General features: G+C 41.0%; 4 protein-coding genes and 1 non-coding gene across 7 annotated transcripts; 3 read left to right on the top strand and 2 right to left on the bottom strand.

The window, feature by feature from the left end:
* Nucleotides 1-27,088: 27,088 nt before the first annotated feature.
* On the top strand, nt 27,089-54,441 carry LOC126095092 (protein YIPF1). The gene is made up of 2 exons (XM_049909786.1): nt 27,089-27,669; nt 53,748-54,441. Exons 1-2 carry the CDS (start codon nt 27,197-27,199, stop codon nt 54,214-54,216), a joined length of 942 nt encoding a protein of 313 aa, XP_049765743.1. The 5' UTR covers nt 27,089-27,196; the 3' UTR covers nt 54,217-54,441.
* A 40,176-nt stretch (nt 54,442-94,617) lies between these two features.
* On the bottom strand, nt 94,618-125,703 carry LOC126095247 (zinc finger matrin-type protein 2). The gene is made up of 5 exons (XM_049910000.1): nt 125,568-125,703; nt 125,195-125,415; nt 125,009-125,082; nt 109,573-109,718; nt 94,618-95,478 (listed from the first exon to the last, which is right to left on the bottom strand). The coding sequence occupies exons 1-5, from the start codon at nt 125,616-125,618 to the stop codon at nt 95,341-95,343; spliced, it is 630 nt and encodes a 209-aa protein (XP_049765957.1). The 5' UTR covers nt 125,619-125,703; the 3' UTR covers nt 94,618-95,340.
* A 77-nt stretch (nt 125,704-125,780) lies between these two features.
* LOC126095246 (FHIP family protein AGAP011705) lies at nt 125,781-349,539 on the top strand. 3 transcript variants are annotated; one of them, XM_049909998.1, is made up of 13 exons: nt 125,781-126,370; nt 148,754-148,935; nt 165,080-165,288; nt 165,510-165,782; nt 184,636-184,786; nt 214,223-214,468; nt 289,779-289,949; nt 292,476-293,358; nt 297,651-297,829; nt 310,314-310,500; nt 321,812-321,968; nt 323,380-323,530; nt 343,813-349,539. In XM_049909998.1, exons 2-13 carry the CDS (start codon nt 148,786-148,788, stop codon nt 343,813-343,815), a joined length of 2,760 nt encoding a protein of 919 aa, XP_049765955.1. In that variant the 5' UTR covers nt 125,781-126,370; nt 148,754-148,785; the 3' UTR covers nt 343,816-349,539. The 3 variants fall into 3 exon arrangements, with proteins under 3 accessions (XP_049765955.1, XP_049765956.1, XP_049765954.1); XM_049909999.1 differs by having other exon boundaries at nt 214,223-214,474; nt 310,314-310,482; XM_049909997.1 differs by having other exon boundaries at nt 214,223-214,474.
* Nucleotides 349,540-447,162: 97,623 nt separating this feature from the next.
* LOC126095630 (uncharacterized) lies at nt 447,163-474,227 on the bottom strand. Its single transcript, XM_049910394.1, has 3 exons — nt 474,137-474,227; nt 458,803-458,937; nt 447,163-447,455 (listed from the first exon to the last, which is right to left on the bottom strand). The coding sequence occupies exons 1-3, from the start codon at nt 474,225-474,227 to the stop codon at nt 447,163-447,165; spliced, it is 519 nt and encodes a 172-aa protein (XP_049766351.1).
* Trnah-gug (transfer RNA histidin (anticodon GUG)) lies at nt 448,208-448,282 on the top strand. The gene has a single exon. It is a non-coding gene; the product is annotated as a tRNA-His (tRNA).
* Nucleotides 474,228-576,716: the final 102,489 nt, after the last annotated feature.

Raw genomic sequence — 576,716 nt, 5'->3', positions numbered from 1 at the left:
GGATGTGTTGAATTTACACAGTGAGCTACTAAATGTTACTAGTGAAAACGAGCAATGTTCTCAAAATACGTAAGATTAATTTGGTTCCGATGTAGTGACCAACAGTGCACAACGACACAGCAGACCTTTTCATGAATCAGACAATGACCAATTTGTTACAGAACACGTATCAAATGCAGATACACTACCACACAGCACAAAAAACAGAGTCGCTAATTTTAACAGTCAAGTTATGGCAATACTGCTACAACTTAATGAATCGAACAAACAACTTAACGAAAATTTCAAACAGTCGAATGAAAAACGAGACAACAAAAAAAATCTTAACAAACTCCTCGATCAGTCAGATGAAAAACACGACAGGGCAATCAAACAAATCAATAAAAATTTCAAACAGATTAACGAAAAACTTGACACCTCTATTGAAGAGCTTACTGAACAGATTACAGCCGTTGCCGAGCAATGCAATGAAACTAAAAAACAATTATGTGAGGAAATTAAGGCCTCTGCCAGGAATACTAGTGAAGAAGTCAGATCTGTTGCACAAGAGATACGCAACACACACGAAGCTACAACAAAAATACTTAGTGATGAAATCAGCACAGTCGCCAAACAGTGTTCAGAAAGCACAACACAGTTACACGACGAGATTAAATCAGTATCAGCAAAACTTTCGCGTGCTTTACATGCAAAAATTGACGAGAAATTTGAACAAAGAACACCCAAATTGACGAATGTTTCAATTACCACCTACAAAACAGCGAAACGCGTTACCGCAAATTCATACAAGAACAGAACAAAGTAAAGAAACAATTCATGCACACAATTACTACACAGAGACAGGAAGATAAGCGTAAGTTGAGCGCGAAAGCAAAAACATACGTTGACACCAACATTGCTACAGTATCGGATGAAATTAACATGGTCAAACAATCGAACACAGAACTACAGGATAACCTTACCGATCTGAAAACAAAAACAAACACTAATATTGAGACCTTTGGTAACAAATACACAGAAGACTTTCAGATAGTTACTAGCAGACTTGAACAACTGGAATTATTACAGGATCCAGATGTTATTAAAGCAGACTTTAAGAAATTAAACAAAACCATGTGTAAAATGCAAAAACAGATTGATGCTTGTGACGCCAAAAATGACATCAGGTAAAACCACTAACCGAAAAATTTGATGAATTAGCCAGCAGAGTTGACATTATTGAGAACAATAATGACACTAAATCAGACAAAAGGTCACCAGTTTCCGCCAACCAGATACCGTACCCGAATTTCCAAATATGCAGCAAACACTCAGTCAGTTAGGTACATCCAGTAATACGTTACGTCGCAAAATGTCATCTTTACAGCATGAAGTCACAGAAATGAAAAACGTTTCACCCTCTAACATCTCACAGCAGACACCACGACCAACACAACTTAGGTAGATTAGTGAGAGTGCGTGACTTAGATTCCAAACAGACGCAGACAAACACATTCTCATTCAACCCTGATCTTGCTCAAACATAACGATAACTTTGACTACAAGCACTTTTTATCCGTTAGGAAATTTAAGATATTTAAGAATGACAGAATACAAATTCACCCCTTGGACTAGATACAACAATTTACTTTTGCATTTACACCAACCTGGCCTGTAACGCAGAAGCTAGAATTTATTTGCAGCTTTTTAGAAGGCGAATCGGCAACTCGAACGAGACCGATCGCAAGACAGTGTTAAGCCCGGTCCACACGCAACGATCTGTCTGCGCAGACATCGGCGCAGATGTCTGTACATGCAAAAGATCGCTGCAAATGTGGTGTGTTCACACGACACAAACCCCAATCTACTACTCGCCCGCCATCTGTCGGTGTAGAAAAGAAATCAGTAACAAGCGAGTACGCTCCCCGTAAACGTCAAAAATTTAATTCACTTATTTTGAAATATAGAGATGGAGGAAGTTCTGTTGTGGTCTGTGTTCGCAACTTGTGTTGCAAAAAACATTCAGACCAACCGCAGGAAACAGAGAAAGCGGTCAAAATGGTGTAGACAGTGGCTGCTAAAGCGAAAACAGTTTTCTCACGTAAATTTACTGCGGGAGTTGCAGGGCGAACCTAAAGACTGGCGAAATTATTTTCGGATGGATGTCGAAACTTATAATTATCTCTTAAAGCTTGTAGCCCCTCATATTATGAGAAAAAAATACTTGTATAGAGAAGGGAAATTTCTCCTCATGAACGGCTGGCGGTAACATTAAGTTTCCTTGCAACAGGAAGGAGCTGCAAGGATTTGGAATTTTCAACTGCAATATCGAAACAAGAGTTGAATGAAATAATACCCACAATTTTTCAATTAGAGCATTGTATGCTGCTGTCTTTTTGTCTCAGTCACTATATTCTTTACTTTAATCTTCCACAAACATGGGTGGTTTCTATATATTTCAATGAATTCACTTACAAACTCTCGAGAACACTGACGAGTATCACCCATTTTAATGCCCTGTGCGCACAAATACAAACACTAGACTGAACAAACAGCTGTTTCGCGCCAGATTTGCGGCGATCTCCTGTCCACACGCTCCAACTTGTCAGCACAGATGTGGTTTGAACCCACAGATTTGAGAGGTTTCGCTCAAACCTCCAACTCCAACTTCCAGGTTTGCACACACCACAGGTTGGTGCAAATATTCTGTCCACACGCAACGATCTGTCTGCGCAGATGTGATGTACGCAGACATTTGCACAGACAGATCGTTGCATGTGGACGGGCCTTTACTCAGTCAAAGATTTTCAAAATTCTTTTCTGTCAGCGTATTGGTCGAAAACGACACAATGCGGTATCAAGGATCAGTTAATCAGCCTACCGAATTTTGAAAACTCAAATTTCCCCACTATCACGCAATTCTCTGAACATATGGTACAGCAAAACCAATATTTATGCGAACCATACAGCGAGTCAGCACTAATCCAGCTATGTATTTCGAAATTACCACAATCATTAAAGAGTATTGCTCTTAACTGGACAACAGAAAGAAAACATTTCGGCATTTAGAGATTTATTACAACTTTTGGAACTCCAGCAGTCAGATTATTCATTCATAATGAAAAATTTTCCACAACATAACCGAGTCCAACAGGTATATGGCAACTACGACCAGCCACGCTATTTTAATAGCAAAGGAGACAGACATTCCCGAAATGACAAGATGTACCAGCACGACTTTAATAACAGACAGAATTTTAATCATCAGTACCCACAAAATTATCAGCAACCATAGACATATTTTGACAACAATCGAGGCTTTTCCCCACAACAGCAACAGAACCAGCCGATTAGAATACCTAACCAACAATGTATTTTCCAAGGTCAGCCAAACTTTAAAGGCAGCAATGCACTAGGCAGCCTGGCTGCGGCAGCCAGAAATGTTGAACAGCCAATTTGAGGCAGCCAGCTAGCAGCCAGCTGACAGTCGTGATCGATCAGCCCAACAAGATGGACGTGGAAGATATAATAATTGCCTACCATTTGACTCAAAAGAAATGCAAAACCAAAGAAAGATATCGGATTCATCCTCTACTTGTGGAGCGACACCCAAAGGGCTTATTTAAAAAATACTTCAAAGATCTATGAAATTACCCAGATCGCTTCTTTAATTATACAAGAATGTCAGTGCAATCATTTGACAACCTTTTGGAAAATATAAGAAATTCTGTCATGGGTACTGATACTTGTATGCGAGCGTGTAAAACTCTGGAAGAAAAATTTTTGGTGACTTTGAGATGAGTACAAAAAACAAATATACTTTATTTTTGAAGCGTCAGGCACTAATATGATAAGTCACAATCTCCGTGGGACTATCTCTTTTTTAAACTAAACTGAACAAATTTCAAAAGAAAAGAATTTTAAAATCAATGTTCTTCACGTGCCGACTCCTGAAACAGATCAAGTAGTTCAGTATTCTGGCTTGATACAGTTGACACCGATGAGGCAGTGGGTGATAATTGATTATAATCTGCGGCAGTAGTCTGCCTGTCTGCAACAGGTGTAGAATATCCACAGTGATTCTGCCCTCTGCTCAAGTCTCATGGACAATGTGTATCCATTCCCATGGTTATATGGTCCAGTGAATGACGTTATTGGCACATACTCTACATAGCCTTGATGATGAGTTTGCAGTGGAGGCATTTGTACTCTTTTTATTAAGTCTATAATTTCCATTTTTGTAGTGAGATTTCTGTATTCTTGAATTTTTTTCATGTCTTGTAACAATGAAAGCAGAAAGAGACGATCTGGATCGGATTCTAGTTTTCTTTCGTATTGTCTTTCTCGTTTCTCCCTCATTATGATACTCTGCTGGAGTACTGCAATCAATCTATCGTCGATAGTTTTCTGCTTTTTCTTTTCTGGCATGCTATTCCTTATGTTACCGGTCTGATGGTTATTTTCAGAAACTTCGGTTTCCAGGCTAGCTTCAGTTGGGTTGCTCAATACAGTGTCCCTCAGGAACTGTAATTGCCCAAAATACATGTAAGGGCTTTCACACAAAACTGCAGATCCACTTTTAGCACCTGCTCTGCGTTTTAATTCCCTGCTAAAACTCGTTCTAATGCTCTTCCACTTCAGCTGTAGAGATTTTCCTGCAAAAGACGTCTCAATTAGCGCTGCTGGGGTGAATTTAGAGATGCTAATCTGAAAAATAATTTAAAATAATGTACTAAAATTTCTGTCACAGATGCATGGGTTTCAATTTTTTTCATATGAATGTGTTTTTCGTTTCAGATGTACTATGGAAGCACTGACTCACATTTTTCGGATAGGATAAACCACTGTCCAAGAAGTCATATATGAAACTTGCTTGGTGATTTGGGAGAATATGAGAGAGAGAGCATTTCCAGAGTTAAATGAGGAAAGGTGGATTGAGATAGCAGATGGTTTTAATAAAAATTCAGACTTCCCAATTGTGTTGGTGCCATCGACAGGAAACATATCAGAGTAATAAAACCACATCATTCTGGCTCACTTTACTATAACTATAAAAATTATTTTTCCATCGTTTTACTTGCTTTATGCGATGCTGATTATAAGTTCACATATATAGATGTTGGAGCGTATGGAAAATGTAGTGACTCATCTACATTTAAGCAATCAATTTTGTATGAAAAACTCATGAATCACAATTTACGAATACCTGAGAAAAGCCTGATATCTAACAATGGAGTATCGATGCCATATGTCATTGTCGGAGACGAGTTGGTTTATCTGAAAATTTAATGCGCCCTTATACAGGAAAGAGCTTAACACAAGAAAAAAAAATCTTTAACTACCGACTTTCTCGGGCTAGGCGTTTTATAGAATGCACGTTTGGTATTCTGGCAAACAAATGGACAATTTTTCATCGCCCAATGGACGTTCGAGAAGACTTCGCAATTGCCATAATAAAAGCGCGCTGTGTTTTACACAATTACGTGCGTGAAAGAGATGGTTATAAATTTGAAGACACTTTGTATGTACCTCCAGAACTGGAAATTCCCCCAGGTCATACAGGCAGAGGGTGCCAATCATCATCAGCATATGTGGATTTATTTTCGGATTATTTTATAAATGAAAATCCGCTGGAGTGGCAAAACAAAATTGCACTGGGGTAATAATTATCTGTGTCATTTATATAACGTATATAACTATTACTGATTCCAAGTGATTTAGTACCAATTATTGTTAAGTGTAAATTGATATCCTCTTTTCCATTATTGTACGTATAACAAACATTCATTATGTAGTAAATAAAAAAAAACGGTTACCGAATTCATTCTTGTCATTTTCACTCATATTCTGCTCTCACATTATATTTGTTATTTCCTTCCAACTCCTTCTCTTCAAATGACGATCACTGTATTTTTCTGATGAAATATCCCGGATTGCTCTTTGGCTTTCAACCTCATGAACAAATTTCTCTGTATCAAAAGTCATGGTGTATTTCGTTTCTCGGTCACACATACACACGGTCTGGCTGCTTGGACGAGTGCGCGTAGACTGCAGGCAGCCACATTTGCTCACTGCGAGACAAGCTGTTGTCACGTGCCTGCCCACAGCCAGCTGGCTGCCGCGCAGTTGTCCGCATTTCCCTTGGCTGTCGCAGCCACCAAATCCTGGCTGCCCAGTGTGTGGCCTACCATATGACGTCATTGTTTTACTGGCTGCTGCGACCTGGCTGCCGCAGCCAGCCTGCCTAGTGCGTTGCTGCACTAATGTTATGCCGCCTGCACGTATAGCATCAGCTCCGCCGAACACTAACGTTCAGCAACAAGGAAACCAATACATACAGAAAAATCATTATTTCAATTCTTATCACAATGCGCCGTATAATAGTAACTACCATGACAAACGCAAATGCAATGAGCATAGTTTTCAGTGCACATTTAATAACAGCAGGTTTTGTCAACAGCAGAATCATCCACAACCACACATTATCATGAATGAATTGGTTCATGATATTCATGATATCATCCTCAACCTAGTACGTCAGAACAAAGTAACAGAACAGTACAAATAATTGAAATGTCACAGCATCACTCCCACAAATAACAGCATGCCAGAAAGAATTTGACTAGATACAGCACCAGTTGCATCTTCCAGCAACATGTGCAACACTTTTGATACATAAAATTTTGTTCAAGAAAATGTCATTACTTTTGACGATATCTGAGATACGATTTTACATGAAAAACATGTTATACAAAAAACTGTTTCCCACCTTATTATTGTATCATTCACATTTTCAGCAGTAATCGATTTTGGATCACCTATTTTGGTAATAAATGAAGAGACTTTCAACAAATGTAACAAAGAAGACAACTGACCTGTGTTTCCACTATGCAAAACTAAAGTAAGAGGTGCAGTATCTGGTAAAGGAGTAGATGTAAAATTACAGACACACTTATATTTTTTTTATTGCAGGTCATACGTTTCACAGAAATTTTTGAATTGTTCCTTTATTGACAACAGACGTTATTTTAGGCACGAATTTTTTGGTACGAAACGACGCAATCATCGATTTCAAAAAGCCTTATTTGATGTTAAAGTATGGAAAAGAACAGCATACATTGAAATATCAGCACACAGTATCAGCAGAAGAACAGGAAATTAATCGAATAGAAGTCATTTATACATCCCATAACATAAACTGGCATTCCACCTTTTTCAACGCAACTACGATAAACCAGACGAATTTGATTATGTGTTACAAACGATTTCTGAGAAAGAGCAACGCAAATACAGATGACGAACGTAACGCAATGTTCTTTTACAGCAAGCCCCAGTTTTCGACAACGTCCCTGGTATTCTGTCTGGTTTTGTCTACTAATTTCAAGCTATACAGCATGACCCATTTAAAGCCCAACATTATCCTATTACTTATATCCATAGAGGACAAGTCAAGAAAGATCTACAAGCTATGCTAGACCGAGTCATTATCGAACCGGCAGTTAGTCCGTATATAAACATGCTTCACACTGTCAAGAGGAAATATGGCTCACTTCACCTTCCACTTGATTTTCGTCACGTTAATGACATTATCATTACTGAAACCGATCGCCCACAGAAAGTAGAAGAACTTCTCCAGAAATTTCATGACACTTCTATCTATTACACCTTAGACTTAAAAGCCTGGTTTTGGCAGATTCAACTCCATCCGAACTGCAGAAAGTGCACAGCTTTTCTCTGTTTTGGTGATTTTTTATCAATTTTGCAAAATTACTGTTTAGTTTAACAATTTCTTCAGCAGCATTTATTCGTGGTATGAACGCAATACTTCCAAAAGAACTTAAAGATAGAATTACATCGTACGTAGAGGACATGCTTATAGCAGAAGCTAACTGGTCTCAACATAATTTCATTCTTGAACAACTATTACAGACTTTTCGTGCACAAGGACTCACAATTAACCTTAGCAAATCGCACTTTGGCAAAACCTCCATAAAAATTTTTGGACATGTAATCTCAGCAGAAGGCATTGTGCCTGACACCTGAAAAACTACAAGCTTTACGTGACATTACTGTTCCAACGACTAAGAAACAACTCTGTAGTTTTCTAGGATTAATTAATTTTTATCGTAAATTTATTCAATACTCTGCTTTGGACACCCCTATATTATGCCAATTGACGGGCAAAAACACTATTTGGTCCTGGGATAATCAAGCACAATCTGAATTTATTAATCTGAAACATGCGTTGTTGAATGCACCACTTTTATCACACCCAGATACCACAAAAAAAATTTCCATTGCTACAGACAGTTCTAACACCACTCTAGGTGTACACATTTTTCAGGAAATCGGAGAAGATGGTACTACAGTAATCAAAAACATCGCATTTGCAAGTCGCATTCTATCACCTGCTGAACGGAGTTATTCAGTTACAGAGGTTGAAACGTTATGTGTTGTATGGGCATTTACCAGATTTAGGCATTCTCTTGATGGAAGACATACTACCATTTACAAAGACCATAGAGCTACACAGTTTTTACCTTCCGCCAAATTCACACATGACAGTTTAAGTAGATGGAAGCTTTATTTACAGGAATTTGATTTTACAATTGTTCACATTTCTAGTGCGAAAAACATCGTAGCAGACGCACTACCTCGTTCTCTCAGCAATAATCAGCAAGACATTGCACCCAACTTCTGCCAACAAATTTCAGCCTCATGTATATTAAACAGGTTACATATGAAAATTTCATTTCGTCCTCATTGCGAAAGAACAGAGCAAAGACAATGTATGGAAATAAATGAAATACCTTTGGCAAGACCGGAATAACGTTACCATTAGAAACAATTGTACTGCATGCAACAATATTCTGTTTCGCCGTTGTCGCCCTGACAGCAGCAATTGTTTACTCTGTATTCCTGAAGAGCTTGTTAACAGGTTAATCTGGTATATTCATTTAAGCTACGCCCATTATGGAGGCAGAAAATGTTTTCTCGTCCTGAGACAGAATTGTTATTTTGCCAACATGGAAAAACGTATTCGACGAGTTTTAGTGTCATGTAAAATCTGCCAGAAAGCTAAATCATCCATTACTTCACAGATTCCACCGTTATATCGTATTGTACCCATTAAATTAAAGCCTATGGCCGCTTTAGACATCTTTGGATCAATTCCTAGATCTAATAGTGGTTTTTGTTACATCTTTGTCACTGTTGAACTCATTCCAATATTTGATACCTTTACTCCGCTACACAATGCTACTGCTACATCTGTTTCAAATGCATTCGTAAAACATTTTCTACTTCATGTAGGTCATGTACTGAAAGTAATTTCCGACAATGGACCACAATTTTGATCTTCAACCAGGACACATACCTTACAAGCTAGAAACATTTCTCCAATTTATATATCCAAATATCATGCTTCGTCCAACCCTTCTGAATGTTGGTTGAAGGAAATTGGTAAATTATGTAGCATATACTGCCACAAGATATATATTGATTGGGACAAAAACATTTTTTCATCCCAAGTTGTAATTATTTCTATACCAAACGAATCCACTATGTTATCTCCTACTGTTATTTTGAAGAACATTGAACCATCATCATCATCTTGGACAGTTTCCAGCCACTGGCTGGGTCTGTCGGGAACACAAGCCTCTCCATCGTGTTCTGTCTTTCCACCATTCCCCCTCTTCCACCTTCGTCCAGTTCTCTCCTCTTCTCGTCACACATTCCTTCACTCCCTTCACCCATCTATCTCTTGGTCTTCCTCTGGGCCTCTTCCCCTCCAGTTGCAGATCAAACATCCTCTTAGGAATTCTTCCCTCATCCATTCTCTTCATGTGTCCATACCACTGCAGTCTTGATTTTTCTATCCTGTCCTGTACTGGTTCCTCCTTTAGTCTTTCCCTCACATACTCATTTCGCAATCTGTCTCGTCTTGTTACACCCAACCTGCTCCTCTGGAACTTCATTTCGCTAGCCTGTATTCTACTTTTGTCGCTTTTGTGCATTACCCATGTCTCACTTCCGTATGCCAATATGGGGACAACGTAGGTTCGGTATATAATTCCCTTGGATTTCTGTGACACCTCCTTGCTCCAAATAAGCCCCCTAATGCACTTGTAGAACTGCCCTGCTTTTCTGCACCTTTCATTTATTTCCATTGCGTTTCCCCCCTTACTTTCAATCACGCTTCCCAGGTACTTGAAGTTCTCTACCACTTGTAGTTTTTCCCCTCCACAAGTTATATCCACATTTGGCCTATTCGTCTTCCTTGTTGTGACAATTATTTCACTTTTCTTTGCAGAGAAATGCATTCCATATTGTGCTGCCGTTGCCTCCCATGCATCTAACTGCTCTTGCACCTCCTTCTCGCAATTTCCCCATAACATCAGGTCATCGGCAAAAAGCACTGCTTTCATTTTATGATCTCCAATTGCATCTGACACTTGCTGTAGGATTTCATCCATAACAATAATAAACAATAAAGGCGAAAGTGCACTTCCCTGTCGCAGCCCATTTTCCAGCTTGAACCATGCAGTACATTCCCTCCCCACTTTCACACAACTCTCACTTCCCTCATACATTTTTCTGACTTTTCGTGTTATCTCTTCATCTATCCCTTTTGCGTTCAGCACATCCCAGAGCTTGTCCCTACAGATACTGTCATACGCCTTCTCAATATCTAAAAAGGCCATGATTAAGTCCTTCCCGTACTCATAGTGCCTTTCCTGCAGTTGCCTTACCGCAAATATGAGGTCCGTTGTTGATCTTCCCGGTCTGAAACCATACTGCTCCTCTTGCAGTCTACTTTCAATACTGCTTCTTATTCTCTTCTCCAGGATCTTTTCATAGATTTTTCCACAGTGGCATAGCAGGGTGATTCCTCTGTAGTTCTCACATCTCCTTTTATCCCCTTTCTTGAAGATCGGGACTATAATTCCTTTCTTCCAATCCTCAGGAATTCTGTTCTCCTTCCACACCACCCTCAGCACTCTGTATAGCCACTGGGTTCCTACTTCTCCTGCTGCTCGTATCATATCCACTGTTACTTCGTCCCAACCTGGTGCCTTGCCCCCTTTCATCCTCTTTATGGCTTCTTCCACTTCATTCCAAGTTAGATCATCAATTTCCCCACTATTATCATCGTCTGCTGCCTTAGGCTCTCCATCGCTGTTAGTTACCCGCTTGGTGGCATTCAACAGATCTTCAAAGTACTCCTTCCAAATCTTTTTGAGCTCATGCATTTCCTCCACAACTCTTCCATTATTATCCATGATCCTCAGGCACTCGCTTCTGTCCTTTCTCTTATTTCTTACCATGGTGTAAAGTACTTTTTTGTTCCCTTCACTGTCCTCTTCTAACATTCTTGTCCATTTTTCCATCCACTTCTTCTTCACATTGAACCACCCAATAAAATTAATGAACTGGTATCTTTTCCTACATCACATCGATTATGTCACCATGAAATAATTGACATTCCCCTCAACAATCTCAAGGGTGCCGCTCAGCGCCGCATAAGACAGCAAAAACAGGTTTGTAAACTCCATGAATTTTGCATAGGACAGAAGATATTGGTATGCACACATTATTTATCCAACAGAGGAAAGAGTAGATGCAGTAAATTTGCACTTCTATATGCTGGTCCGTATAGAATCCGCAGCATTCCTCGCCTCAATGTAGTACATATCGAAACTTTACAAACCAGAAAGTCTAAAGGTAACCACCAGATTTCAAACGTCAAACTCTTTATAGAATAAACTTATTTTATGATTTATCACACTGTAATGCCATTTCCAGTTACATTTATGTCGCCACATACTAATTGTGATTGTATTTTTCTTGGCAAATGCCCAGCAAGATGAGCTTAGCAGGTCGCTTTTCTTGTTGTAATATCAGACCATGCACATTTTCTAAATAACATAATTCCCAGTAACTTGAACTTAGCAGGTCAGGTCACTTATGTAATCACAGACCTAGCACATTTTCCACTTTATAATGGATATATGTTGGTTTCCCTATAGGAAGTAGAATATTCTCTGTATATACTACATAGTTTTTAATATATAACAAATGTTACTTCACTTTGACATTTTGCCTTATGGTATCCCACTATCTTGTTTATTTCATATTTCTTTATGCCACTACATTGTGATACTGAGTATGCATTTCTGCACTTGAATATATTCTTGTCTATGGATTTGTATCTACCACATTTTTCTATTATGTATGCTATATGCACATACCTTGACATATGTTATAAAACAAAAAATTGCTATGTTATATTTGATCATATCTTTAGAAATAAGATTTCCCTTAATGTGTATATAATGTTAATGCTAGATATTGATTCATATTCATAATTTCCAGAAAGCAATACCCTGTAAAAGAAATAAGTTAATTAACCATAGTGTTTACAGTAAATTGATGTGGATATTTTACCATCAGAACGAAAGAAAGAAAATTCAACACTTTGCCATGAAAAGTAAATGTACCGAAATTAACAAGTATTAACAAGAATACACTATACACGCCATATGATAGCAGTCTTGAATAATTATCTTTCTTTCAGAATATGACGTGACTGTGGCAGACTATAAAGTAAAACTATATATGTTAATTTTAGTGATGAGGTATGTTAGATGTAAGAAACTCTATAATATGTGAAATGATGATGAGAATGAAATAATATGAAAGAGAACGATGCAGTGTATGCAGTAATATGAAAGAGAATGATAATAGTAATAATGTTATATATTAGAGGAGTTATGCCTTGAGCGTGACTGTGGCACACTATCAAGTAAAACTATATACGTTAATTTTAGTGATGAGGTATGTTAGATGTAAGAAACTCTATAATATGTGAAATGATGATGAGAATGAAATAATATGAAAGAGAACGATGCAGTGTATGCAGTAATATGAAAGAGAATGATAATAGTAATAATGTTATATATTAGAGGAGTTATGCCTTGAGCGTGACTGTGGCACACTATCAAGTAAAACTATATACGTTAATTTTAGTGATGAGGTACGTTATATGTAAGAAACTCTATAATATGAGAAATGATGATGAGAATGAAATAATATGAAAGAGAACGATACAGTGTATGAAGTAATATGAAAGAGAATGATAATGGTAATAATGTTATATATTAGAGGAGTTATGCCTTGAGCTGACACAAACAAGTGATGGTGATGAATACTGAAGTCTTTATTTTTTGCATATGATGATAGTGATGAAGTTTTCCCTTTAGTTATGAGATGCTATGTAGTTGTTTAAGTATTTGTTGTAGTTTTTTTGACAGCATGTCATGTATCACATATTTTTGGGAGGGAAAGCTAGAATACATTCATATTAAACACAATTTTTCATTACCTGTCGATTTAGAGTTTATTACTTTTTCTGCATAATATGGATATATTTCTTCATTTAACTTAATAATCCACTTTGTGTTTTTTTGCAGCAATAACATTTCTTGTTGTCAGAATCATTTTTGAAATTTGTTTTTATGTTATATGTTAGAGACACTTAGTTATTAAGCTTGCTCTGCTACTTGTATTTTATCTCCTTCTTTCTATCATTCATGAATGTGATCAAATATACTTTACTTATTTCATAACCTTGCTGCAGTTGACTCATGACGAGTGACAAATGACGTTAATCATTTTATTTCCAGCAGTAAATCAAAAGCAAATATTCTCATGCGCCAGCAATTAACCATTAATCGCAAAGCAATGATTGCTAATCCATAAAACAAAAATATACATACTATATATTCAAAAATTCCGTTCTTGTCTTATGTATAGATTCCATTACCTGTATGTATCATTAGGCTAGGCACCTTGATCACTAGATTAAATGTCATACATTTTATGTATCTCTCATGTCACAATGTACTTACTAGCAGCTAAATGCTACATGCAATAACACATATTTCTGGATAATAATTTGTATATCATTTGTATCAGTTATATGAGTGTTGTAACCATAGCTAAGCAAGTAGATAACAATTATGTCTTAAAAAAATTTCTAGACCTACTCATAATAATGACGATGTTGACTCTATATATTATCCTTTCCACTCCTAAGTTCTTTTTAGATGATTAAACTTCATGCTTAAGCACAAAAATTTTCCTAGATAGGTCATACCTTTTAAGCACATGATGTCTTCCTCATATCATGACCAATGAATACTTCATAAATTTTAAGACAGTCGATCTAAATACGTTATGCACAGGTTAACATATACGCCATTTTCCTCAGCTATACCTATTATTTCACTTTACTAGTAAATTCAGGGTCAGGAGTTAAGTTCATGTCTTGTCCCAACAAGTAACTATCATACAGTTTATGTGCAGGCGCAAGGTATTGTGTCCACCTAGCAGGCCTCATGACACTACAGTTAGTTCCAGTACAACATTCATGACTGCCGTATTGTGGTCGCGAAGTGTGGCAGAGGCAGTGCCAGATAAGTTTTACAGTTTGACGATAATTTATGGATTTGTGGTTTTAGCTTGACGATGTCCATTATGGACAAACAGTAGATACTGTTATTCTGAAGAAGGTTGGGTTATCCCGACTGAAACCTAGGTAAATTCTAGGTAAATGGTGCAACTGAGGCTGTTCATTATTAAAATTAAAATTAATATTTATACAGTCGCTGACAGGGCCGTGAAATGTTGAAGATATTAAAGCTATATATGCACAATCAGAGCGCTGTAAGATTCATAAGAAATCCAGAATTTCATGAAACACTGAAACACACTGACAACCGATATCATTTCATAAGAGAAAAATATCACGAGCATATTCAAAGCATAAATATATGTGGATATTTTCACTAAACCACTGAGCAAATATAGGTTTGTTATGTTGCACTCATGCTTGAACATTATCAGAAACAGATTTTAAGGTGCTCAGACAGTAGGAGAGTTGAAACAGAAATGTTATTTTCGTTTTTAAAATCTCCCTCACTAAGATGATGGTGCCATAGTCACATTTCTTTCGATGTTCCTTGGGTGTAGTCCCCTTTTGTTTAGTTGTTGTCTGCCCATCATTCAGTATACTTTACTTTGTATTAAAAATAATAAAAGTTGTTCCTTTGCATTTCTGTGCTTTAAATATGAATTCCCATAAATCTTAATTCTTTGTATAATAGGGAATAAATATTTCAATTATTATTTTTAACTTATCATTACAATCACTCTTGCACATACATTGAGTTATGATGACCAAAAAAGGATTTTCAGCAATAAAGAAGTTAAAGACTTAAACAATTATTTTAGTTGCAACAAAACAGTACTCCATTGCTTTGTAAAATTAAATATTTATTTCACTTGCTCAGACAAAACGAACTTGAAACTTATTAACCAAAGTACTTTATGGCAAACCTCATTCATTGTTTTTCAAAGACACTTATGTTAAGATGAACTTCCACAGGCATGAATTTCTCACAACTGCAACCTCCCACCATTATCCTTACATGCACGTTTGTTTCTTCCACACACTTGAGGTAGCAACAGTACTTGCTTTGACTTTCGTAATGGTGACAACTGAAATTATTCATGTGGGAATTGTGCAGTTTTTAGCCAGAGAGGTAAGTGACATTGATGAAGAAAAATCAGACCTGCAGATGTAGGATATGGAAGTGGGCATCTCCCAGGAAACACTTAGGAGTGTCAAATATGATAATAATAGAATTATCTGATGAGGATGACCTTTCGTTCAAAAATCTTTTCCAACTGAGTAAAATCAATTTTGAAGTCTTTCTGAGCTATCTTTCTGGCTCTGAACAAAAGTCTAATACAGGTATGCGAGATACCATGCCAGATGGCATTAAATTATTAATAACATTGAAATATCTGGCAACTGGATTGTATTGATTGCTGATATTCTATTGTGTGCACTGTATCATTATTCTATATGTAGTGAGTAAGTGCAATAAAGTCTTGACTACTATCATAATAATGTGTGTAATAATTAGAGGAAGAATTTCTCTTAAAATGTGACCACGTACTAAATGATATGGAGCATTCTCTTTGATCAGATTGGCGTCACAGTGGATACCAAAACAATCATTGCTGTGAAAATGAAATGCAGCACCAGACCACAGCCAACTGCTCTGAGTATTAGCATGGCTTCAAGCAAGAAAACAAGAATTACAACAAAAAAATTCCGTCTGTCTGGCCTACCAGGGTGTAACTGGTTAACATAGAATAGTCTTCGAAAATGTTATGGCTTCAAAGACTACCACAAAACGTGAGGGCCATTCTTTTCGCTTTTATGAATCTTTCCTTGTATGAATTGGATGTGGTCGTGAATGTATGCATGGATATACAGCCTGTGCCACCATGGAAGAAGTTACAGCAGGAGGCCATAGACTGAACATGGCAACTAAAGCTACAGCAGGGTGCCCCAGCACATGCATTACAAAAACAAAGCACACATTCGGTGCCATCTGTAGGGCAGCTGATGAACGAGCTAGCCAGACTAAATACTAGGATGAAGAGGCTGCTGACAGCGATAGGGCCTAGGCAAGAACAACCAGTGAAGCAGAAAGTGGTGTTAGTACCATAGGCATTTTTCAGATGCAATGGGGTACTTCACTAGCCTCTGCACATACCCAAATAGGAGAACACACCACACTCATCAGGATGTTTCACAGTGCCTAAAATGCAGAAAAAATTCAACAGAGTCAGCTGTTACAGAGTCCACTCAATTATTAATCAAAGACAGAAAGTGTAAGTAGGCTGTTTAGATTTTTATATTGGTAATGCCACGTAGCGCTCTATATGAAAATCACTGGCTGTGCTGTGTGCAGTATGTGGCTAGTTTGCATTGTTGTCTGCCATTGTAGTGTTAGGCAGCAGCAGCTGGAAGTGAACAGTGCGTAGCGTTGTGCAGTTGGAGGTGAGCCGCCAGCAGTGGTGGATGTGGGGAGAGAGATGGCGGAAGTTTTGAAATTGAACTGCTATATATATTATGATTATTAAGGTAAATACAGTGTTTGTTCTCTATTAAAATCTTTCATTTGCTAACTATCCCTATCAGTAGTTAGTGACTTCCGTAGTTTGAATCTTTTATTTAGCTGGCAGTAGTTGCGCTCGCTGTATTGCAGTAGGTTCGCTGTATTGCAGTAGTTCGAGTAACGAAGATTTTTGGTGAGGTAAGTGATTTGTGAAACGTATAGGTAAATGTTAGTCAGGGCGATTCCTTTGTAGCGATTTCTGAAAGTCAGATTGCGTTGCGCTAAAAATATTGTGTGTCACTTTAGTGAATGTTTGAGTACGTTCAGTTTTGCTCAGCTGTTTGAAAAGCAAATAGTGTAAGAGGTTTATCAGCACAGTCGTGTATAAATTGTTCTAAGGGGACGTTTCAAAAGTCTGGTGCACTTTTCGTACTGGACACTGGTTCAGGGATCAGCATATACCCAAAAACGCTGAATGAAAGTTGCAAAAATGGAGATGACCCTTTCCTCAAGGCTGCCAACAATTCTAAAATCATAAGACACAGGAAGAAAACATTAACTCTAGAACCCAATGACAACTTCAGCCCTATATGGACTTTTGTCATTCCTGAAGTAACTAGGCCAATTTTTGTAGCTGATTTTCTCCGACATTTTTCGATTGTGAAAGAAATATTGCACCGATTCTCAGTGTAAATAACCCTCTCTCTCGAAATCACTACCCTGTCAGACTACATATTGAGTGACTCTGCTGTTTTCAGTCATGTGAAGATTTCAGGGTTATCCTTGCCGATTATACAGTAGTGGCGATCAGTACTATCTCACTATGGAGTGCCCATGAGTGCATTGCACAAGAAGACACCATACCCTTATTCACATAAAACAGTCCAGCATTCGTAGTTGAGAGAGACCTGCAAGATACTTGAAGCATACATTTTTTAGACACGAGGACTGTGTTCTACGCAAAGGTCGATCTCTTGTGAATTACAAGATAAAAATGTTAAACTGTGAAGGAAAATTTCCGCATTACAAATAGAGTTGGACTGGACATGTGAACAGTTATGGCTCCAGCATCAGATGGTAGCCAAGCTGCTTCCTCCTCTTCCTTCTCCAAGGCCTCCTGTGTGTCGAGCAATGACCTTGTCCAATAGCTGCTGCATGAGTTTCCTGCACTGACGGTTCCAATGTTGGCCAATAGCAAAAGAAGTTATTCCATTCATACTTAAGGACAACACTAAGTTAGGCTGTGGCTTTCAGACCTCAGCGCTTGCCTCTGGTAAGTTACGCACAGCGAAACAGGAATTCGGTAACATGATCGCTGAAAGAGCTGTATCAAGATCACATAATGCATGGGTGGCTCCATTGTAAATGGCAAAGAAGAAAAACGGATTATGGGAAATCTGTGGAGACTGCAGAGGTTTAAAAGCACACATTATTCCAGACCTGCACCCAGTACCTCATGTAACAGAGTTTAATGGTAACCTAGAAAGTGCTTGCTATTTCAGTGTTGTTGACTATGCTAAGGCGTTCTTACAGATACTTATGGCTTCGAACAACAAAAAGAAAGATAGCTGTGACAACACCTTTTGGTCTTTTTTGAGCACAATACTATACCTTTTGGGCTGTGAAACGCTAGACAAACTTAAAAAACGAGACAGGGGCTCATCAACCATCTACATACCTTGTGAAGTAGACTTGATTATGTGTTATGATTAATAAGGACGGCTGCACTGTTGCAAACGAAGAAATAAAGTTTCTTGGTTACACTGTACCTCGAGATGGTAACTCACCACTTCCCGAAAAAGTTACAGATACTGTAAACATGCCCCTCCTTCTACTTTTAAGAGCCTTATACTTTCTTGGGATGTTAATTATTACAGAAGGCACTCGTCACATTTAAGAGAGTTGTAGGAGCTGCTTGACAGATTGCTCACTGGTAAGAAACATTCGGTAGCAGAAAGGTTCTGTGGTCTGTGGTAGCTACATCTGCATATCATGACCTAAAACGTGCACTGGTGAATGCTACATTGTTGGCTGGTCCTATTCAGAACGCGCAAATCGCGTTGTGGACTGACGCAAGTCAGACGGCGCTCGGTGCAGTGTTACAACAGTAAATCGCAGCTACATGGCAGCCTTGTGCCTTTTTTTTCTAAATGCCGTCAGTGCAGCAGAAACAGTGGAGTGCATTCAACAGGTAGCTCCTGGCCACATATTTAGCTGTCAAACATTTCTGACCATTCCTAGAGGAACAGGGATATTTAAGAGTTTCACAGATCATAAACCTCTGACTTCAGTATTTCAACATGTTACTGACTTCAACTTACCACATCAAATTCGCCAAGCAAAATTCATTGTCCAATTTTCCACAGATGTACAATACAAGGAAAAGATAACATTCTGGCTGACAGCGTATCATAAAACTGTGTGGCATTTTCCTCTGCTGACTAGACTGACATGACAGCAGAGCAAGATGGAGCAAACTACCTTCAGAAGTGTCAGACTGATCTCACATCAACAGGCTTATGCCTTGAGCATCTGCCACTAAGCAATGCAAGGCAAGGGATTTTGTGTGACACTTCAAGAAACAAGATAAGTCTATCCGAGCAAAGTGGTGACACCCATTGTTTGACACTTTTCACAATCTAGTACACCCTGGGATAAGAGCTACAGCAAAGTAAAGGTCAGAAGGGGTTGGCCAGGAATACAGGAAGACTGCCTTTGATAAGCTTGATGTCGAGCTAGATGTCATAGTTTTTAAATCTCTCACCACCACTTTTCTTCAGCCAGATTCTTGCACTTGCATTCGAATACTGTATGACGCCTTCCTCTTCAGAAGACTTTCGTTTTCCAATTACCATGGTAGATAGATTAGCAAGGTGGCTGAAGGCTGAGCAAGTACCAGATATTTCTGCAGTTCCCAGAACTTTGAACCCTATTTGGTCCTCCAGGTTTGGCATTCCTCAAATTATTACCACAGACAGGGGTAGGCAATTTGAATGTCCACTGTTAAAGGAGCTCTTGAGATTATACAGGTGCAAACACATATGAACAAGACGTGGTGTCAGTGGACAGCCTTAAGCCAGCATACTGAAAAATGTGTCCGGAGGAACCATGCAATGAAAGAGACCAATTGTTGTTTTTCCCATTTGAGGCGTATTGGACAAGGCTACAAACATTTGTTGCCTGAGCAACCGAGAAAACAATTGTGTTATGCTGTCTGGTAGACAAGTATTTGTCGACACCCGATAGCCCAGGTTGCTCTGGGTTTTCAAGCTCAGTCCAGTTGATGGACCTGACAAACCATATGAGTATAGTTTTCAGGCTCAGTTCAGTTGATGGACCTGACAATCCATGTGAGTATATATGGGTCATATGTCAATTGCCGAAATATATCTCTGCTAAATGGACAATCAATATGGAGCAAGTACAAACAATGATTCATGAGTTAGCCCTGACATAAAAATTAAATTTATCTTTGTGCTGATCGATATGTTCTCATATTCTTTGATGACAACTACTGAGTTGATATTCTATTGTGTGCACTCTATCATTATTTTCTGTTTAGTGAGTATATGCAATAAAGTTTTGACTATTACCATAGTTGCATGTATAATAATTAGAGGAAGAGTTTCCCTAAACCCTCAATTCCAATACTTTTTAATTCATTTGTCACTTCAATGAATACAAGAAAGTGTTAAAAGAAGTTGCTGAATGCTAGAATAATATTCCCATCGCACAGTTAAGACACATTTTGTCACTTTAGAAAGTATTTATTTACTTAATTGAAGACTAAGTCAATTATTTTGGCATGACTTTCTTTATACATAAACAAACGATTCTAGACCTGTGCTGTTGGACAGATCAGAGAAGAATGAAAACAGACTATACTATTGGCAGTTGTTGAAGCTCATAGGTGATGATGGCGGAAGCGACGTCATGCAAGAAAATAGAATGCCTTTCCACTTTTGACAATGTGCAAGTAGGGTGTTTCCACATCTAAGCTATCTTAAACAAGTCTTGGTGGCAATTGCATGTGTAAGAAATTCATATCTGTAGAGGCTCAGCTTTACATCTAGCTCTATTTCATTGGGGAAGATTTTCACCATTCTTACTATGTGAGCTGTAAAGACCTTAATAGCTTTCATCAGCAATAAAAACGATTATGAAGTGATAATTGATGTCTGACGTGGCCTTTCAAGTTCAGAAGTAAAGTCTTGTTTACACACACAATTTCAGCAAGAAATAAACCAATGGAATTCTGTGGAAATGATGTTCTTCATCTGCACTTTGGTGCCACTTACTTGTAGCCCTGACATAATCATATACTCTTGTAGAATAGAAGTTAAGTGGTAATGCAAAAGACCACAGAGCCAAACAATATTTAGTAGGAAATGCAGAACATGTTGTCTTGGCTTTCTGAAATGACAACTCTTCATTTACACCAGATACACTATCAATAACTCAATCTCTTCATCTACAGTGTTCTCAATCTGCCAAGTTTTTAATACATCATTCACATCACTATTCCGTCGTTTGAGATGAGCATATGTCTGCTGAAGAAGTGTGATTTCCTTCCTGTACTGCATGTTTACTTCACACATAGTGTTCCATTTTTTTTTTTTTGACGTGAAAAGCAGGTTTAACTTCTACTTATAGCAGTGGCGGCGTAGTGTGATGATGTTCACAATGACTGATAAGAAGTAAATAATTAATGCTGTTCCTACACTTTGGTTGACAGGTTCTTGTGTGTACCCTTGTCTGCTCAGTAAATTAATTATCCTCATAAAGCGAACATTTCACAACAAAACGTCTGTGTTAATATGTCAGATAATTCTGAGCATTCTACAGTCGTTGCCAGCACCAGCACACTATGCTGCCACTGCCATGAGTAAAATTTAACCAACGGCTCTATGAAGAGGTAGTGCGACTTGTTTGAAAGTTTTTATTAGATATTGACTCTAATTAGTCCTCAGTGACATTATAAAGTTGACCTTTTAATCAAATATGCAATGCACTATATTGCCAGGAACACAAATTTTTAGAGACCATTTATTCAGCGATGTACATAACAAAGATCAAGGAGAAAACATAAACTACCATTCATATAACATATCAAAGAGTAAAATATGAATGTTCGCAACACCCCCACAAGTTCTCGATATGTCAATTCGTGAACTCTGAAAGTCCCAGAGCTTGACAGCACCACTGATGTTTACCTTTAGGCAGTGCCTTTGTAAAAAACATCAGCTTGCTGCTTATCGGTATTTACAGGTTTCACACTGTTTTAATTAAATCACGAATATAGTGGTGCCTCACGTCAATGTGTTTTGTTCGAGTGTGATGCACACCATTGTGACTCAGTGCAATGGCACCTCTATTATCACAGCATACACTTACTGGTTTTTCACTATGCATAACACACAATTCACGAATCCTTGAAGGTATACCACTTCTTGCGCTGCTGCTAATAGAGTCATATACTCAGTTTCTGTAGTTGATAGAGCGACTGTTTGTTGTCGTTTTGAAGTCCAGGAAACTGCTGTCCCAGCTAACTTGAAGATATAGCCAGTCGTTGATAGCCGCTGATGGAGGTCTGATGAATAATCAGCATCATAGAAACCTTCAATTTCAGTTGTTCCACTTTTTCGGAAAGTTAGTCCTGCATTGACTGTGCCTTTAATGTATCGAATAATTCGTTTGACCACTTCCCAGTGGATTTTCCGATAATTAGAATTGAATCTGCTTAGAACCCCCACAGCATATGCAATGTCTGGTCTTGTGCTTTGAACTAAATACAGTAGTGATCCTACGGCTTGCTGATAAGGAATGCAATGTAACACAAGGATTTCCTCATCTGTCAATATATTTTCACATTTTTGCTGCTTTGAACCAGGTTCAAATGGATATGCTACCGGATTACAATGTTCCGTACCAAATTTCTTGAGTATGTTTGCTGCATATTTGCTCTGATCAATACTAATTGTCCCTTGTTTCCTGTTTCATTTTATTCTCATGTCAAGACACCAACTAAGTTCACCAAGATCTCTCATCTTAAACTGATTCATTAATCCTTTCTTCAATTCTTTCTTCTACCTATTATTTCTATTAGAGAAAATGATCAAGTCTTCTACATAAACAGCTATAATGAGTATATTTTGTTTCTCAGTTCTGAAGTAAATACAAGAATCATATTCTGACTTCTTTAGGTTCATTTTAAGTAATGTCACATCTAATTTCATATTCCAAACGTGTCACGCCTGTTTTAGACCATAAATTGCCTTATTCAGCTTGCAAACCTTCATCTCCTTCCCCTTCTTCACGTAGCCTTAAGGTTGACGAATGTACACTTCTTCATCAAGATCACCACATAGGAATGCAGTTTGAACATCCATATGTTCAATGTCAAGTTCAAATTCAGTTGATAAAGCTAATAGGATGCAAAGTGAAGAATGACAAACAACAGGCGAGACCGTTTCATGAAAGTCTATTCCTGGTATTTGGGAATAACCTTTCGCTACAAAACGAGCCTTATAACGCTCAATTTCACCATTTGACGTTTCTTTCACCTTGAACACCCATTTCGAATTAATTACCTTTCTGCCTGGTGGTATATCAGTCAAAATCCATGTTTCATTTTCGAGTAAAGATTTATATTCATTATCTAAGGCTTCCTTTCATTTTTCACAGTCATCACAACTCATTGCTTCTTCATACGAATTTGGTTCAGAAATACAAACAAGACAAGCAAAATCATTATTAAAATATTTAATATTTGGTTTTCTTTCACATGATGATTTTCTAATTTCTGGTTGCATTTCTGGCTACGCAACTTCTGTGTGACTATGTATGTTGCTATTTACTGTTTTCTCTGTGTTAGTTTGTGCTAATTCAAGATAAACTGCATTTCTGTCAACTTCAGAGCCGGCCGAAGTGGCCGTGCGGTTCTAGGCGCTGCAGTCTGGAACCGCGAGACCGCTACGGTCGCGGGTTCGAATCCTGCCTCGGGCATGGATGTGTGTGATGTCCTTAGGTTAGTTAGGTTTAACTAGTTCTAAGTTCTAGGGGACTAATGACCTCAGAAGTTGAGTCCCATAGTGCTCAGAGCCATTTTTGTCAACTTCAGCAGGTTGTGTCAGTTCAGTTGCCTCTTCAATGATGTTAGGTGCTGGCGCTAGTTGACGACTGTCTATACGATTATCGTCAATTGGGTTACTGTTTGGAATACTGTTTCCACAAGTGACTTTGCGTTTTCGATGAACTGCACATCACGGGCTTTCACAATTGTCTTTGGTGAATTTGGATCAATCAGACGATATACTTTAGAATCTTCGCAAAATCCAACAAGGATGAGTTCCTCAGATTTGTCTTCTAATTTCGTCCTTTTTCCTTTTGGTATATGTACAAATGCTCGACATCCAAAGATTCGTAAATGACTCAGATTTATCCGACGACCACTCCATAATTCCTGAGGAGTGACATTCTTAACAGCTTTTGTTGGAGATCGATTCTTCAAATAAATTGCTGTGTTTACAGCTTCAGCCCAAAATTGTCTACTTAGACCTGTACGTGTTAACATTCATCTTGCTTTTTCAGTGATTGTCCAATTTAAGCGTTCTGCAACACCATTCTGTTCTGGCGTGTAAGGAGTTGTTGTTTCATGTAGAATTCCATTCGTCTTTAAAAATTACTTCATGCGCCGATTGACGAACTCTTTTCCATTGTCTGTTCGAAGTATTTTGATTTTTCGACCAGTTTTCTACTCGTGCTTTGAATTCGATGAATGTGTCACAGACTTCTGTTGTTGATTTTAGCATATAACCAAAAGATTTTCTTGACAGATCATCCGTAAAAGTGAGAGGATATCGTGATCCTCCCCACGAAGCCATGCTCATTGGTCCACAAACATCAGAATGCACAATGTCAAGTACATATTTTGCTATTCTACTTGATGTTTTAGGAAAAGGTTGTCGAGACTGTTTACCTTTTATGCAGGGAATACACGGATCTAAATTGGCGTTCGTCCAGTTCAGTCCATCAGCCATTTTTTCTTTTAATAAATGCATGCTTACACAATTCAAATGTCCCAATCTTCGATGCCACAATTCATAACTGTCAATTTCTACAACATTTGCGTAATGATGCACTTCCTCTAATCAGTACATACCATTTATTTGAGTTGCAGTTGCTACTGGTGTTCCAGAAACAATTACATCACGTTTATTGTATACACCACACTGCACATTGTCAAACAATACACATAATCCACGTCTTGTCATCTGACTAAACGACAGTAGGTTGTAAGCAAGGCTTTGAACATACGCAACATCATTAGCAGTAATCTGTTTATTCTAGTCGTCACAAGTAACTCGAAGATGAACAGTGCCTTCTACAATAGCCTGAAGATTGCTATTATCTGCTACTGTCACTTTAGCAGCTGTGGTCGATTGGAAAGTGTTGAACAAGTCTCTTTGATCCGTCATGTGTCGTGAACACCCGGAATCCACATACCAGCCATCACTATGATGCGAAGATGCAGTTAAGAGCCATTAACACAGTTTAGTTTTCAGTTCTCACTGCATTCGCACAATTTGAAAATTTATTTGGTTTCTTCTTTGTTCGATACTCATTCACCTTGTGACCAGGTTTCTGATATTTGTAACACTTAAAAGGCTTGATATTTCGCACATCACGTTGGATATTCGTCTTCTGGTGTTTACTGTCCGGCTTACTAGCTGCCAGGGCCAAATCTGTAGTCTCATTTGTGGATGCAAACTGACGTTTCGTCGATTCTTGAATTAATCGCTGACTTACTAAATCACTAGTAATCTTGACACCCGAATTCTCAATTGCCATAATCAAGGGTTGGAAATCTGCTGGAAGTCCACTTAGCATAATTGCAGCTACGAAATCATCGTCCATTTTCTTACTAATGCTTCGAATTTGTTGAGCAAGAAACATAATTTTCGAGAAATATTTTCTCAGAAGCCAATCGTACATTCATTAAGCATTGTAACAGCCCAATATAACTAGATAAACTCTTATCTTCAAATGCAGATTGTAAATTTTGCCATGCTTCTTTATCAGTCGTTGCTCCACGAAGTTTTGGATACACAGATGAATTTATAGATAAACGTAATTTCGACAATGCTTTCTGTAGTCTTCTCATCTTCTTCAGTGCCAGCAATTGTGTCCCATAGTCCCTCATGTTTCAGGTACATTTCCATCGCGAATTTCCAGTCGTTGTAGTTTGTCATACCGGTCAACTTTTCAAAATTAAACAGTGATTGTCCACCAAAAGCCATCTTGAATACGTTCAGATAGGTAAACAAATAAGCAATACACCATACAGCCAGGAACACACATTTTTTAGAGACCATTTATTCAGCGATGTACATAACGAAGATCAAGGAGAAAACATAAACTGCCATACACAGAATACATCAAAGAGTAAAATATGAATGTTCGCAACAGTTTTTGATCCACATAATATGTTCCTAAATTCTGGAGCAGCAGTTCCCTAAATGAAACAATACTTCCAACGTAACAATCAGCACAGAACACAACATATGTGCAAAAACGAATTGTACCCAATTCTTCAGCATTCCTAAAAAAAGGAATTCCTGCACTGAAAATTTTAAACAAATGATTTAGCGTCTAATTACAATATACACCGAAGTAAAATGTACAATGCATGGACAGCTTCAGTGACACCAGCTTCCAACAGCAAGGGAAGACATGTCTAACATCAAATTGTGTTAAATAAACGGTTATTAAACACCGAAATAGTACAGTCATTAGCGCAACTTACACTTCCAATACATCAAAAACTACTAGGCGCGGTGCTTGAAGGCAGAGTTCGATCTGTATCAACTACGCAGAACCGCTCAGAACAATTGTGCTATATTTTGAGTGATACCCATCTTTTCGACGAAAATAGCTTGATCCTCGTTCGTGCACCTGCAAATAACAAACATAAATGTTTGAAGCCAGTGAATGTAAACAACGAAACGAATTGACCACTTTTAAACTAATGGCTCCACATTTACGGCATTAGGGCATCTGCCTAGACTCTACCCACCTTGGCTACTATCAGAGTCTGTGGACACTATAAACGTCATTGGCTGCTGGCTAGTTACCTTTGGTCTGCGTGTAGGCGGTGAATTGTTGGCAATCAAGTTGTGTGTTGTGCTGGGTGTCATGATCTGAAGGTTAGGTGACTGCTTACGTTACAAGAAAGTGACGACATGGATCCGTCAAAGCAGTCTCTGCTTGACATCGACATAGATTCAAGATTGCCGGATGCACAGTTACAATTTCAAGAGTTTCCAGCTGTCGTTCCTGAGGGAGCGGCGGAGTTGACAGTGTCCCAGACAATGACGTTTAATCATTCCCCAGATACACCCGGTTCTGATGTTGAAGGAACAGTGGACTCGCATTTGTTAAGTGAAAGTGAATCAGGAGCTGGTCAGAAGCCTAGACCATCATTTTGGACATTTGAATTTTACCAACAGTTATGGGATGTTGATACGAACAACGTCGTGGATCGTATTTTGTGGTCCATTATACCGAGGCCTAGCATAAATTATTTGCAGCATCATATTAAACCAAAGCCGGATCTCTATGGCCCGTTCTGGATATGTGTAACCCTAGTGTTTGCTACTGCTATAAGTGGAAATTTATTTGATTACCTTCATTCTCGAGGTGTTGGTAAATGGAGGTACGTGGCAAAAAATAATCTTATCGTCGCATCCATTGAAGTGATAGTCACTTTTGTTAATGTACTGATTTCTTTGTATAGAGATATATTTCAACACGATTTGTCAGTTATCGTTACACGTTAATAGATAGGTACTTAAGTGCTTGTCGTGTTTACATTCTAAATTTACACGCTCTACGGTATCCACACAAGGAACATGCAATGAATATCGTTTCAGATGTATCAAAAGGAATTAAAAGTAAGGTTTTCATGAATTCATAAACTCTAAAGAGATTTTTTTTACAACTTTGTCTGACTGTGGAAACTCATAATTCCAGCAACCAGGGCCTGTATAATCAAATGTAGCAATTTTCTGTATCACTTTACATTGTTTTTTAAGAAACTGTCTTTGCTTCACATGCAAGATTTAACAAAATTAAGTTACGGCTTTTCATTGCCTTCTATTTATATAAGATGATGCACCAGACAAATACTTTCGGAAAAGTCTTTCTAACATTTAAATTTATAATCAACATTAACAAGTACCTCTTTCCCACAAACTGTTATTTAGGGTCCCAGTATGCATTTTATATTTTCTGTGCTTTGGCCATTGTCAGTTAATCCCTTCTTCATATAGCAAATGTCATCGGTAACTTTTAATGTCTCTCATTCTAGTCTAATCCCCTCCGCATCAGAATACATCCGATCAGACCTACCCTTCTGTTCTTCTTCTTCTTGTTATATCTTACACATACACTGCCCATATAGTTTACATAAGAGTTTGTCTTAATATGATATTATTTGGCAGTAGATAAAAAGAAGTCTTTTTTTTATTTTCATCTACTACTTAAATATACACAGAGCACCTGTGTGGGGTTTTAAACACGTCTGATTGAAAATGTGTGTGCCATTAAGCTCTGAACTTAGTTCTTCCCCTGGAGAAATATGCAAACTGTTAAAATTGTGAAATCTCATATAGAATACTGAAAAGGAAATCTGTTATTTCAGCATACTGTGTTTCAGTACATTGCAAAGGTTTCAGCTGTAAGCATTCATCATTAGAGAAGTGCAAGTTTTGGGAGCAGAGCTACCTGGGAAGTGAGGAATACTTGTCCGGCACCATGATTAGCATCTTTCTGCATTGATCTCAACCTTGTGTGAAATATTCCTTGGTCACAAACATTATCCCTACTGTCACAAAGATTCAGTTGCTTCAGACTGTGTAAACAATCTGTTGTCTTTTAGAGAATTTATGTATTATCAAGCACTCACTGAAGTATGTGTGCTGTTCAACAGTGTAGTCTTCTGATTTTTGTTTCTGTCATAGTGTAAGATGAAAATGATTTGACTGGAAATCTGGTACTTGAGAACCTGCTGAGTGAGGTAGCATAGCGGTGATTCATATCCGTTAGTAAAAAGATTCACATCCTTGCCTGTTTTAAGTTTACTATAGTTTTTCTAAATCAATTCAGGCAATCAGAGCCAGTCATTGCCGCACCCCCCCTTTCCCATTCCTTTTGCAACAGGATTAATCAATAACAAGAATCTCAGTTAAAAGCTAACTTGTTGCTAGAATGGATGCCAAGTGTGATGATTTTATGTAAGAATGCTGCTTCTGTGTGTACTCCTATGAGCTGTCCTTGTGTTGGATCACAGCATTTGACCTCAAATAAATGAATGATATATTAACAAAGAACTAATGTGCAGATAACACTATCCCAATATCAATGGTTTTTGTATACACAAAAATATTTCTCACCGAACTGTTACTGTAACATCTAAAGAATTAAGGCCTGCGACAATGGAATGAATCTCATGGGAGAAACAGTAAAGAAAAATTATCTGCATCCTTATAGAATACTGGGACATGCCTGCCTGATTGCTTAAACAAGAAACAAAGCATTGACAAATCTCTCATTTCAGGACACACCCAGCTTCACTGATCAAATGTTACCATTGGTGTGTTTTTGTTAATTATTAGCAGTATATGAAGAAATACAACCTAGATTAGATACTAGATAAGTCCCTATGCCAACCAACCAAACAGATGTTTTTCCCTTGTATAAATTCTGAGATAACTCACGTTATTGATTTTATGATTGCTGACTTTTAAAAACACACACAGTAAACATCTTACAATGTTTTGTTTACAATAAATCTAAATCATAAGTTTCACCATTTTAAGTAATTTCACAGTAAACAGATTTGGCATTAGGGAACCATCCAATTCCACCCGTCTGCTTTCAACTTTGGCAGTATGGCGAAAATGCCTACTTTGAGCATATACAAAATGGCAACTAACTAATGCCAACAAAAATAAAAATGACACAACAATGCCTCACTCCAACAACAAAGTGAAACTAATGGGACAACAGCAGGAAATAGGATGTATAGGGTGGGTACAAGTGAAATATATAACAGTACGAAAAACCACACCATTCCAAAACAAATATTATAGAAGAAAAGAATTCTCAACTAATGACATAACACTACAGCCACGAAACCAACAGGAATTGTACACTTCTCTCTACCTAGATAGCTCAAAAAAAAAAAAAAAAAAAAGCCCACAATACCAAAAAAAATCAACATCTGCAGTTCCGAAAAGCAGAATCAGGCATTTTCCTTGACCTAGATAGCTCAAACAAAGTCCTTGATAGAGGGGAAAAAAAAAAAAAAAAACACACCACCAACAACTCTGAAAGTGGAATTGGACATTTGCCTTGACATGTGTAGTTCAAACACAGCTCTCGATACCTTCTGGCGGGGGGAGGGGGGGGGGGGGATTGCACACCTACATAACTTGCAAAACACCACCAAAACCACAACTCGAAATTGTCTAGGTTGGCCAAAATCACACACACACACACAAAAAACAGACGACATACAGCAAACTAATCACACCTAACAAAAACACACATAATACTCACTGAAAACAAAGTAAAAACTTCGATATCCACATGAATCGGGTAAACCCATATTACCACAGTGATAACAAAGACTCAGGTTAATGGGACCACACCCTGCCTATCCAAACCATGTTAATTTAGGCAAGTATTTGACACCTTTCAGAAAAAAACTATGTGATGCAGGACCTTAATATTTTTACTGTATGTAACATGATGCTAATACAGTCATCTGTACTAAAATCCATTTTATCCATGTTTTTAAAAAATACTTTTTTAAATTTACTAACAAAAGTATTAAGTTTTTTCTGCAGAATATTTTTTTTTTGTGAGCTTCCTAATGGGGCAATATTAATGAATGTAGCTTTTTATATTGTGCAAAGTCTCTGAAAATTTCATTTATTTATCTATGATAATTTCTGGTATAATGGGGCATATGTACTGAGCATTTTAATTTGTGGGAAATTGACTTTAAAGAAAAAAAAAACTTTTGAAATTTTTTACATACAGTTAATTAAAACTGTCCTGCTGCATATGATGGCCCTTCTTTGGCCTTTAGCAGGTCTTCCAGCTTCTTTTTCACCTTCCCGGATGTTTGTCTTGCTTTCTTAGGTATATTAGATGCAGACCTGTCTGCATCGGCTATTCTCATTTTATCACAATGTTGCAGCCCAGTGATCATACTTTCACCAGGATTAATTCCCAGCTTTTTCAGTACCCAACACTTTCCAATATTACCACAATTGAATGTAATAACAGCATCATGAACTCCTAGTTTCATTGTATGCATGCCTACAAATACAGTTTTAGGAAGGCGGTTCCAAATTATGCTGTTGAAACATTCATTTGGGTTCTGTGTCTGCCCATGCAGACATTTCCTTAGAAGGTCAGGATGAGCCAAGTCTCTGAAAATAGGTTTAATTGCTGTAATAACAGCAGGAGGAAGAGAATGCTGGTGAGAATGAGATTCTCCAGTTGCCTGATGGACACAATCCATGACATGGCTTATCATCAGTAGAGGACTTTGGAAGAATATGGCCCAAACATCTCTCTTCATTGCCTCCAGATTTTCTTTATTTCTCTTAATTGCCTGCCCATAGTATACCTGCATGTTTTCTGTTTCAGTTTTAGTTAACCGACCCTGTCCTGTCAGCAATTTTCCACCTTCTAATTTTTTTTCCTCTCATATCAACAGTTAGTTTTCTCAGCGTTGTTTCCAAACAATTTTGAACATGGCCTACACATTCTATTTTGTTAATAATGTCATCTCCATATGGCTTGGAGTTGACAGTGGGCGTGGCACATAAACACAAGTGGTAAGAAAATGCTCAAAAAAAATTTTTTTTCAGAAAAATCCTTTTCAGAGTACTTAAATAAAACCTTAATCTATCAAAATATGATGAAAACTTAAAATCGATTTTTTTTTTTTCGACCTGAACCACGGTGTGGTCCCCTTAACCCAATACCACACATTAAACTCAATACATCATCATCCACGACCAGAGGGTGCTTTCAAATACAACACATCTACAAATACAAACCAACTCAAAAACACTGCGCCATAGTGTCGTCGCACGTCACAACACCACTAAGTTACGGATCAGAACAGAAGGATGGAACTGGGCACTTCCAATGACCCTACTTTTCTAAAGCAAATAAGTTATAGTAGTAGTTGCATTATAGCATTTCTAAATTTCTCAGACTTTTACTTTTGGAGATCTTTGATCAGTATGTCTGCTCATTGTTCATTTGTAGTACAATACTTTACCATAAACAAACCTTCCTTGTACTGTTCACTAACATAGTGAAATTTTGCACCTATGCGTTTGTTTCATCTAAATGTCGCGATTTGATCATTTGGATAGTACTTTGATTATTTACATGAAGAGTGATTTTTTATCTTCTTGTAGAAAAGGCTATAATTCTTGGAATCTTGTAGATATTATGTAAATTGAAGGTAGAGGAGGAGAAAGGAAAGGGAAGGAACTGATGATATCAGTTGCTTCGGGGCTTTTGAGGAATTAGTGGCAACAAGTGAAAATGTGTGCCGGACTGGGACTAAAATCCGGAATCTCTTGCTTTCTGCGTCAATCGGACATAGTGTTTATTGCAAATGCATGGAATATCTTGCCATGCTCCCTGGCCGACTCAAATTCCCACCTAGTGCCACCTATCCACAGTCCTGTCCATGTCCTCTATGCTTGCTAATTTTTAGATTTCCACCGAAGATCGAATGATATTGTGCATCTGTGCTGAAGGTTGCGAGTTCATTTCCCACCGAGGAGAATCAATTACATGATTGTATGATGTCTGTCCTTTCAAACATGTCCATAGAACAGACATCATGCGGAATCTGTGACTGTGACACATGTTATGTTAATTGCTGGTGGAGGGGGAGAAGAGAGAGGAAAGGGATGGTACTGACGATAATCAGCCACATCGGGACTTCATGCAGAATCAGCTGCAATAAGTGAAAATGTGTACCAGAGAGGGACTCAAACCCGGGGTGTCCTGCTTACTAGGCTGTTGCATTAACCACTGTACCATTCAGACATGGTGTTTATCATAAATATGGCCAATTCTTTCCCATTCCCTTCCTTTCTCCCTCTCCAGTTTACATATTATGTATGACAGATGCGGATTCTGCATGATGTCTGTTCTTTCAGACATGTCCAAAGGGACAGACACCACAGATTCATATAATACGTTTGCCTTGCTGAACAATGAATCCACAGCCTTCAGTCTGGATGCAGGAATATCATTTGAGCTCTGGTGAGAATCTAAAAATTGGTGAGCATGGCAGACCTGGGTTGGGACTACTGGTAGATCGCAATAGGTAGGAATGGGGTTGGCCGGGGAGCGTGCTGATATGTTTGAGTCCCGGGCTGCCACACATGTTCAATCGTCTCTGCTGTTGCAGCAGGTATCATCAGCTCCTTCCTTTTCCTCTCCCCCTCCACCTTCAATTTACGTAACATGTATCACAGTTGTGGATACCGCATGATGTCTGTTCTTTCAGGCATCTCCGAAATAACAGACACCATGCACCTGTATAATCTTGTAGATATGTCAGAGTTCTTTTTACATTTTGGCAGTCACTTTTCTTAGGGTCTTTTGTGAGGTGGCTCTCATAATTCACTGTAAATGCAAGATCTGGTCTGGTTTTACATGAGAAATACAGAGGACTTCCTATCGCTTCACAATGTAGAAATTTAACATGTTTATTTTCTTCACTTGGCTTTCTCTGTGGAACTAATGGAATTTTCATGGCCTCACAGTCAGTCATATTGCATTTTTCTAGTAGTTTCTTCACATACAGTTCTTGATGTAGAAATATTACATCCTCTGTCTTCATTATTTGTATTCCTATGTCCATATCAGGATTTTATACCACAAGCATTTCAAAATTCTTCCTAAATTTCTTCAGTATGTTGTCAGTTTTCTCCAAGTCTTTTCCTATTGTACTTCCATTGTCAACATGTATTTCTTCTGTTATATCTTTAAATATGCACTGATCCGACTTCAGCTGAATATGTCCTTCTTTTTTTAGGAAATCTGTCTAAGCTTTTTCCCAGTGGTTGGAGCTTGTTGAAGTCCACACACAGAGTGCTGTAAAATGAAAATTTTTCCAGCTTCTTTGTATCCGTTGGGTATCTTAATAAAAATCTCTTCATGCAGTTTACCAGAGAGAAGTGCTATTTTTACATCAGACACTCTTCAATGGAAATTTTTCTCTGCTGCAGAGCAAACAACAGTCTTAATGAACATATATTTACTACTGGGCAGACTAATTCCATGAAAGATATACCCTTTCCTTGTTGAAATCCTCTGATAACCAATCTGGCCTTATATTGACCACCATCTGTGACTTTAAAGATCCATTTGCTTGTAACAATCTCTCTCTCTTTTCCTTTTGCCTCCTCAGGATGGACCATCTTCCATATTTCATTCTGTTCAAAAGTTCTCTTTTCATTTTATATTGCTATTAATCAATTTTCTTTGTTTGGACCATTAATACATTCTTCATATGTGGGTAATGCTGTTTAATAATCATCATATTTTGAAGGTTTCTTCAAATTGTTTCCATTCCTAATATTATAGTTTCTTATGACTTTGTTGCATACTCTATCCTCTCGTGCATTTTCTTGGTCGTGAATTTCATTTGCTTGATTGTGAGTGTCTTTAGATAATTAACCAATAATAAGATTTTTCTGCAGCGTTTCTTTTGTTGCTCTCTGTTTAAATTCAAAATCTCTTAACAAAGCAATATTTCTTTTTACTGTTTCAGACAATCTGTAGCAATTGGTGCATAACCAACAAAAATATGTGGTTTACTTCATTCATCTGGTTTCTTCAAGTGGCCTTCATCCAAAAATTTGAAGTCTTGACAGATCTGATCTTTTCCCAAATGACTTTTCTGCTGGTGTGGCATTTTGATTGATAATTGGGCTCCTGTTGATCATGTATGCATCTGTGAGCACTGCCTCTCCCCATAACTCTTTTTTCAGTTTGCTGTCAAATATCATAGCTCTTTCCTTGTTCATTATTGTCAGATCTAGTGTCTCTGCTTCCCCACTGAACTGAGGACTATGCTAAGGAATATTCTAGCAAACTACTTTGTCCTTCAAAGCAGTTCTTAAGGTCGTGGCTGGTGTATTCACTATGTATATCAAATCTTATTTTTGATACTTTCGGATTGAACGGATTTCCGTTTCTAACACACATTTTCTTACGAATCTTGCATTCTCTGCCCTGTATCTTAATAAATATGTTACACAAAAGTGAATGAAATTTTCTAATACCATCATGTAGTATCCGTATCCATTAAATGTTGGGGGTTCTATCTCTCCACAGATTTCAGTATGTTTTATTTCCTGTGAGCTTCTTGTTCTTTCTCTCTCAATAGAGACTGACTCTGCCCCCATGAACCATGGACCTTGCTGTTGGTGGGGAGGCTTGCGTGCCTCAGCGATACAGATAGCCATACCGCAGGTGCAACCACAACGGAGGGGTATCTGTTGAGAGGCCAGACAAACGTGTGGTTCCTGAAGAGGGGCAGCAGCCTTTTCAGTAGTTGCAAGGGCAACAGTCTGGATGATTGACTGATCTGGCCTTGTAACAATAACCAAAACAGCCTTGCTGTGCTGGTACTGCGAACGGCTGAAAGCAAGGGGAAACTACGGCCGTAATTTTTCCCGAGGGCATGCAGCTTTACTGTATGATTAAATGATGATGGCGTCCTCTTGGGTAAAATATTCCGGAGGTAAAATAGTCCCCATTCGGATCTCCGGGCGGGGACTACTCAAGAGGATGTCGTTATCAGGAGAAAGAAAACTGGTGTTCTACGGGTCGGAGCGTGGAATGTCAGATCACTTAATCGGGCACGTAGGTTAGAAAATTTAAAAAGGGAAATGGATAGGTTAAAGTTATAGTGGGAATTAGGGAAGTTCGGTGGCAGGAGGAACAAGACTTCTGGTCAGGTGACTACAGGGTTATAAACACAAAATCAAATAGGGGTAATGCAGGAGTAGGTTTAATAATGAATAGGAAAATAGGAATGCGGTTAAGCCACTACAAACAGCATAGTGAACGCATTATTGTTGCCAAGATAGATACGAAGCCCACACCTACTACAGTAGTACAAGTTTATATGCCAACTAGCTCTGCAGATGACGAAGAAATTGAAGAAATGTATGATGAAATAAAAGAAATTATTCAGATAGTGAAGGGTGACGAAAATTTAATAGTCATGGGTGACTGGAATTCGAGTGTAGGAAAAGGGAGAGAAGGAAACGTAGTAGGTGAATATGGATTGGGGCTAAGAAATGAAAGAGGAAGCCGCCTGGTAGAATTTTGCACAGAGCACAACTTAATCATAGCTAACACTTGGTTCAAGAATCATGAAAGAAGGTTGTATACATGGAAGAACCCTGGAGATACTAAAACGTATCAGATAGATTATCAATGGTAAGACAGAGATTTAGGAACCAGGTTTTAAATTGTAAGACCTTTCCTGGGGCAGATGTGGACTCTGACCACAATCTATTGGTTATTACCTGTAGATTAAAACTGAAGAAACTGCAAAAAGGTGGGAACTTAAGGAGATGGGACCTGGATAAACTGAAAGAACCATAGGTTGTACAGAGTTTTAGGGAGATCATAAGGGAACAATTGACAGGAATGGGGGAAAGAAATACAGTAGAAGAAGAACGGGTAGCTTTGAGGGATGAAGTAGTGAAGGCAGCAGAGGATCAAGTAGGTAAAAAGACGAGAGCTAGTAGAAATCCTTGGGTAACAGAAGAAATATTGAATTTAATTGATGAAAGGAGAAAATATAAAAGTGCAGTAAATGAAGCAGGCAAAAAGGAATACAAACGTCTCAAAAATGAGATCGACAGGAAGTGCAAAATGGCTAAGCAGGGATGGCTAGAGGACAAATGTAAGGATGTAGAGGCGTATCTCACTAGGGGTAAGATAGATACTGCCTACAGGAAAATTAAAGAGACCTTTGGAGATAAGAAAACCACTTGTATGAACATCAAGAGCTCAGATGGAAACCCAGTTCTAAGCAAAGAAGGGAAAGCAGAAAGGTGGAAGGAGTATATAGAGGGTCTATACAAGGGCGATGTACTTGAGGACAATATTATGGAAATGGAAGAGGATGTAGATGAAGATGAAATGGGAGATATGATACTGCGTGAAGAGTTTGACAGAGCACTGAAAGACCTGAGTTGAAACAAGGCCCCGGGAGTAGACAACATTCCATTAGAACTACTGACAGCCTTGGGAGAGCCAGTCCTGACAAAACTCTACCATCTGGTGAGCAAGATGTACGAGACAGGCGAAATACCCTCAGACTTCAAGAAGAATATAATAATAATTCCAATCCCAAAGAAAGCAGGTGTTGACAGATGTGAAAATTACCGAACAATCAGTTTAATAAGTCACGGCTGCAAAATGCTAATGTGAATTATTTACAGACGAATGGAAAAACTAGTAGAAACCGACCTCTGGGAAGATCAGTGCGGATTCCGTAGAAATATTGGAACACGTGAGGCAATACTGACCCTACAATTTATCTTAGAAGGAAGATTAAGGAAAGGCAAACTTACGTTTCTAGGATTTGTAGACTTAGAGAAAGCTTCTGACAATGTTGACTGGAATACTCTCCTTCAAATTCTGAAGGTGGTAGGGGTAAAATACAGGGAGCAAAAGGCTATTTACAATTTGTACAAAAACCAGAGGGCAGTTGTAAGAGTGGAGGGGCGTGAAAGGGAAGCAGTGATTGGGAAGGGAGTGAGACAGGGTTGTAGTCCCTCCCCGATGTTATTCAATCTGTATATTGAGCAAGCACTAAAGGAAGCAAAAGAAAAATTCGGAGTAGGTATTAAAATCCATGGAGAAGAAATAAAAACTTTAAGGGTAGCCGATGACATTGTAATTCTGTCAGAGACAGAAGAAGCAGTTGAACGGAATGGACAGTGTCTTGAAAGGGGATATAAGATTAACAGCAACAAAAGCAAAACGAGGATAATGGAATGTAGTCGAATTAAGTCGGGTGATGCTGAGGCAATTAGATTAGGAAATGAGACACTTAAAGTAGTAAAGGAGTTGTGCTATTTGGGAAGCAAAATAACTGATGATGGTCGAAGTAGAGAGGATATAAAATGTAGACTGGCAATGGCAAGGAAAGCATTTCTGAGGAAGAGAAATTTGTTAACTTCGAGTATAGATTTAAGTGTCAGGAAGTAGCTTCTGAAAGTATTTGTATGGAGTGTAGCCATGTATGGAAGTGAAACATGGACGATAAGTAGTTTGGACAAGAAGAGAATAGAAGCTTTCGAAATGTGGTGCTACAGAAGAATGCTGAAGATTAGATGGGTAGATCACATAACTAATGAGGAGGTATTGAATAGAAATGGGGAGAAGAGGAGTTTGTGGCACAACTTGACTAGAAGAAGGCATCAGTTGGTAGGACATGTTCTGAGGCATCAAGGGATCACCAATTTAGTATTGGAGGGCAGCGTGGAGGGTAAAAATCGTAGAGGGAGGCCAAGAGATGAATACACTAAACAGATTCAGAAGGATGTAGGCTGCAGTATGTACTGGGAGATGACGCAGCTTGCACAGGATAGAGTAGCATGGAGAGCTGCATCAAACCAGTCTCAGGACTGAAGACCACAACAATAACAATAGAAATTATGAGGTTTTAGAACAGCAGTATTAGTTTATTACGAATTACAAGTACAACCATAAAGAGAAAATGTAGACAGAAGAAAGCAACACAGAGAAAAGCACATATTAAAAAAATGAGAAAATAACTAAAGCAGTATTATTAAATTTTCATTACTTCAACTCCCTTCCCATCAATTTATTAATCTCATTAAGTACCTGCAAATTTCACTACACTCATCTCTGGACACATTCTACTGAATTCCTTTTTTAAAAATATCTGCCACTTATTTCTGAGACCTAATGTATTGAATATCCGGAAGAGTACCTTTCAAACCTTTTGAGTAGAATTCTGGTGTTTTATTTTGATATCTACTGAAATAGTTCACTGATGCACTTATGTCTTGTTTTTTAGCTGCCATTACATACATCAAACAACTCATCATTCTCTATATGTTTTATTTTCAACCATGTCACCACAAGCATCTTTACTGCATTTTACAGGATTTACAATCTTCCATGTTGTATCTTTTCAATAAGTTTTCAAGATAAACCTTTTGACTAAGAAAAATTTTGCCATTGGATTCATTAACTTAAGATTCATTAACTAAAGCTCTGTTGCCCCTGAGTCTAGAAACCACTCTGCTTTAGCACCTGGAAAACTTCCAGTAACAGCTGGGAAAGAAAAATTTTCAAGCGCATTTTTGCTACATTTACGGAATTATTAATGTTGTGCTTTCATAACACTTTAACTTTGCACTTGGCCCTAATACAACCTGGTTTCCCACATCTGTAACAAATATATATTTAGAATGAGCATTGTTTGCATTGTACATGCCTTGAGACTTGGTTGTCACTTGATACTTCCTTTGATCTTGCTGCAAGACAAATGCTGTCAGTGTAGGCAATTCATTCTAGAATTACTGTTTTGCTTCTTCATCTAATAGTCTATCCTTTCCAAAGTCAGTTTTAGTTGCTCACTTGTCGAGGTTTCCAGCATAGGAAAAACTGTTTTGTATTTTGGAGGTATCGTTAGTAATAAACTGCACATTGTATCAGTTCATTCAATATTAGCATCTGACACTTTATCAAACTTCAAAAAATGATTTTCAGGCGTACCAGTATCATGAAACTTCATGGTCAACAGATTAATACAAGCTAATTAGCCATACCTTTCTGCTCAAAAGTGTTTGAGTTAGTGAATTCTGTAAATCAAGGGTAGTTTCCTAGTGCTTGGCATGCTCCAAATAACTCTCTGAAATTACTTGGATTATTGGTGACTTACACTGCTAAGTTCTCCCAGAAGAGCTTTCTTCTGTGAACATTGTTCAACTGAGTAATCTGGGGGAGACTCGACTATTTCCACGTATGACTCTTCCACAAAACTCAGTAAGTCCAGTTCACTTAAAAGTGTTTCAATCCTATATGTCCAGTTGCAGAAGTTAGTGCCTGAATTTAGTGTTATATTCTGTAAGTTTTCATTCCATGTGTTATAGGAATTGAGTTTCGTCTCTCCCTCTCCCCCCTATCTAAATGCTGCTATTTGAAACAAGTTAAATTAATTATGTATAGACATGGTAAGGGCAGGACTTCAAGTTATCTGAAAAGTAACCTACAGCATTCATAGGCCTACTTCTTTTTAAGAGAGAGTATTCTCATTGCTAGTTTCTTTAACTTAAAAAGAATGAGAGATTCAGAGCTATTTTCCAAGAAAATAAAACCATAACCAATAACGGACTCAAATGGGACATGGTACACAAGCTTTGAAGTGTGTACATTAGTTACATCTGTTACTAATCGCAGGAATGAACAGACTTTGGTAAGCATATATGTCGCAGTTTACAGTGTATTGTGTCACTGTTGTGGAATCCAAGAAATTTAGTATCAGTTATTGTGCAAATTTTGTTTCCACTAATACGTGCATCTGGACTGGATGGAGTGACATTTTTTCCTTGTGTGGAAACTCATGTTTTTTGTGCGGGTATCAATAGAATGTTTGTTTCGGGCCAAGATTGCAGGAGGATAGTGTTTTTGTGGCTATTTCTGGGAGTGTGTCCTCCTTGTCAGCTATCAGTATATTTGTGTTGTCTGCATACAGAAATGAACTAGCTTTGGTCATGTCTTCTGGAAGATCATTTATGAACAGTGCAAAGAGGACAGGATCAAGAACAGAACCCTGTAAGGCACCATAACTTGTACCAAGTAATTTTGATTTGTAAGATGTAGCTTCCTTAGAGTTCCTGATTTCAACAAACTCTCCTTCCAATTAGGCAGTTCTGCAACCAGGTGTTAGCAATGCCTCAAACTTTTATTGGTCAGTCTTTGAAAGCAGCTAACCATGTCAAAATGTCAAATGCTTTTGATTGGTAAAGCAGTATGATAACTTCTGGCTGCTTGTGATCTATTAAATTTGTGCATCTATCAAGAAAGTCATGCAGGTGGATTTATTTTAGAAAAATCCCTATTGGGAGGGTTAAATAATGTTGTTCATGTTAAGGAAGTTCTGTAGCCTAGTTGTAGCAGTATACTGGAAAGACCTTGGAGAAGGTGGATAATAATGCACTTGGCCTATAATTTGCTGCCTCCTTTCTTTTTCACTTTTTTAAAGTAGTGATAAACTTTTTCCTATTTTTAGATTGTCATGATATGCTCCCTCCTCCAACGATGCATTTATGATATCAGAGAGGTGCTCATGCTTAACTTTCTTTCTTATAATATATTGTATTTCTCCTGCTGTTGTTGGATGTAAGAAAACTTTGTTCAAGGGAACATTTATGGTGGGGAGAGTGCATACAGTGTTCTTAGTGCCATGAAATAGCTTCCGTGGAATTGCTGAGAAATATCTACTAAATTCATGTCAACTTCGTAGGTGTAGTTTGTTATTTTTCAATCTCTTTGTAATATAATCTCTCTCTCTTCCAGTCTGTTTACTGATGATGTCCCAGAATGCCTTGCATTTGTTGGAAGACTTTCTAATTAGAGAATCACTGTATGATTCTTTTGCAGCTTTGATTATTTTCCTACACTGTTATTTGTATTTCTTGAAATAACATACAGATGTTGTGCTATTTCCTACATCTGTTTTCCTTATTTTGGGCAGTGACTTCATCTTAAATGATAAAACTTTAATGCCATCTGCAGGCAAGAATTTTTCTTTTACAGGTTGATAATGTTTACTCTTTTTGGAAACTAATTGGTAAAGTAACACTGTGAAACCTGTATGAAATTACCAAATTCATCATGTACTGTTGAAGCACTAAATTCATTTTTCCAGTCTTCATTTTGCAGGTCAAAAGTAAAATTATTTATATTGATGCTGTCATAATTCCTTTTTCTCTTGGTAGTCGGCATTATGGTAAACTAGCATGGATAGTATGTGCACTGTGATCTGAGAAGAGCAGCCAACCTCTGTTGCTATGTGATTAAGGCAACTAATTATCCTAGTTCTTTCCACAATTTGTGTTTGTATGTTAAAGGAGGGCATTAATATTAACCAACTGCAACTTTGTCAGATTCTACGAAAAATTCAACACAAAAGTCACCACATATTATTACATTTCCTCAACTATCCTGGCATACTTTCTCTGGCGAGGAAGGCAGGGAGTCACAGAAAGTGGTACAGTTGCCACTGGGTAATTTCTGTACTGATGATGTACATGAATATGTAAGTCTGTAACCCCTGCTAACTCTATATCTTTCTCTGTGGCATATGTTTCACAGATAAGAAGGGGATTACCTCTATCATCATTCTTCAAGCATACACAATTTCCTCCATTCTTGAAACCTTACTGGGAATACTGATGATCTAATCTAAAATAAGAAGTATGAAGCTATGTCAGCTCAGACTCCTTTAGCCAGTACTCATTAATGCACACATGCGAATGGCTGACAGCATGTTGTTATCACTGGCAAGAATTTCAAGTTCACTTAATTTATTTCTCAGCCCCTCAATATTGTGATAGTATATATTAAGGCAGTCTACTTCTGTCTGCTGTTTGTTCACACTTGGACAGAGATCGTCTTTTACTATTGCCTCTTCCAGGAAGGGAGGCCTGTCCATAAAAAAATTTCAATATTCGCTGCAACTTTCCTTGCTCTTGCAGACTGTCTTGTTTCGGGTCTCTTTGGAACATCTGTGCTGGTGGTATCTTCTGCTGTGTCTTGGGCATCTTCTGGTGCTGAACTTGGTTAATTAATTAAATTAATTAATTTTAGGCAATTTTGCTTGAATGGCCGGAGATAGTGGTTACGTATGTGTGAGGTGTGCCTGCTTGTGTGAATCTGTGGCTCTCCCTTTCTTTTCTGAAGAAGGCTATTTTGTGCCTGTTTGCAACTCAACATGCCATCTTTATGGTGATTAGCAATTCATCATTTTCATAATTAAAGATACCAAGTGACTGCATTAAAGTGCTAGTCATGCATAGTCTCAAGAGGGATCATTGAATAGCTGAACATAACTGCCTGTATCACTAACTTTGGTTTCCTACAGAATTGTGAAATGCATTGTACACTCCTTGATTATGACAAGTTTTGAAGAATGAAAATCTCCTCTGTAAAATGACAACATTAATTCTATAAACAGAGAGCTTGCAAAACTCAACTTGTTCGGTTCATCCTTCAGATTCAGAGCATCATAGACATCAGCTCCCCAGGTTGACTTTCGGAAGCCATTTAGTTCAGTCCCCCCACTAGCATTTACTAAACAAAGTACAAGCTTTTAAGTATGGGACCATATTTTTGATTGAATTCGGAACTTCCTTGATGAAAGAGCTCTCAACACATTATTCTTGAAAGGGCGAAATGAACAGATGTAAAAGCAACCTTGGGAGTACTCCAGAATAATTGTATAGGGCTGTTACTGTTTACAGTGTGTGTAAATGGCATAGTATATAATGTCAGAAGCTCCATGAGGCTGCATATGAACAATACTTTTGTCTGTAGGAAGATTTTAATGCTGAACGACTAGTGAAATGCAGGAAGACCTGCAGTCAATCGATGATTGATTCTGGGATGGCTGTTGAACATAAATAAGTTTAACTTATTGCACATAAATAGGCAGAGGTATAAATCAGTGTTTGATTACACGGTTGGTGAGGCATCGCTGAAAACAGAAACAATTATAAAATAATGAAGAGTATGAGGAGTAACCATCTGGAGAAATCTGAAGTGGAATATAGTGTGACCAGAACTGGACAAGTCTGGCAATGACTGCAGAACCATGGTGGCTGGCCGATTGATCAAGAGCGTCAATAGTGAGTCACCCAGAAAAAACAGGTGGAAAACACAAGAGAACAACAGACAACAGATCGCACTTCTGAATAATAAGTCTAAAGGGTAAACCAAGATAAAATACTAAGATGTAGTGAATCCAGAACCAAGACAATAATGTGTAGTGAAATCCATATGGTAATACAGGGAAATCACAACTAATTGAAGGAGCAGCAACACTCCTGGCTTTAGAGGGTGGTCACAAGTCCTGATAGGCCGGCCAGACAGGTGTGGCTCAACACAGCAGTTACCTCGGTGCTCGGAGCACTTGCAATTGCAGCAGCACCACCAAACAGCTATGATTGATGTCCATACTATCTGGTGGGTCTTCAAATGCGCGAAGCCAGGATACCAGATGACTTGTCCCTGCAATGAGTATGTATGATCAGAGGCACCCTGGATGATGCTGCAGAAAGCGAACCGGCAGCATAGGTCGAGACCCGGCATAGAAGCTCACCAGTGGGGAGGAATACTGTGGGACACCTGACAGCATGAGTGTGGGCAGCGACAGCCGAGAGGATGAAGGTCCCACTGAAACCTCCACTTCCATATCTGTGTCCTTGGGAACAGCTTCTAGGCATGAGAGTGGAACTTGTGCCTTAGCCAGCATGGGAGTTCGTGCCAACCCCCTTGGAGTGTCCATTGTAAGATGCTGCCGGAGAGCGGCAACCAACTTGGATGGTACCCACGAGGGTTTCATGGCATTTGAGCATGCCCACACAGCTGCGCCTGGCAAGACACTGCATGGTGGGCCAGATCTGGCGTTCCGTCGGCTCTGGGGCAGGAGGTGGAGGGTAGTATGTCACTGCCGCCCATGGAGGTGCTCCACTGGGTTACAGTTGATGACATGTCTGGACTGATAAGTGCTGAGGAACAGTGTGAAGCAGCCATGGTGGTGGAAGTACCCACCACTTTCAGCATGAGTTGATTAAAAGTATGCATCATACTCAGTGCTTTGCCATAGGAGGAGGGTGAAACGCTGAACTAAACAGATGCTTGATGCCATTGGAGATGCAGAACTGTTCGAAAACTGCCGCTGTGATTCTTCTGGACCCCTCACATGGTCCTAAGGACTCCGTTAACCCTGCGGCTCTTCGCTATCACTTTCTCTCGATGTGTACCATGGCCATAAAGTGGATTACACCGGTAGCTCAATGGCTGATGGTCACGTAGGCTTTGCGTATGTTCATGGAGGACACATTGCACAGCACTCCTTGCCAGATGGCTGCAGTGTTTCCACTGCAGAGCTGGTGGCCATACCCCGTGCTATTGAACACATCCACTCATGCCCTGCTGAGTCATTTCTCCCATGTTCTGATTCCTTGAGTAGCATACAAGCTATCGACCAGTGCTACCCTTGCCATCTTTTGGTGGCGTCCATTCAGGAATCCATCTATGCCCTAGAACCCTAGAACGGTCCCGTTGTTCAGTGGTGGTTGTGTGGACCCCAGGACACATTGGAATCCTAGGCAACGAACTTGCCAACCGGCTGGCCAAACAGGCTATGCGGAAACTGCTTCTGGAGATGAGCATCTCCAAAACTGACCTGCGTTCTGTCTTGCACCGCAGGGTTTTTCGGCTTTGGGAGATGGAATGGCATAACTGCGTGTCGTTAAGGAGACTATGAATGTGTGGAAGTCTTCCATGCGGTCCTCTCTCAGGGAATCAGTTGTCCTCTGCCGGTTCCGCATGGCAATACGTGGCTAATGCATGGTTACCTGCTCCATCGCGAGGACCCACCTCGGTGTCACTGTGACTCACAAATGATGGTCGTCCACCTCTTGCTGGACTGCCCACTTTTAGCCACTCTGCAGTGTACTTTCAATTTTCCTAGCACCGTACCTTTGGTGCTGTGTAACAGTGCCTCAACAGCAGCTTTAGCTTTACATTTTATTCATGAGGGTGAGTTTTATCATTTGATATAAGTTTTAGCTCATGTCCTTTGTCCCTCTCATGTTCTCCACCCTAGTGCTTTTAAGGTGGAGGGTTTAATGTGCTGCAGAGTGGCAGGCTTCTCCTTTTTATTCTCATGGTCAGCCAGCCATGGTAATCCGCTCTCTTGTTTTGATCTCTTCTACATGTTCCATGTGTCTCTCTGTGGTTTTCTTGTCTGATTTTGTCCATTTTAGTGTTTGTTGCCCTTCTGTCATTCTTGTGGGTTACTCCCACCCTTGTGGAGTTATTTTAATTGGAACGAGGGACCAGTGACCAAGCAGTTTGGTCCCTCCCCCCCTCTTTTAAAACAACCAACCACATTCTCATGCAACTCCCCTTTGTACTCCTTCTTTACTGTAAGTGTTCCAGTACCAATTATTATTAGATTCTGAATCTCCATTTACAACCCATGTTACCCCATATAGTTCCCTCAAAGCTACTCCCTACCTTATCATCTTTTGTTTGTGACTTTGGCATGTATGTCTTAACTATTTTATTCCCAATTGTTTGATTTTGATTCTCGTGAGAATAATAGTATTACTTTCTGAACTGTTCATAGTAACTCACGCTTTGCATTATGTTCCCATTCATAACAAATCATACTGCAGTTATACCATTTTTTGACATTGCTGCTGTTACTTTATATTCACCTGACTATACCATTTTCTGACACTGCATATGTTACTCAGAATTTACCTGACTGGATGTGTTAATCTTCTTTCCATTTCACTTCACTGGCTCCTACAACATCTTTATTGAGTTTTTGAATTTCCTTTTTTAGATTTCCTAGCATCTGTGCATGTTCAGGCTCCCGACATTCCATGCTTTGACCCATAGAACATTACCCTTCCATTGATTATTCTTCAGTCTTTTCCTCGTGGTCAATCCCACACCTTGAGCAGTCTCCCCTTGTAGATCTGAATTGGGGGATAATCTGGAATCTTATATCCTCTGGATGCATATAATGTGTCTTTAATATATTAATTCTGTTTGCGGCACACTCATCTCTTTTAATCATTATGATTCTTCCACCTATGTGGGCATTTTCCAACCCAAAGGGTGAAGGGTGCCTTGAACCTCTGTCCATGGTACATTTACTGAAAAGAGAAATCATATGTTCCGTTGAAGTTTTCTGTGGTGTTTTTATTGGTATTTTTCATCTGTAGGTGTCCTTTGTTTTGTGTTTTGTGTACAACATATCATCAGTATTTCTAGTGGAAAAGGCACCCTATACGAAATTATTTCTTGGTTTCTATAAGTTTATATTTTTATTCATTTTTCATCTATTTTAATATTTTCTTTTTTTTTCAGTGAATGTGCAATTTTAATTGTTCTTTAAATTTTGCTGGAATTCAGAGTTTTTTTTACCCACTCAAAACCCTCCTCTCCCTTGGAGATTCCGATGATTTGTTTTGGTTGGTTGATTTGGGGGAGGGAACCAAATAGTGAGGTCATCAGTCGTTGTGTTTTGGTAACTTAATTAGTTGCATGTTTCAGGAATCATAATTGTGGGCTGTAGCTTTGTTTTGAAATATGTCAGTTTTTCAGTACATTTCCTGCAAAAAATATGGTAAGCTGGTGACCTTTTAGATGATTTCTTGAGGGTGTTTTTACATGCATACATACTTACATATATACAGTGCTTTTAAATTCTTCTATGGAGTGATGTTCACACTTCATTCATGAAGTCATGCATTGGTCATTTTCTGAGTTTCATATCTCTGTCATGTTGATGACATCGTCGATCTATTAGTGGGATATCAGATCATTCACTAACCACGAAATGATAAGGTTCAATTGTTTGATATTGTGTGTGGGTCTGCACCCAGTACCGGGCTCAAATGTTTCAGCATTTGTGTTCAGCTGTGGGTTTCCGTTGTTGCATTGATTTAAATCCACTGACAAACTAAAAGGTACTTGTACTCTGCCCTGATGTCAAGTTGATCTCATGTGGGAAGACCAGCTAACACTTGAAACTTCTTCGCAAGTAAAAACTGTGTGCTGATCACAGAAATGAGCTCGGAATCTTTGCCTTTTAGGGACAAGTGCTCTACTGACTGAGCTACCCTTGCATGACTCACAACCCTTCCTCACAGCTTTACTTCCACCACTACCACATTCCTACCTTACAAACTTCACAGAAGTTCTCCTGTAAAACTCGAGGGCTGGCATTCCTGGAAGAAAGAATACCACAGAGACATAGCTTAGCCACAGCCTGAGTGATGTTTCCAGAATGAAATTGTGATTTCCCTAGATCACTCCAGGCAAATGCCGGGTTGGTTCCTTTGAACGGGCACGGCCAATTTCCTTCCCAATCCTTCCCTAATCTGAGCTTGTGCTCTGTCTCTAATGACCTCGTTGTCGACGGGACATTAACCACCCATCTCCTCCTCCTCCTCCTCCTCCTCCAGAATGAAATTTTCATTCTGCAACGGAATGTACACTGATATGAAATTTCCTGACAGATAGAGCACTTATCGGTGAAAGACAAAGATCCCAGATTCACACCTTGGTCTGGCACACAGTTTTAATATGCCAGGAAGTTTGATATCATCGCACAAGCAACTGGTGAGTGAAAATTTCATTCTGGAAACATCCCCCCAGGCTGTGGCTATGCCATGTCTCTGCAATATCTTTCCTACCAGGAATGCTAGTCCTGGAAGTTTCGTAGGAGAACTTCTGTGAAGTTAGGAAGGTAGGGGATTAAGTACTGGCAAAAGTAAAGCTGTGAGGAGAGCTCGTGAGTTATGCTTAGGTAGCTCAGTTGGTAGAGCATTTGCCCATGAAAGGCAGATATCCTGAATTCAAGTCTGAGTCCGGCATAGAATTTTAATCTACCAGGAAGTTTCATGTCAGCACACACTATGCTGCAAAGTGAAAATTTCATTCCCCCTTATACTTATTTGTTTTACCACATAAGGTGGAAGGAATGCTTTGTGTATGTATATTGTTCCAAAAGTCTTATACGGAAGACACATATAGTTTTACAGTGTCTGCAAATTGTGTCATTTTGACATCATTTTAGTACAGTGTTGAATATTTTTTCAGAAGCCATAATCTGGACAATCCTTAAGAGCCCATATGATTTGAAGTCAAGCAGTGTTTCATACTTAGTATGATTAATTTGTTCTGTTGAATATAGCCACCTCCTTTAGCTATGTTGCGTACTTATTCTTTTTTCATATCCTACAAAATAAATAAAGTAATTCTTCAGCTGAAGTGAGCATTAAGAATATTGTATAAAGTTGTGTCCCTTGCACTGGTGTCTAAGGATTTTGGAATCCTTGCACTAGCTTCCCAGTACATTTAATCTTTAATGGTTTGTGTTTGCTGCAGTAAAAATACGTTTCAGTCCAACTGTGATGTACACGTCCTAATATAAGACAGAAAAATAATTTTTATGTAGAAGTTACCTCCTTGTTTAGGTGCCATAGTGGAGTTATGTGTTATGGTGTCAATGTATTCAACAAGCTCCCATCTAATATAAAGCTAGAAATCAGGGAGTCCAATGTATTCAAAAGAAATTTGAAAATGTACCGTAGTAGCGACTCGTATATCTAGATTCAGACAATCGAAAGTTATGTTAGATATGAGGGTCATCCAAAAAAATAAAGACCTTTTAGTAATACAAAATGAGAAACACAATATTTATTGGAAAAAGCCATCCTTCACTTCTCTATGTACTCACCTTTTTGTTGTATCTGGTCAATAGCTTCCACAATCCTATGCTGTACTCTCTTGCCGCCACTTTATTAAGCCAAGTGGTCGGAGAGCGGGCCCAACATTGACATTCTTGACCCAATATGGAGTCACCTTTCTAGATCAGATTGTGATGTGATGGGAACTGGCTGTCTGATATCTCCCCAGAGAGCAAGCGCCAGCCACTTGCATTGCGTGATAAAAAAAAAAAAAAAAAAACTGATAAAATTCAAAGGTGTTCTGTTGGTCACTTCCGAAGTATTTTGTTTGAATTCAGTGACCACCTCGCTTCGCTAACGGGTGATAGAACTTTTTAAGTCTAAAGCTCATGACTAGATGCAACTTACATTTAAATGTAGGAGGTGATTATTTAGAGAAGTGTAAGAAGCTTCATGTATGTAACAGAATTGATTTTTCCCAATAAATATTGTGTTCTTCGTTTTGTATGACCAAATAGTATTTGTTTTCTGGATGACCCTTGTACAAGGCAAGTAACAGAACTCATTGTAAAGTTACATGACAGGCCATAGTGTATTGTAAGCAGACCTCTGTTAGCTATTTAATATAACTGAGGAAACAGTAAATTTTTTTCAGAGTAGCAGCTTTATTTCTAATTTACTTGGTAATATTTATTTGGCATGATCACAAAAATGTTGCCAAACAGTATAGTGATAGTTCATTGTCTATGCAGTGTGCAGATTTAGTTGTAAGAGTTGCTTATGTATACATACCTTAACTTGTTTCATGTCACTGAAGGTTCACCTTCTCAATGATGTCTGTAGAACACAATGAATGAATGATTCTGTAAATAGACTGAATGAAGTTTGAACAGAACACTAAAGACAAGAAATGGAAAGTAGACTTTATGTGGTCGTGTTTTAAATGGTACCATATGGTGCCTATTGCATGTATCTGTAACCCACTAGTAGACATTAATATGGCATGTATCCAACCTTTTCCTTTATAATCTCTTGGACTCTGCTGGGAACACTTTTAATGAGCCATTCTTCCTCACGAATCAGAATCAAAGGAGGTTGTAATGCTGGGGTGTGGAGCGAAATCAAAGTTCTGTCTCACCCCAAAGGTGTTCCATTGGGTTCAGGTCAGGACTCTGGGCAGGGCAGACAATTTCAGGAATGTTTCTGTCCACAAACCTTACCCCACAGATGCTGCTACATGAAATGGTGCATTGTCAAGCTGATACAGTCAGTCATTGTCTCCGAGCTGTTCCTCTAATGTGCGTTGTATGCGGTGCTGTCAAATGTGTTCATATGCTTCCTCATTTAGCAGTTTCTTAAGTGCAATAAGGGGATCAAAACGTGACTACAAAAAACACCACCATACCACCTCCTCCAAACTTCACTGTTGGCACTACGCATGATGGCAGATAATGTTGAACAAACTTTTGCCAAACCCAAACCCTTCCCTCAGATTGCAATAGGATATAGCATGACACACCACACCAAATGATACCTTTACACTACCTGAAGTGTCACTTTGCATTGACTACAGAAATGTGTGGCTTATAAGGAGCTGCTCGACTACTGTACCTCATTTTTATTAACTTCCTATGCACAGTTGTTGTGCTAGCTGGACTTTAGGTAGCACTGTGGAACTCGTGAGTGATTCTTTCCATTGATTTTATGCAATTTTTTACAAGCATCCTCCACAGTGCTAGATGTCACTTTCCATCAGTATGTGATCTCAGCCTGGTTTTGGCTTAGCTGTGATTGTTCCCACACATTTCCACTACACAATCACATCAGCCACAGTCAACTTGGGCAGCTTTACAAGGGTTGAAATGTCCCTGATGGATTTGTTACTCAGTGCCATCTGATGACTAGTCCACTTTTGAAGTCAAAGAGCTCCCCTGATTGAACCATTTTGCTGTTACTGTTTCTCTACTGACAACACAATACTCACTTTTTATACTGGCAGCTCCACCTCTTATAACATCTAGCGATCAGTTCTGCTTTACGCACTCATGAAAGCCACACGTGAACCTAGCTGTTACAAAGACAAAAAGAAACTTTGAAGTTAAAGGCAATAAACACAGTAAAAAGCTGTTTACTATTTACTTCCACGAATAAGCTTGTAAAAAAGCTAAACTATGCGTAGTGTATGAAATTAATACTGCAGCTGTGGCAAGTGGTGCTGTTAATAACTAATGCTGATACCAGAATGTGGTGCTATACTATATTTAGTGGTTATAGTGACCAGTACAAAGGCAACACTGTGGGAGGAAACTATTCTAGACAAATTATCATTTAACTCACTATTAAAGTGAATATATTTTGTCACAAAGTTATATGTGAGGGTGAGGACACAAATCTCGTGTTCTTAAACACTGACATGTGGTGTCCGAATGTACTGACACCTATGCATCCAGGGAAAGTGGTCTGCCTCTTTTTCAATATTCCTTGTATTTAACAGTGTGCTTGGTGGAGGAAATTCACAGGTAGGAATTATATCAGTATTTCAGGTGCTTGTGGCTGAAGCATAAAAGTTATCTACAACTACATCAATGTTCTGAAAGCCACAGTACACTTGTTGACATGTGATACTTTGTACTTTTACAGTTTGCACCCTATCTAATTACAGTTGTGATTGGAGCAAGTAGAGAACATTGATTAATGGTGTTTAGTGTATCCAATGCAGAGAGAGTAGTTTGAAGAATCATAAGGACCACATGAAAGCATAAGAAAGATTCTCTCTCCAGGAGGATAACAATACGTGACATATGGTATTGGCATTATGGTTGACCTTTGGATAAATAATTTTGCTGTAGATCGCTTAAGGACATCCTTTGGGTTCCAGAGTCATCAAGTGCAGAACCTAGAACACAAAATTTCATTCAGGGAACTCTGTATTCTTTGTCTGATAACAGCAGTAGCCAAAACACATCTTACGGAGAAAATATCCTTAAGTGATTGAAATGCAAATTGATTTATTTGAAGAGTGAAATGACCGAAGTCTCATACCTGGAATTTGTTCTTTTATAAATAAATATATTTACCCTTTAAGCTGTCTTCAAATTAAATGATAAAATTAGCCATCATGATGTGCATGTCAGCTATCATTTTGTAAATCTGAATTGGAATTTCGTTAATGTACAGTATTCTTGATAACAGAAACTTTTCCAGAAAGTTAATGCAATTGCAGTACATCTGTACTAACTAGTTTGTTTACTGTCTGTCACTAATAATTTTCAGACGATCAGAAGTAAGTGTCTACAGTCATCCTTTGTTTCCAGAATTACCGAAAAAACTATCATCACTTTTTCACTTGTCCACCTCAAATATACAAGACTTCACACGCATTTTTCACATCTTATAACAGGATTTCTGCATACAGAATAGAAGCCTTTTACACTGAAAGCTAAAAAAAGTTTTTCAAGATAAATTTGGATCTCAGGTGTACTCCTGATACATCCTCATGCATAACTTGAGGATAACTAGCTGGATTTGTGGTTTCAGCATTTAAAAATAAGTGTGTTATGCAAATTGCTTCTGCTTTTCAAGGATGCCACAAAGAGGGAGAGATACAGGTCATGTTTTGATGCTGTCGTTCTGTGACAGTTGGGTACATGGATTTATTTGTTTGTGATGTAGATAAACCTCCTTCATCTGATGGTGTGAATGAATATGCATGTGTGTTCGTGACATTACTTGTGCTTTCAGTGCCCTCATCACCTCTCAATTATGGAAAATTCCTGTTGAAATACAAACAATGACATGTGAAAAGACAAGCACTCATTACGTGAAATTAGTTAAATTGGTTATATTTCCATGGGTGGTATTCATGATAAATGTTGCGATGTGTAAGTGTGTCTTGAAACAAAAGTTGTTTGCACTCCCTAAAATATATATATTTATGACTAAAAGCTAATTTTTACAGATGTGAATTGTCAATTTATTTGTATGTAATAATAACTGTATCATGTTGGGAAATAGGCTGGCACCTAAAGTTGAATATGCTATAACTTTCTCTGCATGGTGAATGATTATGTTTTCTTATACTATAGTTTATCTATTTTATTTCATCTCTGTGAGTAAACTGTACCATTCTGTTTGCTTCTTTTCTCTTTGTTGAAGATACATTAATACTCTCAAATGTTTGCAGGTATGATTTTCATATGGTAACATATGCGGCAACAGCAGTATTTGGCTACGCATGGGCTGCACCGGCAGCCTTGTGGGCACTTGCAAGATGGAGAGGTTCATCAGGTGGAGTTAGCTTCCTTGAATTGACATGTGTATATGGATACTCACTGGCAGTATTTGTACCACTATCACTGGGCCTGGTAGGGGCAGCAGCATGGCCATGGCTGAGGTGGTCACTGGCATTGATTGGGGCAGCTTTGTCATCACGAGCCCTGCTGTCAGCAGCATGGCCAGCATCTGCTGGAACACGACCCCGTGCTCTTCTGCCGGCTCTTGCAGTCGGCCTACATGCTCTTCTAGCAGTAGTATTTGTATTGTGTTTCTTTCATGGATCCTCAACACCCTACACTTCTGTTTCCAGTAATATTTCATCATCCATTGATTCTCTGCCTAAGGCCAAACAAGAAACTGCAGCACACTCTGGGTGAGTGCTTTACAACATTAATGTATCTCCTGTTCACACACTGTATAAGTTACATCTGTGTTTTTGAACACTGCATATTTTTCCGAGTGAACGCTGGATATTTTTCCGAGGTATGGAGAGTGTAAGCTGCATTTATGTAAAGTCTTTCTATGTTGTAATGTGTAAGCACAAAATTATTGTCAAATTATGTTCTGTATCAATATCTGTTGTAAAAAAATAAAGAACAAAAGATAAATATTTATGTAATTTAATAAAGAAGAAACTTGAACTATTGGCAGAGCACTTTAAAGATGGTACCAGACTGAAACGAGCTCATGTGCTGCAAAATGATTGTCATGTGAACTTCTAGCATAAGATATAAGACTGAATAAAAAATATAGATTAGTTGAAAAAATCAACAACCAGTTGCACAAAAGAAATAATGTGATAATTATTATCTTCTGAAGATCAGCAATAGGTGTCTGAAACCAATAAAGAAATAAAATTTCTTTTGTGCAACTGGTTGCTTATTTTTTCAGCTAATAGACATGCAGTTGCTGAAGATAGATAAAGTACTAAAAAATATAGGTATTTGTAGCTACACAATAGCAACAAAAAGGATCATTTAACAAGTGAGGCATGGAGTCTAAATTTCATATACTCTTGTTGTAATCATGTCTGCTGAAACAAGAACAAAAAACACTAACTTCACAGTCCAGAATCTTGTGGCACAGATAATGATTAGGCTTTGCCGGATTTTTGGTGTAACTCTGGTACCAGGTAGTCTTAAGACAAGTCAGTTACTTCCTTGTTGTCACACAGTATTTTCATAGGATCCTCTGTGGAGTTCAAAGGTATTTCCTTAGGTAATCTTGGAAGTTGAAGAGCTTCCTGATATGTCAGGACCATACATTTTACCTCAGTTGTTAAGACTACTACTGGCTGTCTATCACTATGCCAGTATTTGCTGGTCCTTGAAATTTAAATAGCTATCCAGTCATAGTCTTTCTCCAGGCCAATCTTCATCACAGTAACCTATGATGTGGCAGTCCTCTTGTAATTTTTATGATGCTATGCCAGGTGTGATATTTGTGATACTTGCAAAGGATGCAAATTGTAATCCCCATATACTACAAAGTGGGTTCCTGAATGTAACGCTTTCCACCATAAAGATTTGCCGTGTACAACAGGAGGCAGCTTGCTTACTTGTCATATTATAAAGATGACTTGCTGTCATTGTCCCACTCGGTTTCTTCTCTGATGACTGCAGGTTTTAACATGCATGTAACAAACACTCCACTGCAAAGTGAAAATTTCATTCTGGAAACACAGTGCATTACTGAGTGGAAAATGGGAAAATCTCAACACCTTTACAAATGAGAATTGCAAAATAATTGGATGCCACTTTATTTTCTTTATTCATAACATTACAAAATCAAGGAAACAATTCTGAGAGTCAGTCTACTATTAATATTCACAGCAAAGTTTCCAGATAACAATCATTATTTCTCAAGCACTGTAAAAAGTCATAAATAATGCTTCACACAATCTGAAGGTCAGCATAAGATCATACATGTACTTTTTCTTGGGGCAACTTTTAGCAAATTGTTCCATTGTTACACAAAATCACACTTCTTACACTGAATCTGGTGTTGGCTCTCCGAAAACTGATTATAGACTCTTCCACATGATCCTAAGATTAACGTGACATTGCACATATGTCATCCAAGATAGTTTCCGACAAATTGTTCCCTTTAACATGAGATAGTGCCTCATACACGGATTTACATGTTCTCTCTTCAGAAAACAACCATAGACTCTTAGTAAGCTATCTTTAGAGACTGGTACCTGACCCACTCAGGACGTGCTTGTGATTGGTTTATGTTGTCCACCAATAATTATCAATAATAACAGAAATTTGCAGTTAGTTTCAGAGTATAACTTGAGAGATATTGAAATTATTGTTAACAAATTGTGTGCAGGTAACATCAGCAGCCCAGTTGGAAATGTATACTAACATTCAGTCAGTAAATCTAAATAATGAGATACGCTTGTTGATGCCAAGCTTCTTAGGTGAATCCTTGCTTTGTCTAGAGATTCCAGCACAATACAACTTCTACTCACCCAACCGTTCTCATGCTCTAAGATGCATCTGTTGCATGATGCTATGAGTACACATCTTACTTGCTTATGGTGATTTGAATCATTATATACTGTATGTTAAGGAGAGGAAGAGGGAGATTGGAGTTTAATACACTATTGTAATGCCTATTTTTTACAGTGCATGCATGTCCAAAGGAACAGGCACAGTGGCATCTACAGCTGTTGTGAAATGTACTCACAGTTATGAGTATGGGCAACAATCAGCTGTATAATGTAATGATGACAATGAAAATTTATGCCGACCTGGGATTCAAATTTGGATTTTCATTGTTGTCTTTCCGTTATACTGTTGATGATGGTCTATAATCGCAGCTGCAAATACATTTCTTGCATTGGGGTTTAATGCCCTGTTGGCATCAAGTTCATTAGAGATGGTGCACAAGCCCAGATTGTTTCACAGATGGGGAGGAAATTGGGTGTGCTCTTACAATGAAACCCCACCAATATTTGCCTGGAAATCACGGAAAACCTAAATTAAGATGGCCAGATGTTGATTTGAACCGTTGCCCTCCCGAATGCGACTCCAGTGTGCTAGTCAATGTGCCACCTTGCTTGGTTACTGTACATTAAAGTGAAACAACAAAATATAACAGTGTATGGGCGGAAATGTGGAATATACACCACACTCCACTTTAGACAATGGGAGATTCATTTCTGGCCATATTCAGAATTGAGCATATGTTAAGCTGCCTGTTGTTTCACAGTAGGATATGTTCTTTACAGCTCCTTGCTCTTATTACATGTTCTTTCCAAAGGAAGCATTCTGGCATTCACCTTATGCAATTTAGGGAAACATCTGCTTTACTTGCAATTTGGTCAGGTAGGTAGACTGTAGTTTAGACTGCCTTTGCCCAGATTTTGTTTGGCATATTTACTGAATGAAATGTGGTTGGCTGTCAAGAGGGAAGTGCATGAATCCTCCTGTGATTACTTTAGTGGAACATTAGTGAAGAATCTCTCCCAAAGTCCAAGCATATTCCAGTCATATGTAAAGGCTATTAGTGCTGTCAAAGTTAATTAATGCCCATACACTCAGGGAATAGAAAAGGACAAAAATTAGGGGTAGCAAAACATAGGCAGAAAGGCTGACCTCTGTTTTCAGATGTTCTTATAGAAACAAAAATCCAGGGATATTGCCTTAATTTAATTTTCGAACCACTGTAAAGATGAGTGATACAGGCATTAGTGACAGTGGTGTTGAGAAACAGCTGAAATGACTGAAATTGAAAAAAAAGCTATGAGGTCCAATAGAATTCCCATCAGATTTGTGGCAGAGTTATCTCCCTTTTATTTTTTATTTTCTTTCTTTTTTTTTTTACATTTGAAAATGTACACCAAAATTAGTATACTAATCTTCACGTATTGTTCTAAGTGTAATGAACCAAACTGTGCCAATAGCTGCAGCACTAAACTCCAGGCGTTGACCACTGCAGTCAGTGACCCATGCCAACAAAGCACCTTCTGCCACAAGTCACTTGCGCACTCCAACATACTTCCACAAGGCAACAACTGAGTCCTTTGACATCAACTATCTTTCAAGAAGCTTCCATATGGTGGGGGAATGCAGCAGCGCTACTTCTTCCACGTGATCTGTCTTCAGACAGCCGTGTTTATGCCCCCTGGAGCCAGTAAGTCACCATCAGACAGCTTGGCTATGTTAGAACATCCACCCTTTGTCATATGCTGCTGTGAAGACATTGCCGTACCTGTGATGCAGCTGCCATCATGTTCACTGAGCCTCAAAACCTTAAGTGCTGCCTGACTGCACAGTCTCTTGGTAGCCTTTCTCTTTGCTGCCGCTATGGTTCTAATAGCCAGGATCTTGCTGTTTGTGCATGTTCCAAGGCTTAAACAGAGGTTCTCCTAATCCCATGCTGCTGGAGGCCGTCATTTGTATACACAGTTCTGCAGCCAAAGGTCCAGGGTTTCAGTCCCTTTCACTTGGTTGCTGCCAGTCGAGCCAAGTCCTGTGACTGCCACTACCTTGCCAGCTGATGTGTCAGCATTGCCGAGTAAGTACTACTGCCTCCTCGCGTGCATACACTGCAGGGCCATCTGCTGCACCTACTTTACCAATACAGGGACATCAAGGGTTGATGCTGTTGATGAGTGCATGGAGATGTAGTTGTTCAAGCTTACTGAAATAAAGAATTGTCATATATACCAACTGTCTTTCTGCAGTCACTCCCTGTGGACACCTGTCTCCGTCGCCAGCCACATGAATCCAGGGTGCCTAGGTGATAATGCCGAATGCCTTGGACAAACCAGAAGAATGGCTCTTTCACCACCCCATATTAGTCATTGCACACCCAGCCCACTACATAAGCAAGTTCACAACCTTGACTGTGTTGTGGTTTGCCCTGATTGTATTCAAAGCTTTGATGACGTAGCATATACCCCAGTCAGGAAGCAGTAGCCAACCGAGACAGACGCAGCAATAGGGAAGTAACCGCTTTTGTGACATTAACGAGTTCCTAACCAGGAGCAAATTTTATTATATCATCTGTGTGCTTTAATAGTTTAGTTTGAGTTTCTGCGTGTAAGTTTTAATATCTAATAGCCACAGTTCGCGCGTTTTCTTTTGTGTCAGAAAGTAAACTGATTTTGTGACATACAAAAAGTTCCTAATCAGGGGCAAATTATTTAGTTTCACCTGAGTGCTTCGGTAGTTAGGTTTTTGAATATCTGTGTATTACTAGACACAGTTCATGCGTTTTCATCAGGGTCTACAGTAGATTTGTGCAGCATGTGCCGATAGTCCGTTTATTTGCATAATTTAGTTTTCCATGGTCTAAAGACGATGGACAGGGACTGCGATTGTTGTGTGCAGATGCGAGCTGAGTTGGTGACACTTCACTCTCAGCTTCAGGCTGTGAGACCGTGATGGCTTTGGTTACACAGCTTGAGGTTGCAGTGGATGGGCACCACTGTTGTGGCCCGGCCGTGGGGATCCAATGGACGTCCAGCACGTCAGAGTCCTCTGATCTGCCACAAGTCACTTGTGCACTCCAACATACTTCCACAAGGCAACGACCGAGTCCTTTGACATCAACTATCTTTCAAGAAGCTTCCATATGGTGGGGGAATGCAGCAGCGCTACTTCTTCCACGTGACCTGTCTTCAGACAGCCGTGTTTATGCCCCCTGGAGCCAGTAAGTCAGCTCACCAGTGGCCAACCCAGCTACTGCTCATACTGAGGCTGACCCCTCACCTGTGATCGAGTCGGAGGTCGCCCCAGGGTGAAGCAGGCGGCGAAAGACTTCCCAGGCGGCCACACATAATGGCTCTCTGGTTTGTCTGACAAACAAGTTCCAGGTGCTGTGTGTGGCTGACACGGTCGCTGAGCCAGATGCTGTCGCCTGTCTACTTTCAGAGGAAACTACTCAGCCTGCAAGATCCAGGCAATCACAGAGGGTGGGATTCTTGGTAGTTGGGAGCTCCAACGTTAGGCACATTATGGGGCCCCTTAGGGACTTGGCTGACAAGGAGGGTAAGAAAACCAGTGTGCACTCCGTGTGCATATCAGGTGGAGTCATTCCAGATGTGGAAAGGGTCGTCCCAGATACCATGAAGAGCACAGGGTGCAGCCAACTGCAGGTGGTTGCTCATGTCGGTACCAGTGATGTGTGTCACTTAGGATCAGAAGAAATTCTCTCTGGTTTCGAGCAGCTAACCAAAGTGGTAAAGGCTGCCAGTCTTGCTTGCAAGATGAAAGCAGAGCTGACCATTTGAAGCATAGTCGACAGGACCGATTGTGGACCTCTGGTATAGAGCCAAGTGGAGGGTCCGAATCAGAGGCTCAGACAGTTCTGCGACAGTGTAGGCTGCAGATTCGTCGACTTGTGCCGAAGGGTGGTTGGGTTTTGGGTTCCGCTGAATAGGTCAGGTGTCTGCTATACGCAGGAGGTGGCTACATGGGTAGCAGGGGCTGTGTGGCGTGGAATGGGTGGTTTTTTTATGTTAGAGGGTCTCGGGAAAACACAAGAAGGGCTTCAGTCACAAACAGTTGTAAATTGTCGTAGCTGTGTTGGGAAAGTACCAGAGCTTCAAGCGCTGATAGAAAGCACTGATGCTCAAATCGTTATAGGCACCGAAAGTTGGCTAAAGCCAGATATAAGCTCAGCCAAAATTTTTGCGAAGAACATAACGGTGTTCTGAAAGGATAAGCTAAACACAGTTGGCGGTAGCGTGTTTGTTGCTGTCAGAAGTAGTTTAACTTGTCGCGAAATTGAAGTAGATACTTCCTGTGAGTTAGTATGAGCAGAAGTCATTGTTGACAACTGAAATAAAATAATAATTGGATCCTTTTACCGACCCCCCAATTCAGATGATACAGTTGCTGAAAGATTAAAAGAAAACTTGAGTTTGATTTCAAACACGTACCCGACTCATTCGATAATAGTTGGTGGTGACTTTAATTTACCCTTGATATGTTGGCAAAAGTTCATGTTTAATTCCGGAGGTACGCATAAAATATCACCCGAAATTGTGCTAAATGCATTCACTGAAAATTATTTCAAGCAGTTAGTTCATGAGCTCACGCAAATAGTAAATGGTTGTGAAAATATACTTGACCTCTTAGCAACAAATAATCCTGAGTTAATAACGAGCATCAAAACCGATTTAGGGATTAGTGAGCACAGGGTTGTCGTAGCGAGACTCAATATTGTAATACTCAAATTCTCGAAAAATAAGTGAAAAATTATCTATTGAAAAAAGCAGATAAAAATTAACTTGTCACCTTCCTGAAAGACAATCTCCACTCATTCCAAATTAATAATACAAGTGTAGACCAGATGTGGCTTAAATTCAAAGAAATAGTATCGTCAGCAATTGAGAGATTTATACCAAATAAATTAACAAACGACGGAGCTGAACCTCCTTGGTACACAGAACGGGTTAGAACACTATTGCAGAAACAGCGAAACAAACATGCCAAATCTAAACAGATGCAAAATCCTCAAGATTGGCGATCTTTTACAGAAGCTTCAAATTTAGCTCGGCCTTCAATGCGAGATGCTTATAACAGTTTCAACAACGAAACTTTGTCTTGAAACCTAGCAGAAAATCCAAATAAATTCTGGTCGTATGTGAAGTATGTTAGCGGCAAGAAACAATCAATGCCTTCTCTGCACGATAGCAATGGAGATACGATCAAAGACAGTGCTGCCAAAGCAGAGTTACTAAACACAGCCTTCTGAAATGCCTTCACAAAAGAAGATGAAGTAAATATTCCAGAATTCGAATCGAGAACAGCTGCCAACATGAGTAACGTAGAAGTAAATATCCTCGGAGTAGTGAAGCATCTTAAATCACTTACTAAAAGCAAGTCTTCTGGTCCATAGTGTATACCAATTAGGTTCCTTTCGGAGTATGCTGATGCATTAGCTCCATACTTAACAATCATATACACCCATTCTCTCAACGAAAGATCCATACCCAAATACTGGAAAGTTGCACAGGTCACACCAATATTCAAGAAAGGTAGTAGGAGTAACCCACTAAATTACATGCCCATATCATTAACGTCGATATTTGTCACCTACTGCACCACATTTATGTAGTTAAGATTTCTTGTTGTAACCGCCTGCTGTTACCGTCTGACATTATGGATCCCATCCTTCTTTCTTGTTATCATATAGTTCTATGTTGTTGAAGATTGATAGGTACTGCTTTTGTTGTGGGCAGGTGGAAGGCTGCTGTCTGGAAACAACTAGAAGGTGATTGATGGGCTTAATTCCATAGTACCCGAGCAGCAGTGATATTAAGGAACCTATGGTAAAAACTGTAGCATTTCCAGAATCTCCAAAACTTTACTGGCACTGGGTTTTTCAGTGGCAGTGGTAGCAGTGTATATGTAACGAAATCTAGTGAGGTGATAATGTATTATGAATGAAAAATAATGTGGCCCAGGTAAGTGTCAAAGGCAGGTTAAATATGTTAATTCAGTGTGTGTGTGTGTGTGTTATTTTTAACATCTCCTTCAAGTGCGATTATGCCAGAACGCTTGAGAGAAAACTAGGTGAATATCACATACAAATTTACTAACCATGTTATGGTAATAGACTTGTCAGTGTGTTACTTAAAATCCGTCTTGATTGCAAATTTTTTATTCATATGACCGGTTTCGGTTCATTCAGAACCATATCTTCAGATCTGATATTTCAGTTACAGGAGTAACCCGTCCAAATCCAGCAACTTTTACATGCTATGTCACATGTGAAAGTTGCTGGATTTGGACGGGTTACTCCTGTAACTGAAATATCAGATCTGAAGATATGGTTCTGAATGAACCGAAACCGGTCATATGAATAAAAAATTTGCAATCAAGACGGATTTTAAGCAACATTATAAAATCACTGATTGTTGTTATCCCATAAGACATTATGTCTGTTTTTGCATTGTCAGTGTGTTACTACAGTCCCCCAGATCTGATGAATGAAACTTGGATATTTATGACTCCCTCCCAATTAATGTATCAGACAGTGTTCAAAATTTTTGTAACCAGGCCATAACACACAGCTAAAATTTTAATTATGTTGAGTTAAATCCACTTTAAATTTAATCATAGAATTTGTTCATTTGGCAGAGGCTAACCTGGAGAAAATTGTGCTCTTTTGTTGTATTGATGGATGTTGCTTATAAGCCAATGATTACATTTACCTCAGTGGCTTTTTGCTGCAACTTATAAATTGTAATGAGATCTGATGATTATGCTTTCGTAAAATTCAAACTTGAATGATAATCTTCTGTTAACCCAATAACTTCAGTTAAACATCTAGTAAAACTGAGTCACTGTCTTTATCCACAAATTTATAAATCCAGTACTACTTCAAGATTTAGTAGCCAGAGAAATAAATGTTTACACTTCTTCATATTTTGTAGCTTCATAATGTATAGAGTTGACACATCACAGACATTAACAGTTTGATGTCAAAATACAGTCTGAACCTTTATGCATGACATATACATTGGTGTTATACTTTTGATTTTCGTTTTTTTAGTTGATTACTTTACTTTAATTAATTCAGAGGGGTGCAACGCCAGACAACAAGATCTGCACAATGTCACTGGCCTTTGCTGTGACTGTAGTAGCGCTTGGCTTATTGTCGCTAACCACACCAAAAAAGATGCTGCCTTTTTCATACTGCAGCACTGGCATTATCATCAAGTAACATAAGAAAAGAAACACTTTTCTATGAACAATAGTAACAAAATAACACTGTCTAAAACAAACTTCAATTTCTTTATGTTATCAGTAACTGTACTATTCCATCTCCTCCTCACTTGTACACGCTAGGCAACGAAAATTCTGGTGAGACAGCAGTTAAATTTCGTTTCACCACATCTCCCACTTGCTAAACGGCATTACAAGTGAGAAGACCATTACTAGTTTGTATCTTCTTACTTAATATGTAGTACTGTATTATGTACTAGGTCATCATTTTATAACTTTTTTATTTCCATCATAACTGTACTAATGCAATTATTCTAAAATGAAATCTATATCTACATCTACATGGTTACTCCACAAGTCACACTTTGAGTGCCTGGCAGAGGGTGCTCCCGACCATACCCCGCCTTCTGGCTTGTGAGGCAACAGGAACATCCTCCGGGAAACTTCTGCCACGGCACACATCCAGACCTCAGAGCATTTACTGGGTTGAAGACAATGACAGTGACAGTGATAGCGGATCCAGGCCAATGAGATCGGCGAATGAGGACAGCATGGGTGAGGGCGCATCATCCATCCGCTCCTTCTGGGGTGCCCTGGTGACACCAGGGAAGGCCGTGTGGTCCCGTGAAGCCGTGAATCGGACGGGAAGAAAAGCAGCAAAATAACGGGACAAATGAAATGCGCGATTTTGTTTCTGGTGGTGGTGCTGCAAGCCATTGGAGGGGGTGAAATGGAGCACTTGTTAGATGACGAATGCTGTTCCATTCACGAAACTGTTCAAAGTCAAATAAAGTGAACTGTGGTCCGTTGTCTTCTTCTGGAAAACGTTTGATGCAAAATATTGAGGACGATACTTGAATGGTGTTATGTGCCATGGTAGAGATCATAGGCAGTGCAAATGGGGACTGGCTAAAAGAGTCTACCACTATGAGCCGGCGAGTGTTCCAAAATGATCCTGCAAAGTCAGTGTGCACTTGTTGCCATGGTGATTGAGTCTTTGGCCAAGCTGAGAAGGTCTGTGGTGGAGCGGATTAGTTTTCTGTGCATTCTGTGACATCATCGATTCAATGTAGATGTCCATGCCCTGCCAAGTACAGTATTATTGAGCTAACTGTTTAGTGCAAACAATTGCCCAATGTCCTTGGTGGAGCAGTCGCAAAGCATCCTTTAGCAACACTTTGGGAATAAGCACATGGAATTGTCCACTGTCATTCTGAACTAGAATTACACCTTGTTGTACCAGAATTACACTTTGTTGTACCGAAAGGTTATGCTGATGTGCAAAATATTGACGCACAACTCAGTTCTGGATACTGTTCAATGAATGAGGCAAAACATGCGAATGTAGTGTATACAAAATCTTGAGATCTAGGTCTGCTTCCGTGGCCTGTGTTATTTTTCTGTAGTGCAAGAGAAAAAATTCCAGCAATTCAGAGTCCTGCGCATCGATTTGGCAACAAGATGCAGCAGATGCACCAGAATCAAGAGTCTGGGCCAACCGGAAGGTGAGGTAGGACTTCTGCATTAGCATGCTTTGCCCTAGATCTGTACACAATTTCATATTGATACTAAAGAAGCAACAAAGCCCAGCATTGTAATTTTTGAGCAGTGCATGATGGATGAGACAAGGACTTCAAAGGATCATGATCTGTCACTAAATAGAACTTACGACCATACAAAGAGTGATGGAATTTTGTCACACCATACACAATGGCGAGAGCCTCTTTTTCTATTTGAGAATAATTGCACTGAGTTTGGGTGAGCAATTTTGAGGCAGAAGCAATTGGTCTGTCTTGTGCACCAATTCTGTAGGAAGATGCATTGACTTGCAAAACTATTGGCTGGGCAGGGTTAAAATTCACTAAACATCTGTCACTAAGCAAACCATTTTCGTGTTTCTGAAATGCGTTTTGACAGTCTTTTGTCCACACAAAAGTTACATTTTTGTGACACAAGTGATGCAATCGAGCTGCGATCTGAGTGACATTCGGTATGAGCCGAATGTAGTATGTCATCTTGTCTAATACTGACAGCAGTTCAGACACATTGCAAGTAACAGGCAGGTCACAGATAGCAAAAAAAAATGTGAGTGGAGTTCAGCACACCCTGACTGGTTATCACATGACCTAAGTACTGTATTCAATCTGGAAAAAGTCACATTTTTCGAGACAACACTTGAGCCCTGCTTCTGACAACACTCGAAAAAGAGTAAACAGATTGGTAATGTGTTCCTCTGTTGTATGACCTGAAATGACAATATCATCAAGGTAGTTTGACCAAAATAGCACGTTTGCAGTCAGCTGTCCCAAGTAACATTGAGAAATGGCATGTGCAGAAGCACTTCTGAAGGGCAAATGCAAATACTTGAACAGGCCTAAGTGTGTATTTACAATGAACACTTTCTGTGACTCCTCATCCAATGAAAATTGCAAGTAGGCATCATGCAAATCTATCTTAGAAAAGTAATGTCTTGCACCAAGCCTGTCCATGAGTTCCTCAGGATGAGGTAACAGGTAAGTATCAATTATTGTCTGAGGGTCGACTGTAGACTTCAAGTCAACGTGAATGCGACCAGAAGGTTAGGTAACAAAATGAGAGGATTTGTCCATTGAGTAGCTGGAATGGGAGCAGTTACACCATTATCTTGCGTTTCTTTCAGTTCACTGGCTACTTTGTCTCATAAAGCAATTGGAATGGGGCGGGCGCACAAAAACTTAGGCTGTGCATTGTCTTTCAATGTAACGTGCTACGAAGTTATTAGCTTTTCCCATTCCTTCAGAAAATAGTTCAGGGTATTCTTTAAGCGAGCTAGCGATGCTGTCTTTTGGTACAAAAGCTGATATGGAAAGTACATTGTCTTTGATGTTAAGTCCAAGCAAATCAAAGGTATCTAAACCAAAAATGTTCTCACTGTCTCTTGATTTCAACACCGTGAAATTTATGTGGCAGGCAAACTACGCCATCCAAGTAATGGAATTTCCTGTCCGTTGTAAGAGTGAGGTGCTTTCTAGATTTAGAAAGGTGTTTTGAGCCTAACGGTTTGGATGTGGCACGATTAAGCAAAGTTACTGAGGCACCTGTGACTAACTGAAAGTTCACACGATGGCCAGCAGTTCGTAATGGGACAAATAGCTTGTTAGAATGTCATTGCACAGCACTATGGCAATAATGAGGCACAATCTTAACCTTACTTTTGTCGGAAACCTGTTGTAGGTTTGGAAAACCTAATGTTCACTGCATGTGCATAATTGGCTTTTGTGTGCCATTGCAAAAAAAGTGCTCGGACATGGTCTTTTTTTCCCGCACGTGTAACACGTTGCATTACATGATGGGCAGTCCTGTCTTTTATGGTGAGCAAAACATCAAGGGCATAACTTCACTAAATTCACAGGTCTGTTTACCTGTCTATGTGGCTGTAGACAGGGGTGTGTACATGCTCGTTGTTGTGGCTACTTGGGGTGGTCTCGGGCAAGAGGACAACTCGACTCGACAAATCGGGATCTGATCAAACTGTTCAGCTGCTATGGCACCCGAATCATATTCCTCTAAGATTTGCAACACTTGAGGAAGTGATGGATGAGAGTGCTTCAGGATCTGTTCCCTTATTCTACTATCGGCGGCACTGGATGTCATTGCATCCCTAATAATTAATTTCTGAAAATGTACGTCGGGAGCACAGCATTGTATGGTAGTGAAACGTGGACTGTGGGAAAACTGGAACAGAAGAGAATTGAAGCATTTGAGACGTGGTTCTGCAGGTGAATGTTGAAAATTAGATGGACTAATTAGGTTAGGAAGGAGGTTCTGTGGAGAATCGGAGAGGGAAGGAATATGTATAAAAGACTGACAAGGAGAAGGCACAGGGTGATAGAATATCTGTTAAGACATCAAGGAATGACTTCCTTGGTACTACAGGGAACAGTAGAGGGCAGAAACTGTGGAGTAAAACAAAGATTGGGATGGCATTGTTGGCCAGAAGGCCTCATCCGCGAAGTTCGGCCGCCAGGTGCAAGTCTTATTTCAGATGACGCCACATTGGGTGACCTGCATGCCAATGATGAGGATGAAACGATGATGAGGACGACACGACACCCTGTCCACAAGTGGAGAAGATCTCCAACCAGGCCGGGAATCAAACCCGGGCCTGGTGCATGGGAGGCAAGCACGTTACCACCCAGCTGAGTAGGCTACATCCAGCAATTAATTGAGGACATAGGGTGCAAGTGCTACTCTGAGATGATGAGATTGGCACAGGAGAGTAATTCATGGTGGGTCGCATCAAACCTGTCAGAAGAATGACGACCTAAAGAAAAAAGGTCATTAAGTCACTGTAAAAGTTGCCACAACTACACATAAATTTACACTTCCTACTCATGCCTGTTGATTCTGTGTACCACTGACGGTACATCTGTTCTGGCTTTTTCTGCAAGCAAAAGAACTGATATCTGGCTGTAGCTACTTGGACTGCTGGTCATAATATTGAGTTAATGCAGTGATTACTTGGTCATAACTGTTTGCGTCTGGAGACACAGTTGGAAATAGTTTTTGTATTAACCTGAACACTGGGGACCCCACAATCGAAAGAAAGTATTGTAGCTTTACAGTACCTTGAACTCGATGGACTTCACAATGTGCTTGGTACTGTGTCAGGTATTCGAGCTGTTCCTCTTTGGTGTCATTAAATTGCCGGAACAGTGGTATACTGGTCGGTGGCACTTGCTGGACTTGATGGTTTGTCTCTTGGGCGGTCAACACAGCTTGTGAAGCCAAATAGCTATTGCACCTTCTTCAGCAAGGCATCAATTTGTTGGTTCTGAAACAGAAAAGCTTAAGTTAGAGTCATCACATTGGCCGTCTGTGGCTGAGACAATTGGGCAGGGGGTGGAGAGGATGGAGTAGCCATGCTTTACACAAGTATGTTATAGCAAAACAGCAAGAAAAGCCTCAGAAAGGAGAAATTTGATTAGTTCTGTGGCTACCCTTTAGGAATAAATGCAAGGACACACGAAATTAGCAATTATAAACGAGAGCACCCCTGCAAGCTAAAACATGAGAAGCAAGAAAAATCTTCTGCACTGAATTATACTCATCGCCAGTTTTTTGTCTTGTCTCAATGTCGCTGTAGGCTTGTACCATGGGGAGCAAGGAGAGGATGTTTGATGGCCGGTATCCACTTCTATAACAAAAACTGTGCGCATCTATTAACAGGGTTCTTTATTCTTAAGAACAAGAGGTTACTTAGCTTAAGATAGTCCAGTTGTGGTACAAGATCTTCTGTAATAGTCCACATTAGCCTCACTGTTGATCAAGTACATGTCCCACTATGCACACTGCTCTGGTCATTAGGTAGTGACTGACTCTGAGCTAGAGGCTGAGCTAACTGAAACTGCGACTCCCACTGGGCTGCGAATGATAACTTGACTCTTTGACTCACTAGATGACTGATTGGGCCCTCTGCTCCAAGGAGGTGATCTAAATGCTGGTAGCTGAGAGGATGTTGGTGGTACTTTTCTTGCCAGTCTGTCAGTGGCCTCTCTCCTTATAGGCTTGCTTGTGGCCTCTATTATCAATCTTCTCGCAACCTCTTTGCCGCCCAGAGTGCTGGTGCCAGCTTTCGCCAGCACAAACACCATGTTCAAATCCACTTAAATCTTGATAACCTGCCATTGTAGCAGCAGTAACCAATCTAACAACTGCACCAGACACTTTTTGTCTTATGTAGATGTTGCCAACCACAATGCCGTATTCTACCTGTATACAGATCTCTGTATTTGAATACGTATGCCTATACCAGTTTCATTGGTGCTTCAGTGTATAAGCAAACACTATGTGGAGCATGTGCCACATTGTTGAGTTAGGGGTGCTGTCCCATAGCTTCACTATCCCTAAATAAATAATGATGTGGCCACTGTCGACATGCTGCCTCATGGTCTCCTTCTCCCAGTCCCTACAGTAGAAACACTTTTTCGCCACCAACCCGACCAATCAGACTCAACAAAAGACCAGTATTGAAGCTTGCCTAACTCAGTTCACTCCTCCATCCAACCGTGATCGAGCCCCACTGCCTCCAAACCACCTCTGTTAACTTTCCAGAATCTCTTAACCTTAAACCTTGCCTCACCATCATTCCCCAAATCCCTCAACGTGCAAACTAACCTTCCATCGGCAGAAAGAACCACAGTTCACCATCTAAAAACTGATCCCAACCTTATAATTCAACCTGCTAACAAATGCTCCACCACCGTTGTTTTGAACCACAAGGATTACGTGGCAGAAGGACTCCGTCACTGTCAGATACTTCCACCTACAAACCATGCCACTGACCACATTCCAGTAATCCAGCAGGGTCTTCCATCACTACTCAAATCCTTAGGCCCATCCCAGAACCTCCCCCAGAGTCCATAACTCTACTTACGCCTACCACTCCCCGCGCTCCCACCTTCTATGTGCTTCCTAAAGTCCATAAACCCAACCACCCAGCCACCCAGGATGTCCCATTGTGGACGGTTACTGTGCCCCCCCCCCCCCCCCCCCCCCCGAGAGCATCACTGCTCTCATAGACCAACACCCTCAACCTATTACCCGGAACATATCCTCCTATATAAAAGATACCAACCATTTCCTCCACCGACTCTCTGCAGTTCCTGTCCCTTTACCACATGGTGCCCTGCTTGTCACTATTGATGCCACCTCCCTGTACACTAATATTCTTAATGCACATGGCCTTACTACTATCAAACGCCACCTTTCCAGACACCCTATGGATTCCAAAACAACAACCTCCTTCCTAGTCACCTCACCCACAATTACTTCTCCTTTGAAGGCATTACCTACAAACAAATCTGGGGTACAACTATGGGAACCCGCATGACACCATCCCATGCCAACCTACTCATGGGCCATCTAGAGGAATCCTTCCTAAAAACCCAGAATCGTAAACCCCTCACCTGGTTCGGATTCATTGATGACACCTTTGCTATCTGGATTGAAGGTGAGGACACCCTGTTCACATTCCTCCAGAACCTCAACAAATTCTCCCCCATTTGTTTCACCTGGTCCTACTCAACCCAACAAGCCACCTTCCTAAATGTTGACCTCCACCTCAGAGATGGCTACATCACTACCTCCATCCATATCAAACCTACTAACCACGAGCAATACCTCAACTTCGACAGCTGCCACCCATTCCATACCAAGAAATCCTTTCCGTACAGCCTAGCCACTCGTGGTTGTTGCACCTACAGTGATGAGCAGTCCTTCTCAAAATATACTGAGGGTCTCACTGAAGCCTTCGCTGACCATAATTATCCTCCCATCCTTGTACAAAAACAAATCTCCTGTGCCTTATCTTTCCAGTCTCCCACCACCTCCCAAAATCCCACAGTCCGGCCACAGAGGAGCATTCCCCTTGTAACTCAGTACCATCCGGGACTGGAGCAACTGAATTACATTCTCTGCCAGGGTTTTGATTACCTCTCGTCGTGCCCTAAAATGAGAAATGTCCTGCCCACTATCGTTCCCACCCCTCTACAGTGGTATTCCACCATCCACCAAACCTACACAATATACTCGTCCATCCTTACACAACCCCTGCTCCAAATCCCTTTTCTCATGGCTCATAACCCTGTAGTAGACCTAGATGCAAGACCTGTTCCATTCATCCTCCTACCACCACCTACTCCAGTCCGGTCACTAACATCACCTATCCCATCAAAGACAGGGCTACCTGTGAAACCAGTTATGTGATTTACAAACTAAGCTGCAACCACTGTACTGCATTCTGTTTAGGCATGACAATCAACAAGCTGTCTGTACGCATGAATGGACACCAACAAACTGTGGCCAAAAACCAAGTGGACAACCATGTTGCTGAACACATAGCCAAACATGATATCTCTCATCTCAATGACTGCGTCACAGCCTGTGCCATATGGATCCTTCCCACCAACACCAGCTTTTCTGAATTGCACAGGTGGGAACTTTCCGTGCAATACATCCTACATTCCCGTAACCCTCCTGGCCTCAACCTACATTAGTCACTGTCCTCACCCATCCAGCCCCTTCCCTGTTCCCATTCCAGCACTACACAGCTATCGTTTCACTGCCACACCCAGTCTTTTGATTTATTTTTATTTTTATTTCTCTCCTTTCCGCTACTTACTCCTCCCCCCCTCCACACTTTCTCTCCTACCCTCCATCTAAACTGCAACACTTCACTGTCCGCCAGCCCCACCGTACTTCATTCTCCTGAGTGTTTTGGGTACCTCTAAAGCACTCACCGATGAGCAGTAGTGTTGAGTTATTCATGGGCACAAACACACACAAAAAAGAAAACTTCCAGCTTATAGGGTGTGTGTGTGTGTTTTTTTTTTTTTTATTTTATTTTATTTTTTTTTTTAACTCTTAGATCGTAAAAGGATTATTCTGAAAGCTAGCAAGTTTTCCTCTTATTTTTGTGTATGTATCAAATCTGAAAACTTCTGCCATCAGTGAGTGGTCTCCTTTAATCCAAAAGTGTTCACATTTTGTCATAATTTTCATACAGCATTTATAAGTAGATAATTCTTTATTTAAAATAAAATAATCCTGGTTATATTGGGCATAGCAGAGGTATTAAAAGTAATTCCTAAATTTTAAATTGACAACATGTATCTTTATTCCTCTTATATGTTTCCTCCTTTCCCCCACAAGAAGTGACATCCATCTAAGGTTCAATTATCACATAGAATAATACCATGCTCTCATCATTTAAACATTTATCTTCTAGAATGAAATTTTCACTCTGCAGCGGAATGTGTGCTGTTATGGAACTTCCTGGCAGATTAAAATTGTATGCTGGACTGAGACTCGAACTCCAGACCTTTGCCTTTCGCAGGAATGTGCTCCAACAACAGAGCTACCCAAGCACGACTCACAACCTGTCCTCACAGCTTCATTTCCGCCAGTACCTCATCTCCTACCTTCCAAACTTCACAGAAGCTCTCCTGTGAAACTTTCAGAACTAGCACGCCTGGAAGAAATGATATCACAGAGACATGGCTTTGCCACAGCCTGGAGGATGTTTCCAGAATGAAATTTTCACTCCGCAGCAGAGTGTGCGCTGTTATGAAAGGTCCCTAGTCGAGTCTCTGTCCAGCACACAGTTTTAATTTGCCAGGAAGTTTCATTTACCTTCAACTTTAGCACTTTACTTAAGAATTATTTAAAACATTTATTTTTTTCATTACATTTCTCATTATATTGAAACTAATTACATAATTGTTACTCATATTGCATAAGTCTAACACATCCCACTCACTGCTCTAATATATGAGGCATTGTCTGTTATCGTGACCTACTCTTTTTCCTTTCTCGGGTTTTTGGCTGTAGGGCTAGGTACTGGCCCGTCCAAACAATTAGCACGCTAGTTTGTGATAAAAAATGTACAACAATATCTCCAATGCTGACATGACAAGATCTTTATTCATTCGTTTGGCAATAAATACAGGAAGTCTTCTAAACACAGTGTATGTGAAAGCAAGACTCGTGTGAAAACAAATAAGTGACTTGTTGACTGGTTACTCAAGAACTAAGTATAAAAAAGGTACTTAAAAACTGACATGGAGAAAACAAGAACATGTAAAAAACTATATACTAAGATTAAATGTCATGAAGTAACTGACACAACATGGTGCTCCTGGCAGCCGGCGCGGAACTAATTTATCCACCGCCCAAAATAAAATACTTGTGTGACACACGGGTGATGTGCTCGTGAACTGCACTGCACTGCAAATTGTGGTCGCTACAACAGCCCCTTCAGCGGGAGCAGAGCGTCGTCCAGGAAGCGCACTGAGAAATAGACACTCCGACCAGACCTCGTGGTGCGATGGCCCCTTTGAGAAGTGGTGCGCTGGCCCCCTGGAGCTGATGTCCTGGTCGGTGGTGGTGCCGGAGCTGCTGTTGGTGGACTAAGTTCTGGGTGAAGCTGTGTTTGCCGAGTCTCAGTGGGGGGAGGTGTGCAAAAGTGGCAACAGTTCCGTGCCTAGGCAGTTGCGGAGGTTGGATTTTCCTGACATGATTACGAAGGCGACTAATGAAGGATCTATATCAGGCTGTGGAGTCACGCCTACAAATTAGCCAGGCAGTCATAACAAGTCTCCGTACACTAGTTCTGCAGAGGAACTGTCTAGATCTGGCTTGGTTGAGTTTTGTAAGCCAAGCAGGACCATCAGGAGAGCTTCTGTCCATCTGGCATCATGGCACATCAGGGCTGCTTTCAAAGTGCAAGTGCCTTCACTCTATCATGCCATTACTGGCCGAATGGTAGCTGGTTGTGTTGTGGTGGCTCATCCCACAGAATGCTGTTAGCTTTGCGAACAAATCAGATTGAAATTGTTTACCATGATCTGTGATGATGTGCGAAGGACAGCCATATCGTGGCACCCAGTTTAATATGAACGTATATGCCAAGGTTTCTGCCAAGAAATTGTGAACAAATCAGATTGAAATTGTTTACCATGATCTGTGGTGATGTGCGAAGGACAGCCATATCGTGGCACCCAGTTTAATATGAAGGTATATGCCAAGGTTTCTGCCAAGAAATTGTCCACTGGGGCCGCTTCTGGCCAATGCGTGACTCGGTTGGTCATCGTCAGCAAATATCGGTGACCGTTTGAAGGGGGTAAAGGTCCCACAATGTCAATGTGTATGTGCGTAAAATGGGTGGTGGTTTCAGGAAAGTTTCTCATAGGTGCATGCACATGGCGGCCGACCTTACTGCGCTGACACTATATACGACATCGGGTCCACTCGTGGTAGTCTTTCTTCATCCCTGGGCACACGAAGCAATCTGAGATTAGGCATATTGTAGTTTGTACTTCAGGATGGTGCAGGTTATGCAAAGATGTAAATGAATTTTTCCTGAATCTTGCAGGTAAAAATGGTTGTGAATTGGCTGCAGTCACATCACAGTACAACTTGATGCCTGTGCCAGAAACGTTGACTAACTGCAGATCCAATGTCGACTTGTTTTCCTGCAACAGCTTTTGTAGTTCTGGGTCTGTAAGTTGTGCTTCTGCGAGTTCCTTGTGGTCTATGGTGGAGACACTGCTGACATGGGAGAGACAATCTGCGACTACATTCTCAATCCCAGATATATGCTGGATGTTCATGCTGAACTGCGGAATACACAGTAATTGATTGTGCTGCCTTGGTGAACAGTTAATATTGTTCTTCAGAAAACATGGTTGTGGAGAAACAGTAATTGCTATAAATTAACTCAGTATTAAGAAAACAGTCTTAATTGCGATTTTTAATTTTTTTAGTGCCGACCGGTTTCAGCCTATCGCAGGGGCCATCTTCAGGGCGAACATATGGTGGCGTCGCGTCTGCCGAGGTGTGGCAGGAGACTGCCACACATCATTGTTGTATTGTTGCAACACTGCACCCACAGCTGTCTAACGGTGCACTTGGCTCAGGATGTGCCAATAACGCAGCATCTGCAATTGCTTGTTTAGCCCATTCAAATGCAGCTGTCATGTTTCCTGAACCTCTGCTGCATGTGGTAAATGTCTGCAGTAAAAATTCCACATCTCCAAAAATTGTTGCATCTCCTTAACTGTGGACGGCTGTGAGATCTGTAGGATGGCTTCCACTTCGTCACATAATGACAGTGAGCCAGACAGATTGGTGGCCAAGGAAATCGACTTGTGGTTGACCAAAAACCCATTTTGCTTTGTTGAGAATGACGCTATATTCTCCTAGCCATTTAAAAACTTATATGAGGTGCTGGCGGTGTTCTGGCGAAACTGAAAGTACCAGTATATCATCAAGGTAAGCAAAGCAGAATGGCAGACCTTGCAACACTGAATCGATAAATCTCTGCTCTGTCTGCGCAGTGTTTCTGAGGCCAAAAGTCATGAATTTACTTTCAAACAGGCCAAATGGCATAATTACGGCCATCTACGGGATGTCTTCTTTGGCAACAGGTATCTGTGTGTATGCCTTGGCAAAGTCCAATGTGCTGTACAGGTGGGCACTGCTCAACGTGTAGCTGTAATCGTGGAGCAATGGAACTGGGTTACTATCAAGCACTGTACGTATGTTAAGTCCTCTATAGTCCCTGCACAGATGCCACGCACCGCACTTCTTAGGCGCAAGATGTAACAGCGATGACCAAGGACTACTGGACGGTCACATGATACCCTCTCATTCATACTCTCAAACTCAGCCTCGGATGGCTAACCAATCCGGGGCTAATTATCAAGTCTACAGGATAATGGCGGCCCCTCAGTGGTCTTTATATAGTGCCCTGTGCTATGCTTCACTTCCTTAGGCATACCTGGAGGTTTTGTCAGCGCCGGAAAATCCCGAAGTAAGGTGGTCGACCAGGCATGTGTTGGCGACGTCAGGCAAAATGTTGTAATGTGCCAGGAAGTCTGCTCCTATTATCGGCTCAGCGACATCCGCACTCATGAAATCCCATGCAAATGCTCTGTGTTGGCCTAAATCTAGCTCAAATCAATGTGTACTATATGTCGCAATAGAAGAATTGTTTGCGGCAGCTACACAGAATGATGTACGCATCATACACCAGTGTAACATTTTTCACAGGAAAATACACAGATCAGAGCCAGTGTCAGTCAGATATTTCTTGCCTGTCACTTGCAGACAGACGCTGTGATGCAGACTGGCAGTAGGATGAAGCATCTACACCTGATCACTGCTGGCATTTGGGTATATGCAGGATTTGTTACAGTGACGAGCTTGATCACCAAATCTTCTGCGATACCACCATATCCCCTGCTGTGTTTCACTCACAGGTGCAGATGAGGCAGTTGATGATCTGCTGTTTGAGTACTTCCGGTACTTTGATCAGCCACATTCACTGTTGGTGTTACACAAAGACATCAAATAGCTAATCGGTTGTGTCAACATATCAATCTTTGCTGTCAGAGCATCGTAGTCAGCATGTGAAACTGTGGCTGATGTGCTAGTGCATTGCACAGGTGCTGCGTTAATAGGCGCATGTGAGATAGCATCTTGTACCTCATCTGCTAAGTCCACAACCGTGTCTAGAGGCATTTCCGACTGTGACACTACTATTCCTTTGAGGCAGGCGGCAACCAACTGCTGCAGATGGGTCTCAGCACGCTGTCAGGTCCAGTACCAGTGTTGATCTTACTTCGCAGGTGCCACAAGTACTGTGACCGTTTATGATCTCCTATGTCCTCCTATGTCAGAACTTGGTGGAGGTGTTCTTCTTGCGAAGCCGATATTCTGCGGATAAGTTCTTCCTTGAGCCAGTTGTAGGCATTACTCTCTGGTGGCATGGTAATCACGTCTTGCACTTCAGCCACGTAATAATGATAGAGCTGGCTCACGACCAGTGCAGACTTGGTAGCATTGGCGGTTATTCCAGAGTAAAAGAAACTAGCTTCAACTTGTGCAAACCATAGCACTGGATTTTGAGGTCAAAAAGGTGGTAGTCTAATGATGAGTCTGGATACAGCAGGGTTGGTCGCAGTCAGATTTTCAGTCATCACACAGTATCACTTTATTTTGTGCGTCAGGCAGGCGATAAATCATGTCAGGGTCACCAGTTTGGCTGTAGGGCTAGGCACTGGCCCGTTGAACCGGTTAGCATGCTAGTTTGCAATAAATAATGCTCAACAATGGTGAGATGACAAGACCTATATTCATTCATTTGGCAATTAATACAGGATGTCTTTTAGACGCAGTGTACATCAAGGCAAGAGTCATGCAAAAACGAGTAAGTGACTTGTTGACTGGTTACTCAAGAACTAAGTATAAAAAAGGTACTTAAGAACTGAAATTGAAAAAACAAGAACATGTAAAAAACCATATTATACGAATAAACGGCATGGAGTAACAGACACAACACAGCACCCCTGGCAGCCGGTGCGGAACTAATTTATCTGTGCAAAATAAAATACTTGTGATGCACTCATGAACCAAACTGCACTACACTGGCAATTGTGGTTGCTACAGGTTTCCTGGTTTTATTAACTTGATCCACACTGTAAAGACCGCTGATAACCCTTGAAACTGGTTTCTTAAGAATGTGACATTTTGTTAATCAGTTGTGGAGTTTCATACATATAAAAGAAATTCTTAGATTCTTTATCTTTCTTAGAACTCTTGAGATTTGTCTTGACCGTGGCGAGATCACTGAAACATAGGTTCCCTAGCCTTCTGATTATGTTCGTCATTATGTATTGAACATTCCTGCATAGACTCACTTGGTATAGATGTTCCCTCATCGTCATGTGGTGGCCATGTTAATAATGCCAATAATGGTTGTCCTATTATTTTTTTACCCATTATTTCTAATGGTGCTAGTCCTGTGTTTAAATGAGGAAGCTCATTTAAAACTTGCTCAAATTCTACCACCAGGTTAGCCCACGTAGAATGTTTGGCTGAAAAATACATCCTACAAAGATGACCCAGTCCTTTCATAACCTTCTCTGCGGGACTCCGTATGGGATGAAATTGAGATATTAACCCTCTAACCACGGGCAATTTTCTGACTTTCCTGTATAAAATCATGGGGCACTTTTGTTCGATAATTAGAATAGTTGCAAAGATTGGATTATAAGAATGTAAATTGACTTTGGGGTTGATTTTTAAGTGACATTAATGTCAAAATGAGGAAACGCAAAAACTGTCTACATTATAAAACAAGAATGAACTTAATGGTAAAATTTCTGAGTATTTCATATCTTAAAGCAAGGTTCCACACACAAGTTCAGGAAAATGGATACAAAATTGCTTCCACGAGAATGTACATTTGTGCTGCTGCTCACCGGTGCTGACTACGAAAATGGATAATACTAAAAAAACTGGGGAAATATCAGAACCAGCCATGGCCATGACAGTGAGTAGGGGATTACCAGATTGGACTGAAGTAGTGAATTTAATCAAAGCTCAAAATGCCCAAATTACTACTTTAAGTAAAAATCTAGGAGCTCAGAGTTTACAATTAAATTCTAAATTAGATGCACAAAGTAAAGAATTTACTGCTCAAAATACTTCTTTAAGAAAGAAACTAAATACAACTCTAAATGCTCAAAGTCTTAAATTAGACACAGTGAATACTCAATCAAATGATAAAATAGATGACCAGGGGGCTTCTTTAAGTAAGGAACTAAATGAAATGCTAAGAAAAGAAATAAGTGTGGTATATATTCTAGTTTAAATAAACAAAATTAAGTCCTAAATGAGCAAGCTACAAGTATAGGTTTACTAAGAAATGAATTTGACACATTAAACATAAGGTAGAAAATTTGAAATTAGATTTAGAGAAAGAATTAACGACTTCTCTGAACATTCATGTAGACCAACTGTTCACTGACTCCAGTCAGGCACAGTGTAACCAGTTCCAGGATTTGACCAAGAAGTTAGAATTTGATATTGAAGAAAAATATAATAATGTAGAATCTGAATTTAGTGAAAAATAAGGATCATTTCAAAGTATATTTAATGTTATATTTGATGCGGTAAAGCAGAGATTACATACTTTAAAGGAAAGTGTTGAGAAACAGGACAAGCTAATTCCTTTAGTCCAGTTGCAAATTGCATGTGTTAGTATCCGAGTAGATAACGTGAAATGTGACTTTAAGGAGAAACTAGTCACTTCAGACTTAATAAATATAAGTAATCTGAAGGAACATGTAGAGGAAATAATCAAACAAAAAGTTGCCACAAGGATAATCTCTGGAAACGTTTCAATTATTTTTTTCTAAACTTAATGATAATAGCAATGTTACAGATGACTTGTGTGAAGAATTCAAACTTGTCCATGACAGAGAAGAAAATAGAATAACTTTACTTAATGTTGTGTTTCTAGTAAAGTGGTAATTGTTTTGTTGTAGGGAGGCTTTCACACAAAATTTAACGAGAAGTATTGGTTCGTAAGTAATTGAGTGAGGTTAATGCCAGATCCATGGGATCCGGGCAGAGTCACATCAGTCCCCCAGGGACGTTAACATTCTGTGTTAAGGGGCGGAATGACGACCATCGGATCCCTAGTTGTTTTCGGTGTTTCTTCTGTACCATTTTTCCTGCACAAAATTCCCTTCAAATCTTAAACGATTCTGTAATCTATTCTTGAGTTCTTAAGCTACCCTATAATGTTAGTACCTAGGAAACAATATGACTAAAAGATAATACACTTACGAGAATCACAGATAAACAGTGATCTCTAAACATGAAATGCAACGAATAGTATGTAGTATTAGTGCAAAACATAATATGATGGTACTGTTCAAACAGAATGATATCTAGATTACATGAACTGAACATAATCTTTTATGTGTGTATAAAAATATAGTATAAGCTTAATGACTAAACTATTTTATCGTAGTGTATAATTTTCTGTTTAGTATAGAATATTTTGATATTTTATACCTTTTATGAAATTAGATATGATGGGAGGGTAGGTATTGGTTTTGGAAGGTGTGGGTATTATATATTAAAGCATGATTTACACTAACAAATAAATCCTGGCTAACACAGAACACTCACCACACCTTTCAAACGACCATTGCAAACAAGTGTGACTGATTCTTCACCATTTGCCATTCCATAGGGGTTGCTAAGATTTTCTTTGGAGACTTCAAAGGCAAAGGTGAGAATGTCTGTTCTGTAGGGTTTCCTGTCTCTGGGGCTATCTTCTTTCATTTCTTCGATCTTAGCAACCATTTCTACTTTTTCCTTACTTACTTCTCATTTGAGTACCTATCTATCTTCGTCTCTTTCCATATTAAACTACTTCTATTGCAGAAGTCGTCCTCATTTTCTGTGGTTTCCAATAACCTACAACTTATTTTATGTAAGTAGGCCGAAGAATCAGGCTACACACACACACACACACACACACACACACACACACACACACACACCAAAAAAAATGCAATTACACAAACAATAATCTTACACATCGAAAGGGGAGAGCCGTCGAGCGTTGTAGTGGTAAAGGAATGTGTACACTGGGAAAGGATGCACATTTGTCATTTACGGTGATGGTTCTACATCGCACACACATATATTGCAAAGGAAGATCAGTCTGACAAATATTTTGATGACTGGTAAGATAGTGGAACTCTTATAACACAAGTAAACACATTTTGTATGAATAGTGTATAGAGTTAGAGTGTATACCAAGAGTATACAACTGGAAGAGTAGTGGAGGACTCTAGGGTACTAAATGAAGTATTAAAAAGTGTGAAATAGATTTTGTAATTTTACCAGAGGATATTTAATTATAGTGTGCATAAAGATGTATACTCGGTTAATGAACCTAGAGGCCTACTCATGATGTATAATGGGGGTGCACCCAGCATTTATTGAAAGTGAAAGGCAGATAGGCAGACCTAAGAAAGGCTGACCTATACTGTGCGGACAGGGGCACCAAGAAGGGGATTGATCTGTACCATAGGAGGATAGGAATTTAAAGGGGTGTACCTACCGAAATGGAAGGAGGAAGGGCACTCATAGGGTCAACCCACATGTAAGGTATAGATGCTGATCTGAGGGGAAAACGACAGTATCGTGACAGAAGTTACACATTTGTAGGAATTATTCTGGTAAGTTTGAATTCTATATTTCACTATCATTATTATGTTTCCCGAGTGTCAATAGGAACACTTTTATTTTGCCCAAAGTTCCTCCAGACTACACTAAGTAATGAGGCCATTACATACTAAAGAGGTAGTACAGAGAATTAGAATAAAGGATGAAATATTCAAGGTTCCATGACACCTGGAATTTATGACTGGAAAAAGAGCAGAAAAGAAAAATTTTGGTCCTCTCGATTTATAGATATTGAAAGAGCTAACTCCAACATGGATTGAAAGGTTCATGTTTTATAATTGTAGTAGAATGGAAAAAAGGAATGACCAAGCAATAAGGACAAAAGTATTTACAATTATTAATAGAAAAAGATGTATTGTTGAAAAATGAAGTATTATCCTATGTGATATTAATATACATGGTAATTACACTACTGGCCATTAAAATTGCTACACCATAAAGATGACGTGCTACAGGCACGAAATTTAACTGACAGGAAGCTAACTGCAAAATTATATACATAGACAACAATACATTGTACCAGTTATTTAATTTCTATTATGGCTTACTTAAAAATGAAAATAAAAGTTGTTTAAATTGAGTATTTAATGTTGTGTACTTACCTTTATGTAATTCTTCAACACTGATCAAATAGCTTCTCATACTTCTGGCACTATGAGGTAAATAGCAGAATATGACAGTTCGAATAAATACATTGACTTGGCTAAAAATCGTACTGCGGTGGACTGTCGAATTCTTGGTGAAATACTGTCATGGCATTTGGTATCTTTCTTTAGAATAAGATGTGCAGTTAACTGCAGTAAATAACTGAAGTTTTTATTGGACATTCTTGTAAAAATACTGAATAATGCACCATCATCTCCTAGTATATTTGTCCATGGGCCTTCTTTAAATACTCTTCCATCATGGTTACCATTTCCATTCTTAGCTGCATGTGTGATGACGAAATAAGTAGCCAGCACAATCACTTTACCACCCATTCTCCCCCAAGACCAACTCAGTGTGGCACAAATTCTGTTGCTTTGATATAAATTAACCTGCCGCACAAAACATAGGCTGCAAGATGTTGCCTTTTGTAGCATACTACAAGATGACGCACGCCACATTTCCATAGCATGCCACAATGTTGCAACATGTTGCCCCAGTGTAAATGAGCCTTACACTGTACTGCAGCCAACCTTTGGGCAGAAAAATAACGGCACAGCAGCTTTTATTAATAAGCACTTGCGAAGGAATGTCGTGAGCAGCCAACGACACAAATTGGCGAAATACCCACACTGTGCAACTAACTGAAATTATTCCAAGTAATGAATTAAGTCACACAATGCCATCGGAGAACCCCAACTGGTTGTAGTTAACCCCCACGCTGTTGACTTCTCAGGGAATGAAGCCAAAGCAAAACTACAAACATGTTTCATAAGATTTGACATCAAGGAAGATCTGTATCAGCATGAGTTAGATACAACGAATAATATCGAAGAAGAACAAGTACAAGCAATCATTAAGGTGAAAATATTTAACATTGACACACAGTTAATTTTAGATACAGGTTCAACTACCAACCTAATGTCAAATGCATTTTTCTGTGAATTGAAGAAGAGGGGCAAATTTCCAACATTTCCTGTCCAGAACTGCAAGGTACAAACTGCTACAGGCAGTAAGATTAAACTGCTAAAACATCAGGCACTTATTTCATTACAAATTGAACACTTTGCAGTGAGGTACAATTTTCTTATAATTGACAAACTTGTAGTTAACTGCCTTATTGGCATTGACACATTTAGAGCACACAAAATACAGACTGACACAGGTTATGGTAAATGCCATTTTTATTTAAAGGATCAGATTTTTTCCATTGATTTAGTCAAAACACCTGATAGAGAGTAACAAAAACAAACCAGAGTCAAATGTAATAGTACAATATTCCTTTCCAAGTGTATGTTTCACAAACAAATTTGATACTGAACAAGAAGCAAACATGCATGTTAGTAACAAAATGGTAGAGCAGAAACTAGTGAATCACAAATACTAAATGATAAGCAATGACAAGAGCTTTCTAACTTGTTGTTTAAGCATGCAAATGTTTTCAGTAAGGAGCCAGGAGTAATCAAAGACTATGAGTATAAATTTGAAGTTTATCCACATGAAACATTTTGTGTAATGTCGTGTCCTACTTCATGGGCAAAACAAGAGGCAGTAAGGGAAGAGATCAATCATATGATTAAATGGGGAATTATACAATCTTCATTTTCATCATATTGTAGCCCTACATTACCAGTAAGTAAACCAGATGGATCTGTAAGATTAGATCTTGATGCTAGAGGTATCAGTAAGATTTTAGTACCAGTACACATAAGACCAGACATCTTGGACGAACAGTTTTTAAAGTTTTACAATACAAAATACTTCAGTATACTTGATCTGAAGGCATCGTACTGGCAAATAAAACTCCACGAAGAAAGTCTAAAATATACAGCATTTGTTTGTGGTGGCAGAAGTTATGAATTCCCGGTTCTACCTTTTGGACTGAAAATTAGCATAGGCGTGTTTACATCTGCATTAGACAAGGTCTTAGGACCAGAATTGCTTAGCAAAGTCACTGTTTATGTAGACAACATGCTAATAGCTACACCCACTTGGTTAGAACATATCAGGCCAATTGAACAGGTACTTCAACGATTTGCAGAGTACGGAGTAACAGCCAATTTAAAAAAGTCTAGTTTTTGTAATTAACAATTTTTAGGACATGTTGTGAACAAGGTACATTACCTGATCCAAAAAAACTTGGTGCCATGTGCAATTGTCCAGCTGCAAGGAATAAAAAGCAACTGAATGCTTATTTAGGGCTAGCATCCTTTTTCGTAAATTTGTACCACAGCAACTGATGAACAGTGATGCATTACTCAACTTGCTATGAAAAAAAATAGACCTTGGTTATGGGATGATAAAGGTCAGGAGGGCTTTAATAACATTAAGCAGGCATTAGGCTGTGCAAACATTCTTAGCCATCCTGGCATGTCCAAGCATTTTTGTCTATGCACAGATGCCTCATCTCAGGGGCTGGGGGTATGCTTGTTCCAGATACGACAAGAAGGAGGTATAGAAGTACCCAAGGTCATCAGTTTTGCTAGTTGAACATTACCAGAAGCAGAAAAATCTTACTCTGTGTCAGAATTGTAAAGTTTAGCGTTAATATGGGCATTTAAAAAGTTTGAATATTTTTTGTGGGGTGTGGCATGATTGACTGTCAAGAGAGCAATGTGTTATGTATTCGATGACTATCGTAGCAGAATATTGTCAAGTGATCTTTCATAGAGCCCAAAGGAATTCTGGTCATATGTAAAGACTGTTAGTGCCACCAAAGTTAGTGTCCAGTCAAAAATGGTTCAAATGGCTCTGAGCACTATGGGACTTAAAACATCTATGGTCATCAGTCCCCTAGAACTTAGAACTACTTAAACCTAACTAACCTAAGGACATCACACACATACTTGCCCGAGGCAGGATTCAAACCTGCGACCGTAGCAGTCGCGCGGCTCCGGACTGAGCGCCTAGAACCGCTAGACCACCGAGTGTCCAGTCCCTAGTGAATGAGACAGGAACTGAAATTGAGGGTAGCAATGCAAGAGCTGAAATGTTTAACTCCATTTTCAAATGTTCCTTTACAAAGGAAAATCCAGGAGAATTTCCCCAGTTTAATCCTCGAGTGAAATAACTGAATTTGTGGTTGAGTTAGCCCCTCTTCTAACTACAATCTATTGTAGATGCCTCAAACAAAGTTGTGGGGTAAGAATACCAAAGTTTACTGTGACCATCAGTCATTGTCATTTCTTTTAACATGTAAACTATTGCACCATAGATTAGCTAGGTGGTGTCTATATTTAAAGGAAAGTTGAAGATATTTAAAGGAATTCAATTTTGAGATCATCTTTGTATCCAGTAGAATGGTTCATAATGGAAGGGAACTTCCATGGTATACAGACCCTACAGAGAAATGTCTAAAGAAACAGAGATTACTGCATAATAGGTGTAAAACAAAGTGTAGGGCTATAGACCAAGTGACATGATTGTGGCACAACTTGACAAGAAGAAGGGACCGGTTGGTAGGACGTGTTCTGAGGCATCAAGGGATCACAAATTTAGCATTGGAGGGCAGTGTGGAGGGTAAAAATCGTCGAGGGAGACCAAGAGATGAATACACTAAGCAGATTCATGACATAGGTTGCAGTAAGTACTGGGAGATGAAGAAGCTTGTACAGGATAGAGTAGCATGAAGAGACAAGGGTGTCCACCCTCACAAAGATATAAAAGCTTTTATAGAATGATGAAGCAAGGTAACATTTTTCTTTCTATCACAAGATAATTGAACATAATGTACATAACTCTGAGTGTAATTGTTTTCTGAAGAGTATTTTAGGATAAAGTAACGTGTACAGGTATAAGTAATTCCTTTGATTTGTACACGTAAGCATAAAATCAACAGGAATGAGAAGCAATAAATCTCTTCACGCGAAGCAAAAGTACAGGCACAGGCACAGAATTAGCTTATGACTCAGTTGCGCTCAACAATATGCACTGACATCAGTAGTAGGAGAGGGAGGCACTGACCTGTGTGCATGTGCGACAGACTGGCAGAAGGCGCAACCAAATAGGAATGCAATATGTGCAAGTACCTAACTTAAATACAAAGTAAATGGAAATACTAAGCAATTACATCTACTGTCTAAGAACTAAGAAACGTATTGATATATGTACACAGAGATTTAATTAAAAACTAAGCTATACACAACATATTTACAAGCAAAAGGAAGCATTATGAAAAAATATGAGACATGTAAGCTAAGAGGAAACGATAAAATACCGTAAGAAATGTCAAATAAGTTTCTTTGCAGAGTAAAGGATCATAAAGGGTAACAGAATAAATGAATGTCTATGAAATTAAACAAAGTATGGAAATATCAGTATCAGTGGCCACTGAGCTACATAAAGCAATTACTTTTAAGTTTTTTTCTTTCAGTGATCAGTGCATCGTCACGGCGCAGAAGAAGAGAATTACGTCGAGAGTAGCAGGTACCAAATGAAGAAATGGTACACATATAGAGTAAACAATTTAATTATGAGGATATTTATACAAAGTTCGTAAGGCAAATGAAAATATGCATCATCGAAGTATAACTCCATGACATTTATCAGTACCTATTTGCTGCAAAGCACATAAACATTTAAGTATCTGATTTTACAAAAACCATTTAATTTTTATCGTGTCACATGAAAGCATAAATAATGACATTTCCATGTATTTGAGAAAGATAAGTCTACAATGATTGAAATTCCTTCATCTTTAACACTAAGATGCACGTGAACTGAAGTAAACAGCACTAACGGATGAAGAAAAAATATGATCGTTCATGAATGATTAGTAAGTACACATCATTTCCATGAAGTAAGAGTTCCTTGGCAACTAGTCCATCCTTGAAACAGTAGATGAGTATTTTCTTCCTTCCCTCCTAATCAAGCAAAGGAGGTGGTGTCAAGTGTAGTTAGGCCAGCAATGAGTAATGTTTTGGTCCTATTTTGAATCTTTTTCTCTCTCCTCTACATAAGGAAGAAATGACCTCCCATAAGTGACAAAAGCCCATCTATAAAATGAAGTATAAATGTATCATATGCATGTATTGTACAATAATAATGTATTATGTAATTAATTTGTATATGTGATGTGAACAAAGATAAGTTAAAACTAACAAACTGTAGTAACAGAAAACAGTTTATGAAAAATTTATGAGACTTTAAAACTTAAGAAGTTTGTTTGTAGTATAAGCGATGGATGGAATGTCAGACATAGGTATGAGCTATCCTGTTATATATTGTTGTAACTCAATACTTGTATGAATTTTCATTGGAAACCAAACTCCATGTAAATGAGTGAACTTTAAAGACAAGCAGTTTATACAGTGTTTTGGATGGCACTATGAGTCTCTCAACAAAGAGGATGGTGAAGCATGGTGTCATTAACATGTGTGTGCAACAAAGTAATTTCTGAGTATTGTGTCTCACAATGCCTGATACATTAATAAGTGAACTATAGTTGTTCGAGCCAGTACTTACCTCATCGAAGGATGCTGTTGGGCAGGGTTGTCTCCACTGAAAATGCGAGCACGGTGGGTAATAATGATGCCCATGCCATAAGAATGGAGATCTTCTGCCACAGCGTTGGATTTTGAACAACAAGCACATACACACTGCACCGAGAATGAAGACAAACAACAAGCACATTCACACTGCACCGAGAATGAAGACAAACACCATGGCAATTCTTTAATATGTAATACTCAGGTGAAAGTGAGACTCTCAATATGAAATTAACAATAAGAAATGAGTGCACGAAATTATGACAGTAGCAACTAGCATGCTGACAGTTTGTGGCTCATGCTTAGTCGCCAAACCTACTAGTGCGCAGGCGCAAAACGTGGCAGCGAGGCCAAATCAAACGGAACATTATTGCAGCGCACTGAATTCATATATGTAACAAACTATCATATTATACATATAATCTTTCAATTTCTTGTAGAACTTTAATGTACATAGGATAAGCTGACATCTCCATTCCACTAAATAAAAGAGATGCTGACAAATAAAGGGTATTGACCCCTATTGGCAAATGTATATGTAAGTTATGTGCATGCAAAAAACAGTACGTCTCCATACTATGTCAAGGTACAGTGCGGGGGAAATTGTGTAGGTACATGGTGAAAGACCCTCGGATATGGTGAGGTTTAAAATTTCTTAAAAAAATGAAGCAGTGACAATGACAGAATCCAAGACCAACCATAAGCATCGGCAGTGACATTAATTGTGAATGCGCAGCAAGTTGCAGACAAATCAACAAAAAACATCATTCACTTTTTTGTGCATGATTTTGTTTCACTCTCTCGTATGTAGGATGGTTAAGATGTAGTGCTCGGAGTATGACGTGCTACGAGTGTTTTGTATTATATGTGATTCTGAATAAGAGAAGACTTAACAATAGTATTAAGTATTTTTATTGAAGTAAAGTGGAACCAAGTTGGGGGAATTCCTTCATGTTTTATATCCTCTTGAGAGGCACTGATTTTCCCTGGAGACGGCTGCCTGCATCTACAAAAGGCAGTCCACAGTCACATTTTTGGAAGATGAACAAGAAGGAGAAGCTTTTAGAAGATGACAAATATAATTAAAATATATATAGTGATGGACACAGAAAAAAAGAGAAATGATGTAAGGTAAAGTGAATGAACAATAGAACAATTTCGTACACACAAAACATTTAATAATAATGCAATTGTACTATCCTTTAATTTTTCCATGTTAATTAGATATATCCATCCACATTTTTTTATTATTATAGTACATGTTGGGTATAAAATGATAACTGGATCCTTCTATAGCCCACCAGACTCGCCTGATGTAACTTTAGTGAAAACCTCAGTTCACTTGCATGCAAGTTCCACAATCATACTGTAATCATCAGTGGAGACTTCCATCATCCAACAATTAATTGGGAAAATTACAGTTTTGTCACTGGTTGGTGCGGTAAGACATCCTGTGAAACTTTACTATTAAATGTCTTCTCTGAAAACTAGCTAGAACACACCAGTTCACATTCATGATGGAAACAGACCTGACGTCTTTGAGGATGTCCACATCGAAACTCTGACCATGATGCAGTTGTGGCAGCAATGATCACCAAAGTATAAAGGACAACTAAAACAAGCAGAAAGATATATATGTTCAGTAAAGTAGATAAAACATCAGTAGTGTCATATCTAAATGAGGAACTTAAAAACTTACAGCACATGCCAGGAGCATACAGAGGAACTCTGGCTCAGGTTTAAAAGAACTGTTGACCATGCACTGGACAGATATGTATCCAGTAGAATGGTTCATAATGGAAGGGAACTTCCATGGTATACAGACCCTACAGAGAAATGTCTAAAGAAACAGAGATTACTGCATAATAGGTGTAAAACAAAGTGTAGGGCTATAGACCAAGTGACATGATTGACTGTCAAGAGAGCAATGTGTTATGTATTCGATGACATCGTAGCAGAATATTGTCAAGTGATCTTTCATAGAGCCCAAAGGAATTCTGGTCATATGTAAAGACTGTTAGTGCCACCAAAGTTAGTGTCCAGTCAAAAATGGTTCAAATGGCTCTGAGCACTATGGGACTTAAAACATCTATGGTCATCAGGCCCCTAGAACTTAGAACTACTTAAACCTAACTAACCTAAGGACATCACACACATACATGCCCGAGGCAGGATTCGAACCTGCAACCGTAGCAGTCGCGCGGCTCCGGACTGAGCGCCTAGAACCGCTAGACCACCGAGTGTCCAGTCCCTAGTGAATGAGACAGGAACTGAAATTGAGGGTAGCAATGCAAGAGCTGAAATGTTTAACTCCATTTTCAAATGTTCCTTTACAAAGGAAAATCCAGGAGAATTTCCCCAGTTTAATCCTCGAGTGAAATAACTGAATTTGTGGTTGAGTTAGCCCCTCTTCTAACTACAATCTATTGTAGATGCCTCGAACAAAAGCCTGTGCCCAGTTCTTGGAAAAAGGCACAGGTTACACCTGTCTACAAGAAATAATCCACAAAACTGTCCAATATCCTTGACATCAATTTGTTGTAGAATCTTAGGCACATTTTCTGACCTCAAACATAATGATGTTTTTTGAATAAAATGACCTCAATGCAAGCCAGCATGGATTTCAAAATCATAGTCATGTGAAACCCAACTCGCACTTTTCTCATGACTTACTGAAAGCTTTGGTTTGAGGTAATCAGGTTACCACACCTACACTTATCATCAAAAGTATGGCTCATGGGGTATAAATGAAATTTGTGACTGGACCGAGGACTTTTTGGCAGGGAGAACACAGAATGTTATCTTGGATGGAGAACAATTGTCAGATGAAGAACTTTGGGCATGCCTCAGGGAACCATATTGGGACCCTTGCTGTTCCATATTTTATATTAATGCCCTTGCAGACTGTATTAATAATAAAATCAGGTTTTTTTGCAGATGAAGCAGTTACCTATAGTGAAGCACTATCCGAAAGAAGCTGCATAAATATTGACTCAGATCTTGATAAGATTTCAAAGTGGTCCAGAAATTGGCAACTTGCTTTAAATGTTCAAAAATTTAAAATTTTGCACTTCACAAAATGAAAAAACATAGTATCCTACACCTACAATATCAATGAGTCACTGCTGGAATTGGTAAATTTGACAAATACTTGAGTGCAACACTTTGTACAGATATGAAAAAAAGTAGGCGGTAAACTTCGATTTATTGGTAGAATGCTGAGGAAGTGCAATCAATCCATAAAGAAGATGGCTTACAAATCACTCATATGACTGGTTCTAGAATATTGCTCAAGTGTGTGGGGCCCATACCAGATAGGACTAACAGGGGATATTGAACATATACAGAGAAGGGCGACACAAATGGTCACAGGTTTGTTTAATCCGTGGGAGAATTTCACAGAGATACTGAAGGAACTGAACTGACAGATTCTTGAATATAGATGTGAACTATTCTGAGAAAGTCTGTTAACAAAGTTTCAAGAAACGGCTTTAAATGACTACTCTGGAAATATCCAACAGCCTCCTATGTATCGCTCACATTTAGATTGTGAGGATAAGATTAAAATAATTACTACATGCACAGATGCATTCAAACAATGACTTCACACGTTCCATATGTGAATTGAACAGGAAGAAAACATAATAACTGGTACAATGAGACATACCCTCTGCCGTGCACCTCGTGGTGGTTTACAGAATATAGATGTAGATGACCAGAGAGATAGAATGCTTCTTCTCTAAGTTAAAGAAGATGAAAACATTCATATGAAATGTTACGAATGAGGAAAGACTTTGTGCATTTGCAATGTGTTTTCTTGAAAAAGAACTACTGAATTGTCTGAATTTCAGTGAAATGTTCATAGACCATTTTGTAGCAAGAAAGGGGACATGAATTGATTTCATCTATAAATAAGTGAATTAAGGTAACAAAATGTGCATTAGAAGGCGATATCAAGAAATTCGCTTGTTGTAACACCTATAAATAATACCTATTTCGCCTACTAAGCAAAGTGCATAAAAAGTGTGGTAACACATTTATCCACTATCACATTTTCCTACATTTTAGCAGAACAAACCATATTAAAAATGAAACCACAGAAAGTCCAGGTTGGAATATCGAAACTATTATGAAAAGGACAGATCGACACTTCGAGCTGCTGACAGACACATTCATCTTTAGGCCAAAACTTTCTTCAGAAAGAAAACATGCACACATTCACATAAGCAAGCACATCTCACAACACACATGACTGCCATCACCAGCCATAATGCAATTGCATCAAATGGAAGCAGCAATCCAAAATGGGGCCAGGGAAGGGGGAGGGATAGCAGGGTATGGGAGGAGCGAGAGAAGCGAGTGCTGCCTGTCGGAGCGTGCAGGGACTGATGGTGGCAGGATAAGGCTGCCAGGTGCAGTGTCAGGAGGCTGTGGGGTTGGGAGGGGGAGCAGAAAATGAGAGGAGCAGAGAAGGGGAAAAACTCGATGGGTGCACTGGCAGAAAGTGGTGCACAATGAGGGTAAGGAGACTTGAAATGAGAGGAGGTGACAGAACAGAGGAAGTGGAAACTGTTTAGTGAAGGATGTGGGGACAGATTACCATAGGTTGAGGCCAGGATGATTTTGGGAGCAGAGGATGTGTGGTAACGATAACTCCCAAGTACACAATTCAGAAAAACTGGTGGTGGAGGGGAAGATTCAGATGGTCTGGGTTGTGAAGCAACCATTAAAATCAAGCATGTTATGTTCAGCTGCGTGTTGTGCCACAGGGTGGGCCACTCTGTTCTTGGCGGTGGCCATTCATCCTGGTGGACAGCTGGTTGATAGTCATACAAATATAAAAAGCTGTGCCATGATTACAGCTGAGCCGGTATGTAACGTAGCTGCTTTCACAGGTGACCCAGCCTCTGATATGGTAGGATAAGCCTGTGAAAGGACTGGAATAGGAAGTGCTGAGTGGGTGGAGTGGGCAAGTCTTGCATCTGGGTCTTCCACAGGGGTATGATCCCTGTGGCAAAGCATTGTGATTGGGAGTGGCATAGAGATGAACTACAATGTTGTGGAGTTTGGGTCATTGATGGAACACCACTTTAGATTGGGTAGGAAGGATCTTGGGTAGGATGTCCCTCCTTATAGGGCATCATGATAGATAATGAAAGCCCTGATGAAGGATGTGACTCAGTTGTTCCAATTTAGGGTGTTACTGGATGATGAAGGGGGTGATCCTTTGTAGCTGTTTTGGGAGTGGTGGGAGGATTTGCTGTATGGTGATATGGCACAGAAAACCTGTTTGCAGACTAGGTTTGGAGGATAGTGTTTTTCTGTGAATAACTTTGTGACACCTTCGAGATATTGGATAGAGTCACCGCATATATTCTGTCCCTGGGTGGCCAGCCTGTGTGAGAGAGACTTTTTTGGTGTGGAAAGGGCAGTGGTCAAAATGGCAGGTAGTGTTGGTGGTTTTAATGTGGACAGGGTGCGGATGGGGCCACCAGACAGGAGGAGGAGCAGGAGCAGGAGGAGAGGAGGAGGAAGTCAACATTCAAGAAGGTAGCATACTGGGTTGAGGAGGGCCAGCTGAAGCAGATGGGAGAGGTACCGAGGTTGTGAAGGAATGTGATAGCATGTCTTGGTCCTAAGTCCAGATCATGAATGAACCAGACCAGGGGTTGGGGTTTTGGGAGCCCAGGAAGGTTTCTTCTATACAGGCCATAAACAGGTTGGCATAGAAGTGTGCCTTGTGGCTGACCATGGCTGTGGTGTGGATTTGTTTGCATTCCTTTCCTTCTAAGGAGAAGTAGTTTTGTGTTAGGATAAGCTTAGTAAGGTATATGAATAATGGAGGCAGTGGGTTTGGAATCTGAAGAACGTTGGGAGAGGCAGTGTTCAACAGTGACAAGACCAGGTGCATGAGGGATGTTGGTGTATAGGAAGCTGGCATCAACAGTGATGATTAAGGATTCAAGAGGTAATGGGGTGGGGATGGTGGAGAGTTGTCAAAGGAAGTCCTTGGTATTTCTGATGTGAGAGGCTAGATTTTGGGCAATTGGTTGGATGTGTTGGTCAATAAGTCAAAATTCTTTTAGTAGGAGCACAATAACCACTTGCAATGGGGTGTCCAGGATCACTGGATTTATTGAAGTTGTCCTTACAATACATTCTCCATTCACAAAATCATCCTGGCCTCAACCTACAATAATGTACTGTCCTGACACTCTCCACCCAACAGCTTTCATCCCCTTTGTCCTCCCACCTCATCCCAGTTCACGTTCCCTTACCCTCACTCTTCACCACTCTCTGCGAATTCACTTACCAATCTTTTCCTCTTTTCTGCTCCTCTCTTTTCCGCTCCTCATTACTCCCCTACTTCCTCTTCCGCAATGCCACAACACAGCGCCTGGAAGCCTTGTCCTGCTACCGTCAGTCCGTGTGTGCTCCGTCAGACAACACTCACTTCTGTCTCTCCTCCTGTATGCTGATATCCCTCCCCCTTCCCTGCCCCATTCTGGGCTGCTGCTTTCATTTGATGCATTTACATTCTGGCCGGAGATAGTGGTCATGTGTGTGTGAGGTGTGCTTGCTTGTCTGAATGTGTAGGTGTTTCCTTTCTGATGAAGGCTTTGGCTGAAAGCTCAATGTTTAATACTCTTTTCGTTGAGCCTGTTTGCAACTCAATGTGTCATTCAGGTGAATAGTAAACTACCCCTTTCATATAAAAAATGACACATTTTGAAGATGTCTTTAATTTGTTGTATTATTTAAACTGCATAATTTCATAATATACACATATAAATATGAAAACCAAAAAGTACAGTTATGTTAGCTTCACAAACATTTAAATTAACTTGATCACTACTCAGTTTTCTTGTGTCAGCCAATGACCTCTGATGTCACAGCAACATCACTTTGTCACGTGAACTCATAAATGCCACAAACTGAACATAAAAATTTCCAAACTTTTGAATCGGAAACATGGAAAATATTAAGCATATAGTAAAGCAAGCATACACCACATTCAAAACGCATCTTTTTTAGTATGTCTGGTTGTGACAAAGTCTCAGAAAATGTGACATCTGTAGATAAATATGCAACCTGTGGATCTTACCTTGGTGTTGTTTAGTACATGATTATGAACCAGAAAGAAGATACAGAATGAAAACTTTTAGTAACTGTGTGATATTCCCCCCTCCCACTTGAAATCTTAGTTGTGGTGACAGACTGATACGTAACTTACCTTGAGATCTGGGTTAGTTCCGATTGATAAATGTCACAGCCTTCCCCAGTGTGGAAGTTCTGAGTGGTGGCTGGTTCAAAGTATCTATGCTTAAGTTACAAGGAATCAGGTTTAATGAAAGCTGGGAAAAACTTGAAAAAAGAAAACTAATTTATTTGTTTACAATTAACAAGAGGAAATTAATATTTTTAATACAAATTCTGGAGAATTTTGTCAACACAGAATTCATGAGAATTTTTTTCAGGAACACACACAACTTAATAAAACTGTCGAGGTACTTTCCTCTTTCTTCGAATGTCATTCTGCATTTACAACTGTATGAATAATGCACATGAAACAAAATCACTGAAGTTTTCAATGCAGCTACTGTTCATGTATATTATTCTTTATGTTACAAAAGATAAAAATAACAAACATGAGAAAAAATTACCAATGTGGGTAAAAGAGAATGAAAGAAGGAATTCAGATATCTGTTACATACACAGCTTCAAATATACAATGCTATTTTCTCTGTGTACTTCATAGCAAACAAGCCTTTTTTCCATTCTTTTTATTGTGCTTTATTATGAGTCCTGTGACAGTGAAAGATGCATTTTAGTTACACAGATCACTAGGGAAAAATTACAAAAATTGGAATACACATTCACGAACTGCCCATTATCCACAGAACCAATAGCTTATGTTTGCAGTGGCAAATTCTGTTAAATTACTAAGTTATATCTAACAGTTCTTGTGATAAAATTAGTCTCATGATTTTACTGGCAACAGTTCCTATTGTGTGTGGAGTAATGAAGAGCACAGTTCAATAACAAGACCATTTGGTTTGTCGCTGATATTTATTACATTCCAGATTCACTTCTTGCTAGACCCAAATCCTGAGAATCCCATTATAGCTGCTAATTCTGAACTTGGTGTTGTGTCTGTGTCTTCATCTAATTTTCGTCGTTTTTCTTTGCGTTTCTCCTTGCGATATTCTCTCAGTTTCTCCTCCTACAAAACAGAGCAAAAAAGTGCTTGAGAGTAACAAATGTAGGGGGAAACTATGTCTTCAAAAACTATCTACTGGCGATGCAAAAAGTTTATAAAATAATCAACTCAATGACACAATAAGTGAGGCTGTACTGAATATCAAATACAAAAATCACCATATAGCGGAAATGCTGAGTCACAGATAGGCACAACAAAAAGACTGTCATAAATAATAGCTTTCAGCCAGTAAGGCTTCCTTCAGAATTACACGGCAAACACACACACACACACACACACACACACACACACACACACACACACACACACAGGACTGCAGTCTCAGGCAACTGAGGCCACACTGCGAGCAGGAGGTAAGAGGCTAAGAGCAGGCTTGGCCAGGGTGGGATAATACGGTAGGTGTGGTGGACAGTGATGTGCTGTTGAGGAGTGTGGAGGGACGAGATGTGGTTGGTTTAAAAGAGGGGGAGAAGGACCAAACAACAAGGTCGTCGGCTCCTTGTTCCTAATAAAACAATGCCACAAGTGTGAGAATAACAGACGCGACATATAACACAAAACGGAAAGAAAGGAGAAACCACAAGAACGAAGGAAAGGCAACGAACACTAAAAGGAACAAAAGAGGACAAGAAAACAACATAGATATGCTAGAAACAGAAGAGAGTAAAACAAGAAAGCAGATTACAGTGGCTGACTGACCACGAGAATAAAAAGGAAAAGCCGGCCACTCTGCAACACACTAAAAAACACCACCCTAAAAGCACTAGGGTGGAGGACACAGAACAACGAAGGACATGCGCTAAAACTTAGATCAAATGATAAAACTCACCTTCAAGAATAAAATGTAAAACTAAATCAGCCAATGAGGCTTTGTCAGATAAAATGAGCAGCAACGAGTCCGGTAACCCAAGATTTTGTCGCTGGGCAGTCACAGTGCACCATAATATGGGTCACTGTCAACAGGGTGCTGCACCGACACTGAGGCAAGTCTTCAGGGCGCAAGAGGTAATCGTGAGTCACCCAAGCGTGCCCAATGCAGAGCCGGCAGAGGACAACTGATTCCCTGCAAGAGGCCCGCTTGGAAGACTTCCACACATTCATAGTTTCCTTAATGACACGCAGTTTGTTGTGTGTACTGTTATGCCATTCCATCTCCCAAAGCCGAAAAACCATGCGGCGTAAGTCAGAACGCAGGTCTGGTTCAGAGATGCCCATTTCCAGAAGGCATTTCCGCATAGCCTGTTTGGCCAGCCTGTTGGCAAGCTTGTTGCCTGGGATGCCGACATGTCCTGGGATCCACACAAACACCACTGAACGACAGGACTGCTCCAGGGCATAGATGGACTCCTGGATTGGGCAGCCATTGGGCAAGACATGCTGTTCAATATGGCCTCTGTGGACAAAGGCGAAGTCAACATTATCTCAGCCACTGAGCCATCTGTGTAAACCACTTCAGAGCCCCAGAACACTTCAAGAATCGAAAGGAAGTGACAGTGGAGAGCCGCAGGGTTAACGGAGTTCTTATGGCCAAGCGAAAGGTCCAGGCAGTGCTCCGGCCTACAGCTACACCACAGAGATGTAGGTGAATGGACCTTGAGGAGAGACAGAAGCAATCGCACACGAACCGCAATTGTTAGCCTTGCCCTGGGCCACCTATGTGGGAGGTGAACTGCTGTGGTTGGGAAAAGAAGATAGTAATTAGGAAGTTCAGGAGGGCTATGAATGTGTGCAACGTAACTGGCGGGCAGTTGTTCTCATCTGATCTTCAATGGCGGCACTCCAACCTCCACCAGTACGCTTATCACCGGACTCGTTCTAAGAGCTCCTGTCGCTAGTCGAACTCCACAATGGTGCAATGGATTGAGCAAACACGATGCTGAGGGCGCTGCCGAACCATAAATCACACTCCCATAGTCAAGGCAGTATTGAACAAGGGCTCTGTCGAGCTGCAGCAGCGTGGAGCGATCTGCACCCCAGTTGGTGTTGCTCAGGCAGCGGAGGGCATTGAGGTGCTGCCAACACTTCCGTTTAAGCTGACTAAGGTGAGGAAGCCAAGTCAAATGAGTGTTAAAAACCAGACTCGATATGTCTCCACTGCAGTGAGTGGATCATCCTTGAGGTAAAGTGCTGGTTCTGGATCTGGATGAATGGTACGATGCTGACAGAAATGCATGACACACATCTTCATGGTGGAAAACTGGAAGCCATGGGCCAGGGCCCATGACTGCGCCTTGCGGATGGCTCCCTGTAGGTGACACTCAGCAACACCAGTACCGGAGCAGCAGTACGAAATGCGAAGTCGTATGCAAACAAAGAAGGTGAGACATAGGGCCCAACAGCTGCTGCTAGACCATTAATGGCCACTAAAAATATAGGGAGACTCAATACAGAGCTCTGTGGGACTCCATTCTCCTGGAAATGGATGGAACTATGGGGAGGCACCAACTTGGACATGGAAAGTACAGAGCGACAGGAAGTTTTTGGTAAAAATTGGGAGCGGGCCCTGGAGACGCCACTCATATAATGTGGCAAGGATATGATGTTGCCAGGTCGTGCCGCATGCTTTACGTAAGTCAAAAAAGATGGTAGCCAGGTGTTGGCATCTGGAAAAGGCTGTTCGGATGGCAGACTCGAGAGACACGAGATTATCAGTGGTAGAGCGAGCCTGGCGGAAGCACCCAGTCATGGAGCCAGTAGGCCACGTGACTCCAGTACCCAACCCAACCGCCAACACCCCATATGTTCCAGCAGCTTATAAAGAACGTTGTTGAGGCTGATGGGCTGACAGCTATCCACATAAAGTGGATTTTTACTGGGCCTGAGCACCGGAATGATGGTGCTCTCTTGCCATTGTGATGGAAAGACGCCATCGCACCAGATCCGGTTGAAGATGATGGCCATGGACCTGATCAGGCCCAGGAGCTGTGTTGGAGCAATGTGCAAGGGCACTGAGGAGCTCCCAGTCTTTGAATGGAGTGTTATAGGATTCACTGTGGCCCACAGTCGTTTAATGAGCACAGTAAAAGCACACGGACCATCAGACCAATTGTGTGATTGGATTGAAGAGTTCCTAGATAACAGAACGCAGCATGTCATTCTCAATGGAGAGAAGTCTTCCGAAGTAAGAGTGATTTCAGGTGTGCCGCAGGGGAGTGTCATAGGACCGTTGCTATTCACAATATACATAAATGACCTTGTGGATGACATTGGAAGTTCACTGAGGCTTTTTGCAGATGATGCTGTGGTGTTTCGAGAGGTTGTAACAATAGAAAATTGTACTGAAATGCAGGAGGATCTGCAGTGAATTGACGCATGGTGCAGGGAATGGCAATTGAATCTCAATGTAGACAAGTGTAATGTGCTGTGAATACACAGAAAGATAGATCCCTTATCACTTAGCTACAACATAGCAGGTCAGCAACTGGAAGCAGTTAATTCCATAAATTATCTGCGAGTATGCATTAGGAGTGATTTAAAATGGAACGATCATATAAAGTTGATCGTTGGTAAAGCTGATGCCAGACTGAGATTCATTGGAAGAATCCTAAGGAAATGCAATCCGAAAACAAAGGAAGTAGGTTACAGTACGCTTGTTCTCCCACTGTTTGAATACTGCTAGGCGGTGTGGGATCCGTACCAGATAGGGTTCATAGAAGAGATAGAGAAGATCCAATGGACAGAAGCGTGCTTTGTTACAGGATCATTTAGTAATCGCGAAAGCCTTACAGAGATGATAGATAAACTCCAGTGGAAGACTCTACAGGAGAGACGCTCAGTACCTCGGTACATGCTTTTGTTAAAGTTTCGAGAACATACCTTCACCGAAGAGTCAAGCAGTATATTGCTCCCTCCTACGTATATCTCGCGAAGAGACCATGAGGATAAAATCAGAGAGATTAGAGCCCACACAGAAGCATACCGACATATCCTTCTTCCCACGAACAATATGAGACTGGAATACAAAGGAGAACCGATAGAGGTACTCAAGGTACCCTCCGCCACACACCGTCAGGTGGCTTGCGGAGTATGGATGTAGATGTAGTGAATGACAGGACTTTCCCTTCCAGCTGCCGTTTGAGAGTGCGAAAGGCTGGGGGGTAATTCTCCGACACAGGGGCTCGAGCAAAGTGCTCGGCAATCGCGTTTGTATCAGTAGATGACAAACCATTTATCGTAATACCGGGAACACCTGTTGGGGTCTGGTACCCAAAAAGACGTTTGATCTTTGGCCAGACTTGGGAAGGTGACATGTGGCACCCAATTGTCGAGAGGTATCTCTCCCAATATTCCTGTCTCTGTCATATGATAAGTTGGCCAACGCGGGCATGGAGCCGTTTAAAGGCTATGAAGTGCTCCAGGAAAGGGTACCACTTATGCTGCTGTAGAGCTCGCCGATGCTCCTTAATTGCTTCAGCGACTTCCAGCAACCACCAAGGGACTGCCTTACGCCAGGGGCACCCTAGACAGAGAGGGATTGCATTTTCTGTGGCAGAAACAATTGTTGTAGTCACCTGCTCAACCATCACATCGATGTTCCCGTGTGGGGGAGATTCAATGGTGACAACAGAGGTGAAAGTTTCCCAGTCCACCCTTGTTTAAAGACCATCTGGGCAGGCGTCCGTGGGCCTGACACCGGGGCAGTGACAGGAAGTTGAGGAAGTGGTCTCACTACCACACAGGTCATCATGTACTCTCCAGTGGATTGGTGGGAAAAGTCCTGGGCTGCAAATTGATAAATCAATGACCGAGTAACTACCATGAGCCACACTAAAATGTGTGGTGGCCCCAGTATTTAAGAGGCAGGGGTCAAACTGAGACAGTAAAGTTTCGACATCTCTGCCTCAGCCAGTAAGCATGGTGTCACCCCAGAAGGGGTTATGCATGTTAAAATCTCCAAAAAGTAGGAAATGTTTAGGGAGTTGATCAATCAGTGCAGCTAATACATTCAGGGGTACTGCACCATCTGGAGGAAGATGTACATTGCAGACAGTTATTTTCTGCGTCGTCCTTATTCTGATAGCCACAGCTTCAAGAGGCATTTGAAGGGGCACAGTGTCACTATAGACTGAGTTTAGGGCATAAATGCAAACTCAAACTGACACTCAATTATAGTCACTATGGTTCCTGTAATATCCCTTATAGCCGTGGAGGGCAGGGGTCCGCGTTGCTGGGAACCAGGTTTCCTGGAGGGCAATGCAGATAGCAGGTGTAAAGCTTAACAAGTGCCATAGCTCAGCCAGACGGTGAAAAAAACCGCTACAATTCCACTGGAGGATGACGTCATCATGAGACTGGGAAGGCATGGAACATTCAATGAGGCAGTTTATGCCTCAGAGTCACATGCTGCCACCGACTTTTACTGCCTGAGCAGTCTATATCCATTGTGTCTGAGGGTCTCGTGAGATCTAGGCCATCAGCGGGCACCAGAATCTCCACCCCATCCTCAGATGCAGAGCTTGTAGGTAGCAGTGGTGTAAGTGCCACTGCAATTTCCTCGGTCTTAGGGGTCTTCTTTTTGGATTTCTCTCGCTGCTCCTTGGGTTTCCCCGGCTGGGAGGACTTTGCTGGCTCAGTCTCCGGGACTGAGGATGAGCAAGAATCCCTACGACCAGCTGCTTTTGAGCTCTTCAGCCACTGGCCAGTGTCATCTTTCCCACTAGGAGAAACGTTGGAAGGGAGTGACCCAAGGGACACATTCCTAGTAAGAGAAGCCAAAGAAGACGCTTCTCCGGCTTAGAAGTGAGGACGGATGTCCCCAATGGTTGGGGGGGGGGGGGGGGGGTGTTGCTCCCGAAGTAGGTGGTGTGAGAGCAACAGGGAGGGAAATGTCCCCCCCCCCCCCCCCCCCATCAAGGGGGCAGGTGTAGTCTCCTGGCTCTGAGAGGTGACTCGGGTTGGCGGAGCTGATGGTGCCAGAACTGTTGTAGCGGCAGCATAAGACGATGTCATACGTACAGGATGCAGGCGTTCAAATTTTCTCTTAGCCTCAGTGTAGGTCAGTTGGTCCAGGGTCTTGTACTCCATGATTTTCCTTTCTTTCTGGAGAATCGTGCAGTCTGGCAAGCAAGGTGAATGGTGCTCTCCACAACTGACACAGATGAGAGGCTGGGGAAATGGAGTGCTGGGATGTGATGGGTGTCTGCAATCTTGACATGAGATGCTGGAAGTACAGCTGGAAGACATATGGCTGAAGTTCCAGCGCTTAAAGCACCGCAATGGGGGAGGGATATATGGCTTTACATCACAGCGGTAGACCATCACCTTGACCTTCTCGGGCAATGTATTACCATCAAAGGTCATGATGAAGGCACTAGTGGCAACCTGATTATCCCTCGGACCCCAGTGGACACTTTGGACGAAATGTACACCTCGCTGCTCTAAGTTGGCGTGCAGATCATTGTCAGAATGCAAAAGAAGGTCCCTGTGAAATATGTTACCCTGGACAATATTTAAGCTCTTATGGGGCGTGATGGTTATAGAAAAATACACCAGCTTGTCTCAAGCAAGTAATGTCTGTGACTGGGCAGAGGATGCAGTTTTGATCACGACTGACCCAGATCTCATTTTGGATAATCCAACCACCTCCCCAAACTTGTCCTCTAAATGCTCAACAAAAAACTAAGGCTTTGTCGTCATGAAAGATTTCCCATCAGCTCTCAAACAGACAAGGTACAAGGGTGAATAAGATCCACTGCCATCCTTAGCCTGACATTCCTCCCATGGTGTGGCCAGGGAGGGGAACGATTTGAGGTCGTACTTCTGGGTGTTGAACTGAGCTTGTGAATGCTTAGAGACTGGTGGTGTTTCACCACCAGCAAGAGATGATGGACTACGCTTCATCGCGTGTCATCTGCCCTAATGCCAACCACTCCAACCAGGGGCCCTCCCCATGGGCGCCACCCAGCCACTGCAAAGGTCATCTGGCAGGATGGCCATTGCCGGGGGCTGCAACCTACAGGGTACATGGTGGCCCCACCATAACGGACTGGCTACCGTGCTGGATATCAGGTGCAAAGAAGTCCACGGTCATCGTTGACACAGAAAGCAACACTGCATAGTGCATGGTGGAAAACGCACCCAGGATGGTGTCCTCACCCAAGAGATGGAGAATGAGCGGGACTTAAACGCGACGACGAGGAAGTGGGCTAAAGATCTCAATGCACGATGGACACAATGCACCATGTAAGGCGCCTTTCCCCAATTGGTTCGCTCTTCGGGAAAATTTTGAAAAAGTGAGGTCAAACCCTACAGGGGACCATCACATAAAGGCCAAAACGTATGAAAATCCTTTTAGTTGCCTCTTATGAAAGGCAGGAATACCTCGGGCCTATTCTTACCTCCAGACTCACAGGGGGAGGATGAGGTGGAAAGAGGGTAGGGCAGCTATGTGCACTCGAGAGGTTAGGCGGAGGGAGTGGAGAGGTGGGCGGATAGTGGAAAAGGAGAGAAGTAAAAAGACTGCGTCCGATGGCGGAATGAGGGCTGTGTAGTGCTGGAATGGGAATAGAGAAGGGCTGGATGGGAGAGGACAATGACTAATGAATGTTGAGGCCAGGTGGGTTACGGAAATGTAGGATATATTGCAAGGAAAGTTCTCACCCATGCAATTTGGAAAAGATGGTGTTGGTGGAAAGGATCCATATGGTGTAGGCTGTGAAGCACTCACTGAAATGAAGGATGTCGTGTTTGGCAGCAAGCTCAGCAGCAGGGTGGTCTACTTCTTTCTTGGCCAAAGTTTGTTGGTGGCCATTCAAGTGGACAGACAGCTTGTTGGTTGTCATGCCCCACATAGAATGCAGCACTGTTGTTGCAGCTTAGCTTGTAGATCACATGACTGATTTCACCGATAGCCCTGCCTTTGATGGGATAGGTTATAAGTTTGTGAGCAGACTGGAGTAGGTGGTGGTGGGAGGACATATAGGACAGGTCTTGCATCTAGGTCTAATGACAGGGGTATGAGTGATGGGGTAAGAGGTTGGGAGCAGGGGATGTGTAGGAATGGACATTGTGTAGGTTTGTTGGATGGCGGAAGACAACTGTGGGAGGGTGGGAAGGATAATGGGCAGGATATTTCAGGGCACAATGAGAGGTAGTCGAAACCCTGGCAGAGAATGTAATTCAGTTGCTCCAGTCCTGGATGGCACTGAGTTATGAGGAGAATGCTCCTCTGTGGCCGGACAGTGGATGATGATGATGATGATGATGATGATGATGATGATGATGATGATGTCGATGAAGATGATGATTCTTTTGGGGGCATTCAACTGTGCAGTTATTAGCGCTCGTACAAAGTCCCAATTTTTTTCACAGTTCAATTTTTTACACGTCTAATCGAGCTACTGTCACAAATGGTGATGATGATGATACTAGCCGGGAATCGAGCCCAGAACCGCATGATCCAGAGTCAGTAACATTAACCACGACTGGATGGTGGGACTTTGTGAGGTGGTGGGAGACTGGAAAAATAAAGCCCCTATTACACAATGCACCTAAACCGTACACCTATGCACCAGCACCCCAAGCATGTGTTTCTGGAACTACAGGCTGGTTCACGTAGACCTATTACACCATCCAAATGGGATATACTTGGCGTACATGTGCAGTAGACAGTAATAATGTGTGAAACACAGATAGAACTGTCTGATCTCTTGTAAAGTCAATTGTTCTACCGCGCGATACATGAGGAGGACTGTGTGACATATTGGAATGTCATTCGTTCAAATTATTTATGTGAGGTTCCTATTTAATAAGAAATTGTTTTTTAGCATTATTCATTAAGTAATTGTTAGTCTCTTATGTAGGTTACTACTGTTTTGAATTACAGATTCAATAGTTTTATATTATAACACTTAGTTACAAAGGTATATATGTATTTATACAGCATTTTGCACATGGAGAACCCACTTCTTTTTGGAGCTATTGCCCTGGCAATAAGAGTAAATCTTCATTGGGGCAGAATGACCACGAAAATGAAAAGCCTGATTTTGCTGAGCTCGACTCTGGCTGAAAAGAAGGGATGAAGGGAGGGGATTACATTCACTACTTATGAAAGAACTGAGGCTCGAAGATCCACAAGAATTTTGAAACTTCATGAGGATGGACATGGCCTGTTTTGAGAAGCTGCTATCTATGATAGAAGATGGAAGTAACAAGTGCGACACAGTCATTGGGAGGCTGCCTCACATTCTCGAAAGTAACAATTAAATCATATGTTTATACATTTTGTGATCATAGCAGCCCAGATCATGAGTAAAATACCAGTAAAAGCCCTGTTATGTTGCAGGCTGGTTGTAACATTATGTTTCCTGGCGACTTTCTCCCATATCACTGCCAGTTTCTCTTTTCTGGCATGCTGAAATAATGCAAGAGATGCATTAAAATCAAAAATGAACTTTCGTAAGTAAGGCATTACAATACAAATCGAAAAAATGTAATGTTATACACATATTACTCAGAAAGAGATGACTGCTGATGTACCTTATTATGATACAAGTCCGGGTCATACATCCTTTCCTCTCTATATGCCTGAATTAAGACACTTAATTACTCTTTGCACCATTTCATTTTGAGAATACGAAGCAATCAATAGAAAAATGCTTTCACAAACAGCTGGTATGAAAGAATATACGGGGGGCGGGGGAGGAGGGAGGGGGGGGAGCAGGGGGGCGGAGTGAAGAAGAACTGCGTTTATTAAACCTAATTGCTGAAAGAAAAAAAAAAAATGCAGAAAAATACCCAATATGAAAATCTGAAATCAGCCACTAGCCACTTAACAATTAGCAAATAACAAGCAGAAAGTGCTGCGGTGCCCCCTTCTGCACATGCACGAGTTATCAATGTGTAGTGCAGTTTAGAACTGCACTCTATTCTGATGCGTGGATAATATGTCTGCTAATTTTTGTAGTTTCACCAGTTCTACCGCTTAGATGGCTCTCGTTCTAGACCAGTACCGTTCACGGCGGTTCGTCGTGTAATACCCACTTAAGCAACGGGAGATTTTTTTTTTTCAAGGTTGGGAGGATAATTATGGTTTGTGAAGGCTTCAGTGAGACCCTCAGTATATTTTGAGAGGGGCCACTCATCACTGCAGATGCGATGACAACAGGTGGCTAGAATGTATGGAATGGACTTCTTGGTAAGGAAAGGGTGGCAGCTGCCAAGTGGAGGTATTGTTGGAGGTTAGTAGGTTTTACATGGATGGAGGTACTGATGTAGCCATCTTTGAGGTGGAGGTCAATATGTAGAAAGGTGGCTTGTTGGGTTGAGTAGGACCAGGTGAAGCAAATGGAGGAGAAGTTGTTGAGGTTCTGGAGGAATGTGGATAGGATGTCCTCATCCTCAATCCAGATCGCAAAGTTGTAATCAATGAATCAGAGCCAGGTGAGGGGTTTAGGATTCTGGATGTTAAGGAAGGATTTCTTTAGATGGCCCATGAATAGGTTGGCATAAGATGGTGCTATGCGGGTGCCCATAGCCATACTGCAGACTTGTTTGTTGATAATGCCTTCAAAGGAGAAGTAATTTTGGGTGAGGATATAATTAGTTGTGGCGACTAGGAACGAGGTAGAGGGTTTGGAATTGGTCAGGTGTTGAGAAAGGGTGTTCAGTAGCGGTAAGGCCACGGGCACTAGGGCTGTTAGTGTAAAAGGAGGTGGTGTTCTGGGGCCATGAGTGTGTATGTGTGTGTGATTACAATCTAATTCTGAAGAAGGCCTTACTGTCCGAAAGGTATTATTAGTGGCAGTTGTGGCAGTGGTTTTGTTGTGCCTATTTGTGACTCAGCATCTCCGCTATATGGTGAGTAGCAACTTTCCTTTTCACAATATTGTTACATTCCATCCTGGAGTTTTCATTGTTTGAAATACAAAAATCATATTGTTTTAAAAATCTCTAATTTTGTCCCACTTACCACCACTCCATTTTTTTTACAGTTAGCAATGTAATAGGTATATGGACAACTAAACAAAACAGATGATGTTAAGGAGCAAACTGCCACATGTGTACAGTCTTCAAGAGACAGGACAGGGGAATGTGGAGAATTCAGCAAAGGAGAAAAAGAAGGATGAAGTAGAGAAGTAACGGTATGTGAAACTGGTAGGGAGATAGAACAGTGAAACCGACTGGAATCATGAATGGTGGCAAGAGGGTGGAGGCAGGTAGGAGACAAAGACTGGCAGCAATTGAAGTGAGAGAGTTGCATAACTGGAGGATGGCTGCCGGGGAAAGTTACCACCACTGCAATTCAAAAAAGCTGGTATTGGTAGCGTGGACGGGGATTCAGATGGTTTGAGGAGTGAAGCAGCTGAGGTCAATTAACTTACATTACATTGCATGCTTCACAACTGAACCACAGCTGGGCAAAAGACATTCAACTTGGTTGATAATTTGTTCATTCATACACAGAATGCTGTACAATGGTTGAAGTGAAGTTATCATACAATACTGCTTCTTATACAGGTAGCCCACATTAGATAGGATGGAACATTTTAAGTCAGAGCTGAAATTAGGGCCGGCCGGTGTGGCCGAGAGGTTCTAGGCGCTTCAGTCTGGAACTGTTCGACCGCTATGGTCGCAGGTTCGAATCCTGCCTCGGGCATGGATGTGTGTGATGTCCTTAGGTTAGTTAGGTTTAAGTAGTTCTTAGTTCTAGGGGACTGATGATCTCAGCAGTTACGTGCCGTAGTGCTCAGAGCCATTTGAACCATTTTTTTGAAATTAAGTGGTGTGAAGTTGACAAGGGAAACATTTTTTGATCTCAACAAGGATATGATCTATGGGGCAAGGGTTGGGAGTAGAAGAAGGAAGGAAGATTAGGGTTTAATATCTTGTTAATGATGACTTAATTAGAGATGGAGATCAAACAGGTACGGGATGAATGAGGAGGGAAGTCAGCTGTGTCATTTTCAAAGGAACTATCCTAGCATGTGATTAACAGAAATCATGGAAAACACAGATCTGTATAATTGGGTGGGGAGTTTAGTGTCTTACCACTACACTACTCCACAAAATTTGGAAGTAGATATGGCACAGACTAAAAAGGATACTGTGAAGATTTGCTAGGTGACAGAATACCACTTTGGAAAGCTGTGTAATGAGTGTGGGGTAATGGTGGAGATAAGGTATGGCAAATCTGTTTCTCAATATGGTTGGTAGGGTAATACTAACCTGCAAGGTCCTAACAAAGTCCATCATTATATTTGGGAAAGAGACAGTTTGTCACTACAAATAAGGTGTACACAAATGTCCAGGTTGTACGGGGATGATGTTCGGGTGTAGTACTTTCTACCTCACGAGATGCAGAGACATCTGTGGATGCAGCCGCATCATATACTAACAGTTCTGCTTGTTGTTGTTGTTGTTGTTGTTGTTGTTGTGGTGGTGGTGGTCTTCAGTCTGAAGACTGGTTTAATGCGCCTCTCCATGCTACTCTATCCTTTGCAAGATTCTTCACCTCTAAATAACTACTGCAACTTACATGCAATCACTTGAAGATTCAAATGGTGTCCTTTCAAAAAATCCCTTCTTTTAGTCAAATTAAACCACAAATTTCTTTTCTGCCCACTTTGATTCAGTACCTCCTTATTAGTTATATAATCTACCCATCTAATCTTCATCTCTTCTGTAGCACTACATTTCAAAAGCTTCTACTTTCTGTTTGTCTGAAATTTATATGATCCATGTTTCACTTCCATACAAGGCTACACTCTAGACAAATACCTTCAGAAATCTTTGTTCAATGTTAAAGAATTTCTCTTCTTCAGAAGCACTTTTCTTGCCACAGCCAGTCTACATCCTTTTATATCTGCTGCACTTTGACCATCATCAGTTATTTTGCTGTCCAAAAAGCAAAGCAAAACTCACCACTACTCTTAGTGTTTTGTTTACTAGTCTAATTCCCTCAACATCACTTGATTTAATTCAACTACATTCCACTATTCTTGTTTCACTTTTGTTGATGTCCATCTTTTATCCTCATTTCAAGACACAGTCAGTTGCACTGAACTGCTCTTCCAAATCCTTTGCTGTCTCAGACAGAATTACGTTGTCATCAGCAACTCCCCTCCCCTTCTGACTTCAATTTCTTCTCTTTATATTTTTTTGTTTTCTTAACTGTTTGCTCAGTAAACAGATTGAATAACATCGGGGGTAGACTACAGCCCTGTCTCACTCCCTTTTCAACCCTGTTTCTGTTTCATTTCCCTCGACTCTCACAAGCTCAAAAGGAATACTTCAGACAGATGAAACACAGCAATGTATAGCCCATATACATAATATTTCTGAATTGAGCAGCAATTGATGGGGTGGGTAGTACAGTGTGGAGGCAACATGGGGTAGGGAGGGGGAGGGATAGCAAGGTAGGGGTAGCGGAAGATACTGTGCTGTCTTTTACGGCATGCAGTATGTGGCGGGGACAGGATGGACTGTTAGGTGCTGAGTCAGGTGACTGTGCTGGGACAGTGGGGGACGTGGAGGAGAGAAGCAGAGATGGAGGAAGAAAAGAGTTCAGAAGAAGGATCATTTGCCTGAAAGCTTAAATGTTTAACCATAATTTTCATTGTGTCTGCAACTTGAAGCCTCCTCCGTATGGTGAGTGGCAATCTATCCTTGTTAATGAAACTTGTTAATGTTAAATAAAGCACTGTTGTTATTAATTATTATTAGTTGTACTGTCTAATACTAGGAGAGAATGGCCTCTGTCAGGGCAATAGTTTGATTTCTGGAAAAGGGCAATAGAATTGACAATCGATCTGAATCAAGAGAATCTAGAAGAAAAACACACTCTGACCCACAAGAACCCACTTCGATAAACTCAAGAAATTTTCAGTGAAGAATTCTGAAACACAATAGCACAATATAAATAGCAAATTTAAAGCTTGCACACTGGCGTATAAGTACTCACACTTTTTTTGGTTCTAGCTGTCATTGTACGGCAATGATGTATGGTACAAGGGAGTTATTTTGAAGTAATTTGCCAAGGGGATTATATAGTTTGTACTAATTTTACGACCTTAAATTTGTGTTATTCTGGATTACAGTTTTTTTATACTTCAGTGTCATTAGGTTTCCAGTTTCTACAAAAATATAATAATTTCATACCTCTTCTCGGAGTTCTTTCATTTTCTGTTCAATATCATAGTCCTTTTTCTTCTCTTCCAGCTTTCGCTTATTAAGTTCAAAACGTTTTTTCACCTGATCCAAAGAAGATCTTTCAACTCTCATAGTCATTCCTAAATTTCTTTGATCTAATGAGAAAATGAGAGATGGGCAATAAATTATTCTCTAAGTGTGTAACCATCATTAAATTGTTCAAAGAAATGTTACAGTACAAATATCTACAACAATAAACCTAAGTTTCATGTGTATATAAATCATTCTGCCAGATAGCACCTAAGATACAGTTCTGTCATTGCAAATTAATACTTTCATAACAATAAAAGAGGAAAAATTCAAAAAATATGTATACAGACAACATGAAGATCTGAAAATTAGAAAAAGAAAACACTTTGTTCAAGTGACTGACACACACACACACACACACACACACACACACACACACACACACACACACACACAATGTCCTTCGAATGTGATGTGCTGTCTCAAGTTAATGGGTTATTTCAGTTTGCTGATTGGTGCCTCACCACTCTGTAAGATAACATTTCTAACAGTTTTTGTGCCTCCCATTCAGTTTCCATCTCAATATGAGGTTTTCTTAGCTTTCCTTTGGAAGAAAACTTAGAGATTAATGTAGCTACTGTTGGTGTCACAGTTATTAGAGATGGAGCACAGGGTGTAAACAATCTCTCAACCCCCATGCCATCTCCTGCAATCCGTTACCTGTGTGGTATTCCAAGAGCCTGAAAGCCAATAGTCAGTGATCACAAAGTGAACTGAGAAGTCCCATGTGGACGGCCTCGATGAAAGATGATGGAGTTATATGCTCTGCCACCTTCTTGGAATCCAACAACACACTCATTTTCAAATCTAGTTGACTGGATCGTTACTCAATGAGAGACAGAAGCATATTATATGGTCTATCTGTTAAGCCCAAATGGAAACATAGTTCCACTGTCTACCAGACACTGTTGTGTGTGATCGGTGACAGGATTTTCATGGCTATTAAGATGACAACATGTTGCTGTTTGTGACAGATAAACAATATTTTATTCAAAATTATCTCCATTGCTATTTATACATTTCTCCCATCTCTCCGGCAGGCTATGAATGCCATGCTAAAAAACAGTTCTTCTTTTGAAGTGAGCCAGTCAGCAAGTCATTTTCGTACATTTTCATTTGAACTGAAGCGTTGTTCAGTGAGACCGTGTCCCTGTGATGCAAACAGACGATAATCGGGATACCACAACAATAAGACTAAATTCATAATGGGGAAACATCAAATGTAGTGTCCTGCAATGTTAGGCTCTTGCCCCACTTCTGTTCTTGACTAACATAACTGGAAGACATCCTTAGGCCCTTTATCTCTATACTTTTATCATTCACAAACATTTCAGTTTTTGAAGAGGCCTCCAACTGGCCTCCGATGACAATAGTCATTCGCTCCGAGGTATTTCCTACAAAGCTTATTAAGGCAATGTTCTGGTGACTACTGGGACACATTCGGTCCCTGCCTGGTCTGAGGACAGGTATCAAATTTGTCTCCTTCAATGAGCTGGGAAATTATCTTGCCTGCCTTATCAAATTAAAACATTTTAGGGGGATTTCTGTTCACATTGTTTGCAAGTTTCACGGCATGCTGTATTGGGTTGGAAATTGACTGGGCACATATCATGAGCCTCAGACAGTGCCAAATCCAGATCCTAAATGGAGGAAGGGCAGTTGTATGACTCAGATCTGTTGGATCTGAAGTTCAACTAATCCCTTCCATGATCGTGCAATAGCAGTAGACTGCTGAATCTGGGCTGGCGGTGGAAGTAGCCACTGCAAAATGTTCTGACACTGTCTGTGCAATATTCCGGGCATTGTCTGGAGACACCACAGCTTCAGCACCACTGCTATAGGTAACTGACAGCATTTTTCACAAATCCTTGAAATGGCTTCCTATACTTTCGTTGGTCAGCACTTAAATCGTCGCAAAGCTGCACACCTAACCCAACTTGCTGGCAGCATGCATCAGTGTACCACGATACAAGGTGCCTTCAAAGATGACATTTGGACTTTGTGACAGGTCCTTCCCCACTTGTAGAAGATGCCTTGGTGTCCAAAAACATCCAGTTGGCTGAATAGCATCCAATTAGCTCTGTTGATCATCCATCTTAGTGGCTTCCTTTCAAGAATTGCTCCATCTGTAGATGAATCCAGGGTGGGAAGTGCTCACTGGAATGAGGGTCATCAGTAACTTCCCATCAAACAGAATCTGTGAGGTCTGAGGCTGAGGTGGACCTAGCGGCAGCAGTGAAATGAGTGGGATTGTCCTTCTGAGGATGCACCATACCTGAAACATCATGAGGCTCTCTAAAACATGACCAGTGGGGGCAAGTAGTGTTTCAGCCTCACAATACATTATGGGCATTTAAGTCTCCCAGCAGGAGTTTGTTTGTAAGATCTGCAGGAGCCTCAGGATATATGGCTTCTTGTGGTGGTAAATACAAACAGCACAGTTATCATTTGACAACATTAACTTTGACTGCAACTGCTTGCAGGTCAGTAATCAGGCATAAAGCAGAGGAGTGATGTGTATTATTGACAAACGCAGCTACGCCTCCCTTAGCCCTTTCCCCAGTCAGTCACCCTTGTGATGGAAGGTGTAGCCATGTAGCACAGGGGCATCAGCGTGTTTAAAATATATTTCTTGTAAACATAAGCAAAGAGGACATTTTTACACTAAGAGTTTCAGTTCCTCTATGTGTCTGAACCCACTGATCTTTCACTGTAGTATAGCAGTCTTTTATTGATGAGGTTTCTCTCTGACACTGTCTCTCGACCACAGTGGGGATCTTGCAATGGATGGAGGCTTAGTCTGGGGGCAAGATGGTTTCTTGAGGCACACTTTGTATTCCACTGTCTCCAAAGCCAAATCATTAGAACCATCAGAAAGAATGAATCTACATAATATGACAGTTTACGGCCTGTCTTCTCCTGTGGCTGGTGCTTTCCATTTGGTTTGTTTTTCAGAGGAGAAACATTCATAGTAATGGTAGCAGTAGTGCTGGCCTGTTTACTGGAGTCTGCCTGTGGAGGTGCCAGAAGCTCTTCAATGTCAACATCCGTGGCCTTTTCTGATGTTCTGGGAGGAGCTATATGCTCTGTAACAGCAGCACCTTTGCAACTGCACTGAGAAACACATGTAGGAGTGCTGACACTAGCAGCCTCCTTTTCGAAAGAGGCATCAGCTTTCTGAAAAAGATTTTTGAGACGAAACTCGCTCTGTCTTTCCTGATGGGCCATAGCTATAATGGCTCCATGGACAAGATCATTTCCATTCCTCGGCTCACTGTTGGTGCTATGGACCTTTTATTTACTCTGTTGTATGTACTTGTCAAGCCAATGTGCCACCTTTGTTTATAAGTGGAGTGTGCTCTCATTATGCTTGTGCAATTCATGCTCATTGATATTATTTCCAGAAGATCCGAAGATGGCAGCTACACTCGGTCAAAATCAGTCATTGAAGAAATAATATTTCAACACATGATCTTGGCTGCAAAAATTGTTATTTAACACTTCTGCTACAGTTCAAGGTGAATAGTGTAGCTCTTTTCAACACATATGCCCTGGGGCATTTAGCTGCCTGTAGATTCACTGCTTGTTGGGTACTAGGCATTTCAACCAACAGTGTCTCATTCGTCAATGGCTTCATAGATTTTGAAGGGCCTGCGATTCCCTCTAAAATCTTATGAATGTCAAAAGGTGAAACTTTATCAAAGCTGTCATCTTTCTTTTTAATTATCAAAAACGAATTCTGTCTAGCACCAAGAGTTCTGTTACTCTAAATGGAAGAACTTGGAATAATTCCCGCATCAGGAGTAACTATAAGAGCCCTCTTGTCAGGTTAGGTGTTGATACTCACCAGTGGCACACCCATTCTGCTGGGAGTTGAGAGGAATAAGATTGATGACATACCCACAAAAAAAGGCTGAGCTCCCTGAGGTGCTCGCCATTTAGAATGACCCAATAGCTATTATATGGTTTTATTGGAAATACCATAGGCGTGAAGAGCGTTACACAACTCCCCCTTTCTCTCCTAGTTGGCTGTAACACCAGAGCAGTTGTATGAAGTGAACATTAGTGGACCAAGTTTTAGTAGCAATCCTGTTAATCACCACCTACATCACAAGCCCAGTCCCTAACAACCCTATTCCCAGGCCCTATCTCCATTACTATCTGCTGCTTTTTAGTTAACAAGAAAGTACAGTTCTGCCTGCTTCATATTTATGAGGGATATCAGAAAGTTTTAATTACCATGACAAAGAAAAAGAATCTTTTTTTTTCTCCCCAGATCTGTCTTTAATCCTGCTATACACTGAAATCCCTGCACTCAAATACCACAGCACAATGCTAGAAAAGCTAAAACAAAATGGCACAGATCACTGATAAAATGAAGTATCATGGGGTTATTTATTTTTGGTGACAGCGGAAATGCTGTGACTGTGTCAGACCAATGCAGACAGCTGAAGAAATCGGATGGATTGGCCTGACACACATGGAACATTTCCGCTGCTGGTGGAAATGAATTGCTGAATGATACCTATCTGCAAACCAGCAAATTAGAATTATTTGAATGTAGGGCCCCATAAGGTTCCCTCTTTGTGCAGTGACCGTGGAATATAAAATTATAAAAAATGTAGCAACCAGTTGTGGGAACATAATTTATTTATCTTGTTGCAAATCGATTTTGACTGATATCAGTCATCATCGGTGCATTTTTCTAACCGGTACATGCCATAAGTAGAAGTACTGTCCTTGGCAGATTCCTATCATGATAGAAATCTGCCAAGGACAGTACTTCTACTTATGGCATTTATCGGTTAGAAAAATGCACCGATGATTACTGATATCAGTCGAAATTGATTTGCAACAAGATAAATAAATTGCGTTTCTGTGACTGGTTGCTACATTCTTTATAATTTTAAAAATTATTTAACTTTATTTTTTAAAAGCTATAAATAAAGCTTTACAACCACTCCTTGTAAAAATCCTACCCACTGTTGAGCTGTGTTGCACACAACTGTATTATCACTTTATTATGCAACCAGTTACAGCCATAAACAGACCATCTTCAGGCACCTACATAAAACAAGAAGCCCAAAATAGGGCACAATGACTAATTACAAAAACTGTCATAATATGATAATTGCCATTCATAAACTATTGACAACTTACATTGTGACATCATACTCAGAGATTTACGACAACCCAAAACCACTATCAAGCATCATTTCACAAGCCAACATGTCAAATTCAACTATAAATCTGGATCATATATAGCACATAGAAGATCTGTGGCGAATCATATAGCAAGCTTGAAGTGACATGTGATCTTCAGTCATGTACATATCTCAGAGATGGCAGACTGATTGGGAGGGGGGGGGGGGGTTACTATTGGCCTAGAGGGCACTCTATAATTTACATCTCAGGTGGTAACTTTCTCACTGGTTATATAAAGGAGGCTGTAAAACAATACCAGAGAAGGAAAGTTGCTACTCACCATATATCAGAGATGCTGAGTCGCGACAGGCACAATAAAAAGATTCACACACTCATAGCTTTCGGCCATTAAGGCCTTTGTCAGCAGTAGACACACACACACACACACACACACACACACACACACACACACACATGCTCATGCAAACGCAATTTGCACACATGTCTGCAGTCTCAGAGAGCTGAAAATACACTGCGAGCAGCAGCACCAGTGCAGGATGGGAGTGGCAACTGGGTGGGGGTAAGGAGGAGGCTGGGGCAGGGAGGGTGAGGGATAGTATGGCGAAAGTGGCGGACAGTAAAGTGTTGCAGTTTAGACGGTGGACAGGAGAGAAGGTGCGGAGGGGGGAGGGGGTAAGTAGCAGAAAGGAGAGAAATATAAATACAAATAAATTAAAAGACTGGATGTGGCGGTGAAATGACGGCTGTGTAGTGCTGGGATGGGAACAGGGAGGGGGCTGGATGGGTAACCCTCCTGGCCTCAACCTTCATCAGTCACTATCCTCACCCATTCAGCCCCCTCCATGTTCCCATTCCAGCACTACACAGCTGTCATTTCACTGCCACACCCAGTCTTTCCGCTACTTACCCTCTTCCCCCCTCTGCACCTTCTCTCCTGCCCTCTGTCTAAACTGCAACACTTCACTGTCTGCCACTCTCACCATACTATCCCTCTCCCTCTCCACCACAGCCTCCTCCTTACCCCCAACCACTCACCACTCCCATCATGCACTGGTGCTGCTGCTCGCAGTGTGGTTTCAGCTCTCTGAGACTGCAGACGTGTGTGCAAGTTGTGTCTGCATGAGTGTGTGTGTGCGTGTGTGTATGTGTGTCTGCTGCTGACAAAGGCCTTGATGGCCGAAAGCTATGAGTGTGTGAATCTTTTTATTGTGCCTATTGCGACTCAGCATCTCCGCTATATGGTGAGTAGCAACTTTCCTTCTCTGGTATTGTTACTGTCCATCCTGGATTTTCCATTGTTTGATTTTTGCCTGAAGGCTGTAAATCTAAGAAGACAACACATTTCTCATTGTGTCGATCTGTAAATAGGATTGCTAACATTTTTTCACTCAATACAGGGTGTACAAAAGTCCAGGAACACTTTCAATTATTTATTGCACAAGAACTAAACGTTGTACAGCTGTCATAAATATTGCATTTTGAAGAGAAACTCTGAAAGTTTTTTTTACCAACATTCAATATGTGAACCATGAGTGACCCGGCAGACGTCAATACGGTAATCAAATTCTTGTCATACCCATGCCAGCACAGCATTGTCGACTGTGGCAGTCACTTCCCTTATTCTCTCCCGGAGCTCTGCTACATCATGAGGTAGAGGCCGTACATACACCAGACCTTTAATGCGTCTCCACAGAAAAAAGTCACATGGGAGTGAGATCTGGTGATCGGAGAGGCCATTTCATGAAACAGCTGTACTCTTCTGTAGCACGGCTGAGTCATCAAAGCAGCAGCTCTGTGTTCAGGTACAAAAAACATTTACCTTTGGGGAATCGTGCTCAAATTCAATACATTTGTGTGGTTGCTTTGTACCCCAGATTCAGCAATTATGCCTGTTCACTTTCCCATTAGTGTGAAAAGTGGCTTCGTTAGTAAAAATTAAGTGAACAACAATGCCATCCCCATTGTCATTCAACTGTTGCAACTGTGAACAAAACTCAAAACATTTGTCTTTGTCACTGAGCTTCTGCATTAGCTCCAATCTGAATGGTTTCACAGACAGCTTCTGTCGCGGGACTTTCCACACTGTCACTGGAGCAATTTCAAGTTCACGGGATGCATGACGCACCGATTTCTTTGGACTTGTTATGAATGTGCCTCGTACGCACTCCACATTTACTTCAATCACTCTGGGATGTCTGCTTCTCTTTGCCAGGCACAAGCAACCTGTCGTAACGAATTTGTTGTGCCAGTGGTAAATGACCTTCCTTGTTGGTGGCTTCTTACCATACTTGGTTCTGAACATCTGTAGCACACTTGTTTTTGTCAAACTCCAACACACAGAAAGCTTGCTCCACACCTGAACTCGCCGCGTTTGCGACTAGTGCTGACTATCGGCTAGTTACCAAACTAAGTTGCGGCAATATACATGAAGAAAAACTTTCAAGGTTTCTCTTCAAAATGATATATGTATGATATCTGTACAATGTTTGGTTCCTGTGCAATAAATAACTGAAATTGTTCTCAGACTTTATGTACACCCTTTACTTTCTTATGGAATAACTGTCTAGGCCAATGCAGCTGTCAAAAAAGTACTTATTCTACAGAAGCAGATGATAAGAACATTATGTAAAGTTGATTACTGAAATCTTATAGAAGACTCTTAAGGTATCTTGGGATTCTCACACTTACTTGCAAACACATCTACTCCTATTACTTTTGGGTAATAATTAGAGTGAATTTTGGATGAACACACTAATATTTACAACCCCAATATTATAAGCAGCTTATGCGTCACAGCCTAGGTTCAAAATGGAGTTTTATATTTCAGCCTTTAAAGAGTTGCCATCAGATATCAGACAAGAAATTGTAGATAACCAAACAGTAAAATAAGCATAAAAGACTAGCCTTACCCTACTAACCGCCCCTTCTACAATTTGTCAGTATCTGGATTCTGGAATGTAAATTCCATGAAATATTAATGTTCAGAATAAGCAGCCTTTAATTTGACCATTACACAGACAGCTGCTAGTGTACAGTTATATAAATGCTTGGGATTACCAGAAGTTGTGATTCCACTTGCCTGCTTTGACCACTGATGTCATAAAGATGGTGGACACTCCTATGTCAAGCGTACACAATATGGTGTCTAATTTTGCTAGACCTGTAAGGCAGCTAAAAAGAAGCCCGTAGTACCAAAAACAAACATATTCAAATCATCAAATCTGTTATTGAAATCTTCACATACCCTAGCTATCTGAAATGAAGCCAACAGCCAATTGACATAATTAATATAAAAAAAAAACCTAACCAATGACAATACACCAATATCCACAATGTCCATTACCCAGAATCCAACACAATGACCAAGCTCAAATGCAAAAAACCTAAAATTCATGAAAACTGGCATCATCACAAATTTTGATATACACAAACAATAATAAACACACACGCACACACACACCATACATACTCCAATAAAAAATACAGCAACATAAAAATACTTGCCAACCAAATGTAGACTCACCAATTCTGACCCCCCCCCCCCCCCCAAAAAAAAGCCCACAAGATGACACCATATCTTTGCCCAAAGCATTAAGTAATGATCTGCTCTTAAATTTCTGTCATATCCATTACTGACTAAAACAGAAAAACACTATTAAACTTCTGACCAAAAGAAACACAAGGCATTAGTAGTACCAAACAAGTACGAATTCATCACCCACAAAACACAAAATAAAATTAACTAATTAATGAACCTTGCACACTGAGTTAAAAATGTCAAATGCCTGAGATACATAACAAATGTCTTTGAAACATACAACACAAGAGATACTACAACACAGCCTCTACAAACATTGCGCCACCATGACATCACACAACACAACACAGCTATGTCGCAGGTCTAAGCAGACAAGTGGAATTACAACTTTTGGTTGACCTAAATACCTAGTATGAAGCAACAGATAATAGCAGCTGAGTTGTGTAAGAGAGTTTTTTTTATCCCCAAATGTAGCTGCTTTTCTGCTGATATAATCACAATAAAGTAATTTAGACTTAATTTCCAAGGGCTAATCACAAACATGAGTTGATAATGGAGTCAAATTATAACTAAGTCATTTCACGCCGTTTTAAGGCTTCTCTTAATGGTGGGGTCTGTAGAACACTTTCTCCTTCTTCTTCTTCTTTTTTTTTTTTTTTGGGGGGGGGGGGGGGGCGTGTCAAACCATTATGTGTCACCTTACAAACAGACTTCTACAAAAAACCACAATCATGGAGATAGCGAAGAAACTTTTTAACAGCTGAATGAAGTTTACCAGTCGTACAAACCTGTGAATGAAAGTAAGTATGAAAGGCAGTATATTCAAAAGTTCAGCCCATTTAAATACAGCAATCCAAATACATTGTTTTATCTGCAGGAAATTACACCTTAACAAACGTCAACCACTTACAGAATGGGACACTTCTGTTAAGGTTGAGACATTCATTTTAATTGTTGTTGTTGTTGTTGTGGTCTTCAGTCCTGAGACTGGTTTGATGCAGCTCTCCATGCTACTCTATCCTGTGCAAGCTTCTTCATCTCCCAGTACCTAGTGCAGCCTACATCCTTCTGAATCTGCTTAGTGTATTCATCTCTTGGTCTCCCTTGACGATTTTTACCCTCCACGCTGCCCTCAAGTACTAAATTGGTGCTTCCTTGATGCCTCAGAACATGTCCTACCAACCGATCCCTTCTTCTAGTCAAGTTGTGCCACAAACTCCTCTTCTCCCCAATTCTATTCAATACCTCCTCATTAGTTATGTGATCTACCCATCTAATCTTCAGCATTCTTCTGTAGCACCACATTTCGAAAGCTTCTATTCTCTTCTTGTCCAAACTATTTATCGTCCATGTTTCACTTCCATACATGGCTACACTCCATACAAATACTTTCAGAAACGACTTCCTGACATTTAAATCTATACTCGATGTTCACAAAGTTTTCATCTTCAGAAATGCTTTCCTTGCCATTGCCAGTCTACATTTTATATCCTCTCTACTTTGACCATCATCAGTTATTTTGCTTCCCAAATAGCAAAACTCCTTTACTACTTTAAGTGTCTCATTTCCCAATCTAATTCCCTCAGCATCATCAGACTTAATTCGACTACATTCCATTATCCTTGTTTTGCTATTGTTGATGTTCATCTTATACCCTCCTTTCAAGACACTGTCCATTCCGTTCAACTGCTCTTCCAAGTCCTTTGCTGTCTTTGACAGAATTACAATGTCATCGGTGAACCTCAAAGTTCTTTTGTTTCCTTTACTGCTTGCTCAATATACAGACTGAATAACATCGGGGAGAGACTACAACCCTGTCTCACTCCCTTCCCAACCACTGCTTCCCTTTCATGTCCCTAGACTCTTATAACTGCCATCTGGTTTTTGTACAAATTGTAAATAGCCTTTCGCTCCCTGTATTTTACCCCTGCCACCTTCAGAATTTGAAAGAGAGTATTCCAGTCAACATTGTCAAAAGCTTTCTCTAAGTCTACAAATGCTAGAAACATAGGTTTGCCTTTTCTTAATCTATCTGCTAAGATAAATTGTGGGGTCAGTATTGCCTCACATGTTCCAACATTTCTACAGAATCCAAACTGATCTGCCCCGAGGTCGGCTTCTAGCAGTTTTTCCATTCGTCTGTAAAGAATTGGCGTTAGTATTTTGCAGCTGTGACTTATTAAACTGATAGTTCTGTAATTTTCATATCTGTCAACACCTGCTTTCTTTGGGATTGGAATTATTATATTCTTCTCATTTTAATTATGACAGGATAACGATTCTTGTGTCAGTGACTAAAGACCGTAAAAAAAATTATCATCTTTTCTGTCGGTTGTTGTAGTCTGTGTCAAATCTCTGAGACTAACTCATTTCTGGACCAATATCCCATTTCTTTTAACGCATTTCTGTATATAATCTAATGTTGCAAATTTTAAGATGTACAATGATCAGAAGTTGTGGCTTGTGTGATTTTCAGTTTTTGTCTGTCTTTCAGTACAAAAGAATGTATTTGTGATTACTTGACATCTGCCCTTTGAGGGGGAAAAAGTTAAGAAGCACAAAGACAACAACGACAATATTAGTTTTGTGTTTATATTATCTTTTTGGGATGTAGGTATCAGATGGAACTCCATGTTATGGTGAAAGGAGAATGTTTGGCTGCAAGTTTGTAAAGCCACTGTATGTGAATACAAAATCTTGGTTATTGTGTGATACTGACCTCTAGGGAAGCTTAAGGTCTAGATTAGGTTCAAAGGTGACACTTTGGTTGTGAATTGGTGATGCTAACAAATGTGATGTCACAGGAATAACGCTAATTCTTGTTATGGTGCATATGTCATATGCCTGGAATTTGGTAAGTTATTTACATCTGCCACTTAGATGATAATACAGGTCAAAGTAGACTCATGCTGGTGTAAACCAAGATACACTCTATCCCCCCCCCTTTTTTTTTTAATTAAAAAAAAAAAAGGGGAATGTTTGCTGTGAGAGGATACCACACTGTCTAATACAAGAATAGAATGTTTAGCTTTTGATGTACTGTGAAGTACTTAAACCTGAATGGTGAAAATTAATATCCAACAAGACAGTAATGAAGCAGGAAATCAGCAAATTGATTCAAAGCTGATGTGACACGTAAATTTTTTTCTCTGGTGGTAGCCATGTAATTTGTGATGAGGGCAAAGTGATTTTGACTTTTATTGGTCTAGTTAATAACCTTTTGTACAGATATGTACTTGTAACATAGGACAGGTAATGAGGTTACAACCTAGGTAATACGAAATATAATAGTATATAAAGTAGCTTACACATTAAATATACATAGGAGCTTTCACAGTGTGTATATACAGGGTGAGTCACCTAACATTACCGCTGGGTATATTTCGTAAACCACATCAAATACTGACGAATCGATTCCACAGACCGAACGTGAGGACAGGGACTAGTGTAATTGGTTAATACAAACCATAAAAAAATGCACGGAAGTATGTTTTTTAACACAAACCTACGTTTTTTTAAATGGAACCACGTTAGTTTTGTTAGCACATCTGAACATATAAACAAATACGTAATCAGTGCCATTTGTTGCATTGTAAAATGTTAATTACATCCAGCGATATTGTAACCTAAAGTTGACGCTTGAGTACCACTCCTCCGCTGTTCGATCGTGTGTATCGGAGAGCACTGAATTACGTAGGGATCCAAAGGGAACGGTGATGGACCTTAGGTACAGAAGAGACTGTAACAGCACATTACGTCCACATGCTAACACCTTTTATTGGTCTTTTTCACTGACGCACACGTACATTACCATGAGGGGTGAGGTACACGAACACACGTGGTATCCGTTTGCAATTACGGAGTGGAATAGAGTGTGTCCCGACATGTCAGGCCAATAGATGTTCAATGTTGTGGCCATCATTTGCTGCACACAATTGCAATCTCTGGCGTAATGAATGTCGTACACGCCGCAGTACATCTGGTGTAATGTCCCCGCAGGCTGCCACAATATGTTATTTCATATCCTCTGGGGTTGTAGGCACATCACGGTACACATTCTCCTTTAACATTCCCCACAAAAAGAAGCCCAGAGGTGTAAGATCAGGAGAACGGGCTGGCCAATTTATGTGTCCTCCGCGTCCTATGAAACGCCCGTCGAACATCCTGTCAAGGGTCAGCCTAGTGTTAATTGCGGAATGTGCAGGTGCACCATCATGCTGATACCACATACGTCGACGCATTTCCAGTGGGACATTTTCGAGCAACATTGGCAGATCATTCTGTAGAAACGCGATGTATGTTGCAGCTGTTTGGGCCCCTGCAATGAAGTGAGGACCAATGAGGTGGTCGCCAATGATTCCGCACCATACATTTACAGTCCACGGTCGCTGTCGCTCTACCTGTATGAGCCAGCGAGGATTGACCACGGACCAGTAATGCATGTTCCGTAGATTCACTGCCCCGTGGTTTGTGAAACCCGCTTCATCGGTAAACAGGTAGAACTGCAACGCATTCTCTGTTAATGCCCATTGACAAATTGCTCTCAATGATTGAAGTCATCACCATGTAATTGCTGATGTAGCGACACATGAAATGGGTGAAAGCGGTGACGATGCAGTATGCGCATGACACTACTTTGACTCGGTCCACCGGCTCTCGCAATGGCCCGTGTACTCATGTGTGGGATCATGGCAACAGCAGCTAACACACCAACTGCACTCGCTTCTCCTGTGATGGGCCTGTTACGGAACCGTTTGCGTGCTACGACCATACCTGTTGCATACAGTTGGCGGTAGATGTTTTGCAATGTGCAGCAAGTTGGATGCTCTCTGTCCGGGTACCGTTCTGCATACACCCTGCAGGCTTCAGCTGCATTTCGTCGACACTCGCCATAGATGAGTATCATCTCCACCTTTTCAGAGTTCGAATACACCATGGTCACAGTTCCTACAACAGTACACTATCACAGACGTCTGGTAACACGGTGTACTACAGTTGGTCTGCGTGCGGAGATGAATGCAGAATAACAATAGCAGCAAGCGCTACATGTGGACACTGCGACAGCTAGACCAAACCACAACAGTGCACTACAGCCACACTCGTAAACACGGTCGTCATCGTAAACATGTCCCTGCAGATGCTGCTCGCTGACCGTGGCCCGTGTTTCTTACAACACGCAACTGAACGTTGGAGGTTTCAAGCGTCAACTTTAGGTTACAATATCTCTGGATGTAATTAACAGTGTACAATGCAACAAATGGCACTGATTACGTATTTGTTTATATTTTCAGATGTGCTAACAAAACTAACGTGGTTCCATTTAAAAAAACCTAGGTTTGTGTTAAAAAACATACTTCCGTGAATTTTTGTATGGTTTGTATTAAACAATTACACTAGCCGTTTGCTACACTATAAAATTCTCCTTGTATCAGAAACTTTTTTAGAGTTGTGGGGAAGTTTTCTCAGTTTTGAGGTCTTGTAATTCCCTTGGCATCGCTTGTATTAACTTCATGCCAGAGTATTTGGGTCCTGTTTCAAAAATCTTAAGTCTATGTGGAATGCACCGCAGTTGTTTACTGTTCCTTGTGTTATGTGTATGAACAGTCTCATTAGTCTCAAGTTTTGTGTGATCACGTAATGCACTCACAATGGTCTTGAATATATACAATGACGGAAATGTTAGAATGTTTAGTTCTTTGAAACAACTTTTACATGATTCTTTTGCTTCTTTTTCAATATAATTCGAATGGCTTGCTTCTGGAATGTGAATATTCTCTTCATTCTTGCGATTGTTGAGTTACCCCACACTGTGATTCCATATCACATGTATGGTACAAAAAAAACCAAGACAGACAGTGAGTACACTGAGCCAGTTGTTTCATTCACCGAGCTTAGCTTACTGGAAACAGTATTTATCTACAGCTTCCAATTTAGCTAGTGTCTAGTGAATGCCCAAAAACTTAATCGAAGCTACTTCTTCCAGTCCTTTTTCATCTAAGAAAACATCCATATGTTCTTTTTTTGATTATTTTGAAGACCATGTGCATAGTTTTTTTTCACATTAATAATTAACTCATTTTCAGAGAGCCATTGTGCTGTACTACTGACTGATATGAATGTATTTTGCTCAAGTGCCTCCAAATTGTTGGAAACATTTAGCACAGTCATATCATCTGCATTAAGTATTTTGATTTCATTTCCACATTATTCACAAATAAATTGGAGAGAACAGGTCCCATTACAGATCCATGAGGTACACCATACTTAATGCTTCTAACTTCTAATTTGTATAAGTTATTAATGGCTACATATTGCCTCCTGTTACTTAGATATGATGTTATCCAGTTTGCTACATGTCCACAAACACCAGTATTCTCTAGTTTCTTTACTAGGACTGTATGATCAACTGTGTCAAAGTGTGTTAATGTGTGAGCCAATGAGTTCTATTCTTTACGGATTGGTGTGAATCCATCAATAATGAAAAACTATGACACTTATTTCTGCTCAGTCATTACTCCACTATCACTCCCTTATAGTCTGGTTGCAAGATAAGTAATATTGATTACTGTTATTAAAGAAACAGAACAGAAAAAAATTAAACATGATAGCAATTTACACAAAGCTAAATACAATTAGTAGAGAGTCACTTACGTTTCTTTCCATTTATGTGGTCTAGGAAGTTAATGGAATCTTTCACAACACAATCACACACATTACAGTAGTACCTGCAAAGAATTACAGGTCAATATACTGTCAACATATGTGAAATTATACATCAACTAAGTAATGATGCATGACATATCACAAACGGGGCTTGTAACATGTCTGAAGGCATACCCTCCTGTTTGCGACGACGGAGTGTTTTTTGTTATGACTACACTCTTTCCTAATTTTGATTCTAAATCAACTCGGTAGTCACGTTGCCGCAATAAGTCTCGTTTAACAGGTGGCTGTTTTTGCTTCGCTTTTTCTTGTGCTTCCAATTCTTCCTGTATTCTTTCTGCAGCCAAACGTTCATATTCATCGCGGTCCCACTTTCTTCGATGATCTTCTGCTCTCTATAATAAATAAAACCGGTCGTCTTACAATAACTAAACTGATCTGTATTTTATCATGGTAACCTTGTCAAATTAATTCAACCAATTAAAAATACTGTCTCTACTGAAAATGTTACACATCCTTTCCATAAAAACAAAACATAAACACGTACCTCTTTCGACGCCATGTTGTTGAGCAAAGATGTACCAAACAACACGACCATTGATCATAGAACACAACAGAGCCTAGTTTGACTTGAGTATAGATATCACCTCCATTAGTTCAATAAATTAGCCGAATAGGCATTAAAAATCATAAGCTGGGAACTAATATCAACCTGACTGTAGAGTATTTCGCAATACAATTTTCATAGCAGTATTTAAGAGGATTTATACCGAGCAAACCACAGAATACAAACAAAGACGCCCCTTCAATTGTATATCAAATCCCAAAATACAGCGAGAATGAATGTCGAAGCATATCTTTGATGCTATATTTGCATCTAAATGGCATTTAAAGGGCCAAGAAAAATTAGTTCTTCTAATTTGACAGTTGAGATGGTATCTTCAATGTCATCTTTGATGAGATGAGGTTTGCTGTCCTCATTGTTGCGATAGTAAATGAAAACATAGGAACAGTTGTTTTCGCTGACAGGGCGTAGTGTAGTGACTAGTGATGATTGTTCATCAGCTTTGTGAGATTAGTTGCTAACTTGCGTAATACACTGTGTTATTGTACCTGTTTCGCCTTATCAGTGTCGTAGAAATGATGCAGTTTTTTATAGCAATGAAGTTACTGCATTGTTTCCATTTTCAACGGACAAGATGTTTAATATTAGACAGACAGTTTGAAGTCTTTTATTAATCTGCAAAGAGAAGAAATTATCCAAATGCTGTATATTGTTATGGCCGACTGGAAATGTGTGCGACAGGAGCGTGCCGAACATTTTTTCTGTAAATGTATCGCCTGCAAAAGGTATTACTTTATATATGCCGTTATTTTACTCTCACACATTCGTAAAGCACGAAATTCGAACTCCACAAAACATTGTTTTGGTGAACTGTAGCAGTATGTCTTGAAATCACCACTATACAAACTGTTTACGCCCGTTGTAATGCTAGCTGTCAATAGTTACACCGTCAAATTACATAAATTATTCAGTAAACAACTTCAGTTTACTACTTTGGTGTGGCGCAAGTCAATATTAGTGTTGTGGTACCTGTAATGTCCTACTTCAGTCGGGTAACATATAGTACTAGTTTTATAGGGAACTAAGATAGGAAAAGTAAAGTTCATTGTGGAAGGAGTACAGTGATTGTTTTGTATTACAGAACATCATGTAACAGTTCTTGAAAGTTAGGGAGGCAGTTTGCAAGCACTTTTAGGAAATGACTGGCATCAACAACAACAGGTTACAATCTAGTGTTCCTGCTTGAATAAAACACGAACGAAAATATTCTGCAAAGTTATGTGTAACACATTACTCTCAATTATACTCCCTGTTATTGAGTGGCACCATACTTGTTTGTGCAATTGCTGTGATCTGGATTTACTGATCAAATGCACAAATGACACAATTAGTATCCTCCCCCTCCCCCCACCCCTACACATACTTACAGAGATTTTCTTTTACAAGGATACTGGACATGTCATGGCATTGCAATTTAATAACCACAAAAAATAGACACAGGCAGTTATATGCTTACAGGTCTAGTTTTACAAGGATGGAACAGGTAGTTTGCTGTGGCCTTGTGGTAGGAGCAACCCTCATAATGTAACACTACACACACTATCAGCTGACATCAGGTCAATAGTGACATTTGGTTTCTGTATTATGCATTACAGCATCTCATCTGAGAAACTGAGTCAGCATCCTGCTATAATGAGTGAGATATGCTGTTAGTATTAGACATTGCAGATGTTAGGGAATAAGGTTCTTCAGAGAAGGGAAAATTGTGAAAGTGTTATGATGGATATTTTATTATCATTACCATCATTATTTTTATTATTTGTGTTACATTTTCACCAAAAATCCTAGTTTTTCTTATCTAATCTTCATTGTGTAGAATGTATTGCTCAAGAGATAGTTTTTAACTGTCTTTTTAAATAAGTTTGTTTTAGTGATCTCTTTAGTTTTCCTGGTATGCAGTTTGTTGTATGGTTTTTATTATTTGCTGGAAAATGTTGTTATGAGCTTTACATTTATTCTTTCTTGGTAAATGTGAGTTCCATCAAGATCTGTTATGTGGTCATGGTCAGAGCTGTTTGTGCAGTAATGATGAAAGTCATTTTTAATGTGCATAGGTGATTAAGATTCTAATATTGAGAAACATATCCACACAGTGTACCTAAGCTCCCAAGTGTTTTGAACAGATCTCTACAATTTGCTCAATTACCATTTTTAGTTACTGTTCTTATGGCCCTGTTCAGTCATTTGTAAACTGTGTTCATATTTTGTATATATTTTTTGCAGAAAAGAATTCCATACTTGAGTCATTCCATGTCAAATCAACACACTTTAATTAAAAATTTTACCTCACCCTCTTAGATTTTGCTGAAAGTTGGTATACTTATAGTGTGTGCTGAAATTAAAAAAAAAAAGAAAACCAAATTTCAATTTTTTACCTCAAACCATTCCTGAAATATGGTCATGTAAACTTTTCAAAAACTGGCCAAAAATGTGTGAATGGACTTTTTTTTAAATTGCCCTAGAAGCTGCCCTAATTGAGCTAGAGAACTGGGAAAGGTGTCCTTTTGCAGCATTTTTCGTGCTCTTTCCAGTGATAGACAAAAAATCATAGCTTCTAATTAATAACCTTTTTCAAAATGGTAATTAATACTTTGATTTTTTTTTTTACAAAAAGTACATAATTGAAAATTTTCAAAATATTTCCATAACTACTTCATACTGTTGTAAATCACATGGCAAAATATAAATGTGGGATGATGATGGGTTCATTGTTAAAAGAAATTATTCCGGACTCTTGTTTTTCACTAACGGCCCTAGTTTGACCTTTAAGGTAGTACGTCAGTAGAGACCGTATACATAAGGCTTGATGTCTGTACAATAATTCAGAGACTGGAGCCATTGTTGAGATGATGTAGTCTGCATTGTTACCTTCTAAGGCTTTGTGCACCTACAGCATTAGTGTGCACTGTGGTTTTAGTGCAAATCAATTGTTACCTCTGTGTTGACCAGTCTGTATCTATTATATTTAATAGTTCATTTTCAAGTAAATCTATACATTGAAGGACAGTTTATAAGTGGTTTTTGTATAAATATGGAACCAAGTAAAAAGTGCTGTGCTGTAAGAGTGCAGTGTTGTAATCCATTGAAGAAGTCAAATTATTTTATTAGAGACAGAAAAAAACTGAGAAATGTCACAACATGGATGCCCAAATTATTTCCTCAAATACCAAGCGGTGCCAAGATTTGTGATAATTGTAGGAAAGATGTAACCAAATTGAAATATACACCAGAGCCCATCAGTGATGGAAGTGTTGAAGAAGAATCTTCTGGATCAGAGATAATCATCCGAGACCAAGACCCTGACTTCACTCCAACTTCAGTAGCTGTTAAAACATTTAACACAACACTTCGAGAACTAGGTGAGTCCCCAATTGACAAGAGAAAACTAACATCTAGGCATTTCGCCAAATCAAAAGTGAAGAAAATCTCATCAATGACACGTAAACTTTTTGTTGCTCCTGAAACTCCTTCATCAGATACTGATGAATCCATTCTTGAAAATGTTAAAAGAAACTTTAAAAATTCTATAAGTAGAGCAAAAAAAACTGATGATTCTTGCAAGTTTACCTGAAAAGTGGAGTGTCAGGAAAATAATGAGGGAATTTAATGCTCCTAATTACATTGTTCGGCAACCCAAAAAAATTTTGAAAGAGAGGATTCATGGAAGGTCCAAACCCAAAACCAGGGAAGTGTTTACCAACAGAAACTGTCAAAACTGTACATTCATTTTATGAAAATGATGAAGTTCGCAGGGCAATGCCAGGTATTAAAGATTGTGTGACAATTACAGAAACAAGTGGAAATAAAACAAAAATATCAAAAAGGCTTATTTTGTGTAACCTTAAAGAAGCTTACAAACATTTTAAAGACAAGTTTCCTAACATATAAATAGGTTTCTCTAAATTTGCTGAGTTGAGACCAAAACGTGTATTAGCTGGCCAGAGTGGCACACACACTGTCTGCGTGTGCACAACTCACCAAAACATAAAATTAATTATAGAAAATGCCAAACTAAATACAGTAACAAACAGCAGCTTAAACAGTTATAAGCAGTGCATTGCAAAAATGCTTTGCAACACATCATAAATTGATTGCAACATGGGAAACTGTGAATACTGCCCAGGAGAAACTGTCATACGTAAAATTTTAAGACTCTTTTCATGAAAACTTAATTGAACATGTTCAGTTCTGACAGTGGATGTCAGTTGACTGATGTAATCTGGAAATTGTTCAGAAAACTTCTGAAGAATTCATAGATTTATTTTGTAGTAAGATGTCGACTTTGATTCGGCATGACTTCATTGCCAAGCAACAACGAACATTCCTTAACTCCACAAGAGAAAACCTTATGGAATCTGAATTTGTTGTCATATGTGATTTTTCAGAAAATTATAGTATAGTTGTACAGGATGAATCTCAGAATTTCCACTGTTATATATTACAAACAGGAAGACAAAATTGAGCATATGAGCTTTGTCATTGTTTCAGATTGCCTGGAGCACAATACAACTGTGGTTTACACCTTTCAAATAAAGCTAATTTCATAGCTAACAAATAAATTTCAAAAGATCCAAAAAAGATATACTATTATTCTGACGGTTCTGCTGCTCAGTATAAAAATAAGAAAAACTTCCTGAACCTTTGCCTTCATGAGGAAGACTTCAACATAAAAGCTGAGTGGCACATTTCAGCCACAATACATGGGAAAGGGCCTTGTGATGGAGTAGGGGGTTCAGTAAAGAGACTGGCAGCTCGTGTAAGTTTGCAAAGGCCATACCAAAATCAGATCCAAACCACATGAGATCTATTTGAGTGGGCAGTAGATAATATCACAAATGTTGATTTTGCATATTCCACTCAAGAAGACTACGCTGCTTCAGAAATATTCTTAAGAAGCCAACTTGAAGAGGCATTGACAATCAAAGGAACACAGCAATTTCACGCTTTCATTCCCAACACTACATCAAAATTAATAGTCAAATACTTCTCAGGTGATATGCAGAGTTGGGAGAGGGAAGTAACTACATCACCAGACAAACTGAAATTACAAGATGTATCAGGCTATGTCATCACTGTATATGGCAGAAACTGGTGGCTTGGGTACATTTTAGAAAAAAACTAAGAACTTGAAGTGTAAATAACTTTTCTTAATCCACGTGGACCAGCTAAGTCATTCTCTTATCCTGCACATGCAGATGTCCTGTGGGTGTCAGTTGTGGATGTTCGCACAAAAGTGAATCCATTTACTCTGACAGGGAGAACATACATTCTTAATGAAAGTGATGTAAACCAAACCCAGTCAGCTTTATTAAAATGTAATATGTGAAGTTCCAAGACAATTTATTGGGAAACTGCTTTCAACTCAAAACTTAATTTTTGTCTCAGGTTAGTGTTAATGTATATTTTATAGAAAGTTGTTTCAAAATTATTGTTAGTACCTATTGTGTTAAATTTAGCTATGTAAACATACCTGTTACTCAAAAACAAGCATTACGTATTTTGTTTAATAGTTCCATTTCAAACATGTCTGAAATCAGCAACTCTGATAATAAAATTAAAACCATTTGGAATATTATTAAAAGAGAAACAGGTCAACCAAGAGCACAGGAAGACAGTATTACCATCAAATTGAATGAAAACTTTATGAACAAAAAGTCAGAAGTTGAAAATATTTTTAATAATCATTTTCTAAATGACGTAATAAAAAGTAACCTTTTAAAACACAAAAAGATCAATCTACCAGAAATATATGAGTTAATAGAGATCCTCACACTCATTTTGTCTAATAATTACTTCACCTTTAATAATAAAGTCTATAAACAAAATGATGGCCTTGCAATGGGTAGCAGTCTTGCTGGATTATTAGCAGATATTTACATTAACCATCTTGAGCAAAAGTTCTTCTCATCCAATAAGCAAATGAACAGTAAAATAATTTACTACAAGAGATACGTAGATGACACTCTATTACTTTTTGATGGTAACAGTAGTGAAATTGATGCCTTAGCTGAAGATCTCAGCAAATTACACAACAACATCAAATTTACAGTGGAGCATGAAATAAATAATAGCATCAATTTTCTGGATCTCAAAATATCAAACATAAATAACAAACACCATTTTGGTATCTTTCGAAAGCCAACAACTACAGATGTTACCATCAGTAACACATCCTGCCACCCGAATCAACATAAGATGGCTAATTTCCGGTCAATGCTGCATCGTATGCATAAAGTCCCCCTCACCCCCACTGAACAGCACAAAGAAATCAGCATAATCAAATCAATTGCCCAAAATAATGGCTATGATGCTTCAATAATAGACACACTATCTCAAAAAACTAAAGTAAAAATTGCTAGCAATAAGTCCTTGCAACAAGCAACAGCCACAATAACTATGAAAGACAAAAAATCAGTAAAGTATGTAGCCCTACCATATATAGGCCCACTTTCATATAAAATTTCCAACTTATTCAAGAAGAAGAATGTCAAAATTAGTTTCTCTACCAATAACAAACTCCAACAAAGAGTCATACACTCACTCCCACACAATAGCATACCCCATAAAAGATCTGGAATTTATAAACTAAAGTGTAACAACTGTCCTAAATTCTACATAGGCCAAACAGGTAGAGCTTTTGAAACAAGATTCAAGGAACACCTTGATGCCCTACGTCTGAAAAACCTAAGCAAATCTGCTTTTGCCACCCATCTTGCAGAAAACAATCATACAGTTGAGAATATAGAAAACAACCTGCAGATATTACACCTCAAAGACAAAGGTTTCACATTGAATCTCCTAGAGGAGATTGAGATTCATACACATAAAAACAGGTACCCTGATCTCATTTTGAATGAACAGACAGAGTCAGTTAACACCCCCTTCTTAAATAACTTTGAAGAAACTTTTACTTTTTTTAAAATAACTTAAGCCCAATATCCCATCAAACACGTTCAGCACAGGCCCCAAAAACTGTTTTATGTCATTGAAAAATTGCATAATGAAAACATGTGCATTGTATATTATGTCATATATTAGAATTTATCCCCTACTATTGTAACAACTAATTAGTAACACACAGTAACTCTGTACTACATATAATGTTTGTAATCTTATTTGGATGTAATTTTATTTATTCTGTTTTAGATTAATTTCATACAATAGCAAAGAGATATTTTACTGTACCCATATCGACTATACAGCATCTGTAAGTTAACATTGTTATGACTGTAAGCTCTTTGCAAATATTGTTCTCGTTTGTAATGTGAAGCTGGGCCACGCTTTGTAAACGTTATTCGTGTGTGCTGTGTGTCAATTAAGATGAGGAGGTTAAAAGTGACATCCATAGACTGGAATAGCACTCACATAGTGCATATTGAAAAGTTTATCAAGCTTGCGTTCGAAAACATAAACGCACGAATATTTCGTCAGGCAGAACTACACAGCTCGTAAGTAAACTAACCTGCAAGTTTACTAATGTTTATAAGAACCATCTCTGAGCAATTAGATCTTGTAAAAGAAGTAAATCTTTCGTAAAAATACCATTACCGATATGACAACAAAAATATTTCTTTTCTTTCCCAGTGCAGCAAATGAATAACATAAACAAAACTGGGTCCAACTAAGAACGCTTGTAATCTGCCATCTGAAGATGGATTTGTAAAGATAAATCCGAAACCGGTCATGGTCTGAAGATAATAAACCTTTCTAAACCATACATGTGGCTGGTAGCTGTTTTTTATATAAATTATAAACCTTAAGTACAACAGCCACGTTTCTCAACATGTCGACTTTCGACAAAATAGCATTTTCTAAATGTTGTGGATATAGTAGGATCCAGGTGTTCATTAGAAGATGCTAGGCTGTTAATGGAAGAGGCCGTACCTATGCAATTTGATACAATTGAAATCTCACCCACTTCTCCCTCTGAAATTAGGAAAATAATAAACTTGCTTAAAAGCAAAAACTCACATGGAATTGATGGCATTTCCAGCAAAATACTAAAAGCTTGTTCTCAACAGATAAGTAAAATTCTCAGCCACCTGTGTAATAGCTCTCTGGAACAGGGAATTTTCCCTGATAGACTGAAATATGCTATTGTTATACCTTTGCATAAAAAGGGGGATATATCTGATGTCAACAATTACCGTCCAATCTCCCTTCTAACAGCTTTATCCAAAATTTTTGAGAAAGTAATGTAATCAAGAGTAGCTTCACATATCTGTAACAATGAAGTACTAACAAAATGTCAGTTTGGTTTCCAGAAAGGTTTTTCAACAGAAAATGCCATATATGCTTTCACCAATCAAATTTTGAATGATCTGAATAACCGAACACCACCCATTGGGATTTTTTGTGATCTCTCAAAGGCTTTTGATTGTGTAAATCATGAAATTCTGCTAGACAAGCTCAAGTATTGTGGCATGAGTGGGACAGTGCACAAATGGTTTAATTCGTACCTAACTGGAAGAGTGCAGAAAGTGGAAATAAGTAGTTCTCATAATATGCAAAGATCACCCCATTCCTCAAACTGGGGAACTATCAAGAATGGGGTTCCACAAGGGTCAGTCTTGGGTCCTTTGTTGTTCTTAATATATATTAATGACTTGCCATTCTATATTCATGAAGAGGCAAAGTTAGTTCTCTTTGCTGATGATACAAGTATAGTAATCACACCTGACAAACAAGAATTAACTGATGAAATTGTCAGTACTGTCTTTCAGAAAATTACTAAGTTGTTCCTTGTAAATGGACTCTCACTGAATTTTGATAAGACACAGTACATACAGTTGCGTACAGTGAATGGTATGACGCCATTAATAAATATAGACCTTAATCAGAAGCACATAGCTAAGGTAGAATATTCCAAATTTTTAGGTGTGTCCATTGATGAGAGATTAAATTGGAAGAAACACATTGATGATCTGCTGAAATGTTTGAGTTCAGCTACTTATGCAATAAGGGTCATTGCAAATTTTGGTGATAAACATCTTAGTAAATTAGCTTACTACGCCTATTTTCACTCGTAGCTTTCATATGGCATCATATTTTGGGGTAATTCATCACTGAGGAATAAAGTATTTATTGCACAAAAGCGTGTAATCAGAATAATAGCTGGAGTCCACCCAAGATCATCCTGCAGACATTTATTTAAGGATCTAGGGATATTCACAGTAGCTTCTCAGTATATATACTCTCTTATGAAATTTGTTATTAACAACCAAACCCAATTCAAAAGTAATAGCAGTGTGCGTAACTACAATACTAGGAGAAAGGATGATCTTCACTATTCAAGATTAAATCTAACTTTGGCACAGAAAGGGGTGAATTATACTGGCACTAAAGTCTTTGGTCACTTACCAAATAGTATCAAAAGTCTGACAGATAACCAACAAGTATTTAAGAAGAAATTAAAAGAATTTCTGAATGACAACTCCTTCTACTCCATAGAGGAATTTTTAGATATAAATTAAAAAAAATATTAAAAAAATAAAAAATAAAAAAAACAAAAAAATGAAAAAGTTGTTATATTAACTTAAGTATGTTGTTAAATTAACTTAATTATGTCATGTATTGGAAAATTTGACTCGTTCCACATCATTACGAAATATCGTATTCATGATCCATGGAACTAGTATTAATCTAATCTAATCTAATCTAATCTGAACATCATGGATCAGAACTATTATGTTAATACTTGTACTTATTGATACGTTATTTCAGTTGTAGTTAAATGCTCAGTTTCTTGTTTTTGCTAGATTGATTAATATACTGTTAGTGAAGTTGTATGAAATTAAAATAAGCAATCAACTTAATTATAAAATATGCTGATTAGTTTTGGGTTAATAAGGTGATATTTGATATTTCTAATACTTTTTTTACTTACCTTTCAGTATATTTTAAAGAAATTCCTGTTTGTTAAACGTCAATTTGGTCAAACTAGGGCTGTTAGAGAAAAACAAGAGCCCGGAATAATTTTCTTTAACAATGAACCCATCATCATCTCACATTTATATTTTGCCATGTGATTTACAATAGTATGAAGTAGTTATGGAAATATTTTGAAAATTTTCAATTATGTACTTTTTGTAAAAAAATTAAAATTCAATTAAAATATTAATTAGTATTTTGAAAAAGATTATTAATTGGAAGCTATGTTTTGTTGTATGTCCCTGGAAAGAGCATGCAAAATGCTGCAAAATGACACATTTCCCAGTTCTCTAGCTCAATTAGGGCAGCTCCTAGGACAATATAAAAAAAGTCCGTTCACACATTTTTGGCTGGTTTTTGAAAAGTTTACATAGCCATATTTCAGGAATGGTTTGAGATAAAAAATTGAAATTTGGTATTTTTCTTAGTCTCAGTGCACACTATAAGTATACCAACTTTCAGTAAAATCTAAGAGGGTGAGGTAAAATAGGTGTGTTGATTTGACATGGAATGACTCACTTAAGAACTGTAGTGTACATATGAACACTATGTAACGAAGAGACACTGGCATTTACACATTGATGACGACAGTACTCTTTTGGGCATAATATGCTGCTGACATTCTGTTTGCAAGTATCTTTGTGGGCTCACACTACTTCAGTTGGGAATCAGTTTCATAGAAGTTTTGTGTGTGTTATGCAGTTTTTAGAGTAGGCATCTTCTAACTCCAGTCTCGAAAATTTAAACTTTCTGAAAATACTCAACCAACTTTTTGAAGCTGTCATTTTAAAAATTATTGCTGCAAGTGAACAGACAATCTCACTTTCAGGCCCAGCCTGTATCTTGGGCTGTGCTACACGTCTGTGTCACCACCGCTAGTTTTTTTTACATTCACATTTGCTGGCTTCACAAACACACTTCAAAACCATAACACTCGAACCTATCTTAGTCTTTTCTTCCGTGCTACTTTGGGCATATACCAAAATAAGCTTTACTTTCTTTGGTTTGTGACTATATATGAACTAGTCTCCAGACACTACTGGATGGATATAGTGTCCAGTTAGCATTGCCAACTTTTCTTTAATCTAGACCAATAGGCCTACCTAAGTAGAACCAAAATGCAGACAGAGCACTGAAAAAATAGGTACTAACCTCCATAAACCACAAGTTGCTTGCCAAAAGCCACTCACCCACCAGTTAATGCCCATCCTGAACTCTAAATACAAATAAAAAGAAAATTAACACAAGTTAAATCGTGTAGCATACTTCTTCAAAATAAAGAAAACTAAAACAGAATCAAGCAGCAACTTAAGTCAACTTGCTGTATTTCTGTGGTAGCAATGGTTTTTGGATTGTGTGTTTTAGATTTTGGCCTACTGTATAACACTATGCAACAATGTCCTGTAAATTACTGAGTGGGTAAAATGAAACTAATTGTAAACAAGTGAACATTGGTATTGGAGATATGGTCTCTCTATGCAACTAAATTGAATGCTGATTGTTTTGTGCCATGTGCATTTATCTTCTTTTTATTTGTGTAACATCTTCAGTTGCTCATATTACATGTTTGCTGTATCTGTATAGTAATTGTGTTATATAATGATTACAGATATGTTGTTGCCGTTTTTTGTTGGTCCTTGTTATGCAAGGAACGAATTTTGTGATACAAGTTTTGAAAGATTAAGTTAATATTTGGTCCTTCTTATGATTTTGTGAACTTTTTAATCTGTAGGCCTAGGTGTTGTCCTGGAGTTTTACTTAGTTGGCCTTTGCGCATCAGGATGTCTGATTTTTGGCATTTTTCAAATACATTTCAATTGAACACTTTATGTTCACTGTGTATTGGTTGTGTGTGTTTACTGTATATACTGTTGTTAACTGTCACTGTGTGTTTTTCATTCATCTAGAGAGAGAGAGAGAGAAAGAGAGAGAGAGAGTATGTGTGTACATACAGGTATTAGAATGAACAATTAAAACATAAAACTCCTAACATTGCAGGAAAGCTATACTTGCATAAAACCCTTCCAATGATCAGGAAAGTATTAAATTAAAATAAAAAAGTAACAAACCCCTTAGAAGTAGCCAACACATTTAACAATTTTTCACAGGTGTTGCTGATAATATGTTACAAGTGGGACCCACAGTATCGCTGTCACTGTATGTGCAGGACCTTTGTCTCTATTGCATCTCTACATCATGTGTGCACCACAGAGATCCAACTTCAGGGGGCTACACAGAGAATACATAACTGCACCCTGAATCATAGATTTCAGTGTTCTCTCACAAAACCTTAAGTCATGCACTTTTGTATACTCGGGACTATGCATCCATACCCAGAACTATACCTCCTTAACCAGTTACTCGTTGAACATTTCAAATTTTTAAGCTTTTTGTTTGATAATAAGTTAACTTGATTACACCACCTCTAGCTAAATTTCAGGAGAAAACTTAATACCTTAAATTTCTCAGCAGTGCCCCCTGGTGCGCAGACTGCACAGTTCTTTTGTGATTGTACAAAGTTTTGATTTTATCGCATCTATGCTATGGGTGTGTTGGTTACGGTTCAGCAGCATCCATCAGTAATGAGCTTGTTAGACACTGTCCATCATAGTGGTGTCCATTTGGCAACTGCAGCTTTCCATACAAGCCCTGTAGACAGCCTCCTAGTGGAAGCTGGTATCCCACCACTGAGGGCCAGAGACTAGCAAATCTTGAAAAATTCAATTGTCACTATCTTTCAGATGCCCAGCAGTTAGTGTTAGTTCACTTTTTCACAACCTATAGTTCAGATTGTTTATGAATCACCCTAAAATGGGTAGACTAGCTGAGATACAATTGGAAACCCTGTGCACAGACCTCAGACTTCCCTCTCTTGTCTGTGTATGCAGTGCCCCCCCCCCCCCCCCCCCCTCCCCCTCCTATGGTGTGTACCCAGTCTTATGGTTTTGATGGACCTTTTTTGTTGCCCTAAGAAAATGCTAATCCCACCATTCTCACGTGCCCGTTCTGCTCAGTTCTTCACAACCACCCAAACTCAACATGTATCTACACCTACGGATCAAAAGTCAATGGCAGGGTTGATTGTGCTTTTGGACATGCAAGGGGGCATGATAAGTATTCTCAGCCGTGTGTGTGCAGTGTATGCACTACAGAGTTGGTCACCATATCATGTGTTCGGAAATACGTCAAAATTCTTGCTGCAGAGAACACCCTTGTTTGTAGTGACTCCATGAGGTGCTTACAAGGCATATCTCAGTGTACCCCAGAAACTCTTTGGTCGCTGGCACTCGAGACCTATTAGTTGATCTACACAGCTCTAGAATTACAGTAACATTCATCTGAACACCGAGCCACATGAGTGTTCTGTGAAATGAACTCCCTGAAAACAAGATTAGCTGAAGGAGGAACCACAAGAGACAAACTTGAACATGGGCTACCTGGCGTAGACCTAAGACTGCAACTGCGACATCAACTTTTGAAAACCTGAGATCTGGAATGACAGGCTACTGTGATACTCAACAAGTTGAGAGGAATTTAGAGGACTACCAAGGCATGGCATACTTCTCCCAGGCATCTTGGAAAGATGCTGTCATATTGTGCTGACTGCATATTGGCCACACCAGGCATACTCAATATCTCCTTTTGTGTTCAGGGAACCCGTCTCAATGCAGCAGTGGTGGTCATCTCACAATAACCCATATTCCTGCAGTCTGTGACCTGGTGGTTGATCTGAGGTAAATCATTACTCTGTCTTTACCCCAGATGCTTGTTGACAGGCTGATAAAAGCTAACTGACACATGCCTCCTGAGGGGAAAGTGGATTTCATAATACAGTTTAATGTATCTCAACATTTGGTGTCGGGAGGGGGGGGGGGGGATGTAGGGTGGAGCGCATCTCACTGAGGTGTGTATGCCATGAGTGATCTCAGGCTAATTTCTACCTCCACACTGTTATACATTTTTTAAAATTTTTTGTGTATGTATTTTATTTATCTAACAGTTAAAGTTTCTTGACCTTCTAGTGTGTACGGTCTTGATTTTATCATTCCATTTTAGTTGTACTGTCTGTGATAACCCTTTTTGGAGAATACCTCAGTTTCCAGCTACACTTTTTAGTTGCCTGGGTTTTATCTCACTTTTAACCATCTTCCACAAACCCTGAAACAGTTATTTCTCCTTTCCATCATCATCTTTTTCTTCTTCTTTCCGTGACAACAGGCACAGTTCAGAATCAAAACCCTATTCACAGTTTTATTAATTACAGATTCTGTCTCTGTTAAATGTTAGCAGGATAGCCAGGCTAGTCAAAGACAGTTTAGCTCACCTAAAAGTGGAAAGTTGAATTCTTCACTTGCCACACAGATTTTGAATATGGGCAGCACTCAAGAACTCGCTGAACTGGAATGAATGAGACACGTAATTTTCTGATGTTCACATGAAAACACAACTTTATACAATGCGAATCAAGTGTGACCATAGTCCCTCATGATAAGTTAAAAGCTCCTTTGCATATAAACATCTGAGGCTAGTACTCAGGGTTGCAACTACCGTCACAAGTGAATACATCACAAGGCTGTAACAGACTGACACTCACTTCCTGACTTACTGCTACACACTGACACTGAATGCTGAAATGGGGTTCCCTGTACACCCTCGGTGCAGTCAGCAAATGGGCCACTTACTTCTTGCCCAGCAGTGCATCTATCTGCTTGAAAAGCACCTTTCTTTCAGCATTAAATTTCTAATAATGCTACCAGTTGGGATTATTTCTACTGCCTAATTTTTTTCTACAATAGATAAATTTTTGGAGAAATAATAAGCTTTGTTCCTGTAATAAATCTGGCTTCTATGATTTTTTAAAATAGAAATTGGAGTAGTCTTTGTTCCCCAGACTGAATTTCCTGTTGTCACTGTACCATTTAATGATATGTTAATTGCCTTGGAATTCGGGACATGTATCATTTTATAGCCAGAATATGGTGCTGAAATATCTAGATCCTCACTTATACCTGAAGGGCCGATAATCTGTTCAGATTTACTGTTTATTTATTTATTGTATGGCATGGCATTCTCAGTTAACAAATTTCTCTTTTTCAGAAATGCTTTTCTTGCCATTGACAGTCTGTATTTTATAGCCTCTCTGATGTGGCCATTGTCAGCTATTTTGCTGCCCATATAGTGCAACTCATCTATTACTTATAGTGGCTCATTTTGTAATCTTGTTCCCTGAGGAATAGCCAATTAGACTACATACCATTACCGTTGTTTTAATTTTGTTGGTGTTCATCTTTATAATCGCTTTTCAAAATGCTATCCTTAACATTAAAGTGCTCTTTCAGGTCCTTTGTTATCCCTGACAGAATAAAAATTTGTTTGGCAAACTTCAGAGTTTTTCTTCACCCTTAACCTTACGTCTCTTTCCAAATTTCTTCTTGCTTTTCTTTAGTACTTGGTCAGGTACAGATTCAGTGACACTGGGATTAGGCTATGGCCTAATGGATTAACATATCTTGACAATCTTCTAACAAATGGTCAAGGAAATGAGGATTATATGCAGATGTTTATCACATAACACACTTTATATATATATATTTTTTTCTGACATGTTCCGTGTCCTCGAGAACCATCTGATTTTTGGGTCTATGGAACAAAAATCTAATCTAATCTAATATAATCATAGAGTGACCAGACCAAATTCAGTCATGATTCTTATCTTCTGACAAATGGACACATGGTGATGTGATTGTGGTGTTCTTCCTCCTGTGCTCAGTATACTTACAATATGTCACCTTGGCTAAGCTGATGAAGAACCTTATTTTGATCTTTTTGCTACCCCTCATACACTCAAATGATAAAACAGCTGCAGGATTGACCTTGAAATCTATGAGAGAAATCTGATTTTACCGAAGATTTAATGACTTTGCTAGTCTAGACCACGGCCTCCAGTTTTCATCCGCAAAGTCCTGTGTCATGCACTTCTGTCGGCGTTGTACCATTCATCCGGACCCAGAACTTTACCTTCATGATGATCCACTCACTGTAGTGGAGACATATCGATTCTTAGGACTGGTTTTCGATGCTCGATTGATTGGCTTCCTCATCTTCGTCAGCTTAAGCAGAAGTGCTGGCAGTGCCTCAATGCCCTCCATTGCCTGAGTGACACCAATTGAGGTGCAGATCGCTCTAACCTGCTGCGGCTCTACAGCGCCCTTGTCCAATCCTGAATTGATGATGGGAGTGTGGTTTATGGTTTGGCAGCGCCCTCAGCGTTGCATTTACTTGACCCTGTGCACCACTGCAGGGTTTGACTAGTGACAGGAGCTTTTTGAACGAGTCCGGTGACCAGCCTACTGGTGGAGGCTGGGGTTCCTCCATTGCAGATCAGACGTGCACAACTGCTTGCCAGTTACACAGCACACATTCATAGTTCTCCTGAGTATCCGAATTACCATCTCCTTTTCCCGCCCGTGGCAGTCCATCTCCCGCATTGGTGGCCTGTGCCGGGGCTAATGATTGTGGTTCGCATGCGGTCCCTTCTCTCCTTCTCTTTACCATCTCTACTTGTGATCCGTTCACGTACGCCTCCATGGTGTACACCTCGGCCGCAGCTTCGTCTGGACCTGTCTACATCTACATCTACATTTATACTCCGCAAGCCACCCAACGGTGTGTGGCGGAGGGCACTTTACGTGCCACTGTCATTATCTCCCTTTCCTGTTCCAGTCGCGTATGGTTCGCGGGAAGAACGACTGTCTGAAAGCCTCTGTGCGCGCTCTAATCTCTCTAATTTTACATTCGTGATCTCCTCGGGAGGTATAAGTAGGGGGAAGCAATATATTCGATACCTCATCCAGAAACGCACCCTCTCGAAACCTGGCGAGCAAGCTACACCGCGATGCAGAGCGCCTCTCTTGCAGAGTCTGCCACTTGAGTTTGTTAAACATCTCGTCACTTGGCCCTAAGGACTCCATGAACCCTGCCACTCTCCGCTGTCACTTCCTCTTGATTCTTGATGTGTTCCAGGGCTCAGAAGTGGTTTACACCAGTGGCTCGATGGCTGATGTTCGCGTAGGCTTTGCCTTCGTTCATGGCGGCCATATTGAACAGCATTCCTTACCCGATGGCTGCAGTGTATTCACTGCAGAGCTGGTGGCCGTTTCTCGTGTATTTCAGTATCTCCGTTCATGCCCTGGGGAGTTTTTTCTTTTATATACTGACTCCTTGAGCAGCTTGAAAACTATCAACCAGTGCTACCCTCGTCATCCTTTGATAGCATTCATCCAGGAGTCCATGTATGCCCTGGAATGGTCCAGTCGTTCAGTGGTGTTCGTCTGGACCCCTGGTCACATCGGAATCCCAGGAAATGAACTTGTTAACAGGCTGGGCAAACAGGCTACATGGAAACCACTTCTGGAGATGGGCATTCCTGCAACTGACCTGTGTTCGTTATTACGCTGCAAGGTTTTTCAGCTTTTGGAGACGGAATGGCAAAATATCGGTATGCACAATGAACTAAGAGCCATTAAGGGGACCACGAATGTGTGGAAATCCTCGATGAGGGTCTCTCGCAGAGACTCCGTGGTTCTGTGCCGGCTCCACTTTGGCCATTCCTGGGTGACACACAGCTACCTCCTGCACCGTGAAGACCAACCTCAGTGTCAGTGCGGTGCCCGGTTGACAGTGGCCCATATTCTTCTGCTCTGTCCTTCTTTGGCTGCCCTACGACTTCATTTTCAGTCGCCAGACTCGTTATCATTGATTTTAGCAGAGAACGTCTGATTTGGTTTTACGTTTCATCTGTGAGGGTGGGTTTTATCATTCTGTATCAGTTTTAGTGCATGTCCATTGTCCCTTTGTGTCCTCCGCCCTAGTGCTTTTAGGGTGGAGGTTTTAATGTGTTGCTGGGTGGCTGGCTTTTCCTTTTTATTTTCGTGGTTGGCCAGCCACTGTAATCTGCTTCCTTGTTTTAATCTCTTCTAACTGTTTCTTGCATCTCTCTCTTGTTTTCTTGTCCTCTTTGGTTCCTTTTAGTGTTTGTTGCCTTTCCTTCGTTCTTGTGGTCTTTCCTTTTTTCTGTTTTGTGTTATATGTTTCGTCTGTTTTATTCTCACACTTTTGGCATTAAGAAACTTCCTGGCAGATTAAAACTGTGTGCCGGACCGAGACTCGAACTCAGGACCTTTGCCTTTCGCGGGCAAGTGCTCTACCAACTGAGCTACCCAAGCACGACTCATGCCCCGTCCTCACAGCTTTACTTCTGCCAGTACCTTGTCTCCAACCTTCCAAACTTTACAAAAGCTCTCCCGCGAACCTAGCAGAACTAGCACTCCTGAAAGAAAGGATATTGCAGAGACATGGCTTAGCCACAGCCTGGGGGATGTTTCGAGAATGAGATTTTCACCCTGCAGTGGAGTGTGCGCTGATATGAAACTTCCTGGCAGATTAAAACTGTGTGCTGGACTGAGACTCGAACTTCAGTCAGCTGAAAGTGGCCTCCAACTGGTTTATCTCCAGCATTGACATTACTGTCATTTGATCACTATCCCATCTATTTACCATTTACAGATCTATGTTGCCTGTACTTGCATACTGTTTTAAATACCCGAAAATACTGCTTATTACATCCATTTATGCTGTGGCATTAGTACAACACAAGAACTAAACCATTGGTTCAGGGGAAGATTTCTGTCCTTCTCATTCTGTATTGTCATTTTGAGTGTGGAGGACCTGACACACAGCCTAGTCCCTTAGAATGACGCTCATCATATCATCGGGGGCCATCACAAAGGCTTCCACCTTGAGCTGCCTTCACTCCTTCCACTATAGAATTGCGTTTTCTCCTGTCAGTTCCATGTAGTTGTTTCCTCTCAACATGCCTCCTTCCTGTGTGCCGACCTCCACCTTTCTAATGGTTCCATAAAAACCCTGTCCATATCACCCCTGCCAACTACCAACAGTATCTTCACTTTAATATTTCTTTGGCTCCCCCAAATGCACAGCTAATGGTAAATGTTATTTATTTGCATCATGTCTTGTACATGTTGAGTAAATCAGAGTCTGTATCGTAAGCAGTTTGTGAGGACCAGTTTGTCTGATAATGCACATTTTTACAGCTATATCTGTACTCCAGAAGCTTTGTACACTGCCGTAGAAATAATACCACCAGTTACAATGACATCAAATTGCAAAGGAATATTATCGAAGAAGGGGGAAAACGAATGGCAGAAGTATAACAAATATTTACAAAATGTACCACACTGTAAGCAGCATAATTTAATAGTGGTCGACTAAAAATGACAAATGAATCATACAACAGTGCCTAAGGTGTACATTTGACGTTAAACAAACTGTGTTACTCAGTGTTCATGGGTGTACTGGTGTGATACTGTTAGTTACGTATGACCATTCACCATGGCAAGGTCATATCACATCGGATGGGAAAATCAGTTTTTAATTGTCCTGAGGCCAGAAACTGCATAAAAAGCATCAATCACATTGGTTTTTAGTTGTCCTGAGGCCAAAAACCTCATAAAATGTATCAATCAAAATCAAATCGGATTATTAATTTCCATGTGACTGGCGCAAAACATCTACATCTACATCCATACTCCGCAAGCTACCTGATGGTGTGTGGCGGAGAGTTCCTTGAGTACCTCTATCGGTTCTCCCTTCTATTCCAGTTTCATACTGTTCGTGGAAAGGAGGATTGTCGGTATGCCTCTGTGTGGGCAGAGTCTTCCACTGGAGTTTATCTATCATTTCCGTAATGCTTTCACGATTACTAAATGATCCTGTAACGAAGCGCGCTGCTCTCCATTGGATCTTCTCTCTCTCTTCTATCAACCCTATCTGGTACGGATCCCACACTACTGAGCTGTATTCAAGCAGTGGGCGAACAAGCGTGCTGTAACCTACTTCCTTTGTTTTCGGATTGCATTTCCTTAGGATTCTTCCAATGAATCTCAGTCTGGCATCTACTTTACCGACGATCAACTTTATATGATCATTCCATTTTAAATCACTCCTAATGCGTACTCCCAGATAATTTATGGAATTAACTGCTCCCAGTTGCTGACCTGCTATTTTGTAGCTAAATGATAAGAGATCTTTCTTTCTGTGTATTCACAGCACATTACACTTGTCTGCATTGAGATTCAATTGCCATTCCCTGCACCATGCGTCAATTCGCTGCAGATCCTCCTGCATTTCAGTACAATTTTCCATTGTTACGACCTCTCGATATACCACAGCATCATCCTCAAAAAGCCGCAGTGAACTTCCGATGTCATCCACAAGGTCATTTATGTATATTGTGAATAGCAACGGTCCTACGACACTCCCCTGCAGCACACTTGAAATCCCTCGTACTTTGGAAGACTTCTCTCCATTGAGAATGACATGCTGTGTTCTGTTATCTAGGAACTCTTCAATCCAATCACACAATTGGTCTGATAGTCCATATGCTCTTACTTTGTTCAGTAAACGACTGTGGGGAACAGTGTTGAACGCCTTGCTGAAGTCAAGAAACACTGCATCTACCTGGGAACCCATATCTATGGCCCTCTGAGTCTCGTGGATGAATAGCGCGAGCTGGGTTTCAGACGATCGTCTTTTTCGAAACCCATGCTGATTCCTACAGAGTAGATTTCTAGTCTGCAGAAAAGTCATTATACTCAAACATAATAAGTGTTCCAAAATTCTACATGTTCAATACGCTGTCCACCATTTTCTGCAACAAGCTGAAATCAAGAAACAGCATGTTCTACAACTGATCAAAGTGTTTCCGGGGTCATGTTCAGAATGTGTTGTGTAATGTGTGCCTTCAATGCAGCTGAGTTTGCAGTGAGAACACTGAACACAACGACTTTCAGATAACCCCACAGCCAGAAGTCACACGGATCAAGATCAGGTGATCGGGACGGCGAGGCTGTAGGGAAATGGTGGCTGATAATTCTAGCATTTCCGAAATAGCACTTCAGCAGCTGCTTCATTGGATTTACAATGTTCGGAGGTGTGCCATCTTGCATAAAAATGATCCCATCCACACTGTTGGAGAGCTGGTATGACATAGTTGCACAAAAGACACTTGTAGCGCTTACCAGTGACAGTACAGGTAATAGGACCGGAAGCACTTGCCTCTTCGAACAAATATGTCCCTAATATGAGCAAGAAATTCTAAAGCAAAGGTCTCTCTTGCTGGCAGTTCAACAGGAAGCAGCTCTTGCACATGGATAATTTCGAATGAGTGGCAAAGGAGGATATTTCGTAGGATTTTGTGCACCATGCTCACGGGTATGTCCAGTGTTCGGGCAGTTCATGTACTACACGTTTGCATACCACCAGTCATCTCCTCCTGCATTGCTGTGGCTGCTGCTTTCACTGACATAGAATCAGTTGGTTTCCTCCCTCTACCAGGTTGCACACCATAAGAACCCGCGTTTTCGAATTTGCGAATAATTTTCTCCAGAGCCATGGCAGTCATTGGACCAACGACTTTTTTCAAACCCTTCAGTGTCCCGAACTTCCGCAGAGTGATATGTACACAGTCATCATTTTTGTAATACAGCTTTACAAGCTGAGCATGATTCTGCATTGAGACAGTCATGGCGAATGTCGCAGACACGAAAGGAGGTAAAGTTGTGTACCCGGCATGTTTATACCAACTTCAGTGGGTCGTGCACAAGACAGGTGTTTCCATTTTTCCTATTCTGACACAGGCAGCGCCATCTATTGATCAATTTTCGAACTATTCTTTTTCATCTGTAATGCATTTTCCCCCTTCTCCGATAATATTCCATTGCAATTTGATGTTATTCTGACCAGTGGTGTTATTTCTACAGCGTTACAAAAGTTTAACTTTTTATTATAATAACCCTGTATTACCCTCATTCTATTCCATTCACATGTGATACTTGGTAAGCGAGAATTGTTTCATATTCCTGAAAAGCCCTCCATAGCAAGTGTGTGTGGTCAGGTTCCTTCCTACCTGCCAAACTGTAATTAACAAATTCTGTGCCTTAGACACAACATTTTACAGCTCTGAATTTATTAGAATGGGTGCTGAACCTACAAAGTTCACTGTTTAACCTTGTAGTTTTTTAGTGCTTCCAGTTCTACCCAACACATACTCAACATAAAGATTTCTGCAGAATATGGAGGATGTCACTTTACAAACAAGTAAGAAAAGTGAAATTTGTCAGAAATTTTTATTTTTTAAGGTATATTGCTAAACAACAGACATATTGCTTAGTAATCATAATGTTTGAAATGAAATGAAAATTCAGTTATTTACTTGCAAATTATTGCATTATTTACAGATGGGCAAGTGTGCCACTTGGATAATAACACAATAATAAACTTGACTTGTCTTCCTTGCTTCAAGTTTTTGCAGTAATAGTTTTTTCACATCTTCCCCTTCATGAATGACTCTGTCAGTGTTCCCATTCGCTCTATATTTGGTTAATGTCAGGGAAACTATCTCCTAATTCCATTAACAAATCTTTTAAGAAACCCAGACTTGTTGTTACTCTGTAGCCAAATGTACTCTGTCACTATAGAGTCTCCTCTGGATTTACTTTTTGCAAATCTGTGAGGGGGGGGGGGGGGGGAGAGAGGGGGAGAGAGAGAGAGAGAGAGAGAGAGAGAGAGAGAGAGAGAGAGAGTTTACAAAGACTTAATTTTTTCAATAATCATTTCATCTGCTGTATGTTATGCCCTCTTTTATTATCTCATATTCAGCCAGCATGTATCTTGTCTTTTTCACAGTACTGAAACTGGTTTCTTTATTGCTCTCCCATCACTGCTTACTCACCAGTCAGTGAACCTTTCTGGTGCAATGCATGCAAGTTCAAGTTTCACTTTACTCTGTGTACAGCATCGATTTAGTGTAAAATTACATAGGCCTGTGCAAAATGTTTGGGACATACGATAATATTGATCTTATTGAGTGGCTAGGTACTTAAAGGGCATGGCATGTGCTATTTCAGTAATAATGTGAAAAATTCGGTTATCACAGATGAGTACACAGTCGATAAAATAATCCCAAACAGTATGTTCATTCTGAGCAGATGGTTTTAGTAAATAGATGTGTTCTTTTGGTTGATTTTTTTTGTCAGAAGTTGTGGAATGTTTCATTCAAATGCCTTATTGTGTTTTAAAATATTGTTTTCATGTTGTAGGTGGAAACATCACTGTAGATAGCCACAGAAATATGAGCTGGCTTCGCAGTAGCCCTCTGCGGGCTAGCTTTAGCAAGCGGAGACAGTCCAATTCTCCTCCTAAGGACTGTGATCCTGTTGCATGCTATGATACTTTCTGTAAGCATTGGCAGCAGGTTGCTGATATCATTGAACGTACACAGGTGAGTGTACACTCTCTTCTTTTTTAACAAATTTTCTTGGTATATCCAACATCTTTCACTTAGCTGGAACCAGAATCTCCCACCACCCATTTTTTTATTGCAGATTATTTTACAAGTAGCTGTCAAAAGGACTGAAGGTACTAGATATTGTTGTGACTTCGTAAATGAAAAACACAGATTGTGTTTGTTCTACAGAAAGATTGTTTAAATGCAACAATGTGGGCATGATCACATGCATAGGGTTGCATGGGCATTTGATTGTAGCAGACCATTTCATGACTAGCAGTTTTACTACAAACATAAATATCATGTCAGCTAAAAGACTGTTGAGTGATGCAAAAAAAGTTTTCATTTTCATTAGTAGTAGGCCTGTTACAAGCTTCACACTTCTGTGGAACAGTATGTGTTGTATGTTAATAGATATTTAATAAATAAAATGCGTGCTTTGCTTACTACATTATGTTTGTTCCATTTGTGACCATGAAATTAAATGTGTATTAGAACATTTCAGAGTTGAATGAATAAAACTGTGGGCACAAATAGGTATGTTTTTCACAGTGAGCAGATCAGCTGCAGTCACTGGGAAGCTAAGTGGCACTGTATAGGTTTATAGCACCTTGATTATATGTTCAACCCTTTTGCCATTCAGTTAAATATTTGAGAACATAAAAGGATTACTATGAGCAAAATAAACCAATTATTCGCACACATAGTCAAAGCAGAATATGCAGGAGAAAATCATCATGATACATCTTGCTTGCCAAGGCTTCCATAACATAAAATGTCTTGTTAGCATGGTTTTGGCAGAAAAAGCAGTCACTTCTTACATATAGGTGACACATTTTATACACAACCACTGAGATACTTTGGGTGTTGTAAGGGATCTTCCCAGAAAGGATCAACCTGTACAGTAACAAAAACCAACACTGCCCACAGAACAAGGGACACAATGGTTAAGGCACTGGATTCTCATTCAGGTGGAGTGATGTACAAGTTTGTTTGGCTGTCCTTACTGAGGTGTTATGTGGTTTTGCGAAATTAAGGGAAATGCCAGAGTGGCTATCTTGTGAACAACATGACCAATAACCTTGCCCATTCTATTCTGATCCAGCTTGTTTTTCCATCATAACTTATTACCTCGTCATTGATGAGGTGTTAACCCTAATCTTCCTTCCATATTCTACATTTTTAATCTTTCAGAGCTGTATAAGTATCTGCCTGATGTTGCCAACATAGATTTTAATTTGTATTCCACCTTTATGCAAGTATTTTGCATTCCAACAATTTTGTGAAAACATCCAGAAAATGGACAACATGAGTTCAGTTTTTGGCTAATATTGGTGCACCATCACCATCACCATCACTAGCACAATCTCTACATGTCTGAGTTCATCTTAAATATGTTTTTAAAAATACTTTACGTTAGCATTTATCCTTGCAGTAGAAAGCTGAAAAACATTAAACTAGCAGAGGGAAAGATGGCTTGATCAATTCTTTCTTCAAGAGGCACAACTCAAAATACTACTGTTAGAGACTCATAAAATAAATTAAAAAATACTTGTTACTTATTTATTTTGTCTGTGTTTTTGCCTCTTTAAGGTTAGTACTGGCTAGCCCAGTGACTTTAATAAATTCCTGAATGGAGACTTTCAACTAGAAGTCTGAAAAATACTTTTTTATTATGTTTATATGAAACAGTTCATCTTCAGCCTGCTTTCATATGGTCATTAGCCATTTATAGAGGTCTGCGTGGATATGAAAAATGCTATTCGCATTCACAAGTTTCACATCCACATTTGCAGATGTTTGAAGGTAACCATGACAAAAAGTACACCGTCAATCTTGTCAGCAAAGTCATTAAATTGACTTCTTAATATGGCACAGTTCTTATTGATGTAGAGACCAGAGGGTAAGATGCAATGAGGGTGATGGAGAAGGAGTTGTCTGGAGCACTCATTGCAGTGGCTTGGAGACTGTGTGGTTGGTGACTACGAGTATGAAGTCAGTGATCATGTAAACTATGGTAAACAGATAACAAGGCACCATTGTACAGGTCCATTTAATTTTTCACAACAAGTTACAAAGCTCCAAAGTGTGCTTGCTCATTTCATTGTTCACAAAGAGTGACAGTGCTCCATGAGCTGTATTATAGCTGGCCACTCACCTGGCCACTACATCCACCAGAATTACCACTGTGTCCTGTGAGTGGCCTAGTGGTTGGTCCACGGGCATTTTCTCATAAGAATTGCCAGTTTTTGCTATGCTGCGCGCACAGCACTACAGCGGCGCTGTCATCACAGAACTACTATTTTTGTGCATGATCACAGTGGCTAGACACATCTACATGTGCACCACCTGCCATCAGTCACATGATTATGTTCATATAAATCCACCTGCCTTTGTAAGTTTTGACAAGACCACTAGCAGTCAGTTGGTTCTCCACTCTAGGCACTTATGCCAACAACCTGTGCAGTTATGCCAACAACCTGTGCCCCATCATTCAGAGTCTCGTCGTCTGCCTCGTATGTTGCTGGTATCACTGTGTCCTTGGGTCTCCATCAGTCGAGTCATTGTTTCCATTGGTTCCAGACACCAGCTGATGTCATCTCTGATTCATTGGCTCTCCACCATGCACTCCATTGGTATCTTTGCTTACCATGCAGTGTTGCTGGGTGAATATGTTCCTCCCAGCTCACACAGGTGCCGCTTGTCAGCTATTAGCCTCACCACATACAGGTGGCGACTGCTGATAGAGTGCTGCCTTATCAGCAGTTGCCAATGCCTGTCAGTGCCTGCCCCTGCTGGCTAATAAGATTACAGAAGCTGCCAGTCTTGCAGGGCACCAGTCATGCCCCTCATCATTGCAGCTTCAATCGCTGGATGTCTGCTGATGTCACCCATATCACCCCCAGCTGTCGCCACCTGATGCTGCTGCTGCTGCTGCTGCTGCTGGCTTGTCAGGCACCAGTTGTGCCCTCCTCACCTCAGTGCCTACTACCAGTCACCTGCTGTGCTATACAGAGCATAATCGGGTGCCAACTGTGCTCATGTCACAGCACTGTGCTGAGTCCAGACCACTCCCAGAAAAGTAATATTGTAATACAAGATACTACTTTTGTTAACAATTGTGCAATAAACTCATGCAGATATCACCTGGGAACTTCTGTTTACTCTTTTTGTGTCCTTGCCACCATGCAAGGGCATATTACTATAATGCATGTGAAAAGTTTAGGTAGGCATTTAACAGATTGTCATTATTTAATTTCACAATATTTCACAAATTAATTTTGAAATTAAATGTTTTTGTTGTGAATAGTAAAAGTGCTAAATATGTCTTCAGGGAGACATGTTTTAATTGTTTTGGAAAGCTTATTACATCCTCCAGTATTTTTTTGTCAACAGAGTCAATTAAATTGTCTTGACAAAATTAGTATAACTTTGAGTTAATTAACTCAAACATATCTGGTTTTCTGCTCTATCATGTATCAACTTCTGCAGGTGATTCTGAGTGCCATAACTTAAAAGAAAAGCTAAACGTGAAACGGGCAGGGGAAAGAAAGGAGCAATGTTTATCCAAAATATTATTGTTTGCAGAAGTGACTGCCAGGGCATTGTTCGTGTTGCTTGCATGTTGCGCCTGCATGTTCAGTTCCTTGATGATCGTGAGCCACGATGTTGGTAGCCTATAGACATTCTCTCTATTGAAGTTAAGCACATTCTTAAAAAAAATCATTTGCTTCTTGGACTCTTCTTCTATAAATGTTAGTTTTCTTTGCCAGCTCACATATGCTATTGAAATCGATGTCAAGGTCACAGTTCTCATGTTGTTCCACTACTGCTGATGCTATAATTTGTTTTAGCTGTATGTGCCATTCATGTTCCTTAATACATTCTTTAACAGTTCTAACCATTTTACTTGTACATATTTTCCTGCAGTAACACGTCATTTCATAGATGCTCGCAATTTGGAGGCAATCAGGTACATCCTTTTTTCATTGGAAAAAGTATTTTATTTGGTTTTGTTTGAAGGAAGAGTTCTGAGTGCTGTTTTTTCTTAGAATTCTGGTTACATGGCTAGTGAGACCAGAAACAGATGGTAACTTAAGAGTGAGAATGCGGTTCTTCGTCTTTCCTATTAACGAAATATTTTGCTGAAAATCCCTGTCTGTGGACAAACTGTAATAATCATTGGCGTTCATTGTCTTCTTCAAAAATTCCGACTCCGATTGCTGATATGGAAGACACATAAAGACATGCTTGCTTATGGGCTGCGTGATTGTGCAAAGGGGAATCTAAATATCTATAGGGAAGGCCTCACCGGTTTACCGGCAGACTTGAGTGAAATAAAATAGCTCTCGTGGACCAAACAGACCCTCTGCGGTTAACAACCGTAGTTGTAAATCGGAGCTGGCCTCAACTAAGGTTGACAACCTTCGAAAGTCAAAAATGGAAAGGTCTTTTGGGATAAAAATTCCACCATCCTGCTCAAAAAGGCAGGAAAAGGCTACATCGGATTCTGTGGGTAGTCAACTAGAAGACAGCAACGAATTGGAGTGTTTGCAACCATCCAAATGCACACTAAAACACAAAAAGAAGATTAAACATGAGCAGATAAATTAAATAGCAACACACGACATAAACTCACTACTTCAGACCGGAAAACTCAAGGAGCTTACAGATGAAATAAATAAACAAAAAATTTTAATAACAGGGATCCAAGAAATGAGAAACACACGGAGGACCCATTCGAATCACAAGGATACAGAATTTATAATGGGAAACTAGGACCGAAGGCAACGAAACAATGTCCCCAGTTTGGTACAGGGTTTTTAGTAAACATAAAAAAAAGATTCAGTAATGGATTTCCAAGCAGTATCACCAAGAATTGCGACTCGAAGCTTTAAAACAATGAATGAAACCTATACAATAATAAATGCTCATGCCCCAACAAATGAAAAAAAATTGTCTAACAAAAACAAAGGAAGAGGTAGATAAATTTTGGGACCTTCTAGAACAAACTGTGAACAGAGTAAATAAAAAGAATGTAAAAATCTTATTGGGAGATTTCAATGCTCAGTTGGGAAAAGAAAGGAAATGTAAAGATATAATTGGAAAACGGAGTCCACATAAATTTATGAACAAAATTGGTCAAAGACTTGTAGAACTCTGCAGAGAACACAACCTTATATCTAAATCAACATACTTTAAGAGGAAGCCAAGTAAACCTAAAACATGGAAACATCCAGACTGGAGGAAGAGGGAGTGGCAGACCTTCAGTATTAAAAATTTTAAGAAATCTAGGACTCAATCCAAAACTAACTAAAATAATACAACTCACTCTAACCAACACCAAATCAAAAGTGAAGTTTAGAGGAGAAATTTTGGAACCATTCCTCATAAAAACAGGCTTAAGACTAGGTGACTGCCTATCACCATTACTGTTCAACTGTGTACTGGAATACATAATGAGAGAATGGTACAAGGACAGTCTGTATGGACAAAATTTTTCATAAGGAGATCAACAATGTTAAAGTACTGAGAGGAGTAGACACAGGCTCAGACCATTATATAGTTAAAATTAAAATCAAATTCACTCCATTAAAGAAGAGGACCGGAAAAACTAATAATATTAAAAGGAGGTTTGACCCACATCAGCTAATTAAAAATAATAAATACCAACAAATAACACAAACCATCAAATTAACAGATGATTTAGAACAACTAGTGCCCAATCTTAAAAAAAGAAGCAGAGAATCTAGTTCCCTTGAACCCACGAAGAAAACATGCATGGTGGACATCAGAATGTGACAAATTCCATGAAGATAGGCACTAAGCATGGTTAGATTTTCAAACACATAAAATTGAAGAAAATGCCATCAACCTAAAAAATGAAAGAAAAAAATCACACAAAATATTAGAAGAATCAAGAGAGGATTCCATAAAGATATTATAAATACTATAGAAGGTAATTATCGTAAAACCAACTCCAGGAACTACTATAAAATCTTTGGGAAACAACAACAATATGAGGCCCCTACACTAATACTGAAAGATGAAGATGGAAGAATGACACACAGTAACAAGGAAAATGCAGAAATCATGGCAAAAGCATTTAACAAACTTTTGAATTGCGAGGGACCCAAAGAACCCTTACAAATCAACATAAATACCCCAGTGAAAACCAAACCTAACAAACTAGACCCTCCAACTTTCCAAGAAGTAGAAAAAAATTCTTAAAGAACAAAAAAATTATAAGGCATGTGGAGAAGATCAGGTTTTTGTTGAAGTGTGGAAATATGCAAGTGACACAGTTAAGACCTCCTTACACATGGCTCTGACAAAAATTTGGGTAACAGAACAATTCCCCGAACATTGGACCACAGCTATCATCCACCCACTACACAAAAAGGGAGATAAGAGCAACCCAGACAACTACAGAGGAATCTCTCTTCTAGATTGCACATACAAAATTCTATCCAAGATCCTATATGAAAGTATCAAGGAGCAATTAGAACAGGAGTTAGGGGAATATCAGGGAGGTTTCAGACCATGGAGAAGCTGTGCAGAGCAGATAATTAGTTTAAAATTGATTATGGCATACTACAAGAAATAGAACAAACCTCTGGCAATAACATTTGTAGATTTTAAGAAGGCATATGACTGTCTCCACAGACCTTCAGTATTAAAAATTTTAAGAAATCTAGGACTCAATCCAAAACTAACTAAAATAATACAACTCACTCTAACCAACACCAAATCAAAAGTGAAGTTTAGAGGAGAAATTTTGGAACCATTCCTCATAAAAACAGGCTTAAGACTAGGTGACTGCCTATCATGATTACTGTTCAACTGTGTACTGGAATACATAATGAGAGAATGATACAAGGACAGTCCAAAGATGATATGAATTGGAAGTGCAAAAGATATTAGCTTAAACTGCTTGGGATTCGCTGATAATCTTGCTCTCCTAGCCAACACCATTCAAGAAGCCAGGCAACAAGTGAAATCACTACAAGAAATAGCAAAGAAAGCAGGCCTTAGAATATCATTTGAAAAAACCGAGATTATGCTAACTGATCCATCACTTGCAAACAAAATTACAATAGGAGAACAGGAAATCAAAATTGTTGATAAATTTAAATATTTAAGCGAAATAATAACATACATTACTTCACTCTTATCTTTATTTATTTTTAATCCATACCTTTTCATTATTTCCTTCCACGCATCAAGCTGTAACTGTACATCTACCTCTTTATCACCCCATATTACCATATCATCTGCAAAAATCATCTTTTTGTCTTTTTCTTTTACTATAAGAGTGAAGTAATGGTATTTGGAAGAGAGAAAGGAATCAATGGAAATATTACCTTGAATGGAGAACCCCTCAAAGTGGTAGAAAGTTTCACTTATTTAGGGAGTGAAATATCTAGGGATGGAAGAATAACTAACGAAATAAATAGGAGGTTACAGAAGGGAGGCAATTTCTATCAAACAATAAAACATCTGATTTGGAATAATGACATTTCAGAAGGAGCAAAACTCCTGATGTATAAGAATTATTACTTCCCTAATGTCACCTATGGTGGAGAAACATGGACAATGAAAGAAAGGGATTGGAGCAGACTGCAAGCAGGGGAAATGAAATTTCTCAGAGCAGTTAAGGGAAAAACAAGAATGGACAGAGTAAGGAATGTAGAGATTAGAAAGGACCTCAAACAAGAAAGTATGAGAGAAGAAATTGAAAGAAAGAGATTAAGATGGTATGGGCATGTTAAGAGGATGCATAGGCAGAGACTCTCCAAAATTATGGAAGAACTAAAGATGGATGGGAAAAGACCTAGAGGGTGCCCAAGAACACGGTGGAAAATGGGAGTGAGAATATCTGTTGAAAGGAGAGGTGTGACCTGGCAGCAACTGGAGGAAGAAAAGTGGTGGGAGGACCGAGCCAAATGGAGAGGACTCGTCAGCACCCAGACCCGGCAGTAGCTGGAGCGGGATTCGGATATAGATAGATAGAATAACATACAATCTAAGTGAGAAGCCATCATGGCAGAATAGAATAAAAAAAGCTAAACTACGCAAATTACATTACCAAAACTACATACAACAAAAAAAGCCTCTCTATAGATGCAAAATTAAAACACTATAAAACAGTTACACAACCAGAAATAACGTATGCAGCTGAAACTATCTTCAAAACAACTAATACAGCAGAAATTGACAGAATACTAAAAATAGAAAGAAGAGTAATTAGGACATGTATAAATAAACAGTATAAAATAAATGGACGTTGGAGGATAGCATAAAATGAAACAGTATATAAGAAAATAGAACCAGTCATGAGCACGATCAGGAAGAAACGCATGTCATTCTTTGGACATCTGATGAGAACACCAGAAAACAGAATTAGTAAAAAAATAATACAAAAATTGTGGAATAGCAAGAGCGACATTAAATGGATCACAGAAATTAAGAAAGATATAAAAGAACTCCAAATTACAGTAGATGACCTAAAAAACAAGACAGAGAACACCAGAATCCTGCAAGACCCGCAAACCAGACTACAAATGAAAATCAGTAAAAGGAGTACAGGAAGAGTGGTCTCAGATGAAGAAAGAAAGAAAATATCTGAAAGAATGAAGAAATATTGGGCAGACAGAAGAGCAAAACACCTTTCATATAAGAATGGACTCTAATAATTATATTACCTAAATGTCATATTAAGTTACTGTTGAGCTAAATTGTATCCCTGTGTAACTTGTTTACAACTTTGCATTTTTGACTAGAGTGGTCCAATGGAGGCCATAAAATAAATAAATAATAATAATAATAATAATAATAATCTATTTGTGTTAGTAGGCTTTCTGCACATTCTGTGTCTTAGAATTATCAGATTTTCTATGTACCAGCATGTCTAGGAACAGGAGACTGACCACTCTTCTTACCTCCAAGGAAAAATTAATTTTGGGGTAAATTCTTTTTAAGAAATCATGGAACCCTGAAACTCTTCTTTTCTGTGTGGCTATGTAACAAATGTGTCATCCACAAAGTGGAGTCAACAGGAAGTCTTTAAAGGAAGATTGCTTAATGCTTGTTGCTCAAGATGCTCATAAAAATGTCAGTTGCCATGGGCAACAAGGGTGAGCCCTTAGCAACACCATCGGGCTGTTCTTAAAATTCACCGTTAGATGTAAAATAACTGATCAGAGAGACAAATCAATTAAGTTATAAACATATGGAGCAACTTTCTCCCTTATGATCTCCATTGTGTCCGATACTGGGATGTTAGTAAGTAAATATGTCACATCAAAGCTTACAATAATCTTGTGTATGGATATCTACATCATGTGTATAATTTCCAAGAAATGTTTTGGATCTGTGATGAAAGTATTTGTTTTTCCAACTAGATGTCTCAGTTTTTCAGATAGATGCCTTGCTAATAAGTAAGTTGGCGAGTTAATCCCTTTTACGGAAGGTCGCCAGGGACACAATTCTTTTTTATCGTGGGTAATCCATGTATTTTGGGTTGAGAGAGGTATTCAAGGCACTAGATTCTTTGTAATAGAGTTATTCATTCTGGCGTATGATGCAAGATTTTTTTTTCAGTTTATGAATGATTCTGGTCGTCAGGTTGCTTTTTAATTTGGAGTACACAGGATCAGCTAACCGTTGTTCCATCTTCATGTGGTATTCCAGAGCATTTATAACACTAGCATTTCGCTTATCTGATTTCATCGAAATGATACTTCTGCTTCTCTTGAGTTCATTAAGAACTTCCCTTTCCTGCACCAGTATGTTGTTTTTGGGTAGTGTCAGTTTCCACAGAATTCTCGACACTTTTTACATCTTCGATCTGCACCTTCAGGAGAAAAAAACTAGGATGTTTCGACGGCAATTCGTATTTCTCGCTGTCTCTGATAGCATCAAATCAACAGTGAACACCACAAGATTCTGAAGAGGATCGCAGCAGAGGGGTTGAAATGTCAATTGTTTAAAAGAAGTATGGAGTGGCCTAACAACCCAAAAGATTTTAACTTCATTTACAACAGCCATGAAAGCCTGCAGACTTACATAGTAATTATGGTATTTTGTCCAGTCTCACTCACATGGGACAGTAATTATGGTGAAACTTCCTGGCAGATTAAAACTGTGTGCCCGACCGAGACTCGAACTCGGGACCTTTGCCTTTCGCGGGCAAGTGCTCTACCAACTGAGCTACCGAAGCACGACTCACGCCCGGTACTCACAGCTTTACTTCTGCCAGTACCTCGTCTCCTACCTTCATTCTGGAGTAATTATGGTATTTTGTCCAGTCTTACTCACATGGGACAGGAAGTCCCAGTTGTGTGTTAAGTCTACAAGTACACTTTTTCACACACAAAACAAGCCAATATATATTTCTTTTCTCAGTGCCACCAAACATATAGACAAATTATTGCCCATTTGAAGATTTCGATTTGGCCAAATTGAAATTGCTGATTGGGAAGTAATTTGGCATCTCACAGTAACATGAAATTACCTTGTTTCACCTTACATGAATTTATATCAATGGTGCACATATAATAAAGCTCTCTCTGTAATGTTTACTCTGTGTACATTTGTTACATGGTCACTAAGTGACTGCAAAGTATTAACTGAAGGCAGCCGAAACTTGGCAACTCACACTCCTCAGATAGTCATTGGCTATGATTGTCATACAGAACATGCTTCGCAGATAATGTCACAGCAATTCATAATCACTAGGTGCAGGTCCCTTGGGTGCTGCGAAAGCAGTCGTTGCTAGAATGTAAGCAGGGAAACAGACTTTAGTTTTACCTGGTCCCATGGACTTAAACGTTGCAAGAGACATGCAGTCCAAATTCATGCAATCTCATTCACTAACTGCAGGTAACGCAATTTGATGAAAAGAGTGTAATGAGATTGATATTATCCTTCAGTTTTTAACTACAAAGTAATTGCACACATGAAAAAAGTTTTGCCTCACCCCGGTTTCCTGAACTCTTGAAGATAGACGTTGACTGTGGATATTGTTTTACAGACACAGACCCTTTGACTGTTCCGAGACGTCACTAAACCCATCCAAAAATGTAAACAACCATGCATGAGCAGCATCTATTGGATGGAGGGAGCCTGACAATCAGTTCCAGTCATTCCACCAGGAAGGAGCTACACAGCTCGTGTTGTCTAGACAGTCAACCATGCATGCCTAGACAGTCAATACCACAGTTCAGTTGCATCCGCATTGTTACTTTGTACTAGGAAGGGCTCTCAACAAGGGAAGTGTCCAGGCATCTCGGAATGAACCAAAGCAATGTTTTTCGGACATGGTGGAGATATGGAGAGACAGGAACTGTTGATGACATGCCTCGCTCAGGCCGCCCAAGGTTTACCACTGCAGGGGATGGCCGCTACCCTGGATTATGCCTCGGAGGAACCCTGATAACAATGCCACCATGTTGAGTAATACTTTTTGTGCAGCCACAGGACGTCATGTTAAGACTCAAACTGTGCACAATAGGCTGCATGATGCGCAACTTTACTCCAGACATCCATGTCGAGGTCCATCTTTGCAACCATGACACCATGCAACGCTGTACTGATGGGCACACAACATGCTGTATGAATCGCTCAGGATCGGCATCACGTTCTCTTCACCGATGAGTGTCGCATATACCTTCAACCAGACATGTTTGGAGGCAACCCGGTTAGGCTGAGCACCTAAGACACTGTCCAGCGAGTGCAGCAACGTGGAGATACCCTGCTGTTTTGGGGTGGCATATGTAGGGCCGATGTACGCTGCTGGTCATGGAAGGCACCGTAATGGCTGTACAATATGTGAATGCCATCCTCCGCCCCCCCCCCCCCCCCGCCCCGACCCCCCCCCATGAACCATGGACCTTGCCGTTGGTGGGGAGGCTTTGCATACCTCAGCGATACAGATGGCTGTACCGTAGGTGCAACCACAACGGAGGGGTATCTGCTGAGAGGCCAGACAAACGTATGGTTCCTGAAGAGGGGCAGAAGCCTTTTCAGTAGTTGCAGGGGCAACAGTCTGGATGATTGACTGATCTGGCCTTGTAACGCTAACCAAAACAGCCTTGCTGTGCTGGTACTGTGAACAGCTGAAAGCAAGGGGAAACTACAGCTGTAATCTCTCCCGAGGGCATGCAGCTTTACTGTACGGTTAAATGATGAAGGCGTCCTCTTGGGTAAAACATTTTGGATCTCCGGGCGGGGACTACTCAAGAGGACGTCGTTATCAGGAGAAAGAAAACTGGCGTTCTGCGGATCGGAGCGTGGAATGTTAGGTCCCTTAATTGGGCAGGTAGGTTAGAAAACTTAAAAAGGGAAATGGATAGGTTAAAGTTAGATATAGTGGGAATTAGTGAAGTTCGGTGGCAGGAGGAACAAGACTTCTGGTCAGGTGAATACATGGTTATAAATACAAAATCAAATAGGAGTAATGCAGGAGTAGGTTTAATAATGAATAAAAAAATAGGAGTGCGGGTAAGCTACTACAAACAACATAGTAAACGCATTATTGTGGCCAAGATAGACACGAAGCCCACACCTACTACAATAGTACAAGTTTATATGCCAACTAGCTCTGCAGATGATGAAGAAATTGATGAAATGTATGATGAGATAAAAGAAATTATTCAGGTAGTGAAGGGAGACAAAAATTTAATAGTCATGGGTGACTGGAATTCGAGAGTAGGAAAAGGGAGAGAAGGAAACATAGTAGGTGAATATGGATTGGGGGAAAGAAATGAAAGAGGAAGCCGTCTGGTAGAATTTTGCACAGAGCATAACTTAATCATAGCTAACACTTGGTTCAAGAATCATGAAAGAAGGTTGTACACATGGAAGAATCCTGGAAATACTAGAAGGTATCAGATAGATTATATAATGGTAAGACAGAGATTTAGGAACCAGGTATTAAATTGTAAGACATTTCCAAGGGCATATGTGGACTCTTACCACAATCTATTGGTTATGAACTGTAGATTGAAACTGAAGAAAGTGCAAAAAGGTGGGAATTTAAGGAGATGGGATCTGGACAAACTGATTAAACCAGAGGTTGTACAGAGTTTCAGGGAGAGCATAAGGGAACAATTGACAGGAATGGGGGAAAGAAATACAGTAGAAGAAGAATGGGTAGCTTTGAGGGATGAAGTAGTGAAGGCAGCAGAGGATCAAGTAGGTAAAAAGATGAGGGCTAGTAGAAATCCTTGGGTAACAGAAGAAATATTGAATTTAATTGATGAAAGGAGAAAATATAAAAATGCAGTAAATGAAGCAGGCAAAAAGGAATACAAACGTCTCAAAAATGAGATTGACAGGAAGTGCAAAATGGCTAAGCAGGGATGGCTAGAGGACAAATGTAAGTATGTAGAGGCTTATCTCACTAGGGGTGAGATAGATACTGCCTATAGAAAAATTAAAGAGACCTTTGGAGAAAAGAGAACCACTTGTATGAATATCAAGGGTTCAGATGGAAACCCAGTTCTAAGCAAAGAAGGGAAAGCAGAAAGGTGGAAGGAGTATACAGAGGGTCTATACAAGGGCGATGTACTTGAGGACAATATTATGGAAATGGAAGAGGATGTAGATGAAGACAAAATGGGAGATACAATACTGCGTGAAGAGTGTGACAGAGCACTGCTAGACCTGAGTCAAAACAAGGCCCCGGGAGTAGACAACATTCCATTAGAACTACTGACGGCCTCGGGAGAGCCAGTCCTGACAAAACTCTACCATCTGGTGAGCAAGATGTACGAGACAGGTGAAATACCCTCAGACTTCAAGAAGAATATAATAATTCCAATTCCAAAGAAAGCAGGTGTTGACAGATGTGAAAATTACCGAACAATCAGTTTAATAAGACACAGCTGAAAAATACTTACGCGAATTCTTTACAGACGAATGGAAAAACTAGTAGAAGCCAACCTTGGGGAAGACCAGTTTGGATTCCGTAGAAATATTGGAACATGTGAGGCAATACTGACCTTCCGACTTATCTTAGAAGAAAGATTAAGGAAAGGCAAACCTACGTTTCTAGCATTTGTAGACTTAGAGAAAGCTTTTGACAATGTTGACTGGAATACTCTCTTTCAAGTTCTAAAGGTGCAGGGGTAAAATACAGGGAGAGAAAGGCTATTTACAATTTGTACAGAAAACAGGTGGCAGTTATAAGAGTTGAGGGGCACAAAAGGGAAGCAGTGTTTGGGAAGGGAGTAGACAGAGTTGTAGCCTCTCCCTGATGATGTTCAATCTGTATATCGAGCAAGCAGTAAAGGAAACAAAAGAAAAATTCGGAGTAGGTATTATAATCCATGGAGAAGAAATAAAAACTTTGAGGTTCGCCGATGACATTGTAATTCTGTCAGAGACAGCAAAGGACTTGGAAGAGCAGTTGAATGGAATGGACAGTGCCTTGAAAGGAGGATATAAGATGAACATCAACAGAAGCAAAACGAGGATAATGGAATGTAGTCGAATTAATTTGGAAGATGCTGAGGGAATTAGATTAGGAAATGAGATGCTTAAAGTAGTAAAGGAGTTTTGCTATTTGGGGAGCAAAATAACTGATGATGGTCGAAGTAGAGAGGATATAAAATGTAGACTGGCAATGGCAAGAAAAGTGTTTCTGAAGAAGACACATTTGTTAACATCGAGTATAGATTTAAGCGTCAGGAAGTCGTTTCTGAAAGTATTTGTATGGAGTGTTGCCATGTATGGAAGTGAAACATGGACGATAAATAGTTTGGACAAGAAGAGAATAGAAGCTTTTGAAATGTGGTGCTACAGAATAATGCTGAAGATTAGATGGGTAGATCACATAACTAATGAGGAGGTATTGAATAGAATTGGGCAGAAGAGGAGTTTGTGGCACAACTTGACAAGAAGAAGAGACCGGTTGGTAGGACATGTTCTGAGGCATCAAGGGATCACAAATTTAGCATTGGAGGGCAGTGTGGAGGGTAAAAATCGTCGAGGGAGACCAAGAGATGAATACACTAAGCAGATTCATAAGGACATAGGTTGCAGTAAGTACTGGGAGATGAAGAAGCTTGTACAGGATAGAGTAGCATGGAGAGCTGCATCAAACCAGTCTCAGGACTGATGACCACAACAACAACATCAACAACAATCCTCCGACTGATAGTGCAACCATATTGGCAGCATATTGGCGAAGCATTCGTCTTCATGGATGGCAATTCGTGCTCCCATCATGCACATCTTGTGAATGATTTCTTTCAGGATAACGACATTGCTCGGTTAGAGTGGCCAGCATGTTCTCCAGACGTAAACCCTATCGAACACGCCTGGGATAGATTGAAAAGGGCTGTTTATGGATGATGTGACCCACCAACCACTCTGAGGGATCTACGCTGAATCGCCTTTGAGGAATGGGACAATCTGGACCAACAGTGCCTTGATGAACTTGTCGATAGTATGCCATGACGAATACAGCCATGCATCAATGCAAGAGGACATGCTAGTGGGTATTAGAGGTACAGGTGTGTACAGACAACAATCTGGACCACCACCTCTGAAGATGTCACTGTGTGGTGGTACAACATGCACTGTGTGGTTTTTATGAGCAATAAAAAGGGCGGAAACAATGTTTAATTTGATATCTATTCCAATTTTCTGTACAGGTTCCAAAACTGTCAGAACTGAGATGATGCAAATCTAGTGTAACAATTACTGCAGATACCCGTATATGCGCAGACTGCTAACCATTTACTATCATAAAATATATGTAGACTGCATGTAAGGCTTAGTAACTTATTCTCCTTCAGAACTGTAATTGAATACTTTCATAACAATTGCCAGAAACAAACATAATTCGCAAGCTATGACTGCCAGTTTTAGTGACAGAGAAAGAGCAATAAGCTTCTGAAAAGCCTGAATCCTAACTCCAGTTGTAGTACAAATTATTTTTTTCTCCCAAAATTACTCTCTTTTCAGTCTTGGCTCTTTCATTTTCACTATCAACAAGAGCCTTTTGTTTTTATATATGACTTATAGAGCTAGAATAACAATGGAGTTAGTTACTTATTTCATCTTTAATGTATTGAGCATATATTTGTAAATACAAAGTGTAAACTGTAACACTACTGCTCTGTTCTAGCCACCATCTTCATGCCCATCTCAGGATGATGTGGTCAGTGTTGTCAATCATTTGGCCCAGATGGCAACATTATTAATGCTTGAGATGCAATCCCCGTCTCCTCCAGTTTCCAGTTGTGCAGACCGCATATCATCTCTCTCTTGCCTGGAATACCTACTGTCACAGAATTTATTGAATAAACTTTTTACCTGGAGCTTAAGTGCTGGGAGGTAATACATTTGCCTCTTTTTTATGATATGAATTATATTTGTTACCAGAAGAAAATTGTCCTTTTAGGTTATAAAATACAGAAAGTTTCTCTGATAAAGTATTATCCATGACAGAAAACTGTTCATGATGATAATTGCTAATTCATATTAATTGCAAAACATTCATTTCCTTGTATACAGAAACACAGTTTAAGTATTTACCAAGATATTTGTGTTCAAAGGTATGGTTCAACCCTCCGTCTGGAGCAGCTGAAACTATATGAGTTGCTGGCTGGCTGCTCTGGGGAACGAACTCACGGGCGAAGTTTGCTGGCCAATGAAGCATTTTTGCGACCATTGCTAGAATTACTGACAGCATGTTCTGGTGAATGCTTTCCTGGTGAAGTTGAGAATCGTATTGTTGTCCTGCTTAACCAGCTGTGTGTGTCTCTTGTTCACGACACTGATCTCATGCAAAAGTTCTTCTCATCTAGTCCAGAATCTGAGGGATCCAGGTATTATAACCAATATTGTATGTATTATTTAAAAATTTAGCATTTTATTTGAAGTTAATATTTTCTGATAGTGCCATGAAGTGTAAAAGTTTATTGAGTTATTGCAAATTCACTAAGCTTCTAGCTTTACATTTAAGATCATTTGTAACAACTGATTTTGTTGCCTGCCTGTAATCTGTTGTCACTAAGATAAAAAACACCAGAGTCCCTGGGAGGAAGTTGCAATTTTCTGGGAGGCAATATAACCTGTCATGTGGAACGGGAAAGGGGGGGGGGGGAGATTGATAAATAATTTACTACAGTACTTGAACATTTTAACCGTGTAGAAAAACTTGTTACTGAATGCTTTAAAAATTTCAGAATGTTCTAAAAATGTATGATGCTTTTCAACAAAGAGGAAATGATTCCCTAACAATTTAAAGTTTTTGCCACACTCCCCCTTGGCTGCAAACACTTCATACATGAGTCGAACTGCTCAGACCTTAACAGCAAGGGAGATGGTTAAGACTTTCCTAGCATTTGTAAGAAGTCTGGGGTAAAATAACTGACCAGTCATCCAGGTTAAACTTTCCTAACTTGTTTAAGGTGAATGCTGCACTTGTTCTATTGAAAATGGCATGGACAATTTCCTCCCTCATCCTCCTCCTCTCTGAGCATGTCTGAGTGCCTTATGATGTCTTTATCAATAGTAGTTGAAACTCAATCTGCTTTCCTTCAAACAATAATATAATGATTTGAAATATGAATACTTATATGATTGTGAGAATGGACCATCCAGCCAAAACAATTATTAAAAAATTAATGCTGAGAAATGATTCCTCATGTGACATCAAAGTAGAGGAGCTCTATCACAGTAGCTCATGACGAGCTGTATAACCAGTGCAACATCTACTAGTTCTTTATTTTATGTTATAAACCAGGTGTGGGCGACATTTGGTGACCTGCAGGCCGTGACATTTGGTGACCTGCAGGCCTGATTCACATTCTTACTTAACTTCACTGCCCACAGTCCGCAGCTCGTGGTCTAGTGGCTAGCGGTGCTACCTCTGAATCACGGGGTCCCATGTTCGATTTCCGGCCGGGTTGGGGATTTTTCTCTCCCTGGTGACTGGGTATTTGTGTTGTCCTCATCATTTCATCATCATCCCATCATTTGTGACAGTGGCTAGAATGGACAGTGAAAAAAAAAACTGGACTGTGAAAAAATTGGAACTTTGTACTAGTGCTGATGACCAAGTAGTTGAGTGCCCCACAAACTGATGATGATGATCATCATCATCATCGTCATCATCATCATCATCATTGGCCAACTCTTCACATGACCTGACAGTAGCACTCTGAACAAGTGAAGTCAAAACTAGAAGGTGCATGATGATAAGGTTTATGGGGTAATGTGTTGGTATAAATGGGACCCCATTCATGACATGCCAACACCAAAACATTTTGCCTCAAAATACACATTTTTGATAGCACATTCATTTTATGTTCATCCCAACTTCAGATATGGACACTTATTTATGTGTCACGAGCATTGTTACTTTACTTATGACGTTACACAGTAGGTGTCTAAAAACTTTTGTAGCAAAAATCTGCAGCGCCTCACTTTTTCCCCCAAGAAATTGTTCTGTAGGCCGGATTGAAACCAATTGTGAGCCAGACGTGGACTGTGGGCTGCTGGTTGCCCTCTCTTGTTATAAACAATGCAGGGACACAAGTTATTGCCACGATTATCCAAAATAAAGGATGCCAGCAGCTTATCCTCTATAAAACCATTCCATTACATGCTTAAGATTTGAAATTGAAAATTTATGAGTATAATACATCTACATTAACATCAACACTCTGTACACCACAGTGTAGTGTGTGACGGAAGGTGTTAGAGGCTCATTTTATTAATGGAATGGTGTATGAAACGAATGATGATCATCAGAATTTCTTAATTTGTCCTGGAACACCCAGTCTCAGAATTTTAGAATAATCTTATTCTTACTGCACATAATTCTAGCTGCATATCCCACAGGAATTTGTTGAAAATTGTGATACTCTCTCGCTAACTGAACAAACATATCTCAAGTTGTAAAGCTCTTCTCAGAATCTAGGGGTGCCCACAAGTCATGATGGCTCATATCCATGTAATCAACCTAGATGCAAGACATGTCCTATGCACCCCCACACCACCACATATGCCAGTCAGGTCACAAGCATCACCTATCCCTTCAACAGTTGGGGTTACCTGTGGAAAGCAGTCACGTGATCTACAAACTAAGCTGCAACCATAGTGCTGCATTCTTCGTGGACACGACAACCAGTAAGCTATTTGTTCGCATGAATGGCCACTGACAAACTGTGGCCCAGAGGCAGCTGGAACCCCTAGTTGCAGAGTATGCTGCCCAACACAACATTCTCCATTTCAGTGACTGCTTCACTTCCTGTGCCATCTTGATCCTTCCTACCAACACTAGCTTTTTCTGAATTGCCAGGTGGGAACTATGCCTGCAGTATGTCCTATGTTCACATAACCCCCCTGCCCTCAACATTGGTTAGTCCCTGTCCTTCACCAACCTGTCCTCTTCCATGTTCCCACTCCAGCAGTACATAGCCTCCTAGTCTACCAACCCCCCCCCCCCCCCCCCCCCAGTTTTTTTTCTGCCCCCCTCTACTTCTCTCCTTTTCCACATTGCCAAATCTGAGATTGCTCTGAAGGAGATGAAGAGAGGGAAAGCCACTGGCCCTGATGACCTCCCATCTGAGTTACGGTGTGCTCAGCACTGAAATGCAGCAGATTGGCTACCAAATTTTTTTTCAACCAGATCATCAGAGAAGGTAGAATACTTACAGATTGGCAGCTGGACATCACAGTACCAATCTTCAAAAAGAAAGGAAGCCTTGCTGAGTGTTCTGATTACTGTTCGACCAGATTACTGAGCCATGCGATTAAGATCTCCGAATGCATTCATGCATTCTTGATAAAAGGATTTGCGAGATCGCAAGGACTGAGCCGGGTTTTTGAAAAATTGTTGCAGAACTTGACACCATCCATGTTGCTGGTTGAAAAATACTGCAAGAACAAGCCACTGCACTTTGCATTTATAGACCTCGGAAAGGCTTTTGATTGGCTGCCACACGACCCACTCTGTTTAGTGCTTAGAGGCCATGGCATTCTAGGTTATCTTGTAACTGGTTATAGCGTTTGTATGTATAAATGAGGAGCTGTGTCCAAGCAGCTGCAGGAGTGTCAAAGACTTATGTCACAGTAGAAAACCACCAAGGCTCGGCCTTATCACAACTGTTGTTTAGTTTTGGGATGGACCCTGTCACATGAAACTTGCACATGATATTACTATGGACACTTCCATATGCTGATGATTTTGTGTTGACTGTGGAGAAAGTTTCATCTCCAGCACCAAACACAAGAGGGGTATGAGTGCCTTGCATGGTATAGATTGCGACTCGACAAAAGGAAAATGAGTACATGACATCAGATCTGTGACAAGTTCAAACTATCATTGTTGACAGAGAAGATCTACCAAGAGTAGATGCATGCAGTGGGAGGATGCATGATGGGAGTGGTGACTGGGTGTGGGTAATCCTGCTACCACCACCTACTCCATTGCAGTCACTAACATCACCTATCCCATCAAAGGCAGGGCCACCTGCGAAACCGGTCATGTCTCTACAAAGCTGCAACCACTGTGCTGCATTCTATGTAGGCATGGCACCTATCAAGCTGTCTGCCAGGAAACAAGTGAACCACCCTGTTGCTGAACACACTGCCAAACATGATGTCCTTCTTTTCAATGACACTGCTTCACAGCCTGTGCCATATGGATCCGTCCCACCAACACCAGCTTTTCTGAATTGTACAGGTGGGAACTTCTCTGTATTACATCTTATGTTCTTGTAACCCTCCTGGCCTCAACCTTCGTTAGTCACTGTCCTCACCCATTCAGCCCCTTCCCTGTTCCCATTCCAGCTTTACACAGCTGTCATTCCACCACCACACCCAGTGATTTTATTTCTCTCCTTTTCCGATACTCCCCCCACCTCTCCCCTGCCCTCAGTCTACCCTTCAGCACTTATCTATCTGCCACCCCCACCATACTATCCCTCTCCCTTCCCCTTCCCGCTCCAGCCTCCTCCTTACCCCCACCCAGTCACCATTCTGGTGCTGCTGCTTGCAGTGTGGTTTCAGTTGCCTGAGGTACATTCATGTGTGTGAGTTGCGTTGGGATCCTGGATTTTCTAAAATTCAGGTATCTCAGATCTGCAACGTCTTGTGATGGCCATCTTGCAGAAGAGGCCAACACAAGGATGGAGGCAGCCCGGATGAAGAGGTGAATGACAACAGACATCATTGCGATCGTTGGATCAAGGATCATCTGAAGTCGAAGATCTACCGGACTACCATCTATCCTATTGCTATCTACGGCATCAAGTGCTGGCTTCCCACAAAAGAAGCAGAACAATGATTGGAGGTTGTGGAGACTTAAGATGCTTAGATGGATGGGTGGCATCACTTGATGGATGGCACCAAGTGTTGGCCAGCCATAAAAGAGGCAAAACAGTGATTGGGAGTCATGGAGACTTAAGAGGATTAGGTGGGATATGCAAGAAAGTCATTTGCAATGGTTCAGACATCTGATGTGTCTGGAGGATGATACCACTGCAAAGGCAGCATACACAGTAGAAATCACAGGAAAGAGACAGAAGGGACAACCAAGATTACGATGGGGCAACACTCTGCACAATGATCTGAAGGCTGTAAATCTTCATCCAAGCATGGTCCACGATCGAACAAAATGTAGAAAGCGAATCCACTCAGCGGATCCTGCCACCAGCTGGGACAAGTCACAAAGAAGAAGAAGATTGGAGTTTGTTTGAGAAATCTCTACCCCTTGCACTCTGTTTTTTTTTCTGCCCTGTTTATACCTAGAGCTTATACAGTACATAAGCAAAAATGAAATTTTACAATGAATATTATATGAAATGCACATGAGGAATTATGGAACAGATTTGTTAGTAAAATAGTGGATGATGTACACAGGTGACAATGGCATATAAAGTAATCAAACCAAGCAGAAAGGGGCCTTGTCAGTCTGAATTTTAATGCTGTTGCCCACTGGATTGAGCGTTATAAAAAGTCCTAGTTTGCTGACATATCAGAGGAAAAAGAATGAGAATAAGAAGATAAAAGTTTTGATACAACAATTACAGACCTGGAAACTGCACCATAAAAACTAAAAAAACATATGATTTTGATTGAATTAATTCAGAACTACTGAAATATGACAGTAAATTCTTTAAACAGTGTGTTTTGCTGCAGTGCTCCAAAGTTCCCAATGTCTGGAAAAAAGCTCTGGTAAAATCTGTGTTTGAAAAAAGTGGTGTAAGTATGGCAACAAACTACAGGGAAATGCATTTATCAAACATCACATATACACAGAGGTGACAGAAGTCGTGGGGTACCTCCTAATATTGTGTCAGACCACCTTTTGCCCAGTACTGTGCAACAAATCGACATGGCATGTACTCAACAAGTCATTGGAAGTCCCCTGCAGAAATATTGAGTCATGCTGCCTCTACATCTGTCTATAATTTCAAAAGTGTTGCTGGTGCAGGATTTTGTGCACGAACTGATTTGTCGATTATGTCCCATAAATGTTCGTTTGGATTTGTGTTGGGCAATCTGGGTGGCCAGATCGGTCACTTGAACTGTCCAGAATGTTCTGATGTTGCACATTTTCATCCATAAAAATTCCATCTTTGTTTGGGAACATGAAGTTCATGAATGGCTGCAAATGGCCACTAAGTAGCCGAACATAACCACATCTGGTCAACGATCAGTTCAGTTAGACCAGAAGATCCAATCCATTCTATGTAAATACAGCCCATACCATTATGGTGTCACCACCAGCTTGCATAGTGCCTTGTGGACAACTTGGGCCCACTGCTTAGTGGAGTCTTCACCACACTTATTCCCTACTATCAGGTCTTACCAACTGAAATCGGGACTCATATGACCAGGCCACAGTTTTCCAGTCACATAGTGTCCAGCTGATTTGGTCACGAGCCCAGGAGCGGTGCTCCAGGCTTTGTTATGCTGTTAACTTGCACCAGTTGCCTGCTGCCATAGCCCATTAATGCCAGATTTCGCCGCACTGTCCTAATGGATATGTTCGTCGTACGTCCCACATTGATTTCCGTTGTTATTTCATGCAGTGTTGCTTGTCTGTTAGTACTGATAATTTTACACAAACACCGCTGCTCTCGGTCATTAAGTGAAGGCCTTTGACCACTGCAACGCCTAAAATCTGGTATTCTCAGCCAATTTTTGACACTGTGGATCCTGGAATATTGAATTCCCTAACGATTTTCAAAATGGACTGTCCCATGCATCTAGTTCCAACTACCATTCTGCATTCAAAGTCTGTTAATTTTGATTGTGTGTCCATAATCAGGTTGGAAACTTTTTCGCCTGAATCACCTGAGTACAAATAACAGCTCTGCCAATGCACTGCTCTTTTATACATCGTGTATGTGATACTACCTCCATCTGCATATGTGCGTATCACTATCCCATACCTTTTGTCATTTCATTGTTAAGTATATAGAAAAATATTTAATGAATGGTTACGTTCCAAACAATTTGTTACTAGAAGAACGAGCTAGCTTTAGAAAAGGAAGTTTACATAACATGTGGACATGTTTTTTGTCTATGTAATACTTGCATATGAATTGCATAATCTTACATTTATAAAAATTGCAAATAGAAAAACTTAATATAGTGTCATGCAATAAATATAATTTCAAACACTATAATTTTGATTTTATGAAAATAAATAGAAACAATGCAAAACTTATTACATTACATTTAGAAAGGTACCAGGGATAAAACACCAATTATTTGATAGATAAGAAGGGGTTTTCATTGTCCTTCATTTACAAGCAAGTGCATGATTTATTCATAGTCCATTTCCATTATTAAGCCTGAGTCAATAGCAAGAACACCTAGATAACTAAGACGATCTTGTTTTTGTGATGTCTTCAAATAATTGTGTCTGCATCTTGCAGCAAAAAAATGACCTTTCTATGGAAACAGGAGTACTCCACTATATTTGAAGAGCTATGTTCAGATTTGGGTAAACATTCTCTAAGTTGTTACCTTTTAGCATATTTCTCAGTTCTGGAAAAGAGTTTGACTCATTTTCATTCTTTACACTAGAGATTTATCTTTTGAAGTGTAAATGTTCAACATTAATGGGTTATAAAGTGATGGATGTGGTAATATAACTGTACAGGTCTGAGAAATAGGTGACATACATTCAATATCCGTGATTTAAATGCAATGATGTGCTAAGAGAGCTAAATATTTTTAAAATAGAAGTTAGAATCATTTAAACATAGGTGTGTCTCATAGCTGCACAGATTGCAAGAAGGAAGCATTTGTTTGTAAATGGCAGGAAATAATTGTACGAGACTGTGATCATTGTCCGTAATTAGTATAATTGTTCATCTTGATTGCTGTTGATATTTTATTTTGTTAAAATATACACGGTAGTGCATATTGGCCACAACCATCACCAGAATTGCCTTTAAAATCTTGATACACAGTGTCTCATCAGTTCACGTGTACACTTGTACCATGATTAGCCACCCAGAAAAGCAAAATCAACAGAATACTAAGAGAAGAATAGCTAGAACATGCATAAATAAGAAATATCAAAAAAGATTAACAATGATGGATAGTGTCAAATGAAGTGGTGCACAGAGAACTGGAGCCCATTCCAGATACCATACACAAAAATATATATTTCTTGTTTCGGTCACATTATGAGGGTACCTGAAACCAGATTATTGAGAATAATTATAGAGAAACTTTGGAATATTAAGCAACAAGTAAGGATGGATAAAGGAAATCAGGGAGCTATGAAAGAGTTAGAATTAATACTTGATGATTTACAAAACAAAACAGAAAATTTAAATAAAATGAAAAACATATAAATAAGGTTTAAACCAAAAGTAGGCAAATGACAAACAATAAAATGTGTAAACTTTTTTTGAGGCAAAATCTACAGCATGAATATATTTTTAAAAAATGCGTGTTAATTTTGCTGTATTGAATTTTACACGTGTATTCCTTAAAGAGAGAGAGAGAGAGAGAGAGAGAGAGAAAGAAAAAAGAAAAAGAAAAAAAAAGAAAAAAAAAAAAAAACAAAAGGTACTGGCTCAATTCGGAAAAGAAACCTATTGAAGGAGATGATCAGAAATTGATTGACTAAATGGTCAAAATTCGTGGTCAGCACTTAGGTTGCGGATCCAAAATTTCAGTGCTGTCGATAGGTACATTAAAAATAGAGAAAAAAAATTTTTTAGTATTTGTAACTGTTAGTTCTTTCATCTAACAGGAAAGAAGAATAGATATGTGGAAGTGGGAAAGGAGGTGCAGATCAGTCAGACCCTATGTGGAGAACCCCCCTGTTGCGATGGTGAGACAATACTTGTTTTGTATGTATTTCTGTAGGCATTAGGTGCATCAAGAAGAAGAAAAAAGGAGCTATTTATGTAAAAAATAAGGACACCAAAAGTGTAAGAGATTCTTGTTCATTACAAGGCAGCTGGTCGCTCTGATTTTGTGAGCAAGCAACCACATAAGTCTGTTATAATTTTAGCATTTTACTGCTGGTATTTTCTTTAATAGAGAGGTTTATTCTATTTATCCTTCCCAGACTTGCAGTTTGTTTATTAATTTCTGCTCCGAATATCGTATTCCGCTAAATTGTTCACCATAGTTAACATCACTACATTAAGCTTCCACAAAATGAAAGGGAACAATATGAAATGACCCAATTTCTAAATGTAAGAGGACAGGCACTGTTTACATTGGCAGGGTTTAGGAGGATTGCTTCTACTCACAGGTCTTGCCTGGAGGAATGGCTTTTCTCAACCTCTCAAATATGATATTGCATTACACTCTCTGAAAGTTGCTAATTTGTGTTGTGGAACCTTATTGAAGTAAGATTACCTGTAAGTAAGTAATGTGTCATATTGTACAAGGGCACATTTGATCATGGTGTTTATTTAGCACCCAAAAGCCAGCTCCTCCTCTTTATCCTACTCATACTCGGATCTTATCACTACTGCCTATTATCTTAACTTTATAAATGTCACATATCCTTGAACAGATCTGATGAATCCTTCAGACATGTTTGTAATAATTCTCCTTTATAGATGGATTGCTCTTTCTAGAGAAACTGTCAGTGAATCCTGAATCTGGATTTCTGACAACAAATGTACTGCTCCAAATTTCAACAGTGGATAAACCATTATTGTCATGACCTGCTTGATCAGTGACTGTTGACCTGGAATTTAACCTTCAATCAGATATGGTGTTCTGTGCAACAAGATCACGTCTCTGGTTCACTTGCTTTATATTAAATTTCCTAACTAAGCACATTATAAATGGCAAATATCTTTACAGAAAAGCAAAGAGGACATATGGGCACAACAATAATAGTAATAATTGTATATCAGTTGGGGAGTGAAACTGGGAAACATTCTAAGTGCCATTTTTTTCACAAAATGCATTTTGAATGCAGTTGTATTCTGTTGCATACTCCTAGATTTTTTTTTCAGTATCAAATCATGGAGAAAATGTTTCAAACATTCATTGCTATACGGCACATGTCCTTTGCACGTTGAGTAATCCATAGTTAGGAATGCACTGCTTGTGTTCCCAATACATAAAACTGACTTCTTTGATTTTAAAGATACTGTTGAAACATTGTTGTCAATGCAGGCATATAAGATCTCCAAATGCAGCTTGATCAAAGTTTCCCATACTCTTGCATCTCAAATAGCTATTAAAAATTCTTACTCTGAAACATAAAAGAAATTGGCTTTTGACACATTTTGCAACAGTATTTTATAGTCTTTGCTTTCCTGAGCAAGTATTGTACCTTTTCCTCTTCAACCCCATTTCAGTTTTTCTACTTTTGTGCATTCATCTTCTGCTAATTCTTCAAATATTGGTGCATAATGTTTTAGTCTCTGTTGCAGATCTACATGAATTCTTGAGGTCTCCAAATGTCTTTAAACCAACTGAGTTGAAAGTAACGCATAAGATGGTTGTTTCAGGGATCAGTTTCTTCCAATACAATTTTGGTTGTTACCAAAATAAAGTATTTATGCATCGATTCCAGGCATATTGATAATTGCAATATATATGGGTGAAAGGCTTAGAGATGGGCACACAAGTAGTATGGAGGTGCTTCGTGAACTCCAATGGGAATTCCTGGAGGGAAGTCAATGCCCTTTTTGTAATGTACTGTTGCGCAAATTTAGAGAACCATGATTTGAGGCAGACTGCAGAATGATTCTACTGCCTCCAACATACGTTTTGCATAGGGACTATGAAGATAAGATGTGAAAAATTATGGCTCTAACACAGTTGTCTTTTCCTTGCTCTTTTGCTAGTGGAATAGGAGAGGAAAGGACTAGTAGTGACGCAAGGTACATGAGTGCACATTTCTTGCAACATCATACAAAGGGGTCGACGTATCTTTAGCATTATCTCCACCGTTGGTGCCATTGTGAAAATGTTACCATGTATGGATTCTATTCGTCTCCTGTGCCAGCATCTGTTGAGTTATTCTCATGCAAATTTGAGCCCAGGATCACACATTTCCCTTTTTAGAAATAATAGTAAACAAGAGTACAGTTTTTCTTGAAGCCAGAAAGTGAACTGTGGACAACATTTTCTTTACTGGTAACTAATGCCAGAGGAATCTCGCACACATTTGTTCTGCATCACAATAAAAGAAAAAAAAATTCTTTCTAACTCATCTATCAATCCAAGCTGATAAACTAGTTGTCTGTCATTATGTTTCAACTGGACGCATAAATAGGTTCACACAAATGCAGCACAGTATCTGAAGATTTGTTGTTTATAAGCTATAATCCTTGTGTTGACAACCTGGTGCTGGACTCGTATTCGGGAGGACGACGGTTCAATCACGCGTCCAGCCAGCCTGATTTAGGTTTTCCATGATTTCCCTAAATCGCTCTAGGCAAATGCTGGGATGGTTCCTTTGAAAGGGCACGGTCGACTTCCGTCCCCGTCCTTCCCTAATCCGATGAGCCCGATGACCTCGCTGTCTGGACTTCTCCCCAAAACAACCCAACCCAACAACCTGGTGTCCGTTTCCAAATTATGCCAGAAAAATACACGGGAATCCACAAGAGCAAATATTTTACTGCTGTATTTATTTAGTTTTCTGTGTATGCATTGATGAAAGGTGATCTTCCATGGAATCAATCCAGTTTTTCATCTTCTGTAACATTTTCTCCAAGAATATAGGATTTCTGATAATTCTGTACAAACATTGAAAATATTTCCATAATCATTATTATCTTGTCTAATTGTCCCCTTTCATCAAGTATTGCACTATTGTCAAATCTAAGGCAGCAGATTATGAATTTGAAACATTTTATGTTCATTGCGAGACACAGTTTTTCAGTACTGTCACCATCAATTCCCCACAGATCTGTTAAGCTTTGTATGTTACTTCTGGTAATGCTAGCTAAGAATAAGAGACTGATTATGGTTTCTAGTTCAATAACTTCTGTGGTTTTATGTGTCGCATATGCTGGAATGACATCCTGGAACTTTCAGAATGCAATGACAACAACATGGAAAAGATTGCTACTCGCCGCATAGAGACGGCATTGAGACCTAGAGGAGCAAAATGAAAGAGATTGCTACAAATACTTCAGCTTCTGGATAGAGTCCTTCAGAAGTGGAAAACTCATTCATCTTCACACAGTACACGTATGGCCACTGCCTCCAGTCACTAAGGCCTGTCTGGGGCTGTCTGAAGTGAGCAGCAGTGTAGCTGGGGTGGGTAATGGGGATAAGAAAGAGATGGGCTAGAGAGGGAGAGGGGTAGCAAAGCAGTGGTGGGGGAAGTTGCTAGCACTGCCTGTGGGAGTGTGCAGTTACATGGTGGGGACAGAGTAGGGCTGGTAGGAGTAGCCTGAGGAGGCTGTACTAGGTGGGGCGGTGGGGGACGGGGGAGTGGGGGAGAAGAGTACTGGATTGGGAATAGAGAAGTGGATAGGGAGGTGGAGGGCAGGGACTACCGTATTTACTCTAATCTAAGCCGCACTCGAATCTAAGCCGCACTTGAAAAATGAGACTCGAAATAAAGGAAAAAAATTTTCCCGAATCTAAGCCGCACCTGAAATCTGAGACTCGAAATTTAAGGGGAGAAAAAAGTTTTAGGCCGCACCTCCAAATCGAAACAAAGTTGGTACATTCTAATATGAGACACAATTTAGGTTGAATGAATGACGATGCAGCTACAGTAGTTTGGTTCGACTCGTAAGCTTAGCAGTTAAGCTTTACCAGGTAGCCATTGCTATGCGTCAGGCGCTCCGTCCGTATTTATACGGGTACCCTTCCTTTTTCACGTGCTTCGTCTGGTTTGAATCGATTGCTTATTTTGCTTTGAGCTGATAAGTGCCGTTTTCTTTGTTATAGGTGTTTACGTCACTCTAAGCTGAAAATGCATTACTGTACTGTGTCATGCTTTGTTTGTCGCATTCCGATAGTGCGTGTTTACGGCTTGTCGCCGCTCGCGGCATGGTTTGCTCTTGTGCACGCTACTGCCGCTTACAATTAAAACAAAGAGAGGAATTGTCTCATAACCGAAACAACGGCAAGAGACTGCTATTTGTTGTTAACTTACACTGCTGCTTTCTTTGATAATGATCAACAAGAACCAAATAATAGACTGCGTATGATAGAACATTGTTCTGAATGAGAGTTAGTCGAAAATTTTTCTCCGTTTGAAAATCTTTGCGGCCGCTTCTTTAGTACATCAAATTCTGCACAGAAATTAGAGTCATCTTAGATTTAAAAATCTAGTCAGTTGCCGTGCTTCATTTCTGACTGTATCACTATTAGGCATAAGAATAATACGAATATAAACTTGAAACGATACGTATATTCTTCCGCGTTTGCTGTTGTCTCACTCTAATTTCGTAGTTTATTAGGCAGACAGGATTTAAATGAGATAGCAGCAAACACGAAAGAATACATGGCAAAATGTTTATATTCGTATTATTCTTATGGTGAAGAGAATACTGCATGTGATTCACATTTCATCAGGTTTCTATTAGCAACCATCTCTTCTCACATGTAGGAAAAAATTCAGAACGTAGAGTTGGCCATATTGACAAACATTCCAAACAGTCTTGCCAGTCGGATTTTCGTATTACATTGAAATTCTGCTACATTCGGAGATGACCAATACGGAATTTGTATTTACTTCGTTGAGTAATGTATGAAAATGCCTTGGTCGAAACTCGGGGCGGAGAAAAAAGCTCATCTTCCACATATTTTTTTTTTTAATTCATTTACTGACGCAGAGGTTTTGGCGCCAGTATTTATCTTTGTGCTTACAAAGCATGCCCGTGTAGCGCTACATATATTCGACGGCAGAAGTTAGTTGTGGCGGCACCTACCAACATTTTTCAGAACTTCCGCTTGCTTTGCACTCGATTCTAAGCCACAGGCGGTTTTTCGGATTACAAAAACCGGAAAAAAAGTGCGGCTTAGATTCGAGTAAATACGGTAGCTAAAATGGGGACCAGGGGGATTATGGGCACAACGGATATGTTGTAGGGAGAGTTCTCACCTGCACAGGTGAGAAAAGCTGTTGTTGGTGGGATGAATCCAGATGGTACAGGCTGTAAAGTAGTCATTAAAGAAAGTTACAGTTGGCCACGGTGACCAGGAATAAGCTAGTGCATTTGGTGTCGGTCAGGCATTGGCAGAGGTAGTGTCCAACAGGGGCAATGCTATGGATGTTGGGGTGTTAGTGTAGAGGGAGTTGGCATTGATAGTGGCAAGCAGGGTTTCGGGTGGTAAAGGATAAGGAATTGTGGGAGGGTCACTAAAGGAAATACAGGGTGGCGCACGAAATGTGTTACTATTTTGTTTTTGAAGATAAACTTTATTGTCAATAGAATCTGAAAGGAACATATACTACAATGAAGAGCCGCCCATGGAGATTTGTTCTAACTCAGCACATGCTCAATATGTCCACTATTTTGTTTCCTAACTTCCTTCAAATGAACACTGAAGTTAGTGATTACCCTACGACACATGTCTTCTGTAATTTCAGTGCAAGCTTGAAGAATACCTTTTCTGAGCTCCATTAAATCACGTGGACGTTTCGGTAATTTTTTTTCCTTTAGGTACCCCCAAAGAAAAAAGTCACATGGATTGAGGTCTGGACTATTGGGGGGGGCCAATTTTGTCCATAATTGAAGTGACCTGGAAACCTGAGTGAAATGATCCGCATGTCGAAATGCTTGTGTAAAAACTCCAACACAGTGTGTGCCGTATGTGGCCTTGCTCCATCTTGCATGAACCACTGCGTGTTGAAGGGCAAGGCAGTAGCAAGAAGCTGTGAAATTTAATGGAGCTCAGAGGGCTTATTCTTCAAACTTGCAGTGAAATTACAGAAGACATGTGCCGTAGGGTGCTCACTAACTTCAGTGTTCGTTTGAAGGAAGTTAGGAAATGAAATGGTGGACATATTGAGCATTTGCTGAGTTATAACAAATCTCCATTGATGGCTCTTCATTGTAGTATATGTTCCTTTCAGATTGTATTGACAATAAAGTATATATACAAAAACAAAATGGTAACACATTTCGTGCGCCACCCTGTAGTTGGTTTCTTTTATTTAGGAGGGTAGGTTGTGGGTAATAGGCTGAAGATTTTGGTACACAAGGGCAAAGACAGTGTCTGTGGGGGCACAGTAACCAGCCACAATTGGATGCCTTGGTTGGTAGGGTTTTTGTACTTTAGGAAGCATATACAAGGTAGGAGTGTAAGGAGTGTTGGTAGTGAGGAAGGAGACAGACTCAGGGCAGAGGTTCTGGGTGCACGTAATCCTGCTGGATTTCTGGAGGGGGTCACTGTACCTTGGCTTGTAGATGGGTGTACCTGACAGCTGGCAGAGCCCCTCAGTCAGGTAATTCCTGAGGTTTATAAACGTGGTGGTAAATCTCTGTCGGCAGGTATAACAATTAAAACAATCAATTATTGATGAAATTATTTAATTGGATGAATAAAAATCTACTCACCAAGCGGCGGCAGAACACACACATAAAAGTCCTTTGTGATTGGCAAGCTTTCAGTGCCAGTGGCTCCTTCGGACGCCATGAGTTGGATAACAATGCAGGAACCAAACGTGGGATTGGGGAAACTTTTGTGTTGGCGCAGATGGAAGGTGCAAGGATCAATAGTGGAGGATAAAAAACACATCAAATTACATAAAATTTTGTGGGAGTGCAGGTCGATAGGAGGATATGTGTGAAGGATGGTGGTAGCAGGTATAATTGGATTAGGTGAAGTCAGTAAAGTGTGTGCTTGAATAAGGCAAGGGGGGGAGGGGGGGAGGGGCAGTTAGAAACGGTGTGCAACAAAGTACTTATGGCACAGGAAGGTACAGGAAAACACATTAAAAAACATGATTGTGAAGGGAGGTAATGTGATAAATTTAAGAACCAGGATTTATTACATTGGTGGTGAAAAATTTGGGACATGAGATGAAGAATGTGGAACATGAGACTCTCCACCTACAATCTGTGTGGGCATGTAGCCCTAAAAAGAGAGGAAAGTAAAAAAGGAAAAGAACAATTAGTAATGTAATGTAATAGAGAATAGGAACAGAGGGAAACAGCATTGAGTTATGGAATGGAATGGAAGTGAAGCCATTATGCAAATTCAAACAAAGGAACATCCAGATGGGAATAACAATAATATGGGAAAGATAACATTGGTACTCACCACGTAGAGAAGGCACTGAGTTTCAGATGGGTATAATGAAAAAGTTTTTAGAAATATTTCAGCTTTCGGACAAAGTCCTTCTTCAGAAATAGAAAATTCACACATACTCACTCAAGAACAAGTGTCAAGGGGCTGAGGAGAAGGATAACATGGTGGGGGTGGGAGAAGATGCTAGTGCTGCCTGTGGGAGTGTGCAGGGGTGTGGTGGGGACAAGTTAGGGCTGCTAGGTGCTGTGTGTGGAGGCTCTACTTTGTGGGGAAAGCGGGGGAGGGGAAAGGAGAGGAGGGGAAAGGACTATGTAGATTCAGTGGTAGTATATAAAGCATTTGTGCAGTGGAAAGGGAATAGGAAATGAAGTAGGGAGGTAAAAAACAGAGATTAGTGAAGGTTGAGACCATGAGGATTACAGGAACAAAAGACATCTTGTAGGAAATAGGACCATAGAATAGGATGGCTGATGAACAGGTTAGCATAAGATGGTTTTATGGGTGTGTCCATTTCTGTACAGCAGATTTGTTTGTAGGTGATGCCTTGTGAGGATATAGTTGGTCATGGTGACAAGGAAAAAGATATTACGTTTTGTGTGACATGGCTGTGTCATTTCCATAGTTTGGCAGTGGCCATTCAAGTGGACAGACAGCTTGTTGGATATCATACCCATTAATAGTGCAACACAGTGGTTACAGCTAACTTGGTAGGCCATGTGGTTGCTGTCACAGGTGGCCCTGTCTTTGATGGTGTAGGAGATGCCAGTGACAGAAATGGAGTAGGTGGTAGTGGGAGGATGTATGGGACAGGTCTTGAATATATGTCTATTGCAGGGATGTGAGCCTGGAGGCAATGAGTTGGGGGCAGAGGTGGAGTAGGGTTGGACTAGGATTTGCATAGGATGTGTAGGCAATGTAGTACCACAGTGTGAGGGATGCAGAGGATATTTATCATTTCAGGGCCCAGTGAAAGGTAGTCAAAACCCTGGCAGAGAATGTGATACATGTCCTTCAGTTCTGGGTGGTACTGAGTCATGAAAGGAGTGCTCATTCGTGGCTGGACAGTGGTTATGTGGGGGATGATAGATGACTAGTGAGACAATGCTTGGAAGCCTATTACTTGAGAAAGATGGGAGGGTAGGTAATTTTTGGCCTGTGGAGGTCTCGGTGAGACTCTAGACATATTTGTAGAGGGACTGCTTGTAACTATAGATGTGTCAATCATGGGTAGCTATGTTGTATGGAAGGGGACTTTTTGACATGGAATGGGTGACAGTATGAAGGTGGAGGTATTGTTGGTCATTGGTAGTTTTGATGTGTATTGAGATACTGATGTAGCTGCCCATGAGGTGAAGATTGATGTAAAGTAAAATGGCTTGTTGTGCTGAGGAGGACTAGGTGAAGCAAGTGGGGAAGAAAGTGTTGGTGTACTGGAGAAATAAGTAAGGCTGTCATCACCCTCAGTCCATTATGAACATGTCCTCAATGAATCTGAACCAGGCGAGAGGTTTGGGAAATCGGGAAGGATTCCTCTAGATGGTCAATGAATAGGTTCATATAGGATGGCGCCATAGGAGTGCCCATTTCTGTAACACAGATTTGTTTGTAGGTGATGCCTTCAGAAGGAAAGTTGGTCCTGGGACTAGGAAGAAGGTAGTAGGTTTTGAGTCCGTGAGACATTGGGAAAGGTACTGTTCAATAGCAGCAAGGCCATGGTCGTTGGGAACATTAGTGTGGAGTGAGGTGGCATCAACAGCAACAAATAGGACACTGTGTGATATGGAACAGGAACTGTGGAGTCAGTGAACAAAATTATTGGTGTCTTTTTTGTAGGAGTTTATGTAGTGGGTAATAGGCTGAAAGACTTGGTCCAAAAGGGCAGAGAGATTCTCTCTCTGGGGGCACAGTAACCAAGCAGCAGGTGACAGGACAACATAGCAGTCACCTCAGTACTGAAGCACACAACAATGAAAATGATAAAAGGGAAGCTGCTTGTGAGAAGGTGTCATTATTGTAAATTGTTGACAAATAATTGACAGAAAATTTCAGTGTGTATCAATTTTATCCTGGCAGAAGGCTAAATGAGTTACTTTCTGTAAAGATTTTTGCCTTGCTCAATTTATATTCTAAAGTCTCTTCTTCTGTGACCTTTTCCTGGACTGATTAAACAAATAAAGTTATGAAAGAAAAACAGTCCAACACTGAAGCATTTAAGGTTGCTCAACATCTGATCTTGGCAAAAAATGTGTGTTTTCTGTTGGTAGTATCATTGAAGAGAATCTGTAGCATCAGTCATTACAGTGGTATTTGATCAGCAGAATCACCAATTTATTATGTAAGCATTCGTATCAGAATGATTTGCAGTTTGTGTGAATACAATACCATTTAACCATTGAATAAACAACTTAGCACTTATTGTTGCTGTTGGTTATTAATGGATTTGATTCTGGAAAATGAAATGGGCATTTGATATTGCAGTTGGTGAAAAACATGATATCTGTAATTTGACTCAGAGACAAAGTGGTTCAGTATCTAGAGCTTCATATTTTGTTGTGCTTTGTTGACTCATGTTAAAGAATTTCTGATTCATGTTGTTGATAATGTTGCTAGTTGAGGCTTCCAGATGTGCCATACTGTGGTATGAAACCAGACCCATTATTTCGTGTAGAATTCTCCAACCTCGTCGGCTGCCTGCCCAGACTGACTGTGCCAGTTAGCATATTCTCCAGTTATTCATATGGGGTTTTGATTTAATAGGGTTATCATTTAGTATCCTTAAGCTAGTTAGCTGGTTGACTATTGTGTTTCCTCCTGAAATATTGTTAAATGATTTTTTTGTTATCCCCCCCCCCCCCCCCCCATTAAACGTGGTCTTAGTCATAAATTATTGGAAAATATTTTGTTGTAACATACAAGTTTTTAAGCTTGTTTATTAAATAAATATATGTATATTATGTGCTGCATTTTGCATTATTTGGAGTGAGACATGAATATTACCAACAGGTTTGTTGTCTTTGCCCTGCTGATACCATTTGTGCACCGTGAAGGAGGTCTTGGCCAGCAAGCTCGTGATGCCCTGTTGCTGTGCATGGCGTTGTCAGCAACTGATGATAGTGTTGCCTCATACATCTCGACTCGTTCAAATGTGTGTCCGGTAAGCAGAAAAAAAATAATAACAAATTTACAGTTTCTGGTATAGTTGGAAAATAGACTTTTGTACCATGCCTAGCATTTTATGTGAAAGAGAAAGAGAGAGAGAGAGAGAGAGAGAGAGAGAGAGAGAGAGAGAGAGAAGGGAGGAAGTAAGGAAAAAATAGTGGTACTGGATTAGAAATCCTTTAAAAGTAATTGATGGAACCAGCATGAGATTAATCATATGATGCATTTAATTCTAATCAGTTGTACTGTTAAATGTTGATTTTGAACCCTATTTTTTTTCCTTTCTTTCAGGCAATAACCTGAAAATTACAGTAGCTCCAGTGTTATTAGGTTTTTACTGTTTCAATGTTTGGACTTGTTTAATGCAGTAAAAAACAAAAAGGTTTGAAACAGCCTGTTAACAGTTGCGTGGAAAATAAATTTTTCTTAGTTTCAGTGATTCACATATGGAATTTGTGTGGCATGTTGATGCTACAGAGAAAAAAAGGAGACAGAAATTCAAAAGAAACCACACAGTGAGAATAATAAAAAAATAAAGATACTAAAAGGATCTTGTTAATTTGGGGAACGTATTGTAGAAGAAACAAGACATGTTATTTAATGTTTTATTGAAATCTGATGTATATAATATGTGGAAAGCTACTAAATGAAAGAATGACTCTACTTCATGCCAGAGCTTTTCCCTAACAGGTAATAAACTTCACATATCCAGGCTCCATTGAGGCCCTATTGACAGACAGCTGTGGAGAAGCCAAAAGTCCCCTGTTGGCTGGCATCAGAGAGTAAAGCCAGAAATGATCCTGGCATTGACAGGCCCATCACAGGTGGATTCCTGCTGGTGAGGTGGCAGCTGCAGGGGGCACAGATGCCAGAACGGGACCCATGAGGGTCTCCTACATTGGGGGGGGGGGGGGGGTGTCAGGAGCTGGCTGAAGTAGAGAAGATTGTGCTCAGTGCATAATGGCATGGATCTATAAGAACTCAGAATATGTGTGAGTGCGTCTTGAAAACCTTGGACAAGGCCTTCAGTCTGTCCATTCGACTGAGGGTGGAACAGAGGTGCCCTGACGTAGAGGATATCATGATTCAAGCAAAAATATTGAAAAGCCTGGGAAATGCGAGGGGTTTACTAGTTATTGGGAGCTCCAACGTTAGGCATATTTGGAGCTGCTTAGGCAGATAGCGTTCAGGGCTGGAAAGAAAGCAATGTGCACTCAATATGTCTGCTGGGGGGCCTCATCCAAGATATGGAGGCGGCCTTGCCTAGGGCTATCAGTGTGCAGATTGCAGTCGTCTGCAAGTTGGGGCTCATGTTGACACCAAAGACACCTGTTGCATGGTCTCTGAGGCAATCCTCAGTTTGTGCAGGCGGCTCACAGAGGTGGTGAAGACTGCTGGCCTTGCACGCGGTGTGCAAGCAGAGCTTTTAATTTGCAGCATTATTTCCAGAGTTGATCAGGGTCCTTTGTTTTGGAGCAGAGTGAAAGATCTCAACCAAAGGCATTTTCAACTCTGTGACAGTCTTGGCTGCAGATTTATAGACCTGTGTTATCGTGTGGAGATTTGTAGGACTCCCTTTGACAGGTCAGGGGTGCACTACACAAAGGAAGTGGGTACTTGGGCAGCAGAGTAATTGCATAGTGCACATGACGGTTATTTAGGCGAGGCGGTTGTTTGAAGTGCTCTAATGAACACTCACCAGTGGCTTCACAGCAAGGGAAGTAAAACGTCGTTCAGAATAAAGACATTTCGACCACCATAATTTTACCAGAAAACTGTCGAAGTGTTTGTAATAAAGTATCTGAATATACTGCCCTCCAGGAAAGTTCTCGCGCTCAAATTATTCTGGGGAACGAGAGCTGGCTGAAACCTAAAGTGGAAAGCTCTGAGGTATATAGCGAGTCATGGAATGTATATTGGAAAAAAAGATTAGAGGTCGTAGCAGTGGGAGTGTTCATTACAGTTGACAAAAATGTTGTCTGTTGAGGTTGAAGTTGAGTGTGACAGTGAAGTCATCTGGTCGCATGTAACAGGTGTAGGTGAAACTAAGTTAATAGAGGGAGGTTTTTACTGGCCACCTGATTCCGCTCTCACAGTTCTAGAGTCATTCAAAGAAAGTCTATGGTCAAGAGCTCGTAAATAACCATATCATGCAATACTAGTTGGAAGCGACTTTAACCTACCGAGTATTGACTGCATGTCATGTGAAATACATTTAACACACTTCCCGAACATTGTCTTGAGCATTTACCGTATTTACTCGAATCCAAGCCGCACTCGAATCTAAGCCGCACCTGAAAAATGAGACTCGAAATAAAGGAAAAAAAAATCCCGAATCTAAGCCGCACCGGAAATTTGAGACTCGAAATTCAAGGGGAGAGTAAAGTTTTAGGCCGCACCTCCAAATTGAAACAAAGTTGGCCCATTGTAATATGAGACACAATTTAGGTCGAATGAATGACGATACAGCTACAGTAGTTTGGTTCGAGTCGTAAGCTTAGCAGTTAAGCTTTACCAGGTAGCCATTGCTATGCGTCAGGCGCTCCGTCCGTATTTATACGGGTACCCTTCCTTTTTCACGTGCTTCGTCTGGTTTGAATAGATTGCTTATTTTGCTTTGATCTGATAAGTGCTGTTTTCTTTGTTATAGGTGTTTGCGTCACTCTAAGCTGAAAATGCATTACTGTACTGTGTCACGCATTGTTTGTCGCATTCTGATAGTGCGTGTTTACGGCCTGTCGCCGCTCGCGGCATGGCTTGCTTTTGTGCACGCTACCGCCACTTACAATTTAAAAAAAAGAGAAAGTAATCGTCTCATTAGCGAAACAATGGCAGGAGACTGCTATTTGTTGTTACTTACACTGCTGCTTTCTTTGATAATGATCAAGAAGAACCAAATAATAGACTGCGTATGATAGAACATGTTCTGAACGAGAGTTAGGCGAAAATGTTTCTCCGTTTGAAAATCTTTGCGGCCGCTTCATTAGTACATCAAATTCTGCAAAGAAATTAGAGTCATCTTAGAATTAAAAATCTAGTCAGTTGCCGTGCTTCATTTCCGACTGTATCACTATTAGGCATAAGAATAATACGAATATAAACATGACACGATACGTATATTCTTCCGCGTTTGCTGTTGTCGCACTCTAGTTTTGTAGTTTATTAGGCAGGCAGGATTTAAATGAGATAGCAGCAAACACGAAAGAATACACGACAAAATGTTAATATTCGTATTATTCCTATGGTGAAGAGAATACAGCATGTGATTCACATTTCATCAGGTTCCTATTAGCAACCATCTCTTCTCACAGGTAGGAAAAAATTCAGAAAGTAGAGTTGGCCATATTGACAAACATCCCAAACAGTCTTGCATGTCGGATTTTCGCAGTACATTGAAATTTTGCTACATTCGAAGATGAACAATACGGAATTTGTATTTACTTCGTTGGATAATGTATGAAAATGCAGTGGTCGAAATTCGGGGCGGAGAAAAAAAAGCTCGTCTTCCACCTTTTTTTTTTGTAATTTATTTACTGACGCGGAGGTTTTGGCGCCAGTATTTATCTTTGTGACTACAAAGCATGCCTGTGTACCTTTACATATATTCGACGGCAGAAGTTAGTTGTGGCGGCACCTACCAACATTTTTCAGAACTTCCACTTTCTTTGCACTCGATTCTAAGCCGCAGGCGGCTTTTTGGATTACAAAAACCGGAAAAAAAGTGCGGCTTAGATTCGAGTAAATACGGTAGTTGGACAGCCCACATACAATGGAAACATCGTAGACCATGTAGCTACAAATAGGCCGGACATTATCGACAGTGTCAGTATAGAAATGGGGATTAGCAATCATGATGTCATTATAGCAACTATGAGTACAGAACTTAATAAATCAGTTGAGAAGGCTAGGAGAATGTTTCTGCTAGATACTGCAGATAAGCAATTATTAACATCTCACTTAGACAGTGAATTGGCATCACTTAGTTCCAGTAAGATGGATGTAGAGGAATCATGGGCACAGTTTAAGCAGATCGTAAATCGTAGTGTGGAGAGTTATGTGTCTAATAAGCGGGTAAAGGATGGAGAAGACCCACCATGGTTTAGTTATGAAATTCAGCGGATGCTGAGGTAGCAGAGGCTATTGCACACTAGGTTCAAAGGGTTATGCACAAGTGACAACAAGTGAAGTTTGGTAGAGATTCATGCGTCTGTGAAAAGATCTACGTGTGAAGCATACAACTACTACTGTCATGCCACAGCAAAAGATCTGGCAGAGAACCCGAGAAAATTATGGTTGTATGTAAAATCACTAAGCTGGTCTGAGGATTCCCCTTGAGTCCCTTGTTAACAAGTCTGGTGTGACATTTGAAGTTAGCAAAATGAAAGCTGAATTTTTAAATTTCATGTTCAAGAAATCATTCACACAGGAGAACCGTGCAAACCTACCGTCATTTGACCATCAACAGACATACAAATAAGCATACCTGGCACAGAGAAACAACTGAAACATTTGAAAACAAATAAATCACTAGGTCAGGATGGAATCCCAGTTCAGTTTTACAGAATACTCTATGACATTGGCCCTTTAACTAGGTTGCATTTATCCTGAATCTCTTGCCCAGCACAAAGTCCCAAGCAACTGGAAAAAAGTGCGGGTGACTCCAGTATATAAGAAAAGTAAAAGAACGGACCTGCAAAATTACAGACCATTATCCCTAACTTCCGTTTGCCGCAGAATCCTTCAACATATTCTCTGTTCGAATATAATAAACTTCCTTAAGACTAAGAAGCTTATGTCCACGAATCGGCATAGTTTTAGAAAGCGTCGCTCGTGCGAAACTCAGCTTACCCCTTTCTTACGTGATATACTGAGAACTATGGATGAAGGGCAACAGGCAGATTCCATATTTCTATATTACTAGAAAGCATTTGACATGGAACCCAATAGCAGGCTGAAGGTTTGAGCATGTGGAATAAGTTCACAGATATGCCAGTGGCTCAAAGACTGTTCAGATAATAGGACCCAGTATGTTGTCCTCAACGGCGAGTGTTCATCGGAGACAAGGGTCAGGAGTGCCCCCAGGAAAATATGATAGGACCACTGTTATTCTCTGAATACATAAATGATTTGGTGGACACGATGGGCAGCAATCTGCGGTTGTTTGCTGATGATGCCATGGTGTACAGTAAGGTGTCGAAGTTGAGTGAATGTAGGAAGATACAAAATGACTTAGACAAAATTTCCAGTTGATATGATAAATGGCAGCTAGCCCTAAATGTGGCAAATTGGAACTTAATGTGGATGAGTAGGAAGAACAAACCTGTAATGTTCAGATACAGTATTACTGGTGTGCTGCTTGACACAGTCAAGTAATTTAAATATCTGGGCGTAACATTGCAAAGCAATATGAGGTGGATCCAGCATGTGAAAATTGTGGTAGGGAAAGCAGATGGCTGACTTCAGTTTATTGGGAGAATTTTAGGAAAGAGTGATTCACATGTAAAAAAGACCGCATTTAAGATATTCTTGCAACCTATTTTTGAATACTGCTAGAATGTTTGGGATCTGTACCAGTTCGGATTGAAGGATGACATCAAAGCAATTCAGAGGGTGGGCTTCTAGATTTTTTACTGGTCTGTTCGAACAACATGTAAGTGTTATGGAGATGCTTTGGGAACTCAAATGGGAATCCTTGGAGGGAAGGCGACATTCTTTACGAGAAACACTATTGAGAAAATTTAGAGATCTAGCATCTGAAGCTGACTGCTGAACAATTCTACACCCGCCAACATATATTGCGTGTAAGGACCACAAAGATAAGATATGAGAAATTAGGGTCCATATGGAGGCGTACAGACAGTCGTTTTTCCCTTAACAGTCGTTTTTCCCTTACTCTCTTTGTGGGTGGAACAGGAGGGGGAATGACAAGTAGTGGTGCAGGGTACCCATCGCCATGCACTGTATGGTGGTTTGCAGAGTATCTGTGTAGATGTAGATGTGACTCTTCGTAAAATGGCAGCAGTAAATATGCTTCTGACAAATCCAGTTTCGATGAATACTGTCCCACTGCCAATCATGAGTTGACTGTCACTGCTGCAAAGGCCGAGCTTGCCTGTTGGTTTCTTACTAATCACAAATGGCGTAACTGATTGAGTGTACAATATGGGTTCCATGTCACCCAATCCAGTCAGCCTATCTAGCTCTTTTACTTGATCATAAAGTGCCAGGGGCACCAACCGGGCACAAAAAGAACAAGGTTGTACTATGGATTTGAGTGTGAATATGTGCCACATAATCTGTTGCCTTGCCTAGCGCAGGTAAAAAGAGGATGGAATATTCCTTGCACAGTTCATCCCATTCTTGACAGGACACGAGATCAGCCACTAAATACACCAAATTGGTGACCATGAATCCAAATGTTGTGCAAGTATCCAAGCCAAATAAATTTTCTGTAAAGGCACTGTCCATACAGGAATGTCAGTGATTGCACCACTGCCATGTATGTCGTCTCTGCCATAAACTGCCCAAAAACAGGAATTTGTCCTCGATGATAACGGACAAGACAGCTTGAAGTTGGAGACAGCGGAGGGGAATGGAGTCACAGTTAAATATTAGTTCGGAAGCATATACAATTGCAGTTGAAGGGGTGATCCCTTCATATGCACATTGGTGAACAGTTTGTTAGAAACAGTTGCAAAATTGTCACAAGTATGTCTGACCACATTAATGTCCATAGCCTGAGGTCTGAAATCACTGCTAGAGCCTACATCTATATCTACATCTGCACTCAGCAAACTACTGTGAAGTGCATGGCAGTTATTAGATGTTTCTTCCCATTCCATTCACATATGGAATGTAGGAAGAATGATTGTTTAAATGCCTCCGTGTGTGCTGTAATTAATCTATTCTTGTTCTCATGATCCCTGTGCGAGTGATTGGTAGGAGGTTGTAGTATATTCCTAGAGTCGTCATTTAAGGAGACCACACTGTGCTTCATGTAAAAAAAAAAAAAAAAAAAAAGAAAAAAAAAGAAAATTATCGATTTTCAGTTTTCATCATATTTCGATAGATTTAGGTTTTATTTAAGTACTCTGAAAAGGATTTTGCTGAAAAAAAATTTTTTTTGAGCATTTAGAGAGCATTTTCCTACCACATGTGTTTATATGCCATGCCCACTTTTCTGCATATATTTTAGATCTTTATATCCCCACATTGCATGTTAGGGATATTTTTTTTTTTTTTTTTTTTTTTCTCCCGAGTGTGTTGGCTACCCTTGGAATGTAATGGCTGGTATGCTTTCAAACACGTGGTTACTTTTGTTCAACGGTGATTGCGAGTAGTTGTTATATTTACGTTTGCAGTGCTTTTTTACATGTGTTTTGTTGTGTTTATTGAAGATGACAAAACATAAAGGCATTTTCAAGAAATGACAATTCAGAGGAAACAAGTTTAGACAGCTTTCTGTACAAGAGGTTATGTCGTCTGGCAATGATGTTTCTAATTGTAATTCTTCAACAAGTGCATCATCAAAGAAGCTCTCACCATTTCAAGAGGGTTACAATGAATTTACTGTAAGTGACAAGGGGTGCAGTAACATTATTATAAATTTGAGAATATTATCAGATGTAATTTCTAAATTTGTACAATGTAGACAGTGAATATTATCAGATGTAATTTGTAAATTTTTACAATGTAGACAGTGTGGTGAGTCACAGAGTGTGAAAATTTGTGAGAGTGCCAGGGGGAGAAAAGGCCTAGCAATTGCTTTGGATGTAATTTGCACTAAACGGTCAACTGTGATTTCATTTGTGAGTTCTTCAAAATCAGATGCAAGTGGCCCTTATGAAATCAATACAACATTAGTTTATGCCTTACGATCCATTGGCAAGGGCATGGCTGCAGGGAGAACATTTTGTTCAGTGATGAACTTATATCAGCCACCAAATAAATTTGAAAAACTGACTGCCATATTAGAGAAACCTGTATGTGAGGTCAGTGAGGAAAGCATGAAACTGGCTGCTAGCGAAGCAGTAGAAGAAAATGATGGATATTACAGTTGCACTTGATGGAAGTTGGTAGAAAAGAGGACATACTTCTCTGAATGGAGTAGTGACTGCCACGAGTGTAGACACCAGTTAAGTGTTAGATGTGGAGATAATGTCTAAATATTGCAAATGTTGTCAATGAACATAAAGAACACAACTGTGTGGCTAATTTTAGAGGAACAAGTGGTGGTATGGAAGTTCATGGAGTACAACAAATATTTCATTGCTCTGTAGAAACAAGAGGCATATCGTACACCAAATATTTGGGCGAGGGTGACAGTAAGGCATACAATAATGTGGTGAACTCTAAGCCATATGGAGATGCCATTATTAGCAAAATAGAATGTGTAGACCATGTTCAAAAACGTTTGGGAACAAGGCTGAGAAAACTAACTGTTGATATGAGAGGAAAAAAAACTATAAGATGGAAAATTGTTGACCGGACAGGGTTGGTTAACTAAAACTGAAATAGAAAACTTGCAGGTATACTATGGGCAGGCAATTAGGAGAAATAAAGAAAATCTGGAGGCAATGAAAAGAGATGTTTGGGCCATATTCTTCCATAAGTCCTCTACTGATGATAAGCCATGTCATGGATTGTGTCCATCAGGAGAAAATTTGTGGTGCAAATACAATAGGGCTCAGGCAACTGGAGAATATTATTCTCACCAGTATTCTCTTCCTGCTGCTGTTATTACAGCAATTAAATATATTTTCAGAGACTTGGCTCATCCTGACCTTCTAAGGAAATGTCTGCATGGGCAGACACAAACCCAAATGAATGTTTCAACAACATAATTTGGAACCGCCTTCCTAAAACTGTGTTTGTAGGCATTCATACAATGAAACTAGAAGTTCATGATGCTGTTATTACATTCAATTGTGGTAATATTGGAAAGTGTTGGGTACTGAAAAAGCTAGGAATTAATCCTGGTGAAAATATGATCACTGGGCTGCAACATTGTGATAAAATGAGGGTAGCCAATGCAGATAGGTCTGCATCTAATATGGCCAAGAAAGCAAGACAAACATCCAGGAAGTTGCAAAAGAAGCTGGAAGACCTGCTAGAGGCCAAAGAAGGACCATCATATGCAGCAGGACAGTTTTAATTAACTGTAAGTAACAAATTCCAAAAGTTTTTTTTCTTTAAAGTCAATTTCCTGCAAACAAAAATGTTTAGTACATATGCCCCATTATATCAGAAACTATCACATAAAAATGAACTCTGCATAACATAAAAAGCCACCTCTGGTTCTACATTCATTAATATTCCCCCATTAGGACGTACACAAAAAATATTTTCTGCAAAAAAAAAAAAAGACTTAATATTTTTTGTTAATAAATTTAAAAAAGTATTTCTTAAAAACTATAAAATGGATGAAGTAGGTTTTAGTATAGTTGACTAGTAGCATCACGTAACATACAGTAAAAATATTAAGGTCCTGCATCATAAAGTTTTTTCAGAAATGGGTCAAATACTTGCCTAAATTAACATGGGTTAGAGAGGCAGGGTGTGGTCCCCTTAAAGCCAGCTGAAACTTTGTAAGTAGACTTTCTCAGGATAGTTTACATTAATCTTCCAGATTCTGCCAGATCGATTTCTTCAGTATCTCAGTGGTACTCTCCCACAGGTCGAATAAACCTGTGACCCTTGATGCTTCCCTTCTTTAGAATTGCACATTGTTGCTCTGTGTCCTTTCTTTTGACAGTGACAGCAAGAAGCCCAAAACTGTGGGCAGGTTGGCTGGTTGTGGTGAAGAAAACAAGCAGGGTAGGAAGGCATGGGCTTGTAGAAGTTTGTCCACTGGCCGTGTTTGTACGAAGCACGTTGGCCAGGCGTCCTGTACTGCCACAACTTCCATGTCTGTAGGTGTGCTGGAAGGTGCGTGCCTAATGTCTAAGTTGACAATGACCATGCCAGTCTAGGAATCTGATGGCCTGTAGCCCAAGAAACTTCAAATGCTTGGGCAATCTTAAGTGCATCTTGTAAGGAGGGGTTCTTCAAACTACAGTATCAGTTGGCAGACCTCTCTATTGGGGATTGATCTAAAGCTAGCATCTTGAACCATTGTTTCAGTGTAAGATTCCTTAGATAGAATAGTAATGAAATGACACTATAGATTGAAACCTTGCAATTCCCCTGCACAAGTGTGATAGTATATTTTTTATGAGGTTGCATCCTGCTTTGATAAAACTCTGCTCTTGTGGAAATCACATGATGATAATATACAGTCAGCAAGTGGAACATAGTATTGGATGACAGAGATGTAGGGTCCTGAAGGGGGCTAACTTCCCTAACAAGTGGTGCATTTGTGGAGAGATTCATGACAACAAAAGAGCTTTAAGAGAGTCAGTATCTTTTATGTAGGAGGCCACAAAATATTGCCCCAATTCCCAGTCTTCAGCATCTTCACATCATAGGAAAGGAGGTGGATAGGCCGGCAAATTTTGAGGGGGGGGGGGGGGGGGGGGAGACGGCAACGACGACGACGACCAAGTCTCTCATTTGAAATGAGTAAATTCAAAATGTGCTCACTAAATGTTGACACAGGTGGTTCCAGACACATTTCTTTAAATTGCTTAACTGTTTATTATATCTGACGAAATGTGGGTGATGACCACAAGATACATTATCTGAGACATAAAAAGAAATGAATGAATTTGTCAGTTAAGTTTTTGTGAAATGAGAACAAACATTAGCATTTGAACTGCAATTTAATGTTACTGTGATGCTGTCATCAAACAAGAACAAAAATTAAGTGTTCAGATGCTACCTTAAACAGTGAAACATCAGCATGTGAGGCAAGTACAGCACCACAGTAGTGAAAGTAAGTGATCTGAATGACTGGAACCCAATGTCTCGGTAATTTCCCGAATTGTCCCCAATAAACAAAAATGAAAGTTAATGTACAGCTGTGATCAAATATTAGTCAAATGATAACTATTTTACATACTGTGGAGCACTGTAATGCCCGTGAGAGAAAGTATTGCTGCTGCACCATAATGTAAAGTAAATGCACCATGCCCCAGAGAGATGATTAAGAGGTTTGAATATAGGGCATGGTAAAAATGTTAAGGGATATATGACAATGGGCATATGTTAAGGGATTGGGAAAATGGGACAAGGATATGTTTTATGGAACTGGGAAATGTAATGTGGGTTCTGTGTTAAGGAATATGGAAAAGGATAATTCAAATATACATCAAAATCTGATAAAAAAGATAAAGATAATGTTATAAAGGTCTTTACCACCATAAACCATTACACTTATGCATGTTATACATCGGTTGTGACACACTAAGGATCCATGCCACCAGCTGCCGGTAGGCCAAATACATAGGTACATTCATAACTGCAAGAAGAAAAATCATGTGGTGAATTACAAAGTTTCCTATTATTATCCTAACAGGAAAATTCATGATTCACCTCATGATCTTTATCGGATGAATTGCCACAATTTATTGTCTGTCAGAAGAAGAAAAGTACTTGAATCTTTGCATAGACTGTTGGCTCATTAGAAATCCACCTCCTGGAATAGGGATGGTCAACTCATATCACTTGGCATGACTGGTTAGATTTGTTCCTAGTTTTTTAAAGTGTTTGCTAGACAGCAGCTTCACTAATACATTATATTGTCATGCATGACTCGAGAAAGGTATGTAGAAGAATCATTTACAGGCGTTGACATATAAGATGGTACACTTTTATTATAAATGACATGGCACTATGTGAGTGCCAGTATCTTGTCAGTTTGCACAGGAGCTTGCCCCCATCAGATTGGGCAGAATGTCTGCAAGGAACCCTCAGCACTTTTATTGTCGAAGTGGGGTCTAGAATTGGCCGTGGCCTGCAACCGTAAGTGAAAGGTTAAACACAGTGTAGGTTTATGCATGACCATGGCCTTAAACCTCAGATTTTTTACAAACATAATGGCAGTATTTAAAAAAGGACTGAGGTAAGGGACAAAAGAATTATAAAGATTATTGTAGTTGTAATAAAAAAAAAAAATTGTTCTCACTTCAGTCTATAGGCAGTAGTAGAACTGTTTCTAAAGGAAAAGAACAGATAAAAGAGAAAATCATGATTATACACTCTTAGAAATGAATAAATGGACAAAGTTGTTTGATAAGCCGAAAGTAACAGGTAAAATTTGACTATTAGATATTAGGAACATAAGACAAAAAGTTGACTTTCAGATATTAGAAACATAAGACAATAGGTAGATACTGTTGTAAAGGAAGCTAAAGGTGATTTGTCAGCTGAGCAACAAGCTTCCGTCAGAAGGCCACAGTCAACAGAATATACAGCTTCCTTGTGCTACACAAAATATGCATCCTGGTCATGCACACAAATGACCATAATTGAAGAAAATGTAATCAAAATATACAGAATAGTAGGAGGGAGAATTGTTGTATGGAAAATGACATATGAAAAAATACAATTATCGTTTTGGGACCTTGTAAGTGTCAACTACAAATTCACAAAGAATGTGAACTCCATGAGAGCTGTCTTTTAAGTTATGAACCCTTCAATCATTTCAATGTGATATTGTCCTTTACCCTTTCAATTTAAAGCATCTACAAGAAATACTACCCTTGGATGTGGAATGTCCACACCCAATAAGAACCATCATACTTGTGGGGGGGGAGGAACTCACTGCTCTTCCTGTATGCTAGATCTTGGGTGATAAGCCTTAACTAACACCACGTCCACCTCAAAATCATAAGTTGTAGCCTTAAAATTGTGATATTTACTCTAATATATGCCTTTTTACTTAATTTGTCTTCTAGAGATATGGCACATAGAAACATGTAACAAAAAACAGTAGTCATACATACTAGCTTTCGAGCTCTTGCTCTTTTCTAACAAAACTACACATATTCACCTGCAACCACGTAGATATTAAAAAATGCAAACCCATGGCTGCAGTGAGACTTTAGAACGTGTGCATTGGGTGTCTATGTAGTTGTGTGTAAATGCGTGTATTTTTGCTAGAGAAAGAGCAGGAGCTTGAAAGCTATTCCTATGTGCCACACATCAATCAGCTAATGGTGAGTGGTTGTTTTTATTTATTTTATACATTATTACATCCAGGAATTTCCATTATTGGTAAACATTCATGTGTATTATTCCATTGATGAATTGTACGATCTAGCAATTTAAGGACTTTAATAAGGGTTTTCCTATAAGCTTCATATCTTAATACCTTCGCTGGTGAAAGTCCAGTGGTTAAATGGTGTGATTAATTTAAAATTATTTGAAATTCAGGTATCGGTTGTGCTCAGGTAGTACAACAACTTGCAGAATATGTACGAGAAAGTCATCTAATTTCATTCATAACACTCTGAAGACAGATTTCGTTGGGGTGGTGTTCAGAAATTGTATAATGATGTATCCCTTCCTAAGTAAAATATTCCTTAAAGTTACTGCTAACAAACTCTTAGACCATTATGTAAGTAACCCTCGAGGTTTTACAACATCTATTAAATAGTTTTTTAAACAGTTAATTCTGTGACAGTGTATGCTATCTTAATTGGATACACTTTGACATATTTAGATCAACACTGTATAGCTACAAGAATATAAGCAACTTCTTCTCTGCCTTTTGATAAAGGCCCAAATAGATATGCCACTGTTAAACCTTTTAATCCCTTTGGTATTTTCAGACACATCTTGTAACATGTTGCTCTCTTCGTTATGCTCGGATGTAATTCATGTGTACATAAAATATCCATTATTTTTCTAATTAAATTTTTGGAGTAGTAGAACTTAAAAATGTAGTCTAATATACCTACATATTCCAAAATACCCATCATCTTTGTGGAAAAACTATTTGAGATCATTAATTGCTTTGCTGAGAATACATACTCTCCAGTGCTTTGAATTGTCACTTACTCTCCAAAATAAATTTTCTTCTCATAACAACCATTTGGTTTTACCTTTTTGAGACAATGTACCTTGGTCCCAAGGTGTAAGAATAGGACTAAAATATTCATCACATGTTGACCCTTCTTTTATTTTCTGGGCTAGCAATCTTACATAATTAGTGGAATAACATTTTGATATTAAATTACTGTAAATATGGTTCCAAGTCTTTTCATTTCTACATTCATTGGTCATGTGTTGTTGTTGTTATGGTCTTCAGTCCTGAGACTGGTTTGATGCAGCTCTCCATGCTGCTCTATCCTGTGCAAGCTTTTTCATCTCCCAGTACCTACTGCAACCTACATCCTTCTGAATCTGCTTAGTGTATTCATCTCTTGGTCTCCCCCTACGATTTTTACCCTCCACGCTGCCCTCCAATACTAAATTGGTCATCCCTTGATGCCTCAGAACATGTCCTACCAACCGATCCCTTCTTCTGGTCAAGTTGTGCCACAAACTTCTCTTCTCCCCAATTCTATTCAATACTTCCTCATTAGTTATGTGATCTACCCATCTAATCTTCAGCATTCTTCTGTAGCACCACATTTCGAAAGCTTCTATTCTCTTCTTGTCCAAACTATTTACCGTCCATGTTTCACTTCCATACATGGCTACACTCCATACAAATACTTTCAGAAATGACTTCCTGACACTTAAATCTATACTTGATGTTAACAAATGTCTCTTCTTCAGAAACACTTTTCTTGCCATTGCCAGTCTACATTTTATATCCTCTCTACTTCGACCATCATCAGTTATTTTGCTCCCCAAATAGCAAAACTCCTTTACTACTTTAACTGTCTCATTTCCTAATCTAATACCCTCAGCATCACCCGACTTAATTCGACTACATTCCATTATCCTCGTTTTGCTTTTGTTGATGTTCATCTTATATCCTCCCTTCAAGACACCATCCATTCCATTCAACTTCTCTTCCAAGTCCTTTGCTGTCTCTGACAGAATTACAATGTCATCGGCGAACCTCAACGTTTTTATTTCTTCTCCATGGTTTTTAGTACCTACTCCGAATTTTTCTTTTGTTTCCTTTACTGCTTGCTCAATATACAGATTGAATAACATCGGGGAGAGGCTACAACCCTGTCTTACTCCCTTCTTAACCACTGCTTCCCTTTCATGTCCCTCGACTCTTATAACTGCCATCTGGTTTCTGTACAAATTGTAAATAGCCTTTCGCTCCCTGTATTTTACCCCTGCCACCTTTAGAATTTGAAAGAGAGTATTCCAGTCAACATTGTCAAAAGCTTTCTCTAAGTCTACAAATGCTAGAAACGTAGGTTTGCCTTTCCTTAATCTTTCTTCTAAGATAAGTCGTAAGGTCAGTATTGCCTCACGTGTTCCAACATTTCTACGGAATCCAAACTGATCTTCACCGAGGTCGGCTTCTACCAGTTTTTCCATTCATCTGTATAGAATTCATTGGTCATATCTAATGATAAATCAATGTGTGCATCATGGACTACATTTTGTGAGCCTTTTATGTAGTTAATTTCTAATTTAAATTCCTGCAAAAATAATACCCATCTCATTCATCTACCGCATATCAACCTACTTTCCACTAACAATGCCTGGCTGACAATCAATGGGTATTTTCAATTTGAGTCTGTGACAGAATTACAACCACTTAACACAATATTGTGCAGTAATATGTTAAGTGGTTGTAATTCAATCACCACCTGCCTTAAAGATAATGGAATACTCAAACAATTTATTGGGAAAAGGAGCAAAGGGGAAGTGGATTTTGGACATAGTCCTCAGGGAGAGAATCAGGATGTAGGTGGTGTCTTAAAAAAAATTACAGTTACAGACATCTTTGAAAGAGCAGCCACTCTGAAATGTCAAAAGTCCAGTTTCATGGTGAGGCAAGACCCCTCTGAAAAATGGAATCATAATGTAATAGAAGAATGTTCTAGAAGGAATGACTTGATGGCATCAAGAAAGCTGCCGGGACACAATGGTGCTTGCTAATAAAGAAGAGAGTGAAATTGGAGTGTGTGGTAGAGGCTTCGTCAAGTACGTGGTGGAAAACAGCTAAAGTGGAAGAGAAATTAACAGAGGAATTAAATCTTTTACTGTATTTGGGGTTCTGACTCAGTTGAATGTGTTAATTAAAACTGTAATTTTATGATAAGGTTTTATCTTTCTATACATTTCCTGAAAACCACATAGTGTCATTAAATAATGTTTCCAATGTCTTATCAGTTTACTTGTGCATAGCTATAATATCTGCCTGTCATAGTTTCAGTTTCATTAGTTTCTAATAGAAACTTCTCCCAAAATTTCACTTGCTTTTTGCCACGTCAGCTAACAATACTAAACAGGAAATTATTGATGATGCAATCAATTACTGTATTAACTGAGTTATTTTTTCAAATGATTAATTTTACATTTTCTCATCACTCTTGTATTGAGCTGTATTTCACAGAAAATTTATAAGCATGGGTATTGAATTGTCTAGTTCATTTGTGCTTATTTGACAGAAAATGTTAAAGCATGACTGTCATATCAGACATAACCATGACGGCAGGCTATGGCTATAAATATATAACATATTTGACACAATGAGAATAGTGTAAACAGACATTGTTAGGGTGTGCTTTGTGGTACAAATGAAATAATCAAAATGTACCGTCTGACAGTATGTACCATCTGACAATAGAGATTGCTCTCTGAAATACACCACAAGTTGAACAATCGCTGATCGATCTTTTATTTGTTTACAAATCTTTTATCATTGTTTTAATATAATTCATATAGATTGTAACTACACACTAACATATGATTGAACTTTCATTTCACATTAAAGTGCTACTGCCAGTTTCAAAAATAGTCTGTTGATTGGCTAAACAGTGGAATTTATGACTTCTCAAATAAATTTCCTAGGCTTTATGTTTCTGGTTAGAGTGAAACTATTTTTCTCCAGCAGCTCACTTTAGTATCCTACTGCTCCACTAAAGTTTTTCTGTTTACATATATCGTGAACACAGTTACAGTTTTTCAAACAATGGAAAATCCAAGTTGGAATATCAACAATATTAGGGAAAAGGATAGATTGCTGCTTACTATACAGATGACAACTTGAGTTGCAGGCACAATAGAAACTCTGTTTCACATTTAGCTTTTGGCCAAAGCCTTCTTCAAAAAACAAAACAAAACACATTCAAACAAGCAGGCACAGCTCACACACACAACCCTATCTCCAGCAGCTCTGACCAGAAATTCTGGTCGGAGCTGCGGGAGAAAGCAGTCATGTAAAATGGCGACTATGACTGGAATTTCCAATTGGAGCTGCTGGAGATAGCAGTCGTGTGTGCGTAAGGTTTGCCAGCTTATATGATTGTGTGTGTTTTTTTCTCTTCTGAAGGAGGCTTTGCACAGAAGCTAAATGTGTAACAGACTATTATATGTAAATGAGATTGTGTGCCTGTTTGCTACTCAAAATCTCATTTTTATGGTGAGTAGCAATCTACTACTCTTCTTCTAATACAATAAGGTTTTTTTTTTATTTTCAAGAAAAAGGAGGTAATAAAAAAAAAGTTAAATGTTGTGTACTGCATGTTTCAGTCTGCAGATGTTTATCGTCTTCAGAATGGTACTTCATCCTCATCTTCCATTTTTTTCCAAATTCCATTATGCCCAGTTTTTTCTTGATAGTATTTTATGAATTGTGTCATGAGTTTTATCTCCAGTAGTACATCTATGCCTTGAAGCAGAATTATCAGGGTGTATGCGGCCCAGGAGATCCGGGAAAAACCTGGGAATTTTTTCATCCGGGAAAAACCCCGGAATTTTGTAGAATTGTAGGTTTGACGTGTAAGATCTGATACGCTGACAAAGAACTTTAGCCCACTACTGCTGAATAATACTGCAGCAATGAAACATAAATAAGAGAGTAACACCAAGATAAATGTTTAGTTGCATAGAAAATGGGTAATTTACACAATGCACAGACCAGTTTGCCAACACCGAAAAGTGTCAAAGGCTTTAGGTTGAAGATTATGCAGTACGTCTGTAACAACTAATGTGCATTTGATGTGTGTGACGTCACAGTTGTTTACATTTCTAACAGATTACTGCCGGCCGGAGTGGCCGAGCGGTTGTAGGTGCTACAGTCTGGAACCGCACGACCACTACGGTCGCAGGTTCGAATCCTGCCTCAGGCATGGGTGTGTGTTATGTCCTTAGGTTAGTTAGGTTTAAGTAGTTCTAACAAGGGAACCTCCCCATCGCACCCCCTTCAGACTTAGTTATAAGTTGGCACAGTGGATAGGCCTTGAAAAACTGAACACAGATCACTCGAGAAAACAGGAAGAAGTTGTGTGGAACTATGAAAAAATAAGCAAAATATACAAACTGAGTAGTTCATGCGCAAGATATGCAACATCAAGGAGGGTGTGAACTCAAGAGCTCCATGGTCCTGTGGTTAGCGTGAGCAGCTGCAGAATGAGAGGTCCTAGGTTCAAGTCTTCCCTCGAGTGAAAAGTTTAATTTTTTATTTTCAGACAATTATTATCTGTCCGTCCGTCCGTCCGTCCGTCTGATGCGAGGTAACTGCGCCGTAGTATGGGGACGCTACACCTAAACAAACATCGAAACACACGACGTCAGTCGACTACAGTGCACGGAAGAGAGTATTCCTGCTAACGAGGCTCCCTGGCTGGCAGTTGACTGTTCGCTACTTTGGACGAGAGTGCATTAAATACATGAGATGTATTCCGTGGGGTTTTGCGGTGTGGACGCAAAACACAGACACTAAACTTATCACAGTGAACAGAGATGTCAATGAACGAACAGACAGATCATAACTTTGCAAAAATAAAAAAAAAAGCAAACTTTTCACTCGAGGGAAGACTTGAACCTACGACCTCTGGTTCTGCAGCTGCTCACGCTAACCACAGGACCATGGCGCTCTTGAGTGCACACTCTCCTTGATGTTGCATATCTTGCGCATGGGCTACTCAGTTTGTATACTTTGCTTATTTTTTTCGTAGTTCCACACAACTTCTTCCTGTTTTCTCAATTGATCTGTGTTCAGTTTTTCAAGGCCTATCCACTGTGCCAACTTATAACTAAATCTGAGGGGGGTGCGATGGGGAGGTTTCCTTGTAAGTTCTAGGGGACTGATGACCTCAGCAGTTAAGTCCCATAGTGCTCAGAGCCATTTTTAACAGATCACTGGAAAATATTCCGAATAGTGGCTTGAGAAGCCTTACTTTCAAAGTAAATATCCACGCAAGATGATTTATGTTACGTGTGAGAATGTGCAGTGCATTTCTTAAATCTCAGGCCCTTATAACTCTCATTCGAAACGTAACACTTGAGGATCAGCCATTTGAAAAATTTCGGGCCCAGAAGATAAGTCATTTATGCCACAATTTAAAATTTTACTGGCACATTTGTATTTGATACGATTTAACGTGTAACACATGTTAAAAAAAGACTGAGCTTCGAGTTAGTTTTCATATTTTATGTCGTTCTTTCATAGATAAAAAATTATACAATCGATGGCAAAAAGTATAACTGACCTTCAAAAAAAGTGCATAATGTGTTACTGAGCAATGTCACAGGTCTCTTCATGCCAGAACCCTTCGACTTTTCTATAACATAGAAAAGACAAAGTGTTCTGGCATGCAGAGCAATACCAGTTCCCTTCTTTTGCTGGTGAATTGTATCTTCGTCTCCGAACAGCTCTAACGTTCGCTGCTACTTCTTTCTAACTAATACTCTAAATGGACAACAGAAGGCAGCACCAGTCAAGCGATAGGTAGCGGGACATCCGTACCTTGCTCTTGTATGATATTAGTCCAGTTTTAGAGCGAAAATCTGTGTCAAGCGCAGCTACTATATTCCCCGCTCTAAAATTTGCTTTCAGTAAGGACAAGCATGTATTTTACCTCTTCCATTCCTCAATTTTTCTGATTTTATTATTGTTTTTATTTAAATACAAAAGATTTCAGTTTAATCGTTGTTAAAGACCTTTAATTACTTTCTTTCGTTTTAGAATAATGAGAGATTTTTTTCCGTAAAATATTTTGCGCATTTTTACAGTATTTTCTTCTCGGATTTTTGTGTTGCTAAATTTTACCTCTGGTCTTTATTTTAATACTTAATTTCTTAAATGGTTCAAATGGCTCTGAGCACTATGGGACTTAACAGCTGAGGTCATCAGTCCCCTAGAACTTAGAACTACTTAAACCTAACTAACCTAAGGACATCACACACATCCATGCCCGAGGCAGGATTCTAACCTGCGACCGTAGCAGTTGTGCGGTTCCAGACTGAAGCGCCTAGAACCGCTTGGCCACTATGGCTGGCCTTAATTTCTTAAAGTAAGTTTATTTTTCAAATATTTTTTAATCACGAAGGTTAATGTTTGAAATGTATATTTAAACATCTATGGGACCAGCCTCCCTGCACGCTATTGTGGGATCAAAGCAGCTTACAGCTTTTGTCAACCTAAAGTGTAGGGGAGATTTCTCCATCAACTTTGACACGAGCTTGATCATTCCTCCTCTGCATTCGTTCCGGAACTTAGCAATTCAAGGGCTGTGAAAGACCTGCACTTTCTGAACTCATTCTTGACGGTGAACCCAATCTTGACTTTGTTCACACCCAAAAGATTGGATTCTTTGTCCAAATTAACTGACGGCGAGATCTTCGTCGCCTGGACAAATCGTGTCATCGTTGTCTCCATTATCTCTGTCAAAGCAGAGTGGAGGAACGGTGCTAGCAGCCAATCGGATTGGAAATCCTTTAGGAAAGGTGTCAAGTCTCCAGCAAGAGTCTTGAAAAAGGAAATTTTCGGACCGAGTAGCTTGTCCTTGAGGTGATTCTCCACTACTTTATAGCTGGCACATTTTGGTTTGTATTTTTCTTCCAGTTTTGCAACAAGTATTTGCCGAAACGGAAGCATTACTAGAGCTCACTCAGCAACTTCCACATTCTCCAGCCATCGGATCGCGCAAAACTTTAAGCGAAACAGTTCCGATTCCATTGTCGAAATATAGAGCTCTTCTGGCAGGGACATTCATCAAAAGATTGTACAAAGCACGTAAAAACTGAATTATCATCCACTGTGTTTCCTGAATTGCGGTCTTAAAGGCGCCGTGAACAACGCGAAGCCCACACGTTCCAATTTCTAGTAAAACGGTGTCTACTGCTTCAATTTCTTTTGTGAAGTTGACATTAGGGCCGTCCATCGACGCTTGTAAAAGTTTTTTCATTGCTTCGCCGGGAATTTTTTTCTTGAAGGACTCTAGTAGCTTAACTGCTGTCGAATTGCCTAGAAAAGCGGATGCGTAGTAAAGGGTGCACACTAGATTTTTTTTTTAAATGTTCCAATAATGCACTAAAATGTCCATCTGGATTCTTTTGCACACCTTGTTCAAGGATTCGTCAGTACAAACAACAATCCTTCATGCGTTTACAAGGTCAGATTTAATTTCAGACTCAAAGAAGGGAGCTAGTCCATATTGCACGATATAACAGATTTTGTCCTTTTGTAAACGCATGCTCTTGGCCCCTTCACTGTCAGGGAACATTGCGGGGAAAAGCAACATGTCGTTCTCAGAACTACGCAGTGACTTGCGTGAAACGATGCATTCCAAACACCACAGTATTTCCGCCTTTGTTACTTCGTCCTTTTTGTCATCCGATCAATTCCTCTCAGTTTATCCCGGGGTTTTGACATTGCAGTGAGATCCTTCTGCGGAGGCACAACAACTCTAGCGGCCAACGCCACTTGTCCCAGCTGAATCCACAGATGTGGTAGTGGAAGTAGAATCTGTCTGCTGGGTTGAAGTGGTCGCCGTCGGTGGGTTGTAGATGTACAAACTTGCTGTGCTTCTCATGGCAGCTGCTGTCGCGACGTGCTTCTTGGATTTTGTCATGTGACTTGTAAGAGCTGATCTTCCCATAGTACGGATGTTAATGAGGGTCCCTGGACATAATCCACATTTAGCACTGTAAAGGTCCGTGGGTACATTCACCAACCAATCCTTGAATACTGGATCTGAAAGCCAGCTATCTTGAAAACCAATCAACATGGCGCAGTCGTAGTGATTGTTGGTGGACAACCTTTATTGGAGAAAGAGGAGCGATGGGTGTAAATAAGGCTGCGCCTCATTACTACGCATAATGAAATATGACACAGTGTGTGTTACCTACCTTGTCAATTTATAAAACTTTGCCCCGCACTTGCGCAGAACTAAATTCAACAGGTGAGCTGAGCACACTGACTACTGACAGAATGTGATTTGAAAAGCGAGCTAGGCAAGTGTGACAACAATGTCTCTGCCAAGCAAGAATCGGCGTTAATTATGATATTATTAGTAGTGCTGTGTTTGTTGACCCTTTAAGAAACTATGGGTGACAAGACTTATCAACCAGTCTTACTCCAGTAATCTGTTGCAAGTTTCTAGCTAATTTTACATGTACAGTACAGCACCTCAATTATAAAGACAAAAGATATTAAGGCCACCGCACTCATCGACCAAAGTTCTGAAGGCTTCGCCACCTTTTCGTTCCAGCTTATTCCTTATCATGAGGCTCCTCTCTCTCTCTCTCTCTCTCTCTCTCTCTCTCTCTCTCTCTCTCTCTCTCTATCAGCTGCTATTGGTTATTTACTCTCGTCTTCCATCCACGATTTCTAAGTTATGAAGTCTGCCGGTTACGAACAACTTGGCCTCCCAGTTACTTTACAGCTGAGGCGCTCTACTGTATGTAAAATTTCCGAAGTGCTTTAGGACTTGGTAGACCTTCTGTTGTACATATACTGATTTTAATTTAAAGTCTAGATTCTGTACCAGTGTACATATTGATTTACTTGTAGATGAATGATTTACCCACTTAATTTTAAAATATGGTTTTACTTGACATCCAGTATATTGATAATGTCACTTTTTGTGTATCCCTCCGTACATAGAAACATAATAAACGCTGTTCAGCTGTTATTGTTTTATTGCTGTTCTTTGACGTATTTGCAAGCCCCCTCTCCATATTTTTCTACTAATCAAGTCTGCAGTAAAGGAAACACTCTGGATGATAAATCAGTTTGTACATGCCTTGTAAAACCTATTTAAGGATTTCCATTCCGAAGTAGCTCTGTATATTTGGACCACGGAATCGGAACGGGTGCCCTTGAAGTTTTGCATGATCCAATGGCTGGAGAACTTGAGTGCGCTCTAGTAACTGCTTCTGTATTTGCAAATGTTTATTGCAAAGATAGAGCACAAAAACAACCCGAAACGTGCTAGCTACACGGTAGTCTATGATCGTATGAAGAACATGCTACTCGGCTCAATAAACTCGTATTTCAAGACTCTTGCTCCAGACTTTACTTCTTTAATTATTGACCAACTTACGTAATGTTTTTGTTTACCACTTATCTGCCAGCTAGTATTTTCCTGTGATACTGTCTCGACTTTTTTTTTCTCTTTACATATACCAAGTTATATTTTTTGGCATCGGGTTTATGAATGGCAATTGTTTTATTTGTATTTAATCATGGTAACAGCGGCTGTATTATTATGGCGTTTCACGGTGTTGGGATTTTGAGCAGGCATGTAACGATGTTAGCTGCTGAAAGCGATGGCTCGTCTTTCGTGTGATCGATTGCTGGCTTGGTCACTTCACCTCACCTTGCCTCACCTCACCATCTCAGCTTGCAGCGATGTCTCTTCCCACTTCATCCAGTCACTGGATCGCTTTGCATTGACCAGCTGACACCGTGGTGACTGCTCCTATTATGTCCCATCCTTCATTGCCACTCCAGTCCCAGTCAGGCAGAATGCAGAATGCTCTCAAAGATCCCTAGACCTTGCTGTGAGTGCTCACAGACTTACGCCAGTTGGTGTTTAAATGTTGTACAGTGTATTCGGAGTTTAGAATAAAAACAATGTAAACATTGTTGCATCACTCTGCTAGAAAACATGACACCGACTACAGCTAAGTATAAACTTCACTTTGTAAAGGTTCTCCTAAATCGCTGCAGCCATGATCACGAAATAAAAACTAAATAAATTGTGTTATTGGAAAACGGTTTATGGAAAGGTTAGAGGTTTTATACTTCCGAGCACTTTAGGAAACAAAATCCAGCAAAAAACAACGCGTTTTGGAGAGATCTTTGATTCGCATCGCCATTTGAACTGCATGTTTGCGTAATACGAAAGTATATGCATGAAATACATCAAATACAGCAGTTTAGTTTCCGAAGCATTCTTAGGTTCCTGCCTAACCCATGCCCTCTGAGAAAAAACAGCAAAACATTGTTAATGCCCAATATTATATGTGAAAGTTCAGCGTTTCGTGAAGATATAGTGTACTTACATTACTTTAACCCATTAACCTTTTGTCTTTGTATGGTCGTGCTTCTTAACAATGACGCTGCTAGTGGTTGAGTACATAACATGTCTTATGCTCTGAACGAGGCCAACAAGAAAGATAGGCCGCGGTTCGTACGTCAAGAAGAACGGCCTGAGCTCCCTCGTTCCCTTAACTCAGCAAGCAAAATGTGTATCTAAATCTTTTAACTCGCAACTGGGTGCGTGCATACTAACGAGAATTGCATCTTGTACTGGAATCTGTTATTATGAAGTCTTACTGATTACTGTTCATAAAACAAAATTTAAAATCAATTCTCGATAGAAATGGTATAACCGCTCGTTTATAGCTTTTAGTCTCTTCTTCGTAACAGTTCTCCTTTCATAGAAGATGTGGTGCCTTACGCAACTGATAATCATTTTGGCATGATTTTAATTGCCAAATTAGAGCCTGTTAGTAGGCCTACGGACTTCCTATCATTGTAGGACTAATAATAGTGGATTCCAATAGACGATGCAATTCTCGTTCGTACATACACGTTTAGTTACGAGTTAACCGGTGTAGAAACGCACTTTGCTGAGTTTAGCGGGCTTGGCCTACCTTCGTAACGCACGCGCCGCGGCCTGTCTTTCTTGTAGGCCCCGTGCTCTGAATAACTGCCGTCATTGTTCAAATGTGTGTGAAATCTTATGGGACTTAACTGCTAAGGTCATCAGTCCCTAAGCTTACACACTACTTAATCTAAATTATCCTACGGACAAACATACACACCCATGCCCGAGGGAGGATTTGAACCTCCGCCGGGACCAGCCGCTGCCGTCATTCGCTAGCGAGATCACGTGACATGAGGTATGACTGGCTGAAAAAAATGCATAGCTCAACGCAATCTCTATTTTAGAGCTTCGGAAGCTACCGTGCTGTAACTTGTGGGATTTGTGTATATACTTTCACAATACGAAAATAAACTCTGTCCGTATTGTCTCGCATTAAACATCTTTCCAAACGCATTGTTTTTTCTGTTTCCTAAAGTGCTAGGATGTTCTCCGCCAGTATAAGACCTTCACGATTCAAAGGACTGATAGGTTTTACAGCTCCGAGGGAAAGTATACTGTTGCTTAACACGGATGTATTTTCACCCGATTCATACGTAATTTCATCCAGGAGAAATTGTGTTTTTAACCGGGAAATCTGGGAATTTTTTTTTCTTGTCCACATAAACACCCTGATTATGCTTTCCTTGGTGACCTTCCAAATGAGAGAAGAGTCATGAAGTTTTAATTATTATTGTCAAAAAATAAAGTTACCTAATAAAGTTTTCGTTTCTTTGAAGATAGATGTTTTCGAAATCCCAGTGCCACTGTACTGTGACATGCCTTTAGAGTGTCGAAACAAAATGGCACAGCTACAGTTACCACATTTGGAATGCAAAAATGAGGACACGTTATTTTAAGATGAAAGTACAGGCACTTTCCATATTTTAAATTTATTACAAAAGAAATAATAAAAATAAAAATATTACACACATCACTAAAGCACCAAAGGAACTGGATAGGCATGTGTACTCAAATACAGATATATGTAAACAGGCAGAATAGGTGCTGCTGCTATATAAGACGACAAGTGTCTGGTGCAGTAGTTAGATCGGTTACTGCTACTACAATGACAGGTTATCAAGATTTAAGCGACTTTGAACGTGCTAACAATGGGACACAGAATCTCTAAGGTAGCAATTAAGTGGGAATTTTCCCATATGACCATTTCACAAGTGTAGCGTGAATATCAGGCATCCAGCAAAACATCAAACCTCCGACATCATTGCAGCCGGAAAAAGATCCTGCAAGAATGGGAGCAGCTACGAATGAAGAGAATCGTTCAACATGATAGAAGTGGAACCATTCTGCAAATTGCTGCAAATTTCAATGGCGGGCCATCAACAAGTGACAGTGTGCGAACTATTCAATGAAACATTGTGAATATGGGCTTTTGGAGCCAAAGACCCACTTGTGTACGCTTGATAACTGCACAACACAAAGCTTTACGCCTCGCCTGGGCCTGTCAACACCAACGTTGGATTGTTGATGACTGGGAACATGTTGCCTGGTCAGATGAGTCTCATTTTAAATTGTATTGAGCGGATGGACGTGTATGGGTGTGGAGACAACCTGATGAATCCACGGACCCTGCATATCAGTAGCAGACTGTGCCAAGTCCAGCAGGACAATGCGACACCCCACACATTCAGAATTGCTACAGAGTGGCTCCAGGGACACTCTTCTGAGAATAAACACTTGTGTTGGCCACCAAATTCTCCAGACATGAACATTATTGAGCATATCTGGGATGCCTTGCAACATGCTCTTCAGAAGAGATCTCCACCCCTTTGTACCCTTATGGATTTATGGACAGCCCTGCAGGATTTATGGTGTCAGTTCCCTCCAGCACTACTTCAGGTGCTACTTTGAGTCCATGCCACGTCGTGTTGCGGCACTTATGCGTGGTTGCGTGGTGCCCTACACGATATTAGGCAGGTGTACCAGTTTCTTTGGCTCTTCAGTGTACCTACACTACTTGAGATCCATGTTCTGTGTGTATTTTTCATTGGATCAAATTTTTTTAAAGTTCCCTTTGTTGACAAAAATATTTAAAAACGTTTTGGCAATTCAAGTGTCTAAAATTATGTTTCACTACTGCAATCCCTGTTAAGAGTTCCTCTGTCAGTCTATTTCTATTCATTGTCCACTGTGCGTGTAGAAAGCTCAACCAGCTTTCAACACAACTCCGTTATGGCCTGTCGCTATAAAGAAGACCTGCCCAATTTTAATTACTTCACTAAACTGTTCTTCACTATTATACCAATCAGTACTATTTATTCTAGCTTGGCTCAGATTTTTCAGACTTTTTTAAATCTTAAAGTTGATCAAAGCAATTTGCATTATCAATTTCAACATTTTCATCCAACAAAAATTTGATAGATTCTTCCAAGTAAGTCCATGATCCATCTGCAAAATCAAACCACTTAAAACAAAATTCAGTAAACTGTTGCATCCACATATTTAGGTATTCTTAAGGTCCATCATAGAGGATTCCAACATTGTACCTAAAATGCTTCACCTCTGATGCATCATTGTAGCTTCATTTTTCATCTGAACCAATGATTCTGTCACACTCGGAGATTAAAATTGTAATTTTTTTTCTGTGTTGAAGAGCATCCCAAGGGGAATCTAGTATATGCATCACATCAATAAGAGTGTTTCCTTGGTTTTTCTAATCTAATATAGTTATGAAAACTGCCAACTAAAGACTGGATATGCCACAAATGTATCTCATCATTAGAACCCATAAAAGAATTTTTGAAAATTGCTGGAGTTTTGTTTTGGGGTAGGAAGAAGGATTTCAGAGCAGGAAATGTCTCGCTACGTCCCTAAATAGTTGGGTATAGTGACAACCATCATGTCTTGCTGTGTCTGAGAACTCACCAAATTTCTTTAGCAACTCACCACAGACAGTATGTATTGAAAAGTGGTTATGTATTTTCATCATTTAACCTTGTAAGTCAATTTCAAGGTCAGTTCAATGCTGAATGCAGTTCTTAAGGACATGAGCAGAACACCGTACTCCAAGCAATACCTTGTCAAGTGTCTTGGAGGCTAGAAAAAACATTATTACCATCACCTCTTTTAATACTGCCGAACATTGTGTTACAGTTACCTGCAGCAAACTTCACACATTCTGCGTGGTGTCTGTTCTTTCATACACCACACATTCATATAATTGATTCTCCTAGATGGGCAATGCATCCATCTTCTTGAGTGCAATTGCACAAGTATGTCCGATGTGCTACGGGAATCTCAGAGTAGCAAGATTGGAGGAAATGGACAGGGACTTACGGATAGGTGGTGCTTTGTGGGAATGTGTGTCAGCCGTGAGGTGTGCCGTGTTAGTCCACATAGTTGCAGTAACACTTGTCTCCTGGATGGCTCAGTGGTTAATGCACCTATCTAGTAAGCAGGAGATCCTGAGTTCAAATCCTGGTGCAGGACACATTTTCACTTGTTGCCCCTGACTCTGCATAATGTCCCAATGCAGCTGACATCAGTAATCCCTTTCCTTTCCTTTCCTTTCCTTCCCTTTCCTTTCCTTTCTCCATCCCCCTCCATAAATTTACATAAATATATTTCTTTGTCTTCAGGTGGACTTCCGAGATGATGGTGCCATTATATGATATTAACATGGGCAACAAACCATACATCCTGCTTTCCATTGTTCTGTACTGGGACAAAAGCTTGTATATTTTTCTCAGAGTTTATCCATAAATGTGTGTGTCCTCTTCAGCATGATGAGAAATTATCAAATTATATTAAACAACAGCGAAACAAAGAATGATCAAAATGCATTGTTCAGTAATATAAAAATATCTTAACTTACAAAATAAAACGCTATGTCTATGCCATAGGCTATATTTTGAAAATCATGAAACTTGCCCATTAAGATGGCTTGCTGGGAAAGGCCATTAAGGTGACTTACTAGGAAAGGAATATGTAATGTGAATTCATCTGGCTGTGTCTTCTTTACAAGTTCACTAAAAACACATGTATCGCACAAAACCAGTTACTATTAAGAGAAAACTATCACAGATAAGGAACTTGGGCATCAGAGCTATATCTCTAAGCTAAAACGATTGAGAGCCTGTATACCAAAGAGCATTTCTACAACTCTGTGATATTTCTTATATCATTAGAAATATGCCTAATGGTGTGTGCTGCTGTGTTATTGCTGGTAAATGGAGCAGTCTCCATTTTCAGTAATATAATGATTTCAGTGTCACAAAAATTGCTTAATGGGAATAACAGTTTTTGCAGTTGTATACGTATGTATCGAGAAATTATTTTGCACACTACAGTGATTGTTCCAGTAACAAGAAAGCAACAGTGTCCATTGCAAACCACACTACATTTTCATTATGTTATATTGAGGTAGTTAGCTAAATAAGCACCTTCAAAACATGTCAAATGTTATTCCATTTATAGTGCAGAGGGGATTTTGTGTGTTAGTGCCACATATCAAAAACTGCAACAAACTAAATAAATACTAACAAGTAGTGTAAATCTGTGATTTCCCTCAGGTGCTGGCAACAGGTCTCAGTGGCTTGTACTCACGCCTGCCACGTAAATTGCTGGTTGCAACTGATGACTGGCATCGTCTAACGCCTGACGATGTTGATGCCTTGCCAGAGCTGTCGGCATTCCTCAATTCAGTTGAATTCTGTAATGCTGTTGTACAAGTTGCTCACCCAACAGTAGGAGCACAGCTCCTTGAATTCTTACAGCAAGGTTTCCTTGTACCTGTTCTAGGTCCTGCATTATTACAGGTAAGGGTTGCTTGAACCCAGCTGTAATTTATATGGTTGGGTTCAGAGTAAGGATTACATGTTACTAGAATTGATGATCCTGCTGCTGTAGCTTACATTTATATCTTTTGACAATTATTTAATTTCTTGTATCTTTTTTTAAGTGGTCTGAAATAGTCGAAATGAATATGGAAAGAACTGCGTGATATCCAGAAGTGTTCAATGAAAAAAACTTAATATAGTGTATAAGATGAGATTTAATATCATCAATACTGCTAGAACAAAGAACAAAAACTATGTATAAGATTGAATGTACAGCGTTTATGGGCATTTGTATACAGAAAAAGAGTTTGGAAACCACATGTTACAGATATCCTAAAAGACTTAAATTGTACTCCTTCTACCCTTAATACCTTCTGTACTTAATTTGGGGGCAAAAATTTATAAAATTTGCATACACAGCATATTTTTATTCATTAATATCATACAGAATAATTTTCTATATAAGTTCATGCACACACACTATTTGTTGTGCAGCAATCTGCAGTAAGGATAAAATTTGGTAAATTTTCTTAAATTTCCAATAGACAACCTTTGAATTGACAATGTATAATAACTCTCGCAATTCATTCACTTCATTGTGAAGTTTGTCTTTAGCAAATAGCTGAATTTTATAAACAATAAAAAAAATTATATATTACTTGGAGTAAAAATCATCTCTATGATTTATAACTTCAACTTTCTAATGCCATTCCTTTTTGAAGGTATCAGATGAAAATTGCCATCCAGTTTAAAAATAAACTGTAGAACTTTAAAACTTACTATTAAGCCTGCTCTATTAACTATAAACATTTCTTCACTGATAAGTAACACACTTATGTACACTAATAAGTTGAATGCACATTATTAAAACAACTTTTTCAAAGAAAAAGAGATTTTTAGATAACAAACTAAAACTTATACTTACATTATCTTACAAATGAACTAGCACATCTGTAATAGAACAAATCTGTAATTACCAAAATTTGGCACTAATTCAAATCATGTTTTGTACTTCATCCTGGTCACTTCATGCAAATGAAGAATTATGGAATGAGCCCTCATCAACTCTGGATATTTCAAAATCAGATCCACCACTAGAATTATGTTATTGTCAGAATTCCCCTTGCTCAAATGAAACTTATTAGTTGGTGAGGTCTGATCCCTTTTGGGTGTCAACACAAGATGTTTGAAAGCTATAGAAGTCAGTATGTCACTTCAGCCATTGAAAATAAGCATACAACAATTATCTTTCGATATTTCTTAATGCTTACAATACAGAGATTCTAAAACTGTTGCCCTGATTTTTTTGCGGGGGGGGGGGGGGGGGGGGGGGGTCTCTTATTCAGTTCGTAACTGGCATATTGTTGACAAATTTTACCCAATCACGTCACACTTGACACTAAGATTGACATTACTGTGATAGTCCAAATAGCAAATTATGAGACACTGAAGATGTATGTTGATTTCCCCACTGAATTACGGGGTATGATAGACAGTAAACATAATTTTAAGTATGAATTGGCATCAATTTCACTTGAGGAATAAATAAAGAAATGTTTCAATGAATGTGAACCATTGAATGACTAACAACTAATTTTCAGTTATATATTTAGAATGTTTGGCATGTTCAAGGTTAAGTGATGGCTCAAGTCTTTACCATGAATAGAGCATTGCAGATGTGAATACTGAATACTTCCTGTTGGTTAGGCCATAAATTTATTTCCATGTATAAATTTTGACAAATTATAATAGTTCATTTCCAGAATTTATAAAATTTATTCCTGCATTCATATTTGACAAAAATAATTGTTTATTAGAAAGGAGAATTATGTGTGAAAGTAAAATTATTCATTACTAAAATATCAGTATATCCTGAGCAATAAATAGATAATGGGATGTGGTCTGACCACCACCACCACCACCACCACTACCTCTACTGTAAAGAGTATGTATTGAATAGTGGATAGACATAATGAAAAGTGATGTGGACACATCTGGTACTGTTTCCTTGCCTTCATTAAGCCTTATTTGATTTTGGAGGGCCATCTTTGTACCATTCTATAAGCTACACATGCACTATGGGTTGTCAATTGGCAAGCACCTGTGAAACTTATTTAATCTTGGTTAGGTGTACGTTTTAAAAGCACTAGAGTTTCTGAGCTGTGGTTGGTTAGTACCAGTAGTTTTTTTATTATTGGAACCTCTGGGGATGCCACATCTATCATTGCTCTGTGCTGTGGAGGAAAATTGTGTGTCATAGGGAATGGGGAATTTTGGCTTAATTGTCCAGATTTCAAAGATAAAATAAAAACCATACTTGAAGTGTACTATATGCTAGTGAATGAATGATGCCTACCTCATCTGAAATGCTTGCTTTCAACAATTAAAACATATATAGTTCTACAAAACGATCACAAATTTGTTTTCTGCCAACATTCCTCCCTTGATACCTTCTGGGTTCCTCTGCATCCTAGAAGTACTTTTAATGTGAGTAGATATCAGGAAATAGATGCTGTGGGTTGAAATTCAAGTCAGGTTTGATATATACCCCTTGCAGTATGGTGTCACCATGTCTGGGAATTTTTGGAAAGTGCCTAGTTTGGTTCTTTTAGACATATAGGTGAAATGGAACAAACTGTGGGGGTAGAAGAGAATCACTCATAATTTTAGGGAGGGCACTTGAGCAGCTAATAATGGTCTCTACTAGGGTCAGAAAAACATATTACTTGTGACCAAAGGCATAAAAATGCATGAAAATTAGTGTTCCAGAAATTCAGAAGAGAGGAGACTAAGACATGAACCAGGAATTTATTTTTGTGAGTCTGATCTGCTGAACCATTATTTGCACTTTTTTTTTCTTCTTCTTTCTGTTTTTCCTTTGATGCAATGTAGTTCGTACAGTATGTGGACCGATGTTTTGGGTCGTTATCCTGTTGTGAGGTGAACCCTTTCTCTATTAAGCGTAATCCACTTTGTACTGCATCATACTGAAGTATGCGTTGGTATTGCTTCTGATCCATACATCCTTCTATTTTCACAGTGTCGCCAACTCTATCCCTGGCAAAACATCCCCAAACTGTAATAGAACCTCCACTATGTTTAACTGTAGGTAGAACACACTGCTGGGCTACCCTTTCCCCTACAAATTGGCAAACAAATATTCTACTTCTGGTTCCAAAAATCTTGTATTTTGATTTATCGGTGAATAACACCTTTTTCCACTCTTCCAGTGTCCAATTGTAATGTTTTCTAGCCCATTAAAGTCTCTTCTGTTTATTTATGGGTCTAAGAAGGAGTTTTCTTGCAGTCACACATCCTTTCAAGCCAGCTTCAGTCAGTCTCCTTTTTTACTGTTGGAACAGATATTGTTGTCCTGTTCATTTCTATCAATTCTGCATGAATTGGGGGCACTGTTTTGAATCTATTTCTCTTACTGGTAATTCTGATATATTTATCATCACTTTTAGTTGTTTTAAGAGGTAGTCCTGGTCACGGTATGTCCTTATATCTAACTGCTGTCTTCTGGTGGTGAAGAGTGTTGCACTCCCCCCTATAGACACACTACACTGTTTTACAATTTGGCGAATAGATAAACCTGCTTGGCTAAGTGCTACAACTGCAGCACATTTTTCTACGGATATCTCCACTCACGGAGCCGTATTAGCGATGCACACACTGCAGTGTCACGAAGGAACTGACGTGCAGGAACCACATTTTATATTTCGTAGCAGTGCTTGCCATTCGCTGTGGACATCACATCACTACAGGGAACAACACAGGTGCACCAAATGTGGTGTCCATTGGCAAACAGGTAAATAAACATATCAGATAGGTACATAATGCTTATGTTCACAACATTGTTTGTCGGATACTGTCGTATCTCGATGACCACAAATAAAAATCATGACGTGTACAACTGTTGTACTATTCGTTTGCTTCCTCAACCGTACCCATGGTATTAGACCTTATCTACAGAGAACTAGATGTCATTTATTGGGTGTACTGAAATTAATGAGCAGTAGTGTATTTTGCCTTCTGGCTGTTTGCCTGTTTTCCAGTGGAAATAACCAAAAGTTATACTCAGTATGAACTGTCCATCTATCGCATTCTTAGTTCTGATTGTAGAGATAGAGGTCACTGTCACTGTCACTGTGTCCTATCTGTATGAAGTAGAAGAAGCCACTTGTTACTGATGCCTGTGAAATTTGCATTTCAGTACATAATATTCTAATGGAATACTAGAGAGTGATCTGTGTTTTATTATTTTGTGATTTTTCCGAGACTTTTGGCTATACTTTGCAGTTGGAAGAATTACTGTATTGGAGAGTGGCTGGTTCATTCATTTTTAGTTTAGTGGTCAGATAGCCATGCATATCTCGTGCAGTAACAAGTTCTGTACTTATTTTATAAAAGTTAGAAGAACTAACCTAACCTAAGTTTTTGATGTTTTGTGTGTGTTTTAGTGGGTATTTTATACATATTTGCTTTACTGTGTATATGTTTAACTTTTATTCATTCTGAATCACACTTTTCTCTCAAGTATTTTAATATGGGCAGTAGAGACCCAGATTTTTGATGTTCAGATATACTGGAGTTGTCATCATCATAACTTGTTAGTAAAACATATATGTTGATACTGTGTTCTTTAATTTAGGATGAGTAAGTTTACTGTGGTATTAGTTTTGGTGTAGTGTGCAGAAAAGCCACAGTTGTACTTTTTTGCAATAAAATGCTGCCATTTCTTTGTCTCTGTAAATGGATGTACAAACAAGAGGAAGAAACATTACTTTCCTGTAAGCACTCCCAATGCTTTTTAGTTTGCTGCGTCAGTTCTTGCAAGGGAAATCGTTTTAGATGTTAACGTACACCTGTTTGCTAACACTGTGGTGTGACATAGAGATGCTTTCTGAAGATGAATATTGTGGTCTGAAGGTTACTTTATGCTTGAGGTTATTTGAATGTGAATTATTATCGGCGACTATATGCTGTTTTGTGTAACACGCAAGAATATCTTTTTCGTGAAAAACAGGAGTGATAATCGGCATGCTCCGATAATCTTCCATTCTTTTTTCAGTGTCCTATGATGGGGGTTTCAGTTTACTTTATAGTGTGTGTATGATAGCTGACAGTCATTGTGTATTTTTTTGTTTGTTTGTGTCTAGTGTTTTTGTTAGTGACATCACTCTTTGTTGGAACTCCATTGTTACCTGTACTGTTGGGTTTTGATATGAATTGGAAACTGTCTGCATGGATGATGAAAACTAAGCAACAACATGTCTGGCTACTGTGTAGAGTGCTTGAACTTGAATGGTTTATACTGTAGTTTATTTTTGGCTGTGTGTGTTTATAATGTAATAGGTGCTAAAAAGTATTTAGAGAATGATAATGTTGTAATAAAATTTACAATTAAATTTAAATATTTAGAGATAACAGTTTTACTTGGTGCTCCTACTTGTTGATGGCTCTCAGATGATGACAGTGACTCTCAAGATTGTGGGGCCACAGGTCAGGACGAAGACCTAGGGGCAGGAGGGTGGGGAATGACATAGAAGAACTGTGTGTATAGATTTAATATAGTTTCACTGAAATCACTTCAAAATATATATTTGAGCAGTCACTAAGTGGACTCTTTGTCAGAGGAGAATTTCCTCTTATCTGAAATCCTGTGGGTCCCATAATCTGGCAGTTCTAAGGATATCAACAAATTCTTCAGGAATGCTTTAGAAGCTGCTACTTCATTTTACAAACTCGTTATGTATATGCATGTGTTTCTGCATGGTTGCCTGAATTCTTTCTCAGTACAATCGTATGTTGAATTAAGAAATAATCTAGATCTCATTTGGAAGTTTATCAGCTAATCTAACAAATTTTGGAAGTTTTCTAATTGATTAGAAACTTTATCAATGCTGGGAAGAGATCTACGAGGTGCACTCAAGTTCCAAGGCCTCTGATTTTTTTTCTAATTAACTACTCACCCGAAATCGATGAAACTGGCGTTACTTCTCGACGTAATCGCCCTACAGATGTACACATTTTTCACAATGCTGACGTCACGATTCCATGGCAGCGGCGAAGGCTTCTTTAGGAGTCTGTTTTGACCACTGGAAAATCGCTGCGGCAATAGCAGCACGGCTGGTGAATGTGCGGCCACGGAGTGTGTCTTTCATTGTTGGAAAAAGCCAAAAGTCACTAGGAGCCAGGTCAGGTGAGTAGGGAGCATGAGGAATCACTTCAAAGTTGTTATCACGAAGAAACTGTTGCATAACGTTAGCTCGATGTGCGGGTGCGTTGTCTTGGTGAAACAGCACACGCGCAGACCTTCCCAGACGTTTTTGTTGCAGTGCAGGAAGGAATTTGTTCTTCAAAACATTTTCGTAGGATGCACCTGTTACCGTAGTGCCCTTTGGAACGCAATGGGTAAGGATTACACCCTCACTGTCCCAGAACATGGACACAATCATTTTTTCAGCACTGGCAGTTACCTGAAATTTTTTTGGTGTTGGTGAATCTGTGTGTTTCCATTGAGCTGACTGGCGCTTTGTTTCTGGATTGCAAAATGGCATCCATGTCTCATCCATTGTCACAACCGATGAAAAGAAAGTCCCATTCGTGCTGTCGTTGCGCGTCAACATTGCTTGGCAACATGCCACACGGGCAGTCATGTGGTCCGTCAGCATTTGTGGCACCCACCTGGATGACACTTTTCGCATTTTCAGGTCGTCTTGCAGGATTGTGTGCACAGAACCCACAGAAATGCCAACTCTGGAGGCGATCTGTTCAACAGTCATTCGGCGATCCCCCAAAACAATTCTCTCCACTTTCTCGATCATGTCGTCATACAGGCTTGTGTGAGCCCGAGGTTGTTTCGGTTTGTTGTCACACGATGTTCTGCCTTCATTAAACTGTCGCACCCACGAACGCACTTTCGACACATCCATAACTCCATCACCACATGTCTCCTTCAATTGTTGATGAATTTCAATTGGTTTCACACCACGCAAATTCAGAAAACGAATGATTGCACGCTGTTCAAGTAAGGAAAACGTTGCCATTTTAAGTATTTAAAACAGTTCTCATTCTCGCCGCTGGCGGTAAAATTCCATCTGCCGTACGGTGCTGCCATCTCTGGGACATATTGACAATGAACGCGGCCTCATTTTAAAACAATGCGCATGTTTCTATCTCTTTCCAGTCCGGAGAAAAAAAATCGGAGGCCTTAGAACTTGAATGCACCTCGTACTGGTGTAGAATTGAAGAGGTCATCAAGAAAAGATAGAAAACGTCTGCAGGATGTAAAGCAGGGTGTACATGCCTGAGGACAACATGGAAATTGTGAAAAAACCAGGGAATTTTTTCATCCAGAAGAAATACAGGAAAAGCCTGGTAATTTTTAGACTTCTGGGAATTTTCCAGTTTTTAGCTTTCAGTGAAATTTTTGTAATTATGACTGGTAAGAACAGATAACACTTAACCAAGAATTTTACTTTAGCCTGCTGCTGCAGTAATGAAACATAAACAAGAGAATAACACAAAGATGAAACTTAAGTTGCAAAGAAAATGTGCTGTTTACAGCAACCAAAAAAACACACAGAAATGTCTGCCAACAGTAAAATGTGTCTAAGGCTATGCAATACTTCGTAACAACAAACTGCTTTCAATGTGTCTTTCTCGAGGTCCTCCTTTGGATGAGCATGATGTCACAACTATTTACATTTGTAATAGCTCGCTAGAAAATATTCCGAATGATGGTTTGATAAGCGTTAGTACTTCCAAAGTAAATTTCCTTTTACGTGTGGTGAATTATGTTATGTACGAGAATGTATAATGAATTTGTAAAATCATGGAGCATTATGCTCTCATTCAAAACTTAACGCTGTGGACCTGCCACTTTGTGTTTGATGTATCTTAAAGGATTGTTGTTGTTGTTGTTGTTGTGATCTTCAGTCCTGAGACTGGTTTGATGCAGCTCTCCATGCTACTCTATCCTGTGCCAGCTTCTTCATCTCCCAGTACCTACTGCAACCTACATCCGTCTGAATCTGCTTAGTGTATTCATCTCTTGGTCTCCGTCTACAATTTTTACCCTCCATGCTGCCCTCCAATACTAAATTGGTGATCCCTTGATGCCTCAGAACATGTCCTACCAACCGATCCCTTCTTCTAGTCAAGTTGTGCTACAAACTTCTCTTCTCCCCAATCCTATTCAATACTTCCTCATTAGTTAAGTGATCTACCCATCTAATCTTCATTGCAAACTTTGTGTTTGATGTATCTTAAAGGATAACACACTTTAAGAAAGACGAAGCTCGAGGTTAGTTTTTCATATTTATTTTAGTAGTTCTTATTACAAATTATGTGATAATGATGGCAAAAGTATAATTATCCTTCAAAAAATAGTGCAAAGTGAGTTCTTGAAAAATTGCACCACGGCAATTGGCTGTTCTATGGAAAAGTCGAAGGGATCGATGGAACACACAGTCAGCCAGGTAACCCGCGAAATGTTTGGTGCACTGCAGTGAAATTTATAATTGTGCTTGTCAGAAATGTTCAGCTGCTGCAATTTAAGTTGTGTTCTTAGGACCCTGCCTAATCACACCCCCAGGAAAAAAAAGTGCAAAAAATTTCTGAAGACCAGTATTATTTGTGAAAGCTTAGCTTTTCTGGTAGCTATGCTGTATGTATATTAATTTAAACCTTTAACTTTGTTCCATTTGTGTGTTCATGCTACTTAACAATGATGTTGCTATTGGCTGATTAAATCATCTGCCCTATGATCTGAATACCTGCAGTCATTGGCTGGTGAGATCATGTGACACGAGCTATGATTGGCTGACAAAAGTGCATCACAGTCTCAATTTCAGTGCTTTGGAAGCTACTGTGCTGTATTTTGGTGGAATTCCTGTTGCTGTATTTGGTGGAATTTCAGTTTGTACAGTCATAATGCCAAAACACGCAGTCTAAATGTTGCCGCGCATCAAAGATCTTTCCAAACTGTGTTGTTTTTTGCTGGCTTTAATGTCTTAAAATGCCGGGAAGGTTTTTGCAGTTGTATAAAACCTTCACCATTTACAGAATTGAAAAGTTTTTTAGCTCTGAGGTAAAGTATATTGTCACTTAATATGGAAAAAAACGTACTTTCACCAGGAGTATAGTGTATTTGCACCATGATTTGTCATTACGTCGCTAGTAACTGTCTTGAGTGGGACTGGGGAAGGTTTTTCATTAGCTATTTGATGAAAAGTAATCAGAAATACACAAATGGTCAACTGCTGGTTTTGTGTGGTTCACTTGAAGTGTATGGCACCCATACATTAAAACCTTAACCTTATCCATGGAATGCAAATCTTAATGGTTGACATGTCACAGATCCATTAGAATGTATCATTGTTGATAGAAATATGCAGTTTGTCGTATGCCTCCAGTGATTGAGTCACCTTCTGTATTAAGCTAAAAATAAATGAATATGTTGGATGTTGCTTTCCACCCCCCACCACCAATTCTGTTACGTGCGCACTAAAGACACGTGCTGTTCAAGAAACTTTTACAAGCACAAAATTCAAAATATCAAATGATAGATAAGAAATAGTAAGAAGTGTTAGTGAAGGATTGGTTTGATGAAGAATAAAGTCTACAAAATTTTGCGTCATTCTAAAGTATGCAGGCAAACCTAAAGACCTATTTGATTGCTCCATAAGTCAATCATAAATGAATAAAGTAGTTTTCAAGTTGAACAGTCAGAGGTGTATCACTTCAAATAGTGGTTTGTTGAGGCTAATCTTTGCGTCAATGATTCTAGAAGCAGGAGGAAAACTTTTTCGGTTAAGTTTCTTTGTAGGGGCCAGCTGTTTCCCATCTCGCAAAGTGTGTTGCATGGAGAGCTCTTTTTCTTGGAAATATGAGTACATTCTGTTTGCATGTGCAGTGTGCTAAACATACTGCACGATGAGTTTAGATAAGTTTTGGCTTCATGTTTGTTGAATTCCTTTGTTTATCAATTGTATTATTTGTGCAAATGTTGGTAACAGTATTCTGTATGCGGTAGAGATTGCTGCTTGTTAAGTTCCTAGTATTCTAATTTAAAAATCGTACATCATAATAAAGATAGAAAAAATTGCATTTAGTGAATAACAGCAAAATAAACTATGGCAAAAATTGCTTGCTAACTAAACTTGAGATTACTTGATTTGATGAAAGAGAAGAAAGGACTGGAGCAAACACTTTTATCTGGAAATTAAAGTAGGGCAGAAAAAGGAGAGAAAGAAATCATGTTCTGCCTTGCTATGTTCCTTCATGTGGCATACCAAATGACTTCTTCACTCTTGTTCTCTATAATCCCATTTCCTCCAGTCATTTTTGCTCTTTTGTCAGGTGAAATAACATTGCTTTTGAAAGCAAGTATTTTGTCACTGTTTGGTCATGTGTGCATTTCCTGGTACTTGGTAAGTGGAAGTTCTTTGTATTCTTGTATTCTTATATGATTATAGTGTAATTGTTTAGCTGCTTCTCCTTATAGATAACCTAGATCTTAGAGGCTAAGATATCTTTCTGTTAAGTTGTGCCTCTAATGTAATACATTCATCAAAATTAGTGTAAAATTTAAAAAGTTATGATTTATATTTACTTGTGCATATTTAACAATTGTCTCTTACGTGTTCAAATAGAAAATTTAAAGATATTACTTGTCATAGAGTTTCTTACAGTTTTATGTTGCAAAGCTTAGTCTTATTTACAGTGCAAAATTTTGTTTCTAGCTTTAGATTACTATTGGTGGTGTTAAGGCCAAGGCTGTTGGTATGGTATTGTGATAACTTTATAAGTAAAATCTTATGGTCTTATAATTTCTAGAGGCATTACTTGTTGACGATTCTTACTGCCACCTGCATCCTTAGTCGTAAAATGTCCTCACGACTGTCGCCCATCAGCTCAGCAACCCTGTGAGCTATAGATTTGAGACTAACATAGTTCCTTTTTTTCTCGTTTATCATTTTTACATGTCACCTCGTCTCCCACACCCTTGCTCTTTATACTTCCACTTCACCCCTAAGAGCGTCCGCCGCTCGTGGTCTCGCGGTAGCGTTCTCGCTTCCCGAGCACGGGGTCCCGGGTTCGATTCCCGGCGAGGTCAGGGATTTTCACCTGCCTCGAGATGACTGGGTGTTTGTGTTGTCCTCATCATTTCATCATCATCCAGGAAAGTGGCGAAATTGGACTGAGCAAAGATTGGGTAATTGTACGGGCGCTGATAACCACGCAGTTGAGTGCCCCACAAACCAAACATCATCATTATCACCCCTAAGAGTGCTCTAGAAAATAAGTTGTCAGTATACCAAGTTTGTTACAAACTACTCCAGGGTGTTTATGATGTACATTGTTGTGCTGGGTGGTTGCTGCTGTAAATTGTAAAACAATCTGCATCATCCGACAGGTGCATTTCTCGAATAATCATATATTTCACCAAGTAGCAATAACTATAGATTATCTGGAACTGTGTTGGAAAGTATATGAATTGTAACTTTTAAATGTTTTCTTAATGTTTTTCTTTATATCTTTAACTCTCAACAGTGTGATTTCCCTTACTAATAATAACTTCCCTCTACTTTTTTTTAGTGAACTATTGCAAATTGTTGTCTCCTCAACAGAGTCTTATACTCCATAGAAATGTGACATTTTATTTGTGTTCTGGTATCAGAATGAAGTCTTTTTTGCCAAACATTTCGCACTTATTTTGAAATGTGTCACTGTCAAAATAGAGTGGTCCTAGTTTGCTAATGAAACTTCTCTGATCAGCATCCTTGCATTTTTACTATGAGTTCATCATACAACTTGTGATGGTTAATTCATAATGATGATTCTTCACATCTCACAAAATAATGAGTATCATCTTCATGCTGCTGTTTAGTGAGCACAGCAAATACATATTGTCTGTCTGTGTTTGTGCTTAATGAAGACAGTTGCATCTTTCATATATTGTGAGTGAGTAGTTAGTTTTAAGAGTGTTGTGCATCTTGTCCAAATTGGTTAACATCTTTACAGTTTGCTTTCTTTTAAATTCTGTTTCAGAAGTAAATGCTAACAGTGACACATAATGTGTTTTTGTTTTATCGGTATTCAGCTTACGATGGGTAATATTTGAGACAGATCCGTGAGTAAAGTCTTCTGTAACCATCATTCATTCTCAGTGAAGAATGTAAAATCCACGAAGTAGCCAGTGATAATAATAGCACTGATTCATGTAATTGTAGCATTTGTGTATGGTTCATACTGTACACATTAGGTTGACTTTATTTTTCAAGTTTGCTTTTCTTCCTTTGTTACCCATCCTCCCAAAGTTCCATTGTACAGAAAAAGGAGTTGCATGTAATGTGGCCTGAGCAGGAAAAGGAGATGATGTCACTCAGCCCCTACATATGGGAGGGGGGGGGGGGGGGGATGTTAAAATCTTATTACTTTTTATCTCAAAAATATTGTTCAGAAGAGGCTGATAAACCAATAACTTTATTACTTTCAACTTAATGATTATTATAGCTGTTCTAAATTTAAGAACATAAAATGTGTTCAAACTCCATAGGAGATTTGTTAGCCAAGCATGACAAGAAAATATATTGCCTAATAAAAATTTTTGTTCTTTGTTAATGTCTATTTGTATGTCATGGACACTTACTATCATCCTCTAACTCAACTGAAGCACATATTGTTCATATTTGTGTAATTTATTGTAGTCCTTTGTGAGCTTGATGCCTCCCTCAGCCAGATGATGTAAAATTTTTAATTTAAGAACTGGTTGTAATGTGTTACAAAATCGTCATTTGCATGTCGTTGTGGAGAGAGGGTGTTTAAGAGGAAAGTAGCACCCAAATCAGTCACGTTAAAAATACACTTAATTTATTAGCAACAAATTGTTAAATCCAGTAATTTATAATTTCTGGGATTTTATAAATTCCTACATCAATTCTTCAATGTTTTTTTCTGATGGTGCTGCCAGTCAATTTAATACCATTTCCTTGTTTGAAACTGAGGACTAATTAGGATCAAAGATGGCTAAGGCAACAGACTAGGAGACAGGTGCTAAATGATCTTTCAGTTTTTGTAAAGCAGATGAGGGATACCATAATTGAAAACCTGTTATTTATAAATTTTTTTTGCAGAATACTGACATCCAAATATAGTGTTTTTGCTTCAGAAGGGACACAGAACCATACTGTGTTGCAGAACTTTCGCATAGTTAAATTTTGGCTTTTTTCCCCTTAAAGAGCAGAAGTTCAAAGTCTTCCGTACGCTCATTGTCTTACAGAGATGAGTAATCCTCAGAGAAGACAAGATCAGGATTTACTATCTAAGATTGTATATACACTCCTGGAAATTGAAATAAGAACACCGTGAATTCATTGTCCCAGGAAGGGGAAACTTGATTGACACATTCCTGGTGTCAGATACATCACATGATCACACTGACAGAACCACAGGCACATAGACACAGGCAACAGAGCATGCACAATGTCGGCACTAGTACAGTGTATATCCACCTTTCGCAGCAATGCAGGCTGCTATTCTCCCATGGAGACGATCGTAGAGATGCTGGATGTAGTCCTGTGGAACGGCTTGCCGTGCCATTTCCACCTGGCGCCTCAGTTGGACCAGCGTTCGTGCTGGACGTGCAGACCGCGTGAGACGACGCTTCATCCAGTCCCAAACATGCTCAATGGGGGACAGATCCGGAGATCTTGCTGGCCAGGGTAGTTGACTTACACCTTGTAGAGCACGTTGGGTGGCACGGGATACATGCGGACGTGCATTGTCCTGTTGGAACAGCAAGTTCCCTTGCCGGTCTAGGAATGGTAGAACGATGGGTTCGATGACAGTTTGGATGTACCGTGCACTATTCAGTGTCCCCTCAACGATCACCAGTGGTGTACGGCCAGTGTAGGAGATCGCTCCCCACACCATGATGCCGGGTGTTGGCCCTGTGTGCCTCGGTCGTATGCAGTCCTGATTGTGGCGCTCACCTGCACGGCGCCAAACACACATACGACCATCATTGGCACCAAGGCAGAAGCGACTCTCATCGCTGAAGACGACACGTCTCCATTCGTCCCTCCATTCACGCCTGTCGCGACACCACTGGAGGCGGGCTGCACGATGTTGGGGCGTGAGCGGCAGACGGCCTAACGGTGTGCGGGACCGTAGCCCAGCTTCATGGAGACGGTTGCGAATGGTCCTTGCCGATACCCCAGGAGCAACAGTGTCCCTAGTTTGCTGGGAAGTGGCGGTGTGGTCCCCTACGGCACTGCGTAGGATCCTACGGTCTTGGCGTGCATCCGTGCGTCGCTGCGGTCCGGTCCCAGGTTGACGGGCACGTGCACCTTCCGCCGACCACTGGCGACAACATCGATGTACTGTGGAGACCTCACGCCCCACGTGTTGAGCAATTCGGCGGTACGTCCACCCGGCCTCCCGCATGCCCACTATACGCCCTCGCTCAAAGTCCGTCAACTGCACATACGGTTCACGTCCACGCTGTCGCGGCATGCTACCAGTGTTAAAGACTGCGATGGAGCTCCGTATGCCACGGCAAACTGGCTGACACTGACGGCGGCGGTGCACAAATGCTGCGCAGCTAGCGCCATTCGACGGCCAACACCGCGGTTCCTGGTATGTCCGCTGTGCCGTGCGTGTGATCATTGCTTGTACAGCCCTCTCGCAGTGTCTGGAGCAAGTATGGTGGGTCTGACACACTGGTGTCAATGTGTTCTTTTTTCCATTTCCAGGAGTGTAGATACAGCAGTTAGATTGTTTTAGTATTCAGAATGCTTCCACACTAACAATATATTGTATATGTTTATGTAATAAAACATTTGTTGTCTTATATACAAGTTGAAAATAATTTCAGAAATTTAGAAGAATAGGCAAGAAACAATACAGTGAACTAATAATACATCAAGATTATTAATTTATGATTTTGCCGGCCATAGCTCTCGCAGCTGCAGAATATATAGTGATAAAAAAAAATAAAAATATTGCACATTGCATTATCTTCTCGGGGTGATCGTTCAAACTGATCAAATAGCATAAACATTTCAAGCAGTAAATAGCCGGCCATCATCCATCATGCATGAGGTACAACCTCTATGGCATAGGATACTCCACAAGACAATTTTTCAAAAGACACATTATGGTTAATTCTAAGAATTCAATATAATCTTCTCAGAGTTTCTGTTCTCTCTAGGAGTCTTGAACAAAATCAAGGTTTTTGAGTTGTTTCTTGACCTTGGTGTTCTGGATTGCAGGTTGTAATTTTTTGACATCGTTTGCAGATCAAGTGTATTTGATTCCCCCACCCCCCACCCCCCCCACCCCCTCCCCCACCCACCCTCCCACAAAGATCAGTGGAGACAGACCTGTGTTTCATCAGGTCAGCTTTTCTTCAAAAACATTTCTGGGAACGATTTCATATATCTGATGTGTACAAAGTAGATACAAGAGCGTGTTTTTTTTTTTTTTTTTTTTTTAAAAGCATATCTGTGAAATTGCCTGTAGTTGATTCTGTGGTTTCAAAAACTAATATTTTAAAATGTTACTGAAAGAAGCATGAGATTATCACCACTGACATAGTAGTGGATTTTCTTTCCTTTCCAAAGACAGGACAGTTCAGAATCAATATACTTACTTACTGCATTGGCCACACAAACTGTAGTTGGTCTTTGGCCTCCCCAATCAGCCTTCTCCAGTGTCCTTGGTCTATGTATTCTTCTTGAGACAGCCCCAGTGTATCTTCTGTGACCTGATCAGTCCATCGGAGTCGTCGTCTTCCCCGTGGTCTTTTGCCTCTGATCTCTTCCTCCATTACCTGCCTGATGACCTGGCCTTCTCGATGCATTATGTGTCCATACCACTTCATTCTTCTTTCTTTGATCACTACCACAATGCCCATTGATTAGTATAGCTCCTGCAATTCATAGTTCTTTCTTTTCCTCCATTCGCCTCCATCCTTCACTGGCCCAAAAATCTGTCTGAGGATGGCATTCTCAAATGTCGGGAGTTTCCTTTCCATCTTTTGGGTGATGGTCTAGGTCTCTGATCCGTATAAGACTACAGGCTGTATTATTGTCTTGTAGATCTTGGTCTTTGAGGATCTCGACAGAAGCCAGGACTTGAACATCTTTCCAAGAGGAAACGTTGACCTGTTTCCTGCTTGTATTCATGCGTTAATTTCCTGGTCTATCTCGTTCCTTTCATTTAGTATAGCCCCAAGATATTTAAAGTCTCTTACCCTTTCAAAGACTTTGTCCTCCACTTTCAGGGGTCTGTCATCATTTTCTCTGCTAACTGTGAGGTATTTTGTCTTATCAAAACATTATCATGTACTTTGTCCCAATTTTTTGAAAATCTGTTTCTTTTTGTTTATGAACCATTACTGACAACCCAGTGTACTTTTTGCTTATGAGCCATTACTGACAATCCAGTGTAATTTTGTAGTTGGTGCCATTGTTAATATAAATTTTCAAATTTTTGCTGTTAGTTACACTCCTCCTGTTTCAAAATTGATGCTTTTTCCAATAAATCATTTCTTCCCACAATACTGGTATGCCAGTTTGAGGCACAATTAATTTAGAAACCTGCAAATTACAACAGAGTGACACATGGCAGTTTGCTTTCAGTTATTTAATGGGTGTAATACTCCAGCAAATAAATTATCTTCTGTAAACAAACTAAAGGTGAAAACGTTGTAGGTGCTGCGACTGCTACCTTTCCTGAAAAGTGAAAGGGACTGTAAAATTGAAGGAATCCTGCAGTTGTATGATTAACACATTTCAGGTCAATGTTGGATCTTCTGAAGGAACTTTCAACCCTCTGTACTTGTGTGAGATCCACAGACCTGTAACTTAGGGTGGCACTTATTTGACATTTTAAAAAATTTATTGTAATATTTCTTGCACACCAACTACTCCCTCACCCCCATCCCCACTCTACCCCCTCCCATTTGGTTCCTTTATTCCATGCGGAAATAAGATGTGTGATATATTTGGGCAGTGTTTGGTGGATTGGGGGGGGGGGGGGGGAGAAAAGGAACAGAGACAGAAAAGACTGGTGGGTCGGTCAGCAGAGTGTGAAAATGATGAGGGTGTGGGGGCTAGAATTGTGAGGAGGTTGTAGGACCTGTTGTTGTTGTTGTTGTTGTTGTTGTTGTGGTCTTCAGTCCTGAGACTGGTTTGATGCAGCTCTCCATGCTACTCTATCCTGTGCAAGCTTCTTCATCTCCCAGTACCTACTGCAACCTACATCCTTCTGAATCTGCTTGGTGTATTCATCTCTTGGTCACCCTCTACGATTTTTACCCTCCACGCTGCCCTCCAATACTAAATTGGTGATCCCTTGATGCCTCAGAACATGTCCTACCGACCGATCCCTTCTTCCAGTCAAGTTGTACCACAAACTTCTCCCTAATCCTATTTGATACCTCCTCATTAGTTATGTGATCTACCCATCTAATCTTCAGCATTCTTCTGTAGCACCACATTTCGAAAGCTTCTATTCTCTTCTTGTCTAAACTATTTATCGTCCATGTTTCACTTCCATACATGGCTAAACACCATACAAATACTTTCAGAAACAATTTCCTGACACTCAAATCTATACTCTATGTTAACAAATTTCTCTTCTTCAGAAACGCTTTCCTTGCCATTGAGAGTCTGCATTTTATATCCTCTCTACTTCGACCATCATCAGTTATTTTGCTCCCCAAATAGAAAAACTCCTTTACTACTTTAAGTGTCTCATTTCCTAATCTAATTCCCACAGCATCACCCGACTTAATTCGACTACATTCCATGATCCTCGTTTTGCTTTTGTTGATGTTAATCTTTTATCCTCCTTTCAAGACACTGACCATTCCGTTCAGCTGCTCTTCCAAGTCCTTTGCTGTCTCTGACAGAATTACAATATCATCGGCGAAACTTAAAGTTTTTATTTCTTCTCCATGGATTTTAATACCTACTCCGAATTTTTCTTCTGTTTCCTTTACTGCTTGCTCAATATACAGATTGAATAACATTGGGGAGAGGCTACAACCCTGTCTCACTCCCTTCCCAACCACTGCTTCCCTTTCATGTCCCTCGACTCTTATAACTACCATCTGGTTCCTGTGCAAATTGTAAATAGCCTTTCGCTCCCTGTATTTTACCCCTGCCACCTTCAGAATTTGAAAGAGTTTATTCCAGTCAACATTGTCAAAAGCTTTCTCTAAGTCTACAAATGCTAGAAACGTAGGTTTGCCTTTCCTTAATCTATTTTCTAAAATGAGTCGTAGGGTCAGTATTGCCTCACGTATTCCAATATTTCTACGGAATCCAAACTGATCTTCCCCGAGGTCGGCTTCTACTAGTTTTCCATTTGTCTGTAAAGAATTCACATTAGTATTTTGCAGCCATGACATATTAAACTGACAGTTCGGTAATTTTAGCATCGGTCAACACCTGCTTTCTTTGGGATTGGAATTATTATATTTTTCTTGAAGTCTGAGGGTATTTCGCCTGTCTCATACATCTTGCTCACCAGGTGGTAGAGTTTTGTCAGGACTGGCTCTCCCAAGGCTGTCAGTAGTTCTAATGGAATGTTATCTACTCCCGGGGCTTTGTTTTGACTCAGGTCTTTCAGTGCTCTGTCACTCTTCACGCAGTATCATCTCCCATTTCATCTTCATCTACATCCTCTTCCATTTCCATAATATTGTCCTCAAGTACATCGCCCTTGTATAGACCCTCTGTATACTCCTTCCACCTTTCTACTTTCCCTTCTTTGCTTAGTAGTGGGTTTCCATCCGAGCTCTTGATATTCATACTAGCGGTTCTCTTTTCTCCAAAGGTCTCTTTAATTTTCCTCTTGGCAGTATCTATCTTACCCCAAGTGAGATAAGCCTCTACATCCTTACATTTGTCCTCTAGCCATCCCTGCTTAGTCATTTTCCACTTCAAAGGATCTAGGGGCTGGAAACTGTTAGGTGGATTGTGTGGGGCAGTAGATTATCATGAGTTGAGGCCGGGATAATCTCAGGAGTAGAGAATTTGTTCTAGGGAGAACTCTCATCTCAAAAATTAAAAAAAGCTGGTGACGGAGTGGAGGATACAGGTAACTTGAGTTGCCAAGCAGCCATTAAAATCGAGCATGTTATGTTCAGCTGCTTGTTGTGGCACAGGATGGTGCACTTTGCTCTTGCCCAAAGTTTGGTGGTGGTCATTCATCATGGGAACAGGTGGTTGGTAGTTATCCCAGTATAAAAAGCTGTGCAATGATTGCGACAGAGCTAGTATATGACAATGCTTCTTTCACAGGTGGTGGTCCGGCCACTTGATGGGGTAGGTTAAGCCTGTGACAGGACTGTAAAAGGAAGTACCAGGTGAGTGACCTGTGCAGGTCTTGCAACTGGATCTTCCACAGGGATATGATCACTGTGGCAAGGGACTGGATTTGGGAGTGACTTAGGGATAGACTAGGATGTTGTTGGGTAGGCAGTGAAACACAACTTTAGGAGGGGGTGGAAGGATCTTGGGTAGAACGTCCCTCAGTTCAGGGCCTTATGATAGGTAATCAAAGTCCTGAAGAAGGGTGTGGTTCAGTTGTTCCAGCCCATGGTGGTATTGGTTTATGAGGGAGTGCACCCTTGTAGCTGGTTCTTCGAGGTGGTGGGAGGATTGGATGTGTGTGGGGATATGGCACGGGAAGATCATGCTTGTTTGTGAAGGCCTTTGTGAGAGACCATAAGCATACTGTGAAAGGTAGCTCTTGTCACTGCAGGTACACTGTTCCTGGGTGGCCAGGCTTTATGGGAGGGATTTTTTTTGCTGTGGAGGGGATGGCAGCTGCCAAAATCAGTTAATGGGGGTGGTTGGTGGTTTAATGTGGAGAGAGGTGTGGATGTAGCCATCAGATAGGAGGAGATCATCATCCAGGAATGTGGCATGCTGGGTCAAGGAGGGCAAGGTGAAGTGGTTGGGAGAAAAGGTATTGGGGTTGAAGGAATGAGGACAGGGTGTCTTGGCCCTGAGTCCAGATAAGAAGGTATCATCAATTAGCCTGAACCAGACAAGGCATTTGGGGTTTTCGGAAGCTTGGAAAGTTTCCTCGAGATGGCTCATAAACAGGCTGGCATAGGAGGGTGCCATGTGGAAGCCCATGTCTGTGCTGTGGATTGGTTTATATACCTTACCTTCAAAGAATAATCCATCCTTTTCGTAATTGTTGGTAAATCGTCCAAATATTACTACTACAGGAGAAATTCGAATGAGTTCTCATGTTCTAAATCAAATTGATTGGGTGAATTGACAGTTCAGTGACAGAGAGAGAGGTACAGAGAGGGCAGAATGAGCTGGACTGTTACCTCTCGACCCAACCCAGACCACACTGGTACTGTGTCTCCTTCAAGGAAAGGTAGCAGACTTGAAAAGTGCAAAGTCTTTGTCTTCAGCTCATTTATGGGAGAAGATTTATTTACTTAGGTATTACTCTCATGAAATACTTGAAAGCAATCTGCCACGAGTCAAAGAAACATTATGGGTTTTCTATTACTCAAAGTACCATTCTGTGTGGTAAGTGATGAGTTTTTGGGGAAAAGCAGCCCTTTTCCTTCACCCCTCTTCCTTTCACTTCAACCCTTCTGCCTGAAGAATGAGCCACTGGCTCCAAAAGCTTGCCAGTTACAACCTCCTTTTACGTGTGTGTTGTGCCGCCACTTAGTGAGTAGATTTTTTATCTATTCAATTAAATACTGTTGTCAATAATTGATCTTTTTCATTGTTAAATTGTGATACTGAGCAACTTTGTGGAGTGCCTGCATTGCTATCTGCAACAGGAAAAGAGCAGACTTCAACTGTGTATGAAACTCTCTCTAAATGTTATCATCAATTCCACTTTAAAACATTAGTTTTTGACACAACAGCATCAAGTACAGGAGGTTCTAGAAATGTGTAAGTTTTGATGGAAAACTTTTTAGAACAAGACCTCTTGTAATAACCTTGCATGCATCATGCATATGAAGTGATTCTCAAAACTGTTTTTGAAGAAAAGAGGGACTCTAAAACATAAGTCCAAATATAAAAATCTTTTAAAAAAATTCCAAATGCTTGGTGTGGAATCTGTGTTAATAAATTCCTAACTGGAATTTGGTATGGGAAAGTCAGGGAAAACTTAGATCCAATTGATGTATTTCAGATACTTAGTTTTGTTCAAGATGATAGCAACTTAGAGAGAATTATAGGGAATTACAGCATTACCTGCAATTTTTCTTGGTGAAGTATAACCTCCTGGAATATCTGTGCTCCAAGAAGGTGCAAGGTGCTTATCAAAAACATTTATTGCTTGAAAATATTTGTGTTCAATGACTATTTGAAGTATCACCACAGGAAGATAATGAAGTTTGTGATATTTGCATTTTTCTTGTCAATATATATGTCACAGTGTGGTTCTCTGTCCTTTCTGCAACAAAAGCAGTGTATACAGGTTTCCCCATTCTTTCAAAGCTTTATAAATATCAGGTTGTTGACTGTGATTTATTTTGTATGCCTTTACAAAAACTAAGAATCATTATGGTACCTGTTTCTTTAATCTGTTGCCTTTATATTCTTTGACACTAAATTGTATTCTGATTCAAAAATGAAAATGATCAATACATTTGAACCATGGGGAGAACCATCAAATGAAAACATTAAAGGGGTTCGCTTGGAATTGATCGAATCCCAGAAATTATCAGTAGTTGGGTTGACCCATCTGTTTCTACTTAAATGAGACTATTCTTTTACCACACTTAACTTGAGAGTTGAGTTCCTTAAGGCAGATGTTTTACAGTGGTGTGAAAATGACGATTTCATGGACACCCTGCACCTGGTCTATAAATTGAAAGTTGTAAATGATCTGTCGGAACAAGGCATTAAGCCCATGGAGGCTACAATAAGTTATTTACAAAAAGAAACAAGAAACAGAAACAGTATGTGCTTCAGGTTGTATTCAAGTATTTCTGCAAGTTTCTAGGCTATAAAAAGAGAGACTGTATCAAAAAATAAGAATTTCTAAAAGAAAACTTGATTTTCTCATATTTGCTTCACAAGTGTTGTGCTTCACATCATTATTGATTGAATTATTGCAGTTTATGCAACAAATTTAGTAATTAAGGTGAAAGTAATTAATCAGCTACTTCAGTAAATATTTTTGAGATGAAAATTAAATGCAATTTTTATGTTATTTTTGTCTTTTTTAAATACAAGTGCCTAAGGGTGTGGCTTCCTCTATTCATATATTGCCAAAATTACACACATCTCATTTTTTTTTTTGTGAAATTGAATCAAATGAGGGGTTAGCACAAAGAAAAAATGAAACTTAAAAAATACGAACCACTCAGCTGACACATCTCCCAATCGATGTGACCTTTGAAATGAGAACACATTCCATTAAGAAAACCAAAATAAGCAATATGATTGCTTAGGTAATGAATGGATTTTTTTGGCAGTAGTAATATTTTTCAAAGTTGATTACTCTTTTTTCCTTCTGCTTCCAAACTTCCCCTTTTTCTACTGAACCCAATTTTTCACACAGCTCATTCGGGATGGAATGACACCAAATTGGAAGTAAAATTGATGTGATACTGTATGTCTGATTTTCTTAGTAATGGTATGGTATCTGGCTTTGAATATATATGTGGCAGTCAATTGAAAACAAGACAGATGGAAAAAAACACAAGAAAGTAAACTATTATTTCAAAAGTAATTGTCATAACTGTTAAAGCACTGTGAGAAAAGATTGTCAATGCCTTCATGAAAAAATATTTGTGGTTGCACTGAAATGTGTTTCACTTGGAACATTGCTCTACCACTTATGTAGCCTTAACCAACTGCGATAAGAGCCAAATTAGCAATATATATTTCATATTTTGTTTAAGTGTTCTAACAGTGCAACCCAAATATTGATTTAAAGCAACAGAGTTGTGCCTGTTTCATTTATGACTCTTGCACGGTTGACCCTTTCAGGATTGACCATTTCACAATTGACCCTTTCATGGATGACTCTACTCAAAGTATGCATTCATTTTTTCAATCATTGAGAAATACTGTACTTAAAAATTTCTATTGTTTGTGTTGTATATATTGTACATGATGCAACACATACAGGGTGACAGTTATTGAAGTATATGAAATAAAAGCACCATAACGTCTGAATGGTTTGCATTGGGACATTTAAGCTGCACTCTTGGCTGCAGGCACGATGGGAATTAATATTCGCATGCATGCGCACCTTGATGTTGTCAGCCATTTGCACGTGAAAATGTCCTGGTACAACGTCCTGAGCATATAGTGCTTGTGAAGGCCTACTATGTGAGCAATAACAGCCCAACCACAGTTCAAAGGAAGTTTGTGACTGAGTTCAAGCTGAAGACAACCAGTCCAATGAGTGTGCTAACAATCAAGAATTTAATTCACAAAGTTTGAGAGAATGGGTAGTGTTTGTGACACAGTGTTGACATCAGTTGTCCAAAAAGGGTGAAAACAGCAGGAAACATTGAGAAGACATGCGATGTGTTTCAAACCAGCCCCAGGAAATCGATCAGACAAGCTGTGTGTTTCACTGACACTATTGTCCACAGAATTGACTTTGATGTGAATATGGTTTGGTTTAGCGACAAAACCTACTTTCGTTTGGATGGGTTCTTCAGTAAGCAAAATTGGTGCATTTGGGGAACTGAGAATCTGCGTTTCAGAGCCTCGCTTTACCCTCAACGGGTGACTGTGTGGTGTGCAGTGTCCAGTCACGGAATAATTGATGCGATATTCCTTGATGGCGCGAAGACTACCAAACAGTACACGAAGATTTTGGAAGATGATATCATCCCTATTATCCAAGGTGACCGATTTCGACAAGGTATGGTTCATGCAATGTGAAGCTCGATCCCATCGAAGCAGGAGAGTGATGTTCTGGAGGAGCGCTTTGGGGACTGCATTCTGGCTCTGGAGACCCAGGGGCTACTGGCATAGCAGTTGTTGATTGCCCGCCATATTCTCCAGATCTGAACAAATGCAACTCCTTTTTGTGGGGCTACATTAAAGACAAGGTGTACAGCAATAACCCGAAAACCTTTGCTGAACTGAAAATAGCCATTCAGGAGGTCATTGACAGCATTGATGTTACGACACTTTGGTGGGTTATGTAGAACTTCGCTATTCGTTTGTGCCTCATGACACCAATGGTGGCAGGCATATCGAACATGTCATAACCAAAATCCAAATATCTGTAGTGACGTTAACATGTTGAATAAAGTTTGTGCATGCTGTAGTTCGTAACTAATGTAAGGCCCCCCCCCCCCCCCCTGAAATTGTCACCCTGTAGATAGATAATGCTCATTACTTACCTCTTACAGTTGGGTTGGGTCTGTTATAGTTCACTGTTTACAATCAGATTGTCCCTGTACTGTGTATATTTCTTGAATATCTGTAATTTCTACATTCTGTTATTTCCAATTTTATATTTAATAGACTGAACAACACTCACAGTTGCCAGACACCAAATCATTTCCCTGTTGTATATTGTTCTTAATGGAACCATAAATTTTGCCATTCTGACTGGGTCAAAGTAGTTCACACCATATCACTTTTTTACTTTCGAAGTGAGGAGTTTTATATTTGGATATGGTGAAGTATGCGCTTTGTGGAATTCATACTGATAAAAGGGATAGAGGTAGGCTGTGAGGAATGTGACATGGATGGTGAATTCAGAGGGCGCAGGAGGGAACCCATGAATCAGAAGAGCATTTTGACTAAATATAAAACATATAACATAAAAAACATATGAAAACATGTGGATAAGGATTGTGACAAAAATGTTTGGATAGTAGATAGCTGAAACTGTCTTTTTTATGTATGGTAATTTGTGATTTTGTATTACTTTAATGTTATAATTTTTTGTTGGTGGTAAGCAGGCAAGATCCCTAAATGAAGTCAGTGAATTCTTATCCAAAATAATTTTGTTTCCTTGCCCTTTATTGGACATATGGGAAATTGCCATGAAAAAATTATTTATTTCTGAGGAAAGCTCAAAAAAATTTTTTTATCATCAGTTGCATAGTTGACATTTTTGGTTATAGTGGTGCACGAATAAGGAATCTGCTTCTAAATAGAAACTATTAAAATCACTGTGGTTTATGCAATGGTGTGCAGTAATAGTGCAGGAGAGCACTCTGGAATAAGGTTTCTTATTTTGCTACAATAATATTATAGATGACTTTGTAAAAGTTATCCACTACTTGCTCTAGAGAACTTGACATCATTGTTATTGTGGAGCCCATGATGGGTATTTCAAGACGATATGTGTTGTTCTGTTTGTGGTTCGTGTCATTCGATGGGTGTTCGAGTGCGAGATGCGCCATCTGTACTTCTGTCACTTGGACAAATGCTGCAGGAAGGGGTTAGTATGCACCACAGCATGAGATGCATGTAGCATGATTGCACGGTATTGGTAATACACTTCATCTGTTTTTCTGTATTACCCTGGATGATTTACTATTGATCTTTGTCATGCACCTCTGTCTTTTACAAAGTAAAGTAAAAGATATATCAAGGAAGTATTCAGTGTGCATATGTCGCTTAAGTTGGTTGTTGGAATGTATTCATGGATTGTTATGAATAGGGTTGATTTGACGTTTTTCAACTTAAGTTTTTGAGTTCTCTTACTTACTTGCAGAATCTGTGAATCATACTGTATAATAGTAAATTATACACTGGTGTCGAAAATTAAAGCAGACATCCGCCATTTCCCCATCCTGTGTCGAATTCACAATATAATTATACAAACTATCAACAGAAGTCCGTACTACCGTGTTCTGCACAGAAGAGGCGTTCCAGTCAATGAACATCCATGTCGACAATGACATCAGAGCACCTATCAACGTGGGGTAGTGTTTGCCAAATAGTCCCACATTTACAATTGCTGTGCACACAGACACAGACGATGCACTATGACACAGAGAAGACACGTACCAGACTCTACGCGGTGTAGGACTGTAGGAAGAATGGAAACAGGATAGTTGTAAACTGACGTGGCCCGATGGCTTAATGTGAATCATTCTGTTGTTTCTCAGATGTGACGACGGTTTATAGAGACCGAAACTGTATCCCAAAAACTAGGGCAGGACCGACCTTCTGTGACATCAGAAAGGGAGGACACGACGGTACTGCCTTAGTACTGCATGGCAGCTGGCATCCGAGCTTGCAGTATGCAATGGACATGTCGTATTGAAACAAACTGTTCAGAATGCTTTGGCAAAGTGGCTTTATTGGTGGAGACCTGTTGTATGTGTATATCTGATGCATCTTCGCATAAGGGAATGTCTAGAGTGGAGTCATCGCCTTGGCAGTCAAACAGTGGCCGAACATTCTTTTCACAGGTGAGTCTGGAGAGTGATTCTCGGTGGGTTCACATCTGGAGGGAACATGGAACTCAATTTGTGGAAAGAGATCAATATTGAGGAGAATTACTAATAGTGTGGCCAGAGATTGTGGTGACCACTCAGACAACGCTTCACAAAATTGTATGGGTGAATTGGCAAGGTTTAACTGCTGTCAGGTATTGTGACGATATCCTGGGACCTCGTGGGATTGTTGCGAGGTGCTGTGGGCCTAGACTTCATATTGATGGATGATAATGATTTATAATTCGTAGAGCACAGGTGGTTGCATTTCTTGGAAATGGGAGATATTTCACACTTGGTGTAGCTTGCCCACTCTCCCAATTTGAATGCCATGGAGAAGTCTCAGATGCCCAAAGGAGATGTGTTGCATCATGTCAGCATCCACCAAGCTCTCTCCAAGACTTCCGAGCAGCTCTGCAGGAAGAATGGGCGTTGTTGCCTCAACGTGAGTTTTATAACATCATTTACACAGCATACCCTGTCATCAGGTCTGTATTGTTGCCAGAGGTGACCCCATAGTCAATACATTAACCAGTTGTCGGAATGTGTGTGCAAATCCGTTGAATTGGAAAAAGTGAAGAACATTTTTGTCTAGTGTTATGGATGTTGCAGTTATTTATGTTCTGTATTCTTTACATTGTTACTACTTTACTATCACCTGTAGTAAAGTAAACACAAACTTGCAAAATTTCTGTTTATTGCTTCAATTTTGTACACCAGTGTATTAAAAAAAAACCTTTTATAAAAATTTGTGGTATCTGTCTGAAGCATGCTGGAAGAACCATTAGTCTTCCTAACTTTTAGTGTGAACAACTTCAGTCTCTTTACAAAACAATAAATAGAAAAGATACAGTTTGTAATTTCAGATTATATTAGCTAATGTTGCTGATGTGTTCGTTTCCTGGTTCCCTCGTCAAGGCTACGAGTGATTACCTCGTCAGCTTTTGTCAAAATTGTATTCGAGCTCTTTCTTTGTAAGAGAAATAGCGACAACATACCACAAGAGAAAGGTCATAATTTGGCGACCAAAATCATCCAAGGTTTTGATATAATGTGTATGCTGACAAACATGAGGAGTAAGATGACTTGCCAGATATTTCATGCATGTACTAGCTTGCGAGTAGTGTGCACAGAGGAACACAGTGGAGGACCCTTCTTGTGGATTATACACACACTACAAATTGTTGATGGCGCTTACTGTGAAATGTAATTTTTTTTTCTTTCATGAATTATTGCTAATTTATCTTCTAAAAGTACAATTGACAGACTTCATTTATGTCAACTTATAGCTAATAACAGGCAGCAGTCTGTACGGGTTTATATATTCAATGCGAGTTGCTAGTTATGTTTAGTCAATAACTACTGATAAACTATATCCTTCTTAAAATATCAGGTAATCTTTCATGCACATTTCCACTAAGAAGTAACACATCAGGAGCAGAGATTGTGTAGTTTCTCCCCCTGTTGAACTATTACAATGTTTTAGTTTGTTGTTGTTTTTTTAATTCCTGTGAATTGGAATTGGAGAACATGATTTTATTTGAGAAGTAGGAAAAATAAAAGTATGTTTCCTGTGTCTTGTGGTTGATCAAAATTATATTTTCCATGAATAATTCATATTTGCTGTAAAACATTATAAATGTGTGGTGGGAGAACAGATAATAGTTTCATATTTTGTAAGTAAATACTAATATGACTCTTTGGGTTGTGCAACGCTCTTGTTCATAAAGATTTTTTTTCTATTTTCCCCACGCCTTTGATATGTGTCATATGTTACTTGAGCTTTTCTTGAAAGAATATAATACCATACAAAATAACTGTGCTATATAATTTTCCAAAGATACTTGTTGGTAGTGCTGGATAATACTAGCTTTGCAAATGCAGAGCTATATATGTAAATACTAAATGCACAGCTTGTGTCTTAATCTCATGTCTGCAACACTGGATGTTTGGTTCTGAACTGTACCAGTTCCACCCACCCTATAGAGCATACACAGCTTGTGATTCTGAAATTTTGCATAAGGAGCTTGCTTATCTAAAAGAAATGTCAAGAAAAAAATGCATATTCCACCTGGCAGATTAACAATACACTGTCAGTTATTGCAAGTGAGCATAGTACGCTTCCATAATTTACAGCTTTTCTTCTGTGTAATGGTAGTGTTGCAGTCAAGATATGTGGAATCCTTCAGATTTTCAAATTAAATGTATGTTCTGCTAACTATCCAAAATAGCAGTTCTATTTGGATTGGTGGAGCTCAATTATTGTTGTGGAAACGCAATGGAAAAAGTTCACAGCACACAAACTCTACACTTGTATACTCCAACTTTGTTATTGCTGAGCATTGTATATCCACCTGAGATCTAACAGAATATGATGAAACTAACTTTAACAGTGACTATTGGCTACATTCTAATGTTTACACAGTTTGCTCTCAGGAAGAAGACAGAATACAGTGCGGGGATGTGGTGAGTGGCAACACATTAAGCAGCTGTAGTTTGCATTTCCAACATTGAGAGAGCTGCCCATTGTTACGTTAGTCAGTCTTGTTACTACGAACTTCGCACATGCGTGAAATGCAAGCAGTACCCTAATGCATTGTGTGATGTGGATTCTGATATGATTAATGAATTACTTTATTTAATAACAATAGTGAAGTTTTTTTTTGTCCTCCAGAATTTGTTTTCACTATACTTAGCCACCCAAAACGGGTACATTCTATACTTAATTGTATGTAGAAGATACATAAATACATATTCACCAAATTAAAAGCTCAAGCTGTCACAACTTTCTCCAGAGTAAATTCTTAACAAATACCATGATCAGTAAATTTAATCACTGAGTGAGGTGGTACAGTTGTTAGCACACAGGACTTGAATTTGTGAGGATGGCAGCTCAAGTCCACATTCGGTCATCCAGATTTATGTTTTTCATAATTTCCCTAAATCGCTCCAGGCAAATGCCAGAATGGTTCCTGTGAAAGGGCACTGATCAGTTCCCTCCACACTATTGTAACATTGTGAGCCTGTGCTCCATCTGTGAGCAAGCGTATCAATAAATTCCTCTGTCATGAAAGTTGCCATGTAAAGTGTGGATGGGTGTCAGCTTAGAAACAGCCTTTGTTTTATGCCAAATGCTTGCCATAAAAAAAGCCTTTATTTTTGCCAAATGCTTGTCATAATGGTTCCCTTAGGGGTTATTTTAAATGCAAACACTCTTCCGTAAGGTTTCTTAAAGCTTGGTACACTTATTTTTCCTGTAAGTCATGTCCATAATTTTTCTTCCTTCAAACTTTCATTACATTTGTTCCAGTTGGCTTCTGCAGATTTCCACATACTGTTAGCGTAATATCAATATTTAGTATCAACATTTATGTTAATGTAGAACCCTATTTGGAGATGATCTGAGCCCATTGACTCTGTTTTAAAATGCTAATTAGAATGTTCTGTAAAACAGAATGCAAAGCTTTGCACTATCGCATAACTTGTACAGGAAGGTCCCGATGCCATAGTAGGAGCTCCAGTGTCGACTGTCACTAGTTTATTATCTTCAATAATTTAGTAATGCCTATCCCACTGTGGGAGTGCCGATGATAAGTGGCCGAAAGACTGAGTGGTTGATAGCAAAAACCATACACAAATCTGAAAAAAACTGAGAATAATCCAAAACATGAATGCCAAGAATAAACAGTGTATGAACAAAACCACAATAGCAAACTGAGCGGAAAACCAAAAGCAAATGCGTAACTATGTATGAAAGTAATGTCAGTGACCAAAAAACTTCGGCAACATCAATACGACCACACGAAGAAGGAACACATACTTCCCTCATAGCCTGTGCCAGCAGAGGGATCTTTCCAACAGGCACAAAGTCCATGCCTCCTGTGATGTATATGTGAAACCAAACAGCTCTGGACGGCCAACACTGGAGTGGTCATCTCTATCTTGATGTCAGATACCAGAGAGGATACTAAAGATAGCATTCACCAAAGCTTTTCCATGCCTGTCTCTCATGGCTCCTCCCCATGCTAAATGATGGGAATTCAAGTCTCAGCCTATAAAAAGGGAGTCTGAAGTGTCATATTAGATGTATCCAATCATTGTCAGCAATTTTATTGTAGGGAATTTTCTACGCAGACACAACTGCAAAGATTTTAAGAGCAGATTTTATTTGCATGATGACTAATTTGATTTCATTGTTTATTACATTGATTGGTAATTTTTTATGCAGCAGCATGATTTTTACAAATATAGCAACCTCAACTTTCCCATCGAGACGGTCTTCCCCTCTTATGAAATAATTTTTAAAGCAAACAGTCTGCTGGTATTTGTACTTTGTTTTGCATATTAGGGCTGTATCAGGCTGACTTATGAATCTTCCTCTTCTCGAGTTTTCTCTGTTGGAGTTAGGGTGATCATGCGTTCCATTGAAGTTCTTTTATAGGCTTTATAATTTAGGCTGGCAGAGAATTAAAGGTGCCAGTTATGAGGTGTCTCGATATTATTATCAATCTTAATATTGTCTTGTCACATATTCTGAATGACAATGTCAGTAACATTTATGGTCTTACTGGTAAGTTCATTGTGAACTTGAGACTGTCATTGATTTGATGCTTTTGAAGTAGCTAACATGTGAGCACCAGAGAGATAAGGATTCTGACTTGTGGGCGTGACTGTGCTTCAAATGCAGGTTCTATAAATTTTCTCAATAGTCTTTCCTGAAAAGAACGGCATCTTGCCTCCATGGATTTCCATTTGTGTTTATGAAGCATGTTCATACTTGCATTTGGAATGAACATACCGATAACAAATCTAACAGTGTGGCTCTGAATTGCTTCGATGTCTTCCTTTAATCTGACTTGGTGGGAATCCCAAACACTTAAGCTGTACTCAGGAATGGGTTGCACTCGTACATCATCTCCTTTATAGATGAGCACACTTTCCTAAATTCACTCAATGAGCCAAAGTTGTCTACTCACTTTCACTACTGCAGCCCTTACATTCTTGTTCCACTTGATATTGCCCTGTAACATTACAGTTACATACTTAATCAATCTGACTGTCAAGTGGCACACAGCTGATACACAACACATCAACTAGAAATTTTGTCTAAGTCAACTTGTATCATCCTACGGTCACTCAGTGATGAAATCTTCCTGTACAACACAGCATTATTAGCAAACAGCCACAGATTTCTGCTCACCCTGTCCGTCAAACCATTTATGTATACAGCACTTCTTTCATACTTGCCTGTGGCACTCCCAATGATACCCATGGCTCTGATGAACACTCATCATTGAAAACAGCATACTAGATTCTATTCCTTAACCTATTACATATCACTGGGCCTCAGAGGCCCGTCCGTGGTGTTTAATATCTTCTGTATTAGTAACTATACATTTTATTTTAATGAAACTTTATGACTTCTCCTAATATGCCATAATTTTGGGAGAATAATTATAAAAATTGCCATATGGCTTTGGGTAAAGTGTTGATGCAAGTTTTCTCCCCTATGGGCCACGCAGTCCCGTGTAGTTGGAAGCAATTTTTCATCTACCATATATCTGTTTGCACAGTGTCTGTTACAGCATTTGCCATTATTGACTCGCACTGTTATTATTGCAGTGTTCAGCAGTTCCCCATGTGATAAGTTTGTGTTTATTTTGGTGCATTATTTTATAACAGTTATCCGTTCTGCAAACTGAAAGTGTTATGGAGAAAACCATCAGATGAGGAGATAAGGGAATTGTTTGAGCAGTCTTCTGATTCTGAAAATCCACCTAGTGAGTGTGAATCTTCCAGTGCCAATGATAATGAGATGGACATTGCTGAAAACTCGGAAATACATGGTTATGATGATCATGAAGAATACCTTTATGAAGATGGAGAACAATAATTTAGTGCAAATACTGTAGAGTATGACTTATTTTTTCCTCCTAATGGGAATGAATTATGGGCTACAGCTCCTCGAGCTGGAATTTCTAATAGGCAGAGCAAAAAGGATGTACTGAAAGAAAACCAGGGACCTACAAGTTATTCAGTTAGGAACTCTGATAATGAAGAATCTTGTTTTGTGTTGTTCTTTTGTGTACCACTCATTGGTAGTGTGTATGTGGACCAACAGGGGAGGCATTCACAGGGCCCTGAGCTGCTGCAGTCCATTCTTCCTTTTCTGGCTGCATTTCCTTCACTGTACTCCTTCCTCCCTATCTTCACTCCTTCCCTACTGCCCCATCCTTCTCCTCTCTTGGTGTTCTGATTTATGCCAACCTGACTATTTAGGCCCCCTTGAGGTTTGACCTCCACTTCTAAATTTTGTGTTTTAATGTGCGCATGGATTCCTCTTCCCCCTTCCTTCCCTTCTTCCTTCCCCTCCATGCCCCCCCACCCCCCCATCCTGCTAGGTGTCCAGCACGTGTAGCCAGTCGGTGTGTTGGGTTTGTTAGGTACCGACCTGGCTGAGCCCCGTGACAACACAAGGATCCCATTACCAATACCTGAGCTGTTCCCTCCCCATGTATGCCAAGGAGTGGTTGCTTGTCTTCCTGGAGCATCGGAACTCCCGGCAATGGCTTCTGTGCCATGCAGCCCTTGCTGTGGTTGGGTGACGCCCATGCGGGGAGCCCCTGGTTGGAGTGGGTGGTATCAGGGTGGATGCTTGGTGCATGAAGCATATTAAGCTGGAAAAATGTGGCCATTCTCAAATGACTGTCTCTTTGAATGGTAAAGAATCATTGACTGCTGCTTTGTATGACCCAGCAACCTCCCCTTCCCTGACTACACCCTGGGAGAAGGGCCAGGCTCGCCGTCTTGGGATGAAACACTTTCCCCACTACCTTGTATGTAATAGGATTTACAGGGACACATTCACTGCCACAAAGCCATTGTTTTTTTTATGTAGAGTACTTAGGACAACTTGGGTGAAGTGGAGTGTCTCAGGAGGATGCAGCTGTGCTCCCGGTTGACCAAAGCTGCTTCTGCTGCCCAATCTGTAGCTCTTTGTGCTTGTCATTGTCTTGGTAATGTCACAGTGTGTATTACTCCTCACCAGTCTCTGAATATGATCAAGGGAGTGATTTTTCGTAGGGATCTCATCTTGCAAACTCATGAGAAACCCCGGGATAATCTCGAACGATGCAGTGTTCATTTTGTTCGATGTCTGCTGAAGGGTCATAAAGACAATCACACTGATACCGGCACCTTCATTCTGGCTTTCGAGGGAGATACCCTCCCAGAGAAGGTCAAGGTTATGTGCTACGGATGTGACATGAAGCTGTACATCCCACCACCCATGAGGTGCTTTTGGTGCTTGCTTTTTGAGCATACTCTTCCTTCTGTACTGCGGACCCTCTATGTGGTAACTGTCGACACCCACTCCATGATGGAAGCCCTTGCATTCCACCTCCTGTGTGTGTCAATTGTCATGACTGCCACTCTCCTCGTTCACCAGATTGCCCACCTTACAATAAAGAAAAGAAGTTCCAAGAGTACAAGTCCCTGGATCAAGCTATCTTACACTGAGGCTCACCAAAAATATGACAGACTCCATCCAGTATCCAGTGTCACTTTCTTCAACTTTTGCCTCTGTTACATCTTTTCCCCGTTCTACCTCTTTCTTTCCCCAATGTTGCCCCCTCTCCCTCCCCTGCAGTTGTGTAGTACCCACACTCTCCTCTCTGGGAGCTGTTCCACCTCCCTGGCTGAAGAAGTGCCCTCCTCCTTCGGAACCTGCTGGCTCCCCCAGTCCGCCCCCCCTCCCCCTCCCCTCCCCCTCCCCTCCCCTTCCAGAGTCTCGCAGATCAGAAGCCTACTACCACAACTTGACCATGAGATGCCCCATCTGTGCACTCCAAGGTCGCCCGCTCTCTTTCGGTTCTGGATCTTGCAGAAGCCTGTTCTCTCTCTGTGCCTTGCCCTCCTCCACCTCCAGAAGAGGAGGAGGAGGAGGAGAAGAAGAAGAAGAAGAAGAAGAAGAAACATAAGTTCCAGGACAAAATCGTCGACCCACAGTACACCCCTATCCAGAACTTTATTTAGGCAACCACCTCCTAGATGGTGTAGCACAGTCCCATTTCTTAGACCTTATTACTGATAAAAAAAAGTGATATGGCTGCCCCATATTTGCCACCTGAAGATTACAGGCAAGTGGAAGTTTAACGTTCTCCGCCTCCTTTCCCACACATCTTCGGGTGCATACCATGCTACTCTCCATCTTTACCGTGCCCTGGTCTTGTCCAGACCAGATTATGGTTGTCAGGTTTATATCTCCCACTCTGAAAATACTTGAGCAAGTTCACCATTGTGGGGTGCGTTTGGTTATTGGTGCCTTTCGCACTAGTCCCGTTGACAGTCTCCTCGCAGAAGCGGGGATTCCCCCTCTACAAATACAACAGATCCAACTCCTAGTTTCTTACGCAATTGCCATTGCACGATTCCCTGAGCAACCCGTGTGCCTTATTCTCTTTGCAAACGAGGGATAACCGTCCACAGGTGAGATTGCCGGTTGCAATGCGTCTCCTCTCACTGGAATGTGCTCCATGTATTTCCTCCCACACCGACCATTGGGAGGTGCGTAGATCATGGATTAGAACTGACCTGTCCCAGGTTCCTAAAGCCACTGTTGCCCCTGCGGTATTCCAGCGTATTGTATGTTCCATCCTTGCAGAGTTCCGGGGTACTACCATCTTCTACTCTAATGGTTCTAAGATAATAGATAAGACAGGATATGCTTTCACATCTGCTACTGGCTTAGAACACCGTTTATTGCTGGAATCTGGTAGTGTGTTCACAGCAGAGCTTCTAGCATCAGCAGGGCCTTCCATTATGTTACTCAGGCCTCCCTCCATAGTTTTCTAATGTGTACCAACTCAATGAGCAGCCTGCAAGCTATCGACCAATGCAACTCTCATCACTCTTTGGTCTGTGCTACTCATGACCTTCTCTCTGCCCCAGGCCTTGCCGCCTGCTCAGTTGTCTTTCTCTGGGTCCCAAGTCATATGGGCATCCCAGGGAATGAACTGCTGATCGTTTGGCTAGAGAAGCAGATACTTACCCCCATTCCCTTTCATGATTCCAGCAGTGATACACAGATCTACGTCAAATCTCTTTTCACCCAAAAGTGGAAAGACATCTGATGCACTGCTGCTCTTCGTACCAAACTCCTCACAATCCAGGAGACTAATGCGGTTTGGTGAACTTTCTTCCACTCCTCTCAGAAAGAGTCCACTATCTTATGCTGTCTGTGCATTGGTCATACCAGGCTCATCCATTGTTTCTTCTTGCATAATGAACCACCCCCACAGTGTGGTTGTGGAGCCAGATTGATGGTATCCCATATATTGGAGGAATGTCCCCTCCTTTTGGCCCTTCATACTAAGTATAGTCTTCCAGATTCCTTAATTTTCATATTAGCAGATGATTCATGGGTGGTTGAACTGATCCCCAGTGTTCTTCGTTGAAAGTGGTTTTTATTTTCAGATATAAGTTTTTGATTTACTTCTTGAGCCAGGGCAAGGTGGTTGTGGTTGGGGCCTCTCTTCATGTTTTCTCGGTCTGGGACCCATGACGACTCCTCCGTGGAAAGATCACTCTTTTACCCCTCTAATTTTCCAGTTTTTAGATTTGGTGTACCTTTTATGCCTTATACTGTGTGTGTTTTAACTTCCTCAATTTATAGTTTGACTCTTCTGACTGGATCTGTTCACTTTGAGCAGATGCTCTTTCTACCACGAGTAACTTGGAATTGCAGGACCAATGACCTCAGTTAATCAATAAATCAAGGAAGCTTGAATCGTTTACGAGGACTTCGTAGAAACAGATATGCATGAAGTGAAAACGTTTCTTGGTGTTGTGATCCTGACTGGAGTTTACAAGTCAATATATGGAGGCTTAGTCAGCTTTGGAGCATTGAGCATGGCTGACTACTGTCCAGTGAAATTATGTCTTGCAACCTTTCCAAGCTATTCTGAGGGTGTTTTGCTTTGATAATGCAACAGCCTGACATGGGCACAGGTTAAGTGACAAATTGGCACCAGTCAGAGAAGTTTTTGAGGTGTGAGAAATTACTCTTAGAGATGCCTACATTCCAGTATGGTGCATGACTGTGGATGAACAGTTGGTCACATTTTGAGGTCACAACAAGTTAATGCTGGAAGTGTATTTTGAGGAGGAGGAAGAAACCAGAGCCTTATGACTTGGAGAGAATGTTGTGGACCCTGGTGATTGAACTTGAGAAGTCTGGACGTAATATCACCGATGATAATTTTTTTACATCTCTTGATGTAGCTCATTATTTGTTGTCAAAAGGTCTGATGCTAGACAGCACTATACATAAAAACAAAGATGAACTGCCTGCTGATTTTATTACACCTAAGGAAGTTGAAGTGTACTTTACATTATGTGGTTTTTTCAACCAGATGTGAAAATAGCCTCTTGTGTTCCTAGGAAAAACAAAGTTGTTACTGTCCTTAGCTCTCTTCATGACCAACCAACGGCCTCATCATCACAAGTAAAAAAAAGCCTGAAGTGATAATGACATACAGTGTCACATAGGGCGGCATTGACACAGTGTACCAGAAGACGTGATGCTACAGTGTGAAGGAAAAAACAAGGCACTGACCATTGGTGTTTTGTTGAACATGTTTGATGCAAGTGTAATGAATGGATACGTAATTTGGATGATGCTGGCTACCAATAAAAAAAGAGACATCAGACTTTCATCATCAATTTGGGAAAGCAACTAGCAGGAGTAAAGAAGTCAGTGAATGCTTTAGTAGCACTGGATCCAGGAAGGGCAGTGAAACCACCAGCTAAGAAAAGGAGAAAATGTGCATATTGTGTTGAGAAGAAAGATAGGAAAAAATCAGATTACTTGTTGTAAGTGCACCAAATCGGCATCACTGGAACATTCAGCTATTGTCTGTAGACCTTGCACAAATTTGCAACAAGAATGAAGCCACCAATAAAAGCATAAAAATTGTGTTCTTGAAAATATAAACTTTAAATAAATAAAATTATTTTAAAAGTATTTATACCTCAAAAGTTGTCGACATCATAAGTAGTCAAAATAGTATCAATTTATGTCAGTTTAAACAACAAGAGTCTGAGAGGCATGACTGGTAGGCAATGCTATACAGATTTTATAGTAAGTAGAGGGGTAAGAAGTCTTGGAGCCACTCACATATCTGAAAACCTTATCCGTATGTTTGGACCTTTGGTAACAGCCTGTAGTGGTGCACCATGCCAAATGCTTCCTGGAAATCTACAACTATGTAATCTGCCTGTTGCCTTTCAGCCATGGTTTGCAGGATATCTTGTGAGAAAAGAGCAAGCAGAGTTTCACACAAGCAATTCTTTCTAAATCCACGCTGATCTGTGGGCAAAGCTTTTCTGTCTCAAGGAAGTTTGTTATATTTGAACTGAGAAAATGTTCAAGAATTCTGCAGCAAACTAATGTCAAGGATGTTGGTCTGTAATTATGGCAGTTCATTTTTATATATGGGAGTCACCTGTGCTTCGTTACAGTTGCTTGTGACTTTGTGCTGGACATGAGATTTGTGATAGATACAAGCTAAGGAATGGGCCAATGCTGTGGAGTACTCTCTGTAAAACTGAACTGGGATTCCGTCCAGAGCTGGTGACTTGACCATTTCCATCTCTGTTGCTTCTCTACACCAGAGATGCCTTTTAGTATGTCCACCATTTGTGACAGTCAAACAGTGGTATTTATTATGATCCTCCTGCATGGATGATTTATTAAATGCGAAATTTATGATGTCAGCTTTCCTTCTGCTGTCTATTGCCACATCTGACTGGCCAGTGGGTGACTATATAGTGATTTTACATTGGACCAGAAGTTTCTCGGGTTCGTCACAAGAAGATATGACATTGGAAGTTGTTTTATACATTGTGCATTGACACTTTTGCAGGTTCTACTAACTTTTGTCCGTCGACATTTGTGCATTCCTTTTTGTGAACTGAGATTGCAATAGTGTCTGATTCCTGAGTATTTTCCGAATTTTATTATTAAACCACTGTGGGTCTTTTCCATTATTAATCCACTTACTCAGCACATACTTATCAGAGTGTGGTTTGTGATGAGTTTAAACTGTGTCAATAATCCCTCTGTGTCCATCATGTCGGAAATAAATGATGCCCATTCATCATAAGAGTGGGATGCTAAGTACTGCTTATCGGATCTCGCTAGCTAAAATACTCTCCTTGCTTTCTTGATGATTTATTAACATTAGTAACCATCATTATTAACATATTATGATCAATATTTTGTTTATATATACTGAAACTTTCCACAAGGTCAAGCTCGTTTGTAGCTACTAGGTCTAAAGTATTTCTGTTGCATTGTGGGCTGTTGAATGAGCTGCTCAAGACAATTTTCGGGAAATTTTTACAAAAGTACTTCACAAGACTGCAATGAACCCATAGATATCTCAGTCTATCTTGTCAGGCTAAAGTCACCTCCAACTAATATTGCATGATCTAGGTATTTCTGCACTACTGATCATAGACTTTCTCCGAACGATTCTAATACTGTCACGGCAGCATCAGGTGCCTTCACTCGTGTCCATGTAACTTCACAGTCAGATTAAATTTCGATCCTGATACACGCAAAATTTTTGTCGACATGAGTGACTGCTCCCATTTCCTATGGCACCTAATCTGTCTTTTTAATGTATGTTCCATGTCTGACTAAATACTTTGGAGCTTACTACTTCTGGTGTCAGCCAGCTCTTGCTTCTGAGAATAATCTGAGCACTACAACTTTCCTGGAGAGCAGGAAATTCAGTAACATTGTTACAAATACTTCGAGAATTTAATGTTAAAATTCTGATAGTCAAAGCATCTTTACTTTGCATGTGGTCTGATTTTGCTCTGTATGTAGTGACTGGCGAGCATTTGTCTAGGATCGTCAAACTATCGCCTAGCCTACGAAATGCGTCATGTCCACTCCACAAGTACTCTGCTACCTGAGTAGCTGCTTCCTTTGTGTAGCAACGAGCAAGGTGGTGCAGTGGTTAGTACACTGGACTCTTATTCAGGAGGACGATGGTTCAAATTCGCGTCCGACCACTCGGATTTAGGTTTTCTATGATTACCCTAAACCGCTTGTGGCAAATGCTGGGATGAATTCTTTGAATGGGCAGCACCAATTTATTTCCCCATCCTCGAAACATCTGAGCTTGTGCTCCATCTGTATTGACATTGATATCAACAGGACATTAAATCCTGATCTTCCTTCCTTCCTTTGTGTAGTACACCCCTGACCTTAGGCGAGTCCTACAATTCTCCACCCCATTATGCAGGTCTGGAAATCTGCAGTCAAGACTGTCACAGAATTGACTAAGGCTTTGGCTGAAACCTTCCTCTTGACTCCAGATCGAAAGACCCCGATTAACTCTGGGTACAGTGCAGCAAATTATGAGCTCTACTTGTGCCCAGCGAATAAGGCCAACAGTCTTCTCCACTTCTGCCAGTTGCCTATACGAGCCCACAGACAGGACCTCCTCCAGATCTGTTGTGAGGCCCCTGGCAGATATTCCAAGTATATATTGGACTTGTTTCCAGCACTGGATGCTATTTCCCTATGGGGCTCCATCACGTGCCGAACATTGGAGCTCCCTATAAATAGAAAACCCTTGTACACATATGCCTGCTCCGACCCTGCTGAAGGAGCAGCCACCTGTCCGCTCACAGGCTGAAGGAGCAAGGCCAGGTGGCCAGCCTGCACATTGACACTCTGCCTTGAGCAATATGAACATATTACAAACTGCCACTTGCCCTGCAGTGATGGCAGTTCCTCCGCATCAGGTATGTTGCAAGGTGCCTCAGCAGCAGGGCTCATTGTCGCCGCTGCTGCACCCTGCAGATGGCTGACCACGGCCAAAAGCATCTTCAGCTGGTTGTGACCTGCTCCTTCTGCATCCACACATAGCATGCACACGCACATAGATAAAGCTAAATATCTAACTTTCTATATTCGTGAATATAATAGAAGGAAACATTCCACGTGGGAAAAAATATATCTAAAAACAAAGATGATTTGACTTACCAAACGAAAGCGCTGGCACGTCGATAGACACACAAACAAACACAAACATACATGCAAAATTCTAGCTTTCGCAACCAACGGTTGCCTCATCAGGAAAGAGGGAAGGAGAGGGAAAAACGAAAGGATTTGGGTTTTAAGGGAGAGGGTAAGGAGTCATTCCAATCCTGGGAGCGGAAAGACTTACCTTAGGGGAAAAAAGGACAGGTATACACTCGCACACACACACACACATATCCATCCACACATATACAGGCACAAGCAGACATATACAGAGGCCTCTGTATATGTCTGCTTGCCTCTGTATATGTCTGCTTGTGCCTGTATATGCGTGGATGGATATGTGTGTGTGTGCGTGAGTGTATACCCGTCCTTTTTTTCCCTAAGGTAAGTCTTTCCGCTCCCGGGATTGGAATGACTCCTTACCCTCTCCCTTAAAACCCAAATCCTTTCGTTTTTCCCTCTCCTTCCCTCTTTCCTGACGAGGCGACCGTTGGTTGCGAAAGCTAGAATTTTGTGTGTATGGTTGTGTTTGTTTGTGTGTCTATCGACGTGCCAGCACTTTCGTTTGGTAAGTCAAATCATCTTTGTTTTTAGATATATTTCTATATTCTTGGTATGACACCAACAGAGGCTGGAGCCTGACTAAGGTAATGGTCATCAGTAAGGTCATTGAATGATGTCTGTTTGCAAAGAGATACCCAGTTATTGAGCCCCATCACCCTTTGCATGCTATTAATCCTCTATGCTTGTGGTGGGCAGCAGGAGGAAGAGCTGTGTGGTTTGGATATCTGGTGCACTGGGACTTGTTTAAGCAGTTATGATTGACACAGGCAGTAAACGATAATGTTCACCAGTGATGGATGCGTAAGGTAACATACAATTAATATTCAGCGCATCCCTAAGATAATTTTTTCCCATTATGAATTTCACAGTTGTCATTCATTTGTAAGCATGGCTTTGCACTTTGTTTCATGACAGCTGCTCCCCCCCCCTCCCCCCCTACCCTGCCCCCCTCTCCCCCTTTTCTAGAACACTGTGTCATTGCACTGTTCCTTCCTATTTTTGCTCCGTCAGTGGATTCTTCAGTAGCTATGTTTTTTCCTTATTGCCATAGCTGTTTGGTACTGTGGCAGTGCTTTTTGATATTTTCCTCCAGTATTATGTGCATTTTGCTGTCTGCATCTCCATCCATATTCTGCAAACCACCGTGGAGTGAAGTATGTGGTAGAGGGTGCTTCTCATTGTACCAGTTATTTGGGCTTCTTCCCACTCCCTTCGCATATGGAGTGTGGAAGAATGACTGTTTAAATGCCTGTGTACATTCTGTAATTGATTAATTTTGTCCTCATGACTCTTACAGAAGTGATATGTAGAGGTTGGTAGTGTATTTCTAAATTCATAATCTAAAACTAGATGTTGAAACATAGTAGGAGTGATTTCTTGTGATAATTTGCATCTATCTTAAAGTGTCTGCTTGTTCAATTTCTTAAGCCTTTCTGTGGCTTTCTCTCACACGTCAGACAAACCTATGACCATTTGTGCTGTCCTTCTCTGTATATGTTTAATATCTTGTTAGTCGTATTTGGTCTGGATCTCACACACTTGAGGAGTTTTCCAGGATAGATCACATGAGTGATTTGTAAGTAATCTGCTTTGTGGAGTGATTACATAGCATTCTACCAATGCATCAAACTCCAACAGCAGCTTTATTTATAACTGAGTCCATGTGATCGTTCCATTTCATATACCTACAAATTGTTACATCCAGGTATTTGTATTAGTTGACAGATTCCAAATATGGCTCACTGGTATTGTAGCCAATGGCTAATACAGTTTTTCTGTTTTGTGACCTTCACAATTTTATATTTCTGAACATTTAAATAAATTTTTAAATCAAATTTTATGTCATTGTTTAGATCACTGTCTTTGATGCTAGGTTGTTAACTTTGACTTTGAAGTTTTTACATATTTGAGTCAAATTAAAAAAAGAATACACAATTCATTATAACTTCTCACATATAATTCCAAAAATATTCACAACTCATTGATTGCTTTTTATCATTGAATCACTGAAACTTGACTTATTACCATCAAAGAACACATCGCAGAGCCACATATGCAAAAAACTTTTTAAGTAATGTAAATACACTTATAAATGTTCTATATCATGGACAGATTACATCATCAATATTCAACTAGTCATACATTGCTCATTTTGTTTCAATGAATAGTAATGCTAGCTGCAGGAGATTTGGCATGGCATCAGGCTGCTTCTTGTGGTAGACAGCTGTTGACCCAGTGAAGATTTAATCGAGTGGCATGAAATTCCAGTGCCGTATGAAGAACAACCATCAGCTCTCACCTAATCTGTGTGTGTTTCAAAAACTCATTAACATTCATTGTTGTTGTTGTTGTTGTTGTTGTTGTTGTTTTCAGCCAAAGACAGGTTTTTTGCAGCTCTCCATGCTACTCTATCCTGTAAAAGTATCTTCATCTTTGAATGCAAGTTGCATCCTTTTGAATCTGCTTACTGTATTCATCACTTGGTCTCCCTCTGAGTTTTAGCACCCACAGTTGCCTCTGATATGAAATTGATGATCCGTCGATGGCTCAGAATGTGTCCTAACAACCAATTACCCTTTAATTATGTTGTATAATTATCTGTACATTATTCATGCGTCAACAACCTTCTTGATAGCTTGATATCCTGTGTATAACTGACTGAACATGCATGGAAATTTTGACTCATGTTATTTTGACATGGTTATGACTTGTTGCAGTGCCGAAGAATGAGAGGTATAATGTGTTTATATTGTAGTTTCTGTCCTTTGTTTTTACTCTTTTAATGTAGTAGTTGGTAATTTACTTTATTTTACCTCTATTGTGTAGATTCTGAGGATGGCTGTTTCACAGCCGAAACCATAATACTGTTAAAAAAACTTTGTGATCATGACATTTAAATAAAAAATTGTTTATGCCATATGATTGCTCAGCAGATTGTCATTTTACGTCAAATTCTATTGGTCATCAAACTACTTTAGATAAGTTTCTATATGTCCATCCTTTGGACTGGAGTTCTTGGAGACCACAGCCATTCACTATTGTAAGAAAGTGAAACGCCTGTAGCCGTCCCAATGATCTTCTTTATTGTGTAGCTACCAGTTTCAGCACTTCAGTGCACCATCTTAAGGCCATAGTTGATGCTAAAGGGATTATCACAATCCATATATACACTGCATCCATGGCCAACATAACTGCATTACGCAGGATATCTGTAAAAGTGATGTCAGCACTCCAACCATCAACTGCCAACAGATCGCCTGCGTAATCCAGTTATGTTGGCCACTAATGCAACATACACATGGATTGTGTTAACCGCTTCTGCCTCTACAGTGGCTTGAAGATGGCGCATTGAAGTGCCGAAACTGGTAGCTACACACTAAAGAAGATCATCAGGACAGCTGTAGGCATTTCATTTTCTTACGGTATCTCAGATAATGTGAGAGAATATATTGCTGATGATTACTTAATTTCTTTTGGTTACAGTTTTCAGTAAAATAATGGAAAAACAGAATTAAAATATGCACTGTACTAATACAAATGAATAACAGCTTACCAAAATAACCTTACTGCGAAAGTATATTTTAATAAAACATAAAATACCTGTAACATGAGTGTGCCTAAATTTGTGCAGATTAGTAACATATTACATACATTGGGCTTCGAAACAGTCTATAATTAAATGCTGCCCTATGTATTTCTCAAGTATTATGAAAATTTGTTGGTTGGAGCAGAGACATAAAGAACCCCACTCCAAAACTTACTCAGTTCCACAGTTGTATGAGCAACATTGTATATTCAAAAGAAGTCATGTTGATCAGCACGTTGATGTTCATCAGCACTGGCAGATTGCGTTCATTGTGAGACTTTGACTGACAGGAGTGCCACGATGGCTCTGCAGCAGTCGCTCATCTGGACTCAAGTAGAGTGGAGACATTTTGCAGAAGCAATTGCTGAGTCCATGGTTGTGGTCAGTGGCACACTGTCACTGTCAGTGGAGGGCTGTGAGGTGGATGAGGCTGTAAGTAAAACCTGTGCTTAGAAATTGGCAGTCAGTGACATGGACTTGCTAGAGAGATGCCAGCGAAAGCAGTTGTGGAAAACCAAGTCCAAGGCCCCCACCGGGTTGGCATGTGCATCATCATTGGCTGGACACGTTCACCATGGGCGCCACTGGAATGTGTGGAGTGGGTGCTGTTTTCTACAATTGTACACACGACATTGCTGGTTGGTGAGGAGTGGCTTCAGCAGATGGCAAAGAGCACAATCAGAGTGCTGTTAAGTTAATTCTGGTATCCTGCAGAAAGTTGTTAGAATCACTTGGGAGACAAAAATCACCCCTTACATATAAAACATTTTTTCAGAACTCATACAATGTGATGGTTGACAGGGTTCTCACCTCTGTGCAAGTCTCCAGGCCATTGACACAGAAATGGTTGCTCATATATAGGGCTTTAAACCATGTTATAGAGCTCAGGTGGTGTTTGCACTACTACCATGTACACTTAGTGATTGTGAAGATTTAGTTTACCAGATTGAGCGATTTTGCTGTGTAGGAGAGGGTGGAGAAAATGAATACCTAGTGAATACAGCTGATGACAAAAGGTTGCGAGGCAGAGGTACCTTGTCTTATGGGTGTTTCTTATTTGGGATAAAGGATCATTTCAGGACCAATTGCCCACGACAAGCTCAAATCAGCTTATAAACAATAACAATAATGGAAATTCCTGAGTGGAGCAATACCTCAAATAAGGGAAAGGCAGATAAATGTTGGAGCACAGTGACACACATCAGAAAATAGCATTCACACTATCTTGTGAACACTAGCTCTTTTTCCAGCAATAATACGCGCATTCACACACAAACAACCACACAGCCACCCCAACACACAATCTTGTGGCAATGGCAAGACTAATTATTGATACTCAATTGCAAGACACAGTGTACAACAAAATGAGATGTAGGAAGAGGAAAAGGGGCAAGGGAAAAGGAGAGATAGGTGAAGATGGAGAGAGAGAGGGTGGGGATTGCAAAGGGGGGAGAGGAGAGAGAGGGTGAGAGAGAAAGAGGGTGGAGAAAATGCTCACATTGGGCAGGAGGGGGGAGGGGGAGGAGGCAGTGCATTATGTGGCCAGAGAAGGAGCAGTATCTACAGAAAAGAGAAGGGAAAGGCAAGGCAAGGTGAAACAGTAGGGTTAGTGGAGGTCTAGGCCAGGGGGACTGCAAGAACAGGGTTGCCACAAATTCTGGAAATCAGGGAATTTCAGACATATCAGGGAAATTAAAGGATAAAACTCTGGAAAACTCATTTTTCTCTCAGTAGATGAAATGGTTTGCTTACAGAGACGTCGCACATCTCGCTGGCTGGGTGTAGCTGAGTACGTGCACCATTTCCTTACTCCCTCATTCTTACTGCTTCTCCCCTTTCTACCACTCCCCTCAACTTGTGTCAGTGCTGCTACCAATTCTTATGGTGGCCATGCGCGTGAGTTGTGTCTGAGTGCTTGTGTGAATGTGTGTGTGCTCTCATTGTCTGACATAGGCTATGCCCAAAAATTTAGTTGTGAGAGTGTGATTATCTTTTCCATTTGCCTGTCTGTGGCTCAGCAATCATCTATCTTTATAGTGACTTGCTACCTGTCTTCATTAGTATTGATTCTCAGAGTATTTGCGCAAGTTATCTGTTGCATGGATTGATCACTGCAGTTTCGTTTCATCAACATGGTGTTTGTGACAGATGAGTAGCTGCCCATATGAGTGGGCTTCCATGAAGGGCCAAAACAGCAGGACATTTCTGTGGGTATCGCTAACGGATCAGGCCTGCCGATCCGAAGCCCATAGTTTCCCATTAAAGTGCAGGCCCTGCCTGTTGGATCTAGTCTCACTAATCTACCCACAGGTCAGGTCTGTTTGTGTGTGGCATAATGCGGCAGATTTTCGTGGTTTATCCATGGACCATGACTGTGGTGCTCCTCGGCACGCCAGAGGCCACAGCCAGTAGATTTCACAAACTGCAACTGTCTCACTGCCAGTACATTGTACAGTGCGGCATTTTATAGACATTTTATTCATTCTAGTACATTTTGGTGCTTCGAAAGTAGTTTGTATATTACAAAGTATGGACGATAAGAAGAAGAAAGTTGTGGCAGTCGCTGGCAGTTGGTACAATATGTACTCGTATATTTCTTAAAGAAAAATCACTCAATACTTGTAAAATAATATACATTACAGAATGGGTAATAACTGATAGTAACAAACATAGTAGAACTAACATTTTATTGGTGGTCACCTACAGTTCTGGTTTACAAAACTCTTCCCCACCTTATACAGTTCTTCCAAGAGGCCTGATTTTTCCTGAGGTTATTTCTGAAATCAATAAAGGTATCTTAAATCTGTCTTGCAACTCCAACAAAACACATATATTTGTCACCAAATGTGTTTCGTGTCATTGAAATCCCCTCCCGTCGCAAGGTCAAGTCCTCTCTCAAGTGCCCCCTGCAGGTTTGGGAGTAAGAATAGGCCCAAGGTATTCCAGCCTGTCGTAAGAGGCATCTAAAAGGAGTCTCACATGTTTCGGCCTTTATGTAATGGTCCCCTGTAGGGTTTGGCCTCCGGATTTCCAAATTTTCTTGAAGAGTGAGCCAATTGGGGAAGTGCACCTTACATGGTGCATTGTGTCGAAAGTGCATTGAGATCTTTAGGCCAATTTCTTGTCATCGCATTGCAGTCCCACTCATTCTCCATCTCTTGGGTGAGGATACATTCTTGGGTGGGGTTTCTGCCATGCACTGTAGTGTTGCTTTCTGCGCCGATGACAACCGTGGTCTGAGGGATAATCAGGTTGCCACCGGTGTCTTCATCTTGGCCTTTGAGGGTGCTACATTGCCTGAGAAGGTCAAGGTGATGGTCTACTGCTTTGATGTCAAGCCCTATATCCCTCCCCAGATGCGATGCTTTAAGTGCTGGAAGTTCGGTCATGTGTGTTCCCACTGTACTTCCAGCCTCACATGTCGAGGTTGCGGATGCCCATCACATCCCAATACTTCATGTGCACTGCCTCCCATCTGTGTCAACTGCGGAGAGCATCATTCACCTTGCTTGCCAGACTGCAGGATTTTACAGAAAGAGAGGAAAATCATGGAATATAAGACACTGAACCAACTGTCCTATGCTGAGGCTAAGAGAAAATACGAGAGGCTCCATCCTGTGGATATGATATCCAACTACGCCACTGCTATGACAGAGGTTCTACCATCTCCCGTTTCGCTGCGTACAGTTGGCTCTCAGAGCTGTCAGACTCCACCTGCCTGCTTGATGGTGGGGTATACTACCCTCCCTGTTGCTTCTGCACCACCTACTTCGGGAGCAAACCCCCTCTCCCCCAACCATCGAGGACATCAGTCCCCACTTCTCAGCTGGAGAAGCGTAAGTCTTCTTCAGCCACTCTCGCCAGGAAGGGGTCCCTTGGGTCACTCCCTTCCCAGGTTCTGACCAGTGGAAAAGCAGACACAGGGAGCTGGTCGTAGGGCTTCACAGTCCTCCTCAGTCCCTGAGACTGACCCAGTGAAGCCCTCCCAGCCAGAACCACCGAAGGAACAGCGAGAGAAACCAAAAAGGCACCAAAGAATCCATACCACCGCTCCCTACAAGCTCTGCATCTGAGGATGAGGTGGAGATTCAGGCGTCCACTGAGGACCTAGATCTCGCCTGACTCTCAGACACAGTGATGTTGATCGCACAGGTACTCAATTGGTGGCAGCAGCTGACCCAGTGGCATTATCTGCCTCCTCGGTCCCTTCACACCTTTTTCGGCTGTGGACAGTGTCATTCTCCAGTAGAATTGCAGTGGTTTTTCCACAACCTTGCTGAGCTCTGACAGCTTATCAGCCTTCACGCTTTCTTCTGCATTGCTCTCCAGGAAACTTGGTTTCTGGCGGTGCGAACCCCCGCCCTCCGTGGCTATCGGGGTTATTATAAGAATCGGACAGATTATGCAAGGCTGTCTGGTGGAGTCTGCATCTACATCCTTAACTCTCTTTACCGTGAGTGTGTACCTCTTCAAACACCTTTAGAGGCTGTCGCTGTTCAGGTGTGGACGCTTCAAGCTGTTACTGTCTGCAGTCTTTATCTTCCACCAGATGGTGATGTCCCACAGCATGTATTGGCTGTGCTGATAGCCCAACTGCCACCACCTTTTCTGTTACCGGGTGACTTTAATGCCCATAACCCTTTGAGGGGTGGATTAGTGGCAACAGGTTGAGGCACTGTTGTTGAGCAAGTGTTGGCACAGCTCGACCTTTCTTTCTTAAATAATGGTGCCTCCACACATTTCAGTGTGGTGCATGGCACGTACTCAAGACATCGACCTTTCGGTCTGCAGCCCTGGCCTTCTGTCATCTGTCCAGTGGAGTGTGCATGACGACTTGTGCGGTAGTGACCACTTTCCGGTCTTTCTGTCACTCCTGCAGCGTCACTCTTCTGGGCACCTCCCCAGATGGGCTTTGAATAAGGCTGACTGGGACTTGTTCGCCTCCATTGCCACTATTGAGCCTCTTTCTCATGACACTATTGATGTGGTTGTTCACACGATCACCACCGGCATCATTTCTGCAGCAGAATCTGCAATACCCTGTTCTTCCGGGTCCCTTCGGTGGAGGACTGTGCCTTGGTGGTCACCGGAGATCGCTGAGGCGATTAGGGATTGCTGCCGGGCCCTCCAATGTCATAAGCGGCATCCATCACTGGAACACCTCATTACCTTTAAGCAGCTCCGAGCCTGACACCTTATTTACCTGCCGAAGCAGGAGTACCTGAAATGGTATGTCTCCACCATTGACATCCGTACCTCTCCATCGCAGGTTTGGACCAAGATTAGGCGATTCTATGGATATCAGACCCCCGTCAGTGTACCTGGACTTTCCCTGAATTTAGCCATCTGTACTGAATCAGACACAATTGCAGAACTCTTAGCAGAGCATTATGCTCAGAGTTCAGCTTCTACGATTTACCCGTTGGCCTTCCACTCCCTGAAAGAGCGGTTGGAACGTTGGAGGCTTTCATTCCATACGTGCCACCCTGACTCGTAGAATGCTCCATTCAGTGAGTGGGAATTCCAAAGTTCCCTAGCTGCTTGCCCTGATATGGCTCCCGGGCCGGCTCGCATCCACTATCAGATGCTAAAACACCTCTCGGTGGACTGCCAGTGACACCTCCTAGACCTTTTCAATCGTATCTGGGTTGAGAGTGTGTTACTGTCACAATGGCGGGAAAGCATCATCATACCAGTGTTGAAACCTGGCAAGAACCCACTGGAGGTGGACAGCTATCATCCCATTAGCCTTACCAATGTTCAGTGCAAGTTGCTCAAACGTGTGGTGAGGTTGAGTTGGCTACTTGAGTCTCGGGGCCTTCTGGCTCCATCTCACGCAGGGTTCCATAAGGGCCACTCTGCCACCGATAATCTGGTCAGCCTAGAGTCTGCCATCTGTAAGGCATTTGCCTGCCCTTAGCGTCTGGTTACCATCTTTTTTTGACATGCGGAAGGCATACAATACAACATAGCGACATCACATCCTCACCATGCTACATGGGTGGGGTCAAAGGGGTCCGCTCCCGATTTTTATTCAAAATTTTCTGTCGCTTCATTCATTCCATGTGCAAGTTGGTTTTTCCCATAGTTCCTCCTCAGTCCTGGAGAATGGGGTCCCTCTAGGCTCTGTCCTGAGTGTCTGCCTCTTTTTAGTTGCTATTAATGAGCTCGGTGCAGCTGTGGCAACGTCCGTATCAACTTCTTTGTATACTGCTGACTTTTGCCTGTACTACAGCTCCACTGGAATTGCAGTTGCTGAACAGCAGCTGCCGGGCGCTATCCACATGGCACAGTCTTGGGCTGTAACACACGGCTTCCAGTTTTCGGCCATCAAGTCTTGTGTCATGCATTTCTGCCAACATTGCACTGTTCACCCTTAGCCATGGCTTTATCTCGATGGCGAACCTCTTGCTGTGTTGGAGACGTATTGGTTCTTGGGATTGCTTTTTGATACCTGGTTGACTTGGCTCCCTCGTATTCGGCAGCTTAAACAAACGTGCTGGCGGCATCTTAACACTCTTCGTTGCTTGAGTGACACCAGCTGGGGTGCTGATCGGTCTACTCTTCTACGACGGTTGACCAACCACTGAAACACTGTGTGTTTTTAATTCCTCTTTTCTGGTCTCTGTCTATGTCTTTCATGTTCTGTGTCGTCCCTTGTCATCTCCGTTGCTTGTTTTTCTTCCTTGTGGGTGTTACATTGTCGTGGAAAAAGGGACTGATGGCCTCCGTAGTCTGGTCCCTTCAATCCTAACAAACCGACCCTCTCGGGCATGGGTGTGTGTGTGTGTTTTGTTCTTAACATAAGTTAGTTCAAGTTCATTTACATAGTGTGTACGTCTAGGGACCAATGATCTCAGCTGTTTGGTCCCTTCAGAATTCACACATTTTTTATTGAAATAAAATAACAGTAGTTTTAATGAAACATATATACCATTTGGCTTGCTTTCTTTATCTAAAAGTACTTAATTACAGAAGATATTGATAATGGTGCTTAACATTTTTGCTCACATTTTAGAAATATGGAAGTACTTACTGCGATTTTGCGGGCATTGGAGCAGATGAGATGTGTTCCCAGTCTTAAGTTTCTCATCTGTTCTGACTCCCTGAGTGCCCTTCAGACCATGCAACACTTGTACCCAGCGGATACGGTCGTCCAGAACATCCATGATGCCCTACTCTACCTGCAACGGCAGGGGAAGGAGGTTTCTTTCTGCTGGGTGCCGGGGCACGTGGGTATTAGGGGGAACGAACTGGCGGATGTGGCTGCCAAAGATGCATGTTCCCTCCGTCACATTGTTGAATGTGCCGTCCCCCTCCATGCTGTTACCTCCCTTTTGCGTTTTCATGTTATGCGTCAATGGGAAGAGGAGTGGCTGGCATTCAGTGAAAATAAGCTGCATCTGGTCAAGGCCACCACGCGGCCATGGCGTACGTCCTACCAGTCATGCAGGCAGGATGAAGTTCTCCTCACTCGCCTCCGCGTCGGGCACAGTCCCTTAACGCATGGTTTTTTACTCCGGCCGGAGGACCCCCCAATCTGCAGTGCTTGTGGCGTCCAGATTACTGTCCGCCACATTTTACTTGACAGTCCTTTATTCTCTGACCAGAGGGCGGTGGTTTCCTTGCCACCGGATTTGCCCTCTATTTTGCAAGACAATGCAACGACTGTGGTTAAGGTCTTACGGTTTTGTGTCCTGTCCAATTTGTTGCCTCGGATTTTAGGGAGAGGATTTTAATGTGCTGCTGGGTGACTGGCTCACCCAGGTTATAGGTAAGAGGTCCACCAGTCATGATTACCTACTTTTTCACTTCGATTTCTGTTCTCTTTTCCTTGTGTTTCCTTTCCTTTTTTAGTGCATTTCTTCTCCTCTTGTTTTGCCTCTGTATTTGAGGATTTGGAATCGCATCAGGTCTGTGTCTTTTAGCCGTTCTCCTTGTTCGCTGTCAGTCTTCGTCCCTTCACCGCATGTGTTCCTGTTTCTATGCGTTTGGGCACTGATGACCATGCTGTTTAGCGCCCGAAAACCTCAAACCACACACACACTACTTACATTTTTTGTCAACTTATGTCTTTACTTATCCTTAAGATCTCAGAATTTGTCAGGGAAAAATGCTGAAACTTGCTTGGAAATCAGGGAAATATCAGGAAATTTCACTTGGGGAAACTTGTGGCAACCCTGAAGAGCACAGGATGCATTAAAGAGACAGTTCCCATCTGCATAGTTCAGAGAAATTTGTGCTGGAAGGGAGTATCCAAATGGTCCTTGTAGTGAAGCAGCTGTTGAAGCCACTTGTGTTGTGGTGTGTTCAGCATGTTAGGCAACTGGATGGTCATGTTTGTGGTTTGACACACTTTGGAAGTGCCCAATCGTATGAGTAGACAGTTAAGTATTTGTCATGTCCACCTAGTTGATAATGTAACATGGATGCTTTTACATGTGGCCTTGCCTTTTATTGAGTAGAAAACACCTTGTGACTGGACTGCGTTAGGGGGCGGTTGGTGGGTATATGGGACAGGTCTTGCATCTGGATCAACCACCTGTGAGTAACATTCGGAGTAGGATTGCAACAGGAATGAACTAGGGTATTTTGCAGCATTGGGGGATGTTGTTAGGATTTTGGGTAGGCTATTCCTCATCTCAGGGCATGATGTGAGGTAGTCAAAGCCATGGTGAATGCTGAGGTTCTGCTCTGAAAGGTCACGGCAATACTGGGTTATCAGAGGAGTGCTGGTCGGTGGCTGGGTAACAGTGTTTCTTGTTTCAAAGGAGCAGATGGCACAGGATACTGGTTTACAGATTAGCTGGTTAGGGTATTGTTTGTCAGTACAGTCTCTGGTAAGTTTATCTGTATACTTCGACAGTTCCTGCTTTCCACTGCAGATGCATCATCCATGGATGGTGAGACTGTAAGGGAGAGACTTTTTGACATGGGATCAGTGACAGCTGTCAAAGTGGAGGTACTGTTGGGGATGGGGTGCACCATGATAGGAACAGGCATATTTGCAGAGACGTCTGAGAAGTGACCATCAACATCTAGGATGATGACTCAGTGAGTTGAGAAGGACCAGGTGAAGTGGATTTGATAATAGGTGTTGAGGTTAGGGAGGAAACAACGAAGGTTGTCCTTGTTGTAAGCACAGATCATGAAAAGACGACATTTTCATTTCACACACAGCACTGCAGTAAGGCGAGGAATGGCTTCAGCAGGTGGCAAGGAGCACATTCGGAGTGTTTTTGAATTAATGTTGGTATACTGGTGCTCTTTTGTTCACGTTGTGTCACGTGGTGCTCTTCTGTTCAAGTTGTGTCTCAGTGTTATATGCAGAGGTGCAATAAGTGAAGTTAGTTGTAGTGACTGTGAATGTTGAGTTACAGCTTGTTGTGACTGTTGCATGTAGGACCATGCTAAGTGGGTATTGTATTGTGTATTGCATGCGGTGAATATTGTCATAAAGCAAGCTGGTTCACATAGTTTGCACAGTGCGCATTATTATACAAAAGATAAATGTAGTTTAAAATCTTGCTGCAACTGTGGGTCTGTTCCATACCCTGTGGTTTTTATCGGCATTCAGTGTGGATCTTGTTATTGAACATTTGGCTCAGTCATGTGTGTTGTGAATTACTATATTCTACAACGGAAAATCCAGGATGGAATGTAACAATATTAGAAAAGCATAGTTGCTAATCACCCCGTGTAGCGAAGATGCTGAGTCACAGAAACGCACAACAAAAAGACTGTCAGAAAGTTAGCTTTTGGCCAACAAGACCTTTGTCAAAAATACACAACACACACACACACACACACACACACACACACACACACACAAACGCAAGTCACACACACTTGACCACAGTCTCTGGCGGCTTGGCTCGAACCACCAGAGACCGCGCGCGCGCGTGTGTGTGTGTGTGTGTGTGTGTGTGTGTGTGTGTGTGTGTGTGTGTGTGTTTGACATAGGCCTTGTTGGCCAAAAGCTAATTTTCCGACTGTCTTTTTGTTGTGCTTTTCTGCGACTCAGCATCTCCATTATACAGGGTGTTACAAAAAGGTACGGCCAAACTTTCAGGAAACATTCCTCTCACACAAATAAAGAAAAGATGTTGTGTGGACATGTGTCCGGAAACGCTAAATTTCCATGTTAGAGCTTATTTTAGTTTTGTCAGTATGTACTTTACTTCCTCGATTCACCGCCAGTTGGCCCAATTGAAGGAAGGTAATGTTGACTTCAGTGCTTGTGTTGACATGCGACTCATTGTTCTACAGTACTAGCATCAAGCATATCAGTTCGTAACATCTACAGGTTAGTGTTCATCACGAACGTGGTTTTGCAGTCAGTGCAATGTTTACAAATGCGGAGTTGGCAGATGCCCATTTGATGTATGGATTAGCATGGGGCAATAGCCGTGGCGCAGTACGTTTGTATCGAGACAGATTTCCAGAATGAAGGTATCCCGACAGGAAGGCGTTCAAAGCAATTGATCAGCGTCTTAGGGAGCACGGAACATTCCAGCCTATGACTCGCGACTGGGGAAGACCTAGAACGACCAGGACACCTGCAATGGATGAGGCAATTCTTCGTGCAGTTGACGATAACCCTAATGTCAGCTTCAGAGAAGTTGCTGCTGTACAAGGTAACGTTGACCACGTCACTGTATGGAGAGTGCTACGGGAGAACCAGTTGTTTCCGTACCATGTACAGCGTGTGCAGGCACTATCAGCAGCTGATTGGCCTCCACGGGTACACTTCTGCAAATGGTTCATCCAACAATGTGTCAATCCTCATTTCAGTGCAGATGTTCTCTTTACGGATGAGCCTTCGTTCCAACGTGATCAAATTGTAAATTTTCACAATCAACATGTGTGGGCTGACGAGAATCCGCACACAATTGTGCAATCACGTCATCAACACAGATTTTCTGTGAACGTTTGGGCAGCCTTGTTGGTGATGTCTTGATTGGGCCCCATGTTCTTCCACCTATGCTCAATGGAGCACGTTATCATGATTTCAGACGGGATACTCAACCTGTGCTGCTAGAACATGTGTCTTTACAAGTACGACACAACATGTGGTTCATGCACGATGGAGCTCCTGCACATTTCAGTCGAAGTGTTCGTACACTTCTCAACAGCAGATTCGGTGACCGATGGATTGGTAGAGGCGGACCAATTCCATGGCCTCCATACTCTCCTGACTTCAACACTCTTGACTTTCATTTATGGGGGCATTTGAAAGCTCTTGTCTACGCAACCCCGGTACCAAATATAGAGACTCTTCGTGCTCGTATTGTGGACGGCTGTGATACAATACGCCATTCTCCAGGGCTGCATCATCGCATCAGGGATTCCATGCGACAGAGGGTGGATGCATGTATCCTCGCTAACGGAGGACATTTTGAACATTTCCTGTAACAAAGTGTTTGAAGTCATGCTGGTACGTTCTGTTGCTGTGTGTTTCCATTCCATGATTAATGTGATTTGAAGAGAAGTAATAAAATGAGCTCTAACATGGAAAGTAAGCGTTTCCAGACACATGTCCACATAACATTTTCTTTCTTTGTGTGTGAGGAATGTTTCCTGAAAGTTTGGCTGTACCTTTTTTAACACCCTGTATAGTGAGCAGCAACTATCCTTTTCTAATAAAAGTACTCTATTCTCCTGGATGAATGATTTCTTTGTGTCTGTAACTAATGTCTGACAACTTAGACATTAGCATGGGTGCTTGTGTAGTATATTTGTAGTTGATGTCCTGTTAATGGGGGACAGTTAGTGGTAGCCAGGCAAGAAGCAGCTAATAGTGATTTTTTTGAGTTTTCTGCTGTAATAAGTTGCTATTGTCATAAGTATTGAAGGCTGCAAGCCATATATGGTGAAGTGTTAACTTATTTGGATGTACCATGTGGGGCTGGATTGAATTTTTTTCTATGAATTATTCTTATTATTTCAAAAAGAGATTATGTTTTGTTTGAAGACTGTTCAAGTTTATTCGGCCTTCAGAGAGTCTTTACAGAGATTCCTTCCTCGTTAAACTAGTCTGTACTTGGTAAGCAGCTGGAAATTGCCCTAACTACTGTCAAACAATTGGCAGGCGCTGTGAATCGGTGAGTTGGAAGAGCTCCTGAGGGTTGTATACCTATGATACTGATACCAGAGGTATCTCAAGTACTATCCTCTCCAGTGAGTCCTATCTTCTTTGCAGAAAGTACAGGATCTGTCCTTAACTGTCCACTTGATTGTGAATGGAGTGTCAATGGTAGATCTAGGCGTCATGTACAGGTTGGACGGGGACCAGCGAGGACTCAGGATTTTGTACCGATCCCCCTAACCAACAAGTTCAAGGTGCTGTCCTTCACTGAGACTGAAACTGAACCACTGGGACTCACTTCATCTGTTTTGGGGAAGTCTGTTTTAACCGGTGTTAGAAGGAGGCAAATGCAAAAGGATAGTGTTCTATTAATTGTTGGCAGTTCAAACATACTGTGAATGACGGAACCCCTTAGGAAAATGCAGCAAGGGACTGGAAAGGACACCAGGTACATTCAGTGTGTATGCCTCAGGGCCTCGTTCAACATGTTGAAGAGGCTATTCCAGCAACCATTGAAGGTACAAGGTGCAACCAACTGCAGATTGTGGCACAAGTTGAAACTAATGATGCCTGCCACCTGGTCTCCAAGGTCACTCTTGGGTCATTCCTGTGACTGGCAGAGAAGATTGAGAAGACAAGCCTCACACGTGGAGTTCTAATGAAGCTTACAATTTCCAATGTTGTCCCCAGAATTGATCATGGCTCTGTGGTTCTGAGTTGAGGAGAAGGACTGAACCAGAGACTTCAAAGGTTCTGTGACAAGTTAGGCTGCATCTTCATGGACTTGTGCCATTAGGTCGAGTACTCTAGGCTCCTCCTAAATAGGTCAGGTGCGCACTAAGCATCAGAGGCTGCTACCCAGACAGCTGACTGTGTATGGGTTGCACACAAGGTTTTTTTTAGATTAGGTGACTCTCCATCCAATCCAGATAATGATAGCTGTAGGAAACCTGAAGTATCTGTGGAAGATTGAAAGAAATGCCTCCCACAAGTGAGTATTAAAATCCTAATGATAAACTGCCAAAGTATTCGCAACAAAGTGCCAGAATTTGAAGCATTCGTGAAAAGCAGTGAAGTCACATAATGCTAGGTATAGAAAGTTGGTTGAAACCAGACAGTGATAGGCAAATGGGAAATGGAGGTGGTGTATTTGTCGTAGTAGACAAGAAACTCAAATCCACTGTCATAGAAATTGAAGTTGCATGTGAGATTATTAGGGCTAGACACAGTATCAGGGGTGGGCATAAAATGATAGCTGGATTCTTCTATCGCCCACCAGACTAACCTCCTGATGTAACCGAAAACTTTAGAGGAAACCTCAGTTCACTTGTACGTGGGTTCCCCAACCATACTGTAATAATCAGTGGACAATTTAATCATCCAACAACTAATTGGGAAAATTACAGTTTTGTTGGTGGTGGGCATGAGAAGAAATCCTGAATGCCTTCTCTGAAAACTACCTAGAACAGGTAGTTAGGTACCCCCAATCATGATGGAAATATATTGGATCTAATGGCAACAAATAGACCTGACCTCTTTGAGGATATCCACATCAAAACTGGTATCAGTGACCATGTCGTGCTTGTGGTAATAATGATCATCAAAGTACAAAGGACAACTAAAACAAACAGAAAGATATGCATGTTCAGTAAACTAGATAAAAAAGTAGTAGTGTTATATCTCAATGAGGAACTTGAAACTTTGAGGACACTGTAGGAGCATATTGAGGAACTGCAGCTCAAGTTTAAAAGAATAGTTGACCATGCACTGGATAGATATGTACCCCGTAGAAGAGTTCATAATGGGTGGGTATTTCCGTGGTATACAGTCTCTATAGAGAAACTTCTAAAGTAACAGAGATTTCTGCATAACAGATGTAAAACAAAACATAAGGCTATAGATAGAGAGATGCTGAATGAAACGCATTTGGCTGTCCAGAGAGCAATGCATGACGCCTTCAATGACTACCACAACAGAATATCGTCAAATGTCATTTTACAAAATCCAAAGAAAATCTGCTCATATGTAAAGTTGGTGTCCAGCCCTTAGCGAAAGAGGCAGGAACTGAAATTGAGAGTAGCAAAGCAAAAGCTGAAATTCTTAACTCTGTTTTCAAATGTTCTTTTACAAAGAAAAACCCAGGATAATTGACCCAATTTTATCCTCGAACCACCGAAAATGTGAATGAAATCTTTTAATCTGATGGAAGGTTTTGCATCAGTGCACACTCTGCTGCAGAGTGAAAATTTCATCCTGGAAACATCCCCCAGTTTGTAGCTAAGTTGTGTCTCCACAACATCCTTTCTTCCAGGAATGCTAATTCTGCAAGGTTCCCAGGAGACCATTTGTGAAGTCTGGAAGGTAGGAGACGAGGTACTGTCAGAATTGAAGCTATGAGGACAGGACATGAGTCATGCTTGGGTAGCTTAGATGGTAGAGCACTTGCCCGTGAAAGTCAAAGGTCCCAGGTTGAAGACTTAGACCAGCATACAGTTTTAATCTGCCAGAAAGTTTCACAGCATGTTATCTTGGATGGAGAGTCATCATCAGATGTAGAAGTAACTTCGGGTGTACCCCGTGAAAGAGTGTTGGGATCCTTGCAGTTCATGTTGTATATCCATGACCTTGCAGACAATATTAACAGTAAAATCAGGCCTTTTGCAGATGATGCAGTTATCTATAATTAAGTACCTCCTGAGAGAAGCTACATAAGTATTCAGTCTGAGCTTGATAAGATTAATGTGGCGCAGAAATTGGCAACTTGCTCTTAATGTTCAGAAATGTAAAATTTTGCACTTGACGAAACGAAAAAACGTAGTAACCTATGACATTAATATCAGTGAGTCACTTTTGGAATTGCCCAACTCATACAAATACCTGGATGTAATACTTTGCCGGAATATGAAATGAATGATCACATAGGTTCAGTCATGGTTAAAGCAGGTGGTAGACTTTGGTTTATTCGTAGAATTCTGGGAAAGTACAGGCAGCCAGCAAAAGAGATTGCTTACAAATTGTTAGTGTGGCCCATCCTAGAATATTGCCCAAGTGTGTGGGACCTGTAACAAATAGGACTAAGAGGGAATATTGAACGTATACAGAGAAGGGCAGCATGAATGGTTACAGGTTTGTTTAATCCATGGGAAAGCATCACAGAGATACTGAAGGAACTGAACTGGCAGACTCTTGAAGACGGATGCAAACTGTGCCGAGAAAGTCAGTTAACAAAGTTTAAAGAATCAGCTTCAAATGATTACTGTAGGGATTAACAACAACCCCCTACGTGTCAGTCACATAGGGTTCGTGATGCTAAGATTAGAATGATTACTGCCTGCAGAGAGGCATTCAAACAACTGTTCTTCCCACGTTCCATACATGAATGGAAGAGGAAGAAAGTCTAATAACTGATACGATGGGACATACGCTCTGCCATTCACCTCACGGTGTTTTGCAGAGTAGAAATGTTGATGTAGATATAGATTGCTATGAAGATATTGAGCACCATGTCTGGACAACTTGCAGCCTGAACCATGCTCAATTAAATCCCAGGCTAAAACAGAAAACAAAAATTACATCTGCAGAAGCAGAAAAATGCTTTATTGAGTGTGCAGTATTATAAGTTTTTCGCCCTTACCTTGCAGTTAACGGGAAGTAGCGAGAAGACCGGTGATGGGGAAGTTTCGTTAATATTCCATCACTAGTTATTGAACTGGATGCTTGCAGCTCTGTCACAGACCAAGTAAAAATCTTCCCTCCAGGGAGATTGCAACCGGGAACCAATACAGCCTTCACTTTACAATGTGATTGTTACTGCAGAGCTAGTGAAGAGTTACAGCATTTGTCTCTCTCCCTTATTGTCCTAGTGGTGGCTAGAACAGATAAATCAAAACTTAATTTATGAAGTGAACATAATATGGAGGGCAGTGACATATACCTTTTAAAATGGTTATAATTTTTCTTGTTTTATAGATGGAGAGTGCAGTGTGACGTTGAATGACACTTATATTCACCACTGACATTAATGATTTCTCCTCCATTGGCATTTAATGATTATTTGTTAATGCAGTCTGTGACCTGTTGTTATGTCTACAAGAGCCAAATTTGGCTGTAGCCTCAAGCCATGTAGCACTTCTGATGGATTAACTTCAACCATCATCACACTCGTCTGACTTTCGGGGAAGTACATATTTGATTGTAACAAAACCAGGCAATAGAAATTCCAGCATGGAATAACTATAATATGAGAAGAATAGATTGCTACTCGCCACATAGAGGAGGTGTTGAATCACAGTCAGGCACAATGAAAAATATTGCTAAGCATATAAGCTTTCAGACAAAAACGTCCTCCTTCTGCACACAAGCACAACTCGCACATTGCCATTGTCACTGGGCACTGGGGCCTGAGATCCAAAAGTTGTGCTTATGTGAGTGTGCATTCCCTCTTTTGTGGAAGGAAGACTTTTTTTGGTCTGAAATCCTAATTTTTTAGCAGTATTTTTCATTATGCCTGTCTGCGACTCAGTGTCTCCTCTGGCTGTAAAAGGTGTTCTACAGCTTCTGCAGGCTAACTAATGAATAATTTAAGATCTACATATCACCTCTTAATGATGCAAACTGTTGCATGTTAATTTATAATAAATTGTGAGTTCATTGAGGTGACAAAAGTCATGAGATACCTCCTATTGTGTCAGACAACCTATTGCCCAGCATAGTGCAGCAGCTCGACACAACATGGACTCAACAAGTCATTGGAAGTCCCCTGCAGAAAAGTTGAGTCATGCTGCCTCTATAGTTGTTCATAATTGTGAAAGTGTTGCAGGTACAGGATGTTGTGCATGAACTGGTCTCTGTTATGTCCCATAAATGATCGATGCAATTCAGGTCAGTTGATCAAGGTGGCCCAATCATGTTCTCGAACAATTTTGACCGAGTGACATGTTTGGTAACATGAAGTTCATGAATGGCTGCAGTGATCTCCAAGTTGCTGAACATAATCATTTCCAGTCGATGATCTGTTCAGTTGGAGCCAAGGACCCAGTTCATCCTATGTAAACACAGCCCACACCATTAAGGAGCCACCATCAGCTTGCACAGTGCATTGTTGACAGCTTGGTTCCATGGCTTCTTGGGGTCTGCACCATACTGAAACCCTACCATCAGCTCTGATGAACTGAAATCGGGACTCATCTGACCATGTCACAGTTTTCTAGTGATCTGGTGTCTATCTGATATAGTCAGGAGCCAAAGAGAGGTGCTGGAGGAGATGTGCTGTTAAGCAAAGGCACTCGTGTTGGTCACCTGCTAGCATAGATCATTAATGCCAAATTTTGCTGTGCTTAATGATACATTTGTTGTACGTCCCACATTGATTTCTGTGGTTGATTCATGCAGTTTTGCCTGTCCGTTAGCAGTGCCAACACTTCACAAAAGCCACTGCTGTCAATTGTTAAGTGAAGGCCATCAGCCACTGTGGTGTCTGTGGTGAGAGGTAATGCCTGAACTTTGGTGTTCTTGAATTCCATAACAATTTCTGAAATAGACTGTCTCATGTGTCTGGTTCCAACAGCCATTCCACTTTCAGAGTCTGTAATTTCTCTTGTGGCCATAATCACATAGGAAACATTTTCACAAGAGTGTGATTGACAGCTCTGCCAGTGCACTGCTCTTTTATACTTTGTGTACATGATGATACTACTGCCATCTGTATATGTGCTTATTGCTACACCATGACTTTTGTCACCTTATCTTTTTACTCCCATGACACCTTTACATTTTAGTACTGGTAGGAAATAAAGCTAAAGTTGTCCTGTGTAGCTGCAATAGGTATTTATAGTCTAGTTATCTCAAATATATGCTTAATATGCTTAATCTCATGTTAGTAAATTGTCGAAGTGTCTGTAGCAAGATCCCCGACCTCTGAAGTAAACAGTAACAACGCCAATATTGTATTAGGTACCGAAAGCTGGTTGAAACGAGACATAAAAAGCAGTGAAATTTTGAACTCTGATTGGACAATGTTTAGGAAGGATAGGACTGATTTAAACGCAGTTGAGATCGATACTGCATCGGACTGTGAAATAGTCTGGATAAAGCTGTCAATCAGACAAGGAGTGACCATTGTATTAGAATGTTTTTATAGACCACCAGCATCCACAACAAACATCCCAGAACGTTTCAGGGAAAGTCTTGAGTACATAGGAAGTAAATATCCAAATTATCTATTAGTTATAGGTGGAGACTTTAATCTAGCATCCATTGACTGGGAAAATTACACGTTTATCACAGAGGGCAGAAGCAAAGGTTCATGTGAAGTTATTCTAGGAGCGCTCTCAACATACAACCTTGAGCAATTGGTTAGAAAACCAACTCGAGATGGGAACATATTAGATATCTTGGTGACAAACAGACCTGATCTTTTTGAGGAAGTTAATCTAGAAGAAGGTATTAGTGACCATGATGTCGTTGTGGCATTTATGTCAGTGGAAGTTGCAAAAAAAGAAAAAAAAAGAAAAACACAGCGTAGAGTTTTTCTTGTTTGGGAAAACAAATAAAAGTGTCATTAATGAATATAGTCAGCTCCAAGCATTCACTGCGGGACACAAAGATATTGAGCATCTTGGGTCGGAATTTAAAGGTATTGTCCACCATGTGCTTGAGAAGTATGTGCCTAGCAAAAGTCTAGAGGAGGGAAAGGATCCACCTCGGTACAACAAACATATTAGGAAGTTGCTGAGAAAGCAGAGAATTTTGCACAGTCGTTTTAAATGTAGTCACTGCCCCGCTGACAAAAAGAAATTATGTGAAATGAAAGCAGCTGTCAGAAGGACAATGAGAGACTCTTTTTAACGAATTTGAAAGCAATATTTTATCTGCAGATTCTATAAATAACCCCAAAAATTTTGGTCGTATGTAAAATCTATGAACGCTACAAATAATTCAATACCTTCTCTTGCTGACAGTACGGGTAATGTAACTGATGATGATATACAGAAGGCTAAAATTCTAAACCTAGCTTTCAAAAACTCATTTTCGATACATGACTGCAGCACCATTCCCCCTTTCAATTATTGAACAAATGAAAGGATTCCTGACATAGTGTTTAGTGTATCTGGGATTGTAAAACAGTTAAGATCCTTAGATGCCAGAAAGGCATCTGGCCCAGACCGTATCCCTGTAGGATTTTATGTTGACTATGCTACAAATATAGCACCATTCTTATCTGTCACCTATCAGAGATCATTGGAACAGCGGAAAGGTCCACGGGACTGGAAGAAGGCCAGGTCATAGCAATCTATAAAAAGGGTAGAAAATCGGATGCACATAATTACCGGCAAATTTCACTGACATTGATTTGTTGTAGAATCATGGAACATATTTTGTGTTCAGACATAATTACCTTTCTAGACTCTGAGAAGCTCATCTGCAGATACCAGCACAGTTTTAGGAAACAGCAGTCATGCGAGACACAGCTGGCCCTCTTTGTGCATGATACCGGTTCCCAGGTTGATTCCATATTTCTCGACTTTCAAAAGGCGTTCGACTCAGCTCCACACTGTCGCTTGCTACAAAAAGTGTGCACTTATGGTCTATCCAATGACATATGTGTAACTTACCAAACAAAAGCGCTGGCAGGTCGATAGACACACAAACAAACACAAACATACACACAAAATTCTAGCTTTCGCAACCAACGGTTGCCTCATCAGGAAAGAGGGAAGGAGAAGGAAAGACAAAAGGATATGGGTTTTAAGGGAGAGGGTAAGGAGTCATTCCAATCCCGGGAGCGGAAAGACTTACCTTTGGGGGAAAAAAGGACAGGTATACACTTGCACACACACACATATCCATCCACACATACACAGACACAAGCAGACATTTGTAAAGGCAAAGAGTTTGGGCCCAAACTCTTTGCCTTTACAAATGTCTGCTTGTGTCTGTGTATGTGTGGATGGATATGTGTGTGTGTGCAAGTGTATACCTGTCCTTTTTTCCCCCAAAGGTAAGTCTTTCCGCTCCCGGGATTGGAATGACTCCTTACCCTCTCCCTTAAAACCCATATCCTTTTGTCTTTCCTTCTCCTTCCCTCTTTCCTGACGAGGCAACCGTTGGTTGCGAAAGCTAGAATTTTGTGTGTATGTTTGTGTTTGTTTGTGTGTCTATCGACCTGCCAGCGCTTTTGTTTGGTAAGTCTCATCATCTTTCTTTTTAAATATATTTTTCCCACGTGGAATGTTTCCCTCTATTCTAATCAATGACATATGTGGTTGGATAGAAAGTTTTCTAACAGACAGGGAGCAGTATGTCATCCTGAACGGGGTAACTTCAACAGAAACAAGAGTAACTTCAGGTGTGCCCCAGGACAGCGTAATAGGTCCCCTGCTTTTTATGATTTACATAAACAATCTGGTTGATGGTATTGACAGCAGCCTTAGACTGGTTGCCAATGATGCTGTAGTCTACAGGAAAGTAGTATCACACGAAAGTTGTGAACAAATCAATGAGGATTTGCAGAAAATAAATGTGTGGTATAATGACTGGCAGTTATCTCTCAATATTAATAAGCATAACCTACTGCGTGTAACAAGGTGAAAATCCCCATTAATGTATGGGTACAAAATAAATGATCAGTCTTTTGTACCAGTAACATCAGTCAAGTATCTGGGTGTGACTATTCAAAATGATCTCAAATGGAATGATCAGATTACGCAAGTAACGGGTAAGGCGAACTCTAGATTGCGGTTTATTGGTAGAATCCTGAAGCGATGCAGTCCTTCAACAAAGAAAATAACTTACAATACATTAGTTCATCCAGTCTTAGAGTATTGTTCGTCTGTATGGGACCCTTACCAGTTGGGTCTGATTCAAAAGATTGAGAAGGTCCAAAGAAGAGCGTCAAGATTCATGACTGGTACATTTAGCCATCGCGAGAGCGTTACAAATCTCATAGAAAGTTTGAAGTGGGACACACTTGCAGATAGACAAAGCACTAAACAGAAGGGTCTGCTCACTAAATTCCGAAATCCAATATTCGTCGAGGATGTAGAGCATATATTATTACCACCAACTTTCAAATTGCTTAATGATCATCATTCAAAGATAAGGGAAATAAGAGCTTGTACTGAGGTGTTCAGACAGTCGTTTTTCCCTTGCGCGATCCGCGATTGGAACTGAGGCGGGGAAATATGACTTTGACATGAATTGTGCCCTTCGCCACACACCGCTTGGTGGCTAGCGGAGTATATATGTAGATGTAGATGGAGAAATTCAGTATGTCTAAGACAGAAAAACAAAAACAATTGTGACAGTTGTTGATTTATGGTGTATAGTGTGCAGTAGTTGCAGGCAAGTATTATTAGTGACTGTCCTCCGGTCCTTGAACCTAGATACATGAACAGGAATAAAACTCATTGGCATATATTTCCGTTATTCTGGCCCTCAGCAGTTGCATCTTGAAGGTGCAAGCTGTACACATTTTCAATCCCACTCAAGGAACACATCTTTTGTAGAAACATTCTTACTGCTGGTAGTATAACTGAAACCTGCCAACAATGTAGAATATGTTTGGCAGCTCTGTGACTGTTAATTCTTATATAGGAACAGAATTATCTTGCTAAATTCACTTGATATTTTCTTGTCATTTCCATTGAATAATCTAAGAGATTTTCACTTATGGTGTGACATGGGCTTATCACTTTATCATTTTAAGTCGAGGAAGATCTTTCCAAGTAGAAGCAGCAAGTAATCTTATATGTTATGTAGTTTTTTACGTGTCCTAGCCAACACTGGGGCAGTGGGTGAGAGACAAATGCCACAACTGTTCACTTGCTCTGAGATGATAGGGTCAGTTGTGAAGTCTGCGTTGGCTCTCAGTTCCAAGCTCACTAGAGACCAGATTTTTACCCTTTGTTTAGCAGAACTACAAATAGCCACATCATAAAAAAAAAAAAAGGAAAGCTTAAGAAAACTACTCCATTGTAAGTGTTATCACTACTTGCAGTAATCCATAGTGTAAGGGTGAAAACCTTAAGATATTACACACTTGGCAATACCTTTATGTGAGTGTGTTGACATAATTTTTGGCTTTGGTGAATACAGTTTCATTTATTAAATGCTCTGTTTCATACTATTTGATATTACATAGGACAGCATGTAAAACAACATTAAACACAGACTATTTCTAAGTGCAGAGTGCGTAATATCTTCCTAATTCATGCCAATTTAGGCACACTCATCTTATAAATACTTTGTTTTATTAAAATAGACTTTCATCGTAATGTTATTGTGGTAACTTGTAATTAATTTCTATTAGTACAGTGCACATTTTAATATTACTTTTCCATTAGTTTATCAAATACACTAGCCATAAGAGAGAAATAAATCATCAAAAGTATATTCTCTCATTATCTAAAACAGTCTGGTGTGCAGTTAAAACCATGGATCCCCCCCCCCCCCCCTCCCCGGCCGCCGATCGCATCAAAACACGTTACTGTGCAGGAGCAACATTTAGTGCAGCTTTGTTTGTCGTTTTTCTTACATTTCATCCAAAAGGTGTCACAGATGTTGGCAACAAATGTCAGCTGCATTTGGCACACCCTCTGGGGGAGAATTTGTAGTTCTTCTTAAGTATTCAACATAAAGGCATTGTAACACATCACCAGTAACGTTATTGCATGTGAATGCTCATTGAGTAAACTGATGACATTCAAGGAATAATGCAGTAAAAGTCACCCAATTCAATTTGTGATGCTTTGAAATAGAGCAGTTGTGTGACTGAACACGGCCCTTTTTCCAGAAACTTCCATATCCAGTGTTACCAGAACACACAGACAGCAGGAATTCTCAGGGGCAGCTGGTTTTATTGGTGCCATAAGGAATGATTCCCCTCCCCCCTTCCCATGAACCGTGGACTTTGCCGTTGGTGGGGAAGGCTTGTAGGCCTAAGCGATACAGGTAGCTGTACCATAGGTGCAACCACAATGTAGGGGTATCTGTCGAGAGGTTAGATAAACGTGTGGTTCCTGAAGAGGGGAAGCAGCCTTTTCAGTAGTTACAGGGGCAACAGTTTGGATGATTGACTGATCTGGGCGTGTAACATTAACCAAAACGTTCTTGCTGAGCTGTTATTGCGAATGGCTGAAAGCAAGGGGAAACTACAGCTGTAATTTTTACCCAGGGCACACAGCTTTAGTGTATGGTTAAATGATGATGGCGTCTTATTGAGTAAAATATTTCGGAGGTAAAGTAGTCCCCCATTCAGATCTCAGGGCAGGGAGTACTCAAGAGGATGTTATTATCAGGAGAAACAAAACTGGTGTTCTACGGATAGGATTGTGGAATGCTGGGTCCCTTAATTGGAAAGGTAGGTTAGAAAATTTAAAAAGGGAAATGGATAGGTTAAAGTCAGATATAGTGGGGATTAGTGAAGTTCAGTGACAGGAGGAAGAAAACTTCAGGTCAGGTGAATACAGGATTATAAATACAAAATCAAATAACTGTAATGCAGGAGTAGGTTTAACAATGAATAAAAAATAGGAATGCAGATAAGCTACTAGGAACAGCATAGTGAACACATTATTGTAGCCAGGATAGACACAAAGACCACACATACCACAGTAGTACAAGTTTATATGCCAACTAGTTCTGCAGGTGATGAAGAGATTGAGGAAATGTATGATGTGATAAAATAAATTATTCAATAGTTAAGAGAGATGAAAATTCAGTAGCCATAGGGGACTGGAATCAGATCATAGGAAAAGGAAGAGAGGGAAAAGTTATAGTGAATATGGTCTGGGGGTAAGGAATGAAAGGAGAAGCCCACTGGTAGAATTTTTCACAGATCATAACTTAATCGTAGCTAACACTCTGTTTAAGAATTGTGAAAGAAGGTTGTACACATGGAAGAGGGCTGTGGAGACTGGAAGATTTCAGGTAGATTATGTAATGGTAAGACAGAGATTTAGGAACCAGATTTTAAATTGTAAGACATTTCCAGGGGCAGATGTGGACTCAGACCACAATTTATTGGTTATGAAATGTAGATTAAAACTTAAGAACCTGCAAAAAGGTAGGAATGTAAGGAGATGGGACCTGGATAAACTGACTAAACCAGAGGTTGTAGAGAGTTTCAGAGATACCATTAGGGAACGATTGACAAGAACGGGGGAAAGAAATATGGTAGAAGAAGAATGGGTAGCTTTAAGAGATGAAATAGTGAAGGCAGCAGAGGATCAATTAGGTAAAGATATGAGGGCTAGTAGAAATCTTTGGGTAACACAAGAGATATTGAAGTTAATTGATGAAAGGAGAAAATATAAAAATGCAATAAATCAAGCAGGCGAAAAGGAATACAAACGTCTCAGAAATGAGATTAACAGGAAGTGCAAAATGCCTAAACAGGGACGGCTAGAGGACAAATGTAAGGATGTAGAAGCATATATCACTAGGGTAAGATAGACACTGCCTACAGGAAAATTAAAGAGACTTAAAAGAGAACCATCTGTATGGGTATCTAGAGCGCAAATGGAAAACCCATCCTAAGCAAAGAAGGAAAAGCAGAAAGGTGGAAGGAGTATATAGGGGGTCTATACAAGGGTGATGTAATTGAGGCCAATATTATGGAAAGGAAGAGGATGTACATGAAGATGAAATGGGAGATATGATACAGCGGGAAGAGTTCGACAAAGATTGAGAGATATAACTCGAAACAAGGTCCCAGGAGTAGACAACATTCCATTAAAACTACTGATAACCTTGGGAGAGCCAGCCATGACAAAACTTTTCCATCTGGTGCACGAGATGTATGAGTCAGGCAAAATACCCTTAGACTTTAAGAAGAATATAATAAACTTCAATCCCAAAGAAAGCAGGTGTTGACAGGTGAGAAAATTAACGAACTACTAGTTTAATAAGTCACAGTTTCAAAATACTAACACGAATTCTTTACAGATGAGTGGAGAAACTGGTAGAAGCTGACCTTGGGGGAAGATCAGTTTGGATTCCATAGAAATGTTGGAACACGCGAGGCAGTATTGACCCTATGACTTATCTTAGAACATAGGTTAAGGAAAGGCAAACCTACATTTCTAGCATTTGTGGAGTTAGAGAAAGGTTTTGACACTGTTGACTGGCATACTCTTTTTCAAATTCTGAAGGCGGCAGGGGTAAAATACAGAGAGTGGAAGGCTGTTTACAATTTGTACAGTAACCAGACGGCAGTTATGAGAGTCAAGCAGCGTGAAAGGGAAGCAGTGGTTGACTTTCAGGTTTGCCGACAACACTGTAATCCAGTTAGAGACAGCAAAGTACTTGAAAGAGCAGCTGAACGGAATGGATAGTATCTTGAGAGGAGGATACAAGAAGAACACCAGCAAAAGCAAAATGAGGATAATGGAATGTTGTTGAATTAAATCAGTTGATACTGAGGATATTCAATTAGGAAATGAGACACTTGAAGTAGTAAATGAGTTTAGCTATTTGGGGAGCAAGATAACTGATGATTGTCGAAGTAGAGAGGATATAAAATGTAGACTGGCAATGGCAAGGAAAGCATTTCAGATGAAGAGAAATTTGTTAACATCGATTTAAGTGTCAGGAAGTCTTTTCTGAAAGTATTTGTATGGAGTGTAGCCATGTATGGAAGTGGAACATGTTCGATAAATAGTTTAGACAAGAAGAGAATAGAAGGTTTCGAAATGTGGTGCTACAGAAGAATGCTGAAGATTAGATGGGTAGATCACATAACTAATGAGGAGGTATCAAATGGGATTAGGGAGAAGTTTGTGGTACAACTTGACTGGAAGAAGGGATCGGTTGGTAGGACATGTTCTGAAGCATCAAGGGATCACCAATTTAGTATTGGAGGGCAGCGTGGAGGGAGATGAATACACTAAGCAAATTCAGAAGGATGTAGGTTGCAGTAAGTACTGGGAGATGAAGAAGCTTGCACAGGATAGAGTAGCAAGGAGAGCTGCATCAAACCAGTCTCAGGACTGAAGACCACAACAACAACAACAACAACAACAACAACGAATGATTTGAAGTTTGTCTCTAAGACTGTACACTCCTGTTTTGTAATTATCTTTTTAATTCTTTGGAAGTTCTCTGTTGTCCTTCCTTCAAGAATACCACATAATCAAATTCCAACCTTTTGTTTTCCTAGGTATTTCCATTTGTGTAGTGTAGGTGGCTGGTGAATTCTTTCCCTTGCTGAGGTTACCGTTCTCAACAAAATCTAAACCTGACATTGGTTCCACAGCTGTTACACACCTTGTTGAACATTCCCTGCTAGTTGGCAGTTTGCACTTCTGATTACTCTAACTGTAATCACTTCTCTCTCTCTCTCTCTCTCTCTCTCTCTCTCTCTCTCTCTCTCTCTCTCTGTGTCTCCCTCTCCCTCTCTCCTCCCTCCCCCTCTACCCCCTTCCTCTTCTCTCCCCCCTCCCCCCACTCTCTCTTTTTCTCTTTCAGTTTGTCAGTTTGTACTGTTCATTAATCATTGAAGTATTGTTATACAGCTTGTATCACCCTACTGCCCTGCAGATTTACTGCAACTGTCTGCAATCTCTTTGCAAATTGTGCACCACACGCTCATACAAATAAGTAGTTTCTGAAATGGAGAGGCAGCAGTGCATTGCAAAATACTCGTTGGCAAGTGTAAATAAAAGAGAGCCATGTCTTGAAACTTATATTTTCTCAGCCTTAGCTCAGTTGCGTAGCAATAAATACAGGACACTTACAAAGTCCATAAAACATTTTAAGAAATTTCTGTCGGTAAGTGGCTAAACATAACCTAGCAAAAATGGAGGAGAGTTGGGCAGAAAAAGCAATTGTGTACTAAGATTTGCCCATTGCCAACCAGTAGTGAGTGTACAAAGGATGCTCCAGGGCATTTCTCATGAGACACAATTAGTTTACAACAGCATAACGAAGTGGTATAAGAAATGTGAAGAGGGTGGTTTGATGCAAAACGTTCAGGCTGACTGGACATATCAGAACAGATGGGAAACTGTATGATATGTGATGCTGTGAAGGCTCACAAAGTCTACCTATTGAACTAACACAGAATTTAACATGTCTCAGCCAACATTGTCAAAAATCCTTTGTAAGCTTTGCTGGATAGGCCACATTGTGGCTTCTGACCTTGTGCTACTCTAGTGACCACCATGATTGCCGGATGTACCACCTCTACCATAGAACCTGGAAGACTTGCAACATCTCACCACAGCATCCATTCTTACTGTCACTCCTGATATGCTGGGTCAGATCTGGACAGAATTGGACTACTGATTAATTGTGTGCCATGCAATGAAGGGTGGACACATATAACATGTATTAAAACTGCAAAAAAAGCATTGAGTGTTTGTCTTCCACATTCTGCATCATTTGGTACTTTGATCTGGCCATTTATCTGTACTGATTTTTTTAAATGTTTCATGAACTTTGTGATTAACCTGTAAGTGTGTCCCAAGTGTCCTGTTAGCACAACTTCAGTCGCAAGACCAGATCATGTCTGCTGTTAATAAAACCAAACAGCAGTTCACAGGAAAAGAGAGAGAGATGGAGCACAACGTGTCAAACATAAGAGAAGGATATTCTTACGACAGCTGGGGCACCTTGATTTTCAGTGTGATGTGGCAGAAGACATTGGTATTTCTCAGAGCGCAGTATCAAATGCCTTTTGGAAAGCAGTTACAGAAATGAATGATAAGGTGTGAGTGTGTTTCACACTTATTAATGCTGCAGTGAAACAGCCAAGGTTAAATGGCAAGAACACGATAATTCTTTAATACTACCAGGGCAATTGGCTATGCTCCTTTGTTAACTAAAAAATGTGTGCTTGTGGTGATGAATACATTAGCAGCTAAGGAGTTGCCAGCCTTAACATTCAGGCTATTTACAATGCAGCAGAATTGATCGCTGCTGTTAATGTAAACTGTCATATGTCAATACTTAAGACCGGGTATCTTCAGTTTTCTTAATGAACTAGTCCTTGATTAAAGACTTTTGGGAACTGCAGGAGGCATATGACAATGGTAGACCTGGGGTAGGAGAGAGAAATACACTCAGAAACGTTGGTTTGAGAGAGAAACACAGGCATATGATGGGAGTTTTTGATGTAACAATGGAATCTAATCACTTTATTTATTTTGCTTTGATAGCTGAAAGAGTTGAACAGTGGGTGACTGAAACATCCCCTTATAAATCTTAAAAATGGTATTGAGCTTTGTCACTAGATAAAAACACTTAGTTTTATTCAATGGTGATTAGGCTTGGGTTTTGTTAAGTTTTAACAAGGCCAAACAAAAGTAAAGTTGCTTACAGATTTGGGCAATTTAATGAAAGTACAATACCAAAGACCTTAAGCTGTTCAGGCAATTCAATTTGTTGCTGAATTGCATACTGGAAAAGAGTAACTGAATTTCTTATACTCATTGTTTTAAAATATGTGCTGTTTTTGCACACAAGTTGTCTGCCTCAGAATAAAAGCAAAAGTATTAGAGAACCAAATGAGTTTTGTGCTTAGTCAGCAAATAGGTATTAGTGTCACAGCAATAAAATGTGTGTATCTTGTCAGTTTTTCTGGATACACTAGAAAAAATGAATTGAATGTATCATGCGTTAGTATCATTGTGTTGAAACAAATCCAAGTTGCTAAAGTGAGAAGATGCTTGAACATAATAGTTTTGTTACTGTGTTTTGGGCAGAAATTATATTTTCTTCTGAACCACTCTGAACTTTGTTTCACTGTGTGTCTCTTGGACATATAGCAGCACGCATAGTACATGGCAACAGGAAGGGCAGTGGAAGAGGTATCCTAAAACATTACCACATATTCCTCATCTTAATCTTTCCACAGTTTTCAAAGAACCTAGCTTCAGTTTGAGTATAAAGATCAGTTTGGGAAATTATGTTTCTCATGACATTCAGCAAAGAGTTCATAAATCTACTTCTCAAATGAATTCCTAAAATTCAAATGTAAATTACTATGTGTGTGGTGTTGTTCTTTTGGACATATCCAAAAGAACAAAAATGGCACGCACAATAATAAAGTGCCTGACAGCAAATAATGATAACTGCAGTGTAGATGCACACTGTGTCTGAACTCTTGTGGGAATCAGATGAAGCTGTGAGAAACGAAAATGTGGACAGTGGACCCTGCATAGTGCACAGTGTGCTACAAGAGAATTTGGGTTGGCTGGAAAGTGTGCTCATGTAGCCGAAGTGCTTAAGGCAACTGTTCACATAAAGTGGGAAACCCTGGTTTGAGTCCTGGTCCAATACAAATTTTCACTTGTCACCATTGGATTTATTTCAGTGCCATTTGCATCCGAGTTTCTCTTACATCTTTAATATATAAAAATAATCGGTTGAAATTGTCTCTCTCTAACTTTTCATTCATTATTGATCCGTAACCTAGCTAAAAAAGAAAATGTTATTAACATTAACTGAAATTTCCATTGGCACTTGGCAGAACGTGATAATAATATTAAAAAGGAAAATGCTTCATAATGTTCTGCATTATTATATTTATTTGGTCACGAACTGGCTTTCAGCTTGTCAGGCCATCTTTGTGTGACAGCTGAACTTTCCAAAGAGAGATAAACATGATGTGTTACACCCACATATATTATTTGTGCAGAAGTTACAAAAATGACGAAGTGTTTACATAGGAAAACATCACAACAATTGCATTAACTAAAAAAGGCAGCAAACAGAATTTTTATGTGGAGAAACATTTAAAAAATAATGAGAAATAAGATGAATTTACAGTTTGAATCTAGTATTTGTTACAAAAACTTAATTTAGCAAAGGGGCAAAATGGAAATTGAGTCTTACTATTTACTATTAGGCTGGCATTCTGTCACATGTGTTTCCACATTTCCAATAGGCTCATCTTTCTGCTTTTCTTGACAGATTGTAAAACTTCACATTATACATCATATGCATGGTTTTCTGCTGAAAGATGATGAGCAAAGGTTGAATCTTTCTTTCCTAATCACCAACTTCTCTCATGTCCACATAGCCTAATTGCTATAGCTCTGTCTGACTGACCAATACACACTTTTTCACACTACATGAAAGTGATTTTATATACTCCTTGCCAAGGACTGTGGTTTGACTTTACTATTGAATAAAAATTTTGATATGTTATTGGTATTATAATTGTCTGAAATGTTACCAATGTATGAAACTTTGCACCAGGCTTTAAAATACTGAGTGATTGCTGTTGGTCTGTATACAGAACTTTTGAAATTTTATTCATTTTCTTTTTTTATAAATGTTAACAATCAGGGCAGAGCTATAACCATTCATCTTATTACTCGTAATTTGTTAATGGTGTCTCCACGCAAAAACTGTGTTTACCATGTTTTTAGTTAATGTAGTTATTGTGATGTTTTTCTGTGTAAACACTTCGCCATTTTCACGTGTTCCGTACAAATAATATCTTTGGCTTTCTGTGTAAACATGTCATCATTTTTGTATTTTCTGTACAAATAATATCTGTGTAAGTCATATCACTTTTATCTGTGTTTGCAACATTCAGTTGTCACCTTTGGTCTGTGAAGCTGAAAACCCATTTGTGACCAAGTAAATATAGTTTTGCAGAACATTAGGAAGTGTTTTCGTTTTTAATGTTATGAAAATGTTATTGTTCAATATTTAGCTGGATTTGAGGTCTACAGCTGGTGTTATCTGGTATATTGGTGTTAGAATGTGTTTGTCTGACAGTGATTTGCCAAGAGAGAATAAAGAAGTTAAGTGCAATGCTTAAAAATATGAAATTTTAGTAAGTGAAAATTCAAGCAGCATTTTCATAATCTACTGCTTTGTGATACCCTCACATCCATTACTTATTATAATTTATGTGTAACTGAATTTTAATGCAAAGTTTTATTCTTGTTGGTTTTGTAGTAGATTGTTTGGGTATTATGTACAGAGACTGAAATACCTAGCATTGTCTTTTGAAAAGGAAGTAAAAGGCCATTTGGAAAAAGGACTGCCTTTGCTGAAATAATTTGTTTTTGTGTAACACAACTAATGTTTTTTCAGAGCTCTCCTGAAGAGTTGGTTGCCGCAACAGCCTATTTGGACTTGTGCCTGCGTAGTGCCACAGAACCTGGTTTACTGAGAGCTCTGATCCACTTTCTGCTGAAGCATGAATATGATGGATCCCGTCTCCTTGATAGTCTTGTGGCAAGAATTGCATCACCTTCTCCTCGGGTATGTGCATCTAGAACAGCAGTATTTGATTCTAGATTTTTTTTAAAAGGCGTTCAGCTTGCAAATATGGAAATGTGGATGTGACTTTGGATGTAGAGAGAGTTGGAATGCTTAAAATGAAAATGAAAAAAACAGGTATTGTACACACTTTATTATACTCTAAGGCCTTAGATTCTTTCTTTCTTGCATTGGTTGTAGACCTTTCAGGATGTGCTTGTTTTTATCAAGGCCTTCCAATACTGATTTGCTGCAAAAGTTTTTTGTGTAGATGAATGAATGTTTTTCCGTGTGCATTGCACTAAAATTAAAAGGTTCCACACACACACACAATGCCTTTGAAAGAGGTTGTTGTTCTTTCTTTCTTTCTTTCTTTTTTTTCTTTTTTTATTTATAAAAAAAAAGATTTGATGTAATTAGATGATTGCATTTCCTTCTATATTAGAAAATTTACAAGTAAGTTGCAACAGGATTTATTACAAGGTTTATTTGAAACTTTTGCCACCCCACCCTAGCCGTCCATCCTTCTCTGCCTCCCCACCTCAGCAATGAAGGTGGAAGGTGATTAGCAATTTGATATTGGCAGCATTGTATATGACACAACCTTCTGACTAATCACATTGCTGTTATATCACTCAGTTTCTGAAATATTATTGTTTATGTGATAGGTGGTATAATGTTTGAAGTTATTTATGTAGTGTCATATTTACTGGAGCAACAATGCAACAAGAAAAACATTTAAACGTTTGAAGTAAGCTTACAGAGGTATTGCTGTAGGTTGAACGCTGTTGCAAGTGTTTCTGCCAATGTAAAAGTAGTTTGTCAGTCAGGTGAAGATGACCCTCAACTGGGAAGGTTTTCTCACTTGACTGGTGACATTCAGAAAAATCAAGGATCTGTTGCACACCATCCATTGTCTGTCAGAGAACTTGTTTAGATTAGATTAGATTCAGTTTTCGTTCCATAGACCCAAAAAAATGAAATAATCCTCATGGGTGTGGAAAATGTCAGTAAGTATAATGTAAAAACAAAAAAACATTTGAATATAATACTTACTACCGTGATCATTTGTCAGGAGATTGACAAAATAGGTGAATACAATGAGGTAAACTGGAACAGCTAATATTTACAGAATTAACACGCTGTCAGAATAAAACATTGTTATGCACTATTAATAAATTTATCATACACAAAATACCTAATCTTGACTGTTATGACCAGGTGCTGTCAAAACTGAAATCTAACAGATATTTTTACTTAACAGTTTCTGTTAAGATATTCTTCGATGGAGCAGGAGGAGTTGTCTATCAAAAAGTCTTTCAAACTTTGTTTAAACTGTGCTTTATCTGAAACTAAGTTTTTAATGGTTGCTGGTAATTTATTGAAAATGTTTGTTCCTGAATATTGGACCCCTTTTTGGATCGAGGTAGGTGATTTTAGGTCTTTATGTAGATTGTTCTTATTCCTAGTATTGATACTATGTATTGAGCTATTCATTGGAAATAGAGATGTATTACTTGAAACAGATTTCAATAAAGAATAAAGAGGTTTAAGAGATTGGAATCTGAATTGGTTTGTGTCCTGAGATTTTAATAAAAACATTGAGCATGCATGGAGTTACAGCATAGTATGTTTCATGATTGAGATCTGGAAAGGAAAAGGAACATTGAGTAAACTTTGGTACAGACAATTGTCAGAGTAAATGTGTTTTGGGTTCATGATATGCAAGCATTTATAAAATATTGTATCTGAACTTTTTCAGGAAGGCTACAGTCAGGAGACAACTTGTGATACCTATGTTATGATGCAGAGCATGACCTTTCAGGTTTATCATTACAAAAGTTGTATATATTTAAAAAATCAGAGGACAATCCTCCTCTAGCGACTTTACTTGCCACAGTGACGTTTTCTTGTTTCCAAAACTAAAATCAGTAGCAGAAGGTTGTTGTTTTGATGCCATTAACAATATTGACAAAACTTTGTTATTGATGCTGAAGAAAGCTCTAAAAGAAGCTTTTCAGGACTGAAAAATGAGGCAGAAACACTACCGGGGCAAGTGTATAAATGGGGAAAAGTGCTCTATGAATAAAACCCCTAAAGTTTTGAACAGACACCACAGAAACGAATCTGTATTTCATCTTTATTAAGGGTTATAAATAAAACTGTATTAAAAGTTATGTACTGTTGGTCTTCAGACCTCTGCAGTGGGAGAATCCCAATGGCTAAGAATTTATGTGAAAACGTGCAATCATCACCAAATAGCAGAACCTTCCTGGCAGTTCAAGAACAAAAAAGAAATAATTTTTACCTTGAATGTTCTCAGAAGTTGTGTTGTGATTGGTTGTTACTGTATACATTGTAAGTACATAGAATTGTGGAAACACCAATAAAATGAATTCTCTGTGATTGAATTAGACAGTAAATTAAATGTTTGGTAACATAGTAAAAAATTAATTTCTACTGGCCATTCTTTTGTAGATGAAATAACCCACAGAAATGATTTATTTACATTCCTTTTGTCTGTTCCAGTTGTGCCTTGTGACTGTTGCGCTCTTCGAGACATTGGCTGATTTTGACTGTGAAGACATCATGCTAGAGCTCGTGTTGCGTCATTTGGTTCCATGCCACCATGTAATGGTATCCCAAAGGGTCCGAATACGTGATCTTGCTCCATACTGCCAGAGTGCTGTTCGTTTCCTGTCACTTTCACCAGCAGCTCTGCGAGGAGGTATAGGAGTTAGTGCCAGGAATGATGGACCTCCTTCGTTGCCAGTTCCCCAGAGGCCAAGACACCGACCTCGTCTTAGTCTCGGTGGTCAGGAGCGTGATGGTCCTCGTTCCCTACCACCTACTACACCACCTAGTTTGTATGGTGATTATGGAGCATATCTCCGTGATGCTAGACGCAGGGTATTAGCATGTAGGGCAGCTTGCAGAACCTGGTCTCATGCTTATGATGGGGAGGACCCACCACGGGACAGAGTGGGACCTACTGATGGACAAGTGGATTGTGAAGCTTCATTACCTGTAGATTTAAATGGGAAGGTAGACTATGATTCCAGTGCAAAGTCTGAAGTTGACAGGTTGCATGATGAGAGAGATGTTAAAAATGCAGATATAAATTCTGTAGCAGAGTGCACATTGCAGACGGATGACAAGGGTTTATCACAAGTTGAATACACTCAAGAAACATCCAACAGCATAGGAGCTTCCTCTAGTGATAAACATAGAGCGATACAGATTGAACCAAAGGCTGAACTTCCTCACTCTGTCAGTGCAGAACTTTCTTCTCAGTCACAATCAGCAGAAAACATGAAGCTGAATGGTACATTGGAAGCAGTCAGGAAGTCTGTCTCGGAACCAAGAATTCTATCGAGGGCATTGTCGGTGACAACTGGACCACCAGATATTGGTAAGTTTGTTTCCATGAAAAACTGGCATTTTTCATCATATTTATTGAGCTTCAACTTATTCTCCTATTACATGTATTTTTCATTGTGATTCTTTATGTGATTTGAATTGAGAGATGTGCCCTCACTTTTCTTCATTTGCTGTAGTAAATTACATCTGATTGGTGTTTATATAAGGGTATCATCAAACACAACAACTGAGTTAGTTCTGTAATTCAGTTTGTCAATATTGTACTTCCTTTTCATTCGTGTAAACTGTGTTCCTTTCCAAGGTGTCAATGTCGAGAATAGGAGTGACGCAAATTTCATTTTTTGGGAAAAATACTGAAGTTTTTGTAACAATGCATAACCATGTCTACATGACATTTGGACTGACCTTTCACTCTTATATGAAGTGTATGCTAAAAAAAGTTTTTAAGGTCAATGTGTAATGTACTACTCTGTTATTACACTTCATTGTTCTTCTAATGTAGATTCTCCATATGGTCTGTGGCATGACAACCTCTCAACCATCGGCTGTAATTTTAGTTTGTTTTCCACTCTTGGCCAATTTAAGCTACTATGCTATTGTCAAGCAGTAGTTGGTGTGCATGACATGCACATCAAATGTCATGTGGGAATGGCATAGTAGCCAAAATAGGCTAATTGTGGAAAACAAACAGTAAGTACAGTCAGTGGCGGAAATATTGTCACTTCAGAAATTTTATGCGGCCATGATACTTGAACAAAGAAAATTACTTTGTAATTGGGTTGTTACTGTAAAGTAACTTGGGAAAAACCGAAAAAAAGCCTAAGATATAAACTTTTAATGACAAGCACTCATTCCAAAAACAACATATTGTTATTTAGTGTGGATTTTCCTGATGACATGTTCCAGTTACTAAGGCTTTTATCACATAACACCACCATCAAATGTGCACGTTTATACATTTGGGTATAATGAGATGTTACATCTAGTCACTGCTTTATTGCATTAGATAAAATTTGATCTACATGTTGAACAATGCCACACTGTCTGTCTTTGTAATTGTCAATATTTCCTCTGGATTGTCGCATCCTGGAACATTATTCCAGTACAGGCCATACAATGTCTTCTGAAGATAAATTGCAGATTACCAGCATCATACCAATTAACAAAAACATGCCTTTTGCTTTATATTAACGAAGGCTACATGATTATGACTGGCTATAGCAGAGGCTTATTCTGATGCATTCAAAGGCTACTACATTTTTACTTTCCATAAGTTTCACAGTGATGCATTTGTCTCCATCAAATGCTGTTTGCTAGCATGTGGACTAAAGTGATACTTCATTAAAGTGTTACCCAATAGCACTAAAATTTTAATTGATTTTCATTATCTAACATTAAATGTAGGAAGTGATCATTGTTACGTGAATAACAGCAAATTCAGGTATTAGTGACCCCTTTATAATTTTTGTATTACATTTCTTTTGTACAGCAGCTCTGTGTTCCAAAATGCTGTTTTCTTATATGTTAATTTTAATTTTAGGGTCTTGAAATACATGAAGGCATGTACACTGAGTTGAAAAAAGTCATGGGATATCTCCTAATATTTTGGTGAACCGCCTTTTGGCTGGCATACTGCAGCAACCCGACATTGCATGGACTAACAAGTTGTTGTAAGTCCACTGCAGAAATAAGCCAAACATAGGCATTTCCAGTCAATGGTTGGTTCAATTGGACCAGAGGACACAGTCTTTCTATGTAAACACATACCACACCATTATGGAGCCACCATCAGCTTGTACAGTGCATTGTTGACAAGTAAGGTCCATGACTTCACGGGGTCTGTGCCACACTTGAACCCCACCCTCAGCTTTTACCAGCTGAAATGAGGACTCATTTGACCAGGCCACTGTTTTCCATTCATCTAGGGTCAAACCGATACGGTCACGAACCCAAGAGAGTTGCTGATGGTGATATCATTCTGTTAGCAAAGGCACTCACATTAGTCATCTGCTGCCATAGCCCATCAATGACAAATATCACTGCACTATCTTAACGGATAGGTTCATCATACATCCTACATTGATTTTTTTTTTTTCCCACTCAGTATTTCTTGTGTGTTAGCGCGGACAACTCGAAGCAAAAGCTGTCATTTTCGGTCATTAAGTGAAGGCCGTCAGCCACTACATTGTCTGTGGCGAGAGGTAATGCGTGAAGCATGGTATTCTCAGCATTCTGTCAACATTGAGGATCTCTGAATATTGAATTCTCTAGCGATTTCTGAAATGGGATGTCCATCTGCCTAGCTCCAACTACCATTCTGTGTCCAGAGTCTGTTAATTTCCATTTTGTGTCCATAATCACATCAGAAACCTGTTCTCATGAATCACCTGTGTACAAATGACAGTTCCACCAAAGCACAGCCCTTTTATACCTTGTGTAAACAGTACTACTGCCATCTGTATATGAGCATATTGCTTTTCCAATACTTTTCTTCGCCTTAGTGTATGTCATTTAAACTTCAGTGTAAATTCATTTAAACTTCAGTGTAAATTTATTTAAACTTCAGTGTAAATGAATGATTATTAAAGAAATACTGTTTACCATTCCTCACTTTTCCTGTCCTTCGGCGAAGAGAGTCTTGGGATGGATTCAGGCAGAAGGCACAGCATGTGTTCATGTATTCTCATGGGCCATTATAGCCGTAATGTCAACAACATGATCAAAGTAGAGAAATTTTTGCCAGCCATTTATTATTTTAGAAATAGGCCAGTTGATTAGAAAATAAAACAGCAGCTTTGTGATAAGCCTAGTGTATTGTTTCTCATAATGAAACTGAATATACATTCATCTAGATCTTTACACATCTGAATTGGTGATTTTGCATCACATTTCATTTAAATTATTGTGTCTTAAATATCTCTTTCTCAGCTTGGTTGTGAAACAGATGGAAGTGCAGTTTATTTTACAGATCTCCTTAGTGTGATGTATTCAAATAAATTCAGCGATGAAAAATGGTCCCAGCATATGAAAAATTTGCTAACATTGCTATGCATTTGCATTAACTCTTCTGTCTACACAAATAAAAATGTAAATGTTCATGTGTACAAAATTGTAAATCTCTGAAAGTTGTTCACCAATTGCTTCAAAATTTTGACACAACATTGCATTTGAATATGCGCGTGTATTTAAATACCTATTTTTTAATATTTAGTATATTAATAAATATGTAGTGGGGGAAAAGTTCTTGACTGACTTGCTTCAAATTTATAATGTGTAATAGTGAAATGTTGTTTGCAAACAGAAAAGTTGTATTTATGTCTTGTCAGCTTATTATTGCACTACTACTACAGAATCTGAATTTGCAATAACAGTAAACAAGGCTCAGGGTCATGGAGGGGGGGGGGGGGGAGGTGGACAGTGGAGTAGGAAGGAAATGGATGTTGAAAGCAGAAGGTGGGAAATGGACAGAGAGAGGGGGCAGGAGGAGATGGACGGGGATGAGGTGGTGACTGGCAGAGAAACAAGAGGAAAGAGGGGGAGGAGGAGGAGGAGGAGGAGGAGATTAGGATGTATATTCAGTTGCCATACACATTAGAAATGTGTGCTTCATAATTTCTTTCTTTTCCCTTTAACCAGGTTACACCACAGGCAATGTGTGGCCGTGAACAGCTAGTGTATAATAAAACCTAATGACGTGACCCAGTAGTTAACACACTGGTTTTGTATTCAGATAACACAGGATTTAGCACCCCAATAAACAATTTAGGCACAGGTTTTCTGTGCTTTCCTTAAATCAGTTGAACTGAATGTGTGGATGCCTGTTTTGAAAAGGGTATGGCAGATTTCCTGTTCGTTCTATGCTCTACCTGAGTTTGTGTTCAGTCTCTAATGAGCGTATTGTAGATAAAATGTTAAGTCTGATGTTTATTGCTCTCTTCCTCCTCCTCATCCTCTTACTCCTCTAAAACTTTTTGCAAGAAGTGAAAACATAGTGCACCTCACACATAACAAACTTTATACCACTTCCATCATTGTAAGTTGAATAATATGAAAGTTAAAGTGAGTAAAAGAAAATGTAACATTAAAAGTTTACTATGTGATGGATGTGGCAACTATGCTCCATGTTTCCCTGTGGTCCTGTCAAGGTGTCAATCCCAAAGTAATTTTGACAAGAGTATACTTGTCTTGCTTATTTAGTTATGAGCTACAGCTGTGACTTTCTTTTTCTTTCTTTTTCCCCCTCCATGAAAAAAAAAATTATGAGAATACAGATTTAATTTAGACAGAGCATGTGTTATAACTTACTATTTAAATGTCTCCTAGGTCCATTCCTTGACACTTTACTACGAAAACTGGAAACACTGCCATCAAATGGCCTGTATGTGAACCTGCATTTGACAGGCCTGGTTTCTCGCCTTGCTGTCTATCCACAGCCACTGCTGCATTCATTCTTATTGAATCATTCACTCGTTTTTCAACCCAGCGTTCGGTCGCTGTTTCAGGTATGTTATTGACTGTAAGTATTGTGCTATATTAAAACACTTAACAAGATGTTCCTGTCACTCGCACACCTATAATTTTACTTACTGACAGCCAGAAGGAATAATAAATTTATATCAGTATAGATTATATAAAAAGAGTGTATGACCACCCATCTACCATCTATATTTGATTAACAGAATATCGTGTGCTTTGTTTGTTGGAAATTGGAACTAATAAAGTACACTCTCAGTCTGTTAAATAATGATCTGCCTAGATAGAAAATAGTGCTATTATGAAAGTACATCACTTAGGGTTGTTCTAATCTATTTATTATGGATTTTATGTAGATTCTATATCAACAGCATGTACTGAACTATATAATTTAATTGTCAAAAACCAGTAGTGGATGCACAAACTTGTGTATTATATTTCCATACAGAAAATTTTCATGATAACCAGATATTTTAGATACAAACAGAAGAGAAGACAAGAAGTTAGCCAAAGCTTAGATCAGAAAAAAAAATTAGGATATCATGCATCAACAGTCACATAGCTGTGTAGGTGTCTGGGGGGGGGGGGGGGGGGGGGGGTCTTGCCGTATGAATAAGAACAAGTACTAAATTTGATAGATAGTTATCGACATGATATATGAATAGAGAGACTGTACTTTAAATGTATGCCCTCCCCCCATATCGATGCAGTGAGTGGATGACTATCAATCAGATTTACTTCTTGTAGCATGACATGTCTTGACTGACAACTTATTTATATCAAAATTGACAATTTCAGAGCCGCCCCTTGAAATATTTTTGCAGCTGCCCACACACAGTTCTACAGAGTGTGAGGGAGATTGTAACCTCCGCGTGGCACAGTACTCGTTAAAGCCTGTACTATGGTAGGTGAGCAGGGTTCACCTTATGAGAAAGGATTTTTGTGTAGATATCGACCGTGTGTACCTGAATAGTGGCAAATCAGACTTACACCCACTCTGTAATAACAATGATCCGTCAAGCAAGTTCGAAATGCAATTACACATCAGGATGGATCAAAAGCAACCCAGAAGATGCTACTAATGTGATAATAATACGGTTGCCAGCCTAATTAGGCATTTAATGAGTTTCTTCCCTGTACAAGTTGGTATATATTCATGCAAAACAACAAGTAGTAACACTGCATAATATAGCAGAATTTTAGAACCAGAAAATCTATTGAACTGGTAGTTTCACATTCTGTACTGATATGGAAAAACCGTGAATACATAACACTACACTATAATGTATATTACAAAACTTTATACTGTCTATTAATCGGATTAAAATTGGGCATAGGTTACCCTAGAAATAGCACTTTTGAGCCACACACAAAATGTCAATTTTGATAAAGATGAAACACTGATAAATTTTGACTTTTATATTGACTTTAACTTTTGCTGGTCAAACCAATTTAGAACACTTCAGAATTCAAATGAATAAAAGGGGGGCGGGGGGGTCCCTGAAACTGTTATGATCACTGTATTAAAAAATTGATTACTGAATTTATTATACGTTCAAGATTTCCAGTATATAAGTTACTACTCTTTTCATCTTATTTACTGCTCATTTAAATACCTTTATATCTGTCTCGAAATAATAAACTTCATTACTATATCACTATTAATGTTATCTTTCAACTTTGTTAGACCTTCGTTATTCATTTACTTGTTCATTAACAAAACATTTCTTTAAACACCATTCTAACATAGCTAGTTCTGCAAATAATTATTATTAACACAAATTTTAATTTTCGTTTTGGGACACCAATATTACACAACATTTGGAAAGGACCCTGTCTAGGTTAGTTGTGAGGATAATTAAATGATGGGAAAGTTCTGGTAAAATTTAGGTTATTATTGCACAATTCACTCTCTGATCCATACGAATACAATACTAAAAGTTTCAACCTGCTAGTATCGATGCGGCGGTTGGCGGGCGGCGAGATGGCGAGGCACAGAGCACACATACAACCACAGCTATGGCTCTTATGTATCGGCACTTCAATTCTTCTTAGCGTCACAATACTTTTCCATTTAGTGCCTATGGAATTTTGCCATGCTGTGTGGGCGTTGGAACGGCATACCCGAGGCTCAGTGAAGCTACGTCTTCCAGGAGAGCCTCCTTGCTCCAGAAGGTGTTGCTCAAACCAGTGCCAAACTCCAACTACTACTGCTGCTGAGCCCGTTGTGCTATGCAGTGCCCGTGCGCATTTTCCCGCGTTCGCCTTCCATCCAGCTTTTACCGCTCCCTTACAGACCGGGTACTCACCCGAGGTTTTGCATTCTACATATCCTAACACATTGCCTACGTATGGACCAGACGCACAGTTACAATTTTAAACATCTTACAACAGTTTCAACATTTGTTACATTTCAATTCTATTACAATATTACTTGACATTTGACATAAACATTAATATTCACACTGAAACTTGTTTACAGTTTTCTTAACATAATGACATGAAACAAAAAAGAAATGAAATCAGAACATCAATTACACAAGTTTATCGAAAAATCAGAAGGGAAAAAAAAATACTTACATGTACAATAGTACAGCATCGTTGTTGTTACAAGATCAGTGATAAAGCAAATGTACATTTAAACCTGAGAAGCTGGATGTCATTTGTCATGTTAGAGATCTTGGAAGGAAGGACTAAATTTAAAAAAAAGAAAGAAAAATATGATGATGAAAAGGAATGTGTGACTCGTCAAATTTTGATGAGAAGATCCAAAATAAATATTGAAATCACAAAGTACGGAAGAGATGTGATAGGAAGAAGGTTAAAAGTTTATTGGGGAGAATATAATGGCTGTGGACAGTAAAGAAAGATGACCATAAAAATTAATGATTGGCTTATGTCTAGACCAGATGGCTGGTGGAGAAAAATAATACATTCCATAGTCAAATTCTAACTGTGATGTGAGGCACAATTATCAAACTGTGCACAAGGTAGATCAGGGACAGTAGTGATGATGGTTATTGTGCTACAGAGTGAGTGCTGCAGCAACATATTGGCCGTCGTATGTGTAGATGGTCTATATCTCCCGTTTTTTGGACAGGGTGCATCTTCAGAGACTACACTTGCACAGACACATCGTGTAGGTGCTGTGACATGCAGTACCGAGGTAGCATGGCTGTATTTGTTAGCTTTCACTGAAGGACAATGTCGTCTGAGAGCTGAGATGCGAGTTCTGTTTATGTGTCTGCTTGAGCTCGTTGGCAATATATAGCATTAGGTTTCATCAAAAGTTGGACATTAGATAGGGTAGTAATGGGGCTGACATCCGTTGATCACATTCTGTAACAATTACCAGGTGTGATAAAAAGACACAATCATGCCTAAATTTCCGGAAAAAAATTCTGTCCATTTGAATGGTAAATTTGAAATAAGGAAAGTATCAGAGGTAAGTTTCACTATTTTTGAGTTCTTTCTGAAAACAACAGTTAATATTCCAACCATGTTGAAGTTGTGTACATGCAATTTAGAAGTTATATTTGTACCTTTACTCAAATAAGTTCACTACCAGAGGTGTGGATTTAGCAGTTTTTCTTAATTAGTTTACTTACCCACTTGCACAACCAGCCACTTTTTATGTAACTTTATTTAAGGCAAGATGTGCTTCAGTTTTTCACCCATCTTCACTTGGTGTAATACATTTATATCTTCATCGATACTCTGTTTTTGCTGATTGCATTTTGAATGCTGCAGCTGCCCCATGAAAAATAACAGTTCCCTTAACTACTGTGTTTCCCAAGTACATTTGTTTAATTTACAGTTAGTTCCACTTTTCTTCTGTAACTTGTAGCTTGTTGTTTCATGTTTGCATACAAAAAACACATACTATTAGCTTCAGTAATGTGCTGGTGTGCTGCAGCATTCACAATGTGGCAGACATAGGTGTTTGTTTATATCACAGAATACTCCAGAAGTCAAGTTACCATTTTCTTATACATCCAGAAACTACTACTGAACTCAGTTGTGTTTATAGACTTAATATTACTGACTTTAAACTTAATACATACCTCTGTATGAATACTTCATGTACAAAAAGTGTCTTTTAATTGTGCCTGTCTGCAGCTTAACATGTCTTCTTTATGGTAAGTAGCAATCTCTTTTCGTACATTGTTGATATTTTCAGTGGAGTTGCCATCGTTTAAATTGATTAGTATGAAATGCATACTGTTGTAATAATAATCTATCAGAGATATTAAAAAATGATTAGATTAGGGACCAGCATAAATGGTTATATAAGTAATGTAATAATGCATGGCTCCCATTAATGGAATGGCAACTTAATAGGCGTGGATATCACAAAAATAATACAGCAAATTTTACGCACAAATAGTAAAATCAAATAATGGAAACTCCATGTTGGAATATCAACAATATTAGGAAAAGGATAGACTACTAATCACTGTAAAGATGACCCATTGATTTGCAGACAGATGCAATGAAAATGTGGTGCTACAGAAGAATGCTGAAGATTAGATGGGTAGATCACATAACTAATGAGGAAGTATTGAATAGGATTGGGGAGAAGAGAAGTTTGTGGCACAACTTGACCAGAAGAAGGGATCGGTTGATAGGACGTGTTCTGAGGCATCAAGGGATCACCAATTTAGTATTGGAGGGCAGCGTGGAGGGTAAAAATCTAGAGGGAGACCAAGAGATGAATACACTAAGCAGATTCAGAAGGCTGTAGGTTGCAGTAGGTACTGGGAGATGAAGAAGCTTGCACAGGATAGAGTAGCATGGAGAGCTGCATCAAGCCAGTCTCAGGACTGAAGACCACACACACACACACACACACACACACACACACACACACACACACACACACACAAATCAAGCGCACCTAATGGATACATAACTGCTACACCAGCAGACCAGCAGATGTGACCAGAATTCCAGTCCCCACAACACAATATCATCAGAAAATAGCAATAGCTTCATCTCCCTTCCTTTATAAGATCATTTTATCTAATTCACAGTTTTATCCATCACCATTATAAATAATGATTGTGAGGCCTCACTTTCTTGTCTCAGCCCCATAATATTCCTAAACCAAATAGTTCTAAGTGCCAGTAAGAAAGCTTTTGTTCCAATTGCCATTAATACAGAGGCACTAAACTTTATTTGTGATAATAAAAATACAGTAGTCATAGTTTAACTTGTAGAACTGTAGTTAACAAAAACCATTTCTCATTTAAGAGAATAACAGAATTAAAATCATGAAAAAAAAAAAGAGTCTCTGAGTATTGGTTCTATTTCTTACACAACTGCACACTGGACTCGCATTCGGGAGGACGACGGTTCAATCCCATCTCCAGCCATCCTGATTTAGGTTTTCCGTGATTTCCCTAAATCGTTTCAGGCAAATGCCGGGATGGTTCCTTTGAAAGGGCACGGCCGATTTCTTTCCCTAACCCGAGCTTGCGCTCCGTCTCTAATGACCTCGTTGTCAACCGGACGTTCAACATTAACCTAACCTAACCTTACACAACTCCAATCGTGGAATCAAATGTTGCAGGGTTTACTGTAAAGTTCTTGCACTGAAGAGGAAGAAATTGGAGCATTTTCAACAGGTCTCTCTGGTTTGCAAATGACAAAACATGGTGGGTCTTTCAGATGAAGTATGGCATGACATACATCTGCTATGGTCTTCCCCCATTTGAATACATTTACGTTTTTCCATTCTTTTAGTTCAGAGTAAGAATTTTTATTTGATATGAATGAGCATGAGGGTCTTTGATCATACTGGATTTGGAGATATTACCTGCCTGCATTGACAGCAGTGTTTCAGCAGCATCATTAAAATCAAAGAGGTCAATTGAATGCATTGGAATTACATGAAATATGTTCATAACTTTAGCTCACTCAACAATCTTGTTTAAATATTGTGGATTAAAGACATTGACCTATGGCTCTTGGAATTCCTGAGGGAAGCACATACCACACACACTTTTAATAATGAATGTTTGAAAACTTCCCTCCATGATTTTACATTTGGAACAAGTCTAGAGACATGCAACAGAGTACCGAGAACACAGTAGCACTGAAAATGTATTTTGTGAGAAAGTGGCACTTAGAAAGTTTTGGAATTCCACTCTTCAATTGGAGGCAGTATTGTGCATCCACATCTTACTAAACTGATGGTTTGATAATATTGGCACGTGCCGTGCTGCATGCTCTGTGGCATAGAGGTTAGCCGTCGCTTACTGCAGGTTGCCAGTTCAAACCCAACTACCAATTTGTCACTTGATATTTATCATTTCTGGAAGGTTCTAGAAAATCTTATGTTTGTAATGTTTGTATGTTCTGGAATATTCGTTGTTTGTATAAATAGAAGCATGCTCCATCCAGTAGTTCAGTTCAGTTCTGTTCTGGCTGTACGCTGGAGTTCATAATAAACATGCTCTCAGTGCTAAGTGTTGTACTTCAGTAATGACAGTGCTTTTGGATTTGGGTTTGAGTGTTGTTATGATGTTACTTTTTTTGGTGGGGACTTTAAAACATTTACGTCACTGTAGCTCCAATTAGGCAGTTCAAAAGCTATTGCTTAAATGCACAGGGACCAGAGTACAATCAGTACTTTGTTCCCACAGTCTGTATATTCAAGCATTTTGTACGGGTGAAGCAGCTTTGGATCACTACCCACAACTCATCCCTAAGGCTATGTGTACTGGAACAGCGAAATTGATGAAAGAGAAACAGCTCAGATCTATTGATTAAGAATTGTGCTACCACTAAAGACTACACAGTAGTGGAACCTGCTGTCAAACTGCCTACAGGATCTTGTCTGACCAAGAAATGATATTGGTAAGTGTCAGCCGTTCTGCGACAATTTTCAGATGCTTTCAAAACCAGGGTTTAAAAAGTGGCCATCTGTGAAACACTGTATCAAATAGGGTGACGCACTTAGCTAACACCCTTATAGGCACAATTTGCAAGGAGGTAGAGAAGATGCTGCAGTATTACATCATTGAACCTTTAGAGAGTCCTTGGTACTCCATTGCAGTCTTTGTAGAAGAGGAGGATGGCACCTAGTGTTTCTGCATCTAGTACTGATGACTGAACAAAATAATGAAAGAAGGTGTCTGTCCATTACTGTGCATTGAGGTCGCCCTACACTATGATCATGCAGTCAGGCTCCCAGCAAACTGAGGTTGATGAGGATGATGGAGGAAAGACTGCTTTCATAGCTCCTGACGGCCGTCATGAGTTCAAAGTTATCACGTTTGGATTGTGTAACATTTCAGACACCTTCCAATGAACTGATGGACAAACTGCTTCAACACCTTACACAGATGACATGTTTTTGCTATCTAGATGACATGGTAATTTTTTAAAGACATTTGAAGAACATCTAAGCCACCTTAGACAGCCTAGAGAGAGAGAGAGAGAGAGAGAGAATGGCGGCCACCTGTGTATATTGTATATGGGCTTAACAACATTTGCCATTCTCTCTCTCTCTCTCTCTCTCTCTCTCTCTCTCTCTCTCTCTGTAGGCATATAGGTTCTCTAAGCTATCTGACAATAGTTGAAGTGTGTTCAGGCTGCAGGTCTATGCCTGAATCTGAAAGAGTGCCTGTTCCTCACCAAAGAAAGAAAAATATTGGGGCACCTATTGAATGGTAGTGGATTTCATCCCAATCCAAAGAAAATATGAGGAGACAGATTTTTGACTCCTAAGTACATTTGTGATGCGAAAAGTTTCCTCAAAATTTGCTCATACTACTGGTGATTCATAAAGCTTCTGTGACAAGTTATGTACCTTGCAAGAACTACGGCAGGAAGATACCAAATTTTCCTGGTATGTGGTATAAGAAAGATGTTTCCTTGTCCTTAAAGGTGGTGCTAACAACTTTTCCAATTCTAGCATTGTATGAAAAGAATGCCAAGGCAGAACTTCTCTCTGACAACAGCTGTCTTTGGATAGGGGCACTCTTATACATATTCTGGAAGTTGATAGCTTATGATTGCAGATTAATTTTCAAGACTGTGAGGAAAAACTCCTACAACTGAGAAACAGTGCCTTGCAGTTGTTTGGGCGTTCATCAAGGGCTGCCCATATTATTTGACAAACCATTGACTGTTGTGACTGATTCCCAGTGCTGATTGATTAGTCTAAAGGATTCATCACATTGTCTGGTGAGATGATCTCGAGGCTTCATGAGTACTAACTCACAATGGTATACAAAAACAGATGCAAAAGCAAGGACACAGACTGCCTTTCAAGGAATCCTTTTGGATTGCTGCCTTAAATGATATTTCTGCTGAATGAAGAAACTGTAGAAGCCTTAAAGAATGTGGAGCTGAGTAAAGTAGGATTCCAAGTAATAAATGGAGCCGGCCAGTGTGGCCGAGCGGTTCTAGGTGCTTCAGTCAGGAAACGCGCGACCGCTACGGGCACAGGTTCGAATCCTGCCTCGGACATGGCTGTGTGGGATATCCTTAGGTTAGTTAGGTTTAAGTAGTACTAAGTTCTAGGGGACTGATGACCTCAGATGTTAAATCCCATAGTGCTCAGAGCCATTTGAACCAAGAGAGAGAGAGAGAGAGAGAGAGAGAGAGAGAGAGAGAGAGACATTGATCCAATAGGGTGGAAATAGTGGCTCATCGTCCCAGCTCACCTGCATCAGCAGTCCTAAAGTATTTCCATGACGCACCAACACCTGATAAGCTGGGATTCACAAATACACTAGACAGGATCAGACAAAGGTATCACCGGCCAAGTCAGTAGCAATCTGTTAGACGCTATGTGACTACAGTACTGATGCGAAGATCGACGTTGGGGGCTGTTAAAGGAAACTGAAGACTTGCTAGCCGACCATCCATCTTCTACTGGAAAGACTACGTTTGATGCACGTCATAGTTAAGAGTATGTGACAACTTAACCAGGATGTGAGGATCCACCAATGCTGCCATCCAGGGGAGCATTGACAAGATTTAAATCCAGGGTGCTGTAGTTGGCAATTTGCTGTTACTCCAGGAGAGGGAGCAAGGCACAAGCTGTACAGCATGCAGTGTGCCATATCAGTTAGCATCACTGGCTGGAAAGCTGCAGGGCACCAGTTCAAACCCACCCAAAAGCAATTATTTAGTATTCATTCTTTCTGAAAGATTTCTGAGATTTCTTATGTTTGTAGGTTTGCATCTTCTGCAATATTCAATGTCTGTATTAAGAGCAGCACACTCTGTTCATGAGTTCAGTTCCATTCTAGCTGTTCGTTGGTATTTGTAATAAACATGCTTTCAGTGCTAAGTGTTGTACTGGTGATGCTGCTTTCGGGTTTGTACCTTATTCTGCTTATAGTGTGGCATTATCCACACTTATCGGTACATGACTTCTTTGAAATAGGAATTACTGTATTCCCTTCAAGTCTGAGGATATTTATCTTGGTACATACAAATCTTACGTAAAGTTGAAGTTTTGTTGTTCCAGTCTACCCCGAGGGCCTTGTTTGACTTACAATGGGAAGTCCACAGGGATGGGAGCAACCCTTTGAAACCACCTGTGTGGTGGTGTAGATTACGGTCTCAGGTATCACACGCTGCGGCCATTCACCAGAGTGGGACCTTGCGTGTGAGTAATTGGTGAAGAAGAATGTCGCGTGATGCCGTAGAGTAGGGGTGTCCAACCTTTTAGCTTACCTGGGCAACATTCAAAGAAGATGAATATTTTTGGGCTGCACATGATGTACACAACACTGACAATAAACTGCTGGGGGTGGGATGGGGGGGGGGGGGGGGGTGAGAGAATAACATTGTGCAACGGGAGTTTCAAATTGGAAATATTCAATTCATGCTTGCTGTGGGCTGCAAGCAGATTGTACACCCCTGCACTAAAGCATTAAAATTAAGGACATTATGTACAGTGGTGGCTTAGCACAGTGGTTGGATACATTTCGGACATGCTGAAGAAGCCAGTTTTGAATCCTATTATCTGCTTTGAAATTTTAATTTTTAAATCTTTATAGAAATTACTTTGATAATTATTTTTATTCAGTTAATTGTATTTTTTATTTCTAATCCTATGCTGTGTTATTTTAATTATTTCATTTTTGAGAGTGTGATTTTAATTGTATTTATGTACTTATCGTTAAATTTAAACATTTGAAAATTTCGATCTGTCAGATAAAAAGCAAAAGTATAAATAATATATTTATATTGGCTGTGCAGTGGTGTGAAGAATATGTTTTTTGTTGCAAGATGTACATTTTTAGATGGTTTTCATCAAACAAACATTTAAAAAATAAATTAGTTTGCACTTTGCACAAAATAGTGCAGATGAAGATTTTCAGAAAGAAAAGATTATATATAAATGAAAACTCACCCAAGTGAGAAATAGAAATAATGTAAGCAGTAACATAAATGGAAATATAAAATGATAAAATGAAGAAATTAAATTGAAGTTAATACATAAAAATAATTAAAATTACTTGTACAAAGATTCCAAATGAAAAAAGAATAGTAGGCAAAATAAGTTGAATGAATGGAAAAGTTAATTATGATTAAAATGACATGACAAAGAATTGAAAATAAAAACAATTAATTTAATAAAATAATGATCAGAGTCATTACAGTAAAGATTTAAAAATGAAAATTTCAAACCATCTGGTAGCATTCAAACCTGAAACCTTCAGCAAGTCAGAAACCTATCTTGACCTCTGCACTACTGCACCACTGTAAATAACTATTAATTTTAATGGTCTTGAGCATCGCGTGACATTATTTTTCATTGATTATTCACAAACAGGGGTGTACTTTAGTGAATGGCTGTAGGGTGTTATACCAGGGATTCTAATATGTGCCATGATGGAAATGGTTTCAAAAAGTAGATCTCACCTCTGGGGAACCATCCCTTATTAGATCCTTTAGTATTCCATCTGATTCTTCTTGCAGTATCAAATATCCGAAGTCAGCTTCATCTATTTCCTCTTCTCTTTCTGCAATGTTGTATTCAAGTTTGCTTCCCTTATATAGATAAAGTAGATAGCTAAATTTCCGCATCATGGCTCTAGATGGGCCACTTGAGCTTGACTGACACCGGGTCATCCTCTGCCAGTGGTGTCATTTGATGGGAAATGGAGGAGCACATGTTTAGCACTCCGCTCCTCTAGTCATTGTTGGATTTCTTGTCCATGGAACCATTATTTATTGGTCAAGTAGCTCCTCAGTTGGCCATACAAGGCTTAGTTTGGCCTCACGAGGCTTAGTGCACCTTGTTACAATCCTCCGACCAAGGAAAAATTCCTGGTAATCCCGAGACTTAACCTGTTTCTCCGCATTGCAGTCAGCCACCCTGACCATTCGGCTGTGGAGACGGGTTTCCCTTGAATATACCCTCTAAGTATACCTTACACATTTCAGCCTTCCTTTCTTTGTATGGTATGGGCTTGCCTTGTGTGGTTGTAAAAATCACTCAAGGGCTGTTTTTTCTCCAAAGGCTAAACATATTTGCGGGTGGGTGTGGACTCTGACCATAATTTGATGATTGTGAACTGCAGATTAAAACTGAAGAAATTATTGAAAGGTTGGAAATTAAGGAAATGGGACCTGGATAAATTGAAAGAACCAGAGATGTTTGAGAGTTTCGAAAGTAGCATGAAGTGACAGTTGACTGTAAGAAGAGAAAGTCATACAATAGAAGTTGAATGGGTAGCTTAAAGAGATTTAGTAATTTAGCAGCAGAGAATCAAATAGACAAAAAGACAAGGCCCAGCAGAGATCCTTGGGGTAACACAAGAGCTATGGAATTTAATTGATCAAAGAAGAAAATATAAATATGCAGCAAATGAAGCAGGGAAAAGGGATTGTAGCATCTAAAAATGATGTTGATACAAAGTGCAAAATGGTAGAGCAGTAATGGCTAGATGGGAAACACCAGGCTGTCGAAGCACATATGACTATGAGTAACGTAGATGCCACCTATAGAAAAATTAAAGAGGCCTTTTAAGGAAAGATAGATACATATAAAAGTAAAAGTGATACATTTCCCAGCTTTCTGAACTACCAGTTCCTTTCTCACTAGAGGTTGGGGCCATCTCATCTTGGGATTTGAGCGACTTGCTCTACCTTTTTAACTTTTGCCACCTTTATGCTCTTTGTTTTTAACTTTCCCCACTTATCCATTCCTCCTATTGCTATTAGTTCTGAATGCTAGAAACTGTATGATTCCCACTTTTATTGTATCTATCAGCAGTATTACACTTTTCATGTCCTGAAGGTAAGTGCTAGCCAGCAGTTCTGACTCATATTTTATTAGTTTTCTTGACGGAATTTTCCTTTGATTCTATAAAAATACATTCTGCAACCTAAACATCATTATCTGCAGAAATTGACAATTCATAATTGTTATGCTACTGAGTTTTTGTAAAAAATTCCTTTTGCATTATCTGGTTTTTAGTTAATTCATTGAAATGTAGTTATTATTGTGAGCTAAATCATGTAATATCTTTCTGCTGACAGGTTCTGGGGTCATTGAAGCATCGGCTGGATGCAACCCTGTCTCGAGCTCCTGGCCGTGCAGAGCAGTTGGTAACTGATGCAAGAGATTTCTTACTGGCTCGTGAAGAACGCCTTGCCAATGCCCGACGGGCTGTTGTGGCTACAGCTGGCTCATCACCTGATCCATCAGGCAATAATTTTATCAGGGGTAACCAGTGTTAGTTTTAACGTGTTCTGTAAATAACTTATACAACACCACCTGATGATGTGAAACATATTATTAGTTTCACTGTAGTTATATATATATTTTAGATTATATCTTTTCTCAATGACAGTGCAGAATATTTTTCTGATAAAAGAATTTTCCTTTCTTTTTTATGCTGAGTAATCAGTTTATGGGACACTGAATGAAGACGATTTCAAGCTTATATCACAAAACGTAATAATACATAGCTTTGTGTGTACATGAAGGTGAAATAAATGCAAAGGGAAGTAGTTGTGATAATGAAACTAAAAAGAGAACTAAAAATTCTGGTGCACAGAAGTGGATGTACAAATTGTGTTTATTGGAAGAAAAAGAAATTGGAATCCCATGTTAATACAGGTTTTAGTGCAGCCTGTGTAAATGCAGAACTTTAAACTATTTGCTGTAGGGGAATACAAAATAGAGAATTGAGCAGGAGAAGGTAGATTGCTACTTACTGTAAAGAAGACATGCTAAGTTGCAGACAAGCACAATTAAAAGGCACGTGCATAAAGCTTTCAGCCACAGCCTTCACCAGCAAAAGAGAAACACACGCCATTCATACACACAAGCAAGCACACCTCATGCGCACATGACTGCCAACTCCGGCATGTCAGACCAGAGTGCAACTGTCACATGGAATGCAAACAGCAATCTGGAGAGGACGGGGAAGGGGAAGGGATAGTAGTGTATGGGTGGGGAATGCTGTGTGGCAGATTGTGCAGGGACTAGAATGCCAAAAGGTGCAGCATCAGGAGATTGTGGGGCAGGGAGGTGGGGAAAAAAGGAGCAAAAAAGGAGAGGAAAGGTGGGACGATGCATTGGCAGAGGGTGGCAAACAAAGAGAATGGAGACGAGAATGGGGAGGAGATGATAGGACAGAGATGGGATGGAAACTGTTGGGTGGAGGGTGTAGGCACAGTATGTTACCTATGCTAACAGATGTCATCCTTGACTGACTGTAGGAGAATAAAATATGACTTAGACATAATTTCTAGTTGATGTGATGAATGGCAGCTTCTTCCAAATGTAGAAAAATGTAAGTTAATGCAGATGAGTAGGAAAAACAATCCCATAGTGTTCAAATACAGCATTAGGCTGTACTGCTCTACACAGTCTTATTGGTTAAATATCTGGGAATAATTGTGGGAAGTGATATGAAGTGGAACGATCATGTATGGCTGGTAGTAATGAAGGTGAATATTCAACTTCGGGATATTGGGAGTATTTTAGGAAAGAGTGGTTAACATGTAAAGGAGACCATGTATAGGAAACTAGTGCAACCTATTCTTGAGTGCTGCTAGAGTTTTTGGGACTCCCACCAGGTCGGATTAAAGGACGATATTGAAGTAATTCAGAGTTGCGTTGCTAGATTTTTTTACCAGTAGGTTTGAAAAACACACTCATATGGAAATGCTTCAGGAACTCAAATGGGAATCCTTGGAGGCAAGGCAATGTTCTTTTCAGGGAACACTGTTAAGAAAATTTAGAGAACTGATATTTGAAACTGATCGCAAAACGATTCTACTGCTGGGAATGTACATTTTGCATAAGGACCATGAAAATAAAATAAGAGAAATTAGGGCCTGGATGAAATCATATAGATAGCTGTTCTTTTCTTTGCACTATTTGGGACTGGAACAGGAAGGGAAATGACTAGTAGTGGTGAAATGTACCCTCTGCCATGCACCGTATGGTGGCTTGTGTACTAGGTATGTAGCTAATATAATAATCTATTTTTGGCTTTTCACCCTTTTCTTTTTCTCTTTTAAAATTACTAATTTGTAAAGCATCTTCAGTGGCTTGTAATATACTGAGGTCACAAAAGTTGTGGGATACCTCCTAATATCATGTTGGACCTCCTTTTGCCTTACAGAATGCAGCAAGTCAGCATGGCATGAACTCAACGAGTTATTGAAAGTCCTCTGAAGAAATGTTGAGCCATGCTGCCTCCATCACTGTTCATAATTGTGAAAGTGTTGCCAGTGTAGGATTTTGTGCACGAATTGAACTCCCGATCATGTCCCCTGCAGGTGATGTCGTGCTATTACTTAGACACTCATATCTGTTGTCTGCTGCCATAGCCCATTAACGCCAAATTTCACTGCACTGTATCTTCTGATACATTTGTCGTACTGTAACCCTAACCCTACTATTGTACTTTAGTATGCTTTTACCTAAATAACAGAAAACCCTGTTTCTATGTTGCCACGTATACTATACACCAAAAGAACAAATAGTCCTCTCACAAGAAAAGCCATGTATAACCCCCTTTCTAAAAATTAGGTTGTTTCCAAATAAAGTACACTATGGGGAGGCAGTCCTGTTAATAGGAGAAGCTAATCAATAATTACCATTTTTACAGGATTTGACTGTATGTTGTGTCTAATGGATAAGTAAATCTGACTATTCACTTCTTTTCCTAAGATCTTACCCAGCAATTAGATAGAAACGCAGTGTGAATAATATTATACTGAAGCTAGGATAACTCAGTTCCAAGTGCATTTAGTGGTTTAAAACATGTACTAATGGTCCCAAGCCTATCCAGGCAATGAAACATTGAAGTATTGGAAAAGCGGAAGTATGAATTTTGCCTACTTTCTTGCTATTGTTTAATACGGTTCTTCAAATAAAAATTAATCCACTTAAACAATGTTGGACTACACCCTTATACACAAAGTTTTTAAAAGAGAAAAAGCCCTGTAGATAACTTCAAGGAAGCAAAATAACTTAAATACTAAAATACACACTTCTTATACTGAACATTTCACTTCAAGAAAAACTCTTTCTTAGTGGAATTTACTTTCAAAAGCTATTACTCTTTAAACTAATTCCATTTAGTCATATAACAGATTCTAGTAACTTGGCTTCACTCTGATTGAATTTTATGTAAGCAAACTATATTAACTTGGCAGTTCATGAGTGTGTAAAACAGGATACTTGGATTAATCAAACACCAGGAAGGAACCGTATATAAACGTATGATTAGGATGAAATAACAGGGTGAACCAGCAACTTGCTGCTATGCTGTAAGTCGTTTGCGATCTCCAACCGAGGCATTTTTTTGCAAATTTGCTGGCAAAGCTTCTCCTGCTCCACAAAGGTGTTGCCTCAATGACTGCTTGCTACAGACTGTGTGACTGACTTCCTGCACTTGCTCTAGGTAGCATGCGAATTCACCCTTGCCACCTTTTCCACTCCTCAGACCCACTTTTGTTTTGAACAAAAGTGCACTGGCTTGTACAACAATTATTTATTACATTGTTCCTAAGCATGACCATTTCTTAAATTGTCAAATTTATATCAGTATGAACAATTTATATACACAAATATTTTTAAATACAAAATGTCATCAGAAACTTGTTTAACATAATAAACAATTTACATAGTATTTTACATAAATTATTCACATACAATGCAAAGAACTTAAAAATCCAGTATAGCACACTTAATTTTACATCTACAGAAAATATAGTACCAATATGCAAAAATTTTAAAGCAAAACAAATTATAAAAATTTAAATGAAACATAAACATATAATCTTATAGTATATATCTAAAAGATGATGAGCCTTCCAAACAAAAGCGCTGGCAGGTCGATAGACACACAAACAAACACAAACATACACAAAAAATTCTAGCTTTCGCAACCAACGGGCGGAAAGACTTACCTTAGGTGGGAAAAAAGGACAGGTATACACTCGCGCGCGCGCACACACACACACACACACACACACACACACACACACACACACACACATATCCATCCGCATATACACAGACACAAGCAGACATTTGTAAAGGCAAAGAGTTTGGGCAGAGATGTCATTCGGGGCGGAAGTACAGAGGCAAAGATGATGTTGAGAGACAGGTGAGGTATGAGCGGCGGCAAATTGAAATTAGAAATTTTTGCAAATTTGCTGGCAAAGCTTCTCCTGCTCCACAAAGGTGTTGCCTCAATGACTGCTTGCTACAGACTGTGTGACTGACTTCCTGCACTTGCTCTAGGTAGCATGCGAATTAATTATCTACCTACACAAGTTCACCTCAGGATCAACATAGCCCAGCTCTAACCAACCCTTTTTCGCCTTTTTTCACACCAGATCTCCATTTGCTTTCTAGTTTTATCTTTATCTCTCCCCATATATTTTTATATTTATTTTCATTTTCATTTCAGCCTCGTGTTCCACTTTCCACCTTCTAGTACCATGTCACCCTCACAACACCTCCACAATGACCCCATTAAGTTTTATTTACATTCCCTCCGCAAACATGCCTTCGCCCTAGCCAGATTACACTCCCATATTTTATTTTCTCAGGCTTGTCTGACATTTGGCATCACCCCCAAAGGCCTCACACTTAAAGTTCCCATCTCTGGCTGCAACCCTTCTTTCCATCAGTCCCTATACCAGTTCGAAACCGAACAATCCATTGCCCTCACCCACCTAATCCTTCACCTACACATCCACTCAGCCAATCAACACACCCATCAACTCCTATCCTTAATAAAAGTCCTCAATCTTTCCTCTCCCACATCCACACTGGTTGTTCAGAGCATCCTCCTACAGGCCAACCGCAAATTAGAACAGCATGCCACCCTCCACCTTAAAAAACTATCCAATCTCCTGGTTTCCCACCTCCGGAAAGGCAACTCACTCACCCTTCACAACCTTTCCAGCAAACCTCAACCTCCTCTCATTGCACACAAACCCAGTCTCTCCCATCTACTCAATCTCCCACTTCCAGCTCCACTCCCTCCAAAACCTCAAAATTCCAATCAACACAATCTGGAACCACAATACCCCAATTCAGTAGTTAACCTTTCCTCCAAACCTCTCTCCCAATCCGAAACCTCTGTCCTATCCAAAGGCCTCACCTTCAGCCCCACTCCCAGATTTAACCAAACAGCCCTCGTCAAAGATTTACTGTCCTACACCCGTACTCTCTGCTGAAAATATCACTTTGCCACGAAGAAAAATGATCATAATCCTACTCCTAATGATCCAACTCCCCAAGACACTATCCAAATTGAACCATGCCTGGAACAGTTCCGTCCTCCGTCACAGCGGGACCCACCTCCTCTTCCTCAAAATCACTCTCTCCTAACCTTCCAGGAATTTCTGACTTCCAGCCTTGCCTCTCAATCCTTCTTAAAAAACCTTAATCCTACTCCCAACATCACCACTGCTGAAGCCCAGGCTATCTGTGATCTGAAGGCTGACCAATCCATCGTCATTCTTCCGGCGGACAAGGGTTCCACGACTGTGGTACTTGATCGTCGGGAGTATGTGGCTGAGGGACTGCATCAGCTTTCAGACAACACTACTTACAAAGTTTGCCAAGGTAATCCCATTCGTGATGTCCAGGCGGAGCTTCAAGGAATCCTCAGAACCTTAGCCCCCCTACAAAACTTTTCACCTGACTCCATCAACCTCCTGACCCCACCAACACCCCGCACGCCTACCTTCTACCTTCTTCCCAAAATTCACAAACCCAATCATCCCGGCCGTCCCATTGTAGCTGGTTACCAAGCCCCCACAGAACGCATCTCTGCCTATGTAGATCAACACCTTCAACCCATTACATGCAGTCTCCCATCCTTCATCAAAGACACCAACCACTTTCTCGAACGCCTGGAATCCCTACCCAGTCTGTTACCCCCGGAAACCATCCTTGTAACCATTGATGCCACTTCCTTATACACAAATATTCCGCATGTCCAGGGCCTCGCTGCGATGGAGCACTTCCTTTCACGCCGATCACCTGCCGCCCTACCTAAAACCTCTTTCCTCATTACCTTAGCCAGCTTCATCCTGACCCACAACTTCTTCACTTTTGAAGGCCAGACATACCAAAAATTAAAGGGAACAGCCATGGGTACCAGGATGGCCCCCTCGTACGCCAACCTATTCATGGGTCGCTTAGAGGAAGCCTTCTTGGTTACCCAGGCCTGCCAACCCAAAGTTTAGTACAGATTTATTGATGACATTTTCATGATCTGGACTCACAGTGAAGAAGAACTCCAGAATTTCCTCTCCAACCTCAACTCCTTTGGTTCCATCAGATTCACCTGGTCCTACTCTAAATCCCATGCCACTTTCCTTGACGTTGACCTTCACCTGTCCAATGGCCAGCTTCACACGTCCGTCCACATCAAACCCACCAACAAGCAACAGTACCTCCATTATGACAGCTGCCACCCATTCCACATCAAACGGTCCCTTCCCTACAGCCTAGGTCTTCGTGGCAAACGAATCTGCTCCAGTCCGGAATCCTTGAACCATTACACCAACAACCTGAAAACAGCTTTTGCATCCCGTAACTACCCTCCCGACCTGGTACAGAAGCAAATAACCAGAACCACTTCCTCATCTCCTCAAACCCGGAACCTTCCACAGAAGAACCCCAAAAGTGCCCCACTTGTGACAGGATACTTTCCGGGACTGGATCAGATTCTGAATGTGGCTCTCCAGCAGGGATACGACTTCCTCAAATCCTGCCCTGAAATGAGATCCATCCTTCATGAAATCCTCCCCACTCCACCAAGAGTGTCTTTCCGCCGTCCACCTAACCTTCGTAACCTCTTAGTTCATCCCTATGAAATCCCCAAACCACCTTCCCTACCCTCTGGCTCCTACCCCTGTAACCGCCCCCAGTGTAAAACCTGTCCCATGCACCCTCCCACCACCACCTATTCCAGTCCTGTAACCCGGAAGGTGTACACGATCAAAGGCAGAGCCACGTGTGAAAGCACCCACGTGATTTACCAACTGACCTGCCTACACTGTGAAGCGTTCTATGTGGGAATGACCAGCAACAAACTGTCCATTCGCAGACAGTGTTTGTTAGTAATGAGGATCACCCTGTGGCTAAACATGCCTTGGTGCACGGCCAGCACATCTTGGCACAGTGTTACACCGTCCGGGTTATCTGGATACTTCCCACTAACACCAACCTGTCAGAACTCCAGAGATGGGAACTTGCCCTTCAGCATATCCTCTCTTCTCGCTATCCGCCAGGCCTCAATCTCCGCTAATTTCTCATTTCAATTTGCCGCCGTTCATACCTCACCTGTCTTTCAACATCATCTTTGCCTCTGTACTTCCACCCCGACTGACATCTCTGCCCAAACTCTTTGCCTTTACAAATGTCTGCTTGTGTCTGTGTATATGCGGATGGATATGTGTGTGTGTGCGAGTGTATACCTGTCCTTTTTTCCCCCCTAAGGTAAGTCTTTCCGCTCCCGGGATTGGAATGACTCCTTACCCTCTCCCTTAAAACCCAAATCCTTTTGTCTTTCCCTCTCCTTCCCTCTTTCCTGACGAGGCAACCGTTGGTTGCGAAAGCTAGAATTTTGTGTGTATGTTTGTGTTTGTTTGTGTGTCTATCGACCTGCCAGCACTTTTGTTTGGTAAGTCTCATCATCTTTCTTTTTAGATATATTTTTCCCACGTGGAATGTTTCCCTCTATTATATTCATAATCTTATAGTATGTCCCACATTGATTTCTGTAGTTATTTCACGCAGTGCTGCTTGTGTGTTAGCACTGACAACCCTACACAAAATTTGCTAATCTCATTTAGCTCGAACTACCATTCTGCGTTTAAAGTCTGTTAATTCCTATCTTGCAACCATATTCATGTTGGAAATATTTTCATATGAATCATCTGAGTACAGATGACAGCTCCACCAATGCACTGCTCTTTTATACCTTGTATATGTGATACTACCTCCATTTGTATATGTGTGTATCACTATCCAATGACTTTTGTCACCACAATGTCCGTGTTTATTTTATGTAAATAATATTTGCATTAGATTACGTAAATGTAAATGTCGTGTGACTAGGGCCTCCCGTTGGGTAGACCATTCGCCGGGTGCAAGTCTTTCGATTTGATGCCACTTCTGTGACTTGCACGTCGATGGGGATGAAATGATGATGATTAGGACAACACAACACCCAGTCCCTGAGCGGAGAAAATCTCCGACCCAGCCGGGAATTGAACCTGGGCTTTTAGGATTGACATTCTGTCGCGCTGACCACTTAGCTATGGGGGGCGGACATTAGATTAGGTGTCACTATAGGAATGGACGATATTCAGGAGTTTGACAGCCTCGATCATTCGAAACAAAAAGGTCTAGTAAACATGGGTTCTAAAATGCATATCTGAAGAAGTGGTATGTTTCAAAGTAGAAAAGGTGAAGTAGTGCCGGATAATGATTACGGGTATGTAACTATATTACAATATTTTGCTCTTCTCTTATTGTTTGGTGAGAAAAAACATTTTGGAGCACAAACTTCATAACATTAAATTTCTGTTTGATTCTACATGTGATTTTGTGATCATATTAATCCATATGTGTCGTCCTGGACTGGTACTTAGTTGACCAATGTATGATAGTTGGCCTGTGGACACCAGGATGGTGTATAAAATAGTGATGGATATAACAAGAAAGAAAGATCGCAATAAGCACAAATTTGACATTCACAGAAAGCAAACAGCAGCTGACACAACTACACAAACCACATCAAACCACCCACAAAACTGCAAACTAGTTGGTCTCAGCACAGCATACACAGGCTAGATAAAATCCCACTCAGCAGAGAAAATTATGAAAAAGAGTTGTAAACAATACAGCTCATAGCCAAAAACAATGGATAAATGTCAACAGAATACATAAACTCAACCCCAAAATAAAAAAAAAAAAATAAAAATAGCCCAAGAAAAATGAAAGTAAGCAGAGGACACAAGCACCACTAAACACAAACAGACACAACAGTACACACACAAACACACAGAAGGGGAACACTCATGACATGACTAACAAGAAGAAATGTTGCACTTTATCACACAAACACAAATAAAAAACAGAATAGCAAATACACTAAAGAAAAGAAGGGTAACTTGTAAAGTATAAAACAAGAATCACACTCCTATCACATTTACGAACACCAATGAGAAAAAAAGAAAAGAAAAGAAAAACAAGCAGTTCTTGAAGAGCTACTATATATTAGTTAAAATGTCAAGATCACAAATTGCTGTATCTGGGAACGTGCAGGCAGAAATTTCAAAACTAGATACAAACAACACATAAGAGGCTGGAAGTATTAAAATAGCCCTTTTTTTTTTACACCTAATAAAGCATGGACATGACCATCTAACATGGAACAGGATATAAAAATTATTGTCATGAGCAACTACAGCAGAAAACCCCTAATGTTACGTCAAAATTTCCACTAATAAAGAATCCTTGCACTGAACAAGAAAATTTAAATGACTAAATCAAAATAAGTTACAATTCACTGATTATCTTAGCTACTGAAACAATAACTGAGATGCAGAACATATCTAGATTAAATAACAGCTTAATCTCCCAAACACATGGACACTCCTAACAAAGAAACATAAATATCAAACTAACACCACAACAAAAACTAAAGATGAACAAAACAACACACAGTGACAGTTGGAAATACTAGATATAGTAAACACACACACGAACAACATACAGGGAACTGTGAAAGATAAGTGTTCAATAGAAATGTGTTAAAAAGGTGCAAAAAATCTGACATCCTCCTGTACATAGGCCATCTGGATAGAACTCCAGGACAACACATATGGTTTAATAAGATCACAAAATCATAAGTAGATCCAAATAATAATTTAACCCTATGAAACTTGCTCTTCAAAAAGTTGTTTCTCATTTAACAACAAGAGAATAATAAAAAACTGCAGTGTAGTAGCTTATCTGTAATCATTATGTAATGCAGAAATTATATACATAAGACAAACATATTTCAAGGTGCAGAAAATGTTTCACAAATAAAAAGAACCAAAATGGTTGCTGCCCAAAAGAAACAGCTTTTCATTTAGTTGCATAGGCAGACCACATCTCCAAGATCACATTTAGCTACCTGCAAGGATACATGTGTCATTATCGGAGAACGCAGTGACCACAGTGCAGGCATATGTTGTTTAATCTCCACTCATTGTATGAAAAGATTATATCTTTGGGTATTACTATTCCATTGTTCTCAGTTAGGGAAATTTATGACTCATACTAAATCGTAAGTGGTTAGTAGCACATTGCGATCATTTTTTCTGCCTCGTTCCTAAAACAAGCTAGCATAGAAATCTCCACAAATTAATTTTCATTTTCTCTGCATGACAGACAGCACAATAAGGAATCAAAATTTTTGATGATAATTTCCCAGATACTCAGTGGGTACCGTAAGTTTGTATCATCTGTAAGCATTCCTTTTTCCAGTATTTGGTCGTGTCTGTACAGCCTTATCTATACAAAATATGCTTATTTTATGTTTACATTCATTTTCCTGAATATGATATGTTCTTCATCCTTCTTATATCTAAACGAATAATCGGCTAAGATATAACTTTGTTTCTGGTTCTTGATTTTTTCCAGTCAAACTAACAAATTGGTTTATGCCCCTCTTTCCTCCTCCCCATCCTCCTTTAACATCTCTAACAGTCTGATGAACCAGGCCTCCAATAGCCACAAGAATTTTCATTTGTTTCCTGATGCACCCTTTATGCTAAGAGATTTACTAAATTGTTTTTGCTCTCCCCCCACGCCCTACCCCATTCAGGTGTTGGCCCTGATAGATACACCCTCTTAACCCAAAATAGTTCAAAGTTATGCCAAAATTGGTTGGAATGACTTGTAGGTGGACAGTGGTAATCATATCTTTTAGTTTTGAAATATTTTGACCTCGTTTAGGTAAGAAGATTCTTATAAGTAAAATATAACAAAAAATATGGTTTGTTCCAAATATTGGATCAGAGTAATGTTCCCTTGTTTAAATTTGGTTTCAAAATAGTGCACCTAGGATCATATCAGGGAACTTGTAGCCAAATCTACTGATTGAGACACATTTGAACAGCACGTTTTCTATGTTGTAATGTATTGAAGCATTTAATGTTCAGAAATTTTCTTTTTATGTATCCCATGACATATAATAGCACAAAACATGTATTCATATATACTGCTCTTTCAGTTACTTTAGTTCACTTTACGTGTAAATTTCATGTATTGTAGACTCATTTTTCTCTCTTATCACACTTTTTGGACATTCAGCTTGAACATCATCTACAACACTCATTGACTTAACATGTCTTTTAACACACAATTACATTATGAACCAGGGAACAAAATCTTGCACTGCTGTCTGTATATATTAAATTAATGATCATGTGTGTTTGACGTGTAAAAAAAAGAAAAAAAAGACCACAGTTGTGCAATACTTCTGTTTCAGGAGAGAGCAAAAGGCGAAGCTTCACATCTACATTATCATCAGTATTCCGTCGAGCTGGTGTTTCAGTCCCTGTACATAGCCTAAGTAACCAGATCTCAGAGACACCAGATGGGCGCCCTATGAATAATAGCAGTCAGCGTTCAAGCCCTCGTAACAGGTATTTGTTAATTGTTAGTCAGTTGTAATGCATGTCAGTTGTAGTTTTGGAAGCACAGGGTCGGAGAAGACAAAAGCAGGGATTTATAAGGTTTTGGAAATGGACTTGTTGAAAATGCTCTTGTCCTACACTACTTCTTAATTGAACAATTCTGTGTATTACATGTAAATCTATTTAAGAAAACACTAAAACATATGCACAGTTCCAAATGTCACACTTCTTTTTATTTTGTGAGTCCATGAACTGGTTATCTGTTGCACAATAGTCATCTTGCATAAATCTGCAGAAATTCTGTCTTAGGCACCTCACGAGTAAGATACATACTAGTTTTCACACTGGTGGAAAATATGGAATCAAGAGGATGGTGTTTTGTGACAGTGTGATCTACTGTCTGTCCTGCAAGTATTTTCCAGATTTTAATACTGTTTGCCACCTCCAAGACTAATGTCAGAATAAATGACCTTCAGACAAACTGTGTATCTTACGCTTTCTAGTAGCTATATCCTTTCATGTATACTGTACCTAACATGCATTTTCAATAATGATGGGTACATTCTTTGCAAATATTATTCACATACAATTTTCATGTGGTAGATAATCATGTTACATATGCTACTTCTGACACAATTTTTTTTCTCATCTGTGAATCAAAATGGTGAATTAGTGGTGTACATATCTGTTGTCTAATGAAGTTAGATCAGGAGAGAAGTGGAGGTTGTTTACGATACTAAAAGTATTTTTCTGTTGGTAAATTACAATAAAGTTTCAGTATTTATTACTGACATTGCATCAAAGAAACTGTTCTGTAAAAAGTAGTATACTATGATAAGGATGGCACTGGTAGTTGGCTGCAACCTTATAGTAAGAACCATCTCTGCATTTGCCTGAAGTAATGTAAGGAAACCATGGAAAACCTAAATAAGGCTGGCTATAGGAAGATTGGTGCCTCCACCTGCCCAAATAGAAGTCCACTCTCAAACTCTGCTGCCTCATTTGGTTTAGCCCTAATGTTCAGTACTCTTTTACAAATAAGTTTTTTAATAATGTAAATGGTTAATGCTTCAATGTGCATTCATTTCTCACTCTGTCACTTCACACACTATATACACATTATTTTGCAACACTAAACACACTACTTACTTGAAATGAAAAGATCATATTAGAGCTATATGTATTCATTTACTTTTTTTTTTTTTTTAATTTAGAACTTCTAATATGGTGTGCATCTACCTTATCAAAAGAACATTAAAGAATACACACAAACATATTGCTGTTGCAACACTTATAATCTAATAAGAGACATACTGAGTCATACAATGTTATTACATTTAAGTTGTCTAAGTTTAGTAATTGATTCTACTAATTGAACAATTTGAGGGCTTGCATATTATAAGAATATGTATTGTTGCAGTTGGCTGGAAACTGGAGAAGTACGCTCAGCGGCCATGTGTGCAGTGTTGTTAGATGAATGGCTGAAAGAATTGGCAGCAATAACACAGGAACAGGCTTTGGCAGGCCTTGCACCAGATGTTATTGATACACCATTGGATGGCACTGTGTGGGTATGTAATTTGAATTCTGCTCTTATGAATTGGTTATCTGCCATGGAAGAGGCATCTTGCATGGGTCTATGTAAATCCTCACTTAGGCCCCTTTTGAGTAAGACACTTATGTTTCCCACTGGTGGAAAATACAGCATCAAGGTGATTGTAATGTGTGAGAATACAATATGATCTATCATTTGTATGGCAAATTTTCTCCAGCTTTCAGTAATATTTGCCACCTCCAAGACCAGTGTCAGAATGAGTGACCTTTATAAAACTGTTTGTGATTCATTCTAGTAGATATCTGTTCTTTTATACTACACCTGACATATGCTTTAGGTGATATGTTCTCCACAAAAAGCACTCGCATACAATTTCATGCAGTAACAAAAAAAAGGGAGGGGTTTCTCGTAACATTTTCAAGGAGTCTAGAAAATGAGTCACTGCAAAATGACTTTATTGCATAATTATATAAAAATAAGATCTCATGTAATTTTTTGTTTTAAATTGATGAAGAAGCAGGTGGGCTGACAAGTACTTAATTTTAGGAGGCACAACAAGAGCAAACAGCAGAAACACATGGAAATGGTAAAAGCATTCCTAACTTTTGGAATTTCAGGTTCCATGACAATAGGAAATGGTTGGGCGTTTCATAGTACTAACCTATGCAATGTTTGTTGTGTCTTATGCATTGTTTCTGCTTTGGTGCACAGACTATGCACAGCTCTGACTAGTGCCAATGTGTGTCCACATTTGAGGGGACTAGGCAGCACACAAAAATGCAGAGCATTTTCTACTATCAAGGTTGGGTAGGTATGTGTATGTGGAGCCATCTGGCAGGCAAGCAGCAGTGATCACTTAAGTGACTGTTATATCCATTAGTTGCTTAACAAAGTAATTTTAAAAATACAATCAACCTTGTGCTTTATGTAAGTCACAGTAGAGATACATAGTTTACCTTATGTCAAGCTCAGGGTGGAGATGTGCCTCGAAAATTAGTTCACAAGGAAATTGAATTTCCTGGAAAAGCCAGGATATTGTGAAAGACTCAGACTCAGGGAGTTCTTAGAGATTCTTATGGGAGTTGAACTGCTCATTGATGGAAAGAAATGTTACAAGCTACTTTCTACAAATCCTGCTTTGGGAACAATCAGTTCTGAAGTCACATGGAATGGTGAAGAAGGGCAGTGAATTATTGTAATGCTTGTTGTTCAGTGGCAGCTAACTCCTGTGTACTCACTGATCTCAGGAATCTTCAATCCTGGGCTCCAGGTCAGTTTCCCATTGCTTGATTACAAGTGCAACAAAATGTAATGTGCTTTAAAATTTGCCATGTAGATTTAAATTTGTCATTCATCCAAAAACTAAGTTTTTTATTTTTTAAATCTTTTGAACTCATTTTGTAGTTTAGCATTGAATATTTCAGCTTCAGTTCTTTTGTACTAAGTTCAAAACAAAGTAGTACTTTGCTGATTTTCTCGCAGCATAGTGCTGTAAGTTTGCTCACCTACCAACAGTGGCAATTTTCTTTTTTAAAATCAGTGTTCCCTGTGAGAGGATCAGCTTTGTCATAAGTAACAGTCTAAACATTTGTGCCAGATAGATAAATTACATCCATAGGCAGCACGTCACTAAGTTCTCTAGTGACAAGCTAAGACAATAATGTTCATAACTGTTAGGGGCCAAATGAATACACATTTTACACAGTCTGGTGCCATTGCCAAATAATACATAACTTTCACATTTTGACAGTGTTATGAAAAAGATAGATATTTACTCATTGTGTAGTGGAAGTGTTGAGCCACATACAGGCACAACAAAAAGACTACTAAACAAGTGCTTTTATTAAGTGGGTGGAATTGATGATTGGTGCAGGTGTGCATTGAGAGAGTCTTTAAAGAATAAATAACAACTTCTAATATCTTGCAGTTAAAAAAACTTTACTTAATAGGGCCTAAGATTCTTGCTGTTGGTTTGGCATTGCTATGAGAATTAGACATGCTCTATTACTGTAGTACAGCAACTTGAAATAATCTCTGAGGTTAAAATTTTGCTACTTACAGAAATTGCAATTATCTTTATACTTTTTGATATTTTAGATAACTTGTAGATCTTTTCTGTCATTAAAATATTCTGTCATAGTTTCAAGTTGATGTGAATTTGGATGACCAAAGACACATTTATGGCAACATTTCATCCTAGTATTTGTTATGGATGCTTAAGTCTCAGTATTATTTCTGCCTTTCAGACTTTTCTCTCCCATTACACAAATCTAAAAGACCATAGGCCATTATTAAAAGTTTCATCATGCCACATGTTAACAGTCGACAAATAAAATGAATTAACGCATATTTGCAACAAACATTCTATTGCCACATATAAAAATGTTAAGTTAATCATGAATTGTGTGCATTGAAATGGGGCTGATCATGAACTGACACAAGATTATTTTATTATTGATCTCCTTCTTTTATTTTTTGATTTTAATAATGATCAGTAGCATCTGGACACAGTTAAACACATCTTCTCATGAGCGTGGGTGTTTGGGTCAGCATTAACTTGGTCTGGCATGTCGAAGTCAAAGTCCGCAAACTACACTAGAATATCCATTCACTGATGCCAAGCCTCCAAGATAAAAATAAATAAATGAAAATGTGGTGTTTCACAAATGACACACAATTAACCTGTTGTGGCACAGTGTCAAACACTGAAACACTAAGGACTATGTGGTGGAAGCTGTTCTCCAGCTGACTGGTGGCGACACATACATGTTTGCAAATTAGGTACTTAACACAAACTAACCAATTTACATCATGTAATAGTGCCATTCCTATTTATAGATGAGCATAATATGAAAAAAATCATAAGACTATCAGAAAATGAACTTTCAACCAATAAGACCTTCGTCAGAGATAGAACACACACACGCGTGTGCGCGCGCGCACGCGCGCGCGCGCGCACACACACACACACACACACACACACACACACACACACACACACACACACACACACACACACACACACACACACACACACACACGCGCGCACACACACACACACACGACCACAGTCTCTGGCTGTTGCAGTCAGACTGCAAGCAGCAACGCTAGGTGGTAGAAGAATCTGGGTGGTGGGGGGAAAGGAGGAGGCTAGGGTGGGGAGGGGGAGGGATAGCAGGGTAGATGTTGGGGACCATGAAGTGCTGCTTTTGCCAGTGTTCAGGGACGAGGTGGAGAGAGGGCAGGGCAGCTCGGCCATCGAAAGGTTAGACGGGGCATTGAGGGGGGTGGGGGGTTAGCGGAAAAAAAGAGAAGTAAAAAGACTGTGGTTGCATTGGTGGAATAGAGGGCTGTGTAATGCTGGAATGGGAACAGGGAAGAGGCAGTATAAGTAAGGATAATGACTAGCGAAGTTTGAAGCCAAGAAGGTTAAGGGAACATAGGGTATATTGCAGGGAGAGTTCCCACTTGCACAATTCAGAAAGGCTGGTGTTGGTGGGAAGGATCCAGATGTCACAGGCTGTGAAGCCGCCACTGAAATGAAGAATGTTGTGTTGGGTGGTGTGGTCAGGAATGGGGTGGTCCAGCTGTTTCTTCTTTGCGGACCGACGGATTGTTAGTTGTTATGTCTACATAAAATGCAGCACAGTGGTTGCTGCTTCACTAGTTTCACAAGTAGCCCTGCCTTTGATGGGATGGTGCTTGTGACCAGACTGGAGTAGGTGGTGTGAGAGGATGTATGAGATAGGTCTTGTATGGGACAGGTCTTGCATCTAGGTCTATTAAAGTGATATGGGCCATGAGACAAGGGGATGGGAACAGGATATGTGTAGGGATGGACGAGGATATTCTGTAGGTTCATTGGGTGACTGAATACCATTGTGGGAGGTATGGAAATGATGGTGGGTAGGACATTCCTCGTTTCAGGGCACGACTAGAGGTAGTCAAAACCCTGGCAGAAAATGTGACTCAGTTTCTCAAGTCATGGGTGTTCTGAGTCACGTGGGGAAGGCTCCTCTGTGGCCAGATGTTGGGACTTTGGGAGGTGGTGGGTGACTGGAGAGATAAGGCATGAGGGTTCTGTTTCTGTACAATGTTGGAACAGTAATTATGTCTGTGCAGGCCTCAGTGATACTCTTGTGTATTTTGAGAGGGACTGCTTATCACTACAGATGCAATGGCTCTTGTGACTCAGTGCCATCCGGGACTGGAGCAACTGAATCACATTCTCCACCAGGGTTTCGACTACGTCTCATCATGCCTTGAAATGAGAATTGTCCTACCCACTGTCTTTCCCAGCCCACCGCACGTACACAATTTACTTATCCATCCCTACACAACCCCTGCTTCCAGCCCCTTGACTCGAAGCCGATATCACTGTAATAGACCTAGATGAAAGACCTGTTCCATACATATTCCCACCACAACCATCTACTCTAGTCCGGTCACAATCATCACCTATTCCCTCAAAGGCAGGGCTACTTGTGAAACCAATCATGTGATCTACAAGCTAAGTTGCAACCACTGTGCTGCATTCTATGTGGACATGACAACTAACAAGCTGCCTGTCCCCTTGAATGGCACCGACAAACTGTGGCCAAGAAACAACTGGATCACCCCATTGCTGAGCACACCACCCAACACAACATTTTTCATTTCAGTGGCTTCTTCACAGCCTGTGCCGTTTGGATCCTTCCCACCAACACCAGCATTTCTGAATTGTGCAGGGGGGATCTCTCTCTGCAGTACATCCCACAGCCCCATAACCCTTCTGGCCTTAACCTTTGTTAGTCTTTCTCCTTACCATGTAGCCTGTTGCCTGTTCCAATTCTAGCACTACACAGTCCTCTGTTCCACCAATGCACCCACAGTCTTTTTACCTCTCTCCTTTTCTGCTATTCCCTCCCTGCCGACTGGACTGCACGTAGCTGCCCTGACCTACCCTCTCTACCCCTCATCTCTGTATGCTCCCACAAGCATCACTTTACTGTCCCCACTCCTACCCTGCTAACCAACCCCTCCCCTTCCCAGTCGCCTCCTTACCCCCACCACCCAGTTGTGTCTTCTACTACGTACAGCTGCTTGCAGTGTGGCCTCATCAGCCAGAGACTACAATTATAGGTTATGTTTTGTGTGGATAATTTATGTACTTGGGGATGACAAAGCCCACCAAAAAGTCAAATTGAATAGTTAATAAAGTAAAAAGATATTGTAATCTTGTCAAGTAAAGACATGGTCAGAGTTCATGGTTTCTGTAAGAAATAAATTGTTGATGTTATACAGCAACCAGCCACAAATTGGTTTTAGGTTACTAAGAAACTAGCGTTACCAGTTTAGAATTTTTCATGATTCATCATCACATGGCTTTCATGCTTTCATCAAAACAGATGATACATAGATTTCCTGTGAAATGTCCTTCTGGCACATTTGTTTTTGCAGTTTTCTTCTAATGAAATATATTCTCAAAGATAATTTCACAATCACTTATGTTGATTGCACTGTAAACTATTTTCTTTTGGCCACAAAATGAATTTACAATGTGCACCATGTTTTGATTCACAAAATACGAAAACAAATATATTGTGAAAAATTCAAAATGGGCAATAAAGTAACCTAAAGTGCCTGGTTGCTGTACACCTTCAATAATTTATAACAAATTATTTATGATAAGGTAAGAAGAATGACGTAGAACTCCTGGGTCATGCATGAATAGCCAAAGCAGTTAAGGAAAGTGGGAAATCTGGGTTTGAGTACCGGTCTGGCACAGGTTTTCATTGTCATTATTTCCTTAAACAGCTGATGGTTGTTTGTATTCACAACTGCAAATACAATTCATGTGTAACAAGATGTTCTAGTGATGGTTGGCATTTTTGGAATCAGAAAAATCTGGGCTGCTAATGCATGGTGCTGAATTTAGGAAATGATCACTATTTAAGATCAGAAATTTCCAGACCATAAAATGTTTGAATATGAAAACCTGTTGACATACCAAGTTTTTGGATAAAGTAAAATGATTGTTGGAAAGAGGAGAATGTGAGCTCTTAAGTGAATTGTTTTGATTATAAATAAACAGCTATATTCTCAATGAAAATTTCATCTTCGCCTGCAAGTCATGTTTGCCCAAAAGTCAAATGTGCTGTTATTCTCCGCTGTCTGAAAACTATCCAGTGAGTAATAAATTTTAATGAAATAAAGCATGAATGAAATGTTAGCTATTTACTGTAAGTATTCTGTATGTGCTTTTAACAAAATGAAACCATAGAAGGAAAAAATTATATTAATTTTAGGAGAGGTATAGGAGTATAAGAGCAGGTATGATAGTCCCACCGTGCTTTGTTGCAATGCTTCAAGCTAACTATTGTAATCATCACTTTAGAACCAAAACATTTAATCAATACAAATAAACTTCTGCAACAAAAAATTATCTAATATTCCATTAAAACAAACAGTTATAGTTCTTTGTGGAACTTGATGTAAACTAAAATAGAATTAATATGAGAGAGTTCCTGCAAAGTCCAAGTACTACTAGTACATTGTGCACTTGTTTAGTAAGTTGGATTATAATCAGACTTCTGTTGAACCTAGCAGTGGTGGAAACCACACAATGCTAGTTCATAGTACTACAAACACATAGTGAACTGGTAGAAGCGAGGTGGGTTTCAGCAACCAAGGAAGATTCGACCACTAGGCAGCCTCATATTTGGCTGCTATGGAAATTAATATGACTGACCAGCAAAATTTTCAGTGGTCCCATCAGAAGTGCCCTTTTTGGATCTCACTCTTTGTATTTGCACATTGGTGAGGGGGTTACTAAACTAAATATTATTATTATTATTATTATTATTATTATTATTATTATTAACTTCAGTCATTACACAGAAATTAATGACACATACAACACAGAACAAAATTGTAAATGAACAACAAAAAGGCTGTTGCATAGGAGCATGAGGATGTAAAGAGCAACTGATAATAGATACAGAGGTGACATATCAAGCTAAAACTAAGCAAAGGTCACTACACTTTGCATACATTGCTTACCAAAAAGCTTTTGATAGTGTACCACACTCATGGTTACTACAAATATTGGAAATATACAAAGTAGATCCTAAATTGATACAGTTCCTAAACATAGTAATGAAAAATTGGAAAACCACACTTAATATCCAAACAAATTCAAATAATATCACATCGCAGCCAACACAGATTACGCGTGGAAGGAGACTCATTAAGTCCTTTCTGGTTCTGCCTTGCTCTGAACCCACTATCCAACATGCTAAACAATACAAATTATGCATACAATATTACTGGAACATACCAACACAAAATCACACAATTGCTATACAAGGATGATCTAAAACTACTGGCAGCAACAAATCAACAACTCAACCAATTACTAAAGATAACAGAAGTATTCAGCAATGATATAAATATGGCTTTCAGAACAGACAAATGTAAGAAAAATAGCATTGTCAAGGGAAAACACAGTAAACAAGAAGATTACATATTGGATAACCACAGCGACTGCATAGAAGCGATGGAAAAAACAGATGCTTATAAATATCTAGGATACAGACATAAAATAGGAATAGATAATACAAATATTAAAGAAGAACTAAAAGAAAAATATAGACAAAGACTAACAAAAGTACTGAAAACAGAATTGACAGCAAGAAACAAGACAAAAGCTATAAGTACTTATGCTATACCAATAATGACCTACTCTTTTGGAGTAGTGAAATGGAGTAACACAGACCTAGAAGCACTCAATACACTTACACGATCACAGTGCCACAAATATAGAATACATCACATACATTCAGCAACAGAAAGATTCACATTAAGCAGAAAGGAAGGAGGAAGGGGATTTATCGACATAAAAAACCTACATTATGGACAGGTAGACAATTTAAGAAAATTCTTTATAGAACAAGCAGAAGCTAGCAAAATACACAAAGCAATCACGCATATAAATACATCGGCTACACCATTGCAATTTCATAACCACTTCTACAACCCTTTAGATCACATAACATCAACAGATACAAAGAAAGTAAATTGGAAAAAGAAAACGCTACATGGCAAGCACTCGTATCATCTAACACAGCCACACATCGATCAAGATGCATCCAACACATGCTAAGAAAAGGCAATATATACAGTGAGATGGAAGGATTCATGATTGCAATACAAGATCAAACAATAAACACCAGATATTACAGCAAGCATATTATTAAAGATCCGAATACCACAACAGATAAATGCAGACTTTGCAAACAACAAATAGAAACAGCAGATCACATCACAAGCGGATGCACAATACTAGCAAATACAGAATACACCAGAAGACATGACAATGTAGCAAAAATAATACATCAACAACTTGCCATACAACATAAACTAATAAAACAATACGTTCCCATATACCAGTATGCACCACAAAATATACTGGAGAATGATGAATACAAATTATACTGGAACAGAACCATTATAACAGATAAAACAACACCACATAACAAACATGACATCATACTCACCAATAAAAAGAAGAAATTAACACAACTAATCGAAATATCCATACCCAATACAACAAATATACAGAAGAAAACAGGAGAAAAATTGAAAAATACATCCAACTGGCTGAGGAAGTCAAGGACATGTGGCATCAGGATAAAGTTGACATTATACCAATTATACTATCAACTACAGGAGTCATACCACACGATATCCACCAGTACATCAACGCAATACAGCTACATCCAAACGTATATATACAACTACAGAAATCTGTAATTATTGATACAGGTTCATGGTGTGGGTTCCTGTAGTCATGTCCTAGTTCATGAACCACGGGCAACGTATGAGTGGCCAAGTAAGTGGTCCCGACAGTCGGGATACCAGTTACTTTGGAATAAGGCTGGGCATCTCGGACATATTCTGAGTCGTGGTCACCTTTGTGCTCATACGGCAAAGACTATCAAATCCACCGGTTAGTCCCTCAGCCGTTAGGGGTAAAACCCAATGGGACTCGGGGCAAGTAAGGCTAGCAACCTGCTTCCCTGGTACTTTAAATATGATGCTGGCAACAATCAGAGCAAAATGCCTCGGACCTTTGGAGGTGACGGAGTCCCACCTCTAAGTGACAAACCAGGGACTCCTAAGATACGACTTGGCAAACAAATGGTAATGAGATGGGGAGCTATTAATACCAATGGGGGCTACTCTGGGAAGAAGGTAGAGCTCGCAGAGGCTGCAAGTAAGATGGGGCTGGACGTTTTAGCTGTTAGTGACATTCGGGTAAGGGGTGAGAAACAAGAGGAAGTGGGAGAATACAAGGTCTACCTGTCAGGAGTCAAAGCAGGAATAGCACAATGGGGTGTAGGGCTTTACATCAGGAAAGAAATGGAACCCAGCGTAGTTGCAATAAGGTATGTAAACGAACGACTGATGTGGATAGATTTGACGGTGTCTAGCAAGAAAATTAGGATTATGTCAGTATATTCGCATTGTGAAGGGACAGATCAAGATAAGATGGATAGTTTTTATGACGCACTCAGTGATGTAGTTGTTAGAGTAAAGGACAAGGACAGTGTTCTGCTCATGGGTGATTTTAACGCCAGGATTGGAAATCTAACAGAAGGGTATGAGAAGGTTATGGGTAAATTTGGAGAGGATATGGAGGCCAACAGGAACGGGAAGCAACTCTTGGATTTCTGTGCCAGTATGGGCTTAGTAATCACAAACTCCTTTTTTAAACATAAGAACATTCACCAGTATACTTGGGAAGGCAGGGGAACCAGATCTGTCATTGACTATATAATAACAGATCAGGAATTCAGGAAGGCTGTGAGGGACACATGTGTATTCAGGGGATTCTTTGATGACACTGATCATTATTTAATCTGCAGTGAAATTGGGATTGTGAGGCCGAAAGTGCAGGAGGTCAGGTCCATATGTAGGAGGATAAGAGTGGAGAAACCTCAGGATAAGGAAATCAGGCACAAGTACATAACAGCGATCTCAGAAAGGTACCAGTTAGTTGAATGTAGTCAATTACAGTCATTGGAAAAGGAATGGACAAGGTACAGGGACACAGTACTAGAAGTGGCTAAAGAATGTCTTGGAACAGTAGTGTGTAAAAGTAGGATGAAGCAAACAGCTTGGTGGAATGATACAGTCAAGGCAAGGCAGCCTGTAAAAGGAAAAAGAAGGCGTATCAAAAATGGCTACATACCAGAACCCAGGTAGACAGAGAAAATTATGTTGAAGAAAGAAACAAAGCCAAACAGATAATTGCAGCATCCAAGAAGAAATCGTGGGAAGACTTTGGAAACAGGTTGGAGACTATGGGTCAAGCTGCTGGAAAACCATTCTGGAGTGTAATTAGCAGTCTTCGAAAGGGAGGTAAGAAGGAAATGACAAGCATTTTGGACGGGTCAGGAAAACTGCTGGTGAATCCGATGGATGCCTTGGGCAGATGGAGGGAATATTTTGAAGAGTTGCTCAATGTAGGTGAAAATACGATCAGTAATGTTTCAGATTTCGAGGTAGAATGGGATAGGAATGATGATGGAAATAGGATCAAATTTGAGGAAGTGGAAAAAATGGTCAATAGGTTGCAGAGCAATAAAGCGGCTGGGGTGGATGAAATTAAGTCGGAACTCATCAAATACAGTGGAATGTCAGGTCTTAAATGGCTACACAGGATAATTGAAATGGCCTGGGAGTCGGGACAGGTTCCATCAGACTGGACAAAAGCAGTAATCACACCAATCTTTAAACATGGAAACAGAAAAGATTGTAACAACTACAGAGGTATCTCTTTAATCAGCGTTGTGGGTAAAATCTTCTCAGGTATTGTTGAAAGGAAAGTGCGAGTATTAGTTGAGGACCAATTGGATGAAAATCAGTGTGGGTTTAGGCCTCTTAGAGGTTGTCAGGACCAGATCTTTAGCTTACGGCAAATAATGGAGAAGTGTTATGAGTGGAACAGGGAATTGTATCTATGCTTTATAGATCTAGAAAAGGCATATGACCGGGTTCCTAGGAGGAAGTTATTGTCTGTTCTACAAGATTATGGAATAGGAGGCAAACTTTTGCAAGCAATTAAAGGTCTTTACATGGATAGTCAGGCAGCAGTTAGAGTTGACGGTAAATTGAGTTCATGGTTCAGAGTAGTTTCAGGGGTAAGACAAGGCTGCAACCTGTCTCCACTGTTGTTCATATTATTTATGGATCATATGTTGAAAACAATAGACTGGCTGGGTGAGATTAAGATATGTGAACACAAAATAAGCAGGCTTGCTTATGCGGATGACTTAGTTGTGATGGCAGATTCGATTGAAAGTTTGCAAAGTAATATTTCAGAGCTAGATCAGAAATGTAAGGACTGTGGTATGAAGCATCTCCAAAACGAAAGTAATGTCAGTGGGAAAGAAATATAAACGGATTGAGTGCCAAATAGGAGGAACAAAGTTAGAACAGGTGGACGGTTTCAAGTACTTAGGATGCATATTCTCACAGGATGGCAACATAGTGAAAGAACTGGAAGCGAGGTGTAGTAAAGCTAATGCAGTGAGCGCTCAGCTACGATCTACTCTCTTCTGCAAGAAGGAAGTCAGTACCAAGACTAAGTTATCTGTGCACCGTTCAATCTTTCGACCAACTTTGTTGTATGGGAGCGAAAGCTGGGTGGATTCAGGTTACCTTATCAACAAGGTTGAGGTTACGGATATGAAAGTAGCTAGGATGATTGCAGGTACTAGTAGATGGGAACAATGGCAGGAGGGTGTCCACAATGAAGAAATCAAAGAAAAACTGGGAATGAACTCTATAGATGTAGCAGTCAGGGCGAACAGGCTTAGATGGTGGGGTCATGTTACACGCATGGGAGAAGCAAGGTTACCCAAGAGACTCATGGATTCAGCAGTAGAGGGTAGGAGGAGTCGGGGCAGACCGAGGAGAAGGTACCTGGATTCAGTTAAGAATGATTTTGAAGTAATAGGCTTAACATCAGAAGAGGCACCAATGTTAGCACTGAATAGGGGATCATGGAGGAACTGTATAAGGGGGGGCTATGCTCCAGACTGAACACTGAAAGTCATAATCAGTCTTAAATGATGATGATGATGATGATGATGTTCAATTACCCGAAAGTTCCTAAATGCAGTGTAACATATACTGTACAGTTAAAAGGAAGTCACGCTTGATCAGGGTCCGCGTCACTTTCCATTTTTAACCAGACATAACGTTTGAGAAAGGAGAGAAATAATAATAATAATAATAATAATAATAATAATAATAATAATAATAATAATAATAATCTTTCCTCGGAAGGACCACCACCAAGTTAGTTTTCAACTTGAAAACCAAACATGATGATAACACAAGGAATTAATCCACTACCCCGAGCACCAGTGACAAGGCTGGGTTTACCTGGTCATCGGATTCTGGGGGACCAGGAGCATCATGTTCCACCTAAGGTTGAGAACCAGACGACATCCAGATTATTACACACAAAACAAAGACACTTCATCGGTACACTTAATACTAATACTCTCTTCAAACTGGGCAAGATCAAACAACTTAGAGACGTGCTGCAAAAATTCCAGATCAAAATCCTTGCAATCTAGGAAAAACAATTTACAGACGAAAACCATTTTGACACAGACAACTACAGGATCTACAAAGGAAAACCAGCAATTAAAACTAATGAGAAAGGTCTCAAACAGTTTGGTACAGCATTTGTAGTCCACAAATCTACCAGCGACTCTGTCATTGACTTCCAGTCTGCCTCAGAATGTATATCAACGCTCTCCATCAAATCGGCCAACAAAGCATATACCTTGATCAACGCACACGCACCCACAAATAATTATAACAAGAAGAACCCCCAAAAAGTGGATGACTTCTGGAATGACCTTGAAGAGACGACAAACAAAATTGCCAGACACCATGTAATAATCTTGTTAGGTGACTTAAACGCACAATTAGACAAAGAGAAAAAATACAGGAAAATCACCAGAATCCCTGCAGCTCACAAGAGAACTAACAAGAATGTGGAAAGATTGATAAACTTTTGCGAAAATTTTGGCCTCGTAATTATGTCACCACAATTTAAAAAACCCAACAAGAAACTGTATACTTGGAAGTCGCCCATCACAATGTTGGGTGAATTCCAGATAGACCATGTGGCCATCTCCAAGAGTAACACAACAGAAATTCTGAATGTGAAAATGAGAAGAGGATTTTTTGAATCAGACCACCATCTTCTACAGATAAAGACCAGATTACAACCTAATAGAAAAAAGGCGAAACTAAACAAAGTGCTGAGACCAGACCCTGAATACATAAAACTCAAGAAGGAAAACATCTTACAGGAAATCAGTCAGACAAACACAACAAACTGGACAGAACTTGTGGGCGTCCTCAAATCCGCGATGAAATTGGGTCAACCCCCAAGAAGGAGAAAACACAAGTGGTGGAATATAATATGTGACCAAGCAATAGAAGAAAGGACCAATGCCTGGAAAAACTTCAATAGTCACAAAACATCAGAAAAATGGCAACAATTTCTAGTAATCCGAAAACAAAAATCGAAAACAATTCGGAGGTAAAAAAGAAATTATGATAAACGGCGACTAAATGAGATAAAACAAGACTTTAAGAAGAACAACACCAGGAATTTTTATGAGACGTTTAAAGAACATATTGCAGGATATCAGCCACCCAATCTTTGCTTCAAGAAACCGGATGGTTCACTAGAAATTAACACGAAGAATAACAACCAAATCCTCGCAGACTATTTCAACAAACTTCTCAACTGCGAAAGACCCACAGAGGATATTCACTACCAGACATCTACACCAAATCCCGACGCTAAACCACCAACCATCAACGAAATAGCAGAAATTATCAAGACAGTGAAAAAGAATAGAGCCCCAGGAGAAGATGGAATTATTGCAGAACTATGGAAGTTAAATGATGAAGGATTAACAGGAAAAATCCACAAAATCATATTAAACATTTGGGAAACAGAACAGATCCCTTCTGAATGGAAATGTGCACTCATCTGTCCACTCCACAAAAAAGGGGACAAAACGTGGACCAAAGAATTACTCGTGCTGGTCACATATAAAATCCTATCAAAAGTTCTCATGAATAGTTTAGAAGAACAAGCTGACCCACAAATAGGAGAAGACCAGGCTGGTTTTCCCAAGGGACGATCCTGCATAGAACAGATCTGGAATCTGAAAATGATTCTCCAGATGAGAAACACCTGAAACACAGTGGTCACTTTTGTAGATTTTAAAAAGGCCTACGACTCAATAGACAGAGTAGCACTCTGCAACACGCTGAAAGAATTTAGCATTGACAGAAAGACAAGAGCAATCGTTCGGCAAACATTAACTGACACAATCTCCAAGGTCAAATTTATGGGGGATATCTCTGAACCATTTGAAATCCAAACTGTAGTGTGACAGGGTGACGGACTTTCACCATTACTCTTTAATATCATTCTTGAAAAAATTATCAGGACATGGGAAAAAGAAGTCAAAGGAATTCAAATTGGCATTAGAAAAGATAATAGATTCAATGTGAAGTGTTTAATTTTTGCAGATGACCTTGCAATCCTCACAAATAATAGAAAAGAAGCCACTAACGCCACAGAGAAGTTACACGAAATTGCTCAAAGAACTGGCCTGCAAATTTCATGTGAGTAAACCCAGTATATAGAAAGAGTGCCACAAGACAAATTGCCTATTGTGACAACCCATGGGAAAATCGTACAAGTACCACATTTTAAGTACCTGGGAGAAATCATCCAGCCATCAGAGATCAACCTAAAGGCCAATGAGGAAAGAATAAAAAAACTACAGAAAGCATATAAACTCATGTGGAACTATTATAACAAAAAGTCCATATCCATCAACGCAAAACTGAGGCACTACAACACTGTCGTACTTCCGGAGGCACTGTATGCATCTGAAACAACACAAATAAGTGGGCAAACTAAAATTAAAGAAATAGAGAAACAAGAAAAAAAAATTCTCAGTAAATTTTTTTGCCCGATACAAGAGCAAGGAACCTGGAAGAAGAGACCAACATCAGAATTATATAAATACACAGACATGAATACGGATACAATAAGGAAAAGAAGAATGCAGTTCTATGGACATATCCACAGGATGAATGAAAACAGAATTTCAAAGTGAATTCTTAAAGTCGTCAACTCAGGCAGGGGAAAAACAAAACGCATTAAAGAAGTTGAAGAGGACCTCAAGACAAGCATACATAACAGTAAACGATGCAGAAAATAGAACTGAATTCAGGAACATCATCAAAAAACATAAATCTGACACCACAACACAGAAGAGACCAGGACGCAAATGGACAGCGGAGAAAGAAACAACACAGTGAACACATGAAGAAAATTTGGGCTCAGAAAAAACATAAACAATCATCATAAAGGAATTCAAGTTCAAACGCTCTCTTTAAATGGGAATAATCAATAATAATAATAATAATAAAACTGTTTAAAACATTATGTGTTCTTGTTAACGATGACTGTTGACATTCCATTCCATTGCCAACTACTTGAAGCGTGTTCCTGTGAGGATTTCTCATATACTTGAAGTTATTGCACAGTGATATGGAATGGTGACAAAGAGTAGTAATGAAGAAATTTCCAGAAGCAGCAAAATGTTATGTTACGGAAATGATGATTAAACTCTAAAGCCTAGCTGAATTCGTAGTAATTACCAACAAGTGATATGGCAACCCAAAATTTCAGCTTGACCCCTGAAAACTAGAAAAATAAAACTTGATCTGACATATAACAAAAATTAGTTCTGGGAAATCTGAAATTTCGGTCCGGAAAACTTCGAGAAATCTTTTATTGCATATGTAGCTATGGTGTGAGCTTCTTGCATGTTGTTTTGATACTACTTCCTTTCTTCCAAGTGTAAGTGCTATTTTCTATTATTATGTGATTGCTACTTCATTTATCTGGTTTTGTCGTGGACATTGCCACCATCTCTGAGTCTGGAATTGATAATAAAACCACAGTTAACAAAGAACTGCATCTTGCAAAAATTTGCAGTGTGTCCACAAGCTGTGATATAAATTCATGAAGGTGATTGATAAATGTGTGTAGAAAGTTTCATTTGTGCAATGTTTGTTCAGGGTAATATTTGGAAATGTGCAATAGCTAAGGGGCATACATAACAGACACCATAAGACAACTTCTGTGTATCCCAAGCTCTAGCCAACTTGGCACTATGCTGGACAAAAGTGGGGAACAATGGCAGATTACTTATAACTTGTGATGAGAGATACCCATCTTGTGTGATGGGAAAAATTGCTGATAAACTTATTTTTTTCACATTTACTTTCATCAGCATTTAATAAATGCAGCACCATCTCACGCAAAGCCTTGTCATAGTTTGTGTATTCTTCTGATATCCTTATGCATTGTATGCAAGTAATGAAAACAAAGTTACATACAGTAAGCAAGTTTAAAAGAAAACTGTATAAGCAGCTTCATAAAAGCTACGTCATATGTATGCAAACTATAAATCCAACTTTATAATAGCCAATTGACTTGATACATTGTATGCAGAATTGTTTCTCAGTTGTTCAACATCACATTGTACACTTTCATGGTGCTGTATTTTCATCTGTGGTTACTGTTTTGGGACATTCTACACATGGATCATATTGAGAAGTATGGTCACATTTGAATCCTTTTTACAGTTTTGGGTGCATCTACAGTTGTGAGTAACTGTTCAAAACACTTTATTTAGACACTGTGTACCATTTTGCTTTTTTCATGAAACAAATATGTGCCGCTACTTTAAAAAGTTACACAACCAAATTCACAGATCATGTTGACACTATGTAAGCACTCTGTATTGAAGCTGTCTTTTAATAAGTAGAAGGTGAAAGGAAAGTTGTGAGTAGAACAACTTGTATAACAGAACAAATGCAATGATGTGAACAGAATTACTGTATCATGTACTAATCATAATCTTTCACAGTTTGCAGCCCTTGGCTAGTCTGTTTAAAACATAAGCGTCTCCATCTTTTCCTGTCCTGCCACCAAGTTTCTCCCTTCACTTTGTCCTAGCCTGCTCCTCTCTTCGCCACACATTCCTTCACCCCAATGATCCATCAGTGTGCCATATTGTTTAGGTCTCTTGCCTCCTATTCTGTTGTCTTGTGCACAGGCTTCTCTTTAACTATTCACTGTCTCATTCCTTGTTCTACTGAGGAGGGTAGCACAGGGGTTAGCACACTGGCCTCACATTCAGGACAACAATGGTTCAAACCTGTGTCCAACCATCCTGATGTAGGTTTTCCATGAGTTCCCTAAACCGCTTCAGGAAAATGCTGGGATGGTTCCTTTGAAAGACTACAGCCGACTTCCTTCCCCATCCTTCCCTAATCAGATGGGACTGATGACCTTGCTGTTTGGTCCCCTCCCCCAAATCAAGCAACCAGCCAATCAGTCCTTATTCTGCTCATTCTAATTAGTCATATTCTACGTCTTTAAAATTTGGCTTGCAAACCTGTTTCCTGCTCTCCTGCCTTTTCTTCATTACCCACAATTTTGATGGATACATAAATATTGGAGCGTTATACACTAGGTATAACATTGGCGTCTATTTTGGTGGTACATCCTTTCTCCAGATCAGATTCCTTAACACTGTGCAGGAATCCATGTGCTTGCCTCCCCCTTTCACTGCTGTTATCATTCCTTCCATAACCTTCTATGACACTCCCAAGGGTACTTGAAACATTCCACTTTCTTTAGTACCTGCACTCTAATACTTGTATCCATTGCTTCCTCTTATTCTTCAAAGTCACCATCACTTCATACTTCTTTGCATTAAACTTCAATCCATGCAATCCCACCACATCTTCCCATTCATTTTCCAATCCTCACGCCATTAAATTATCTGCAAACACCATTGCTTTCGTATTATCATTTCCTCTTCAATCTGCACTTGTGTCACCTCATCCATAATGGTGATGAAAAGTACAGAGAATAGTGCACTCCCTTGCTTCAGCCCTCTGTCATCTCTCCTCCTACTTTTACACAACTCACACTTCCTTGAGTCATTTCCTTTATTCTTCTTTTTATTCTTCTTGTAGTCAACTTTCCAATCCCCCCTCCCCTTTTTTTTTTAAGAGTCTCCAAGATGTTACTTTTTTCACTCTATCATACACTTTCTCAGTGTCCAGGAATGCAGCTACTAAATCCTTTCCATATTTTTAGTGTCTCTCTTGGAGCCACATTACAGTAAAAATCGGACCACTGTTGACCTTTCTGGTCTAAACCCATCTTTCTCAGTCCTCCTTGCCCACTAATTCTGACCCTATGATTCCTGGCCCTATGATTCCCATTTTCCATTCTTCAGGTGTTCTCCTTTCTTTCCATACTGTCACATGACCTGATAGAGCCAAGTCACTCGAACAATGCCAGCTGTTCTCACCATCTCCTCACTTATTTCATACAATCCTGCTGCTTTTCTTCCTTTTATGGTCTTAATCGCTTCTGATACTTCAGTCTAGTTTAGGTCCATCTCTGCATCCTCTACATTCCACAGCTACTCATTTTTCTCTTTCATATTTCAATTGGGGTTCAGTAGCTCTTCAAAATATTCGTTCCACATCTCACTCGCATTTATTTTTAATTTTTTTTCTTCTCTGATGGGCCAACTAAGGACCACCTCCCAATTTAAATTCATCATTTGATTCGTTGTTCTATTCTTTTCTTTTAGTATTTTTTAATCTGGTCACTATGTTTTTTCCTTACCATCTTCTGACAACTTCAGACCAGTTTCTTTCCCACTCTCCTACCTTGTAATACTTCCATACTCAATGATTATTCTCTAATACTTATTTGTCAGTTTTTTCAGCTTTTATATTATTTTTTCTAAATTCTTGTGTGCTTCGTAGATTCAACTTGTTGACCTCTTTATTGATTATCATGACTTTTCCATCCTGTATCTCTTCATATCCTCAACCATTCCCTAGAGGATCTTCTTACTCCCCTCACTGTCCTCTTTCACCATTTTGCCCTCTCTTCTATCCAATTTCTCTTCTTTCCTGCTACCACTCTTTTAGCCACTGTCCTCTCAGTGCATTGTTTTCTTGTTTCCTCATTTATTTCGTGAAAACATATCTGGAATGCTGTTGAACCTTCCCAATTCCTCCTCTACTGACCGAGCAGCTGCCCTGCACATGCCTTCAAGAGCCTAAATTCCAACTTCTGCTAATACAGGATGATTCCATGATGATGATACAAACTATCAGGGATGATGGAGAAGGAAAATGTATTAATTTGAGGTATGGGACTCTTGTGTGAAAACCCGAGCTGAAAGTTACAAGTGAAGATCATTCTGATGCCTCTGACTGTGGACCTCTTCTACTTCAAGCTCTTTGCTTTCCATATTTTGGGAGGGGTTAATGTGGACCAAATCAAGGAAAAAATAAACATGGGCTCCAAATGCATACCTTAATAACTATGAGTACATGCTCAGTATATGTGACATGTTTCACAGTAGCAAAGGTGAACGAGTGCTCTTAGCTCCTAAGGTATGCACTTCTGAGCCCCTGTTTACTGGATATTTTTCCTTGTTTTGGTTCACTACCACCTCTCAAAATATGGAAAGCAAAGAGTTTGCAGTAGAAGAGGTCTGCTGTCAAAGATATCAGAACGATTTTCACCTAACATTATACTCTTTTGTTTCTGGCCAGGCTCCCTTAACTGTAATTGAAAACATTTACCTATTTATTGGGTCAACACGCTTTAACATAAGACTACATACTTAATATCTTTCTCCAGTCAGTAGTAACACTACTTGTATTTCAAAGCATCAAAACAGCCCATTGTATGAACGATAATTCAGATAAACTACAAATATTCCATTGTATGACACTTCTTATGTATTTGTTTTTGCACATAAGTAATAGTTTAAGTGCTGTACTTAGTAGTCCTAATATCAAGTGAGTCCAGTCTGCTTGTTAGTAACTTTGCAGCTCCACAACTCACAGCAGACTGCTCTCCCCATGCACCCACCAACTCTTATTTTTGTAGCCACATTGCTGGTCACATCAAAAGCTGTCATTTGACACTGTTTATTGCTTGCCTGATAGAATGTTAGTGGAAAATGTTGTTACTAGTCCTTCTTCTACAGAAACTTGAAATGTGTAGGTCAGTTTTAATAGATCTCTGGAGAAAATATTTTTTTGGTTAGTGTATAGTTTTGAAATGGTATTTCTCTGTTTCAGTGAGAATGCACTCAGACGTTAACAGAGAAGGAAGCTTGCCACGTGAAACAAAATATGTAAGGTGCTGATTATTTGCTGTATTTTAAAATGTTTATGAATGTTAAGTACCTTCTGGCAGAATATTTATTTCTACAAGTGATAAAGTTGATATTAAAGATGACAAAGTAAATGTACAGGTTATTCTAATTTAAAACTGATTAACTGCTCATAAAAATATATATTATATTATGTGATATGCTATAATTTTTAAAATAAACAACTCATCCTTTGTAAAATATCGTTACATTTTGTGTTTTAATGAGTTTGAAGTGTGATTCTAGAAAATGACCTATCTGTACGTCTTGCCATTACAGATGTTGCCCTGTAAATAATGGTGATGAATTAATGTTTTGCAAGATTCGAGTAAATTTTGAATGTGTGTGTTTTAATCGGGCTACAGCAGACTGACAGAAATATGTAAAAATTAAAAGGCTTGTTAGTTTTCGAAGTGTTGAATACCTTATTGCGGTGAAATGTGGAGGGAAGGATTTTAAGAACTGGGACTTTGTATGGAATATGCACAAACATTATCTAGTATGAAACTGCTTGCTTTCTGTCAGTGTGCTGGGAGCTGTTACCATCAAATGGGCTGAAGTTGATGGGTTTTGGGTTTTAAATTTAAAATATTTCTGAAACTAATAAAATTAATATATTAGGTTGTCTTTCAGAGTTTGGGTATTGAGCTCTAGTAATAAACATTTTGGTCTTTACTGCTTTTTACTCTAACAGATCGTAAAATTAAAAATACCTGATTATCTGTTATGCAATAATTGTGGGTTGTTTATGACTCTAGGCTGGCTTTGATTGCTCTGAAACTGTATCAGTAATTGAAAAATAAATCTGCCATAATAATTAAAGTTAATACTAACTCCAGAGTAATGTACAAAGAAAGTTTAAGGACAAAAAAGCAGCCACAAATTTGCTTTATGAAATTTCAGAGAAACACACACTCTTCTTCATTAGCACTAAAAGCTGTCTGACCAGCGTGTGTTTTGTCATGATGACTGTGAATTGTGTTTACGGGTTCCTTTGGGAATTTTATAGCCTTGGATAACCTAGTTAATGCTTATTTTTCCATTTAAAATTTCAGTGGAACACAGTTCTAAAACATCCAGACTGTATTTCTTCAGTTCACCCTATTCATTATTATACACATGCAGTATTTTCACACTGATAAGTCTTACAATCTTAACAGTATGAGGCAACAAACAGTATTAGGCACAAACAGAACTGCAATCTGTATAGCAAATTCATAAGTTAACATACAGATATTTGCAAGAATGACTTCCTCACTCCACCACTAGACTGTTAAGACATTTGTTGGTGCATCCACTGTGTCACATTGTTGCTGTGTTCATTATGTTACATTCTTGATGCATTCACGAATGTTTGTTCTTAAAAGAACTGCTTGAGAAAAGACAGTCAAGTCCATCCTGATTTCACCAAGAATTTGCAAAGTTTTATTTATATGTCTATAAATAGGTAACAAAAATAGATTACCTTTTGTTATTGCTCTCGTTGTCATTGTGAAGGACCAGTGCAGGGTATACACAAGATCTAGGCGCACAAGTTGTTTTGTGCCAGTAACACAAATAAAAGTTTCAGCTCAGTAAAAAAGTTAAAAAAGTCAGTGCTTCTGAAAAGATTAGTATTCAGATAGAAATTTGCAATATTGTACATCTAGCCATTGACATGAACAGTAAATATAATAACTAAAGTACAAGAATTTTAGTCACCAATGTGGAGTTAATTCAATATAAAATGTTTTTTGAGCTTCTATGGTCAACTTCAGCCCAGTCATCAACTTCACCCCATTTGGTGGTATATACATATTTTAGCCACCTTTATTGGTTATAGTTTACTTCTGGACAGTTCTCTTGTTTGTCTATGACTGTTCTGTTTACTTAGATTTAGTACATTGTTTATGTATTTAATGAAGTAAACATTTAACTTGAAAGTGTTGGTAATCTGTGTTGTGATACTTCATTGCCATTATTCATTGTTTCTTTATGTGAAAATGGATTCCTCACCTATATTTAGTGGAAAATTTGTTGCCCTAACATCATTAACTGTTGCCTTCAGTAGTGCAGATTGTATATTCTTTGGAAAGTTATTTTTAAAATGTTAAGTGCATCTATCTTTGAAATTAATGGCAGGATATTTTAGAGTTGTTATGTATTATATCATAGGCAGAATTGTCTTAGAATCATGGAATAGTATCAAAGTGTGTTGTGATGCATAAACAAAATATTTATTTTAGGACAGACTACAGCATAAAATAGTGATGGCGAAGTTACCTTGAAATATCTGAATTATAGTTTGACATCTTCGGAACACAGAATGACATCTTATTGAAGACAAATTTTAGGCTGACAGAGGAAATCAAGATTTTTCGGTTACTGTGGGTATTTTCTAGAAAGATTAAAATGTTTATGTACTAAAAACACCAATGAGAATGAGTAGCAGAAATTTGTAATAATACTGATGTTTTAGTACTATCTTGTATGGAAATGTAACTTTTTCCATTTCATTAAAAAGTAATGCTTTGATGCCCATCCTGTAATTCATTCCTGTTACATAATGTTTTCTTGTTTATTTATTATTTTTTGAAGAGAAAACAAAGTAGGTGTACATGTTTTAGAATTAAATATTGTGTACTCAGTACAGTAGTGTGACATAGTTTTAATATTATGAATAATATTAAAACTGTTACACGCTACACCATGTGGCTATGATAGTATTTGTGGACCATTTGTATTGGAGATAGTTCAAGTCCTGATAAGTTGGGCCACCAGTTTATATGTTTTATGAAAGCAATGCATTAGTGGTGAAAATGTGTAATTTCTATATTGTACCTCTTACACTTGGAATTTGAATATGAGGTGCCAAATTTTCTGTCCATGCTACAACCATGCTGATGATAAAGTGCTGAGCTTTGAAAGCTTTTTTAATTACGTATGAAGATGTGAAACTTCCAGAAATATTAAAGAGCATATTTTGTGAAGAATTTTATTATTGGAAGCAGGATTTTAGTGTATTGTATTATTGTATTTTATCTTGCTATCTGATCTGTTTGATTTCCATAAATCATATGTAGGCTCATTGAACATGGGGTAATCAGATTACTGTGAGCGAACTCAATGTACTGCAAGGAATATAATGAAGTGCAGTATAGGGATCACATAAGTTCAGTTGTTAGACATGTGCAGCTCAAGCATGTACACTTTTCCCCATTTTTAAAGGAGTCTGCTGGTAGTCATGTATTTCCCGGTGGGAGGTGGATTAGAATATTGGTGATTTTTTAAATTTATTAGGGTAACCCATACCCGTGGAAATTGGACTGCAAAATATCTAGTTCATGTGGTGACCATGGTAGTGATATTACCAGATTCCTCTAGAGATTATGTTATCATATTTTGTATATGTGTGTTTCATTGTTTTCAGAGCCTTCTTGTAGTATTGTTGTTACTGCATTGACGCACACGTAAAGATAATACAATAATATTTCTGATTGGTGATACGTCCGTATTCAGTAATTTGAATAACTGAGGGTTCTCAGAATTGTAAATAAGAATTCAACCATGTTATCTTGTGAAAATAATTTATTTCACTATCTTGGACTAACAGAACCCCTGTGTTTCCGTGGTAAACTTCGATACCATGTAAGAGATTTGTAACAAAAATACACAGTTGTATTTCTTTGTGTCAGCAAAATACAGAAACTGTTGGGTTTCCTTGTGACAGAGCGGCAGTTGCTTTAGTGTGATGTCTAATCGTCTGTGTGAAACTACACATTGCAGTAGACAGTTTACTTCACTTTGGATGGTTGACGCTGTAAGACTGTGTTTATTTCGCAGTGAAGTTAATTTTAACATTTCTGTAATAGACCTTCAATCAAAACGATTCAATATTGAAAATTTTTTGAAATAGAAGGTCCTGTTAATTCAATTTTGAAAACTTCAAGGTGCTTTACTTTCTTATTTTTGGTGTGATTATAGCTTTATTAAGCACACAGGTAACAAAACACATGAGAAGAAGCATGTCTGTTGTAAAAATCCTTTTACTGGCAAAAAATATTTTGGCTTTGAATACTGTATACATACACGAATTCATATGAAATATTCGTCTTTTTCATTATAACCAGTACTATGAATGTCATTGTGAAGTTTCTTTACATGTGCTGATAGTATTGAGGATTTGGTGCTGCTGCAGTCCAGATGAACTTGCCATCCATTGTGTAACTCTGTAATAAATTTTACTATTTTGCTATGTATTTAGTGCACATATTTGTAGCTGTTAAAGTTACAAATGACTCTTCATTACTTGGTGTAAAGAAAGTAGCAGGAAGTCCTCAAACCATGTATCACTGTGAATTTATTTTACAGTTTACATTTAACAATAGCAAGGTTACTTGACTATTGTGAGGAACAGGATTTGTCAGTATGATGATAAAATTTTTACTGCTGATTTGGATATTGATGGAAATGCACTAACATCATTGTCTGTTTGTTGTTGATATTTGGAATGTTGAGTAAGAACAAATATCATTTGTACATATAACAAATAATGCTAACAACTTTACTTTAAATTGTACCTGATCAAATATGGTGCTGCATTTATAATCTCTTTGTAGCACCTGTGCCAGAATTTCCTCAAGTAGTATATGTCAATTTTCAGATACCAAAAGATAACAAAAATCTAAAATAAATAATAATTCATGACTTGTTTAAGATAAAGCAACTAACCACCTATTTCACTGTTTGCACAGTTTCACATCTCCCAAATGACATAAGTTTTTATCTTTTCTTTGTTTAGGGTGTTTTTCTTTCCATCTCTACTGTTTTAATGTTAACGGCTTTTGTGCTTCTTGTCTGTGAAACTGACCAAGAATATTTTAGAATATTAAAATGGACGTTGTTTGTAATGGCTTTTGTTCTTTAACCTATCATTGAGTTACCAGAGAGCCTTGCAAAATGTATACATTGTGATGCTTGTATTGTTTTTAGGCATCTCTTTGTTTGGCAACAAAAATTTTTCACTGATAGCATACTTACAATAAACCATGCACAAAAATGACAAGTTCTTAAAATACAACAAACTCTGTTAACATGTAAATGATGCTGTGCCAAATTAAAGTAAAAATGATTAATCCAACTTTTCAGGACAGTTTAGCTATTTATACGATCCTGTCTCCTCCTCTTTTCACAATGTGTGAATCAGTTCTGTGAGACTGTTCTTAAAGTGGAACTAGTTGACCGTCCAAAGAGACATCTGATCTCACACAGGTACGTCCCCATACAGAGCTAAAGATTTGACTCACCTAAGTTTAATTGGGTGGGGAGAGTCTTGTCCTGTTTTTCTGGCCTAGTGTGAATTTAAATTATGCTGCAAAATAATTATATTTTGGATGATACAGTTATCTGTGATGAGAATCTCCCAGTTTCCTTTATGTTGTTACTTGTACATATGTCTGTCCTGTTACTTTAATATTTTTGAAATTTACGTAAAATTCTAGGATTGTTTTGTGCCACTGTTCTTGTGATTGTTATTTGAATGTACAAAATGCAGAAAATGGAATAAATAACCTTTATTATCGTAAAATAATGTTAAATCAGTGTATTCGTTTTCTAAAGTTGTGACATAGCATCGTGGATTCTTCCCATGCAGTAAGCTTTTTCTACTAATAAATAACCAACTGTTTTTCTAATTTTTATCTTATTTTCAATACATTTATCTGTTGGCATGTGACACCTACATGACTATGTCTAGATCTTATTTAGATTTAATTTCATGTGAATTTCTTGCCCAGGATATTGTTTTGGTTATTCTGTTTACATTGATGTAATTAGTTTTCATTAGAACAATCATAATTTGAAAATATAATTAATGTCAGTACAAGAGTTTATCACATACACAATCCTCAGAGCTAATCAGCATATTGAAGAAAGGTGACCCATACCAACAGGAAATCTGGCAGTCCCACTTTCCTAAAATACTTGGAATTACCCGAAACTAATTAATTGAAGAGATAATGAAAATTTAAGTTATAAGCTGCCCCATTATCCATCATAGGTTTCATTATAACCATTGTAAGTTTCACATAATTTAATATAATTAGCAATACAGTGCTCATACATTAAACAAGGGTCTTCACATGGCTTGAGAATAATAGTGTCCATGTATTTTTCTAAATTTCTGACCAGAAACATTTTCCATCCAAAACAGTAGAATCCAACCTAAACAATTTCCAAAGCATAATGTGCTTTACAAAATAACAGTTTCTCTTATGCCTGTCTATAAGTTGTGCGACATCACCCAAAATTGGTAAAACGCTCACAGGGAAAACCTAGGTTGGGTGCACCCTCAGTGTTGGCTCGCGCGACAGTCATAAATGTTCTGTATCTGAAAAATGCAGACCAACATCCATGAAATATATACAGGGTGTATACGACCTGGGAGATCCAGGAAAAACCCGGGAATTTTTTCATCCGGGAGAAAACCGGGAAAAACCTGGGATATTTTTAGAATTCTAGGAATTTTTCATTGTTTTAGTTTTCAGTTAAATTTTTGTAATTTTGACTGGTAAGAACTGATACTCTAACAAAGGATATTACTGTATCCCATTACTTCAGAATAATACTTCAGCAATAAAACACAAACGAGAGAAAAAAACGATAATAACTTAAATTGCAGAGAAAATACGCCATATACAGCAATGACACACAATGCTCATGCAAGCGTCTGTCAATTGAAAATGTGTCAAAGGCTTTAGGAAGACTTCATAACAACAAATTGCCATGAATGAGCGTGAAGTTGCAACTGTTTACATTAAATTTGTTTTAACAGCTACGCGCTGGCTCTTGTGCATGCGCAGTTGATTCACGTTTGAGTAGTAGATTCTCCCGCTTCTGGCTACAGGAATGCCGCTGTTGGCTGTGCAAGCAGCTAGATGCTACCAGGAAAAAGGGGGTGCCATATTCATATTCTTGAGTAAAAAAACTTGTTTCACAAAGCGCCTAGCATCCAGCGCACGTTTGTCTATCGATTATTCGTATGATTCTGAAATGCTTCTCTTTTGGTTTTTGAACATTTTTGAACACATTTTAAGTTGATTTCTGAATGAATCATAAGTTGACTTTTGAATGTGTACATGATGTCTCTGTCAGGAGAATCCTCCTCACATCTAGAAATAAACTTTCCACAGACAAAAGGGGATATGGGGCTATACAAGCTGAGCGGAGTAAGGCCGAACGGATGAATGCCAATCGCTGTCTGATTATGTGGTTGACTGAGTTTGCGAATGATCAGCGTTGTTATAAGTACTAGCGAAATTCATAGATTCAGACTACCAGAATGGAAATAAACGACTGACAGGAATAACAGGTGAGAAAGATTAATATTATTTTCTCGGTATATTCAGGAAAATGAAATTTTGACAGAAAATTTTTGGCGGGACCGCTACACTATTGAGGACCAGTAGTACAGTCCCCGGCCAGCAGCCGCTTAAGTTCTACTCTGGAAGTAATGCGGAAAACATGTTTGATCGAATACGTAATAACACCTAACCGGAAAATAATCGCGGGATAACTAAACCTGTGATTCTTGCAGGGTTAGTGCAGTTAATCGGCCAACAAATTTTGACAATGGTGGGAATAGCTACAGAATTGGTGATGACAAGATTGATTGTTAGAATGAGGAAGGAGAAGAAACGGGGACATCACACAAATTATGGAACAATAAGACGATTCCAAATGTGTATAAAAATTTCATAATACTACTTTTAAATCTCATGCTTGAGAAGCTGGTGTGGATGAATGGAAATGTGAAACTATTTCCTAACATTCAGCTTTTTGCTTGTAGTAGGCCTAATAGGCATTTGATATTGGTACTTCAAGGATTATATTCTGTCGTGTTATAAAAATGGCCATTGCGCCAAAACAGTTTCGTTTATTTGGTGTGTTATAAAATTGCTGCCATATTAGAAAGACCTATTTTGTTTTATCTAGCAGACAGTGACAAAAGAGACGTAATCAGATCGAGAAACCACACAAGTCATGGGTATTATTTGTATTAACAGCTTTTTCAGTATTAGATAACAACATTTCGATTTTTCATGTAGCAAAACGTTTGGCGAACTTTGATGACGTAATAGATTCTTTCGCAGAAAGGAAAGCACGCCATCTAAAGCTGCAGCAAGGTTAGAGAGAAAACAATGTTAGGAGCTAAGGTTTGAAGAAATGTGTAATTTCTTGCTTATCTCTTGTCAGTATTGGTTTTATTTATCCTATCCCATGACTTACCAAACGGGAAAGCGCTGGTAGATAGGCACAATAAAAAACACACAAACACACACACAAAATTTGAAGCTTTCGCAACCCCCGGTTGCTTCGTCAGGAAAGAGGGAAGGAGAGGGAAAGATGAAAGGATGTGGGTTTTAAGGGAGAGGGTAAGGAATCATTCCAATCCCGGGAGCGGAAAGACTTACCTTAGAGGGAAAAAAGGACAGGTATACACTCGTGCGCGCGCGCGCGCACACACACACACACACACACACACACACACACACACACACACACATCCATCCACACATATACAGACACAAGCAGACATATTTCAATATATACATATATATATATGATATGGTTATAATAGAAGGAAACATTCCACGAAGGAAAAATATACCTAAAAACAAAGATGATGTGACTTACCAAATGAAAGTGCTGGCAGGTCGACAGACACACAAACGAACACAAACATACACACAAAATTCAAGCTTTCGCAACAAACTGTTGCCTCATCAGGAAAGAGGGAAGGAGAGGGAAAGACGAAAGGATGTGGGTTTTAAGAGAGGATATATTGAAGAGCAAGTTCCCATCTCCGGAGTTCGGATAGGTTGGTGTTAGTAGGAAGTATCCAGATAACCCGGACGGTGTAACACTGCGCCAAGATGTGCTGGTCGTGCACCAAGGCATGTTTAGCCACAGGGTGATCCTCATTACCAACAAACACTGTCTGCCTGTGTCCATTCATGCGAATGGACAGTTGGTTGCTGGTCATTCCCACATAGAATGCATCACAGTGTAGGCAGGTCAGTTGGTAGATCACGTGGGTGCTTTCACACGTGGCTCTGCCTTTGATTGTGTACACCTTCCGGGTTACAGGACTGGAGTAGGTGGTGGTGGGAGGGTGCATGGGACAGGTTTTACACCGGGGGCGGTTTTTAGGTATATATATATATATATATATATATATATATATATATTTGTGTGTGTGTGTGTGTGTGTGTGTGTGTGTGTGTGTGTGTGTGTGTGTGTGTGTGCGCGAGTGTATACCCGTCCTTTTTTCCCCCTAAGGTAAGTCTTTCCGCTCCTGGGACTGGAATGACTCCTTACCCTCTCCCTTAAAACCCACATCCTTTCGTCTTTCCCTCTCCTTCCCTCTTTCCTGATGAGGCAACAGTTTGTTGCGAAAGCTTGAATTTTGTGTGTATGTTTGTGTTTGTTTGTGTGTCTGTCGACCTGCCAGCACTTTCATTTGGTAAGTCACATCATCTTTGTTTTTAGGTATATATATATTTGTTTTCCCTCGTCAGGAAAGAGGGAAGGAGAGGGAAAGACAAAAGGATTTGGGTTTTAAGGGAGAGGGTAAGGAGTCATTCCAATCCCGGGAGCAAAAAGACTTACCTTAGGGGGAAAAAAGGACGGGTATACACTCGCACACACACACATATCCATCCGTATATCCGGCCGACTGGGAGCAGGGGTGGCACCACAGGACATCTCAGTTTCCACTCTCCTGAATATATAGTTTGGACGTGCGGTAGAAAAATGCTTTATGAAGAGGCATGGCACCGTACTTTGGCATACTTAAAGACCAAATAACATGTCTTACATTTCGTTGAATACATATATTTTTATGTTTCAGACTTTTCCAAAAGATGTGCGCTACAAGATTTTTTTTATTTTTTATTTTATTTTATTTTTTTTTAAAGGTATTGACTTGGTTCGCAAATGTAGATCCGGGGCTGATGCGCAGAGCAGTCCGAGTTATAGTGGGTAGACTCCACGTGACCCGTGTTTACATTTAGTGATTTTGCTGTTTCCCATTCGTTTACTCTCATATAAAATGGAAACAAAACGGATATATGTGGCCGGGGGCTATCAAGTGGATTAAAACACATTCACATAATTACGGAAGGAAGTATGTCATTACTTTCAGACAGTCTAATCGGCTTGCAGAACAATGAAGTTGTTTTTGTCTTTCTGCTATAGAAATTTGACTTTTGTTAACCTTTTTCGCAGAGACAATCAATGTATTTGAAACTAAATATTTAATTCCACAGTACTGGCTAGTTTCAACTGTTCGCTGCATTTCAAGTGCACATTTTCATTTTCTAGAGTATATGGCATTATGCCATTATAAAGAACCAAACATGATATAATACAGTGCTGGTGCTCCAAGAAAATTTACATCCCGAAAACCACACTGAAAAGCTTAATATCAGGTCGAGGTCTACTTCATTGGGAATCTGGACATACGAATGTATTTTACACGTAAGTACATACGGGCTTCCTATGTCATGATAGTTACCCAAGCGCGGTGTTGCCTGTTATCTGCGCTCTCTGGAAACTGCTGAAACAAATCTATTTCTAACAGGTCATGGGAAAATATTGCGAATAGTGGTTTGAAAAGCGTTACTTTCAAAGTAAATATCCTTTTACGTAAGTTGAACTATGTGCAAGAATGTACCATGAATTTATTAAATCATAGAGCGTTTGACTCTCATTTAAAAATCAACTCTTTGATGACAAGCCATTTAGAAGAATTTCGAACCCTGAAGATCAGACATTTTTGTCATTATTAAAAATTTTACTGGCACATTTGTGTGATATATTTTAAAGTGTAACACGCACAACAAAGATCAACAGTATGTGCTAGAGCTTAGCTTCTCTTGCAGCTTGAAACCAATATTATATGTGAAAGCTTTGCTTTTCTTGTAGCAACACTATGTATATTAATTTAAACAATTAACTTACTCTGTTCGTGTGTTGGTGCTACTTAACAGTGATGTTGCTGTTGGCTGACTACATCACGTGTCTTATACTCTGAATATCCGCTGTCATTGGCTGGCAAGATCACGTGACATCAGCTACGAACAGCTTACAAAAGCATATCGAAATCTCGATTTCAATGATTCGGAAAGTAACATGTGGTGTTTGGTGGAATTCCAATGTATACTTTCGTAATACGAAAATACGCAGCGTACATGTTGCTGCACATCAAAGATTTTTCCAAAACCTGTCTTTTTCCCTGAGTTTCGCTTTATAAAGTGCCAGGAAATGGTATGCCCGTGTATAAAACCATCACCATTCAAAGGATTGATAAGGGAAAACATACTGTCACCCGGGAGAAAGTGTGTTTTTAACCGGGAAATCCGGAAATTTTTTTTCCTTGTCCACGTATACACCCTGATATAATCTTTAACATTTAAAGACTTCAGAGTGACTTCTGTAACCTAAATTAATGAAAATTATAAATTTAATGTGTTGTGACTGGTAAGGTGTGGAAAGTCATAGTCATCAAAATGAGCTCTTGTTTGTAATTGTAATTTTCATTATGGATTGAAAGAATTGAATTACTGAAGTGTATTTTTTCTCCCAAATAAATTACTAGAGGGTTATGCTAAGAGTGAATGGTGTATTCCTGTAAGTGTGAATGCTGGTGCGACATATTCTTTAGTACTGCTCAAGTGTTTGGGACCCGTACCACACTGGATTAAAGGAAGACATCGAAGCAGTTCAGAGGCGGTCGGCTAGATTTGTTACCAGTAGGTTCGAACAACACATAAGTGTTACCAAGATTATTGGGTACTCAAACTCGGCAGTCAACTTCAAGTTTAGAGAACCGGCAATTGAAGCTGACTGCCGAATTATTCTACTGCTACCAACAGACATTGAATGTAAGGACCACAAAGACATAATACTAGAAATTGGGGCTCATAAGGAGGCTTTCAGGCAGCTGTTTTCCCCTTGCTCTATTTGCAAGTGGAATAGGAATGGAAATGACAAGTAGTGATACAGTATACCCTCTGCCACATATCGTATGGTGGCTTTGCAGAGTATCGATGTAGATGTAGATATAGATATAGACGCAGATGTGTTTTGTGCCCACAGTTAAATAATTAACTTCACTATGGGACTGTGACTGTTACGTGTTGTAGATGGTGATCTGGTTCAGAGTATTACCAAATTTTCATACTTGACAAACTGGCCACCATTATCAATAATCAAACTTCAGAAGGAATAAACATGTGTGTTAATAAAATTTAAATGGTGCTGTCATGTACGTCTTAGAGCGAACACCAACCAACACTGATTTAGGCTTTGCAGTGATTAAGAGTGGTGCTACTGAGAAGAGCCTACGGAATTAGGTCAGTATCGCAACAAAGTGCATTGTGGACACACAATAAGTGAATCATAATACTATCCTGAGTGCATCTGCCCAGTACCATTATAATTTTAATGTAAGGTGCTACCCAAAAGTTCCCAGAATGTATGTGTAGCTCGTGAAGTCTAGCTAGCACAACAAAACGGTGCCAGATGGTACCTCATATGTTCTTTGTGTGTCAGTGCCTCAAGTGGCTTTGTGTAGACGGTCACATTTAGTTTTAATGCACATTTCCCAACTGTCATGTTTTGTTCAGGTTGGCCACCCACAGACATTATTCCGGAAAGTGTCACTGCTGTTTGGAATAATGTGCTGGAAGATTATAGCCAGACTACCCAAGATATATGCAATATCATGGAGGAGTCTTATGGGACTTGTCAGAGAATTTCATCCATCAAACTGCACCTGTAATGGATTGCTGCAAAATTTTGCAATGGATTTTCAGCTACGAGCAGAAACCGCATTGTGTGAAAATCTGCGAAAACTTTAAGAAATGCTTGAAAGTGAACCACACTTTCTTGTGAAGATTACTATCGCTGTTGAAAGCTGGGTTTATGGGTACAATCATGAAAACATGCAGCAGTCGATGCTGCGGAAGAGTAATGTGAAACCACACTCATCTGTTTTCTTAAGAAGTTTGTCCCTCCTTGTCATTCTGTCAGTGCAGTGTTCCACTGTAATGTCCTGAGATGACTGAGGAAAGACATAAGAATAAAAACAGTGCATGGGTGATTGGTTCCTCCTGTCATAACAACAGGAGCTCACACGTTGTGTTGATCGTCCAGGGATTTCTGGTGAAAAATAAAATGACAGTTGTTCCTCATATACTTTGTTCAACTGACCTCGCACTGAGTGTTTTTTTAATTCCCCATACTAAAACACAAGTCAAAAGATCGAAGATTCCACACTGTTGAGGAGATTCAAGTACAGTTGTAAGTGGTATTAAACCTGATTCCAGAACGTTTTCAGTTCATGGAAAAGCTGCTTTGACCAGTGTATACACTCCCAAGAAGACTTCTTTGAAGGTGATGGTGATGAGTAACATCCAGGTAAAGTAAGATTTTATTTCTTGATATTTTCCATAAACTTTTGGGTCGCACCTCATATTTGTGGTCACAAACTCCTGCTATAGAAATATAAAACATGAGAACAACAACATTATGAAAAGGATAGATTGATACCCGTCATATATAGGAGACATAGAGTTGCAGACAGGCACAATGAAAAGACTGCTATACATTTTAGCAAGCAAGTGCAACTTGCACACATATGACCACTGTCTCTGGCCACTGCAGCCGGACTGAGTTGTAGCTGCATCTGATGGGAGCAGCAATCCAGTGGTGGGGATAAGGAGAAGATATGCGGTGGAGAAAGGGAAGAATAACAGAAGGGTGGAGGAAAGTGTAGTGTTGCTACTGTGGGCATGCAGGGTCGTGGTGGGGACAGGCTAGGGCTGCCAGGTGCAGTTGGGTAATTTGTGGGGGGGGGGGAGTGGAAAAGGAGAGAAGTAAAGAAGGGGAAAAGGACTGGGGGGGGGGGGGGGAGGTTGGACTGGAAGGCTCTGTGTTGTGCTGGATTGGGAGCAGGGAATGGGATGCGCAGTTTGGAAAATCTGGTGTTGGAAGGAAGGATCCAGAGGACACATACTGTCAAGCAGTCGCTGAAGTGAAGCATATTGTGATGGACAGCATGTGTTAAGCAACTGGTTCATCCAGCTGTTTCTTGGCCACAGGTTTTCGGTGGCCATTCATGTGGACAGATAGCTTATAGGTCATTAAGCTCACATAGAAAGCAGCACAGTGTATTAGTAGTAGTAGTAGTAGCAGCTTTATTGATCCATAGATCTCTTTTTACAAGGATATAGGACATGTCAAAATATTAACAAATTTAGATCAATTTAAAATAAGCTAATTCATATACACATATACGTATTTACAGACTTCTAGTTAGGGACAATCATTAAATTTACTCTTGGTATACAATACTGTTTTTACAAATAACGTATTAAATAATGTAATGCCACATTGTTCATTGTTCACTCATATCTCACTATCAGTCACTGCGCACACTGTACACACATTGTTTCATAACACTTCACTCACCACACACACACACACACACACACACACACACACACACACACTGGTGATCTCTGGGCGATTTTCTGTACCGCAGCTTCCCATTTCCTATCCTGAAAAACTGAATCAGCATCCCTCCATAATGAGTGAGATGTTGAGCTCAGAAAGAGGAAGAGGTGTTAGTATTGTGCTATGCATAGCTTGTGGGTAGTATTTCTAGAAAGGAAAAAAAAGTAAGTAAAGGTGTTATGTGGAATGTTGGATATTTTATAATCATTATTATTATTATTTATTTGTATAACATTTTTTATCAAACCCCTACTCTGTTTTAGCTAAGTAATCCTTCAATGTATAAAATGTATTGCATAACAGGTACTTTTTAGCTGCCTTTTTAAATAAGTGTATTTTTGCAGTATCTTTAATCTCCTTTGGTAATTTATTGTACAGTTTTATTCCTTGGTAGAAAATGCTGTTTTGAGTTTTATGTTTATTTTTTCTTGGTAACTGTAAGTTGAGTCTCTCACTTGTTGCATAATCATGACAGAGCTGTTTGTGTAGTCGTTACCAATGTTATTTTTGAAATCTACAACTGACTGGTAAATGTATTCACATGGAGCAGTTACAATTCCCAGTGTTCTGAACAGATCTTTACAATGAGCTCTACTAGTATTTTTGGTTATTATTCTTATTGCTCTTTTCTGGAGTTTGAAAATTGTGTTCATATTTTCTGCATTTGATCCTCCAAAAAGAATGTAATAGCTAAGAAATGAGTGTACATATGAATAATACGTAAGTAAAAGACACATCATGTTACACACTGATGATAAAATTCTAAGGACATAACATGCTGATGACATTCTGTTTGCAAGTACCTTTGTGTGTTCACACCACTTCAACTGAGAACCAATATTCATTCCTAGTAATTTTGCATTTGTTACACAGGCTATAGAGGTGCCATCTACATTTAATTTAACACTGTCATTTTTCCTCTTCAAACTGAAATTCATGGCGTTAGTTTTCTTTATGTTCAATGTCACTTTATTACTTATTGACCAATCATAAACTTCCTTGAGAGTTTCATTTGCTTTCTTGCCAAGGAGTTATCTTGTTTTCTCAGTGACTACAATATTGCTATCATCAGCAGATACCTGAATTAAACTGAAAGTATGAGGGTATCGAGTTATTTCCAGTAAGAGAGAGAGAGAGAGAGAGAGAGAGCACTTTTTAGTTCCTCTAATCAGCATTATTTCTTCGGAGAAGACGTTGTGGAAATTGCTGCAGCCGCATATCCAGAGAAGAGGATCGGCTAAACGTGTAAGGTGGCTGTAATTTCGCACCTTACAAGCACCCTTTCACATACTTTGCTGTGATTTACAAATACAATTAGGTATCATGTGATAGGTTGTACATTGTATATATGAATATATAAAGAAGACTGATATTGTCACGTACGCCTTGTAAATAATTGTTAATGCTTATTGCATGAAAGGTGATGGTGTGTCTTTATTATCATACTGATCCTCGGGGAAGATCAGTTCGTATTCTGTAGAAATGTTGGAACACGTGAGGGAATACTGACCTTACGACTTATTTTAGAAGAAAGATTAAGGAAAGGCAAACCTACATTTCTAGCATTTGTAGACTTAGAGAAAGCTTTTGGCAGTGTTGACTTCTTTCAAATTCTAAAGGTGGCAGGGGTAAAGTACAGGAAGTGAAAGGCTATTTACAATTTGTACAGAAACCAGATGGCAGTTATAAGAGTCAAGGGACATGAAAGGGAAGCAGTGGTTGGGTAGGGAGTGAGACAGGGTTGTAGCCTTTTCCCGATGTTATTCAATTTGTATTTTGAGCAAGCAGTGAAAGAAACAAAGGAAAAATTCGGAGTAGGTATTAAAATCCATGGAGAAGAAATAAAAACTTTGTGGCTCGCCAGTGACATTGTAATTCTGTCAGAGACAACAAAGGACTTGGAAGAGCAGTTGAACGGAATGGACAGTGTCTTGAAAGGAGGATATAAGATGAAGTCAACAAAAGCAAAACGAGGATAATGGAATGTAGTCGGATTAAGTCGGCTGATGCGGAGGGAATTAGATTAGGAAATGAGACACTTACAGTAGTAAAGGAGCTTTGTTATTTGGGGAGCAAAATAACTGATGATGGTTGAAGTAGAGCCATGTAAGTAGGCTGTTTATGTTTTCTCTATGTAAGTAGGCTGTTTATGTTTTCTTTGTGTAAGTAGGCTGTTTATGTTTTCTTATTGGCAACGTTACGTAGCGCTCTATATGAAAATCACTGGCTGTGCTGTGTGCAGTCTGTGGCTAGTTTGCATTGTTGTCTGCCATTGTAGTGTTGGGCAGCTGCAGCTGGATGTGAACAGCGCGTAGCGTTGCGCAGTTAGAGGTGAGCCGCCAGCAGTGGTGGATGTGAGGAGAGAGATGGCGGAGTTTTGAAATTACATATATTATGACTTTTGATGATATTAAGGTAAATACAGTGTTTGTTCTCTATTAAAATCTTTCATTTGCTAACTATCCCTATCAGTAGTTAGTGCCTTCAGTAGTTTGAATCTTTTATTTAGCTGGCAGTAGTGGCGCTCGCCGTAGTGGCGCTCGCCGTATTGCAGTAGTTCGAGTAACGGAGATTTTTGTGAGGTAAGTGATTTGTGAAAGGTATAGTTTAATGTTACTCAGGGCCATTCTTTTGCAGGGATCTTTGATAGTCAGATTGCATTGCGCTAAAAATATTGTGTGTCAGTTTAAGCATAGTCATGTACAATTGTTCTAAGGGGACGTTTCAAGATGTGTGAATAAAAAAAAAGGTTAACCAATTGATGTGGAACGTATTAGCAGAGAAAGTCAGTAGTTGAAATTTTAGAAATGAGTGTCTATTTTACATGTTTAGCCATGGGATCATAAATGAGTGACTTGCTAATAGGGTTTGTGATGACATGCAGATGTGTCGTCCGAGTATGATTTGTCTCCATTCAGAGAAACGGTGTTCAAGAGGTGGCCAGCTCCATGTGTTTACGCGAGAGCGCACCATTATTTGGATGGGAATGTTTATACTGTCCTAAGAACGGAATAATCGTGTACATGGTGGTCAGTTCTGCGAAATTCCGTATGAGCGCACCGAAGTATTATTTGAGTGTTATAGTGACATGAAATGGAAGTAGTAAGCCAATATAGACACGTAAAATTTAATAAAGAACAACAAGAATGTTGTATGTTCAAAGCACATGACACAGAGGATAATACATAGGGACATGGTAGCCATGTTGATGAACAGTGATTTTATATAATGTACTAAAATCTTTATATTTCCATGTTCCACTAATAGAATAAAATGTAACTTTATTAAGATGAAAAGAAGAGACCACCAGAGAATGGTAACAGCATCAGATCCGAAAAAGGGAGACAGAGAAGAGAAGGTATTATTGAGTACAACCAAGAGAAAAGTTACGTGAAAGTGTGATTAAAATAAAAGATCAGTAATTGCACTAAACTTTATATGTAGTATGATTGTCCACAGGAAGCATGCCAGGAGCATGAAATGAAGAAGAGGCCCACCTAATCATTCATTGGTGTGTTTGTGTGTGCAGACGTGCACTTTATTGTTCACAGGTATTCATGACGACAGCCACGTCGGAACCAAGAGCCATGAGATCGGACAATCTTGTGATACCCAAGACAGTGTAGTAGTTAGACTAGTATAAACATCCTACTGGCTAGTAGTTTAACAAGTAGTTAACAAGTAGTTTAACAAGTAGTATTTGCAACTACTATCATTGGGATCTGGTGAAGATTAATTCTATTATTGTATGAACGACTAATGAACATGTATTTTCATAAGTATACAGGTGTCGACAGATATTTAATAATTCATTGACGTAGGTAGAGGGGTATTCCTTTATAAGTAACATTAACTTTGTACATAAAAAGTTATCAAAATAATAATAGTAAATACGTGAGTGTCTTGCCGAATTATACAACTCAAACAATAATAAATGTTAAAATAAATGACCTCACTAGTGAATGCATCTTAAAATTTTATATTTCATAAATGTCAATAATGTTGTGTTATGTATTGTATAGTATTTGCTGTAAATCAGAAACTAATTGTGGGCATTAGTGAGCACAGGATGCGCAAAAAAGTCTGCGAGACACACTGGAAGCAACAACATGATGTGTGGATGGAACGGGAGGCTAACGGCACGCCATCTATAAACCAAAGCCCGGTCGCGGACGTGGGCTATTCATTTGCTGCCTGAAGACCTCGGCTGGCGGCAACAGACAGTGGCGTCCCAGGTAACGCAGCCAGTGCAGCAGAGTGGTATTTAAACGGCCACTAATGACTTGTCTCCACTATTTTACTACACGATGGAGACGAGATAAACCAATTGCACACATAATCAAGTCAGTTAAGCCTACAGCGGAACTGCTAATAGCTGTATGGAACTGTGAACTATATTTGCTTCTCCCCTGAGCTCCTCCACCAGACAGGGGCTGATAAACATCATAAGCTGTGGCAGTCATTCACCTAGCATTGACTTATGAGGAATCTGACTCACACACAACGACTCAAGTTCGATGTATATTATTACCAAACAGATAACCTACCTGTCCACAATTACCGACATCCTTATCCAAAATACAATAATTATATCAAGAGAAAGAAGCGACATGAAGAACAGAAGAGTAGGAACACAAACATAGTAAAAGAAGAAACACGAAGAACTGAAGACTAGATACAATTACACTTCTCTTAGCCGACGCAGAAGAATTCTACGTTACCCATAACGATCCTACCTGACTACACCTCTTTCATACTGTGTACAAATTCGACGAAAACTTGGATGTTTCAAATCATTTACCCACTTACGTGGCTGTATAATACGAGGATCCTCCCACATCATTAATTCTGTGAGAGACTAGTAACCTGACGGGATCAACAGTCGGCTGAGGTTCCAAAGACTGATTTGTAAAGGCGACATGTCCCATTTCAAATAATCTTCGCGTCCTAAATTAAAAAAAAAAAAAAAAAATAGCTTCCATCGCGTACACAAATGCAGTCAAAAGTGTGTTGTGATATCCGAATCAGTGCGTGACACTTGATAAAAAAGGGGCATAATATAGTGAACACTGAACAGTTACACCCACAAACTAACAGTTTCCGATATATATCATTTGTGTAAACATTTTGTACTTATTTTTCAGGGTAGTCTTAAGTAAATATTTGTGTATATATGCATGTAAAAGTAGTGTTTAACACTCTCTTTGATAACGATGCAATGTCCTTCACTGTTTTTATATATTTGCTTTTTTCCAGAATTTTATTTGTGTGTGTATTTATGTAAAATTATTGTTTGTCAATTTCTTTGTTAATGGTGCCATGGGGTTGAATGTTTTTATGTATTACTTTTTATACACTGTCAACAAGCGCATTAGTAAAAAAATTGGTGGTCCATCCGAACTCCTATTACAAATATTAGTTGGCACAGTAAAGGTAAATGCAATTTGTCAAAGAACGCCTTAGAACATAACACTTTTTAAATGTTAAGAGTACATACGTTAGAGAAACACTAGACTTGGTAAATCAGTTTTGAAATTATGTTTATTTTAAAATGTAAGCCAAGAGCATAAAAATGACCAAGTGAAATTACGTAGGATGTTTATATTTACATAATTGTATAATGGCCAACAGGTAACCTCTTGAATAAGTGATGTAACTGCTTGTTTTGCGTATAAATGGCTAAATGAAGCACATGTAATTTATTGGACGACCACTTTGGAAAGATTAGGATACTTTACTTTAATATTTCTTGCCCCAACCTATGTCTTAGGGATAGATGAATGACAGATAGCGTGGGTCGTAAGTCTAAGAAAGATGGGAACTGCCATTTTTGAAAGAGAACAAAAATTTTGTAATGTTATTTAAATTTCTTTTGATATTGTATATTCCAATTGTCACATCTCAGAACAGTGTTCCAAACGTAAGGGGTAGGCAGATTATAATAAACATGTAATAAGTAAAGTTATGGCAGAAAACCCATGAATGAATGCTGAATTTCTGAATGACTGTAGAAGAACATATCATGATTGAAGTGTTCCTATGCCCTCATATTCTTATTAGTTCGCTTGTACAGACAATTGATGGTTATTAAGGCGGCTATAATATTGCACCTTACGAGCACCCATCCACATACTTTGCCGTGATCTACAAACACAATTAGGTATCATGTGATAGGTTGTACATCATATATATGAATATATAGAGCAGACTGACATTGTCACGTACGCCTTGTAAATAATTGTTAACGCTTATTGCATGAAAGTTGACTATAAAGAGTGTCTTTATAATCATACAAGTAGAGGTTGGAATGCCAGTGGAGATGGAACGGCAGGCAGAACTCAAGCTCTGGGTGGAAGGCCCGCATAGGTGTTGGTCCTACTTAAACATGGGAAGTAGCTAGACAGAATTCATGGCACCTGAGCTCTGGAGCACAATAGGGTGCCGGGTGGCTGCTATTGCAGTAGGGCTGGAAGGATAACTGGATAATACTTCTGAACTCTGCAAATTTTGGGCGCAGGTGAGAGGAACGAAGAAGTAGCACCTCAGAAACCATGCAGGCTGGGTTATTTCCAAGATTTTTTACTCACAAGGGAACCTTCCCATCGCACCCCCCTCAGATTTAGTTATAAGTTGGCACAGTGGACAGGCCTTGAAAAACTGAACACAGATCAATAGAGAAAACAGGAGGAAGTTGTGTGCAACAGTAAAAAAATTAGTAAAATATACAAACTGAGTAGTCCATGTGGAAGATATGCAACATCTAGGAGAATGCGAGCTCAGGAGCGCCGTAGTCCCGTGGTTAGCGTGAGTAGCAGCAGAACTAGAGGTTCTTGGTTCAAGTTTTCCCTCGACCGAAAATTTTACTTTATTTATTTACGCAAAGTTATGATCTGTCCGTTCGTTCATTGACGTCTCTGTTCACTGCAATAAGTTTAGTGTCTGTGTTTTGCGACCGCACCGCAAAACCGTGCGATTAGTAGACGAAAGGACGTGCCTCTCCAATGGGAACCAAAAACATTTGATCGCAAGGTCATAGGTCAACTGATTCCTCCACGGGAAAACACGTCAGATATATTCTATACGACACTGGTGACGGCATGTGCGTCACATGACAGGAATATGTTGTCGACCCACCTAACTTGTACACTTAGCGAATGGGTAAAAAGATTCTTCTACCTTGCCCGATTTAGGTTTTCTTGGGGATGTGATAATCACTCCCAAAAAAGTGATGAAAAGATAAGAGTTTGTCACATAAACTGAAAATAAAAAATTAAACTTTTCACTGGAGGAAAGGCTTGAACCTACGACCTCTCATTTCGTAGCTGCTCTTGCTAACCACGGGACCACGGCGCTCTGTGACTCCCAGTTGTTCTTGATGTTGCCTATCTTCGCATGGACTACTCAGTTTGCATATTTTACTAATTTTTTTCATAGTTCCACACAACTTCTTCCTGTTTTCTCGATTGATCTGTGTTCAGTTTTTCAAGGCCTATCCACTGTGCCAACTTATAATTAAATCTGAGGGGGGTGCGATGGGGAGGTTCCCTTGTCAGGAGCGTACCATTGTACGAGTATAGGTTTTTCCTGGCAAACTTCCCGCGCTGGACGACAAAAGACTAAAATATGGTTGATCGGCGTTTAGAAGAATCTGTAGAGAGGGAGAATATTCCGTGGCTTCGGGAATATGATTCGTTTTCGGAATTACGATGGTGGGGAGCTGAGCCTTGCTGGGAAGCAGTGGAGAGTCGAGGTCTTCCGTTGTGAGCGCACGTGTGTGACGGTCGCTCGATATCACCTTTGTTGATACAGACGGACTTGCTGTCTCTGCTCTCTGCAGAGTTGGGCAATTGACTAGTAATTTTACTTAGGAAATGTAAACTTTGTAATATAAAGTTGACTGGGTGTTGTGTGATGTCCTTAGGTTAGTTAGGTGTAAGTAGTTCTAAGTTCTAGGGGACTGATGACCATAGATGTTAAGTCCCATAGTGCTCAGAGCCATTTTTAATATAAAGTTTTTTTTTAAAATCCACAATAAATATATAAGCAGGAACAACATTTATCATTTAGTAGTATTAGTTGCCTTAATCATTAATTTATGTTTAGGTTGTAACTTATATGTTAAAGTCCATTAAGAGATCCTAAGATCTGCTTCAGGGGGTAGTCAGACAGGGCCAAATCTTCATTTTAGCGTTTATTATTTTCCGTTGCGCAGATTTATTTTTACATCCGTCTGGAGTAGCATCTTGGAAACGTTTCAAGTAAGTCAACTGTAGTAAGAGAGGTGTGAAGTTCGCAATCTAGTTTTGCACCACTTCTCTTTTCGCCGAAACCGTTAGAACGTGGCAACCGACGTGATCAGGACTCTAAGAAAGAGGAATTTTGAAAGTAAATCGAGATAAAAAGATATTGTGAGTTGCCATAGCAACCAATAGTAACAAGACAGGGAAATAGTTTCGCATGTGGGATTCTGCATAAACAGTAAAAAAAGGGTGAAAATTAATAAATGCCATACAAGAAAAGACGCAAGGAAAATCTGAACAGTTTAGACTAAGAAGAGTTAAGACGAGATCTATTCGACGACGAAGATCCAGTGTGGAGAGCAAGCAGCCCTCATACACGTCGCGGGGGCGTTGACCCCGTAACCAGCAACCGACGCCAGCGGCGCCAGTGCTGCTCACCGGTGCTGACTAAAATCCCGTTCAACGGCACCAACGCTGAAACCAACCACCGACGCTGCCGGCGCCCGTGCTGTTGACCGGCGCTGATTCCGCACCGGCTCACCGACGCAGCCTAAAACTCCACGCCGAGTGAGCGAAAGACAATAATTATTTGAGTGTGAAGTTGAGGATACTGTTCAACAATAGACTATTAGTATAGTTATTATACTCAGAGGTGAATTTATTTTAACGATAACTAGAGCTAAAAGTAAGGGGAATATGGACGGACATGACAGTGAGAAAAGAAATGCCAGACTGGACTAAGGTAGCAAATTTAATTAAAGCACCAAGTTTTAAATTAGACTCAGTGAATACTCGAATAAATGCTCGATTAGATGAACAGAAGGCGGATTCAGCTGCTATAAGAAAGGAACTAAGTGCTACTTTAAGTGAAAAACTAGAGGCACAGGGTGGGGTTTTAAATGCTAAGTTCAGTGTCTTAAATGATAATGTGGGGAGTTTCCAATTAGATTTACAGAATGAATTAATTTCCTGACTATCCATGTAAACCAACTGTTCACTGACTTTAGCCATACACAGAGCAACAAATTTCAGGACTTATCAGAAAAACTAGAATTTGATATTGAAGGTAAATGTAATAATGCAGAAACTGAACATGCGTATGCAATGTTACATTAGATGCTGTAAAGCAGAGGTTGCACACTTTAAAAGAGACTTTGGAAAAACAGGATAAATTAATACCTATGGTTCAATCGCAAATTGCATGTGTTAGTACCTGAGTAGATAACGTGGAACGTGACTTTAAGGAGAAACTAGTCACTTCAGGCTTAATAAATACACTCCTGGAAATGGAAAAAAGAACACATTGACACCGGTGTGTCAGACCCACCATACTTGCTCCGGACACTGCGAGAGGGCTGTACAAGCAATGATCACACGCACGGCACAGCGGACACACCAGGAACCGCGGTGTTGGCCGTCGAATGGCGCTAGCTGCGCAGCATTTGTGCACCGCCGCCGCCAGTGTCAGCCAGTTTGCCGTGGCATACGGAGCTCCATCGCAGTCTTTAACACTGGTAGCATGCCGCGACAGCGTGGACGTGAACCGTATGTGCAGTTGACGGACTTTGAGCGAGGGCGTATAGTGGGCATGCGGGAGGCCGGGTGGACGTACCGCCGAATTGCTCAACACGTGGGGCGTGAGGTCTCCACAGTACATCGATGTTGTCGCCAGTGGTCGGCGGAAGGTGCACGTGCCCGTCGACCTGGGACCGGACCGCAGCGACGCACGGATGCACGCCAAGACCGAAGGATCCTACGCAGTGCCGTAGGGGACCGCACCGCCACTTCCCAGCAAATTAGGGACACTGTTGCTCCTGGGGTATCGGCGAGGACCATTCGCAACCGTCTCCATGAAGCTGGGCTACGGTCCCGCACATCGTTAGGCCGTCTTCCGCTCACGCCCCAACATCGTGCAGCCCGCCTGCAGTGGTGTCGCGACAGGCGTGAATGGAGGGACGAATGGAGACGTGTCGTCTTCAGCGATGAGAGTCGCTTCTGCCTTGGTGCCAATGATGGTCGTATGCGTGTTTGGCGCCGTGCAGGTGAGCGCCACAATCAGGACTGCATACGACCGAGGCACACAGGGCCAACACCCGGCATCATGGTGTGGGGAGCGATCTCCTACACTGGCCGTACACCACTGGTGATCGTCGAGGGGACACTGAATAGTGCACGGTACATCCAAACCGTCATCGAACCCATCGTTCTACCATTCCTAGACCGGCAAGGGAACTTGCTGTTCCAATAGGACAATGAACGTCCGCATGTATCCCGTGCCACCCAACGTGCTCTAGAAGGTGTAAGTCAACTACCCTGGCCAGCAAGATCTCCGGATCTGTCCCCCATTGAGCATGTTTGGGACTGGATGAAGCGTCGTCTCACGCGGTCTGCACGTCCAGCACGAACGCTGGTCCAACTGAGGCACCAGGTGGAAATGGCATGGCAAGCCGTTCCACAGGACTACATCCAGCATCTCTACGATCGTCTCCATGGGAGAATAGCAGCCTGCATTGCTGCGAAAGGTGGATATACATTGTACTAGTGCCGACATTGTGCATGCTCTGTTGCCTGTGTCTATGTGCCTGTGGTTCTGTCAGTGTGATCATGTGATGTATCTGACCCCAGGAATGTGTCAACAAAGTTTCCCCTTCCTGGGACAATGAATTCACGGTGTTCTTATTTCAATTTCCAGGAGTGTATAAGTAATCTGGAGGAACAGGTGGAGGAAATAATCGATCGAAAAGTTGCCGCGAGGATTATCTCCGGAACAGTTTTGACTGTTGCTTTTTCCAAATTTAATGATAATAGCAATGTTATAGACGACTTGTGCAAAGAATTCAAATTTGTCCACGACAGAGTAGAAAATTAAATTGTTGTTGAGGTCTTCAGTCCAGAGACTGGTTTGATGCAGCTCTCCATGCTACTCTATCCTGTGCAAGCTTCTTCATCTCTCAGTACCTACTGCAACCTACATCCTTCTGAATCTGTTTAGTGTATTCATCTCTTGGTCTCCCTCTACGGTTCAATTCCCGGCGGGGTCAGGGATTTTCTCTGCCTCGTGATGGCTGGGTGTTGTGTGCTGTCCTTAGGTTAGTTGGGTTTAAGTAGTTCTAAGTTCTAGGGGACTTATGACCACAGCAGTTGAGTCCCATAGTGCTCAGAGCCATTTTTTTCTCCCTCTACGATTTTTACCCTCTGCGCTGCCCTCCAATACTAAATTGGTGATCCCTTGATGCCTCAGAACATGCCCTACCGATCGATCCCTTCTTCTAGTCAAGTTGTGCCACAAATTTCTATTCTCTCCAATTCTATTCAATATCTCCTCATTAGTTATGTGATCTAGCCATCTAATCTTCAGCATCCTTCTGTAGCACCACATTTCGAAAGCTTCTATTCTATTTTTGTCTAAACTATTTATCGTCCACGTTTCACTTCCATACCTGGCTTAAGCGTCTCATTTCCTAATCTACTATCCTCAGCATCACCCGATTTAATTCGACTACATTCCATTAGCCTCGTTTTGCTTTTGTTGATGTTCATCTTATATCCTCCTTTCAAGACACTGTCCATTCCGTTCAGCTGCTCTTCCAGGTCCTTTGCTATCTCTGACAGAATTACAATGTCATCGGCGAACCTCAAAGCTTTTATTTCTTCGCCATGGATTTTAATTCATACTCCGAATTTTTCTTTTGTTTCCATTACTGCTTGCTCAATATACGGATTGAATGACGACGGGGATAGGCTACAGCCCTGTCTCACTCCCTTCCCAACCACTGCTTCCCTTTCATGGCCTTTCGCTCCCTGTACTTCACCCTTGCCACCTTCAGAATTTGAAAGAGAGTATTCCAGTCAACATTGTCAAAAGCTTTTTCTAAGTCTACAAATGCTAGAAACGTAGGTTTGGTCCAAATGGCTCTGAGCACTATGGGACTTAACATCTGAGGTCATCAGTCCCCAAGAACTTAGAACTACTTAAACCTAAATAACCTAAGGACATCACACACATCCATGCCCGAGGCAGGATTCGAACCTGCCGTAAGTTTGCCTTTCCTTAATCTATTTTCTAAGAAAAGTCGTAGGGTCAGTATTGCCTCACGTGTTCCAACATTTCTAAGGAATCCAAACTGATCTTCCCCGAGGTCGGCTTCTACCAGCTTTTCCATTCGTCTGTAAAGAATTCGTGTTAGTATTTTGCAGCCGTGGCTTATTAAACTGACAGTTCGGTAATTTTCACATGTCAACTACTGCTTTCTTTGGGACTGGAGTGATTACGTTCTTCTTGAAGTCTGAAGGTATTTCGGCAGTCTCATACATCTTGCTCACCACATGGTAGAGTTTGGTCGGGGCTGACTCTCCCAAGGCTGTCAGTAGTTCTATTGGAATGTTGTCTACTCCCGGGGCCTTGTTTCGGCTTAGGTCTTTCAGTGCTCTGTCAAACTCTTCACGCAGTATCATATCTCCCACTTCTTCTTCATCGACATCCTCTTCTATTTCCATAATATTGTCCTCAAGAACATCGCCCTTGTGTAGACCCTCTATATACTCCTTCCACCTTTCTGCTTTCTCTTCCTTGCTTAGAGCTGGGTTCCCATCTGAGCTCTTGATATTCATGCAAATGGTTCTCTTTTCTCCAAAGGTCTCTTTGATTTTCCTGTAGGCAGTATCTATCTTACCCCTAGTGATATGTGCCTCTACATCCTTACATTTGTCCTCTAGCCATCCCTGCTCAGCCATTTTGCACTTCCTGTCGATCTCATTTTTGAGACGTTTGTATTCCTTCTTGCCTGCTTCGTTTACTGCGTTTTTATATTTTCTCCTTTCATCAATTAAATTCAGTATTTTTACCCTCTAATGGATTTCTATTAGCCCTCGTCTTTTTACCTACTTGGTCCTCTGCTGCCTTCACTACTTCATCTCTCAAAGCTATCCATTCTTCTTCTACTGTATTTCTTTCCCTCATTCTTGTCAGTCGTTCCCTAATGCTCTCCCTGAAACTCTCTACAACCTCTGGTTTAGTCAATTTATCCAGGCCCCATCTCCTTAAATTCCCACCTTTTTGCAGTTTCTTTAGTTTTAATCTACAGTACATAACCAATAATTTTGGTCAGAGTCCACATCTGGCCCTGGAAATGTCTCACAATTTAAAACCTGGTTCCTAAATCTCTGTCTTACCATTATATAATCTATCTGAAACCTTCCAATATCTCCAGGCTTCTTCCATGTATACAACCTTCTTTCATGATTCTTGAACCAAATGTTAGCTATGATTAAGTTATGCTCTGCGCAAAATTCTACCAGGCGGCTTCCTCTTTCATTTCTTACCCCCAATCCATATTCACCTACTATGTTTCCTTCTCTCCCTTTTCCTACTCTCGAATTCCAGTCACCCATGACTGTTAAATTTTCGTCTCCCTTCACTACCTGAATAATTCGTTTGATCTCATCATACATTTCATCAATTTCTTCATCATCTGCAGAGCTAGTTGGCATATAAACTTGTAGTAGGCGTGGGCTTCGTGTCTACCTTGGCCACAATTATGCGTTTACTATGCTGTTTGTAGTAGCTTACCTGCAATCCTTTTTTTTTAAATTAATTATTAAACCTACTCCTGCATTACCCCAATTTGATTTTGTATTTATAATCCTGTATTCACCCGACCAAAAGTCTTGTTCCTCCTGCCACCGAACTTCACTAATTCCTACTATATCTAACTTTAACCTATCCACTCCCTTTTTAAATTTTCTAACCTATCTGCCCGATTAAGGTATCTGACATTCCACGCTCCGACCCGTGGAACGCCAGTTTTCTTTCTCCTGATAACAACGTCCTCCTGAGTAGTCCCCGCCCAGAGATCCGAATGGGGGACTATTTTACCTCCGGAATATTTTGCCCATGATGACGCCATCATCATTTAACCATACAGTAAAGCTGCATGCCCTCAGGAAAAATTACGGCTTTAGTTTCTCCTTGCTTTCAGCCGTTCGCAGTACCAGCACAGCAAGGCCGTTTTGGTTAGTGTTACAAGGCCAGATGAGTCAATCATCCAGACTGTTGCCCCTGCAACTACTGAAAAGGCTGCTGCCCCTCTTCAGGAACCACACGTTTGTTTGGCCTCTCAACAGATACCCCTCCGTTGTGGTTGCAACGGCTATCTGTATCGTTGAGGCACGCAAGCCTCCCCACCAACGGCAAGGTCCATGGTTCATGAGCGGGGGGATGGGGGGGGGGTTGGAGGGGGGGGGTAGAAGTTAAGGTTAGATCCATGAGATCCGGGCGGAATCATCTATTCTCGCAGGGACGTTAACGTTATGTGCTAACGGGCGGAGTGACGACCGTCGGATTCCTAGTTGTTTTCGGTGTTTCTTCTGCAATAAAATTTTTCTGCACCGAATTCCCCCAACTTCTTACAGTATCCGACTACTTCTTACACTATCCCCCTAGTTCTTATGCTATCACCCTACGTCTTATACTATCCTATTATCCACCATTAGAGAAACATACCAGTGTGGAAGTGTGATAACGGCACCCAAAACTGCTCCTGGTATGTGATTAAGTCGTCTTCACGCTCCGCTCTAGTCATCGGTGGTCTCGATAGCCAGCCAGTCTCTCCCGCCATCCAAGTATAGTTAGGTCTTAATTTTGCCTAAGCTATTCTTTGAAAGTAATCACTTATCTAGTTGGTCTATGCAAACCTGAGTGCAAACGTGTTAACAAACTGCGAAGGATATTAGATTAAGAGAAGATATGTTATTGTATGAGTAATTGCACAATTGTGATAATATGATATATAATTTTATACTTAATGCAGAATGTTTCTTACCCTTTTATAAAATGTGATGTAAATGGGAGGGTTTGTATCAATTTTGAAAGGGGTGGGTAGTGTAAGTAATAGCATGATATACACTAACAGACAAATCATGACTAACACTAAACACACATCACACCTTCCAGACAACCCTTGCAGACAAGTGTGACTGATTCTTCACCATTTGCCGTTCCATTGGTGTTGCTAAGATTTTTCTTCGGGGACCTCAAGGGTGAAGGTGAGAATGTCCGTTCTGTAGGACACGATTTAACACCATACCTCATCCGGCTTCTCGCTCAAGTACCGGCGAGGTAGGGATCCAGGGGAAGGGGGGTAGGAAGGGTTTCCTGTCTTTGGGGCTATCTTCTTTCTCTTCTTCGATCTTAGCAATCATTTCTACTTTTTCCTCTCTTACTTCTCATTTGAGTACCTGTCTATCTTTTCCTCTTTGCATATTCATATACTTCTATCGCTGAAGTCCTTCTTATTTTCTGTGGTTTCCAATAACCTTCAACTTATTTCATTTAAGTAAGCCTAAGAATCAGGATACACAGACACAATTAAGCATACACACAACTGAACACGAAGACGCAAGCAATGAAATGAGGGATTGAAATGATGTAAGAACTGTCAAGTATTGCGGGGGAAGAGGTGTGTACATCGTGAAATATGCACACATTGTTGTTTATTGTGACCGTTCTACATCGCACACACACACACACACACACACACACACACACACACACATACATACTGGGTGGTCCATTGATAGTGACCGGGCCAAACATCTCACGAAATAAGAATCAAACGAAAAAACTACAAAGAACGAAACTCGTCTAGCTTGAAGGGGGAAACCAGATGGCGCTATGGTTGGCCCGCTAGATGGCGCTGCTGTTGGTCAAACGGATATCAACTGCGTTTTTTAAAATAGGAACCCCCATTTTTTATTACATATTCGTTTAGTACGTTAAGAAATATGAATGTTTTAGTCGGACCACTTTTTTCGCTTTGTGATGGATGGCGCTGTAAGTCACAAACGTATAAGTACGTGATATCACCTAACATTCCTCCAGTGCGGACGGTATTTGCTTCGTGATACATTACCCGTGTTAAAATGGACCGTTTACCAATTGCGGAAAAGGTCGATATCGTGTTGATGTATGGCTATTGTGATCAAAATGCCCAACGGGCGTGTGCTATGTGTGCTGCTCGGTATCCCGGACGACATCATCCAAGTGCCCGTACCTAAGTAGGAAGCGTGAGTAAAGGAGGAGAGCATAAGCCAGAGAGGAAGGGTTTGTGATAATTGTTAAGAGAGATCAGTCAAACAAATATTCTGATGAATTTGAATTGTAGGACGATAGTGGGACTCTTACAGATTGGGTAAAATATATTGATTTGAGTATATAGGCATGGTTAGAAGTTGTTGAGTGAAGGAGGACTCTAGGGTATGAAGTGAAGTAATAAGAAGCAAGTGTAAAGTGTGAAGTAGATTTTAAATTTTACCAGAGAATATTTAATTACAGTGTAGATAAAGATGTAAACTACGGCATGGAACCATGAGGCCTACTCATAAAGTATAAGGGGGGCGCACCCAGCATTTATTGAAAGTGAAAGGCAGATAGGCAGACCTAAGAAAGGCTGCCCTATACTGTGCGTCCAGGGGCAACAAGAAGAGGATTGACGTGTACCATAGGAGAACAGGAATTAGGAGGGGAGTACCTACCGAAACGGTCGAATAACAGTAGTTGTTGCAGACAATTGAAACATGATGTGTCTAGAGACTTTTACTTAGTCTTGGTGTTAGACTTGCTAGAAGCAAGACCTGTTTTTGAATTCCTGGTGGTTGTCAAACCCACCACATTGTAATTAATGGTTATCGACATAGTTGACTTGCAAGAGTTAGTATGCTTATGTGAAACTTGTGGAAACGAAAATACACCTGAACTGAACTGAAAGTATGAGGGTACCGAGTTATTTCTGGTGTGTGTGTGTGTGTGTGTGTGTGTGAGAGAGAGAGAGAGAGCATTTTTTAGTTCCTCTTACCAGCATTATTTCTTCGGAGAAGAAGCTGTGAAGATTGACGCAGCCGCATATCCAGAGAAGAGGATCGGCTAAACGTTTCAAGTAAGTCAACTGTAGTAAGAGAAGTGTGAAGTTCGCAATCCAGTTTTGCACCGCTTCTCTTGTCGCCGAAACCGCTAGACCTGGCCACAACATTGACTAGTCCCGGTCCTCCACTTACCTATCCCTTTCCCACACTCTCAGAAGCAGCACTACACCTTCCCACCCCATCCTGCTAATCCTCCCTGCCTGCCCCTTACCCACGCCGCTCGATTGCTGCTCCCATCAGGTGCAGTTACAACTCAATCAGGCCACAGCGGATAGACACAATGCTCATGTGTGAGTCAGTTGTGCCTGTGTGTGTGTGCTTTCTACCTCAGAAGAAGGTCTTTTGGCCAAAAGCTAAAACGTATAGCAGTCCTTTTCATTGTACCTGTTTGCAACACAGTGTCTCCTCCATATGGTGCATAGCACACTATCCATTCCATAGTGTTGTTATTCCATCTTGGACTTTCCAATATTTGAAAGTTACATCGAGCTAAAGACAAACCATAGCCCGCCCAGTTGGCTGTGCGGTGTAACGCACGGCTTTCCGGGTGGGAAGGAGCGCCTGGTCCCCGGCACGAATCCGCCTGGCGGATTTGTGTCGAGGTCCGGAGAACTGGCCAGTCTGTGGATGGTTTTTAGGCGGTTTTCCATCTGCCTCGGCGAATGCTGGCTGGTTCCTCTTATTCCGCCTCAGTTACACTATGTCGGCGATTGCTGCGCAAACAAGTTCTCCACGTACGCGTACACCACCATTACTCTACCACGCAAACATAGGGGTTACACTCGTCTGGTGTGAGACGTTCCCTGGGGGGTCCACCGGGGGCCGAACTGCACAATAAACCTGGGTTCAGTGTGAGGCGGTGGAGGGGTGAAGTGGACTGCGGTAGTCGTCATGGGGTTGTGGACCACTGCGGCTGCGGTGGGGACGGAGCCTCTCCATCGTTTCTAGGTCCCTAGTTAACATACAATACATAAAATACAAGACAAAACATCCTGACCCATTAAACTTTGTACAAGACTGAAAAATCATACCCAAATGCTTGCTTTTAGAATTCTGCGATTTTCTAAAATTTTTAAGGTGCGTAACATAGTACAGAGTTTTAGTAGCTTATGTCAATAACATGTTAAAGATATTAGCACACACATAGACACATTAACTGAATGACTCAATAATAACATGCAAACTAACATGTAGTTTTGCTGATTAATGTAAATTAATAATCCAAACACAGGAGCCGACTCCACGGGGCCTGGGGGGGGGGGGGGGGCAAGCCCCCTCAAAAATTCGTTTGGGAGGGGGGAGGGTGGAGCCCCCCCCCAAAATTTAAGAAAATTATTAGTTATATTATGCTTTGTAAAATCACAAAATAATGTTGGAATTTTTTATTTTCCTTGTTTGACGATAGTTAACCTTTAAAATACATTCAGTAATGAGTTAAAACAAATAGTTATTATGGTAGTAAGCAGGCTAACAGAAAACGAGTGGTGTGAATCATGATAGTGTTACGGTGCTGCGGGCACGCTTAGAATTTGTCCCGGTGTGCGACTTCGTGTAAAGTCTGGCGCTGCCAGGCCAGCGCTGCAGCCGGTTCGACATCAAAAGTACTGGAGCAGAAGCGCCTGGAACCTTCCGCCTCGCGTCGCCTTGACGCTTCGAGATATTACGACGCCGCGGCTATATAAAGCCTACCCGGCTGTCGCAGTCATTCAGTGTTTCATTCAGTGCATGCTGCAGACGTGTTTAGTGTTCCGACTTTAGTGTCTAGTGGGCTATTTTTATGACTATATTTTATTCGTTTACTTTAGTCTCTTAGTGTATTGTGAATTAAGTTTGCAATGGATAAATTTGTTGCCAAACAGGCGCACTTGGAAGTTGATGATACTGAAAGTCAACCTCCAACAGTTATTGCGTCGTCGATTGCTTCGTCGTCTTCAGGCGAGAACCGTTCACAGCCAAAACCTCGACAATCCCGTAAGGAAAGATCATTTCAGAAGTCTTGGTTGATCAAATATACATGGCTAGAATATGAAGCATCTACCGAAAAAGTTTTTGCAAAACCTGCAAAGAGACAATTGCTAAAAACTATTACAATTTTCTTCAAAAAAGAAGATGCATTTACTTCCGTAGGGTTTTCTAACTGGAAAAAGGCTTTGGAAAAATTCTGTCTTCATGAAAATACGTTTAGGCATAAACAAGGTGTTCCGAAACTTAATTCTATCACTAACCGAAGTGTGGCCTCCTAATTGAATGAACAGTTAGATAGTGATATGAAGAAAGGCCGTTAAGCTCTTGAGACAATTTTTACTGCTGTGCGATTTCTGTGCCGACAAGCAGTAGCAATTAGAGGGCACGAAGATGTCAACTCAATTTTTTTTCAATTGTCAGAACTCCGAAAGTTTATAGATTGGTTAGGGCGTCCGGGGTATAAGTGGACGTCCCACGATACTCAAAACGAGATCATTGATCTACTAGGAAAGTCTGTTGAGAAAGATACTGACTTCAATCAAGTAGACTGAACATTTTTCTATCATGGTTGATGAAACAAGTGATTCTTCAGTTCTCGGGCAAGTGTTATTTTGTATTCATACTGTCGATGATTCCTCAATCACCAACGAAGACTTAATTGGCTTATACGAGACCCCAACACTTAATCACAAACTCTGCTTAGTATTTTAAAGGACGTTTTTGCTCATCTTGATTTGTCAATGGATAAATTAAGAGGACAGATCTCTGATGGTGCCTCGAATATGAGAGGTAAGTTCAAAGGACTAAAAAAGTTAGTTTTGGATATACAACCAAAAGCACGTTATGTGCACTGCACTGCTCACGGTTTAGACTTGGCAGTTGTAGACAGTCTCCGCCATCTCGTGTATGAGGGACATTATGGCTTTAGCCAAGGACTTAATAAACACCGTAAGGGAATTCAACAAAAGGATGGGACTTTTCAGAAGCATACACTGTGAGAGCGCCAACGTCCAAACTGGTCTACGACCCCTTTGCCCGACTCGATGGACTATGCGAGCTTCTAGTATCTTGAGAATAATGAAAAACTTTGAAGAACAATTTCTACAGAGGAAAAAACAGATGCAGGTTACAAATATGCAGGCTACCTTGAATCAATGTTACAATTCAAGGCTTGTTTCTTTTTACGTCTTTATTGCCATGCAATTAACCCATTAGAGGACGTCAATGAAAAAATTGCATGTCTTCATCTAAGCGTTGCTCATCTGGAAAAAATATATATGAGGGCTTGATTTGTATATTGAATGGGAGGCGTGATAGTTTTGAAACTTTTGGGAATTGTGTTTACAAGAAAAACCGTCACAAGTTGATGATCCTTCGCTTCCTCGGAATCGAAGCATACCAAAGAAGTATGAAAACAATGACTACAGCTCACCACACACTTTCAAAACCCCAAAGGAATACTACAAAGCTATTTACATTGAAATTTGTGAAACGGTGCAATCTTGCGTCAATGAGCGGTTTGCTTAAACTGGACTCACACAGGTCATTGCAGTCGAAAAAGAGTGCTTGCTTTTAGTAAACAGAGGTGAAACAAAATTGAAAAAATCAACTGAGTTTTTCAAAAAAGACCTAGAAATTGAAAGACTGCGCTTACACTTGAATATGTTAGCCGATATCGCTAATAAAAAACAACTGGTCTTAAAAAACATGCGTAATGTAAGAAAGTACGTTACATAAGAGCCTGCAGTTGGAGAAATGTTATGTGAATTAGTGAAGTGCATTAAGGTTCTCCAAGTAGTTCCAGTCACGACAGCAACAACAGAACGGTCATTCAGCGCCCTTAGACGTCTGAAGTCATATCTCTGATCAATTATGGGACAGAAGCGATTGAACAACTTGGCTGTTCTTCATGCCCACCAAGATGTGTTGGGTGAATTGGATATCCGACCAGTTATCAACGACTTCATATTCAGTCATCCATTCACACGGTCGACATTTGCACATTTCTAAAAATACTCTAGCCCTAATAATGGCATTTAGAGCAATATTAAAAATCTTTATAAAATAGAGAATTAAATACATACGTAATGTTAAATTTTCAGTTTCGAAATATTAGTACTACTTTAGTACTGCATTACTAAATTACTACAGGTCTTTCAAAGTGAGCATCGGCCACAACACCAGCAGATCGTATAAAATAAAAAATGGCCTTCCTCAAGGGTCTGTGTTGGCTCCAACCCTTTTTAATTTGCATATTAGCCACTTGCCAAATACAGTCAGCAGGGAATTTTGGTACGCCGATGATTTGGCACTAGTTGTACAAACTAAAACACTTGGGGAAGGAGCGAACGTACTCACAGAAGATCTGGAGTCCTTGAATTCCTATTATAAAAAATGGTGACGCTGCCCTAATCCAACTGACTGAGGTGTGTTCTTTCCACTTGAACAACAAAATGACCCACCAGGAACTGAATGTGAACTTCTGTGAACAAAGAGTCAAACACAACTTCAACCCCAAATACCTTGGCATAACACTAGACCGCTCCCTGACTTACAAAAAACATCTAGAAAACGTAAGCCAAAAGCTAAAGAGTCGCAACAACATCCTGAGGAAATTGGCTGGCTCGACTCGGGGAGCTCAAGCATCTATCTTAAGTACTGCCGCAATAGCCCTGGTATACCCTGTTGCCGAATATTGGTCTGCTATCTGGCATTCGAGCAGTCATACTAAGAAAATCGACGTCCAGTTGAACGAGTGTATGAGGATAATAATGGGTACTATTAAATCCACCCCAGTCCCTTGGCTGCATACTTTAAGCAATATCCCATCTCCACAATTGAGAAGGTAAGAAGCAGCAGCAAGAGAGTGGTCAAAAATTCATGACTCAGATTACCCACAGAATCAACCTATCCATGATGTTTTGAACGAAATACCATCGACCCGCTTGAAGTCACGGAAACCTATATGGGTTAACACACAAGAACATCAACCTGACATCAATGAGCAATGGCGGCACTTTTGAAATGATTTTGGAATTAATAAACAAGGTATCCAAGATCCTACTCTGGAATTCCCGGGCTTTGACCTGAAGAGATGTACCTGGACTAAATTAAACCGTATCAGAACGGGCCATACAAGGTGCAATGTATATAAGTACAAGTGGGGTCTATGCGACTCACCAGCCTGTGACTGTGGAGCACCAGAACAGAACGTCCGCCATATTATTGAGGAATGCTCCTTAAGAAGATACGCCGGACCTGCCCCTGAGGTTATATATATGAAACCCTCTGCTTTGGATTGGCTGTGCAATCTAGATATTGGGCTTTAAATATATGAATGCGTTTCTAGTCAGGCTTGCCAAGCTTTTAACATGCAGTTTCTTTGTCTTGAGTGTTTGTAATTTATTCTTTTGTGGTATTACTTGTTTTGTTTTTACACATGTACTATTTACACATTGTTTTCTTTTATACTTTTCGTTTACATATTGTTGTACTTATATGAAATATTGTCGCTGTATTGCCATACGCAAAATAAAATAAAATAATAAAACAGCACTGTATTAGTTATTTTCAAATACTTAAATATTTTTAGGGTGAAAGATCCAGTTAAAACCTGCTATTTACATACTTTTTGACTGAAAGTATTAGGCATACTGTATTAACTTTATTAACTGTATTAAAGCATTAACTCTGGGATATTGATTTTATTTAATGAACACTGAGCTCTATTCAAAGTAAGCTTAAATTAGTTATTTCACTTATTAATCAAAGTGCTATTACTGTGCCACAGGAATATTTTATGTTTTATTCTTTTAATGATAGTTTAGGATTTATTTAAATATAATTTCAGTCTTTTCAGAGCTATATATTCATTGCTCTGTAATAGTCTATAAGCATGTAAATTAAATTAGCTTTTTACGAAAATACCGCGCATGTTTATGTTTTGCATCTTTTTTCAAACTCACTACTTCTCATCTCAAATTTAGAAAATTTCCCGGGGCAGGACCCCACGTAGGCCCCCCCCCCCAATATTTTTCATAAGTCGGCGCCCCTGAATCCAAACAATTTTTATGAATACAGCAGACATCACAAAAGAAAGAAGGAACATTCACGAGCTAATGGAACAAACAAGAGAAAATAAAAGTTCAGTTACTCGTCAACTGCCCAATTTATATAATGTACCTAACAAATAGCAAATTTACACTTAAAAGTGTAATTACTTCTTCTTGACACTTTCTTTTATTCCACAGATGTTTAAGTAGTAAAACTGATATCACAAGTGATGTTAACGAGTATGTCAGTGTACTTTCTATTGCCTAAAAGATATAATACGGAGTATAGGAAGCCAGGAACATGAGTACGGGACGTGAGTCGTGCTTCGGTAGCTCAGATGGTAGAGCACTTGCCCGCAAAAGGCAAAGGTCCCGAGTTCGAGTCTCGGTCGGGCACACAGTTTTAATCTGCCAGGAAGTTTCATATCAGCGCACACTCCGCTGCAGAGTGAAAATCTCATTCTAGCAACAGGGATTGATTGTATTTTACATTACTTTTTTTAATTGAAACAGATATTTTCAATGTGCTACAATTCCATCTCTCTGTTTAACAGAATTGAATTGACTTTACTCAAAGCTTTATAAAGGAACTTTATAATATTTTTCTTATCAATAAATGTATAGATAATAATTGGACTCTCATACCAAAGATTAATTTGGAAAGTATTTAACACTGACGGACAAACGAAGATTTACGCTCTTCGTTTATTGTTTTTTTAGTAACAGTTAACTTTCGTTGCTCTCGTGTTTTGGTTTTAAGACGTGCTGTGTAATATTCAAGTGAAATTGTGATATATATACTGAAAGCAATTTATGAACAATATGATTTTCTCATTTACGATACCGTGGATCCCAGCTCCTGTAATTCTGGAAGATTATTATTGTTTTAATTTTGTATGGAGAATTCAAATGGAAGCGACGATCGTCACGACGGTTCACCTCAACACTAGAGGTACGTGAATGTGTTCATCTCTTTCCATTCGTGGCCGCCAAGGACAATTTCAATATTTAGTTCATATTTGCCGCGACATTCACAACCCGCAATTTTTCTTTTCATTTAATTACGAAGTCCGATCATCTTCTTTCTCAGATGAATAAGTGCATTTTAACCACAATTCTTTTTAGGCAGGCTATTGGGAATGATAGTACTTAGAACGTACGTGCATCTGTCCCGATCGTACGTTCGTATACAACTGTGTGTGTACCGACCTAACTACACTTATGACCTACTTCCCTTACAGTATTAAGTCTCATTTTGAACCACTCACTCGCGAATGTACGTTCAAAAATGGCTCTGAGCACTATGGGACTCAACTGCTGAGGTCATTAGTCCCCTAGAACTTAGAACTAGTTAAACCTAACTAACCTAAGGACATCACACACATCCATGCCCGAGGCAGGATTCGAACCTGCGACCGTAGCGGTCTTGCGGTTCCAGACTGCAGCGCCTTTAACCGCACGGCCACTTCGGCCGGCGCGAATGTACGTGCCCTCTTATTTTGTGTAGGCAGTGGATATATTTCTTAATAATGTTACCTTTAATATTCAGTGGCTTAATTTCCACAATTGACCTTTGCCTGTGTCGCAACGGCGCTCCATGCGAAATATTTATTACGCAACAATCCTACTAACTCTCGTTTCAAAATTACGACACCGGCTAAGTTTCTAACAATTTAAACAGGGCGTGTACAGTGGCGACCGATTGCCATGACCTTTGTTTCAGAAAAAAAAGTAGTACAAATTATAAGCTGAAATATTTAAGTAATTTTTTCCATCCATTATTGTGACTATAACCAATTGTTTCTGTTACTTGTTACGCCAATTGCGTACCAGACAAGAACATTATTACCGAAATCAGTCTATAAAATTTACAAATGTTTATCCTAAAAAATTTGGAAAAGAAGGAAATTTTGGAACATTAAACGTTAAACCCATTACCAAGAAAAACCAACCGGAAAAGGAAAATACGTAAGGTAAGGGCAACAGCACTACTACGCTTGTGGTTGATCGCAAATGTGGGGTAGAATTACATTACGTAGCACGCATTTTTTTAAATTTCTTTTTCAGATAGTTTTGTAGATTTTTGTAAGTATATTATACGTGAATTTGGCCTATTTTAATGTCACCCGTGAGTCAATCAGGGACAGGGAAAAGTTTAGACAAATAGTGAACGAAATTAAGTGTTTTCCAGAAGAAACGAAACTAAAGAATAATAACAGGAAATGGTCGGAAGAGCGGAGGAGGAACCACTCGAAAATGATGAGGAAATATTGGGAAGAGAGAAAAAAAGATCAAAAAGCCGGGCAAGTGAATTGTTGAACGTGGTCCAAAGATGGCCGAAATCGAAAGAAGAAGATTATACGTGAATGTATCACAAGATGATTTTCACTGATTGTGGGCGTTAAAGTCGCTTATCTGTCTCCTGTTTCACCAGAGACATATTTTACTTTGTTGAATTTCACGAATGGAGCGCAACGTCATCTATTTGCTTACGTGTCGTACGAGCCGCAATAGTAGTGGAAGTAGTCGAAGTTCGGCTGCACGCTGATTTACGGCTATATGCAGCTATGGTGAAATTAAGATCACAAACCAAAACGATGGATAATTCATCGAATGAGAAATCAGTTGCTCAACCTGTGCCTAACACAAAAGTAGAAAACATTGCAGATACTGGTAATGCAGTCACAGCGACTAGTGGTACTCAGTCGCTAGCGACAGACGATATGTCAACTTCGGAAACTGTTCCAGAATCCGCAAATGTACAAGGTCCGGTAGAGCCAGACATTATGCAGATGTATAGAGTAGTGCAGACAGATATGATGTCACAATTTGTAACTCAGGTAACACCCAAATGAATTCACAGATAGGAAATGTCACAATACAGATAGGGGATGTAACAGCCCAAATGAATACACAGACAGGAAATGTCACAGCACAGATAAGCAATGTCACTACACAGGAAGACAATGTCACAGCACAGATAGGGGATGTAAGAACTCAGGTAACCAATGTCACTACATAGGGAGACAATGTCACAACAGATAGGGACTGTAGCCACACAAATGAACAAGCTAGACAGTGATGTAAAACACCTTACTGATATTCACAGTAACCTGACAACACAACTGACACAACTAAAAAGAGAGGTAGCGGATCAGGTAATAGAAGTGGTACGTTAAGATTTAAATTCCATGAACCAGGATATTGATAATTTGAAAACCACAGTTAAGGATGGGCCGGATCAGATACTGAAAATTTCAGTGCCATGAGTGTACAGCAAACCAAACTCAATAAAAAAATGCAGGAAGCTGTAAATCAAGTTGAGAACATTACAAAACAGTGGTTAGAAGTCTTTCGCGAAGAAAAAGACACGTACATAAACCGTACTCTGGAAACAGAGTTAAAAAGGCAGTAAGTAACAGAATGGAACAAGTATACAAAACATATCTGTAGTTAAACTGAGAACTGACATAGGTCAGATACAGAAAACTTTGACACAGGACTTACCAGGCTGGCAGAATCAAATAGTCGAGCAACTTAACAGGAAACTTAGTACAATGAAAGAACGACACCAAGACCCAGAAGAAGAGCTTGACAACATACCCACAGGTAAGAGCAATATTGCAACTAGTGACTACCCTACCCCGATTGTACATGTGTGTTCACCAAATTATGAGATGTACGGTAACTAACGACACCGTGATGAAAGAAACAAACAGCAGATAGCTGAACCCACTTTGTCATGAGTTTTGTGAGAAGAGAGTCTTATAAAACACCGACAGTTTCAAATGTTTATCCCTGGAAAGAAGCCTGTGCGTCAGGTAACTTTTATAAAGTCATTCAAAAATGTATTGCCTAAAACGTGGTCGGAACAGCAAAATATACGATACATTACAGGTTACATTCAAGGCAATGGAGCGTTATGGACGATGGAAATGTCAGAAACTTGTCAGACATTAGAACAGTTTGAAAACGCGTTTCTTTCAAAGTACTGGTCACATGGCGTTCAAGGGAGATTAATAAAAGCCCTATTCAACCCTGAACAATATAATCCAAAATTTGGATCATTTTGAAAGTATTTTGAGAAATATTTAAATAAGACGAGGTTCTGGGACGAGCCAGTGCACACACTGACGTCCTAAGCATTCTGAATGCTAAACTACCTCTTAATATTCGGGAAAAGTTAGTACAAGTACCCGAAAGCAATTTGGAGTATTTTCTATCTGTCTTGGATTCTATTAACTTAATCAATGAAGATGCAAGACAGAGCAACAGTAACCAAATAATTTGCGTAGCAGTGGTGGCAACCATGTTTCGCAGCGCCACCCACAGGACGGCATTAACAATGGAGTGTGCACGGCTGAGTCACGACTGGCTTTTGTCGATCCCACTTCAGCAGCGCATATACCAGACCCGAGTTTGGGAGGCAATTTTGGTAATAACTATAACCAAACTTATAACCCAGGGTATAAAAGTAAAAGTAAAAATGGTGACAGAAACAACTCTGGCTACTCTGGTAACCGGAAACGAAACTGGAATAGAATCTATAACGGGAAGGGAATCAGTGGGGTAACGCTTACTGTAATTTTCAGCCTCAATTTAGTAACAACAACACGACTCACCCTCGAAATGTGCAGTGTCAGTACCCGATTAGCAATCAACCCTATCAGTCCCAAGCGCAAAGTAACATTACGCCTATAAACTCAGGGCAGAATCACGATCGGAATGAGCAACAGAGGAACAACACATCGGGAGTGAATATTATAGAAGTGAGAAAGGAAACACCTACAAACATCTGAGTGTGTACCGACGTAACTACGCTTATGACTCACTTCCCTTGCAGTATTAAGTCTTATTTTGAACCACTCACTCGCGAATGTACGTGACCTCTTATTTTGTGTAGTCAGTTGGGTGTATTCCGTAATAACGTTACGTTTAATATTCACAATTTCCACAATTGACCTTCGCCTGTGTCGCAACAGCGCTTCACCCGAAATATTTATCACGCGACAATCATACAAAATCTCATTTCAAAATTACGACTCTGGATGACTAAGTTTCTAACAATTTAAACAAGGCGGTTACAACGTCCGGGCTAATAGGCCGTGGTCAGTACATGAAAGTTGCTCCTACGTTTCCTCTCCGACTGCGGGAGACATCTTGAGAGATAAAGTAGCGAAATGCAACCAGAAATCGAGGAAGAACCGAATATACGGGCCGTGTAGAGGGCACCATAGTCCAGCACACGACGCTGGCTACGAGATTATCTCTGGTAATGCCAACATTCTCGACTGAAAGTAATCGATCGTCATATGATGTTGCAATATTGACAGCTAAATTTTATCTAATTTAACATCTTCCTCTTTTCTGTTAAAATTATTACAGTGTTTATAAATCTCAATAGCCCTCTATGAATATGCAAATGATTATTCGATGTTTTCAATATGACACTTGTCTCGGTGAATTTTATTTCATGGGTATCCTCTTGGTAAAGGTGTTCTGCTGTGACCGATTTATCTATATGTCCCAGGCGGAAATTCCTGTTATATTCAACCAGATGGGTGTTAACACTTCTTTTTGTGTCACCTATATAATCCAGTCAACAACTACAAGGAATTTCATACACACCCAGTGTAGCTAAACCATGTTGTATATCTTTCGCTGATCTTGAACATTCTTTTATCTCCCTGGTGGGTCTGAAGGCAGTTTCCACACCATATTTGCTCAACACTTTCCCAATGCCATCTGTAATCGTAATAATGAACAGAAGGAAAACGTTCCCCTTGGGCGGCTGTCTTCCTTGTTGATCCTGATTCTCTCCCTAGGGTGAAGTGCTCGATCTGTCTCTTTGTTAGAATTACAATTCTTCTTGAGTGTTGACCATGGATGTTCAAGTTCATCTTTTAAATGAGTCGGTTTACAAATTAAGCGTCCCATGTCTACAAAGTTTTTAATCACATCTCTTTTTCGTCTGGGGTGATGGTTAGAATCTTTATGCAGCTAACGGACAGTATGTCCCATCCCCTCGTTTGATTACAGCCACATCCAAGAAATTCAGTTGGCCATTATTCTCCGTCTCCATAGTAAATTGCATTTTCGAATTGATACTGTTGAGATGCATCAGGAAGGCATCCAATTCCTCTGCTCTTTGTGTCCATACTACGAAAGTACCATCGACATATCGCTACCACCTGGATGGTCTTTTACTGGTAGGCTGCAACGCCTATTATTCCAAGTTCTCTTTAAACAAATTGGCCACAGCCATACTGAGAAGACTGCCCATAGCCATCCTGTTGATCTGTTCATAAAAATCATTATTTTATTGAAAATAGGTCATGGTGAGGCAGTGTCTGACCTACACTACAATAACTGCTGGAAAAATATCCGCTACACATGAGATAGCTTTGTGCACTTGCACTCCCATGCACTGCAGTAAAAGGAAATAAAGACAGGTCATCGTTCACTTTTTCCCAGCGAAAACAAATCAGTACATAGTGTAGCGACCGACGAGTTAAGTGTTACTGACGTTCTAAGTGCAAAATAAATTCTAGTTTCTGTGTGAGAATACTACGCCATGCCGAAAACAGCTAGTTTAAAGTCTACTCATATAAGGCAGTGGCTGCAAGATTTTCCGCATTATACACTCCTGGAAATGGAAAAAAGAACACATTGACACCGGTGTGTCAGACCCACCATACTTGCTCCGGACACTGAGAGAGGGCTGTACAAGCAATGATCACACGCACGGCACAGCGGACACACCAGGAACCGCGGTGTTGGCCGTCGAATGGCGCTAGCTGCGCAGCATTTGTGCACCGCCGCCGCCAGTGTCAGCCAGTTTGCCGTGGCATACGGAGCTCCATCGCAGTCTTTAACACTGGTAGCATGCCGCGACAGCGTGGACGTGAACCGTATGTGCAGTTGACGGACTTTGAGCGAGGGCGTATAGTGGGCATGCGGGAGGCCGGGTGGACGTACCGCCGAATTGCTCAACACGTGGGGCGTGAGGTCTCCACAGTACATCGATGTTGTCGCCAGTGGTCGGCGGAAGGTGCACGTGCCCGTCGACCTGGGACCGGACCGCAGCGACGCACGGATGCACGCCAAGACCGTAGGATCCTACGCAGTGCCGTAGGGGACCGCACCGCCACTTCCCAGCAAATTAGGGACACTGTTGCTCCTGGGGTATCGGCGAGGACCATTCGCAACCGTCTCCATGAAGCTGGGCTACGGTCCCTAACACCGTTAGGCCGTCTTCCGCTCACGCCCCAACATCGTGCAGCCCGCCTCCAGTGGTGTCGCGACAGGCGTGAATGGAGGGACGAATGGAGTCGTGTCGTCTGCAGCGACGAGAGTCGCTTCTGCCTTGGTGCCAATGATGGTCGTATGCGTATTTGGCGCCGTGCAGGTGAGCGCCACAATCAGGACTGCATACGACCGAGGCACACAGGGCCAACACCCGGCATCATGGTGTGGGGAGCGATCTCCTACACTTGCCGTACACCACTGGTGATCGTCGAGGGGACACTGAATAGTGCACGGTACATCCAAACCGTCATCGAACCCATCGTTCTACCATTCCTAGGCCGGCAAGGGAACTTGCTGTTCCAACAGGACAATGCACGTCCGCATGTATCCCGTGCCACCCAACGTGCTCTAGAAGGTGTAAGTCAACTACCCTGGCCAGCAAGATCTCCGGATCTGTCCCCCATTGAGCATGTTTGGGCCTGGATGAAGCGTCGTCTCACGCGGTCTGCACGTACAGCACGAACGCTGGTCCAACTGAGGCGCCAGGTGGAGCCGTTCCACAGGACTACATCCAGCATCTCTACGATCGTCTCCATGGGAGAATAGCAGCCTGCATTGCTGCGAAAGGTGGATATACACTGTACTAGTGCCGACATTGTGCATGCTCTGTTGCCTGTGTCTATGTGCCTGTGGTTCTGTCAATGTGATCATGTGATGTATCTGACCCCAGGAATGTGTCAATAAAGTTTCCCCTTCCTGGGACAATGAATTCACGGTGTTCTTATTTCAATTTCCAGGAGTGTACAACAGATGGGAAAATTATTTTCTGCCTAGCATGGAACAAGGAGGTTAGTTGATTTTTTCTTAGACTTCTTATTTTCCTGTCACTTTGGATTCTTTTTTATCGCTAACCTTTAGTAATACGAAATACTCTTTATATGTGATTCTAAACTGCATTTCCCTTTTCTCTCGTATTAGGTTTCGAGTGTTAAGAAATCTCACTTAACTCAGCATGAACATTGAATCGCACATAAAGCTAATTTTGAACGAAAGTAAAAATTGAAGCAAACTCTTTTAACCAATAAATCTGGTGAATCCTACGAAAAAAACAAGTTCTGCAGTGATTTGTGTCATGCACTTGTGGCAGCAAACATCCCCTTTCGGAAACTAGATAACCCTATTTTCAGAGGTTTTCTTGAGAAGTACTGCCATCAGTATATTCCTGCAGAGTCAGAATTATGTGGATTCAGCTTACAATGCTGCACATTGCACAGAATCCGAGATGTTGGAGAATCTTGTACATGGATTTCTGTGGATGAAACTACTGACGGTCTTGGCCGTTACATTGCAAACCTGATGATTGGCAAGCTAGATCCAGATGCTCCATAGCAGCGTTTCAACTATTAAAAGTATTCTACCCATTGATGCTGCACGTAACTTGTGTAGTGCATGGGATCAACCGCATAGCAGACCAAGTAAGGCTACAATTTCCTAAAGTAAATAAAGTAATATCTATGGTGAAGAAATTTTTGTTTAGGCACCATCAAGAATACAGGCATTCAAAGAACAGCTTCCAGATGTCCCATTGCCGCCAGAGCCTGTTGTCACCCGCTGGGGCAAGTGGCTGATAGCAGCAGAATACTATAGTACGCATCTCTCAGCTGTCCAGAAGGTGGTTGAAAATATACCGGAGGATGCTGCATCCGTAACTGCAGCAATGGAGTTACTCAAAGATTCTTCTTTAAAACGGGACTTATCTTACATTAGGGCCCACTACACATTTATGGCAAGAATATTTTCACAGTTAGAAGGCTCAGGGAGACCTATCTACGACAATATTTCTTTGCTTGAAGAAGTCAAAATGAAAATTAATGAAGTGCCAGGTGAAGTAGGGGAAAAAGTACGGGCAAAAATGCAAACGGTTTTGCAGAAGAACACTGGCCTGAAGGAGTTGTGTGCAGCTGCCAACATACTTAGTGGAAAATCCAGCACTCCTGACTGCAGAATTCCTGTCCAACTTGAAGTACGCCCCAGTCACATCTGTTGATGTAGAACGTTCTTTTTCAGCGTATAAATGGATTCTGACATACAAGCGCCACAGTTTTTCACTAGAAAACCCAGAAAAGATTTTGGCTATTTATTGTGAAGCCAACTATGGTCAGAATATGCGAAACTACGAATGTATTAATTAAACTATTGCCACATCTTTTTTACGGAACTCAAAAATATTTGGAGTTATGTCCAACATTAATGTTGTAGATTGCTGTGCTCTGTAACTGTGTAAATATTCATTCTCCTTGTTTTAATGACTAATATTATGTTCATGCTGTCAACACTGTGTATTTTAATTTATTTTTATTTTCTCTGCATCATTTTTATTAGAGCCTATTTTAGGTTTTATATAGCCTAAATGAACTACTGAAGGAGCCAATTTTAGGTGCCTAAAACACACTTTTTTACGACCTAAAAATCCGTGGTCTACTTATAATACAGTTCAAATTGCAATAAATGATAATTATTGCAAGCAGTTAGACAATTGTCATTTTGGGAAAAATTGTACTTCTCGTCTTCACAAAGCTGTGTCAGCTGTTCTCGCCTCCCGATGTCATGCAGAGTAAATCTGGGGAGCAGTGGACACAGCGTTGTCAAGGCGTGTATTAATATTTCTCTCATGACGATTGATCGAAATTGGTTTCAATATATACTCTCCCTTTCATAGATTTGAACATATTATATGACGTTCCGTAGGCAAATGAGCCAGACTGTTGTTCGCTGCAACGCAATTTGGCAACGTGGACTTTGTTTGCCCGCTCTCCGCCCGCATGCGCAGTTCTCATCCCTCCACACTTCCTTACGGCTCCGACTCTATGCGCAGAAGAGCCGTCTTGCGTGGCACGGGCTTTAGTCACCTAATTCCCATAAATTAGGGGGAACGGTTGATAGCTCTGACATCATGTCCAATCACACCCCAGATAAGTCGGATCGGGATCAGATCTGGTGAGTTGGGAGACCAGCACACCAATTGGAACTCGGCACTGTGTTCCTCAGACCACTCCATCACGACCCTGGCCTTATGATATGGCGCATTATATGTCGAAAAATGTCACTGCTGTTGCGAAATGTGACCATCATGAAGGGGAGCAAGTGATCTGCAACCAGCGTACGACACTCCCTGACCATCATGGCACCTTGGACAAGCTCCACTGGACCAATGGATGCCCATGTGAATGTTCCCCAGAGCATAATGGAGCTGCCGTCAGCTTGTCTCTATCTCCCAGTACAGGTGCAAGGAGTTGTTCCCCTGGATGACGTTGGATTTGTACCCTTCCATGATGAAGAAGGTATTGGGATTCATCAGACCGTGCAATGCTCTGCCACTGTGCCAACGTCCACTACCAATGGTAACACACTCAATTCAGTCATACTGCCGATGTCGTGGTGTTAGCATTGGCATTTGCAGGATCGTTGGCTGGAGAGGCCCATCGTTAGTAGTGTTCAGTGCTCTGTGTATTCAGACACACTTGTACTCTGCCCAGCATTGAAGTCTGATGTTAGTTCTGCCACAGTTCAGCACCTGTCCTCTTTTACCAGTCTGCCCAGCCTATGATGTCAAACATAAGGGGTGGCCACCTGGCCCCACGATGTCTGGACGTGGTTTCAACTTAGTTTTGTCACATGTTGGAGACACTGACCACAGCACTCCTTGAACGCCCAACAAATTGTGTAGTTTCCGGAGTGCTCATGTTGAATCTCCGAGCCATCACAGTCTGTTCTCGTGTGCCTTCCCCATTCTACACATGGACAACACGCTCACTTATACTACCTGCACCGTGCATGTGTCCGATAAGCAGTCATTCCTCACCAGTTGATGCTGCTGTCACATGGATGGATTTATATCGGTAGTAGGTCAGTGGTCGTAATGTTGTGGCCGATCAGTGTATTTCAGAAATGTGAGAAATGGAAATAAACTTTAAAAACAAATATTCAGCTTTGGTGCCACCCACAACACTTTGTTTGCCAAAACTTCACATCTAATAATGTTAATAGATTTCTTGCATACTTTAAAGTTTAATGAAATGTGTTTTTGGAGCTACTTTTATAGGTGGTTTGGGTACAGTGCAACCACAGCCAGCATTTGATGAAACGGATATGGGAACCTCCCGGAATAACCTCGAATAGGCTGGTGCAATCGACTCATAACAGCCTAAGATTGAAATTTCACACTTTTGTTTCCTTCGCCCTAGTGGAAAGAATGGGATTTTCACTCCTTTAGAATGAAGTATTTGGGTCTATAGATGAACAGATGAACACACCTCACTATTGCTAGACCGTGTTCTTCAGACTCTTCTGTAAAACAGAATACGGTCTCAGCAAACTTTGACAGCTCTTCTTCAACCACAGATAAACACTAAATTATTGCTACGATAAAGTTGTGCAGAAGCATGAGGGTAAGTCCTCGTGATTATTGGGGGAAGATGCTGGACAGCTATACTGCAGGCATGTATGTTTTGTGCTGGGTATAGGTTCTGGAATTTATATGCCAGCATGTTGGAATGGTCCCTTTCTGCATCTCCATAAGGACTGTGTGAGGAAGAGACTTCTTTTTGGCAGTGTTCTGTAAATCTTTACATCCACCTTGATTGCAGGGCAGCACTGAAACCACAGCTTTATCAAGGAAAAGGCATAATTTTCTGTGAACAACCCAACAACCAAACAAATCCAGTTTTTATAATGTCCCTAAAGTCACATAATTTTCCATTGCCCTTGGAAATGCTAAATCTATGGTTCTGTGCAATCACAGACAATGATGAGAATTATGTAACAAATAAAAAATCTCCACCCGAGATTTCAGAAGTGAGCAAACATACATACCTCCATCCTCACCTTCGTCCGACTCCCCATTAACCCTATTACGGACACCTACTGCGCTGTGAATGAATGGAAGATAGACTACTAATGGAGTGATAAACTGTTCATGGTGAGGGGGAAGGGGGGGGGGGTTAGTGGAGAGGAGTACTTGAGGGGGGGGGGGGATTGGTGACAGATGTCAGACAGCTCAGGTACACAACAACAATTCGTATTTTGTTATCGTGTGGGAAATAATAGGTGTCCTGGAATTTAGAGACCAGCTCCTTGCAGTAGGATGTTGGACCTGCCTTCTTTTGAAATTTGATAGGAAAACAAAAGAGAAAAGTTGAGGAACTCTGTTTTGGTAATGTCCTGCAAAATTTCACAGCCGCTTTCATTCTAGGAAACAACCGAACCAAAGGAAATGAAGTAATTTATAGTGACCAACACGAAAAAGGAAATACACGTAAATTATGCAGTGACTGGGAAGATCACAGTATCTCCTGTCAAGTTCGGCAACATAATGCCAGAACTGACTAAAATTTTAGTGGAATCGTAGTTAGTTCAAAAATGGTTCAAATGGCTCTGAGCACTATTGGGACTTAACTTCTGTGGTCATCAGTCCCCTAGATCTTAGAACTACTTAAACCTAACTAACCTAAGGACATCACATACATCCATGCCCGAGGCAGGATTCGAACCTGCGACCGTAGCAGTCCCGCGGTTCCGGACTGCGCGCCTAGAACCACAATCGTAGTTAGTACTCTCTAGAAATGCATGAGTATTTCAAAACGAATGAAAGGTCATCTGTTCAGAATTCCAAGAGGTTGCAAGTAACCCCTTTTATTTACCCTTGCGGATGCCTATGTCCAGCAGAGAAAAAATAATCCAGCTCATGATAAGCTACTACTTAGCTAAAAGTGAGGATGGTGTAAAACTTAAGGTGCTGGACGCATTAGTACAGAAGTAGATGAGTTTGCCTCAGAGTAAAATTTCAGGCAGCATGGTTGGATGTGGAAACTTGCAAATGCAGTACCCCCATCAATGGCATAAAACTCAAATTTGACAATGATTTGGAACGGTTAATATGGATGATGCAGATCATGTTAAACACTAACAGTTCTGCTGGTCAAGAGCAAATGCTTTGAACAGCAGTAACTTCATTGGCTCTGCAGGCACTGGAAAATGTGAACACCGAAACATCGTCAAGCGAAGTGAAGCTGAGTGTTTTCTGGGATTGCCATGGCGTGGTGCTAACAGATTATGCTCATGATTGGCAAATTGTTATTGCAGCATGCTAACAAAATTTGTTAACAAGGTTATGAAGGCTGACAAGTCGAAGCGTTGCATGAGGTTGTCAAGGGAGTGTTTTTAGTCCCCAGCACTGCCATAGCTCGTTCTACATAGGCCACGGTCACAGTCATCACACATACTGCTTTTTTGGGCAATCAAACGTTGCCTCACCCCTGTCCTGACGTGGCACCCAGTGGCTCTTTCCTCAAATGAAGAAACCATTGTGAGGTAGGCAATTTTTGAGGTGGAATATTTCGCGACCAGGCAAAATCCAGACATCTACAACCAAAGTATACACAAAGTCATCCATCATTGGGAAAAATGTGTCACACTGAAAATGAATATGTGGAGAAGAGCGAACACCATCATCCAATTTCATGGTTGTGACTTGATTTGGTCGAAAGTTAAAACAACTATTCCTCTTACACATTTATTTTTGAGCACTGTTTACAACAAGCAAACTGTGTTGAACAGTGTCTTCAAGAAAAGGTTGGGAGAAAGTTAGCTCTTAGAGTCAGAGATCTAGAGGATGGGGATTAGCAAAGTTCCACTGAAATTTTGAATTGTCCGCCCCGAAAGCTGAATGGTCAGCTTGACGGATTACCGTCCTACGGGCCCGAGTTCGATTCCCTGCTGGGGCGGGGATTTTCTCCACTCAGGGTCTGGGTGTTGTGTTGTCTTCATCATAATTTAATCCCCATCTGGCGCGGAGATTGCCCAATGTGACGTCGAACGTAATAAGACCTTCTCCAAGGCGGCCGGACCTGCCTCGTAAGGGGCCTCCCGGCCAATCACGCCCAACGTTCATTTACAAATATTGAATTGGTTTTCTGCTCACTCTGTCCTAATATTAGTGGATCAGGAAATAATTGGGTTTTTCAAAGAATCTCTACATCAGTGAGAGTACAAAGGTACATGGCATCTAAAGATTTCAAAATAATGAGGGTGGTGTCGAGTATTATATTGTATAAAACACATCTACAATGTACAGCTATGGGATGGGAGAGTGTTTTCAGACTAGAAAACCGGCCAATTTGTTGGTGTACACCTGTTAGGGAAGCCGGTGTAGGGATTAGTCAACTCACGCCAACGATGGGTTCATTAGAGACTTAGTACAATCAAGAATTGGGAGGAAAATTGGCCCCTTATCTGGGCATTGACGTTTAAAGGCTTACAGAAAGTACGCTAATTTAACTCTGAACGTACTCCTCCTGAATGTGACTGTGTTGCTTGAAACCACTATGATGCCTACTTCGTTATTTGGGTCTGTTGCCATTCCCACGTGAACACTGGATGCTCAGTCAAGTTAAGATACGTGAGCAATACTTGCAGCACATGCGTCCCTACCATTACCACCTCCCTGTGCATAAGGTACACTTGGTGATCATGACAGAGTGAATTAAACTCATGATCGCTAATTGGTGAAGTTGCAGATTTCATCACACTATACACAGATGTTGTTGTCTTTTTGTGTTTTGCAAGTTCTGTATGGAGGACAAAATTTGTGTCATCAGACCAGACAAATTCTGTTGTTTTGTGAATATGGCCCATATGCACCAATGTGTTTACTTTACACTCCAGGAAGCCTATTGAGTGAACTGCATAGATACAATAGTGAAACCAGAGAAGGCTATCTGAACTGAAGATGAATTAATAACGTGGAAAGAGGTCTTTGACTGAATTGTACTATACTTTGAATCAGGGCTATGAGAAGCAATGTGAAGATATCTACTGATGTTTATCTGCAAATTAACAAGGATGTAACATTAACCCATTGTTGCAAGATGACAATCCTAGTGTAAATCAAACTGCAACTTGGCTGTTCAGTCTACAGAAAATTCAAGAAGACTCAGACATCTGGATTGGCCGATAAAGTCCTAGGAATTTAACTCATTATTGTTCAGAACTTTTTACATTTTATATTACATGCAATTTCTGTACGTAATTATTTCAGTAGCTGAATGGTGTATGTAACCTTTAAAAAAGTTATAAGCATGGCAGGTGGTTACACGTTACTATCGCTCAAGGCAGAGAGCGAATGTGGAGACTGGCCATCTGGTCTCACCTGTCTTTCTGTGAGTGGACAGGTGGCAGTTCCTTCATCAGGAACTGAGCAGACACAATGGGGCATAGGTTTACTAGTTATTAGGCGCTCCAATTGATTGAATTGTTATGGAGCCCCTTAGAAAATAGCACTCCAGCCCAGAAAAGAAGCCAATGTGTGCTTTGTATGTCTGCTGTCGGAACTAATCCGAGATGTGGAGAAGGCCTTGCCTGCAGCTATCAGGCAGGCAGGGTCCAGTCATCAGCAAGCTGTGCCTGCATCAGCACCAAAGACCCCTGTCGCCTGGATTCTAAGGCTGTCCTCAGTTCGTACAGGTGGCTGGCAGAAGCGGTGAAGGCTGCTGGCCTTATAAGCAAGGTACAAGCATCTACATCTATACTTTGCAAACCACCTTGAGGTGCATGACAGAGGGTACGTTGAAAGGTGGCTACACTGAGTCACAGCGTCAGAGATTGCGCCAAAGAGTATTATTCAGCCACCTCCACAGGCAGTAGATGTCGAGAAGCGGTGGTAGAGTGTGCTTGTTGAGATGTAGTAGTGGAGAGTGCTTGTCGTGAAGTCGTCGTGGAGGGTGCTTATTGAGAAGTAGCAGTGGGCAGTTCTTGTTGAGATGTAGTAGTGGAGAGTGCTTGTTGAGATGTGGCAGTAGCGTGTCGTTGTTGAGAAGTTCCCATGGAGAGTGCTTGTTCAGATGTTGTGATATTGTTTTGATGGACTAGACATCAGATATTGTTGGATTGAGGATGCTGTAATGATCAGAGTGTGCTTTTCGTCAGTATATATGAAGGTAAAAAATTCCTTTTTTTATTATTTCAATGTCTTAAACAATAATGCCTCTTGGTCACAGGTTCTGTGAACAAAGCATCTGGCTCGTGTTCTTGTATTAGACTGTATTTGTGGTTTCTATGTGCAATTATAGTATTTCTGGTTTTTTTAATTACTTCAGTATAAATGGTGTTTAAAATATCTGGTCTTATTGAGGAAGAACCGTGCCAGATGTGTACGTTGAATCACACTTCCACACACAGAACAGCTACACTTGTGTTTTGTTGTTTCGTAGGTTTTATAGTTGCTGGGGACTTAATTAATTAATTGTGTTAACCGAAGTTTTCTTTCATTCTTTGTTGTTGTTCTATGCAGTCAGATTGCGTACTAATACCGGACAGGGCCAACCGGTTACGAGACTGCGTAACCGGACAGACAGCGACAAAAATTAAAATTATTTGCAATCAATAATAATTAAGCCCCCATGCAACGTCCCATTGTATCAATTATCAAGCTTTCTTACTGTTCCATTCACGTATGGTGCACGGGAAGAATAATTGTCAGAATGCCTCTATGTGGGCAGTAATTATTCTCATCTTATCCTCATGATCCCCATGTGAGTGATACATATGTTATTGTAGTATTTTCCTAGAGTAATAATTTGAAGCTGGTTCTTGAAACTTTGTTAATAGACTTTCTTGGCATAGTTTACATCTCTCTTCAAGAATCTTCCAGTTCAGTTCCTTCAGTATCTCTGTGACCTTCTCCCATGGATCAAACAAGCCTGTGAAAATTGATGCTGTCCTTCTCTTACACGTTCAATATCCCCTTTTAATCCTATTTGGTATGGGTTCCACACATTTGAGCAATATTCCAGAATCGGTCACGTGAGTGATTTGTAAGCGATCTCCTTTCTAGGTTGGGTGCACTTTCCCAGTATTCTACCAATAAACTGAAGTCTACCACCTGCTTTACACATGACTGACCCTAAGTGATCATACATTTCATATCCCTACAAAATGTTGCACCCAGCTATTTGTGTGAGTTGGCCGATTCCAACAATAACTCATTGATGTTACAGCCATAGGATAATACTTTTTTGTTTTGTGAAGTGCTAAATTTTACATTTATGAACTTTTAAAGCAAGCTGCCAATCTCTGCACCACTTTGAAATCTTATCAAGATCTGAACCCTAAATCATTACAGGCAAATGCCAGGATGGTACCTTTGAGAGCGCACTGCCGACTTCCTTCTCCATCCTACCGTAATACGATGGGACCGATGACCTGGCTGTTTGGTCCCCTCCTCCCAAATCAACCAACCAACCAAGATCTGACTAAATACTTACGCAGCTTCTTTCAGATAGTACTTCATTATAGACAACTGCATCATCTGCGAAAAGCCCGATTTTACCATTAACATCGTCTGCAAGGTCTTTTATAAGCAACATGAACAGCAAGGGTCCCAACACACACTGTCCTTGAGCACACTGCAGTTGCTTCTACTCTCCATCCAAGATAACATGCTGCGTACTTCCTTCCAGAAAGTCCTCAATCCAGTCACAAATTTCACTTGATACCCCATATGAATGTAGTTTTGACAGTAAGCATAGGTGTGGTATTGAGTCAAATTCTTTTCAGAAATCAAGAAATACAGCATGTACGTGACTGCCTTGCTCCAAAGCTTTCAGTATATCGCATGAGAAAAGTGTGGGTTGCGTTTCACGAGACCAATGTTTTCAAAATCCATGCTGCCTGGCATTGAGGAGGTCATTCTGTTCATTATACCTCATTATGTTTGAGCTCAGAATGTGTTCTAAGATTCTACAACGAATCGATGTAGATGTAAATGTCATGGATATTGGATGGCAATTTTGTGGATTACTTCTACTACACTTCTTGTAGATGAGTAGCCAAGAACTAGGCACGGTTTTTTGTTCGAGGGATCAACGATAGATCAGAGTTAAGAGAGGGGCTAACTCAGCCGGAAGTTCAGTATAGATTCCATCGGGGTCTGGAGCTTTCTTCAGTTTTGACGATTTCAGCTGTTTCTCAAAACCACTGACACTAACACTCATTTCATTCATCTTTTCAGTGGTTTGAGGATTAAATAGGGGCAATTCTCCTCGTTTTTCTTTGTAAAGGAACATTTGAAAATGGAGTTAAGCATTTCAGCTTTTGCTTTGCTACTCTCAATTTCAGTTCCAACCACATTCGCTAAGGACTGGACTCTAAGTTTGGTGCCACTAATAGCCTTTACATACAAGTAGAATTTCTTTGGATTTTGTGAAACGTCATTTGACAATATTCTGCGATGGTAGTCATTGAAGGCATCACACATTGCTCTCTTGACAGCCAAATACGATTCATTCACCATCTCTCTATCTACAGCCCCGTGTTTTGTTTTGCACATGTATGCCGTAATCTCTGTTTCATTAAAAGTTTCTTTACAGTGACTGTATACCATGGAAGTTCCCTCCCATTATGAACTGTTCTAATGGGTACATATCCATCCAGTGCATGGTCAACTAGTCTTTTAAACTTGAGCCAGAATTCCCCTACAAGCTCCTACAGTGTCCTAAAAGTTTCAAGTTCCTCACTGAGATAAGACATTACTTCTTTTTTTATCTTGTTTACTGAACATGTATATCTTTCTGTTTGTTTTAGTTGTCACTTGTACTTTGGTAATCATTGTTGCCACAACCGCGTCTGCTGTTCGTGACGGTACAAGCCGAGATGGAATCTGTAACGACCAGACGGATGGAAACGGTGTAGAGGCAGCACGGCTATGCCAAAACAAGTACCCTGAAGACACCAACCACTTCACCCACCATTTAAAACCCTTGAATCTTCCTGGAAGATTAAAACTGTTTGTCGGCCGAGACTCGCACTCGGTTCTTTGCCTTTCGGTGGCAAGTGCTCTTTTTTTTTTTGCATTTTGTTCGTTATTGTTCATTGTATTTGGTCGTAGCGGACGTCACATGACATCCGTTGAAGTTCGTTGTTGATCCCTTCACTCAATTTTCTATTACAGAGACCAGGCAGCTCTCTGACCGAACACGCTCAGCTACCGTGGAGGCACCACGCCGGCGCAGCTACCCAAGCACGACTCACAACGAGTCCTCACAGCTGTAGTTCCGCCAGTACCTCGTCTCATACCTTCCAAACTTCACAGATGCTCTCCTCCTTTCTTCCAGGAGTGCTAGTTCTGCAGGTTTCACAGGAGAACTTCTGTGAAGTTTGGAAGGTAGGAGACGAGGTACTGGCGGAATTAAATGTGTGAGAAAGGACTGTGAGTCGCGTTTGGGTAGCTCAGTCGGTGCAGCACTTTCATGAAAAAAAAAAAGGTTCAAATGGCTCTGAGCACTATGGGACTTAACATCTGACGTCATCAGTCCCCTAGAACTTAGAACTACTTAAACCTAACTAACCTAAGGACATCACACACAACCATACCCGAGGCAGGATTCGAACCTGCGACCGTAGTGGTCGCTCGGTTCCAGACTGTAGCGCCTAGAACTGCTCGGCCACCCAGGCCAGCGCAAAAAGCAAAAGTCCTGAGTTTGAATCTCGGTCCGGCATACAGTTTTAATCGGCCAGGAAGTTTCGTATCAGCACACATTCCACTGCCGAGTGAAAATTTTATTTCAAACCATTTTTGGGCGTTTGTATGGTCATGTGTCCTTTTAGACAGACGAACGTGCAGAGAGGCGGTGGACTGTGCGTGCACCAGATTTGGAGGACCAGTTTTGCAGAATTTGCTGCTTACCGACCTTTTCTATCTGCTTACCCGTACACATACATCATCTCGGCTTGTTCCTGACACGAATACCGGACCATTCTGTTGCTTACAGTACGCTGCGTCAATCACACAGCCTGCAACACACAAGGAGCGCACAGCATGTGGTCACAAGAACTCCCATTCATCAGTACCATCTACCATGGCAACGGTTCATTTCCAGACACATGTTCATGGGACCTTTTTTCCTCCATTTCCAGTCTGGGATTTCCCCCCCCCCCCCCCCCCCTTTGCAGTTTGTCGGTTTTATTAATATTCACCCTTTATAGTCCATAACTGGTGTAAATCTGGTATGACAGCTACGTCTGCAGACACTGAAATGTTAGTAATTAAGAATTTCAACTAATTCTCAAATTCAATTAAAAGGTTATCTCGTTTGAAAGATTTATTTTAAATTATTAATATAGAATACAATGCTTTGTTGAGAGATGTACATGCAGGAGGGTTACTGTTGGATTCTTCAGTTTATCGCAGTGAAAAGACGTGGAAAAATGTTTAGGGAGAAAATAAAAACTTATATTTTACTAACACATGACACATTTTACGTATAGGCTATGCACAAGATCTGATCGCCAATCAATAACCATAGGATACCATTTGACAGAGGTATAATGCACTCAGTACAATGTATCGCATGCACAGCTATACACAATGGAGAAAGTACTTGGTTCACATATCTGCAAAACTTCCCCTTGAACAACAATTTTCCAGATACTGAAAACTGCACATCACGTGTTATACAGTAATGCTTCACAAATTTCTGAAACTTGTCCTTACTGAGAGACTTGGTTAGGAGGTCTGATAAAATTTCTTCTGTGCTTAGATAATTGATGGTTGTATTTCCCTCCTTCAGGTGATATCTTATAAATCGATGCTTTACGTCAATATGTTTGGTTCTATGAGGAGGTTGTTTGTGTTGTTGCCCCGGATGATAATTACATGAAATATTTGTCAGGATTTGTAAGCGGTGGGTCCTTAAGGTACGGCAATACGCGAACACCGAGAAGTAAGTTTAAACAGTTTTATTAACAAATGGCTGATTATAAAACACGCACGCAGCGCGCACCCATCATCACTGTGTCTGAAATCCTAACACCGGCTAATTACGGTCGTATCGAAAGGCTCCACGGTGAGCTAAGAAAAGAGACATATTCGCACCTGCGGACAGCGGCCATTGGCTTACTCCCTGCGTCGCACCGCTGCCAGACGCACATGTCTGACCAAGCAAATTGACAGGTCGGCTGGCGAACGCGTGTCACGTACCGTATGACTGTGTGCCACCCGTTGACCCTTACATCACTCTCCGCAGAGAAAAAGAGCAACCATCAGAAGGCATTGCAACATGTATTTCAGTTGCAGACACAGTAATGTTCGGTACAGAGAAGCGTCCCTTCAGGATGACAGTTTCATACATGACAAATGCTGTTGACAAAGGACAAATTAATAAAAGCAATAAAAACACAATACTGCCAATCAAGTATGCATTAACATTACCGGATGAATCGAAGGACTTAATTCTATTTGCTGCTCCAATGAAGTTTAACTCATTATTGGAAGAAATTACGTTTTCATGGATATCCTTAATTAAATTATTGTCTTCAGGAAAACGTGATAAGAAATGCTTTTCATATGTTATTATTCATGAATCATTGTAATACACAGATAACATTCTCATTAATAGCAAATGTCCAGTTGCATGAAATGTAGTTGGAAATACACTAGGCATAGCAAACAGATCACAAGATAAGTCAAAATGTGTGGCATTCAAGATTAATCCACTATTATTCAATTAGAGTGTAAAGGGTAGCTCAGGTGTATCATAATTTTTACATGTAAATGTGACATCAAGGGTGGAGTTAAATGAGAAAATTATACCTTCAGAACATTGTTTAAGAAATGGATGATAAAGATACGTTAAAATTCTAGGGCAATCATCTTTTGGGGGATGACTCATAAACAACTCTTTCGCACAGCTGTACACTCTACTATCTAAGAATACTGCTGATTCAGGGGAAATTAACTTATGACTATATTTACACAAATGCAAATCATTTTCATTTAGGAACACAAAATATCTTCGATCCTTGCTGATTAGTAGATAATCATTCAGTACATGCTTTACATGAATACCTGCCTGTCTCCATTTCATAGAGTAAGTATAAATCTTATACATTTCAAAATTATGCTTTGATCTAGCTATGGGTATAGAAACAATAACAGTTAATTCATCTTCAATAATTAAAGAGTGTGTGGTGGTTAACTTACAGTAATCACATAAATTATAAGAGTTAGCAGGGTAAATCATACTATAGCTTTCGCTCAATTGGTAGTAGGATCTAAATTGCTTTACAATCTGTTCAATGACAACTGTGTGGTTAGTAATGGTTCTTTGCATATTCTTTAATACGATAATTTCATTAGAGAGGTTAGTTGAATCTGTACCGAACTGTTTTTCAAGAGCTAATATTTTGCCTTTAACTTCCAGAAGATCTCGACTAGTAAAAGTACCAAGGACACTCCTTCCAAAATCAAACCAAGTACGTTTGGGCCTAATTAAAGTTTTGTGTGGCAAAAGCTTTAAAAACAGTAAATCTCTTGTTCATAACTAGCAAATGTAGACTCTACCTGCTTTTTGACAGTGGTCCAGTTATTATACCAAGATGTACCCATTTCCAAAATTGTATCATTACCCTTAACAGAACGAATTAGATCAATTTGCTTCTTTACAGAATTGAACTGTTGCTGGATTTCACTCAGATTGTACTTGAGTACAAGTTTTGCATTACTTGTTGAAACTACCATGTCTGATCGTGGTTCAAACAAAACACCGGTACTCTGTGGTACTATTGCAACAGTATTAGCAGAATACGCTATCACAGCAAACATTAGAATAAAAATGAACATGGTTAATTAGTTCTAAATACTAGAGTTAACAATGAACATAAAATAAATGAGTTTCTTGTGGTAACCTGTGGAATAAAAGGTTTAGTTTCACTTGTGCACTCGTGCAATAACTTCAATACTAAATTTTCACAACACATTCATATAAGCACATGGCTGAAATAAACACACGCATTGCACTCTCACACACTACACACGTTTACGCAGATTGTAGTGGTGTCTGGAACAGGATCGCTCGGAACGTGGCGATGCCTCGGCCCCAAAGTCTGGACTGCGAGCTCGAGATTCTCGTTTCCTGGGCTTGAGAACAGCAGGTCTGCCTCTCGGTCGGTCCTCGTCGACTTGCGATACTACAGGAAATCTACCCACAAATGGCTTTACACGATTGACACGAACGGCAATCGAACGAAAGGTCAGTTGGAACTTAAGAGTGACTGGCGACAACACCTCCAAGATTGGATATGGTCCTTTCCCAAACTTCTTAAACTTTTTGACTCAGATACACAAGATCTCCAACTCGATACTGTGGCACTGCCGCTTGGCGGTCGTGTTGTCTTGCTTGCTGAAGAAAGGATTGATGATTTCGCTGTTTCACTTCCCTCCATGCTTCCTTTAGCTTGCGTGCGTGCAAAGTACAAGGGCGAATGCATTCTTCTCCCGTAGACGATCTCATATGGACTTAGGCCATCTGAGCTGTGCATTTTGACATTGTAACAACTTACCAAGTACTGTAAACAGATATCCCAATTGTCGTGTTTGCTGCTCATATAATGGCTAACTATTTTAATAATTGTTCTTTGGACTCACTCGACTCTTCCATTTCCTTCAGGGTGTGTTGATGTAGTCCTTAACTGAGTTATTTGCATGTGCTTACAAGTCTGTTTAAGCAACTCACTCATAAAATTCGTTCCTTGATCACTAAGTATACTTAATGGTGATCCAGACTTAAGAATCCATTCTTTTACAAAAACTTTAGCTGTAATCTCAGAGCTCTGAACACGTGTTGGTATCATGAGAAGGTATCTAGAAAATGATCTAACATTGTCAATATGTATTTGTTTCCATCTTTAGTCTTAGGCGACGGTCCTACGACATCTAATCCTACTCTTTCAAATGGTTCACTTGTCTCTGGCAGTTCTTGCAATGGTGCTCTACTTTTTCCTACATTGTTATGTTTGTTACAGGAATTACGTTGTGAAACAAACTCGAAAACGTCAACTTTGCGGCTCGGCCACCAAAACATTTGAGCTATTTTGATGTTTGTTGCTTTTTTACTGCAATGTTATGATAATAAAGAATCGTGTTGTTCTCTCATGATTTGCTCTTTTATGCGTTCTAGAATAACTAGGCGGCTTCCTTCACTAGTGATTTTGTGCAATAATCCATCTATTTCGACAAAACGTTGATCATTTTTCCATCATTTGCATTGTGGATCTTCTTCTTGAGTTGCCTTTAACTCTTCTTCTCGACTTATTGTAACACACATTGACTTCTCGACTCATTGCATCAGCATTCACATATTGTTTACCAGGTCGGTGAATAACCTTAAACTGGTACTCAGTCTTTTAGCCCATCTTGTTAATCTGGAACTTGGATCCTTTAAGCTCAATAACCATTTAACTGCGGCACGATCTATAATAACTGTAAATTCTCTTCCTGTTGAGAAACATCTGTTGTGTGACGAAATAAATCTCGGGTGAACAGCCTGGTGTGAGTGTGCATAGGACACAATATTTCGGCAATCGACCACGTTGCCTTCATCAGCGCACCTGATGATGGCAACGTGGTCGATTGCCGAAATATTGTGTCCTATGCACAATCACACCATGCTGTTCACCCGAGATTTATTTCGTCATAAAATACGCCTGGTGAAATTGAAGAATCACATCTGTTATGTGTTATACCAAAACCCAAAGCACAAAGCTCCTTCTCAGTAGTAGTATAATTACGTTCTGCTTTGTTTAATTGTCTGGAAGCAAAAGCGTCTAGATGTTCATGACCATCAACTTCTTGAGACAAGATTGCACCTATGGCAAAACTGGATGCATCTGTTGAAAGAATAAAAGGTTTGCTGAAATCCGGATAGGCTAACACTGGGGCTGTGGTTAGAGCTGTTTTAAGTTCTTCCATTGCCTTTTTGCACTCTGTTGACCAATTAAATGTGGCTTATTTCTTCAGTAGATGTGCCATTGGACATGCTATGTTCGCATAACCAGCCATAAATCGTCTGTAGAAATTTGACAATCCCAAGAATGATTGTAGTTCTTTCAAATTCTGTGGTTCAGGAAAATTCTTTACATCATCAATTAATTTTGGATCAAGTCGAACACCTTCACCAGTTATAACATGACCAAGGTAATTAACTTTACTTTGTGCAAGATGACATTTATCTATTGATAAAGACAGGTTAGCGCTTCTTATACGCTCAAAAACAGCTTGTAGTCTCTCAGTATGCTGCTTCATGTTTTCACCAAAAGTTATTACACCACCAAGGTAAACAAGTGCTTGTGTTGGGGTGAAGCCTCGTAAAACTGAATCCATCAGGTTTTGAAATGTAGCTGGAACATTACGAAGTCCAAACGGCATACGAAGATACTTGTATACTCCTTTTGCTGTTACAAATGAAGTTTTTGCTTGATCATCTGGATGCACTGTTAACTGGTGATAACCACTTGTTAAATCACATACCGAAAAAATTCGACATCTGCCCAGGTAATCCAAGGTTTCCACTAAATTTGGTAAAGGGTAAATGTCGGGTGTGGTCACAGTATTCAAAGATCGGTAATCAACACAAAAATGGAACTGTGGTTCTCCAGAAATTGATTTCTTCTTTACAATTACAACAGGTGAACATCGCCGGTGAACAATTCCGGCTTCACTTGCATATGTCTGACCAAGCAAATTGTCAGCATTCCAGATAGGTCGGCTGGCGAGCGCGTGTCATGTACCGTACAGCTCCGTGTAACTCGTAGGCCCTTGCAGATCTCACACTGGTGACATTATTGTTGGTAAGTTTAATAACTCCCATATTATCACAAAATATCATAGATGGTTTTATTTTTGTAAGAGATTCTATTTCACCCATCAAACCACAGAGTATCCTGGATAGTGGAGTATAAGGCCATACATTTAAATTCCATGGTGCTCAAAGCAACTGTCCTCTGTTCCTTACACGGCCAGGACTTCAATCCTCTCATTAGTTTAAATGCAATTTCCAGAGAAGGAATGTCAGCTTTCCAGCTCACTTCCCCAGTCTGCGTCACTGTACCCATCTAAATGTACATTTGCCTTATTAGAATACTTAAACTTATAATCAATAGTTCAATTTAATATTAGAATTTTCTCTTGATTGCTATCTAATGTTTTTCTCCAATGATTGCAAAACATACAACATTTGTGGCAGATGCAGTGTCAGGTCTGGAAGTCTGTTCTGAGTGCAGTAGACTTCCTATGCCTTCCAAATAGGGTACACTTTCCTTACATTTCTTGTCCTCATCAGTTATTAACGGTTTTGAATTATTTTCCCTTGAGGTTGAAATAGGCTTACAATTTTACATAGTGAACTTTTCTAAGATTTTTCTTGGATACAGGGATTGATCAGTTCATAATTCTTGTCTGTTGGTACTTCATAGAAACGTCATGCCCAAGTATTGATTAACTTCCACTAGGTAATGCATACTAAAATCTGACTATAACTGTTTTTTTTTAAAGGACCATTTTATTTTCACTAGCGGTCAAAATAAAAAAGGCCATAATTTTCTATATTAAAGTCCAAGTGTCCTACGAAACAATAAATCTTTTGCAGCATAAACAGGATGATTTCTGGTTTCAGCAATATGTTGAAATGTATTTCATTTGTAAATACCACTTACATTAGTTGCAGCAGCTACAGTATCGCCACAAGAGTCAATTGTTAAGCTCCCCCTATAACAAAGACAACCCTGTTACCCTTCTTTACTGTTTCGCTTACCGACAGCGATTTAGTTGCAATATTATTCACATAATGCACATAATGAGCAGTACCAATTGTTTTTCCCCATTCACTAGCAAATTAAGATCAACTTTTCCTGCGAATTCACACTTCGGATTAGACCCATCAACTGAGGAAATTCCAGTACCAGTCCTTGAGTGAACGACACGCAAAACTGATGGAGCTTTAATAATGTTCACAGATATTCCTGAATCTAGAAACATTCTGCATGTTCGTCACTGTCTTCAGTAAAATAATAAAAAAGCGCCTTTCCTTTATGGGTAGTTTTTCTCACAGGACTACTAGAATTAACATGCTTCTTTACATTAATACTCAACCTTTCGTTACACTGTGATGAAAGATATCCAATCTTCCGGCATCTGAAACATTTTATTAGTTTATTATTCTTGTATGTAAAGTATAATGCCGACGCCGTTTCTATCTTTGGATCATAAGAATCTGACCAATTTTTCACGTCCTATAGAATCTTTAACTCCACTCTATTCGCTGTAATGAGTATTTCCGAACTTTCCAAACCCATAATTATACGTGAATATTTCTCTGGCAGTCTAGCTAACAGTAAAGTACCAATCCATTCTTCTGCAGTTCCAAAACCAGTATTCCTCAGACTATTTGAGAGTGAAATTATTTTATTCACTTATTCGTTCATGCTTTTGCACTTGTTCAGTCTTGTAGGTATCAGCTCATGAATTAACCCTACTTTTCTTGTTAGACCTCCATCTTCACATGTTTTTCAGTTTGTCCAATACCTCCTTTGCTGACGTAGCGTTTTCTATGTGAACATAATTTACTGGATCAATCAAAAGGATTAGTTCTGACTTGGCCTTCCGATCCTTAGAAGAAAAACTTAATTCCGTAGGTTTCAGTTTATGATCATCCAAGAGCAAATACGCCTCGACGGCTAATTTCCAAGTTGCATGAATCTCACGATCTACAAGGTGCTTTATTTGCGGTATCTGTTTGTACTCATATCAACAGTCACTTTTATTAACCATATACGCAACAGAACTGTATACGAACTTCTGCGCATTTCGGGGAAAAAAACGTCACCGTGAAATTTATTGTCACTTTAATTCAGTCCTGGGCCAATAACCTGTTGGATACTTTAATTTTATGCACTGAAATGACATAGAAAAATTGTTTAGGGACAAGATAAAAACTTATATTTTATAAACACGTAACTCATTTTACATAGAGGCTACGTACAAGATCTCGTTGCCAATCAACAATCATAGAATACCATTTCACAGAGGTCTAATGCACTCGGCACAATGTGTCCTATGCACAACTATACACACTGTAAAATGGAAAAAATACTTTGTTCATGTATCTACAACAGTTAAGCCTAAAGCCTGCCATAAAAATATTGCGGAAAAATCTTCTTGCAATTATAACATACTTTTCTAGGTTAGATGATTGCCCCAGCTCATTAAAAAGAACATAATAGTTGCGTAAGGTTCAACTTACTTTAGTGGAATTATATCTCCACTTCGTCCTGCGTTTAACTGACATATTTTTCAAGGATTTACCCAACACAGAAAAAAATAAACTGACAATTTGTGAAGCGTATCGTGTGACGTGGAAAACAGAAATTGAGTTAGTACATAGGATAAATGATCTGTTTCTTGATTATAAGGTGCAACAGTAGCTAGATAAATTGGAGGGCCTTATCCCAGTTGGAAATCAAACACAACTAGAAGAATGCAGACATACAGGGAGAAGCACCTAAAACTTGCACCGCAAATGTTGCGGAAACTGAAAGTGCTGCTGATGTACGGTTTTCACAGGATTTACTGGTAGTCGGGGCTCGTATTTTTAGGCAACCGGAAATGTGAAGTAATACTTAGAAAGTGTCTTTGAAAGTGTCTTTTTGTGCAAACATATAATTTTTAATTGGAACAATGCCTATTGACATTAAAAAACTAAAAGTAGGGCAAATTAGAATGTCAGTGGTGTTTGTTGCAGGATTCTAGTGCGAGTCGTTTACGAGATATCTATTTTGAAGAGCTTCCACACCTATATTTGTCTGCCATTCAGTCTGCATAGTTACTAGGTACGATGTTGTTATGTTTGCTTACCGTGTGCTTGTGTGTTGCTTGAGTGCACTGCTACTTGCTAGTCAGCGTACGACAGTCCAAGCAGTAAGTTGTGTGTGGGCCAGGGGGTTTACCAATGCAGAAAAAGCCGAAATGCACATAGTGTATGGAGAATGTAGCAAAATCGCAATAGACACCAACCCTCTCGGCAATTGTTTATCAACATCTTCAACTACTTATGTGAATGTGGCTGACGACGTAACAGAAAAAAAACAAGTGACGACAGAAGAGTGGGAAATTTATGTTCTTGCTGCTGTTGCAGTTGATCCGCACGTTAGCTGCCTCGCAATAGCACGAAGAAGCGATATGAGGATAAAATCAGAGAGATTAGAGCCCACACAGAAGCATACCGACAATCCTTCTTTCAACGAACAATACGAGACTGGAATAGAAGGGAGAACCGATAAAGGTACTCAAGGTACACTCCGCCACACACCATCAGGCGGTTTGCGGAGTATGGATATAGATGTAGATTCAGGGAGGCGTCCTACGCATTCACCGTCGACAGAGGTTCTATCCCTATCACATCTGCCGGCCTTGGTGGCCGTGCGGTTCTAGGCGCTCTGGTCCGGAGCCGCGCTGCTGCTACGGTCGCAGGTTCGAATCCTGCCCCGGGCATGGGTGTGTGTGATGTCCTTAGGTTAGTTAGGTTTAAGTAGTTCTAAGTTCTAGGGGACTGATAACCACAGCAGTTGAGTCCCATAGTGCTCAGAGCCATTTCAACCTATCACATCTCCCTCCTTCAAGAGCTGCATGGAAACGATTATGAGAATCGTGTTTCTGTACATGAGTATTAAGACAGGATACTCCAGCTGTGTCATGTATGTTGTTTATTGATGAAGCGGTGTTTACCAACAATGGCCAAGTCAACCGGCGAAACATGCACTATTGGTCTGTTGGCTTCATTGGATGGAACGTCATCGTCCACGAAGTGGAAACGTATGGTGTGGAATAGTGAACCATCAGCTCATAGGCTCGTTTTTCATAGACAGAACACTGAACGCGTGCAAGTATCGTAGCCTCCAACAGACCATCTTCCACGGATGCTAGAAGACGTTCCTCTACAGACCAGGGGAATCCTGTGGTACCGAAATGATGGCTGTCCAATCCATAGTGCACGAAGTACAGCAATACGTCTTCACGAACTGTTTCCATACCGTTGGATTGGACGCAGAGGACCTGTGCCTCGGCCTTCCCGTTCCCTGCATTTGACGCCTGCAGACGTTTTTCTGGGGGGAAAACTGGAAGACACTGTCTACAAGGACAACTACATCCAGTGTCATGCAACGACGTATTACTGAAGCCTGCTCGGACATCTCCGCTGAAATGCTAGCACGTGGGCATGAGTCGTTGCGTATCGGACTGGAAGCGTGTACTGCCACACTGTACATGTTGGCCAATTATCTCGTTAGTGGTCAGAATCCACATAACTAGTACATGCGCTTCTGTTGTTCTTTAGTGTGTGCTACAGGTGTCGTACAAGTGTCGATGTGGAAACTTTTAACTCATAAATAATTCATATTAGAATCCTGCAACAAACACCACTGACATTCTGATTTGCCCCACTTTCAGTTTGTTAATGTTAATAGGCATTGTTTCATTTAAAAAAATGTATGCTTACAGAAAAAATACACTTTCTAAGTATTAGTACAGTCTGTTGATTGGCTAACAATATGAGACCCTGACTATCAATCCATTATGTGAAAACCGGACATCAACAGCACTTTCCGCTTCCACAATATTTGTGGTGTAAATTTTAGTTGATTCACTATATATATATATATATATATATATATGAAGTGTGTCTGAAAAATTTAAATAAATGGTTTGATTTTGGTGATAGTAACATTTTCTCCTTAACGGATTGCATGTCACTTGAAAAATACCCGATATACTTTGTATTGTTGATTGCATTAGTGTCGGTAATATGTATTCAGAGATCGCCGTGGTTTATGAATTGTTTGTGGGGAAGGGAATGAAAATTTGAAAACAAAATTAGCTACTACGACGGTATCACAGAGATGATTTTATATTATAGAACTGATTGGCGCATAAAAATGTGCAGTGTTTTAGTGTTTTAGTTTCAGTTAAATTTGTTTTGAGTGTATTTCCTCAAAAAGAGTTTTCTCCATTATAAACATTAAATGGAGGGATGAGCGAAACAGATGTTTAGTTGCGTGTTGTCTTGGACGGAGAATCAACGTCAGATGTAGCAGTAACTTCAAGATAAGTGTAACTTCAAGGGAAGGGTACTGGAACCCTTGCTGTCCCTACTGTATATCAATGATCTTGCAGACAATATTAATAGTAACCTCAGACTTTTTCCAGATGATGTAGTTATTTATGATCAAGTACTACCTGAAAGAAGCTGCATAAATATTCAGTCAGATCTTGATAAGATTTAAAAGCGGTGCAAAGATTGGCAACTTGCTTTAAATGTTCAGAAATGTAAAATTGTGCACTTCACGAAACGCAAAAAACGTAGTATCCTACGGCTGTAATATCAGTGAGTCACTGTTGGAAACGGCCAACTCATACAAATACCTAGGTGTATCACTTTGCAGAGATTTGAAATGGAATGATCAGAAAGATTCAGTTGTGGGTAAGGCAAGCGGCAGACTTCGGTTTATTGGTAGAATACTGGGGAAATGCAATCAGTGTACAAAGGAGACTGCTTAAAAATCACTCATGTGTCCGGCTCTAGAATATTGATCAGTTGTGCGGGAACGTATACAGAGAAGGGCAGCACGATTGGTCACAGGCTTGTTTGATCCGTGGGATAGTGTCACAGAGATACTGAAGGAACTGAACTGGAAGAATTTTGAAGATAGACGTAAACTATGCCGAGGAAGTCTATTAACAAAGTTTTAAGAACCAGGTTTAAATGATGACTCTAGCAATATATGGCTCACATAGGGATGATGAGGATAAGATTAGAACAATTACTGCAAGCACAGAGGCATTCAAACAATCGCTTTTCGCGCGTTCAACACGTGAATGGAACAGGAAGAAAGCCTAATAACTGGTACAATGGGTCGTACGCTCTGCCATGCACCTCACGCTGATTTGCAGACTACAGATGCTTGTACGCTGCGCAAAAGGCCAGCAGCCTTCACTGCTCCTGCCAGCAACCTGTATGAACTGTGGACAGCCTTACAAAGGCCGGTTCCCACTAGGGCTGCCGCGCGTCAAAACCGCGCGTCAACGGCGTGGTTGCCATGGAAACGGCGTCAGCGGCACGGCGCGGCGGGCTCTGCGTCGCGGTTTGACCATGTCGAACCGCTTCCGCTGCCGCGTGCCGCGCTCCAGGTGCGCGCCGCCAATCACAGAACGTGCTAAGCGTGACGTCAGGTACGGAACCCCGGGCCACACGAACTTTCGCCGAACCGCTGGCGCGGGCGCGGCAGCAACCATGAAATACTTATCATCCGATTCCAAGGAAACGATTCGGTAGAAAAATTTGATTCTTGGGCATGTTACAGCCTGATATCTTCTCTCAATAAAGGACCTAATTTCTTTTCGTTATTCGTGGTGGTTACTTGTTGTATCGCATTTACGTAAACCTTTACACGAAATTTTAATGAGTGTGCAGAGGTATAAATGCATTGCGTGGACTTTGCGTACAGTTCATTTTAGGTAATACATTATTGCGTATGAAATTTAGTCAACATATCGAAATTGTTTTTAAAGCTGAGAGCAGATCGATAGCTATCACCGTTCTCGAGATATTGACTGATATGTCGGCGGACGGGCTGTACCGTGACCGCGCGAGGGTTGCTCGCGACGCGACCGGTACTTCGTCCTGCTCGTCGTAAACCATGTGGTTGTATCAACAGCAAATTTCGTAAACGGTTCAAGAAATCGAAATGTGTTTTTTGCAAACGATAATTTGTGAAAAGTCATGTATTTCGTCGCATGATAAATATCCTAAATCTGTTTATCTACCGAGATATGAAAGTAACTACAGTTTTTCAGAAGGGATAGATGAATTTTTTTAAATGGCATTAATAGCATGTCGAATGAGAAGTTAAACCGAAACTAATTTGCTGGTATGTCATAAGATGTAATTTACTAAATATGTAGAGCTATTGATTATTTCCTTTCTTTTTTCTTTATCCAGTGTACTTTACTGATTCAAGACGCGTTTCGCCTTTTATTTTAAGACATCTTCGGTGGAATCTAGAATGACTCAGTTTTGTTTTGATCTGTGATACTTGCAGATTATAAAACAGTTCACATCTTTTTTTACGTGAATGACTGATTACTTACTTTAAAGTCGTAACTACAGTGTGTTCACCTCATGTCCCTTCCTGTCTGGTTTGTTTATGTACATGTTGCCAACCTGCAGAATTATATGCTGAAAACTAATGTTTGTTTATTTTTGTTCTCCTTATATCTGTATGTGTGTGTGGCTAGCCAGTGATAGTTATAGAAAGTTGAAAGTGAATCCAGTAGTTGTCAGACAGTGGTTGAAAGATTTGGTGTTCAGCTGATTTCAGTTTTGGTTTAAATGTTTTAAGGAGTGCATGGAAGAGTAAATTCACTGCTTACATTAATAGATAAAATAGTAGAATAGTATTTCAACAGATGATTATTATCAGAATACTATCACCCAACCCCTTTGTCCTCACTCTATGACGCCCCATAATATGTCCTGTCAACTAACCCCTATTGTTGTCAAAGTTGTGCCGTAATTTCCTCTTCCTCCTCTATTTAATTCCGTACCACTTCTTTAGTCACACGATCCTCGTATCTAATTTCAGCATTCTTATGAATCACCACGTTTTGAAAGCGTCCATTGTCTTCTTGGCAGAACTGTTCATCGTCCACGTTTCACTTACATAAAAGGCTGCACTCCACACAAATACCTTTGTAAAATAGTATCCAACCATTAGCATTTATATTCGGTGTGAACAAATTTTCTTTTTCAGAACGCTTTTCTTGCTATTGACAGTCTTCAGTCAGGTTTGCGTCTGCACCAGGAAATGCCTTACAATTTAAAATCTGGTTTCGAAAACTGTTCCAAATATATATTATTCTTTTGTGATTCTTAAGCAAGGTGCTGGCGATGATTACATTACTCTCTGTGGGAAATTCTATCAGGTGGCTTCCACTTTCATCCCTTCCACCTAGCCTTTGTGTTCTTACTGTTTTCGTGTACCTGCTACCGTACCACATTTTAAATTTTTGTCTCGCTTAACTATCTGAATAATCTCTCTTGTTGTACATTGTTTCAATGTGTTTGGAGATAGTGAACAATCGTGAACGGTAGTCATGAAATCTGTTTATGGTGAAATGAGAAAACATGAATAATGAAGTATGTGAAAGAGTACATTGTACAGAAAATGAAAAATTGGTATGTCTTCACCCAACTTCGTCTTTCCTTCATGTAGGTGTAAGATATAGTTTTTCAAACGCACCGCGCGTTTCAATGGGTCCTGCCCGTACCTCAGTGGTTGTCCGTCATTGGCTACCGCTAACGTCTGCCGCTTCCAGATGGGAACGCCAATTCCGCGAGCCGCCGCGTCAACGCGGAAAACGCTTGCCGCTGCCGTTTCCGCACGCCGCGCTGTCGCGCTCTAGTGGGAACCGGCCTTTAGAACCCAAGCGACAGGCGTCTTTGGTGCCGATGGCGCGCACCCTTAACGCTCGATAGCTGCAGGCAAGCCCCCCTCCACATCTCGGATTAAGATTGCACAGTTACTTCGAATATGATGAAAGTTACAGTGATTTTTATAAGACAGTGCTGCCTAACGAAAAAAAGCCGAGAACAACACACTCAGCTTAAAAGTACTCCTCTTAATTGTGTTGAGTGTGTTATGAAGAAAATGTGCATTTCATTGGCCAGCTAAAGAAAGATGAAATCAACTACTCAAGTTTGGAACAAAATGGCGCTACTGCTTGCACAACATTGTGTACCTTCTGGAAGAGTTTTTTGGAGAATGTGTCATTTCCAAAAACCTGTGGCCCCTTCACTTTGTGGGTCTCACTACACCAGACTTTTTTCTGTAGGAAGCAGCAAAATCTGTAGTGTGTAGCAGTCGCCCAAGTACGCTTTGTGAACTGAAGACTGTAACAGCCGTGCACATGGGAAGCATGTCACAATCAGATCTACAGAAACTATTTTCCAATAAAATTAAGCAGGTTCAGGCTGTTGTATAGCCAGTCGTGCGCGCAGTGTTTACATTTAAAATTTTAGCTGCCGGAACGCTCCTCTTCAACCTTACAAACGCCCACCACCTCCCCACCAGCCATAAAAAATCACAAGTTTCGATTTTTGAAAACTCCTGATAAATTCACAACGAGAAATCATATTTTTACAAAATGCTGTTCTGAAATTCAGGTTTTTAAACATAATTTCTTACTATCAAAACAATAAGACCATAACATCTAATATAAATAACAGAAGCTTCCTGCTGTCCTCAAAGCCCGATTGGTGCCACATGACTCTCTAGTTCTGTCGATACATCTACATCATACTCTGCAAGCCACCTAACAGTGTGTGGCGGAGGATACTTTCGGTACCACTATCGGATCCCTCCAACCCTGTTCCACACACAAATAGTGCGTGGGAAGAATGATTGTCGGTAAGCCTTTGAATTGTCTATAATTTCTCAAATTTTCTCCTCGTGGTCGTTACGCGAGAGGTTTGTGGGGGGAAGTAATATAAGAGGCGTTCAAAAAGAAACGAGCCGGAGGCATAATTACAGAAACCAGTACCGGGGGGGATCTTGTTCCCGTTAAAAAGGCTCTGAGGGGCAAAAGATTCACCTCGGACGACGACCTCCAGCTGTACGTGCGGAACTGGTTAACGTCGCAGTCCCAGGAATTTTATGAGACAACCATTCACCTCCTTGTGTCACAGTGGGACAAGTGTCTCAACAGCCAGGCTCAGTACTTCTAACGTGCAGATACTGGTTTCTGTAATTATACCTCCAGCTCGTTTCTTTCTGAACACCCTTTATATGTTGTCTGACTTCTCATGAACAATGCTGTCCCGAAATTTCAATAGTAAATCTCTCTGTGATGCACAACCCCTCTCTTGTAACGTCTGCCAGTGGAGTTTGTTTAGCATCTCCGTAACGCTCTCTCCCCAGCTATACGATCCAGTGACCAAACGCGCCGCTCTTCGTTGGATCTTCTCGATCTCCTCTATCAGTCTTACCTGATAGGGATCCCAGACAGATGAACAATACTCAAAAATCAGGCGAACAAGCGCCTTATAAGCCACTTCTTTCGTGGAAGGCTTGAAAGGCTGCCAGCTTTTAGTCATGCGTGCGCTGTGCCGCACGCTTTTTTCTTATATTGGCTTTGGGTACGTGTCCTTACAGCCATCTCAGCAGTGGAATGACGACACGGCGGTACGCTTCGGCAATTCGGAATATTCAGTTGTGTCAAGCCACAGCATGGTACGAAGTTACATAGTCTTAGATTTGTCATGTGGTGCCAAGCAGGTTATTTTTGTATCAATCATGACGATATGAAGATAAGGACAAAACAACACCCAGTCCCGAGCGGAGAGAATTTCCGACCCGGCCGGCAAGTGTGGGCAGTTGATAAGCAGCTGTCGCATAAGTTACGACACGGAAGAACCTATATTATGTGAAACCGCATTATACAGACCCTCATGTTCAAATAGCCTTTATGTTATTTATTTCTTATTGGCACACATAACACGAGACGTCGTCTATCGACCGTTGAGGTTGCTGGCAGTCGGAAATGAAAGGTGATATTGCACCCGGGCAAGAAAAACAGTAATTCTTAGTTTGTCACATAAAAGGCATGCGAAGTGCCCCAGCGTGCACGAAAAATATAATGGAATTTAAGGCCAACAATATTTGCTAGAAATTTAAAGCAAAGACCGCATAAATATTTCTTTATTTAAAACAACCGGTACCGAGAGACTTTGCTGTCATCTTCAGATCTTAAAAAAATGTCTTTGTTATGAAACGGGTTCATCTGAAGTCGGACCTAACGCCAGATTGTCATGTGACGTCCAACTAGAGATGAACACGTTTCATAACAAAAAGATTTTTTTAGACCTGAAAATGACAGCAAAGTTTGTCCAAACCGGTTGTTTTGAATAAAGAAACATTCACGCGGTCTTGGCTTTAGTAAGTTTTTAGCAAGCGAGATAGATTGCTCCTTCTGTCTTCTCAAAATGAGAAAATTCAATTTAAAGGAAGATTATACTATTTCAATACAAATTTTATTGAAGCAATTCTTTAAATCGAGCATTTTCAAGTCGAATTCCTTTCAGAATATGCTGGCACAATAGCTCCATATTTAGCAATCATATACAACCGCTTTCTCGTAGAAAGATCTTTACGCAAAGACTGGAAAGTTTCCACAAGTCATACCAATACCCACGAAAGGAAAAGGGAATAATCCCCTGAATTACAGATACTTATGGCTAACGTTGGTTTGCAATAGATATATTGTGCTCGAACATTATGAATCATCTCCAAGAAAACGATATATTGGTAAAGAGCCAACGCGGATTCAGAAAATATCGTTTTTGTGAACACAACTTCTTTATTCCCATGAAGTAATGAGTGCTATCGACAGAGGGCGTCAAAATGATTCCATATTTTTAGATTTCCAGAAGGCTTTTGACATCGTTCCTTGTAATTAAACTGTGCGCCTATGAATTATCGTCTCAGTTGTGTGATTGGTTCCGTGATTTCCTGTCAGAAAGGTAGAGGTCGTAATAATTAAGGGAAAGTTATCGAGTAAAAGAGAAGTAATATCTGGCGCTCCCCAAGGAAGTGTTACAGGCCTTGTGTTGTTGCTAATCTACATAAACGGTTTAGGAGACAATCTGAGCAACCCTGTTAAATTGTTTGCAAGCGATGCTGTCATTTGTTGACTTGTAGAGCCATCAGAAGATCAAAAACAATTGCAAAGTGATTTTGACAACATATCATTAAGGTGTAAAAAGCGGAAGCTTACTCTAAATAATGAAAAGTGTTAAGTCATCCACATGAGTACTACAAGAAATCCGTTAAATTTCAGTTACACGACAAATCACACAAATTTAATGGCTGTAAACTCAACAAAATACTTCGGGATTACAATTACAAATGCCGCGCGGAGTGGCCGCGTGGTTTGAGGGGCTATGCACGGATTGCGCGGCCCCTCCCGCAGGAAGTTTGAGTCCTCCCTCGGGCATGGGTGTGTATGTTGTTCTTAGCATCAGTTAGTTTAGGTAGTGTGTAAGTCTAGGGATAGATGACCTCAGCAATTTGGTCCCTTAGGATTCACAAAAACACAATTATGAATGATTTAAATTGGAACGATCACATAGATAATGTTGTGGGGAAAGCAAAGACTGTGAGTTATTGGCAGAGTACTTAGAAAATGTAACAGGTGAACTATAGAGACTGCTTACACTGCACGTGTCTGCCATCTTCTGGAGTACTGCTGTGCGGTGTGGGGTCCACATCAGATAGGAATGACGGAGGACATCGAAAAAGTTCAAAGAAGGACAGCTCGTTTTGTACTGTCGCGAAATAAGACAGAGAGAGTGACGTGGATATGATACACGAATTGGGGTAGCAGACACTAAAACAAAGGCGTTTTTCGCTGCTGCAGGACCATCTCACGAAATTTCAATCACCAACTTTCTGCGCAGAGTGTGGAAATATTTTGTTACATAGCGAGAAATGATCACCATAAGAAAATAAGAGAAATCAGAGATCACAGGGAAACAGTTTTTCCCGCTCGCTGTTCGAGAGTGGAACAGTAGACAAGTAGCTTAAAGATGGTTGGATGAACCCTCTGCCAGGCACTTCATTGTGAACTGCAGAGTAATCATGTAGATGTAAAAAGCTGTGAGGACGGGGGGTGAGTCGTGCTTGGGTAGCTCAGTTGGTAGAGCACTTGCCCGCGAAAGGCAAAGGTCCCGAGTCCGAGTCTCGGTCCGGCACACAGTTTTAATCTGCCAGGAAGTTTCATATCAGCGCACACTCCGCTGTAGAGTGAAAATTTCATTCATGTAGATGTAGATTGCATTTTTGAGTTAAGTCACTGTTCTTATGGTTACAACTTCAGAACGAATCTCAACTTATATCGGGTACGTTGGACAGACACACACACACACACACACACACACACACACACACACACACACACGGGCATGCACGCACGCAATACCTCGCCCCATGCCCCTTGCCCTTGATATCACGTTATCACGTTTGTCACCCATTGTCACGTTCACTGGTGACGGTGCAGTGGCAATTTCTAGTTACCCTGCGAGATAATATAGACCCTACGCGTTTTATTTTAAATGTCGGGTTCTGACTTGTTCCAGTGTGTTAAAAAAATTTCCTGCTTGGGCGTCATTTTCGACAATGTTGTAATTGCAGAGGAACTTTCCGAACACTCTCTAGAATACCGTCACCAGAAACATAAAAAATACATACTGTAGTTGTCTGCTTTTGCGTACTGCTGCTTACGGTTCTCTTCCTTACAGTCTCTGGATTTTGATCCAGAATATGACTATGGCTGGAAAAAGTTTGTAACACAAAAAAAGGAGCACCAGGATATGGGTTCGACGAACTAAGCACATTGCCTGACAGAAAAAAGTGAAGTATCCAGAAGGGAAGGAGGAAGCAAAATGCAACTTCACAGTTTGACAGCGTATGCGATGCTATTCCAGTGATTACAAAATCGATCTAACTTTATGGAGACCTTGGCAGTATGTGGCCACTGATTAGCAGGACGTTGCGCTCCTCTGGCCTGGATGTATGCACTGACTTTCTGACTGGTTTGATGCGGCCCACCACGAATTCCTCTCCTGTGCCAACCTCTTCATCTCAGAGTAGCACTTGCAACCTACGTCCTCAATAATTTGTTGGATGTAGTCCCTTCTTCTTTAGTGTTTTTCATACACTCCTTTTACTCACCGATTCCGCGGATAACCTCCTCATTCCTAACCTTATCAGCGGACCTAATGTTTAAAATTCATCTGTAGTACCATCTCTCAAATGCTTCTATTCTTTTCCGTTCCTGTTTTCCCACAGTCCACGTTCTACTACCATACAATGCTGCGCGTATATTCTGAGAAATTTCTTTCTCAAATTATGGCCTATGTTTAATATTAGTAGACTTATCTTGGCTAAGAATGCCCTTTTTGCATGTGCTAGTCCGCTTTTTATACCCTCCTTGCTCCGTCCATAATGGGTTATTGTGCTGCCTAGGTAGCAGAATTCCTTAACTTTATCTACTTCGTGATCACCAATTTTGATGTTCTGATTCTCGCTGTTCTTATTTCTGCTACTTCTCATTACTTTCGCCATTCTTCGATGTACTCTCAACTGACGTTCAGGTTTTCGCTGTTCTCATTTCTGCTACTTCTCATTACTTTTGGCATTCTTCGATTTACTCTCAATTCATATTCTGTTCTCATAAGCCTGTTCATTCCGAAGATACTCCATGTTTGTTTAATTGATTCAACTGTTGGTTCTTGATGAAGATTTATATTTTGAATAAATTAAACATTTTTACCATGTGATTTGTAATTTTTTGGCGTACTGCTAACTTGTAGAATTCCCGGGTGTCCGACAGGCTTACGATATTTCGACAAACAGACTGATTGCCATCTTTAGATGGTTCCTGATGATCCCGTATAAGCGTCTTATATAATTGTATAACGTCCCATGTTTATTTTAAAGACTCCAATGTCGTAAAATTAAATTTACTGCGATATACTTTAATATACCGCCATCTGCGATTCTTTTACTCCCTGATTGAGCAATTATCTTCCTCTCGTCGAAGGCGCAGTCATTGTCAGAGATTAGTTACGGACAATTATTCGTAGATGATTGATGCTTCTTGTAATAACCTCATCCGCCATTTTGTGGAGACGTAATACGATTAACCATTACTACGGCTTCTACCATATTTAGCCCATAAAAGTAGCGTATATGACTGCATGTTGGCCGTCGAAAATGTATATTGCTCGAAGGAAGTAAAAAATGATACCAAAAGGTAAAGAAATCTTTCTATATATCATTTAACAGTCACTACTAATCCCCAAAGACTTCCATGTTCGCCGAATAAGCTGACGGACAGTGACGAGGTTGTGAAGAAAGCAAATTTTACTGGAATCTCATAATTTCAACAGTTGCGATAATCGTAATAATGTGAAAGGGACTTTAAATTAAACGTAATATTTATTTATTAAGTCGTAAACCTTATATTCGATGAGGTACGCTCCTGTCGCTATGCGTACAACGGTCGCGATGGGTGGTAGCGGTGGTGGGGGTAGCTGCGCAGAAAGCACCTGAAGATGACAAGTCTGTTTGCCTGAATGCCGAGGAGAACGTACGACGCGATTCAGCCGGACACCAGAGAATTCTACAAGAGACCTTTTGCCTTGTTTCACAAACGTTTATTAGTTTCGTCCAACATAGGTTTTCCAGTACTCAACTGACTGCAATGATGACAACCAAGCGAAGTTAAACTCACACCAACTTTTTAATCTATCGTTTCACGACTAAAGAGTATCTCTGTTAACCATTTGAATACAGCTGCATGACATTAATATTATCCTAATGAATGTCGTGAGGTTGTACAATAAAGATGAAGCTGTGTCAAAATAGTCAACAGAGACTGTAGATCCTAATAAAATTTAAATCGAGACGCGATAGATTAAGAAGCTGATAGTGTTTATCTTTGCTTGATTGTCATCTTTGGAATCAGTTGTGAACTGGAAAATGGGCTTACAACCTGGAACCTAGGTCACATAGCTCACACAGAAATACTCCATGTTCTTAGAGGTCTACTGCTCTCGATATTTACGAGACAAATGTCAAAATCTATCACAGATGTTATAGAAGGTGCAGTAACGTTAATGTAACCACGTATGTTCGACGTCAATGTCCAGGAACCATTCACAGACGGCAAGCGGCAGCACTAGCAGTGGAGGGGTATGTAATGGTAAAGCGTGTCGGGGGTACGCGGGAAACAATGCAGTCGTTGTCGTGTTGGAAACATTACCGAAACGACAAAATTTGTTAACTATTCGCGTGCATGGCGCTATCCAAAACCGACGCCGAGGCAACTGTTGTGTACCACGGGCCATAGATAAAGTCATCAGAAGATCAAAACAAACTGCAAAACGATTTAGAAAAAATATCTGAATGGTTCGAAAAGTGGCAGTTGACCCTAAATAACGAAAAGTGTGAGATCATCCACATGAGTGCTAAAAGGAACTCGTTAAACTTCGGTTACACGATAAATCAGTCTAATCTAAAAACCGTAAATTCAACTAAATACCTAGGTATTACAATTACGAACAACTTAAATCAGAAGGAAAACAGAAAATGCTGTGGGGAAGGCTAACTAAAGACTGCATTTTATTGGCAGGACACTTAGAAAATGTAACAGATCTACTAAGGAGACTGCCTACACTACGCTTGTCCGTCCTCTTTTAGAATACTGTTGCGCGGTGTGGGATCCTTACCAGATAGGACTGACGAAGTACATCGAAAAAGTTCAAAGAAAGGCAGCACGTTTTGTATTATCGCGAAATATGGGAGAGAGTGTCACAGAAATGATACGGGATTTGGGCTGGAAATCATTAAAAGAAAGGCGTTTATCGTTGCTACGGAATCTTCTCACATAATTCCAGTCACCAACTTTCTCCTCCGAATGCGAAAATATTTTGTTGATACTGACGTACATAGGGCGGAACGATCACCACGATAAAATAAGGGAAATTAGAGCTCATACTGAAAGATACAGGTGTTCATTCTTTCATCGCGCTATACGAGATTGGAATAATAGAGAATTGTGAAGGTGGTTCGATGAACCCTCTACCAGACACTTACATGTGATTTGCAGAGTATCCATGTAGATGTAGATGTAGATGGGGTGAACGACGACTACGGAGATGTGTCTGGATGAAGAGACGTGCAACTGTTGACCAACTGACCGCCTAGGTGAACCAAGGGGCTACCAACAGCATGCCCTCAACAATCGTTCAGCGAACGTTGCTGCCTGTGGACCTTCGCAGCAGGGTCCTGGTTCACGCACCCATGCTGACTGCTATTCATCGTTTACGATGGCTGGAATTTGCCCGCCATACCACAGCTGGACGTCTACTGAATGGCGACAGATGGTCTTTTCAGATGAACCACGTTTTATGCTTCATCGGACAGATGCCCGTTGGCATGTAAGGCGTGAAATATCTGAAAGGAAACGCCCTCTAACAGTAGGCTGAAGGGTCCAGACTGGACGGCATTCCGTGGGTGACCTCGTCACTCTGGACGACTCAGTGGATTAACACAAGCACGCATTTAACCCTGGAGATCATGTCCAGGCCTACATGCAGTTCGTGTTCCCACGGCATGATGGGACCAACAAGCAGGACATTGCAACGTGTCACACAGCTTGCAGTGTACGTGTGTGGTTCGAAGAGCAGCAGGAAGATTTTACCCACTCCTCCGGCCACCAGACTCTCTGGATTTAAAGTCAATGGCTCCACACCCCTTTCGCTACCTTCCAGAACCTCACTGAGTCTCCTTCTGCACGTCTAGCAGCAGTCCACGCTGCAAGAGGTGGTTATTCAGGCTTTTGACATATGTCAGAGTCATGTGACTGTACAGTGTAGAAGCATTTGTAGACTAAAGCAGAAGATCTAAGAATAATTCACTGGTGCTACCCAAACATGATTTCAGAGTTCACTCGAGAATAGCGGAACAGGTAGGCAGAAGAGAAACATATCTTTTCAGTGTCAACATCAGGACATCAACAGAGGGGTAAGTGCCATTTGGATTAGCACAGGAAATGACATATTATGTGCATGCTTACTTACTACTTACTAGGCTGGCCATGGAAACGCAATCGCTCTTTGGCCTCGCCAACTAGCATCCTCCATCACCTTCGGTCCATGTATTCTTCTCCAGCTAGTCCCATTGTACTGTTATCCTCGATGATCCCGTCAACCCATCTCAGCCGTAGTCTTCCCCTTGGTCTATCACTTCTGGCGTCTTCTTCCACCACCCACCCAGTGATCTGGCCTTTTAGATATCTTACGTGCCCACAACACTTCTCCTCTCTTTAATCATAGCCACATGTCCAGTGATTTGGGCAACTCCTGCAGTTCGCGGTTTTTCCTTTTTCTCCTGTCTTCTTCATCTTTCACTGGTCCAAAAATCTGTCTGGGAACAACATTCTCAAATGTCAGTTTTCCTTATATCGTTTACGTGTCAGGGCAGGTCTCTGTTCCGTATAGAACCCAGGCTGTATGACCGATCTGTAGAGGCTGGACTTGAGAGGGTTTCCAAGAGCAAACTTTCACCTCTTTCTTGCTTGAATTCTTGTCATTATTTACAAGTTTATCTCATCCCTTTCAGTAAGTACTGCCCCAAGACATCTGAACTCTTTTACCCTTTCAAAGATTTTACTATCTATTGGGTTGGTGCACAAGTTCGTAGAGTTTTATCAAAGTTTAATAAACAAAAGCCACGTGGTTAAAGGCGCTTCAGTCTGGAACCGCGCGACCGCTACGGTCGCAGGTCCGAATCCTGCCTCGGGCATGGATGTGTGTGATGTCCTTAGGTTAGTTAGGTTTAAGTAGTTCTAAGTTCTAGGGGACTGATGACCTCAGATGTTAAGTCCCATAGTGCTCAGAGCCATTTGAACCATTTTTAATAAACACAAGAGACACCCAAACAGAGACTTTAGTCTTCAATAATATGGTATCCTTCACTATATTCGCAATAGCCCGCCAACGCTGCGTTAACTTTTCGATTCCTCGACAGTAGAAATCACGTGAAAGACTCGTCGAGACATGTTCGGAGCGCATTTTCATCCGGTAAGGAAGGTTGTTCGTTAGAGAGCCAGACAGGTGAAAATTTGAGGACGCAAGATGAAAATATGAGGACGCAAGGTCAGGTGAATAAGTTGGGTGCGGATTGACTTCCCAACCCAACCCCTGTACTACGGTTTTCGTCAGTGCAGCAAAATGCGGGCGGGCGTTATCGTGAAGCAGCATCACTTCACACCCTGTTCATGGTAGTTGCTCTTGGATTACACAGTAGTTGGCAATAAATGCCAGCAGTGATGGCTACACAGCAGGGAAGCAATTCATAGAACACCAGATCGTCGCTGTTCCACCGGATGTATAACATTGTCTTTTGTGGATGCGCGCAGATCTGTATACAGGGAGTTGCTGCGTTTTTGGCTCAAATATTGCTTTATTCCTTTCTTTTTCTTATTTTAGCATAAAGATACCACTTATCGTCACCATTAACTATACAGGGTAGGAATGGTCGGAGTTGTTCATGAGCCAATTAATGACGAACATGCAGAGGTGTACTACCTGTTGATTTCTTATGGGCTTGGCTTGGAGCACTGATACGTCCAATTTTTGAACTTTCCCTATTGCATGAAAATGTGTCACGATTGTGGAATGGTCACACTTCATCACATTTGCCCGTTCTCGAGTACAATGACGTGGTCGTCTTGCCATAGCATTATCCCGCAAATGTATCTTGCTGCATCCGACGCTGTCATCCCTACACCGAACTCAGAACAGAAGAATATTTCAAAAATATCCCGATTTCTCCTCTTGGCTTTCCATTTTCTAGCGTCGACAGCTCCACTCACTATCTCCAGATGACAAAATGCAGAGCCAAACAGCAACAGTGAACTACAAATAAAAAATGGCACTCTGTTAATAAGCCCATAGCAACCAGAATACCAACATGCAAAACAAAACTGCTACCAACTTAATCAGCAACGCACTACTTCTAAAGGTCTGTCACCGTTTTTTCTGCTCACTACGAGTTTTTGGTCTTATCCATATTCGTCTTCAAGTCTGCTCTCATTGCCTATTCCATTAACACTCTTGCCGTCTGTACCACATCTTGCTCACACTGTGCTATTAAAGATACGTTTTCACAAACGTCGGGTGTTGATTGTTCTACCCAGCCGAATTCCTCACTCTGCCTTTGTCAGTGTTCTTTCCAGAACCAGATTGAACAGAAGAGGGAGAGGCAATCTCTCTGTTGCTCTCCAGTTCTCGCTTTGAGCTCCTCTGGCATGTTTCCATTCACTTTCATCGTGCATGCTATCTCTTGTGTACATGTCTGTGTTGGCTGTATTAAATTTCTGGGGAGCTGCACCCACTCCAGTTCTCGTCATTTTGCTTGTCTGTGTACATTCTCATACGTTTCTTGGAAGTCCACAGAAAGACAGTGAATATGATTACGTAGACGCTCTTTCATAATTAAATGCGTTTGTCCTTTGTATTTCTCCACGATTTACTGGTCAGCTGCGTATTTCTAACACCGCTGTACAGCAGAGTACGGGAGGGGAGCACCAAGTCGCCAGCGAGGGGTCCGCCGCAAGCCAGACGCCAGACGCCGGTGGTGCGGGCCTCGTAAAACGCTTCCAAGGGATTCCTGTTTGCGTTGGGCACAGGGCTGCGCTAGCCGACACGATCCTAAATTAAAATTAGAGCCACGTTTACGCTGTAAACTAGCCGCCACTGCGTCGGTCTCGGACGAGCCAGCGGCGGAACTGATCAAGCCGCTTCGCCAGACTCCTCCTACGATTTAACTGGAGAAACTGTGACTCCCAAAAATCCTGATTATTTAAATCATAGTGACTGTGTTAACTAAATCTAACAGCTCGGCAACTAGTTCTGAATTACAACCGAAACAAGACGAGGAAATTTTGAGGATATTCAGCCCTGTTGTCAATCGTCTTTCGGGACAACATTATCCCACTTTCAAGCGCTAAAAACAAGGAAACCAGATAAAACAATCCTCCTATGCCGACAGACATATGAGGATTACAGACGTCCTGGGTTATAAAACTTTGTGTTCTGCCTTACGGCAGGTCTTGTCATGGGGGAAGCCTCGTCAGAGTGGTCCACAGCATGAGCGTCTAGGGAAGTGATTCCAGTGATGGTTTCCCGTTGCCTTCCACTAATGACGAAATGGTAATGAGGACAACACAACACCCAGTCCCTGAGCGGAGAAAATCCCCGACGCAGCCGGGAATCGAAACCGGGCCCCTTGGCGTGACAGGCCGCCGCATTGAGCCCTCAGCTATCGGGGCGGATCCTGCGTTATAACCTACCTTAAAAATTTTTTTATGTGGTTATGCTATTAGACATAACGAAAACCACGAGGGTGTTGCACGTTGAAGAAAAAGGGTGGCTGCTATCAAATTTAGAGGAGGTAGAGATTTATTGTGCTTTGAAAGAGGACTGCGTCGGCGTTTTAAATGAAAGGACGGAAGTGTCTAAAGGGCATTTCTGGGCACACTTTAGTGATACCCTCCTCAAGACGCAGCCAACAACGGATTTTACGTAGTGACATAGGATTTACGCATGCTACACTGCAGAGCCAATATCGTGTAGGGCCCCCGCGAGCACGCAGAAGTGCCGCAACACGACGTGGCATGGACTCGACTAATGTATGAGGTAATGCTGGAGGGAAATGGCACCATGAATCCTGTAGGGCTGTCCATAAATCAGTAGGTTTACAACGGGTTGAAGATCTGTTCTGAATAGCACGTTGCAAGGCATTCCAGATATGCTCAATAATGTTCATGTCTGGGGAGTCTGGTCGCCAGCGGAAGTGTTTAAACTCATAAGAGTGTTCCTGGAGCCATCCTGTAGCAATTCTGGTTGTGTGCGGTGTCGCATTGTCCCGCTAAAATTGCCCAAGTCCGTTGGAATGCTCAATGCACATGAATGGATGCAGGTGATCAGACAGGATGCTTACGTAGGTGTCACTTGTCAAAGTCGTATCTAGACGTTTGAGGGGTCACACATCACACCAATTCCACACGCCCCACACCATTACAGAGCCTCCACCAGCTGGAACAGTCCCCTGCTGACATGCAGGGTCCATGAATTCATGAGGTTGTCTCCATAACCCTTCACATCCATCCGCTCGATACAATCTGAAACGATACTCGTCCTACCAGGCAACATGTTTCCAGTCATCAACGGTGTTGACGGCCCCAGGCGAGGTGTAAAGCTTTGTGTTGTGCAGTTGTCAAGGGTACACGAGTGGGCATTCAGCTCCAGAAGCCCATATCGATGATGTTTCGTTGAATGGTTCGCATTCTGACACATGTTGGAGGCCCAGCATTGAAATATGCAGCAATTTGCGGAAGGGCTGCGCTTGTGTTACGTTGAACGATTCTCTTCAGTCGACGTTACTCCCGTTCTTGCAGGAGCTTTTTCCGGCGCAACGATGTCGGTGATTTTGATGTTTCACCGGATTCCTGATATTCACGGTACATTCGTGAAATGGTCATACGGGGAAATCCCCACGTGATTGCTACACCGGGCATGCTGTGTCCCATAGCTCGTTCGCCGACTATAACACCGCGTTCAAACTCACTTAAATCTTGATAATCTACCATTGCAGCAGCAGTAACCGATCTAACGACTGCTCTAGACACTTGTTGACTTATATAGGCGCTGCCGACCGCAGCGCCGTATTCTGCCTGTTTACACATCTCTATATTTGAGCTGGCCAGTGTGGTCGAGCGGTTCTAGGTGCTTCAGTCTGGAACCGCGAGACCGCTACGGTCCCAGGTTCGAATCCTGCCTCGGGCATGGATGTGTGTGATGTCCTTAGGTTAGTTCGGTTTAAGTAGTTCTAAGTTTCGGGGACTGATGACCTCAGATGTTAAGTCCCATAGTGCTCAGATCCATTTGAACCATTTCTATATTTGAATACCTATGCCTATACCAATTTCTTTGGCGCTTCAGTGTATTTCCGTCCAGATTGCGGCGTAGAGGTAGTTTAAGTTAGAATGGGCTAGGACCAGACAGGCATTTCTCAAAGATTCTATGAGTGACGCTAGTAGCGTTGGTGCTGAGTAGGTGATGGCAACGGCTTTCAGTTTGTTACTGTACCTCGGGAAGGGTGGCTCCACCGGCTTGTGATGTATTATGTTTTATGGTTTGAGTTGACAATGCACGTGTGCAGCTTCTTTTTAAGTTGTGACGAGGCCTAATGGTATGAAAATTTTTAAGGTACACTACTGGCCATTAAAATTGCTACACCACGAAGATGATGTGCTACAGAGGCGAAATTTAACTGACAGGAAGAAGATGCTGTGATACGCAAATGATTAGTTTTTTAGATCATTCACACAAGGTTGGCACCGGTGGCGACACCTACAACGTGCTGACATGAGGAAAGTTTCCAACAGATTTCTCATACACAAACAGCAGTTGACCGGCATTGCCTGGTGAAACGTTTTTCTGATGCCTCGTGTAAGGAGGAGAAATGCGTACCATCAGGTTTCCAACTTTGATAAAGGTCGGATTGTAGCCTATCACGATTGCGGTTTATCGTATTGCGACATTGCTGCTCGCGTTGGTCGAGATCCAATGACTGTTAGCAGAATATGGAATCGGTGGGTTCAGAAGGGTAATACGGAACGCTGTGCTGGATCCCAAGGGCCTCGTATCACTAGCAGTCGAGATGACAGGCATCTTATCCGCATGGCTGTAACGGATCGTGCAGCCACGTCTCGATCCCTGAGTCAACAGATGGGGACGTCTGCAAGACAACAACCATCTGCACGAACAGTTCGACGACGTTTGCAGCAGCATGGACTATCAGCTCGGAGACCATGACTGCGGTTACCCTTGACGCTGCATCACAGACAGGAGCGCCTGCGATGGTGTACTCAAGGATGAACCGGGGTGCACGAATGGCAAAACGTCATTTTTTCGGATGAATCCAGGTTCTGTTTACAGGATCATGATGGTCGCATTCGTGTTTGACGACATCGCGGTGAACGCACATTGGAAGCGTGTATTCGTCATCGCCATACTGGCGTATCACCTGGCGTTATGGTATGGGGTGCCATTGTTTACACGTCTCAGTCACCTCTTGTTCGCATTGACAGCACTTTGAACAGTGGACGTTACATGTCAGATGTGTTACGACCCGTGGCTCTACCCTTCATTCGATCCCTGCGAAACCCTACATTTCAGCAGGATAATGCACGACCGCATGTTGGAGGTCCTGTACGGGCCTTTTTGGATACAGAAAATGTTCGACTGCTGCCCTGGCCAGCACATTCTCCAGATCTCTCACCAACTGAAAACGTCTGGTCAATGGCGGCCGAGCAACTGGCTCGTCACAATACGCTAGTAACTACTCTTGATGAACTGTGGTATCGTGTTGAAGTTGCATGGGCAGCTGTACCTGTACACGCCATCCAAGCTCTGTTTGACTCAATTCCCAGGCGTATCAAGGCCATTATTACGGCCAGAGGTGGTTGTTCTGGGTATTGATTTCTCAGGATCTATGCACCCAAATTGCGTGAAAATGTGATCAGATGTATGTTCTAGTATAATATATTTGTCCATTGAATACCAGTTTATCATCTGCATTTCTTCTTGGTGTAGCACTTTTAATGGCTAGTAGTGTAGTTAAAACTTAGTTAAAACTTAGGACGTCTATTATCCTTTTATGTCTGTCGGTATAGGAGTATTGTTGTATCTGTTTTCCTTGTTTTTAGCACTTGAAAATGGGATAGCATTGTCCTTAAAACATGGTGTGGTAATAATCACACGTTTGACAACTGGGATAAATATCATCGATATTGCTTGAATATCAGTTATATGCTGGCTTCACATTTTTTATCAAAGACGAGGAAATGTACATATGCTGTCAAAAACGACTGTCTCCTTCCTACACATCTTCAACTAAAGCAATATGTAATGATTTGGTTTAAATATAGTTCAAATTACTATGAGGCTGAAACGACAGAAGTGCTCACTATTTTCAAGACAAGGGGAGAACGAGTACAGGGTATTCATAGAGTCCCGCCATGACAGATCTGTAACCGTAGTTTGTTGTTAAACGTTTAGCAGCTCTAGGAGTTTCTTATGTTATGCCAGAATTTAAATTTGTGCTCACCTGGTCACTCCTAGAACGTCAAGGCGATAGTAGAGTCCTGCCCAAGTACAGTTCTCAATACATCATTGATTCATACACAAAGGCTATCTACGTCATTGACCGGTATGACCATTGTGCTGGAAGATGGTGGATTGCTGCAGCTTTTCGATCTGTGGTGGTGCGAACTGTTCGAGCAGGTCCACGTAAACATTTCTTTCAGAAGAAAAATTGGATCTGTCACTGTATCATTCGTTAGGCCACACCAGACATTGAGCTTCGGGCTATTACAGGATGTATTCACATGTGCTGTGTGAATTTTCAGATCCCGAAATCCTACTGTTATGGCGATTCACATGTCCAGAAATTTCGAACGTTGCTTCATCTGAAAACTAGCGCTTCTCCAGCTAATGATTGTCAGCATCTATGGAGACCAGCATGGAACACGCCAATGAATACCATTTGGACTTCGTATATAAAAAGACGTAACGACTTACGTAACACTTTATGGGCGTTTGATCTTGTTTCCTGCAACTAATTTGCGTGATGCGGGACGAATTAACTTTCTTTGGCTGCGCTGAAATGCAGCTAGCACTCTGTCAATGCGTGCTTGAGACTCAAGGGCATGTCCACTTCGAGGAAGGTCTTTGATACTGCCTGTCCTTTTAAAGATTTTGAACCACATCATTACGCTTGTTTTTGCAGGTGGTGTCTTCCCGTACTATTGTCGATAATACCGTGGTACCGTTTTCACTGATATCGATTCTGTATACCAGGTGAAACATTGTGGCTTCCCCTAGTCTGTCGTCATTCTGATGCACTCCCCATCTGCAGCAAAGGTGAAAAAAAGAACTCTGAGAGCTGCTAAACAACATACCACAGTTTCCAAGTTATGATTTATAGAAAGATAGCAGAACTTTATTGAGTCCCTGTATAATTACTTCAAAACAATACTGTCTTTAACTCTCTACGAACAGTTCTACTGTATGACCTATTAGACATCCGAACGGTGGTCCCTGTAATTTAGAAATACACATACACCCATGAATATGTAAATGCATCACATCCTGCTCGAACGAAAAGTATGTTATTGAGGTGTAGCGGCACCACAGTTTAAGATAGGAAAGTTAGGTTTGGTGCAACATTTCTCAGCACACAAGTTACAGCCAGGCGCGGGCCTATTGACAGTAAGTTATGCTGACCAGCAGTTGCGAAGTAGAATGGAGGCCACAGGGCCATCGAACTGCTGAAAAGAGTAAATACAGTGGTTTGCATGTCGCAAGTCACAGGCAGAAGAGGCCCCACTGGCGCAACCCAGGTGTTGTGAGTACGTGACTTGGAGTGGCGCATTAGCAAAACAGAGGCGCACAGCCGCATATAAATAGGTGCTAGTTTCTAACGAGATTCATCCTCCTCACCCGCTCGTATCCCCGATCCTCTCCCATCCCCGCCCGCTGCCGCGCCTGTATTCCCACGTCCCACCCGGTCTCCATCTCTCCACCCTCCTTACCCTCTCCCAAGGTGGCTTGCGCCAGCTCCCTCTCCCTGATGATGTCCTCGTCCCCTCCATCTACCCCTCCTATCAACTTTGACCCTGCCCCACCCCCACTTCCGGTGTCCTTTCCTTTCGGCACCCTCCCTCCCTTCTCTTCTCTTCCCTTCTCTTTCCTTTTCCCCCATCCCCTCCCTCCACCCCTCTTCCCCCGGGCTTCCCCTCCCCCTTCCCCCCTCCCCCCTATCTCCCCTGCCTGTGGCATCCCTGCTCTCCCCTCTCGCTCTCCCACTCCCCTTCCTCCTCCTCCTCTCTTGGCAGGTCCCCGGACTCGCACACGCATAGTGAACATTCGTGCGCTGGAGATCATCGCCTTCTGTGTCTCGTGTGTGTGACGTTGTTTAGTGTTTTTAGTGTCCGCCGTCCCGCTACTATGTTCACTTGTGCCGTCGGATTCATCAGTGTTCTGTGTGCCGTGTCAACGTGTTTTTAGTGTTGTTATCGTCACGTGTGAACGACTCCATGTTTTTTATGTCTCTGTGACCTTCTCTTTTGCCCGTCACTATGTTCATTATCATTCTCCATTCTTATACTCTTGTCAACACTATGGCTGAGGAGCGGCGTAGTGTGCCGCTGCCAGCCTCCCTGATTTGTACAGGTATTAAAATAACAATAAAGTAAAAAAAAAATAACGAGATTCATTCAAGTGTAGCAGGTCTCTTGGATTGCGGGGCATGTCACACCACCGGCTACACACAGCAGCAGATGGGGTGCCGGCGTTCCATTCCATGACAGGTCGCTGGTTCGACCTTCTGAGGCCGACGTGGGGTCCGTAGCCAGCCAGCGACGGGCCACTCCACAGCTCGCTACCGCGGGCAATCGTTCTTGCTTCCACCACAGGCTGGAGGCATCTCAAGGCGTGGGCCGCAGATTGGAATGTCGGATCGCAGGTGCTTGTTGTCAGCCGCGATCTGAATCACGTGCAGCGGGCCACCTGCGGCTCCTGGCGAGTGGCGCTGAGGAGGCGGGGGCGAAGACCACTCAGTCGACTGTCGGCGCATCCTGACGCCGCGCTGGGGCCATACAAGGCGACACGCAGCTGTGCATGCATGGATTGCCGAGGAAGCAATTCCATGCCAAGCCGTTTTGCAGTAAGCGAAGTCGTTTCCTCAGCATTGCAGGACCTGGTGATGCAGACCGAGGGGAACGCTTCATTGCAGTTGGAAACAATAAATCACTCGGAAAGCTCAGATGAGTTTTAATGCGGTGCGTTCTACCTCTTCCCGCTACATTTGGTCATCTTGATACATTCAGTGACAGAAGTTCCCACTACAGAAGGAAACACACTTCTTGTTAATTTTGTACATGACACTGACTCTCAGATATCATGTACAAGATAGTTTAAACGCGTCACGCGTCACGCGTCTGCCTGACCAGACCAAAACTAAGTAAAATCCCTTTTCCTGAAGAACAGTGTTGCACTAGGAATAATGACTGCACATCAGAATACTGAACACCAAGCCACAAAGAGATTTGTTCAGTAAAACTACACGTATGCATAAAAAAGAGTGACAAAGTTAGGACAGGATATATTGGTAACAAAGAATCTAACTTTCTATTATTTTAATGCGGCTGTTTACCTTTTGATCTTAACACCGGAAATCTTCATTCAGTTCTGCAACTGTTACGTCTCTCTTATTGACCAAGAACGATTGTTAATATAAATTTTATCAATGTTATAAGCAAATTTAGTGATGCTGTATGAATACATACTAGTGTGCAAAACTTAAGAACGAAAGTAACTTTTATGTTTTATGTTTTAACCTCTGTTTTATGTTTTAACCTCTGGCGTGCCACAGGGGAGTGTTATGGGACCATTGCTTTTCACAATATATATAAATGACCTAGTGGATAGTGTCGGAAGTTCCATGCGGCTTTTCGCGGATGATGCTGTAGTATACAGAGAAGTTGCAGCATTAGAAAATTGTAGCGAAATGCAGGAAGATCTGCAGCGGATAGGCACTTGGTGCAGGGAGTGGCAGCTCACCCTTAACATAGACAAATGTAATGTATTGCGAATACATAGAAAGAAGGATCCTTTATTGTATGATTATATGATAGCGGAACAAACACTGGTAGCAGTTACTTCTGTAAAATATCTGGGAGTATGCGTGCGGAACGATTTGAAGTGGAATGATCATATAAAATTAATTGTTGGTAAGGCGGGTACCAGGTTGAGATTCATTGGGAGAGTCCTTAGAAAATGTAGTCCATCAACAAAGGAGGTGGCTTACAAAACACTAGTTCGACCTATACTTGAGTATTGCTCATCAGTGTGGGATTCGTACCAGATCGGGTTGACGGAGGAGATACAGAAGATCCAAAGAAGAGCGGCGCGTTTCGTCACAGGGTTATTTGGTAACCGTGATAGCGTTACGGAGATGTTTAACAAACTCAAGTGGCAGACTCTGCAAGAGAGGCGCTTTGCATCGCGGTGTAGCTTGCTCGCCAGGTTTCGAGAGGGTGCGTTTCTGGATGAGGTATCGAATATATTGCTTCCCCCTACTTATACCTCCCGAGGAGATGACGAATGTAAAATTAGAGAGATTAGAGCGCGCACGGAGGCTTTCAGACAGTCGTTCTTCCCACGAACCATACGCGACTGGAACAGGAAAGGGAGGTAATGACAGTGGCACGTAAAGTGCCCTCCGCCACACACCGTTGGGTGGCTTGCGGAGTATAAATGTAGATGTAGATGTAGATGTAGATCACTGCCAGGTAACATAATTCGATGAAATTTGGATGACTTATAGAACTGCTGCACTATAGTGCAAAAGGTACGCAATGAGACGAACAGAAATGACACTTTAATTCAAAGGCAATAATTACACTAAGTCACAGTAATTCATAATGATCCTCTGGACATTACAAAAGACGGAACATGGTTCTTAATAGGTTGTGTAATCACTACGGAGGGCAATGGATGCCATGCTACGTGCTCCCATGCTGACCACAAGGTTGGGTAAGAGATCTTTTGGTAAGGCTTTTCATTCCTCCACCAGCGCGGTGGAAAACTGCTTGATGGTCGTTGCTGCGTGTGAACGTCTTCCCAACTCATCCTACTCGTGCTCGATGGCATTAAGTTGGGGGAACGAGCAGGCCTGTCCATTCTATGAATATCCTCTCGTTCGAAGAATTCCACCACTTGCCCTATTCGATATGGTCACGTAGTGTTATCCATAAAAATAAAATCTAAGCCTAATACACCCCTGAAAAGATACCCCTAGGCTAGGAGCACAGTTTCACAATAACGTTGACTGTTGAGTGTATGTTCAAAGATTTTGAATTCAGTGGTTCATGCAACATTGTACCATAGCGCCTGGACCACAAAGGCCGTCATCTTCGACAATTCAGGACGTATCAATACATAGCGGGGGTGATGATGATGTTTGGTTTGTGGGCACTCAACTGCACGGCCATCAGCACCCGTACAAAGTCCCAATTTTTATACAGTCCAGTTTTTATACACAGTCCAATCTAGCCACTGTCACGAATCATGATAATGAAATGATGACGACAACACAAACACCCAGACTCCAGGCAGGGAAAAATCCCCAACCCGGCCGGGAATCGAACCCGGGACCCTGAAATCCAGAGGCAGTAATACTAGCCACTAGACCATGAGCTGAGGATATATATGTATATATAGTGTTGTGTTGTAGGGAGGCCCAATGTTGCATGGACGCTAACCTGCAAATCTTTGAACACACTTCACTCAGTGGTCAACGTAAATGTGACACTGTATTCCTTGCCCACGTGCATCTTCCCAGAGCTACATTCAGCCCTGACTTCATTTTTATGCCTGCCAATGCACGAGCTCGTCGAACACTACGGTACGAGGTCGAATGAGAGAATACTCTGCGAATGGACTGGCCTGCCGGTTGCACTGACTTAAATCCCATCGACCACGTGCAGGATGCGTTGGGGAGACGTATTGAAGCACGCCAACATGCACCAACGGCCACCCAGCAGTTATGCTGGAGGACTGGAATGGCCTACCACATGAACTCGTAACCAACCTAGTGGCCAGGATGGCAGCACGTTGCACAGCGTACATTGCCGTCCATGGTGATCGCACATCCTATTAAGAAGCGTGCCCACCTGTTTTGAAATGTTGAGGTGACCACAATGAATCGTAGTGACTTCAGTGTAATAATCGTATTTGAATAAAAGTGTCATTTCAGTTCGTCTCATTGCACAGTTCTTCCAGTTACCTCCTGTATTATCCTGTAACAGTTCTGCATATGGTCCAAGTTAAAACATCATAGAAAAGTTACTCTCATCCTGAAGTTTTGTAGACCAGCACATTTTGAAGGTTATTTTGTTAAGCTAATGATGATTGTGTTATTATTAAGACTGTGTCTGGGTTAACAGTAGCGTGATAAGGATGATCAACGCGCACTTTTGATATAAAATTGATATGAGAATTAATTAAATCGATCAATTAAACCACCCCTCTACCTCTTTTTAACTTATTGTTATGCTAACTGACAGATGACCCCTTGGGGTTGATTTATGACACCGTGGGGATAATCAGTCCTTCTGAGGAACCCCCATCCCTCTCCCTCCCCCTTCTCCTTCTCCACTCCTCTGGGAGAGGGGACACTTTTCTTTGTCACCTGCCCCAGTTAAGTTCTGAGCCTCTTTTCTCCCTCCTGGGAAATCAATGAACCACCTTCCAGCTATCTGTCTACCGTTCCACTCTCGAACGTCGTGCAGGAAAAACGAGCACTTAATTTTTTCTGTGCGAACCCTGATTTCTCTTATTTTATCGTGATGATCGTTTCTCCCTATGTAGGTGGGTGCCAACAGAACGTTTTCCCAATCGGAGGAGAAAACTGGTGATGAAATTTCATGAGAAGATCCCGTCGCAACGAAAAACGCCTTGGTTTTAATGATTGCCACTCCAATTCATGTCTGTGGCACTATCTTCCCTGTTTCGCAATAGTACAAAACGAGCCGCTCTTCTTTGAACTTTTCCAATATCATCCGTCAGTCCCACCTGATACGGATCACCCAGCGCACAGCAATACTCTAGAACAGGTCGGACAAGTGTAGTGTAAGCAGTCTCTTTGTAGATCTGTTGCACCTTCTAAGTGTTCTGCCAATGAATCGCAGTCTTTAGTTTGATCTACTCGCAACATTATCTACGTGATCGTTCCAATTTAGGTTATTCGTAATTGTAATTCCTAAGTATTTAGTTGAATTTACTGGCTTCAGATTTGTGTGACTTATCGCGTAATCGAAATTTAGCGGATTTCTTTTAGTACTCATATGAATAACTTCACACTTTTCTTTATTCAGGGTCAGAGACTGGTATACCAGGAACAATATTTATTATGTTTTACTTGACGACTTTCCGTCTATTACTACGAACTGTGACCTTTCTGACAGGATATCACGAATCCAGTCGCACAACTGAGGCAATATTCCATAGGCACCCAGTTTGGTTAGAAGACACTTGTGAGGAACGGTGTCGAAAGCCTTCCGGAAATCTAAAAGTGTGGAGTCAATTTGATGTTCAACGTCGATAGCACTCATTAATTTATGAGTGTAAAGGGCTAGTTGTGTTCCACAAAAACGATATTTTCTGAATCCGTGTTGAATATGTGTCAGTAAATCGTTATTTCGAGGTACTTCATAATGTTTGAATACAGTATATGTTCCAAAACCCTACTGCAAACAGACGCTAGTAATATGGGCATGTAATTCAGCGGATAACTCCTATTTCCCTATTTGGGTATTGGTGTGACTTGAGAGCAACTTTCCAGTCTTTAGGTACGGACCTTTCTGTGAGAGAGCGATTGTATATAATTGCTAAATATGGAGCTATTGCATCTGCTTATTCTGAAAGGAACGTGACTGGTATACCATCTGGACCGGAAGCCTTGCCTTTATTAAGTGATTTAAGCTGCTTTGCTACACCGAGGATATCTACTTCCATGTTTGTCATCTTCGCAGTTGTTCTTGATTGGAATTCGGGAATATTTACTTCGTCTTCTTTGGTGAAGGAGTTTCGGAAAATCGTGTTTAATAACTCCGCTTTGGTGGCAGTGTCATTAGTGACTTCACCGTTATTATCGAGCAGTGAAGGTACTGATTGCGTCTTGCCACTGGTGTGCTTTATATATGGCCAGAATCTCTTTGGGTTTTCTGCCAGATTCCGAGACAGAGTTTCGTTGCGGAAATTATTAAAAGCATCTCGCATTGAAGCACGCGCTATATTTCGAACTTCTGCAACACTTTGCCAATCTTCGGGATTTTGCTTTCTTTTAAATTTGGCATATTTTTTCGTTGCCTCTGCAACAGTGATCTGACCCGTTTTGTGTACCATGGGGGATCAGTACCATCACTTATTAATTTTTGCTAATTGCCGTTCGATACTATCTCTTTGAAATCATTCCACATATTTTCAGATCGGAAGGAGTGGAGACCGTCTCTTAAAAAGGCGTTAAGAGCATTTTTATCAGCTTTTTTTAAAATAGATGTACTTTGTGTTTCTTTTTGATGGTTGTGGTTGTTACGGCATTCAGCCTACCAGCAACTGCCTTGTGGTCGCTAATCCCTGTATTCGTCATGATACTCCCTATTTGTCCAGGATTATTTCTTGCTAAGAGGTCAAGCATGCTTTCGCAACCATTTACGCTCCGAGTAGGCTCATGAACTAATTGTTCAAAATAATTTTCTGAGAAAGCATTCAGTACAATGTCGGATGACATTTTATGCCTGCCGCCGGCTTTAAACGTATAATTTTTCCAGCATATCGAGGGTAGATTAAAGTCACCACCGACTATAATTGTATGACTGGGGTACATATTTGAAATGAGTTCTTGTTTCTTTGAACTGTTCAACAACTATATCTTCTGAGTCGGGGGGGGGGGGGGGGGTCGGTAAAACGATCCAATTATCAAGTATAACCTCTACCCATACTATTTCGCAGGAACTATTTACTTCAATTTCACTACAAGGCAAACTACTTCTGACAGCAATAAATACTCCACCACCAACTGTATGTAATCTATCCTTCCTTAACACTGTTAGATCGTTTGAAAAAAATTCTGCTGAACTTATTTTCGGCTTTAGCCAGTTTTCTATACGTATAACTATTTGAGCTTCAGTGCTTTCTATTAGGGCTTGGATAGCTGTTTCTTTCCCAACACAGCTACGACAATTTACAACTACAATACCGATCGTTTCTACAACTACCTTTCTGTGTTTAACCTGCCCCCTTCTAGGCGGACGCTCTTTCTGTGGTTTCCTGAGACCCTCTAACCTAAAAAACCGCCCAGTCCCTTCCACACAGCCACCTCTACCCGTGTAGCAGTTTCCTGTGTGTAGTGGACTCCTGACCTATTAAGCGGAACTGGGAAACCCATGACGCAAGCCTACACGGTCACAGCACCTTCTTGAGGCTCTGATTCAGACCCTCCACTCAGCTCTGCACCAAGGGACCACAGTCGGTTCTGTCGACGATGCTGCAGATGGTGATCTCCGCCTTAATATTGGAAGCAAGACTGGAAGTCTTAACCATTTCCGCTAGCCGCCCGAAACCAGAGAGAATGTCCTTCGATCCAAAGCGACACACGTCATTGGTACCGACATGGGCCACCACCTGCAATTGGCTAAACTCTTCATGGCATCCGGAAGCAGCCTTTCCACATCCGGAATGACTCCCCCCAGTATGCATACGGAGTGCACACTGGCTACCTTCCCCTCCTTGGCAGCCATGTTCCTAAGAGGCCCCATTATGCGCCTAACGTTGGAGCTCCCAAATACCAGCAAACCCACCTTCTGTGAATGCCCAGACCTTGCGGGCCGAGAAGCTTCCTCTGGAACAGGGTTGACGACTTCATCCGGCACAGAGACTTCGTCAGCGACAGATAACGTCCGAAAACTGTTCGTAAATCGAACTGGGGAGGCCCTACGATCGGCCCCACGGGAAGTCTTTTGCTTCCTGCGAGACTTTATGTAATCAGTTTGCAGTAAACAGGGCTCCCCACTTGGGCAGTGTTCATGCCTGAACCCCTTTACCCTGCCGCCGCCCCCCGACCCCATACCCCCCCCCCCCCCGCTCCTACCTTGCATGAAGTAATAACAGCAAGCACTGAGGAATGGAATGAAGTGCAGTATATTAGCCACAATTTTGGGTAGCCAATGTGTGTATCTGAGCATGCATATCTGCACGCCATGGAGGTTTAAAACCGCTCAATATCCTAATTAAGCATTATGATACTAAATACCACCGACGATGGACCAGAAGTCGGCGTCCTTTGATATTCGATACTCGCAAGGATGTAACCAGGATTTTGTCAAAAAGGGGGGAGTGTCCGATTTGTTTAAGAGGAGTTTAAAAAGAGTCATGGTTTTCGTTTATTCTAAAAACACATTTATTTAGTTTAGTATTTGGCCTATAAAATTAAGTAAGAAAAGTATTTCTTAAAAAGTCAACATTTAATCTTAAAAATAATATGTAGGGGAGGGTCCTATAGTACTGATCGTCTTACAGTGTCGGCCATTGCTAGTTCTTGTTTCTGGTATTAGGTGGCAGCATATACAAGGGGTGAGCTGAAAGACGCCATTATCCCGCTCATGATACATTGGGCATTATGCCCTGCGTTCTGTTTTTTGTGAGTTGTGAGAGTTTAATTTTTGTGTGAGAGGAGCGCGCAAAGAACTTACTTTCAAGACTGTGGTACACGATTATGAGGTGAGTAACTGAATTTATTTTTACATTTACTTTAACTGTTTTGTTTAACAATACTGTAGCCGTAAAACTTTAGAGACATCGTCTATTAAACAGTACACTGTCGGCGTTATTTTATTGCGTAATCGTCGTGTATTACCGGTCGAATAATTGTCTTCAACTACACACCAGACAGAACATTAGGGAAAATTAATAATAACTCTTTCTGTTCACAGTTCGATGTGAAATGGCTGAGACTGAGGGGAAAGAAAAGGAAAATGGACTGAAAGGAATATGAGGAAGGCAATAAATGAAATAATATTGGGGACAATAACAGCAAGGCAGGCAGCTGAATCTTTTCATCCTGAGGAGCACTCTAGGTGATCGAATAAAAGTAATTAGAACAGGTGCACCTATGGATCTAACACCTCAAACAGGCTCGTTTAAGAAAACATCCAACGATGATACGGAAACACAGTTAGTTCTGTACATGAAAGATGTACACATCACGTTCATGTCACTTACTGGGGAAGAATTCTTGAAGTTAGGATTTGCGTCGGTGGAACACTTATAAGTACCTCACCAACTGAATAAAGAAAAGAAAACTGCTGGCAAACAGTTTTATTATGACTTTATGGCACGATGTCCTGAACTGTCACTTAGATGTCCTGAATGTATTAGCCTTCAGAGGGCTTTGGGATTCAAAGGACATCAAGTTGTGCTCTCCTTTGTGACATGAGAAGAGCTGATTTCGCAATACAGTTTCTCCGCTAACAGAATTCATAACTAAAATATGGCATTTCAGTCTTTGATCGCTATTTTTTATTTTCAATGATCGCTTTCAGGCTAGCTTCCCATCTTCAGATCTGTTAGACAAAGTGAAAAATATAATTAACAAGAGAGATACAGTTAGTGATAGAAATACCTTAGTTTACAAAAATAAATTTTGGAACATATTAATTGCCAACATACCATATATTGCAGTTACAGAGTAACTTGTCAGTACAGAACTATCGGTTCGCTGTCATAACTAAAGTAAATTTTTATCTGTTAAAACCTTATGTCGCAGTTTTAGAGAAACCTGACTGGTAACAGTAAAAAGTGCCCTCTACCTATAAGAATTGTGCATATGTTATTATTTCACCGTACATATTAATGGCGAATATACTTTTTAATAAAACAATTTTTAAAGTAATAACATATAAATAACTTTTTTTTGAGTGGACCATGAACCGAAATAATTAACACTAATTTAAAATTTATTTATAAAGAAACTTAAGTTGAACTTAAGTGTTCAACACAGCAATTGGCGTCTTGCTCACTGGCCCTAGATCTCCTTGACTGTCGTTTGAACCAGAAATACATAGGCTGGGTCTGCCACGTTTCTGATAAACGAAAGAACGGCTTGCCATCCCTCCAGTAACGAACGTATAAACCTGATTATACATATGGGATTGAGCTATTATAAAAGAAACTTCGGTGGTGCAGGCTGTAATGGTACTTGAATTACGCAACCATTACGGCACCTCACCTGAACCTCTCGATACCAGTAATATTCTACTGTGTTTCTGCAAAGTAGTTGACATATTCCTGAGACAACATTCAGATTTGATTTCATTTGTGATACATCGATATGTTTATATTGCAATAATATTATTCTTATGTGTATTCTTTTTTTTGTCACTATGATCTTTGACTTACTTGTAACTCGGACTTTTGGGCGCGTAAGCGATAATTAGTTAGTTGTTAACTTGTTAGAGAGTCGGACCTTGAAAAGGTCAAATCTTGGACGTCATGTTGGAAAGATGCATTTTGTAGTTGGCTTATAAAATGTGAGGAAGATGTTTTCAAGTATGTTTTGTAGTGTGAAGTGATGTTTGTGTGTCACGTGATGTTGCAATTAAAAGGAAGTGTAACTTAAATTCGGAGTGCTGATTATTTTTTTACATCACCATTGTCCAGTAGAAGTGTAATCTTCAAGAATGGTTTGTGAAGCGCATCTACAAAACTTTTGAATATAGCAGAATAAAACCTAGGCCTCTCTGCATCCGAGCTTGGAATCATAACCACCTAGATTTTCAACGATTGAGCCATGATTTTACGACGAGACCAGCGTGGGAAACACAAAAAGATGAGTGCTTAGTTTTTTGATTATTACATGAAATGACTTTATTAACCGTGCTCTAATGACACCTGCCACATAATATGACTTGTTGCCCGAAAATGCAGTATTTAGCAGCGTGAGCAACACCACAATCGTTATTAAATTCTGACCTTTGTTGTGGTAGGGTTTTTAGAAGGCACATGACCATGGATTTTCCCTGCTGGTGCAGCATGCATGGCTGCCAGACCACTCATCCTAACTTTAGAATCCGAGCTGGTGGTACTGGACTATTTGGGACAAGTTTAACATTGCAGTGGCTTACTGACCTAAGTTTAAGAAGTGCAGGTAGAGTACAGTCTTTCTTTGCTGTGGTCCTGTGAGTGGGAGAGTGACAGGCCCATCGCTCCGGCTGCCTTTTATCCACGGGAAAGATCCCCAGTGCTCGTCTGATGGAGGGCTGGGTGGATCTGGGACCATCCTGGATGGACTGGATAGAGGGAAGTTCCCCACCCCTATCCAAGATTAAACCCAGCCCCTCCAGAGCTGGTGTTTAGTGCTGTACAAACTATACCATCACAGCAAAGGACAGAATCACAAAGCAGTCAGCAGCTGCTGTAATGTGTATTTATTTACAGACAAACAGTTTCGGCCAAGCGAACATCTTATCTTCACCTTAGGTTAAAGCAGGCTTGGGCAAGGTTTGGTGACTTACATGCCTGATTCACGTATGTACTCCAGCTCACGGGTCGCCTCGTGACGGATGTGACACCAGCGCTGCTAGCACATGGAGTCCATAGACTCTACACTACAGCGTCCGTGACGCTAATGTGTATGGGTTAACGCGCCGATATGCATGACACTCCATTCCCGACATGCCATCCCAATAAATTACGTCACAAAACACAAGTTTTTGAGAGCACGAGCATTTTATGTTCCCTCCATCTTCAAATGTTTACACATCATGAACACAGAATTTTTATTTACGACGTATTGCAGTAGCTGTCTAGAAACATATGTTGTAAAATTTTGCAATAACGTAAGTAAAGAAACAATTTTCAAAATGGTTCAAATGGCTCTGAGCACTATGGGACTTAACATCTATGGTCATCAGTCCCCTAGAACTTAGAACTACTTAAACCTAACTAACCTAAGGACACCACACAACACCCAGTCATCACGAAAGAAACAATTTTCACAACATGTAAATAAACGTAATCATTGTAAGTAACTGTAAATATCTGAAGATGGGATGCTAGGCATCTTCAAATTGCGATGTTATGAAACTACCTGGCAGATTGCCCGCCCGGTTGGCCGTGCGGTCTAACGCACGGCTTTCCGGGCGGGAAGGAGCGCCTGGTCCCCGTCACGAATCCGCCCGGCGGATTTGTGTCGAGGTCCGGTGAACCGGCCGGTCTGTGGATGGTTTTTAGGCGCTTAACAATCTGCCTCAGCGAATGCGGGCTGGTTCCCGTTATTCCGCCTCAGTTACACCATGTCGGCGATTGCTGCGCAAACAAGTTTTCCACGTACGCGTACACCACCATTACTCTACCACGCAAAACATAGGGGTTACACTCGTCTGATGTGAGACGTTCCCTGGGGGGTCCGCCGGGGGCCGAACCGCACAATAACCCTGGGTTCGGTGTGGGGCGGAGGAGGGGTGGAGTGGACTGCGGTAGTCGTCATGGGGTTGTGGACCACTGCGGCTGCGGCGGGAACGGAGCCTCTCCGTAGTTTCTAGGTCCCCGTTTAACATACAATACAATACCTGGCAGATTAAAAGTGTATGCCAGACCGAGACTCGAACTTGGGACCTTTGTCTTAAGCAGGCAAATAATCTACCAGCTGAGCTATACAAGCACGACTGATGACCCATCGTCACAATTTTACTTCCCGCAGTATCTCTTCTCCTACCACCAAACTTCACAGAAGTTCTGCTCGTTAGTCGTGCTTAGGTGGTTCTGTCGGTAGAGAACTCTCCCGTGAAAGGCAGAGGTCCCGATTTCGAGTCTCGGCACACAGTTTTAATCTTCCAGTAAGTTTCGACAGTAAGAAATAGCTACCAGAGGTTCTTCTACGGGTTGGATTGAAACCAATCGTGGAGTGGATCCGCCGGTTGTCCATTTGAGGGTTAAAGAGAGGTCCCTTACTATGGGCTGTAAGCCAAGGAACCTTTCTTAATCAAAATTACATTTTGCTGGCCTGTGTCCTAGAGACAGAGGGAGGGTCGAAATTAAAGACGAAAGAATGTGCTCAACGGTGTGTTTTATTGTGTGACTACATGAGTGGCTGGGCTGCTAGGAGCTATGCGCTAGTGGGCTCGCCGGAAACGGCCGGGGTGGTGTGGTGGGCGGCCCTGCCCAGCCTGGGGGTGAGCGGCAGGGGCGGCGAGTGGCGGCCGGGGCGCGGCCAGAAGGGCGGCGCCAGCTGCAGCTGGCCCTGGCCGTGCCCGCCGTCTGCGTCGCCGTCGCCCTCCGCCTCCTCTTCGGCCAGGTCGTCGCCCGCGGAGTCGCGGCCCAGCCGCGGCGTGAACGTGGGCATGCTCTGGCGCCGCGACGCGGGGGGCGCCGCCGCCCCCACTGGCGCCGAGCCCACTTCTGGAACCGGACACACACAGCGCCGTTACAGAGTGATCCTACAGAGAAGGGCAGCGCAGAATTGTAGGATGCAACTGGGAATAAAAGGCAAAAAGACACTCTCTTCTAGAGGAAGGGCTCCATTTGTTTACATATATGAGGATTCTGGAACACAACCTACGATCAGCTTAGAGACAGAAGTGATGACACTTTCTGCAGAACCTGACCATCATTTTGCAGGGCAATCCTCAAGCACGTACAGTGCAAGCTATTACTGATTTCAGAATGAGGCCGGCCGGGGTGGTCGAGAGGTTCTGGGCGCTACAGTCTGGAACCGCGCGACCGCTACGGTCGCAGGTTTGAATCCTGCCTCGGGCATGGATGTGTGTGATGTCCTTAGGTTAGTTAGGTTTAAGTAGTTCTAAGTTCTATGGGACTGATGACCTCAGAAGTTAAGTCCCATTGTGCTCAGATGAATGAGATTTTCACTCTGCAGCGGAGTGTGCGCTGATATGATACTTCCTGGAAGATTAAAACTGTGTGCCGGACTGAGACTCGAACTCGGGACCTTTGCCTTTCGCGGACAAGTGCTCTACCTACTGAGCTACCCAAGCACGACTCACGTCCCGTACTCACAGCTTTACTTCTGCCAGTACCTCGTCTCCTACCTTGCAAACTTTACAGAAGCTCTCCTGCGAACCTTGCAGAACTAGTTTGGAAGGTAGGAGACGAGGTACTGGCAGAAGTAAAGCTGTGAGTACGGGACGTGAGTCGTGCCGGTAGCTCAGTTGGTAGAGCACTTGCCCGTGAAAAGCAAAGGTCCCGAGTTCGAGTCTCGGTCCGGCACACAGTTTTAATCTGCCATGAAGTTTCTTTATTACTGATTTGTTTGACTGTTGGGGCTGATAAGTGCTATACCACCTACTGCACTCCCCTGACTTAAGCCCTCGTGAGTTCAACTCGATTTCTAAACTGAAGGAAACACTTCACGGCATTCGCTTCAGGACTGCTACAAATTCGTCGGGCAATAGACCGCGCCGCTCGAACTTTCAACACAACTGGCACTGCTAAGAGTATCATACGATTTCCACATCGCTGGCGACGGGCTATACACAATGTTGGTAACTACTTTGAAGGTCAGTAAAACTTTGAAACACGTATCTATTTCGTACGAACTGTAAATAAATAGTTGCCACTATTAAAGTTCCAATCCTCCTACATACAAGAAGATGAATCACGAAGGAACTATCCGAGTGGAGCGGAAATCGGTAGATGTGATGTACGTGTACAGACAAATGATTACAGTTTCCGAAAAACTGGATGATTTATTTATGAGAAAGCGCTTCACATACTGAGCAAGTCAATAACGCGTTAATCTATCTTTACAAGCAGTTATTCGCCTTGGCACTGATTGACAGAGTTGTTGAATCTTCTCCCTAGGGATAATGTGCCAAATTCTGTGCAATTGACGCGTTAGATTGTCAGCATCACGAGGTGGTTGTAGAGACCTGCCCATAATGCTCCAAACGTTCTCAACTGAGGGGAGACCAGTCAGTTTTTCTCGCCAAGGAAGAGTTCGGCAAACACGGAAACAAGTAGCTGAAACACTTGACGTGTGAGAGTGGGCACTACCTTGCTGAAATATAAGCCCAGGATGGCTTGTCACGAAGAACAACAAAATCGGGCGTAGAATGTCGTCAACGTACTGTGTGCTGTAAGGCTGTCGCGGATGGCAACCAAAGGGGTTCTGTTATGAAATGAAATAACACGCCACATCATTACTGCTGGTTGTCGTGCCATATGGTGGGCGACAGTGATGTTGCTATCCTACCACTGTCCGGGTCATCTTCAGACAAGTCTTTGCTGCTCATGGTCGCTCATTTAGAAGTAAAAATAATCACTGAAGACAATTATACTCCAGTAAATGAGATTCCGGTCCGAAGACGTGCCTGGAGAGGCCCCGGACAGTGGTGGGTTAGCAACCTGAGTGTCGCTTGCCAACGGCGCGACAACCAGAAGTGATGCTGTGGGGAGCCATTTCTTTTCACAGCAGGACTCTTTCCGTCGTCATTCGGGGCACCCTTACAGCGCAGCGGCGCGTCGACGATATTCTACATCCCGTTTTGTTCCTCTTCATGGCAAGTCATCCTGGCTTTACATTTCAGCGAGATAATGCCCACACACTGCGAGTGTCTCTACTGTTCGTCTTCGTGGTTGCTAAACCCTTCCTCGGTCGAGCTCGAGATTCTGACGATTTAATGCACCAATTGCTCAGAATTTGGCACGGTATCCCTTAGGAGGACATAGAACAACTCTATCAATCAATGCCAAGCCGAATAACTGCTTGCATAACGGACAGAGGTGGGCAAACACGTCATTAACTTGCTCAATTTGTAGAACTCTTTCTCTTGAATAAATCATCCAGTTTTTCTGAAACTGCAGTTATTTGCTTGTCTGTACTGGTACATCAAATCTAACTATTTCTGTCCCATTCGGATAATTCCTTAATGGTTTGTCGTTTTCTTTATCTCTGAGTGCACACTGGCAACCAAAAAAGAAGTGATGCATCTAGAAGTGGAGGAGGTAACGAAATGAAACTCCGCAGGTTGAGACGGTATCAAATGTTATTTCAGTGATTACAATATCAAGAGAAATTTACAAAGGAATTGGCAGTATGAGCCCAATCATCAATATGCCATGGCGGCGTGAGAAGCTTCCCGTAAAGCCATTGTATCCTTTCCTGATGCTAGATGGACAACAGCTGTTGTAACTGGTCCTTGATATCCCGATTGCTGGTTCTGGGAAGGAGTTAAAGTCCGAGCTAGCCTGCCACGTGTTCTAAAGGGGAATTAACAGAAGTGATGCTGAATGTGAAAAAGTGGTTTTAGTCATATGTACATATTGTTCTGTTTCACTTTGCTTTAGCCATTTCGTTGAGAACCCATACCTGCACTTTCAAGACTGAATAGCTGTGCTACGCTATCAGGCCATTAGAAAAGGTTTGTTTTTCAGACAGCGCAATTATTTTAAGCAGAGGAATACATAACAAGGAGTCACTACATTGAAATATGTGTGCTTTTGGTCCTATTATATCGATATTTTGCTTCTTCATGGTACCAAAGTTCCTCTCTTAGACGTTGAATAGCTCATCATTCAAATGTCTCTTGTGCTGAGACTTTCAGTTCCGACTGCGAATTGCTCGTACCGTTGTTTCTACGATGAGCAACTTGTACTTTAAGCACATTTTCATGTTGTTATGAGCGATCGCGGTCACGCACTTTCCTCGTCAGAATTTTCTTGCTAGCCTTGAAGTCCAGTTTTGTCTAATGAAATATGTGAACTTTTCGCAAAGTTGGTATTTCGTTGTCTTTTTCCTAACCTCGAAGCAATTGATGCTTAATGACACATTTATTGATATTGTGTATGGGATATTTAGTGTGTGTACTTTTCTAAATCTTCTTTGTGGCAGATACTTGAAATTCACTCCGCTCATCAACATGTGCCTCCTGCCATAATTTGCACACCACTTACTTGCTCAACTTTAACATTTTGCTGACGCATTCAGTTATCGTTTTCGTCAACATAGCCACTCCCTACCGCTTCTAACCGCCAATAAAAGTAATGTTAACAGCAAGCCTCTGTGACTGCCTGTGAAGGCATTTTCGTGATCATTTTCGGTGCTTCCAATGCGAGGCTACAACGTACACTACTTGGTAGTGGAACGTCGCTGTATCTGTTAACGTGTACAAGTTAGTTCGAGGGTTTACGCTACGCTTTGTCAAATAATAATATGCCACTTTTCTGGGAGCAAAGGGTTGTGTGAGAGTCGAGTGACTTTGAGCGGGTACAAATTGTTTCCGCTCATTGCTAACCTTTGCTATGAAACAATATCGTGCATCCAAGTAATATAGCATTGCAGTAACCATTGTGTGCGGCAGTGTTCATTCCAGAGTGCGGTGTATTGATACTCACTAATATTATTCACCAAAGTGGACCACGAGGAAGTATCTGGTCCTTCCCGCAATTCGCTGTCAATTCCCTCGACTGTAATCCGCAGTACTGGCCGAAAAATTACGTTAAATGTAATGGAGCACTGTGACAGATAAAAGGAACAATGCAGTGCTACACATGGTAAGGCAGTCACGAGAAAGAGCAACCACATACACCGGGGAAGAATTCAGTTTACCATGACGTCATAACAGCTTTCCTTTTTTTCTTAATTGCAATATAAATCAACATTATAGTTGTTTCTCGCAACCTACCTTCCAAAGTGTCTTACCTTACCAAACTTCCACAAGCACATGTCTCTCTCTAACATAGCTCTTCTGGCTCCTCCTTCCCGCTCTATTTAAGAGCGTCCTCGTCTTCTTCTATCAGTTTTAGTGCATTCCATCTTGTAAGAGCAGTCTTCCGCGGCTATAGTCACAATCAATAAAATTCTTCTGGATCTATGACCGCAACGTCAATGTGTAAACCGTCCGACGTTTCGACCACTATTGCAAGTGGCCTTACTAAGGAAGGACAAGAATTTCATTGACATTTCTTCATCTTCTTAGGTCATCAATCCTCAACAAACTGCATACATGCCCATACTACCTCAATTGTTTTGTTTCGATTGTATCCATTACAGTTGTGCCAAGTTTCATTCTTGTGTATGTTTTAATTTTTAATTTTATCTCGAAGTGTCAACTTATAGCAAAACCTCCGAGATCCCATCTACATTGAGAATAAGTTCCTCTTAGTTCGTTCATTTGTTTTCCTGTTTGACGTTTTTATTAAGTATCTTTCCTGTCTGTCTGTTCAGTGTAAATTTTGCATTTGATTTTAATATAATTTCCTGATGAGCTAGAGGGCGAGCTAGAGGGCTGACATTTCAAACATATCTCAGTAGTTATATTAAATCGCTTTCTTGTTGGCCGGTTCGGCAGGGACGTGAGTGAGGTGAAAACGGTTGTTGTTGTTGTTGTGGTCTTCAGTCCTGAGACTGGTTTGATGCAGCTCTCCATGCTACTCTATCCTGTGCAAGCTTCTTCATCTCCCAGTATCCACTGCAACCTACATCCTTCTGAATCTGCTTAGTGTATTCATCTCTTGGTCTCCCCCTACGATTTTTACCCTCCACACTGCCCTCGAATGCTAAATTTGTGATCCCTTGATGCCTCAAAACATGTCCTACCAACCGATCCCTTCTTCTAGTCAAGTTGTGCCACAAACTTCTCTTCTCCCCAATCCTATTCAATACCTCCTCATTAGTTACGTAATCTACCCACCTTATCTTCAGCATTCTTCTGTAGCACCACATTTCGAAAGCTTCTATTCTCTTCTTGTCCAAACTAGTTATCGTCCATGTTTCACTTCCATACATGGCTACACTCCATACAAATACTTTCAGAAACGACTTCCTGACACTTAAATCTATACTCGATGTTAACAAATTCCTCTTCTTGAGAAACGCTTTCCTTGCCATTGCCAGTCTACGGTTGGTAGCACCTATCCTGCAAGACTGGTGTGTATTGTGGGTAGTATCGGAATGCGTTTCAGGGGGTACACTTGCGGCCAGCTCAGCAGGGAGATGGGTGAGGACAGATGGATGGTGGGAGGGGGGAAGATGAGATGGAGAGAAACAGAGGAGGAGATTGGCAGATAGAGGTGGGAGAGGAAGATGGACAAAGAGGGAGGGCTAGGAGGAGATGGACAGACAGAGAGGGAAGAGGAGAAGCTGTCCAGAAAGAGGAAGAGGGGTGAGGAGGGGATGGATGAGCAAGAGGACAGTGGAGGACAGAGACAGAGGGAGGGAGTAGGGAAAGATGGACAAAGACATGGGGGGAGGAATAGATGGAAGAGATAAGGGGGAGGAGAAAATGGAAGAGAGGGGGGCAGAAGGGATTGGAGAGAGAGAGAGGGGGGTGGACGAGGGAGGAGATGGACAGAGAGGAGGGCTGGGATATGGCCAAAGAGATGGAGGGAGGAGGTGATGCAAAGAGAAGGAGAGAGGGGAAGGAGGCGATGGACAGAGAGAGGGAGCCGGAGATGGGCAGAGTGTGGCAGAGAGAAAATGGACTGAGGGAGGGGGAAGGATGAGGTGGACAAAGAGAGGGGGATGATTAGTGGTATAGAGAGAGGGGGGGGGGAGAGATGTGTGCAGTGTATGTGACATAACATGCAACGGTAAAGATGCAAGTATAAAACTAGTATTGAAATAAAAATATTGTAAAAGATCATGTAAAATTAATTTTGCTAGCTTCTTTATTTTCCGTTTCAAGAAAGTAACAATTAAACAGATTGATATATTATTAGTAGGCAGGTGTAATATTTTACTATTTCATATATCGCAAGGTGAAAAGACACTAAAATCAACCTGAAATTAAACGTAAGTCTCTTTCATAATCTCATCAATATGTTTAAAATCCTTTAAGAAATTTCACACGCATAAGACTAAAAACCAAATATTTAAATAAAAATAAATTTTCAATATAACACGTTTTAAATCGAAGTAAGAAGTGTAAAACAATTTTTCATAGGTCCATACAGATTCCTATCCCAATACAGATAGTTCAGAAAATTTGTGAGTGTGAATGTTTAATAGCCACGAAAATACTTATAAGATTTAAAGCGAAAAACGTGGGACTAGTGCATGAATAGTTCACATCCTGTTCATAATCTGTTGCTCGTGCCCCTAGATTTTTGTTATAAATTTTGCAAGTATTTTCGTAGCTATTAAAAATTCACAATCACAAATTTTCAGAAATACCTGTACAGAGTTCGGAATCTGTATAGGGCTAGGAGAAACTGTTTTATATTTTTTAGTCCGGTTTAAAAAACTGCTAATTGAAAATTTATTTTATTTAAATCACTGTTTCTGTTCCATACGTTGCTACACTTTCTGAAATTAAGTATTCTGGTCTTCGTTTCTGATCTGATATGTGGGCTCCATAAAACTCCATTTAATTGCCTGGATACTTGTCTACCTTTCCGTTTCATTAGGATAATTTGACAGCTCTGCAGTATTGGGGCAGGATCCTCCAAACTATTGTCTAGCACTACACAGCATATTTCAGCCATTGGTTAATCTTTGAAGAGGATAATTCTACGAGCACATTACGCCCAACTCATGAGCTCCTTCCTCGAAACGCCAGAAATATACCAAATGGGATGGCCTACGATAGCATGCGTTATGAGCTGAAGTGAACCCGACTGAGCACGCTTGGTGCTATTTGAAACTCACAATGCGTCGTCACAGAAACCCTCCTCACACATGGGGTGACCTCAAGACGACCGCTGTGAAAGAGTAGGATAGGCTCGAGAAACTTCATCTAGACCACTCTGTGGAGTGGAGTAGTCAAGCATGTTACAATGCACATCGTGGAGCAACTCATAATTGTTCATTAATTAGCAAAATTAAATTATGACACTGTTCTTCCGGGGGTGGGGATGGAGGGTGTTCCATTGAACAGAAGGGTGGTCTTAAATGCGGAGAAAACTGAACCAACACTACATGTTGACAGTTAAGCAACACTGGTTCGTTCGTGCACCATCTTGTACCTTGAAACAGAAGAAAGCCTTTTACCATGGAACACGTGTACTTGCAAATGAAAACAATCTCCCCTATAATGTAGCTACTATTTGTCGTTATGACGACAACAGTTATATCACTGTTTGTGAATGTATTGATTAACAATTACGTATAGCTGCTTGCCATCTGACACTGGCACATGTTAACAAGAATGTCTCTACAACTGCCTATTGAATTTTACTGTCTGTGCGACACAATTTATGCGTATAATCATGTTTTCTTATCTGACTGCGTTTACTGTTGCAATATTACTTCAAGGAAAGTTATACCACTCTGCGATTTGAATCTCACTTCAAGGAGAGTTATTCAACACTCTGCGGTATGTAAATCAGTAACATTTTTCCGTCGTCTTCTTCGTCTGTCGAAAAGTTTTACACACATACAGTGTTATTCAGCTCTTTGTCACCTTTTGGTGTGGTCACGCTGCGTTGTGTTGGGTCGGTTATTTCTTGCGATATTTTGTAGTTAACTGACTCAGTTAAATAAGAGAGATCTACACTTGTTCTTTTTACATTATGGCTTATTGTTTCAACTGATACACCAGCTGTTGTATTACACTGGTATTATCTCTTCCACAATGCGTGCACGCTATGTAGCACTCTGTCAGATTTAAATTCATTCTCTCACTTTCCTTGAAGTGATATTGCAACAGTAAACGCAGTCAGATAAGAAAACATGGTTATATTCAGCACTGTCTTTTATCCTTATTATCCTGCCTTAACACCGTCATCTGTATCACTCTTTCTTCATCTAATTCAGTACCACTTACGTCGCCTTTACCTTGTCGACGTCTACTGCCGTAATCACCTCCAGTCCTTGGCGCGCTTTCAGGGGTGTGTCTGTTCGGCTGACGCCCTGGGGTAGTGTTCCTACGTCATATGACACAACAAGGAGAGCATGACTATTCCGATGATTTCTTTTCGTGAGCGGGGTTTTGAGCTAATTAAACTACTACGTACTCTAGAGTCTGAATAAGGGTAACATATTTTATTTTACAGCTTCGAAGTTCAATTACTTATCACTGAATCAAGTGGAAGATGACTTCGGAGCATTGGAATTTACTGTAGATATTGTCATCTTGCAGTACTTTCATTTAGGTTTGCACTGAATGTGCTGAAATTTCACGCAGTTCATACATAATTTTTGGTGAAATGTTATTAAGCAATCCGGAACGGTAATGGCAATGCCACGTCTATTGCAAGCTGCTGCATTCTGTATAGGGAAGTCTTGTACACACAGCGCTCGAAGCTCCTTAGCACATCCGTTACCTATACGAAGCCGTTCTTTCTTTCCAATAAACGGAAAATCCGAATATGGGTACCTGGATAGGAATGTGAGGACAGCCCCTTCCAGTGTCGTAAAGAATCTCACCTCGCTAGGTTTGGAATTACACGCCTAACAGTGGGAGAACAGAAATTAAATATGGATGTGATCGTTCGGGCCATATGTTGTAAAACCGGTTAGTGTCACAGTTAACTGATGCAAATACAATTTCGCTTCGGCGTGCGGATATCTCCCTTCACCTTACTGGAATCCGATGATAGTGGAAGGATTGTATGTAACTTCGGCCATTTGGAAATTAGATTAGATGTACTTTTCGTTTCAATAGATCCTTAGTGAGGAGGTCCTCCAGGATGTAGAATATGTGAACAAACAAAAATACACAATAAATATTTACAAAGAAAAACAGTTATATTAATGTATCTTCCATAAATCTCAGGTGAAGTGGTACTCATGGGTGCGGAATAAAAGAAAAAATCTTACACGCATTTTCATTTGAAGGGTAATAAAAATTTGTCACAAAACATGTTAATTGTTCAACACGCTTAGGTGCATATGATAATTGTGATGAAACTGTAGACATGCATCATTAAACAGAAAAATCTTTTTACAATGTTTATTTACAAGGATCACATTACTGCTATGAATTTTTACACAAGTCAAATTGTATGTAACACTCACTTTGATTTAATATTATTAGTAATATACACATGTCAGTCGATTATGGTGAGAAATTCATCAGTGGAGTAGAAGGAGTTGGCCACAAGTAAATCCTTTAAGTTCCTCTTACACTGAATTTTATTAGTAGTTAACTTTTCTGTAGTCGATGGGAAGTTACTGAAAATGTTTCTTCCTGGATGATGGACTCCTTTTTGGGCCAAAGTAAGTGACTTTAAATCTTTGTGAAAATTGTTCTTGGTTTTCGTACTGATTCCATGAACTGAGCTGGTGGTTTGAGAAGCAAATACACAGGTTGTCAAGGACATAGGTACCTTAATGTGTACTCAGTTCCGTGAGTTAGTTGTTTTCTCTTTGCATCTAACAGTTTTCCCTCAAACACAACACATAATTTACTACGTGATGTTTTCTGCATGTTTTTAACTGCTCTGGGAAGTGGATTATGCCTGTCAGTATAGACAATCCGTTTTGCATCCATGTGTCCACGCTTTAACTGACCTACTGCCCAGGGAAAAATAAATATTAATGGCTTGCTTGTGCCACATTTACTTGGAGGTACTAACCAACCTAAAAACATACTATTCGTAATAGCCATAATTTATTAGTCTGCAAATGAAATAAAAACTGATGTAATGTTATTCTTTACAATTTCATCAATCCCAATACAAATATCTGCACTTATACCTCCAACACCATATGTTTTTAATGACAAATTTCATTAACGAATAAATATATTGAGAAGCAATGTTAATATCCCTAGTTCCTTAAATAAGCCTCTCCAGGATGTTCTTGATTTTACACCGCAAATAATTCTTATTACATGTTTTTGGACTCAGAAAAGTTGAGCTCGGTTTTATGAGATATCCCAAACAATAATCCTATACGACGTAATAGAATGAAACTAAGCATTGTATGCTAGCTATTTTATTTTTATATCACATATATTTAGCAAAATTCACATTGCAAATAGAGATTTGTTTAGGCAATCCAGCAGGGCTTTCCTATGCTACTCCCAGTTGAATTTATTATCAAGCTACCAAGAATTCGACACTTTCAACTTTTTCTGTCTACATGTCACCAAATTTTAGGCATATGCTGCTGCGAAACTGCTGCGAAACCTGTTACTAGTTTTAAACTTCATATAGTGTGTTTTTTCAAAGTTTAGTGGAAAAGAATTGGCTATGAAGCATTTACTGAGGTGCATGAACAATTCATTAACCATTCTGTCTAAAATTTGATTTGCTATTTATTGCAATGTTTGTGTCATGCGCAAATAAAACAAACTTGACATCTGGTAACGCTACTAATGGAAGGTCACTGACATACGAGAAAAAATAAGGACCCTAAGGTCGAACCTTGTAGTTAGTTCGTCGTTTGATGATGCCTGATAGCTTAATACATGTCTGTTCTCTATTATCACCCTCGATTCCTGTCAGAGATATAGGGTCTGAACCATTTTGCAACATTTTCTGCTACACTGTAATATTTTAGTTTTCTTAAGAGGATATTGTGATTTACGCAGTCAAATGCTTTTGACAAAGTTCTGTGAGAGGAAGAAGCAGTAGTAGAAGAAGAAAAACGAGAAGAAGATCTAAACAGGAGCACAAGCAGTCAAACAGGCAATACATTCCAGCACTTTGAATGGGTCGCTTGAAGATTAATTCTTTTTTTATTATTATTACAGGTTACATGTGATGAAATGTCTCCTGATACAATTACTTTGCAGAAGTCATTAGTTTTTATATTTTTCTGTAGCAGTTTTGTCAGTTATCTGACAGGTTGTAATTTGCTCACATAAGGAGTTACACGTGGTACGTTGAGATGGTGGGTACGTACCTGCGAGGGGAAATATAATCCAAGGGTGTTCGATGACGTGCGCCAGCATCATGTCTCCCAGGACATCACGGCGCATGCGCGGCGAAGCCTGCAGCCAGTCCCACGCCATGCGGGGACGTCCACTGTCCGTCGTTCCTGAGAACATTATATCGATTTGATCACAGGTTTTTCCGCCATTAAGTAACACCACCGAAAGTATTCGCAGAAGCACTACACGAAGTACTCAAGTGAAACTAAGAAAATAAGAAAGAATACGTGTTAATGAAACATATAGCATCTAATCAAAAATATATAACGTGGAATTGACCATTAAGTGTCACAATAGTTGGACCCGCAGTATAAAAGGATGTGGCGAGAACTGTGTTACTTTTTTACTTTTTATGTTTAAAATTGGCTTTTGGGACGTGCCCTTACACCATCTCAATAGTGGAAGGGACGACAGTGTGTTTCGACAATTCAGAACATTCATCGGGACCGCGCCGTATTCCAGAACGAAGTTACAGAGACTTAGACTTCTCCTATGACGCAATGCAGGCGATTTTCGTGTCAGTTAAGACAGTACGAAGATAAAGACCACACAACACTAAGTTTCCAGTTGGAGAAAATTTACCTCCCGGCCTCTCTGCTTAGGAATCTGCTGACCTCCCAACTACCGACGGGCACGTGTTGTCAGTTGAGAATGGGTAGATCAGCATATTTAAAAAAAATTAAAAAAAAAAGTTCAGGTGTGCGTGAATTCCTAAGGAACCAAACTGCTGAGGTCATCGGTCCCTATTCTTACACGCTACTTAAAGTAAATTAAAATAGCTTATGCTAAGAACAACACGCACACCCAAGCCTGAGGAAGGACTAGAACCTCCGGCGAGAGAAGCTGAGCAATCCGTGACATTATGCCTCTAACCGCGCGGCCACTCCGCGCGGCTGTCATGGACTAGTCTCTGGATGTCACCTGAATGACAAATCCATCAGAGACACTACAGATCTTGTAAAGATGCCCCGACTCGACTGTTGGTGTTGTGATGGGGAAATGGAAACATGAAGGAGCAACTAGTTACACCGGGGCCCTGTAGACCTCATGTGCTTGTAACGCCGGAAATGCATATCCTCCTATTTCCATCTATTGTACTATAAATTTGTTTTCCTTATTTTTGTTACCTGAATACATGACATTTCTGTCTCTTTATATATTGTATTTGTTGCACTGTTTGTATATATATATATATATATATATATATATATATATATTTACGCATTTATGTCGATGTATAATTGGTTGTTTCGTAAATATTATTTGTATTTTTACGCTGGGTCTTGCCTAGGGAAAACTGCTATAGAACGATTACATCGATAGGTCGTGTGAAGAATCGAAGTGTTTAGGATCTTTGGTAGGGTTAACTCTGTCGCGTAGAGCGCGGGCAGTGAGAGAGTCTGGCTGGAGTAGCGAGTGGAGCAGGTGTGTTGTGTGAAGCTCCCGCGAGTTGCCGCGCTTTCGGGGTTTGGCAGCATGTAATTGCGCTCGACTTGCGATGATAGTTTCTGACATGGTGTCGCTGACGGGAAGCATTAGCTGGCGCACATCAAGAGCCCGTTTCGTCTGGTGACCGTGTCGAGAAGAAGGCGCGCCAACATCCAGCTTCTGCAACAGCGACGGCCGACAGTGAGTGACTGTCGCCACCTCCTCGATCGACGGCTTCAAACCTTCAATCAGCCAACAAGGAAGACTGGAAGCACGTAAAGTTTTAGAACTGTATGGCAGACCTCAGCTTTTCAAACTTTTAAAATTGTTGCATCACAAAATTACAGCAACTTAGCATGAACCTTTGTTGCTCATTGTCCCAATTGCATTGCCAAGCAGGGTCCCTTCCTTTTCCGAAATGAACCCGAGAGTCGTTGAAATTCAAACGCCAGCATTAAAGTAACATAATTCAATTTCGCTGCTTTAATTTCAAAGTTCAGTTAAAGTATTCATAGCTGGCTACAATATTTAGATTACACAAGCACAAATTAAGAGTGCGAGTTTTGTTACCGTATTTTAGCTTACCTGTGACTGCAGCTCAGCTTGGTACGTACTAAATTTTACTATTGTTAATTGTTCAGAATCATTTAATTCAAGTTCAAAGTTAAATCTCTTATTTCTAAATTGCGTAGATTCAAGTAGCTTTTGAAATGATTGTTGAGGTAGTCCAAGACTAACCGTATTTTACTGAATTTCGATGTGCTTCAGAAAGAAAGCTCACTATTAACTTCAGTCACTAAATTAACTTTCGATTTTCCGGTTTTATTAATTCTTTTGCTAAATTAAGTCAGAGTGTAGCGAAATTTATTACTTCTGACAAACTTTCAGTTTTCACACTACACGTGTCAACCTTCAGTTGCCACGCTTCTAGTGCTAATTATATGTGTAATAACCTTTCTTTTTCAGTTACTATAGTAATTTTCCTTAGGACTGGCGACCGTAATTTCCCCCAAATCTCAAATATCTAAATACCGCTAGTTAACTGTTAACGTAACGGCCGCACATTTACTTTCTTTATTAACTTTACCCCTTTTCAAAATTAATTTCCACCAGTTTCATTAGCATTTTTCCTTTCATTTAGATGTAACCCTTTCCTCCCTCTTTACCGACAAATTAACCTCGGTGACGATTGCTTTTCCCAAATTTCCATTAGGTACACGCGGTTTAATTTTTCACTGTCATTAAGGTCGATAAGTGAGGGGGAGGTTACACGTGGCGACCTGGTGATAGGACAATCTTCGAATCTGAGGTTGTTCTGGACACGAATTTTGCATTGTGCAAATCTCGTAACAAAGTACTGGTTACGAAATGGTCGATACGTCAGCGAGAATATTAGTGTGAGGAATCCTAATTACATTTGAGATTTGGCATTTATATTGAAAAATATTAAAATGAGTGAAGGCAACAATTGCCAAAATTTGGTAGACTTGGGTACGGAACAATCGGTCGAACAGTGGGAAACGCGCACCGCGGTACCCATTGTTCAGGGGAAGGCGGCTAGCATGAAAGACGCGATCGCCGAAACGCAACAAAGAGCAGAAATGGAATTCCAAACTTTAGAAAATGTTTCGGAATCGGAAGTGAAAATCAAATCTGAATCCCTCGATGACGAATACGGGGGGACAATTAAAGAGGAAACCGCTACGGAAGTAAAACCGGTAGTTTCCGGGAATTTAACTGATTTATTGAATGTTTTGATTAACGAAATCAAGAGTCAATCGGCCAAGCTAGAAGATCAGGCTGCCAAGCAAGAAGCTCAGGCTGCCAAGCAAGAAGCTCAGGCTGCCAAGCAAGAAGCTCAGTCTGAAAAAATTGAACGGATGCTAGACAATCAGAACAAAGCTATTAACGTTGTTAAAAACAATGTTGGAGTTGTTAACACAAAAGTTGATAAAATCAAAGAAGATATTGTTGTAATTAATACCGAAATCGGTAATCTTAAACAGGAAATGATAGGCGTTCAGGCGGAAATTGCGAGCATAAATACTCGTTTTTATTCCGAAATTAGCAGAATCGAGAAAAGTGTAGGAGAATCAGTTGCTCCGATCATCAAGAATAAGGTGACGGAACAAATTCAATTAGTGAAAAAAGAGGATTAAAAGAAGGTGTAAACTTTAAAGGCTTCAGTATCCGAAGTAGATACCAAAGTGACGAAGCAGGCTAATACCTGCGAAGAGAAAAAAAGGGAAGTAGAAACGCTTGCGACAATCACTTGCCAAGTAATTACGAGAGTGTCGGAATTAGAAAAGAAACTCGACGAAAAACAGAGCTATGTGCCAATCTGTGCACATAGTTCGGAATTGTTAACGAAAGAGGAGCGGTTCGAGCCCTTGAAAAAAGGCGGTATACACGCGACGGATTTCATTAAGAATTGTGAAAGAGTTTTACCCAGATCATGGACTAATGAGAGAAAAATTAATGCGATTATTGATGTGTTGGCTGGTGATGCCAAGCGTTGGGGCTTAAACCTCAACATTACGAACCTGACTTTTGACGAATTTAAAAATTTGTTTCTGGCTGAATACTGGTCAGAGCAAAAACAACAAAGTGTCTGGCGCGAATCTGTCGTATCGAGGCCTTTCGATGCACATTCGCGTGGCTCATTGAAGGAGTTTTGTGAGGGCTGGATCCGCAAGTTGGAATATTTGCGTGATCGCCGCACGGAATCCGAAATAGTCTGGGAACTCTACAGGAAGCTTCCAGATGATACAAAACGCTACATAGGAAGCAATTACAGGACAATCAATGATTTCCTGGAAACAGTTGAGGACGAGGACAATTGGCGCAATAATCGCGATAGTGGTAGAGGCCGTGGTAACAACAACGGGTACCACAGCAACCACAACAACGATAACCATGGGAATAATGCATACCGCAACCATGGCAGCAATAACAATAATGGTTCGGACCGTAATAACAATCGGTACACTGCAAATAATAACAGGAATGACGGAAACCAGTATCATACTAGCGTGATACGGGCTTCGCAGAATAGTAATAACGCCAGAGGGTGTGATCAGTCGCCTCAGCAGCATCCGGGGAGCGTATCTGCTGGGACGAGACAGGGAAACCATTAGCCGCGCCGGTGAGGGGCCGACCGGGCGTGGAGAAATTTTGGCGGCCCAATAACAGGAGAAAACCCAGGTGTCGTCGTTATGAAAATTCCGTGTGGAATAATCAACGGCGGGAGATGGTTCAAATGGCTCTGAGCACTATGGGACTCAACTGCTGTGGTCATTAGTCCCCTAGAACTTAGAACTACTTAAACCTACCTAACCTAAGGACAGCACACAACACCCAGCCATCACGAGGCAGAGAAAATCCCTGACCCCGCCGGGAATCGAACCCGGGAACCCGGGCGTGGGAAGCGAGAACGCTACCGCACGACCACGAGATGCGGGCACGGCGGGAGAGTGTGCCAGTGTTAGGAGAAAGGAGTGCGCCCACAAGTAGTAGATCAGCTGTATACACGGCAGTAGGAAGTACATTCACTGTCAGTGAGAACAATTTAAGTAGTGTTCCGGAAATCGATAATAAAGTCGCAGCTGTAATACCCAGAGCGGAACTGGAGATTGAGTTTAAGAATGATTCGCAAGTGTTGAGAGAAGATCAGATGTCGGATAAAACGTCCGTCATCGAGCGAGGGGATGCAGAGAGGGGTGAGGTCTGGTTAAGGCAGTTCGGTCGCTTATACGACGAACTAAGAGATTATAGGGGCCTGTATGGGAGAAGTGTTTATTGGGAGCGCGTGCAGGATTTTCCGCGTCTCGTCCCGCAGGAAGATAGTGTTTGTGAAATGATAGAAAGTTCTGGCCCTAACCGGCAGACTTTACCAGAAACAGTTGGTGTTAATGGGGAGCACGAGCAAGATTCGTCGTGTTTCGTCCCGCAGGAGTTAGATGTTGAAGTAGTAACGGAAAGTTCTGGCCCTGACCGGCAGGCTTTACCGAAAGTTATAGTGGTAGAAGTGGCCGACCCATCCGACGCAAAACTCCAGTTTAAGCATTGCGAAAGTATTAAGGGGAAAGATTACGAGAATTTTAGTGATAGCCGGACACGATTGGTAGAAAAGCACGTAGATTACAGCGAGTATGAGGTTAGAGCTGACGTTATACGGTCAGACGGTAGCAGTGTGGATTGCGCAGATCTAGAGGAAGTAATTGCAGATACTACTGGGCACATTTCTCCAGGTAGATTGGCAGATGAGATCAATCTGACTAAAGAGGAATCAACGAAGGTGACAATTAGTTAATTGATAGCAAAGCAACACTCACTAGTTGACGAGTTAGAGGAAAAGGTTTCGGTATTGGAGGCGAAGCTACAGACTAAGCCTCAGGACAAACGTGTTGAAATTAAAACTGTATGTGAACAGAGGCTGAAAAAGCCGCCAGATAAGCAGAATTTAGGATCAAAGCCGGATGGTTTTTTCTGGAATGATCTGGATATAGACGAGGATTTACTGTGGGAAAATAAAGAAACTGTCGAGGACAAGTGTAGACAGATAGTGGTGTCTGTTAATATGCATGATCTACAACTAAACGTGTTGATTGTCACCGGTGCAGAATTGAGTGCTGTATCTGGGAAAATATTTGAGTTACTGAAAGACAGACCCGGCATCGTAGTTATGCCAGTAACAGGAGTGAAAATTATCGGTGCTACTGGGAAGGCCAGTAAACCGGTCACAAAACAGATTTTTGTCAACTTTGAGATATGTGGGGCACGATTTGAACAAGAGTTTGTCGTCGTGCCAGACTTAACTACGGAAGTAATTATCGGGTTAGATTGGCTATTAAAGAACCGTGCAGTGATTAATTGCGAAAGCAAAACTTTGACATGTACGTCACAAGATAAAGCAACAATAGTTAGTTTTGACGAGGTAGGAGACGGTGTGCATAGGCAATACCAGCCTATACACATTGTTAACTGGCCGGATGACATTGACGTAGGAATGAATTTGAACTGCCGTAACGTGAGGAATCACGGCATTGACAAAAGAGTAGAAAGTGAATTGTAAGAGATAATCAAATTCCCTCCACGGATTGACATTATTATTGGTGTGAAAAAAGATCGTTTGCGAGAAGTAATGAAGCTAAAAGCCGATGCTCGCATACGTCGTCATGACGCTAAAGCGCGTTTTACTAAGTTTGCAATCGGAGACTTAGTACTTGTAAAAGCTCATGAGAAATCGAGCGAGATAGACAATGAAATCTCTAAATTTAAGTTTGTTTATAATGGACCATATAAAGTCATTGGTATACCTCACACAAATGCTTATTGCTTAGAGTATCCAAGCTCTGGAAAACTATTAGGTATACGGAACATTGTAGACTTGAAATTGTACCAACCTAGGATCGATTAATACCACACAATGGGTAATTTGTACAGTATGTGAAATAGAGTGTAAGATTTAACGATTTGCTAGATTGCCATGCTTTTGACTGACCAAGGTCATTAAAGAAGTTGTAATTATTAAGTAATTAATTTTGATTAATCAATTTAATCATGATCTAATCAACTTAAAAATCCAAGCTGCTAGTTTCAGTTTTCAGCTGAGTCACAGTAGATTAAGGAATGGAAATATGATTTTGTAACAAGCTGTAAGATTTCATGAATATGTGTTTTACTAGTCATTGCCGATGTACTTAGACGATGTTTTAAGTTTCAGGCTTGTACATGTGTGATGATGGACAATGTTGAGTTATCCACTGTGATAGTATTAAGGGACTCCTTGAGATTACTCGGGAGTGAGGTTTTCCTAAAGAATTCAGTGAAACGGACGTTCTGGAAATGCCGTTACGCAGGCGAGTGAGATCAAGCGTGCCGCACAGGCGGGCGCAACAATACTTGCGAGGCGAAGCCGCTGTCGGCTCTTGTGCCGCTGTCGGCTCTTGTGCCGCTGTCGGCATTCTTTGTACTTGCGAGTACGGAAGGCGGAATTGTTTTTCTTCCTGGACAGCTGAAAGAATTCTACTGTCAATATTTATGGTTTTTTCGATCTGCTGAATATTATTTCCTTGTTTAGCATTAAGTGGACTCTCATGGCGAGAGTATTAGTTATGAAAAGGTTATATAAAAAGTGTATTCTATGTCATTAATTATTAATTTGCGTATTTTGATATACCTGTTTTTATGACCATGTACTCTGATTAATTTTGTAAATAGTATTCCATTTCTTGATAGTGTTACGAATTTTGATGATTTTGGAATAGCTAAACCATTTTCAATGTTTTCTATGAATTTTAATATGTTGTCAACCTGTTTTATTTTGTGCAAGATGACAGAGTGGAATAAGATTAGGAGTGTCTCCACTCAATTATTATGGTCTAAAAATTGATTTATGGTTAATTAGACGAATGCTAAATTCTGTTGATGTTTTGAGCATATGCATTTCCGCTGTTTCTTTTATGGGACATTTTCTGAGTCTGTTTACGTTACACGAACATCCTCAGACAATGTGGGGCACGTGTAACGCCGGAAATGCATATCCTCCTATTTCCATCTATTGTACTATAAATTTGTTTTCCTTATTTTTGTTACCTGAATACATGGCATTTCTGTCTCTTTATATATTGTATTTGTTGCACTGTTTGTATATATATATATATATATATATATATATATATATATATATATATATATATATATTTACGCATTTATGTCGATGTATAATTGGTTGTTTCGTAAATATTATTTGTATTTTTACGCTGGGTCTTGCCTAGGGAAAACTGCTATAGAACGATTACATCGATAGGTCGTGTGAAGAATCAAAGTGTTTAGGATCTTTGGTAGGGTTAACTCTGTCGCGTAGAGCGCGGGCAGTGAGAGAGTCTGGCTGGAGTAGAGAGTGGAGCAGGTGTGTTGTTTGAAGCTCTCGCGAGTTGCCGCGTTTTCGGGGTTTGGCAGCATGTAATTGCGCTCGACTTGCGATGATAGTTTCTGACATGGTGTCGCGGACGGGAAGCATTAGCTGGCGCACATCAAGAGCCCGTTTCGTCTGGTGACCGTGTCGAGAAGAAGGCGCGCCAACATCCAGCTTCTGCAACAGCGACGGCCGACAATGAGTGACTGTCGCCACCTCCTCGATCGACGGCTTCAAACCTTCAATCAGCCAACAAGGAAGACTGGAAGCACGTAAAGTTTTAGAGCTGTATGGCAGACCTCAGCTTTTCAAACTTTTAAAATTGTTGCATCACAAAATTACAGCAACTTAGCATGAACCTTTGTTGCTCATTGTCCCAATTGCATTGCCAAGCAGGGTCCCTTCCTTTTCCGAAATGAACCCGAGAGTCGTTGAAATTCAAACGCCAGCATTAAAGTAACATAATTCAATTTCGCTGCTTTAATTTCAAAGTTCAGTTAAAGTATTCATAGCTGGCTACAATATTTAGATTACACAAGCACAAATTAAGAGTGCGAGTTTTGTTACCGTATTTTAGCTTACCTGTGACTGCAGCTCAGCTTGGTACGTACTAAATTTTACTATTGTTAATTGTTCAGAATCATTTAATTCAAGTTCAAAGTTAAATCTCTTATTTCTAAATTGCGTAGATTCAAGTAGCTTTTGAAATGATTGTTGAGGTAGTCCAAGACTAACCGTATTTTACTGAATTTCGATGTGCTTCAGAAAGAAAGCTCACTATTAACTTCAGTCACTAAATTAACTTTCGATTTTCCGGTTTTATTAATTCTTTTGCTAAATTAAGTCAGAGTGTAGCGAAATTTATTACTTCTGACAAACTTTCAGTTTTCACACTACACGTGTCAACCTTCAGTTGCCACGCTTCTAGTGCTAATTATATGTGTAATAACCTTTCTTTTTCAGTTACTATAGTAATTGTCCTTAGGACTGGCGACCGTAATTTCCCCCCAATCTCAAATATCTAAATACCGCTAGTTAACTGTTAACGTAACGGCCGCACATTTACTTTCTTTATTAACTTTACCCCTTTTCAAAATTAATTTACACCAGTTTTATTAGCGTTTTTCCTTTCATTTAGATGTAACCCTTTCCTCCCTCTTTACCGACAAATTAACCTCGGTGACGATTGCTTTTCCCAAATTTCCATTAGGTACACGCGGTTTAATTTTTCACTGTCATTAAGGTCGATAAGTGAGGGGGAGGTTACATGCTGACGAGAAGGGACCGTCGGACATTGTGTAGGCTGGCTGTACAAAGTCACATGAAAATAGCAGAACGAATCACTCGTGAGTTCCAAGGTGCTATCAGCACTCCAGATAGCACAATGACTGTGCGTGAAGGGTTAAAAATAATTGGATACAATGATTGCAAGCCATATATTTCCGGAGCCAGTGCTAAGTGACGCTTGAGGCGATGTAGAGAGACGCCACTGGACACTGGATGAATGGAAACGAGTGATCTGGATCATGCTAGCCCGCTATCCATGTGGAAATCCGATGGAAGGCTTTGGTTGAGATTCATGGTGAAAAACTTTAGCTGTCTTTTATTTTGCACACTGCTCTAGTTTCGGTCATAGGCCATTTTCAAGCTTAGCAAGCATAAGTAGCAGGAATGTTGTAGCACGATGTAAACGACTGCAAGTCGCTGTTGCAGGCCAACCGCATCAATAAAACTGACCGTGTGGTAATAATTGTACAAGAAATTGTCACCAAAAGGACTATTCACATAGAAAGTCAATGCGAATGCCTGGAAAAGCTTACCTGCGACCATGTGAAGTGTCATCATTGAGATAATGAGGAGGTGGCGCTAGGGTATGGGGGTGTCTTTTGTGGTTAGAGTGTGGTCACCCCTACTGCACTGAAGAAAACGCTAAATGCGGAAGGACATGGACAAATTTTACAGTACTGTGTATTGTGTACAGTAGATGAGTAGTTCGGAGACCATGATTTTTTGCGTCAGCATGACAATGCTCCCTGTCGTAAAGCAGTATCTTATATGTGAGGCAATGGTTAACGGACAATATTGTTCCAGAAGAGGACTGACCTGCCCAGTTTCCCGATCTGAACCCAATGGAACAGCTTTCGGATGAGTTGGAACGTCAGCTTCCCTCCAGACCTCAACCTTCAACATCACTTCTGCTGTTGAGAAAGAATGGGCTGCCATTCCTCCACAGATGTTCAAGTACCTCATTGCAAATATCTCCAGCAGAGCTCTAGTAGTTATAAAGACAAAGAGTGGACACACCCTATATTAATGTCCACTAATAGGTGCCCAGATAGTTGTGATCAGATAGAGTACCTGAAGCACCTTTGTTTTGACATATTGCCTATTCGCCCTCGTCTCAGGATCTTTTGTCGACGATCGTTTATTGGTTTTTCTGTTGTTTCGCTAGCACGAGTGGCTAGCACTGTCAAAGATTCGCCCTCCACTGCTGATGGCAAAAGGCTCCAATTCAAAGGGAGAAGGGGCGGGTGTTTGTCGAGGTAACGAACTCCCCCCTACAAATTAAGCTTTTCAGTAAAAGGCTCTACATTTTACATCTATCAGTTTCAAAATTTCTCGAATAACTCTCGAAGAATCCAGTAACACCAAAACTGAAGAATTTTGACAACGTCAGTGAATTATAGAAAATAAAAAGCTATGTTTAACCCAGAACATCTCGCATTTGGTTGCCTACATTCCTAAGCCCTAACAGGAATCATTTCAGTCAAGTGAAAGTGCCTCTGCCGGCTCCTGAGGATTTTCGAGATCCACCAGTAGGACCGCAAATCACGTGACGTCGAGTGTCGCCTCCGTCCTCGTCCCCCCGATATTAACTAAGAAAACATGACAGAAAGGCTGACTTCCAGGTTGAAGACGGAAGTGACGGACTGAGACTGCGTTCCCCTCATTTACACGCTCATATAACAATAATCTGCAGATATATGTTCACAATCGTAGCGCTAAGTGACATGCTGATAATGGTGAATGGGCACTTCGACTTTATATTGCACAAATTTTGATTTTGACAAAGTTGTGAGAGTTTGTAGCTATTATAATCCTTAGATCTCCTGCATGACTCACGTATTTCTCAAATTTTTCGTCGACTGCATTTTAAATGATAGAGTCCTCTGAAACGCCGTTACTTGGTAGTGAGCTCAAAAGGTTTCGGGACTAGATTCATAAAAAAAGGAAAAGTAAAGACGGTGATTTTAATGTTTCTAGTTTTAACGTAATCTCTCCCCCCCCCCCCCCCTACCACTTGAGTACAACACGCACAACGTTTATACAACCATCTGAAAATGTCAGAAAAGTTACTTTTTTGGGATTTTGTTCAACTCCTGCGTCACACTGACTTAAATATCAATTACGTTGTCAAAGCATTCACCTTTCTTGTGAATTTCTGCACTTCGTCGTTTTGTGGTAGGTTCGTATTGATAACACCAAATGTCGTCACACGTAATTATTTTCTCTAGAAAAGAAATATCTAAATATTACATTTCAGTCACTTCACTGCAAGCGTACACGCGTCATCGCTTTTATTCAAAGTCTAGGTGTACAGGACAAACTTTACACACACTTTTCTCTTCAGATATTCTGGAGAATGTCTTGAACACTTGATTTAGAGATGTTCTCCATGATGGCTTATGAACCAGCAGCATTGACATACTATAGATGCACGTACACTATCTGAAGCTGCCTGCTCGCAGCTGACTGGTCGAATGCACACCTGTTGTGTACAGTTCCTAGTTCAAGCAGTCAGTGTTGTTATTGTGCTGACGCCACTGATATACCAGAAATAAAATCAGTCTTAGAATGTTTTGGACGGATGCTGTACCAACCACTGATACAATGACATAATAATAATAATAATAATAATAATATAAATATACAATATAATAGAATAAATTATAATTATGTATAATTATATAGTATTATATAGTATTATATATCTGTAATAATAGAATATTTTAATAAAAGTAATAATTGTTATAGTAATTACGAGGATATTAAATCATATTATATAATTTATTGTTATAATTTTTATAATCGTAGGCACTTTAAAAGTGGGGGTGATGGATTCGTACCTGGTTGGCAGAGCGCGCATCTTTCTGGTGACATGTAAGAAAAAGCACTAAACGGCTGTTGGCCTAAGACGCGGCTGAGATCTGTGCTCTCATTGACCACGCTCATTTCGCATTAACTAAGTTCGTAGTCTAGTCAGCAGACTAGGGGAAGGAAGGATACTGGAGCATATCATTAATGTGTGATCTCTCTAATTCGAGTCCACCCCGATAGTTGGCCGGCCGAAGTGGCCGAGCGGTTCTAGGCGCTTCAGTCTGGAACCGCGCGACCGCTACGGTCGCAGGTTCGAATTCTGCCTCGGGCATGGATGTGTGTGATGTCCTTAGGTTAGTTAGGTTTAAGTAGTTCTAAGTTCTAGGGGACTGATGACCTGAGCTGTTAAGTCCCATAGTGCTCAGAGCCATTTGAACCATTTGTACCCGATAGTTGAGTGGTCAGCGCGGCGGTCTGTCACGCCAAGGGGCACGGGTTCGATTCCCGGCTGGGTCGGAGATTTTCTCAGCCCAGGGACTGGGTGTTATGTTGTCCTCATTATCATTTCATCATCAGTGGAAGGCAACGGGAAAGCACCACTGTAATCACTTCCCTAGACACTCATGCGATGGACCTCTCTGACGAGGCATCCCCCCATGACAAGACCTGCCGTAAGGCAGAACAAAAAGTTTTTTCTCTAATTTTGGACTGATTGGTGCAAACTGCATCGTAATCCAACATTTGGTTCGGTAGATATTTATGTTTTAATTGAGTACTAGGATCAGAATTCTCTGGAGAGAACGTTGGCCGACCACTGTACCGCAGTGGCCCGCTGAGGTCCCGGTAAACCGCAAGTACCAGACCGCTGCCTCGGAGGGGTCCTGGAGTCTTGGCGTATGGATACGAAGGGAAGGAAGTGAAAGTAAGACGAAGTTCGCGTGGGCAGACACTTCTGTCCAACAAGCGGTTGGTCTCGTCTCAAGCCCTGGAGCCACGGAGAAGAAAAAGAAAGTTACATTTTTTAAGAAATTAGCATGATTGTAAAACTATTTCAGGCTGTATTACGAATGATCTGTCACTGGAGGAACCAGTGTAGCACTTAATAACATCAGAAGTGTAAATATTAGGAAATGTGAAGCGTTTGAGGTCATAGTCGACAGTAAAGTTATAAACGGGGGTAGCAGACCATTGTTTGAGTCAGAAGGCGTCGAGAGTTGGAGAAAGTCGGGGCCTTTAGCTGATGGCAGTTTCAGCTCAGTGGCACAACAAGCTTTGGAATTGTTCACTTCATGTTGACAAATGTGGAATACGAACAATAGGACAGGTAGTGCCTACTTGGCACTCTGATTGTGACAGTACCTACCGACTTAGACATTGGCAGCGTAATTTGAGGAAGCTTGCGTGACGTCATTGCCTCATTACCTTGTTTTCGGTAAGTCGGACGATGTTTATTATCTATTGTGAACTTTTCGATTGTTGTATGAAATCGTCGCGGATGATCTGGTGCAGGAGAATATCACGCGCCTTGTTACCAAGCACATTCAGAACTAACCTGGCGTTTCGGTTTCCAAGTACCGCGTGGTAGCAGAAATAGTATCGTGATTTTAAACGGGAGTCACTCGTGAGATAAATTTAAAAGTGTTTCTTGTCAACAAGAATTAGCATCTGTCGTAGAGGTTCTGTGAATTCTGGTGTGTGACTATTGGATATCTGCATATTTCTTGTTCCTAGTACCCATCCAACTTATCGGAGGACATAGTGCCTCAACAATATAGTGTGTTTTTAAGAGATCAGCGTGTTATTTTTTTCGTGATGTATGAACCTCCTCCTGAGTTGTGTTGGGTCACACAAAGATTAACTGAGCCACTCTATTTGGGGTGCAGCGTAAAAACGATTGCAGACTAAGGGCAGGTCGAAAACGTGTGGTTCATTACGAGCACACAGAACCTAAAAAGGTAGATGTCACTCGCTCACGCACCCTTGTCGTTTCTCCGCTTACATTTGCTGGCAATTTAACCTAAAATACGTTGCAGGTGTGCTGTTTTGTGTATTCCTCCTGTTCGTTTATATACAGGTACTAATTATTTGTAACTAAATAATCTGAGAGGTTCTGGTGTGTGCAGTTCTTATTCTATGCACTAAGAATATTCTGAACATTCATTAATAGGGTTGAATATTGTTCGTCAGTCTTGGGTCCGTACTAGACAGGGACTGACAGAGGAAGTAGTGACGATCCAAAGAACAGAAGAACGTTTCGTTATAGGTTCATTTAGTAATTGCGAAAGCATCACGTGTATGTTCAGCCAACTCCAATGGCAGACCTTACAAGACAGGCGTTTAGCATCACTATTTGGTTTATTGTTCATGTTCAGAGAGCGTACATACCTAGAAGAATTAACTAATATATTGCTTCCTCCCACGTACATGTCGCGAAAAGACCATAACATTAGAGAGATTCAGTCCACACGGAAGCTTACCAGCAATCGATCTGCCCTTGAACCATTTGCGACTGGAGCAGGTAACAAAGTAACCTGCGCCGCACACAGTAAGATGGCTTACGGATTATAGTAGTAGATGTAGAATTTCGCTTGATACCACAGACGATGGTACTTTCGATAACGATAAGCGTAGATGTGGTATTGAGAAAATGCTTTTCGCTAGTATCTTCTGACTGCCTTGATCCATGGCTTCCAGATGTCTTGTGAGAATAGCTGGACTTGGGTTTCAAATGATCAATGCTTCCGGAATCCATACTGTTTGGCATAGAGGTTGTCATTCCGTTGGAGACGCCTCATTATCTGTCAGTGCCTCGGAGGGTCTATCACGGCAAGGCGCGCATGGGCTCCCGCGGCAGGACTCACCGTGGCTGGAGGCGGCGGAGGCGGCAGAGGCGGCGGCTAGTACGGCGACGGCGGCGAGCGCGGCGGCGGCTGGGGCGGCAGCTCCGGCCATGTCTGGCTGCAGAGTCTGCCCCCGGGGGCGGGCGCCACCCCTTTATATACGCCGGCCACGGCTCCCCGGCGGGGCTCTGATTGCCTCGCCTGTCGTGCAGACTGATTGCCGCTACGGATTACTGCTGATCCCTTGATTAACGACCAAAATACACAGCGCCATTCCGCGTGCAAGGCTGCTGCCGAATACAAAAGACATTTTGCTGCGTCGTTCGAAATTTACATCTACATCTGCATTGTGTAAGCCACTAAGAAGTACATGGCACAAGGTAGTTGCCACCGTTCCACGTATTAGGGTTTCTTCCGGTTCCAGTCGAGTAGGGAGTTACTACACTGAGGCAACAAAAGTCATGAGATGGCGATATGCGCATATACAGATGGCGCTAGTATCGCGTACACAAGGTATAAAGGGGCGGAGCTGTCGTTTGTACTCAGGTGATTCACATGAAAAGTTTCCGACATGATTATGGCCGTACGACGAGAATAATAGACTTTGTACGCGGAATGATAATTGGAGCTAGACGTATGGGATATTTCATTTCAGAAATCGTTCGGGGTTCAGTAGTCCGAGGTCCACAATGTCAAGAGTGTGCCGACAATACCACATTGCTGGCATTACCTCTATGTACGGACAACTCAGCAGCTGGCTGCCTTCACTTAACGACCGGGAGCAGTGGCGTTTGCTTAGCGTTCTCAGTGCTAAACAGTCAAGCAACATTGCGTGAAATAACCGCGTAAATCAGTCTGGCACTTATAACCAACGTCTCCATTAGCACAGCGCGGCAAAATCTGGCGTTACTAGGCTATGGCTGCAGACTACCGATGCGAATGCCTTGCTAACATCAGGACATTGCCTGCAGCGCCTCTCCTGGGCTCGTGACCATGTCGGTAGGACCCTAGACGACTGGAGTGGCCTGGTCATATCAGTCCCGATATCTACATCTACATCTACATTTATACTCCGCAAGCCACCCAACGGTGTGTGGCGGAGGGCACTTTACGTGCCACTGTCATTACCTCCCTTTCCTGTTCCAGTCGCGTATGGTTCGTGGGAAGAACGACTGTCTGAAAGTCTCCGTGCGCGCTGTAATCTCTCTAATTTTACATTCGTGATCTCCTCGGGAGGTATAAGTAGGGGGAAGCAATATATTCGATACCTCATCCAGAAATGCACCCTCTCGAAACCTGGCGAGCAAGCTACACCGCGATGCAAAGCGCCTCTCTTGCAGAGTCTGCCACTTGAGTTTGTTAAACATCTCCGTAACGCTATCACGGTTACCAAATAACCCTGTGACGAAACGCGCCGCTCTGCTTTGGATCTTCTCTATCTCCTCCGTCAACCCGATCTGGTACGGATCCCACACTGATGCGCAATACTCAAGTATAGGTCGAACGAGTGTTTTGTAAGCCACCTCCTTTGTTGATGGACTACATTTTCTAAGGACTCTCCCAATGAATCTCAACCTGGTACCCGCCTTACCAACAATTAATTTTATATGATCATTCCACTTCAAATCGTTCCGCACGCACACTCCCAGATATTTTACAGAAGTAACTGCTACCAGTGTTTGTTCTATCATATAATCATACAATAAAGGATCCTTCTTTCTATGTATTCGCAATACATTACATTTGTCTATGTTAAGGGTCAGTTGCCACTCCCTGCACCAAGTGCCTATCCGCTGCAGATCTTCCTGCATTTCGCTACAATTTTCTAATGCTGCAACTTCTCTGTATATTACAGCATCATCCGCGAAAAGCCGCATGGAACTTCCGACACTATCTACTAGGTCATTTATATATATTGTGAAAAGCAATGGTCCCATAACACTCCCCTGTGGCACGCCAGAGGTTACTTTAACGTCTGTAGACGTCTCTCCATTGATAACAACATGCTGTGTTCTGTTTGCTAAAAACTCTTCAATCCAGCCACACAGCTGGTCTGATATTCCGTAGGCTCTTACTTTGTTTATCAGGCGACAGTGCGGAACTGTATCGAACGCCTTCCGGAAGTCAAGAAAAATAGCATCTACCTGGGAGCCTGTATCTAATATTTTCTGGGTCTCATGAACAAATAAAGCGAGTTGGGTCTCACACGATCGCTGTTTCCGGAATCCATGTTGATTCCTACATAGTAGATTCTGGGGTTCCAAAAAACATGTTCTAAAATTCTACAACAGATCGACGTCAGAGATATAGGTCTATAGTTTTGCGCATCTGCTCGACGACCCTTCTTGAAGACTGGGACTAGCTGTGCTCTTTTCCAATCATTTGGAACCTTTTGTTCCTCTAGAGACTTGCGGTACACGGCTGTTAGTAGGGGGGCAGGTGGTAAGAGCCGATAGTAGTGTGGCGCAGATTCCACGAAGCCGTGGAGCGAAGTTGTTAACAAGGCACTGTGCAAGCTGGTTTTGCCACCGTAATGGTGGACTGTGTTTACGTGGAATGGAACCGATCATGACTGGAAATGATTATCTTCGACTACCTGGTGTTCATTTGCAGTCATTCGTGGACTTCTTTTTTCCGGTCACTGAAGGAATTTTTATGTGCCACGTCACCTTGCCACAATTGTTTGCAGTTGATCTGAAGAACATTCTGGAGAGATCGAGCGAATGATTTGGCCGCCCACCGAACATATGGGACATAGTCGAAAGGTCAGTTCGTGCGTTAAGTCCTGCACCGGCAACACTTTCGTAATTATGGACGGCTATAGAGCCAGCTTGGCTCAGTAATTCTGCAGGGGACTTCCAACGACTTGTTGAGTCCCTGCCACGTCGAGTCGCTGCACAACGCTGAGCAAAAGGAGGTCCGACAGGATGGTAGGAGATATCGCATGACTGTGGTCACCTCAGTGGTTTTATGGCAGACGATAGTGGCTGCCTTCGCCCAATCTCAACTAATCATGAAATTATTTGTAAGTAATTAATTACTTTTCTGGAAAAATCTGAGACTGTTTTCTCTTTAGTAACTGTATCACGATATATTACATTTTTTCTGCGTTTTGTCGCACGAGGAGTACGAGCAGCCGACTGTGACTTCAATGCCTTGATCTGGCCTTCACCTCGAGAACTCACACACTGAAGAAAAATACAATTAAAAAAAAAAAGATGGTTCAAATGGCTCTCAACACTATGGGACTTAACATCTGAGGTCATCAGTCTTCTAGAACTTAGAACTACTTAAACCTAACTAACGTAAGGACATCACACACATCAATGCCCGAGGCCGGATTCGAACCAGCGACCGTAGCGGTCAAGCGGTTCCAGACCGAAGCGCCTAGAGCCGCTCGGCCACAGTGGCCGGCAAATGCAACTCATTTACAACGTCTCGGTTGAGGAAATCCTCAAGCCACAGCCAGCACATTTTTTCTCGAGGTATACCTAGATATAGACTATATGATCAAATGTATCCAGGCACCTGATAATGGACATTTGTGTGGTATGTATCCAACCTTCGCCTTTACGAGGGATTTAACTCCACTAGCAACACTTTCAGTGAGGTATCTGAATGTCTGTGGAGAATGGGGAGCCAATTTTTTCTCAAGAGCCGAACCCGAAGAAGGTTGTGATGTTGGACGTTGCGGGTCTGGAGCGAAATCGACTTTCTTACACATCCCATATGTGTTCCATTAGACTCAGGTCGGGGCTCTGGGCAGACCAGTCCATATCAGGAATGTTACTTCGATAAATCATTGTCTCACTGATACTGCTTTACGAAAAGGTGGATTGTTAAGATGATACGAACAATCATCGTCTCGGAACTGTTTCTATACTTTACGCAGTACACAACGCTGTAAATTGTGTTAATATCCTTCCGCATTTAGCATATTCGTAAGTGCAACGAGAGAACCACACACTATCCCCGAAAAACACTTCCATACCCTTAACACGATTTCCTCCGTACTTCATTATGGCACTACACATTATAGCTTATAACGTTCTCCAGACATTCGTGAAACCCAAACTTTTCCGTGAGATTGCCGCATGGGTAGCATGATTAAAGACTCCAAATCACTTGTTTCCATTCATACACTTCCCAGTGAGTCGTTCTTTACATCGCTCAAGTGTCACTTAGCATTCACTACAGAAATGTGTGCCTTTTGAGCAACTGCTACACAATTGTACCGCATTCTTCTCAACTTCTTACGCACGGCCATCGTGCTAGCTCGCTGGCTAGACTGCTGGAAGCATTTTGGAAGCCACTAGTGATTCCTTCGGCTGATCACATGCAATTTTTTGCAATCATTCTCTTCAATGTTCGATAGTCCCTGTTCGTTATTACACGAGATCTGCCTGGTATTTGTTCAGCTGGTTCTTCCTTCTAGTTTCCACATCGATATCACATTACCATCAGTCTACTTGGGCAGCCTTAGAAGGGTTGAAATGCCTCTGATGAATTTGTTACTCAGGTGACATGCAATGGCCAGTACACATTCGAAGTCACTCTGCTGAGCAACCAGTTCTGTTGTTACTTCTTCTCTACTGACAACAAAGTACTCCCCGTGTCCATTTATACTGACGGGCCCACCTTTACTGGCTCCTACTGCTCAGCTCCGCATTGCATAAGGGTGTCCAAATATTTTTTTATCAGATAGAGTATGAAGCGGAGTTAGCAACTAAGCTAACTATTCGTGTTGTGTCAGTAATATGATGTTGTTTTCAAAGCAGTGTGCAGAACGATACAATAACGATAATGTTGATAACAAGATTGTTGCATAGAACATTGTATAGCAGCTAGTAACCAAGCGGTCCGTGTGGCAGAAATCATTCATGAGACCAGCTGCCGCACGTTACCCTACACACTGGAGACGATTCCGACAGCTAATCCCAAAACTTGTTGTCCAATACATTTTTTCAAAAAGGGCAACGACATCAGCTGACGTTTGTGCTCCTTTAACTGGAGCTTATAAAATGAGACAGTAAAAGTAGTAGACGACGTATCCTACTTGGGCAGCACAACGACAGATGATCGAAGAAGTAAACAGGATATAAAATGTATAATGGTAATAGCAAAAAAGATTTTCAGAAATAGAGAAATAAGTTAACATCTAATATAAATTTAAGTGTTAAGAAGTCTTTCCTTTAAGTATTTGTCTCGAGAGTAGTCGTATATGGGAGTGAAACGTCGAAAGTAATTAGTGCAGACAAGAGGAAAATAAAAGATTTTGAAATGTTATGCTACGGAAAAATGGTGTAGATTAGTTATGACATATTTGATAACTAATGAAGAAGTATGGAATGGAATCGGAAAAAATGACATAACAGGCACAGGCTGATAGAACGCATCGAAAAGCATCAAGTGATAATTAATTTGACGAAGGAGGAAACGGTGAGGGCGTAAAAACTGTAGAACGACACCTAGGCTTGACCATAATGAGCAGGTACAAGTGGATGGAGGTTGCAGAGGTCGTGCAGAGATGAAGAAACTTTCACAGGGTAGACTATCATGGAGAGTTGCATGAAACCAGTCTTTGGAGTTAAGAGCGCAACAAAAATGCTGTAACTGCAAGCAGTTCCACAACCAAAAGTCAAGACGTGGAAGTCTGGGGAGAGTGATGGTGAGTCCTGAGGGAAAGAGCGAAGATTATCATGTGCTGGTGCTCGCAATTCCCGCATGGGACTTGTGCTGTGCAAGAGTTTCCCTTTCTGCTTGAATGTTGAGCTGTGGAGAATCCTGCCATTCTTGGGAAAAGAATAATGAGCTTGAGTTTTGAGTTGAGGAAATTAATGGAAGACCCATTAGATGAGAATATTTACTCGATGCCACGGAATGTGATACGTAACAGTACTAGTGACTGTTGGTAGTTGACCAACATAATCTTCCTCTTCTTATATTGTTTCATTCAGATTTGTAAGCCTTGTATAAATGAGAGGACGTTGAAATCAGATTTGGAGCTCTGCAGCAGAACCCGGGCTGCCAGGGGTTAGGTACTCTGCCACCCTTGGAGCTGTTACGCAGAAGAACACCCGGCGAGAGGTGCAGGTCAATGCTTCGCAGGCCACCACATAGCCTTTTGTAATGTCGACACGGGACACCCGGAGTAACACAGAAAAATACAGACAGGATGTGCTGTGGTACAAGTCCCCCAGCCGCATCCACCTTACAATCTAGGAGTCGACAGAGGAGGAACGCTTTTTAGCAGAAGGCACTACTGTGCATAAAATTAGAAAGCTGATGTTTTCTCTGGAAAGTACTGGATGTCACAGTTAAACATCTTGAAAATAGAATCAGAAGCTGCAGTCTTGGGCGTTTGACAGCGTGAGATGCCGCTGGATCCCTGACCTCACAAAAACCAAAGTTTACACAATATAAGAACTGCAGCGATTGGCTAACACGAATAAAATAGTGGTCAGAAAGAGAAGCTCGACTGTGCCAACTGGGACTTGCCTCACTGATCACCCCCCCCCCCCCCCCCACACACACACAGAGAGAGAGAGAGAGAGAGAGAGAGAGAGAGAGAGAGAGAGAGAGAAAGACAACCTTTTTCTCTATTAAATGACAGGCACTCAGTGATGTAGTTGTTAGAGTAAAGGACAAGGACAGTGTTCTGCTCATGGGTGATTTTAACGCCAGGATTGGAAATCGAACAGAAGGGTATGAAAAGGTTATGGGTAAATTTGGAGAGGATATGGAGGCCAACAGGAACGGGAAACAACTCTTGGATTTCTGTGCCAGTATGGGCTTAGTAATCACAAACTCCTTTTTTAAACATAAAAACATTCACCGGTATACTTGGGAAGGCAGGGGAACCAGATCTGTCATTGACTATATAATAACAGATCAGGAATTCAGGAAGGCTGTGAGGGACACACGTGTATTCAGGGGATTCTTTGATGACACTGATCATTATTTAATCTGCAGTGAAATTGGGATTGTGAGGCCGAAAGTGCAGGAGGTCAGGTCCATATGTAGGAGAAAAAGAGTGGAGAAACTTCAGGATAAGGAAATCAGGCACAAGTACATAACAGCGATCTCAGAAAGGTACCAGTTAGTTGAATGTAGTCAATTACAGTCATTGGAAAAGGAATGGACAAGGTACAGAGACACAGTACTAGAAGTGGCTAAAGAATGTCTTGGAACAGTAGTGTGTAAAAGTAGGATGAAGCAAACAGCTTGGTGGAATGATACAGTCAAGGCAGCCTGTAAAAGGAAAAAGAAGGCGTACCAAAAATGGCTACATACCAGAACCCAGGTAGACAGAGAAAGTTATGTTGAAGAAAGAAACAAAGTCAAACAGATAATTGCAGCATCCAAGAAGAAATCGTGGGAAGACTTTGGAAACAGGTTGGAGACTATGGGTCAAGCTGCTGGAAAACCATTCTGGAGTGTAATTAGCAGTCTTCGAAAGGGAGGTAAGAAGGAAATGACAAGCATTTTGGACAGGTCAGGAAAACTGCGGGTGAATCCTGTGGATGCCTTGGGCAGATGGAGGGAATATTTTGAAGAGTTGCTCAATGTAGGTGAAAATGCGATCAGTAATGTTTCAGACTTCGAGGTAGAATGGGATAGGAATGATGATGGAAATAGGATCACATTTGAGGAAGTGGAAAAAATGGTCAATAGATTGCAGTGCAATAAAGCGGCTGGGGTGGATGAAATTAAGTCGGAACTCATCAAATACAGTGAAATGTCAGGTCTTAAATGGCTACACAGGATAATTGAAATGGCGTGGGAGTCGGGACAGGTTCCATCAGACTGGACAAAAGCAGTAATCACACCAATCTTTAAGCATGGAAACAGAAAAGATTGTAACAACTACAGAGGTATCTCTTTAATCAGCGTTGTGGGTAAAATCTTCTCAGGTATTGTTGAAAGGAAAGTGCGAGTATTAGTTGAGGACCAATTGGATGAAAATCAGTGTGGGTTTAGGCCTCTTAGAGGTTGTCAGGACCAGATCTTAGCTTACGGCAAATAATGGAGAAGTGTTATGAGTGGAACAGGGCATTGTATCTATGCTTTATAGATCTAGAAAAGGCATATGACCGGGTTCCTAGGAGGAAGTTATTGTCTGTTCTACAAGGTTTGGAATAGGAGGCAAACTTTTGCAAGCAATTAAAGGTCTTTACATGGATAGTCAGGCAGCAGTTAGAGTTGACGGTAAATTGAGGTTCATGGTTCAGAGTAGTTTCAGGGGTAAGACAAGGCTGCAACCTTTCTCCACTGTTGTTCATATTATTTATGGATCATATGTTGAAAACAATAGACTGGCTGGGTGAGATTAAGATATGTGAACACAAAATAAGCAGTCTTGCATATGCGGATGACTTAGTTGTGATGGCAGATTCGATTGAAAGTTTGCAAAGTAATATTTCAGAGCTACACTCCTGGAAATGGAAAAAAGAACACATTGACACCGGTGTGTCAGACCCACCATACTTGCTCCGGACACTGCGAGAGGGCTGTACAAGCAATGATCACACGCACGGCACAGCGGACACACCAGGAACCGCGGTGTTGGCCGTCGAATGGCGCAAGCTGCGCAGCATTTGTGCACCGCCGCCGTCAGTGTCAGCCAGTTTGCCGTGGCATACGGAGCTCCATCGCAGTCTTTAACACTGGTAGCATGCCGCGACAGCGTGGACGTGAACAGTACGTGCAGTTGACGGACTTTGAGCGAGGGCGTATAGTGGGCATGCGGGAGGCCGGGTGGACGTACCGCCGAATTGCTCAACACGTGGGGCGTGAGGTCTCCACAGTACATCGATGTTGTCGCCAGTGGTCGGCGGAAGGTGCACGTGCCCGTCGACCTGGGACCGGACCGCAGCGACGCACGGATGCACGCCAAGACCGTAGGATCCTACGCAGTGCCGTAGGGGACCGCACCGCCACTTCCCAGCAAATCAGGGACTCTGTTGCTCCTGGGGTATCGGCGAGGACCATTCGCAACCGTCTCCATGAAGCTGGGCTACGGTCCCGCACACCGTTAGGCCGTCTTCCGCTCACGCCCCAACATCGTGCAGCCCGTCTCCAGTGTTGTCGCGACAGGCGTGAATGGAGGGACGAATGGAGACGTGTCGTCTTCAGCGATGAGAGTCGCTTCTGCCTTGGTGCCAATGATGGTCGTATGCGTGTTTGGCGCCGTGCAGGTGAGCGCCACAATCAGGACTGCATACGACCGAGGCACACAGGGCCAACACCCGGCATCACGGTGTGGGGAGCGATCTCCTACCCTGGCCGTACACCACTGGTGATCGTCGAGGGGACACTGAATAGTGCACGGTACATCCAAACCGTCATCGAACCCATCGTTCTACCATTCCTAGACCGGCAAGGGAACTTGCTGTTCCAACAGGACAATGCACGTCCGCATGTATCCCGTGCCACCCAACGTGCTCTAGAAGGTGTAAGTCAACTACCCTGGCCAGCAAGATCTCCGGATCTGTCCCCCATTGAGCATGTTTGGGACTGGATGAAGCGTCGTCTCACGCGGTCTGCACGTCCAGCACGAACGCTGGTCCAACTGAGGCGCCAGGTGGAAATGGCATGGCAAGCCGTTCCACAGGACTACATCCAGCATCTCTACGATCGTCTCCATGGGAGAATAGCAGCCTGCATTGCTGCGAAAGGTGGATATACACTGTACTAGTGCCGACATTGTGCATGCTCTGTTGCCTGTGTGTATGTGCCTGTGGTTCTGTCAGTGTGATCATGTGATGTATCTGACCCCAGGAATGTGTCAATAAAGTTTCCCCTTCCTGGGACAGTGAATTCACGGTGTTCTTATTTCAATTTCCAGGAGTGTATATCAGAAATGTAAGGACTATGGTATGAAGATTAGCATCTCCAAAACGAAAGTAATGTCAGTGGGAAAGAAATATAAACGGATTGAGTGCCAAATAGGAGGAACAAAGTTAGAACAGGTGGACGGTTTCAAGTACTTAGGATGCATATTCTCACAGGATGGCAACATAGTGAAAGAACTGGAAGCGAGGTGTAGCAAAGCTAATGCAGTGAGCGCTCAGCTACGATCTACTCTCTTCTGCAAGAAGGAAGTCAGTACCAAGACTAAGTTATCCGTGCACCGTTCAATCTTTCGACCAACTTTGTTGTATGGGAGCGAAAGCTGGGTGGATTCAGGTTACCTTATCAACAAGGTTGAGGTTACGGATATGAAAGTAGCTAGGATGATTGCAGGTACTAGTAGATGGGAACAATGGCAGGAGGGTGTCCACAATGAGAAATCAAAGAAAAACTGGGAATGAAATCTATAGATGTAGCAGTCAGGGCGAACAGGCTTAGATGATGGGGTCATGTTACACGCATGGGAGAAGCAAGGTTACCCAAGAGACTCATGGATTCAGCAGTAGAGGGTAGGAGTAGTCGGGGCAGACCGAGGAGAAGGTACCTGGATTCGGTTAAGAATGATTTTGAAGTAATAGGTTTAACATCAGAGGAGGCACAAATGTTAGCACTGAATAGGGGATCATGGAGGAACTGTATAAGGGGGGCTGTGCTCCAGACTGAACGCTGAAAAGCATAATCAGTCTTAAATGATGATGATGATGATGATGAATGACAGGCTAGAGGGATAGCCTAGGGAAAGGGCACAAGCATTTTATAATGAGCGTTTTTACTGTTTGGCACTCGGAAGATCCAAAGCCCAGCCATTCTGAATGCAGTGAGAGATGCAAGACGTGGCAGTGCGAGGTTTCCTGTTAGTAGGCTAAACTTTTGATCAGGAATTACTTGATCTTCAGGAGACTTGATGTTTGGGAGTCTCAATTGCTACACATAGACTCCACTCGCCTGTTGCCACCAGAGCGACTTAAAAAGAAATTTCATGCTGATTTGCACTTTGCCATTGGCAAGGATCATTTGCGATGCCAATGATTGAGTCTGCAGCCACTTCAGCCTCCACCTACAATTTACTATGGTGGGATAGAGCCGCATGCACGAGATCATCTTCGCTTTGAAGACTTGCAATAGATTAAATGAACAGTCTGCTTTCAACTACGACCACAGGTGCAATGTATTTCCCTCTGCAGTACTATCTGTCTCCTCAGTTAACATCACAACAATCATGATGCACCTTTGAATTGCAATTAATGGTTCAAATGGCTCTGAGCACTATGCAACTTAACTTCTGAGGTCATCAGTCGCCTAAAACTTAGAACTAATTAAACCTAACTAACCTAAGGACATCACAGACATCCATGCTAGAGGCAGGATTCGAATCTGCGACCGTAGCGGTCGCTCGGCTCCAGACTGTAGCGCCTAGTACCGCACGGCAACTCCGGCCGGCAACTGCAATTATTTCAATTGTGCAATTATCAGAATCTTTACCCCCAAAACCTCTGTTATATGTGCCAAGGTTTTATTACACACGCATCAAAAAAAAATTTTACATCACCCCGGTGCCCAGAACTCTTGAAGATGTTGACTTGTGTCAGACACAGAAATTCAAAATTCAACTATCCCTCAGCATCCAAGTGTGAAAATAAATATCCCTGACTACCAGATATTTGAAAGAAAAATATCAACACTTCAGCAAGAAGTCTTACTTCAAATTACAAAAATCAAAGTTAATGAGGAAATTCATCCAGAAAGCATAAAAATTCACTCTATAGTCCTCAGACAATAATCTACTCATTGAACTATGTATTTCTCTGTATTTCTAAAGTATAATGTAAACTCTCCACCATATACTAAACTCTGGACAAAAATTCAGTTATAGTCCAGTGCCATCAAGTTCTATCAATTCTCTGCACTGTATTGCTTCAAACTTGAGCATAAAATTAATAATTTATAACAAATAGCTTGCATTATATTTCTAAATCATACTTGACAATTAAATTTGTCTCATCGAACATCACCAATATCACAAAATTAGTCACAGTAATTGCATACCCCTAGGTAAAGATACGAGCAAATATGTACATACCCATTAGATGGCTTTGTCAAACACGAATGAAAAATTTACAGGTGTATGTTCTTGTGGCAAGTAGTAACACCGTGACATAAAAATTTTAATTAAATGTCTGATAGGCACTGCAATTGAATGAAAGAATTTATGGTCAAAGGAGCAATCAGAAATCCACAAGAAAAGGAAATTATGTAAAGATAATCCATAACTGTATCAGACAACAGTGACATGAAAGCATTAAATGAAAAACTATTGTTAAAAGCATTCAGGCAGTTCATAAGAAAGAAATATCCTGGCAAGGACGCCCATAATGGAAGATGTGTGCTTATTTTTTTTTAAAAAAAAGCATAGGCCTGCTTCTGTAAGTAATGATAATCAAGCCCTGATGTTTTAAAGATGTGCAAAACATATAATTCTAATGCTCTAGAAAAACAATTTCGAAACGCTATCTAACTTGTAAAAATTGACTGGAAATAATTCACACACACACACACACACACACACACACACACACACACACACACACACACACACACACACGCAAGCACATACGCTCATAAATACACACAATGGAAACAAACTGGACTATATATGTAGTATAATGCATAATGAATACTGGCTCAGAAAGACAGTAACCCCAAATGAATATGTGTCAGTCTTCTGTTCATAGCGTCCAGCTGTGCTACGAGTATGTTTCCACGATTTTGTAATCGCCAATTTGATGCGCAGGTACGATTAAATCGACTGAATGAGGAACTAAATACTATCACTACATGACATCCTAATTGTGATTTAGATTATACAGCACAGTGTTTGGCAAATAGGAATAAACAAGGCACCACTCGATGACCTACCTTTATCAGCACCTGATTATTAATAGCATGCAGAGAGATATTATTTAACACTAACATTTCTAAACGGCAATTCAGCAGATGACTGCTTATCCTTCAGACGGTACATGGATCATGAAGTGGGCTCCCACCATTAAAAAGATGGCTATCATACGATATGGCAAAATCTCCAGCATTAAATAACAAGGAATGACCATATATTTTTAAATAAACCTGCAAAAATTAGAGCAACGAAGATTTCTTTTGTCTCAGCACACAAACAAACAAATTTACAAACCATCACAGGCCCGCAAAACTACAAGCACAAGAATCAGATTCACGACAAATAAACACAACTTAATACTCTCATGAGATGGCAGCCACCTTATATTTACTATGTGACGAGGAGCAAACCTAATTTATGGTGCTGATTCCAGTCAACTAAATATCAGTAACCAACGAGCATCCATTTTATTGTGCATAAGGACGACGCCTATGTTCATTGGTGGGGTAATCACAACTAAGCAATGCAAGTTTCACCAAAGTAAAAAAAAGTAAAACAGTGTGCCCCAAATCTTTAGTTATCTGTGAATCTATACAACAGCAAGGGTCTGCACCATGCAAAGACAGTCTTCCTGTCCTCATAACAACACAGCACAAATTCGACTATGCACCCTAAATCAGAAACCAGAGTGGCGAATTCTTTTTAAAACAAGCAGAACTTCATGTTTTGACCCCTGCAAACGAATGCTGTTGGTCGGAAGCAAATGTGACTTTCCAAAAACGTAAAATCTCTTCAGAGTTGATGCAAACAGATTGCTACAGTGGTTATTTCGGTCAATACAAGGACAGTTAATGATGGTTGTGGATGACGTTGGAATTGTCGTCCGGTGATGTCCCATATATGCTTGATTGGAGACAGGTCTGGTAATAGAGCAGGCTAAGGCAACATGTCGACACATTTAGAGCATGTTGGGTTACAACAGCGGCATGTTAGCGAGCGTTATTCAGTTGGAAACCACCAGCTGAAGTGTTGTTCATGAAAGGCAGCACGACTGGCTGAACCACCGGACTGACCTACATTCTTCTCAACAGCGAGTAGTTCGCCTTCCGTAATGTTCGCACCTGCATTGACAATGCGCTGACGCATGTTGTCAAGCGTTGTCGCTGGATCATGATAGCAAATATCCTTCAACTTTTCCCACAGAAAGAAATCCGGGGACGTCAGATCCGGCGGACATGCGGACCATGATATGGTGCTTCGACGACCAATCTACCTGTCATGAAATATGCTATTCAATACCGCTTCAACCTCACGCGAGCTATGTGTCGGACATCCATCATGTCGGAAGTACATCGCCATTCTGTCATGCAGTGAAACATCTTGTAGTAACATCAGTGGAACATTACGTGGGAAATCAGCATACATTGCACCATTTAGATTGCCATCGATAAAATGGGGGCCAATTATCCTTCCTCCCATAATGCCGCACCATACATGAACCCGCCACGGTCGCTGATGTTCCACTTGTCGCAGCCATTGTGGATTTTCCGTTGCCCAATAGTGCATAGTATGCCGGTTTACGTTACCGCTGTCGGTGAATGACGCTTCGTCGCTAAATACGTAGAACGCGTGCAAAAAATCTGTCATCGTCCCGTAATTTCTCTTGTGCCCCGTGGCAGAACTGTACACGACGTTCAAAGTCGTCGCCATGCAATTCCTGGTGCATAGAAATATGGTACGGGTGCAATCGATGTTGATGTAGCATTCTAAATACCGACGTTTTTGAGATTCCCGATTCCCGCGCAATTTGTCTGCTAATGAAGTGCGGATTAGCCGCAACAGCAGCTAAAACACCTACTCGGGCATCATCATTTGTTGCAGGTCGTGGTTGACGTTTCACATGTGGCTGAACACTTCCTGTTTCCTTAAATAACGTAACTATCCGGCGAACGGTCCGGACACTTGGATGATGTCGTCCAGGATAACGAGCAGCATACATAGCACACGCCCGTTGGGCATTTTGATCACAATAGCCATACACTGGAACACGTGAGGCAATACTGACGTTACGACTTATCTTAGAAGAAAGATTAAGGAAAGGCAAACCTATGTTTCTAGCATTTGTAGACTCAGAGAAAGCTTTTGACAATGTTGACTGGAATACTCTCTTTCAAATTCTAAAGGTGGCATGGGTTAAATACAGGGAGCGAAAGGCTATTTACAATTTGTACAGAAACCAGATGGCAGTTATAAGAGTCGAGGGACATGAAAGGGAAGCAGTGATTGGGAAGGGAGTAAGACAGGGTTGTAGCCTCTCCCCGATGTTATTCGATCTGTATATTGAGCAAGCAGTAAAGGAAACAAAAGAAAAGTTCGGAGTAGGTATTAAAATCCATGGAGAAGAAATAAAAACTTTGAGGTTCGCTGATGACATTGTAATTCTGTCAGAGACAGCACAGGACTTGGAAGAGTAGTTGAACGGAATGGATGGTGTCTTGAAGGGAGGATATAAGATGAACATCAAAAAAAGCAAAACGAGGATAATGGAATGTAGTCGAATTAAGTCGGGTGATGTTGAGGGTATTAGATTAGGAAATGAGACACTTAAAGTAGTAAAGGAGTTTTGCTATTTGGGGAGCAAAATAACTGATGATGGTCGAAGTAGAGAGGATATAAAATGTAAACTGGCAATGGCAAGGAAAGCGTTTCTGAAGAAGAGAAATTTGTTAACATCGAGTATAGATTTAAGTGTCAGGAAGTCATTTCTGAAAGTATTTGTATGGAGTGTAGCCATGTATGGAAGTGAAACCTGGACGGTAAATAGTTTGGACAAGAAGAGAATAGAAGCTTTCGAAATGTGGTGCTACAGAAGAATGCTGAAGATTAGATGGGTAGATCACATAACTAATGAGGAAGTATTGAATAGGATTGGGGAGAAGAGAAGTTTGTGGCACAACTTGACCAGAAGAAGGGATCGGTTGATAGGACATATTCTGAGGCATCAAGGGATCACCAATTTAGTATTGGAGGGCAGCGTGGAGGGTAAAAATCGTAGGGGGAGACCAAGAGATGAATACACTAAGCAGATTCAGAAGGATGTAGGTTGCATTAGGTACTGGGAGATGAAGAAGCTTGCACAGGATAGAGTAGCATGGAGAGCTACATCAAACCAGTCTCAGGACTGAAGACCACAACAACAACAACAGCCATACATCAACATGATTCCGACCTTTTACGAAATTGGTAAACGGTACATTTTAACACCGGTAACGTGTCACGAGCAAATACCGTCCGCAATAGCCGAATGTTACTTGATACCACATACTTATACGTTTGCGACTATTACAGCGCCATCTATCACAAAGCGAAAAAAGTGGTCCAACTAAAACATTCATATTTCTTTACGTAATACACGAATATGTAATAAAAATAGGGGTTTCTATTTAAAAAAAAACGCAGTTGATATCCGTTTGACCCATGGTAGCGCCATCTAGCGGGCCAACCATAGCGCCATCTGGTTTCCCCTTTCAAGCTAGACGAGTTTCGTTCTTTGTAGTTTTTTCATTTGATGCTTATTTCGTGAGATATTTGGCCCGGTCACTATCAATGGACCACCCTGTATAATGAATGTTGATTCTGCTAAGGTTATTGACGTTCTACATCGCACATTAGTGTTTCGTGGTGGCTGTATTGATTTTGCTTACCTAATGTTGGTACTGCCGTTGGCCAAGCTTGATTGACTGTTGTTTATTTTTCGGATTGATCCAGCTCTTGGTTCGTTGACAATGAATTTGGACAATTTTCCACCTCGTGACCTTATTCCATACAGGACAATTATCTTAACTGTGTTGCTGATGTGGTAACACCGGTTCCTGGCAGATCACCGAATTTAAGCGCTGTTGGGCTTGACAAGAGCGTGGATGGGTGACCATCTGGGTCTTCCGAGCACTGTTGGTAAGCAAAATGCACTCAGCCATTGTGAGGCCCATTGAGGAGCTATTTGACTTTAGAAGTAGCGGCTCCGATCACGAAGACTGACAACGGCCGAGAGAGCGGTGTGCTGACCACATGAGCCTCCATATCCGCATCCAGTGACACCAATCGGGTGAGAATGACACGGCATTGAGTAGGTACCGTTGGGTCTTCGGAGGCCTGCTCGGACGGAGTTTGAGTTGTTTAGTCTTAAGCATTTACGAGAAGTGATAAGTATGCTAATTTTTTTCTTGAGAAACCTATGTGTGTAAGGAATCTACGTATGTGTATACTGTCGAGAGATGATTCTGTATCTATTTTTACTAAAGGTCGTGGAATTGATTTGAAATTTTCGTTGACGCAGAAAGTTATTACTGCAGTGGACTGGAGAAGAAGCTCTGCGGAGTAGTGCCAAATTCAAATTCCTCACATGTTGTTGTTGTGGTCTTTAGTCCTGAGACTGGTATAATGCAGCTCTCCATGCTACTCTATTCTGTCCAAGCTTCTTCATCTCCCAGTACTCACAGCAACCTACATCCTTCTGAATCTGATTAATGTATTCATCTCTTGGTCTCCTTCTACGATTTTTACCCTCCACGCTGCCCTCCAATACGGAATTGGTGATCCCCTGATGCCTCAGAACATGTCCTACCAACCGATCCCTTCTTCTAGTCAAGTAGTACCGCAAACTCCTCTTCTCCTCAATTCTATTCAATACCTCCCCATTAGTTATGTGATCTACCCATCTAATCTTCAGCAGTCTTCTGTAGCACCACATTTCGAAAGCTTCTATTCTCTTCTTGTCTAAACTATTTATCGTCCACGTTTCACTTCCATACGTGGCTACAATCCATACAAATACTTTCAGAAACGACGTCCTGACACTTAAATCTCTAATCGATGTTAACAAATTTCTCTTCTTCAGAAACGTTTTCCTTGCCATTGCCAGTCTACATTTTATAACCTCTCTACTTCGACCATCATCAGTTATTTTGCTCCCCAAATAGCAAAACTCCTTTACTACTTTAAGCGTCTCATTTCCTAATCTAATTCCCTCAGCATCACCCGACTTAATTCGACTACATTCCATTATCCTCGTTTTGCTTTTGTTGATGTTCGTTTTACATTCTCCTTTCAAGACACTGTCCATTCCGTTCAACTGCTATTCCAAGTCCTTTGCTGTCTCTGACAGAATTATAATGTCATCAGCAAACCTCAAGGTTTTTATTTCTTCTCCATGGATTTTAAAAGCTACTCCGAACTTTTCTTTTGTTTCCTTCACTGCTTGCTCAATATACAGATTGAATAACATCGGGGAGAGGCTACAACCCTGTCTCACTCCCTTCCCAACGACTGCTTCTCTTTCATGTTCCTCGACTCTTATAACTGCCATCTGGTTTCTGTACAAATTGTAAATAGCCTTTCGCCCCCTGTATTTTTCCCCAGCCACCTTCAGAATTTAAAAGAGAGTATTCCAGTCAAATTTTCAAAAGCTTTCTCTCAGTCTAAAAATGCCAGAAACGTAGGTTTGCCTTTCCTTAATCTATGTTCTAAGATAACTCGTAGGGTCAGTATTGCCTCACGTATTCCAATATTTCTACGGAATCCAAACTGATCTTGCCCGAGGTCGGCTTCTGCCAGTTTTTCCACTGGTCTGCAAAGAATTCGCGTTAGTATTTTGCAGCCGTGACTTATTAAACTGATAGTTCGGAATTTTCACATCTGACAACACCTGATTTCTTTGGGACTGGGATTATTATATTCTTCTTGAAGTCTGAGGGTACTTCGCCTGTCTCATACATCTTGCTCACCAGATGGTAGAGTTTTGTCAGGACTGGCTCTCCCAAGGCTGTCAGTAGTTCTAATGGAATGTTGTCTACTCCCAGGGCCTTGTTTCGACTTAGGTCTTTCAGTGCTCTGTCAAATTCTTCACGCAGTATCATATCTCCCATTTCATCTTCATCTACATCCTCTTCCATTTCCATAATATTGTCCTCAAGTACATCGCCCTTGTATAGACCCTCTATATACTCTTTCCACCTTTCTGCTTTCCCTTCTTTGCTTAGAATTGGGTTTCCATCTGAGCTCTTGATATTCATACAAGTGGTTCTCTTTTCTCCAAAGGTCTCTTTAATTTTCCTGTAGGCAGTATCTATCTTACCTCTAGTGATATGCGCCTCTACATCCTTACATTTGTCCTCTAGCCATGCCTGCTTAGCCATTTTGCACTTCCTGTCGATATCATTTGTGAGACCGATGTATTCCTTTTTGCCCGCTTCATTTACTGCATTTTTATATTTCTCCTTTCATCAATTAAATTCATTATCTCTTCTGTTACCCAAGGATTTCTATTAGCCCTCGTCTTTTTACCTACTTGATCCTCAGCCGCCTTCACTGTTTCATCTCTCAAATCTACCCATTCTTCTTCTACTGTATTTTTTTCTCGCATTCGTGTCAATTGTTCCCTTATGTTCTCCCAGAAACTCTGTACGGCCTCTGGTTTAGTCAGATTATCCAGGTCCCATCTCCTTAAATTCCCACCTTTCTCACTTAACAAACTTTATTTAAGGAGAAAAAGCATTTGGACTGACCCCCGTACGTTCTCCGATGTGCACAGTGTGCGAAATTGGTTTGGATCAGTTTATGTACATGATAGAGACATGCGCAGAGCAGAGATCGAGAAGGACTAAATTGGAAGGCAGATCGCGGCAGCGGAGCAATTGTGCCGAGACTGGCGGAGCGCTGCGAATGTGGCGGCGGCGGGGGCGGCGGCGGGGGCGGCGGCAGGCGCTGGTGTGACGCTGAGCAGACTCCGGGCAGAGCGGCCCCACAAATAACCCGGTCCTCCAGATTAGGCGCGCCGCTAATGCTCTTATCTGCGGGCCTGCGTGGCCGCCGGCAAGAAGCGCCGCGGCCCGCCGGCGCCACCGCCGCCCGCTTCCCCCTGGCCGCTGCTCCACTTTTTAACGTCTGCGCCGACTTCTTGATAGGACCGTCAGTACGCGCCATATTATGTTTCACACTAGAAACGTACTAGACAGGTTGGAACACGGGCGCCAGTAGAAATTTATGACAAGAGGGGACAAGGGTGTAAAACTGCCATTCTTGATAGATTCAGACAGTTTGAGGGTAAACACACTGAGGTGACAAATGCCATATTATGCCTCCTAATATCGTGTTGGACCTCCTTTTTCCCGGCGTAGTGCAGCAACTCGACCTGGCATGGACTCAAAAAGTCATTGCAAGTCCCCTCCAGAAATATTGAGCATTCCATAACTGTGTTGGCGCTGCAGGATTATATGTACGAAATGACCTCCGGATTGTATCCGGTAAGTGTTCGATGGGATTCATGTCGGACGATCTAGTTGGCCAAATCATTCGCTCGAATTGCCCAGAATGTTCTACAAATCGATCACGAACAACTGTGACCTATTGACATGGCACATTGTCATCATAAAAATTCCGTCGTTATTTGGGAACATGAAGTCCGTGAATGACTGAAAAATGGTCTTCAAATAGCCGAACGTAACCATTTCCAGTAAATGATCGGTTCAGTTGGACCGGAGGGCCCAGTCCATTTGAGAAGTCCCCTTTGAAAAATTGTACAGGACTGTGCTTAATCTGACATACAATATTTTTAGCGCAACGCAATCTGACTTTCAAAAATCCCTACAAAAGAATGGCCCTGACTAACATTGACCTATACGTTTCACAAATCACTTACCTCACAAAAATCTTCATTACTCGAACTACTGCAATACAGCGAGCGCCACTACTGCCAGCTAAATTGAAGATTCAAACTACTGACGGCACTAACTACTGATAGGCATAGTTAGCAAATGAAAGATTTTAATAGAGAACAAACAATGTATTTACCTTAATAATCATAATATATATGCCATCCAGTCTTACAAATTTCAAAACTCCACCATTTCTCTCCCCACATCCACCACTGCTGGCGGCTCACCTCCAACTGCGCAACGCTACGCGCTGTTAACATCCAGCTGTCGCTGCCCAACACTACAATGGCAGACAACAATGCATACTAGCCACAGACTGCACACAGCACAGCCAGTGATTTTCATACAGAGCGCTACGTAACGTTGCCAATAAGAAAACATAAACAGCCTACTTACACATTCCACGTAATCATATCCCACACCGTCATGCGGCCACTCCAGCTTGCACAGTGCGTTGTTGACAACTTGAGTCTATAACTTCGTGGGGTTTGCGCAACAATCGAACCCTACTACCAGCGCTTACCAACTGCATTCGGGACTCATCTGACGAGGATATGGTTTTCCAGTCTTCTAGGGCGCAACCGATGTGGTCGCGAGGCTAGGAGAGGCACTGCAGGCGATGTCGCGCTGTTAGCAAAGGCACTCGCGTCCGTCGTCTACTGCCATTGCCCATTAACGCTAAATTTCGCCGTACTGACGTAACGGAAACATTCGTCGTACGTTCCAAATTGATTTCTGTCATCATTTCACACGATGAGTCTGTTAGCACTGACATCTCTATGCAAATGTCGCAGCTCTGGTCGCTTAGTGAACGCTGTGGGCCCTTGTCTTGTCCATGGTGAGAGGCAATGCGTGAAATTTGGTGTTCTCGGGCCGGCCGAAGTGGCCGTGCGGTTAAAGGCGCTGCAGTCTGGAACCGCAAGACCGCTACGGTCGCAGGTTCGAATCCTGCCTCGGGCATGGATGTTTGTGATGTCCTTAGGTTAGTTAGGTTTAACTAGTTCTCAGTTCTAGGGGACTAATGACCTCAGAAGTTGAGTCCCATAGTGCTCAGAACCATTTGAACCATTTTTTTTTGTGTTCTCGGCAGCCTCTTAACACTGTGGATATCGGAATATTGAACTCCCTAAAGATTTCCAAAATGGAATGTCCCATGTGTCTAACTCCAACTACCATTATGCGTTCAAAGTCTGTTAATCCCGTCGTGCGGCCGTGATCACATGACTCACCTGAGTACAAATGACAGCTCCACCAATGCACTCCCATTTTATAGCCTGTGTACACGATACTGCCACCATGTCTACATATATGTGCATGTCTCAATCTCAAGACTTTTGTCACCTCAGTGCATTTGGTCTTACATAAAATCGGTAATCGGTTCGAAATCCTGTTTCATTCACTCAGTGGCCATTCTGGCACCGAAAAGGAAGATAGCGGAGAGAAGACCGAAATAATGAATTTGGTCTTCCGAAGTTGTTTCACTGCGGAAGATCGTAATACGGTCCTTCCTTCCCAATCATAGTGCGAAAGTCGAAGTAGCTGATACTGAGATAACCGATCGCGGAATAGAAAAGCAATTGCAGTCGCTTAATAGTGGAAAGGCGTCAGGACCAGATGAGATATACGAGGTGCGACAATAAAGTAATGAGACTGATTTTCGTTGCAAGATGTGGCAATCCTGCAGGCTTACGTAGGCACAATATCTTTGACCTTGGTCTATAAGCTGCTTAGTTGCTTCTAGTACAAGCGGCACATCGATGCAACTGCTCAGTCGTGAGTTGTGCTGTAATAAGTTAACACGAGTCTCTCGTCACGGAAATGGAACAGCATAATATTGCACAACGGTATGGCATTTCTTTTTGCGTATGATGGGATGAAAACGTGACAACTTACGGTAAGCTTCAGAAGGCTTTTGGAGAGGAGGTTATGGCAAGAGCTAAAGTTTTTCGTTGGCATAAAGTGTTTAGTGAAGGCAGAACGAATGTTGAAGATGAAGATCGCAGTGGACGACCATCAACCTCACGGACGGATGTCAACTTGGCCAGGGTGTGTGAACTCGTACGATCTGATTGCAGATTATCCGTGAAAATCATTGCAGAAGCACTGTACATCAATCGAGAACGGTTCGTCTAATAATAACTGAAGATCTTGGTATGAGAAAGATTTGTGCAAAAATGATCCACAAAAATCTCACACAACAACAGCGAGAAACACGGAAAAATGTGGCAGCCGATTTGTTAGAGCAAACGGAATCAATCCAGAATTGTTGAGCCGTGTTATCACTGGTGATGGAAGTTGGTTTTTGCAGTACGATCAAGAGACAAAACGCCAAAGTTCGCAATGGTGCTCACCCAGACCAAAAAAAGGTCGCATGTCAAAGTCAAAAGTGAAATGCGTGCTTGTGTGCTTCTTTGATTCCAAGGGAATTGTTCATAAAGAATGGGTGCCTCCTGGACAAACAGTTAACCAATATTAATACAAAGAAATTTGAGAAAGACTTCGTAAAAGAATTTTTCGTGTCCGCGCCAACATTGCTGATGATTGGATTCTGCATCACAATAATGCACCATCGCATACTGCTCTATCAGTACAGCAATTTTTAACCTCAAAACAAATTTCACTACTACCACAGCCATCTTATTCACCAGATATCGCTCCGTGCGACTTTTTTCTATTTCCAAGAGTCAAAACGGCGGTCAAGGGATACCATTTTCAAACAACACAAGATATCCAAAGAGCTGTGACGAGGGTCTTGGAGGATATTACAGATGATGAGTTCCAGAAATGTTACCATCAATGGCAGAAGCGTTGGTTCAAATGGCTCTGAGCACTATGGGACTTAACATCTATGGTCATCAGTCCCCTAGAACTTAGAACTACTTAAACCTAACTAACCTAAGGACAGCACACAACACCCAGCCATCACGAGGCAGAGAAAATCCCTGACCCCGCCGGGAATCGATCCCGGGAACCCGGGCTTGGGAAGCGAGAACGCTACCGCACGACCACGAGATGCGGGCACAGAAGCGTTGGAAAAAGTGCGTGCAATCAGAAGGGAACTACTTTGAAGGAGACAACACTAAACTTGACTAAAACGGTAAGCACCATTCTTTTCACGTCAGTCTCATTACTTTATTGTCGCACCTCGTATCCTAGATTTCACAGAGCTTATGTTCTTGCAGCAGTTTAGCGTACATCACTGGAGCAGCAATGGGTACCTAGCGACTGGAAAAAAGTGCAGGCCATTCCTGTTTTCAAGAAGGGTCGTATAACAGATGCACGTAATTATAGGCAATGACAGAAGACAGTATCGATTTGGAGGCCGACCTGAAGAGAAGTGATGAATGGTACAGGCTCTGGCAGTTGACCATGAACAGTAAATGTAACATATTGCACATAGATAGGAAAAGAAGTCCAGTACTGCACGACTACACTATTCATGACAAATTTCCGAAAACAGTATCTATAGGCTCTATAGGAAGAATCTTAAGAAAATGTTACTAATCCACGAAGCAACTGGTTTACAAGGCGTTTCTTCGACAGATTCTTGAGAATTGTTCGTCAGTATGGGTTCCTTACCAGGTAGGAGTGACAGAAGAGACAGATAACATCCAACGAAGAGCGGCGCGTTCTGTCATAAGAGTAGTACAGCGATACTCAACAAACTCCAGTGGCAGACACTACGCCGGCCGGTGTGGCCGAGCGGTTCTCGGCATTTCAGTCTGGAACCGCGCGACCGGTACGGTCGCAGGTTCGAATCCTGCCTCGAGCATGGATGTGTGTGAAGTCCTTAGATTAGTTAGATTTAAGTAGTTCTAAGTTCTAGGGGACTGATGACCTCAGAAGTTAAGTCCCATAGTGCTCAGAGCCATGTGAGCCATTTTTGAGCTGACACTACAACAGCATCGTTGTGCATGAAGCAGAGGTTTACTATCGAAATTTCGAGAGAGCGCTCTCTGGGAACAGTGGGGCAACATATTACTTCCTCCCACATACATCTCACGAAATTACCACGACAAGAAAATTCAAGAAATTAGACATACTACAGAGGCTTACCGGCAGTCATTGACAAGTGGAAAGAGAAGAATGGGGAAGTTAGTGGTACTCGAAGCATCCTCTGCCACACGCTGTTAGGTGGCTTGTGGAATATGTTGCAGATATAAATGTAAGAATTGCGTGACTGTGATGTAATAAAGGATATATGTAAGTACCGCAACCATTTTAAGGTCCTCGATATTATGACGTTTATTTATTAGTAACGCGTTTCGAGTGCGCATCAAAGCATACAAATCACTTAAATATTATTTATGTTACTACTACTGTTAACTACGTTAGCGCTAATTTCTTGAGTTGCCAAAGTCTTCATTCGGCCCACAGCATATGTATCTCTACTCAGAAATAGAAAACATATACGGCGTATTTCTTGACAAAGACATGCTGTCGTGTAGTTGTTTCTGATGGTACTATGCTAATGACTTCGTGCATATAAACTGTCTGATTAAAAGCATCCGGACACGTCTATGTAATGCAGAGTTAACCACTAGATGTCACGAGAGGCGGGCCCTTCAGCTTAAAAGGTGGTGCGAAATACTGTGTAGTCAGTAGAGAAGTAGTAACTGCAAAATACGTAATTCAGGAGAACGTGTGGACTTCGAACGTGGAGTAGTGGATGTCGCCTGAGAAACAGATCCATTTCCAGGACATTTCAACAATTCTAAACCTGCCTGAGCCACGCCGGCTCGCATCGATCAATCGATCGCTAGATCGTGTTATTGGGGCACGATCTTTGGTGTTTCTCCGCATGAGGGGCTTCGACCCGCACTAAGGTGACAGAATTTGCGGGTCAAATCGGAAGGAGCACTTGCGGGGCGTGAGGCCGGTTTACCTCCGCTGTCTGGAGCCGAAACTAAACGGCTTTTGCAGAACACAGTTCTGATCCCGTGAACACGGTGTTTTGGGTTGGCTGTGGTGGCGATGGGATTCTGGAAATCTGCCTGCGCCGAGCGTGTGGAGATTTTGAGTGCCATCTTGCTACCGGTTCATCGGAGATTTTGGTAAGAGACTCTTTCTGAGGTTTCTGCGCCCTGTTTTGTTAAAGCCGTAGTGCTTCGACTAGTTTCTCTTTCCCGGAAGGTCTGCTGTGTTTGCTGTTTATGCGGGTTCGCTCCGAAGGAAGTGAAGTTTACCGTAATGAAAGCAAATTGTTTCATTACGGACGTTAATCGCAACTACTTGTAACATGTGTGGAAGTTGCATGGTCAGTATTACAGAGCTTGTGGAGCTACGTTAATGAGAACTACCTGTGTAAATTAGTCGTATTTCGAGTGACTTACCGTGGTCAATATTGAGGGCTGAACTGTGCGTTATTTCTTTTAAATACAGTGAAATCTAACTTAATCAGAGTGCTTATTTACTACAGTCATTCTATTTAAGTATTAGTTTAACATTTTGGTGAAGTTGACCCGCTTTGAGATTTTCTATGGTAAATTATAGTAAAATGGGGATGTACTTTTCCACTGTAGTTGTTAATGGCAGCCTGGTAAACCAAGTTTGACATCTGAGATTCTGTTGCTTAGCTATTTGAAAAAATGGAGTTTACGTTGGTAAGAGCTGCCCGATTCGTAACTTATGGCTAATGTCTTACTGCAAAACATGTTAGAAGTCAGCGAGTTTGAATTTCCTTTCGTTTCAAAATAGTTTTAATGACTTTCTTACCGAGTGAGGTGGCGCAGTGGTTAGCACACTGGACTCGCATTCGTGAGGACGACGGTTCAATACCTGGTTCAATCACGCGTCCGGCCATCCTGATTTAGGTTTTATGTGATTTCCCTAAATCGCTTCAGGCAAATGCCGGGATGGTTCCTTTGAAATGGCACGGCCGACTTCCTTGCTCATCCTTTCCGAATCCGATGAGACAACCCAGCTTTTCCTACTGCATAGTTAGTACAAGTAACTGTTTGACAATTACTTTGGGGGCACATAAGATTTATGATTTGCTCATTCCAGTAATAAGAGTGCTACCCAGTTGTTAAGTGCTTTCTTGCTTATCACCATATTCGCTGATTGGGCAGATGCTTTTTATTTATTTCTGTTTGGCTCGTAAATGGTAATATGGCGAAATATGAGCTGCCCTTTGTGAAGCAGTGCAATTACTAGTTTTCTAAGGTTGTAACGTATATACAACTAATATGTGACTAATTCGCCTGTGAAACTGGACTCGATAAGCAACCTGAGCTATTAGTAAATGGAATCTAACCTGCATAACACTGTGTGCGTGTTTTATGATTGTAAGTTTCACTGTTCTTTAAGCCCTCAACAGATCGTTACATGAAAAACTTAAAACTAACAATTGGATACGCTGACTGTGTATTTGAATATGGAAAAACCACAGGAACAAATGAACCTGTAATAGTAAATACCTAAACTTAGGTATTTATTATTACAGGGTTTTGAACCAGAATTTACAAGTGATACAGAGTCTGACTTGTGCAACGGAATTTACTGGATTAGAGTACGTACATGTTGTGGTGTCAGCGTCTCTGTTTTCGCCCTAAGTTTTGCACTCACCTCTTTGGATGACTGCCTTTTGCCACGTGGTTTACAGCAATTCGCAGTAACATGCAGCAGCCCCAGCGGCTAAAGCTTATTGTTACTAAGAATGGATTTAATAAAAAGGAGTATTTTTGGGTCCTGTTAACTACTAAATAACTTGTGCGAAGGGATTTCGTTAATTAAGTTTATTTAAAACTTCAGAAACCAATAATAGGCAATGTCAATAATGACATACATTTAAATAATGTCGGAGTGCCAGATTAACAAATTATTTCAATTTCAAAGTTACATTAACATTTAATAACCACAGCATAGTTATTAATCAGACGTGGAGAACAATTATTATTATTTGAAGGATAAGGAGGCTTCTTTAACTGACAAGCAAAACATTGGAATATTGCAAACTCGGACTAATAATCACTAACCTAACCCTGCAATTGCGCTTGACGCTATGCTTGCGGATTTTTCCTTGAATTCCATCTTCAAGCGTAGTTTAGCCACCTAAATCTCTCCTGGCTATATAAATAATACAAGGCCTTGAGTATGGTAAGATCTGCCATCACCGACGGGAGGGCAGCGTGATACGTCTCTTGACCGACATTCCTATTTCCACTCTCGCAACAGACCTCGTCTCACAACAATGCTTAGAATCGCGCTCCCATGCTTCGCCCTCAGATTGTTGCTATCGATATCTGAGTGTTTACACAAGCAAAAAATAGCGTTGAGTATATTGTTTTCAATGTAATGGAGAGTTCTGACACACTCCATATAAGGTTACTTCCTAGTCCGCTGTAGTTCACGTTGTATGGGACCACCAGCACACCCGTGTGTGGCGAGTCCACACCACCCACCCTGTCTTGGAGAAAGTGTCATCACTTCTGTCTCTAAGAAGGTCGTATGCTGTGTTCCAAAAATGAACAGCATAGAGAAAGAAGTGATAATTTCTGCAGGACCTGACCATCATTTTGCGGGACAGTGCTCAAGCACGTACAGTGCAAGCTGTTACTGATTTGTTTGACTGATGGGGCTACTAAGTGCTATACCACCTACTGCACTCTTCTGAATTAAGCCCTCGTGCGTTCAACTCTATTTATAAACTGAAGGAAACACTTCACGGCATTCGCTTCAGAACTGCTACAAATTCGTCGGGCAATAGACCGCGCCGCTCAAACTGTCAACACAACTGGCACTGCTAAGAGTATTCTACGACTTTCACATCGCTGGAAACGGGTTATACACAATGCTGGTGACTACTTTGAAGGTCAGTAAAACTTTGAAACACGTATCTATTTCGGCTACGAAGTCTTTCGCGACGTATTTCTTGAATAAAAATCTCTCGGTGTACATGCCGCGTCAAATCAGGATAAAACTCCAAGCCGTATTAGTTTCCTCTACGGGGAGGACATAGCGCGCAGCGTTCGTCACCTGGAGAAGCTGCGCCTGAAACAGTCTCAGTTGCTGAGCAATCTGGCGTTTTTACAACGCTGTCGTAACAAGGAGGTAGTTCCGAAGTTTGCAGTCGTCAAACACCACATCAGAACCGCTGCAGTAAACAGAATTTTACGAAAGACCAGCCATGCTGTTGTGAAAGAGAGGATACGTCATACCAGGTATGAACTAGACATGAACGCTCGCCTGTTATTTAGGTGCCATTTATTTCTGGCCCGAGTTCTCTCACCATTGGACTGGGAATGGGTGGATATGACTTTGGCGGCACACCAACGAGCCAATTTAAGCAGGACTACGGCGAAACAGGCCGATAAATTCAAGCGGCTTAACCGTGATCGAGGAACTATCGGGTCCAACGGCATTCACTGCACTGTTATCAACTTCTCGGACAAGGAACTTGATGAAGCTACCATCTCGGCTCTCAGTAAAGGATTGAACTTTGCCCCAGCTCCACGTAAGTTACCGGTGGTTGAGATTATTAGTGGAGTGGAACAAGCAGTTCGTCATCTTCCTCAAGAAGCATCGGATGACGTAAGGCTTGCTACTAGCCGGATTTTAGCGACATCCAAGCCGCCTAAGTCAAACATCAGCAGAGAGGAGAGACAAGGACCGAAATTGTTGCAGAAGGATGAAGATCTAGTTGTTTTACCTGCTGACAAGGGGAACGCCACGGTAATCCTCAATGCTACAGATTACCACAAGAAAGTTGGATTATTACTGGAGGACAGCACATACCGGATTCTCAGACGGGATCCCACATCGGCGCTCAGCAGGAAGACAAGGGAGCTACTAAAAAACTCTGGCCTCTCCGACGAACTGGTGAAGAACTTACGGCCGAGAGCACCTAGGCCACCAAGGCCTTTGCCAAAGGTTCATAAGGAGAACGTCCCGTTGAGACCGATTGTTAGCGATATTGGATCTCCTACGTACAAGCTTGCAAAACACTTAACTACATTGTTAGCGCCTATAGTTGGTCACTGCCCACATCATATTAGGAATTCAAAAATGTTTGTTGATATCATAAAACAGATGAAGATAGGCCCAAGTGATATCATGGTCAGCCTCGACGTGGTTTCTCTGTTCACTAAAGTACCTGTGGATGACACATTACAACTGTTGGCTGCTCATTTTTCCTCAGAAATTTTGAAGTTGTTCCGGCATACCTTGACGACCACTTACTTTTTATACAGTGGAAATTATTATGAAATGACGGATGGAACAGCCATGGGTTCGCCACTGTCACTAGCAATAGCGAATTTTTTCGTGGAGGACTTTGAAGAACGAGCGTTGAGCAGTGCTCACCTCCGCCCATCATGCTTCTACAGATACGTCGACGATACTTTTTTAATCTGGCCACACGGCAGCGACACCCTGCAGCAGTTCGTCGAACATTTAAATGGTGTACATCCAAACATAAAATTTACATTGGAGGTAGAGAAGAAAAGGAAGTTACCTTTTTCAGATGTGTTGGTGGAGCGAAAGCCGGATGGACGACTGGGCCATTCTGTGTACAGGAAGCCAACCCATACAGACTTATATCTGCATAGCCACAGCTTCCATCATCCGTCTCAGAAGAGAGCTATGCTGAATACTTTAGTACACAGAGCCAGGACTATTTCCGACAAGGACCACCTCGGTCCCGAGATTAACCATTTGACAACTGTTTTCAAGAGGAATGGTTATTCTGCCGGTGAAATTAAATCAGTATTGTCCAAGAAAGTAAGACACGATGCCGGCCATATACAAGAAGAGGACCAACACATAGCGCGGCTTCCTTTTTGCGGTGCTACAACGAGCAAGATAGCCAGAGTCCTGAAGAGGCAAGGAATAAAACCAGTTTTCCGACCACCTAGGAAAATTAAGGAAATGTTGAGATCAGTCAAAGGTAGTCTCGGCTTAAGAGTGCCGGGAATTTATACTATTCCTTGCGAATGCGGCAAGAATTACGTGGGCCAGTCTGTAAGAACCGTTGCCGACCGCTGCATCGAGCACCAGCGCCACCTGAAATACAGGTATTTGGAAAAAATCAGCGGTGGCTGAACATAGCCTGCTTAACAAGCATAAGATTTTATTTGAAGAAACCAGAGTAATAGCCCACGCATCGAATTACTGGGACTCTGTGATCCGGGAAGCAGTCGAAATTAGACTTAGCGATAGTAACTTTAACAGACACAACGGCTATGCACTTAGCAACACTTGGAAGAGTGCACTGGATAAAGAAAAATCGCAGAGAAAAACTTCCCGCACTTTACCTCCTGATTCAAGGGATGGCGCTACAAGCAACGCGGGATAGAAACTACATCCATGGAAGTAGAGGGCACCACTTCACTACGCGCCATATCGCTGTTGCTATGACGTATTCCAGCCAATCAGAAGCCGTCCTTTGCATATAAAAGTGGGAACCTCGCTAGTTCACGACAGTCAGTTTTAGCCCTGACGACGACCATGGAGGTAGTGGTCGAAAGCTTGAAGTTTTATCCTCATTTGACGCGGCATGTACACCGAAAGATTTTTATTCACGTATCTATTTTGTACGAGCTGTAATTAAATATGAAACTTCCTGGCAGATTAAAACTGTGTACCGGACCGAGACTCGAACTCTGGACCTTTGCCTCTCGCGGGCAAGTGCTCTACCAACTTTTTTTTTTCCCAATGTCAGGCTTACCACCTTTGCTGACATACATTTTGTTGTACTACCGCATAAATAGTGTCTACAATGTCCATATGTTGACAAATAGTGCCTAATTAGGAAATTAAGTAATTAAGGAAATGTCCAAATGAAAGACATGAAGGCATTGCGGATAGTACAAATGTAAAAGAAACATGCTCCTGTAGCAATGAAATGAAATTCGTGTCGGGGGCGACACCTGCTCACGACCCGACGTTCGATAGAGCAAGAGAGCCATCTATCGACTCGTTCTCCAGACGTTGGTGTAAGACTGGGTCGTCTTCTCGAAATTAGCTAAGGGTCCGTAAGTGTGATCGATGTCTATCTCGGCTTCTTCGTCTATCTCATCTCTCACCCGTCACACCCCATCTGGCCGGCGGGTCGGTAAATGTAAGTCGTAAGTAATTAGCGAAGTCTTGCCCATATTTCTTATGCTGTTGCAGCTTCGTGTGTCCATCCAGGAGAAAATGCCAAAAATCAATTTTGTCCTTTTCCGATTCGTTATACACGTAGTCCACCACCATTCCCCGTACCCATGTCACTGCATTGGTTTTTTGGACCGGAAAATAAGATTCTTGGGGGAACAAAAGGGTGTCTGATGAAATTGTGTGAGGGGCGGAGCGTAACAGGAACGCCAATATCTGTTGTGCCAAGTGCCACACTGGAGCCGTCCCACTACACGCTAAACGATGGTCATCAGTGTCCACTGTTGCGCAGCCTAAACATAGTGGAGTGTCTGCCAAATGAATCGCGTGCCGCCGTTGATTCGTTGCGAACTTCCTATTTACCACCACATACCATGTTGAGCGTACCGACGTTGGGAGGTAAACGTTCCGTATAACGCGCCATATCTGTCGCCAGTTCTTGTCTGGGTACTTCGTTTCCAGGGTATTCCTGGGACACCGGCGCAGTAAGAGTTGGTATACATCTCGCGTCGTCGGTAGTCGTGTGGTTGGGAAGGAATCTCTGACATAGCTAAGCTCAAAAAAAAAAAAAAAAAAGACTTGAAATGTGTCAGCTTCGGTGAAATATGGCCCACAATGACTGGGGGCAGCATTGAAGTCGGCGCTAGTACATCGGCCAACGCACCCGAGATATTGCGAAATCGGCCGCGCCACTGTCGGAAAATTGTACTGACGAATAACGCCCGTGCCTTTTCATATACGTTCACTAGACCAAGTCCACCCTCTCCAGGTGGTAGCGTAAGCGTAAATAGGTGTCCCACACTCACGTAGGTTCCGAAAGTTGCTTGTATCCGTGATGCCATTGTGCGCGTTAAAGGCAGGACATGCGCTACGTGAGTGAGTCTCGGTGCTAGGTATACGTTAACATAGTTCACCCTCTGAATCATATCCAACGCTCTTAATTTCTGTAACAGCACCATTGTCCGCATCAGCTTCAATATGCGTCGGTAGTTATCCGCTGCTGTCCGCTGCACATCCGTGTGGAACGTAATACCTAGGCATTTTATGGTTTTAACTAACATGAGCGGGCCTTCCTCCCCCGGTTGTAATCCTCGACCGACATTCATGCAGCGTGATTTCTGTAGATTAAGCACGCTTCCTGCCGCCATCCCGTATCGCTGTATCCATGCCAACGCCGTACGTACTTCTTCGCCTGTACGTTCCACCAGGATCACATCGTCAGCATAAGCGCGGCAATGAAAGGTCAGTTGTGGCAACGGCACTCCCTCCAACCGTCTTCGGAGACCATATAGACAGGGTTCCCAAGCCATTGCATATAAAAATATCGAAAGGGGGCAACCTTGACGAACTGACCTTGAAATAACAATGTAGTCAGTGCCACGTCCATTCACCGAGACCCTTGATGGCACGCCGTGTAACAGTCGCATGATCACTAGAATGAAGACCTGTGGGATTCCCAATCTGCCCATCACCGCATGAAAAAAGGTATGATCCACTCTGTCGAACGCATGATCGAAGTCAATTGCGACGAGTGCCCCACGCACTCGGCATGCCGCTGCTAATGCGATGATATCTCGGTAGTCACCGAGCGCCGTATGTACGTTACTCTTACCGCCGATGCAAGTTTGATCTATGAGGAGTCTATCAGAAAGTGAAGACCGCAGGCGAGCCCCAAGGATGCGCGCGAAAATCTTATAGTCGCAGTTCAAGAGAGTGAGTGGTCTATAATATCCTGGCCTTCTGCCACCGCGGTGGTTTGGGTATTGGGATGATGATACCCTCCGTGAATTCGGCAGGTATCTCAGTCTGCGGTAACAGGAGTTCGTTGTACATCTGGATCCAGGTCCGTCCCATGAGGGATGCAAAGGCGCGGTAAAATTCAATTGGGAAGCCGTCCTGTCCTGGGGACTTGTTCGGAGCCCCCCTGGCAATTGCATCTGTCAGCTCGTCCTCCGTTATCGCTGTGATGAAAGTCTCTGCATCCAGTGGTGGTCCTCTATCTGGCATTTCCGAGATGACATCATGTAGTGTCTCGTGGTTCACTTGTACAGGTCCATATAACTGGCGGAAATAGTCAGTAAACACATGCGCAATATCACGCTGGTTCACAACTTGCTGGCCAGTTTCAGAGATTAGTTCCCTGATCAATGTCATGCGTCGTCGTTGACGTTCACGTACTACGTGGTGCATGGAGGGGGTTTCGGCAGCAACTGTGTCCGCCAATCTCGCCCGGACCATTATACCTTCCATTCTTAGTCTCGTCAGCTGTAATAACTTGGCTTTTATCCTGCGCATGGCCGTGTGCCTTTCCGGCGAAGGTTGTTGGGTCATCAGCTCCCTCAGGGCTGTAAAATAAAAATCAGCCGTCGTACGGTTCCACTGCGATTTGTCCTGCCCGTATCGTATCAACGTTCTCCGTAACGTTGGTTTTGCGCATTTAATCCACCACTGGAGAACCGAGGTGTATGCTCGTTGGCGGCGAACGCAGGTCTCCCAGGCCGTCTCTATCGTCCGGCGACATTCAGTGTCACGTAAAAGTGCACAATTCATTTTCCTGTGACCCTTACTCCGCCATATTTTCTGACGCGTTAGTGAAATCGTACAGACGTACGCCATATGATCCGTAAAAGCCGCTGGCCAGATTTCGGCATCCAGTATCGCCGTCCGTAGAGCTCGTGTCACATACACTCTATCAAGTCTACTCGCCGAATGTCCCGTTACAAACGTATAACCCGGTCTGTCGCCATGCTGCAGTTCCCCGGCATCCAGAAGCGCCATTTCGGTAATCAACGCACGCAGTTCCATGCATGGCACATAATGAGGTACTTGGTCCTTTTTGTCGACGACACAATTAAAGTCGCCGCCCACTATATAGTTATCATAGCGTCCAGCGATCAACGGTGCTATCTCGTCAGTGTAAAAGGTCGCCCTTTCTCTGCGTTTTGTGGAGCCAGATGGCGCGTATAAATTGATGAAACGTACGCCGTCGACAGTGATCGCTATGCCACGTGCCGAAGGGAGGGACATGACGTCCTCCATCCCTATTCCTTCCCTGGTGAGGATCGCCACACCGCATCCACTTTCATCGTGCACTGAATAATGTGCCTCGTAGCCGTAGAACTCTGGTGGCGACGTGAAACGCACTTCTTGTAGGAGTACAATATCCACGTCCGCAGCGCGTAACATTTCTTTCAGCATTTGAATTTTAAGCGGTGTCCGAATGCCATTAATGTTTATCGTGGCAATGCGGTACGCCTGGCGTGTGTTCATCAGTTGTAGGGCGGTGTCATTAAGCGTCTATCTGCACTCCCGGCGCCCCTCACCACACTAAGTTGTTCAACATTTCCCGACCCCTCCCGGCCTCTGGCCAGGACTATCCTCAATCGGCGCGTTCGTATTTTCATTCTGTTCCCGTTGGTCCATTTCTTGCGCCCAGTCCCCCAGCATATATCCGGAACTGGTCGAAGGATGGGAGGCAACGTCGTCACCGCTCTGATGTTGGACAGTTGTCATCACCACTTCCGCCTTCCGGTCACCAGAAGGAGAGTTCAAGTGATAGTCGCTGTGTAATTCCTGCATCGTCATCTCGGTATCTGTTGAATCCACTGGTCTCAAGTCGATACCGTCGTTGTCGTCCACTGTCCCCTCGGGACTATGGCTATCGTCAGCAGAAGTCAGTCGACGCTTCTTTCTTCTATTCGGCGAACGCTGTTTCCGTTGCCTTGCTTCCGCATCGGCCGTTTGGGTTTCGTATCCTCCGTCTTGGTCCTGGCCTGCCACGCTCTCGGTGGAAGCACTGGCAGCCACCACGGATGAGCCCGGAGCAGTCGTCAGCTGCATCTCTTGTGTGGTGTTCTGTGTCTGCTGTGGTGGAACCGGTGGTCGTAGTTCCAGTCCGTTGGTGTCCATGTCCTCTATAGGGGGCAGCTGCTGGTGCCCATCGGAAATCTCCCTCACATCGCCTCTGAGGGCTTCCACAAAGGTCAACGGTAAGACAGTCATCTGTTGTGGCGCCTGAACGTCATCATGTGGAGTTTGTACTAAACGTCGCTGGAGGCATTCCGAGCAGACGTGACCTTCTTTCCCGCACCCCGAGCAAGTTCGAGGTTGCCCATCATAGATTATAATCGCGCGACAACCTCCTATGTACAAATAAGAGGGGACGTGCTTTCGCAGTTCTATCCGTATTTGTCTCACCCCATTTAAAACGGGGTACGTGGTAAAACTCGTCCATTTTTCGGCCACATGGGATAGAACTGTACCGTATGGTCGAAAGGCGTCGGTAACAAGTTCAGACGGGACCTCAAACGGAAGTTCGAAGACTCGTATACGTAGTGTGGATCCCCATTCCCGCGTGATCGACTGTAACCGCACCAACATTCCCGTCGGCATGACAGAAACGATACCCGTTCGGTGATCGTTGTAGAAGTCTTTCGCAAGCCGCCTCGTCAACAAGCTTGACATAGACGACGCTAGAAACGATCGATAAATTGATTCCCACGATTTCCTGTGGATCGATTTTTACCTCTTCTCTTAAGAAACGTTCAATCTCGTGTGCCTTTGGTGGTGTGTAGTCGTTCGCAAAACTGAACTTCAAAGTCGTTTTTCTGTACGAGTGTGCCATCTCGTTCTAGACACAACACCGCACACGCGAAGCTGCTCCGGCGTAAACAAACCGGCGCGCGCACCACAGCGCGGCCGGCAGGCAACACGGTCCGCACTGTGTCACTGCCGAAGGCAGACTGCCATCTGAGCTATCCAAGCACGACTCACGCTCCGTCCTCACAGCTTTACTTCTGCCAGTACCTCGTCTCCTAACTTCCAAACTATACAGAAGGTTCGCAGGAGAGCTTCTGTAAAGTTTGGAACGTAGGAGGCGAGGTACTGGCCGAAGTAAAGCTGTGAGGACGGGGCGTGAGTCGTGCTTGGGTAGCTCAGTTGGCAGAGCACTTGCCCGCGAAAGGCAAAGGTACCGAGTTCGAGTCTTTGTCCGGCACACAGTTTTAATCTGCGAGGAAGTTTCATATCAGCACACACTCTGCTGCAGAGTGAAAAATCTCATTCTGTAAATAAATAGTTGCCACTATTGAAGTTCCAACCCTCGTATGTCACCAACAGACGTTGGCTTGTGTGGTTACCGTTTTACCAAATCTGTTGCAATCATTTAAGATTTTATATTTAAAACCAGTTGAAAAATTTTGCAAATGTTAAGGTTTTGATTATTAATATGTAACTGTGCTGACTTCAGGTACCTATTAATGTTTGACAAATTGCTTAGTTTCTTAACTGTTTAAAAGATCTTTTGCTGAAAGCAATTGCTGATCTCATTTACTCTTTAATATTCAACAATTTGTTTGCTTTCTTACCGGTTTTTAGAAGCTATTTAACTGATGTCACAAGCTTTCTGACTTTCATTTAAATAAGATTATGCATGTCTTCAACTGTGAAAGCTGCTTTCTTGCCTTCTGGCCCAGCCCTACCGCTTAACAGCTTATTAAACTACTTTAGGGTAACAATGCCCAGCTCACTGTCCAGATCGACTGTTGTTGATGTGATTGTGAAGGAACAACCACAGCTAAACTGAGTCCTCATGTGCTGATGGACAGGGACCGTCGACCACTGGGGAAGATGACTGCAAAAAACTGCATGAAATCAGCGATCGGAAGTGCTACCTGCAGCACAATCTAGCTCAATGACTGTGCTCAGGGAGTCAAAAAGGATGGGATACAGTGGTCGAGCAGTTCCTCATAAGCCATGCATTTCTGTATTTGATGTTAAGCGATGCTTAAAGTGTTGTAAAGAGCGACGCCACTGGGCAGTGGACGAATGGAGTGATTTGGAACGATGAATCACGCTCTACCCTGTCGCCATCCGACGGAAGGGTTTAGGCTTGGCAATTTCCTGGAAAACCTTACCTGCCATCATGTGTAGCGGCAACAGTGAAGTACGAAGAAAGTGGTGTTACAGTACACGTGTGCTTTTCGTTGTTATGGTGTGGTCTAGAGATGGGGAAAGTCGTTCATCCTAGGGAACTAGTTCACAGGTGATCACTCTTTTTTGCGAACCGTTCATTTTTACTCGTTCACCGTTTATTGTTTGGTATATGGTTCTTATGAAAAATTGAAAATTAATAGCATAGGTGACTGAAGATGGAAGGCGCCAAGAGGGGGTACTTGCCCCCCCTCCCCCACCCCCTGTAGTACAGAGTTTTTATTGATAACAGAATTCTCACACACTTGTAATTTTCGTGATTCTGCAAAACATCTCGTTTAACCAACTGTAGCGTTATGTGGCTGATCGCAGGGAAATAATATAAGGTGGCGCACGAAAATCTGGCCCCGAGTACAGACTACTCGACAATTACGCACAATTTATTGACCGCTACGAGCAGAATAGATAAACATGTAATAATTAGGCAATGAAGAAATAACAAATAAGCTAATGCAAACAAGTTAGAAACAATAGATGACGATTGGTAAGCGACAATGAGCAGTCTAGTACATGGGGCCGATTTTTCGTGCGCCACCCTCTACCACTGAAATAATATTGTAGGAGTTATCATAGTCTCTTTACAAAATGTGATACCATATACTTGATTACGAAGCTCGGGCTTCATTCGGTTGTAAGTTGGTCTGACTGCCATAACAATGAACATGCTCTTTTACCTTGGATCAAAACAAGATGGAAAATGGCCACTCGTGTGTGCCGTGCCGACGTCCTTTGCATGTGTGATGATGATGAGGTCCCATACTCCGAGGAGCGTAGGGGACGATGCGGGAGACCCGCACCGCCGACTAGGCAAGGTCCTAGCGGAGGTGGTTTGCCATTGCCTTCCTCCAACCGGGGATGAATGATGATGAAGACGACACAACACCCAGTCATCTCGAGGCAGGGAAAATCCCTAACCCCGCCGGAAATCGAATCCGGGACCCCGTGCGCGGGAAGCAAGAATGCTACCGCAAGACCACGAGCTACGACTTTGCACGTGTAATAACAAAAAATCTTGCTTTTTTACAAGTATTTCTTCTGCTAGTTAGCGAAATAGTGAAGTAATCTGTTACGCCGCTTTGTTACCTGAAAAGATGTATATATTACATACCAAGCAGTTTTTATGCAATTTACGTAATTATAAAATACATTTTAATTACCTGTCGTGGACGCTGATTACAATACGAAAAGAACCAGAAGTTCAGAATTCAAAAAAGGTTTGAAACAGATCGAGAATGGGCGTGCGAAGCGAACGAACCGAACAACTGGATACTGAACTAACTATGAGCAGTCGGCAGTGGAACTACGACGAGTGGGCACGCGTAGAAGGACGAGTCCGTCCGAGCGAGACCGAAGCCGAGACAGACGGGAACGGGATCGAGGCTGGAACGAGACCGGCCGACGTGCCGTTCGGGAACGAGACCGACCGTTTCCCGTTCCCGGGAACTATAAGTAGAAAGCAGCGATCAAAGTCAACTATGAAAGACCGTTAGTTAGAATTCGTTCCTCGCTCGTTCCGTTCATCTTGGTGAACTGTTCCTTTGGACCCGTTAGTTCGCGAACCACCCATCTCTGGTGTGGTCCCCTTATTGTGCGTAAGAAAACTCTAAGTGCGGAAAGTTAAGAACACATTTTACAGCACCATGTCCCGTGTACGGTAGAGGAAGAGTTCAGAGACGATGACTGTATCACCATGAAAATGCACCCATTCGTAAAGCACAATTTGCGAGGCAATGGTTTACGGACAGCAGCATTTCTGAAATGGACTGACCTCCCCACAGTCTCTGACAGATCCCAATGGAGCACCTTTGGGGTGGAATGAGTTGCAACGTCGATTTCGCTCCAGACCACAGCATTCAACATCACTAGACCTGTGTTCCGCCGGCCGAAGTGGCCGTGCGGTTCTAGGCTCTGCAGTCTGGAACCGCGAGACCGCTACGGTCGCAGGTTCGAATCCTGCCTCGGGCATGGATGTGTGTGATGTCCTTAGGTTAGTTAGGTTTAACTAGTTGTAAGTTCTAGGGGACTGATGACCTCAGCAGTTGAGTCCCATAGTGCTCAGAGCCATTTTGAACCTGTGTTCCCTGGTTTCGGCTCTTGAAGAGCGGGCTGCCATTCCTGCACAGACATTCAGACACCTCACTGAAAGTGTTCTCAGCATAGTTCAAGCCGTCATAAAGGGAAGGGTGGAGACACCCTTTATTAATGTCTAATCCGGGTATTCTTCATTACGTAGTGTAAAAAAATGGCTCTGAGCACTATGGGACTCAACTGCTGTGGTCATAAGTCCCCTAGAACTTAGAACTACTTAAACCTAACTAACCTAAGGACAGCATACAACACCCAGCCATCACGAGGCAGAGAAAATCCCTGACCCCGCCGGGAATCGAACCCGGGAACCCGGGCGTGGGAAGCGAGAACGCTACCGCACGACCACGAGATGCGGGCTTACGTAGTGTATGTCGACTGTCTACTGTGATGGTCGAGTATGTGTCCTCGTTTGCATATTAGTTTTTGCACGTTTTTGGTTACTTTACATTTTTCTCTATGTTTTTAAAGAGAGATTAACGCAGCACATTGTACAAACACTTAAAACTCTATGTATAAACTGTTCTTACGGTGGATCATGCATTGTATACGGATATCGTGTCACAATGTACATGCTAGTTAGCCTGCCGCTGTGGCCGAGCGGTTCTAGGCGCTTCAGTCAGGAACCGCGCTGCTGCTACGGTCGCAGGTTCGAATCCTGCGTCGGGCATGGATATGTGTGATGTCCTTAGGTTAGTTAGGTTTAAGTAGTTCTAAGTCTAGGGGACTGATGTCTCAGATGTCCCATAGTGCTTAGAGCCATTTGAACCATTTTTACACGCTAGTTGACATTAAAATATTTTGGTGGCCAAAGATATTATTGATCGGCAGAGATGCTTTGTGTGACATATATTGTAGTTTGGATATTGTACATATGAGGTAATGCGCTAATGAGCCAAAACATTATGCCCACTGTCCACTGCGAGACTGAAAGCTGCTTGGTAGCGATGCGGGGACTTGACGTGGTAAGGAAAATACATAACCGAAGCAGAGACGCATGGGGGATCATTCTGGCGACGATACGAACCAGAAGTGCGGTAGTCCTCCGGCAAAAACGATTTTGACGAAGGGCAAATTGTTAAGATCCGAAGCCTGCGAACGAGCGTCTCGGAAACCGCGAAAGTAGTTGCCTCTTCCTGCGCTATTCTCGTGAGCATCTGGGGAAACTGGTTGAAGGAAGACGATGCCAAAGGTAGGTGATTGGTTGTTGGACGTCCACACCTCATCACAGAACGCGGAGGTCGATGGCCTGCCCACTGTGTAAAGTAGGATGGGCGGGGATCTGACGCTAGAGTACCATGACGGTGCAGCCACACGTGTCTCGGAGCACACCATTCAGCGCACATTCTTGAACATGGGGCTCCGCCGTTGGTGACCCTATGTGTTGTTCCCCTATTGACTCAAAGACTCGGCCAATTACGATCGCAGTGGGCACGGGACCATCGAGACTGGACAGTGGATCGAATGGAAGCGTGTCGCCTGGTCGCGTGAATCGTGTTTCTTGTTATACCGTTTGGAGAATCATATCTGTATATGTCATTATTTAGGCGAACGGCTGTTCTAAATGTGATCTGCACACGAAAGTCGGGCGGTGGGGGTAATGTTACGTAACTGAAGGCATTCACCTTCTATAGGACCTGTAGGAGTAATTAAAGGCACCTAGACAATTGTGGACAACGTGAACATTATTGCGGATCCTCCACATCCCTTCGTGCTAGACGTCTTACCCGACGGCGCTGGTATCTTCAACAGGATAATTGTAAATACCACAAGATCGCAATCGTGCTACACTGGTTCGTGGAGCATGTCAGTGAACTCACGTTAGTCCTGGCCACTAAATTTCCCTGGCCTGAACCCGATGGAAACATCCGGGACGTTATCGGGTTCCAGACGTGCGCCTCCAAACCACCGACGGGAATTGCGTGTCCTAGGTGTAGACATCAGGTGCGAGATATCTCTGAAAATCTACGGAGGAGTTGTCGCATCCATGCCTGGCAGAATCGCTACTGATTGTAGGTGGCCCAAATCGCTATTAAGTTAGATGTCATGATCTTTTCGCTCATCAGGAGACGTAGATCTGCCTTTCTTTTTTTAAGCAAAATAATCAAAACTCAAGATATCAAAACAATGTATTCATACCAGCGGTCGTACTCCGATTTTCCGCGTGAAAGCGTGCTCTCCCTATGTAATTTCATCTCGCATTAAGGTTGTAGAGGTCGTACCTTAACTCCAGCTACAGAAGTTCGGAGGTGGATATTTTATTTTAGACTATTTTGGTGTGAGACATCCATTGTCTCTGGTGGCTTGTTAGAGTAATTGCATCCATTTATCTCTCTATCGGTATAGTAAAGAAATATCTGCCAACAGTGCGAATGTTGAAGATATGTGCTGTATGTCTTCTTTGGAAACGAACTTGCACCATTCAGTCGTGGTAACTGATTTTGGCAATTGAAATACCCTTTATGCACACGCCGTCATGCTTGCATTCAGTGTAGCTCAGCTCTGTATCTGGTTTATTTTCCCGCCAAAACGGGGTTCTCCGGTGCTCATACCTCGGGTTCTCTTGGCGATAAAAAGGTAGGGTCAAAATTTTTTGGATATCCCTTGGACTAGGAACCATTTGTATTCCCAACAGAAGGATCCTATTAGTGTCACTACCCCACAGTATGGAGTCAAAGTATGAGTATTACACACTTCCTCCAGCTAAGATAAATGGATAAAATCGCTTGCTTCTTTTTGCACTTGAAGTGGTCTCGGTGGGCTTGATGGGGCTTACGGAGGCACTATTAGGTCATGGGCGGTTCCTCGGAAAAACCCAAAAAAGGTCTTTTTACTAAATTTCCGCCGTCACCAGCGGACCACAACTAATCCGAGGATTCCAAGACGGCTGTGCACAGGAAATGGCTGAAATTTTCACGATATTTTCCTAAGCTCCCGATCTCGAAAACCTCGAAACTTTTGTTGATATCTTTATCCGTTTCCAAGATAAAGAGGTTCAATGTTACTCTACTTCAACACGTAAAATCTCGTATGAGACGAAATCTACGTAATAAATAACGGCAGCAATTTGCTCCAATTTTAACGGTATACTCTCTAAGCATTTATCTAGAAAAGCCATCTCCTCGTTTCAAAAATCATTATCCATTATCGAAAACACCCAAAAGACTTGTTTATTGGGTACCAAACCCAGCAGTGATATATAAGCAAGAGGCTGTAATTTTTACGATGTACTCCTAAGATCCCGACCTCGAACAGCCTTGAATAGTTTCTTCATGTATTTATCCGTTTCCGAGATACGGAGGTTGAAAGTTACCCTACTTGTACACATAAAATACGCACTTAAAATCCAGTGTGAGGCGAAACTGCAGTTTATAATGTGATGTAGCACGGAGAAATATGCTGTAAATTGTCTCCGGTATCATTTGGGAACAGCATATTGTAATGTTGAAGCATATGCAAAATTTTTGAGCACATAAAATCCGGCATGATATGTGAACTTAGTATTGTGTTATTTCAGTTTGACTTAAGTAAACTATCTAAATTCTACTGACCAATACATTTCTCTTCATATGAACTGCATGCCCTGCTGGAACAGAGAAAAGAAGGGAACCTGCGTAAAAATGCTCCTATCGCATCTCAAAAATGCTAATATCTTTCTGTTTATTTAAAAGACTCTGGCTGAAAAGTGGGGTACCATCTACTTCATTCTATCGTCCTGAACGCCTTCAAAAATTTTCCTAAAAATTTTTGCATGTGAACACATTTGTGCTTTTTTATGCTGAGCGAGAAGAAGACATTGGCAGTGGCAAAGAGACGGTAAAGTAATAAATACTGCAAGGTAGTAGACAATGGTTGTGTTATGGAAAAAGCGAAGGAGACAACGGCAGCGTGAGAGAGAGAGGGACACAGTGGCAGTGAAATATAGTTGACCGTGACAGAACTGCTAGGAATAGAGTGAAGGAGACAATGCCGGGAGGGGGTTGGGATAAATAAAGAGAAAGAGAAAATGGATGTGGGTGAGAGCCAGTGTTAATAAGAGACAGAGTATATGACAATGACAACGAGGAAGAGAGAGATAGTGACAGTGAGAAGAGACAGAAGCAGTAGGAAGGAAGGAATGAGATATCAGCAATAAAAGAGAGTAAGAACGAGACAGTGACAGTGATGGGAGACAATGACAGAGAGACACAAAGAGGTAATGACAACGAGTTGGGCTGAATGAATGAGTCAGAAAGAGCAACTGGGAATGGATGGGTATGAGCGACTTACAGCTATGGAGTAGTTGGTGTGAGTGTGTTACAGATAAGGGAGCTTGTGGGAGTTTGAGTTGCATGTTAAAAGAACCCAGAAAGTTCGCATGCCAAAATCCTTGGGAAAATTTTCAAGGGTGCTGAGGAAGTTAGAATGAGGCAGCTGGTATCTCACTTTTCAGTCAGAATCTTTTGAATAAACAGAAACATATTCGCCTTTTTTGTGCTCCAGTTGGAGCTTTCTTCCGCTGGTATTATTGCTGGTCAAGGGTTGGCCGATATGAACCCCGTGTATAGGTTGACTGAATGCAATGAAAAGGCGGCCTAACGACTCTACGCTGAGCTATTCCCGCAGCGATGGCAAACCACTTCACAGAACATTTGCATCTGAGAGTTAGTCTGTTGTTTTGTGTTGCATTATTGATTATTTTTCATTTTTGTGAAGGTAACTTCGCAGAACCAAAGTTAAATGTGGTAAGAAACCACAGTATTACGTGAGCCTATGTGTAGAGTCATGTCAAGTAAGTCACACAAAAAAAATGGCTCTGAGCACTATGGGACTTAACTTCGGAGGTCATCAGTCCCCTAGAACTTAGAACTACTTAAGCCTAACTAACCTAAGGACATCACATACATCCAAGCCCGAGGCAGGATTCGAACCTGCGACCGTAGCGGTCGCGCAGCTCCAGACTGTAGCGCCTAGAACCGCTCGGCTACCGAGGCCGGCGTAAGTCACACAGTTTTCGGTGTCTCAGCTCTGATGAAATTGGTATTTTAGTTGCTACCATAGAAAACTATGTAAAAGAGCATTTTTCAAGTATTGCAGAGAAGTTATACCAAAAATTACCCAAAACAAATATAACACCTGTAAATAATGTTGCACTAAATACAATGATGTTACTTTCAACCACAGAGAATGAAGTCAATAAAACTGTTGAAAAACTAAAAAATAAAAAAGTCAGTAGGCTTAGATGAAGTACCAATGTGTATAATGAAACAATGCATAGATATTATACAAGGCCCCTTAACAAATATAGTAAACGAATCCTTCACGTCAGGGTCATTTCCAGAGCAATTAAAACAGGCAAGAGTTGTACATTTGCTTAAGAAAGGTAATGCACAAGACATAGAAAATTACCGGCCTATTTCCCTGCTGTCAGCATTCTCAAAAATAATAGAAGCAATTATGAAAGACAGATTAAGGAATTACCTGAATAAATACAATCTTTTAAGGGAATCACAGTTTGGTTTCCGAAGCGGCAAAAATACGGAGTTGGCCATAGTAGAATTCACAAAAGTTGTACTTGAAGCTCTTGACAAAGATGAGCGTGTCACAGGCATATTTTTGGATCTTTCTAAGGCCTATGATACAGTCGACCACAAGATTCTTTTAAATAAATTAGAAGCATTAGGAATAAGAGGAGTAGCTAATGACTGGTTTAGATCATACCTAGCAGGTAGGGTACAAAGAACAGAGATAACACATACTTAAAATAGATTTAAGTATTTAGTAAAACACTTATCAGAACCAAAATACATTAATGTAGGGGTTCTACAAGGTAGCATATTAGGACCAATACTAATCCTGACATACAGAAATGACTTTCCCAGTAGTGTCACTCATAGTGAAGAAGTTCTCATCGCTGATCACAGCAATATTATAGTCACTGCGAAAACAAGAGAACTCATTGCAGAGAAAGCAAATGACACTCTCAAGGAAGTTTGACTGGTCAATAAGCAATAAAGTGACATTGAACATAAAGAAAACCTATGCCATGAATTTCGGTTTGAAGAGGGCAAATGACAATGTTAAATTAAATGTAGATGGCACCTCTATAGGCTGTGTAACAAATGCAAAATTTCTACGAATTAATATTTATTCTCAGTTGAAGTGGTGTGAACCCACAAAGGTACTTTGAAACAGAATGTCATCAGCATGTTATCCTCTTAGAATCCAATCATCAGTGTGTAACATGCAGTGACTTTTAGCTATATACTGTTCATATCTACACTCAATTCTTAGCTATGGGATTCTTTTTTGGGGGGAACAAATGCACAAAATATGAAGACAATTTTCAAACTCCAGAAAAGACCCATAAGAATAATAACGAAAAAACTAGTCGAGCTCATTGTAAAGATCTGTTCAAAACACTGAGGATTTTAACTGCTCCGTGTGAATACATTTACCAGTCAGTTGAACACATCTAAAATAACATTGGTAATTACTGCACAAACAGCTGTTTCCAGGACCATGGAACAAGAGCTAGACTCAACTTACATTTACCAAGAAAAAATAAACATACAACTCGATACAGCATTTTCTACCAAAGAATAAAACTGTACAATAAATTACCAAAAGAGATTAAAGAAATTGTAAAAAGACACTTATTTAAACAGGCAGCTAAAATGTACCTGTTATGCAATACATTTTAAACATTGAAGGATTACTTAGATAAAACAGAGTAGGGGATTGGTAAAAAAGAGTTATACAAATAAATAATAATGGTTATAAAACATCCAACATTCCACATGACACCTTCACACTGTTTTTTCCTCCTTTTTTCCTTTTCAAGAAAGACTTACCCCGAAGCTATGTATAGCGCAATACTAACGCCTTTTCCTCTTTCTGAGCTCAACATCTCACTCGTTATAGAGGGACGCTGACTCAGTTTTTCAGGATAGCAAATGTGTGTAGTGAGTGAAGTGTTATTGAACAATGTGTGTATAGTGTGTGCAGTGACTGACAGTGAGATATGAGTGAAGGGTTTGGCATTACATTATTTAATAAGTTATTTGTAAAAGAAGTATTGTATACCAGGAGTAAATCTAATGATTGTCTCTAACTAGAAGTCTTTAAATGAACGTGTATACGATTTAGCGTATTTTAAATAGATCTAAACTTGTAAATACTTTGACATGTCCTATATCCATGTAAAAAGAGATCTATGGATGAATAAAGCTACTACTACTACTACTACTACTACTACTACTACTACTTGATGTGAGGCGGAAAAGCATTGTCAGACTGCGGCTAAGTGTAGAACATCTACCAAAGGCTTTCCCGTTTTTCAGATTTATGCTCTTCATCGTGATTGCAATCCTCTAGTAAACCAGCACTAACGTATTACGCTTATGTCGGCAGATCTTCACATGACGTAAGATTTATCTTTAAAAAAAACGGCGTGGTTGTACTTGTGTGTGTGTGTGTGTGTGTGTGTGTGTGTGTGTGTGTGTGTGTCCACGGCTTTTAAATGCAAAGTTTATCCAACGGCCAGATTACCACCTGATCCTCTCCTTTCGCCCTCAGACGCCACACTCCATTTGATTTTCCAACTGCCTTCATACGCCAAGAGCCCGCACAACAGTTGCTACGGAAGCAGAGGTTACGTGAGGAGCTCTATGTGTAGTAGAGGGTGGTTATAATTACTTGAGTCAGTGTAAATAGAAACATATTTACAGCATGGGTACCCGACTTTGTAGGAATAACGATCAGACTGGGCGCTGCTGGATTTGCGTTATTAGTAGTATTACAGTATTGACTCGCTGTTAGGTGTCGGTACTGTTACGGCGACGTAGGATCGAAACACGAGCATCGGTGTGCATTATAGTTGCAGACAATCAACTTGGATCTGCACGGGGTGAGCAGGGCTCTCCTCGTAAAGCTCTTTTTTTTTTTATCAAAACAGCAGTTGTAGTGCTGCTGCCCTTCAGGATATCGTCGCATTAAAGGAATACGGAGAGGTCTTCTATCCGCATCGGTATTGAAGAACAGTATTGGGAAGTTCAAATTAACTGGCGATTTGGGAATTATTCCAGAGAGAGGTCGCCAGCAAATTGCGCCACAAATTATTGAGGAAACTGCTGTAGCCATGGCTGGGAATGCTGGACGCAACGTGCGATCTTCAAGCAATGCGTGAGCTGTATCACGACAGCTATACATTCCAAGATCCACCGTTCGAAAAATGCTTCTAAGAGTTGTGAAATGGTGCTTCTAGTGCGGTTCCAGGTTATCGTCGACGCATATGGTAGTCCCTCAGAGCAACGTTCGTAACCTGGAACTTAAACGTGGTTCGCAATTAACAAATCTTAGCCTCATGTGGAAATTAAATTGTTTCTTCCAATCGATTTTTCTTTATTTCTCTTCCGTATGTCCTTAAAAAACCTTCTGTAAAGTTTCATTGTCCACGATCACTCGTTTTTAAAGCGACCCTAAGAAGTAATGTAGGTTTAATTGTAACCACTCTGCACTTTTCAGTGCTGAATGAGGCGTTGTCGTCCACACTTCCTTTGATAGAAAAACGGTCAAGTGAATATTTGTATTGTATCTGAAAAATTGATTAAATCGATAGTAATACCTTACGTAGCGGTGTTAAATGTTTTGAACGCCTAGAACAACAGTTGTGAGGGCCATGAAGGGCACAGTTTTAGAACCATGTAATACATATGGTGCTCAGGGAAGACTTATTGTTGAGTAATACCTGGATGACCGGGGTGACACTTCCTCAGGGAAAAGGGTGAAGGGAAGACCAGAAGCTTAATACACTGGTGAACCAAGACATTACGAACAGGGCTAAACCGGGGGATTGAGTACCGCATGGAGACGTTGTGGGCATGTGACGCGGTACAGGAAGTACACAAAAAATATAATAATGGTACCTGTACAGACTAACGAATGATTACAGTTTCAGAAAAACTAGATGGTTAATTCAAGAGAAAGAATCTCACAGACTTTTCAAGTCTACAGCGCGCTGATTCACCTCTGGCCCTTGTATAAAAGCAGTTATTCACTTGTCATTGGGGCTCATTTCGTAGCGGGACTCATCACTGAAGACAACTCTACTCCAGTCAGTATGATTCCAGGCCGAATAATGTAAACGAATTGATTGCCAAATTAGGCAACACCGTTGACATCACATGGGTTTGTAAGCAATATCGTTACAGTTAACCGCGTGAATTTCAACGTGGTTAGTAAGAACAATCATAAGTACCATAAATTAGAACAGTCATGAAACTCGCAAATGAGTATGGGCGTAACGTATCACCTGGAACAGTACCTTCGAAAAACCACAACAAAGTAGGCATACTTGCTATGAAGTAGCGTGAATTTGAATAAGTAATGTACAATCAAATTATGACAAACTAATTAATTCACTAGGAGTCATGAACAAAAACAACTGAAATCGTTGGTTGCCACTTCGGTATACAAGTTGAACAGAGGATGAGAAACAGTGGATAACTGATATATACCCCTTCGAAATGTGGTGCTACAGAAGAATGCTGAAGATTAGATGGGTAGATCACATAACTAATGAGGAGGTATTGAGTATAATTGGGGAGAAGAGGAGTTTGTGGCATAACTTGACAAGAAGAAGGGACCGGTTTGTAGGACATGTTCTGAGGCATCAAGGGATCACAAATTTTAGCACTGGAGGGCAGCGTGGAGGGTAAAAATCGTAGAGGGAGACCAAGAGATGAATACACTACGCAGATTCAGAAGGATGTAGGCTGCAGTTGGTACTGGGAGATGAAGAAGCTTGCACAGGATAGAGTAGCATGGAGAGCTGCATCAAACCAGTCTCAGGACTGAAGACAACAACAACAACAACCCCTTCTAATCCTAAAAATTCTTCCATAATTTTTGGTTACTGCACATAATGTATATTGGCCATATTTTCCTACAGTGTATCCCAATTTTTCTGCAGGTTTCAAACACATTGCACGACTTCGCATTGCTGAAAACTTATTGGCCGGCCGCAGTTGCCGAGCGGTTCTAGGTGCTTCAGTCCGGAACCGCGCGACTGCTACGGTCGCTGGTTCGAATCCTGCCTCGGGCATGGATGTGTGTCATGTCCTTAAGTTAGTTAGGTTTAAACAGTTCTAAGTTCTAGGGTACTGATGACCTCCGATGTTAAATCCCATAGTGCTCAGAGCCATTTGAACAATTTTTTTGAAAGCTTATTCTAGGTCGATAAATCTTTTATAGGTGTCACGTCTTGCTTCCAATATCAAACCCAATGTTATATCTACCTCTGTAGTGTCTTTACCTTTTCTGAAGCCAAACTGATTGTCATATTACGGATCCTAAATTTTCTGTTTCGTTCTATATATTATTTTTCAACAACTTGGATACTTTAGCTACTGATTGCACGATAGTTCTCACATTTATCTACGTTTGCTTTTGTCGGGGAAATATGGATGTCATGCTGCAGAGAGCCTGAGGATCTGTCTCAAGTTGTATAATTATCTAGCTGTCACTTCCGCAATCATTTTAGAATTTTCGCGGGAATGTTATCTGTATTTTCTGCTTTTTCTTCTCGCAAGAACTCCAAATCTGTCAAATTCGTCTACAATATTCGATAAACTACTGTAAGGTAACACTTTTACATGCGGGCTTTCTTACTGGTGAGGATTAGCGAATTTCAATAGTAATCTCCATGTTTTTCCGTAAAACGTGCAGATAATATCTGAGTACACAAAAGAAATTATAATCTATATTAATAATAAACCTGTAAAACCGTCACGTCTATTTGTCTTTGAACACGCTAATCTCCAAAACTTGATAACTTCAGAGTAGCTAGGATCACCGTGCAGACTATATTTCGTTAAGATCGCATCACGAAAAATATTCATAAGTATTATAAAATGTATGTATGTATGTACCACATATCCTCCGAAACCACTGAACCGATTTCAACAAAACGTGGTAAATATATCACTTGAAACTTCTTAGTTTCATAGTTTTTACTTAAATTGCAATAACTGGGAAGGTGAAACTCTGAGTGAAATTGCTTAATGCAAGTGAACCTTCTTAAACTGCTGAGTGAAACTGACGTACTGTCTCTTTAATTGTTTTTATTATTTCATTTCTGACCTACTATATAAACGAAACGCAATCTGATTGCAAATAAGTAACACAAAAGAATGGCCCTGAATTAGAAGAAATCCTAACAATAACCTATACACTTCGTAAGACACTTACCTCATAAAAAATCTTCGTTACACGAACTGCAGCGATACAGCAAGCACCAGTACAGCCAGCTAAATAAAAGATTCTGACTACTGTAGGCTCTAACTACTAATAGGCATGAGGTTAGCAAAGGAAAGATTTCGTTGCAGAGCAAACAATGTATTTAGCAAATTTTACCTTAATAATGTGACATCCAGTTCAAAATATTACATAATGGTCAATAATTTTAAATCTCTATAACGGTCACGTTCAGACCGTCCGCTCGCGCTATGACTTCAGATATGTAACCTCCATCTCTGCTAACTATAAACTTCTAACCTCCATCACTGCTGGCTATTCACCTCCAACTGCCATCACTTCTGGCTATACACCTCCAACTGCCTTCACTGCTGGCTATTCACCTCCAACTGCGAGTCCGACCAGCCACACAGTCTCTTACAGAGGGCGCACAGCGCTGTCAGATTTAGTTCTGTCTATCGCACTGCCAACATACACACATATAAACAGGCTACTTACACCCTTACTGTCTGGAAAGAATCGCTTTGTGGGTAAGAACCATTTACCTAAAAGGGAGGTAACGGTGGGGGTGAAAAGAAGTGTAGTCCACAGCGCGCGAATACGCAAATTTTATTCGTTCAATATTTGAGAACCAATGCATTTAGTGACTCACAACAAACATTACATATAATTTCAAACGTTTACGAAAATTTGTCTCGCGTTTAACCCCTAATAAATGATGAAAGGGAAAAAGTTTAGTGCTTGTCACATTTTCGCTGTTCATGCAGCAAAACTTTACAACAAACTATATTTTCTAGACAGTGTTCACACATAGCATTCAATGTAAGTGCAAAATTATATGGTTGTATGGCACATAGTTCATTAGATATGACGTCATAAATACTGAGATGTGTGACGGACTGCCGAATAGTGCATGGTGTTTGAATTTATCATTTCTTTGATACTAACGCAACCATTTAGCAGACAGTATCCACATGTACGGCTGAATATACCTTCTAAATTATGTCACTGTAGGGCACAGAGAGAGTCGGTGGGGTCAAGAGATGGACAGTGGGAGGGGGTAGGAGCAGATGGACACAGAGAGAAGGGGGAGATGGACAGAGAATGAGGATTAGAGGAGAAGGCGATGGACAGAGAGGGGGCAGAGGAAATGACCAGAGAAAGGGGGAAGGAAAGAGACTGACTAATAGAACTGAAACAAATAAATGCCCTGTCAACGTCGAGTGCTCAGCTAGTTTAAGGTTAAATGTTTTATTTTATAAGCTAGATAGGAATTAAGATAGTAGAAGTTAATTATTATTTCTTTTGTGTTCATGCTGCTAAGCAAACTTGTCTGTGTTGTACGCTATTGAGAGAGTGAGCTATGGAAATTCAAGATTCAAAGAAGATAGTTTAATTTTGAGGCATCGGCGGCGTTATAAAAATGCGTTTTTTTATCTATACAAAAAAGTGCTCTTTTATTTAAGATGTTTATTGAGGCGCGATAAAACTCAATTTTGTTGTCAGAACTGCTAGAGAGAAAATTAAAACATAGTGGAATTAACGTATAAGGATAAAAGTGAAAGTCCTCCAAGAACTGTGGTTATAAAGTTAGATGTGTCTTGTAGTTAGATCTGCACTGAAATCCAATGTATGCAATGGAGAAGAGCTATATTTATTCTCCAGATTGAACCTGTTGTTTTCAAACGCTTCGTTTACAGCTCTTCATGATAATGTTTTCTGAGTTAACCAGTGAGCATAGGATTGTGGGTTTAGTGTGACTGAAATAGGTTCATTTGAGAACCAAACGGAGTTTTCTGGAGGAACAATTCTGAAAACGCTGTTATGTGAAAGAAGTTTATGTAATGGAGTGAGTGTGAAAGTGGATGTAATTAAATAGGACTCGGAGCAGCACATGGCACTTATGTGGTAAATTATGGTATTGTTTTCTAGACAGTCGCTTAACTTGTCGTAATTTGTCACGTAAGTAAAGAAAACACTTGGCTGAAATTATAACCTATGTTGTGGCAGTAATGGTACAATATTCTTCCTATGATCCAAATATCGTGGAACACCAGAATGGAATTTTTATTCTGCAGTGGAGTATGCGCTTATCTGAAACTCCCTGGAAGATTAATACTCGAATCTCGGCCCGGCACACAGTTTTAATCTGCTAGGAAGTTTCAGATCAGCGCACGCTCCGTTGCAGAGTGAAAATTCTATTCTGGAAACATCTCCCAGGCTGTGGCTAAGCCATATTCCGCAGTATCCTTTCTTCCTGGAGTACTAGTCTTGCACGTTCCTCAGGAGTCCTTCTGCGAAATTTGGAAGGTATGGGACGAGGTACTGGCCGATGTAAAGCTGTCATGACGAGTCTCATGTCGTGCTCGGATAGCTCAGTCGATAGAGCACTTTCCCGCGCAACGCAAAGGTCCCGAGTCGGAGTCTCTGTCCGGCACCCCGTATTAATCTGCCAGGAAGTTTCTTACCGTGGAACAGTTGTCTTTGTAATGTTGATAGTATACCGCACAAACAATCCACTATTTGGTTTTTATTTGCTTTATTAAAATAGTACTGCTACCAGTCGCGAATCTGTACGTTCATCGACAGATAGATTACATGCTTTCGTCAAAACACGTCGATGTTGCTTTTAAGATAAGTTGTCTAAGCGCAAACAAAAATACACGGCTGCAAAGGTATTTTAATGGCAATGGCCTCTAATCAGATCTGGTTAAATAAATAGATAAATAAGTAAATAAATAAATAAATAAAAATGAAATGTCTTTTTTTTTTTTTTTTTAAATTTCACGTCAGTTCCATCTTGCAACCCGTAATACTGGACTACAAGTCATAGCACTTGCCCCTGCATTTGGTCAACTCGCATACATTGGCAAAGCAGCTCTTACTGTTTTTTGTGGGCGGGATCGTGAGATCCGAATCCAGGGCTGAGGAATGGGTTAGAATGGCTAGGCCGTCCTACCGAAATACTAGCCAAGTCAATGTAGTTGTTGAGAATGTGGTCAGGAAAATTGTTCTGGTCTATGTGTATCTCTGTTTCTTCTGACAGTTTCGCAATGTTCCATTATCTGTTAGGAATGATATCCTCATGTACAATGAAGAGCCAAAGAAACTGGCACAACTGCCTAATATCGTGTAGGGCCCCGCGAGCACGCAAAAACGCCGCAACACGACATGGCATGGACTCGACTAATGTCTGAAGTAGTGATGAGGGAATTGACACCATGAAACCTGCAGCGCTTTCCATAAATTCTTAACAGTACGAGGGAGTGGAGGTGTCTCCTGAACAGCACGTTGCAAGTCATCCCAAATATGCTCAATGATGTTCATGTCTGCGGAGTTTGGTAGCCAGCGGAAGTGTTTAAACTCGGTAGAGTGTTCCTGGAGCCCTCTGTAGCAATTATGGACGTTTGGAGTGTCGCGTTGTCCTGCTGGAACTGCCCAAGTCCGTCGGAATGCACAATGGACATGAATGCATGCAGATGATCAGACAGGATGCTTACGTACGTGTCACCTGTTAGAATCCTATCCAGACGTATCAGGAGTCCCATATCGCTCCAACTGCACACGCCCCGCACCGTTACAGAGCCTCCACCAGTTCGAACACTCCCCTGCTGACAAATTGGTTTGCGCGGTGGCGCCATTGAATTAGTAGACTGTTCTGTCTGGCGCCACCGGCTCCCGAGAGGAGGAGGCACATACGAGGGCTATCCACAAAGTACATTACGTTTTGAAATTAAAAATAAATAAAGTATTGGAATTTTTTTTATTATATACAGATGAAAGCCACACTTCAATACTACTTTTCTACATAGTTGCCATTTAAATTAAGGTACTTATCGTAGCGATGGACGAGCTTGGAAATTCCTTCGTCGTAAAATTCGGCCGCCTGCGCTTTCAAACACGTGGTTACCTCTTCTTGAAGCTGTGCGTCGTCATCAAAACGCTGCATAGACAACCACTTCTTCATTGCTGGGAATAAGTGGAAGTCGCTCGGTGCCAGGTCGGGACTGTACGGCGGATGAGGAAACAACTCCCACTGAAAAGATTCGAGAACTTCACGAGTGGCATTTGCCGTGTGGGCCTGGGCGTTGTCATGAATCAGCAAGATCTTTGAGCCCACCTTTCCCCTGCGCTGGTTTTGTATTGCTCTTCTGAGGTTGTGCAGTTTGGCAATACCTTTGAGAGTTTATTGTAGTGCCTCTTTCCAGGAAATCCAAAAAAATCGTATTTCTACCGGGTTACTGATTAACCACGTGGTTGAAGGCGCAGGCGGCCGAATTTTACGACGAAGGAATTTCCAAGCTCGTCCATCGCTACGATAAGTGCCTTAATTTAAATGGCAACTATGTAGAAAAGTAGTATTTAAGTGTGGCTTTCATCTGTATATAATAAAAAAATTCCAATACTTTATTTATTTTTAATTCCAAAACGTAATGTACTTTGTGGATAGCCCTCGTAGTTTGGGGATTGGCGGTAGCGTCGCATGGGGTGGTCATGAGGTCCGAGCAGCCAAAGCCACGAGCTGCGCAACGAGGGCCTGTGCAGCGCGAAAACACCGGAGTACTTCACGGGGGTCAGCGTCGGCTACTAGCAGCAGGCCGACATCCCGTCGCTTGGGTGGCAACATTCGTGTCGGACGATCGCTCGTGGCCTGTCTGCCCTCTTTTACCTGGCTTTCATCGGCACCACTCACAAGGGAACATCCCCATCGCACGCCCCTCAGATTTAGTTATAAGTTGGCACAGTGGATAGGTCTTGAAAAACTGAACACAGATCAATCGAGAAAACAGGAAGAAGTTGTGTGGAACTATGAAAAAAATTATTAAAATTTACAAACTGAGTAGTCCATGTGCAACATAGGCAACATCAAGGAGAATCTGATCTTAGGAGCGCCGTGGTCCCGTGGTTAGCGTGAGTAGCTGCGGAACGAGAGGTCCTTGGCTCAAGTCTTCCCTCGACTGAAAATTTTACTTTCTTTATTTTCGCAAAGTTATGATCTGTCCGTTCGTTCATTGACGTCTCTGTTCACTGTAATAAGTTTAGTGTCTGTGTTTTGCGACCGCACCGCAATACCGTGGGATTAGTAGACGAAAGGACGTGCCTCTCCAATCGGAACCGAAAACATTTGATCGCAAGGTCATAGGTCAACCGATTCCTCCACAGGAAAACACGTATGATATATTCTATACGACACTGGTGACGGCATGTGCGTCACATGACAGGAATATGTTGTCGACCCACCTAACTTGTACACTTAGCGAATGGGTAAAAAGATTCTTCTACCTTGCCCGATTTAGGTTTTCTTGTGGGTAGCTGCTCTCGCTAACCACGGGACCATGGCGCTCCTTGACTGCTAGTCTCCTTGATGTTGCCTATCTTCGCATGGACTACTCAGTTTGTATATTTTACTATTTTTTTCATAGTTCCACACAACTTCTTCCTGTTTTCTCGATTGATCTGTGTTCAGTTTTGCAAGGCCTATCCACTGTGCCAACTTACAACTAAATCTGAGGGTGCGATGGGGAGGTTCCCTTGTCAGTAACCGCTGCAGCGCGCCATGGATCCATGGAACTGCTTGCTGATAAAGGGGAGTAACATTCTGTAATCCTCGTGGTGATTTGTTTCACTCTCTACCTGCTCTCATTATTTTCTGGTTTGACCCGACCCTCAGAGTTCTACCCGGTCGACTCTCTGATCGTAAATACAGGCCGTGGTATTGTACTGAGACACTAGTTGCCGTTTAAAAATTTTTCCCGCTATTATATTACCTTTCCTTTCTGGTTTGTTAATGTTCCAGTGGGTCAGCTCCTGGTCGTAAATACAGCCGGAACAATTGTAATAAGGCACAGGTTGCTGTTAAACAAAAGAGGGACTTGTGGTTGGATTTGGCTGTTAACCGGTTCAATTCTTTGATTGTAATTGCACTTCTCAGTCATTAGGTATAATTTGGACAACCTATTGTACTAAGGTGTTCGTTTCTGTGTTTGAAAGACCTGCTCATTTTTGGTGTATTTTAGCTGGATCTTGTGGTTCCGCCGAGTGAGTTCTCTTGTAACAAGTGTTCACAAGTAAAGTTTTAAGACGTTCCTTCAGAGCGGCCTTAATGACTGACAAGCAGTTTAACTTTGAAAATATTAACAGCCAACTGTCACCAGGGCTTTAGTCAAAATAAAATTGCCAGAAGGGAGGGGGTTGGCATCCAGTAGCACCTTGGTTGCCGATTGATATTAAGAGGTTGGTTGCTTTGAACTAAGCCTTATCGTTGTCATATTGTTTGCTAATCTGTTTAACCTCCAAGCACAGGTGCGCACCTTAACCCCAAACCTTTCGACATACGGTTTTCAGATTAAAAGTAATCTGTTTTGAGTAATTGTATCACTCTTGTCATCAGTGGTGCTTATATAGTTTTCACGTGTTGCAGAAGGGCATTTAATAGGATAGACTGTCCAGCGCGGTAGTAAACACCGTTCTTTCACCCGATAACGGGCGGGCTGCAGGTCCGGCCGTCTTGTAATCATTGTCATATTGTTTGCTGTCTTGCAATACAGTACTTCAGATTTCTTTTGCAAAGATTCAGCTTATTGCTTATTCAACTTAAGGTTAAACGTCAAAAGAATTTTGAAAATTTGCCCATTTTGTAAAGAAAATTTTATGGTTAAATGCTTCGATTATCTGTAAAACAGTTTATATATTGTTAAACAGCTTGCGTGAAAAGAATTTAGCAATTCACATCTTAGGATTCCATGTTAAGATCATTTTTCCGATAGAAATTCCGTTGGCTTATTTAAATTTTACTTCGGAGCGTTAAGGTTGTGTGACGAAGTCTGGGCAATTCCATCATTCCAGTACGATTTCACATCACACACAGCGGGGTTTTGGATGGGTACCGGCCGCTTACTTCCAATAAGCGCCCACAGACGGCAGGTGGCATCACTAGCAGTGGAGGGTATACAAAGTGTGGAAACAGTGCAATCGTTGTCGTAATGCGGAGAAGGAGCGGCTTATCTTACGTCCAGAAGGGCATGACAACTGGCTTTCAGGCCAAGGGTGGAAAAATACCAGAAACGGCTCTTCGTAAACTGTTTTTGTGACACTGTGATTGAAGTATACTGTGCACTGCAAAATGGCGCTATCCGACCCAAGCACCGAGGCAGCTGTCGTGCACCATGGGCCACAAGTGACAAGGGTGAACAACATCGGAGCAAGATGTGGACTGGCGAATAGACGTGCAACTGTTGAGCAACTGATCTCCCAGATGAACCAACAGTGTCTCCTCAACATGCGTTCAGCAAACTTTGCTGCGTATGGGTCTACGCACCAGGCACCTGGTTTATGTTCCCATGCTGCCTGTTGTTCATTGGCGACGAAGGCAGGAATTTGTACGCCATTACTCCTTCTCGACGTTCACTGAGAGGAGAAGTGTGGTCTCAGATGAATAATGTTTTATGCTCCATCGGACTGAAAGTAAACACCTTGCAAGAATAGATGTAAAGTTCCAGGCCGCAGGAAGGAGCGTTGTGGTCTGAGGAATGGGTTCGTGCCGTTAGTGGCCGATCTCGTTATTCTGAAAGGCACAATGGATCGACACGAGTATGCATGTATCCTTGGGCACCATGTCCACGCCTATATATAGTTTGTTCGTCCTCGTCAAAATGGTATCTACCAGAAGGACAATGCGATGTACGGCCTAGCAATGACGACGAAGAACTGTAAGTGTAATATTACTGCGGTAGCTTTTTATCTACATCAGTCAATGTATCAATAAATGTTGATTTTTATCGAAATTCCTTACCGAATCTCGCTCCGAATGCACCATTATGATAAACATTTTTATTCGCAGGCTGTAGCAATCCAAGTCTTTGGTGGAAGATTAGCAGAAAAAAGGGATGTCACTCGAACGCAGTAAGGACAGAGTGCTCGTCTGCCGGCTGAAGGTGCGATTCTGTCCTTAAGATAATAGAAGACTTGTTATCTCATCATTATCTCAGTGAAACACTGTGATATTAGAAATCTTCATTGTTGTTGTTGTGGTCTTCAGCCCAGAGACTGCTTTGAAACAGCTCCCTATTCTGTTCTATCCTGTGCAAGTCTCTTCGTCTCCGAGTAACTACTGCAACCTACATCCTTTTGAATCTGCTTAGTGTATTCACCTCTTCATCTCCTTCTGCGATTTTTACCCTCCACGCTTCCCTCCAATACTAAATTGGAGATTCATTGATACCTCAGAACGTGTCCTTCCAACCGATCTCTCTTTCTAGTCAAGTTCTGTCACAAATTCCTCTTCTCCCCATTCCTATTCAGTGCCTCCTCATTAGTTACGTGATGTAGCCACCTAATATTCAGCATTATTCTGTAGCACCACGTTCTCTTCTTGTCTAAACTATTGATCGTCCATGTTTCACTTCCATACATAGCTACATTCCATACAAATACTTTCAGAAAAAACTTCCTGAGACTTAAGTGTATACAAGATGTTATCTATACTCGATGTTAACAAATTGCTCTTCTTCAGAAACGCTTTCCTTGGTATAGCCAGTCTACATTTTATATTCTCTCTCCTTCGACCGTCATCAGTTATTTTGCTTCCCAAATAGAAAAATTCATCTGCTACTTTAAGTGTGTCATTTCCTGATCTATTTCCCGCAGCACCACCAGATTTACTTCGACTACATTCCATTTAGCTTGTTTTAATTTTCGTTGATGTTCATCTTACATCCTCCTTTCAAGACACTATCCATTCCGTTAAACTGTTCCTCTAGCTCCTTTGCGGTCTCTAACAGAATTACAACGTCATCGGCGAACCTCAAAGTTTTAATTTCTTCTTCATGGATTTTAATACCTACTCCGAATTTTTCTTTTGTTTTCTTTACTGCTTGTTCAATATACAGATTGAATGACATCGGCGGTAGGATACGACCTTGTCTCACTCCCTTCTCAACCACTGCTTCCCTTTCGTGTCCCTCTACTCTTATAACAGCCATCTGGTTTCTGTACAAATTGTAAATAGCCTTTCGCTTTCTGTTTTTGACCCCTGCCACCTTCAGAATTTGAAAGAGAGTATTCCAGTCAACATTGTCAAAACCTTTCTCTAAGTCTACAAATGCTAGAAACGTAGGTTTGCCTTTCCTTAACCTGTCTTCTTTCTACTGAATCCAAATTGATCTTCCCCGACATTGGCTTCTACCAGTTTTTCCATTCGTCTGTAAAGAATTCGTGTTAGTATTTTGTAACCGTGACTTATTAACTCGGTAGTTCGGTAATTTTCACACCTGCCAACACCTGCTTTCTTTGGGGTTGGAAGTATTATATTCTTCTTGAAGTCAAAGGGTATTTCGCCTGTCTCATATATCTTGCTCACCAGATGGAAGAGTTTGTAATGTCGGCCGGTGTGTCCGAGCGGTTCTAGGCGCTTCAGTCTGGAACAGCGCGACCGCTACGGTCGCAGGTTCGAATACTGCCTGGGGCATGGATGTGTGTAATGTCCTTAGGTTAGTTAGGTTTAAGTAGTTCTAAGTTATAGGGGACTGATGACCTCAGATGTTAAGTCCCATAGTGCTCAGAGCCATTTGACCATTTTTTGAAGTTTTGTAATGGCTGGTTCTCCCAAGGCTGTCAATAGTTCTAACAGGCCTTGTTTCGACTTAGGGCTTTCAGTGCTTCATTGGGGAGGATGAAAATTTTGCTGGTGCGAAATATCTCCTTAAGATTTTGTGTTGGTCTGGAAACCGCCATTTTCACACCACCGTTTCTCCAAACTCCTAATGTGAGGGCGAGCTGATCAACTCTTCGTATCCTTTTCGTTCACGGCAGACGCAGACGTAGATCTTCGAGACCGACACCCTTGACAAAAAGCATTGGCGCTGTCGCTGTCGGTGTCTCGTGGAGAGGCGGCGAGAAGCGCCCGGGGCTGGGCGCTGGGACCAGCTGTGAGCAGGCCGGCTGCCGCCTGGCGGGCACGTGGTAACGAGCCGGCGACAACGCCACCTGTGGCTGGCTGCGCTGCTCGCTGTCCCAATTAGCGGCCAGATTTATCGTCGGCGGCGCCGAGTGTTGTGTCGATGCAGCCCGTCAAGCGCGTTCTACACGAAGAGCGTTAAGAGTCAGCGGCAGCTCACGCTCTGTTGTGTACTGCCGAGGCATGTAATTATGGCGAGTAATGCTTTCCAGAGCGTATTGTATGGCGCTCTGCAACAGATACACAAACACGTACACAAATTAACCAGATGAAAGATACTCCTATCGTAGCACGAAAAGGATAAATACATCATGGACAAGAGTTAGGAATGTAAAAGAAGAAAACTTGTTTTTCCACTTTATAAATCTAAACGTTTTGACATATTCGCGTTTTTTTTGCTTGTTAGTATTGGTTCAAAAACCAAAAGGGAACAACAAATGTCGAAGACGAACGAATTGCACGGATTAAAAAGTGTGTAAGACAAGGATGTCTGCCCCTGCTGTTCAATCTATGGGTTGAAGAAGCAATGACCGAAATAAAAGAGAGGTTTAAGAGTGGGATTAAAATTCAAGTTGAAAGAATATCAATGATGAGATTCGCTGATGACATTGCTATCCTTAGTGGTTCAAATGGCTCTGAGCACTATGGGACTCAACATCTTAGGTCATAAGTCCCCTAGAACTTAGAACTACTTAAACCTAACCAACCTAAGGACATCACACACACCCATGCCCGAGGCAGGATTCGAACCTGCGACCGTAGCAGTCCCGCGGTTCCGGACTGCAGCGCCAGAACCGCTAGACCACCGCGGCCGGCGCTATCCTTAGTGAAGATGAATTACAGGGTTTTCTCAATGGAATGAACAGTCTAACGAGTACAGAATACGGAATGAGAGTAAGAAGTCGTAGCAGAAATGAGAACAGCGAGAAACTTAATATCCAAACAAAGCGAGTGAAGTTAAGCAATTCTCCTACCTAGACAGCATAAAACCAGAGACGGACGAAGCAAGGAGGACATAAAAAGAAGACTAGTATGGTCAAAGAGGGCATACCTGGCCAAAAGAAGTCCACTAGTATCAAACATAGGTCCTGAGGCACGGAGTGTGGGAAAACGGGAACAGAAGGGAATAGAAGCATCTGAGATGTACTGCTACAGAAAAATGTTGCAAATTAGCTGGGCTGATTAGGTAAGAAATGAGGTTCTCTGCAGGATCAATGACGAAAGGAATATATGGAAAACACTTGACAAGAAGGACAGGGTGGTAGACATCTATTAAGACAAAATGGTTCAATGGTTGATTCCCAAATGTTGAAAATATGTTTTAGTTCAAATACAATGGCTCTGAGCACTATGGGACTTAACTTCTGAGGTAATCAGTCCCCTAGACCTTAGAACTTCTTAAACATAACTAACCTAAGGACAACACACACATCCGTGCCCGAGGCAGGACTTGAACCTGCGACCGTAGCGGTCGCGGGGCTCCAGACTGAAGCGCCTAGAACCGCTCGGCCACTCCGGCCGGCTCTATTAAGACATCAAGAAACAACTCCTATGACGCTAGAGGGAGCTGTAGAGGGTAAAAACTGTAGAAGACAGAGATCGCGATACAACCAGCAAATGATTGAGGAAGTGGGCTGCAAATGCTACTTTGGGAGGTAGAGGTTTGTACAGGAGACGAATTCGTGCGGCCTGCATCAGACTAGTCTAATGACAAAAAAAGCATTAGTACCCACGTTATGTAACATTATCTATCCTGTCAAGTAATGTAACATGATGTCATGTCATCCAACATGGCATTTTCCATGTCGTGCAGTATGATACAACTTACCGTTAAACTCTGGGAATCTTCCTATTGCGGATCAACCACTACTCTAGGATAGTTCTTATTGTAGATCCATTCCAGTTTCTAGAAGCACATAAATGAGTGTTTATTTCTTCTTACACTCCTCACAATGCACAGAATGGGTGTTGGGTTCCAAGATGCTACTGCAGCCGGGTGTAAAAATAAATGTGCGCAACGGAAAATAATAAACGCTAAAATGAAGATTTGGCCCTGTCTGACTACCCCCTGAAGCAGATCTTAGGATCTCTTAACGGACTTTAACATATAAATTACAACCTAAACATAAATGAATGATTAAGGCATCTAATACTACTAAATGATAAACATTGTTCTTGATTTTATATTTATTGTAGATTAAATTTCCTAAGTAAAATTACTAATCCATTGCCCAACTCTGCCTTTTATTACGACTGCACGATCTAATTTCAATAACGCGAAATGACTTACATCAGCTACGTACCAAACACTAAGACATTACTTTCAAAGATGATCTACGGTGGTGTGCAACCTCAGTAGAAATAAACTAACGTGATCACAGCTGTTTAGATTTTATAGCCCTAATAAGCCGAATGTTACGTCTTCTGCACCACTTGTTAGCAGCACACTCTGTGGCTGAGCCAAAGACTGGGACGGCGTGGAGTTTTACAATTATTTTTTGAACTTCCTTTATAATTTCTCCCTCGTCGTCGCTGCCCACCCCTGCGGATCCCTCTACCTGGCTGCTGTGTAGATTCTCCGAGAATGCGCGCCACCTATCGCAAAATGGCTCTGAGCACTATGGGACTCAACTGCTGAGGTCATTAGTCCCCTAGAACTTAGAACTAGTTAAACCTAACTAACCTAAGGACATCACAAACATCCATGCCCGAGGCAGGATTCGAACCTGCGACCGTAGCGGTCTTGCGGTTCCAGACTGCAGCGCCTTTAACCGCACGGCCACTTCGGCCGGCCACCTATCGCACTCTGAGCCTCAGACCACCAGTGCTCTGCTGAAGTCAGGATGCCCTATGGTTGAGATGAACTCGTCGCCGCTCGGCAGCCGCGTCGCCGTGAGGTCAGCTGCCGACGCCTGCTGCACCGACGGCTGGGAAGCCGTCAGTCGCGATGTCCGCGAGGTCCCGTCATGGACGGACCACGTGCCGTGGGGCCAGCTGCCGTGAGGTCCGGGCGTCAGTCCCTGGTGGCGCCTCTGACCAAGACCGCGCTGTGGCCGGTCCTGCTGGAAATTCTCGCTGTAGTCAGCCAGTCATGGTGCCGACTGAACTCGGGCCGACCTCCAGAGCTGAAGTTGACATCTGACGGTGAACGGATGACTCCTGCGAGCTGGAACAGACTTCTGGAATCGTCACCTACGAAGGCTGAACATTCGGACATGGACTACATCCATCCTCAGATCCGAACTGCTTCCTAATGGCTATTGTCTGTTGCTGCTTGCGCTCCACTATTTATATCCGGCAGGAGGACGTTTTTTACCCTCGGTGATAGCTTTTTGTTATTACTCCCACAATATATTGCAGCGTAACTTAGCGTGCTGGCCTCACTTCCCCTTACTCAGCACTCTCCAGGCTTCGCTCGGCGCTCGGTCTGTGTGTGTCCTTGCATGTCTGTTGGTAGACTGCTGCTGTCAGCAAGGCTATCTATGCCTGCCTACTTCACAGCGCCTCGGTCGCTGGCGTGCCTTTGTTTTGCCATTCTCCACTGCGTGAAGCAATGCTTACTACATGTGGCCGCAACGCTGCCTCCTCCTAAAAATTAAATTCGTCCACGAATTTACCCTATACGTTAACTCCAGTTCTATTCTTTAGTGTACTTCTTCCCTATATACATCCAGGTTGCCCTGACTCATGCCCTACTGGTAATCCATTCTACAGGAATCTCATGGACCAGTCTTGCATTAACATGCTTAATCCTCCATTTTAATAAGACATATACCACACCAATAAATACAATCTACATGGTAACAGTACTGGTTGAAGTACCAATGGTCACTAGGCTACGTTTCCTCCTGTTATAGTACTCCTCCACATGCCTTAATAATTGATGCATTGAAATTTGACCTTTCTCCGAATCTAATAGTTTATCTATCGTTTTCAATAGTGTAGCATCCAAGGTGGTGTTAATATACGTCAAATTTCTCCTGGAGCGATGCTGAATGATGCATCTGGCCAGTACAACATCAGATGAGTATCTGTAACCTTGGTGACTCCCTTGACTGCCGCTGGTAGGCTGAAACGATCCCCCACTATTTCACAATTTGTCCCATTGATTAGCAGACCACTGTCCTGTAATTCCATCTGTGTGGTTGCTGTCCAATTCCCATTGTCATAACACTTGGCTGATATCCTCTCCGTAGTGAATACTGAATACAACCAATGCCTCCCAACTTGCTGAAAATGTGGCGTAGGCTTCACTATTATTCTCAGACACCCCGAAGCTTCTGCTTCTGCCTAAATAACTGGATCTCACACGACTCCTTGCCCGTGAAAACAACCCATGGTGGACAAGTGGAAGCTGACTCCATTAGACATCTACTCAACTCTAAATTCGACGTAGCAGCCTGAGTATCCACCTCTTTAGAAATTAATAAAACCTCCTGTATCCTGAACTGTATGCCCTTCCCCATGTGCTCCCATATGACCGGATAAGGATGCACTGTGTAACAGTGATACTGTCTCCCCACACTAGTTACTGGAAATCTAATCTCTATATACATCATAACTAGATCCGTTATTACCTTAATCCTAGACATATGATAAAAAAGTTACATACTTGCTTCAATTATCGGTACTACGTGCTCTACCCCCTCTGGAAACTCTCCCTCTGCCTGCTTCAGACTCTGTCTGAATATTTCTGGTGATAGCAACGACACACTCACCTACCCGTGCAATGCGTGATGTACTGCCTCTTGCCATTCATCTGTCCTCACTCAAGCATCACCAATGCTGTTAACCAGTTCCCACAGCAATTTAGCTATTTCCAACTTCCTTTCAACTATATCCAATTGCGTTTCTACCTGTTCCAGATCCGTATTCAATAATTTCTGTGTTTGTTCTATATATGCTCGTAACCCTGTAGCCATCCCACGCACCACATGTCACATTCAACAACTCTGTACCTAATCCCCATATCTCTGTTGTGTGTATATCCACTAACTTCCCTATGCTTTCCTCCCTGTCGTGAATAACTGTTAAAGAATTGTTCAAACCCTCAATATCGTCTGTATCCGCTGTTCCAAAAATTGTTTTCAGCGACTTCTCACCTGCATTCAACCAACCCCTCTTTAGTCTTTCTCCTCACTGGAGTCATGCTCACGACTTGGAGCAGTTGTTCCCTTATTTCCTTACATGACCTATCCAAAGCCTTGTACTCTTCTTGCACGTCCCGTAATATTCTGTTCTTGTTTGCGAACTTCTTGTTTCTTCCTTTTGGAACATACGGATTACCTAGTAGCACCCATTGGCCTACTCTGTACTGTGGCAACTTCCCTGTTGTACCTCCCATCCGTTCTTGTCATTCCAACGCTTTCGTGTTAGCTCGTCTAACACTCTGTCACACTTCCTTAATGGTTTTCGCAAATTGCCTTACATGGTCGCCCTCCGCTCCTAGCCTTGGACGAATCATCCAAAAGGTGATGGCATCTTCCGCCCATACACCACTTCGTATGGCGACAATCCTGTCGATGTATGTACCTTACTATTATATGCACTGGTTATGAATTGCAAGTACACATCCCAGTCGGTGTGCTGGCTATTTGCATAGTGACTCAACATCTTAGCGATTGTGCGATGCACTCTCTCTATTCGTCCGTTTGCTTGCGGTTGGAATGGACTAGTCCGTAGTTTCTCTACCTTCAGTAACTTACACAGTTGCTTCATCAGATCAGACGTGAAATCAATACCTTGATCCGAGATTAAGGTACCCCATACCTGAGTAACCAATTATTAACTAAAGCTTGTGCCACCGTACTTGCTTTCTGATCTGGTAATGCGACCATGACTAAATGGTCAACCACTGTTAACACATACTTATTCCCTACTGCACTCCTATTAAATGGGCCTAATACATCAATTCCGATTTGTTGGAAAGGTCTGTCTGGCTCTGGTAATCTTTGAAGCTGAATCTTTTGATGGCTCAAGTCCGCACGCTGTGCGCATGGCACACAATTCCTGACGTACTCCTCCACGTCTTGACGTCGTGTCCTCCACCGAAACTTCTACACTATCTGCCTATCCGTAGCTCCTCTCCCAGCATGTCCTGAAAGAAAATGGTCGTGCACCTGTTGCAAAACTTCAGATCTTAAGGCTGCTGGTACGACGACGCGCGGGCCGCATTTTGTCGACCTGCAAAGTAACCTGTCCTCTGCTAGGAACTGCGGTTGCTTTCTGAACAATTGGCAATCACTATCTATGGCTTGTGCCCTTTTCCACTCATCGTCACTCACCCTGTTACTTGTAATACTGCAACTTTCCTGCTCAATGTTTCAGCATTGGCATGTTTCACACCTGGCTTATGTATTACCTCATAATCGAACTCACTGAGTTTCAGCGCCCATCTCACTAGCCTACTCGCTGGGTCTTTCAGACCTAATAACCATTTCAGAGCTGAATGATCCGTCACAACCTTGAACCCTCTACAATACAGTTAACATCGAAAGTACGAAATCCCGTATATTACCGCTAACAATTCCTTCTCCGTCGTGGAGTAATTTTGTTCCGCCTTGTTAAGTTGACGAGACACGAACGCAATCGGTAGTTCTTTGTCATCAATTTCTTGCCAAGTACAACCCCAAGAGCGTGATTAGATGCGTCACATTGTAGTATAAACTCCTTTGAAAAGTCTGGAAACTTTAAAACTGGATCTGATGTCAGTATCCGTTTCAACTCTTGAAATGGTTTCTCGCACTCTGACGTCCACTGGAAGGCAACACCTTATCTTAGCAACTTAGTAAATGGCCTTGCTATTTCTGTGAGCCCCTGTACGAATTTTCGATGATAGCTTGCCAGACCAATATACGATTGCAGTTGTTTAACCGTTTGCGGAACCGAAAAATTTCGTACTGCAGAAGTGAGACGAGGATCTGTGTACCCCGTCCTGACTAATAACATGCCCGAGATAATTTACTTGTGCTTGCGCAAAATGGAATTTGTCCGAACTTAATGTTAGCCGCACTGCCTCTAATCTTTTAAACATCTCCTCTACCCATTCCACATGCTGCTCTATATCTCTTGAAAAAACTGTCATCCAGATACACCATGCATTTTCTCGGTTTCAACCCGTGAAGGACTTCATCCAACAACCTCTGAAATGTTGCTCGAGCGTTTTTTAGTCCAAACGGCATTCTTTTATACTCGAAGTGACCACAATGCGTCGTAAATGCTGTTTTTGGCCTGTCCTCCGGACATACTTCAATCTGGTGATAACCGCTTCGCAGATCCATAGTGTAGAAAAATTTACACTGCCCTAGGTTGTCTAACGTTTCTGTGATATTCGGAATTGGATATATGTCCGCCACTGTCCGTTCATTCAAATGTCTGTAATCGCAACAAAAGCGAAATTTTTTCGACCTGTCCAGTGTCTTCTTCGGAACTAGGACCACGCTACTAGACCAAGGACTATTATTGTGCTGGATTATCCCATCTTCCAGTTGCTGCTCTATTAATTACTCTACTACTGGTTGTAATTGTTTCGGTAGTCTGTATGGCTTACGATACACCGGAGCGTGATTCCCCGTCGGAATACGATGCTGTGTTATTGGTGTAGCGGGTAACGTACCCTGTGCTTCAAACAATGCTTTGTACTTTAGTAACAATGCTTCCACACCCAAACGATCATTTCCTCTCAAATGATTTACCTTGTCACGAAGTGCAGACGTGCTGACGGTTTGCTTAACATCATAGTCTAGCCTCGAACTATCGATGTCCTCTTCATCCATTAACTCTACTGTGGCTATTACTAATCCCTTCGGCAGATCGACATCATCCCGCCCGAAGTTATCTAAACTCACCGGAACCATAAACTACCCGTTTATGTCCGTTATCCGTGATACACTCCTACGAATAAAGCAATGCTTTTCGTCTAAAACCTCATTACTCGGTAGTGGCTCTACCAAGAATAACCCCTGCCGTGGCACATCGATATCCACCGGTACCCAGATCAACTTCCCTGCACCTGTTCGTACTTTGTCACATGAAATCACCTTTAATGCACTTGTACGCAGTTTAGTTGGTGACTATCGGTGCACCTTGCGACTCTGAAACATTTGCAACGGCTGTACCCATTGAGAACAAGTTCCCATCAAGTTCCAACGTATGTTGCGAAAGGTCAATTTTGGCGTGATGTTTAATCAGAAAGTCCAACCCAAGTATCGCTGAAAATTCCTGTCCCACAGTTGACAACACCTCGATTTGCTCCCGAAAGCACACGTTCCCTATCTTAAACTTGAGCTGCGCTGATAACTGATACATGAGCTCGAGTATCCACCAAAACTCTTCGCCACTTATCTTTTATACAAACCATCAAACTACAATCTGCCTCTTCGTGCACTCTCTGAGTACCTCTTTTTACTGGGAATGCCTCCTGACGGCAGGAACACGCCCTTTTTCGTTTAACAGTTTTTTTACCTGCTTTATCATTAACCCGTCTCTTGGATTTACGCTACCGTGCCTTAAGCCCTATTTTCTGACAATTGAAACACTGCGGTTCCCGACATTGCCCTTAAAATGATCTTGCTTCCCACAACGGTAACACTCTTTGGAAGACGAAAAAATTTTCTTGTCATTGCGACTTCTAGTGGCGCTATCCACTTCCTGCAAATGTGTAGCTATGCGCAATGCTGCTGCTAAGTCACTTGGATTTTCCATCCGTATCCGGCGTGAAAAATCCGGTCAGACCCCTTGCAAAAAGGCGTCTAAAGCTCTATTCTCTGCTTCTTTCAATAGAACTTCATTTGCACTCGCATCTTGCGTTAACTCGTACGTGTGCGCATTCGTTCTCCTAATTCTGTCTGAAAATTCTACCGTTTCACCCGTTTTTTGCATCATCCTCCCAAATTTTTCTCTAAATATCTGGCACTGTTTTGTTTCCTAAACCTTTGCAATAATCCCTCAGTACTCTGTGAACGTAGTAGCATCCTTTAACCCTTCGTGGTGTGCCACATAAGTCTTTGCGTCACCTACTAACCGTAATCTCGCCATTTGCAAACACATTTCATCCGACCAGCCACACAGTCTAGCTGTACTACGTACGTCACCAATGAAAACATTCACATCCTCTGATGTTTTACCCGAGAAGGAAGGTATCAAATTAGCCGCTGAACAATCTACCACACCGGAAAAGACAGTACCCTTGCATTCTACACTATCGCTTCCCGAGCCTGATTGAGTATTTTGCAACAATTGTTGCTCCATCCTCTGCGTGTGCTGCTTTTGCCACTTATTTTCTTCGATCAGTTTCTTAACTTGCTCTGTCAATGCGACTATGGCGTCACTTGTCCCGGTTGCACGTGTCTCTGGCATATTCCGTGTGGTATACCTCACCTCACAAAAATAAAATTGTATTACCCAGAAGCAAGTTAATTCCTAGCATGTCTAATGGCAAACCATCTAGACTTACCACATTGCCCCGTTGCATGACCATAGAAGCCACACACATCACAAGTGCTTGGTACAAATTTATCGCAAGGAGCGATGTGACTTGTTAATCCACACACTACACATTTAGATGGTACTAAGTTAATGTGACTACCTTTCCCACGAAACTGCGATAAGTCTACAGGGCTGCTAGGCCTTTCAAATGACGCTCTCACATCCCTTAACGTTACCCTCGACATGTATAGCTACACAGAAAACATAGAGAGAAGGCAGTTACTGGACTCAACCTGTTCGGTGTTTCTCAGTTATTCCGCACCGTGTTAGTCAGTCGTGGCGTGGGTGCGCCTGACACCACTTGGCACGACTTATGCACCACTTGTTAGCAGCAGACACTGTGGCTGCACCAAAGACTGAGACGGCGTGGGTTTTACAATTATTTATTCAATTATCTTTACAATTTCTCCCTTGTCGTCGCTGCCCAGCCCTGCGGATCCCTCCACCTGGCTGCTGCTGTGTAGATTCTCCGAAAATGCGCGCAACGCACGCCACTGATCGTACTCGGGAGCCTCAGGCCACCAGTGCTTCGCTGAAGCCAGGATGCCCCGTAGTTGAGATGAACTCGTAGCCCCAGTATGGCACGCCCACGGACCCGCGTCGCCGTGAGGTCAGCTGCCGACGCCTGCTGCACCGACGGCTGGAAAGCCGTCAGTCGCGATGTCCGCGAGGTCCCGTCATGGACGGACCACGCGCCGTGGGGCCACCTGCCATGAGGTCCGGGCGTCAGTCCCTGGTGGCGCCTCTGACCAAGACCGCGCTGCGGCCGGTTCTGCTGGAAGTTCTCGCTGTAGTTAGTCAGCCATGGTGCCGACTGAACTCGGGCCGACCTCCAGAGCTGAAGTTGACATCTGACGGTGAACGGATGACTCCTGCAAGCTGGAACAGACTTCTGGAATCGTCACCTATGAAGATTGAACATTCGGACACGGACCACATCCGTCCTCAGATCCGAACTGCTTCCTAATGGCTCCTGTCTGTTGCTGCCTGCACCCCACTATTTATAACCAGCAGGAGGACGTTTTTTACCCTCGGTGGTAGCTCTTTGTTATTACTCCCGCAGTATATTGCAGCGTAACTTAGCGTGCTGGCCTCACTTCCCCTTACAACTCTCCAGGCTTTGCTCGGCGCTTGGTCTGTGTGCGTCCTGCGTCAGTCTGTTGGTAGACTGCTGCTGTCAGCAAGACTATCTGTTCCTGCCTACTTCGCAGCGCCTTGGTCGCTGGCATGCCTCTGTTTTGTCATTCTCCACTGCGTGAAGCAACGCTTACTACATGTGGCCACAACATGAAGCAATCTGTGATATCACCGTATGTACTGCGTCTGGTGTGTCGAAGTGGTGACTCTCGTTGTCTTCTGCGACGATGGAAGAGCTCCAGCCACAAATAAACTCTTTCAAACATTACGACTGCAGAAGGTGGTCCTCTGACTAATATACTCTAATGCTGTCTTCTCCTCTCTGTGTTCTACAGACGAGAAACGCGATCTCCCAGCCCCAAGATCGGAGTTCAGATAATGTCTCAATGTAAGCATAGGCAGATGAAGTGCTCTCAATTACTGAACGCTGCTTACACATCGACGGCTTCCAACCCAGAGGTGAAGTCCAGAATCGTATAGGTTCGCAACAGTACAGTTCCTAACTGTTCTACCGAGCGGGGTGGCGCAGTGGTTAACACACTGGACTCGCATTCGGGAGGACGACGGTTCAATCCCGTCTCCGGCCATCCTGATTTAGGTTTTCCGTGATTTCCCTCAATCGCTTGAGGCAAATGCCGGGATGGTTCCTTTGAAAGGACACGGCCGATTTCCTTCCCCATCCTTCCCTCACCCGAGCTTGCGCTCCGTCTCTAATGACCTCGTTGTCGACGGGACGTTAAACACTAATCGCCTCCTCTCCTCCTCCTAACTGTTCTAAGTATAAACTCTCCTGAAAGCAAAGACAGCAAGTCCGTCTGTACCAAAAAAGCTGATATCGAGCGATCGTCACACACGGGCGCTCACAACGGAAGTCCACATTTCTCCACCGCTGGCTTCCGAGCAAGGCTCATCTCCCCCCAACGAATCATATTCCCAAAACCATGGAATATTCTCCCTCTCTACAGATTCTTCTGAACGCAGACCAACCATATTTTAGTCCTTTGTCGTCCAGCGCGGAAAGTTTGCGAGGAAAAACCTATACTCGTACAATGCTACGTTTCTGAGTAAAAATCCTTGGAAATTTTCCGAGCCTGCATGGTTTCCGAGGTGCCGCTTCTTCGTTCCTCTCACCTGCGTCCAAAATTTGCAGAGTTCGGAAGTATTATCCGGCTATCCTTCCGCCCCTACTACAACAGCGGCCGCCCGTCACCCTATTGAGCTCCAGAGCTCAGGTGCGACGACGTCCGTCTAGCTACTTCCTGTGTTTAAGCAGAACCAACACCTGTGTGGGCCTTCCACTCAGAGCTTGAGTTCTGCCTGCCGTTTCATCTCCACTGGCGTTCCAACCTCTACTAGTATAGGCCATCATTCATTACTCAGTTTTTATAATAAAGACACTCCGTCACCTTTCATGCAATAAGTGTTAACAATTATTTACAAGGCGTATGTGACAATGTTAGTCTCCTTTAAATATTCATATATATCATGTACCACCTATCACATGATACCTAATTATGTTTGTAGATCACGGCAAAGTATGTGGATGGATGCTTGTAAGGTGCAAAATTATAGCCACGATTTGCACAAGTCTGAAATATAGAATTGCCCTCGTAAAAAGGTTCACAAAAAGAGAGCTCACAGAGTTGGGGAAGAGGAGTTAAGTCGTAAAAAAGCGCGAATATGTCAAGAAATTTTAATTTAATTGTCTTTGAAGCTGCTAGATAAGTCAAAAAGCTAGTTCCTGTCTATTACATCTCTAATTCTATCATTTCTTGTGCTGCGATAGGAGCATTTTTCATTCTGATTCCCAACGTGTACCCCATCATAATTTCGACATTAGACCGCCATAGCTTGGGAACCGATGAGTTTTTGCTACTCCGGGAGACGACTAATCCGAAATAGGGTTATTTAACGCTTTGAACAATGTTGCTTATAGCGTTGCACTGGATAAAGCTATCACAAAATAACAGGGCGACCGCTGACACGTATTTGTTAAATCGGAAACGATTTGCACAAGTCTGAAATATAGAAGTTCGCGCGTAAAGAGGTACACAAAAAGCGTATTTTCTGCACCAAAATTCGAATGAACCTAGATTTTTGAAGGCGTTTTTTATCATAAGAATGCATTTATTATTTATTTTTTCGCTTTAAATTGTTTCCGTATATTCAATTCACGTAACGAGTTTTGAGTGCTACATTTAGCTCCACTTTACACCGTTGTACCTCGAAAACGGATAAAGATCATTGGATAAAAAGCAATACGTTTTGACTTTATCCATTTATCTATCTTCGTGCAAAGTTTGAAACGACAGGTATAAAAACTTTTTGTTTGCACGTAAAATCCAAACGAGGGTGAATGTTTTTGTACTTAAAATACGAACGGTGTGTATTGTGCCATTTGCTGAGCATTAATTTCAGCCTAATTAAAAATCTTTTGCAAATGAAATTGATCAATTCGCACAAAATGCCTGGGCGTTCGTCGTTCAAACCTTGCTTAATGTACTGTAACATAGGTACATTAGAACAGATGTTCTAATGGCTCTACAAATGACCGCTGGTCCGGGCTAAAATAAAAAAATGTTTACTTCATGATTCTAGTTGTTATAGTAACCTACCGCGAACCCTCCCCCCATCCCCCCATCCCCCAAACCGCGATTCTGCGTGTGACCTTTTCAGACATGTTATTTTGTTACAGCGCTTCTGGGCTGTAACGATAATCGAAGCAGTAGCTGAAAAGGAGGGAGACAGGATTATCGCTTATCGCCAATGTCACTCAATATGTTCGCTGTGAACAGCACCATGGAGAAATTTTGGAATGGGTCAGTCTGCACTGTACTTATCAGAGAGGCGTAATGACACTGCCTGTGCCAGGCTAGTTTGTTTGAATTATCTTGTTACTAATATTGATTGAAATATTTCTGCCGGCCGGAGTGGCCGTGCGGTTCTAGGCGCTACAGTCTGGAACCGAGCGACCGCTACGATCGCAGGTTCGAATGCTGCCTCGGGCATGGATGTGTGTGATGTCCTTAGGTTAGTTAGGTTTAATTAGTTCTAAGTTCTAGGCGACTGATGACCTCAGAAGTTAAGTCGCATAGGGCTCACAGCCATTTGAACCATTTTTTTTAAAAATATTTCTAGGATAAATGAGTTACGAGCCGCAGTGCTTATATCCTAAGGGTTATTTACAGAATATACTTTGAAGTGTGTTACACAGGTAGTATGTCATTTTTTCTAGCTATTTTCAGAAAGTATGAGCGATATGTGTATTTTCAGTTACTTACATGCAGCGCAAGGCCTTTATTAAAATGAAGAATGTTACGTGAACCGGGGAGGAATTATTTACCCTGTGGAATTGATAGACTTTTTGGATTTTAAACTTTTTACATAATACATATATCGGAAACATCTCTGAAGTTAGCCGGCTGCGGTGGTCTAGCGGTTCTGGCGCTGCAGTCCGGAACCGCGGGACTGCTACGGTCGCAGGTTCGAATCCTGCCTCGGGCATGGGTGTGTGTGATGTCCTTAGGTTAGTTAGGTTTAAGTAGTTCTAAGTTCTAGGGGACTTATGACCTAAGATGTTGAGTCCCATAGTGCTCAGAGCCATTTGAACCATTTGAACCATCTCTGAAGTTAGCATTGCATTCTGTACATATTGTCAGCATTAAGAGCTGGAATTGTCACGTGATCCCGGGAAGACGCTGCTTTTCTTTTTTTTCTTGTAAAGGTCAATTCGCATTGGCCGGCATGTCACGCCAAGGTTTCTGCGGAAGAAAGTTTTGACGGTATTGTCATGTGCTAATCTATTTTCGCAGCGCTCACTCGTGTCATAGTAGTGAATTTCATGCTTTTATGTCTTCGTAATTTTTATTTTATTATTATAATTTATTTTTGTGGCAAATTGCAAATATTCCATATGACTTAGATATGCTTCCCATTAATTGTTCTTATACAAGTGAGGTCAGATACCTGAAATCAAAAAATTATTTAGGTTTTACAATAGCAGAACAGATCTGACGTCCCCAATATATATAGATAAGAAGGGAAGTTGACGAAGCAATTTCCATTACGTAATATTTTAAGTGAAATGGTCATCTTTAATGAAGGAGAAAAACACAGTTGTTCATGACTTATTACTTACGTAAGGAAAAAATAATGGATAAGGTAAACAGGCTCTATTCATTCTTTCATAACTATTGTTTGACGTGTTCGTATATATAAATTGCATCTAGCAAATAAATGTCGAGGTTTTGAAATTCTGTTTCACTTCTCAGCACTTTACCAAACAAAACTAATCAAGAACATACGCTATGAAGTTTGCTTTGGCTGTTAATAACCTTTGTCGCTCTTAGTTCCTCAGTTCTAACACTGTATTCAGACATTTTGTATCACAGATGATGACTCATAACCTCAGCTTCACCGTTCGGTACTGGATAAGCGAAATGACGTGACATGACGCGACGGACAGTGGGAACACGCACTGACGTGATTGTGTCTTGGCGCGATGGCCGTTCATTTTGCTCATCAGAGCCAGGAGTACAGTTTATTCCGGGTATCAAATGCAAATCGTTTTGGTGTCTACAAAACACCTATACCAAATCCACAGTACCTACGATAAGAATCTGTCTTTACTAGCGATATGACGACATTCAAAATTCATAGGATGCATTACATACAAACCTAAGAAATCCCGAGATCACGTGGCCACGGTGGCAGTGTATGTTGACAACAGAAAATCAGTCGACATATAAGTTTTCTGGGTATGGTATCGCATCATAATGTGTAAAACTACTACTGCTGGAGAAAAACCAACGTTTCAGCCACGGTTGCAGCGGCCTTCTTCTGAGTCTACTAGACTGCGACCGTGGCCGAAACGTTGGTTTTTCTCCAGCAGCAGTAATTTTATACAAAAAATGGTTCAAATGGCTCTGAGCACTATGGGACTTAATTTCTGAGGTCATCAGTCCCCTAGAACTTAGAACTACTTAAACCTAACTAACCTAAAGACATCACACACATGCATGCCCAAGGCAGGATTCGAACCTGCGACCGTAGAGGTCGCGTGGTTCCAGACTGTAGCGCCTAGAACCGCTCGGCCTACCCGGTCGGCAGTTGCTGCGTCATTTCATTCACAACTGTGATGCACCTTTTGTCCATACCATAGCAGAACTGCGCCTGCAGGAATCACAGAACATGTACTCTCTTCTTCTGGCAATGAGCCACTCTTGTTGTGCAGTCGTTTGTGGGAAGACGACAAGTATAACTTACCTTTTGAAGTCCCTGTGTACATGAAGGTTCTTGTAGAAAGTGCCGACCTCAATATGTTGGAACTCTTCTGCGTCCTGGACTCGCCCTTTCTTTCACTTTATTTATTTAGTCAAGAATTTTCATTAGGTTAGGAAGGCTCCGTTTTCAATCATGCTTTTGAAAGAGGGTTGGCAGAGATTGTCATAATGAATTCAATGATAGGTAGTTCCATGAACGATCAGAGGTGGTGGAACTGAGCGTACATTTTTTTTGACGGTCACAGCTGCTTCTGGCTGCTTTATCGTTGCCTGTTCGGAGAACCAGGAGCGTCGCAAGAGCAGGTGTATCAGCCCGGCTAGAGAAGGCTTGGGCGGGCACTTTCATGCAACGGGGGACAAGGTGGAGGCCACGATCTGAGCCACGGAGGTCCACCAGCCACAGGTAGAAGAAAGCTTGTAACATGCTGGGATACGTTGTCCCAGGCGCCTGTAGCGGAACCTTTTACGACTGTTTCTACTGACTGACGATGGATCGGCACCCGTGCAGTTATTCTTAGCTGAGGTGAGCGCATTCCTGCGATTCTGCAGGTGCCCTCCTGATGTTTCTCATGGAGCTTGCTGCGAGATCATTATCTGTTAGGCTTGTGAAAACGTTTCGCTTCAGCGGCCGAAATTGGTCAGTGCTGAAGGACACTTAACACTATGTCGCTGGGGTAGCTGCCGCCCCGCTTCCTGAGTGCTCAAAATAAGTGTATTGTGGGCTTGAGTGGAGTGTGAGGAAGCTTGGGATGTGTGTGATGGTTGCGAAGGAGAGAGGAGTGTCGGAGGGTGGATTCAGGGAGAGGTCACAAACGAGGAGACATCTATTCGGGCTCAGGGTGTGAAGGCGGAAGTTGATAAGGAGGCGCACTAGTCACGACATTCTACACATCTACACGAGTCAGTGAGCACTTTGCAGCGTTAGCCTTTACTGTGAATTTCATTAACTACAATGTTCTTTTACAACATCAGTATTTGCTACCCGATTTAAGTATATTGTGGTAACTTTCTAATTAACAGTGCACAATCACTGTCAAGCGAATTAGTTGCTTCAGATCGCAATTATCCATACTTAAAAGTCATAGAGTTAATTTTCTACTCTCTTTCCAATTAAGTCAACTTGTTTCTTGCAAACACCCCTCGATATGGAACATGCGTGAGGCTGTTGGTATCGTTTACTAGGAGGATTAATGGATAGCACTGACAGTGTGACTTATTTGGAGAGGTGATGCATCATGCAGCATCAAATGATTAGGTAAACCAAAACTAGGGATCTTACAAACCGGACACTATGTACAACATGAGTGTATTTATCTGTTTACCAACTGTCAATGGAATCTTGAGCACACCGCCTTACAATTACGTATACAAGAGTTTTTATCATGTTACTAATACACAACTATGAGGTTCAGGAAGCAGCAGATGTGCGTAGAATTACACTAAAAAAAGAACTCATACATGAGTTACCAAAACTATATTGAGACTGGTTATCTGCGCCTATCATCACCAGAGTGCTGTAGCCCCATGAAGGTAAGAGAGCAGAGTCTTATCGTTATTAGGTTTTAGTACATTGCAATATTTCGGTGTCACTACGATCGCACATTATATATTCATATAATTTTTGCCATAAATTTTTGTTTTTTGTGTGTTGTGTGAGAATGTGTCCACAGGTAGTGCTGCTGATGTCTGACTGCGTACTCCACCGCAACAAAAGTGTTAATCAAGATATCTGCACACAGATACACTGTAATGTTATAATGTGTGTGTGTGTGTGTGTGTGTGTGTGTGTGTGTGTGTGTGTGTGTGTGTGTGTGTGTTAGAATAGGTAAACACTGACTTAGTCATGGAGGCCATAGTTAAACGTCATCTTAAGAGGTAATAAGTTATGGGTGAAGCACAGTAATTGCATGTGTATGCACGCTGTCACTGGATAAGTAACAGGGTTTGGTATAGTTCTATGTAGACACTGCACCATGGACACTCAGACCCACATGATCCAGTACCCTCACATATCCATATTTTATACTTGGAACACATTGGATACTTGTATGTATTAGGGATACCTGATAAACACTGGATTAAAATTAATTTTTATTACTAGATATTAGGAAATTCATTTTTCGTATTTACATATTAATTGCCCATCTTTTGTTGTGAACTGTTGGGTAGACAAAATGTTACTAGTCGATAACTGATGGCATGTATAAGATGTGTGCAAATTTGGGCCTGCAGTGTTGTGGCACGGACTCGCAGCACACCGAAAAAGACTGGTGCAGCTAGCACGGAGGTTCAGCAACCAGACAGTGAGGGCTGGAGGAGACCCAGCTGATGACAGTCAGAAATTCAGGGCAGCCAATGGCAGATCTTAACGCAGAGGGACATCCGAGGCACGTGGCCTTCCGTACTTTCATGCACTCAGTGAGGGCGAGAATGGCCGTGTTGGCAAGCACTAGAGGGAGTAGACAGCATGGTGCCTGGAGCGACGCAAATACTAAGCGCTTATTGATCACACCTACGCTTGGAGGATTCGTGAAAGGATTAACACCCATTTGGCTAATTCCCTCTTGACAATTAATTTCCTGTGACTCAGTCATTCAGCCAGGCTGTAACCAAACGTAGTTCTGTTTTATCAGGACATCTACAACATACATCTATTTTTTCTCCTAGCGAGAATATCCACCTCCTAACGACGATGAAAGCGCAACCAATCTGGACCAACTTATATCAGTTGGCATTTGGATAGCAACAACATGACTGCTGTGCTACTTCTCTTCTCAATACATACTCTGGTGATCAGTCTTATGAGCTACTCACAAACAAGGTCAACTTCAGGCAGTGCATCACAGATGGGATGTCCGAGAATGCATCAGTGGAGACAATACAATTGGCTGCCCATACTGTCGTAACTGCAAATCCATGAAACTGCGCTGCCAGTAGGTAGAGGAGTGCATGCTGTTCCATTTCATGCTGCCTGTGATAGGAGGGAAGGATGTTCACTATTGCTCACAGCTGTCCCATACCTGGAGACACTACTTCGAGGAGGTCCTTGCCTCTGCCCACCAGCAGCCGAACACTCACGTGCCCAACAACTCCAGCCATGATTCATTATTACGTTTAAGTGATAGTGACATGCACAATGAAATAAAAGGTTGACTGTTGTGAAGTTGTTTGAGGCTTTCAGTGCTAGGAATTCTAGGTTGTGAGGGTATCAAAGATTTCTGACCTTGCTTACAGGGCACAGTGATAATTTTGATGTTGTTCCTGTGAAATATTACCTCTAAAATTAATATTTTTCTTGTAGTATCTTATTCTTATGTTTTAAAGTTATAGCGCTTAACAGTGTTCTTGGACATGCACTGGATGACCACGTGTTGACCATGTATCCACTGACATACATTTATTGTTGTTATTCTCAGGTGTATCTATATTCGAATGCACAAATATATAATTTCTTGCATTACTAGGTTGCAATTCAGTTATACCATTTAGAAACACACACGTTTCACACAACTGTTTGTGTGTGTGTGTGTTTTTTTTTTTTTTTTAAGATCAATGTTTAGTTTGGTGCTTACGTACTATAATTTACCTTATGTGCTCGCTCAGTTGTACATTTGATTTGAGTTTAGTCACATTAGGCACATGCTTAATGTTCAGTTATGTTCACGTTTATTAGCATGTACGTTGTCCAGTTACACTATGATTTACAAATGTACTTACTAATTGGTCCACGATAGTATTACTTACATGTGACACATGTCACATGTCATACACATTATTGCATTTGTCAGGGGTGAATGATGCTGAGGAGAGAGGATTATTGAATATTTGAACCTTCAGTCAGTACAAGTTCTATTCCTTTGGGCTGCAATGAGATGGGGAGACAGAGATTCTTTAGTATATTTTAAATTGTTTTAGATATTTCTACTCTAGTATCAGTAAAAGGGTTAGGGCTTTTGTCACAATGGATATGTTTCATTTATATTTTAATTGTCTAACTGTGTGAGTGAGATCCTTGCAGAGACCATGCAGTCCTATATAGAAAATGTCAGCAACATCCAGCATGCCCATCAACCCTGTATTCAGCGGTAGAGTATAGTAGAGTATAATTATTTAGATCTGTTTGGATCCCTGCGAATGTTTCTGTTGGATGTTGCTTCATTATGTTTTATTTTTCTTATGGTTGGCAAATTTGTCCCCTTACTTTTTTTATTTTTTCAGCTTAACCGATGTGTGAGTAATCATGAAGTTCAACTTTTTTTGTCCATGCCCCACTGCCACGACTTAAGTGCAACATGCCCCAAGCAAAAATTTACTGAGAGTTCAAAAAAACTGCAAGTCCTTGGACTGGCCTTTTCTTCCACTGTATTTATTTAGTCAGCAGACACACATAATTAGAATATTTGCATTAGGTTAGGAAGGCTCAATACTCAATGATGCTTATTAAAGAGGATAGACAGTAGTTGTCATAATGAATTCAATGATAGCTAGTTGCATGAAGGTATTAAAGCTGATAGAACTGAGCGCATGCTTTATCGGACAGTCACAGCTGCTACAGGGCCACTTTATTGGTGCCAGTTCAGGGAACCAGGAGGGGCGTGAGAAGAGGTATATCAGCTGGAGTAGCACTTTCATGCAACGGAAGGCAAGATGGAGAACATGGCCTGAGCCACAGTGGTCCACTAGCCGCAAGCAGAGTTTGTAACAGACTAGGATATATTGTTCTAGCGGAAATTTTTACGACTGCTTGCACTGACTCACGATGGATCGGCACACGGGCAATTGTTCTCGGGTGAGGTGAGTGCGTTTCTCTGATTCTGTAGGTGTCCCCATGATGTGGAGATTTTTACGAGATCATTATCTGTTAGGCTTGTGAAAAAGATTCGTCTCAGCGGCTGCAATCGGCCGGCACTGCAGGACTCTTGTCGCTTTGTCCTCGGGGTAACTGCTGTGCTTTTTTAGGGATGGCGTAGACACCCAAGCTGCGCTACTTCTTGGGTGCTCGAAATAAGAGTGATTTGATTGCGGAACTGGCTGTGACATCAGAAAAAGTACCAGTGAATACCCCCTCCCCCGCCCCCCGCCAACAGAAGGCAAGGTGAAGGACGTGGTCCGAGCTTCAGACGTCTGATAGCAACAGGCAGAGAAGAGCTCGTAGTGGGGTATGATGCACTGTCCTTGGAGACAGTGGCAGAACATTTTACAACTGCTCTCGTCGATTCGCGACGGACTGGCACCCTGAGAATTGTTCTCTGCTAAGGACAGTGTATTACTTTGATTCTGCAGGTGTTAGGCTTGTGAAAATGTTTCATCTCACTGGCTGAAAAGGCCAGCACTGCAGAACGCCCGATACTATGTCACCAGCATAGCTGTTCCGTTTTTTCGGGGCCATGGAGGCACCCAAACCACTCTGCTTCCCGTGTGTGCAAAATAACAAGTGTTTCGATTGGGACGACGGCTTTGACATCAGAAAGCATACCAGTGAATGCCTGTTCAGTGCCACGAGATGTGTTACAATTGAAGAAAGTATATTACCTGTCTTCTAGAGGAAGACTGTATTGTGTGCAGTGATATATGTGATTGGCGCATGAGAATGCTACCATTTTCGATCGGTGACTTTTAGCTTTTTGGTGCGTATTCGAAATGGAATGTCTTGCGGACTTGAGTAGAATAAGAGAACGTTTAGGATTCGCGCAGCGGCCACGATGGAGAGAGAAGTGCTGGCGAGTGGAGCAGGGTGGTGGCTAGGAGAGACCGATTCAGACTCAGGTCGTTAAGGTGGAACCTGACGAGAGGAGGAGACAGCGGTCCACTGTTCGAGCCATTACAGAGGCGCGCTATCACCACATTCTAGACATCTACATGCATACAGTGAGCATTTCACAGCACTCACATTAGGTATTTTTAAGGTAAATTTTACTAACCACAGCGTGCTCTTAAAATAGCAGCAGTACTGTCCGATTTAAGCATATTGTGGTAGTTTTTCGATTAGCAGTTCTCAATCACTGGCTAAAAAAGTATTTCCAATAGCATTATTCATAACTAACGCAGACTCAATTTGTGACCGTTTTTCCAATATTTTCAACCGTACATCGGTACACACTTCATTTTAATAAAAAGGTGCATGAAAGTAATCTGTGTTATCTTGATCTATGTACCATGTCATTCATGTCTCTTGGAAATAAATATATCGTTACCTTGAATGTCACCTGCTTTCAATTCAACAGCATTCCTTTGGTAACTTTTATTTCATTGAAATAATTGCCCTTGCTGCAAAGAGGCGTTGATATACTTCATTGGGGACATGTTGAAAATGTTTGCCCCGACGGGGACTCGAACCCGATCATTAGGCGCACTACGAATGTAGTGGTGTGGACATAATGGGAATGTGGGTCTCACGGGGAGCGTGCAAGGGATAAGCCCCTGCAGTCGCACTATCCTCTGTGCTCTCGGTGGCTCAGATGGAATGAATGGTGGAAACAAACAATTTAAAAAAAATCTTTTTGTATATTAAAAAACAAAAAACAAGATGAAATTAAAAAAAGGAAAAAAAGATGGATACAGCGTCTGCCCTGTAAGCAGGAGGTCCTGGGTTCGAGTCCCGGTCCGGGCACACATTTTCAACATGCCCCCAATGAAGTATATCAACGCCTCTTTGCAGCTAGGGTGTCCATTTAATTATCATTTCACTCAAGCAAAGCTGCATGGTCATCAACGGTAACTGTTCTTTAAGGAACAGATACTACCGTCATATAGTTTTATTTTATTAATCTATGTGGGGAATAGCACGAGTAATCTTGGTGCTGAGTACATTACGTCAACTTCAGGAACACTGCTTGGTGCTAAATACGTTTTTCATCTGCGTTTCGATTCTGTTGCGTTTAAATTTTCGGTGGTTTAATTGAGGGATGGTTCTGTGTCGTAGAAATATTGAGATGCAGAAGTTCACCAACGGCACATGCTGTAGTCTTTGCTCTGTCATATTTTTGATTTATTCAGTCACGAGTTTACTTTTGTTGGTAGACTGGGCCTCAAAGATTGCCCAATGCGCTTTCCGGGCTTCGGTGACCTCGTTTGGTGCCTGGAAGGCTCATCCTCGCGACGGCGCTGGTGCGAATAAGAACGCGAGCTCTGGTGTCCCCCTCCCCACCCGCCCCCCTGCGAAACCCAACGTTTCAGCAGGATAATGCACGACCGCATGTTGCAGGTCCTTTACGGGCCTTTATGGATACAGAAAATGTTCGATTGCTGCCCTGGCCAGCACATTCTCCAGATGTCTCACCAATTGAAAACGTCTGGTCAATGGTGGCCGAGCAACTGGCTCGTCACAATACGCCAGTCACTACTCTTAATGAACTGTGGTATCGTGTTGAAGCTGAATGGGCAGCTGTACCTGTACACGCCATCCAAGCTCTGTTCGACTCACTGCCCAGGCGTATCAAGGCAGTTATTACGGCCAGAGGTGGTTGTTCTGGATGCAGTTATCACATGTCAGTTCTAGTATAATATGTTTGTCTAATGAATACCTGTTTATCATCTGCATTTCTTCTTGGTGTAGCAATTTTAATGGGCAGTAGTGTAGTTAAGTAAACATTCTGTCTGCTGTGTCACTTGTTCACTAATCATATCTGCTCCTGTCCAGTTTTATTAGATGACAGTTGTCCCACCACTCTGTAGTTCACCTCTCCACACCATTGCGTACAAAGTCATACACGCTATCAACAGCATGTACTGTGAGTGAGTGGAGCGAGTTAATTTCCAACCAAGAAGCACAATGCAATCAAACAAACTGCGATTATATGTGCAAAGGCCTCTGTGGCCAGAGTCAGTTGACAGTACAGGTTTTCTGGTTATGGTGCCACATCATATTGTAAAATAAATGCCACTGGATGAAAGCGACGTTTCGGCCATGGTTACAATGGCCTTTTGGGTCTAGAGGCCTTCTTCTTGCCAAGGCCACTGTAGCCATGGCCAAAACGCTGCACATGCCTGGCGCTACGCGGGATGGTTAATACCCGCCACACTAAGTGACTGGCCCTGTGCGTTGTTGGTGTAGTGAATGCAAGCTACATGAGAAATTGCAATCGCTTCAAATCTAAGAGCATATTTGAATCACTTGGTGTCAACAGAATGCGAAAAATGTATACGTCTTTACCTGTGGCATTCGTAAAATCGGGTTCTAGGCTTCTGGTCCTGACTTTTCCAAACATACACCAGTTTCAAACAAACAGTTCACTACTAACAATTACATTATAGATTATGCTTTGATCCCTTTTTAAATTACAAATTAAAGTAATATATCTCTGACGCAGAATGTACCTGGAATATAATTGTAAAGTACATACTTTTATCATTTCAGTAAACTTGATTTTCTACAAGAAATATTTTGACTCTTGAAAAATGTGCGGTATGAAAAGACGATTAGTTACACCATCTGCTGGTACATTTTGCGATAAGTATCTCATTGTGGTTTTAGAGTATTAGTCTTCTGTTTCCAGAATGAGATTTCCACTCTGCAGCGGAATGTGCGCTAATACGAAACTTCCTGGTAGATTAAAAGTGTGTGCCGGACCAAAACTCGAACTCGGGACCTTCGCCTTTCGCGGGCAAGTGCTCTACCAACTGAGCTACCAAAGCACGAATCAAGCCTCCTCCTCACACCTTTACTTCTGCCAGTACCTCGTCTCCTACCTTCCAAACTATACAGAAGCTCTCCTGCGAACCTTGCAGAACTGTTCAAAAATAGTTCAAATGGCTCTGAGCACTATGGGACTTAACTGCTGAGGTCATCAGTCCCGTAGAACTTAGAACTACTTAAACCTAACTAACCTAAGGACATCACACACATCCATGCCCGAGGCAGGATTCGAACCTGCGACCGTAGCGGTCGTTCGGTTCCAGACTATAGCGCCCAGAACCGCACGGCCACTCCGGCCGGCTGCAGAACTGTTGTTTGAGCTCAGTTTTCACTGTTTCTAGTAGGGCTGGGTTTGAGCATGACTGGAACTATTCGAACAGTTCATGTCCTGGTTCCGGAAATCTTGGGTTCTGTTCGACCTTTTGATCGGCCCAAGATGTAGTGACTTTTGTTAGTAGTATATCCACGACCTGCCTAAGCATTTGTACGACATTGTGGATAACTGTGAAGCTTGAATAAAGAATCTTCTGGGGTATATGTCATTTATAAGAACGGCAACTAATTAACAAATAAGAGTCTGTAATCAAGTTTCTGTCAAATTCTCGAGCTTTCGTTCGTCCCGCGATCTAGCAACATTTGAGTGCACTATCTCCAAGACGGGTAACGCAGCTGTAATTGATTCTGGCGACAGGAATTACACTGAGTCCTGTATTTAGTTTCTTGTACAGAGTTTCAGGGAGAGCATAAGGGAACAATTGGCAGGAACGGGGAAAGAAATACAGTCGAAGAAGAACGGGTAACTTTGAGGGACGAAATAATGAAGGCAGCAGAGGATCAAGTAGGTAAAAAGACGAGGGCTAGTAGAAATCCTTGGGTAACAGAAGAAATATTGAATTTAATTGATGAAAGGAGAAAATATAAAAACACAGTAAATGAAGCAGACAAAAAGGAATACAAACGTCTCAAAAATGAGATCGACAGGAAGTGCAAAATGGCTAAGCAGGGATGGCTAGAGGACAAATATAAGGATGTACAGGCTTATCTCACTAGGGGTAAGATAGTTACTGCCTAATGGAAAATTAAAGAGACTATTGGAGAAAAGAGAACTACTTGTATGAATATCAAGACCTCAGATGGAAACCCAGTTCTAAGCAAAGAAGGGAAAGCAGTAAGGTGGAACGAGTATATAGAGGGTCTATACAATGGCGATGTACATGAGGACAATATTATGGAATTGGAAGAGGATGTAGATGAAGATGAAATGGGAGATAAGATACTGCGTGACGAGTTTGACAGAGCACTGAAAGACCTGAGTCGAAACAAGGCCCCGGGAGTAGACAACATTCCATTGGAACTACTGACGGCCTTGGGAGAGCCAGTCCTGTCAAAACTCTACCATCTGGTGAGCAAGATGTATGAAACAGGCGAAATACCCTGAGACTTCAAGAATATAATAATTCCAACCCTAAAGAAAGCAGGTGTTGACACATTGAAAATTACCGAACTATCAGCTTAATAAGTCACAGTTGCAAAATACTTACGCGAATTCTTTACAGACGAATACAAAAACTGGTAGAAGCTGACCTCGGGGAAGATCAGTTCGGATTCCGTAGAAATATTGGAACACGTGAGGCAATACTGACCCTACGACTTAACTTGGAAAATAGATTAAGGAAAGGCAAACCTACGTTTCTAGCATTTGTAGACTTAGAGAAAGCTTTTGGCAATGTTGACTGGAATACTCTTTCAAATTCTAAAGGTGTCAGAGGTAAAATATAGGGAGCGAAAGGCTATTTACAACTTGTACAGAAACCAGATGGCATTATCAGAGTCGAGGGGCATGAAAGGGAAGCAGCGGTTGGGAAGAGAGTGAGACAGGGTTGTAGCCTCTCCCCGATGTTATTCAATCTATATAGTGAGCAAGCAGTAAAGGAAAGAGAAATTCGGAGTAGGTATTAAAATCCATGGAGAAGAAATGAAAACTTTGAGGTTCGCCGATGACATTGTAATTATGTCAGACAGCAAAGGACTTGGAAGAGCAGTTGAATGGACAGTGTCTTGAAAGAAGGATATAAGATGAATATCAACAAAAGCAAAACGAGGATAATGGAATGTAGTCGAATTAAGTCGGGTGATGCTGAGGGAATTAGATTAGGAAATGAGACACTTAACGTAGTAAAGGAGTTTTGCTATTTGGGGAGCAAAATAACTGATGGTCGAAGTAGAGAGGATATAAAATGTAGACTGGCAATGGCAAGGAAAGCGTTTCTGAAAAAGAGAAATTTGTTAACATCGAGTATAGATTTAAGTGTCAGGAAGTCGTTTCTGAAAGTATTTGTATGGAGTGTAGCCATGTATGGAAGTGAAACATGGACGATAAATAGTTTGGACAAGAAGTGTGATCCTACAGAAGAATGCTGAAGATTAGATGGGTAGATCACGTAACTAATTAGGTATTGAATAGAATAGGGGAGGAGTTTGTGGCACAACTTGACAAGAAGGGACCGGTTGGTAGGGCATGTTCTGAGGCATCAAGGGATCACAAATTTAGCATTGGAGGGCAGCGTGGAGGGTAAATAACGTAGGAGACCGAGAGATGAATCCACTAAGCGGATTCAGAGGGATGTAGGTTGCAGTAAGTATTGGGAGATGAAGAATCTTGCACAGGATAGAGTAGCATGGAGAGCTGCATCAAACCAGTCTCAGGACTGAAGAACACAACAACAACATGCATTCAGTTTTTCATTAATTTTCTTCATTGGATCATCTGAAGTAAATCGGCCAAGAACTTTGAAGTAAGCAGATCAAGTATTTTTCGAGATGTTTGGTAGCAACTTTCCTCCTTTATATATTTTGTATATGTACTTGTCTATTGCGTAAATTAAAAAAAATATATATATAGCTTATGTCCACCTAAATGTTCGGCAGGGGATCATATAGAAATTTGAAGTGTATCGGTCAAGAGCTTCATACGTATATGTTTCAAGTCAGATTCCGAAATCTTATGTAGACAGTGACCTTTCTCTTGTCAAAGGTAAATTATGCGAAATTTAATCAAGGGCTAAATAAAACTGTACATTTGTACAAATTACAAACAAACAAACAAACGGACACTCTTCCATATATAGAAGAAGATATAGTGTGACATGAAATTGGCCGGTGGAGTTCGGGTTCAGTCTTTGTTTTGTAAACAGGGCTAGAATCTAGTCATCTTGTTCAATGAAGCAATACCAGAAAACAGAATTTACTATCTCAGGCTTCCAATTATAAACTTCTGCATCGGTGTCATCATGATCAACGAGTAGCTTGTAGCGTTATTTTCCTTTCTTTTACAGTGACATTTAAAATGTACCGTGTGAATAAAGAAAGGACAGTGGATTCTGAAGTGTATTCTGCAAATAATGCCTTTTGATGTTGCATTGGTAGAAAATCAAAGAACTCTTCTTCTTGTAATCACAGAAAGCATTTTTGTTCACGACCAAGATTCTTGAATTTTGTCGGTTCCCTGTTTTATATCGTTGGTAACATATAAAGAGATTGATATTCAGTTATCATATAATTACTTTTGTACCTTTCGCTTGTGCGAGCTCTCACAGATCGGATGTAAGTTTGTTCCCTCTATTTGCCCGCTAGTAACCACGTCATTTATTACATGTTCTAGTGTTAATTGTGTGAAAGATTAATCACCTTCCTTATCTCTTTGTCAGGAAAATAATTAGTATGTGTTCTTATAATTTTCAGAGGTCCAGTGCGATGATGAAACGACCGAACACTATTCTTGTTCTCTCTGAAATTAACCGTTAATTTCCATTACCTTACATAATTTCCTGCGAAATAATTTCCATGAGGTCAGCAAAGACACTCGCTAGCTTCATACAGCCCCACATTAAATTATACTGATGGTGGTCGATGTAAGGTAACTAAATACCTAAACTTCAGATCAACTGGTTTGTACCTCCTACTGGTTATAAAAAGAGAAATTTATGCCATCGTCATTGGGACGTACATTCTCAGTGCGGTTATTAAAGAATACGAAGTTATACAATTTTCGCAATGTTTGTAGTGTCGCTCATTGAGAAATTGTCTTGAAAGGTCTTTATAAACGAGAAAGACACGTTTCCACCTGCACAGACGACTATGAGTAAGCCTATTTGTCTGATTTCGTCGACGACCGATACTTTTTTCGTTTGTTTTTCTCATGTGAGGTCTTCCTTCTATATTGGGAGGTACATATTCCGTGCTGTGGGGCGATCGGTATGGTTGGAAATGAAGAACACACTTCGTACGCCGCGATATTGTTCCAAGACGATTGGTTTCAACAGTCTTATGCTGCCATTATATGATCTTATGGAACTTGTTATATACTAAAGAGCCAAAGATAATCGTACACCTGCCTGACATTGTGTAGGGCCCCCGCAAGCGCGTAAAGTGTCGCAACACGACTAGTGTCTGAAATAGTGCTTGAGGGAACTGATACCATGACTCCTGCAGGGATGTTCATAAATCCGTAAGAGTACGAGGTGGTGGAGATCTCTTCTCAACAGCACGTTGCAAGGCATCTCTGATATGGTCAATAATGTTAATGTCTGAGGAGTTTGGTGGCCAGCGGAAGTGTTTAAACTCAGAAGAGTCTTCCTGAAGCCATTATGTTAAAATTATAGACGTGTGGGGTGTCGCATTGTCCCGCTGGAATTGCCCAATGCACATGAATGGATGCAGGTGATCAGATAGGATGCTTACGTAGAGTCACCTGTCAGAGTCGTATCTAGACCTATCAGGGATCCCATATCACTCCAACTGCACACGCCCCACACCGCTACAGAGCCTCCACCAGCTTGAACAGTCCCCTGCTGACATGGAGGGTCCATGGATTCATGAGGTTGTCTTCATACCTGTACACGTCCATCCGCTCGATACAATTTGAAACGAGACTCGTCCGACCAGGCAACATGTTTCCAGTCATCAACAGTCCAATGTCGGTGTTGACGGACGCAGGTGAGGTGTAAAGCCTTGTGTCGTGCAGTCATCAAGGGTACAAGAGTGGGCCTTCGGCTGGGAAAGCCCATATCGATGATGTTTCGTTGAATGGTTCCCAGGCTGACACTTGTTGATAGCTCAGCATTGAAATTTGCAGCAGTTTGCGGAAGGGTTGCATTTCTGTCACGTTGAACGATTCTATTCAGTTGTCGTTGGTCCCGTTCTGGCAGGATATTTTTCCGGCGACGTCGGAGATTTCATGTTTTACCGGATTGCTGATATTCACGGTGCACTCGTGAAATGGTCGTACGGGAAAATCCGCATTTCATCGCTACCTCGAAGATGCTGTGTCCCACAGCTCGTGCCCCTAATATAACACCACGTCCAAACTGACTTAATTGTTGATAACCAGCCACTGTAACAGCAGTAACCGATCTAACAACTGTGCCAGACACTTGTCTTATATAGGCGTTTCCGGCCGCAGCACCGTATTCTGCCTGTTTACATGTCTCTGTATTTGAATGCGCATTCCTATAGCCAGTTTCTTTGGCGCTTCAGTGTAGAATTGCCACGTTACATTACATGAAGGCAAAGTACTGAAGGCACTCCACACCCTATACGTTGTTGTTGTTGTGGTCTTCAGTCCTGAGACTGGTTTGATACAGCTCTCCATGCTACTCTATCCTGTACAAGCTTCATCTCCCAGTACCTACTGCAACCTACATCCTTCTGAATCTGCTTAGTGTGTTCATCTCTTGGTCTCCCTCTACGATTTTTACCCTCCACGCTGCCCTCCAATACTAAATTGGTGATCCCTTGATGACTCAGAACATGTCCTACCAATCGATCCCTTCTTCTGGTCAAGTTGTGCCACAAACTTCTCTTCTCCCCAATCCTATTCAATACTTCCTCATTAGTTACGTGATCTACCCATCTAATCTTCAGCATTCTTCTGTAGCACCACATTTCGAAAGCTTCTATTCTCTTCTTGTCCAAACTATTTATCGTCCATGTTTCACTTCCATACATGGCTACACTCCATACAAATACTTTCAGAAATGACTTCTTGACACTTAAATCTATACTCGATGTTAACAAATTTCTCTTCAGAAACGCTTTCCTTGCCATTGCCAGTCTACATTTTATATCCTCTCTACTTCGACCATCATCAGTTATTTTGCTCCCCAAATAGCAAAACTCCTTTGCTACTTTAAGCATCTCATTTCCTAATCTAATTCCCTCAGCATCACCCGACTTAATTCGACTACATTCCATTATCCTCTTTTACCTTTTGTTGATGTTCATCTTATATCCTCCTTTCAAGACACTGTCCATTCCATTCAACTGCACTTCCCAGTCCTTTGCTGTCTCTGACAGAATTACAATGTCATCGGCGAACCTCAAAGTTTTTATTTCTTCTCCATGGATTTTAATACCTACTCCAAATTTGTCTTTTGTTTCCTTTACTGCTTGCTCAATATACAGATTGAATAACATCGGGGAGAGGCTACAACCCTGTCTTACTCCCTTCCCAACCACTGCTTCCCTTTCATATCCCTCGACTCTTATAACTTCCATCTGGTTTCTGTACAAATTGTAAATAGCCTTTCGCTCCCTGTATTTTACCCCTGCCACCTTTAGAATTTGAAAGAGAGTATTCCAGTCAACATTGTCAAAAGCTTTCTCTAAGTCTACAAATTCTAGAAACGTAGGTTTGCCTTTCCTTAATCTTTCTTCTAAGATAAGTCGTGAGGTCAGTATTGTCTCACGTGTTCCAGTGTTTCTACAGAATCCAAACTGATCTTCCCCGAGGTCGGCTTCTACTAGTTTTTCCATTCGTCTGTAAAGAATTCGTGTTAATATTTTGCAGCAGTGACTTATTAAACTGATAGTTCGGTAATTTTCACATGTGTCAACACCTGCTTTCTTTGTGATTGGAATTATTATATTCTTCTTGAAGTCTGAGGGTATTTCGCCTGTTTCATACATCTTGCTCACCAGATGGTAGAGTTTTGACAGGACTGGCTCTCCCAAGGCCGTCAGTAGTTCCAATGGAATGTTGTCTACTCCGGGGGCGTTGTTCCGACTCAGGTCTTTCAATGCTCTGTCAAACTCTTCACGCAGTATCGTATCTCCTATTTCATCTTCATCTACATCCTACTTCCATAATATTGTCCTCAAGTACATCGCCCTTGTATAGACCCTCTATATACTCCTTCCACCTTTCTGCTTTCCCTTCTTTGCTTAGAACTGGGTTTCCATCTGAGGTCTTGATGTTCATACAAGTGGTTCTCTTATCACCAAAGGTCTCTTTAATTTTCCTGTAGGCAGTATCTATCTTACCCCTAGTGAGATAAGCCTCTACATTCTTACATTTGTCCTCTAGCCATCCCTGCTTAGCCATTTTGCACTTCCTGTCGATCTCATTTTTGTAACGTTTGTATTCCTTCTTGCCTGCTTCGTTTACTGCATTTTTATATTTTCTCCTTTCATCAATTAAATTCAGTATTTTTATCCTCTAATGGATTCCTATTAGCCCTCGTCTTTTTACCTACTTGATCGTCTGCTTCCTTCACTGTTTCATCTCTCAAAGCTATCCATTCTTCTTCTACTGTATTTCTTTCCCTCATTCTTATCAGTCGTTCCCTAATGCTCTCCCTGAGACTCTCTACAACCTCTGGTTTAGTCAATTTATCCAGGTCCCATCTCCTTAAATTCTCACCTTTTTGCAGATTCTTCAGTTTTAATCTACAGTTCATAACCAATAGATTGTGGTCAGAGTCCACATCTGCCCCTGGAAATGTCTTACAATTTAAAACCTGGTTCCTAAATCTCTGTCTTACCATTATATAATCTATCTGATACCTTTTAGTATCTCCAGGGTTCTTCCATGTATACAACCTTCTTTCATGATTCATAAACCAAGTGTTTGCTATGATTATGTGGTGCTCTGTGCAAAATTCTACCAGGCGGCTTCCTCTTTCATTTCTTAGCCCCAATCCATATTCACCTACTACGTTTTCCTTCTCTCCCTTTTCCTACAATCGAATTCCAGTCACCCATGACTATTAAATTTTCGTGTACCTTCACTACCTGAATAATTTCTTTTATCTCATATACATTTCATCAGTTTCTTCATCATCTGCAGAGCTAGTTGGCATATAAACTTGTACTATTGTAGTAGGTGTGGGCTTCATGTCTATCTTGGCCAAAATAATGCGTTCACTATGCTGTTTATAGTAGCTTACCCGTACTCCTATTTTTTTATTCATCATTAAACCTACTCCTGCATTACCCCTATTTGACTTTGTATTTATAACCCTGTATTCACCGGACCAAAAGTCTTGTTCCTCCTGCCACCGAACTTCACTAATTCCCACTATATCTAACTTTAAGCTATCCATTTCCCTTTTTAAATTTTCTAACCTACCTGCCCGATTAAGGGATCTGACATTCCACGCTCCGATCCGTAGAACGTCAGTTTTCTTTCTCCTGATAACAACGTCCTCCTGAGTAGTCCCCGCCCGGAGATCCGAATGGGGGACTATTTTACCTCCGGAATATTTTACCCAAGAGGACGCCATCATCATTTAATCATACAGTAAAGCTGCATGCCCTCGGGAAAAATTACGGCCGTAGTTTCCCCTTGCTTTCAGCCGTTCGCAGTACCAGCACAGCAAGGCCGTTTTGGTTATTGTTACAAGGCCAGATCAGTCAATCATCCAGACTGTTGCCCTTGCAACTACTGAAAAGGCTGCTGCCCCTCCTCAGGAACCACACGTTTGTCTGGCCTCTCAACAGATACCCCTCCGTTGTGGTTGTACCTACGGTACGGCTATCTGTATTGCTGAGGCACGCAAGCCTCCCCACCAACGGCAAGGTCCATGGTTCATATCTTGACAAAGATCCAGTTCATAAAATGCACACACAGTGGTAGGTGGTATGCCTAATTGTTACATCGGACACGTTTATTTCTGGTGCATCGCTTTTCATAGCTTGTAACCACAGCATGCGTTCATTTAGCTTATGCTACACCCGCCATCCGGCGGCGAGATACATAACTTTATAGTGGTCGGTCTGCCGCCTCTGTACTAACACTACGCCGGTAGCGCGGTGCTGTGCGGCAAGCTTGGGAGTGTCATGTTCGTCGCCAGTATGCATAGACGGCCCGAGGATTTTCAGCTATGTGCTTTTTATCAACTGGATTTTCATCAAGGTTTTTTACACGTCTGGAGTGCCTTTCATGCTTTGACATCATGTAAATACCATGACAATTTTATAACAAGTTCAATAAGATCAGATGATGGAAGCGTGAAAGATTAAGACTACTGAAACCGGGCTTGTTGGAATAATAAAGGTGTATACACAGCGATCGCGGCGCACGAAGTGTGTTCTTCATTTCCTTCCTTCTATATAGGGCACTGCGGGGATGTTTTCTTAACGAAAGGCATATTGAGTCGGTCATTCAAATACTGTATGACACCTTCGCGAGGAATAGGAAGGTATTTAGCTTTTGAGGTAGCACGTTTTTGTAGAATCCCTTAGACGTTCTTTCAGAGCCTCCGAAGTCGACAACAGAAAACCAGAATGATTAAGTTTCCAGACGGAGCTGCGCTTTGCCCCGTACAAAGTCGGTACGGGGAACGGTTTCTTTTTGCCGCCGCGCCCTCGGCATGTTAATTGGCGCCACACAGCACCCCGCACGCCGCCATACGAGATGGCGGCCATGACCTGTAAGCAGTCTTTCACGGCTGCCCTGATTTATCTGCCAGCCGCTTCCTTCCGGGCTGGGGATACTGCTGCTTCCCTATTCTTCAGTTCATACTGCATGCGCCCTGCAAGAGTCGAGGATTCGGCGGATTCATTAACTGGGGACACAAAAGAAGGGATTAGTTCTCATTATCGGACTTGCTTTTTTAAAGTCTGACAGCTGGTACCTCATGTCAACACGAACAATATTTTTTTATAAAAGATTTATCCGATTTGGATTTCTGAAACTAATAAACGTATATAATGAATTGTTTTTGATGAACGGGAAACTCAAATTTTTTTCATACCTTTTCGTAGGTGTTCAATACGTCCCCTTCGAGATGCGGTATTCAAATTGTTCCCACATTGCAGCGAGCATGTCTTGAGTTACAGCTTTCACACCTGCTGTTATTTGATGTCTCAGTCCATTCATAGTTGCTGGTAACGGAGGCACATAAACAGAGTCTTTTATAAACCCCCACAAGAAATAATCGATCTGCTGGCGTTGTGGCCGATGCTCGCTTTGAAAGACCTGTTCGTCAGCATGTTGTTCATTAAGGTTGCCAGTTTTAAACTAGGTATGTGTCTCTTGAACTTAAGTATAAGACCCTGGAGCCACATAGTGTCGTATGCCGACGACAGATAAAAAAAAGCAACACTTGACTTCATCCTGTTCTGGAATCAGTTTTCTGTATATGATGTTAGGGCTAAAACTTGTTCGCAACATCTGCGCTTGTTTCTGAAACCTGCCTGATATGGAGGGGTTATTCCATCCACCATGTCCTGAATTCTATTAAGTATTAGGCGTTTCAAAAACTTAGAGCATACACTCAAGAGGGCAATGGGGCGGTAGTTCGTTGGATCTTCTGGTAGCTTTCCAGGTTTAAGGATTGCTAGCGTGTGGGCTATTTTAAATTGTGGTGGGACTATTCCAATGTTTAAAACGTTTCTTAGCCACGTTTTTCCATTAGGTCAGAGGTAAAAAATGGCCTTCCTCAAGGATCTGTGTTGGCTCCAACCATTTTTAATTTGTGTATTAGCGACTTGCCAAATACAGTCAGCAGGAAATTTTGCTACGCCGATGATTTGGCATTAGTCGTATAAACTAAAACACTTGGGGAAGGAGCGAACGTAGTCACAAAAGATCTGGAGTCCTTGAATTCCTATTATAAAAAATGGCGACTCTACCCTAATCCAACCAAGACCGAGGTGTGTGCTTTCCACTTGAACAATAAAATGGCCCACCAGGAACTGAATGTGAACTTACGTGAACAAAGAGTCAAACACAACTTCAACCCCAAATACCTTGGCATAACACTAGACTGCTCTCTGACTTACAAAAAACGTAAGCCAAAAGCTAAAGAGTCACAACAACATCCTGAGAAAATTGACTGGCTCGACTTGGAAAGCTCAAGCATCCACCTTACGTACTGCCGCAATAGCCCTGGTACGTACTGTTGCCGAATATTGCCCTGCTGTCTGGCATTCGAGCACTCATACTAAGAAAATCGACGTCCAGTTGAACGAGTGTATGAGGATAATAACGGGTACTATCAAATCCACCCCAGTCCCTTGGCTGCATACTCTAAGCAATATCCCACCTCCACAATTGAGAAGGCAAGAAGCAGCAGCAAGAGAGTGGTCAAAAATTCATGACTCAGATTACCCACAGAATCTACCAATCCATGATGTTTTGAACGAAATACAATCGACCCGCTTGAAGTCACGGAAGCCTATATGGGTTAATACAAAAGAACATCAACCTGATATCAAGGAGCAATGGCGGCACTTTTGGGATGATTCTGGAATTAATAAAAAAGGTATCCAAGATCCTACTCTGGAATTACCGGGCTTTGACCTGAAGAGATGTACCTGGACTAAATTAAACTGTATCAGAACGGGCCATGTAAGATGCAATGTATATAAGTACAAGTGGGGTTTATGCGATTCACCAGCCTGTGACTGTGGAGCACCAGAACAGAACGTCCGCCATATTATTGATGAATGCCCCTTAAGAAAATACGCCGGACCTGTCTCTGAGGTTATACAGGGTGTTGCAAAAAGGTACGGCCAAACTTTCAGGAAACATTCCTCACACACAAATAAAGAAAAGATGTTACGTGGACATGTGTCCGGAAACGCTTAATTTCCATGTTAGAGCTCATTTTAGTTTCGTCCACCTACGCTCAATGGGGCACGTTATCATGATTTCATACGGGATACTCTACCTGTGCTGCTAGAACATGTGCCTTTACAAGTACGACACAACATGTGGTTCATACACGATGGAGCTCCTGCACATTTCAGTCGAAGTGTTCGTACGCTTCTCAACAGATTCGGTGACCGATGGATTGGTAGAGGCGGACCAGCTCCATGGCCTCCACGCTCTCCTGACCTCAACCTTTTTGATTTTCATTTATGAGGGGCATTTGAAAGCTCTTGTCTACGCAACCCCGGTACCAAATGTAGAGACTCTTCGTGCTCATATTGTGGACGGCTGTGATACAATACGCCATTCTCCAGGGCTGCATCAGCGCATCAGGGATTCCATGCGACGGAGGGTGGACGCATGTATCCTCGCTAACGGAGGACATTTTGAACATTTCCTGTAACAATGAGTTTGAAGTCACGCTGGTACGTTCTGTTGCTGTGTGTTTCCATTCCATGATTAATGTGATTTGAAGAGAAGTAATAAAATGAGCTCTAACATGGATAGTAAGCGTTTCCGGACACATGTCCACATAACACATTTTCTTTCTTTGTGTGTGAGGAATGTTTCCTGAAAGTTTGGCCGTAGCTTTTTGTAACACCCTGTATATGTGAAACCTTCTGCTTTGGATTGGCTGGGCAATCTAGATATGGAGCTTTAAATATATGAATGAGTTTCTAGTCAGGCTTGCCAACCTTTAACGTGTAGTTATTTTGTCTTGAGTGCTTGTACTTTATCCCTTTGTACTATTGCTTGTTTTTTTACACATTTACTATTTACACGTAGTTTTGTTTTATACATTTCGTTTACATATTGTTGTACTTATATAAAATATTGTGGCTGTATTGCCATACGCAAAATAACAAATAAAATAATAACAAGAAATAGTCACCTACTGTCAGAGCCGGTGACCTTGGAGGCCAGTAATGTAAGGCTGAATCATTTGGTCCAGTGCGACCGATCCATCGTTCAGTAGTAATCGTTTGATTTACAAATTCCCGCACTTCCAGATGCCAGAGTGGCGGTGCCACATCCTGTTGGTAAATGAAGTCGTTCGAATCAGTCTCCAACCGTGGGAAAAGAAAAAGGGACCATACACCTTTTCCTGTGAAAATGCACAAGACACGTTAAAATTTGGAGAGTCCCTCTCATGTTGTACAACTTCATGTGGTTGTTTCCGTACCCTATATTCTCAGGTTATGACGGTTCAATTTTCCATTTAAACAGAATGTTGCCTCGCCACTAAATACTAAGCGTGAATGAAAACTGTCATCCTCCACTTGCCAAGAACGAAATTACAGAAATCGACACTTTGTTGTTTGTCACCTCGACGAAGAGCCTGCTGTAGCTGAATTTTATTTGATTCCATGTGTAAGGGGTTGTCACAACACGTGCCAGACGGACATTTGGGGCGTGTTGGGCTGTGAAGCTGCGCGGCGAACGGATTTCTGCGGATTCCTTGCGAAACTATGGCAGATGCGTTCGATGTCTGTGTCACTCGGGGATGGCCAGCGATTTCCCTTTACATGAACAACCTGTTTCTCACAATTGTTCATGCTATCGTCTAATTCTCTGTGCTGTAGGAGAATCCACACCAAACCTAGAACGAAAATCAGGTTGAACAGTTTTTACTGACCCGCACTGTGCAAAATGTAGAACACAAAACGCTTTCTGTTGTCCCGACACCATTTTTCCTAGAACTGAAGTGGGCTCACGCTGCTAGCGGGAACCATGTACAACTCTAGAGTTTGCTCTTTTGAACAATATACAGGATGTTCCATTGATCGTGACCGGGCCAAATATCTCACGAAATAAAAGTCAAACGAAAGAACTACAAAGAACGAAACATGTCTAGCTTGAAGGGGGAAACCAGATGGTGCCGTGGTTGGCCCGCTAGATGGCGCTGCCATAGGTCAAACGGATATCAACTGCGTTTTTTTTTAAATACGAACCCCCATTTTTTATTACATATTCGTGTAGTAGGTAAAGAAATATAAATGTTTTAGTTGGACCACTTTTTTCGCTTTGTGATAGATGGCGCTGTAATAGTCACAAACATATGGCTCACAATTTTAGACGAACAGTTGGTAACAGGTAGGTTTTTTAAATTAAAATACAGAACGCAGGTGCGTTTGAACATTTTATTTCGGTTGTTCCAATGCGATACATGTACCTTTGCGAACTTATCATTTCTGAGAACGCATGCTGTTACAGCGTGATTACCTGTGAATACCACATTAATGCAATAAATGTTAAAAATGATGTCCGTCAACCTCAATGCATCTGGCAATACGTGTAACGACATTCCTCTCAACAGCGAGTAGCTCCCCTTCCGTAATGTTCGCACATGCATTGACAATGCGCTGACGCATGTTGTCAGGCGTTGTTGGTGGATCACGATAGTAAATATCCTGCAACTTTCCCCACAGAAAGAAATCCGGGGACGTCAGATCCGGTGAACGTACGGGCCATGGTATAGCGCTTCGACGACCAATCCACCTGTCATGAAATATGCTATTCAAACCGCTTCAACCGCACGCGAGCTATGTGCCGGACATCTATCACGTTGGAAGTACATCGCCATTCTGTCATGCAGTGAAACATCTTGTAGTAACATCGGTAGAACATCACGTAGGAAATCAGCATACATTGCACCATTTAGATTGCCATCGATAAAACGGGGGCCAATTATCCTTCCTCCCATAATGCCGCACGATACATTAACCCGCTAAGGTCGCTGATGTTCCACTTGTCGCAGCCATCGTGGATTTTCCGTTGCCCAATAGGGCATATTATGTCGGTTTACGTTACCGTTGTTGGTGAAAGACGATTCGTCGCTAAATAGAACGCGCGAAAAAGTCATCGTCCCGTAATTTCTCTTGTGCCCATCATGGGCTGTGCGGCTGGTCCCGGCGGAGTTTCGAGTCCTCCCTCGGGCATGGTTGTGTGTGTTTGTCCTTAGGATAATTTAGGTTAAGTAGTGTGTAAGCTTAGGGACTGATGACCTTAGCAGTTAAATCCCATGACATTTCACACACATTTGAACATTTTTTTCTTGTGCACAGTGGCAGAACTGTACACGACGTTCAAAGTCGTCGCCATGCAATTCCTGGTGCATAGAAATATGGTACGTGTGCAATCGATGTTGATGAATCATTCTCAACACCGACGTTTTTGAGATTCCCGATTCTCGCGCAATTTATCTGCTACTGACGTGCGGATTAGCCGCAACAGCAGCTAAGAAACCTACTTGGGCATCATCATTTGTTGCAGGTCGTGGTTGACGTTTCACATGTGTCTGAACACTTCCTGTTACCTTAAATAACGTAACCATCCGGCGAACGGCCCGGCCACTTGGATGATGTCGTCCAGGATTCCGAGCAGCATACATAGCACACGCCCGTTGGGCATTTTGATCACAATAGCCATACATCAACACGATATCAACCTTTTCCGCAATTGGTAGACGGTCCATTTTAACACGGGTAATGTATCACGAAGCAAATACCGTCCGCACTGGCGGAATGTTCTGCGATACCACGTACTTATACGTTTGTGACTATTACAGTGCCATCTATCACAAAGTGAAAAAAGTGGTTCAACTAAAACATTCATATTTCTTTACCTACTACACGAATATGTAATAAAAAATGGGGGTCCCTATTTAAAAAGAAAACGCAGTTGATATCCGTTTGACCTATGGCAACGCCATCTAGCGGGCCAACCATAGCGCCAACAAGTTTCCCCCTTCAAGCTAGAAGAGTTTCGTTCTCGGTTGATGCTTATTTCGTGAGATATTTGGCCCGGTCACTATCAATGGACCACCCAGTATAAGTTCAATGTCGTATTTACTAGTTGCCTATAACAGGCCGTATGAACACATCGGTCTCTTTACGTAGCATGACTATGGTAGTATATGAATCTTAAAAGTTCTCTCTTTTTTGTTAACGCCGCGCGGGGTAGCCACGCGGTTTAGGGCGTTCAGTCATGATCCGTGCAGCTCCCCCCGTCGGAGGTTCGAGTCCCTCCCTCGTGTGTGTGTGTGTGTGTGTGTGTGTGTGTTGTCCATAGCGTAAGTTAGTTTGTTAGATTAAGTAGTGTGTAGGCTTAGGGACCGATGAACTCAACAGTTTGGTTCCATAAGGCCTTACCACAAATTTACAAATTTGTTGTTAACTAACACACAATAATTAACAAAAAACAATAAAAATAAGATAAAACTGTACAAATGTGCCCAAATGCTCTCAAATTAATAAGGAACCTGAACTCTGCTACCCAACAGTGCTGTTCTGGCCACGATAAAACTAGTCACAGCACACCGTTTATGATTCTTCAGTACTGTATAGGGTGAGCCGAAAACGACTTTACAACTTTGGAACGACATAGAAATTTATTGAAATAACTTGCAGAATCGGCAAAAAAGTCATTTGTAACAAACAACCTCAAGTTTCATATAAAAGTGTCAAGTGTTATTTTGGTTGGATATGACTAGCATTTGAGATGCGGCAAACATCTCACCGGTAATCAATTTCTTCCCACGCCAGCTGCAGCAAATCGGGCGTAACTTGTGCAACAACAATGCAGATTCGATTTTTCAGGTCGGCTAAATTTTTTTGGTACTTCATTTGTTTGTCACATCTTTAAGCCAATTTCACTCATACAATAACTAATTTTCTATTGAGCACTATAATCACTGTGTCGCGAATAGCAGAAAAACAAGCTAAGTTCCGTAGTACAGTAGAACATAAGTTCTTAGCCAGAGCAGCAGAGAAGCGTACGTGACCGGACGCAGCCACTATTTACTATTTGTTCTGCCAACAAGGGCGGATTGTAGCATCACGAGGCTCGGAGTAAGCGAGGAAAAGTGACCTTTGAACACAGTCAGTGTGGAAATATCACGCGTGTACGCCACGTGGATGTCACGCGCTCCCTCGTGATCAGCCCTCCCGTATATGTAGGGGTAGAAACTTCCAGAAGAATGGGGCCGTGCGCAAAGATGCCTATAAAAGGACTACACACCCTACTGTGAGGGTGTTTTTGCATAGCCGTCGGGAAGAGGTTAGCGAGTGTCGCGGTGTGGCAGGGGCTGGCCTTGGAAGAATCCCATGTAGTCGATACTTAGCCCGGCACGCTCGCCTCTGCACCAAGAGACTTGGGCTCAGGAACGGATAGGAAGCCTTATAACCAAATGAAGATTCTTTGTAGATAGACTTGTACCAGGGAATGTGCCAGGGGGTGCTTCCAGT

The sequence above is a fragment of the Schistocerca cancellata genome, chromosome 8 (assembly GCF_023864275.1).
Source record: "Schistocerca cancellata isolate TAMUIC-IGC-003103 chromosome 8, iqSchCanc2.1, whole genome shotgun sequence".
NCBI classification, from domain to species: Eukaryota; Metazoa; Arthropoda; class Insecta; order Orthoptera; family Acrididae; genus Schistocerca; species Schistocerca cancellata.
Note: the sequence above shows the minus strand (reverse complement) of the source record. Positions and strands in the feature narration are given on the sequence as shown.

What these genes read in the sequence shown, in the direction of transcription:
- LOC126095092 (XM_049909786.1), top strand. Translation starts at nt 27,197, where the DNA reads ATGGATCCGTCAAAGCAGTCTCTGCTTGACATCGACATAGATTCAAGA. An exon ending in CGAGGTGTTGGTAAATGGAG is followed by an intron (nt 27,670 to 53,747) that starts GTACGTGGCAAA and finishes AAATGTTTGCAG; the next exon opens with GTATGATTTTCATATGGTAA.
- LOC126095247 (XM_049910000.1), bottom strand. Translation starts at nt 125,618, where the DNA reads ATGGTCGTGTTGTTTGGTACATCTTTGCTCAACAACATGGCGTCGAAA. An exon ending in CCACATAAATGGAAAGAAAC is followed by an intron (nt 109,719 to 125,008) that starts GTAAGTGACTCT and finishes TTTTCTCATTAG; the next exon opens with ATCAAAGAAATTTAGGAATG. An exon ending in TGAAAGAACTCCGAGAAGAG is followed by an intron (nt 95,479 to 109,572) that starts GTATGAAATTAT and finishes TCTGTTTTGTAG; the next exon opens with GAGGAGAAACTGAGAGAATA.
- LOC126095246 (XM_049909997.1), top strand. Translation starts at nt 148,786, where the DNA reads ATGAGCTGGCTTCGCAGTAGCCCTCTGCGGGCTAGCTTTAGCAAGCGG. An exon ending in TGGAGCTTAAGTGCTGGGAG is followed by an intron (nt 165,289 to 165,509) that starts GTAATACATTTG and finishes TTGTGTTCAAAG; the next exon opens with GTATGGTTCAACCCTCCGTC. An exon ending in TTGCATCACCTTCTCCTCGG is followed by an intron (nt 289,950 to 292,475) that starts GTATGTGCATCT and finishes TGTCTGTTCCAG; the next exon opens with TTGTGCCTTGTGACTGTTGC.
- LOC126095630 (XM_049910394.1), bottom strand. Translation starts at nt 474,227, where the DNA reads ATGGCCGGAGCTGCCGCCCCAGCCGCCGCCGCGCTCGCCGCCGTCGCC. An exon ending in CTCCGCCGCCTCCAGCCACG is followed by an intron (nt 458,938 to 474,136) that starts GTGAGTCCTGCC and finishes TAATGTTCTCAG; the next exon opens with GAACGACGGACAGTGGACGT. An exon ending in GATTATATTTCCCCTCGCAG is followed by an intron (nt 447,456 to 458,802) that starts GTACGTACCCAC and finishes GTCCGGTTCCAG; the next exon opens with AAGTGGGCTCGGCGCCAGTG.